The following is a 576716-nucleotide window of genomic DNA, read 5'->3' on the forward strand; positions in this document are numbered from 1 at the left end:
AACGGCACTTGCAGATCGGGCCGGGTCTGACGGCCGCCCACAAGGTCGGTAACAAGGTAAGCCTAGAATCCGCAAGCTCCTGAGACACCTGCAAAAGGGGCCATCGCGCATGGTCTTTGCTGTCAGACAGAATGGAGATAAAGCCATTGGAACAACGTTTCGACTGATAAGTGGAGCTGTAACACACACACATGGGTCTTGAATGACCAAGCAGTAAGTTGCAAAACGTATGAATCATGTTTTGAAATAAACTGTGGCAGTTATGCACCATAAACTGTTGTCCCCTGAATGATTAGAAGGGGGATGGTGCATGGCTAGGGGGAATGGTGTGAACTCGCATGCCTGGGAGGGGTTTTCATTTTACTTAACACCTCACAACCTGTGTGTGCTATTGGACTACATGTTCTACTCCTGCGCATTGAAACCACTTGCAGCTAATGCAGAATACGTGGGATACACATAACATTAGACCACGGGATACTACAGGGACACTTGGAAAGGATGATTAAACTGCTCAGATTAAAAGCACATTTATGCTTCCCCTCAAACACACTAAGAAGTGGGATCCCGGAAGATTGTGCAAACTTCCTCAGCCAACAATTGAGCAACAAATATTTGTGATCCGAGGATAAACTTGGGTGGCCGTAAAAAACGCGTCCACTCGTATTCACACTCAACGGAACCCCCAGAGAACGAAAAAAATAGATATTATGTGACAGTGATTGACGTTAAGAGAAAGGAAAGGGTGGAATTGGCGTGGCGGGTGCAACGTTACAAAACAGTCCGACTGACAGGGAAGCACATGTGACAGGTTTATATTTCCCAAAGAGAAATTTGCGCGAATGTAAAGTCTTCTGGCTGACTAACGTCGCTGGGACGGCCAGGGAAGCCTCCCCCCGCCTAGGCGCGCGGGGCGGTGACGTCAAACTCCCCTCAGCAGCCTCCCCAGCAAGCCGCCGATGTCTGAAGGGAGAGCTGAAGCGTGAGAGTTGCTTGTACCGTCCGGGACTCCAGCGTCTTTTTTGCACTCCCACGACCGAATCAAGCTCCGCAGAACCCCGGGACCAGTACCGGAGTCGGCGCACTCAAAAGGCCAGACATGGGTAAGCGCAGATAGAGTATTGTGCCCCTGTTGCCGTTTTGCCCCGGCTGCAGATAGCGTTGGGTAGAAGGGGCGTGTGAGGAGGCGATACCGGGCATGGTCCGAAAGTGCCAAAAACTTTGCAAAGAGCACTCCTTTGGCAAGAGGCTCTGCAACGAGGTGGAACGGAGGCTCTGCGGGCGTTCGCGCGCTGCACGAGATGAAGCCACAGGTGTGCAGCATTAGCCCCGGTAATCCCACCGGATCAGAGAGCCGCGAATAGCCCGGGTCAAGGTGCAGGGTAGGAAACGGGGAGGTCGCACACTTGAACGCTAGGATAGCGTCAGAGTCCCCTCTTCGCTGGCGGTGATTTGAACCCCACCCTGACCATTCTTTCTGTTTACTTTGTACTGGGAGAGTCGGGATGAAAAGAAGTGAAGTGCAGGGAACAGCAGCAGCGGGACAACTAGCCCTGTTTCAATGTAGAATGCGCTGTCGATGAGCATCAGGAGTTGGAAAATCATGGTTTTTTCCAGAGTGAAAATGAGTGGGAGTAGAACAATTATTTCGACATGTGTTGGAACGCCCGTCCTTCTCGGGGCATGAATCTATATAAAGTTCCAAAAGGAGAGGCCAAACTTTGAAGTCTCTCTGAAGAACAGACTTCCCCCATTTTAAATCCAGATTGAGAGTCACGCGTTTGGAGTTTAGTTATCTGGCTGGAACTCTGACCTTTTTAACCAGTGCTTTAAATGGAAATACAAAAGTGCTGGAAGAGAGTGCCTGTTTTCTCCAGAAAACTGCCGGTACTCTGCCATTAAATGTATTGCAGCAGAGCTAAAAAGCAAGGTACTCACTCTCCTTTTCACTTTAAAGAAGTGCAGCTGCAGCTCCTCGGGACGGACAGCACTTCCGATTTAATGCACTACTGTTAAGTAACTTGGCTGGACGCATTGGCTTTTTTGGAACTTCCACTCTCGCACGCACCTCTGAGTGGTAATGCTGCCTGAGCACACTCCAGGCTTGCGATGCACGCTTTTTAAAATGTTCTAGCCCAGAGCAGAGAAGGAACGAGAAGTCTTCCAGGAAAACACGTTAGTGTCATCCCATTTTAAAACATGCAAGCACACCCCATTTCGCGCCCGGGAAGTTTGGAAAGAGCCTCGCCCCTTTTTAATGTTTTCAAACAATTCAATTTTCTGCAACAGCAAATCACTTGCATGCCTATAATCACTGTACCGCATCCTCAGATGGCTCACACGTCCGTATAGCCTGAGCGTGTTTGTGCCACTGTATACCAGGTTTTCCTTTGTCCAGTCCAGTCAGTCCTGCTTGAGAATTGTGAAAAGTGAGGTTCAACCACTGGTTAGTCCAGTGCTTAGGAGTATAATGTTGGAAGGTGTTCACAGCAACTCGGATCTCTTAGTCCGACGTCTCAAGATTCACAGTTCCATTTGTGATTAGGGCATCCAATTAAGGTCTTTTTGGTATTCTGGGACTTTTAGTGCTAATTTTATAAGGTACTAGCATGACTACAAATCCAACAATATTCAGTAAAAAACCTGGAGAATAAGGTACTTGGGCATGGACTTCGAACATTTGAGAGCTTTAATTAGTGAAAGGTTCATGGGTGTGATATATCAGGATTTAGTGGCAAACATATTTTATTATGAAATTAAACAATGTAGTTATGTTGAGCCATGCAGGTTTCCATTTCCAGAAAGCAGCACTTGAGGGATCGGCCACAACAAATTTCAAGTACTCTTTTCTTGTGTGTGAGAAGTTCACCCTGTCCTGTTTTTGTCGTTGCATAGTAGTATCTATGCTCCACTGTTCATGATGGTAACAAATAATGTACAAAGTACAAAAATGCAAAGACAAGGGTTGGGTTGGGCGAACTTCTGATATCATCTTTGGGTGATTGAGATCTTTGCAGAGGCATCTCACATCTTAGACACTTATATTTACATATTCACCAATTTGAAGTATCCATACCGTCTGGAGAAATAACTGTGCCTTTAGAAATAAAGAAGTGCATCTCAGTACCAAAGCATAGCTGCTCCTTACCAACGGTTATCTTATCTTCCTAACGAGGATCAGGAGTCATTCTGTTGACTTCCCACCTTGGCCTTCTATCATCACAGTTCTACTTGAGATTGATGGTGAAGAAACCCGCCGTGGCAATGGGGGTGTGGCAGCAGGAGAAGAACAACAACAAATGCCCCTCTCTTGGAGGCAATGCAGCCAATTTACACAATACCTAAATATGGTGCACAAAATCGTCACTTTCTATATTTTAAGGGATTACATGGGTCTGGATTACTGGAACCGTATACCTTGGTTGCATTATATTATTTTCACTTTGACTGATCTTGGTAGACCTGACATTTTTTTCTATCTAGACTGTAAGAACAAAGCAGACATTCTGTGAGTCAAACATGCTTTTCACAAGCCAAAGGGCTTGTGAAAAGGGAAGCCTTTGTTCTGACTAAGAGTTTACTGACCCATTATATATGGTCAAAATACCAAGTAACATATAATGTTATCTGACCGTGGATATGCCTTGTCATCATAGAAACATTTGATCTATTTTAAATTGAGTTTGTTCCCTCAGCTTATGTTAGGATAGCACAAGATTTCTGAGCTCCCTGTATGCACATGTGACCTAGCCTCATCACGTATACTCTGCATATCATTTTTTTTGTTTTAAATACACCATACTGAGACATAATTTTATTCAGCCGCTTTTGTTGTTGATGAATCTCAGTCAGATGCGGCCAGCCTTATTATATATTTGCAATTTTTACCCACTCCAAATGTATGTTTTTATTTGTTATTTTTTTTTTTATCTGGAGTTTTGAATTCAAGTCTTTGAGATGCAATGTTTTATCTGCGGTCTAAACTGAACATGTCATAATGAATTGTATGTTTTTATGTACATTTATGATTTGCATTGTCCAAATCGAGTAAAGTGATATCTATACTATACTAGATAGGTAATATGCAATGGGAAAGACAGGATTTTGTTAGATTGTTTTAAGCCACGCCCTTAGTTATATAAGCCACACCTCTTGGAAAGTATTCCTAGTTATGCTTCTTAAGCCAGTCCCCTTTAAAGAGACCCCACCCATACTTTTTCATTAATCATAAAGCCCTCATAATAGGAGATCAACAGCCCCCAACGCGGTGTGTTTTTCCATCAGATTGTATGCAGGTCTGTACTGACCTGATCCAGTTGCATTTTTTACAGTCTCCCCAAGATATGCGTGGCACACTCCGATGTCCTTAATTTGTTGGTTATGAAGGTAGTTGGTTTCTTAGGCATTGGCGAATACCTTTTTGTCACAGTTGTGTCTTTCTAGGAAATAGGTGTTATAACCACAGCGGGACACTCTCATGCCTTTCCTCCACATTTTAGCAGTGTCAGAAGCACAACTGGACAGTCAATGCTTTATTCTACATTTTAGCAGGACTTGAGGGAGACCAGTTAGCAAGCATTCAATAATAAATACACTAGTCCGATTCAAACAATATATTTGCATGTTAAGTTATACATCCCTAGTTGTAAAGAAGACCAGAATGATGTTAAATATCTGGCTGCCTTGAAATATAATGTTGCAAGATATGTAATCCCCACATTCAACAGAGCTTTAACCAGTCATATGGGCATTGCGTTGTAGGAGGTTAATTCTAGCTTACTTCATAAGGTAAAGAAGACCGTTCCTGGTGGTGGTTTAGAACAGTACTTCTCAGCCTGGTTGCAGTCTTAGTGCTTCCTGTTTGCGTTTCTCTTGGGTACACATCTTTATTTCTGATTGGCACACATACAATGTGGGAAGCATCAGACCTGTAATTATTAGAATCTCCCTTTCAGAGCTGCCTCTACAGTCAATGGATTTGAGCATGGATATTTGCAAAGTAGTACCAAAAAGTCCTTAATTGACGGCATTTATTTACACATTTTCTAAGGAAAGAGATCCCTCCCTCCCACCCATTCCCATACACCTCCCTGGCGGTTTTGCTACCTTAATATGGGAGCTCCAAAGTTCCAACCCTGCAAATATGGTGCTCTGAAAACGTGTTTCAAACTTTGCCAGTATACTCTGGTTTGGCAGTAAGTTGCCATTTGGTGCGTTTCTGCAGTCTTTCAGGTCTTTGAGGGCTTAATATTTGCCATTGATTCTTTAGTAATTGTTCCCACTAAAGCTAGACAGTTTATAAGATAAAAATGAGAGGCAACTGAAAATTCTCAAATAGTAACAGCCAAAACGTATGCTGAGATGTGAGGAGAGAAACCAGACGAGTTGGTTTTTGCTTGAATTTTTTTTTAATTTTTATTCTTTACTCTTCAAACAGACAAAGACATGCAGGCAACACTTTTCGCCCAAACATAGGCTTCTTCAGGGCAGTGCTTATAGATTGAATTTAATCACTTATTGAGTAAACATCCGTGCCACACTGTAACTGTGAACGTCTGTTCCATGCTGACACTTCTCTGTATTACTGAACCCTGGAGCAAAAATATCGACGAGTGAAGATCATCCAAAAACACGTGAGTCACTCAAATCCTTGGTACTGTTAATTGTTAGCCATGTTTGGCACCAGAAGGGTTCGAAAAGACCGCCACATACAGTAACTTGTACATGGTGGTCACTTTTGGATGCTCTTCAGTCGTCAACGTTTTTGCTCCAGGGTTCACTAATACAGAGGCGCGTCAGCAGGGAATAGATCACAGTTAGTGTGACGTTGTATTCTTCATTCGTGACCAAATTCAGTCTATAAGCACTACCCTGAAGAAACCTATGTTTAAGTGAAACGCGTTGGCTGTGTGTTTGTGTGAAGAAGAAAAGAAATAAGAAGAAAATTTTCAAGCAAAAACGAACTCGTCTGGTTTCTCTTCTTACATCTAGGCAAAAGATTTGGTTGTTATTATTTGGAAATTTTTGGTTGCTTCTCATTTTAATGTGACAAAAAAATGTCCCATCAGTGAGGGCTAAAGAACGTGCACACATGTGCAATCTGGGAAATTTGTAAATAGCCTCCCACTGCGTTCAACTTTGTGTGGTCCCACCGCCACTGGGCCACGAAAAATCACAAAACAACCTATACAGAAAGGAGCTCACAATCACTAAGTTTTTCACAAGCAAAATGCTTTGTTATAGTTATTTTTAGCATCACAGTTCAAAGAAAGTCCTTAGGGATTGCTTGTGTATTTCCAATTTGTTATTTTATTTTAAAAATCCAATGTTTTCAATAGAAAAATATTACTACAACATCTTGCCGAAGTTTCATCCAAAATGGACATCATCGTCAAGACTCGGTATTCCACATAGAACGCATTTTCCGAAATGCCGATTTCTGCTATGATCCCAGGCCCTGTGTTAAGGTCCTTATCTGTAGTCCTCCGTGTTCTCTCCAGACGCGTTTCAGTCCCCGGCCAGTTTGATAATTTACCCTGTCTTTGAACTGTAATGCTTAACTTGGTGATTGTGCGCTCCTTTCTGTATAGGTTGTTGTGTGGTCTCATTTGTAAGTTATAAAATGTCTATAGTGTGAGCAATTGGCAGCATGTCACCTGAGGTGGGCAATGATCATTACATGTCAAATTTGGGATCTCTTCGGGTGGTGCTGTGACTTTGTTCCCCTGCTGGCAACATTTCTTCTGCCCAAGCTTGCAAGTGCCTGCTTGAAGGGCTAACTAAGCAAATGGGAGTGGCTTTGCAAGTTGGAGTGGAAAAACACATGAACCCACCTATTCCCTGCCAGTAGATCTTAACTTGCGAACGTAGGGTCCAAGTTCTCGTAGCATGAAAATGTAAGTTCAGATTCACCTTTTAAAAATTCAATTAAGATCCATCAAATGTTTTATAAAAATGTTCTCATATATCACACTTTAATTGCTCAGAATAAATGAATGAGTTTATTGGTTCAATAATAAAAATTGTTACATTAAATACAACATCAATAGAATGAATTAAATAATACATAATTACAGACAATTTAAAATACAGTAATTATTACTATGAATTATGTACAGTGCGCAGTTGACGAGGTTTGCACTGCTTGGTCTTCCAGTAAGGCATATGTTCAATCCTCCCATCATGTAAGAGATTTTATTAAAAATTATGTTCAAGTATCTACCAAACCGAGTTCGTTCTATGATAGCGCTAGTCTTAAAACTGCTGCTCACTAATATCACTAGTGTTAAAACCATAAACTGCTCATTAGTACAGTCCCACACTAGAATATTAATCTCTTCTGTCTACCCAAAAGTCATACTTCATTTCCACTGTCTCTCTCTCTCCAAAATAGTACTTTAACAGCTTCTCCTTGTGGACCCCTCCCAGGCTGTATACAGTCCTGGGGCCAGAACGTGCTATCTCCCCAAGTGCCCCCTTCTGGAGCCATTAATGGTCCTGGGGACTACCACGTCCCATGGTCGGCTCTACTATCTCCCAGAGTGCCCTTCCATTGGGATATAGATGTTTGCTTTTGCTTGGTGGGAGTTGTGACAGCTTGCACCAAGCGAGAGCAAGCACTAACTCCGCTCCCAGCAAGCAGGAATTGTCAAACTACTCCCGCTTGCTGGAAGCGGAGTTTTTATCTGTTTCCCTGCCTCCTGTCATGCGGAAAGGGAAACCTATGAAAGACTGCTCCCACATGCATGGAGCTACAGATTTAGCAGCTCCCTACCCACAGGAGCAATGCTGGCTCCCCCAGGAGGTGGGGAGCCTGCTGGGACCATGGGGGCAACCAAAGCACACTGGAGCCCCTGGGTGGTGTCAGAGCACCCGGGTAGATGTTGCTGGGCCCTGGGGACTGGGTCCCTGGGGACCAAGGCGGCCCGAGGAGGGGGGCCACGCATCTATTAAGGTTTGGCGGGAAGCACTTACCTATATAAATATAGCTGGTGCCCCAATTGAAGCTCAATTTCTGTAAAGGACGAATTATCCTGACCTCCTGGCTTGACAAAGGCAAAGCAAGTGTGTTTTCTGGGCGGTTCCACATTGAAAGAAGATCTGAAATGCTTTGTAGAAGTGAATACATCTTTCTACTGGAGCGCAATCTGTAGTGACTGTGACAAGTGGATTCTTTCTTGTCTTAACCTGGTGAGAGCAGAGTCCATGGTTCTCCTTTGAAATGATTATGACAAATGTGCAAAATCACCTGAAGCTCTGTCTGTTTGGCCCCGCCCCGTTCACCTTCTTAGCATGCAATGGTCTTCCCGCCTTTCGACATGATGAGGGCAGCTTACCAAAAGGCCCCCCAGTGTTTTTCCCGACGATTTTAGTGACTCGTTCTTAATGCTGACGAATATGAGGATATCTCCACCAAACAAAGAATAACTTACTTCATATAGTTAAGAAGAAGGATCTTTGTTTGGTGGAGATTTAGCTCTTTGTAGTCACGTTATCTTCTCTCTAAAAGGATTCATGTTATCACAGATTTCTGGATGAAGACGCATGAGAAACCATCACATTGCCAAAACACACTCATGGTCACTGGAGACGTTTCCATGGTCCATTTCGCAGCGGTAGTGTATAATATGCAGTAAATATTTACCCAACCAGGTAGCACTTGCTAATTAACCAGTAGAAAGTACTCCAGTCGGGTAGACATTTTGTGCAAAGCTTTGGAATCTTGTTGGATAAAGGGGCAAGTGTGATTCTGTTCTAGCGCAGTCCCTCACACAGCTACTGATGACACCCATACAAACTCTCAGAAAACCAATCACACACCCATTCTGCCAATCTCACATCTTCTCACAGAACCAAACAGTCAGTCACCCACCCACAAAGCGGCTCACAGACACCACCTCACATACATATACAGCCACCCCCCCACCCACACACTAACCTATACAGCCACTACCACACCCACTCTCAAAGATTATAGTTAGGAAATAACATTTAAAAAGCCACAGATATACACTGAAAACAACAAATATTACGGGGACGGTATAGTTAGGAAATAGATTTTTTTTAAAGCTTAGAATTTTGCTGAAAAAAAACAATGGTTACAGGGATGTTATAGTAAGGAAATAGAATTATAAAAAAATCTTAGAAATTGACTGAAAAAAACAAAGGTTACAGGGACCTTATAGTAGGGCTAAGATTTCACTCGTACAAAACCAATGAAATTCAAGTTATAGTCACTGCCAGCAATGCACTGCTTATGATCTCACATATTACATCACTCTTGACATGGTCAGTGACATCACTGATGGCATCATCCAGTGAGTATAAGCATTTTGTTAACTTTTCTGAGACGTAAAGATATGTACTAAGCTACAGCATAAGTGAAATCACTATTCTTTCTGTACGGCTAATAAGTGATACTATTTTTAACAATGTTGTCTAAGTGCCTGTACTTGTGAATAAGTGGATGTGTGAGCAGCTGTATGGGTGAATGAGTGACTGTATTGGTGAGTGATTGGGTGTGTGAGTGGCTGTATTAGTGAGTCGGTGTGTGAGTCGCTGTATACTAATGGCTGTATTGGTGAGTGAGTGGCTGTGTGAGTGGCTCTGTGGGTAGGTGTGTGGTTGTGCGAGTGCCTATATGGGTGACTGACTCAGTATGTAAATGGCTCTGTGCGTGAGTGACTTGGTGTTTAAGAGGTGTATGGGTAAGTGAGCGGCTGTTTGAGTGGGTGTTTAAGTGTTTTGCACAGTATCTGCGAGTGGATGTAGAGGTGAGTGAGTGGGTGTGAGTGCTTGTATGAATGTGTATGTAAGTGGTTTGTGGATGAGTGAGTGGCTGTATGGTTGAGTAAGTGGGTATGTGAGTGGCTGTATGAGCAAGTGAGTGGGTGTGTCAGTTACTGTAGTGACTGTATGGGTGAGTGGGTATGAGTGCTGTATGGATGAGTGGGTGTATGATTATATGTGTGGGTCTTTGAGTGGGTATGTGTGTGGGGTGGGTGTTTGAGAGGCTGTACAGGGTGTGGATTTGGTGTGTGAGTGGTTTTCTGGATGATGTCATTTGAGATGCCATCAGCAGTGTCACAGACTGTTATGAGGGATGTAATGTGAGGTCCTTAGCAGTGCATTTCAGGAGTACAAGTTATAGTTGGCTCATTGGTTTTGTAGGAGTGAAATCTGAGCCTTACTAGAACGTGCCAGTAACCTGTTTTTTTTCAGTGGAAAAAAAATGTTTCACTCACCTGAGATATACTTACATTTTCATGGTAAAGGCATTGCGTGGTTCTGATATACATTTGTGTGCTGGTGTACGGTTGTATAGTTGAGATAGTACATTCTTGAAATCTGCAGACAACTTCAAGTCATGGAGGCAATTTTTAAAACTTCTTTAAAGATGTGTTTGCTTATCTCGGAGGGTCAGACATACTTACCACTTTTCTGCTATAAAGTTCTTTGAAATGCCCATCGGATTGCTCAGTTGTTCAATGTGCATATTTCTCAAAGTAACTTTTCTTTTTTTTGTTTTACTTGTAAATATGCAACTTTCAGATTTATAGGTGGATTTAGAATTGCGTTTTTTTTGTTTTTTTTAAGTGTTTTCAATTTGGTATTAATCAACTTTTTTGTAAAGTCCGAAGCCAAACAAACAAACCGGGGATATAAGTTAACGTACGCACATGCACATATAATCAATCATTCATTTAGGATACAAGACACTTTCAAAAGCTAAAAAGTAGAATTCCATTCACAAGGAGTGTGTATTCCTGAAAAAAATTGACAAGTACTAAAGATATATTAAAATGGTGAAGAACGGCCCCAGATATGAAGAAGCAAAAGTGCTGTGCATCTGTGGAATGATTCAGAAAAGGGGGGTGGTGATGGACAGAGTATCTGAATTAAGCAGAACACTCCTATCCAGTCAACAGATCAGGGCTTGATCCATCACCGTTTTTTAGCTCACTGCACCATCCCAGCTCAGAACCTGGCTACATGCAAATTAGTCTGTCCCTGGCCCAGTGCATCATGGGAACAGGGCAGACCAAACTACCAAGCCAATTCTTATACTGGAAAGGAAACAAGCTTCCGGGGACCGGTTTCTGGCATTACAGCCGTCTTCGGCCCGGCTTGTTTGAATCCTGATGGTGCAGTGAGCAAGGGACTCATGTCTGAGCATACCCTTCCACGCTTATGGTGGACAAAACAATTCAGAAAAGGGGGGTGGTGATGGACAGAGTATCTGAATTAAGCAGAACACTCCTACCCAGTCAACAGATCGTGCATCTGTGGAATAGCAAATAATGCTGAATTTACCTCAAGTAGATGGCAAGCATGTAGTCTTTGGGTGCAAAGGGAGAGTCCCATTCCCAAGGAGTTGGGTGCTTGGACATTGGAAGGCCACACCAGGAACTTGTGTGTCAGGCGCCTGGGTGTTTGGGTGATGTTGCCTGTTGAGCTGGGGTTTGGGATTCCTTGTAACCCAATTCCTTATGAAAAACTTTTGGAGTGGAAAAAACAGTACAGCCCCATAGGGATTTGCAAATCATCTGAAGAGCTGGACTGAGGTCAGAACAAGCCCACTCAATCCAGGGAGTAAGGGATTTACATAAAGCACCTATGAAGTCATGGTTCAGGTCGTACAACACGGGTCAGGAATAAGGAACTTCGAGACCGTGAGTAGGGCATTGGGCAGTCTCACATACACTGTCCGCTATTGATGTGAGGGAAGCTGTATTAAATCAATGTGGGCAGTGCCCTTGAGTTGGGTTGATTTAGGAGAATGAAGGTGGGACTCTCGTCCTCATTGCAGAGAGTGGGCATCATGGACGGTGTGGCATAGGTGGAAGTAAGATGCCTTGGGGCTGAGCCGGTTTCGATTAAAGAACAGAGATGTGTTGGTGGGCAGGGTGGGGGGTGAAGGGCAGGGAGAGAGACTTGTGGGTGGGGGCATGAGGAGTGGTAAAGGAAAATCGGGGTGCGGATGCCTGCAGGGGTTTGTGGATTTGATGCCCAAGCTCCCGATAGGTCCCTTAGATGTTTCTCACAGATTCCTTAAGCCTGCCATGGAAAGTGCCCGTTTTCTAGATTTTCACCAACACTTTTTCTGGAAATCTTGAAAAAACACATACGTGCATGTGAAATGTAAAATGCCTTTTATTTCCATTGTTGAGTGTGGGGAAGGGCCATGCGGGACTGGTCTGTGTGGGTAGCACCCTAGATAGAGCCAAATGTGGCACCCTTGCTGTCAATTGTGTGTAAAATAAGCAACAGGAGGTCCTTCTTGTGTTTACAGCCTAGTCATTGGCTGATTACATCAGAACTGTGAGTGACCTCTGAACACAAACATTTCTGGCCCGAGGCTTAATTTGAGCTGCTGGTTTCCAGTAGGTACCACCAGCACTTTTTTTTTCTCCTGTTCGGACATTTCCCAAATTAAAAAGGAAAAAAAAACACAAACAGGAAAGGAGGAGGAAGAAAAATATGGAAAAACTCAAAAATGGAGAAAGCAGGAATCTGCAAGAGTGGGATAATGGGGCTGAGAGAGTCTGGTGGTTCATTAAACAGGTACGAGGAGCATTCAGGACTACGCAGCTAATAATGTCAGCTGCAGGCCTTTGAGCAGTGCTTTGGGCACTGGCAATTGTTATTTTACCAGTTATGCACTTCTCTGCCCCGACCCGCCACTCTCCTGAATGGCGCACAGGTCTGCTACTTCATGCTGGTGCCAAGTTGTTGGTGAGGGGCGGGCTAGGGGGTGTGTTGTTGGGGTTCGAGGTAGATGGGCGTGGAAGGAGGTTAGGTGAGGGTTAAACTGAGGTATCCATAGATCATAAAACAACTGATTAAAAGAAGATTAAGTTGAATCCCTAGAGCCAGATCGAATCTTCTGTGGGGATGCCTTAATGGAGGTAGCTCCTGCTCGGCACTTCCTTCAGGTTAGCTCCCTGGGCATGGTCCCAGGACAAAAGCACGTTTCGAACACGTGTTATGAATCTCCTCGACTCCTCCCCACATGGGTAAAAGCCATGCAGTGAACTAAAATCTCTTTAAAAGGGCATTGGTTTCTTTGCGCTCTGAAAATCAGAACTAGCTTGGAGTATGTGAGACAGTAAGAAGTGAATTCTCACGTTACGTAAATTGTGTTATGGTAGTAGCATGGAATTGGTCGTCTTCTACTACAGTAATAAATGTGCATGTTAAGTGCATTACTTTTTTTTAAAAAAACATGTTTTTGTTGCCCTGATTGATTTCACTATTATGTCATAAATACATACAATTTCTGCAAGAGCCCCTCACTCTTGAATGCTTCTTTAAAAGCAATGCTTTTAATTCTGTTTCTATACGTGAAGACACATCAATGCAAATACCTGTCGTTGTGACAAAGGTTGTGATGGGAGGCGGGGAGCCGAATGAAAGACCATAGGAATGTATTGTGTAATGCGACAGCTGTTTGACTTTTGCTCCATGCTACTCAGTCCTGGAGTCTGAAGAGCTGTAACAGAAGAGCAGTGCACGCGTAATGTTTGTGTTCACATCCTGTTGCCAGCAGGGTCCATTTTTCCAAGATTAACGCATGCTTTAGCATTTTGAGTTCTTGCCATGGAGCCGGAAAGATGCCCAGATCATGTGTGTACCAGATGTTGTTGCAAGTCACCCATGGGCCTCTGGTTGAGTGAAAGACCGCAGAGTGCAATAGTTCCTGGGACTCTTGAGACTGCAGGATTTAACGCGCATTACATATGGCCGGTTTACAGTGTACAAATGGCAAGCATTGCTAAAATCAACTTTTCTATCTTGAGTCACACATTACATCTATTTAGTAGGTATTTCTGGTATGCTAATAAATGTATTGTATATTAACAATTATATATCCTGGGAAAAGTTCCTTATATTAGTGGGTCTTAAATGGGAGTCCGCAATGCCTACTAGGGTGTCTGAGTATTTTTATATTCTTAGCATATTAATAACATACATATACATAAAAAACAAAATTGAAAGTGTTATAACACTCTGTGAATGTGAAGAAATTTTAAAAGGAAAGCAAAATATATTAGGTTGGTATCCCTGTCCTGATTCTGGGAGCAGCATAAGTACAACAGATGTATGGGTGACTGGTATCCTTAACTGAAGCCGCACTGAGTTGCAGATAAAATTGAAAGCATGCATTAGGAGCTAAAAAGACAAGATGATAAGGTAGAGTCTAGCATATTGCTTCCACTATTAAAAATAAAATTGCATTTTGAAAAGCCCCATCCTTCCCATTATAAAAAAAAAAAAATTTGATTCTTCACAATTTGTTTGTTAGTAAATTAAATATATCAAAATATGGGTATTTGTTTAATGTGTAGTTGTTTCTCTATTTTTTGAGTATTGTTTTGAGTTTCAAATGATAGAACTTGCTTAGGCAGTGGTCCCTTGCTTCCAGTAGTGATCTAGTGGCGGTCCACCAAAGTCAAAAGGTTAAGAACCGCTGCCTTCTATTATTACTAGACCCATACAAACTACTGTTCTATGGGACTCTGACAAAACATATTTTTCCTTCTGCACATCATTAAACTGTATGTTATTTTTGAGGCATTAATTTTAAGAATGTTGTTATTAAAACGACCACTGGTGCATTGCTTATGTTTGAGTGGGCTGTACCGTATAATAAGTTGTTTTGTAAGTGACAACACACTGGTTACTTTACCTTGATTGCAAATAAACAGCACTCTTGAACTCTGGATAAGCAGGCTCTTATCCTTTTTTCTGTAACAGTAGAATGCAGGTTTCCTGTAATATAAGTTATCATAACCAATACAAAGATGCTAGTGTTGTAATGGACCATTTATCGACCTTGATAAAATAGTGTGAGAGCCATGGGGCATGAAGGGTTTGGTTTTAGATGGGTTAGAAGTGACAATTTTATTGCGATGCTCACTGGCGTACCAGTAGTTCATGCCATGCAGTAGCAGCTCCTGGAGGGAGTGCTGCGGGGGGAGGGGCAGGGTAGGGGTAGGGGGGTAATAAACTCTGGATTAAGGTCGAATGGAGTTCAGTAACTAAATACATTAATAAAACGAATTGCATTGCGCGCTGCATCGCTGGTTTAGTGTTGCAGTGTGCAATGTAATTCGTTTTATTTATTTATTCAGTTACTGAACTCCGTTCTGCCTCAATCCAGAGTTTACTACACCCCACCCTGCCCCTCCCCCGCCCCACCTCACCCCACCACCCCATAGCACTCCCTCCAGAAGCCGCTACTGATGCCATGTAGGTCAATTAGATCCTGCAATAATATTTCTTACCTGTGTTCAACTACCCTCCCTAAAAATGTGGTGTGAAATATAAACATTACAAGACTTTTCATATACTTTAACCTACTAAAGTGATAGTGAACTTTTGGCATATTCTTTTGCACTAGAATATGGATTTTGAGGTTGATGAGAGTGTTATTTGTTCTCTGATTGAAAAAAGAATGGATATTTGGGAGTTGTGCTTTATGTAACTGGCTTTCTCTGTGCTACTGAAGCCAGCATCTTTTAAAATACATTTTGAGTTTTTCAGACACAGTTTGTGTCTTAGTTGATTTAACATAAACTAGAGAAAGGTGCATGCTACCTACTGAGCGAAAAATGAACTTTTAAATGAAAGGAGATTACCTCGCTGAAAATCGACCAGTATTTTATTGTTAAATTAAATGAAAGGTGCAAGGACTTTATCTCCCACAATGCTATTGGGACTTGAAGACAATCACCTGTAAAAATGCTTTGCTTGAGCGCACCAGAATCTGTATTTTTTGGGAAGTAGCTTGCCTTTTCAAATATCTTTAGGAAGTGTGTAGGCAGTACACATTTACATGCTGCCAAACCAAAACTCTCCCTTAGAACAAGGAGCCAACCAAAGCTCAATTGGCTGACTGCAGCTCTGTTCCAGATCTGCCAGGCAACTAGCTACCCCTGCTTTGAATGTGTATGGTCAGTCTTCAATACATCTCCTAGTTCATCTGGGGCGACCTGTTTTGTCCAGCCCTGGGAACTGTCTGAAAGCAGAATATGCCTGACCTGTTTCCTGAGATTATACATTAATTAGACCAGTTGATACTTGCCTCTAATTTGCATTATAGAATTGTCTACAGAGGCATTGGCACACACTGATTTGGCCAGAGTTGGGTATTTTGAGCATGGACAACTATGAACGTCACTACTCTCTCGCCAGTGCGCCCCTGAACTCGGAGCGCACATACTACACACAGAGATACTCTGCCATCTATAGCTGCTGACACACTTTGCATACCCACCCACAGCAGGCCCATAGAATATAAAGTAGACTCTTGCCCTACATTTAAGGGCATGTCTTTAAGCTTCCATGGGCACAGTTTATGTTGCCAGGTCCCCACCTCAAGCAATGCTCAGACTATATATTATGGGTGTCCAAGTTAATTTTTAGTAAAAAAAATAAACTTCGCAATCTTCTCAAAGTGTGTTAAAAAGAATTGACTGAAATGTGACCTACAAATGCCATACTTAACAAACTCTGTGAAGTTTGTCAGCTTCACCACTTCTTGAAGGCAGAATTCAAAGCACAACCGCATCCCGATTACACAATAACCACACACACAAACAGTGCAACTCACGCACAACACAATACCAAACTTTACTGGCACAGTTTGCTACTTCTAATAAGTAATAATAAGTGCAATTTATAGAGCGCACAGCTACCTCCAACTGAGGTGTCCCGACCCTGGATTGCAGATTCACAGTGAGGAGGGAAAAGGGGTGAACTACGGGAGGTTAAAAAGCCTGGTTTTCAATGCTCTTCTAAAGGCCGGTTCTGACTCCCTCATGTGGAGGTGGAGAGGCATAGCATTCCAGAGTGACGCAGCTCTCACTGAGAATGCTCTGCTGCCTATCCTAGCCTTAAAGAAGCGAGGAACCTTGTGCAGTTTCAAGTGATTATATCTCAGAACATGGTCCTGATGGTAGTTTTGCAGTCTATGTCTCAAGTAGCCCGGGCCCCGATCTCTAGAGGCTCTGTAGGCTAGGGTGAGCTCCTTAAATTCAGTCCTCCTATTGACGGGTAGGCAGAGGAGGCTCCGCAAGTGTGGTGAAATGTGATGGCGGAACAGCACTCTCCTAATGAATCTGGCCGCTGCATTTTGTAATATTTACTGAGCTAATGCTCCATATGCTGGACAAATGTAAGAAGAGGGCAAACCAGAGCAAGCAAAAGAAACCAAACAGTGGGGAGCAACGAGAAGGCTGTAAACTCCTTTAAGTTCCTGTCAGCCCACAATAGGTGTTTGGCAACCACACAGCTTTTACTGTGTGCAAGAGACCAAAAAAAGGTGAATTGTGCACTTTCCACAATCTGATGGCCTGTGAATTTCTTTTTTAGACGATGCTTACTGGCGAAAAATAAGAGATGTATCTCGAAGAATCATCCAGTCAAGGAAGATCTGTCATCTGCTGGTTTTCTCTCCCCCCTATTATGTGTTCACGGGCATTGGCTGCAGCTGTTGCCAGATATTCTAAAAGTTCAGCTTCCCAAGGAGTTCAAGTGGGGGTCTGTGTACTTTCAAGCCACCCTGCGGATTTAAACCGTGCATATTTTCATGCAAAGCTAAGCATGCTAGTAAAGCCTTTATGCCTAGAAAACATGATAAACAGAAGAAACGATGGATTAATGTCCTGAGGCGATAACACTGTTTCTTCATTGGTTCTCGAAGTACTTCCAGCAAAGCACGGAGTGGTCTCTGCATTTTGAGCTAAATAATCAGAAAACGTAATTTGGTTTATTTAGATTTTCAACAAACCCAATAACTGCCTCAATTGTCACTGACTAAAAACCATGCTGCACTTATCTGTTTTGCTGAGACTGTTTTAATGCCTTTTTTTCTGGCAAGCATGATGTGTTCCTTTCTGTAAGTGTGGATGCAGCTGTTCAGAATTAGGGCCAGTAAAGATTTGTGTGTACAGAATATGAAAACTATTTCTGCTTACACGCCACTTCATGCATGGGAAAGTTACAGTGCGTCAGAAAGCGCATAGATCATTCAGTGTTTGACTTTTTCTGTTCTTCACATTCCTCTTGAATATATTCACTTTTCATTTTTAGGAAAAAAGAAGCATATACCACAATTATACCGAGATAGTGAAAAGTGTATTTCCCCAGGCATCAAGTTACTGAATAGTGCATTATGCTTAAACAAACAAACGTCATTTGTGTACAAGTTTTGCTGCTTGGAGGTCAAATTCAATTAAAAAAAACAAATACGTTGAAGCATTCATCTGTGTGCTTGAACGCATTTTTTCTTGAATTTTCTTGAAAGGGAATCTAGTATAATCAAAACAATGACAGTTGCACAGAGCGCAGCACTATTTATTTATTTGATTCCAATCCCAATTATAAACATTTCCCAAGGGTACACACTCTATTTTCACAAGTATGTGGGCTCTGGGCATGGTGAATTTGAGTTATAAACAAATTTAATTTGTAATCCTAATTTTGTCAGGAGCTGCATCGTTTAAATAAGTAGTCGAGGCCCTATGCATGCGATAAGAAATACAACATTTTCCAGCTATCATGACAAGAATTTTAGATCCTATTAAGGACACAAAGGCGAGGATTAATCCTCTCTATATCTCCACTACTCAAACAGCTGCCAATAAAAACACAGTAAATATGTAAAAACTCTACATATCCCAAGAACCACACCTCCATTATCAACCAGTCAAACGTGTCCTGAATTTACAAAATCGCGAGGCACCATCTTGACTGCCTCTTTCTTTGCAATAAGGAGTCTCAAAAGTCCTGTAAACAAAATAAGCAACAGTTCTGACTCTCATTGGAGAGAAACTTCAAACGAGTCTTGTACGAGACAACTATCCACCAGGGACGCCAGCATCCTTGTCACGAGGAAAGACCTATTCAACTCTGTTTGAAAGCCGTTCCTGAAAGTAGAAACAAGTTTGAAACCATGGAACCACCAATATGGTATCAGGGTAGGGCAAAAAACATCATACATTTAATGTATCATAAAGGACATGACAGTTGTAACTGTTACCTGTCCGAACGGGTGGGATTATCCTAGTCTCCGTGTCCTTAATAGAATCTAAAATTCTTGTTGCGATAGCTGGAAGATTTGTTATTCTGTGGCAGGACCGGAGTCTCAGATTATGCTGGTTCAAAGCTGACCAACAACAACAGAAGAAACATGAGTAATAGGTTTATGATAAAATATTTTAAACATTGAGTCCGAAGACCAATCTGCAGCTTTTAAAATATCTTCTAAACGAGAACCCATAATAAAAACCTTAGAAGCCATAGCACCTCTACTGGAGTGCGCACCATACACAGAAATATCATTGCCAGCTTCAGCCATCACCCACCGAGTCCAAAGTGCCAGAGGGGCCGCTGAGACTGGGCCAAAAGGTTTCTGGGTTGTCAAGAGTAACTGACCCAGAGGGTCTGATCTGTGAGCTAAAGTACTTTCTTCATACTTTTTTCAGCATTTCAAAACACATAATTTCTCATTTTGATGGAAAGCGGGATACTCAACCGAATGAGACATTGTCTTAGTTCTCCTAGAGATGATGAAAGAAACACCTTGTGGAGAGAAAACCCTTCCTGCCAAGTCTAAAGCATGAACATCAGATGCTCTTCGACAGGAAATAAGACACATCAACATAGTGAGTTTAGCAGATAATTGCTTTAAAGATAAGGCTTTTATTGTACGGCCATGATTCTAACAGAGAAAGAACTTTTGAAATATCCCATAATGTAGTGTATCTGGGTCGTGGCGGGCGTGCAAGCGATTCTGATGCCTTTCAACAACTTACACACCAAGGTGCATTCCCACTGGTTTTCCATCAATGTGATTCTGTCCGGCCGATAAAGCCGACCTGAAATTATTACAGACCTACAAGACAGACCTGATTCAGCACATTCAGACAACACATTTAGAATTTCATTCAAATCAGATCCCTCTGGATCCACCGGTCGTTGAAGGCACCAACCCATCCATCGCTTCCAGGATGCAGAATATCACTTGCGGGTGGATGGAGCCCAAGCTTGCTGTATAAACTCAGCAGCCGCCGATGAAAGGCCCTCAATTCGTTAATGTCTCCTGAGAGCATCCAAACCATGAGGGTTAACTGATTCTGTAGGACCAGAGGATGTGGGGAGCCCACTGAGTTATGGAGCAGCATCGGGAAAACAGGCAGTTGGAATTGCAGGTCCACGGACAACTCCAATACAGTCGTAAACCATGAATGTGTCTTCCATAATGGTGTGACTAATACTAATGATGTTGCCTGTTGCCATACCTGAGCTGCTACTCTTGGAATCAATGTGAAGGGTGGAATTCCATAATTCCTCTGGGAACCCTAGTGATGGAGAAAAGTGTCCGTTCCCAGCGCCATCTGATCCGGTCTCCAGCTGTAGAAGCGGGAAAGCTGAGTATTGAGGCAAGATGCAAAAAGATCTATCGAGCAAGGGTCTCGAATACCCACGATCTCTCGAAACACAGAAGGGTGGAGACTCCAGTCGCAGAAGTCACTCAGAAACCTGGAGTTCCAATCCGCCACCTGATTGCTCTTGCCGGGAATGTATTCTGCCATAATTCTGATCTTCTGTGCCAGGCAAAAGTGCCGAAACTCCCTTGTGATATTGGCCTAAAATGTTGTTCCTCCTGGGCGATTTATGTAGAGTACCACAGAGACATTGTCCGTCCGCAGGAGGATGCAACAATTGCTCTTCAGTGGGGGGATTGACCTGATGGCAAACAATCCATCTAACAACTCTAGACAGTTGATGTGTCAGTTTAACTCTTCTGCGGACCACCGACCTCCAGTGGCATAATCCCCTCATCTTGCGCTCCAGCCCCATCGACTGGCATCTGACTTGCACAACAGTGTGGGTTCCTGTGCCAGGAGAAGCATGTCCTTGAGATAAACAATCATGCGGCTGCCCATCTCTCGAAGACGAGTGGTCACAGGCTTCAGCAGTATGGTCAAACCACGGTGCTGAGGAAAGGCCGAAGGGAAGGGGCAGGTAACGGAACCATTGCTCTTTCCACTGAAAGTAGAGCTATTTCTAATGGGAGGGGCAAATGGGGACTGTCAGGTAAGCGTCCTTTCCAGTAGTAAATCTCGTAAAAGATGGATTCCTTCCATCTTGAAGTATCTGTAGACAACAATAGGGTTGGACTCCCTGAGGTTCAGCACTAACCTCTGTCCTCCTCTCTTCTTTTGTACCAAGAAGACGTTGCTGCAAAATCCTTCATGAATGAAGGGTTCCACACAGATAGCCTGTTTGCCAAAAGCTCTTGAAGTTCTGAGTTTATAAAAGCTTGTTCTTGTAAGGAAAAATGGAGAGTAGTAGGGGGAATTGCCTGAAAAGGAACATAGAGTAACTCTATTTGATACCCCCTGAACAGTGTGAATGATCCATGCATCTGATGTGATCTGTGTCCAATTGTACAGAAAGTGCATTAGTCTGCCCCCCAGAGGAATCATAGGAAGGAGAGGTGGGATTACCTGAGGATTGGGCATAGTTGTTCCTGTATACTTTGTTGATGCCCCTTTTATACCACCCACGGAAACCCCCGGATCTGGTGGGGTAAAAGCCTGCCTTGTCCGGTTCCTCAGTATAACCTCTTTGCGAGGGGCAAAGCCACATTGAGGACTTGGATTACTGTATCGTCCGGCCGAGCGTCACCTGCCTCGACCGGCCCTGCCAGAGATGGGATGGAATACCCTCTTGAGCGAGAACTGCGACTTATCCAATGATGCAAAAGTGTTGACAAATTTCTCTGCCACAGTCGGGCGGGAGCCCAATCCGAGGAACGGGGTGCACAATAATGGAGGGATCAAAGTTGAAAGGGAAGGGTTGGACAGGGGAAAGAGATTGCTTATATTTTTTGGCGCGCTTACGTGGGCGCGATTCTTGGGCAGAAGCAGTATTGGTATCAGTGACAGTCGGGGGAAATAGGGACTGTAAGGACCGAAACAGGGGAAGGGAGCAAGGGATTCGCATCATATTCATGTTCTTTGGTTTTCTGTAGCTTAGAATAAACCTGAATGTGTGGCCAAGAGAGGCAAGGGGGAAGAATAGGGGAGGGGTTAGGAGTGCCAGCCAGGGGGTAGGTGGGCACCTATTGATTGGTCAAGGCAAAGAGATACAGGCAGTAAGGCGGAGGAAAGGGCCTTATCCAATTTCTTATCTAATTTCTTATTGATAAACCGTGTCCATATCATCATAATAGTAGTCTTCGTCCTCTGCAGGACCATTAGCAGCTAGTTCCTCTTTATAGACCATACATTCCGACATTTCTGGCGAATATCTGTATATTGTCCTCCAAATCCCCAGTGGGAAGCCAAATTTTACAACCCAGACTCAGCACTGAGAAAGGGTGCCAAGTGGGAGTTAGTGCTGGGACAGTGAGGCCAAAGAAGAAGGTACCACCCCTTGAAGACTAGAACTAATGGGGAACCACAGGCCCCTCCAGCCTAAATCACTCAAGGGGATTTCCAAAAATTAACTTTAGCAATCGGCTAAAACACTGCAATGGTTAATGCCCAGACAAATGCTCAAAAGTTGCCAAACTGGGATTAAATCAGGCTGGTACTGGCGACTGCACTATCGAGCTGCTTCCCCTGTTGTCCTAGCCCAAGGAAAGGCGTCAACCAGCGATCATGAGGGAGACTTGCCAGCGCTTTGTAAGTGCGTGCAGGCTCCCAAGAGAATCGATGCAAGCGGTCTGAGCGGAGCCGTGCATGCGACCTCACTCCGGGGCGGCAGGGGCAGAATTGGCTGGTAGCACGCCAGTACGCGGGGTGCACCGCTCGCAACTGCGAGTGAAAAACAGTCACAAACAACAGAATAAAGACAGCGTGGGGAATAAAAGGCTACCTAAGGGAAGTGCAACACCCTGTCAATGCGAATGAGTAAAGACGGCAAAAGGGAAATCGAACGTGTGTGTAACGCGGCGCAAACGCTACACTGCTAGTGAGCAGATATTCAATCAAACATCAGTAAACATGAAATCATTTAAACTCATTTAAGATAGCATAAAAACAAGGCCAAATAACTTTAAGCCATAAGCAAAATAACGAGGCACTTATCGTGACTGCGGAGCAGCAAAGAAAGAAGCAGTCAAGATGGTGCCTCGCTATTTTGTGTATTCAGGACACGTTTGATTGGTTGATAATGGAGGAGTGATTCAAAGCCTCTTGGGATATTTAGTGTTTTTACATATTTACTGTGTTTTTATTGGCTGCTGTTTGAGTAGTAAACAAATTGAAAAGCATAATCTGAGCCTCCGGGACTGCCATAGAATTTATCTTCATTCAAGAAGATAGTCGCTCATGTTTGTTAACGTCTATTTTATGCTTTTCGGAGAACACAGAAAAAACGTGGACCACACTGTGTATAATATAACACAACTTGTCTCGTTTTTTTGACCTGGGTGGGTATTTCCCTGCATACCTTTCTGGTAGACGAAAGTAGGTGTTTGTGTGCTACCAAAGGTAACTACAAATTATTTTAGATATTAGATCAATGAGAGAGTCTGTGCCATGCATTTGGGAAATAAAAATAGAACTGGGCATTCCCATATCCATTTGTCTGTAGTGCGTATGAATCCTTGGTTACCAAAAGTGTATGTTGGAGCATTCTAGCGTGGAATAGTCCTCAACAGTGTCTCCCATACTTTTAGTTCTGTTGTTCCCGTTACAAATCTGAAGCAAACCATTTGATAGATCTGGATTATGTTAATGCGTACATTTGAAGACCGTTGTGTTGGCTGTGGGCTTGTAATCATTTCCAATTGGTCACATGTGGGTTTGAAGCTCTCGGTCATAGATTATGTTGTATCTACAAAATATTTCTTTAGCATATTTAGGCGAGTTTGGCACAGGTTGACAGATCAACCCTCCGTTTTAGTTGCCTAGTTTCTGCTTATTGACATTACTTCTGTTGGTGTGGCTACAGGAATAATTAACAAGAATCTTAGAGTAATCCAGTGGTTAGTCTGTTCATGATGCAGAAAAAGATTGGTTAGATGTGGGGTGATAATCGGTCTCCTTTTCAATTGAGTATTTCTAAGAATGGGTGAGGCTCCTGAACAAAATGAGTCCATGCTTTTCAAGAATATTTCCTGGACTATCAGGGTGACAATGGGGGCTGTTGTTTGTCTGGTATAGGGAGAATACCTCCCCCTTAACTCAGGGGAAGACCGTTGTAGTGTTGAAGCACAAACGGCAGACGTTCAGGAGTAATCAGCGTATAACAGCAATCGACCAAGGTAACTAAGTAAAGGAATCATTGGAATCATTGTGACCAATTTCAATATCATTTTCTTGACGCTGGTATCCTAGTTCTGTGATATTTACTTTTGTTCAATTAACACTTTGCCAGGACCAGTTGCACTTGGTATGCATTTTCTCAACCCCTGGCAGGTCATGGATCTAACATTAAAATCTGCAATAGGCCATGCTAATGCCAACACTCCTCTTCAATACACTACTGCTTTGGACTCTCAAGTAGGCTAAATGAATGGGAAACAACTTGGTACACCCCATAAGGTGGTCTGCGGGCTGCCCGGTTAGTTATGTCCCAAAAGGTTTTGTATTTTTAAATGCTGACTAACTGGAACTGATGACAAGTGGCTAATGTGTGTAGGGCTGTTTGCAAAAGTAGATTGTAGATTGTGAGAATCTCTTAATATTTTAGCCAAGGCTGTTGATATTGCATTGTATATTCCAATGTCGAAGAGCAAGAATGATGCAAGGGTGTGGAACCAAAAATAGTAAATTTCCCCATGCGCAAATTGCTTTGGTCCTTCTGTTTTTTCGTAAGGGGTGTAACTACATCTCCATTAGATAGCAAAGGCTGCCGCATAAAATACTTATTGAATAAAGGTTGTGAATCAGTGATCTCTGTTGGTCAGGTGCATGTGATACTGGAACGGTAAACTGAGCAGGAGTGTTCGTTAAAAGCACAGTAATGGCTGCATAATGGTGTTGGACAAAGGTTGGTGGCAGATATTAATGAGCGACCAGGGAAACTGGTTCTAAGGAACATGATTTTTCAGCTTTCAGTTTGACCTGAAAGTGATCGTAAATGTACACACAAATATGCACGGGTCACTAAAGTGCTTCAGTCCAGAACCCTGTAGCTTGAATACTGTTAGATGCCAAAATGTATCCATATATCCCAAAACGCTGAGCTGCATTCCCTGCTATACCAACCCCCTCCCCCCCAAACAGGGTTTAGATTTCAATTCATGCCCTTGTGCATTTCACATTGAGCATTTCTTTGTTTCAACTCCTGTCTTTGAAACTTGTGGGCCGCCTCTCACGTCGGAAACATCATTTTGGGCACATCTTACAATTTGAAAAGGAATTGTGTTAATTTAGGACTTGTGTAGCATGTTGCTTCCACTTGTGTGACATTGTACCACTGTGTAGCTCCTGCATGTATCTGACGCACGCCCAAGCTTCTGAGAACTGCTGCTTTGTCCAATTTGGTGCAAGCCGGTCTTGCATGCAAGAAAGCATTATCCATATAATGCAAGCCAGTACGCGTGCACTTGCCAGGCCTAATCTCATGCAAGTTTAAGCTTTATTTATATGGATGCCTTGACCATTTCTGCCAGCCCGAGCTTGCTTTTTATTTGATAGGTCATACCATAACTGTGCAATCTGTGTAAAAAGCATTGTTTTGTTGTTCGTGAAGTCCTCAGAGGTGTCCCAAACATTTTGCTACAACCTGAAGATTCATGTTTGCGAGTTTGTGGTATGAGAAGGATAGAAAAACAAGTTTTCAGCTGAATAATACAAACCATTTTGGTTTTGTCTTTGGTGAAATACAACGCAGCACTAGATTACACCCAATCTGACACAAACATGATTGGCTTGTCTGAGTCAAGATGAAACGGGTTTTGCATGCTTAGTTGCTTTGTCCGACAACATGCAAGTTGAAACCTATATGCATGGTAAAATCTAGTTGCAAAGCTGGCTGCCATCTTTGGATCTGCCTTTGGGTATGGCAGAATGCTCGTGCTCAATTGGAAAAGACATGGTTTAAACAGATTGTCTTGACCACTGTGGGGTGACAGTCCTATGGGGGACTTCCCAACCGGTCATAAATGTTCATTACACAGCGCCATAATAATGACATTTCACTTACTTTTTTAAATCTAAGCTGGTATGACTCGTCCCCCCTGCCTGACTTCTAGATGGCCGACTCAGTGAGACCGTGTGCGATGCTCTTTCCTCTCCTAGTCTTTAATCATTGATCATCGTCAGGACCTCGACCAGCCTTCACCTGTCCCTGTTTGCGCCCACCCACCAGGACCTTTTCTCTGCGAACTTCCCTCGACAGCTGAGACCTAGCCATTTTGACTGATGCCCGGTGGAGCTACCTCGCGAGCTAAAGGGAAGATGGACTTTAGATTCCCTCCTTGACCATCGCATACCCAGCCGGACTTTACTTTGGGCAAACTCTCCTGCGTCTCTCCTGAACTTATCTCCCCCCTCCCCCTTCACCTACCCCCCAACTCCCACCCCTCTCTACTCTTTCCAGCACCTGATCTTTGCCCTCCACTGTCCTTGCCCTTAGTCCCCCCTTGATTTTCTGTGAACCTTTTACCTCGCCACTTGACTTAGCTATTTTGTCTGATGCCCGATGGAGTTACCTAGTTTAGCCGAAGGGGAGGCGGGCCGTGAATTCCCTCCTTGGACGTCACCTGCCTTCCTTTTGTCTCTCCTGTCGTCTCTTTCCTCATCCTCCCTCTTCTCACCTCCCCTTCCCCCTCCACTATTTTTTCTCTCCTTTCTCTCCTCTCTTAATGTATTGCTTATTTTTTGACATAATGTGTAGTTGTGATAATTTTCAATTACATTGTGGAACCTAATGTAAAGCGCTCTGATACCTTCGGGTCTAGCCAGCGCTATATAAAACTCTTTAAATAAATAAAATAAACCTATGAACCCTGTTGAGACCTGAACGTAAGCAAATAGCTCAGTACAAATCGCAGTACAGTGATTCTAAAGCAATTTGAAGGACCAAGTTTTAATTTCATTTCAGATTGTAAAACAGTCGGTGAGTGTCCTGATTCACATCAGTTGAGTAGTCCAAGGTTTAGCAATCTGAACAGAGAAAGCAATGTTGTCAGTTTGCCTGTTCCTGGACCTGGTTTCAAAATGATCAGAGGCACGTTAGACCTGAGAATTCACATGGGTTTTAAGACTCAGAGCTTTTTGGAAAGATTAAGACGGCCTACCCCATTATCTGTGTGATGCAGGATGCCTCAAATGAAAACTACGAATCAGTGCAGATCTTGTAAGGAATTTGGGATGTGGTTCCAAGATAAGAGGTGGGAAGTAACCTTGCCACTGTATTCTGGACTCGCTGCTGAAAACTGGTATGACCCCCCAGGTGTATTTGGGTAGAATTATTTAGCCTGGACAGTATGAGGGTGATTGTTGCTTTTATTGCTGAGGAAATCAGGCAGGGGAAATGCCTTACAGTATCCTTGGATATTGGAATTAGAATGTGTTTACCAGGGTGAGTTAAAGCATTAGTGAGAGCTGGATACCAATTATGACACACAGTTTCTGTAGGTACTGGCCAGAGATATTGGGACTCCAAGGTCCTTTCACCATTAAGCACACAGCTCTGCAGTTGACAGGTTCCTCCATTTGAAGACTTCCACTTTTGCTGAAATCAGTTTAAGTTAATGGTTGCTCACCCATTTTTCATCTGTGATAAAGCGGAGCACAGTTGAACTAGGAGCAAAAGCAGTTGAAGCCAAAGGTCTTGATGTCAAGGAGTGCTGGTCAGCTGTTGACTTAAGGTCATACGAGATGACACAGTGAAGAATGCATCTTGGTACTGGCTAAATAGATGCAGCAGAGGGATTCACCCTCCTGGTATACTCTGTCTCTAATGACCACTCCATTGACAATCAAAATCATGCAGCAATTAGGAAGGCTGTAAAACATGCATTTCCCAATCTAATTTCATTAGTCTGTATTAATAGCCTAATGCTACAAAAGGGCATCATGTGAAAGTAGGTTCTCTCATTTTCAGAAAGATAACCAGTTTGACTTTTTTTGGTGTGCCACTGTGCCAGAATAACTATACAAACACTGACAATCCACTACATTTCATCCATGATATATAGACTTTGCAGATCCTTGGGTCTTTCTCTCCTAGATGGTAGCAATCAATGTGCACACATCTATGGCCCTCGTTTTTAATTGTATTTCTTAAATTAATGAGTTCATTCAAACATGGCCACCCCAGATGCACATGCATTCATGACGTGTTTTTATACTTTAAGAAAAGTTATTCAAAGATGGCCACAACGGATGTGTGCATGTCTGCAGGGCTCCTCTTTGAATTCGATTTTTTTTATATAACAAAATGCATAAAACCATTGGACATATATGTGGACAGCCATGGCCATCCACCAAAATAGGGGTGGACACTACTGAAAGTGTGATGGGGTGTGGGTCAAGCTACTACAGAGAGGTTTTAATAAAGAATCGGGGCATGAAAGGGGAGTTGATACAGAAGGGTGGTGAGAAAGAGAGGATAGGGAGCAGTAGGAGCAGAAGGAGTTCTGACTTCACCAGTGGAAAGTTGAAGGACATCATAAAACCGTGAGCTTAAGATGCCCCTGGGCTGGGCAACACAAGAATGTGAATAATATCCAACAAGTGAGGAGCAGAGAAGGGAGATAGACCAGAAAGGCATCTAATCATGAGTAAAGGGCTCACCCAAACGCCCTCCGTGTTTGTATTGTTAACAATAGGTAATTGAAAACAGATAGTTGATGCTGTTTGTATGCCAGGCCTAAAAAGAAAAATATATTAGTCCATTTATTTAGACAGATCAAGTGTCATACACAAATCTTGACACTAAAGCAAATGTAATGTATATTTATATCTGCAACAGTGGAACAATTATGTACACCCGGCGATCTCAGCTTGGTTATCAACAGCGAGTTGCCAATTTAAATGCAACTAGAGTAGAATTGCCATAAGGAAAAAATACCTATGTGACCTAAACGGTGTGCATTTTTTTACGTGCATCCCTATCTGTGCATAAAACATGTTTTAATGCTTTGAGGTATTTTCTTTCACTGTAGAATATGGATTCATTTCATTTGGCCAGCTGATTGACCAGGACAAACTGTGCAAAGTTTCACTGAAGTTCCATGAACGTTCTATGGACCTTGGTTTTATCGAATATTTTGAATACTGAGCTTTCTAATCGTGTTTGTTTTGAGGGCTCATGCACTGGCTTTGATTCATTTTAGAGGGTTTAACTCTCATACCAGAGGACAATCCTTCAGATCCTGTAATTGGTTCAAGATAGAGTTTTCTTGCATTTATTGATACAATTTCATGATCTGCAGAGAAATTCCATCCATTCATTGCACCTTAGTTGAGTACATGCGCTCTTTATCAGCATTGCCTTAGGATATTTTAAACATTTTAAATCCCAAGCAGTTTATAAGTAATGAAATAAATGTTTGTCTCGTATAAGGAGAGCTTTAAGAGATTTGATAGTTAAGATTTCGACAATCCCTCCAAAATCAGAGCAAAATGCAGCATTGGTCAATGAAAATAATCTGTGGTATGCGCTGTATTGGCCTCTAAATGGTTTCTTGATCGCTTGAAAGTTCTCTCCGCGGTGTTTGTCAGAACACCCAGCTCCTATTTGGCGAGATTCACATTGGTTGCCATAACAACCAAGGATGTGTGGGAAGGTGCCATGTTATTTATGATATTTTAATTGCAAGATAAGCCTTGTGGTATTTTTTGTGTGCCTTGGATCCCTTTACATCCAGGCGAGATGTTGTATAGCAAGGCCCGATTCCTTGTACCCCTGTGGGGTAAATGGAATTGATTGTACCCTAGAAAATACAACTCCCCCTGGGCTCTGAATTTATCAAGTGTGGTACATTCCAGCTACCAGGATTTTTGTCTTGAGAGTTGCGCATAACGTGCTGATTTTGGCACTTGTAACACCAAAACATGAATGACCTAGTATTTATTAAGCATGTTTCACGTTACATTTTTGAAGCTTTAAGCTGCTGGATTTTAAAGGCGTGTTTGAGCAAGGAAACACAACTTTCTGAGGCACTCAACTGGTCACAATAAAGCTATCAACTATTGGGCATGAACTTTAAAGTTTGCGACCCTTACCAATCCTTACTATTTTTTATTAGCATTTTCATTAGTTACAAAACAATACAACCACAGAACTAGCCAGTTTGCAGTTACATCAATCATGAGTCATGGTGTAGACATATGTCAAATGATAATACCAATATACAATAGTTGGTCACGGAATGCTTGCAATAAGAAAGGTACACATAGTTAACATCTGCATAGGTTTGAGGGGTCTCTGACACAGAACAGAAAATTAGATCATACACAGGTATGGAAGCTGAGAGTATCAGTTGCAAAAATAACAGCTGATGGACAGAATGCAGAACAATGTCCTACATTCACCCCAGTACAGAGATCTGGGCCTAAATCCATCGTTTTTTTGCACTCTACACCACCCCAGTTCAGACTTGGCCATATGCAAATCAGCCTTGACCCTGTGCCTCATGAGAACAGTCCAGCCCGAACTGCCAAGCCATGTCTTTCCTGGACTGGAATCCAGCATCCTAGGACCGGTTTCTGGCTATCAGCCGTCTTCAGCCAGGATAGCTTGACTCCAGTGGTGTGGAGAGCATGGGACTCACGTCTAAGCATACCCAATCCACTCGGGATGACAAATGCAAAAATAACAGCTGATGGACAGAATGCAGAACAATGTCATACACTCACCCCAGTACAGAGATCTGGGCCTAAATCCATCGTTTTTTTGCACTCCACACGACCCTAGTTCAGACATGGCCATATGCAAATCAGCCTTGACCCTGTGCCTCATGGGAACAGTCCAGCCCGAACTGCCAAGCCATGTCTTTCCTGGACCGGAATCAAGCATCCTAGAACCGGTTTCTGACTATCAGCCGTCTTCAGCCAGGATAGCTTGACTCCAGTGGTGTGGAGAGCATGGGACTCACGTCTGAGCATACCCATCCCACTCGGGGTGACAAATGCAAAAATAACAGCTGATGGACAGAATGCAGAACAATGTCATACATTCAGTTGGTCACCACAAGAGACATACAATCCTTTATATATACAACCATTTGCCCCAGCTCGCTGAAGGAAGTGCGATACAACCACCCTTACCCGCCCGATTGCTACGTAGGCTGCACAACCGCAGTTCCTTCAGTTTCTGCAACTTCTGTTTGTGATTGAACCCATTGTATATATGGTTCCCAAATGTCGCGAGGTCGAGAAGTAGGCGGCATTAGCTCCCAGAATGTTTCCAATTGTGTTTGGCCATATGCTACATCGGCCCGCCAGCCCTTAATCGGTGGCGCTCTTCTCCTACCCCAGTGTATCGCCACTCGTATCTTAGCAAAAAAGGAGAAGTAACGCATGCAATTTACGTGATTTGGGTGGAATATTTTTTACATATCCCAGAAAGCCCCCTACCAGTCCATACTTGAAGATTCTAAATCATCTGCAAGAATTCAGACTGTTTGGGTGTGTTATTTTTTTCTTCTTTTTCTTCTTTTTACTTCACTAAATGATTTTATAAAAACAATATACACCATATTGCGTGCATTCTTTAAAGTTGGTCACACAACAACTAAAAACCGGAATCATTCAGAAGACTAAAAGGCAACGTGTTCAAAAATTAATGAATATTTAAAGTGCAATAGGCCAATGTATACAGCACATGGGGGCAGGGGAGTGTAGTTTATTTTCTTTCTTGGTATTAACTTACAAAGCTTAGGCCATTCTGCACACGCTGAGCTGGAGTCATTCAAGCCTTTGTTCAAGAACCTTTTGTTTTTCTTGTCAAGGTAATCTGATTGATTAGGAGTGGAGAAAGATGAAACAAATTCCCACTCTTTCAAACATTGAACACATTATTAACTGCTTTATCGGGAAATATGAACTGCAGTTCTCTTGTCATGGAATTCCAGCTGGATAGCAATGATTACCCTAAACCTGGATCAATATACAATGTGCTATGTTGCTCAAAATATTTCAAACTGCCGCCTTCAGAAGTCGAGAATCACATAAAGGTCTGTGTTTGTTTTTATTTTTTTTGCATCTCGTTGTCTTTGTCTGTTCATGGAGCTTGGACTGGCACAAAATCACAATTGATCTGTCAGCATTGTCAAGTTGGGCTTGTGTACTGTTTGTGAGTCTTTTGGTGATTGTGGCTTATGTGGATTCTCATAGCTCAGACCAGGCATGCGGGACCAACCTCAAAAAATAACACATGTCTCAAGAGTAGTTGAACTAGATCTACTGCCCCAGCTGTAGCTGAAAATCTATGGGCGTATCCTAAGGTTTTCATTTGTGCATTTTGTACATTTTATTCCATATTGTCTATGATTTAAAATTTACCTTCAGGTGTTGAGATGCTGATGTGGCATGAGTAAGCCAGGAATCAGGTGAGATATACAATTAAGCTTGGCAAGCACTTGATCGCGAGCCGAAAGTGAATAAAAAGATGTCCCAAAATGAATAGGTGCAAGCCTGATCTTCAATACTCCTACGTTCAGAGTGGGTTGACAAGCACATGAAGAAGAAACCACTGCAATCTTTGGTATATTCCAACAGGATTTATTTAAACATCTGCAATGCTGAAATTGGATTGTACTGACATTTCAGTGGGGATGATGTTGAAGATACTAGAACAAGTATGAAATATTGATGCAGGTTATATACACGATGTAGACAACCTAAGCAATCATCTGACTGTGACATGGAAAGGGAACTCGGCATCTCATGGGCTGAACTTCAATGAAAAGATATTTGTTTTGTACACATGCAATATTTCAATTTTCTCATTTGTGGAGTATTCAGTACTGTTCGATGCATGGCTTAAATTATACCTCTGAGCATATATATGTATAGAATGAAATGGACCAATGGTGAAAATTGTTCAGGGTGCAAAGACTGCTGGCTCATGGGCATATGATATGAATTTGCCCTAACTTTCATGCCTACTGCGAAAAATGAGTTCATGGTGTTATTGGCTCTGTTAGGGTGCCTGCCCTGCTTAGGATTAGTTTGCAGAATTCCATGCTACTGAGGAAAGTGAAAAGTATTATTTTTTATTTGTTCTATGGGTGCTCAGGCATCTACAGCAGAAAGGTGGAAGGGGAAGCCGAGCCATATCATGGAGCAACAGGTGAAGTATTTACAAAAATGTATATACTTAGGCAAATGTTATGTTGTGAATGGGGGCTATGAGGTCTGATCCCAGGGTTTGGGCCTGGTCTCTAGTAATTGACAAATGTTTCAGAAGTTAACTCGCCAACAGCACTCAAGTGTGCTTGGGGAAAGAATAGAAGGAAGAATGGCATGTAATGCCATCAATGCTGTTATTGATTTCACAGTCATCCTTGATAGCACTTCAATGGTTACTGCTTGAAAATTGTGATTTTGGCCAGTAAAAAAAGAGGAAATCGGGAAAGGAAAAAGACTGGGTAGTGGCTGGACTGATGAACTCATTTGATCTTGAGCAACCAGTGAGATCATTTAAAGCAAAAATGTGTTTTGACTCTTGCTCTTCTACCCAAAATTTGCCCAGCCGGATCGGAGCCAGACCTTTGGCTAGAGTAGACCTCAACCATTTTTTTGTCTTTCCGTTATAACTCCAAGAGTCTGTGAATGCTGCTTTAGTTGATGCCAGCACCCCACTTTGAATATGATTGCAGCACCCGCTAGCATAAGTGCTTTTACAATTCAGAAGGTACAGTCTGATCTTCTTTCAGTGCAAAGAAGACAGCGGTGGAGAGCTTCCATTAACAGCATGGCTCCTCCATGAGCTCTCCACCTCTCACAGAGATACTGATCCCCGCTTAATAAGGAACAGAGTTCTATATTCTTTCAGTCTTCAGTTTTGTAACGTTTCCATTGGTTTCTATGGCAACTACAGATACTAAGGAGAATGTTATGCTATTTTTGTTCATCTCCATGCGCGTAGGTGTTTTCATTTGTTGCCGCGTTTAGTGCAAGTTGTGAAGATGAATGGGGGTGTCTGCATATCTATGCTATTTGGATAATAAGTAGGCACAATTCGTAGGAGAATGTCGACCTACCTGGAAGCCCCCAAGCAGCCCTCTGTTGAGAAGCTCCATCTCTGAAATCAAGGAAGATGTGCGTCAACCGATGCATGTCTATTGAATAGCATATGGATTGGCGCAAGTGTGTTGAAGGCTTTAAAAGTGCAACATGTTTGAACAGAAATTTATATTAGAACACGAATAACTTGTATCCCTGACTCACTCCTATTACTCGGGACAGGTTGTTTTCTCGTCTAATTCAACTTTATAAAAATGATTTGCAATATGGTTGTTATTCTTCTCCTTCTTGTTTGTTTGCCATTGAAATATATATTATTCAAGCAAACTATATTATAACAATACACATTTTTGTTTTCGGCTGTTACATGATGTAACCATTTTATTTGAAATAAGGAAATGTATCTTTGAGCAAAAATTAGAGATTAAAAAAAAATAATTTAAGTTTTTTAAATAACGTTTGGAGATTACATAACTATTTGGTCTTGTGTTGCCTTTGGAGCTGGGCAAACTTGGCTTTTCAGATCTAGGGACATCTGGGTCCTCGGCAGAAGTACAGTTCATGGACATATAATCTTAGCTCTCTTCACTGTGATGTACCTGGTACACAGTCAAAATATCGAATCTTTAATTTCGACTTACACTTATATCGAGTTGCTAATATCGAAGGGACAGAATATTGATGGCCAGAATATCGACCCTAAGGTAAGTAATATCGAAATTACTTATATCGATAGCATATATATCGATGTAAGTAATATCGACATTACTTATATCAATAGCATATATATCGATGTAAGTAATTTCGATTTACTAATATGTGTTAGAAATTTTAGTTAAGTATTTAAATTAATTGTTATAATATGTGTTTAATATGTTTTTATAAATAAAAAATATATAAAAGTAAATTATATGTTTTACTACCAGAGCGGGTTGTGGGTTTTTAGGGGAATAGGGTGGGAAGTAATTTATTTGTAATTAAATAATTATTTTTTAATGATTAATTTATTTTGCAATTAAATATTAATTGGCAATGAATTATTTTAATTGATTAATTGATTAATTAATTGATAATTTATGTATATTTGTAAGTAAATTATATGTTTTACTACTGGAGCGGGTTGTGGGTTTATAGGGGAATAGGGTGGGAAGTAATTTATTTGTAATTAAATAATTATTTTTTAATGATTAATTTATTTTGCAATTAAATATTAATTGGCAATGAATTATTTTAATTGATTAATTGAATAATTGATAATTTATGTATATTTTTAACTAAATTATATGTTTTACTACTGGAGCGGGTTGTGGGTTTATAGGGGAATAGGGTGGGAAGTAATTTAATTTTAATATTAATTAATTTTGGGTAAAGGAGTATTTTTAGGGTTCAGGGTCAGTTTTGGGTTTTTGGGTAAAGGGGTATTTTTAGGGTTCAGGGTCAGTTTTGGTTTTTTGGGTAAAGGGGTATTTTTAGGGTTCAAGGTCAGTTTTCAGTTTTTGGGTAAAGGGGTATTTTTAGGGTTCAGGGTCAGTTTTCAGTTCTTGGGTAAAGGGGTATTTTTTGGGTTCAGGGTCAGTTTTCAGTTTTTGGGTAAAGCGGTATTTTTAGGGTTCAGGGTCAGTTTTGGGTTTTTGGGTAAAGGGGTATTTTTAGGGTTCAGGGTCAGTTTTCAGTTCTTGGGTAAAGGGATATTTTTTGGGTTCAGGGTCAGTTTTCCCTACTGTTGCACCCACTGGAGTGGGAATAGTAATTTTAACCCCTACGCTATCCAACACTTTCCCTACTGTTGCACCCTCTGGAGTGGGAATAGTAATTTTTACCCCTACGCTATCCAACACTTTCTCTACTGTTGCACCCTCTGGAGTGGGAATAGTAATTATTGTTAAGTATATATTATATATGATTTGTTCATATTTTTTTTTTATTAAATATGTATTATTATTTTTTTTTACCATTATTAAATATATTTAAATATGTTTAAGTAATTTATAAGTGTTATTTACAGTATTTTTCATGTAATTTTAAACCCCAAAAAAACCGATATATTTGACAACGATATTTTTAACATCGATATTATTTTTTCGATATTTTGGTACTTACCATGTTGTACATAGGGCGTCGATATTCTTGCAATCGATATAATTACGCCGATATTTGTGTAGGTCGAAATTCTGTCATAGATCCGATGTACCTGTCCTCCCAGAAAGAGAATGGTATTGAGACATTGTTTACATGAGCAATCCATCAAGTCAGTGGCGAGTGGAAAAGGAATGAAACCACATTCATGTACAGTAAGGGGTATCAGTTGAAATCTGCCTTTGTTTTGGTAAGTATTTCATATTTACTCCTCACCACTATGTCCTGAAGGCCAATACTCTTAATTTAAGTGACTGACTGGACCTCATGGGGCAGTGATGGGCATCAGCATAATATTGGACCTGCAGCCATGGTGATGTCCAGACCATCTAGGTACCTCTGCTGCGCTCCCTGGTGGAACTTGGTGATGGTGGCTCTCATCAAGGATGCGCCCCTGTCAGCCTTTTGGTAGATGCACCCGTGCCAGGAAAATCATTAGGATTTCCCCTTTGCTTCCATGCCTGTGCATGTGCGGAGGAAAAGCGGAATCTAAGTGAATCCATGCATGCTATTATGAGAGAGAGATGTAGATTACTCAGAAAAGGGAGGAAACCGTGGGAGGTGGGAAAAGTGGTAGGTTCTTGGCTCCAGCTGCTTCATGAAAGTAGGATGTTATTCAATGTTTTGACCCAAATGGATTGGAGAGCCAAAGCTGTGTACCAAATAAACCAATTCTCCTTCCCTTGTACCTTGGTTTGTTCATGTTGGGATAAAAAGGAGATATGTCTGGCATCATCTGAGGGTCCTATCACTTGATACTTTTAGAAACATGCACTGTGGTAGACTGGAAGGTTATTCCAAATTTCTGCATGGCTAGTGCTGAGAATATAGCATTGTGTACATGTTTTAACTGTAAGCCAGTAGAGTCACCTCCAGGCTGGCCCTGCAGGTCCATATGTGGAACTTGTGCTTGCCGGTACAGTTGTGGACGTGAGGAATCTCTGGGACCTCCACCCTCCTCCCGCCATGCTGCAGTGGATGCACAGCATTGTGGGGAAGCAAGGTTCCAGGGATTCCCCCTAGAATCCTAAGTGTAACCACCTCATTGTAAGCAGAGGGGCACTAATGGAAGAATGTAGGTTATCTACCCCGCACCTCCAGACTACCATGAAGATATAGTAAGTCAGAAGAGCAGAAGGGGGTTGGGCATAACTGAAATTATGAGAAATGGGGAAGGGAGTCTCCTTGGTAACTATAGCCAGTACTTAGTTGTTGTTTTTTATTTACTATACCACCCATCTGCTCCCTGAACGCTCTTATTCACTGTGCTCCAGATTGGCCATGTCCTACTATTTGAACATGTGGAAGTTCCACCTCTAGCTTGGGTGATTGCCTGCATCTCCCCTGCTAAATCTGGTGACAGATTCAGGTGAGGAGAGCGGCGCATAGAGGCACAAGATTTGTCGGTTTGAATTGTGGCCCTTTCTTTGCAACCTCCACCCACTTCACCCTAGATTTGTGCACAGAACAGATCCCAAGTGTAGAAAAGCATGCTTTGATATCACTTTTTGAACGGTGCTTGAGGAAAGCATCAGAAAAAAATCTATATCATATGCATATAGGAGAAATCTAATTCATTGTGATAAATATTATGATTGAGTGTACTTTTTAGATGTAAAATAGTCCCTTATGAATTTCAATGGAACCACTTTCTATAAGGCGAATTAATACATCAAACAGTAATTGCATGAGGGGAGAACTACTACTTTGGGTGTAGCCAAAACAGTGCTCTAGTTTAAATAATTGGTAACAATAGTTCAGGCAAACGAATTGGTAACAATAGTTCAGGCAAACAACTGTGCTGTGAAGCCAGACTTTTAAAAAAGTACGCTCGATAATCTTTTAATTGCACTAAGTTTTCAGAATTTTAACATACTTCTGTCTTTGCATAAATCACCGTTGTTTTTATTATGCAAAAAATATCAGCCTCTTTTTGACATTGCAGTGATAATCACGCGCCTGCCCGTTAAGCTAGTCTGATTTGGCGACTGTTATTAAAGCAAACAGTCAGGAGTGTTTGTGTAATCCTATGATCGTTCACTAGATAATGAAATCCACCCGCTCAATATAACGCATCGAGATTCACACTTTTGAGAGACATGCGAGAGGCGCCTGTTTGCTGAGTGTTTTTTTCAGCAAGCGTTCGATGAAGTAGGGTTTGTTTAGCAAGAATATTGGATTGCATCATCCTTCTGCACACTGCAGCAACAGTGATTTCCCCTCGAGTCGAGATAAGTGGAGCAATTATTATGTTGAGTACAGTTGTTTCCAAAGCCTATCGAAGAGGCTGTTTAGAATCAGCTTCAACTTATTATCAGTGTTGCTTACTCTCAGGAAAATATTCAAATTGCTTGTTGTCAAAGTGCCATGGGCCATTGCATGCTGCTGTTTTTATCTTGGGTATCGCATTAAGAAGTAGAGAAGAGTTTTTATTGTATTCTCTTCTAAATACAACGGTGACCAGAAGCTAACATTGTCTGACCAAAGTGGAACATGCAACTCAATTTTCATGATCCATTTTGTGAATGGACGAACGCTAACTTACTGCCCCCACCCCTAATCTTTACAGCTTCTTCCTAAGTTCCCAACCTTTTCGATACCAATAATGTATAACTTTTATAGCACGCTTAATACTGCATTACTTACGTTTGTAAGTGCGGTTAATAACAGGTGTTATAGAACCCAGTGTAATGGTGCTCAATGTACCCACCTTGGAAGGACTGAAGGGCTGAGCTGGGCTTCCTTGCATTCAAACCTGTGTCCTGCAGGTCGCATGTTTCATCAGCAAGGGTTCAAATCGCTGATCTGTTCTGCCGACCTAACAGTTAATGGTCTGCTCTCCTGCTCTAGAAAAGCGAAGCACCTCCCCCTCATGTCACTTTATAGTTTCCTGTAGCTCCAATTCCTGCTTTCCCCTCTTTCCTCACCAGTTTCCTCACTTCCCTCACCAGTTTCCTCACTTCCCTCACCAGTTTCCCCACTTCCCTCCTGTTTGAATCAGTCTTCCTGGGAAGAGTTTCATCTCAAAAGCGTTGCAGGAACCACTGCGGTCCTGGTTAGTACACTTTAAGTGTGTCAAGCGCATGCTTCCATCTTCTAGTACCTTTACTCCGAGTGACGTGTTATGAGGAAAAGGGCCTTCTGTTAATGCCTGAAAGCAGGGATGGATGAGGACCAAAAAGTATGCCTGGCCACAGAGGATAGCTAGTAGCTCGCCTATGCTCTTACTGCTGCCTGATGAGAATCTCGCTGTCGTTATTATGGGAGAGGCAAACAATGCTCTTCTATAACCCCTTCTCCTAACTATAGTCCTTAGCCAAATAAAGTGGCCCACATGTGCGGACTGCAGCTTCTTGTGCAGTGTTGTTTGGTTAGTGCATGGATAGGGGGTCATTGAGGCTGCACAGAGCGACCCGAGAGGTAGCAGTGTGTTCGAATAGGGTACACCGCATCAGTGAGGATGAGCGTAATGAGTGAGGTAATGAGAATACATGTTCATCACTTCTCAACACCGTACGTGTAGGAGTATGAAATCTGAAAATGTCCAAATTAAATATATCCCCCACCTAGAGTGTAACGGGGCTGAGCAAACCAACAAGTCCCATTTTTTGGGGGGGGAAAACCTTTATTTACAACACAGTAGTACACAGCTATTCAGCCATACATCCCGGAGGCTAGGCAGCAAGACTTTACGTCGTATGAATGGTGCACACAGAATACAGTACAGAATCACATGAGGTTTATTTTATAGTATGAAAGAAAAGAAACAGTGTAAAAACGGAAAAGCACCTATAACGGTGCAAGAGGGCAAGGCAAAGGAAGTGAATACGGCATCGCCCCACTTCGGGGCAGGATGGACCTATATGCGGAATTGTATACATGAACAGGTCACATGCACGGATATCGGGGGGGAGGAGACAGGACAATGTGTATCGTTAAGTCAGCTGGATTCAAGGGCTAAGGGGACAGTCGCTCCTCCAAGGGCGCTGTGTCCGGTGGGATGCAAATATCACCTCTATACTCATTCCAGGGCCCCCAAATCATATTCCATTTTTTGGGCCTACCCCTGGCAACATACACAGTTTTCTCCCGGAACATGCACCAGTCCATGTTAGCCTTCCACATCTCTACTGTGGGGGGCAGAGCCGCTCCCCATTTCTGTGCAATGTCCCTTTTAGCCACCATGTTGCCTAGGGTGACCCATTGAGTTTGTGAATTGGAGTAGTCCGTGGGGCCCCATACATTTAACAGACAGCGCCGGGCTTCAGCGGGCAAGTCAACTCCAGTCACTTCACCCATCACTATGTGTATACGCCTCCAATATGCGGCTACCGCCCTACATTCCCATATAATATGCATGAAGGTCGCTAAGGAACCACACCGCCGTCTACAGAGACCATCCTCCGAGTGACCCATGTGGACCAGTCGGGGGCCAGTGACATAGACCCTATGCAGGATTTTCAGTTGTGAAAGTCTGTCTGGCCGGAATTGCCACCTCCTTCGGAGACGAGACCGCACACTGCCAATCCTCGTCGTCCAACTCAATCCCGTCACGGGTCCACTGATCTCGCACCCCTAGAAGAAGGTCTGTACGAACGTTAATGAGTTTCTTATAGGTCAGTGAAATAGCGCTGTCGGGCATATAGCCGTCCAGCAACCTGTCCTCCAGCGGGGAAGATTCAGGGATCTTTTCACCTTCCGGCATAACTGCCAGGAGGGCGTGTTTTAACTGAGCATACCTGAAGAACTCCCTTTCCCCCAACTGAAATTCTCTCTGCAGTACCTCGAAGGGCTTGATCTGTCCCTTGGCAATCATGTCTTCCACCCTGGAGATACCTATCAAGTCCCAGCGGTCGAACCCCTTTGTGTGCCACAAGTTACCCAGCAGATCGGAGTCATAGAGTGGAGTCACCATTGTGAGTTTGCCTTTCCATCCCTGCGCCTTTGTCACCGCTCTCCAGATGTGGACCGATGTCTTAGTGGGACCCGTCATTCTTCCATCCAGAGACCTAGAGTACAGAGCCCTGTAATATTTCCCATCACCCAGGAGCCACCGGTCCATGGCAAAGCCCGGATTTACGGCTGGTCCGTAGAAGCCGTGATTAATGGCTACCAGTTGAGACGCCCAATAATATCTGCGAATGTCAGGCAGCGCAATCCCTCCGTCATACCACGGGAGAGTCAGTTTAGTGATAGCAATGCGCGGCCTACCATCCCAAAGCAGGGCCCGCTGGAGGCCCTCAACCTCTCTGAAATATCCAGACGGGACCGGATCCTGGGTGTTCTGGAGCACTTATAGAAACCGGGGCAGGGACATCATTTTGAACAAAGCCGCCCGTTCGAGCAAGGAAAGCGGCAACTTCCGCCACCCCTCCACATCACGCCGGAGGCGCGCAAGAGGGGGAAGCAAGTTGTTTGCGTAACGTACCGTGGGATCAACAGAAATGTAGATGCCCAGGTATTTGAAACCCTGCCTCGCGACCTGTATGTTACAGTACCGCGGGAGTCTCGGGACCTCACCCCTCATAACATATAAATTTGACTTCGACCAATTAATGACGAGTCCAGAATGTCTACCGAAGGTACACAGAACATCACACACAACAATAAGGGACATACACGGTGAGGTGAGGTACAGGAGGATGTCATCTGCGTACAGAGACACCCTATCCTCAAAGCCCGGAGACCACTTGATTCCCCTAATGTCCGGATGCCCTCTCAACCACGCCGCCAGTGGTTTCAGTGCCAATGCAAACAAAAGGGGGGACAGGGGGCATCCCTGCCTGGTGCCCCTGCCAAGGGCAAATGGAGCCGATGCGCAGCCGTTAACCGCCACCTTGGCAAGCGGGTTGGCGTATAGGAGCTTGACCCATCCTATGAACCCCGGACCAAACCCAAACCTCTCCAGCACCGCCCATAAATATGGCCACTCAAGGGAGTCGAAGGCCATCGTGGCATCCAAGGACGCCAAGATGGCCGGCTCCTGAAGGGTGCGGACCCTCGCGAGGGCTCCGTGAAGTCTTCTCAAGTTGAGGGCGGTGTTACGATGTGGAATAAAACCAGACTGGTCCGGGTGCACCAAATCGCCAATCGCTCCAACCAGCCGGTTGGCTAGCACTTTAGCTAAGATCTTAGGCTCGGCATTCAGTAACGAAATGGGGCGGTACGACCGACACAAGTCTCTGGGCTTCCCTTCCTTATGTATGACCACAATGGTGGCCAGCCTCTGATCGGGGGGAAGTGCACACGACTCCAGCGCCTCAAGGAACATAGCCCGCAGTGGCGAGGCAACGAGGTCCGGTTTAATCTTGTACAGCTCCACTGGGATACCGTTGGGGCCTGGAGCCTTGCCGTATCTCAGAGAGCGTATCGCCTGAGCGATCTCGTCCACCGCAATGTCCCTATCCATGTCCTCTCTCTCAGTCTCCGACAGGCATGGGACCTCTATGCCTTGCAGCAAGGCGCCAGAGTCGTCTTCCGACATCTCTGAGGCCGAGGCATAAACGGATGAGAAGTATTCAGCGAAGGCCAGAGCAATAGCGCTGGGGTCGGTGACAGCCGCGCCATCTTCCCCCAATACCTCCCGGACAACGCGGCTGGCCCTTTCCTTCTTGTCAAGCCAGGCAATAAGCTTACCTGCTTTGTCTCCAACCTCATAGATTTGCCCCTGCTGCTCCCTACTCATGGCCTTCGCCGCCTCTGTAACTGTGGCGCGATACTCCGACTGTTTGAGTGAGAGAGCGTGAAGGAGATCCGGCGTTGGGCCGGCCTCCAACTGGGTATCTATCGACGCTATATCGGACTCGATAGTCACCACGTCCACGTCTCTGCGTCTCCGAACCTCAGCAATTAGTGAGAACGCCTCCCCCCTCAGGACAGTCTTGAATGCCTCCCATAAGGAGACAGTGGAGGCAACCGAGCCCGTGTTTTCTGAGAAGTAGAGCTCCATGGCTTTGGCCAGGAGTCCGCGGATCTTGGGATCACAAAAGTACCACGGGTTAATCGGTGCCACCCTCTCGGCCGCTCCAACATCAAAATCGAAGGACACCCAGACCGGAGAGTGGTCCGAGATGCCCCTCGCCATCAATCTGGCCTCCGAAACCGCCGATGCGTGGGCCGCTAAAGTCAGGACATAGTCAATCCTGGAGAGGCTACCATGAGCCCCTGAGTGAAAAGAATATTGGCGCTGGGTAGGATGCAGAAGCCTCCAGCAGTCAACAAGTCCTAAGGTGTCAAGAAAGTCGGGAAGCCAGGTCTGCGCACCACGTAGGTCTCTGGATGGGTATCGATCCAATGTCCCTGAACCCACTGCATAGAAGTCACCTCCCATAAGAAGCAGCCCCTTTGGAAGACCTAAAATGGCGCCCCCTAGATCTTTGAAGGTATCCGTCTGTAACCCAGGGGGGACGTAGAGCGAAACTAGAGCCAGGTTACGCCCCTCCCATCTCCCCGTGACGGCGACGTAACGTCCTCGCTCATCGACCACTTTCGAGTCAATCTCCAAGGGGAGGGTCGAGCGCACCATAATCCCCACCCCCCGGACCCCGAGGAGAACCCAGAGTGTGCCACCATTTTGAAACCCTTTCTATTAAGTGCGTGGCATGAGTTCCCCACCAAATGCGTTTCCTGCAACAGTATTACGTCCGGCACACACCTCTTAAACATTTGCAGTACAATACCCCTCTTGATACGGTCCCCCAGCCTGTTGACATTCCAGCTTAAAACATTCAATTTCCTACCACCCATCATCGAAATCCACACCCATCCGACCCTTGACGGGCACCGCCATTACATGAACAGAATCATACAACCAATTGCCTTGCCAAAAAGGGAACAAGGAATAATAGGATTCAACCCAAGAACAAAAACAAAGAACCCGTCCGCCCCCCACCCTGCACCCCTGCATCAGACTAAAAAGCCCACCCAACTCGCAGTGTGCCTGTCGCCCCTAGAAAACTAATCTGCGAGAAGCCCCCGAGGAGAAAGGAGGTGACCCTACCCCCCCCCCATCCTCCAAATAGAAAAGTACAGGGGAAGCCCCCTTATGAATACAGGATTACCACACCAAACATCTGATGATAGACCCATTGTCCAAAAGAAAGTCCTATAGCCAGGCATCACTCTACCGGTCGTGGCCGCCAGTAGCTTCTTCTGACCGTTCCTCGGTGTCGTCACGCTGCTGGGGCAAAGTGTCAAGCCAGTCCGATACCACCTCCGGCAAGTCAAAAAACAAAGCTCGGCCGCCATGTTCGATCCTCAGTTTTGCAGGAAACAGCATAGCATATTTCATGCCCATATCCCGCAGTCGCCGTTTCACTCCCATGAAGCTCTGTCTCTGTTTCTGCACGGACTGGGTGAAATCCAGAAAGAAGTTAATGGCCGCGTTCTGGTACTGCAGAGGCCCACCGCTCCTTGAGGCCTGTAGAATGGAGTCACGGTCCCTAAAGTTAAACACGCGGGCGATGATAGGTCTTGGAGGGACACCTTCCTTCGGCCGGCCCCCAGGCATTCTGTGCGCCTGTTCCACGGAGAAGAACTTACTGAGTCCTTTAGGGGCAAGGTGGTTCTGGACCAGGTCTTCAACGAAGAGGTCCACAGCCGAGTCCTCTGCCCCCTCCGGCACACCGATAATGCGGACGTTCTGCCGCCTGGCCCGACCCTCATAGTCCTCAAGCCTCCTGGCAAAAAGGTCGTTGGCCGACTTCAAGTTCCGGACCTCGGTTTGCAGGTCCGAGACGTCCGTAGTTAGGCTAGAAGTCTTGATGTCCAGCGACTTGACTCGCTCGTTCGTTTTGCCCAAGTCCGCTCTGATCAGGTTGACGTCAATCGCCAGAGTGTCCACCTTGTGCGCCATCACTTCGTGTTGCTGGTGCATCTCGGCCTTCATGCCTTCAATGGCGCCCTTTATGTCGCTGAGCGTGGGTTCTTGAACCTCAGGCGACACTTCCCGAGGCAGGTCCTTAGGCCTCGTGGAGGCACCAGGCGAGCCCCTCGGCTGAGTGTAGCGCTCCATGTTGTTAGACTGCGAGTACGTAGTCTTCCTGCTGACTCGAGGCTGCGGTTTATCAGCGCCACCTTTGCCAGCCATAGTCGGTCCCCGGGCCACCTCGTCCATCCACACAACGGGCCTCACCGATTCACCTGCGTCAGGGATGAGTTATCCCGCACTCCGTCTGGTATGCGCTCACTCCGCCACTACGCTAGCTCCGTTGTGAGCCGGAGCGGCCAAATCCGTGCCTCGTCACCTCCGTCTGGCAGTGTCGCAATGACTGGCCCCGGCCTGAATATTGGTCCCACTGCAGTCCGCGAACTTCCACACGGTGTAACTGCGCCCAGGAATGTCGGATTTGAAACCGGACAACGGGATCCGTGTCAGCGTCGGTTCATCTTCAATATTCCACAAACATCGATGAGGATATGTGACAGGATTAGTACGGAAGATCGGAGGGTCTTCGGAGCTCCGAGCTCGCGAAGCTCCTCCCAACAAGTCCCATTTTTAACTTGTATATTGCACACTTGACAAGGGTTTTAGCTACTCGCAATAATGTATTTGGCATTTGAAGATCTAATGCAGCACACTGTCAGTCATTTCTGAAAGCTCTTGTTTTTTAACTAGTATGTAGAAAATATTTCCTTTTCAGGCAGCTTAAGAAAGCATGTATGGTTCAATTCTCTATATTCAGCTATTGGTCACTTGTGATTGAAAGTGCAGTGTATTATAGTAGTGTGTGACAGACCCTCTGACCTTTTGGCATCTGCACCCCGCCCGGAAACTTAACTACTTAAAATTAAAGAGATGGTATTAACTGCGAGTCATCTGGTCATCAAGTGTCTTGTTTTTCCACTTTTTACTCCCTTCTGAAAATCTCACTAGCGTTATTTTGGGAAAAGCTGAAAATATGCCTTATTTGACGAACCCCCTTATCCAACTATAGACCTTAGTGGGAGTTCCATCATGGCTGGCTGATTGTCACTTATTGTGTGACAGTGAGCTGCCTGTCGGAGTTTGCGTAGCCACTTGTGGTAGCCAGGGTGGGGGATGGGGAACCAGTGCCACAAATTAACTGTGGCGGGTGTCCTCGGGCATTCCATGATTTGCTGTATGTTTGGTCAGATGGTGGGGGGGGGAATTAATGATTTGCAGAGGATAAACTTGCTGGCATGTGTGACTTGTACCTCTCACATGAAAGTGACATTTCCTCAAAGTGCTTAGGCAATCAAATCATTTTGGTGAGCAACTGTCATAAAGTGCACCAATACCAACTGGACTGACCAATTATTGGAAATGGCATAATTTGGAGATATCTGCTTTCTTTATGAAATAAAAAAACATCCAGTCCTAAGATGTAAGTAGTTCCATGCAGTTGGTGGTTAAAGTGGTGCAGCAGACCGAGTGGGAATCAAGAGCTTCACAGCCACTTGGGGCCACCTGATCCCTATGCTTGATAGATTTAAATCTTTCGAGGTAGGTCAGGATTCTCTTCCATTTTATATCCCTGGCAGCTTTGATTCTCCAGCTGATGACTACACGTAATATGAGGACCGACCAATGCTTAATTTATGGTGGTGATTACAGGTGATGGGTACCTGTGCGGACCAGGAAATGTTTTCATAAACAGATTTTAACACAGCGCAGGAGAGAATCAGTCCGAAAAGGGCGACAGAAGGAGGAAGAGAAAACTAAAGACAAAGCGAGGATAAAATAGAACTTCCAAGAGTGAGATACTGATCAACTTGTCACTCTCTGCAAGGTCGTCCCCAAACTTTTTGGCTTTATTTCTCCTATTTTCTGAATTTCGCTTTTGGTGGCATTAGGACTCTGTGTACTTTCCCACTGCTAACCAGTTCTTGTGTTCACCTCTTAAAACATGCTACTATTGGCTTACAGCTGATTGACATATTGAATTAAGTCCCGAGTATATGGGACTACGCGTACCCAGTCCTGGTAAATTAGATTGTACTATTGGGCCTGCAGCACTCGTTGTGCCACACGGTATTGTAGCACTCTAAAACAAGTCTCTGCCTCCAGTGAAAATTTAAACTGACATTTCGAGGAAAAATCATGTTTTTAATACGTATAAGTAATCCCTAATGTAGGCGCCAAACAGTGTTTTAAGTCTTACATGTTTTGGGAGGGAAAAACTCCTAAATCCATTTTTTACTACTGTAACGGCTTGCCCGCTCCCATTGAATAACATTGGATTATCTGATTACCTTTGATAAGTACTAACATTTGATAGGGGGCAGGTAGAAGCCTCAAATTTGGAATCAAATTAATTATAATTTAAACCCCTCTTTATTGGTAAAGTCGGATTTTAGGTCACACTTCTGAAAATTATACTTTTATAAAGCTGACATTTGTGCCTGTGTTCTGGGCCATATGACTGTGAGTAGCTTGTCAGTTGGCCTTTGTGTATTCCTCCAGACAGTGATACGAAGGGGGACTTGGTTTTGACAGAGTTGGCCATCCTGCCAGGATGGATGGGGAGGAGCTGTTGTGGAGAAGTGTGGCTCACGGTGTAGAGCAGGCAGACCCGGAAGCTGAGGTCGGACCCGGGACCAGGGTTCAATTCCAGACGCGGCAGGGTCTTGAGCTCAAATGTCCACGGACTCGATAATTCTCGCTTCGGTGCCTGCTCTAATCATGGGTTCTCACTCTGCAACTCTGGGCATTAAGCTTGCTTAATCTCCACAACGGCCCCCTGCGGCAGGATGCCTGGCTTTCACCTTGGGGGTGCCCTGTAGGGGCTATCTCACAGGGAAAAGCCAGGACGGGTTCCCAAGGCAAGCGCCGGGAAACCTCCTGGTAGCTGTGCGCTCAATAAATGCAATAATAATAATAATAATAATACCTGCCCTACTTACATTTCAAAGGGCTGCCTCCAGCACACTTACAAAGGAACTTGACACCAGTCTTTTGTCACCCCAGACAAATTGGAGCCTTCGCAGAAGAAGAGAAGAACTTTCCAGAATCAGATGTGGGGGTAGCCAAGATGTCACCCCCACTTCTAAGGTTGACACCAGGTATAAATATTGGACCTCCTGAACCTCCTCTTCACTATACTTCTGGACCTGTGGAAGATTCAGAAGGAATGCTTTGTGCCCTGCTGACTGAAAGAGAACTCCTTGAGCGCTGGATCACCAGAGTGACTCCAAAGGCTAGTTGGCTGGCCTCCTGTGTGAGCTACATGGACATAACAAGCTCCAGAAACCTTGAATCCTGCCTCTGCCTGGAGTGAGTTTTCCTCTCCAAAGTAGTGCCCTCCAGGTCCTAGACCCTTGGAAGTGGTGTAAGAGGTACTGCTCCTGCCTAACCCTAAACCTTTAGACTTCGAATCCAGCAAAAAGTTCCAGAAAGACTGACAGAAGACAGGGACCTACCTTCTAGCCAATCCATTCTAGATGCATCACCGGTCGGCTTGACTTTGTCATAGCTCCCACTACGTTCTTCTCTGCAGAAGCAAATCCTGCTAAGCGGGGCTTCTCACCGAAGGTATCCGGCCTTGTGGAACCCTCGTCGGCTACTGCCTGCAGCTTCTTCCCACTGGAGGTTTTTGACTTCCCAAAAAAGTGACAAAGTCCAAAAGTAGAAATCTTATTTATTTATTTATTCAAGGTTTTATAGAGCGGGAACCAGGCCAGTGAGGGTATCAGAGCGCTTTACAGGTATACAAGAGGCATAGGAGGGGAGGATATCAAAGGGATACAAGTGTTATGTACGTTATGTAGGAAAAAAATCAAACCAGGCAGTCTCAATTGCGAGATACATTTTGGGATAAAAACAGGTAGAGTTAATATACAGGTAGAGTTATTAAACAAGAGAGTAGGTAGTCTCAGCTCCCGGATGGGATGCCTAGAAGGACGGGAGGTATCATCCGGGAAAGTCAAGGATAAAGCAATCATGGCGGGTGGTACAGATTGAAATGCGGTCTTTAGGCAAGGAATTTGCCCATAAGGAAAATTTTGGTCTCCTTTTTTAAGCGTGCAAAAAGATGACAGTCTTCTGATGGTGGGCGGGAGAGAGTTCCATATTCTTGGAGCGGCCCCAGAGAAGGCCCGTTTGTAAGTTTTCTTTTTCCAGAAACAAGCTGGTTGGAGGAGAAGGTCTCTGGCAGACCTTGAGTTTCTGGTCCCTCCGGATATTACAAGTTTCTGGCAAAGGAAAGCAGGGGAATTGGAGTATAAAGCCTTGTGAGTAATGCAGGCCAACGTAAGTTGGATTCTGGCCTCGAGAGGAAGCCAATTCAGGGCTTTCAGGTGGGGGGAGATGTGGTCGAATTTCCTAGAACCGGTTAGGAGTCTGGCGGCGGCGTTGAGGCAGGCTTTCAGTGGGGGATTGTGAAAAACAAGGGCCCGCTGAATAGTAGCATAAGCAAACTCCTAGGACAGGGATAATAATGTGTGAAAAAAAATCCTAGGCCGCTCAACAATGGAAACCAAGTAACATTAAATGACAGCGAAGGGAAAAACAAGAAAAATTACATAAAAGTCATAATTTTTTAATAAATTTAGTTAAAATATCATATAGGTAATTACACAACATATACTATATGATAACAAAACAGGAAAATAAAAACCATACATATTATACATAAACACTTAATTGTAAAAATGGACACCCAAAAAACTTAATGTAGTTGGTATCCTTAAAACAGTGGCGAATAGACTCAGGCTTTCAGTGGGGCCAGAGAGTTCTTAGGAAGAACTGCAAGAGTAAAGCAGCCGTATTCTAGTCTAGAGATGACTAGTGCCTGGGTTGCCATTTTTAGGTCGGTGGGGTCGAGGAAGGGTTTCAAATTCCTTAGGTAACTCAGGTGAAATCTGGCAGCTTTGGCCATTGAATTGATATGGCGACGCATGTTCAAGCTGCCGTCTAGAGTTATTCCCAGGGATTTAGCAGAGTCCACAATGGTAGGAGAGCAGTTTAGTGCTGTGATGGCCTTGATCCATTCTTGGATGTCTGGATTAGTTTTGGGTGTGGAGATAAGAAGAAACTTGTTTCTTTTGCGTTAAGTTTGAGCTGGTTAAAGTTGAGCCAGTGGACAGTCCGCTTCAAGGATTTTTATGTAGATCTGTGTGTCGTCCGCATACATGTGGTAGGCAATATTGGCGGTGTGTAGCACCTCTGCGAGTGGTTCCAGGTAAAGATTGACAGTCCGCTTCAAGGCCTTATTCATGGAGAGAATGTCCTTAGGAGAAGAGATTTTTATGTATATCTGTGTGTCATCCGCATACATGTGGTAGGCAATATTGCGGGGGAAGCACCTCTGCGAGTGGTTCCAGGTAAAGATTGAAGAGGCTGGGGGACAGGGTTGAGCCTTGAGGAACTCCCACCGTGATCGGGGAGGGAGCGGATAAGTTGCCGTTAATTAGGATTCTCTGTGAGCGATTCTGGGGGAAGGACCTGAACCATTCAAGAACGGTGCCATCCAAACCCATCCTGAGTTTGAGGCGTTCAAGGAGTGTTTTGTGGTTGACCCTATCGAAGGCCGAAGATAGATCTAGGAGGATCAGGAGACGGGTATTTCCTTGATCCAGGCCTAGAAGAGAATCATCCACAATGTGGAGGAGGGTGGTTTCGGTGCTGTGTCCAGGTCTGAACCCGGATTGGAAGTCGTCAAGTAAGTGGAAGTTAGAGATGTGTAAGCTCAGCTGCTGTTGCACACATTTTTCCAGTACTTTGGCTAGAGTGGAATGTTGGAAATTGGTCTATAGTTGTCAAGGGAGGAAGGGTCCAGCGTGGACTTTTTTTTAAAATGGGGGCGACTTGGCCAGCTTTGAGAGAGTCCGGTATTGATACCTGTAGGAGGGAGGCGTTAATTATTGAAGTCTAGGAAGGGATGATAGCCTGAGAGGCGGCGGCTAGGCAGTTAGATGGGAGAGGATCATTGAAGTGATTGTTCGGGTTTAGGGAGGAAAGAATTTTTAAGATGGAGTGATCGTCATAGACTTTAAAGGACCAATGGGCATGATTTTTGGGTGATGTCTGGGAGGGCAGCGCAAAGTGAGCCAACGGAGTTAGGGAGAGAGTTGCGGATTCAAGTTTGTTTCCTAAGGCAAAGATTTTGTTGCAGAAGTAGGAGAAGGGGGGGGAGGTCAGTCTCACAGCACGCAGCCAATTGTCCGTGATCTAGATTCTTGGTGTCTCTAACCCATCGGGATTATGGGTTGTGGTGTCCTTGTCTTGTGGGTACCGGGCAGAAGGAAGGAAATAGCGTGGTGGTCGGACCAGTCACATGGGTCTATAGAGATAAGTTTGACTGCTGATTCCTTGGCGATGATCTAGTCTAGAGTGGCACCTTTCGTGTGAGTAGGGAGTGTGCAGGCTTGGGTGAGGGCTAGGTCGGCCAGGAAGTCTTTGATGGCATTGACCTGCGGGTCTTTGGGGTGGTTCCAGTGCAAGTTGAAATCACCAAGGAAAATGTAATTAGAGTTAGGCGAAGCCTTGGTTGTGATGATTTCCATAAGTTGGTCAGTGAATGTGTCATTTTTGCCTGGGGGGTGGTAAAACATATGTAGTCGGCACAGTTGAGTGTTGTTGTTGCAAATAGAGAGTGCAAGGTATTCAAAGGAGTCTGTAGGATCACCCTGAAGTTATATAACAAGGAGGGAAGAACGATAGATGCAGGCAATGCCACCTCCTTTTTTGATTGCCTGTCTAGTCCGATTTATGGCTCAGGATGAGATCAGCGACATCTGAGGCGTGCTTTACTGCAGAACGGCAGTTAATTAGGAGCCCAGATAGATGGGGGGTCAGAGTGTGTGTCGTGAGTAGGGGCAGAGATGGGTACTATCGCTAGGTTGCTATTGACCACTCCTCTGATACGGATGGTAGAGGGTCTGTTGGGGTTGGCTGCAATGGTGCGATAGGGTGTTCGTCATTCGGTACTGGGGGCAAGAGGTTGTCGGGTCAGATTCGTATCTAGAGAGGAGGGCTGCAACTTCATCCTCTGTAAGGTCTAGAGGGCTAGTCGTGAAATGGGTAGGATTGTAGGAAAGGAGGAGGGCCAGAACTTCATCCTCTGATAGGTGGCAGGGCTGCTTGCGGGGGCGCGGATGTCTCAGGGATAGCGGTAAAGGGTGAAGGAGGGGCTCAGTGTGAGGGGGGTATAGAGCTCTGTGAGAGCTTGAGATTAGAGCATGAGAGTTTGGTGAGGTTCAGGAGTTTCTTTAGATCCAGGATGGCGTTGTGGATGCTCAGGGTTAGTTTTGTGGCTCTGCGCTGGAGGGTATCAACATCCCTAAAAGAAGGAAGCACTTGTGGGCAGGGTGCTGATGGGATGGGAGTGATATTGGCGGTGTGAGCTGGTAGCCTAGTGGAGTGACTTAAGACGACCAGTGTTGTGAGCCCTATAAGAAGTTTCAATGATCAGATGGGGGGGAAAGATTTTGCGGCCAGGCGGTTATGGGTTAGCGAACGTTTCTGTTGGCAAGTAATGGAAGCATGGTACTGGGGCTAAGACTGTTAGAGGCATGAGCAGTAGGGGGCGTTATAGAAGCCAAAGGAGAGGTGGGAGCTAGCAGGCCTGAGATCGGTGGTATAGGCACACAGTTATTAGTATGCACTGGTGGCGTGGTAGTGGGGCTAGGTAAACCCGTGTCGCGACCTCCAGCATGGGAGTTTAGAGAAAGGCTAGGCATCCTTGGAGGATTGGGCGAGCGGTGTTGCAGCGAGTCGTGGGCAGAGAAGGGTCGTGCACATATTTCTTAAGGCAAGTGAAGAAGTCTGCAAATTTAGTGAGGTCTCTAGGAGGCGCTTGTATAAGGATGATGCCATTTTTGTAGAGTGTGATGGGGAGGTCCACACGCAGGTTTGCGGATGGAGTGATCGTGAGTTTGTTGCCGTATGGAATGTTTCTGGCTTCATGTACCTTAAGGAGGTTTGAGAAGGCTTTGCGCCAAAGGGACGTTTTTCTGGAGTAGAAGATGAGGACATTGATAACTGTGCCCTTGTCCGCGCTGAAACGCAGGTCGGAGACCAGGGTCTCAAGGTGACTTTTTAGGATTGAGTGTTTGAAAGATTTCTTGGTGGTTTTGGAGAGCTTAGGAGGAAAGTCAATGGTGTGGTAGTTGTCGCCGGGGGGGGGGGGGGGGGGGGGGGGGGGGGTCAGGTGGGGCCCTGCCATGATAGATGGGGTGGGGAGAACTCCTGTGCAGGAGGTCTGTTAAGGGTGATGGGATAGAAGAATAGAGACCCCAATACGTCTGTCCTATGGTGACGTGTCACATCTTAAATGGGTCGCAGAAGTACCGTTACAAATTGAAGTTTAATCAGAATAGAAATCAGACCACCCATTATGAACAATCCGAATAGAATTAGCCCATCCAACGATCAGTGGATATTCTCCCCGTTTGTATTAATGGGTCTGATAGTGATGAGGTCCAGGATCCAATGCCCATAGGGTGAATGGAAGCTAAGGACTGTCTAATTAGAGATGAGAAAAAAAAAACACAAACTCACCCAGTGGCTCCCCAACGGCGATACCTCCTTATTGGACACTGCCGGCTGCCTTGGCCTGCTCCTCTTTACCTTCTTAGGAACTTTTTTTCAAAAATTCTTCTACGTCCGAAGGTAAGCCGAGACTGCTACCTAATCACCTTGTGTAGCCGAATCGTTCTCCACCACGGTCAGCCTTAACTTTTGAACTTTGCCCCAGTCTCCGGGACGTGATTCCCGTTTTTGGAGCTATGATTTTTTAAATGCTAATTTACACTTAAAACTTTAAAAAAAATCTCTGGTTCTACTGATTGGGTTGGATTCAATTTGGTGCCACTTTATTTATTACAATTTACTATATTTTCTAAATTGGTTTGGTATTTTTCTTGTGTTGTGTTTTCACTTTATTGCTGTTTGAATGCTGCATAAATACTTCACACATTGAATCTGAGTTAAGCCTGACTGCTTTTGTCCCAAGGTGCCAGAGGGTTAAGTACAAGTTAATTTAGCGACTATTGTTGTTCACCCTGACAAGGGTTGGGGTTGTTGCTTGAGAAGGGTCTTCACCCTCCTCAATCAAAAACCCAATTTGATATCGATACCGAGTTGTTAAAGTGTAGGGTGGCGTGCGGTAGAGTCGAGGCTAGGCAGCTTGATATTTATTACCTGCGTCATTCTGTGGTACAGGCATCAGGCACCAAAGGAAAACTTTGCATATGGGTGGAGATCTTGTGAAGATATTTATATATAATATTTCAACACAATTAGCTCTGGGACTGCTCATATGATCTATTTCAAATATACAAGCTACCAGTAAATTAAATAATTAGGAAGGTGCCAAATACATGTTTTAACGAACACCTCAAAACAGGAAAGAATATTGGGCAAATTGTGGTATTCATCTAACTTACAGTAACCCTTTTCCCTCAAGATTCCTAATGGAGCATTTTAAGATTTACTGGAAATAGGTTTTACACTGTAGCCTAACAGAATGAAGATCTGAAATGCAGGCTCATAAACACTACTTTTTTTTTTAATTATCATGGTAAATTAGTTGGTCTATTTTGGGCTCTGGCTCTTGAACTGAGAGCATGAGAGAGAGACTTGGAGACTTTTTAAAGCAGAAAAAGATCAATGTAATCTCGTTTGGTGTTTTCATTTCACCCTTCCCTTTTCTCTGGCATCTTCCCACCGTTTCCCCTGCTGACAGCTGTCTTTCGAAGCAATGAAATCATGTTATCTTTAGAGTGAAATGGGTCAATTAGTTAGTCACAGTTTACCAAAATAAACATTACTGAGTTTTTTTAAGAGAACTGGGATATATGTTTGCGTGTAATACCATTTTTATCATGTTTATGTCTTTCTGCTAAAGTTTTAGTATTGCAAAAGAATAATTGTTTGGTTGCGCCTTTAAGAGTGTAAAACTTTACTCTCATAGACACGCATATGCACTCAAACCGCTGGACCAGTCGGCGTGTAGTTTGACCCCGGACTGTGTTTCCCCTAAACTGTGTAGCAGACCTGGGAAAGTGCTTGAGAAAATCCCAGAGGCCACATTAAAATGGTCTCGCGACTTCATGAGGTGATTACCTACAATTCTAGTTAGCCACAAAATGTTCCACACAACCGGCATATTTTGTAAAAAGTTCTGACGGAAAGGAAGTCCACTTATTTTAATTAAGGAACACTTCCTTGGAGAGGGCCATAAACTCCCCGAGAGTATCCACAGCAGACGGGTAACAAATGCGTAACAACACACAGCTGGATAGGAAACTCCAAGCTTTCCTTTCACAGTAGAAAGCAAACGTTAAAAAAAGTTCTGAATATGTAATATTTTTGTGGAAAGAAACCGAGAACACCAAACACAATACTTGCAAAATAACTCCCTATCAGCCAGATTCATCAACGACCGGTTTTGCTAGTCTATAATAGCGATTCTTAAGGAATTGCTATTACAGGCTCGCAAAACGGGATTCATGTAGGAATCTCCCAAAAAAATGCGATTCCTACATATTCCTTATTTGCGATTAGCAAATTGCTAATCGCAAATAAGGAATAACTCCCCATTCATTCCTATGGGCCAAAAGGCCCATAGGAATGAATGGGGAGTATTCCTTATTTGCGATTAGCAATTAGCTAATCGCAAATAAGATAGCGATTTAAAGGGTGCCAGGGGTGTCCAAAGGACACCCTGTAGCACCCCTTAAATGCAAATTTAAACAGGTGTTGCGAACACACATGTCCAAAGGACATGTGTGTGTGCAACATGCAACTTAGAAAAATGCTTTTAAAAGCATTTTTCTAAGTTTTCGCTATTTACCACGAGGTTTGACCTCGCTGTAAATAGCGGCCCAATATTGCGAATTCGCTATTTAAAAATGGATGATGAATTGCATTTAAGGAATCTCAAATAGAGATTCCTTAAATGTAATTCCTCGCAAAATTGCGAAATCGCTATTACCGATTTTCGCATTTGGGATGATGAATCCCAAATGCAAAAATCGCACTCGCAAAGGGCCCGATTCTCAGAATCTGGCCCTTTGCGAGCGCAATTCAGCTTGATGAATCAGGCTGTATGTTCCTGTTTTAGTCAAGACGGTTCGCTTTTGGATCACCAGGCCTCTCTCTGGGGGAGTCACAAAGGGCCTCCACACCCACGGGGGAGTCTCCGCCCTCGAGGCGGAATCTCCGCTATGATCTCACAGCGGAGATACAGCCTCGATAGTGCAAACACCCCCATGACTGCGGAGGCTCGTTGCGAATCATGCCATGGGTCTTCTACAAAGATTCAATTTAGCCAACTCTCAGAAACGAGGATCAATGTTTTTTTTTCAGTCTGGGTATATAATATTTATCCCACCCCACCCCAACATTTTTCTGTCTCTGTAGGTGCACCTATTGAATAGGTTCGCCAGTAATGGCCTCATCCATGAGTTTTGGCTTGTGTGGCATGTTTCTACAAACGTCCTTGTCTGTTAGAAACATAATTCGCGTTGTATAAATACACAGTTGTTGAGGACTAAATTGTAAAATACTAATGTTAGTGGGATTGAACTGTACATTGCTTCTTGTATATTTGGAGCCAATTTCTGGCCTCAAGAAAATGTTTGAATGCTCTAGTAGGCTACATTGGGCTTTAAGAGGCAGCTATTTGAAACCCTGGAATGTGCTTAATGCCCACATCCTGGAGGTAGAATCCGATTGTTTGAAGCCCTATGCTTAACAGGAAGTGGCCCCAGATAATTGGTGGTGCCCTCTCCCCTTTTCCACTTTTATTTCAACATATCTTATTGTTGTGTCGATTTTTCATTCCATTTTAACCTGAACAGATATGTGTAGCAAGGATGTTGCTGGGTCTAACCTGCTGGGTTCCAAAGATGTGACTTACCCTGACCATACCCCAGTCCTACCACCCTTCCAGAGGCACTGGCTTGCAGACACATTCTCAATTTTCACTGTAGTGTCTTTAGAAATTAATTCCCACTAGTTCTTAGGTAAGTAGCTAGGCTGCGCATTTCCATTCAATTCGGATGCACATTAGGAGCTCTGACCAGCCCTTTAAAAATGCACACATAAGCAGGTACCTGTGCTCATTACACACATCGGAATATTTTCAGTGCTATTTCGAGGATGTGAATTTGGGAATTTAAATCCTTCTTACCAGAAAATTAGACAAACTGATGTATCTATTCCATATGGCTTTAGGATGGGCGTACATTGTTGGCCAGTTCTGAAGGTATTTTAGTAATGTGAACTTATTTGGATCACCTCTGCAGTTTTCACTTCCTGTGACACCAATTACAGTGCTGGAACTTCTGTTGATGTGACATCACTTCTTGTGACGTCATTGAAAATGTAAGGCTAATTATTTGTATAGGGATTGACTCCTGAACAAATCCATATACATTTTTTTTCTGCCAAATTTATGAACTCTTGCAATTAGTGGCAGGCGTTGTTGCTGCCTGTTTGCTGGTCAGGCGCACATACCAAAACACAGATCCTCTGTCAATGCTTGACTTTCGTAGAGTGGATGATTTTCGAGATGGCCCACCTTCAGGAAAATCTTAGGGAAACGAGAGAATCCTCTCTGAAAAGTATCCCAAATCGGAAAAAACATTGAACCAACCATGAGGAAATTGGTCTTGAGTCTCTACCCTCCTCCGCAGGTACATAGCATAGCGTCCTAAGTTCTATCATGGGTGAACTTTGAAAACAACCAGAGTCCCCCAACTTCCTTCCTTCCTCAAAAATTGCATGTCTGTATTGCCAGTCTAGTCTGGGATGTTAGCTGATCAAATCAAGCTGTCAGCCTCCGAGCTCTCAATTTGCCCATTGACTGCCTCCGTTTCAAAGCCATAGCTCGTAACCATAGTGTAGCTGCCCTAAAGAAAGCTGTAAGAAAGACTCATTACTCAATGAGACACATATGAAATCAAGCTACTTAACAATTTCACAGTGCAAACTATTTTTTTTAAATCCCTGGACCTGAGCCTTTTCTGATGCTACATTAGCTCTGGAACTGTCTATTCAGGACAGATGCCAGATCACTTCAAATCTGGATTATTTTCTGAGTAGAAATCTTTAAGTATACTTTCTTGTCCTAGAATCTCTAAATCTTTCTGTTTATCCTATCTGTGGACTATGGATTATAATCCCCGTTACTACTACATTTAAGTGAGAAGTTGAGTGCTGAACCATGCTGTGTGTTATGGTTTGGGGATTCTTTTTCCCCCGTATAGAGGCATAGGGGGATCTCATCTATGGTTCATTGCACCACACTCTAGATACATTCTTACTGTGATTACTCTGTTTTGACGAGTGCAGGACTTTCGCGCATTGACCCTTCTTTGTTCCTTCGTTAACCTCTAAATATTGTCTACTTCCATTTTACCTCCCCTCCACCTTTCTCAAATATATATATTCAAGTAAACTTTTTATGAGGCATACAGGATACATTTCTGGGTGTAATACTATTTTTTTCTTAAAGTGAACTAAAGAGGGTATTGAGAAGCTGCAAGAGAAAATAGTCTCTTTTCTACAAATTATTCTCAAATAGATTTTCAGCAAGACCTTAGTACAGCTCTGTGCGCTTGTGTGAATTCTCTGGAACATCCATATTTGAAGCCTTTCCTTTTGACCCCGAGCATGGCCAATAAGGTAGATGAAACTTAGATCTTGGTTTCACTTCCTTTATTGGCGTGTTAACTAGTTCTCTTGTTTTGTCCATCGGAATTTGTAGAGGTTACTTCTAAACACATGTTGCATCAAAAGGTTAGCTTGAGGATGCTTTTTAATTCTATTTTTATTCTATATCTCTTCATTTTAAATACTGACTTTTGCAGTGTTTATGGCAACTGCCACTCGCTGAAAGGCACTCAAGTTAAACTGTTTTGAAGTCCATAGGTGCTTAGTAAAACATTTTTGTACATGGCTTTACTTTTTGGGGCTTTTGAAACAGGAACGTTTGGTTGAACAACACTCATTTTTAATGTTGGTTTTTTAGGGCTTGCAAGCGAAGCGAAAAGCCCTTTTGTAGGGGTTTAAAAAATGGACCTGGAAATTCCACACAGCTCGTGCGTGTTATTTCCTAGGTCCATTTTGATTGGGCTTTGCGTGCGTGCTGTTTTTTTTAGCAGAACACGCAATAGGCCATAGGCGGTCGCGTAGCTCCGCCTATGGCCTATTGGTGTCTGTTACGCGCACCAAAGCCCATATGTCTTCAATTATCGCGGCCAGACACAGGCGCGATAATAGAAGACATATGCTCGCAGTGGCGTGCGCACCACTCACAGGCTTTTGTTGTTTTTTTGTTTACAATAGCGATCGCAAAAGCGATCGCTTTCAGTGCTGCTTTTTTTTCAATAATGCAGCTGGATTTTAGGACCGGCTGTTTTTTCCATCCAGGAGATTCTAAAAACAAACCGCTTTAATGTTACTCAAATGTATGTGCTCCGACACACTACGCAGATGTATACAGAAATACTTTTAATTTTGCTTTGCAGTAGGATGGTGAGTTTGTTTTGCATAAGTGCCCGTTCAGTGTGTAAATATTTGGAACCGTTCAAAGCGGTGTGGCATTTTATGAAGGCTGGTTCCGCATCCTTGGAAAGAGGCCTAGCTGTTGTAAGTGACGGGCGCGGAGATGCTCACCCTGGCATCAGAGTAGCACTCCCCGTGGCCCCTGGGCTCAACCTGAGGGTGGCAGCGGCGGACTCAAATGGATGCACACAAGTGCAAATCACAACTCAAGCTGCCGAAACCGTCAGTAAAAAGTACCTTTACGCTGCAATTTAGCACCCCCCCCTCGGTTCTATGGCCCCCACACATCTGCGCCCCTGGAGTGTGACGGTCGAAGGGGACCCGCTGGTTCACTGTCCCTGATCGATCGCTGCTGCACTGGTATGCACATCCTTGCAGTACAGCTGCATGCGCGCATGCGCAGAATGGAAGCCTCATTACTCCCAGTACTGTCACCTCAGCCTGGCACTTTAGTGAAATGGAGACTTGTGTATGCGTGCACAAGCGTGTGCGTGCGACCTTCTTCGCCTTTATGTCTGCATGTGTGTATTTATGTGCACATGTGTGTGTTTGTGTGACTCTAGCTGTGTGTTTTGTGCGAGTGGGTTTATATGCTTGGTCTTGTGTCCGTGGGCATGACTCTATCTGTGTGTACGTGTCTGTGAGCATGTGATTGTGTGCCTCTGTGTCTATATGCCACTGTGTGTGATTCTACCGGCGTGTTTGCGTGGCTGTGTGGGCTGATACGCCTGCTCTCGGGTGTGTGTATATGACCCTGTCTGTGTGCGTGTGCCACGGTGTACATCTATGGTGCCGTGTGTCGACACCCTTATTAAGTGTGTTAGCGCTCACTCTGAAAGGCTGAGAAGGGTAATTGCATCGCGCGTACCCCAGGGAGCGGCATAAAAAGGTGAGGAAAGACCCCATTTAGGAAGTATTTGGATAAAGTGCTGCGCCGAGTGCCCTAGATCAAAGCTCCCCCGCCCGAGGGTTTGGGGTCCGTGTGTTACAATTATTGGAATGTCTGCAGTGGCTTTTTCACACGCTGCTGTGTTCATGCTGAACCAGGGGCGAGCAGACCACTCTGGGGTGGGGAGGCCCCGGTTCTCTTTCTAGGAAGATTTCTGACTTACTGGGGGGCTCCGAAGCTGGGGGAGCTGCGGCGGTATTTATGCAGCGGTACACATGCTACAGTATTTATGCGGCAGTATTCATGCGGATGTATTCATGCAGTGATAGACATGCTTCGGTATTGTTTTATTATTGTTCTCAGTGAATGCAGGAAAGTACCTATTTCTTTATGGTGCATCTTGATAGGAACAAAATACCACTAGCACAATTAAACTAATTATAGTACAGAAATATGCCCTGACGTGGCTAATAAAGTGGACACAATGTTAGAGCTGAACACAATAAATAAATAAATAAATAAGATCGTATTCCATCAGGTTTGGAAGGTTTGGAGCTGTGTTTTCTGGCATTCATGTATCTCGCTGAAACAAAGATGAACAGAAGTATAGTTCAGCTCTAAAGTCCACTAGTACCCATCAGCCAACCTCCAGTTTTGCCTTAGTAGTTTTCAGTGTAATTGAAACTGTTTTTTTTTCTGTAGGCACTGAAGGCATTGAGTTCATGAGGCACAAGTTCAAGAGGTGGTGCTAGAGCGCGCAGTTTCCCCCCGGTCACCCGAGTTACCAATTCTTCTACACGCACTGGGCCCTTGGCGTGGAAATACTTTTTATCATCACACTAATTTGTTTGGGTGATCCGGGTGAGGATTTCTCCTCCTGCACGCTGCTAAGAGTAATAAGGTTTGGATTTACCTCTGCTTACCATGCACCCGACTTACCACAGGCACAATTCTTCCGACGGACCTGGAGCTATTAGGGAAATAGTAGACAGGCCTAACATCCAATACACTTAAAATCAGTAATATACTTTCCACAATTCTGTAAAATGACCACAGACACCTGATGAAAGTCAAAGAAACTTTATATAAGAATTCAAAGAGAAGATGCCAGGATAATAAGCAATACACAGAGTAATATATCAAACATTAAAATCAACACCAATAGGTAACTTTGTATCAAAATTAAGACCATTAGGATATATGGGAAACTAAAGGTAAAAGTTTAGAACAAAACTAGTCACTGCAATTTTATACTAGAACGTAGGATTGGGGATGAGACCTAGAACATGTACTTAACCTAAGTATTTAAGCTATTCTTGCTAAGTTCACTGCAAACCACTAAAGGAAAGGGGAAAAAAACGGGAACATGCTATGGTTTATAAAATCAATGAGTTTCTAAAGGATGGGGGGAGAGAAGGAACCAACTAAAATTCAGACACATATAACTGCAATGGCAAAAGAGCATTAACACAGGTACGAATGCCTTTACCAGATCAGATAAAGAGAGAGAGAGAGAGAGAGAGAGAGAGACGTAAACCCACAATCTATATTTACCTAGTTCAGATTGAAGACCAACCCTGGCCACGGGTCAGTGGGAAGACGGGGACAGGGACCCTCAGAAAAGGAATGCCAGAATGCGAGCAGGTACAGCTCACGGACAGTAAGGACAGGATACCCCTCAGGTTCAGGTCAAGGACTGGGCCTCCCAGGGTACGACCAACACCCACAGCTTCGGACAGCAACGCCTGCGTTACCCCCTCCTGCAAGTAATCCGCCAGAAACCCCGATTGGATTTTCGAATTCCCCAGCAAAGTGCTTCGCCAGCACATAGGATTTTCCACCCCTTAGGGAATTGTGGAAAGTATGGACAAAGTGCTCCGCAGCACTTTCAGAATGAGCACCTATTGAGATCGTAGGGTCAGTGACAGGTCTGCTACTCGGACAAGTCGGACAATTTTCCTAAGCTAAACTAGGGTAGTTATACGGTTTTGGGGGCTCTTAGACCACCCACTAATGTTGCAAGTGACGGTTTCCCACATTGTGATTGGTCAGGAGAGGTGGTGCGGTCATTACCACCTCCTAGAATTCAGTTTTCACATGTTTAATATTCAATTTTGCACACCCGCCCCCCGGGTTCACGTTCCCATGCATAGAATACAGCAGTACAAGACAGTTTACAATAGGTAGCAACAGTATTGCTTCTTTCAAGGTAAGACTCCGTATTCCCAGCGATGTTCCCAGGCGCATTGTGCTTCAGGAGCCAGCTGGCTAGATTTAGCTTCTGCGCAGTTGGAACTTTCTCCGGTCATGTGACGGTGCCCAGCAGAGCTTCAAGTATGGCTCCGCTCATGATTGCCCCAGCCCACAAAGACGCGGTACATGAAAAGTAAGCGAAAACAAATTAATATCATACATAAAATGATCGCACTGTATACCAAGCTAAAACTTAACCAACCCTTACTTTATAATGACTATAGCATTAAGGATTAGTGCAAAAAGATAGATAGGCTAAAGCTGCTGCAGTAAGCTGAGAGCGTGGTGAGAGACAAGCAGCCATATTTAGCATCAATGCGCATGAGCACAGAATCCCTCCAGAATGCGAGTGCGTCACATCACATGGGTATGACCGACGCATGCGCAGACTGAATTTCGGCAAAGCAGCCATTTTCAGTGCAAGCTTCGTTTAGTACGAAAAGACAAACAAGCAAGCATCCTGGGGACACCCGCGTGTTGGGAAAACCGCTTTATAAATGACGAATAACGAGGTTAATATTATTATGCAGTTTAGACAAGGGTTTTGCATACGAGCAAGGCGTTTTACGGGCAAATCCTTGCTCCATCAGTGGCTCTCTCCTAGGGCGCAGATAGACTTATTTTTTTATTACACTAGCGCGGCAAAGTGCGAATAGAACGTACGCACTTTATCCTTACTTTCCCTTTATATTTTCTAATTCCTGGTCTTCGCAGTTTGTGCCTTTATTATTGACGTGCCTCTTCATCATGTTGCACCCTCCTTTGCTTGTCCTGGTCACATTAGGTTGCAGCATCTCCCTCTCTCTCTTTTCTGTTTATAGAAATGCCATTTTAGTTTCAAATGTATTTTTATTGAATATGTCAACAAGCACATATCTGGACATCTCTGCAGTAGGTACAGGCCAGCGGCATAAATAGCGGGCGGGACAGACAAGAATGTCTTCCCTATCATGAAGGAACAAGCAAGAGAAATATGCCAGAGGAGCATTGCGATGTCGTAAGCGCGGAACAGCTGCTGAGCAATTAAAGGACATGAGAAGAACAACAACGACCAAAAACTTCCCCCCCCCCCCCACCCCGACCAGTGTGCTCTGAAGTGTCAGTGGGATCACCAATGCGCCAGGAAGGATTAGTGTGGCTGTCCTGGAAGTCACCGAGAGTCGTCGGTGGCATTGGTAAGACACAGTACTCGAAGATACTTGGGGCACGTGATTTCATTGAACTCCTTGGATAGGAGGGTCAGTAAAGGAAGCCACGTCTTCCGAAAGGCTTCCGTAGAGTTAGTGAGTGTTGCGTGGATGCGCTCCATCCCAAGGGTGAACCAAAGCTTATGAAGCCATCCCGTATATGTAGGCTTGGTTGTGGATCCCCACAGTGATAAAATGTGCTACGTAGCCGCTTGCATGGCGATGCCCATTTGCCGACCTCTCAGTGATGTTAAGGGAAAAGTTAGTGCATTAGGCAGACCCAACAGAGCGTATGCAGGAAATCTCGGGACTTCAGTCTCGAAGGTGGAGTCGACATCATCCAGGACTACTTTCCAGAAGTCTCCGAGTTCCGAGCATTCCCAAAGGATGTGGGTCAGAGTGCCCTTTTCCCCACATCCCCTCCAGCAAAGCTCGCTGCGCGCAGGATTACCCTTGTGTAGCCGAGCTGGGGTGAGGTGCCAGTACATAGCTAATTTTACTGCTGATTCCCTCGCTGTGGTGTTGTGTGTGGTGTGTGAGGCCCTATAATAGACGTATCCCCATTCTTTGAATGTCAGAGCCCTACCTAGTTCAGCCTCCCAACGTTTCTGGCTTGGTGTTTTGACCGGAGCGTGTGGTGGTGTGAGCACTTTGTAGAGTTCAGAAATGAGGTGTTTATCCGTATCTTTAGTAAGCAGCCATTTTTCGAAGGCCGACATGGGACGGCTCACCAGTGCAACGATTTCAGGGTTAGTGAGCCAGTGTCGAAGTTGAAGGTATTGGTAGAAATGAGGATGTTCTATGCTATACCCCTGTTTAATGTCCGCGAGGGGGAGAAACCCCTGCAAGTAAGCATGGGCGAATTTTGCGAATCTCGCGTTAGCAAATTTTGCGGATTTGCGAACTCGCAATCCGCAAAATCCGCGAATTCTCGCAAATTTGCGGATTTTTTTTTGTGTTCGCGCGGGTTTCTGCCAGTTCGCGAGGGTTTTGTACAATTTCGCAAACGCGAACTTACCTGTCGGGTCGCAAGTTTTGCGAACTTGTTGTTTCTACGTGTCCAGCCTGTTTGGGACACTCTTCTTCATCACTGCCACTCTCTGTCACCACTGCCACTCTCTGACTACTCATGCCACCCTCTGGCCCACCCATGCCACCCTCTGTTTCATCACAGCACCCTCTGGTTGTCCAGTGTACATTATTGTGGCAAAGCAAAGCACACCTTCCCTGCCTCAAGTGACCTGAATTAATTTGGGCTGATTAATGTGTCACAGAATATTTTTTTAGCTGGCACCTGCTTCCTTAGTGCTTCCTGATTAGTGATCTTTTGAACTTGCTAAGTGCTTTCATTGTTGCAAAATTAGTTACAACACCTGCCCTGCCCCAACTGACAATAATGAATTAGGGGCTGATTTAATGTGTCACTGGATTTGAACTTCCAGCCTGGCTCCTGCTTGTCTGCCTTAGCTGTAATTCAGGACCTTTGTGTAACTATTCTGAGGGTCAGAGCAGGGTCACATAATAGTTGCAAGTAGGCAACTGAACTCTGGAGGGGCCCCTCAGGAAGCACTACAGGAAATGGCTACTAATGATGAGCTTGAACTTTTGAACCTGGTAAGTAGTTTCAGTTTTGCTAAGATCGTATTTCTGCAATTTAGCGCTTATTCGCGGGGCGCGAAGTTGAACTGGGAAGCCGCGAACTCATGCGAACAGTGCGAGCAAGCCATAAAATCCGCTGCTCGCGGATTTTGCGGGGAATTCGCGAATCTCGCGGATTGCGAATTTACCGAAAATCCGCAAAATCCGCGAGCGGAACGGATTTTCTGCTCATGCTTACCTGCAAGTCAAAAAGGTCACCTGCAGCTCGGCAGGCCGTATCTCGCCATTGGGGGAACGTGCCCGCGCCAATGCCCGGAGGGAAGTCAGGGTTATCCAATAAGGGAGTGAATGGGGAGGGAAAAGTGGTCAGTTCGTGTTTGTGTGCCACCCTATCCCATATCTGTAGAGTCGTGCGCGTGATAGGGGACCGCAACATGTACCTCGGCCTATGCTGTCTAGCGAGGAATGGCACCCTCCAAAGTGGTGTCCGTGCCATGGCTCTGTCTTGGAAGAGCCATCTCTTCTCTGACTCGGGTCTGTACCATTCTACTAGGTACCGGAGTTGAGATGCTTGGAAATACCGTGTGAGGTTCGGGACACCGAGACCGCCCTCGTCCATGCTTCTATACGCCAGTAATTTGTGGATTCGTGCATGTTTCCCCCCCCAGACAAAGGCAAACAGGGTGTCCTGTAGGGTTTTCAGAATGCCCTCCGGAGGCATAACTGGGATCGTTTGGAACAGATATAGGATCCTCGGCAGGATCGACATTTTCACTGCCGCCACCCTCCCTAGGAAGGAAAGAGGCTGTTTGGACCATCTCGCCAAGTCCGTCCGTATCTGGGCGATGAGGGTGTTATAATTAGTGGAGACCGTGAGGTCCGTCGAGGGAGTTAGAGTAATCCCCAAATATGGTACTTGGGTGGCTATCTGAAGACCAGTCCCCTGGCCTATGACGGGGGCCCGTAAGCGTGCATTTCTGCCTAAGGGCAAGATCAAGGATTTACCAATGTTGATCCGGAATCCGGAAACGGCTCTGAAAGAGGTAAGTTCCTCCATAAAGACGGGTATAGAGGAATGAGGTTGGTCCAGGGCGGCTATGACGTTGTCCGCATATAGAGAAATGCCATTTTAATAAATGCAGCATTGGTTAAAGTTAATTTATGTTGTTTGCAAGGTATACTTTATGTGTTTGTCTCTGCGTCTCTGACTGTCTTGAGGGCATAGGAATCGTATAGATCAAACATGGCACTGGAACAGACTTTATACTTAACAGCACACCACACTGATAATAAGGGAGAGTGTCAAAACATCGCCATTGAGTGTTTTAGGTCTTTGTTTTCCCCCATCTGCTAATGTAAAACTGCCGCATCATGACTGCTGCACTCCTCAGTACAAAAAGTGTGCACATGGTTGTAACATACAGGTTGGCATGTGTGTGCCTAAACACCCCTGCTTCTACTGCAGAGCGCCTCATGCAGTGCAGCTCTAACACCTACCAGCTGGCTTCCATTACTGCCGGTAGTAGAAGGAATGTTCCACTTGCCCTTACAGCCTGTGTCCACTCCACTGCACTATATTTCCTTGCAATATATGTTGCGCCACTCCATGCCACTATACTCTACACCACTGTGCTCTACATCACATAATTGAACTAAATACATCAATCCATGGCTCACCTAACACATATTTACACTACACCAATACACTCCACACCACACAATTCCACATCTAACAATTCCAATGCAAACTGCATAATTCCACTCAAACAACATACATCCACTCTATTACACAAGGGTCAAAGACATTGCCATTTACAACGCCAATCGCGCTAACTCAAAAAAATGCGAGCCCTATTGCATTTTTAATGCTTGTTTAAGGTGCAAGATGCGCTTACTTGTAGCAAGGCGACCTCCTGTTTTTTGGGCTAGTTTATAAGTTTTCCTCGAACAGCAGGGATAACGTGGGTAGGGTGTGCATCTGAAGGTTCGACTACATATTTTTTGTGTTTCATCTTGGAGTACTGCTCTGATATGAATTTTAAAAGGTAAAAAGAAGTAACCATTGGTAAAGCCAATCGGTCTGGCTTGCATTATCAGTCCATACTATTGTATTTGTTTTTAACAGCCTGCTGCGGAAGACAACACACCAAAAGGTTGCTTTTAGTATTCATTGCATCTGATTACATTATTTTAATGTGTCATGATTCATTGTACATTTCAGATGTAAACTATTCCCTCATCCTGCATTGCGATCTATGCAAGACCTACATTGGAGGCAAAACGATACACCAAGAAGCCAATAGCATAATGTGCTACTCCTTTGGGTGTAGCCAAAGCCAACCTCATTTAAATATTGAAGAACTGGTAACAATATCTAATCAGACAGTTGTGCTGTCTTGCTAGACCAATAAATTGTAAATTTAACAAAAAGTAGGAAAATTATACGTACACCACCAAATGTTACCAAAACTAATATCCGATGTAAACCGTCCTATGAAAATTTGACTTTTACGGGTGACATAATTGCTTAGGAAGTTTAGCTAACTTGTGAAAATATGTCCCTTTCAGAACTGTTCTTCATCCAAAAGCAACTTCTCAACCGCTGTAAAAATAAACCATGCTGACAGGAAGCCAAAGGAAACATTGATACAATCTTCCCTTGGTGGACGCATGCCTTGCTCTGCTGGTACACTAGGGTGACGGGACATTCATGCAGACAGATAAGCTTGTTTAAGAATAAAACAAAGTTTACAGTTTCTGCACAATATTTAAATATAAATACAATTATTGTGTTTTATGTAAAATCTATTGGAATCCTGGTTTGAAAATCGCACAATTCATCCTTACTTAGGTAGTTAGATACCAAAATAGATTTCAGCAAAATAGCGAAGCGTTCAAATTAATTAATATTTCCATCAATTGCAGAGTGTGGTCTTTAATTTTCAGTCATGGAATCACGTGTTTTCACTACAAATATAATTCCAGTAAAAAAAACTCACAGAATATTAAAATTATTGAAATTAGAATATTAAGCTAATGAATGGGGTCAGCATAATTTTCGGTTATAGAATCTGGATCAGGATTGGGAACAAAGAAAGGGCTAAAACTAGAGTTAGATTAGACTGTGAGTGAAGGTTACAATGCAGTAAAGAGTAAAGGTCAAAATGAATGCTAATGTTGGGATTTCTGCTAACGTTATTTTCAGATTTCATAGAGATTATTCCATAGGTTGGTGTAACGTATTCATTAAAAGAAGCTTTGTGATTCGGCCCACAGTGAGAGCAAAGGTCACAGTTCCAGTACGATGGGACACAAGTCACAAAGAAATTAGCGATCGACGTGAGTAGATCGAAATCTGCGCTTGTCTTCGATTTATAAATTTCCTGTGATTCACAACCCCTTTTTACACAGGTGTAAGTTCCTGTATTAGATTTTAGACAGATATTCTCCCAGTATAGACCAACCTTTTTAGGGTTGGTGGAACAGTGTATATTTCCTGAATTTTCTTAGAGGAAAATATAATATTCCCTTTAGTGAAACCTCTTCTGCTAAATCCCTATGACATTTGGAGTTGACCTTTCCACACTCTACATTCACATGCTAACATTGTGTTGATACACATCTTACATGTGTTTGCAGGTTTAGGAAACGAACTACCTTGATGTATATTGATTTGCAGTTACAAGTTATATTGCTCTTAATTCAACTTATGAGGTGCCAAAGTACTTTTGGTAACACTACGCCATACAGTTTACTATGAGTACATAACACATTTGGGAATCCCATAAAGGTCCAACTCTGTAGAAAGTCTCAAGGTGTTGCATGGACACCCCATCTCAATATTATCCTTCCCCTTTCCAACACTTACTCAAATGGAAAGCCAGAATGGTGGGAAGACATTTCTACTTCAGTTAGTGCGTGTCTACTGAAAAAAAATCCTTATTCTCCAATTCAGGATTTCTAGTTTCGGAGCAGATATTAGTATTGTGCCCTGTGGTTGAAATTGGCAAGGACAGAAATGCCTGTGAATCAACCAAATGTTTGGGGGACGGCCTGACTGTGACACCAAATCACTTAGTCATAATTGTTTAAAGCAGTCCCACACTGCCACAGTCCATGACTAAAATCAGGCTGTTGGGGCATGGTTGGGTCAAGTGAGCTCATTCTATTCTGAAAGTAGACTCCTCGCCTGCATCGCACTGGGAGTGTACCACAGTGACAAAACAGCTGCTCCAGCCTGAGATTTGTTTTTCTGATTTATGTGTCTTTGTCATCGGACAAACTCACAGACGCTGGAAGTAGGGTGCTGCAGCACCCCCAAAATAACCATGCTGGAGTTCAGAAACTGAATGTACAATAAAGTTACCTTTAAATTTTGTTTTTATCTTGTCACGTTTGCTGTGTTCAAAACCAGATCAAATGTGAAATTGCTGGTAATTCTATTAACATGGAGATTGGTGTTTACTTTTCTTTCTCTGACCGCAAAGTGAGAGGATTTAGTAAAGTGAACAACCTGACAATCTTTCTGGGCGGCATGGCTTAGGAAAGGAAAGTCTGTAGGAAGTTAGTTATTTTCTAACATGCAATAAAATTGAAATCACTAAATGAACTGTACAAATATTTCAAATTATATCTGCAGTTAAGAAAACACAAATAAAGCAAATGTTTTGTAATTCTGAAGTATTATGGAAAACAAGATTTTAATAAGATCATGAAACGTAAAGACACTTCTTGGTTATGTGCAAATGATAAATATTTGCTGGAACACGATTTCCCCCACATTATCGTTAGCCCCATTTATATCGGTAAAAATTAATCTGTGCAAATGTTATCCCCATTTCAATGAAAATGTGCTGTTTCTAAAGGAGTTTGCGCGACCACACCATGCTTTAGTAATATATTTGTGACCGTGTGCTCCAAAATTGACCACTGGCTACATACCACACCCGTACTGCTCTTCTGCTGAATGGGTGTAGCTCATTTGCTACACTTGTTCTTTGTGTGAGGCTTGGATTTTTCACAATCCTTATGACTTCTGTTAAGTCACTTTAATTGTAGCACACCCAGTATGAAAATTATTCCAGCCCCACTGGAGGAGTCGCTTTCCAAATCCTGTTTGATATACTCTCTTCAGTTAAACAAAAGGAGGACCAAGCCACCAAAACACGGACATGTGCAAGTTATTACTCTGTTTACCTGCATACTAAAAAGGATTTGGAAATGACTCAAGTTTTAGTTACTTGTTTTTTAGGTCGAGCCTGGGCAGCGCATGCGCTGCTCTGTGAGGCATGCTGTATTAAGGTAGTGCCTTGAAGCTCCGCCCATATTTTTATATTGGCTTGTGTCATTGTACACTGTAAACTGTGGCTGTTCATTGGTCAATAGACTAGTAGTTCCTCTTTAGTTCCGCCTTGTCTCATTTTGTAACCTCCCATGGCGACACCCCCTGTTACGTGCGTTGTTACTCACTAGACTTTAATTACAGCCTCCGAGCACTATTTTCTCAAATAGCTTTTTCCTGCCTGCTGTTGAAAAAGCTCTCTCCTACCACTTAAAAAAACAAGCATTTGCAATGCAATAGGTATCGCATTAGTAACAGTTTGAGTTTTTGGCTTAGCAAATATTAATTGAACATTACTAGCTCTAATTTTGTTAATGTAGACCTACAGAGAGTAGAGTGGTACAGGGAAGTGGTGTAGTATAGAGTAGAGGAAATTATTATAGAGTGTTGTGGAGTTGAGTTTAGCGTTGAGTGGTGTTGAGTTGGGTAAAGTGGAGGAAAGTTTATAGAGTGGGATTACGTGTGCTTGTATTATGATAAAATATAGTAATAGTATGTAGGAATGAACATATGAGAAATATAGGTTGGTGTACTGCATTTGCTGTACCAATTTTTTATAATGTGTTTTGTTGTGCAAGCAGGGTGGAAGGAGCAGAAAAGAATCAGTACTATTCATAGGATTGTAGTTCATAAAGAAAGAGGCTCAAGCCGCCCTTGATCCTCTCCTTAACGACCACTAAAACCCCACCCTTGCCTAAATGGGCTAATCCCTGCCTGCCTTGGACTGCTCCACCCACTGGAAGCACTCGGGGGAAAGATATCATCAGGGCTCGAGTTGGGGGTACACGTGGGACACCGGGACACGTTCATCACATGACGTCATGAGGACATTTGCATAGTCGGTCTCCCCACTTCTTTTTATAGGACTTGCGCCATGGATATCATGGAGATTCCTCTCCCTTGCGTCTCCATTTAGACGAGGCACCTTTTATTGTAGTGATAGTGCATGATTTGCAAATTTAGTTTTTGGTTTTTGAATTAATTTTATAATGAGTTTTTGGGATGTATTTGGCTCCAAGTTGGATTACTGCCTATATTACGATTATAAAAATGTGCCCTTGCGAAGGGCATTGGGCAGGTTTGTGAGTGCATGTATGCGTATGTGCATGTGCAGGCAACAATGTCTGTGTTATCTGTGTACATAAATTGGTTTGACATGCTGACAGATTCCATATTAAGAGTTAATGAACTCGAATAGAACGCTTTACTGCGATGCAACGTTTTTCTAAATAAGACACTCTTATGTTTTACTCTTTAGAACAATCTGACATGCACCTTGAATGTGGCAATGTACTATGTGATATATCAGAAGTATTTAAATGTTCGCGGAGGGACAGTTGCAAGAAGAGTGACATAAAAAAGGCAGAGAGCAAGTTCAGGGCATTTAAAATATGTGCAATGGTCTTACGCACAGCACATGGCGCCTTAGACAGCATGAAAACAGAACTTTTCCAGAAGGTGAACTTGATTTTAAATTAGCAGACTTCATATAATAATTAATCAGAAACGAAAAATGCGTTTCCAATCTGGAATCAAAAACAAGGTCACTAGGTTAACTCTTCTAAAAGGGCACCTTTTGATATTAAGTGAGCGAAGTATGGTCTCTGTTTGCCCAATATACACAATGGAAGCCAACGAAATGAAATTAATGACTTCCCAGTGTGTCTCTATTGATTAATTTGTGCTCTAAGCAAATTATGGCAACAAACAACCTGATCTGGAAGGTCAATCCCGTGTTCCACATTTACAATCCGCTAGCTGTACATTTCAGAACTCGGGTTGAATTTTCGCACCTGAGCAAAACAAAGATTCACATACCTTGTGTATCAGCAATGATTGACAAACTATGTCAGCTGAATTATGATTAACATAATAAGTTTTAGATTACGAGACGCATGCAATATGTGCCACACTACGATTTACCTATGTTTGCTTTATTATGATTCAAATACATGTACCAAATTTAGAACCACTACTAATGTGTTCTAGAGTCACCACCACATGCTGTGCTACCTCTGAAACGCAACATGTGTTGAACTCCAGTTGCTACCCACCATACTCTAGAGTACTATTAAGAAACAGTCCGAATTAAAGTACCACCCATCAATCAATATTAGGGGTGACTGAAAACGACATCTGTAGCAGAGGGACGCCAAGAAAAAAAATACGTAATCTCCCTGTGCCTACTAAAAACGAGACCGATTGGCTATGCCAATGCTTGTTACTATCTAGAGTGCAAAACATTTATTTATTATTTAGCATTACAAATCCTTCGAATGGAGGATGGGCTCATGCACGCCACGGTTCAGGAATATTTTGATGTTTGTATATATGACAGGTATAGAAAATCATAATTCACTTCATTCAGTCTTTGATGAGTGAGCGCCTTACTTCATTCACACCAGGACAGTCCTCCTTCAATGACAGAATGAGTCACTCTGGGTCCAGCCTGGGCCTGCTCACTACAACGGATGTGACGTTTCACCAGGTGCAGCGGGTCTGCAAGAACCAGAGCTAAAATCCATTCAGAATACACAATGTCTCCGAACACGCGCCTTAAACGAGCTGCGTGAAACGAGCGGATTGAAGCCATGCCAGAGCGGAAACACGCATCCTGGGACCGGTTTCGGATTCATAATCCTCATCAGCCAGGCTATCTTGAATCCAGTGGCCAAGTGAGCAAGGGACTCACATCTGAGCATACCCTGCCAACTTAGGGCGAACAAAGCGATACAAAAGGGATCATCCCCTTTTGTTGCGCTCAATTCCTATGTAAAACATGCCGCCTACAACCTTTAAGATCCTGACCCGTAATGTACGGGGTCTAAACAATCCTGTTAAGCGGGGTGCGATTCTGTCCCAATTAGAAAATGCCCGGGCAGACATCTGCTTACTGCAGGAGACCCACTTGCTGGCCCACGATTGCCATAGGCTCCGCTCACGCAAATTCCCAACTCAATTCTTCTCCTCTGGCCCCACTAAGAAAGCAGGGGTGGCGATCCTCGTGGCACAACATTTTAAAGGGGAAGTCCTACATAAGAGTGCCGAACAGAAGGGGAGATTGCTAGCGTACCGCTTTGCCCTGGGGAGCCTCACGTTTACGATTGGTCCCTCTATGGCCCTAACGAGGGCCAGGAACAATTTCTCCAGTCAGTCCTTACAGACATCACAGACACACCGGATAGGCATATTATACTGGGGGGGATCTCAACATGGTCTTTTACACGGTTCTGGATAGGTCCGCCCAAAGCACTCACCAAACTGGAGCGTTTTCTTCCAGTTGCACTGACCGGCTGACAGAGCTGGATCTACATGATCTTTGGCGCCGCACGCACCCGCACAATAGGGAATACTCTTACTATTCCAATGCACACTAAACCTACGCCAGGCTGGACCATCTTTTAGTCTCTAGTCCAGTATGCGCTTTGTCCACCCTGACGGAGATAGGGGTAATCTCACTCTCGGACCATGCACCAGTCACTACCACACTCACTTTGCCACCGGCGTCATATCCTCCCAGGGTCTGGCGTCTTCGGGACACGTTACTACATAGGAAAGATGAGGTGAAGCACATTCAGGACACTATACAAGACTACCTGTCACACAACGCTAACTCTGACACGACTCTAGTGATCCAATGGGCGGCCATGAAGGCGGTCATCCGGAGGGATTTTTTGGCTCTTTCCTCCGCTGAGAATAGGGACCGGCAACACAAGCGTGATGAGCTCACACTATGTGTGCATGAACTTGAACAAATGCACCAACGAACTGGGGCACCCAGAATTTGGAAGCAACTCAAAAGTTGCGCGGCAACTTCTGACAGCTCTGGACATGCCTATTACACCGGCGGAAACAGATGTGGCCGTGTCCTGGCAAATAGACTCCGAGTTGCGCGCCAACAACAGATGGTTAAAGAGCTCTCCCGCCCTGACAGGTCCACAGTCACGGAGGACGCCCAGATCGCGGAAACTTTCTGCAACTTTTACGCTAATCTTTATACAAGCAGCCCATAGGCCGCTTCCCAACGTCCGAATACCTGGACTCAGTCACACTTCCCTCTCTAGCACCTTCACAATCGGAATATCTTGAAAGGGATATCCGCATCGAGGAAGTGATTTCCGCTATTGCCAAACTCAAACCGGGTTAAGCTCCGGGCCCGGATGGCTTTACAGCCATCTTTTACAAAACGTTTTGCACTACGCTAGCTCCGATTCTCACCCGCCTTTTTAACACCTTTTCAGAATCCGGCGCCATCCCGCCTGACCTCCTGCGGGCGTCCCTCCCAGTCATCCCCAAGCCAGGGAAAGATAGGGCTAAATGCGGCTCCTCCAGGCCGATATCGTTATTAAATGTGGACCTTAAATTATACACGGGAATCCTATCAGCCAGGTTGGCCCCCCACCTACTTGGCCTCATAGACCCAGACCAAGCAGGCTTCATCCCCGAATGCCAGACGGTAGATAACACCAAAAGGGTCGTCCACCTCATAGAAAAAGCCTCCCGAATCCCTGGAGAGAGAATGATGCTGGCGGTCGACGCCAAAAAGGCGTTGGACCGGGTTCATTGGCCTTACTTAGAACAGGTTTTGGCGAAGGTCGGAATTGGGGAGAAGTTCCGCACTCTCATTTTTAATTGTTACAAATTCCCCACAGCAGTGGTGCGAGTGAGTGGTCACAGCTCGGAGAGTTTCGACATCGAGAGGGGCACGAGGCAGGGATGCCCGCTCTCACCCAAATTATTTGCCCTATATATGGAACCATTCGCTCAGAGGATCCGCCAAAAAGGTGCAACAACGGGGATAGTGTTCGGTGGCTTCACACACACCATCAGTCTCTATGCGGACGATGTCCTGCTCTGCCTAGAGAACCCGCCGACGGCCCTACCGGCTTGCATAGTGGAGTTGGATACCTTTGCCGGCATGGCCGGGTTCAAAATGAATGCGGACAAGTCAGTGGCTCTCGATTTGTTCCTAGCCCCTTCACAAAAGCCTACCTACAGAACCTCTTTCCTCTCCAATGGTCATCCGGCACAGTGCCTTATCTAATGCCAGAAACCGGTTCCCGGAAGCTTGTTTCCTTTCCAGTAAAAGAATTGGCTTAGTAGTTTGGTCTGCCCTGTTCCCATGATGCACTGGGCCAGGGACAGACTAATTTGCATGTAGGCAGGTTCTGAGCTGGGATGGTGCAGTGAGCTAAAAAACGGTGATGGATCAAGCCCTGATCTGTTGACTGGGTAGTAGTATTCTGCTTAATTCAGATACTCTGTCCATCACCACCCCCTTTTCTGAATAGTTTTGTCCACCACAAGCGTGGAAGGGTATGCTCAGATGCGAGTCCCTTGCTCACTGCACCATCAGGATTCAAGCAAGCCGGGCCGAAGACAGCTGTAATGCCAGAAACCGGTCCCCGGAAGCTTGTTTCCTTTCCAGTAAAAGAATTGGCTTGGTAGTTTGGTCTGCCCTGTTCCCATGATGCACTGGGCCAGGGACAGACTAATTTGCATGTAGCCAGGTTCTGAGCTGGAATGGTGCAGTGAGCTAAAAAAAAATGGTGATGGATCAAGCCCTTATCTGTTGACTGGGTAGTAGTATTCTGCTTAATTCAGATACTCTGTCCATCACCATCCCCTTTTCTGAATCATTATCTGGGGATCCAGCTGGCCCCCACACTTTCAGCTATGACGACGGCCAACTATACTATACTCCAATGGACGATACGTGAAGAGTTAGGACGATGGAAACACTTCCCCCTTTCTTGGTTAGGCAGGATCGCAGCGGTCAAAATGACCGTCTTGCCCCAAATCCTTTACCTCTTCCGGGCGTTACTGCTGCGGCCACCTGCAGGATGGATCCAGCAAACACAGGCGGACCTAGCCCACTTTATCTGGCACGGCCGGAAGCCGAGAATGAAGAAGGCACTGGCCATATTGGCCCCAGAGGCTGGGGGCTTACGGATACCGGATTTGCGCTAATACTTTCAGGCGGCGCAATTGAGCTACTTACTGGAGTGGAGTAAGTGGGAGTCGGAGAAGCACTGGCTTTTTCAGGACCAGGCAGTTGCAGGGCGCCCACTCCAGGAAATCCCCTTTCTTCGTAAGGCCCACCGGCCCGCTAACCTTTACGCCTTGTTTGTCACACGGGTCCCTCTGAAGGTCTGGGACGCTCCCAACACCATTCACAAACTTACCACCTTCCCCTCGCAACTTACGCCATTGGTCGACAATCCAGACTTCTCTCCAGGCCTAGCAAAGGGAGCCTTCACTCACTGGCGACCCGCGGGGTGCTGTTTCCTTTACCATATCTATGGGCCAGACGGAGTACTCCCCTTCCCACTCTTTAAACAGGAATATAAACTCCCTGAGACTGAACGGATGCGCTACATGCAGGTCCGACACTGGGCACTTCAGCCACAAGTGAGGGAGACGGCAGATAGGAAATTCCAGCCATATGAAAGATGACTTCTATCCCGTACCTCTGACACTAAATTGATATCCGACCTATATACATTTTTACAACCACCAACAACACATCTCTACAATCTAGGCAGGGAACGCTGGGAACGTGAACTAGGCAGGACCTTGAGCCATAAAGAATGGGACCAGATCTCTTATAGAGCGCGCCACTCTGCATACCATACCAGGCTTACGGAGACACGAACTAAGATATCCACGTATTGGTATTACACCCCAGAACGGATACATGAGATGGACCACAGTAAAGACAAACATTGCTGGCGGGGTTGTGGATACACAGGCACCCTGTTACACCTCTTGTGGGACTGTCCTCTTCTCCCTTCATACTGGACGCAGGTAATAGATGACATTGATACTCATTTCCAAACAGAACTACCCCGATTCCCTGCCTACACCTTGCTAGGGCTCCCTAATCCATTGACATACCCCCTGCGTTTGCGTAGGGGGCGCCAGATGGCCATTGCCCTAGGTTCCGCAGTGCAGAACATCCTCACACACTGGCGCACTGCTACGGTCCCCTCCACTACAGGCTGGTTACATAGGATGTGGTGTGTATTGGGGATGGAGAAGCTGTCACTCACCTTAGCTGGAGACATAGATCAATATGATGACCTCTGGCAACCATTTCGCTCACTGTTGGTCACTTAATTTAGGGCGCTCACCTGCCCGAGATACCTCCGCCTGTTGCGACTCACAGGGCCCAAAGAGACTGACGCCTAAGAAGGGTGCGAATGGAGATTCCCTTACGAGCTAGAGGGGGAGGGCGACGGGGGTGGCTTTGAGCACTGGACGGGGGGTGCAGGGGGGAAGGAACCGGGAGTTGGGGGGCGGGTGGCGGGGTTTCCTTTTGAGGGGTTTTTTGCAGCACTTCCGGTCTATTTATGCCTTTATTGGTCGGGTTGGTTTCTGCGTACTGTGCTCGCCCTTCTTGGGGCTGTACGTGCCTTTCAAATGTTCCATGCCAATGTCGGACCACATAGCATATGCAATGTATGTTTTGGTTTTTTATGTGCTGCTTTCAATAAAAGATTTAAACCTAAAAACGACACATAAATAAAAGGCATTGTCATTTACAATGCCAATAGCTCAAACTCTCGTAAATGCGAGACCTATTGCATTGAAAATGCTAGTTTTTAATTAACTCTGTTTCAGCCAAGAGTGCCTTGATACATTAGTGTTACACATTACAAAAACACATGATCTTGAACGAGGTGGAAGAGTGGCTCTCGGTTGAAAACCACCTCCAGCCCCCTCGAAGGTGCACCCATGTCTCTCTCCTTCGTTTCAGAGGTTCAACTTCTCCGTTTGTTCTGGGTGCTCAGAATGCGGCTGCGTTCCTAATGACGTTTTACAATCCTTCAACACTAGTCTTCCCAAGTTATATGAATATTTAACTGGGGAGACTTTGCCTGTTTACAATTCTCTCCCCATCCTTCTTATGAGTCCTCCCCAACCTTGGCAAAAAATAGCAACTACTAGCCCAGTAAAAATGGATTGTGCCCAGTGGTTCCTGATCTCAAATATATCACCGGTGGTTGAGCCCTGTATAACTTTATAATAAAGAAAAAAATGTGCATTGGGGAAAACACATGTCCACAGCCCCCTCCATGCAACCTCCGTGTCATGAGAAAGTTCAGGGTCATATCTTTGTCTTTGGATTTCTGACCAGGAGATTCTAGATAAATCAGTTGTGCCCTAAGGTCCAGTGTGATGGCATGGATCAGAAAATATTAACATGTAGAGCCGTACTCGAGTCCATTATTTATTTTAATAAAGCCTCGTTTTCGAAAAGATTGCAAAGCGTATACGTTAGAGTGGGACTATATATACTAACTACTCTTTATGTAGATTTTGAAATACTCTCTTACAAAGTAAGTGGCATGCCTAGATAGTACTTATACTGTAGAGCCTGCCTAAAATGTGGCAAGAAGGCGTGCAGCAGCAATGCAGCGCTACTTCATAGGTGCCGCTGGCCATCGGAGGTCGAGAAGCCTTGTTCTGAGAAGTCTGAGTGATTGGTTAGGGGTTAGCAATGGACACGAGAAGAAAGGACCTTTAGTAGTGCTGGAAGCTTCTATTGCGCATGCATTAACGATCACAAGAGCCAGCTGACTGTTGCAACCTTTGTATAGTGTGCATGAGGCAAAAAAATCATTTGTTTTTTTACGGTGTTTAGTGCTGCAGTTTTACCGTCTGTTGCAGTGTAAAAACAGGTGTCGTCATTACTCATCAGTGTCTATCAATGTACTTATTTTATTGTTCTTTGAAAGGTGAAATTATTTGTTGGCCCTGCAGGGGTTCTAAGTTGTGATCTGTAGTTTTAATACATATCTTATCACAGAGCCCGTAGTTCAGCGTGCAATTTAATGCCAAAGTCCACCTGACATTTAATGTCTTACATTAAGTTCGTGCTCCACAAGCAATGTGAATTTTATATAAATAAGCAAAATATGTTTTAAATGATTTTGTGTTAAAATAACTTGGGCTTAAAATACTCGTGTAGGAGATCATGTTTTTTAGTAAAGCCAAGCACAAGATCTGACATTTACTTTTTTCTGAAACGATAGGAAGAAACATGAGAAATGTAAGTTTAGCCCTTAGCCCAATTACTGACTCATACACAGACTTTTCCATATCAAGGGGTGGCGTCTTTAACTGCGCCTAATGTAAACTGCTTGAGTTGGCCAGATGTCTTCTCTGCCTCTTAAAACAAGCATTGACTTAGCTAATAAATTTGGCCTCTTGTCAATGGACAGTCGGGTGCTGTGTGTTTCCTCCAGCTATCCTAAACAGAAAGTTTGATAATGAAGCAACGCCTTAGGTTACAATAATATGCAAGGGGCAGGAGGCCTCTTATACTGATCAGGTTGAAGTTTCAGAGTTAAGCATTATCCTCAAAGAAGAGTGTTATGGGAAGGAGTCAGAAGTCGACGTTTGTGTTGCAAATAATGAGCTTAATAGACATACACTGCAACATATTAGATTATTAGATACTTTTGGCAAAGGGGTAGTATTTTTGTTTCATCTTTAAGAAAGTCTGTGTGTCTGTATTTTATGAACCAAAAAGCTTAACATGCGACACTGCGTCGCGAGGGTAAAGTAAAACAAACATGCAAGAGCTAAAACATCCAAACGGTAACACTTCTAAACAAAAAGCAAATCAATCAGTAATTAAAATAAGGTTGTTTCAGGAAAGTAAAAACACTGAAGAAAACCACAGGGCCCTCAATTGCAAGATACAAGTCATGCTGATCCTGCAGACTAACAAAAGAGCTACTTGAAGCCTCATCACCATAACCAAACGGAAACACTAGTAGAACAATGTAAACATCCACGAAATGCCATGGCTTTTGATGGTCAGGACAAGTGAGTATTTGCAAACCATGAAAATCACATGTATGTTAAAGCTATTACAACAATGCACTTGCCTAAACACCTTGGACCCTGTGTCTGACCATCAATGCATGGCGCAAATTATTAGTCATTTCACTACATAGTACATCATTGCTTGGTGCCGATCTGCTGGCCTAATGCTGCTCCCACATCTCTTGTGATGACTGCACCAGCACCCGCATAATTGGGGATTGAGCGTAGTATTCTAGTAACTGAGTTCTCATTAGTTTTTTACAAAGCCATTCATATCTCATGTAACCGTCCAGGTCATTACTTTTTGTAAGTTTCAGGCATCAACATGCGTTGGCCTAGTGAGGCATTAATGGACAATTTACCGACACTGCTTTTGTCAAATGTGGCCCCTACTTTACTGGCCCTTGCTAGTTTATATTGATAATTCAGGAAACTGAATCCAAAAGCTACCACCATTCCGGAGATGAAGCACTCAGTGACCATGAATAACTTGTAGAGGCCATCTAAGAAAACTGCACTTTGAAATATCGTTTGTTTGCACAGAAATTGGTAGGACTGTTTCTAGACCCCCTTCTCCAGTTGATGAAAGTAAAGGTAATTCCTGCACTATCCTACGGGAGAAAAATGACTGGACAGGAAGGCCACCATACTGGACAGTAGGAAAGAAAAATTGCCGACCCTCCTCCTTATTTAGTCTCACTTTAAGTTTAAAGAGACAACAAACAAATGACCGAATCTCTTTGTTTGTATGGGTAATTTTATTAAACCCTTTTGTTCGTTATTTTTGGTAAGATTTAACCGATTAGTAGGCGAGGAGAACACTCCATACATTTATATACAAATACAAAACATTTAAGACATATTTTACAAATACCAACAAGTAAACAATAACTTAAATAATCATCAACAAACTTCTCGTATTAGAAATGAATAACAAATCGATATGTGCAAATAATTAATCTTTGCAAGATAATCAGAAACCGCTATTGAACCCAACAGGTTAAAAAATAGATTTTGACAGACATCAAACATTAAACCACAATAATTTTTAACCATAGAAGCTGCACTTATCACGTGCTAATATTTTTTGAACTCTCTATCTGTCGTTTTGCCAACGCGTTTCGAATCTGTCGGTAATTACAGATTCTCCTCAGGGCTCTCTCATTGTTATCAATCTAAACAGAAAAATAAAACGAAGTTTGTTTCAGTGTACAAAGCTAAATTTAGTTTTTCAGAAAAACCCCCTAAGAGAGGCCGGACTCAACTGTACTAATTACCTCTCTGGAGAATGTGGTGGGCTCTCGTGGTTCAGTTTGTGCACGAGGGTATAGGCGCCGCAGAAATCAGTGAAAATAAAAGATTTGTTCTGGAAGAATAAATAAATTCAAGACTTACTAAGCCATCTAAAGCAGTGTCAAGCGACTACAACAGACCTAATGCTGCACATTCATACCTTTTTCAATTAGCACTGAATGCGGTATTAGGTTTTCCGTGTGCTCCTTTTATCCTTTCTGTGCGACCTGTAAAATATTAGGGTCGCACTCAGTATTTACAAAAAATTGTGCTTGAGAAAACGTTGGTAGAGTATTACGGGAAGACGTGAAGCCACCTACCCAAATATGTGGTAGTAGACACGGGGCGTCGGCCGCCATGCCGTGTTTCTTGTCTTGATTGGGTTTAGTCAGTAGCGGGGTCGTGTTCCTCACCATTAAATCAAGAAGCGTCTCGCTCGCGCTGTAAGACAAAACGGGGCTTTTTAGTCACTCGCTCTGTGCAGAGTAAGAGCGCCGTAGTCTCACGCATTAGGAGTATCACAAATGCTCACCTTTCAGCAGTCGCGGCGAACCAGGAAATGGTAACGCAGGGGAAGCCAAGCGGCTGTCAAGGGCTCCTACATCACTGCGAGCCTACCGCTAGGCATTATGGATATTGTAGTTTTAAACATGATTGAATTACTGTCTCGAGATTTCAGAGACTGAGTTCAACCCAGTTTGGGTACTGTTGAACTTCAATATTAAGTAAGCCTCTTTTTTTAAAAGGATCTGGTCTATGTTGATACCCATTTTTGGTTGATTAATATTGAAAAGCACTGTCCAAGTGAAATCATTTTCTCCGTGTTGTTTTTCGGAGAAATGTTGGACGAGGGGCGCAGTTAGCACTTTCTTTTTTATGCGCGACCTGTGTTGTGTCATGCGTACATTCACCTGCTGATTGGTTTTACCAATATAGATTTTGTGGCAGGAGCAGATTATGGCATACACGACATTTTTTGTTCTGCAATTTGTGAAACTTGTGTGGGACCAGGACATATTGGAATGTTGGAAAATGGTACCCTCGATAGTTGAATCACAAGCGATGCAATTTCCGCACCTGTGGTGTCCCTCTATCGGTTTAAGACCCCATTTAGATAACAAATCACGTTTAGGTTTTGCCAATCTCACATCCGCACGGACTAATTGTTGGCCAATGTTTTGATTTCTTCTAAAGGCGAATATTGGGCGAGGGATGGGTGTCTCTAATTGTTCCAATAGATGCCAATGTTTCAACACCATTTGGCGTATATTGTGGGTTTCGGGACAAAATGTCGTGACGCAGACCAAATTCTCAAGGTCGCGTTTGACTTTTATTTGAAGGAGGCTCTCCCTCGGTGTGCAGCGGGCTCTTTTAAAAGAATGCTTCAGAAGCTTTTTGGGGTACCCTCGCTGTGTTAGTTCTTCACAAAATTTTGATCCATGTTGCTCAAATTGTGCCAATTCTGAACAATTCCTCCTGATTCGCAGGAGTTGTCCATAAGGCAGGTTTGCTCTTAGGTTTCTGGGATGTGAACTCCCATAGTGGAGTATGGTATTCCTGTCCGTCGCTTTCTTGAAAAGGGAGGACTTCAAGGACCCGTCAATATCTCGCACTTCCACGTCAAGGAATGTCATTTTGACATTGCTTGAGTCAATTGAGAATTTAATGTCCCTGTGCCTAATATTGAGCCACTGGTGGAAGTCACCCAACTCGGCGCGGCTCCCCTCCCACAGGAGCCACACGTCGTCAATGTATCGATACCAATGCACAATGTGATGTGCGAAAGGGTTGTCTGACTCAACATATTTCTTCTCATATTCGGCCATGTAAAGTACGGCCATTTCTGGGGCATAAGGGCACCCCATAGCGGTGCCCTTAACTTGCATGAAATACTCATCATTGAAGCGAAAGTAATTTCTTCTGAGAGTTATTTCGGCCAATCGAACGATGAAGGAAGTTGGGACTCTATGTGGTCTTTCCCTTGAATCAAGATAGAGTTCCAAAACCTCCAGTGCTTCGTCCTGTGGTATCTGGGTATAAAGGGACGTAACATCCATGGTTACCATCAATTGTGATGTCCGATCAAATGGGGTCCCTTCAACCTTTACCAGAAAATCAGTCGTGTCTCTTAAGTAGGACTTCACATTTGTCACAAAGGGTTTCAGAAAGAAGTCTATGTATTTCGACAGGGGCTCAAGGCACGAGTCACACCCCGACACGATAGGTCGCCCCGGTGGGTTCGATAGATTCTTGTGAATCTTTGGTAAGAAATATGCCACAGGAGTTCTCGGGCATTTCTTAACCAAAAAATCAATTTCTTTTGGGCCTAGGAAGCCACTTTCTCTGCCAGTTTGAACAACATCTGTAATTAAAGATTGGATTAATTGTAGTGGATCCTCCTGCAGTTTTCTGTACCACTCTTGGTTGTTAACCTGCAGTGCTCCTTCCGCGAGATATTGTTCACGGGGCCATAACACCACTGCTCCACCCTTATCGGCCTGTTTGATGATCAAAGAATGATCGTCTTTCAAGCTTTTCAGGGCCAATCGTTGTCCCTTTGAGATGTTTTGTTTCACGTATTTATGTTTACTCTCTAGTTTAGCGATAGAGGATAACAAGATTTGTTCGAATGCATGGACCTGTTTAGGAATGTTCTGATGGGGTACAAAAGTGGACTTGTTCCTAAGGCCTGTTGTTTCCATACTCACACTGGGGGGTTGGTTGGCAAAAAAGACTTTCAATCGGATTTTACGGCAGAATTCAATTGCCTCTAATTTTAGTTTAGTAAAATCTGTTTGTTTGGTTGGGACAAATTTGAGTCCTAAATTGAGGACTGATTCCTCATCTTTTGTCAAAGTCCTGGCTGATAAATTCACAATGGTGGAGGAGCCCACTACGTTTTGTAATAGTTTCTCCTGGTTCGCATCTCCCATGCTGGTTTGAACCTCACCTTTTGCTGTTGGCCTTTCTCTAAAAAAGGAGTTTGTTTCTTATTGGTGTTCCCTCTCGCTTCTGACCCAGAAGACCCTGAAGATGACGTTTCAGAGAATGTTTTGAATCTATTTCTGGATCGCCCTTGAAAGTTTGTCAGTGCCCCTCGGGATTCAATTTGAGAATAATAATCCTCTTTGAGGAATGGGTAAGCCCTTTCCAGTGTAAAGGATTTGGAGTCCCTTTCAAATTGAGCTGTTTTATTGTTAATGGTGTTATCCTTGAACGTTTGTATTTCTTTATCTATTTTGTCTAATAGAGCTTTAGAGTCTGGAATCACTTGGCTTTCTGCAATGGCTTTAGTCAATTCATCTATTTCTTCTAATTCTTTTGCACACAATCTCTGTGCTGTCTCAATGGTATGGACCATGAGGTCCCTGCTACACTTAGTATTAATGCAGCTAAAACCCTTTTTATAATCAGCATCCTCCGTGAAAATCACCGGCACATTCTTGACCTGAAGCCCCCAAGGGATGGTCCCACCCCTTAGGTGCTTCAGGAGAAAGTATCCGTGAAGTTCAGTACGAATATGTTTTTTCCGGAGTCTGGTCAGTTTTTCAGTTTCGTTCTGCTGTTGAGCAGTAGAACTTAAAGAGACCTCAGAAAAGGGGGAATTAGCCAACAAATTCTGAATATGGCTTTCTGAGAATGATAGAGTGTCCTTCTCGCCCATTATTTTGGAGGGACAAGATGTCACTCCCGGTTTTCAGTTCACAAACCTTCTGCCGTGAAGAAATCTTGTTGCCCTTTGAACTCTCGCGGGTGTGCACCCGCTCTATAGTTAGTACAACCACGGAGTCTGGTCCTGGGACAGGGGGGCAGCTGGACCCAATATACTAGTAGGAAAGAAAAATTGCCGACCCTCCTCCTTATTTAGTCTCACTTTAAGTTTAAAGAGACAACAAACAAATGACCGAATCTCTTTGTTTGTATGGGTAATTTAATTAAACCCTTTTGTTCGTTATTTTTGGTAAGATTTAACCGATTAGTAGGCGAGGAGAACACTCCATACATTTATATACAAATACAAAACATTTAAGACATATTTTACAAATACCAACAAGTAAACAATAACTTAAATAATCATCAACAAACTTCTCGTATTAGAAATGAATAACAAATCGATATGTGCAAATAATTAATCTTTGCAAGATAATCAGAAACCGCTATTGAACCCAACAGGTTAAAAAATAGATTTTGACAGACATCAAACATTAAACCACAATAATTTTTAACCATAGAAGCTGCACTTATCACGTGCTAATATTTTTTGAACTCTCTATCTGTCGTTTTGCCAACGCGTTTCGAATCTGTCGGTAATTACAGATTCTCCTCAGGGCTCTCTCATTGTTATCAATCTAAACAGAAAAATAAAACGAAGTTTGTTTCAGTGTACAAAGCTAAATTTAGTTTTTCAGAAAAACCCCCTAAGAGAGGCCGGACTCAACTGTACTAATTACCTCTCTGGAGAATGTGGTGGGCTCTCGTGGTTCAGTTTGTGCACGAGGGTATAGGCGCCGCAGAAATCAGTGAAAATAAAAGATTTGTTCTGGAAGAATAAATAAATTCAAGACTTACTAAGCCATCTAAAGCAGTGTCAAGCGACTACAACAGACCTAATGCTGCACATTCATACCTTTTTCAATTAGCACTGAATGCGGTATTAGGTTTTCCGTGTGCTCCTTTTATCCTTTCTGTGCGACCTGTAAAATATTAGGGTCGCACTCAGTATTTACAAAAAATTGTGCTTGAGAAAACGTTGGTAGAGTATTACGGGAAGACGTGAAGCCACCTACCCAAATATGTGGTAGTAGACACGGGGCGTCGGCCGCCATGCCGTGTTTCTTGTCTTGATTGGGTTTAGTCAGTAGCGGGGTCGTGTTCCTCACCATTAAATCAAGAAGCGTCTCGCTCGCGCTGTAAGACAAAACGGGGCTTTTTAGTCACTTGCTCTGTGCAGAGTAAGAGCGCCGTAGTCTCACGCATTAGGAGTATCACAAATGCTCACCTTTCAGCAGTCGCGGCGAACCAGGAAATGGTAACGCAGGGGAAGCCAAGCGGCTGTCAAGGGCTCCTACATCACTGCGAGCCTACCGCTAGGCATTATGGATATTGTAGTTTTAAACATGATTGAATTACAGTCTCGAGATTTCAGAGATTGAGTTCAACCCAGTTTGGGTACTGTTGAACTTCAATATTAAGTAAGCCTCTTTTTTTAAAAGGATCTGGTCTATGTTGATACCCATTTTTGGTTGATTAATATTGAAAAGCACTGTCCAAGTGAAATCATTTTCTCCGTGTTGTTTTTCGGAGAAATGTTGGACGAGGGGCGCAGTTAGCACTTTCTTTTTTATGCGCGACCTGTGTTGTGTCATGCGTACATTCACCTGCTGATTGGTTTTACCAATATAGATTTTGTGGCAGGAGCAGATTATGGCATACACGACATTTTTTGTTCTGCAATTTGTGAAACTTGTGTGGGACCAGGACATATTGGAATGTTGGAAAATGGTACTCTCGATAGTTGAATCACAAGCGATGCAATTTCCGCACCTGTGGTGTCCCTCTATCGGTTTAAGACCCCATTTAGATAACAAATCACTTTTAGGTTTTGCCAATCTCACGTCCGCACGGACTAATTGTTGGCCAATGTTTTGATTTCTTCTAAAGGCGAATATTGGGCGAGGGATGGGTGTCTCTAATTGTTCCAATGGATGCCAATGTTTCAACACCATTTGGCGTATATTGTGGGTTTCGGGACAAAATGTTGTGACGCAGACCAAATTCTCAAGGTCGCGTTTGACTTTTATTTGAAGGAGGCTCTCCCTCGGTGTGCAGCGGGCTCTTTTAAAAGAATGCTTCAGAAGCTTTTTGGGGTACCCTCGCTGTGTTAGTTCTTCACAAAATTTTGATCCATGTTGCTCAAATTGTGCCAATTCTGAACAATTCCTCCTGATTCGCAGGAGTTGTCCATAAGGCAGGTTTGCTCTTAGGTTTCTGGGATGTGAACTCCCATAGTGGAGTATGGTATTCCTGTCCGTCGCTTTCTTGAAAAGGGAGGACTTCAAGGACCCGTCAATATCTCGCACTTCCACGTCAAGGAATGTCATTTTGACATTGCTTGAGTCAATTGAGAATTTAATGTCCCTGTGCCTATTATTGAGCCACTGGTGGAAGTCACCCAACTCGGCGAGGCTCCCCTCCCACAGGAGCCACACGTCGTCAATGTATCGATACCAATGCACAATGTGATGTGCGAAAGGGTTGTCTGACTCAACATATTTCTTCTCATATTCGGCCATGTAAAGTACGGCCATTTCTGGGGCATAAGGGCACCCCATAGCGGTGCCCTTAACTTGCATGAAATACTCATCCTTGAAGCGAAAGTAATTTCTTCTGAGAGTTATTTCGGCCAATCGAACGATGAAGGAAGTTGGGACTCTATGTGGTCTTTCCCTTGAATCAAGATAGAGTTCCAAAACCTCCAGTGCTTCGTCCTGTGGTATCTGGGTATAAAGGGACGTAACATCCATGGTTACCATCAATTGTGATGTCCGATCAAATGGGGTCCCTTCAACCTTTACCAGAAAATCAGTCGTGTCTCTTAAGTAGGACTTCACATTTGTCACAAAGGGTTTCAGAAAGAAGTCTATGTATTTCGACAGGGGCTCAAGGCATGAGTCACACCCCGACACGATAGGTCGCCCCGGTGGGTTCGATAGATTCTTGTGAATCTTTGGTAAGAAATATGCCACAGGAGTTCTCGGGCATTTCTTAACCAAAAAATCAATTTCTTTTGGGCCTAGGAAGCCACTTTCTCTGCCAGTTTGAACAACATCTGTAATTAAAGATTGGATTAATTGTAGTGGATCCTCCTGCAGTTTTCTGTACCACTCTTGGTTGTTAACCTGCAGTGCTCCTTCCGCGAGATATTGTTCACGGGGCCATAACACCACTGCTCCACCCTTATCGGCCTGTTTGATGATCAAAGAATGATCGTCTTTCAAGCTTTTCAGGGCCAATCGTTGTCCCTTTGAGATGTTTTGTTTCACGTATTTATGTTTACTCTCTAGTTTAGCGATAGAGGATAACAAGATTTGTTCGAATGCATGGACCTGTTTAGGAATGTTCTGATGGGGTACAAAAGTGGACTTGTTCCTAAGGCCTGTTGTTTCCATACTCACACTGGGGGGTTGGTTGGCAAAAAAGACTTTCAATCGGATTTTACGGCAGAATTCAATTGCCTCTAATTTTAGTTTAGTAAAATCTGTTTGTTTGGTTGGGACAAATTTGAGTCCTAAATTGAGGACTGATTCCTCATCTTTTGTCAAAGTCCTGGCTGATAAATTCACAATGGTGGAGGAGCCCACTACGTTTTGTAATAGTTTCTCCTGGTTCGCATCTCCCATGCTGGTTTGAACCTCACCTTTTGCTGTTGGCCTTTCTCTAAAAAAGGAGTTTGTTTCTTATTGGTGTTCCCTCTCGCTTCTGACCCAGAAGACCCTGAAGATGACGTTTCAGAGAATGTTTTGAATCTATTTCTGGATCGCCCTTGAAAGTTTGTCAGTGCCCCTCGGGATTCAATTTGAGAATTTTTAACCTGTTGGGTTCAATAGCGGTTTCTGATTATCTTGCAAAGATTAATTATTTGCACATATCGATTTGTTATTCATTTCTAATACGAGAAGTTTGTTGATGAATATTTAAGTTATTGTTTACTTGTTGGTATTTGTAAAATATGTCTTAAATGTTTTGTATTTGTATATAAATGTATGGAGTGTTCTCCTCGCCTACTAATCGGTTAAATCTTACCAAAAATAACGAACAAAAGGGTTTAATAAAATTACCCATACAAACAAAGAGATTCGGTCATTTGTTTGTTGTCTCTTTAAACTTAAAGTGAGACTAAATAAGGAGGAGGGTCGGCAATTTTTCTTTCCTACTAGTATATTGGGTCCAGCTGCCCCCCTGTCCCAGGACCAGACTCCGTGGTTGTACTAACTATAGAGCGGGTGCACACCCGCGAGAGTTCAAAGGGCAACAAGATTTCTTCACGGCAGAAGGTTTGTGAACTGAAAACCGGGAGTGACATCTTGTCCCTCCAAAATAATGGGCGAGAAGGACACTCTATCATTCTCAGAAAGCCATATTCAGAATTTGTTGGCTAATTCCCCCTTTTCTGAGGTCTCTTTAAGTTCTACTGCTCAACAGCAGAACGAAACTGAAAAACTGACCAGACTCCGGAAAAAACATATTCGTACTGAACTTCACGGATACTTTCTCCTGAAGCACCTAAGGGGTGGGACCATCCCTTGGGGGCTTCAGGTCAAGAATGTGCCGGTGATTTTCACGGAGGATGCTGATTATAAAAAGGGTTTTAGCTGCATTAATACTAAGTGTAGCAGGGACCTCATGGTCCATACCATTGAGACAGCACAGAGATTGTGTGCAAAAGAATAAGAAGAAATAGATGAATTGACTAAAGCCATTGCAGAAAGCCAAGTGATTCCAGACTCTAAAGCTCTATTAGACAAAATAGATAAAGAAATACAAACGTTCAAGGATAACACCATTAACAATAAAACAGCTCAATTTGAAAGGGACTCCAAATCCTTTACACTGGAAAGGGCTTACCCATTCCTCAAAGAGGATTATTATTCTCAAATTGAATCCCGAGGGGCACTGACAAACTTTCAAGGGCGATCCAGAAATAGATTCAAAACATTCTCTGAAACGTCATCTTCAGGGTCTTCTGGGTCAGAAGCGAGAGGGAACACCAATAAGAAACAAACTCCTTTTTTAGAGAAAGGCCAACAGCAAAAGGTGAGGTTCAAACCAGCATGGGAGATGCGAACCAGGAGAAACTATTACAAAACGTAGTGGGCTCCTCCACCATTGTGAATTTATCAGCCAGGACTTTGACAAAAGATGAGGAATCAGTCCTCAATTTAGGACTCAAATTTGTCCCAACCAAACAAACAGATTTTACTAAACTAAAATTAGAGGCAATTGAATTCTGCCGTAAAATCCGATTGAAAGTCTTTTTTGCCAACCAACCCCCCAGTGTGAGTATGGAAACAACAGGCCTTAGGAACAAGTCCACTTTTGTACCCCATCAGAACATTCCTAAACAGGTCCATGCATTCGAACAAATCTTGTTATCCTCTATCGCTAAACTAGAGAGTAAACATAAATACGTGAAACAAAACATCTCAAAGGGACAACGATTGGCCCTGAAAAGCTTGAAAGACGATCATTCTTTGATCATCAAACAGGCCGATAAGGGTGGAGCAGTGGTGTTATGGCCCCGTGAACAATATCTCGCGGAAGGAGCACTGCAGGTTAACAACCAAGAGTGGTACAGAAAACTGCAGGAGGATCCACTACAATTAATCCAATCTTTAATTACAGATGTTGTTCAAACTGGCAGAGAAAGTGGCTTCCTAGGCCCAAAAGAAATTGATTTTTTGGTTAAGAAATGCCCGAGAACTCCTGTGGCATATTTCTTACTAAAGATTCACAAGAATCTATCGAACCCACCGGGGCGACCTATCGTGTCGGGGTGTGACTCATGCCTTGAGCCCCTGTCGAAATACATAGACTTCTTTCTGAAACCCTTTGTGACAAATGTGAAGTCCTACTTAAGAGACACGACTGATTTTCTGGTAAAGGTTGAAGGGACCCCATTTGATCGGACATCACAATTGATGGTAACCATGGATGTTACGTCCCTTTATACCCAGATACCACAGGACGAAGCACTGGAGGTTTTGGAACTCTATCTTGATTCAAGGGAAAGACCACATAGAGTCCCAACTTCCTTCATCGTTCGATTGGCCGAAATAACTCTCAGAAGAAATTACTTTCGCTTCAATGATGAGTATTTCATGCAAGTTAAGGGCACCGCTATGGGGTGCCCTTATGCCCAGAAATGGCCGTACTTTACATGGCCGAATATGAGAAGAAATATGTTGAGTCAGACAACCCTTTCGCACATCACATTGTGCATTGGTATCGATACATTGACGACGTGTGGCTCCTGTGGGAGGGGAGCCGCGCCGAGTTGGGTGACTTCCACCAGTGGCTCAATAATAGGCACAGGGACATTAAATTCTCAATTGACTCAAGCAATGTCAAAATGACATTCCTTGACGTGGAAGTGCGAGATATTGACGGGTCCTTGAAGTCCTCCCTTTTCAAGAAAGCGACGGACAGGAATACCATACTCCACTATGGGAGTTCACATCCCAGAAACCTAAGAGCAAACCTGCCTTATGGACAACTCCTGCGAATCAGGAGGAATTGTTCAGAATTGGCACAATTTGAGCAACATGGATCAAAATTTTGTGAAGAACTAACACAGCGAGGGTACCCCAAAAAGCTTCTGAAGCATTCTTTTAAAAGAGCCCGCTGCACACCGAGGGAGAGCCTCCTTCAAATAAAAGTCAAACGCGACCTTGAGAATTTGGTCTGCGTCACGACATTTTGTCCCGAAACCCACAATATACGCCAAATGGTGTTGAAACATTGGCATCTATTGGAACAATTAGAGACACCCATCCCTCGCCCAATATTCGCCTTTAGAAGAAATCAAAACATTGGCCAACAATTAGTCCGTGCGGACGTGAGATTGGCAAAACCTAAAAGTGATTTGTTATCTAAATGGGGTCTTAAACCGATAGAGGGACACCACAGGTGCGGAAATTGCATCGCTTGTGATTCAACTATCGAGGGTACCATTTTCCAACATTCCAATATGTCCTGGTCCCACACAAGTTTCACAAATTGCAGAACAAAAAATGTCGTGTATGCCATAATCTGCTCCTGCCACAAAATCTATATTGGTAAAACCAATCAGCAGGTGAATGTACGCATGACACAACACAGGTCGCGCATAAAAAAGAAAGTGCTAACTGCGCCCCTCGTCCAACATTTCTCCGAAAAACAACACGGAGAAAATGATTTCACTTGGACAGTGCTTTTCAATATTAATCAACCAAAAATGGGTATCAACATAGACCAGATCCTTTTAAAAAAAGAGGCTTACTTAATATTGAAGTTCAACAGTACCCAAACTGGGTTGAACTCAATCTCTGAAATCTCGAGACTGTAATTCAATCATGTTTAAAACTACAATATCCATAATGCCTAGCGGTAGGCTCGCAGTGATGTAGGAGCCCTTGACAGCCGCTTGGCTTCCCCTGCGTTACCATTTCCTGGTTCGCCGCGACTGCTGAAAGGTGAGCATTTGTGATACTCCTAATGCGTGAGACTACGGCGCTCTTACTCGGCACAGAGCGAGTGACTAAAAAGCCCCGTTTTGTCTTACAGCGCGAGCGAGACGCTTCTTGATTTAATGGTGAGGAACACGACCCCGCTACTGACTAAACCCAATCAAGACAAGAAACCCGGCATGGCGGCCGACGCCCCGTGTCTACTACCACAAATTTGGGTAGGTGGGTTCACGTCTTCCCGTAATACTCTACCAACGTTTTCTCAAGCACAATTTTTTGTAAATACTGAGTGCGACCCTAATATTTTACAGGTCGCACAGAAAGGATAAAAGGAGCACACGGAAAACCTAATACCGCATTCAGTGCTAATTGAAAAAGGTATGAATGTGCAGCATTAGGTCTGTTGTAGTCGCTTGACACTGCTTTAGATGGCTTAGTAAGTCTTGAATTTATTTATTCTTCCAGAACAAATCTTTTATTTTCACTGATTTCTGCGGCGCCTATACCCTCGTGCACAAACTGAACCACGAGAGCCCACCACATTCTCCAGAGAGGTAATTAGTACAGTTGAGTCCGGCCTCTCTTAGGGGGTTTTTCTGAAAAACTAAATTTAGCTTTGTACACTGAAACAAACTTCGTTTTATTTTTCTGTTTAGATTGATAACAATGAGAGAGCCCTGAGGAGAATCTGTAATTACCGACAGATTCGAAACGCGTTGGCAAAACGACAGATAGAGAGTTCAAAAAATATTAGCACGTGATAAGTGCAGCTTCTATGGTTAAAAATTATTGTGGTTTAATGTTTGATGTCTGTCAAAATCTATTTTTTAACCTGTTGGGTTCAATAGCGGTTTCTGATTATCTTGCAAAGATTAATTATTTGCACATATCGATTTGTTATTCATTTCTAATACGAGAAGTTTGTTGATGATTATTTAAGTTATTGTTTACTTGTTGGTATTTGTAAAATATGTCTTAAATGTTTTGTATTTGTATATAAATGTATGGAGTGTTCTCCTCGCCTACTAATCGGTTAAATCTTACCAAAAATAACGAACAAAAGGGTTTAATAAAATTACCCATACAAACAAAGAGATTCGGTCATTTGTTTGTTGTCTCTTTAAACTTAAAGTGAGACTAAATAAGGAGGAGGGTCGGCAATTTTTCTTTCCTACTAGTATATTGGGTCCAGCTGCCCCCCTGTCCCGGACCAGACTCCGTGGTTGTACTAACCATACTGGACAAGCACATCACTCGAATTTACAAAGCTTCCCTTCGTCTGCCAAAGGGAGCAAATAAGGGTTGAGTTCAACATAGTAAAACAGCACGTGGCCAGAAGCAGTTCATTTTTAAACTTCTGTCACAGGCTTAGACCTGCTCCACAAGACTATGCATGGCTTAATCTGGCTTGATTTAGCAGGCGCGGGTTCCACCTTGACTTAGAAGTGATACCTCAATGCCAAACTATCTGAACTGTCACTCACTGAGCATGGGGAAAGCAGTTTGCACTGCAGGCATTTCCAAAACTCACAGCAGGAATCTCATGACAGCTGTCAAAGCTAGAGGATATCGCAGCACTGAGCAAGCGTTCTCCCGCTTGTCCAGTAATTAACTCCTTAACTCCTACACCCCCAGTAAAAAACAGAATTACATTACCTGCACTGGTTCGTTATGTATAAATTCTAGGGTAGTGGCACTTAGATTGGGGCAGTGGAACTTGTGGGTTCACCTCCCAACATGACGACGCACAGAAACACGTGATGTAATTTGCCTACTCTGTGTATAGGAAAAGGAAGCCATCATTCATATTTTATGCACCTGCCTCTCCTTACTGCAGCAAATAAAAATTCTCTGTAGTGATTTTATTCGTCTAGGAGTTCGAACCTGCCTGCAGGCGTTATTTACTCTCCTGAACCTGGTTAATACCACACTGAATAGCAAAACAGTTAAGTTCCTCCTGATGGCCACATCAAAACTGAGCTCCACAAATACCATCTGTGCTGTAAAACTTGATCACTAAAATCTGACCATCGTAAGGCACAATCTCAATACAACATCGGATTCATTTCCTGTAAGATCTCAAGTAGAGCTCTGGATGAAACATGTATGCTAGCTACCATTTTGGGGCATCCACTACTGTCTCTTGCACTTTGCATTTTTCTTTTCCCCCACCAAAATGAAATGCTTTCACCCTAAGACAAATCATTGCTTGATACATTTCTGTGCGTCTGTCATTTAATTCTGGGTAATTGTCTCGCTTGCACCAGCACTTTCCATGCCTTTCCGCATCTTTAGAATGTACTTCTGAGGAGTGTTCTCATACGACAACTGAAGCAACCGTAGGTCAATTCTCCACTGTCTATGCACAGTGTGCTTTGGGTAATACTTGGAGACTATGTCCGAGGGAGCCTTGGTACATTCCTCGATTGCCCGTTGTACACTGCACTTCTCTTCTTTGCGCGTCAAAATACGAAAATTTTAATTCTCCTGTAGTTTCTGTTCTATGCCGCAACCTTTGTAGACTGCACTTTGCGGCACGCTCGGAGACAGCTTCTGAATTAATCTAATTCATTTCTTTTACATCTGTCATTTATTTTACTGTCTCTGCACAATGCACTTTGCGAATGCTAGGAGATGATATCTGAAGCAACTTTGAGACATTCCTTTATTGTCTTTTGCACTTTTTTCTGGCGCTAAAATGAATGTCATAATATACATGTCATATTTCAAAATGCTCTCCTGCACTTGCCACTTTCTCTTGTACTGCCTGCTTTTAAAGTGGGTATCCTTGGTTTAATTGCTGCTTCGATCATCTAGCAATGAGATGTTTGTTTGTTAAGGTTTTAATTTACTGTACAATAAAAAATACAGTGTCAAAATAAATTGATAGCGCAGAAGAGGTTATGTTTGGGTCTCACGGAGGTTTTTGCCATGTTATTTAGAGAGACTGCCCTGAAATCTCATTAACTGACTATAAATCAAACATTGAGACTTTGTGTTAACCTGAAGGAAGAAAAACCTGCAAAACCTATGGCAAATACAATCCATTTATTCACAGGAGTTTCCAGGTCTTTTGGCTTGAGTGCAGCGCCTACTTGAGCATGGTTCAGGATTATTAGCTGAAGATGGCTTCTCGTGTTTTTTCCGTCCTAGAACTTCCATTGGCAAACATCCGTACAGTCCTGCTACCAAAGTTGCAGAGGCAAAAAACAGGGTCTGGTACTTAATAGTACAGGGTTATCCCAAGAGTTAACCCAATTCTGGTAGTGGATGCAAATCGTATACTATTTAGAAAACCTGTGATTTAATAGCTAAATGGTCCCCTCACATTCTGTAATTGGTTACTAACATACCCACCTGCTGCTTGGTTTGCCTTCCGATTACCAACTGTCCTTTCTCCAGTTCACTCCCATGGCATGGGAACTAGATAATTCCTCTACACATCTACCTGCAGAAGCCACATACCAGGATACACCATTTCATTGAAGAAACCTGTTGTAGTGAACCTCAACCCCCTCCTCCCTTGGGACGGACCCTCACAAAGCATTGCTTAATTTCTGCCTGCGTTTGCTGATATGTGGCCATGGTCATTTTTTGGGATCTGAGTTTTTCCATCATCAGACAAATCAAGGAAGAGAAAGGCAGAAAAGAGAGAAAGGGGGAGGCAGAGAATGAAATGAAAACCACGAAAAAGGGGGAAATGTAGTAAAATGAACGTGCAAGATTGAGATAATGAAACAAAGGGCTTTTGAAGAAAGCATCATGAGGTGGAATCAAGATCAGACACCCACAGAAATCACTAGTGATCTCCTAACATGAACTTTGTGATCCTACGGTTTATACATTTTTCTATGGTGGTGATAGCGTCAGAGTAGTTACAGTTATGTCAGATTTTCCATTGGCAAATCATCTTTGTTTTCATAAAATAATTGCTGCTGTTTGAAAAATCTGTGTGAAAAAACATTCACGCATTTGGGCTCCTTCATGGAAAGGTTTGCTCCGATCCATCACGTGTGGGCTATAAAAAAAGGGATAGGGTGTTCCAAAACATTGATTTCTCTTTTTTATTCCCATAAGAAAGTTAGCTCTTACATATGGGAAAAACGGCTGAACTGAATTATACCAAATTCGGCAGAAAGTTGGGACTTTACTTAGGGATCGTAGTTTTCATTATTTGGGTGTAAATCCTTTCAGTAGTTTTTGAGAAACTGGAGTTAAAAACAGTGCTTGGGGTGGGCATGAAGGGGTTAGCAACCAGACAAATGTAAGTGACATCTGGACTGTTGCTGTCTAGATGTGCTCCGATTGGCCAATTTAAAGTGGATCGGTCAATCCTGAATGGCTGTCCACAATATGAAAAATATGTTTGAGTCAGCAGTTATAGGATTCAGGAATGTGGTCCCTGAGAATAAATTTTAAAAAGCATCTAATGGAACAATGTAACCACGCCCTGACGCCCTGGAGCATGTGAGGGTGTCCCAAAGTCCACTCACCCCCCATTACCTGGCAACAGCACTGACACCATGCTGTGGCAGCCAGCCATTCCAGCACTCGGACATGGTCCCCAATAAAATGCATTACAGGGAAAGCCTATATTTGAGGGTCACAAAAAGCAACACATATTAAGGATGTTAACAGATTTAAGTCACAAATGTACTTGCACAGTATATGGCAAGTTTCTCTCATTGAAAATAGCAAAAGTTACCAAATGAGCTAAGGCTTCACCCAATTTTCTCTTAATGGAGCTAGTGATGAGGTTAGCACTCTTTTGGGGGGTTTCCTTGTTTCGTCACTGGGGGTTAGTTGCCAGTGTGATGAGATATCCAGCGTACATGCCAGAGAGAGATCGTCACTACAGACAGGCTGCTGGTCCATTTGATTTATGAACTCTACCAGGAAAGGTTGCTGTGCTACTCAACCTGCCATATTATTTGGAACTTTTACGAACGCTGCTAATCCGTAAACAAGGAACTTCCATATCAATACTACCTGAAGGGTGCATAGATACAAAAACAAGCATTTACAATGCAATGGTTTTGCCTTTGTTAAAGTTAGAGCTATTGGCATTGCTCTTGACATTATTTTTATTTATGTTTTTTTAACATAAATAATGGCATTGTCATTTACAATGCCACTAGCTTTATCTCTCGCAAATGACACACACAAACACACACAGAGCCCCCCCCACACACACACCCACACAGATCCCCCCACACACACAGCCACACAGAGCCCCCCACACACACAGCCACACAGAGCCCCCCACACACACAGCCACACAAAGCTTCCTACACACACAGCCACACAGAGCCCTCCACACACACCCACACAGCACAAGCAGGCAACAGGGGCACATGGAGGCACAAGCAGGCAACAGGGGCACACGGAGGCACAAGCAGGCAACAGGGGCACACGGAGGCACAAGCAGGCAACAGGGGCACACGGAGGCACAAGCAGGCAACAAGGGCACACGGAGGCACAAGCAGGCAACAGGGGCACACGGAGGCACAAGCAGGCAACGGGGGCACACGGAGGCACAAGCAGGCAATAGGGGCACACGGAGGCACAAGCAGGCAACAGGCGCACACGGAGGCACAAGCAGGCAACAGGGGCACGAAAACGGAGGCACAAGCAGGCAACAGGGGCACACGGAGGCACAAGCAGGCAACAGGGGCACACAGAGGCACAAGCAGGCAACAGGGGCACACGGAGGCACAAGCAGGCAACAGGGGCACACGGAGGCACAAGCAGGCAACAGGGGCACACGGAGGCACAAGCATGCAACAGGGGCACAAGCAGGCAACAGGGGCACGAAAACTGAGGCACAAGCAGGCGACAGGGGCACACGGAGGCACAAGCAGGCAACAGGGGCACACTGAGGCACAAGCAGGCAACAGGGGCACACGGAGGCACAAGCAGGCAACAGGGGCACACGGAGGCACAAGCAGGCAACAGGGTCATGAAAACAAGCACAAGCAGGCAAAAGGGTCACAAGCATGAATTGTAATTTAGACGGGGCTGAAGTGGAGAACGGTCAGTTCGGGAAGTAGTGCGGCTGGTGCAGTGGTACCAGGCCGAAAGGTGAGAGGGGCTGTCTGCACCCCAGTTTGGACAGTTTCCACTACCTAACAGGGATTGGTGGGAGGGGGGCGTACTTCTTGCTTGCTTTAGGGCTGTTACTTCGGGGACGCAGTGCACGCTGCTGCCTGCTGCCGCCGGGACACGACAACAGGCAGGGAGAGGACAGGCTAGGAGAGAGCAGGGAGGGGACAGGCTGGGAGAGGGCAGGGAGGGGACAGGCTGGGAGAGGGCAGGCTGGGAGAGGGCAGGGAGGGGACAGGGCAGGGAGGGGACAGTCTGGGAGAGGGCAGGTTGGGAGAGGGCAGGTTGGGAGAGGGCAGGTTGGGAGAGGGCAGGTTGGGAGAGGGCAGGCTGGAAGTTTAAAGGCTGGGAAAGGACAGGCTGGGAAAGGGGGGGGGGCAGAGTCAGTCATGTCAGGGGTCCCTCTGAAGGCCCGGGAGGGGGTCAGGCACTTGTCGGGTCGGTCAATCATGAGGGCTGGGGAAGAGTCAGTCACATCAGGCTGGTCCATCTGAAGGGCTGGGGCAGAGTCAGTCTCATCAGGCCGGTCTTTGAAGGTACCGAGGGGGCGGGGCAGAGTCAGTCTCAGATCCGTTCTCTGAAGGGCCGGGGCAGAGTCAGTCTCATCAGACCAGCCTCTGAAGCAAGGGAAGGGCCGGGGCAGAGTCAGTCTCAGACCAGTCCTCTGAAGGGACGGAAGGGCGTGGGCAGAGTCTGTCTCATCAGGCCGGTCTTTGAAGGTACCGAGGGGCCGGGGCAGAGTCAGTCTCATCCAAGCAGTCCTCCGACGGTAGGCTGGAAGTTTAAAGGCTGGGAAAGGACAGGCTGGGAAAGGGGGGGGGGGCAGAGTCAGTCATGTCAGGGGTCCCTCTGAAGGCCCGGGAGGGGGTCAGGCACTTGTCGGGTCGGTCAATCATGAGGGCTGGGGAAGAGTCAGTCACATCAGGCTGGTCCATCTGAAGGGCTGGGGCAGAGTCAGTCTCATCAGGCCGGTCTTTGAAGGTACCGAGGGGGCGGGGCAGAGTCAGTCTCAGATCCGTTCTCTGAAGGGCCGGGGCAGAGTCAGTCTCATCAGACCAGCCTCTGAAGCAAGGGAAGGGCCGGGGCAGAGTCAGTCTCAGACCAGTCCTCTGAAGGGACGGAAGGGCCGGGGCAGAGTCAGTCTCATCAGGCCGGTCTTTGAAGGTACCGAGGGGCCGGGGCAGAGTCAGTCTCATCCAAGCAGTCCTCCGACGGTACCTAAGGGCCGGAGCAGCATCAGACTCACCCCGTGCTGCGCCGGGGGCGCCTCCAGCGGCGCGGCGGCCGCGGGCCCCAGTAGCGCCTGGAGGAGCAGCAGTGGCAGGGCAGCGCGGGGTCTTCATGGCGCTGGAGCTCTCGAACCCGCGACCGTCCTGAGAGGAGTGCGCGCGCGCCGCCGCCCCCGCTCTTATACACCCAGAGGGTTATTTTCCTTCATATTTTTCCTGTTTTGGTTTCTCAGGTGGGGCGGGGAGGCGGCTGTCAAAAGTCACATTCATGCCGCTACAAGCCGCGATTGTGAGGCGCTGGTGTGCCTGGAGCCGGGCCAGCCCCGCGGGCTCCGGGAGGGCTCTGGGAGGGCTCCGGGCCTCGGGGGTACCCGCCCCCCACCCCCGAGAGGGTGGAGCGGACGGGGGAGAGGCGAGAGAAGAGGCGGAGGTGCCACAGCGCCTTGAAGCCGGCTCAGCTGGGCGCAGATCACCAACCCTCAGAGTACAGGCGGAGGACAGGGACATAGCGCCTTGAAACCGGCTCAGTTGTGTCTACATCACTATCCCTCGGAGCACAGAATGACAGGGACACAGCGCCTCGAGAAGCGGCCGCAACCCGCCCATGAGAAGAGGGGTCGAGGAGAAAAGGCAATACAGCGCCTCGAAACGGGCTTGGCTGGGCGAAGATCACCAACTTTCAGAGCGCAGGAGGACGGGAACATAGCGCCTCGAGAGGCTTCGCACCTCCTCCCCTACAAAAAGGGAACGAAAGATACTTATGTAAGGAGAGGATGTATGCAATGCAGCGCCTTGAAGCGAGACCGGGGACTCTGAGATGTCCCCAAGCGCTGCCTGCCGAGAATGGATCAGAAAAGGTGTAACCGCAATGCAGCGCCTGGAAGCGAAGACTTGAGGCTCGGAGCTCCCGCCACACCCACCCTCTGCATAGAAAGTGCCAAAGTTGGTATACACTTAATGCAGCGCCTTGAAGACAGACTCGGGCCTGTCAACGCGGTGGGGGCGGGGGGAGAGGGCTGGGGTTAAGGCTTCGGCGGAGGACGGCCAGGGAGCCGGGTTCAACGGGGTCACCTTGACTCTGACCTTGGACATGTCTGTAGACCCTGGTGCAGCGCCTTGAAGCGGACCATGGGCTTCAGAGTCGCCCACATCCACAGGACGACATGGAGGGGGGGAGGGGTACGTGCAGCGCTTTGAAGCGTACCCCACAATCCACAAGAGTAATATCGGATGGGAAGGCAACACCGCGAGGACGTGGCCTAAGGACCAGAGCGGCTGACTGTGGCACTGAAGAAACAAGTTCGAGTCTCGCACCAGCCTGGCTGCGGTTCAGCATGGGAATGTAATTACCATATTGATTTGCACTTCACTCCGATCTGAGGCGGGCTGGGCTGTCGGGAGGGCGGTGTGACCTGCGGCAGGCAGCGTCGAGAGCCTGATTAGGACCTACGGGGTCCTGCTATGCACTTTGCCGCGCTTCGCGGTGCCTTGGACGGGTGAAATCCCGACTCCCTGCCAAGTCTCACGCTTCCCGCGTGAGACGCGATCGGCCCGGTCGGGTCTTGTAGAGCGGATGGCCCCCCTGGTCTACAGGACCCACTCGGGGGGGAACCACCGACCTCAGGGCTATCCAGGGGGAGGGAAGGCCCAAGGACCCAGCGCCGCCTCAGTCACGCGGGCGGGGGCTTCGTTTGCAGCCTGCTGGACCCGACCGCTAAAGGATTCCAGCGGGAGGGGCTGGAGCGCTCTCGCAGCGCGGAGCTGCAGGCAGGCAGAGAGCCACAGAGCGGTGCGAGTCAGCGGGAAGGGGCGGCTCGCACCGCGGGGGATATCAACAATACCTTGGCACTTGCAGGCAGGCTGGCAACCCCAAAACCAAGGGGGGAAACAAACGTTGCGGGCCCCGAGCCCGATGATAGTCTCGGTGGCGGCTTTTCTCCGGGGACAGATGCGAGGTGCCCAGCGGCAAAGCCAGGTCCCGCCTATGTAAGAGCTGTTGGCTTTGTCAATGTGTTGAAGCCTATTACACACCAGCCTGGCTGCGGTTCAGCATGGGAATGTAATTACCATATTGATTTGCACTTCACTCCGATCCGCGGGCGCCGCCATAGTGCTTGCCGTCTTCCTCTCCTTCTTCCCCGGGCTGCGGGGGGCGGGCACTTCCGGCCGGCCGCGCTAGGATTGGCCGGCCGGCCAGTCACGGGGTTAGGAGAGACGCAGAAGTGCCGGCAATGCCGGACCAGACACGGGGGCGTTCCCGGCGTCCCGTGACGTCGGCAAAAGCCAAAGAATGTCGGGAACGCCCCCGTGTCTGGTCCGGCATTGACGGACAGGCCCCTCGTCCAATGGCAAGGCTCCGTTTACGGAGCCAGCCAATCAAGGACGAGGGCCGAACAAAAGCCACACTACAGTTCTCAACAGGATTTCGCCTGCGCGGAAAAGCTGCGCAGAGCGCAGCTTCCGCTAGGCAAAACCTAAAAAGGAGAGACATACACCTGGCACTAGGAACTTCACGTGTGTTACTGTTTCTTAGACGTTGTTTGACTTTTGAGTCCCTTTCGGGACGATAGTAAAACCGAAATTAAGTATCTGCACTAGCAGATTTTAGCCCTGAAGAAGTCTCTGTTTACAGCAGTAGAACGAGGCGAAACACGTGTTGGCTAAGGCTTTCAATTACGTTTGACCACGAGAGGAACAATAAATTGAAATCCATGATCAAGCAATAGATGAAGAATGTTCTTACACTGTTACTGATTTGTTTTATATACTCTAAGCGTGTGGAGGGGATTGGTGTGTTGAGATAGAAACCTTGACAAAGAGCTGATTGAGAAGTAGAAAGAGCTTTATTAATATACCTGAACTGGTAGCAGAGCGCAATACCAACTTTTAGCAGTTATCAAACCAGTGCCTCAGCATTCTGAAATGTAGAGGCTGATCAGCTGGGATATAAAAGCTCTATCTAATGTCATCTGAGATGTAAGTTAGGTGCTTTGGAGGAACACCTCAGGTATCCTAATAATTCTAGAAACTGTGGTGTAATGTGATTTTACATTGTGAAAATGTGGACCCCTTGCTGGGATTTGATGGACTATGATTGAGAGAAAACGGTTTTCTCTCATGATTTTCTCAGAGAGATTTTGGAAGGTGCTCTAGAAGTTAAAATGAGAACACAATTTTCATTTCAATAAGTTCACGTTAGCGTTCTCAGCCATGTGAGAATGATAACTGATATTCTGAGTTCAACATGCACTTCCAACAGTAGCAGAAGCCTGTCAGTTGATCAGTGTTGTTCTCCAGCCTCCCATAGTGTTCTAACGAACAGCAAGAGCGGTCACATTCTGCATTTATAACAAAAAAGTGACTCACCTGACCACCGTCTTGAGCAAATCAAAGTTGTAAAACTGAAAGCATTTCCTACACAGCATACAACATGTAATAACAAAATGCAAGTCTTGCAATGAAATATAATGCTGTCACACTTCAGTGTAGATATGTTTAAGTTTTTGTGTTCCAGTCGTAAGAGTTATGGACAGCCTCTCACTGATATCAGTAACTCACAGCCAGCTCCAACCGTCTCTCTGCTCCTACTAACATTCCAATCTAAACAGCAGAGCCGAGGCATTACGAGACGAAGCCACAAGCCAGTCCCATAGGCACTGCATCTAGCTATAACATACCTCCCCCTTTTCCTATTACAATAATATAGCGCACAAAATGGATAACCAACAAAACCATAGAGCAAATAGCAAGTTACAGCTGTAAAGATAAAAACCAACAGTTAACAGAATAGTTGCAATAATAAACAACAAACAATGTTAAAAAAAAATAAGTACAATAACATTTCAAGTCATGACAAAGCCTTTGAATCGTCCAGGAAGATTACGGACCTGCTTCTTCAGAGAAATTGTACCGTTTCTCAATTGATGAGGGACATGCTTCTCCGTAGAATTAGTACTATTCCTCACTTTGTTCCCAACTGTCTCACTGTGAATATCTCAACAGGGCCCGTCTCTTTGACTAGTCTCACACAATTTCACCACTGACCATTTTGTATTCTCACTGCACATCCATCTTTGCTCACTTCCTCCACACGATAGGCAGGTCGAAACTTCTCTCTTCTTTTGAGACATTTAGAGTCTCGTAATTTCATGTGTACATAATCGTCCTTCTCAATCCATAGAGTCGTATTTCCCCTTAAGCATAGCATATCTTTTTTAACTTTTTCTCTGACTTTCCCAGATTTTATTCCTGGTCACTTCCATGTCTTGAGTGAATCTACCGCTGTATTTGACTTTAGATACATTGTTCAACCATGCGGGCCTCAACAATTCCTGAGTGGCCCTGGCCTTCAGAGCTATAAATGGAGTAACATTAATTACACTATGAGGGGTATTGCGATATGACCAGAGAATAGCACTCGCCACATTCACCACATCAGTTCCTGCAATTACAGCCCCCCTGACACTATCAGAAACCATTCAGTTAGCCATCTTAATTTGACCATTCCCCTGGAGATGATAAAGAATGCACCTCTTCCGTTTGATTCCTGCTCCCATAAAAAATTCTACCATCGCTTATGAAACGAACTGCACACCATTGTCCGAAAGGGGTTTGAAAGGTAAACCTTCTCTGGCAAACACATCCGTGAGAATAGTTATAAAACTTCTGGTGTTCGCGAATGAATTTCACTTTAAGCCACTTTGACAAATTGTCTATAAAGACAATAGCAAATGTCTGAGCTTGAGCCAAAACATGGAAGGGACCAAGAAAATCAATGCTCACTCTCTCCCATACCTTCTGAGGGGTCTCTGGGATAGCCATTGTTGAGGTCACATATGTCAGACACTTATCATTCAACAAGCAGTTCAAACATTTTCCAATCCTCCACATCCTGTCCATTCCTGGCCACTAGAAAGTTTCCCTAAGTCTCTTCTCAGTCATCGTCCTGCTTAGATTACCCTCATGACGTATGCTCAATAGTCACTCCCTGATCTCTAAAGCGCTCCACTACCCAGATTTGTACGAGCATCTCATGTTCACTGACTATTGTCTCTCATGTGGTTGAGAGTACGAGATGCAAATGCAACTGTGCACTCATTATCTCCTCTCCTCTGGGACAGCACCACCCCAAGTCCAACTCTACTCGCAACCACAGTTTCTGTGAGCATCTCACCAGGTGTGAACAGACTTAGTAAAGGTGCATTCGCCAAACCATTCTTGATCTCCTTGAAAGCGCTATTTACGTCTCACTCCACACAAACCTGACCTTCTTTTTTAACAATGCTAGTAGAGGTTCAGCCATGGTGGAAAGATTTCATACACATTTGGTGTAATATTCACACATTCCCAGAAAATCCTTTAACTGCTCTTTGTCCAAAGGAGTTAGTACTTCTTCAAAGGCATTCAATAGACCTGGGCTTGAGCCAGTCCACTTGCCGGAGATCACATGGCCTAAATATTCCACTTAGTGCACCCTAAAATCACACTTCTCTCCTCAGCTTTAAAACCCACTCACCCAGCACCTTCAAAACACTATCTAATCAAACTTGGTGCTCAAAATGATCCTTTCCAAAACATAGAACATCATCTTGGAAAACAAGCAAGCCCTTTAAACCATTCACAACTTCACACATGACTCTCTGAAACACCACAGCTGCAGAAGCAAGCCCAAAGGGCATCCTACTAATCTGGTATATACAATTGGGTGTAATAAGAGCGGTAAGGTGCCTAGAATTCTTTCCCAATACAACGTGATGGCACGCAGACCTTAAATCAAGTTTGTAAAAAACTCGATTCTAGGCAGGGGAGTTCCCGTCCACACAAATGGCTTGATTTAGCCTCCTGAGATCAATACACATTCTGGTTTCATTGTTCTTTTTCCGAGCAACCACAATATGTGATAAACGAAGAAACAACGCTGTTGGTTCAGTTAGTCCATCTTTCCCACATATTACCCAACAACTTATTCAAACTTTCTCTCACACTCAATGGCACCCCCGTGACTTGTGTTTCACAAGAACACTCCCCTCTTAATTTGAAGACCTGTTCAAAACCATTCAACATTCTCAATTGTTCTTTGAAAATATCTTTGTGATTCTTAAATAAGCCCTGTAACATGTCAATATGTATATCAGGTTGATTTTCAGCAACAGTTAATATTTAATGCACACAACCAGGTATAAGAATTGTATTGTATTGTAATTGCATTGATATAGCGCCTACTACCCCTGACGAGGTGTCAAAGCGCTTTTATAATACCTAAACAGGCCTAATGATGCCAGCCAAGAATGTCTGACCCACAATGTGAGACCTACAACTTTCCTTGCACTTCACAACCCCTGAAGCACATCCCAGTTTCAAAGAAACTCACCCGGTCAATCTTGGTGCCATTATATCCCTGAGGGGTGACATCAGGTGTCAACAGTACCTCATTAATATTGTTATTCAGAACAGTATCTTTGGAAATAATAGTTCCAGAGTCTGTTAACAACCGTATCATTAGATCACCCACTTTGAATGTTTCTACTGGATCGTCTGATTTAGGTACATCCTGTTCATTACACAATACAATTAATTCCTCATATCGGTCGTCATGGTCTCTTGTGTTAGCACTGTACCCTCAGAACCGGATACCTTGTAATCTTACTCTCAATAGCAAATTGTTCATATCATCAGGTAGATTCTAGTCACAAACTTCAGTCACCAAATTCACCTTTTGACATTCAAACAACACATTCTGGCAAAATGACCAGTGACCCTACACTTGTTAAACTCTTTGGTGAGAGCCACACATTGCTTGAAAGAAGCATTGTGGAGTTTGGATCCTCACCTATAACACATGTTCCCAGGACTGAAGGGTTTTCTCCTGTCAATGGTTTTGTTTTAACCATAGCCTTGTTCATATAATACTTGTTGCCTTTAACTATTAACATAGTATCATCTGTCTTATTACTTTTTTAACTGAATCCTGGATAGCGTTGGCTATGTCTACTGCTTCATCTAAGGGTGGATTTTTACAACTGCGTAATCACTCTTGTATCTTTTTGTTATGACATCTAGTTACTTGTTGATCTCTGATCAACAGATCAGTGAAATTTCTGATTTCGCACGTAGCTGCCAGTACCCGCAATGAGGCTACATACATGTCTACAGACTCAGTGGCTGATTGTTCCAGAGGAAGAAAACTTGTGTCTCCTTACAACGAAATTTGTAGGCTTTGAAAAAAAATTCTCTAACCTTTTTGCCACCTCCTCATACTCATCTAGGTCTTCATCATTCTCAGATGTATTTAAAGGAAGATGAACAAGTATTTACTGATCCTTTAACCCCAAAGAGTGTTCAAGTAACCATCTCTTCCTGACAGGTTTGAATTTAACTTCATCAATAGCTCCAACATACGCATAAAACACTCTATACCACTCTATCCAAGGAATTGAGGGCTCTCCTGGCGATTGTAAAAATTATGTTTGAGGTTTAATAGCCAGCTTGGGCACAGTTATTACAATATATATTTCAGTAACAAAAAACTAAAATTTCAGGTGCACTAATTAATTAAATCACTTGTGCCAATAGCAGTAGTTGACAACCAAGAGCATTGCCATCATGTTAGCATGCAAATGACAAAACTGTGCCTGTCACGTAAAACATGTTGCTAAAAAAAATAAAACATATTGAACAGGCTGCAACAAATGTTAAAAACACCTCCTGAAGGTGTGCCTGTCACCTCAACGCGAAACACATGAATAACAGGCTGCTCAACAAATGAAAAGTTTTCCAGAAGATTTTCACTCCAATACAGATTCTCACAGTGGAAGCTGTCGTCCTCAAAACATGGAGGATACATAATGAGCGTGTGCCTGTCACTGTAAAATGTGTCAGCAACAGGCTGTAAGATAACAATAATAAGCTCCTTCATGTGCACCTTCCCAGTCACTTAAGACTGGCGCTGTGCATAGCAAAACATACAATTTTAATGGTTGGTGTGCCTGTCACTGTAAAGTGCGTCGGCAACAGGCTGCATGATAACAATGATAAGGTCCTGCATGTGCTTTGCATGAACCTCATTGAGCACCTTCCTAAAAACTTAAGATGACCACCATGCGTAGCAAAATGTAAAGTTTTGATAGTTGGCAGTGCTTGTTTTGTACTACCTGACTGCCTCTTGGACAAGTCAGGCAAACGAAGATGTCCACCGAGCATGCGCGCCATCAACAACACGTGCATACAATGTGTAAAGTAGTCCCACCAACAATACTCACAGCCACGCCACCAAGGAAACCCTCAAGCAACCGCCTATAGCTTTCCAAAACATATGACCTGAATGTGAAGTCTACCCACGTAACGTAAGTAACACAGCAAAGGTTCTTCTCCCTACTCGTCGACATGTTGTGAGGAAGTATAACACTGGCACACCAGTGTAGATGTATTGAAGTTTATTTGCGTTAAGGTCCTAAGAGTTATGGACAATCGCCCGCCGACATCAGGAATTTACAGCCACCTCCAACCGCCTCTCTGCCCGTATCAACATTCTACTGGAAACTGTCAATATCTGCGGAGTGGAGGCATCACAAGACAAAGATGCCATGAGCCAGTCCCATAGACATTGCATCTAGATATAACAGTAAGGTTTATTTATGTCTTAGAAATTATGGTTAGTGCTCTAGAAAGCTAAAATGAGGACACCATTCCTTTAAATTCTCAAACACCTTCTTCATCAATGTAAAAAAAAGTCTGGTATGCTGAGTGAATCGTACTTCCAACACAAGTAGCAGCCTGTCAGTGGATTTACCAATGTTTTACTGCAGACCCACCCCAGTGTTCTAATGAACAATTAGAGTGCTAACATTCTGCTATATTGACGAGTGTGGCACACCTGAAGACTATCTTGCTGGAATCAAAGCAATAAAACAGAAAGCATTTCCTACAGAGGATACTGGATTAAATGAAGAAATGAGGGGTTCATTTTGTAATAGACATTATGGTTAGTGCTCTAAAAAAAACTAAAATCGGGATATGTTTACTATGAGTTCTCACATATATATTCTTTTTCCATTTCTGTAAAACATTGCAAAGTGAAGCATCTATTTCCAACACCTGCATCAGTCTGTCTGTTAACTCCCTAATGATCAGCTGCTTCTTCACCATAGATTTCTAATGTACAACTAGAGCACTAACGTATTGTAATCAACACAAAAGTGAGCCATTCCTGTACTCCATTTTTTTGGAAGAGGTGGTGTTGCATTTAAAGCCCTTCCTGAAAATGAGGCTGAAATGAGATGTTAATGCAGGTATCAAACCAGTGGGTTAAAAATGTGAGTTAAGGTATGGGTTTTTAGTAATTTAAGGCATAAAGTATTTTTATGGGGCTATAAATAGTCAAAGAAGGAGGCCTCTGCGTAGGAATAGCATTTCCTTTCCACATCTGTTTAATCACTCTACCTATCTTCTCAGTCGCTTAACAGTTCCCTTGTTATTACATTGTAAACATTGGGGCAACATCCACTGCCACTAGCCTTAAGCCTTGGGCAGCAGGGGTAGGGCACTCATAGAGAATTGGTATCTATATGATCAAAAACTCACAGAAATTCACTGATACTGTATGTAGTTTTATGCTTAATTTTATAACTCTTTGCAATCATTCAACTAACACAGTTCTCTGGGGAGCAGTATGTAATCTGGCATTTCATCAAAGCTATGGTTTAATTAGGTTACAATTTTCAGCACTTAAAGCTGTTAGCTAACATTATTACCCTTCATATTTTTGCCAAGTGGTGCAGTATGTTGAATAACGGTATTTACTTTTTGTGTTTTGTCAGCCAAAATTTTAATTTTGGTAATTAGTGGGAAATTATCACTTTCTGTGCGTTGCCCGACAGAAAAAGTGCTTACCATCGGCATCAGGTTATTGCTCACTATTGTGAAATCTATTGATGATTTCCGATTGCCGCTTAAGAAGGTTATTGGTGTAACTCTGTCCCCCTTTTCATTGCCACTCAAAATTGAAAGGCCCAGGTCTCTCAAATCTTGAGTTAAGTTATTATCTTTTGTTAAATTACTATTAAAGTCTCCTGAGATGATCATGGAGTATAATTCGTGTGAACTTTGTAGTACCCGGATCAAAGTCATTAATGTTATCAGTTTTTCCTTTTTCTGTTTCTTTTCCGGGTGTATGTAGGCATTGAGTACTAATAGATTGTGAATGTGTAGCTTTGAATCGGGCTTCACTGTGAGTTTTATTGTCTGCAACCAATTTAACCCAGTTTCTACTTCTTCCACTTGCCATCTATACTGATGGGTGATGTATGTTGTAATGCCTCCTCTCGGGTGCCCAAATTTTGAGAATTTTTCAGCTAGAACATGAAACTCTATGTAACCAGGGATGGATACTTGGATCAAAATCCAGGTTTCTTGTAATAGTATAATGTCATGTTGTTCCAAGAATTTCGCAGTTTCGTGATCTTGCCCTATACTGTTGAAGCCATGGACATTCCAAGAACAAATGCTGATCATATGTAAGTTCAAAGCGATTGTTTGGTCCTTACATGTTAGATTTTCTCCTGATTTCTTTTTGTTGCAAAATGTTATCCGTAGCTGTAATTTATTATTCTCTTTGGTCTCTTTAAGCTTGCTAGGAACTCTTATTACTCAATACCTTTGCAACCCTAGACCAGTCAGTGTTCTTATCCAACATACATCCTTGTTCCTCTGATTTTACCTGTCTCCTTATACTTAGTGATGTTTTTTTGTGGGGTTACTGAACATGCACTCTTTAGGCATGATTTCTGGGTATTTCCCTCTTCCATTTCCGTCTTTCCTATTTTGATGTTTTTTAAAAGGGGAAATGGGCATTTTTTCCGTTGATGACGCCTCAGCCCGATGCCCCATTCTTCAAAGGATGTACTCATGGCGAATATTCTATCTACTATGTCCTTGGATGACCAGGTAGTTAAGGACTCCTCTACCTCCGGATTGTTTTTATTGCTTTTAAATTCTACTGACAGAAGATCTTGCGATAATATATCGTCTAATTCTGGAATTTCTTTCAAGAGCCGCATTATATTTCCTCTGTTCAAAAAGTCTTGTCCGCCAGTTGTCTGGTATTCCGGTACAAATGACAATTTTTCAGTAGTTTCTCCTTGTGATTGGGGTACCAAATTTATCTCTTTTTCAACTTGCCGTTGTATATTTTCTATTCTTTCTCCCTTTGCATTTATTATTCTACCTAGCCCCTGCATGTTTTTTGATCTTTCGCCAGTTGTATCAGCTATTCTATTTTGCTGAGAGATGGGTACAATGGTCCTACATATATTCAATTTATTCTTTGTTTTTTTTTATCTTCACCTTTATCATTCTTTGTGTTTTTGGGTGTCTGTGTATGCAGTATATGTTGGTATATTTGATGAAGGTTGCAGGTTCGACCATGGCCATTTGACTTTATTTTTATCGGTGTTCTTGTTTTTTCATCTTTGTCAACTTTTTTTTGGGGTTGCCTCTGGCTAGTTTTGTCGCGTACTTTTTGTTGTGTTTCCTCGTTCTTCGGGGAGTTTTGGGTCCACATATCTCGCTACGCATTTACTTCACATGTTGGGGTTTCATCGATCTGCTGTATCATGACTACCCTATATCCATAGTCCTTTTGGCCTAATCGCCTTTCTTCGCCTTCCACTTTGGGCCAATCTTTGTCTTGTAGTTGTGTAATTTTATGTTTATGTTTTTGAGTAGCCAAATTTTTACTTCCTTGTGTGTGATTTAGCTGTGCCGACATGTAACTGGTCGATAATTCATTAATTGAACTGCATCCATTCTCTGTGCCTGACTGGGTTGATTGATCTGGGGCCTTGTCTATATACTTTGAAACGTTTGCTTCAGAAGGTAATTTCTCTTTCCTTGAGGTGATATGGTGAAAGATAGGATACGTATGAACATTTATCGGAGGTGGATCCTTGAGCTGGGTCCTCCCCTTCCTAGCGCGTTGTTTTTGTCTTTTTGTTAGCTTTGTTTTTATGTTGTCCGTTGCGCTTTGTGTGTCATCAATTTGACTAGTTCTACGATCTAAATGTTCGTCGTTTATCTTTTTTGTCTCTTGTTCAAGGTCGTTTGTTTTGGTTAAGTTTTTTAACTTCGTTTGGGTTCCCGTTTTCCTCATCAATTTCATTTACCCCTCTAGGGCTCATGTTTTTTTTTTTTTTACTACTGATGACTGAACTGCCCTTAGGATATCTTTTAGTATGTCCGGTAGGTTTGACAATTTGTCCACCAATTTACCACATACACAGCTTGGCTGGGAGAGATCTATGTGCTGTACCTTATCTACCCTCCTCGGTAATAGGGTTGCCATGTGGTCCAATCTGGTGTTTATACCTGAAATGTGGCCAGCAATAAGGTTTATTAGATCTATCTGAACATCCATTTTATCAGACTGGAAATTCAGGGCCTTAATTGCCTGATCCAAGGTATTTTATAGTGTTTCACTCCATGGGACCTTATGGATCTCTTTGGCCGGTATTTCCAGGATGTCTGACACTTCTTCTGACCTGCTCATGGAGGAGATCGTGAGGTGAATTCCAACTCCATTACTGTCACTTGAATACAGCTGTTGAAGTCTGGGGTCCAAATGCTTAAAATTCAAATGAATTCTGCACAGTTTATTTTAAGAGGAAGCTAGTTTGTTCACAGGGGTTGGATGGCCCTGTGTGCAGATTAGTGAGGTTCAAACTGCAAGCCCCACCAAACCGTGATGGGGAACTGAGTTCACTGGAGGAATCATTATCAATCATCACACATTCTGCGCAAGTCCAGCCCTGAATGTTTCTTTTTTTAGTCTTCCTAGTCGCTTCCATGTTTGCATTCTGCCCCTTTTCCCCATCAGCATGAGCCATAGCTTTCCTGGTTGTTGTGTGAGCAGTAGGAGAGCATGGGCAGTTTTGTTGAACAAAGGGCTGTATAACCATTATGCCCAAGGTTACTGACAAGTGTCGTCATGCAGGCGTAACACAGCCACTGCCATGGTATACACCAGCATCCCTGTGTATAATTACTCGTAGTGACCAGGAACAGCCACTCATTCTATTTTTGGGGGTGTGGGTACAGAAAATGTTGGCACCACTCTTAGTGGAATCAGTGCTAGCTTCCTCAACCGAGAGGGATGATCAGTAGCTGCTTTTGCCTGATTTAATTAACAACTTGGAGAGCATCATAATTTAATCAGTCAGAAAAATATGTATTTACACCAGTTGGTCCTTAAATACATTGAATCATCTATAAATACAATCCCTTATATCTCTATATCATCAAATAATAAATAATAAAACCTTTCATAAATTTCACGAAGTATAAAAAACCTTAATAACTACTTCTTGCAATTCCGAGTATATTTCATCATTGAGGTGTCTAAAGATTCCAGATCTATACACTTTTAAAAACTTTTTTCACTTTGAGCATTAACCTCCCAATAGCAAATGCTGTGTCCAAAGAACCTTTTCAATTAACGAATCAACAGCTTGTGTACATTTCCAATGCCATAGCTTAGAAAAATTGGACGTAAAAAATGTTTGTGTGGCAAAAACTTTCATTCTAATAATGTGTAAATATTGCATTTTGTAACTAAATTGCATGTGCACTTTCCTTTAATGTCAATCATGCCCTCTTGTATCCCGTTGTTGGCATAGCAAGGATTGATTCCAATCCTTAACCTTCAAATGTATTTTATAAACAAACAATTGGGTATTACATCTAAATACGGTAACTGTTGTTCATCTTGCCATGAATTAATCCTATAACATAAAGATGTTTTCCTCTCAAGATTCTGTCGATCGTGATCTTGAGATATTTCTTTTCCCAATGCCCTCAGTATTCTCTTAGCAACCTAAATTTGTAAATTCTGTGGACACGGCTTGACTCTCATGTCCCTGCGAGCCTTAAGTATAGTTTCCCTAACCCCATTTTCCCACTTTAATTCACTTCGCAGTATCTCGGTTTTGCACCATTGTGATATTTTCTGCTCCTCTACGCAATCCAATCGCTGCCAGAATTGTATTTGCGCTATCCATGCCAACCTATCCCATGATATCATTCCAGTCTACCTTCTTACTGCCATAATCATCGAGGCCTTTGGTAGTGAAAATACGTTTTTTTAAAGCATTCCCCCTCTTCAACATCCTACCCATTTTTTCCACTTATATATAACAATTCCACTCCATATTGGAACTGGGGATGTATCACGGCCATGTAAGCATTTTAGAGCAGGTCTATCCAACATTTCTCTGTTATCTTTATTACATTTTTGGAGACCGCTAACTGAAGCAAGGGCCCCTACTCTCAATGCGTCCAGATGATATACCATTTTAGGAATTTCTCAAACCAAATCCCTAAATATTTATATTAATTTACCATTTCCAACTTTGTAGATCCGAAGAACTATCTCAATGTTGTCTTCTTTTTGCCAAAGCTCAGAACCTTCGTTTTTTCCATATTTACTACAAGTTTTTTGTAGCTGCAATATTTACTAAACACATTCGGCTTTCTTTGCAGACCCAGCTCTGTTTGATCTACAATTACAAGATCATCTGCGTAAAGGAAGCATGCAATACATTTCCCATCTAGCTTAGGTCTGGCACCCCGAGCCGCACCCAGGTCAGACGTAAGTCAGAAAAGAATTGGGGAAAAAGTAGAGGGATCAGAACGCACCCTTGTCTTAGCCCATTTCCAAATATTATCTCTGCGACAATGTCCCCTCTGTATCCAGAATAACCTGGGCCCAATTATAGCTATGTAGCTTTTGGATTACGGCCAGGAGACCTTGATCAAAGCTGCCCAGAAGTCGACCTAGCAGTAGAACAAACTGCCCCTTTTCTCCATCGAATTTCACTCGATGGACGAAAGTGAGACACAAGGATCAAATTTAGAATGGTCCTCCTTAAAACCTCCCTGTGGGGGAGGCACAATCTGATTTACTTGTGCTCATTCCTTGAGTCTTTCCAGAATTATTTTAGCAAATACTTTTTCTCCCACATCCAGTAGGTTAATTAACCTTTAATTCTTCAGGACCTTTATGTCTACCAGTTCGTGGCTAGGTCAGATAATTGCCCCTCTTCAGTTTTCACGTATCTGCCCCGAATAGAACGACAAACATTTCGGAGAAGAATTCTGCCCACCAATCGGGCTGGGTCTTTATAATCACTACCGGGAGGTTATCTGGGTTATCAGTGTTAATTTTGCTATCGTTCGTCGAACATTACATGCCGTGAAGAGGGACCTAATATCCTCCTCACTGTATGGTCAACATGTAATTTTCTGCCTCAGTAGTTCTACCCCTTCCCCATATATTTCTCTTAGATGCCCCTCCCAAGCGTCTTAAGTTACCACACAGTTCAAAGACCCCCGTATCTTACCGTAGCCTTCTTGCACTAGCTTCGGGAACCTTTTTATATTTTTTTTATTCTAATGTTTCCAAAAGGTTTCCCCAGCAGCTCAGCTTATGCATTCTTTTTGGTTTCCTAATAACCATTTTATATTTCTTTCTTAACTTCTGAGGGCAATTGAACACCTCTAGATCATACTTTAGCCTTAGTCTTCTTTCCCCTTTTCTTATACTCGCTTTTAATTTCGGGTATTCCTCATTGAAACAGTCTTTATCTTTACTCTGCTTCCTCTTCCTAATACATACTCCAGAACTGTTTCTTTTTATTTTGACTCTTAGACATTGGACCAGTTGGCTGATTATATTTTCGAACCATCCTATGTTATTAATATTGGGGATACTTTCTAATATTTGACTCTGCTGAAAGGCAGCCAATTTTTCCATATGTTCCACTGACCTGCAGGTGGTAAGATGTCTAGCGTAGTCCATTTATACTGGGATAACTTTATCTCTTTGTTTTTTATTTCCTCCTGCTATTTCCAGTTTTAAGGGGAAATGACCACTTCCCTCTGCTCTTACCACCTCAAAGCCCCTGACTAATTCAAAGTTCCATGCATGCAGAAACATATGGTCAATAGGACATAGTTGATGGTCTCTCTTGAATGTACGATTGGCTGGCTGATCTGCCTTTATCCTCCCATTTATTCAGACTAAACCCATGGAGCCCAAACATTTTCCTAGGGCCATAACTTGTGCTGCCAAATCAACCTTAACCCCTTCCATGCTGATGACGGCCCCCAGCCGTCATGCACTATGGTGCTCGTGTGCTGATGACGGCTGGGGGCCGTCATAAACCCGCCCAATCGCGATTCTGCCGCACAGGCGCAGAATCGCGGCAGCATGGAAGGGGTTAAGGAAGCTGGCAGTATTTATCTTAAATGACGACAATAGCTCCTTACACCATGGATCGACTCTACATGGGTCTAGTTTGTGATTTAAAATCACCAATCACAATGAGCACAATCTGATATGTCAGTCATAGCCTCTATATCTTCTTTGAACCTTTCCAATTCTAGCTTATATTCCATATCTCTGCCCCCCTGCATCCCAGCCAAGAGCCGCTGTAATGCTTCCACTGCAATAGGTTTGCTTTGACCTGGTACAGTAGTGTGTGGTAGATAGTTGCAAATGTGTCGCTCAGCGTAGTGGCTATCTGCACCCCGAGATAAGAGATAGAGGTACTGTGTAGCTAGCTGTGCCTGACTGGCCAGTGTGTTAGAGAGGTTGAGGCCTTGAGACTGTGAGAAGTTGGCCTGATAGGTAGTGTTTCCAATTCTGGAACCACTGGTTATCAGTCCAAACAAACCCCAAAGATGTCAGGTTGTAAGTCAACCTTGTAGACAAGCTATCCTAGTGGTAGCATGGACTAAGCAGCCTTAAAGGCTTAACTTAAGAGGTCGTGTTAAGCGAGCTTGTTTTACCACATACAATCCTGTAATCAAATGAAAGGACACCACACAAGTATATATTATAAAAATATATGTATTTATTACTAAATTACTCCCCAGTACTCTTTATGAGGAAAGGGGCACAAGCGTTAAATCAAAAGCACTGTTACACATAGAAAGTTGGCACAATTATGGCTGAGGGCGGGGGGCCACTCAGACCATATATCAAAAAAGTGGTATAAGTAACACTTTACGAACAATGGTTAGGCCTAGGGCCTAGAGATTCGCTGGGAGCAGTCAGGACAAGCAATGAAGAAGTCGGGAGTAGCCCACAGGAGACGGATGCAGCACGGAAAGTGCAGCGCGCACCAATGCACTGTCAATGGTGCGTAAAAGTCAGTTAAAGTGAATAAAAAGATACTTCCGCTGAACCTAGGAACACAAAACTTTAGACACAGACCCTAGAGGTGTGTACCAGTGTAAATACACCGGCGTTGCAAAGTTACCTCACCCACAGGCCGTGGGTGCACAGGGTCGAAGTGGCGTCGGGTTCTGTCACGCAGGTTCTGGGTGCTTGGAGCTGTTGCAGCTGCAGGCGCTGTGAAGCAGAAGTGTCCGGTGCGATCCAAGGGTGGATCGATGTAGAAAAGTACCTGAAAGCAGAGGGGACAGAGTCTGGGTCACTCAGCAGTGACCAGGGTGGAACCAGGACGGAACCAGGCAATGTCGGGCGCAATCAGGCGGTTGTCGATAGGATTCTCTCCGCTGTCACGTGGGCTCTGGGGCATCTGCGACGTCCAGGAGCAGGTCACGATCTGTCCCACGTAGGCTCTCGCCGTCAGCACCATCGGCTTGAAGATTGTAGCAAACAGCACTTGGCAAAAGCAATCCACGCGGAACCGGGAGATTGCTTATCACTCGAACCAGGAGGGTCAGAGTGGGTGCTCCTTTTCACAGGAGCTGGTGCAGATCTGGAGCAACCAGAAAAGCAAGTCGTATTTCGAAGTTCGTCGGCACAGGGGCCACAAGCCAGCTGGCAAGTGACCGGGCCAACGCGTCGAGCGCACACAAGCAGAAGGGCCCCACGCAGCACTCAGCGAGTGTGGAGGGGTGAGCTTTGGTGCAAGTGGAGCTCGGGGCTGGGGCTTCTCAAACCCCGGTGTACAGCTTCGAGGGTCACTCGTGGGCCGCACGGTCAGCGTCTCGTGGCCTTTTCAAGATGGCGTGCCCCACGCTTCCGGTCGCCTCCACGGGTCTCAGCTCTGCAGGGACTGTGGATCGGGCAGGTAGAAGGCAGGCAAGCTTGATCTCGTCGATCTCTGTCGCTCGAGTTCCGGCGGGAACTGCAACAAAGCAAGGGTCGAGGGCTGGATGGTGCCTGTTTGCACAGGGTGGTCACTCCTTGACCACAAGGGAGATTCTTCAGTCTTCTCACGTCGTGTAGAAAGTCGAAGGGTCCAGATTTCGTTTCTTATGTTTCTTCAGGATGATCTGAGGTCCGTTGGGACTGCTCCCCCTCTTATTCGAATCTAGGGGGTTGGACATCCTGCTAGGTCCCCTCCTATGGGTGGGACCCAGGAAGGGGGTGGTTACACCCCTCTCCTTTGATCCTGGCCGCGCTGGGACAGGGGCTGGGAGGCCCCAGAACCGGTTTGGCCGGATCCTGCAAGGGGCAGCCTTGTGCTCCCCAGGCAGTGTCTGGTTTCATTGAAACCTCCCTACTCCAATCCACTATCTCCTGTCTGGGGTGGTTTGACACCGCCCTGTGACAGGAAACTCTTTGTCCAGGCCTCCTCTGCCGGGTTTCGGTCAGCAGCAGGAGGTCAGACCCGTGTCTGTGGCAGGGGCATCCATTTTGTGGATCTGAGGCTCATTTTAAATCAACCGCGTTTCAGTAAAGTAACATGTCTTCTCCCTCTAGAAGGGTGGAATGCTATCCCCGTCGCCAGAACTGGCGAGGGGATAGTATTCCAATTCGTATGACACCTTACACGACATGTTTTGATAAAGCCAAACCAAAGTTGCTATATAACCGCGAGGATTATAATGCGCTTAAGAGTATATGGTATGGCATTATCCTGGATCAGCTTAGGGAGTGGTTCCCGACAGCTGCAGACAGGCTCAGCTCATGCCAGAGCACCATCTCACATAAAACCACGCACTCTGCCTCCAGGATTGATGAGGCCTTCCATAGGAGTGGCTTACAGGCTATATATGTGTCCAAATATAGGTTTAGATATAGGTATACTATATCTAAGCAAGGGGTGATTACACCCACTTGCCCCAGCTGAGTGATCAGCCAGTTGTGTCAATTTAAGAACCAGCCAGGGGTGGCAAAAGCTATGCTTCAGCCCCTGGTAGGCCTTGGTGGCACCTATGCCCTGGGCACCTATAGTGCTCTGTACAGGGGCTGATAAGGTGACCCAAGCCAATCTAGTTATGCACCTAGGGTACATGGAATCCATTTTACAGAGAGAGCAGATAGCCTGGGGCCCTGATTAGCAGGGAACCAGGCCAACTAAGTCGAAAACCAGCTAAACACAAGGCAAAAAATCTGGGGTAACCATAGTCAGGTAGCCACCTTCCTACATAACCCCCCCCCAAACGAAAGGAGATAAGGCTATCCTCGGCCAGGTAAGCCTTTATTGCCTGAGTGGCCATATAAGGAAGTACCTGCACTAGCATGGGTACCCCCTGTCTCATGGTCCACTAAGCAGTCCCTCACCCTAGGGGTATTAGAGGGTCTCCACCATAGGGAATCACTACCTTGGGTGTGTTTATGCAAAGTTAAAGGCTGGTTTGGATATGGAGTATTGAAGTGAGGCTCCACTATTTTTGGGCTCAACTTCCTCCAATTATCTTCCACCATGTGTGCCTTTCTTTCTTCAACTGAGTTGCACTGAGCTCTCAGGGTCAACCTCTGGCTACCTAAAGCTGGAGGCTGGGTCCCTCTGTTTGGCTTGCTGGAGGGACAGTTCAGGTTTGGGCCCTTTGGGTCCCAGGTTTGGCTGTGCCCAACAGAATCCATCTGTGGGAGGTCCCTAACTGTTTTTAAGGGGGCTCCCTCAGGAGTTTTTAAAGTTTTCACCTTACTAGGCCTACTAGTTTTGGTGCCCCTAATCTGTTGATGGGGGTGCTTTATTTGACAGGGGGCCCTCTGGGTCTCACTGTCCTTCTTGTCCACTGCAGCCCTGGGCTGACTGAGGCAAGGTAGAGAGGGGCAGGTTACCTGCTCCAGACTGGATCCCACCTGAGAAGGGTCCACTGCCATCAGAGGCTCTGTCAGGCCAGGCCTAACAACCTCTGGGGCAGTTCCTTCATCAGGGGTAAGATCAGATCCCTGAGGAGGCTGATCCTGTCCTACTGTCTGGTGAGGGGGAGATTTCTCTTCCTCCTCCATGCTCTCAGTTTGGGTGGAGTGATCCATCATTTCAGGCTTCACAACACACATATCTGTTTGAGTTTGGGCTGTGGCCATCACAGCCCCACCAACCTTTTCAGGAGGAGACTCAGTTTGGGTTTCTGCTGTTATCATAACAGCTTTGCTATTCTGTTTTGGAAGAGCTTCTGGTAAAGATGGGGCAGAGAGTTGCTCAGCCCTACCAACCCTTTTAGGAAGGACATCTTGAATTGGGGCTATAGCCAGTACAGCCCCACTAACCTTTCCATTGGAATTTACCATTCTAGAATGGAGTTCCTGTTCAACCTCAGCCCAGGCTGAGATTTCCAAATCATTACCCAGTAGACAGTCTACAGGCAAGTTTGGTGACACTGCCACTCTCTTTGGGCCAATGACACCTCCCCAGCTGAGACTTACTACTGCCATGGGATGATTTGTTTGGATGCCATCAATGTTTGTTACCTGGTATGTGGCACCAGGTAAAAGTTGCTTAGAGGGGACTATACAGTCAGCCACCATGGTGATGCTAGCCCCTGTGTCTCTAAAAGCTTCAACTTTCAAACCATTGATGATGGGTTCTTGTCTATATTTGCTCAAGGTATTTGGGCAAACTGAGAAGTTGGCAAACCCCATGCCAGTCTCATAGACAAGATCATTTGGGGATGGGGACCTGGATAGGCCAGGGTCCCCTTGGGCTCCAAAAGTAAACCCACCCAGATTCCTGGGTGTGCTCCCACTTCCTGGGGGATTACTGCTGACAGTAACAGGAGGTGTTGGAGCTGGCTTTGGAGGTATGTTTTCTTTATTGCCATTCTTGGGACAACAGCTGTCTGTTTTGTAATGCCCAACCTGTTTACAGGCATGACAATAAGGCTTTTTGTCAGTTGATGAAGTGTCTTGGGACCCACCCCCCTTCTTGGAGTTTTGGGGCCCTGGGGAAGTGTTTTCTTTACTTTTATCCCCACCCTTATCTTGAGGCTTGGTAGACTCCTTCTTCTGGTTATTGTCCTGATTCTTAGGCCTAATCCTGGTTCTGACCCACTTATCTGCCCTCTTTCCCAATTCTTGGGGAGAGGTCAAATCTGAGTCCACCAGGTGCTGGTGTAAGAGCTGGTTTTGACAATTACTAAGGATCTGCTCCCTCATAATCAAATTATACAATCCTGTGAAGTCATGTACTTTGCTGCCATTCAGCCAACCCTCCAGAGCCTTAGTTGCACAATCAACAAAATCAGTCCAGTCCTGAGTCTGTGTCTTCTGGGTATCTCTGAACTTTAACCTGTACTGTTCAGTGGTTAAGCCAAACCCATCTATCAGAACACTCTTCAGGACTTTGTAATTGCTGGCATCCTCATGTCTGACAGTGAGGAGCCTATCCCTCCCTTTCTCTGAAAAGGAGTACCATAAGATTGCTGCCCACTGTTCCTCAGGAACCTGCTGTACCATGCAGGCTCTCTCCAGAGCAGTCATCCATTTGTGGATGTCATCCCCTTCCTGATAGGGGGGCACAATCTTTGTCAGGTTTCTACTATCATAGGACCTGGGTTTCTCTTTAGGAACTTTGCTGCCACCAGTGGCATCTAAGCCACACAATTTTCTTTCTCTTGCTAAAGCAAGTTTAGCTTGAGCCAAGGCTACCTCTTCCCTTTCTATTTGGAGTTGGACAGCCCTCATCCTGGCCCTATGCTCTTTTCTCTGGGAGGAAGTCATTCCTCTTTGAGATTCTCTTGAGGCACTAGAAAGGTGAGAGTCCCTTGACAGAGATCTCTCCCTTCTATTACCTGGGAGAATTTGGTTATGAGATCTGGAGTGGTGCTGGCCCCCTCCATTCCCATGTAGGTCCAAGTTGGCCTGGTTAAGCCTGGCAACCTGTACCTGGTTTCCCACCTGATCCTGATCTTCAGGCTCTTCTACATCAGAGCCTTCCTCTTCTTCTTCCTCCTCCACTACATCATCTTGAAGATCCTCATTCTCAGGGGAGTTTATCCCTTCCTCTGTTTCTAAGGGAGTCTGACTCACCTTATCTAGGTCATCCTTTTCTAGGAGAGCTACTAGGGAAGGAATGGTAGGGCCTCTGCCCTTTTTTAGCCCCCTGGCTGTGCACAAGGCACTCAGGTCTTTGTGGCTAAGGTTGTCATATCTGGATGTTGTCCCTATAGGATCAACTATTACAGGAGCAGAGCCTGAGGCTCTTTCTGTATCAGACATGACTGCTAGTGAGGTGTAAGTGGTGCACTTACCTACACTAAGTGGTTTCCTACTGTACCTTGCTAGTGAGTTGTAGTCAGGGTGTGCTAATCCCTTTAATCTACAACTACTAAGTTCAGTAGAACTTAATATGCTAAGCTTTTGATTTATATGTACCTAGAGGTACTTGATGTGATCTTTCAATTTGATAAAGATTGCAATGGTAAAACAAACAGCAAGCTCAAATCCGCACCGCTGCACACCAATGTGAGAAGTTGGCCTGATAGGTAGTGTTTCCAATTCTGGAACCACTGGTTATCAGTCCAAACAAACCCCAAAGATGTCAGGTTGTAAGTCAACCTTGTAGACAAGCTATCCTAGTGGTAGCATGGACTAAGCAGCCTTAAAGGCTTAACTTAAGAGGTCGTGTTAAGCGAGCTTGTTTTACCACATACAATCCTGTAATCAAATGAAAGGACACCACACAAGTATATATTATAAAAATATATGTATTTATTACTAAATTACTCCCCAGTACTCTTTATGAGGAAAGGGGCACAAGCGTTAAATCAAAAGCACTGTTACACATAGAAAGTTGGCACAATTATGGCTGAGGGCGGGGGGCCACTCAGACCATATATCAAAAAAGTGGTATAAGTAACACTTTACGAACAATGGTTAGGCCTAGGGCCTAGAGATTCGCTGGGAGCAGTCAGGACAAGCAATGAAGAAGTCGGGAGTAGCCCACAGGAGACGGATGCAGCACGGAAAGTGCAGCGCGCACCAATGCACTGTCAATGGTGCGTAAAAGTCAGTTAAAGTGAATAAAAAGATACTTCCGCTGAACCTAGGAACACAAAACTTTAGACACAGACCCTAGAGGTGTGTACCAGTGTAAATACACCGGCGTTGCAAAGTTACCTCACCCACAGGCCGTGGGTGCACAGGGTCGAAGTGGCGTCGGGTTCTGTCACGCAGGTTCTGGGTGCTTGGAGCTGTTGCAGCTGCAGGCGCTGTGAAGCAGAAGTGTCCGGTGCGATCCAAGGGTGGATCGATGTAGAAAAGTACCTGAAAGCAGAGGGGACAGAGTCTGGGTCACTCAGCAGTGACCAGGGTGGAACCAGGACGGAACCAGGCAATGTCGGGCGCAATCAGGCGGTTGTCGATAGGCTTCTCTCCGCTGTCACGTGGGCTCTGGGGCATCTGCGACGTCCAGGAGCAGGTCACGATCTGTCCCACGTAGGCTCTCGCCGTCAGCACCGTCGGCTTGAAGATTGTAGCAAACAGCACTTGGCAAAAGCAATCCACGCGGAACCGGGAGATTGCTTATCACTCGAACCAGGAGGGTCAGAGTGGGTGCTCCTTTTCACAGGAGCTGGTGCAGATCTGGAGCAACCAGAAAAGCAAGTCGTATTTCGAAGTTCGTCGGCACAGGGGCCACAAGCCAGCTGGCAAGTGACCGGGCCAACGCGTCGAGCGCACACAAGCAGAAGGGCCCCACGCAGCACTCAGCGAGTGTGGAGGGGTGAGCTTTGGTGCAAGTGGAGCTCGGGGCTGGGGCTTCTCAAACCCCGGTGTACAGCTTCGAGGGTCACTCGTGGGCCGCACGGTCAGCGTCTCGTGGCCTTTTCAAGATGGCGTGCCCCACGCTTCCGGTCGCCTCCACGGGTCTCAGCTCTGCAGGGACTGTGGATCGGGCAGGTAGAAGGCAGGCAAGCTTGATCTCGTCGATCTCTGTCGCTCGAGTTCCGGCGGGAACTGCAACAAAGCAAGGGTCGAGGGCTGGATGGTGCCTGTTTGCACAGGGTGGTCACTCCTTGACCACAAGGGAGATTCTTCAGTCTTCTCACGTCGTGTAGAAAGTCGAAGGGTCCAGATTTCGTTTCTTATGTTTCTTCAGGATGATCTGAGGTCCGTTGGGACTGCTCCCCCTCTTATTCGAATCTAGGGGGTTGGACATCCTGCTAGGTCCCCTCCTATGGGTGGGACCCAGGAAGGGGGTGGTTACACCCCTCTCCTTTGATCCTGGCCGCGCTGGGACAGGGGCTGGGAGGCCCCAGAACCGGTTTGGCCGGATCCTGCAAGGGGCAGCCTTGTGCTCCCCAGGCAGTGTCTGGTTTCATTGAAACCTCCCTACTCCAATCCACTATCTCCTGTCTGGGGTGGTTTGACACCGCCCTGTGACAGGAAACTCTTTGTCCAGGCCTCCTCTGCCGGGTTTCGGTCAGCAGCAGGAGGTCAGACCCGTGTCTGTGGCAGGGGCATCCATTTTGTGGATCTGAGGCTCATTTTAAATCAACCGCGTTTCAGTAAAGTAACATGTCTTCTCCCTCTAGAAGGGTGGAATGCTATCCCCGTCGCCAGAACTGGCGAGGGGATAGTATTCCAATTCGTATGACACCTTACACGACATGTTTTGATAAAGCCAAACCAAAGTTGCTATATAACCGCGAGGATTATAATGCGCTTAAGAGTATATGGTATGGCATTATCCTGGATCAGCTTAGGGAGTGGTTCCCGACAGCTGCAGACAGGCTCAGCTCATGCCAGAGCACCATCTCACATAAAACCACGCACTCTGCCTCCAGGATTGATGAGGCCTTCCATAGGAGTGGCTTACAGGCTATATATGTGTCCAAATATAGGTTTAGATATAGGTATACTATATCTAAGCAAGGGGTGATTACACCCACTTGCCCCAGCTGAGTGATCAGCCAGTTGTGTCAATTTAAGAACCAGCCAGGGGTGGCAAAAGCTATGCTTCAGCCCCTGGTAGGCCTTGGTGGCACCTATGCCCTGGGCACCTATAGTGCTCTGTACAGGGGCTGATAAGGTGACCCAAGCCAATCTAGTTATGCACCTAGGGTACATGGAATCCATTTTACAGAGAGAGCAGATAGCCTGGGGCCCTGATTAGCAGGGAACCAGGCCAACTAAGTCGAAAACCAGCTAAACACAAGGCAAAAAATCTGGGGTAACCATAGTCAGGTAGCCACCTTCCTACAGAGACCTTTGCAGATTTATTTGAAAACCTGATGCCCTCCTTAAAAGCTGCAGCTCCTCCATGAAGGCAAGTAGGGAGTGTGTGGGTCGTCAAGAGAAACTAGGACATCATCAGTGCACAAGCTGATAGTATGGGTGTCCCCTCCAAACCAGACCGCAGTGGTTTGCGGATCATCCTGGACTCACTGCCATTGGTTCCAGTTAGAGGGTGAAAAGCAGGGAAGACAGTGGACACCCCTGCTGCTATTCCCCATGAAAGGGGAATGGGTCTGGCATGACTCCACTGACCCTCACCATCGCATGTGGTGCACTGTAGCTATGTTGTATCCAGATGCAGAATCTGCTCCTGAAGCTGAATTGTCTCAGGATAGCGGTGAGAGAGGGCAAGTAAACTCTATCGCAGGCCTTTTCTGCATCTACTACTAGGACCATAACCTCTCTTTGAGGGTGTTTGGCCTTATCTATCAGGTGTAGGGTCCTCTTGATGTTGAAACCTCATTGCTGGTGAAGGACGAATTCCACCTTATCATAGTCAAGTAGCTACGGCATGAGTAGGTTAAGATGTGCAGCTAGGATCCCTGTGAAGAGTTTGGCATCGAAGTTTATCACTGAAATGAAAGGGTATGAGCTAAGTTGTAGTCCATCTGTTGGGATCTGTGGAACACATGTGGAACACATGTCTCGAGCTAGTGTGGGAGCTCCCGTTGCTGGGGGATTCCATTCTGGAATGTGAGGTTCCACTGTAGATGGTTTGTGCTGTATGCTCGTTGGAGGACACCGTTGGTGGCGCCCTTACTTAACGTGAATGGTTGGAGGGTTGGAGAGTATGTCTGGTGATGCTGTTGTCATGAAGGTCACTGACCTCTTTAGCGATGTGTGGCCTAGCGACAAAGATTTCCCTTCCGAGTTAGTGCCTTTCAAGAGAGTTAAGGATGAGTTTTCTTTAGTGGATGAGGTATTAAGGAGAGGGGGTTTGTTGGTGGTTCCTTTATCTATTCGCAGTAGGATCTTAAATTTAGCTCATAAGGGCCATCCTGGGATTCGAGCTATGAAACTTAGAGTTAGACAAGATTTTTGGTGGCCTGCCTTGGATTAGAGTGTGGAGCATTGTGTTTGCGACTGTTGTGCATGTGTCACAAGTGACAAATCCCAGGTGACCCATCCTTCCCCAATTGAACCTGTTGTGGTGAAAAACACTCCTTGGACTAAATTGGCTTTTGACATTGCGGGTCCTTTTGGACTCGTTAGTAGTTCTCCCAAGTATGCTCTTGTTCTAATTGACTACATGTCAAAATGGCCTGAGGTCAGGTTTGTTGATCATACCAATTCTTCATCTGTTAACAACTTTTTGCAGTGTGTTTTCCTCAGGGAGAGTTTTCCTGAGGAGTTGGTATCAGATAATGGCACTCAGGTAGTTTATGGCAAGATGCAGAAACTTCTCAAGGATATAGGCGTTAGTCACATTCTTACTTCTCTTTATCACTCCCGCAGTAATGGTTTAGTTGAGCGCTTCAACCGTGTAATCAAGGAACATCTGCAGGTGGCTCAGTATTGGAGCCAGGACCTGCCAGATATTCTTACGGAACAAGGAGGTGAAACCCTCTGGGTCAGGGGTCTTCAAAGGCTTCAAGCAGGCAATGGCTGAGATGACTTCCTCTATAAAATAGGTTTATTTAAGGACTCAGCCTGTTGAAGGTTCAGTTGGGTAGTGTGCGCCCCTTGTGAGTACATTAGGCAGTCCTTGAGGTATTGGGTGTCTAAAAGGGTCTTGTATAAGTCCCCAAAGCAGGCCACAATACTGGCGTTGCCCGTCACATATGAGCCATTGACGTCTGAAGGGCCTGGATACTCTCTGCCTGGTCTGCATCTAGGCCCTGTGGCTAACCCACCATGAGGCAGCCAACCCCATTCTGTGCACAACCCATTCCCAGGCCACATTCAATTAAAAAGCAGAGACAGGCCATGAGGCCCCCCGACCCTATTAGGCCCCAGGGATGCCATCTTCTGGGGCTGAATAGAACAAAAAAGGGAAGGGGCCTTGGGTCCCCCTCCCTGAGTCTTTTGTGATCCAGTGGACCCCATCCCCTGGGGTCAAAGCCAAAAACAATGGGGAGTGGGGCTCCGGGGACCCTATCCCTTGGACCTGTTATTAAAACGAGGACAGAACAGAACACAAGCCTTCTCTCCGCCAGCTGGAGGTTGTTTAGCTTTTTTGCAGGCTGGGAGCAGACTTGCATGTATGCTCCTGTTTCGCTAGAAATTTAAAAATGCTCTCACCACATGGGAGCAAATATATGTTTCCCTGCCAGTGGTAGTGTGGGCTGGGAAGCTACTGTGTCCTGGGGGTGGGCTCTTTTTTTCCTTTTGTTGCGTATTGCTGCAAATTTGTTGATCCTTTGCAAATTTGATGCAAAATAAAAAAAAATTTAAAAAAACATTTTTGGCCCCTAGCATGTTGAACTCGAGGCCTAAGGGGTCAGGGTATCCCTACCCTGCTCGTTATACATAAATTCTTTTATTTTTTTTTTGTAGAACTCAGGATTGAGTCCCTAGCCCTAATATGGTTACCGCCACATCATTGTTAATGTGGTGGCAGCCAATCGGATCTCTTCGAGAGATGTGTAGCCTCCACGGATCCTCCGCGGTATGAAATATATAAAAAATATATAACATTAATTGGAAAATTGATCGGATTACACCAAATCCCAAAAAGCACTCTTTCTGGACCAGGATCTAGCTTTCTGCCAAGTTTCTTGTAAATCCATTCAGCGGTTTGGGCTGTAGCTGTGTCTAAAAAGCATTTTGGGACCCCCATTTTTCTTGGCCTCTAAATGACTCTGAAACATTCCATGCGCATACTAGTCAAAAAGAGTTTGTAAAGTTTAAAGTTCTTTGCCAAGTTTTGTGGAGATTCATCAAACAGGACCAAAGTTATTAGCAACACAAAAAAAGCATTTCCAATTGGAATACGATCCTTCCTATAAACTACCCAGAGGTTACATGTTATTTATGTTAGGAGTATCTCGCTGCTGCAATTTGCCACCAGGGTGCTTCTTTGATTACGTGGTCACATTTTTTTATTTTACATTTTTCCAAGACTCTGTGTCAAAAACGACTTAGAAGTTTAGTACTTGAACATATCCGAGTCACACGTAGGATTGCCTTCAAATTTAAAAATGCGTTCAGCGTAAAGTCTTACATCTTTCCAGTGATTTTCCATGACAGCAAATACTTTCGGTGTTCTGATTTCGTTGCTGCGTGTAATTGTGAGAGGCCTCGTTGAGTGTTGGGCACCATAACAGGTTTGCAGTGTTATATTCTTTTTCCAACAAAATGTGTGTGTGTGTTTTTATAATGTATTCTCTCTAAACTCATCTCTGCTACAGCAAATATTTAATGTAATGTTGAAAAGATAAAATAACCTCCAGGGCTAGAAATGTTTATTGTGTTTGCCCATAGCGAATTAAATCTTTAGTTTCCATAAACGGCGACCCATAATCAAATTGACCAATAAAATATTCCATTTTCGAGCTGATGCACTACTAGGGGTCTTTGGAATTAGATCTGGCAACATTCCCAGACACGTTCAACAACGAACAAGTGTTGCTTTGTGCTTCGGCACCCCACATGCCCACCCGCATCTTTGTTGCTTGTGGGGAGCGGAGGCTGACGGGAGGGGATGGGAACAAAACACAAAAGCAGCTGCGGAGAGCAAAAAAATGAAGCCTAATAATAAAGCAAAGACGACAGAAAGAAACCCGCCGCAGCAGCTGCTACTGTCATTATGAAAGGAACGCCTTATTTCAAATTTTTCTAGACCTCTACTTTTATTTCAGGGAGCATTTTTGGTCCTTTAATTATTTGAATGGCTAGGGCTACTTCCCTCCATTTTGAAGAACCCGTAGTGCCTGACGTTTGCACGCCACTCTTAACGATTATGAAGTGGAATGGAATATGTTGTGTGTGGATGTAAGGCCCAGGGGTCTTGTGAGTTGACCTGCTATGTGCACCCTATGCATTTTACCCATGGCTGTCCGCAAATGCCACCCGGATAGTGTACATCAACAGTAATGGTGTGAGATAATACATAAGGAACCTGTGGATTTTTATGGCACTCAGACACATATATTCACCCCATTGATATCTTTCCCTCCCGCATTTCATAGTCCGCATTGTGGGTTCAATTGTGTAGGTGTAATAAGGTGTGCTGGGCATATAAATGGACTACTGAGCATCCCACAAGCTGTAGATAGACCAAAAACTGTTCTCTCTGGTCGCAGCGGATAAGCGTCTATGCTCTTGGACCCCCACTGGCCGAAGTAGTTGGTTTCACCTTTAAAACCTTAGCAAATGAATTGAAGATGCTTGGCAATAGCTTTGGTGTTGCTAGGAAGCAGAGGCTGCAAGATGCATTTGCCACATCAGAACCCGTTCTGTGATTATAGACTGCAGAGGTGAGGTGGTAAGAGTACAAAACCTGAGTTCAAAAGCTTCTCTTCGGCAATTGGTTACATCTGCTGTTTGTGCTGAACAAACTACAGTTCTGATGCTTCTTGAGTGGGAGCTGCCCTCCTTTAGAAGCAAGATGCTTAAGGTATGATTCTCTCCTTCAGAAGTGTGTCCCCAACCTTATTAAATGTGTGAGCCTGGTCTACTGCATTTAGTGAAATGACAAGTGCTTATTTTTCGTGTTTTCCGCTGCCCTGTGCACTGCCAAGGTATTTGTGAATCTAAACAATCCTATTGGGTCAAACATTTCGGTCTCTTACAGGTTTTCTAGTACAGTGGTCCCGTACCTGGGCTTTCTATAGTAATAGGTTGAAGGTAAAATACCTCTTTCCCTTTGGTAAACCAGAGACAGTGAGGTACATTAAGCATAGTATAGTCTGTGAAAAATGGGCTGATGCCATTTTCAAGCCTATGATTAGATGGCTAACGTGGTTATGTGGAGCTATGCCCACATATCATTCAGCATAAACTGGACAGTTTTTCAGAGCTTTGGGAAATCAGTGCAGCTAAGCAATCCTAACAGTTTTGCATGTTGGTCTCTGGGACTGGACACTTTGAAAGCTCACTGAATGTCCTGAAGCTCCTGTCTCGGGGGTAGCAAAAGTATAGTCTGGTGTATTCTTGAAGCTTGACATAGAATAGAGATTTCGAACCAAATTTGCAAATACTCTGTAATATGGATTTATTTAAGTGAAAAATTATTTAGGTGATTTATACATTGGGGATTATATCAATTGGGAGTGTGTATCCTTTGAAATTGACGATGAGTTTACTAAACCATAACGGCAAATTATTGTGATTTTTGTTTTGTATGCTTAACTGTACTTTAATTGCATTTTTTCCAGAGAATTTCAGAGGTTTCTTAAACACATGTTGTGGTATTATAAGCAAAGCTAACCATAACTTGACTTTAGGCTTTGTTGTTTTCAGTTATTTTTTATTTGGGGGAGGGTGATCATTTAACATAGTCCCTGCACCCAACTCTCCCCTCGAATCTGTATGAAATTGGCAGAACTCTAGCATTCTTAGTTTTCTGATGGTATGCCAAGTTTTATGCACATGGATCATGGGGGAGCAAATTGAAGGGGGTGAAAAAAATTGATATACCGATAACTTTATTGCCTTATTACAGATCTGCACACCATGTGACAGATCCTAGCTTGCTCTTGGTTTATTGAAGTTGATGAAACTCCATCAATGTGGGGCAGAATTAAATAGGGAAGCTCAAAACAGAGTTCATTGCTAATACATTTAGCACTTGTTAATGAATCCGCATTAACAAGTTAATGATAACAGGCTGTTATCAATTTTAGCCTGTTGTGCAGGAATCTCCGGTTTGAGGCAGATGTAACAAAGGCTGCAAAGTTAAATTGGGAGTCAAAAATTCTATCCTTTGCTAATGTTTTTGGCATCGTATCACAATGTATGATATTTGGCAGAACCTTAGCATGTTTCCTTTACTCTTGGTGTTTGGAGTTCCATTCAAAACTATCAACAGGGGGCACAGTTCCAAGGAGAACACAAAAGTATAAATGTGTTAATACTTTGCTAACTTGCTACAGACTACCAACTGCACTGTGCACTACAAACATACTTCGCACAGGTTGGCCGTTGGGTGGGACCTGCAGCCTTGCTGGGTTTTCTGGGATTTGTAGACCCTGTTTTAAGGGTTTCACAGACAGAATATTGGTACTTGCGTTTCGAAATGAACAATAGGTGCTAAAACATTCCTTTTCCAATGGCTGGGGAGGGCTTATTTATAAATCTAAATGTTCTGAAAGCCTTGGTTCTAGGACTGTTTGCAGACTAACGATCCAGATATCTCTAACGTATAACCCATTTCTAGCTCACTGACAATGTATTATTATGCTGTTGTTTGGAAAACCACAGAATGGATTTATCGCAATCTGAACAACTGCACTTCGTTGAGTAAAGCTTTAGTTTCATGCTGAGTGTTCTATGATTCCATTCAAGTATTCTTCCTGTAGAAGAGATCAAAGATTCTTTTGGGTGTTAAAATGGTAAGTGCGCTTTCGGCCTCCCCGTTTTTTTTTTTTTTTGCAGAGTTTTATATAGCACGAACGTGACCCGAATCGGGTATCAGAGTGCTTTACATAGCACCGATTATGTTACATGAGGACACACATTCATTTTTGTTAAGCACCGGGCGATTAAGGGATTTGCCCAGAATCACAGGAGGTTTAGCGTCATTACTGAGACACGAACCCAGTTTTCGAGGTTGGGCGCCCTAACTGTTAGGTTTGTATGAAACTCAAATGATCACAAGTAACCTGAGCATGGTAAGTGTCTGCCAAGTGTGCAGATCGGTAAACTGGGCTAAAGTTAACAAATGAATTAAATTTTGATCCCAGCCAATTTACCTTTATCCCCTCTTTTTTGGATCTGCATGAACCCTGAAATTACTGCACTGGTTTAACAAGCTACCAGCCTGCCAAATTTCATGAATATTTAAGTAAGAGCACCTAAGGTATTAGCACATGACTTTGTTTTTGTCCCCCTAGCTTTTAACTTTGCCCCCCCCCCCCCCTTTGATGGTTCTGTTGGAAACTTGCCATATCCACAAAGGATTGAACATACTAATCATCTGCCAAATTTCATGTGGAGTCCCATAGTTCTTAGCAAGTGAACATTTTTACCTCTTTTTATAGGTGCCCCCCTTGATGAGTCTGAACAAATTTTAATATCCAGAGTAAGGAGGCATTGATTGGGGGAAACATGGCGGCAGCCAGCTGAGCCGCCGCTGCGCTTCAGTTCAGGGCTCCCGTAATGCCTTTTCTTCGTGTGTATTGATGCCGGAGAATACTTCGTAGTTATAAGTAAAATTGCTGCTACTTGCAGAGAGCATTTTGCACGACCCAGAGAGCATTGATAACATTTAGTTATAAAGGAATACTATCCTTACTTTGGCGTGTCGGCGTTTCTGCCTTTCTCACAGTCTCGTTGGCTTTCTGACGCCTATGTGCTATGGGACGGCGGATCTCCCGGCCCTCCTCGCCTTCCCTGCACCCGGTCTGCTGCAGTGGGGGTTGGCCGCGCTGGAGCTTCGGAGAGGTCGCAAGATTCTTAGCCTCCTCCGGGGCGCTCGGGGCAGCGGCAGTACCAGTGCTTCCGGGTCCAAGTCGGAGATGGAATCTACGAGTGTCGGTGAGGGTAAGGAGCGGTTGGGAGAATCTAGCCAAAATCAGGTGAGCGAGGCAACATTTTCAGACTCTGCTGCTAGCTCGCCGATTGTACAGGAGAAAGTGGTAGTGTTAGGGCTAGGCGCTACAAAAAAAAGTTAAAAGTGTGGGTCCAAAACACAAGGCAACAGGAGAGAAGAAGAAGACATCTTACCGGAGATATACAGTGGCACAAAGGGTCAGACTGCAAGCCGTAGTTCCACTACTTATACCAACAAAGATAAAAATAAAAAAATCTCCTCCTTTCTGAGTGCAGAAGTGAAGGCTAAACGCGCAAAAGGGCAAAGATCTGCTAAGGCTGTTAAATTGGCTGTGGCCCCTGGTACAAGTGTGACACCCTCTCTAAGATCGTACTTTAAAGTTGTACCACAAGTTCTAGATTTAGTGAAAGAGGGAGCCTCTTGTAGAGCACCACCTAGGCAAATCTCATTATCAAACAATCGTGACATCAGTCGCGGGGCCTTGGCCACGGCGGGGACTGTAGAGGTTGCCATTGTAGAGATGGGAGATACAGGTATATTGGATGAGCCTGCTCTGGAACTGCAGCAGACAACAGAGACTGACCCAGGGACAGAGGCACAAGATGTGACTCAGCAGGAGGTCACTGTCTCATTGATAAGCTGCCTTCAGGCTGAGGGAGTGCCGCCTGCGGTCTCCTTGGAATCTATTTTTTCATCTTTATCGTTGGATATAAAAAAGGGATTTGAAGTATCTACAGCAAACCAGACGGAGATTAGACATTTTTGTGAATCTTTGGAGAGTAAAATAGATGGACTTAAAGCTAGGACGGTTGCTCTGGAGAACACTGTGGCAGGTCTCTCTCTCCATCTTGAGAAGGCCAAAGCTGATATTATCAATCTCAAAAAAGAAGATCTCGCCCTCTGTGATAGAATGGAGGTGTTGGAAAACAATGCTTGACGCAACAACCTCCGAATTCTTAATATTCCAGAGGGCAGTGAGGGTTCCGACATTAAACAATGTCATCATTATTCTAAAGGATTCTTTAGGGCTCGAGCTGTCGGTAGAAGATCTTGGTACCGACATACAAAGAATCCATAGGGACCCCTTTAGGAGGAACCCACAGAGAGCCAAGCCTAGGAAAATTCTAGTTAATTTTCATACCTACTCTTAAAGAATCTATCCCCTTAACCAAGCTCTAAAACAGAAATCCTTGAGTGGTAAGGGGTTTAACTTTCAAATAAGATCAGACTTGTCCAGGGTGACCTTGGACAAGCAATGGGAGTTGGGGGCGAGATTAGAAGCCTTCAGAAAGTTAGGGGGGTAGCACAACTCAAGTTTCCTGCTGCACTAAGGATAATGTACAATATTAAAATGTACAACATTAGATCAGTAGACAAACTGTTGTTGGACTTGAGTAAAGATGAACATCCAACAGGCTAGTTTGTAGCTGGTATTGGGTTTCAGTAGAGCCTTTAGTAGAGCCTTCTTCTCCCGGTTAGTATACTCAGCATGGGGATAGCTTGGCTTTGTCTATTTTTCTATTTTTTTTTAGGGTAGCTTTACATTATTTTTTTATACACTTTACACTAAGTATCAGGATGTTATTCTGGGAAGAAATAGAAGAAGAAGGAAAGAAAAAAAAAAGAAAACATATAAACAAAGTGGAACAGGAAAGAAAATGAAGCTTTGAGTCTCAATGATCTCTTGTGTCTATAAAGCCTTAATTGTTCGGCATCTTATTTGCTTTTTTTTAGCTTTGTTGTAGGGAGCTAAGCTTTGCGGGAGTCCTGTGGGGCGCTACTTTCTGGACTTGCTTCGGATAGTTAGGGCAAGGGTTTCCCATGGGGGGAGGGGGGGGGGGGGGGGGGGAACCAGGGCACGGGGTTGCGGGGTGGGTGTTGCGGGGCAAAAAACCAAAAAAAAATCTCATTTTCCTCTATGTAGTATCCTTTTTCTTTATAAAGTGATTCTTGGTGAAGATACGGTGGTCTTGGGTGGTTTAGGGGGTTCCGGTTGGAAATTTGGTTGGAAATTTGGCCATATGGTAGGGGGAGGCATCGTTACATATGAATAGTCTACAGATTCTCACCTGGAATATTAATGGCCTTCGCACCAGACCCAGAAGGGACAAGATTCTGCAATATCTATGTGATTCTGGTGCGCAGGTCATTGTTCTTCAGGAGACGTACTTTACAGAAGTGGAGATGCTTTCCATGGCTAAAAAGAATAAATGGATTGATTTTTGTATTGCCACAACCCAGTCTATGAACATATGGGGGGGTTGCGATACTTTTTAAGAAAACAGCAAAAGCTCGCCTTATATCTAAATTAGTAGACCCTGGGGGCAGATGGGTCATCGCAACAGTAGATATTTCGGGTGCACACATTACAATTGTGGGATATTATGGTCCGAACCAGGATGACCCCTCAGTGCTTAAATACATTTTTTCTCATTTATTATTGTTTTCGGAACCTATTGTTTTGGCCGGAGATTTTAATGTGGTTTTAGACCACCTGCTTGACAAATCACCTAATAGCCAGGCTTCCGTTCCCTCTAAGACCAGGACCCTCCTGTTAGACACTATGAAACAGTATGCCTATTTAGATATATGGAGACTGAGGTCAGGGAAACAGCTGGGCTTCTCATTTCGCAACTACAAATATCATCATCAATCTAGGAGTGTGGAGAAGTGTGGCTCACTGGTTAGAGGAGGCAGACCTGGAAGCAGAGGTCAGCCCGGGACCAGGGTTCAATTCCCGGCTCGGCGGGGTCTTGAGGCCTAAAAATGTCCATGGACTTGACAATTCTCGCTCCGGTGCCTACTCGATTCACGGGTTCACACTCTGCGACTCTGGGCAATAGCTTGCTTAATCTCCACAATGGCCCCTCGCAGCGGGATGCCTGGCTTTCACCTTGCGGATACCCTGTCGGGGTTTTCTCACAGGGGAATACCAGGATGGGTTCCCTAAGCAAGCGCTTAGAAACCGCTCGGTGATTTGCGCTATATAAATTCCTGTACATTTACATTTACATTTACATAGGATTGATTTTATCCTGATAAGTCAGACTCTGAAGAGTGCAGTAAAGAACATCTCCTACCTCCCCTCGCACTTGTCGGACCATTCCATCTATCGTTGGAAATGGAAGGTATTGCCCAAGCTTTCCCTAGAATTTGGTCGTTAGATCGCTCGCTTCTCTTGGAAGAGGAGGAGATCATCTCTCTGTTGAGTGAGACTGAGTGGTTTATGAAAGTGAACATCGGTTCAGCCCCATTAGGGTGTGTTTGGGACTCCTATAAGGCATTTTTAAGGGGCCAAATAACAAGTAGGGTTACTTATAGGAGGAAACTATATAGGGAGGAGGTATCCAATATTGAGGCTGAAATTGTAAAACTACAAGCATAAATAGGTACGCATTCAGTTGTCTCGGCTCATACTTTACAGGAGGTACAAAATAAGTTAACACGGGTGAAGGGGCAGCTGGATTCAGTGTTGAATACTTGTGTACTTCGTAGGTGGGAGGCGAGTAAAATTGCTCAATTTGAGTATGGGGAGGGTGCGGGTAGACTTATATCTTGGAAAACCAAGACTGATCAACGTCGGCTCAATTACTCAGAGTAGTGTTGTATATACATCTGATGAGGATATTCGGAGGATCTTTTGTCTGTTCTTTGAGGACATCTATAAGGAGGATAAGTGTATAGAGTCGGATAGCATTGAGGACTGGTTGAGTGAGATTCCACTACCCTCATTGACCCTGGAACAACGTGCCTGTTTGGATTGTGTGATCTTGCAGGATGAGGTCAATGTTGCCATCATGAGTAGCAAAAAGGGAAAGGCAGCGGGCCCTGATGGCATTCCCGCTGAAATCTATAGGGTTTTGGGGAAAGCATTTGTTCCATTCTTAACTACCTTATTCAACCAGATCCTCCAGGAGGGCTTTTCTCCCCCGGTCTCGTGGAATACTGCATCCATAACCCTGATTTTAAAACCTGGTAAACCGGCATCTCAATGTGGATCCTACAGGCCGATTTCTATCCTTAATGTGGATTATAAGATCTTCACTTCTATTTTGGCCAATAGATTGGGGGTGGTAGCAGGTGATATCATGCACGAGGACCAAAAGGGCTTCATCAAGGGTCGACAGCTTTTTGAACTAACGTACGACTTGATAGGGGCTATCGACATTGCATCCACTGATTCCATTCCCTTGGCTGTCCTCCCGCTCGACGCTACTAAGGCCTTCGACAGGGTTAATTGGTTATACCTGTCAGGGGTCTTAGGGAAGTTTACCATCGGAGATAAATTTTGTCGAGCAGTTAGATTGTTATACCGGAACCCCTCGGCTTCCCTGCTGGTGAATGGATCTCTGTCGGACCCTTTTAACATCACTAGGGGAATGCGTCAGGGCTGCCCACTCTCCCCTCTCCTGTTTGACCTTTATATCGAACACTTTGCCCAACGGGTGAGGGACGATGTTAACATCAAACCTTTTAGGTACAGGGAGTGGGAGAGGAAGGTGGCCCTTTATGCAGACGACATTTTGATCTTTTCGTCAGAATTGCATACAGCCTTCCCTTCGGTGATTGAACTGGCTCAGGTTTTTGCTGCAATCTACGGATACAAAATTAACGCCTCTAAAACAGAGATCATGTTTTGGCACATTGATGAGTCTTTAACGGGGGTGCAGCCTAGTGTGAAAATGAGGTATCTTGGTATTACTATCGTCCAAGATGTCAGTAAACTAGCGGAAACCAACTTTTACATAGTCGCGAAAGAATGTCAGAAACTTACGAGATCATGGTCCTCATTACCTTTGTCCATTATGAGAAGGGTAAATTTAATAAAAAAGTCTATCTTACTTAGAATAACTTTCCTTTTTAACACTATTCCTCTTTACTTTGAGCCTTCTTATCTACTTAAGTTACAGAGTGATATTAATTCATTTATTTGGGCGTATTTTATTTTATTTATTTTTTGCAATTTATTGAGCGCACAACTACCCTAAGGTGTCTCGGGGCTATTGAGGAGAGTCTCGGCGCTATTGAGGAGAGTCTCGGCGCTATTGGGCGTACCACATACCAAGAATTTCCTGGAAAAAAAACTCGGGCGACGAAGAGAAAAGGGAGGTCTGGCCACTCCAGATGTTCAGTTGTAGGCATGGGCATTCCAATTTACACATTCCCGCATGCTACTGAAGTCGCCTACTAACACAGGGGTCGGCTGTATGTTTAAAGCTATGCTTAGTGGGGCCAATCTAGCACAGGAGGGTTTTTTGTTTAAATTCGGAGACCCCAAATTAAAAAAAATAAAATAAAACTAAAAGTCTTACAGGGTATCGCTAGAACATGGGCCAAGTTGCGTAGCTCTGTAAGGCTAGGGTATTTCTCTAGTATGGCACCTTTGTGGGATTCACCTGGGGCCCCGGGATGGCTTAAGGACAGTCTGGCTTTGCCCTTGAGAGAAGCAGGGGTGGCAGTTTGGGGCGATTTGTTTGTGGATGGGGTTCTTGTCCCATGGGAATCCCTACAAGACCGGGTTGGTTTAAACCTCTCCAAGTTTAAATACCTACAGATGGCTAGCTGGGCTCAGTCACAGACCATTACTAAGTGTAGATTCCCAGTGGGGGGAGGTAACCATCTTGAGTTTCAGCTTACCAATAAAACCCCGGCAAAAAAGGAAATTTCTTTTTGGTACCACACAATTCTTGATGAGATTGATGGCAAATTTCAGCTGGCCGATAAGCTTTGGGGGAGTTCCTTCTTGGATCAAGATGTGGGAACCCTGTGGCTTAACTCATTTAAGACTTTGTGGGACATTGTCAAACCAGCATGGCTCCAAAGGAATCATCTCTTCACCCTGCATAGGGCCTATTATTCACCACAGAGGCTCTCAAATGATTCGCTAGTATCATGTATGAGGTGTGGAGCATTAGCTGCTTCGGATCTACATATGTTTTTTTAGCGTCCGTCTCTGTCTCCCTTGTGGGACTCTATAAGCAGATTAATGTCAACTTCGCTTGGTCGCCCTATCGCAATCAATCCCACATCAGTAATATTTGGTGCGATGGAGGGTGTTGTAGGCCCTGCTAAATATCTCCTTTTTTATACCATCCTCTTGGCTAGGAGAGAAATCTGCAAAAAATGGAAAGATTCAACACCACCCTCCTTTGCTGAGTGGCGGGCATCAGTATTGCAGGTTTCTAGGCTAGACCTCATAAGATCGGGCAACCAAAATAAAAGAGCATTTTGGTATCTTCTAGAGTGGGGACAACAGTGAGACCATGGATGGTTCCCCCCCCCCCCCCCCCGGGGTCCAATGATTACGCTGCCCCCTCCTTCTTTTCCCAAGCATATCCCGACACATTAGGTTGCGCCCTTGTGTTTCTTTGGATTTATGCTTATGTGGGCGGCCCCTAAAGGTCTCCAAATAAAAAATCCTCAGAGGTTCTGACATCACTGATGGGGGATGGGTATCTTCTTACAAGCCTATACATCCAGGGTACTGAGGCAGTGCGTCGCTCTCTGTTGGATTTAATGGAGCAACTATGGCGGAAAATGAGGACAAAAAATAAAAATACATTTTCATATCCAGAGTAAGCTTAATATTTGAAATATCTGGCAGATTTCATGGAAATTCGTCTAAAAGCAGTAATGTTATAGGCAAATCCAAAATCAGCCTTTCAAACTGTTAAGATATCTTAAAAATATTTGTTCATACACAGAATAGAGCACGTTTTAAATGCTACACCACGTTGCCTTTTTTTATGGAGAATTTTATGGTAATCTGTGAAACAGGGCCAAGAAATAAGGGAGCGCGGTTCCCAAAACATTCCAGTTTTAATTCCCACTGGAGAGTTTGCACTCTGATTTTTAAAAAAAACACAAACAGTAAAATGGAATTCATTTGAACAAGAGAGGAATCGGGTAATAAGGCTAACAGACTGTTACACTAGTACTTATCCATGTTTTTCAGTAGTCTTGGAATAGACGCTCAACTGGTTGTGATATATTACCAAAAAAATCACACTAAAAAGGCCTGTTGAAAAACATAACACAGGAACGTCTGTTACCCATACATATAATATTCTTACTAGTAAGTACTTGTTTCATAACAGTATGACATAAAGGCATCACAATTTAATGACCACAATATTTATAATCAGTCCAACCCAAAGCATCAGGAGTTTTCATTAATTATGCAATGGTGTCACGTAGTTTGGGATGAAAAGCTTCTTGATTTATGTGTATTCCTTTTGCAGTATCCTGTGTTATCTTTTTCAGTAGGCCAAATGGAATTACATAAAATGTAGCACAAAAATAGAACTTTACTCAGGAAGCGTGCTTTTCATTATTTGGTGTAAATACATTAATTCGTTTTCAAGGAATTTGCATTTATTTGAAAATGTGCTCAGGTTGGTAATGAATGGTTGAATCTCTTTGAAAAGTTAGAGATATCTGGACATTGGTGTCCAGATATGCTCTGATCAACCAGGAATAGCCAGTCCTGATTGGCTGACCACAACCCGAACACTATGTTGCAGCATCCAGTACAGGACTCAGGGACATAGTTCCTAAGTCTTGAAATAACTTAAAACAATTATAAGAGGCTATGGTGAGCACATCCTGATTCTCCACAGGGGCTCGTTGGGTGGGAACTCTTCAAGGAACTCTACCCCCCATTTGATTTGCTAGCCACAACATGGATAACCTGTTGTGCCACCCATTGGTCCCTATTGAAATGCATTATAGTGAATGCATTGTTTTGACGGTCACAAAACGCAGCACATATAAAGGCTTCTAACCATTTTTATTCACCATATTAATCATTTGCTGGTGGTGTTACTCACGTTTTAGTAACTCTGGTGAGTTCCTAGGTATTTTTACCCTGCAAAGAATGCTTACCCTCTGCTGGGATTAGATGAATCGTATCGTACAATAACCTATTCTCCCTTAGCGATTTCCTGAGCTGTTTCTACCTTGCTCCAGTACTTTGACAGAGGCATCCGCTTCTACGTGAGCTTTACGCCACATCATTTTTATTTTAGGGGCAGAGAGATGATGAAAGTGTACCTTTATCAGTCAATAAATTGTGCACGATTTATACTTCGTATTCACATTTATTGGGCAGAGGATCCTATTTCTTTAAGATGGCAGCTGCCAAATAATTGACAAAGGGTGTGCTCTTCTTTTTGTGATTTGAGGGCACATCATACACTGCTTTATCACTGCACTGCTGCAAATGTATCTGTTAAAAAGATTTAATGTATCCTAGCCTCTTCCAAGGTTACAATTGACGAATAACTCCCTGCAGCCACAGTAACAGATATGCTATGAGAGATGAACAGCCCACAGGGAAAACAAAAAAACTGCATTTGTTAAAACGGCTCTGAAGAATGGTTTGAATATTCTCTTTCAATGTGTCTGCTACATTGGTGCTGATGGTTGCAGGTGATGGGCACATGCAATCATTTGTAGGGAATGGGACTTATTTTTCAACATTAGACTTTGACTGTAACCAAGTGAGAGAAATAGGAAAACCATCAGAAAGGGAAGGAGGGACAAAATATAACTCCAAGAGATAAAGAGGCCGGAAGTGTAGGTTGGTGGAAGATGGGGGCACAAAATGGGATCAAAACTAGGTGACGTTTGTATTCATCAACTCTTGCATTCAACAGCACAGAAGCAGGCTCCCCCCAAAAAAGTTTGACCCCTGCACTTACCTTCATTCATATTATTTTTATATATATTGTAAGGAAATGCCTCTTTTTGCATGATCACCCCCATGTTTTTGGACTGATGCTGCTAGTTTTTCGTAAGTGCGCTGAGGCCTGCCAAACAGGCCTCAGTGCCAGTGCTCCGACCCTTTAAAGTATATATTTCGAATTGGCTCATCCCCAATTGGTATAAGTTACCATGATTATAAGTCCCTAGTATATTGTACCAAGTGTACCCAAGGCCAGTAAGTTAACAGTGTCTCTCCTGGACTTGTGCACGTTTATTGCCACCTCCAGTGTGAAAAGGCAAAACATGACTCCCGCCCACCATTGCTGACTGGCAGAGCAGTCTTGTACTGCAATTTGACTTTGTCCATTTAAAATATTGGCAAAACTCAAACCTTTCTTTATAATATACATAATTGACCCCTAAGACAAGCCTAACAAGCCCTAAGGCTGGGTGCTATAAATTAAAAAGTAGAACATGTGTTTTAACATGCCCTAACAGTAAAACCCCTTATTGTCATTTTTACAATAGAAAGCTAGAAGCCTCAGTGGCGAGCTCAGGGTTACACACTAACAACTCAGCAGTGCTAACGTCTGAATGGGACTACTAAAGTTGATATTTCAAGATATCAAAAGAATTGTTGCATTAAATCCAACTTGTTGCTCAAGTCGAATTTAATGTACGATTGCACAAATGGTAACTTTAGAAAGTTGCCACCATGTTGACCAAAGTTCTCCAGTGACCATTTACTGTGGCACAAAGAAGTTGTCCTCGAGACTGCCTTCTGCTCTCCTAGGGGAGGTGTGAACTCCTCTGAGGAAGGAATAAAAAGGACCTGCCATTGCATTGCAGGAGGTGAAATCTCCTCCTGCCAGGATGCCCAAGCACTGTGAGAGCTCAAAAGGGGGAGCTTCAAAGAGTAATCGGCCATTGAAAGGCAAATGTTGGTCACACACAAGACAGGCTGCTCTTTTGTTTCAGCAAACAGGCTGGCATCTTGGTCAGGGAGGGAGAAGCTGTTACTAAACCATTTTTTTCATGGGCGTATAGCCTCCAGGTAGCCACACCTCTCGAATGAGCTAAGGAGCTCCACTGTTGGGAGCTTCCTAGGGAGCTGCCATGTTGGGAGTGGGCACAATGGTGCATTCTTTGTTAGCTAGATGCCACACTTCACAGGAAGTTGTCAATAGGCCGGAGGGGACCCAGTAGTTCATTGGTAGTCATTGCACCCCTCGAGGGCAAGACCTGGGCATAAAAGTGGCAACCCTCGCACCTAGACCTCAGATCAGGTCTATAGTGGAGAGAGGACCAAAGAAAGACTGCCCTGCTGTTACTGGCACAGAGGCTGCACCAAAGACTGGACTGCACCTGCTGCACCTTGGACTAGCAAAGAGAGGACTGTTCTGTGGTGTCCTGCTCGAGGAAAAGTTGCCCTGAGCCCCAGACAGAGTAGGTGACTTCAAGAGTCAGATGACTCCATGTTATAGCAACATGGTCATGAAAGCTGAAGAAACCAGCCTTGACGAATTTGTTGCGAAGATCGCTTGATCGCCACTGACTGCCGAACTGCAGCCTGGGAGACAGAGTCTCAACCCTCAAAAGTTACACATGAGTCTGCTGGAATCGGGAGAGTCGTAGAAGTGCAGTTTGGTCACCCAGCAAGGCTGTTACTGTTTGTCAAATGGAATCTGCTTGTTTTTCTGTAACTGGAGACCAGTGGTAACTGATTTTGGCTGGACTTCACCCAGACTTCAAGGCATTTCGACCCCCTGCCCTCAAAGTTGCCCCACTGTGTTCAGGAACCAACGGGAGGCCCCAGGAAGTCCCCTGACACTGGCTCACCATGCTAAGCATCCTTGAGCATCTTCGCCGTCCTGCATCAGGACCACTCTGGTGATTCACCCATAGACTTAAGAACAGGACTGGAGACTGCTTTATTTGTGAGGTAACTGTTCAGCTAGGCCTTATTTATCCATCTGGTTGTCTCCCTGCAGGAGTCGGTCACCACAGGAGTGCCTTTATAGCCGTTTTCAAGTTACTTGTCGTGGATAACCCTAAACCACGGGTCTCAGTAGATTACAAAGATTTACTGTGCTCAGTAAAAAATCTTTGATTTATTATTTCTTTAAAAAATTGTATTTCCAGAAAGCTCTGGTGGAATTTTTATATTGAGGTGGCTATTTAAAGATAAAAATGTACATTTATTTTTTAATTTGGTTTTGGATTCTTATCCTGTGGAGTTTTTGTCTTATTCTGCTAGTTTACTTCTTAATGCATTGCACTTGTTTCCTTGATAACACCTGACTGTTCTAAGCCACAGCTACCCAGGGTTGACCTAAGGTTTTTCAAACAAATCTAACTGGACCCGATACAGAATCGTGACTATTACACGGTGAGGTCACACCACCAGACCATATAATAAACCATTTTCCCCACATGTATAAATCAATGGGGCACAGAGTAGGGGAGTGAGGAAAGCCACAGCTTTGTATTCTAACATGCTCAAAATGAGTCTCCTCCATTTTAAACCATTATTTACTTTCTTAATATTCATAGTTCAAAGGAAGATGTAGAAACTCTGTATTGAGGATAAGATACTCATCTTTAGGGTGATCGTTTTACTGATCAAGTTGGAAGTTTAATTTATCTTCCTAATATAGAGCTGCGGAGGGCGTTTTCATGTCGAAAAGACTCTTGCCTTCCCACATCTACTGTTTTGCTACACTGATTAACCTGCTCTGCTTGCTCTTAAACCACTGGTCAGTGGTTTCTCTATGGCAGGCTGCATGGAAAGTTGATAACGCTCTCATTATCAGCTTCTCAACTCTTGTACCACTGACCACCACAGACGGTTGTTCAGAACTTTGCAAAGTCTATAAATTTTGCACAAGTTTTTCTGCTGGATGAGTATCCTGCAAGGAAATGTTCTGTCTACAATGTAAAATCTTTTCTGGAGTGGGTCATTGCTGAGGAAATAGGAATGAGAATGGTTCTCGCAGATGACTAGCTTTAAGATGAACTGGAAGAAGAATTCGGAACTGAATGGTGGGTACGGATAGGGAGGGAATAGGAGTAGAGGGTGCCTCCCGTGAATAATCAATGTCAATGTATTAGGGTGCTGCATTAATCTATGCTCTATATTAGAAGGCATCCTGTTACCATGGTTATTGAAATGTATAAATAAAATCTTTAATTAAAAAAACGCAAAATGTAAAAGTGAGTTTTGCATCTATATTTCTTTTTAGGTTTACCAATTGCGTCTTGATTAGGAAGGCGGCAGAGTCTTTTTAAAGACTTCCCAGTGTAGATGGCCTTTACTACCTTATTCTGACCACCGGTCATCTGCCTCATGACTGCTGCTGTCCACATCTTCTAGTACTGAATATGATGTAAAAAGGTGCCAGCTAGTTTGCCCATCTGAGAAGCTATCAGAAGTTGCATCCAACAAGTCAGTTGCAAAAAAAGCTAATTTTGAAAGCTTTATAGATGGTAAAGAAAGTCATGATTAATCTTTCAGTGCATTTAGATTGCATTTATCTTTGGTGCCCCTTTTTCTCAAAGCTCCTTGCTTCATTTAAGCAACCTACATCCATGAACCAGGGAGACCTGTGGGAATCTGTGCTAGGTTCAGCATCTTTCCTTTTGCAGAGTATGTGGGTGGTCTACAGTTGGTTCTGCTACTGGGGATTTCGATCACTGATGATGACACGTTTGCATTGGTCAGTTTCTCAGTCGTTGTTTTGTCTCACTGCTCCCTCACCCTAGGCATCATCATCGCTGCTGTATTTTATGTGCCTTGCTGCTGCTTGGTGTCCACTTTTTTCTCAAACTGGTGATTTTACGGACGGCTGCTGTTGAAAAGTGAGGAAAAACATCTGGTTCTTTTTGGAAGAGACATATGAATTTCTCTGCACCAGTATCATGCAGCAGCTGTGCAGCTAAGCTGTACTTCAATGGACAGAGTACGTTCATCATAAATGACTTACTTGTAAGCATGGGCGGAATTTGTGAATTCGCGATAAGCAAATTCGCGCTAATTTGTAATCGCGATTCGCAAAAATTCGACAAATTCCGCGAGCTTGCAAATTTTTTTTTTGCGAGTTCGTGAGATTTTTTTACCAGTTGGGGAATGAGAACTTAGGCATGCGGTCGCAATGGTCGCAAACATGTTGTTTCCACTTAACCAGTCTGCTCGCAATGCCTTTTTCCTGTTTCGGGGCGCAATGACGTGTTCGCGTTCACAATTTCCTGTTTCGGGTCGCAATGACGTGTTCGCGTTCACAATTTCCTGTTTCGGGTCGCAATGACGTGTTCGCGATCGCGACGTCGCTCGGCCAGCTACCAAAATCTCGCAGCGCACGCGAACAGGGAGGAAAACTCATCAGCGAAAGCAGAATCATGGCAGGTCAATGCAGTGTGCACAAGATTGTATTTTTGAAGCGCGAACAAGGGGAAAAAAATCCGCCAACTCGCGAATTGCAGATTTTTGGGCAATTTTACGCGATTCGCGGATCGTGAAATTGCCAAAAATTCCCAAATTCCACGAGCGGAACGAATTTTCCGCCCATACTTCCTTACTTGTACATGCCTTGGGAAAGTGATCCATTGGAATTCACAGAATGCTCCCTTTTTTCAGGCGATTAGGTTCTCGGGCAGCAGAAGCATGGACTAATCTGTAATTCCAGTGTGACTAGACAGCTGTGTCAGTTTGCGTGTGCAGTTGTGCAAACTTTTATTATTGGCAAATATCCTGATGATCTCAATACATTGGATCTATCGGATAACTACCCCAAATGAATCCACCTGTGAACTATGGTTACAGATGTATTATTTCATCAGTTTCTCGAGTACACAAGAGGCATTGAAGGAATCGTAGAGCTTTGAAATATTGAGTAAATCAAGCACTGTGTACCATAATGATGGGAAGAAACATTTCAAATAAGTGGGTGCTTTTAGGCAGGATAAATGGAGCAGCTGAAAAGAAAGAGAGCTGCAGACAGCAGAATAGAGGAGAGGATGGTAGGGTGTAAGGCTCAGGTGTGTTTGGCACGAAATGGTGGTCGATTGGTGAAGCTAGTAGGAATGAATAGAAGATTAATATCTGAGAAACATATTGGAAAGGAAAATAACTTGTGATCGCAGTTGGTGGGCGAAAGTTCCAAGTGCATTTGAAATTAGTTGTAAACAAAGATGATCGCTTGCCTTTTTACGGTACCTAAATTGAGAGACTTGTTTTATTCACCTAATACATTTGAAAAGTGCACATTATTTAAGAACTGCAAGAAATGTACTCTTTTCTATTTATTCAAGATGTGGGTATGGCTAATTTGTTACGTCCTTTCATGCTTGTCGGTGCTACTTCAGGGTATACATCTTGGACATCATTCTCAAATGTCTTTGAGCTTCATAAGAACTCGTAAAAAAGATGGTCGGTAGAATCATTATTCTTTAACTGAAGTTGTGTGTGTGGTCCACTCCTGGAAAGGGATGGAGACTACATTATATGACCATAAAGGAACAACTGTTGTTGGGCTGGTGTAAAGGTAATAATGATATCATATTCTCAATCAACATTTATGCTGCTTTCCACACCACGGATTATGTGACACTCCTAAAACAAATGGTCAGGATCTAAGGAACGTTGGGCATGGACCTTCATTGGTTCCATTCCTTTGTGGAAAGGGGACTAAACTTGTTGCACTAATCGTGGCAAACCAGATTCTAAAAACACTTTCTCCCTGAAGTTAACTTGAAGAGCATTAATCAGCCACCATCATTTCACTTATCAAATACAGAATTGTGTGTGAAAATTGAGTCCTTCAGTAACAAAACTGGTGCTCAAGTAAAGCGCTCTGATACCCGATATCGCGGGTCTAGTTTGCGCTATATAAAAACAAAAAATAAATACTGTACTCGCAGGGCTTGCCATAAACAACTGAAGCCCATCAAGGCAGTATTACACTCTGCTGTCTGACACACTTCTTGAACCAGAAACTTTGATCATGTTATGCCAGTCTTGGCAAGCCTCAAGTGGCTATCTCTAATAGCACTTGGTACAGACAATGCAGCATGTATCCCTTTTAAGGCACAGCACATCCGAACACCCGAATGCCTGACAAACAAAATCATCACATCAAGAGAGAGCAGAACTTCCTAAAGCAAATTTGGAATTCAGGACCAACTCATATCCACCTTGCTGCCTCACTAAGAAAATGTAAAATAGACTTAAAAGTGCCACATGTCGACTATTCACGAATAACACTTGAATGATACTTTAAATTGGATACTTGCTACAGCACATATCGGAAGTTTTTTATCCATAGAATGCTACAGAATAGAAAGGCACAAACCTTGCCGCAGTTCAGTAATCTACGTAGGACAACACTACACTAATTCCTGCAGAACTGTTGTCTAATAGTCATTTTTGCCAAATTGTAGATATATATATATTTTTCATATTTTATTAGTTTCTAGTTATGTTGTATATTATTTCCAACACGATTACATCTCGGCATAAGAAACAAAACATGTTCCCCAACTCCCCCCACCCCCGTGATTGCTGATGTGAGTATGAATTATGCTTTTTGTTATATCAATAGTTCACATAACTAGGATCATGGGGTATTGATCCCAACACCATCGCTGTGGACGGGCATATCTCTGTTTCGTCTGGCCTCTTGTTCACCTTCCAGTCAAATCCGTGGGATACAACCACATTGTCTTCACCCTCTGTTGTGTCCCCTAGTGTCTTGATGTAGTGTATCAATCGTTACACCTCATCAGAGCCATCCTTCCCCTCCACATTCCGCAGTTCAATCAGCATCTGTCTCCATGCCAACAGGTCGTCTTCCAGGCGTTCATCTCATCTCGTGTGCTTCATTTTAATCTCCCCAGCCACTGCCCAATTAGACAGATCTCGCATCCATTATGCATATGTAGGCGGTTATGCACTCATCCACTTGATGGCAGTCCGTGGCTTTCCCAGCACCAAACCGAGGACTAAGTTTCCTTTTAGGAGGTGCTGATATAACACCTAGCAATGCCACATGTGGAGCCAAATTGTGTATTTGTATTTCCTCAGCTGTACTATATCATCAGTTGATAACTTCCTGTTTTTGCCTTTCTGTAAAGTCCTCTGCCTCCCATGAAGAGATCCAGAACAAAGTATTTGAAAACAAATTGACTTTTAACTTCTTCACTGCTAGGCATTACCCATGCGCTTAGCCTTTTTTTGGCTATTTGGGGTTGTTCATGCTTGAGCCCCTGTACCTTTTTGTCCAAATATCGTATCCTCACCAAATTTTAATTCTTTTCTTCCAACATCTTGAGTATTCTAAAGGTACCCAGGGTTTGTGGATTCCCTGAAGGGGATCGAGAAAGAGGCTAATATATGTCTAATTTTTGTTTTTTTCTGGGAAAATGGGAAAAAGTGCTGCAGAATAAAGCATATGGTTTTTTCCCTGCAAAAAGTATCAACAACGGGTTTTTGGTGCTAAAATCACCATCTGCCCAGCTTTCAGGAACAGGCAGGCTTTTGTCAGAAAACCAAAATTTTTGACACAGATTTGCCATTTTACTGGGACATACCCTATTTATTGTATTCTTTGTGCTGCTTTCAACCTCCTTCCAGTTAGAGGTAGAAATGGGTGTGAAATCAATAATGGATTCTGGAGAACTATACATTTCTGAAAAGCAGACAACACTCTACATTCAGCAAGGGTTCATTTGTGTAGATCCTTCAAGATTTTGTTTTATAGAAACTAACATTTGAATTAAAAATGATTGAAATTGGAGTTGGAAAAAACAGCCATTTGGGCCAACGTATTCACCTGTAACTTCTTCTAAGTATGGCAGATGTTTTAAAGCAATATACAGTTATGTCCGCTAGACCCTTCTGGTTGCAGGGATATATAGGACTTTTAGGTTTACCAAGAACCTGAGGTACCCAGAGCCAATAACTCAGCTGCGTCTTCCAATGGTTTCTCACTGTGCACCGGGTTTATAGCAATTCATTTGGTAAAATATAAAGAGTGAAAAATAGGTACCAAAGAAACCTATATATATATATATATATATATATATATATATAAAAGCTCACTCCCTCCCGGTCCCGGGTGGAAAATAACGACAGCACTCGTGGGAATTTCGTTATTGGCAGCTTTTACTCGCACAACAGACGCGTTTCGGAAGCAACGCTCCCTTCCTCAATGTTTACACCGAAATGCGCGTACTGGCGCCATTTTATTTCAACATTACAAACAACACGTGTTGGTGGGTGTAGAGAGAGGACTGACGCGATAGCGCCATCTTGCTAGTACACACAATCCCTGTATTAGCATAAATGAAAAATAAAAACACATTATTTTAGTGAGTATTAAACAATTATAAAACTCCTCATGTTTTGTAACGAGGAGTTTAGCAACATAATTGTGCCGTGGATCGGCAAGTAACCCTCTCCTTAGTGCAGTGGGTAATGGACAGTGATCTCGCCGTGGATCGGCTTGTGGCAACTCGAAGGTTGCCTTTTAGATTTCCATAAACCCAGTGTCCAAATTCAATCCCCAACGGTGTTGTATGTAGATTAACAAAAAATTTCAAAAGTTACCAAAAGTTAAACCATAATCCAGAAGTTACCAAGAGTATTATACAGTTATCACATGTGTGGTGCCATAATAGTGAAAAAGCTCTTAATTCATCCTAAAGCACACCAATACACAGAAGAACTAAAATTGTGGAAACTAGAATCCTTAAGCTGTAATAACATCAAGATAGTCCCCACTACGGATACTGCAATATTGGCTATTTAGCTCCCTAAATGCACAGTAAGTTCCTCCCCACTATTGAGTCCCAAGGGGGCCTTTGTCTGGCAGTCTATGATATAACGGGATTCCAACCTACGGAGTTTCTGTAGTTTATCCCCACCCCTGATGTTCTCAGAAATTGCATCCAAGCAAAAGTATTGCATACATATATATACATGTATTGTATATATATACACAAAATGGGAACAAAATATAGATAAAATATAGAGTTTAGAAGCAGTGGTTATTTGCACATCTCCAAAATTGAGGGTACTCATACAAGCATGTGAATTAGAGACATTTTTCAAAAGGACTTCTTTTTTTGCACATTGTCTTACATTTGGAAAGCAGACATTGCAAAGAAAGTCAGTCAGTTGGTAATAACACTAGTTCTACTATGCTCTGTTCCTCTAAGTCTCCCGATTAAAATGGTACCTCACTTGTGTGGTTAGACCTATTGCTTGCGACAGTAAACGTCCCAAAACGCAACGTGGACACAAACTGACCGTTATTTTGCAATGTGCCTAGCTGTGGGTTTGGGACCCAACTCAACCAGCAACTAGGGAAACCTAGCAAACCTGTACATTTTTTAAAACTAGACACGCAGGGGAATCAAGGACGAGGTGACTTTTGTGTCTCTCACCAGATTCTGTTACCCAGAATCCCTTGCAAATCCCAAACTTTGTAAAAATAATTTTAAAAAAGAATTCCTCACTTTCTGTGATGGAAAGTACTGGAAATATCTATCACAAAATGACCTGGTTTTGCAAGGGGGGACCCGTGTTTTTGGTCCCAGGCTCAGTGGCCATCTAGGGAAACCTACCAAACCCACACATTCCTGAAAACTAGACACCTGGGGCTGTGCAAGGAGGTGTGGCTTTCATGGATCCCCCAAAGGTTTTCTACCCACAATCCCCTACAGACCTCCAATTTAGGCCACTCACACAAGTGAGATATCATTTTACTCTGGAGACCAAGGGGAATGCTGAGTGGTAGGACATTTGTGCCGGCGCCATGATCCCAGACAGAAATGTGTAGAAAATGTGATTTCGTTTTTAGCTAAATTTGAGGTTTGCAGGGAATTTGGAGTAGGGAAAACATTGGGGGATCCACAAAAGCCATCACTCTCCGAACTCCCCTAGATGTCTAGTTTTCAGAAATGTCTGGGTTTGGTTGGTTTCACAAGATGGCCGTCGAGGCCGTGACCAAAAACACAGGTGCCCCCCTTGCAGAACCAGGTTGTTTTGTGATAGATAATTTTGATGTCTCCACAGTGCATTTTGGGCTCTTCCCTGCTGTGGGTACTAGGCCAACCCACACAAGTGAGGTACTATTTTTATCAGGAGACCTAGGGGAATGCTGGGTGATAGGATATTTGTGTCAGCCTGGTGATCTTACAACGTTCTGACACAGATATGTGAGGAAAATGTGATTTGTATTTCAGCTAAATTTGAGGTTTGTAGGGGATTCTGGGTTAGAAAATGTTGGGGGATCCATGTAAGCCACACCTCCCTGGACCCCCTCGGATGTCTAGTTTTTAGTAAAGTCCGGGATTGGTAGGTTTCCCTAGATGGCCGCCGAGCCCGGGATCAAAAATGCAGGTGCACCTTTCAAGACCAGGTAGTTTTGTTATCAATAGGAGGCACCTGCGTTTTAGATACCAGGTTTGGCAGTCATCTAGGAAAACCTACCAATCCCAGACATTTCTAAAAACTAGACACAAGTGGGAATCCCAAGGAGATGCAGCTTGCTTGGATCCTCCAATTTTTTATTATCTAGAATCCCCTGCAAACCTCAAATTTAGCTAAAAACCACATTTTCCTTACATTTCTGTCTGGGATTACCGTGCAGGCCCAAATTACCTACCATCCAGCATAAAATAATACCTTACTTGTGTCTCTGTGGGCCAAGGGCCTGCGACTATGATAAGGCCAAAAACATAGGGATTGATGGGATAGCACAGCAAGTTGTAAGCGTTTTTAGGCTGACTCTTCATTAGACACCCATACAAATGAGGTATCGTTTTTATCGAGAGACCATGGGGAACTTTGGATGGTAAGACATTTGTGCCGGCACGCTGATCCCGATACCAAAGGGGATGATGGGCGGAGCATGTGAGCAAATCAAACATTCACCCCCAGTCAACTGATCTGGGTTTAATCCATCACCATTCTTTAGCTCACTCCACCACCCCAGTTCAGACATTTTTGGCCATATGCAAATCAGTCTGACCTTTGCCTCATGGGAACAGTCCAGCCCGAACTGCCAAGCCATGTCTTCCCTGGACCGGAAACAAGCATCCTGAGACCGGTTTCGGATTCATAATCCTCATCAGCCAGGCTATCTTGAATCCAGTGGTAGCGTGAGCAAGGGAACCACGTCTGGGCATACCCTGCCAACTTAGGGCAAACAAACCGATACCAAAGGGGATGATGGACGGAGCGTTTGAGCAAATCAAACACTCACCCACAGTCAAAAATGTAGGGAAATGTAGGGAAAATGTGATCTTTTTCCAGTTAAGCTGAGGTTTGCAGGGGATTCTGGGTAGGAAATCGTTAGGGGATCCACGCAAGACACACCTCGCTGTATTTCTCAGGGTGTCTAGTTTTCAGAAAAGTCTGAGTTTGGTAGGTTTCCCCAGATGCCCACCGAGCCCGGGACCAAAAACGCAGGTGACTCCCTAGCAAAACCAAGTCTTTTTATGATTGTTAATTTTGAAAGTCTCCACAGTATATTTTGAGCATTGTTCTGTCACGGGCTCTGGGCCTAACTACACAAGTGAGATACTATTTTTAATCGGGAGACTTGGGTGAATTCTGGGTGGGTGGAACTTTGTGGCTCCCCGCAGATTCTTAAACTTTCCCTCACAGTAATGTGAGAGAAATGTGATTGTTTTTTTTTTTACAAAGTTTGAGGTTTGCAAGTGATTCTGGGTAACATAACCTGGTGAGAGTCACACAAGTCAGCCCATCCTAACTTCTCCGGGTGTCTAGTTTGAATACATGTACAGTTTTACTAGGTTTCCGTGGGTGATGGCTGAGCTAGGGTCCAAAATCCACAGCTAGGCACATTGCAAAAAAAGGGTCAATTTTCAGTGGAAAAATGTGATGTGTCCCGTTGCATTTTGGGACGTTTCCTGTCGAGGGTACTAAGCCTACCCACACAAGCAAGGTACCATTTTTATTAGGAGACTTAGGGGAATGCTGGGTGCGTGGAAGTTTATTGCTCCCACAGATTCTAGAACTTTCCATCACAGAAATGTGAGGAAATTTGTTTTTTATTGACAAAGTTTGAACAAAATCCACTGCTAAGCACATCGCAAGAAAAAGGGTCAATGCCTAGTGGGCTTTCTGCCGTCCTGGAGTGGGGCAGATCGAGGGCTATTGTCCCGATATTCCTCTTCGGGGGCAGAGAGACTGCTTTCCCCCCCCCCCCCCCCCCTCCACATGCTGATCCAGGGCTATTGCCCCCATTTGCCTCCTGGATGAGGGCAGAAAGACTGGTATTTTGATTGGGGGAGATGTAGGGGCATTCACATAACATTTCTGGGCAGCCCCTCCCCCTTAAACTGTGAAAACAAATAATCCCACATGAAGTCATGGAGGCAGAATCTCGAATCAGAGATGTCCTGGTCTGAGAAACTGTATATTTTAGCAATTTGTGTATCCTGCTGTTGTGAAGGTGTTTGTATCTGGGCTCTCCCAGGCCCTGATCTTCTACATCTTCCTAATGTATCTACTATTCCTGGGGACTTTTGTTCTGTTTGACTAGTGTTCACATAAAGATTTTTGCAGCTAGTAAAATGGGTTGAGTTTTTCGGATAGTTCCCCAATTCATAGATTTCCGCACTCCTAGTTACTTATTAAAACCTATTATTGTAGGTGTAGTGACTATGGCATTCTAGGTAGTTGCATTAAGAAGCTAAGGGATGAAAGCTTAAATCGCTAGCCTTCTGCTTTGAGTTTTGGTGAACTAATATCAAGAAAGTTCTTTAGCTCAAGAAATCACCTCTGATTTAGTGGTGTGTTACTGCTACAACGCATCTTTTACAACGTAATGCTGTTACAACGCACCTATTACATCGCAAATACCATTACAATGCATGCCATTACAACGCATGGCATTACATAGCAGATGCTATTACAACGCATACCATTACATCGTAAGTATTGGTAAGTATTTAATTTTTTTTTTATTTTATTTAATATTTTATAATTGATTTAATTATTATTAATTATAAAAAAATATTTATTTAGTTTTTAAATATTATAAATTAAATATATTAATTTAAGTATTTTTTAAAATAAGTATGAGTATAGGAGTATATGTTTTGGGGTACTGATGTATATGTTTTGGGGTGTTTAGGTATTTTTAGGTTTTAGGGCAGTGTTTGGGTTTTGGGGTACAGGGGTGTTTTTAGGTTTTAGGGCAGGGTTTGGGTTTTGGGGTACAGGGATGCTTTTAGGTTTTAGGGCAGGGTTTGGGTTTGGGGGTACAGGGGTGTTTTTAGGTTTTAGGGAAGGGTTTGGGTTTTGGGGTACAGGGGTGTTTTTAGGTTTTAGGGCAGGGTTTGGATTTTGGGGTACAGGGGTGTTTTTAGGTTTTAGGGCAGGGTTTGGGTTTTGGGGTACAGGGGTGTTTTTAGGTTTTAGGGCAGTGTTTGGGTTTTGGGGTACAGGGGTGTTTTTAGGTTTTAGGGCAGGGTTTGGGTTTTGGGGTACAGGGGTGTTTTTAGGTTTTAGGGCAGTGTTTGGGTTTTGAAGTACAGGGGTGTTTTTAGGTTTTAGGGCAGTGTTTGGGTTTTGGGGTACAGGGGTGTTTTTAGGTTTTAGGGCAGGGTTTGGGTTTTGGGGTACAGGGGTGTTTTTAGGTTTTAGGGTAGGGTTTGGGTTTTGGGGTACAGGGGTGTTTTTAGGTTTTAGGGCAGTGTTTGGGTTTTGGGGTACAGGGGTGTTTTTAGGTTTTAGGGCAGGGTTTGGGTTTTGGGGTACAGGGGTGTTTTTAGGTTTTAGGGCAGGGTTTGGGTTTTGGGGTACAGGGGTGTTTTTAGGTTTTAGGGCAGGGTTTGGGTTTTGGGGTACAGGGGTGTTTTTAGGTTTTAGGGTAGGGTTTGTGTTTAGGGATAATTAAATTATATTTACTATTTTAAAATTGATTAAAATATATTTAATAAATTAAATTAATTATTGTACACTAATTACATTTTTTAATTACATTAATTAAATAAAATAAATAATTATTATTAATTTAATTTAATTTCATTATCATAAATATGTACTTTAAACTAATTACCTTTTTTTATTAAATTAAATTAATTACTATTTTTAATAAAATTACATTTATTAAATAGATATTGTTTATTAAATAGATATTATTTAATTAAATTAATTTAATGACAATTTTAAAATGTCTTTTAATTAAATTATTTTAAATAAATTAATTACAATATACTAAATAACATTTTTAAAAAAAGCTATACTTACCTATACTTACGATGTAATGCCATGCGTTGTAATAGCATTTGCGATGTAATGCCATGCATTGTAATGACATCCGTTGTAATGTATCCCGCGTTGTAAAATCTGCGTTGTAACGGAACGAGTTGTAATACATCGCGTTGTACTGACACCAATCCGGTTTAGTAGATCCCTTATGTAAGTACATTATACTGCCTCATTTGAAACTGGCTTCCTACCCGGCATTACACAAACCGTATCAGCAGGAGCGCCCTGATTAAGTATTTGTGCACGTCATCAAAGACCCCATCAATGGACAGACGTTGGTTTTTGGAACAATACTGACAGGTATCTTTACCAGGAGAACACTGAGCCTACTGGCCTAAAAGACCCAGGTGGGCAGTTAACCCCTTCGGCGCCTGTGACGGAACCGTTCCGTCACGCGCCTCGGGTGAGCTGTGCTAGTGACGGAACGGTTCCGTCACGGCCCGCTCGACGCGCCTGCGCGGCGCTGATTTTGCGGCTGCGCGGCGCGTTCTATTGAGCGGGCGCGTTCGTGACGGAACCGTTCCGTCACTAGCACAGTTCACCCGAGGCGCGTGACGGAGCGGTTCCGTCACAAGCGCAGGTGAGCCGTGCAGGGTATACACCCGTTACAACGCATCTTTTACTCCGCACTACCATTACAACGCGACTTTTACAACGCATACCATTACAGCGCATTGCGCTGGGGGGCGCTCTAGGATAGGGAATAAGTATAATTTACTATCCAACACCTTCCCTAGGGTCCACGGGGACTGGAGTTAGAATAGTAAATTATACTTACCACTATCCAGCACCTCAAAGCGCTATGCGTTGTAATGGTATGCGTTGTAATGGTCGCGTTGTAACGGTAGGTAGTTGTAATAGTATGCGTTGTAACATGGTACATCCGCCGTGCGGCCCCCACCCCCTAGCACTGCTGCGGAATTCCCGCCGCAGTGAAGGGGAGAGATCAGAAACTAAACGAGACTCTCGTATTTGGAACGGACTTCAGCCTTTTATACGAGAGCCTGCAAAAATATATTCAGAGATGTCTTTTCAGCGGCACCAGTTGACGGTGGCATACTGAAGTTATTTTTTTTAATAATGTTATTATGGTTGGTATGGGGTTTTTATTTCACTGGTGAGTGTTCACATCACCTCGCCCGGCAGTGTTTGTTAATTTAGTAAAACGCCATCATAATAAGCTTTTTAGTGAGTTATTTGTGAACAGAAATGCCTTCACGACTTCAAATTTTTAGTTTGAACACCGATTCCTCATAGTTATGTATGTTTGAGTTCGTTTTTTAATATCATTTAAACAACTCGGCACATTTTTTGGGGCATGGCTTTAAAATTAAAATAGGGGGAAAGATTTAAACCATATTCATGTTTTTATTGGTTAAAAATATTAATGCTGGAATGTGTTAAAGAGCGATTTTCATATTGGTGCCTTTATTGAGCATGTATTATTTGCAGTGCATGATTTGAATTGGGTAACAAGACGACAGCTTTGTTTGAAATAAAGCAGCCATTTCACTTCTTTCTTCCACTGTGCGTCACTGGCTGCGTTTTCTTTAATTTCGGTTTCAAATGATTTTATATGGCATTTTCAAATGGAAGAACACAAAAGAAACTTGCTTAACGTCAACCCACCTCCAAATCTCTCCCATCCACCCTTTAGATCAGATTTTAACTCAAAATAACACTGAGGGGTGGCGTTGAAGAGCCTCGGGGACTAAACAAGCTGGCACAATTATAAAAGATCATGCGCTATTTTCAAGGCACGTCTTCCCACGTGCATCATTCACGTGGTATGTGTGCGCGTGGGCGCGCGGAGATGGCTGCATCAAGACGCACAGGCGTCGTGTTCCACTTGCCAGCAGAGGCTGCTGTGTGATCATTTCTTTCACGTCCTGCGCCTTCCCACACCAAGCGATGCCTACCCCTCTGCAAATGCATACGCCTGAAAGTCACAGTCCGTCTATTACTTGCCTACGTTCAAATTGGGTAAAACTTCAGAATACAACGAATTTCCCTTGCAAGTAAAACGTGTGTTTTTCACACTGGTTGTCTGTCTCCAGCACTGTCCATTTCCTAGTCCTATTTTAGACTTCTTTTCAACCGGTCCAAATTTATCATCATCATCACATAACTTTATTTTCCATCATTAAGATCATACAAGTATATAATTTAAAAATAAATAGTTCATATTAATAAAGGTCCAACAAACAAATGGCTACAAATTGAATATTGTAAATGCTGTTTTATATAATCACAGTTAAAAAAGCATGAAGGATCAGAGCATACAACGACTCGGGTCAGCAATATACAAAAATAATAGGCTTTTTGCAATTTCTTACACATTGTATATAAATAAAATATCTCAACTTTTGTTTAAGATAAATTGACCAGTGCAGTATCAATATCACTAGGATTAGGGACCACATCGAAACAAAACGTTTGGCTTCCTGGAATGTTAGGATTGCTAAAAACAAATACAAACTGTATTTGGTCGTTCCATAAAATTAAGAAAAGTTAAAACATGTAAAACACAATCATACATATTACAATATTATTGGGCTAATCCCTACACTTACGGCAGGTGCATAATACAATCTCGTGCCTCTTGACCCCTCTGAGTTAACATTTGTGCAGTAGCACATGGGCACAAGGCATACATTCAACTTCCCGTCAGCATTTGACCCTCACCTTCTAGATACTTAGAACTTCCTAACCAGTGCTTAATTTGTAAAAAAAAAAGTGCCAGGGCGCTCACCAGGAGGCACCTGCAGCTTGCACCACCCACTGCTTTCACTAGTGCTGCTAATGATAGTGATATCATTACTATTCACCACGCTCATAAAAGCGTGGCAATTTATACTTTTAATATACAATAAAATCATTAATATATGCCGCCCAAGCTATTCTTAAAGCTTTGGGTGCAATGTACTAGTGATTGTAATCTATATTTAATTATTAAACACCAGCTGTTGTGCTCCTAAAAAAAACAAGACAGACAGTGACACCATGTGGCAGGCTGTTATAGGAGCTAGTGCTGAAAATAAAGTGTCGGTGCCATGCACCGGAAACTGCCAGCTCAAATCAGGCACTAGCATTAACCATAGTGCTATTAAGTATTTTGCTAAGTCAAACACAAGTATTCGTTTTTTGTTGCTTCTCAAGATACTGAAGGTGTCTAAATACCACCTAGAGTACAGTTTCTTACAAAGGGGCACAATCCACTTGACCCAGACGTTGTGATAGCAAGGACAAAAGATTGGTATATGCTCCAGCGATTCTATACCCTTGTGGCATGTTGGACACTGGTCCTCCTTCTCGCTCTTTTTTTTTAAATTAAATTTGTTTTTATTGTTGCAACAAAGTATATCAGTACAGCGTAAACAATCCGCTGACGTGGCCTCAACATTCAGCCACGAGCAGCCATGCGTGCAACGTTTTCTTGTTTTATATGACTGGTATATATATACATGTCTTCAGTTACTCAGTACATTATAATCGTGCAAAGACGCCTGCCGGCTGGGAGACGGTGGAACAGCGTCGCCCTAGGGGCGATGAAGAATGACGAGCAGGCCAGTTCTCGTCATAATAGCGCAGGATCTGTACTTGTTCATATATACCAGTGAACAGGGAGGGAAACCAAACTGTGGGAGGGAAGCATGTAGGCGCTAGCAGGGTCTTAACAGGGGGATATGGACGGCGGGTGTCGGGAGGGGGGGGGGGGGGGGGTCATGCAGTCTGGGTCCCAAAGTGGGGAGGGGGAATTGGCAGGGGGGTTGTTGCATTCCGCTTAGGCGAGGTACCAGATGGGTGGCAGGACATACAAGGGTTTGTTCAGGATACAGGGGGTAATCGGGACACGACCCCGAGGTGGCTCACACCCGGTAGAGGCTACCGGCCTTCTCGGGTGGGGGGGGGGAAGGGACAGGTGGGTCTCCTGCTTGCGGGAGCTGCCGGAAACTGTGGAGGAGCATGGCCCATTCCATGGAGATGGGAATTTTACGCGTGCCCCTGGCTTCCTCTTCCCTCAGAGCATCTTCCTCCGCTGCCGCCCATTTACCAACCGCCCCTTTCCATTGTGCTATGGGGGGACCCTCCGGGGACCGCCAGCGCATGGTTATGCATCTGTTCGCCAACAGGAGCGCTAGGGACACGAAGCGCCTGTGCACCGGTTCCTGTTTAGAGATGTGGAGGATGCCTAGTGCGCCGGACTCCCAGGTGGCCAGTGTAGTGAGACCTGTGAGTTCCGACAGTGTGTCGTGTACCACCCGCCAAAAGGGTTGAAGGTCGGGACAGTCCCAAAACATATGACGGAAATCCGCGGCTGGGGAACAGCATCTGGGGCATAGGAATGGAGTGGAGGGGTAGAACTTCTGCAATCGCGCTGGGGTAAGGTATGCTCTGTGTAGTATATAGTATTGGATGTTTTTGAAGCGGGCGTTCCTGGAGACGCGTTTTGGGGCTTCAAGTGCTTTAGTCCATTCTGAGTCGTGTAGAGCGCGGCCTATGTCCTCCTCCCATGTAGCAGGCAGGGTCGTCAGGGGAGCATGTGACAGTTCCCGGATGGATTTATAGAGCCAGGTGACCAGGTGGCGACCCACCCCCATATGGAGGATAGCATGTATTACTGGATGCGTGTCTGGCTCGCCAGTTTGGAGATTGAAATGGGGCCGGTATCCATCGAGCAGTTGCCTATATCTGAGGAATTGGCCCGGGGGGAGCCCGTATTCTGCGACCAAGCGGTCGAGCGGTTTCAACTGTCCTTCCTCGAAGAGTGATTCCAGATCCGTGATGCCACATTGGGACCATTCGGCGAACAGTGGAGCCGTGAAGTAGGAATCTTGCCTGGGGCTGCCTATCAATGGTAGCAGCGGGGAGTACGGGGGCCTGCTGGGGGATAACCGGTGGATCCGCATCATGCACCGGCGCGCTATCGCCACTTGGAGGGGGTATGTGCGCCGAGGCTTTGTGCCCGGGAGGAGAAGACGGGTGAGTTCCGGGGTCGCGATTCTGCCGGTAGAGGTAACAGTCTCCTGAGGGTAACGGTCCGCCGTCCAGTAGGACAGCCATTGGAGCTGTGCCGCGAGGAAATATGCCTCGAAGGACGGAGCCCCGAGCCCCCCCTGCGTCGTGGGGAGTTGAAGGGTTTTCAGGGCGACCCTGTGTCTGCCGGCACCCCAGATGAGGGTCCGCAAGAGGGAGTCAACGTCGCGGAAGAAGGACCTGGGCGGTATCACCGGTAGATTCGTGAAGTGGTAAAGGAGTCGGGGAAGCATCACCATTTTAGCTAGGGCTATCCGCCCTATCGGGGCCAGCGGTAGCTTATTCCAAAAGGCGACTGTCGGGCGCAGACTAGCCAGTATTCTGCGGTGATTGCCCTCAAAAATGTCCGCCGGAGAGTGTTACAAGAGGACACCGAGGTACCGGGGAGCCTCCGCGGACCAAGGGAGTTTATGTGGCCCGAGCTCGACTTCCCGGGGGGGCAGGTCTGGGTGTAGAGGGTAGACCGTGGACTTGTCCCAGTTCACCTGTAGTCCCGAGGCGTCTGCAAATTCCGCCAGCGCTGCCCCAATAGGGGTTAGGTTCATTTCAATGTCTCGGACATATATGAGGAGATCATCCGCGTACATGGACACGCAATGGGTGCCGTCTGCAAGCGGTATGCCCCAGTCTACACCTTCCTGACGCAGCCGAACCGCCAGCGGCTCGACCGCCAGCGCGAATAAGAGAGGCGACAGGGGGCACCCTTGTCTTGTGCCTCGTCGAACTTCAAACGCCGGTGAGATGCGTCTCCCAATGCGAACTCGGGTGGTGAGATCGGTGTACAGGAGACGTGTGTATGCCATGAGTGTCGGGCCGACATTGAGGCGCCGCAGGACCGAGAACAGGTAGGGCCAGGTGAGGGTGTCGAACGCCTTTTCGAGATCCATAATGAGGCAGGCGGCACGGGGAAATCTTTCACGCACCTGGTCCTGAATATGGAAGACTCGGCGGAGGTTCTGGGATTTATTCCTCCCGGGGACGAAGCCGCATTGGTCGGGGTGGACCAGCGGGCGTATGACCTGTGCATATCGATCAGCTAGGATCTTCCCTAGGATTTTACAGTCCGCCGACAGGAGCGTGATGGGCCGATATGACCCCATGTGGAGCGGATCTCTGTGGGGCTTGGGGAAGGTGACAATCACGGACTCCCGTAGCGACTGAGGTAACCTCCCTAAGTGGAGAGACGCCCCAAGCATCCGTGACAGACGGGGGACTACCAGGGAAGAGAACGTCGAGTAGTATTCCAGTGGGAAGCCGTCTAGACCCGGCGCTTTATTCCGAGACATGGCACGTATCGCCTGGGTGATGTCAGAGGGAATGATCTTGGTGTCGAGTGTGCGCTTGTCATCATTTGATATTGTGAGTAACGTCAGAGGGTCTAAAAAGTGTTCCACAGGAAACGGGGAACAGTGGGCCGGGGCTCCGTACACTTGCGCATAATGGCGCTGGAATGCCAGGAGAATCTCGGCCTGCGACTGCACTAATACGGTGTGCACCTGTTACAACGCATTTTTTACAACGCACTACTGTTACAACGCATCCATTACAACGCGGATACTGTTACAACTCATGTTTTTACAACGCATTTTTTTACAACGCAGGTACCTTTACAACGCATACCATTACAACGTAAGTATTGGTAAGTATATAGTTATTTTTTAAATGTTATATGTTTGGGGTAAAGGGGTATTTTTAGGGGTTAGGGTCAGTTTTGGGTTTTTGGGTAAAGGGGTATTTTTAGGGTTCAGGGTCAGTTTTCAGTTTTTGGGTAAAGGGGTATTTTTAGGGTTCAGGGTCAGTTTTCAGTTTTTGGGTAAAGGGGTATTTTTAGGGTTCAGGGTTAGTTTTCAGTTTTTGGGTAAAGGGGTATTTTTAGGGTTCAGGGTCAGTTTTCAGTTTTTGGGTAAAGGGGTATTTTTAGGGTTCAGGGTCAGTTTTTAGTTTTTGGGTAAAGGGGTATTTTTAGGGTTCAGGGTCAGTTTTCAGTTTTTGGGTAAAGGGGTATTTTTAGGGTTCAGGGTCAGTTTTTAGTTTTTGGGTAAAGGGGTATTTTTAGGGTTCAGGGTCAGTTTTCAGTTTTTGGGTAAAGGGGTATTTTTAGGGTTCAGGGTCAGTTTTCAGTTTTTGGGTAAAGGGGTATTTTTAGGGTTCAGGGTCAGTTTTTAGTTTTTGGGTAAAGGGGTATTTTTAGGGTTCAGGGTCAGTTTTCAGTTTTTGGGTAAAGGGGTATTTTTAGGGTTCAGGGTCAGTTTTCAGTTTTTGGGTAAGGGGGTATTTTTAGGGTTCAGGGTCAGTTTTCAGTTTTTGGGTAAAGGGGTATTTTTAGGGTTCAGGGTCAGTTTTCAGTTTTTGGGTAAAGGGGTATTTTTAGGGTTCAGGGTCAGTTTTCAGTTTTTGGGGTACAGGGTAAAAATAAATTAAATTTAATTTTAAATTAAATTATTTAATAGTAAATAAATTAAATTAAATTACATTGCATTATTTTTGGGGTTGAGGGTCAGTTTTGAGTTTTTGGGGTACAGGGGTACAGGGTAAAAATAAAGTTATATTTTTTTTAATTTTCATTAATTAATTTAAATTATATTTCATAAAATTACTTTAATTTATTTTTGGGGTTTAGGGTCAGTTTTCAGTTTCTGGGGTACAGGGGTACATGGTAAAAATAAAGTAATATTAATTTAAATTTAAAATAATTAACGGAAATTAAATTATTTAAAATTACATTAAATTATATTTTTAAAATTAAGTTACTATTATATTATTAATATTAACATATACTTACCAATACTTACGTTGTAATGGTCTGCGTTGTAAAGGTACCTGCGTTGTAAAAAAATGCGTTGTAAATACATGCGTTGTTACAGTATCCGCGTTGTAAAAACCGCGTTGTAACGGTATGCGGAGTAAAAGTCCGCGTTGTAACATCATATATCCCACTAATACACCTTCCGGGTTGATAATGTCTGTGATTGGTTTGAGTTCAGTGTCCTGCCTCGCCATCCAGGCTAGAAGCGCCCCGGTTTTGTCTCTGTCCTTATGTACCCTAGAGGCGTATGCCCTGAAATTGTACTTTCGGAGGTCAGCGCAGGCAGTCTGATATTCCGACTTAGCCTCGGCCGTGAGCACGGCGTGTTCCTCCGAGTCGTCAGGTCGTTTAGTGAGTGCGGCCAGAGCTTGCTCTGTGGTTAAAAGTGTCCGCTCTAAGGTGCGTCGGACCCCCACTACCTGTTTGATGCATTCTCCCCTCGCCACCACTTTAAACGCGTCCCACTCCACCAGTACCGATGATGCTGTGTTCTCGTTGTGTGTGAAGTAATCTTGTATGCTGGATTTGTGTGCGTCTCTGAAGACTGGGTCCGATAGGCACTCCCTAGGGAGGCGCCAGGTGGGGACCGGTGGGTGTGGGGGCCGCCAGGTAAGGCGTATGATGTGGGCGTCGTGATCCGAGAGGATCCGACCCAGGTATTCTGCAGATGTGATCTTGGGGAGGATTGGTGCAGAGCAGAGGAAACGGTCTAGGCGAACTCGGAGGTTGTGTGGAATCGAGTGGAAGGAGTAAATGCGAGCCAGTGGGTGTAGGTGTCGCCATGCGTCAGTGAGTGCCCAGTGCGTGGTCCATGTCCTAAAGAGGTCTGCTTGTCGGGGGGCCAGGGAGTGTGTGGGGGGAGGGTGCGAGCGGTCCAGGGAGGGGTTCAGTGTGCAGTTAAAGTCACCTCCCAGTACCCACGGAACTGTAGTGAACTGGGCCAAAACGCCCGTAAGGTGATCCCAAAACTGACCCTGATCTGTGTTAGGGGCGTAAATGCTGCCAAGCAGCACCCCTTGCCCATCAAGTATTCCCTCCAGAAGCGCGTACCTGCCCTCTCTATCTACCACTCGCCGGAGCACCCGAAAGGGAGTACCTGGCCTTACCCAGATTAATGCGCCGCGCGCAAACGCTGAATATTGTGTGGCACAGATGATCCCTCGCCATTTGGCCTGCAAACGAGTGAGTTCAGTAGCGTTAATGTGTGTCTCCTGCAGAAACGCTATGCCGGCTGACATGCGCCTAATGTAGGAGTATACAGAGTAGCGCTTACTGGGCGTGTGTAGGCCCCGTACGTTTAGTGTAAGGATATTAAGGTCTGAGTGGGGGACTGCCATTTCTGGGGTGATGTGGTCGGGAGAGGGGCCCCCCTACAGCTCCCGCGTGCCGCCCGTGTATGTGCGCCATATACGTTCCTGCGCGCCAAGCTTCCTCTAACGTGGGGGGGGGGACTAGGGGAAGTAACAACAACTAAAACTCCGGGTGGGCAACTGTCCCAATACTGAGGATACGTCACCGGGGGTGGCATACCCAAACTAGTGTCCCACTAGGGGAGAATTTCAACAGAAATCCGTGGGGGTGGCAGCGTGTGTCGCTGCTGGGCCTGTGCGCGGGTCGGGCTCTAGTAGGAGAAATGTCTATCGCTCGCTAGCGCTTACAAACATCAGGCAAATTGGTCTAGGCTACTAGACATCGCGCAACACAACAGGCAACCATGAGAAGGATATAGCAGTTGACAGTTCAATCTTCACGAAGAGGCGGTGTGTTGGCTGGCCAGGGCAGCATCCAATGTGAGTGCCACAACCAGGGGGGAAGAGATTGGGCCGAATCCCGACATAGTTCCATCACTGTCCCGGTCTTTCTCAGGGGTGAATGGGTGTGGTTGACCTTCCAGGTCCGAAGCCGGGGGTGATGTGTGCAGTTCGGTCACCGCCCGTAGGGCGTCTCGTCGCTCCTGCATGATTTGTGTGAGGTCGGGTGAGCCTGTGGGAGAGGATGTCTGGCTCTTGGGGTGGCCTGATCGAGCACGGCTCGCGCCCCGTTTCCTGGATCGTCTAGAGTCGTTGTTGCGTGTCCTCTGGGGTCCGGGTTTAGGTATCAGCAGACAATTAAATTCAGTCCAATCCTGCGCGTCCGCTGCCGTATCGAAGAAGAGGGCTTTCCCTTTGTGGATCACTTTAAGGCGGGCAGGGAATAGCAAGGAGTATTGCAGATCATTTGCGCGGAGGCGCCTCTTGACTTCCAGGAACGTGGATCGCCGTTGTTGGACCTCTCGAGCATAGTCCGGGAACACCATGACGTGCTGGTCTTCCACTTGCAGGGGGCCTGCCGTCCGGGCCGCACGGAGCACCGCGTCCCGGTCTCAGAAGTGCAGGAACTTGGCCAACATGGGTCGTGGAGGAAGACCGGGTTTGGGTGGAAAAGTACGGAGACCGGTCGCAATCCGGAGTGAACGATTTAGTCCAGGATTCCATGTAGGTCAGAGGGTCCGAGTTCTCAATCCCCTCCGGCAGGCCCAGGACGCGGATGTTACAACGTCTTGAGCGCCCTTCTAAATCCACTGTGCGCTCCTCCAGGGTCTCCACGCGGCGCAGGATCTCCTGCATGTCTGCCTCCTGCGACTTCACCGCGGGTTGTAATTCAGTCACGATCCGCTCACCCTCTTTCACCCTGTCCGCCAGCTTACGGTGCTCATCGCGGATTAGGCTAATGTCCGTTGTCAGGGTGCCCAATCTTTCCTCCATCGAGAGGCGAGACATTTCAATTGCCGCCAACACCTGGTCCAATTTTCGCTGATAGTGTAGGGTCGGTTTGCGACGCGTTGGCCTGCGTCCATGTCCTCGTTTGTGGCATCTTACCGACAGCCGTTTCAGGGAACGCCGTCGCCTGAGAGGCCCTCGGCTTCCCCATGGGTGCTGCCAAGAGGAAGAGGGGGGTCCCCGGGTCGTCGTGCGCCTCGAGGGCGGTAGGTCGTCGCCTCACAGCGTTGCCGGGTAGGTGGCAGCTCCGTGTCGGTCGGCTCCCTCAGTCTTCTCCGGTTCTGGGGCGGGGCCCGCTCCTCTCCGGGGAGCCTCAGCAGGGGTGTCAGAGGTGGCTTGCGGCCGCCTGGGCCGGTGGGTCCGACCGCGGGGGGAGGTGCGTGGGTGTCCTCTCCTCCCCGGGGGGAGTGCGGCTCAGTGTGCGGCTCAGTGTCAGCGCGGATCGGCAAGGGGGACGGCCGCTGGCAGCGCCTCTAGCGCAAGTGGGGCACTCCTACCCCCGGGGCGAGGTTTGCGTTTGTCCTCGGTGCTAGGCCTGCATGGGCGCCATTTTAGGGTCAGGCACCCGGGTCCACCGGGCTGTTTATGGAGGCGAGTATGAGGTGAGTCTCTTGCCGGGTGGCGTTGTGTCCAATGACCTCCCACGGGGCCCGGAGGGAGGAGGGGGGCCCCGGGGTGCCGGCGTTGAGGTCCTCGGGGGAGGAGGGGAGAAATTAGTGCTCACCGCCCTCAATGATGGTGCCAGGAGTGTCCAGTCCTGTGCCGTCGGTGTGCTCGCCGGCTCCCCTCTGTCCGTGGTGGCAGGGGCCACCGGGGTGCCGGCGTTGGGATCCTCGGAGGAGGGGGGGGAGGGGGAGAGGGATCAGTGCTCTCTGCCGTCCGTGATGATCACGGACTTCTGGATTGTCCAGCCCTGTGCGCTCGCCGGCTCCCCGCAGTCCGCAGTGGCAGGTCGGTCAATTCCGAGGGCCGATCAGGTTCCCGGCGGGGAAATAACTCCGGTGTATCGGAGCCCCGGGGCGGCAGCCGCCATCTTGTGTGTCGGGGCTCCAGGATGGAGGAGGGCGCCGTCCGGTGCGCACTCCCGTAGGCTGGTGTCACTCTCTCCGCGAGTTTCTCCGTTGCTGTTGGCTGGCCGCGTCTTCCGGGGCCGTCGTTCAGAGAGCTGACTCCCGGGGGCTCACTCGTCTGCCGGTCCGAGGTGCGCCCGCCATTTTCGGGGTCGGCGTCCCTCGGTGTCGGCGGAGGACAATCTGGGTCGTGTCGTCCGCTCGCAGTAGTTTAAGTCATTTGAAGGATGCCCCAGTGCATGGGGGCATCACAGGCGCTGTGTTCGGCGAGTTGAGGCTCCCGGCGATCTCGTGAACTGGGCAAGATGCTAGCCCGATCGCGGAGCCTCAGCAGGACACAGCCGCCATCATGGCTTGCCAAGCCACGCCCCCTCCTTCTCGCTCTTACCTGCCATATGGAGCTAAACGGTTTAATGGCTAGGGTGCGGTATCTAAATTGGAGCTATAGCTTGCGTGCTAGAAGTGGTACAATTTTTTTGATGGTTATATCCTAGTGTGCACAAGGTTTTGCATCAATAAAATCTAATGTTAATCTTCCTTTGCTCTATTTCACATTTTTATCGGCTGCAGATTCCCAATAATGGCCTTTGATCCTGTCACTTTAAAGCAGGCTCATTAACGTTGGGGAGGACCAATAGTGACCAAGCCCTATTTCTGCCGGAGTGACTTTAAAGTTCAGAACCAGAGGATCTTCTCTAAGCAGTGTGTAGCCATAAGATCTCTTATACCTTCTCAATATGGTTCTAGGGCTGAGGAAGTCCACAGCTGGTATCAGAAAGTAAGTAGTCTGCATTCTTTCTGGTGCAAGATCTTTCTCTTTGCTAGAACAAGGTATAATGGCATGAGTGGCTTACATGGAGGAAGAGTTAATATAGACCTTAAGAAACTGGTCTCCCATGATAGCTAAACTGTTAGTATTCAAACTGCCCTATAGTTCAGCGACAGACAGTACAGACCCCATTTCCTTTATTTATTTTTTTTAATGGCAGGGGCAACCCTTCTAGACTAAGTGGTCTGAAGGATCTTGGCTATATTTGCAGTCTGTTGGATGAAGGATATGTGGGCTGTCTTCAGCGGGGGAGACAAGCCCAGCTCAGGTTGGGTGTGAGTCTGATGCCTAAATGGTCAAAAGCAGATACTGGTCTAAAGTGCTGTTGCCTGCTAGCATGCGTCTATTACAACAGCTCACGTTTCAAATGGAGAAAAACGTACATTCGGTCCAAGCCCCACTCATCGCAAAAATAATTAAAATGGTCGAGCAATGACTGAAGCCCCTGCTGGGGCTTAGAAATCAAGATAGCATCATCTGTGAAGAGGAGGCCTGGGGCCAAGTTTGGGTGCTTTATTCCCATCCCTTCTTACATACTCAACCCTGTTGCTATAAAGTGGAAACAGAGTGGGACAAGGACGCACCCTTGTCTAACTCCCCGGTCTACCTTAAATGGCTTAGTCAACTGCCCATCCTCCCCCTATCTGGGCTGGGTACTGTTGTCAGTATGCAGCCATGCCAAGATGTTCAATAGGAAAGCAAGAATGCCCATATTCTTCAGCAACTTCAAGAGCTTTCTCCTCAGGACCAGGTCGAAAGCTGTGCATAAATAAATAAACAAACAGCTTGCCCTTATTGATTAGCACCTCTCTCCAATAGATGCAGGAGAGCCAGAAGACCAAATCTAAAGTGCCAACATTGGCTGTAAAGCCCGCCTGCGAATCACACAGAACCCCCTCTTCTGAAATCCATCACTGCAGATGTACCAGCACTTGCTTGCAAAATAATTTTGTATGGAATCGATCAGGCTAATAGGTCTGTATTTCTCTGGGTTTGCCCGGTCGTCCTTCTTATATACTTGTACGATCTCCATGTAGTGGGAATATCCAGCCCGAGAGGATGGCGTTGGATAAAAGGTTTATATATGAGCCCCACACCTCCGGGTTTGCCTTATATAGGTCATTTGGTATCCCGTACGGTCCTGCTGCACAAGCAGAAGTTAATCGCAGCCAGAGTCTAATTTAATGAGAATGCATGGTTACTTGAATCATCTATAACACCCTCGTCTAAAGACACTTTATCACCATCCTCGACAACACTCCCATTTGTGTACAAATTACTAAAATGGGACACCCACTCGCCTGTTTGTACACAAAAGTCTAATTCAGTTTTGTGGCCATATAGGGAGACTGCTGCAGTCCTCCAGAAAGATGTATTATCTTTAACAGTCATTGCTTCGTGTAAAGAAGACCACAAGGATTTTTCCCACTTCTTTTTGGCTCCTGTTAAAACCTGCCTAGAACTGATCTCACTCCTCATTTGGGGCCCGATGTAGGTAGGCAAATACCGGTCGGTAACAGCCGAAAATCGGTAATTTCCGCCCTTACCGATCGGTATAAGAGAATCGAGATGTATTTGTCCCAAAATGTACCGAATCGTGAAATACCTATCGATAAAATACTGAATCAGTATTTCACGACTCGGAAAATACCGAATTCCTATTTACCGAAAAATAAGAAATGGTAAAAATGGCACATCGAGATGTAGAAAACACAAAAAATACCGAATCCCATGAAAATCGGTATTTAAGAGTCGGTAAATACCATGGATTGAAAGCAGGTGGAAACCAGGTAGAGGCTATAAAACAAGGCTTCAAAATGCAACACTGCAACCACAATGGCAGCTTTCTATGTCATTTTAAGGCGGCTACGGATACAGGCAGCAGGAGAGAGGGTCTGGCAAAGGGAGGAGCAGGTGAATAGGCAGAGGATCACCCTCTTCCAACTGACTGAACCTGAAATCCTGCAAAGGTACAGACTCCACCCCAGAAGCATCCTGAACTTGATCAGGACCTCCACCCATATCTGGAACACCCAACCCCAAGAGCACACGCCATCCCACCCACGTGCAGGTGTTGTGCTGCCTACATCTTCTTGCTTCTGGGAGCTACCAGCATGTGATTGCTGCGATAAGTGGGGTGTCCCAGAGCTGCCTTTCACGGTTTTTCAGAAAATTCATTGACGCCATGATGCAGAGGATGGAACACTAAATAGAGTTCCCTGATACACCTGCTGAATTAGCAAAAACAAAAACTGATTCTATCACCTTGCACAGTTCCCGCACATCATAGGTTGTATCAATGGGACGCACATCCCACTATGCCCACCTGCAGCAACTGAGCACATATACAGAAATCTGAAGTCTACGCATTCCAAAATGTGCAGGTGATCTGCAACGCTGGCAACATGATTACGGACATTGTAGCAAAATTTCCAGGGAGTACCCACGACTCCTACATATTTCAGAATAGTGGGATATACAGACGCCTTGTGGCTGGTGAATTTAGGAATGGATATCTGCTAGGTGAGTATGTGTGAGACTTACTGATAGTCAATGCAGAAGGAACAAACATGAGTATGTGACTAAAATAATTTTAATTTTCCACCCAGGTGACAGTGCATATGCCCTGCGTTCATTTGTTCTGACACCCTACCTGAATCCAACTACAAGGAGCGAAAGGCGTTACAACGTGGCAGACAGAACAACACGTTGCGTTGTTAAACACACTTTTGGACTGCTGAAAAACAGATTTAGGTGCCTCCATAAGAGTGGAGGTGCACAGCAGTACACGCCACTGATGTGTTGTAAGATCATTGCGACCTGCGCCATGCTGCATAATCTTGCCACCAAGGAGGGCACTGATGTAGAACTCCCATATCATGAGGACATGGATGATGGGACAGGACAAGCCGATGACAATGAAGCAGGTGCAGCGCCAGCAACAGATGGCAGACTGAGACGCGCAGAAATAACAAACAGATATTTCTAATATGTATTTATTTATTTAGGTTCTTGTATAGCGCAAGAATCGATCCCGATCGGAGTATCTCCGCGCTTTGCTCGCTAAGATGGTGAAAAACAAGGGCATTGCAGATGAGCTGAGGTTACAATGGTGGAACTGCAATAGTTATTCTTCTAAGAACAAGTTGGTTTTTAGCCTTTTTCTAAATGATAGGTGATTTGTGATCTGTCTGAGACACAGGCAGGTGTACTACTTGGAGAACTCTGTTTAATTTGCACAACCTGACTCCACAGAATGAAGAACTCAAGAAAAAATAAAATACACTATTCACACTGGGTGGCCAGAGTTAAGTTCACTGTGACCTGTCCTGTGTCAAGGATGAAATGTCAATGTTTGCGTTTACGCATGATGTGTTGGGAGCCACGGGGCAGGGGGCCAACGTGCGCAGTGGTGCCAGGGTCATCAGTATGTAGCCTGGTGCTCCTGCGAACATCCTTTACAGGCGTGCTTGAACCACTCCTTCTTGTGAACTCCTCCGTCTCCACGACGCACGTGTCACCAGCAGTGGCTGTCTGCTGTGTTAGCAGTACCTCCATTGCAGAGGTCACCCTCCCATCCCCCGGGACAAGTCAGTGCAGCAGTGCACTATATCATTCTGCATGGTCACAGACAAGCGGCATAGCAGGGTGGTTGCAGTCGCCAGGCGGTTCATGAATTTATTTAGCTGCTTGAGTTCGTGCCTGTTCCTGCGCCTTTCTGCCTGATGACTCTCCAGCCTGTCACAGAGTGAACCCATGCGCACACCCATGTCCCTCACCCCCTCTGCCATGGAGTCCATTCCTTTTGCCATGGACTCCATTCCTAGGGCCATGGCGCTTATGCCCCTATCAATGTTTGTCATCCTGCTGTTGAGGATGCGCACCTGTCTGTGCACTGCCATGATCCCTTTGGCGTGCATGCGCTGAATCCTCACCATTGTGCTTTCCAACCCGGCAAACACCCCCTGCATATCTTATCCCTCATTTTGCTCACGTGCCCTACGACCACGGGCACCTGCACGCCTAGAGCCTGATGACACCTGTTGCCCTGCATTCCCAGTCACTGCTGCATTGCTAGGAGCCTGTACCTCCACCTCTTCATCTTCAGAGCTCTCCAGGATCCGGAGTGGTGGTACGTCCAGCCTCCTTGGCCTCATTTGCACAGAGGACCCTGAGCTTGGTGTTGTGGCACCTTCAGGTACTGCCGGTGTCTGTGACTCGAACAGCAGGGGTGACAGTGGCTGTGCTGTGGTGTCTTCACCCATTGCTGTGGATGCCTGCGTTGTGGTAGTGTCCTCAGGGACAGTGCTGGGTCCTGCTTTGTCTGTGGCCTTCTCCCTCGCAGGCCTTGCTGTTGCACTTGCCTCCCCTCCCTGCACTGCACTGCGCGATGACTCTCCTGTGGGAAGACATGGACAATGATCACCTGTGTGTTTTCATTGTACAGATTCACATCATACAGTTTCCTGAGCTGCAACTGCTTGTGTATGGGGGGTGTGGCATGGTATGCAGTGTTGTGTTGGCTGCATTGATGAATGTTCCTGTGACTACGACTACCATGATGCATTGCTGGTGAGTACAGACATGTTTCCTGGATTGTGTATGTGTAACCCACATTGGGGAAGGGCCCAGGGAATGGTTGGGGATTCATGTACATGCATCTTACCTTTCTTCCTTGCAGCTGTGGCTGAGCTGTCAGCATCCCCAATCCCATGTATGCTTTCAGGCTCCATTGTAGATTCTACCATCTGCTCAAGTTCTGTGAGGCTTGGTGCCTGGCTCTTGCCTCCACCTGTGGCTAACAATTCTTTTCTCTGGCTGGCGATCTTCTTCTTTGTGGTGATCCTCAGATCATACCACCTTTTTTTAATGTCTTCGATTTCACGGTGTGTGATCCCAAGGGCATTTACTTTGCTCTACTTTGCTCGGTTCTCCTGACTTACTCTGCCACTTGCAGGGACTGTCTCCCACAAAGCTGGCTGTAATGCTGCACAACCTCCTCCACCAGCACCTGCAGCTCAGTTGGGCTGAATTTAATCTTTCATTTTCTGTCCACACCTTCCTTCTGGGCTTCCTGGGACTCCATGGTGATGCTGTCCTGAGATCAGTGCAGCCTGCTCCTCTGTCTCCCCTCCTGCTCTCCAAACAGTTCTGTGGCTCTGCACCTGCATGGGTGTGGCCAACTCCAGGTACTGGGTGTGGTACTTGCCTCTGATTGGTTGATTTTCCATTGCCTTTGTTGTGGGGGTCACTGATTGGTTGACTGGCTCACATGTCTTCCATTCGAATTTTCCAGATCGGCTTTTACCGATTCGGTAAATACCAATTCGGTAATTTCCGATTCGGTATTTACCGATTCGGTATCTCCCATTCATTCCTATGGGCCTGGAGGCCCATTGGGTTGTATGGGTGATACCGATTCGGTAATTACCGATTCGGACATTACCGATTCGTTGTTTACTGACTCACGATTCCGAATAATACCGATTCAGTATTTTTTTACCATTTTTTACCTACATTGGGTTTTCCGATTCATAAATACTGATTCAGTATCAATCGGTATTTATGAACCGGTAAAATGAGTTTACGTACATCGGGCCCTATGTCTGAGTGGGTGTTAGTCTTTACTGCAATTAGGAGCTTGCTTTTGGCTGACCTGCATTCACAGGTGTACCAGGGAGAGATCTTGGGCCTCTTTTCCCCACTCAAGTAGGTTTGGGTCTTGCTGGTCCTTGCTAGGTACTGGTGTGTGCACCAAATTAATGTCATCGAGTTGCAGGGGTTTCCAAATCCATCTTCTCAGCGTGGTTGGCCGCCTGGCACTGTTCCATGGTTCTGATTTATACGTACGATGATATGTGCTTTGGTGTTTCCTGTTATATCCCAGGTTAAGCAGATTGTGTCCTCATGCCTCGATTTTTAACTTGCAGAGAGTTTCAGAGGCTGGCCACTTGAGCTGGGAAAGCATATCCTCCTGTGGATTTCATATTTTAAGGTGGTATGACGTTCCAAGGTGCAAGACTAAAGTGTAGATTTGTGTATTGCATGTAGTGTTTACATTTTATTTTAAGGCAAAGTGTTCCTTTACCCTGGGAGACTTTGTGGATGGATTCTCTGGGGTGAAGGCGGAAGAGGAGTTTTACTGCAGTGTACTGGGTTTGTTTTTCTTTGCATATGATGAAGCAGGACTGTACCAAGAGTTGGTGTAGAAGCACTTTTATTGTATAGAAAGTGCTCCAAGTGACTTTCATTTACATGTATCCGTGATTGATCTGACTCCATGTTCACACCTAGATTTCACACTTCTATTGACGTGTCTGGTGCAGCTTCAGATTCATTTAGTCAAATGTCTGTAGCCACATGTTCGTGCTATTGTCCACAGGTCATTATCTCTGTGTTTTCTGGGTTGAGCTTTAGGTGGCTGCCCATAATTCCAGTTGTCTATAGTACCAGAGGCAGTTGTCAATTTGTTTTTTACTTTTAGATGTCTTCTGGGCTATGTATCCAAAGGATGATTTGTGTGTCACCTGCATACTTGTAGCAAGGTTATATGATCTGCTTTGGTCTGGTAAGGGAGTAAGGTACATATTGATAAGGGAAGGGGTGACGATGTATCCCAGAGGAACAGCAAAATTTTGCATGTGAAGGGTAGTGGGATTATCAGGCATTTCCTATCATTTAGGTAGGTGGGGATCCATTATAGAGTGTGTTACCCTATACTGAGATGGAAGAGCCTGATAAATAGTGACTGGTGGTAGACGATGTTGAGCAAGAGGTCCAGAAGCAATAGGGCAGTCACTCTGTTGTTATCCACTGTGAACTTTAAGTCATCTCAATTGGATATGCAGGCTGACTGAGTGCCCCTACCAGGTTTTAAATCAGATTGTTGATCTGAGGACTATTTTCTGAGTACATTTCAAGTTTGGTCAAAACGGTTCTTTCAAATAGTTTCCTTAGGAATGGTCCTTTATATTGACTTACAGTTTCCTGGTTTGGGTGGATCAATGTTTTTTTTTACCAAGGAGTGGTGTGGTGTACAGATTTTCAGCTCTAGTGGCAAACATCCCAGGTCTAGGGAACTGTTAAGAATTTTATGGCTACCTCTCCTGCACTGCACATGTTTCCCAAATGATCACCTTGCATAATTTAGGTATTGCTGGATCTTATGGTCTGCTTGCATTGATGTTATTTCTTTGGTTTTTGGATGACAAAAGAAAGGGAATGTGTGGTGATTGTAGCAGCAGGGAGCTGTTAAGTGTGTGGATAGTGCATTAGCTGTTTTGTCCTTAAGGTATTTTTCTGTTTTGTCGATTTTGATATCGCTGATATTTTGCCACAAAAATATTGATTGTGGCATTTGTGAGTTTTGATACCCTTGGTTTGCGAAATTCATCAGTTCCTTTGATGTGCGGTCTGCCTCCATTTTGAGTTGGAACAAGTGGCACTTTGTATTCTTCGGATAGCTGCTTTGTAGGGTGTGTTGTGCATTGTGCAGTCGAAGGAGATACAGCGCGATGAGCGAAAACATGAACATGTATAAAATAGTTAACATGAAGCAGACATAGTTTTTATTTAATTTTTCTTAATGGAGCGGCCTGTCCTTCCTGCCCACAGTGCTCTGCCAAAACTTCCTCGAAGAGTCGGCCTTACTCTCTGGAATAAGGGACAAGCATTCTGTCTCTCTACTTTCAAAAATCACCAGCCATCACTGCCAAACAAGCATTGAATTTTGGAAGGTTACTAGGTCTCTTCACAATCCCCTCTTCTAAGATTTTCCCTACAGTGGGATATCTTGGCACAATCGCTGGAGCACCAAAGAACACCAAGAGTCCTTAGACATGATGTGCAGTGCCATTGTGTTCCTAAGCAATGATTATTGAGCTTTGCTTTGTAGCAATGCTCTTTCAGACTAATCTGAATTATCCTCTTTTCTGTGAGGTGATGTTATTTCTCCCAAGGGAATTTGGAGCAACCACTCTCGTGTATTCCTGACCCAGGTTATGTTTATTTTATTCAGTTTACGCTGTTTCTGCAATATGGTTGACATGCACATCCCTTTTCATACTTGATGCAGGTACCTGGCTTTAAGAAAGTGCAAACATTTTCTGACTGGTCCATCTTTTCTTTACGATCCCAGTGTTTGGAGTATGGGACTGAGGCTCAACATACCATTAGGCTTTTATATTACGTTTAACTAGCATAGGCACTCTAACAAAAAGCAAATAATAAGGGACAAAGAAAAAAAACCTTCATTGGGTGACTGCATTGCTCTGTCCCCACTAGATGTGGGTTGTGTTATCCTTGTGGGATTGACAGCCGTCATCCACCACATTGATGGCAGTCGTAGACTTTAATTAGGCTGCCCTCCATATATGGTAAAAAAATAAGGAGGGGGAGTAATTCAATCCTGTATGGCAGACCACATGACTCCCCTCTCTCTCTAGCCAAAAGGGTCTCTGGCTTTCATAAGGATCAAAGTTGTTCTTTGATCAGCCTGAAAGGATGATAGATGGTGTCCCTATGAAAGGTCAGTCAAAACTTGATGGTAAAACTAGTAAACTTAAGTGCAAAGTTAATTGGTAATAATGAACAAAACCAATTAGAAAAAATGTTGTGGTAGAAGGGTATTCTTCCTGAGGTCAATGACTGTTGGGACGGAAAGGTTCTCCGCCTGGTCAAGGCCTACACCCATGTCCTGAGTGCCCCAACTGTACTGATGTCGGGATCCCTAATGCTGATGTTTGTTGTCATTGGCAAACACAGATCATGCATATGTGCTATTACATAGGCCTTTCTCACGGATTGTGGTCCTGTTGTGCTAGTAGGGGCGCCCCAAGCGTAACCTTCAGTGGAGAAAGACTGCTGCCTTTACCAGGAGTTGAACGGCTCGAGCTCGGTGCTGTCAGCATGCCATTTAGTCGTCAGTAGGACTCTACAGGTCCTTTTTGCTTGTGCCACTAGACCAAGGCCTAGATGCTCACTCATTTAAAGATCTGTTGATTTGTGCTTAACTCACCATTGGCCTAAATTGGTTTGGTGTAGTGCTGGTTGTATGCATGCTTGTAACGAGTCAGTACAGGGAAAATGCAGTACTGCGCAGTGTGTGCATGTTATATGCATGTGCTGGGTATATGTAGGTCTGTGAGTGATACAATATATGAAGGTTGTAATGCTATGCAGTCCCTTTCTGGTATATGCATGTGCTTGGTGTATATGTGCCTGCGAGTAGTACAATACATGTCTGACTATGGGTTCTGTTTTGGGAGACCCAAGGCTGCATTGTAAAACATGAGGACAAGAGGTAGAGAAATCCCCCAGATAGTTTTGGAAATTTCCATATTCCTTTAAAGTTGATGGGGCACACTGGAGAGAAGGAGAGCTTGGCTCCCCCAGTACACTCCAAAGGGTGCTGTTTGATTCAGAGAGATGTCACAAAGAAGGAGCCTGGGCACATGTCAGAAAGGAGATGGGACTGATAAGAGAATCATAAAGAGTAGGGCTGACACCCTGGGCCAACTTTTAAATACACATATCACTGTGGCGGTAATCCAGGTGTGAACTCCTAGTCACTCCAATGGCCTGTGCTTTGAGGCTATCAGCTTTTGAGTCCCCCCTACTGTGACAGACTGCTTTCTGGAGGAAGAGAGTGCAGAGGACTCAGTTTGTTGTCCGGAAATAGACTATAAAAAGAGGTGCTTAAGACCCCAATAATTGTCAACAGTCAAGCAGCTAGATGAGCTGTGTGAGGAGTAGAAGCTCTGCAAGATTTCTGTCTGTGCCGTGGACTGCAGGCCAAGGCCTACTAGTCTCCCAGCTGGGTAAGCGAACATAATGTAGGAAATCTGAGACCACCTTCACTGGATCACCAGCGCCTGCCTGCTTGCCAAGATCAGTGTGCCCTGTGATGAAGAGGAGAGCATAGGAAGGAGTGAGGTCCAGTGGGGAATCCTGTTGAGTTTATTCCCTTAGCAATGTCTGAGGAGACAGCTGCTGCACCAATCAAGCTGTTGTCCCTGTGCAGGGAAAGTAGGCGACTCTTATATGCCAATCAAGTCCCACGTGAAGTCAGACATCTTTATTGCTGTGCCGAGCGGCAAAAGCAAAAAGTCCAGATTTTGGACGGAATGCTGAATAATGTAAACATTCACCCGCAGTCACAGATCTGGGTTTAATCCATCGTTTTTTAGCTCACCATGCCACCCCAGTTTGGACTCAGCCATATGCTGTGCAGAATGGGTCACCGCCTGGGTGCAGTGAGTAACTGGCGACCCCGTATGCTAGGAGGGGGAGCTGTGAGGAGATTGTGCTGCTCAGTGGACCATAGCCCGCGTGCTGTTGAAATCTGGTGACTCCTTATGCCAGGATAGGCCACCGGGACCAAGCAAGAAATGTAACCTGGTCGGGATCGTTAGCAGAGGAAAGGGCCACCACTGTAACCTCTATGGGCTTGCAGGGTGACTGAGTAGCAGGGACAGGCTTTAACTTCACCCGGCCCCACCCCTTCCCCCGCGAACCATGTAAAGAACCAAAGAACTTGCCCAGCTTGGAGGACCCATGGAGAACCTCTGATCACTATTGCTGCAGGACCTTGTGTGAGGAACTTGAGGTTCACCAAGCACAGGCCGCTTGGGGTGCATGCAAAGAACTCTCTGGAGATGGATGCTGCAGCTCCAGTGCCCATGGAGTGGGAGCACTCAGGGACTTAAGTCGCTGTTGCTACTAACCTGCAGGTGCGGATTAGACCTATTTCGGGACAGTTAGCCCCGAGGGAACTTGCTTGCCAGGTAGTGCTTTGGTACTGGAAAACATTTGTCTTTTATACAGAGTCCAGAGTGGGATTCCTGAGAGTTGGACTAGTAGGGCTTCATTCGAATATCACTTATGGGGAATGGGGTATAGCCACTACCGCTAAAGCTAGGAGGGAGTGGGACTCGGGAAACCTGAGAAACACTCGAGCCCTAACCTCAGGGGACTGTGGAAATTGTTTGGGAATGTCATTTTCCCTTTGTGGTAGTAGCCCTAAAATAAAAGATTCTATTTTTTCATAAAAGTAAGTTTTACATGGACAAACATTTATGCTGCTGGGCATATTTTGAAGTGTGAGCATGTGTTCACCCCCTCTATCTGCCTCCGCCCGGAGAAGCCTTAGACTGATCAACCCATGCTGCTACTGAGAGCCAAGTGCTGAAGGGATACTTGCCCCAGTTTCTCAGGACCCATAGTAGGCAGGACATCAGGAGTAAAAGGCTGCAGCCCCCATTGGGTTCTGCTCCCTTGTTGATCATCTTGGAGCTCAGATTCAGAGATCATTCCATCTGTACACCTACAACCTGCATCACCTGTTAGTCTGAAGAGGGAATTAGATACTCATACACCTCAACATACTTAAATGCACATACAGTGCAGTAAACACAAGGACCCCCAGAAACACTGTACACAAGGCAAGCTAGCACCTATGCACACGGGTACATTGGCCATCAAGCACCTATACACAGAGAGCAACAGACATCTAAGCACAGGTGCAAATTGACAAAACACCTATAGCCACACCCAGTCTTTGTACACATAAAGACTGGATACATATGGTTACATACAATATACCTGTAGACTTTCATACATTCATAGATAACCAACACACAGACCCATGGAATGATGAGCGGAGGACTGGATGGATGGACTGATGTGCAGACTGGTGCATGCTGAACGAGGAAGATGACACACTCCATTTGACTGACATTAGGGAGGGTTTTGGTATAGGCCTTTCTGTAGACCAGAAAACTGATAAGCACACCCAGTGCATAGATATCATTCTAAGGACTAAGTAGACCACACCCTCCTCTAAACAGGATAGCAGTTCTCCAAATGGAGTATCAGTGTCCATATACTCATCCTTCTCTTTGGAATGATCACTTGTAGGTTACAATCCAAAGCATACTGCATGCTCAACATTTCCCTCTTTGGTATAATGATACATATGTAGCAATGCATATCTGTTCTTGTATCTCTCCTTTTTAACCTATGATATACTAAAGATTTAACGTGGACCGGATCATGACTTGGTGTCCACATAGGATGATGGCTTAATTTTGAGCTCCGCCGAGCCTTCTCCTCTGTTTCGTGATTGCATCAGCCTTAATGCAGTAGATGGAGTCCTAGATGGTTGGCTATGAAGACTGCAAGTTGCCAACTGTGTTGAAGTTCCCTGATGTCTGTATCAGAGACTCTTACCTCTTCGCAGCTCCCGAACTTACTGTACGTTAAACGTGTTGCAGGCTCTCTATGCTGTAGGCCGCCGATCTTCGAGGCAGCCTTCGCTGTCCTTCATGTGCAGACAGCTGTGCACTAACTCGGCTCCAGATATTTACCTCTCCTTACATCTGGCTCCAGCCTGCCGGATGATTTAATTTTATGATCCGGATGGATTACTGATCTTCTAAGGCCCCGCCCATCTGCTGCTCACTCTGTCCCTCTACGTTTCCTTTGCTCTCTGCCTTGGTACCTACAATTAGACAAGATTGAATGTTGACTGTTGGCACCTTCTTCTGTGAGTGTCAACTCTGTCAGCGCACCACACCGGCTTCTGGTCAGCGTTGCTCAGATCGACTAGAGTAATCCATGTGTTCTACTATTGATATGAACCCAGACAAAAACAAGATAAAGGCCCATCTTTCATGGTTACTGCTCATCTTTACTTCTAGATACTTACCTCATCCCTGACAGGCAGACCTGTTTGTGATTAAGGGATCGTTCCAAGGTTTTAGGCTTTTGGATCACTATATCTCCTTGACCCACCATGCCCCTCCACTGTCATATATATTACTAGCAACCTGCCCCAGCGTTGCCTGGGGTAAAAGGGGGCCGGGGGCAGCATTTCCGGATTGCGGCAGCGTCGCCTGCCTGACATTGCCCAGACCGCCTCCCGCCCGCCTCCCGCCTGCCTCCCACCTCCCGCCTCGCCTTTGCCTTTGCCTTACCCCGCCCGCCCCGACATTGCCCAGACTGCCTCCCGCCTCTGCCTTTGCCTAGTCTGAGCCGCCGCTCTTCCCCGCGCTCCGGACTTCACCGCCACTCCTCGCTGCTAGTCCCCGCTCCTCCCCGCTTGTCGTCATCACGCACGTTGCGGACATCGCTAGGTCGCGGCCAGCGCTACATCGCGGCCGGCGCTACTTTTAGGGGACTACTTTGTTTTTAAAGTTTAATTTTTTAATTTACGTTTTTTAAAAATGTTATGCAGCCTATGTCCATCTACACACCCTGAGGATTACAACAATGTATTGGGTGTGTGGATTGGCGCTGTGGTTCCCGAGTTTACCTTGCCAAAAGGTTTCTGTTCTCTCTTTATAATAGTAGTATAGATTACTTGGCAATGCGCCTCACAATGGCTGATTCTAAAGATCACAAAGGATGGCAAGGGCAAACTCAAAAGAACCAAACAAGAACCACCAATTCTCTGGTTAGAGATAGCCTAATCATGCTTGAAGCTATCTTTAAAAAACTAAACGCTGTACACGACATTGCTCAGAGCATAAAAAAAAATCCTGATTTACTGTGAAAGTTCTTGGAATCGGAAAGGACCGTCGAGATGTCCACATCCGAATAACAAATGCAGAAAGCCAGATTAGTGCTATTGATGGCCGTAACTCTTCACTCAAAACATATGCTGAAGTCGTACACCTTAATAGCATCCCTTATACATTAAGATGCTGATTTGGAAGATCGCCAAAGAAGAAGCAGTCGTAGAATTTTTGGCTTCCTGAAGGCTCTTAAGAAAAGGCTCCATCAGTGATCCCCTTTCACGAAGCGTGGATCCCTTCAATGCGAACTTCATTAAAGGCTTTAAACTTGAGTGCTCGCACCGGATTCCTACCTTCAAACCAAAGAATTCCATGTCACCATAGACAATGATCTTTAAGCCACTACGTCATGGACTCTAGGCCAAATCGGTCTAGTGGCACTGTGCCAGAATCACCATCTCTCAAGACATTTCAAAGGACACTCATCAGTATAAACGACTTCTGGATCCTCGGGAAAAATCTTGAGGGCAAATCATATAAATACATCTTTATCTGGCCATTCAAGTTCAAGATTATCCACAAAGGCCAAACACATGTCTTCTCTGGTCCATCCAAACTAGAAACTTTCCTTGAAAACACATTTAAATCGCGAATGAATGATAGTCACACTGCTTCTTTATGGACTCCTAATTTCACATGATTGCGTTTGTATGATTCTCCTACTGTCTGACACATAGTTCAATGTATCACAGCTCATCTCTCATCTTAGAAACTGAGCCTCTATCAATAACCACTCTTCTAGAGAAAAAGGACTTCTCCAACTTGGATTTCGAAAACTTTCTGAAAATCAAGGCAAAGATCTCCAAACTTGGTCCTCTCCTCAAACCAACTTTCTGTTCTCTCGTTAACGAATTCTTCTGGGGGGGGGGACATGTTGCGTCCAAGAGTTGCAAATCGTTGTGTAGCCCCACTAGTCAATCTAACCCTCCTATTTAGAGTAAAGGATCTAACTTCTTCCACAATACAAGTAGATTACCCCCTTACATAGAGGCCTGTCCTAAATGTTGCTCTTATTTGTTCCAGAACAACCTTATGCCTTCATTAATACAGACAAAAAATGCTGCCTCCCTCTTCCTCTACTGGACCGCCAACAACACTCTTCAAGTTAAAACTAATAGACTCTGCAGACACTTGTTGGTCATGTTAACCAACACATGGTGATGCAGAACATAGGTTTTTCATATGTAAATGGTTGAAACCATATTGGGAGGAAATTGCTATCCAACTGAACAAAATCTTTAAGACTGATATCCTACTAGATTTTCCAACGATAATGCTTGATCCACATGCATCCACAATTCCAATTGAACTTCCAGGTTTGGAACTTGCCCTTCCAAGATCTACTAATAACCATTTCTCTCAGTCATTCTCCTAGATTGGAAATTTGCTAATAATGTTTTGTTTCACACATGATGGGCCTCGTTTATCTGTCTCACAAGCTCGCACAATGCTCAGTCGAATCATCACTGGGTACCCTACTGCTTCACAACTCATAAGCAAGACAGTTGATGCTTTCATCCACAACACACAATATAATGTTTGTCTTCCCTGAACCTTGCATGTCAGTACCCATTGCTGTGGTTATGCTATTTTTGTGCCCTCTTCCTGGTCCCATGTCTTCTTTCCTCCTTGTCCTTGCTTCGCTTCTATTCTTCCTACTATCATATTCTTTCTCTTCTCGTCCCAATATATAGGTGCCTTAAAACACAACCAAACGTGTCTTTTTCAACAAACCTCATTTTAAATTATCTAATCTAATCCTATTCCATTCTGTGTTACAACAGAAAAGTTATTTGTTCTAGTTTTTCACTGTTGAATGTCTACCTGATCTTGGTATGCATGGTTTTGACTAACTATTTTCCATAGATGTTGGCTGACTATACAGCATATTATCTTATGTCTTTAAACAAGACAATACTACTTATTAATGTATCATGACTGTTTTGCTTGTTTCATATAACTTATAAAAATCAATAACAATTTTAGAACAAAAAAAGGTTTTGCTTGGCCCTATGTACAGTGAACACGGTAGACTTTCTGGACTTCATTTTACTAAAGGTTATCACCAGCTGTCTTAGTCCATCCACTTATTTTAAACCAAATATAGATTAAAGCTCCCAGAAATCATGGATTTGTTCTTTTTTGTTCATGTTGTTGTCCATCGTACTGATTGTGATCCTCTTGCTTAAAAGGGGTACAATGGTAATTTGTAACAACTTACATGGTGAAAAGCAAAATGAGCATACCACATATTTATTTAGCTCTAATTCTTTTTCCCTGTTGACACAAAGGGTTTCTTGCAGTAAATCAATGTAATTGCATCGAGAGAGCTGGTCTGATTAGCAATTTTGAGTTGGTGCCTTAGTTTTGTTAGTGATGCACAAACAGTGTCTTACGGCAAAGGGGTGCTTCCAAAATTTCTTTTCAGTGAATAGAACTATAATTGTAAATAAGTTGACGAGAAAAATAAATGAGTGTTCAACCTTTATACTAAGCAAGGCCTTCTGAACATTTGTGGCATGGATTTCATGGCATGTAATTGCATTTCAATAGCTCTTAATACCCCTGACAAGGCGTCAAAGCATTTTCTTTGGCAAGTAGCATGCTACTCTGGAACCCATAAAGGATTAGTGCTGAATTAGTATAATGAAATATGAAAGTAATTTGAGTGATGGATATGTTAGTCAGTTATTTGGATTGAAAAGCATAGTCAAGGGATAGGAGAGGGAGGCATTTAGAAATATTTTTCTTTTTTGTTTTGGAGCTCATAGTAGTAGGAGGAGGCTTGGAATGAATAAAATAGAGGTGGAGGGGGAAGGGTCAGAGGGAAGGGTTTGGAAAGGCTTGTTTTGGGGGATCGGAATAGGAAAAGAGATATGCGATGATGCAAGGAGGTGTATTGGAGGGAAGAGTCTAGAAAGGGTTATTTTGGGGATCATAGTAGTGGTAAGGGGTTTGGGATGAATGAGAGAGTGGACATAGAGGATATATTGATAGGGGTACAGAGTGAGAAATAGGGTAGTGCATTGGAAAGAGTAGTAGATAGAGGGTTGAGAAGAGTCAGAGTTGAGATAGAGGATATATTGAGAGCTGTATAGGGTGAACGATGGGTAGTGCATTGAATATGCTGAATTAGAAGACAGTATTAAATGTATAAATCCATAAGTACATGGAAGGTATATAGATGCAATAAGGAAGGTAGTATATGTAGATTAAAGATGCATTAAATAAACTCTGGCTTTCAAGTGATGTACTTTACATTAATGTTATTTATTTATACCTAATATTTTTGTAATTCAATAGTGAAGCAATTGTAGGTAAATAGTTATGATAAAATGTATTTATTTATGCAGTCACTTATATACATGTTAAATACATAGAATAATGTAACTTTCAGTAATATGTACATTTGTTAAGTATATATATATATATATATATATATATATATATATATATATATATATATATATATATATTCACTAAAAAAAACATAGGTTTTAGGCCTTATATAGTTAGGAATTAACATATAAAAAACCATTGAAATTCCTCCTATATAGTTAGCTGGACATTTTATTGATATAAAACCAATGAAATTCGGCATATAGTTAGGTGCACTAACTATATATTTCGCGCATCCGCAATCCAATGCTGATGATGTCACATATTACATCATTCATGACATGGTCAGTGACATCACTGATGACATCATCCAGTGTCTGTGCGTTTTTGTAAAGTTTAAATATGTTTTACATATTGAAGAATGAGAGGATGTTTAAGATTATGGATGAAGGATTTGATAGTATAAGTGAGTAAGTATGTGTTTGTATATCTGTGAAAATGTAAGCTGTTCTGTGTTTAACTGTATAGATGAAGAAATCAAAGTGTGATTGATTCTTTACAGGACTGAGTAGGTGTGTGAGTAACTCCATGGATGAGTGGCAGTGTGTGAGTGTCTGCATAGGTGTATGAGTGCATATGATACTGTTGCAATGATGAGTGACAGTATGTACGAATGATCTTATGGGTGAATGAATGAATGTGCATGTAGACATAGAAATCAGTTAGTGGGTATGTAGTAAATGGTATTGGTGTGTCAATAGTTTCAAAAATGATACTCTGTATTTTACACTAGGTGTATTAGAGTGTAAGGATGTGCATTGTATTATCACATGAAGTATATCATCAGTGGTGTAATTATTGATGTTAAATGAGCTGTCATCAGTGATGTCATCAGTGATGTCACTGACCATGTCATGAATGATGTAAAATGTGACATCATCAGCATTGGATTGCGGATGCGCGAAATATATAGTTAGTGCACCTAACTATATGTCGAATTTCATTGGTTTTAGATCAATAAAATGTCCAGCTAACTATATAGGAGGAATTTCAATGTTTTTTTATATGTTAATTCCTAACTATATAAGGCCTAAAACCTATGTTTTTTTTTTAGTGAATTTCATTGGTTTTTTAAAGGCTAATTCCTAACTATATATAGTGTATAACCTATGGTTTTTTCAGTGAATTTCATTGTTTTTTTAAAAGCTAATATATGTATATATATATAAGGCCAGAAACCTATGGTTTTTTCAGTGAATTTACAAGGTTTTGAAAATGCTAATTCTATTAGCGGATAACGTTTAAATATGTTAATATCCTTGTGGGACCACCTGAGCAGCCCTAGGGATCCGATTTTTGATGCATGAACGATGGTTGGATGCATGATGGATGAATGATTGTTGGGTGGATGCATGGATGGATGCATACATGATAGATGGGTGAATGGATGCATGAATGATGGATGGATGCAGGATGGATGGATGGGTGGGTGGATGGATGGGGTGCATGAATGGTGGGTGGGAGGGTGGCTGGGTATTGGATGGATGCATGATTGTTGGCTGGAAGATGGATGGATGGCTGGTGGATGCATGATGGATGAATGATTGTTGGGTGGATGCATGATGGGTGAATGCATGATGGGTGGGTGTATGAATGAATGCTGGGTGGATGCATGGTGGTTGGATGCAGGGTGGATAGCTGGATGGATGGGTGGGTGCATGCATGCATGAATGAATGAATAATGGATGGATGTATAATGGCTGGATGGGTGGCTGGATGGATGGGTGGCTGGATGGTGGACTGTGTGAGTGGTGGGTGAGCAGTATCAGACTGCCTGCACAATGTCAGGGTGACTGTGCGTAGTAAATGGTGGGTGAGTGTGCAGGGTGAGCAGTGTTTGAGGATAGGTGAAAGGTATGCAAGTAATTTGTAGCAGAATACATTGAATAAAAATAGGTGGATCGATAGGTGAACGGTTGTGTGGATGGATGGTAGGGTGCGGTGCTCCCAATTCTCGTCACATCACTTTTGAGGAGGGTGTGGGTGGCGGGTTTGCCCTGTCTCCACTGTCGGTCTGGCAGCTGTCCCCCCGGCAACTCTTGGGGTGCATTTTGGATTGGTAGACCATGAAAGTCACCTCAAGCCCCTGCATAGCTGCCAAGGTTTCGGATTGCTATGTGTGACATTTTTTAAATTTCAGTGCAATTATGAGTGACATTTCAATGATTATGAGTGACAATTTTTCACGAGCAAAACCAAGCAATGAAGTCCATGGGAATGTCCTTATTTAGAAACATTTTGGGAATGAGACTGATTTGCATATGGTCAGCACTCTTCTACAATAGCACAGGCAGCATAAGAACATGGAATAAAACAAGTCTAGAATAATTTGTAGTGATTCAGATTAACTCAAGAATTGCCACCTTTTGTTCATAATTCGTTTTAGGTAAATATATTTCTTCAATTAGAGTGTGATTGTGGTAATTTTTTCCCAGTTTACCGAATTTGCACTTTTTAGTTTATGCAGGATTGATTGTAACATCGTGTGGTAAACGAGGGTGTACACATTGAATAAAGTGAGTGTATAGCCTTCCACCTGTGAATGTTATTTGAATAAAGGCAGGGAATTTCCCCTACCCACCCTCTCAAGTCCCCTTTCCTCTTGGCAGAGCTTCCTAATTATCTGGAACATCTTCCGAACAGGAACCACATGTTGCCTATAAAAACAAAACCTGGTCCTGCCTACCCACCAGGGTAGGAAACGTGGGCAATCCACATATCTACAATTCTTGGGGTATTCCGTGTGTCTTATTTTTGGCAGCACTGTTGAGTTAACTGTGTAATGCTCGGTCTGTCAGAATGTGAAGTCTTTTCGCAAGGTACGATTGTAGCGAAAGGTAAGAGGCCTCGGAAGTGGAGGTAATGGGTAGATTGCTTAATGACAGGATTATGCTGGAAGGAAGGGGGCATGGGCCGGTGCACTGCAGGGCCAACCGGCCGCTTTAACTTAATTAACCGCAGACTTCATGTGGAGCCCAGCGGGAGCCGGAGCTACCACGCTGGTGACGGTCAGGTCACGCCACCCACGATCCACCAAAAAGAAACTGCATTGGTAATAATGGCAATGGCTTATTAAACTAAGGCTGTTACTTACAGTTACTGCCCTGGTTATATTCGATAGGCGGCCGATGCCAGGCGCCTGCAGCTGCTGCCAGCACTACGATGTCATCGGAGCCAGGCTAAACGCCTCAACCGAGTACTATCTCAACCGCTAGTAACTCGTGGCGGGTACCGATGCGTGCTGGTGCATGGCATTTTAAAAAAAATCTGCCCACGCTGCCTGACGCACAGCCGTACCCCCACGTAACCAAATCCGGCCCTCCTGCCCAATCAATGTCCCGCCCACCTAACTAAAGAAAGCTAATTCTTCCGAGTCACAACTGAATAAATCTGATCTGCAACATAATTCATTGGTAGCGCTTTTAATAACACAAACGGGGTAAGAGTAAGACCGGACGTACATGCTGGCTGCTGCACTGCAGGCTGCGCATTTCCAAGCTGCGCTCTTCCCACGGGGACGGCGCTGTATTTAAGTGTCCTCAAATAAATTATAAGTGCCGCGCGGCCCCGTGTAAAGAGCAAGTGCACCTTGTAAATGCCACCGCCCCTACAATTGTGCCGCCTGGGGCGGACCGCCCCCTCGCCAGTGCGCCGCTGCCACCAGATTGCAAGCAGCCCAGAAAAGCGGCAAACGGCACCTCTGCGGGAGCAGCGTGACTCACGGAGCTGCGGCAAGCCGCAAGCTGCAAACCGTATCTCTGCTCCGCTCTGCTCTCAGTGAGTAGAAATGCCGGTAGCAGGTTGCAGGTTGTCTCCGCTGTGCCCGCTGCCCCCGCTGTGCTGTGCTTGCTCGCGCTGATTTTCGTTCCGTGTTCTAGCGGTAATCAGTAATGGTGCAGGCGGGGGCTCCTCAGCACACGGGAGCCCAGCACAAGTACTGCACCAGCCCGCATCATTAACCGGTCTCCCCCTTGGCACGGGAGACCGGTCCGGACATCAAAGGCTTCCCCCAGGCAGGGGGAAGCCGAAACCACGTCCTCCCGACCCCGCCCACAACCAGACGGCGGCCATCTTGAGGCGGCTCGGGCCGCGGCGGTGATCACGGGAGTAAAACGAGGGGTGGACACCCTCGAAATTAAACGAAAACACAGTAAAATAAAAGACAGAAGCCCTTCAAGCCCCCCCCCAAAAAAAAAATTCAGAAAATTTGCGGGGGTGCGCGCTTATAGATATATAATTGATTTCTCTTCTAATTTTCTCAGGAACCACTGGAGGGATTTACACTATTTTACCAAAAGCGTGATCTGCATACCAGACACTACCATTTTGACAAGTTTGGTGTAATTCCCTTCAGCGGTTCAAGCTGTAGCTGAGTCTAAAGGTCCTATGGAAATTAACATGGGGAAAACACTTTTTGGGACCCCCCTTTTTTCTCAGCCCCCACTTGAGGCATCCCCCCAAAATTTTCAGGGAAGGAGCGGAGCGGAGCGAGCCATCTTCTTTGAGAAATTTGCGAAGATTCATCAACCAGGCCCAAAGTTATTCCCAATAGAATGTTGGGGATTTCCTATGGAAAACAATCCTAACTATATATACCTACTGGCTACCGCCAGTAGGTAATATATATATGTATATATATATCCAAAGTCTCCTTCAAATCCCCGTTCCCATGAAAGAAGGAAAGCACTCCCGGGGGTAGTTTCTGTTATTTTATTCACAGAACTTGCACAACCACAAAACAGACTCGTTTTGGTGTAACATCGAAAAAGGTTTACACCGAAACGCGTCTGCTTTGTGGTTGTGCAAGTTCTGTGAATAAAATAACAGAAACTGTTGTTCGATAAAGTTCTAATATTTTGAACAATTTTTAAAGTGTCCATGTGCCACAACAAAAACCTTAAGGCAGAAATTATAAACTGTCAAAGAACAAAAACGTCTGTGCCCCAGTGAGCATTGTGTTAATGAACATTTCAAAATCATTTACAATATTAACATCAGTTTCATTACTGTCGGCCTGTTGTTTGATAAAGTTCTCATATTTTGAACAATGTTTAAAAGTCCATGCACCACAGCAAAAACCTTGAGACCGAGAATATAAACTGTCAAAGAACGAAAGCGTCCATGCCCAAGTGGGCATTGTGTTAATGAAGATCCCATGTATCATCTGCTGCAAATTGCTCAAGTGAGCCCAACTTCACAATTTTCAGCCTTCAACCCAACGCCGTATGTTTTAATGCATTTCCATGATCAGACTGTTGCCAAAAGTTGAAAACATAAAATCAGACACCTGAAAAGTAGACTGCATATAATTCACATACTGTATGATTTCATTCAACAAGGTGCACAGCCAATTCCTCGCTGGAATTTAAACCATTCGGGGTCATGCATTCAAAAGTCAATTATATACCTTGACTCCAATTTGCTCATCGTCAGTTTTCTGTTACCTCCTTGGATTCCCAAGTCAACCATATCTATGACCATCATCTGCAGTAAATTCTCATTTTGAAAGTGGCAGTCATAGAAGTGACGAGCTACAGGATATTGTTGGTTGTTTTTTATAGCCCTTAAATGCTCCATCGCTCTCTTTTTAGCTCAATGTATTGTACTGCCTACGTACCACCTGTCACAAGGGCAAATGAGTACATAGACACAATACATAGTGTTACACGTCAATGGTTTATGAATCACAAACTCTCTGCCGAATGCAGGGATAATTAAGGTTCCACACTCTTACGGAAAGCCTTACAGCTTCTACAGCATTTAAAGCCTGCCTTCCCCTTTCCTTTTTCTTTGCTGGTCACCAGATTGTGACTTAGATCATCTTTCAGAGATTTAAATTTTCTGAAAGTGACCTGTGGATTAGCATTTAGATATGATTTCAGATGTTGGTCTGTCAGAAGGACATGCCAATGTTTATTAACCTCATCATTGCTACAGCACATTCCCGTGCTGTGCTGCAATTTTAAAAATCCCCTGTTATGTGACAACGTCAACTCGTCATAAGCACAGCGCAGGTAACACCCATGACGAGTTGACCTTGTCACAAGCATCGAAGGGGTTAAAAATCCTTTTAATATCATGGGCCTGTCCTGAGAAGGTGGTTATGAATCTTACCTTCTCGTCATTATCAATTACTTTGTTAGGATTTAGCAACTCATTTCTAACAGTAGCATCCGCCCTGTTGCATGCATGTTTGATAAGTGTTCTTATATCCTCGCTCCTTAACCCCTTCAGTGCTGATGACAAAGCCAGCTCGTCATGGGTGTTACCTGCGCTGTGCTTATGACGAGCTGGCTTTGTCACAAACCTATAGAATTCAGAGTTTTCAGCGCAGGGGGGGGGGGGCCGGGGGGGGAAAGCCTTAGCACCCAAGGTGTTAAAGCGGCTACACATCACTCCTTTCTCAAGTTCATAGGCAGATTCCGTGCTGCAATTCCTCTTCGCCCGTAGCAGTTCCCCATAGGGTATACTGTCTACCAGGTTTCGAGGATGGGCACTTATTGCGTTTAAAATACTGTTACCAGATGTCTTTTTTCGAAACATAAAAATATATATATATTGAAGTTGGAAGAATCCCCAGAGGGCTCAGAATCTTAGTGGCCCCCACATATGAAGACCCTGACCCAGAAATGTTACAAATGTGGGCAGATAACAGTGCTAAATCTTCGGAAAACATGCTGAGGATCTTAATTCAATTTGCAGGAAGTGATAGACAAAAAATGATATCTCGCATTAATGAAATAATGCAGCAACTCGAACAGAAACCAAATCAGGATGAAATCACGAAAAGTCTCAACGAAATCAAAGAAAGTGTCCTTAAACATGAAACAGAAATCAAGGAACGCAAAGCGATAAAATTCCAGCGGGACCGCAATGACTACATGAGCGGAAGAATCTACACTTTCGCTAAAAAGTACGACCAAATAAGAAGGCAACCCCCCAAACCACAGTCAGGTGGGGCAAATGTGACAGTGGAAATAAGTGAGAATGAAATCAGCTCAGAGTATGAAACCGATGGGGAAAGCAATTATAGCACTGGCCCACCACCAACTCCTGCACAAGAATTGGCTTTTTTAAGAATACAGCGCCTCAGAACACTGAGGCCCCGTTTTCCTTCGAAACAAGAGTCAGGAGCAAACAGAGGGAAACCACACAACAAAAACCAAAAACAACAACCAAAAGCCGGAGAAGAAAAAACAGACGATGGAGAAAAACAAGGCCAAAATCGACAACAGAACAAACCACAAAACAGAAGGTACCGACGCCGATAATGGAAGTACAAAATGAAATAGACAACACAGTCATCAATCTAACAGATATGGAATTCAATGCACAAGAACTCTCAATTTTATCCCTGGGATTATCATATTGTTCCAACACAAACTTTGATTATGCCCAGACTCGTATTGATTTGTTTCAGTATGTCCGTAAACTTAAACTGCAAAAATATTTTATCAATGCTAAAAAACGCCCAACTATGTTGGTACAAATGGAAGACCCAGACCGGAATCTATCAGTGGCTAACATGGAAGCTCTACAAACTCTAATTGATTTAGAACAAGAAACAGCAGGTGATGGGATCACACCAAGTGGAGCAGCCACTGCGTCAGAACTTAACATATATGAGTCAGTCAAAACAGCATTTAAACCTAAATCACAATTTATGCCTTTGATGCCCAAAGACAATCTGGATTTATTCTCAGATAATGTCATAAAAGACCTCAAAGATCTGTCGCTACAAAGTACAAAAGAGTATTGGAAAGAAAATGAAGACCACAGAAGGAAATATAATAACCTAATAACAAGGATCAAATCAAGATCAGATGTTGTAGTTAGATGGTCAGACAAGGGGGGCAATGTGGTACTCTGGCCCCTACAAATGTACAACAAGGAAGCCCTCACTCAACTTCAAGACAAAGATTGCTACATGAGGGTAAGCCCCACTCACAACGTAGGCATCCAAGAAAAATATCACAACGAATTATACAGATGGAAAGGAATGGGCCTCATCAGTAAGGACGAGTTCAATTATCTGAAAAACGATTACCCGGTGACACCTCAATTATATCTCATCCCGAAGGTCCACAAAAATGAAGACACACCACCCGTGAGGCCGATAATATCAGCGATTGGCAGCCTATTTGAAAAGACAAGCATTTTCATTGACTCTTTCCTACAACCAGAGGTCAAAAAGCTCCCGGCCTACGTTAGAGATACAAGTGACTTTTTATCTAAGATCTTTGATATAGAATGGCATGACAACTACAAATTTATGACATTGGATGTCCAATCCCTGTACACCAGTATCCGACACAGAGATGGTCTCAAAGCAATGAAACACTACTTGGGAAGCAAACCTATAGAACTATATCACCATACAGAGATGCTATTGGAAATGGCTGAGTGGTGTCTGACAAACAATACGTTCATCTTTGACAGATTACACTATAAACAGCTACAGGGATCAGCCATGGGAACTTGCTTCTCCCCCAGCTATGCGAATCTGCATATGGGCTGGTGGGAGGAGCAGGTGCTAAAAGTCCAGCACGCAGAGACTATGAGAAACAATGTAGTGATGTACAAAAGATACATCGATGACATTTTTATCCTGTGGCAGGGCAGTGTTGAAGAGGCAGAATGTTTTGCTTTGGCTTTGAATGAAAATGTTCTAAATTTGAAATTTACATGTAACACCAACGCTGTTAATATCCAATTTCTTGATCTTGAACTGTATGTACAAAACAACAAGATACAAACACGCACATATAGGAAACCAACCGCAGGAAATTCCCTTTTACATGCGCACAGTTTCCATCCCACACCGTTAAAACAGTCAATTCCCTATGCCGAGTGCCTAAGAATGACACGGAATTGCAGCACCACTGAGGAACTTTCGAGTGCAAAACAAGAGCTTTTCACAAGACTCAGGAAGAGGGGGTACACAGCTAGCACTTGCCAGAGGGCCGCAGAAAAGTGCAGAGGCAAAAACAGGAAAGATTTGATTTTCCCTAAAACTGTGGTGAAAGAATGGGACGACAACAGCAAAAATCCCCCAAGACTTATAACCGGGTACAATAGATACCATAGTAATCTTAGAAAAATCCTGAGAAGACATTGGCCCCTAGTTCGTGGTGATGCAAATATAGGCGACACAGTAGGAAAAAGTCCTTTGATAACATTTTGAAAGGCTAAATCAATGAGGAATGAGTGTCTGCAATGCGCCAGTACTCAAAAAAACAAAAAATTGGCTAGATTCCCAAAAAGGTTTTAGGAAATGCTCCAAGTGCAAGGCTTGCAATCACGGAGTGAACACTACTAAAGTGCACGTTCCATTTAGGACCAAACCTTTCATTTTGAGGGACTCATTTACATGCAAGACAGACTTGGCAGTATATGTGCTTGTATGTACATGTGGCAAGAGATATGTAGGTTCTACAATTCATCCAGCACACGTACGGATCTTACAACACTTGCGAGCAATCGCCAATAATGACCCGACGTATCCTGTAGCCAGACACATACATGAGGCTCACCAAGGCAATGCCAATAACATACAATATTTTGTTATTGATAGCATTCCAAGAAACCCAAGAGGAGGTAATCGCCCATTGGCGTTACGCCGTTTGGAGTCAAGGTATATTATACTTCTAAACGCCAAGATCCCATTCGGTCTGAATGCGGATGAAGCCCTAAGTGTCCACCTTTAATATCAGCATAAAGTATTGTCCTCTTCTCTCCTAGTACCATTCGTATAACATCTGCAGTTCACGTACTACACAACTCACGGGTTTACACATGGGCACATCAGAGCACACTACAGACAGAAATTATGCCAGTAGTACACATTATTTAATCACATTCAGTTCTTTCACATTCACCTCTTGTTAACACAAACCTACCACCTTGCGTCCCTAAGCCACTCCGCCTAACAGGAGCCAAACCTTATGAAATTTGTTCCTATACAGGTCCTCTTGGCACACTTTGGCTTATATATAGCAACAATGGGCATTACCGTGAAATTAAGTTGACGCGCTAAACTTAGCTGCGCTCGCCCACTAGGGCAGTATTTAACAAATGTGATCAAATATGAACATTATTTGTCTTCACACACATTAGCATTTTGTCACCAACTCTCACATTTGCTTCGCGCAAACACGGACCAAGGGGCAAGCATACATATGCAGAATATCTTTCCGCTTTGTCCGGCCCTCCATTGTGATAAATGTTTGTTTTAAAACACACACGCACCGCGTTTACCCAAGGCTCAAACAGTTTACACGATGCGTAGGCAAACCTCCGTCGACACACTAATGAATACATTGTATCTCTTTAGTTTCCCAAACCTGCATCGCGTAATAACTTACTAAGATTGGGAATTGTAGCATGTTGAAGATTCCCGCCTCAGACGGCAGTCTCCGGTGTAATCGCTTTGTCTCCCATACACGCACACAGCGCCCACACGAGGCTTCAGCAATACAAGGACACACAGGCAAACCAGATGGGCTACCATTGTGGGACCTTTATTGGGAACGTTCATGGCAGGAACACAAAAGGGAAATCGTAGCATGTTGCGTTAACTAGAATTATTTTCTTCTTCTTCTTTTCTCACTAATGATGTCACTGAGTTTTGAAAAATGACCTCATGTCGGCTGTGAATTTAAACATGCTATATGAAGGAAAGGTCAAAATTATGTTGACACATGGGTTTGGTGATAAACGTTATTATGTAAATATGTCTAAAAAATTAACTCTGAAGTAATGCTCGTTCTGGGTGCACAAATGTAAAATAGTATACAATACAGGTTCAGCCACATTGTAACCATGGCAATATCCAGTTTCAACCTGTACCTTAATTTAACTTAATTGAATGTCACGCCCAGTATTTTGTGCATATATAAACGCTCTAGATTCTAATGCAGATGTAGTGGACAAGGCGGCAACGCCGAAACGCGTCTAAGCAGACACTGATCTAAGAATAAAAGTTTGGATTCAGATTCACGGAGTCAGCGCCTTCTTCAATCGTATGAGAATGGTATGAAAGAATATATATATATTTTATTTTTTATTTTAAAACCTAATTATTCTACATGTTTATACAAAGCCATACACATATGTAGGTACATATCTATAGTACAAATAAATGCTTATATACAGAGGGATATTCTGTATATTTCTGTTTGCATGTGGTGGTTATGCGGGAAAGAGCCAATTCTTGAGTAGTTTTCTGAAGATAATTTAGTTATAAATGGATCTTATGTTGGGGGGGGGGGGGGGGGGGAGAGTTCCATAGTTTAGCTGCTTGAACAGAGAATAATGTGCCACCGATGTTTTTTTTTTCTTGCATCTTGGGATTTTGAGGCGAAGTGCCACTCTAGTCTTATGGTTCCATGGTAGAAGTAGTTCCATCGAGGCATATGTCTGGAGTTTATCTGCAGCTGGGATGTCACCACCATCCAGGGTGTTTCCTAAATCCTACAGGTATATTTAACTTTTGTTCTGTATCTTCAAGGGCCTGTCCTTTTTTGTCTCCTCTCACTGTCACAATTGTGAATCACGGTTGAATTCGAGCACGAGTTGTTGCATCTGCAAGGGATTTTATTCACTTCCATCTTCAACGTTAAACATTCATTTTAATCCGATAGGTTTTGAAAACCTCTTAAGAATTATATCACCTCCGACGACGCACGTTGTAACGGAAACCGTTGCTAATGATCATTCACAAACCACAGGCCTCGCACTGATGTTTAAGTCACCCAAAGCTTGTTCTAAATATAAAAAGGCTTAGTGTGGCAATTACTGCACTAATTGCAGGGTGTAGAATGAAAAGCCTTGTAATTTTTGGAGCTGGAAACATTAGTCTTTTCATTGTCACAATGATGCATTAATACTGTAGCAATTGCATACTTAAGAAGAGCTTCTTATTGGCACTGGCAGCTTTCTGGAGCTTTTTTTTTCAAAATGATTCTACACATATATCGTGCCTTGAAACACGTTCTTCCTCCACTGTGACTGCATTGCCTCAGCATAGTTGTTTTTCAACATTCTCTCCATTTTCCTCCAAGTCTTTGCAGATTTAACCGTGTCCGAAAACGTAACATCTTAAACATTGAAAATGTCGGGTTGATGCAGCGTCTCGAGATTGATATCTCCTGGCTGCCCGACACAAGAAGTGGCTGAGCTTTAGGGTGAGGCTCAGTAAAATAGATTGGACAGCAGAAATTAACAAGCATTGGAAATGCAATAGGTCTCGGATTTATTTGAGTTAGAGCTAATGGCATTGTCTTTTAGCCATGTGTTATAGAATGTATGCATGTGGTGTGTAGTGGAATTATGTGGGTTGGGTTGGAATTGTTAGTTGAGAAATTGTGTGGTGTGGAGTGTAGTGAAATGATGTGGCATGAGACACAGACACGCACATGGAAACATACGCACAGACAGTCACGCACACATAGAGACTGACACACGTATAGAGACGCACACACAGACAGAGACACACATAGAAACAAAGATGCACACAAAGAGAAGAGACGTACTTACATTGACAAATGCACATATAGAGACGCACACACAGAGATAGAGATGCACGCACAGAAAAATACACGCAGATAGAGACACGCACACCGAGACAATGATGTGCACCGAGACACAGAAACACATGCCTTTTATTCATTTGCTTCGGTGTGTAAACAAGCACTTTGTACTTATAGTCCATGCTTATGAGAAGCAAGGCTGGCAGTCTCTTTTACTGCCAGCCTTGTTCATCGTAAGCAAGGACTTTACGTTCAAAGTACGTGTTTATGCACCGATTGCAGGTTTTAAAAAAAATGAATAAAAGGCCTTGTCATTTACAATGCCAATAGCTCAAACTTGGTACTCCATGCATCAGTATACAGTACTTCTACAAATAGCAAACAACATACATCCACTCCACTACAAGCAAAAAACATGAGTCCAAAACAATATAATTTACAACGCAAATAGCTCGAACTTTCACAAATGCAAGACAGATTGGATTGCAAATGCTTGTTTTTAAGTAGTAGTTGGGGAAAGCAAATGTTGCCTGGAGCAACACTGGGGCACACGTGAGTGAAGGAGAAGAAATGGGCAAGAGACCAATATAGAGCGGGCGGGAGAGAAGCATACCGGCAAGAAGCCAACGGGGGCGTACAAGGGTGAGGAGGAAATTCAAAGGGCAATAGAGGAGGACAAGGGGAAGCAACACGGAGGGCAAAGTTGGGATGGAGGAGCAACAAGCAAGACAGCAACATGGCGTGGGGGGGGGGAGAAGAACACACACGAGAAAGCAACAGAGGGAAGTACAGGAGGGCAACCAGAATGGGATAGGAAAAAGCACATGAGCAACAAAGAGCAACACAGAGTGGGGAAAACACTCTTGTGGCATGGTTAACAGTAAAGAAAAAAGTAATGGTTGAAAAGCTAGCAGTGGAAGAATAGAAGCCAGAAATATTAGGCTACAGTCACAAGCATTATTGCTTATGGCCTAGGGTAAAGTTGCCATAGAAACGGCTACATAGTGCGGTGCTTACTGATCCCAGTTATTGTTAGGATCAAAAGCCCTGTGTATGAATTTGTGAGGCAAAGTATTCTATTTCACAGGTATTTGGCCCACCTTTTATAAAGGGGCCTAAACTCTTGGCACCTCCCCCTTAGAGACCACTCACCATTGTCATCCTACTCAAAGCAGTGAATATAACACATATATTTAAAACGTTGACACTTACCAGCTGAGATATGGTGGGCTGCTAAATTCCTATTTTACGACACTTTGTCCTGCTTTCAAAACAAGAATAATGTATACACGTACCACCAGGCTGCCTGTAATCTATAAGCCACGAAGGGACACACATCTTACACTATATTGGACAGAATGAGATTTCGGTTTCAGGAAGCTGCCAAGCGACTTTCTAGACCAAAATTACAGAGAAGATGGGAGAAGCAATTGAAAGTCCAGATGATATGCACTTCTCGCTATTTGTGATGACAAAAGGCATCTGCCAACGTATACAATGGAAATACTGGCCGCTGATTGATTTCAACTATACTAAAAATACCGAAAATCTCAATGAACAGCACTATAAGCACCAGAAAAACCTGCTACAACGGTGTGGTCAATAATTGTTTCTCCTGGATATATTTTAAGCTTAGTTCTTCGAAGCTGCGAACAACTGCCTTTTTGTATTGTAGAAGTATAACCATGCTACTATTGTGTTTTGCAAATAACCGAATCTGCCGGGTCTCCCAGAAATAGATGCATAAACGAGATGTCTGTGTGCAAGTACCTCACCTGAATCTGACTTCTCTGGAACGTCCTGCCACACACCCGGAAGCTGGTAACTTCCAACCTGGCACAAACAATGCAGCATCGTAAACATAACCGCAAGAGGGACGAAGGGGTAACGTGAGTGACACACAAGCACATGAATCATTATTAGCTGCTGTAAAGTGACAGCGGGGCTGTTACTGACCACAGGCGAAGATCCTGTAATTTCATCACTGTACAGTATGTACACCGCAATCTCATCAGTGGCCTATTGTACACTCGTAACTACATCATATAATGCCACATGTAATTACTACAGACACCATGATGCACGCACATAATGTCATCATAGGTCATGCACGTAATTTCATCACTGCCCAAAAGGCCCGCTTGCTATTTCATAATGCACGCCAATAATGTCATCAAACAGCAACATGGGGCATGCACCAAAACCCCCTACTGCGTCCACCCAGGTGCACAGCAACCCGTGGGATTCCAAACCTACCCCCACACACTGCCCCACTGCAGACAGGCATGCCGGACTACAGGGAACATGGCGCCAGATTTAAACAGCATGACCACCCGGGGCAGAACGCCACAGAGTCCAAACACCCTTAGACGTGGTAGGCATACTGCAGGAAACACTGCCCCAACGCAGCTGCACCACGGGCCACAGGGAACCAGAACGCCGGAAGAGACCCACGCAGCCTCCGACCCCACAGGCACACCCGTTCACAACTTAAGGCAGCAGCCAAGGAGACACAGCATCTCTGCACACCAGGACACGCCCCCAAGCCAGCAGCAGGCAAGCACGTCCACAAGAACACCGGAGCAAAAAAAAAACAAGTGAGAAGCTGTATCAGTTTTCACCCAGGGAGGGTGGGGGGTGTGTGCCAGGCCCTATCCAAGCCTGCCCGCATTAAATGAGGCCTATTTGCTTTCAGCATGGCTCCTTTCCAAGCTGCAGCGTCTCTTCTTAGATGCTTTCAATCTGTAATAATGCGTTTTTAATGAGTTTTGACCTCATCTTGTTTCTTGGTAAGAAATCCGTATTGAGTGTCCTGCTGTAGCTTGAAGACTGCACCAGCAGTAAGCTTGTTCGATGGTTCCGTCACAGCAGAGTATGGCCAGCAGGGACGTCTGTTTACAACCTGGAAGCACACTGAAAGTTATCGCGAAAGCGATCGCCATTGTAAAAAAAAAAACGCCCGCCAATGGTGTGCGCGCGCCACTGCAGGTATATGTCTTCAATTATCGCGCCCGTGTTGGCACGATAATTGAAGACATATGGCCTTTGGTGTGCGTAACAGACACCAATAGGTCATGGGCGGAGCTACGCGACCGCCCATGGCCTATTGCGTGTTCTGTTTTTAAAATACACGCACACAAAGGCCAATGAAAATTGACCTAGGAAATAACACGCACGAGCTGCGTGGAATTTCCAAGTCCATTTTCAAAACCCCTGAGAAAAGGACTCTGGCTGCGCGACACTGCTGGGCAGTGTACGCTAGGCCGAGACCTAAAAATCTAGGAGTTTACTTTATACCCCACAACCAATGGCCTCATGTCAATCTCAGTAATGTTTATATTTCAAAACATACATTGTTTAATTGTACAATCGATATATAGTTTGTCACATAATCATGTGAAAAGCACAACAAAAAACTGTACGGGTGCACAGTGTCCCAAGGGTATACATATGAAACCAAAAAAATAATTACAACAACACACAAATAAACATAAACATAGCGGTTTCTTATAGGATGACCAATTAAGGAAAATGACCCAAATATTGATAAATGATTCTAGCTAGTGACCATATCTAGTCATAGGCACTGGTTGTAGGTTCAATTCCTGATAGCGTCGACGGCGTTTCAACCCTTGAGAATATGGGTCTCATCAGGACAGGACATATGGGGACATCTGTATAGAGACTTGTTATCACCCATGCGTGATGAAAAAGATAAAATTGACTTACAGGTAGCCCAGCCGGGTACACTGTAGTGGTCAGCGACTCAGAGTGATGAATTACGCTCTCCAGAGAGTTTGTTATGTCTACAGGACAATGCCTGAGAATATTGCGCTGGCACCTAATAGTGCTTGGATTAGCAGCGACGTTATACGTCAATATTATCATGCAGGACGATGCCTGAAAGGATCTTCTCACGCTCAATGGCGTCTCCGTGGGTAAGTGGTCAATTATTGCGCCCGTGTTGGCACGATAATTGAAGACATATGGCCTTTGGTGTGCGTAACAGACACCAATAGGCCATGGGCGGAGCTACACGACCGCCCATGGCCTATTGCGTGTTCTGTTTTTAAAATACACGCACACAAAGGCCAATGAAAATTGACCTAGGAAATAACACGCACGAGCTGCGTGGAATTTCCAAGTCCATTTTCAAAACCCCTGAGAAAAGGACTCTGGCTGCGCGACACTGCTGGGCAGTGTACGCTAGGCCGAGACCTAAAAATCTAGGAGTTTACTTTATACCCCACAACCAATGGCCTCATGTCTCTATCAACAGCCCCCAGATCCATTCCTTGTGGCCATTTGTGGACCTGGATTTACAGCTTGTGGTACTTCATTGTCCTCCTGTTCAACCTACCTTTAGACTGGAGCCATGCTGCTCTTTTTTCTGCCTATGCTCAGTTCATGCAGAGTTGTTTATATCAAGGGCCCTGTTCAAAGACAAAGCCTGCCGCCCATAAGTGAAGAGTCTATTACCTCAATCCAGATGACAGCAGTGTCATCAGGGGAAACCTCACTCTAGAACGTTTACGTGGTGCCCCAAAGGACTGCAGCCATTGGGCATCATGTAATGCGCCCTAGCAGTCTATCTCTGTCAAGATTTCCCTGATTTGATTTGATTTCTATTACAATGCAGTGCTCAAATGAGCTAAAGAGGCTTAAGCAAACTGCTGGGAGTCTGTCCAAGGTGGCATCTAGAGCTGCTTCTTCTTACACCTGTCTTAAAGCAAAAAATACAACCACCGACATTTTGGGGCATGAATGTGATGGGTCATGACGACCAACTTGAGCCTTCATCACAAGGTTGAAACAGTACACTTCTGTTACCAGTACCCTATTAACTCTCACACATTCATTATAGATTTACCTTCGACCCTGTTCAGGGATCCGCTGCCTTTTGCCTTGGTTCACGCTACACAAATACCACATACATAAATACAAAAGGACCCCCCTGTGCTGCTGCGGTTAGTGTGCTCACCCATATGAGATGGTCACTGCATGAGTGGCACCCTGAGACATGCACCACTCAAGCATATATGGGCTCTGCTCACAACACACTGCACAGATATTGGTAGGTAGATGTCTCCTATTCGTGTAAAGGCACCCAGCAAGCTCTTGAATCCTATTAGCATGCTGCCTCATCAGCTTCCTGAACACTTCTCTCCTCTCTCACTCTTATGTGAGGATTAATCTTAAGGAAGCTCAGATGATGTGTGCTGCTGACAGACTGGTTCAGAGCTCATATTGTATCATTTCAAGGACCTGATTTTGAAATTGCCACCAAACTTTCTGGTTCGTAGTCCAGCTCTACTGGAACTAACATCAGGTAACTTACCTCACTTGTGCTCTTTTAAACTCATTTAACTCTGTACTTTGTTGTTTCTTATTACTTTGTAATTTGTCCAATTGATGACCAGTGTTTGTTTGATCAATTTTCCCTTCTATTGTCCATAGTAGTGAATGTTTTGACTCTTGCTCTCGAGATCAGAAAAAATATGCAATCTGTGAAGAACACTACTATTTACATTAACTGTTTTGATTTATACATTGGAAAATACATGTCTTCATCCCTTTTAAAGTTATAATATTTTGAAGAAGTACCTGTATATAAAACTGGCTAACCATACCGACACAATGGTTGGCCTCATTGGTAATGACCAGAAACCGCAGTATGTGTTTTCCAGCCTTGTGAAGAGCGGGCCCAATCATCCAAGCCCTATCTCTTGACTGTAGGCAAATTGAGATGGACATTGCGTTATGGCATATACCGCACCAAGTGTGTATAACTTTGAAATTATTTTCTTGTTATTACAAACATTTAAATCAATTTCACATAAAAAATTAGTGATACCATATTCAAAACATTTTCACGTCCAAAACAAAATTTCTCATCTGCTACCCAAGTGCGCAGCGGTGGGTTCTTTTTCAATCCCTGATTGAAAATCGGATTGCTACCTGTCGTTTATTCGCTTTTAAGATCTGATGTTTCCACTTTTCTTTGTCAGATAGTGGGACAACCGGAAATCCATGGGCACAGCTTGGGCTCCAGGAGCGCCATGATCAGTACTTTCAATGAAGTGCAAGTACAGTGCATAGAAGGAGACCAAAAACGAAGTTCAAACAAAAATGTGAGGCATACACCTGCACACTTTTTCCGAAAAAGACCCTTGAACTCCATGTTCAAGATTCACAGATCAATTCAGAACTGATACCTTTTTTTAAGGTCAAGCGTGTAGGCTCGCACAGGTAATTTGTGGATTAGGAAGATAGACACGATGGTTAATTGGGAAGTTGGGTTTTAGCAGAGGGGCTGATGGGCTTTTCACTGTCTATGGGTATAAATGGAGATACATCTGGAGCATGATGACAGCCATTTTATGTGGCAGCTTGCATTCGTGTTTGTGTGGTGGTCGATTCTTAACACCTAGAGTTGTAGCTTGTTAGCTATCATCTGGATGGTTTTAACTAAGGGGTCTGAGTGACAGCATAGACAAAGAGAGCAAAAATCATTTATGAATAATGTCACTCTTAAGAGATTCTTATCTAGAGTATTACGCATGTATGGTTCATGTACTTTTTTTTGCAGTTTTTTTTTAATAGTGCGAACCTGGTCCAAGAACATTAGAGTAGTTTACAAAAGAACCAGATATAATGTTTTTTTAGGCACAGAAAGAATGTGATTTGCCCAGGAAAATAGGATATTGAGGGGAGGCTGAGTTTCATACCCGGTTTCTCAGTTTTAAATTCAGCAGCTCTAGTCAGCAGGCTAGATATCCTCCCCATACTTGAAGGCGACACATTGTGGCCATCCTTGGCAATGTTGTGACGACTGCTGGTATAAAAAGCATCTCACTAATTGTAATTATTATCCATGATAGAATTGTTTACATCTCTGGGTAAAAAAAAAAAATAGCCGCCATATTCATGGCAAATTTGGCATAAAGAGTGTATCTTTTACCTTATAGTGGCCATCAATGGCATGATGTTATGGTCGCAGGATAAGGCGGCGATTTTGTGACCATCTTCGGCATTGGGTCAACCATGAGAAACTCGCCTGTTGGCCAGTGGACCACGGTCATAGCTAGAAACAAGCAGCCGCCTTGGTAACGAGGTCAGACCAGAAAGGTAATCCTCATAGAAGCTAAGATAGCCTGACTTTTTATGCATGATTGTCCTGCATTTCAGCTATCTTGCCAGCATCCCTGAAGGAGAGGGTGCAGAATACTGAATATCCTACTTTTGGCTCCGCCTACTCCAGTGCATTCAAAGGGTCTGGCTGGTCCTACAGTGGCTTCTCAGCCAGGTACGGCGTGCCCAAACATGCAGCCCAAGCACGATGTCTCAGTCCTGTGCCTGGTGCCAATAATCAGCATGTTAACATAGTATGTGTTGAGAATTGACTGCCATGATTGGCAGGTGTAGCAATTACTGCAGAATTGTCTGCATTTCAGCTGTTTGTCCAGCGCTGAACTAGGTCTTGACATTGAATATCCCAGTCCCACTTTCCGTTCCCACTGCAGGACAGTGCATTCAAAGGGTCTAGCTGACCTCGGGGCGGCTCATCAGTCAGGAAGTGTGAGGCCAACAGGTAACCCATTGGCATAACCCAGCACTGCATGGGTAGTAGGTAGCATGTGTTTGCGTGCTAAGTGCCTGGTTCTTCCTGCAGCTTGCAAGGTGTCCATCACAATGCATATTAGCATTTGGCATCATTTTACATAGGCTAATAAGCAGTAATGAGTGCTTGTGCATTAGAAGACTGTTAAAAACACCAAGTGTGCCAGAGTGAGAAGAATGCGTTTGGGTTCACGACCTTAAAACTCTCTTGTCCCAAGAAATGTGGGTCCCTGCCTGATCGGAGTAACTTTTTAGTCACTCCAGTCCACTCCGATTACAGAGTGACCTCCCCGCTCACCTTATCACCCTTTGGCCAGCTCACCTCACGGTAAACAATCGATGCCTCTGTGTGTGCAAAAGAGGAAGAGCCTTACTTGCTCAAGGTCTAAGCCCCCTGGCCCACCCCACCCCGGAAGTGGTGTAACTGAACAAAAACTCTATGGTGCCAGCTGTCAGCTTTCCAGCCTGCGTGTGGCACTGTCAGCCGCATTATTTATAGGGGCACTGCTTATATAGCAGGACCCGAGTGTGCCAACAATAGACTAAGCACAATTGCAATCCTAAAAACATTTGTTTCCATGTCCTTGAGACTTTTTCCCACAAATTGGTATTCTGAGTCATTCTATGAACAGACTGCAGTTGAGTACCAGTGTATGTATTGTATGGAAATGCGGCATAAACACTGCTGGAGCGTAGCAGAACTACCCACATAATTTACAGTTATCTACCCCAATAATGTATTGTGTAATGTCTTGTTTGTCTCCTGTTTTTCCCATCGTCACAAAGCATATGTAGGTTTTTTCTATGTAATACTGTTTAACCTTTGATTTGTTTGTTTTATACGTTGACCACAAATAAGATAAAGTCATCCTTGCCCCCGTGACCAAGTGCCAAGTGGCGGGAAGGGAGGAAGTTTGTGGTATTATGTAATGGTACGGTATCTGAGCGCGTCTCGTGCTAAATAGGCTGAGGTTTTAGGCTCCGAGTTAGACTGTGGTAAGGTTGGAAAATGTTTGCAGCTGGCCTTCATATTCTGAGGATGCAGCCGGTTGTTGGGAGCTTGCTGTTGGTTACAAAGTTGACTCTTTCTGAAAGTGAAAAGGGAAATTAATCAAAAAGTATGCTCTGTCCTATTAAAAAGATGGTATAGTTGCAAACATGAAGAATAAAAGCTGAATCCATTGTGAAATTAAGCACACAAAAACGCTGTTAGTAATTTATTGCGAAAAGATTTGAGAATCAATCTGATGCAAGTCAGTTTAAAAAATGAGACGCTGTGTGCAAATAATGCAGATAGTCTTTGCTCCAGTAATGACCTTCAGTGTACATAAAAATACAAGCAAGGGCTAAGGCAATAGATCTCGCCATGTTGACCTATTGGTTTTGCTAGTGGGTTTAACCATGCTGTACAGCACCCTTAATGGTGTGCACAACATGGCTGAAATGTTTTTTTAATTTTATTTTTAAACCTTTAATGTGTACACCTGTATCGTTTTGTAGACGTGTGCACTATGCTTGCACATGCCTACAACATGATGTAGATGTTTTTTTTTTATATTTAGTTTCCTTAAAGTAAAAATAAAAAAATATTTTCAGTTACACCATTTTTTCACTATTGTACACTACTAATAGCCCTCATTGGCCCGATGCTAATAATGTTGCTCCAGGTGGTAGTGGTGGGGATGAGGTGGGGGTAGTGGTGTTGCACAAAATCACAGCCACTATGCAATATTTAGAGATTGGCTGCCTACATTTTCACTAACCTGTCCACATCCGATTTGCAGAGTCCTTCAGTCAGCTTTGGGTCGAGCAATTATACAGAGTTGTGGGACTCTGAAGAGCAGGGACTCCAAGGTACAAGTTGCGCTTTTTCATAGCTTTTTCATAGCTACCTCGGTACCTCCACCCTCAACTCCCTGGTGGCAGAAGATGTTGCCCCTGACTAACTAGGGAAAACGCTGCTGCAGAGGTGTCGCTGATGTAAGTCAAGAATTTTCAGCTGTTGGCTTTCCGTATTTCACGTATGTGTTAGACATTTTTCTATAGTGCTGTACACTCTTGGGGACAGTAGATCTGCAAAGTGCGAGGATGTTAATGAGCCTCTGTCAGAAATGGGTGTGACAGTCACTATCCAGATCCGCCTACTGTTAAGCAGGTAGTTGTCAAACTTTTTATTGTCGCCTCGTCCATTCGAGTAAAAAAGAAAGTCATTGGGGACCCCCAGAATGAAAACCAATTTTTTCATAATTATTTTAGAAAACTGACAGCTCCAAACCTATTTTACACTCCAAAATTTGGAGTTATGTAAAGTTATCCCTTTAAAGTGCAATCAAAATACATATTTGCCTAGATCCTATGGGCAGCCTAGTCCTAAGTATAAAAGTATCCACAGTGTGACTCGTTCAGCAATCGGCGTGGGGCACATTAAAGATTATTAAGAACCCCCTCCACAACACTTACCCCAGCCAGGAGTTGGGTGACAGAGTTCGTTACAGATGTCTCATTACATAGCGGCACACTCCCTTTCTGTGCTTTTTTTTTTAAACTGAAAATAAAGTACTGTTTTCGGCAGTTATGCTCCTTTGGGTCAGTGCCTGATGGAACAATTCCCCCTTGGGTCAGTGCCTGATGGAACAATCCCCCCTATCTTGAGATTAATTTAGGCCTCCAGTGGGCCCACCCTCTCCACTTTACAGACCTCTTGGTTAAGCTTATGTACTGGAATAATTTATGTTTAACTGTTTGCAGGTCTTTCCTGAAAGACATATAGTTCAAACCACAGGCGTGCATTCCGTGAAATCCACAGCGAGCCTTGTACTCCCAAAGTCGTTCCTCCTTGTTTGATCAGACTGAACGCCTGTGCTACCGAGTGTGCCATCCCAAAACACAGGGTCATGGTCAGGTGGGCATATAGTGGTATGTTCATTTTGTCTGGTTCCTTTGCCGAAGTGGTTCTTTTTTGGCAAACATATAACTCAGTCGTTAGTTTTCTTTTGACATGGCTACATTGCCTGACCATTAATTCCGGTTTCTGCTTTTTCCCTTTTCCTCACACTCATCCTCGCGAGACTTGTCAGCAAGTGCGACTATCGACGGCCGTTTCCTCCCTCAAGACTGTGAAGTTGGCCGCTGACAGCCCCCGGATTATGTGAGAAATAATTCGGGCGCCCAGACCCTGCTTGGTAACAAGGCGCCACGAGGCCAGCCAGCCCTTAGACGCTGTCTCCCAGACCGTCATGTAAAAGAACCGCTTAAAATGTCAGTCCGTTTATATTTCGAAGACATTTTTACTCAGATTGTATGATACTAAGAGATGCTATGACATCACGAAGAAGGCTGTAAGGAATCTGGTGATAGAATGTTCTGGGCGACCCTGGTCCTCGCGCCATACGCGCTTGAAAGTTCTCAGAGATATAAGGCGTTGGGTCCGAATGCGCTTTTTTTAGACGCTCACAAGGCAGCATTGTGGAAAGCAGCAGCCGATGAAATCGGCTATTGTTCCGTGATTTTTGGTTTGGCAGTTGAATGCTAATGAGCTCCCTTAATATTGGCTTGCTTTTCTTAGACCGGAGAGAAAGGGGCAGCTCCTGTGTTTTTTGTGTCATGAGTTCGCTGGGCCTTTATGTGGGACAAACAGCCGCCTTTGTTCTTTGCTTACCATAGTCCTAAACGTTTGGGCGGAAGAAACTAGCGACTGTGTATCACCCCTTTGATTATACAAAAAACTGTGCACAGGATGTGCGCGCGACAGGCCGAGCTTTAAGATCTCGGTGTCCTCTTCGGGCTGCCCTGGGCCCTCACTTGAAGCGGAAATAAATGTGAAACACTCTTCAAATGTCACCATGAATGGTTCCTCCAGAGGGGGAGTTTTTGTTTTTTCGGATGTGGTCTTTTTGGGAAATGTAAAAATGGAACAGGCAGTTCGCCCTTTTCCACCCGGATGACATTCCATATGAAGAGTGTTCCCGCAGCTGTAAAAATAATTATAGTCTGCTGAGCAACGGGGCATGAGGTAAATTCCGATTTGACGTTTTAGGGGATTTCTTTAAGTTGTGTGGTACATATAACCACACATTTAAGATACTTTTAGAACTACCTTCAGTAACCTCATGTAGAAACAAATGAAGACCTCTGAATACAGCAAAAACTGTTAGTGGCATCTAAAAGGACTGTCAGGTTTGTGGGTTTTTCGTACCACGGTCCCCTGTCCCTCTCTTGAGCAATGCTATAGGGAACAGGTTAATAGGACATATTGTCGAACAGAGTTTTACACAAAGTTCATTAGTTTACCCCAAAAATAGTTTTGAATCTGGTCAGTGAAAGGGTATTTGCAGAATTGGGTTTTTGCCCACCTCTGCCTACTCCAACCCAAAAGGGGAGCAATGTTTCCTGCTTTTGGGATGCCTCAGAGGGGTAGCTCAACAGGGGATTGCATGGTATTTTTCATTTTGTGCTCGGAGTGCAAGTTTGTGAGTCCTCCGTCTGTCACATAATCAACCAGTCAATGAAACTGGCCCGAGATGCAGGTAAGTGCAAGGTGGCGCACAAGGTGGCGCAGCCGTACCAGGTCACATGTGTTCAGCTAACAAGGGGAATGATGAACATGTCTCTGGTTGAGAGAGCGGACTTTATTACCCATGATCCCCAGAGACATTTTCCACCTCCTTCTAGAACCTGAGCATAACCTGTACACGTTATATTGCCAACCCTCACTTCTTAGGCCAAAAGTATCCTTGGGCTTAAGCTGCTGCCTGACCAGGACCAGGAGTGGATTTGCGGTGCAGAAGTTGATGTGGTGGTCCGCAAAGAGTGCTAGAAGTACCACAGCAGAAAAAAGATAGAATAGTAAAATAAAATTCACACAGTAGGATAGCCCACTCTAAGTCAGAGAATATACCCGTAACGTTATTTTTCCCCTTTCTTTTAAAAAAAATAATACATTTTATTGGTTTTTCAAATCCTACATATGTAATGCAACTTCAAAACAAAAAAAAACAACCGATGCAGTGACGTCTAAACCCACCTCCTAATCTCCCACCCTGCATGACAGTAAAACATGGCATACCAAATGTCCAGGAGAATGTCACACATCATGGTACTCAGGACACCATACCTGTGCTTCCGTTGCCTTCGAAGTCTCATCCCCTTCTCGTTCCATGCCCGTCGGCCTCTGGGTCCCCTGACTGAGTAATGTTTTTAATTGAAGCAAATTTACTTGAGTTCAACTAATGTTTAATCCCTGGTTCCATGAGTAACTGTGTGTCAATCTGGACTGTTCTCTCCCAATAAGTGCCCACGTTTGAAGCAGAATAGGGCCATACATGGTGCATATAGCTGACACAGATTCTAACTGCAGTCACAGTTTTAAATGGCTTTTACAATGATGACGAGCATCAGGCGTAACTGTTATTTTAGGGATGACTATTTTGCTGAGGCAAAGATCCTTAGCAAAAAACTTAGAAGCAGAGGTTACCCACGTAAACTTGTGCGCAAATCTTTTAAAAGGGCTTGGTATTGCCCAAGAGAGACCCTTTTAGAGCCCAAACAAAAGAATGAACAGGACAAACTCATCTGTGTCACCACATTCTCACCGGCATCGAATGCCATTAGAACAAGCATTTGCAATGCAATAGGTCTCGCATTTGGAAAGTTTGAGCTATTGGTATTGTAAATGACAAATGTTTTATTTATGTGTTGGTTTTGAAAATAGCGAAATAGCTTTGTCATTTACAATGCCAATAGTTATAACTTTCGCAAATGTGACACCTATAGCATTTGTAAAGCAATATGTGTTGTATTTATGTAACTTACATGTATTGATATTACAAATAACAATGGCTTTTATTTTTTTTAAATAATTAATACTTAAATAAAAGTTATTGTAATTTATAATGGCAATAGCTTAAACTTTTGTAGATAACTTGTGAAGATTATGTTCAGTGTATTTTATTGTGACGAAAATCCAAGAACAGAAGTGAAATATTAACACCTTTTTGTGACATTTGTAATAAAGCTTGAAACATTGAGAGAACATATTTGAACCAGTTGTTGTTGAATGGTTGCACAGATTGATGCTGTGGTGGCACTGAGTGATGTTGTGGTAGCGAACGAGTGATGCTGTGGTAGCGCATAGTGATGTTGTGGTGCCCTAGTGATGCTGTGGTGCCCCCGAGTGATACTGTGGTGCCCCAGAGTGATGCTGTGGTGCCCCAGAGTGATGCTGTGGTGCCCCAGAGTGATGCTGTGGTGCCCCAGAGTGATGCTGTGGTGCGCCCGAGTGATGCTGTGGTGCACCCGAGTGATGCTGTGGTGCGCCCGAGTGAGGCTGTGGTGCCCCCGAGTGATGCTGTGGTGCACCCGAGTGATGCTGTGGTGCACCCGAGTGATGCTGTGGTGCCCCCGAGTGATGCTGTGGTGCCCCCGAGTGATGCTGTGGTGCCCCGGAGTGATGCTGTGGTGCCCCTGAGTGATGCTGTATGCTATGCTATGTTTTGCTATCCTGCTTTGTTATGCTGTTTTGTTATGCTATGCTTCGTTGTGTTTTGTTATGCTATGCTATGTTTTGTTATGCTATGCTATGTTGTTTTGTTGTGTTTTATTATGCTGTGCTTTGTTTTTTCTATGCTATGTTTTGTTATGCTATGATTAGTTATGCAATGCTATGTTTTGTAATGTTTTGTTATACTATGCTGTTTTGCTATGCTATATGTTGTTTTGTTATACTATGCTTTGCTATGCTATGTTTTGTTATGCTATGTTTTGTTGTATTTTGTTATGCTATGTTTTGTTTTGTTATGCTATGTTTTGTGAAACAATGTTGTGTTTTGTTATGCTATGCGGTGCTTTGTTTTGTTATGCCATGTTTTGTTGTGTTTTGTTATGATATATTATGTTTTGTTATGTTATGCTATGTTTTGTTATGCTATGCTTTGTTATGCGATGCTATGTTTTGTCGTGTTTTGTTATGCTATGCTTTGTTTTGTTATGTCTAGCTATGTTTTGTTGTGTTTTGTTATGCTATACTATGTTTTGTTTTACTATGCTATGCTTTGCTATCCTGGTGTGTGGTTGTGTGTGTGTCGGGTTGTGTGTGTATGTGGCTGTGTGTGGGTGTGTGTATGTGGGTGTGGGTATGTGTGTGGTTGTGTGTGGGGGGCTGTGGGGGTGTGTGGGGTTCAGAGTGTGGTTTTTTTTGTGGGTGTGTGGTTGTGTGTGTGGGGGTGTGCGTGGGGGGTTGTGTGTGTGGGGGGTTGTGTGGTGTGGGGGGCTGTATGGTGTGGGGGGTGTGGGGTTGTGTGTGTGTGTGTGTGTGGGGTTGTGGTTGTGTGTGTGGGGGTTTGTGTGGTGTGGGTTGTGTGGGGGGGGGGTTGTGTGTGTGCAAGATGTCGTTACCAAACTAGACAGCTGCACTGTATGGTAGATTTCAACCTTAAAAGTGCTATGATGCAGCGATCATTGTTCGTGCCATAGTTCTTTTTAATTTTTAGCCATGCTGGTGCTGCACAGCAGCTCTGCTGCTGGACAACCTAGCCACAAGCATCAAAAAAGCCAAATCCTCACGTAGGTGAGACCTATTGGGTTTGCCACTGCTTGTTGTACTTTGCCTTTAATTCCCCAGACGTGGGGATAGCAGGTTCACTCTTCACAGGGTTTACACTGTGGCTTTAGCGGTAAGCCAGGCGTGTCACCATAGAATGTGAAAGGAAAGTGTTGTGTAGCGTTTCAATAACCCCTCAGCTCGCGCTCTCCCCCACAGAGGCACCCAAAGCCTTTCCGTAAATTGGCAGCTTTACGCGGGTCTGCTGGAATGAGCCACCAAAATTCCTTAACGTGAAGGACTAGTCCGTTTCTATCATTTCCCACACAAGCTGTGCTATCGACGGCCACCAGTCGGGGGAAATAGGAGGGCGAGTCTGCAAGGGCAGGAGGGCTATCGGTGGGAGCTGATGATCACTGAAGGCTGGCTCCCAGAGATGAGGCATGCTGTTCACCTGCCTGACGGACAATGGTGAATGGTCTGGTGAGTGGTGCTTTTCAGCCGGCATACACTGTGAGCAAAGCTCTCTGCCAGCAGGAAGACTAAGCCAGCACCAGCCCGGCAAGCCCAGACAGACACCGCCTGCATCACCCTGCCATCCGGTGCTAAGGGAAACTTACCGCCAACACGGAAAGCCAGGACCCTGCACACCACGAGGCGCGCGAAAAATCATGAAGCACATGAGTGCCAGCACCGGCATCCCCTGCGCTCCCGCAGCCTCCTACCAAGACCCGGCCTGAAGCGCTCCGGCCGGCCGCCCTCGCCTGCTGACACCCTACCTGCACATTGAAAAGACAGGCAGCAACAGCAACAGGTACTCAAGCACCGCTCCCTCTGCCTCGTTTGCAGCGACCCGCGGTGTGACCCTGCGAGGCCTCTGGTAGCCCCCGCTTGGCAGTAAAGAGGTTGCCCGTCGTGCATACTGAGCCCTCGGAGAAGAGGAGAGTAACGCCGCACCATGTTCGGAATCCCCTGAGAAACAAGGCAAGCTAATGTGGCGCGTCAGAGTGTCACACACCACACGCAGGCCAAGCAGCCAGCGGAGAGAATGAGCCAGTGGGAAATAATCACCAATACTTAAGCGTTCACAACGACACACTGAATCTGCCCTGACCTGCCTGGTATCAGTGCCCCTACCTGCCGGTAGGCGGCGGAATCTCCTCTGCATGTTTAGGGTCCCTCGCCTGCTCGAGAGTCTCCACCGCAAAACTCTACAGCAGCGGGACAATCAAAGCCGTCCCTGCAGGAAAGGCCCATTAGGCAGCATCGACCTCACAGGGCTCGTAAGCTAGCGCGGAAAAAACAATGAGGGTCCATCAAATGCCTCCTTCCAGCAAGGAGAAGGATGCAACAATAAGAGAACAAGTCAAAACGAAACCTAAGAGCCGCGTGCGTGAGCTTCTACCGTAGACAGCTCACGTCGCGCGGCTCTTAGGTTTCGGTTTCCAAGGCGCATGGCAGAGTCGCGCTCGCACACATTCACAGCAAAAGCGCGCTCACGAGGCCAAATCCGAGACGGAAAATGCGCGCCTCCGACTCGTGTCCCCATATATGTATACTAAAGTATACATGGAGGTCCATCGCTACGCTCGACCTAAAAAGTGTACTGAAACACTGGCCAGTCCTCAATGCGGGGCAACTAACACTAGACAAGCCCATGTTTGCCTTCAAGCGTGCTAAGAATATTAAAGATCATCTTGTTAGAGCAGCTCTCCCGCCACAAACACTAAAAACCACTATAAATGATGTCTGGGGCCTTCCACCACTCATAGGCCTTACTAAGTGTGGGGGCTGTATCTGTTGTGACACCACATTTGAAGGAAAAACGTTTGAATATGGTAACATCAAATTTGAACGGAAATATTTTTCTAATTGTAATTCTGCGAATCTAGTGTATGCCATTCTGTGTCCCTGTATGCTCATCTATATAGGACAAACCAGCCAAAAAATAAAACTCCGGATTGGGCAACATCGGAGTAGGATCAAATGCAAAACCGCGAATGCACCACTTGTGGAACATTTTTCTGCCAAAGGACACAGTGAAAAAGACCTTCTCTGGACTGTGATTACAATTATCAAACCACCCCCCAGAGGAGCAGACATGTCCCAATTGCTGAATAAAGAAGAATTACACTGGATCCTGCGTACCAACAGCATTCGGAATGGGTTAAATCGACTTGAGGACTGGACGTCCTTGCTGTAAATTTCTAGGGACCTCTGTTCTCCTAGTTTTGCCTGTGCCTCGCCACGCCGCCACGCCCACGCCAGACCGAGTGCAACGAGCACGATACTGCTCGAGCAGGAAGCGAAGCAGGAGCCGAGCCGAGCCGTGCGGGAGAACCGCGCAGAAAGTGCTGCGCCTTCTGCAGAAACCCATCGGGATAGCTACCGGACGACCGGACGACCGCATGCAGACATCAGCGGTAAGCGGAAAGTAGCAAGGAGCGCGGGGAATCGGCGCTGGAGTTACAGCTCGGCCCGTGTGTTACGGATCCCTGTCACAGGCGGACAAGCGGGATAGCCGGCAACAGACCTCCTCCCCAGCCACGGACTGTTGCGAGGCCGGCGGGGAGGAGCTGAGTGTGACGAGGGGAGTGGAAGCAGGAGCCGTGTGGGAGCCGCGGCAAGCAGGGAAACTCGCCGTAAGAGATCCCAGCGGACAGAGTGCACCCAAGCAGCCCCTCCCGGGCAAAACGGGGACAATACGCTGTCTTAGCCGTGTCCAAAAGTCAGACCATTGCGAAGCCTAGAAGCTAAAAGCGGCAAAAAAGGAGAGTGGAATTTATGCCCCAGCCATTAAGAGAAAGTACAAACAACATCAGTAATTTTCATTAGAGTAATTTTCTCGGCAATAACATAAGCGGGGCAAGGCAACAAGGCAGAAGGCGGAAGGCAACTGAGGCAGAACAGAGGTAAGTGAATAATTTTTTATTTTTTTTCTTAGTAAAAGTAAAAATCAAAAATAATTTTTAAACATACCACCTTAGTATATCAGTCGCTGCTTAGAAATGGCACCCAAAAGAGGCCAAAAATTACCGGATGAACATGGAAGGAGTAATTCATTGGAAGGCTCAAAATCCCTTAATGAAAGCCAGGAAAGCCTTGCGTCTTCTATGGGAAATAATAAAGGGGCACGAAAGAAAAAGAAAGTCAAAAGAGCGACGAAGACCGCCCAGAAGGGAAAAAAAGGTGGTAACCAAACAACCATCAAACAGAAAGAAAACACAGAAGCGCCAAAATCTATAAAGGAATTCGTAGGTAAACACTATAGAACTTTAAATCCAGCAATAGCGTCTGTCTTAGATGAAGAATTAGCGGAAAGTGGCGGAGAAATCGGGGAAAAATTAGACTTGCCAGATGAAAATCAGATTCGGTCAAACCAAGGAGATCCCCAGGAAGAAGCCAACCCTGACAACGAGGAAGGTGGGGTGACCCATAGATCTTTAAACCTGACACTACAGAGCCAAAATCACCAAATATCGGCCCCTCGCCTATCATCTTCACCAAAAATGTTCTCCTTGATGTCAGTAGGAACTGAAGGCTACAGGGGAAACGAGGACCAGAACCAGAGCATCATCTGGGGAGGAGCTCCGGATCAACTTCTACAACAGCAATTACGACAAAATTCCCCAACACGACAAGAGTGCTTAAGGACAAGCTATCCAGCAAACCCAAGCAGAAATATCACACATGACTCGGTGCTCTCGGAAACCCCAACATCCCCCCTGATGGAGTTAATCTTGTTAATGCAGAGAGCGCTCCAAGGAATCCTGGAAGTAACCCTATCAAATAACGGAATAATGAAGGCACAGAAACAACACTTAAAGAAAATAGAAGAAGAACTTGGAGATATAAAGTGCCAATTGCCAAGTAGGGTAATACCAACAGACACAGTCCTACCTAATAAGGAAAGTGACAGGACAGCGTCGGAAGAAGAAAGCTTGGTTCTACTCGAAAGGATGCCCAATTCTGCAGAACAATCAGCAAAGGAGGTAGTAGAACCCGTAAACAACGTGTACATATCAAGAAGACCCATGCTGATAAAAAGGCGAGGAGGGTATGTTACACTCGGGCCTAGGAACAGGAAGGAAAAAACCAGGAAAATGAACCATGCCGAAACAAGAAAAGAGATGGAATCAAGGAAAGGGAGGGTGGCCCCAGGATTAAATGCCTTAGCCCCAATATTTATAACACAAAGATCTGTACAGGTGGCGGCAAAAACTCCTATGCCCCCTAAATCTGTGAGAGTACCAAAGAAAAAACAATCACATAGGGAGGCAACAGAGATCCCCCCCTCCACCCGTACGACGAGACAAAGCGTAAGGCAACAGGTTGTTCCGGCCACAGAACAAAGGGGTATAAGACCACAGATGCATGAAGAACCCAATATAAGAATCAAAAGCCGGAGAGAAGGAAGAACACTCACCAGCCATCAGCAGAACGAATTAAGCATGATCTCATACGAGAGAGATGACAACAAATGGGTATTCCTGGACCTGTTACCTGCAGGGAGGAAAGGAAAGTCTGGAAGAAACATTAACCCCCCGAATAGGGCACAGGTTCTGTCGGCATTTGCAAAATGCGCAAGTCTGAGGGGGATCGGCACTAAAGACCTGCAGCACGTCGGATTTGTAGTAAACAAGCAAGAAAAGGAAATAACAAAAATCACATTATACTCAGACCTGGTAAAAAGGGCAATCCTGAATGCCACAAAGGAAATAACGCACCAAGGACTAAAAATTATCCCAGAGAGAGATATAAAAACTGGGAAAGACAACAATTTCTTAAATCAACACGCCGGGCTCCAGAAGAGACAAGTAATCCTATATAAAGGAACAAAATGTGATCAAAACTCTCTGAACATTATAATCGAAAACACAGGTAATGATCCCTCATGGGGGAACTGGTCGTCTAATAGCACCTACGCGGAGGAAAGTATCGAAAGGAATACAGTGGCTACAGAAGAAGAAGGAGAGCTGAGTGACGTCGAATAGGATACAGGGGGTCCGCAAGACCTAGGTCTCTTGTCCTGGAACGTAAATGGGCTAGGCAATGAACAAAAATGGGAATACATAAAGGAATCCATAAACAAAGTAGACATTGCCTGCTTGCAAGAGACCTGGTTATGCGACGATACCCCAACCTTTGACGGTTATGCCCAGATACATCATCCGGCCATAAAGAAAAATCGTGGTAGGCCCTCCGGGGGCCTCATGACTTTGGTATCAACAAGAGTAATGAGGGAAATAAAACTGTTGAACACAAAATGTAAATGGGTACAATCAAGCAGAATTGAACTCTTGACGGTGGATTTAAAATACAAAATGATGATTTTATTAAATGTATACATGCAGTGGGAAAATGGGGAGGAGTATGATAGGGAAAGGAGGTTTTTTAAGGAGGATGTAGATAGTATTCTAGAAAAATACTCCGCAGACACAATAGTGATATTGGGGGACTTCAACCATAAATTAAACCCAAGAAAAGCAGACCTTTACAATATGGAACAGCTAGAGGCATACGGTATAAATCCGGCAAGGTTCCCAGTAGGGGAAACCTCGAAACAAGACCAGGAATTAATGCATATCTTAGGAGGCAGGGGTTTTCACTGTGTTAACGGAAGAATAGAATCAGATATTCCTGCAGGAAAAACGTATATTCAAGGGCAGCAGAACTGCCCAATCGACTATATATTCCTGCAGGCCTGGAATTTTCACCAGATAAGATCCCTCAAGTTAATTCAAAATGTGATGAGTGACCACAAACTCCTCCATATAGTATTAAAGGGGGGTAGGAAACCACAGAGAGATACAGTGATAAACCAGGCGGTTGAGTATCCCAAACGAGTGACGACACGTCTAACTGAGGAATATCTGGAAAAAGTGAAGGACACCCAAATAAAAATGGCACCTGTCAATTTTGAAAACAAAAAACTGGACTGGTTCATCTTAAAACTAGATGAACTGGTTCAATGCCTCAAGATAAATCTAAAAAGAGAAGATCCCAATAGGGTAAAGCAAAGAAATCATGGTAAAGGCTTCTCAGTAGCATGCCAAAACAAGAAAAGGGAGATAAGAGCAACTCAGAGGAAACAAAAAAAGTTCTTTACACAAGAGAGACATGATCACCTGGTAAATCTGAAAAAAGAATTCAAGCAAATGGTACTCTCTACTAAAAGGATACATAAAGAAAAATGCTGGTTAGAACTTTTGGAAGCCATAGAGAATAAAAATCTAAGGAAATTCTGGCAACTAGTAAAGACAGCATCTGGCACTTCAGAGGGCGAACTAAACTGTGTGGTGAGTGAGGCAGCATGGGATACATACATAAGGGAATTGTACAGGGCAAGGACTCCCAGTCAGGAGATGGAGACTAAATCATGGCAAGATGTCTCTAAAGATCTCCTTGCCAAATTTAACGATGAACAAGTAGAGCTCACAATAAAAGAACTCAAGCTAACCCGGGCAGCAGGCCCAGACAATCTGCCTGCAATAATCCTGAAGACCGAGGTTACATGGTGGGCAAGTTTCCTGGCCAATATGTTTCAGGTAGTGCTAAAAGAAGGCGCAATGCCTCCAACCTGGAAGGGGGCCATAATCAGGCCGATACATAAGAAAGAGAGCAAAGAGGAGCCAAGAAACTATCGGCTGATTAACCTCCTAGATATTGGAGAGAAAGTGTTCTCTAAAATCGTCTTAAAACAACTGAATATATGGGTAGAAGAGTGCCAAATAATCCCCATAGAACAGGGTGGATTCAGAGCAGGCCACTCGACAATAGACCACGGGTTTGCTCTATGGGCGTTGGCGAGGAAGTCGACGGAACAGAACGGTAAACTATGTTGCTGTTTCGTCGACTTCAAAGCAGCCTTTGATTCTGTAGACCGGGCCTGCCTATGGGAGACACTAAAGAGACTAAATATCCCGACAGATCTCTTGACCATAATTAAAGAACTACACAGGGAAAACTGGGGGCAAGTAATTAAAGATACGAGAGGCTCCCTAACCCCCAAAATTCCCATAGCCAATGGGTTAAGACAGGGCTGCGTGCTGGCCCCCCAGCTTTTTTCTATCTATTTGTCAGATCTCCCGGCCTATTTAGAGGTAGAGGGCAGTGCCAGTCCAAAAATGGATGGAAACAAAATCCCATGCCTATTATACGCGGATGATCTGGTGATAGTGGATCAAACCGAGAGAGGCCTCCAAAGGAAGCTTAATGCTTTTAATACCTACTGTGCTGAAAAATTTTTGACTATCAACTTGGATAAAACAAAAACCCTATGTTTCGGGAAAAAGCTAAGTAGATTTAACTGGTACATAGGTGACCTTAAATTAGAGACAGTAAATGAGTACCGTTACTTGGGTATTTGGTTTGATAGGACTTTAAATTGGAACACCCATTTAGAAACGCAAAAAGCAAAGGCTCTCTCCTCTATTTGCGGACTTAAAAGATTTAATAGGGAATATGGTGAGATGTCACACCGGCCAATGCTCAGAGCTTTTGAGGCAATGATCCCCCCTCAAGTTCTTTACGGCGCAGAGATCCTTTATTTGAGCGGTAAGGGATCCTGGGACGTCATAGAGGGAAATTGCATAAAAAGGCTCCTATCACTTCCCAAATCTGCTATGATTCAAGCCATCAGAACAGAAATAGGCACAAAGTCCTGGGCGATATTATCCCAGATGGCTGTGATCAGATTTTGGAAGAGATTAGAAGATCCTGAAACAAAAAAAGTGGCATACTGGTGTCGCAAAGAAATCCAGAAAAGCGAGCTAAAATGGGCGAAGTCCAGTAGGGATAAAGTGAAGGGAATCTGTAACACTCTTGAGCTCGACTGGGACCTTAGATCATTGCAAATCACTAGCACCAAAGGTGAATTGAAGCAAAGAGGGAAAGAAGTCTCGAAAATGCTTGATAGAGACTATTTAAGAAAGAAAAAATCAGTGGTACATATGTTAAATGCGTGGTCCCTTGATAATTGGTTCCCCTACCTCGACAGACTACCCAATCGAGGATACAGGCAAGAGATCCTTAGAATTAGAATCGGGATCAACCCATGGTTAATATGCAGAGACCTGAATGCAAAATTGTTAGATAAGGAAGGTCACTGCAAGTGTTACTTGGGGACCAAGGGAGACTTGCTGCATATCTTGTTAGACTGTTTTTTACTCCTAGACCTTAGGAAACTTTGGTTGCGCCCTATTTTCATAAAATATGACGTAAAAACAAGAGCACAGGCAGCCAGTCTCTTAACAGAAATCCCCTACATTGATATCGCAATTGCCCTCGGGAAATTTGTAAAGATGTCTCTGATTGCACTGAGAGATACAGAATAACATGTAGTACTGTATGAGTTTTTAGCAGATTGTAATCGTACGGAGTAATAAGATAGGAATAGGTTTTATTGGACAAATTAAGTTTTAAGATAACTGTAAAATTTTAATGATTTTTTGTTTTTTGATAATGGTGTGTATGAACCTCGTATATGGACAAAGTTTTAAAAGTAATAAGTCATACTCCATTCTGTGTATCCTAACTGTATTGTTTAAAGACTATGGTCACAATAAACACATATTTTGACTTGACTTGACTTGAGAAATTCATTCCATGTCATTGTTTTCCAGAATATGCAGATATTGTATTCCATCTGTGCAAACTGCATGCTCACTGTAATATAAGTCACCACTGTTAAATGGCCGCCGCAAACACTCCCTTTCACTTCACCCTCGCTACCCAGTCCTTTCACGCTGTTCACTCCCCTTGAGAATTAAACCCAGGAAACTAAGCCGATCCAGCACCGGATCGCCACACCCGCGGCAGAGTTGATTCTCCTACCCAGTAAGTAAGCTCCTGCTGCATGCCTAGACCGCCACTGTGCTAGCGAGTAGTTTTATTCTTCTCTTTGATTATCATGTAATTCGGCAATCCTTCGCCCCATTCCAGGTAGCCATTGTGCTCCTCGCGTATTATTTAATACGACCGAGCTGTGCTCACCCTCCCGGACATATTAAAATACCGGAAGAACATTGAGCCAAGGACTATACCCGACTTCCCAGATAACACGCTTTCCCACCCACCAGAGTAAATGCGCACGCTGCGCATTGTCAAGGCTCTAACATACTGTTTATCACTTCGCAGATAGCCTAACATAGCGGTGCTTACCTCGTAGAACCTCCTACCGATGGCCACACAGTTACCACGTAGGTGTTATTCAAAACCTGTGTAGCCCATATGTAGACCTCTTGACAAACCGCTGCTATTGGCAGTATGCACGCCCAACCTTCTTTGTGCACAATTCGAATAGACCGTGCACACTACCCACTTTAGCCAATGTTATTCTCGTCTTGCACGCCAATGACCTTAGGAGAATGCTATCATGCATGTTACCGCTTTAATATATTCTCACAGTCACTGCGCCGTTTTTTATCTCACCCGATGCCACAAACTATGTTTTATCCGGACTCCACACTCCTCAATTGTTTTTAGATTTACTCTTGTCACTGCGCCGTTTTTTCTCACCCGATGCCACAAACTACGGTTCATCCGGACTCCTCACTCCTCAATTGTTATTAACTTTTGTCACCCACCACGGTTAAATGATGGAATGAGGCACCCGAAATCACTCCATGCATAGCCACAAAGGATCCTTGTTTCATGCCTGTTACTTATGTTATTTTCTTGTGTTTTCTCTCCCTTTTCTTCCCAATGTAAATATGTATGTAAAGTAAATGTAACGAAAAGGCTCAAATTTTATTAATGGTGTCCAAGACAACAATAATGTCATCTCTTGTCCTGATGATGATGCCTCTATTGTAGAAAAGGCATCGAAACGTCGACCTTTAACCCCATATGCAAACATTCTATGTAACATTGAATAATGCAATGGTGTGGTTTTCTTGAACATTTCAAGTCTGTTTCACTGAAGTACAAGTGCACAGACAGATTTCTTGCTTTTTCCACTTTTTTCGTTGTTGTGTCTTGTATGTTAAGGGTCACGGCTGTGCCCGCTTGACATTTTTTAGAAACCTTGAATTTCACTTAATGGAAAATAAAATTCCTGTCCGGACGGACAGAAGACATAATACTTATTAAGTGTATGATCATTGTTTTTGTGTATACTACTCTCATATAGGGACCACTGTGCTTTGTAATATGTAATGCCCAAGGTCCCTATGCTATACCTTAAGGGTTCCCTTGTTCTGTTGAAACGAGCAAGCTGTCAGCAACCCCTTCTGAACTCCCGCTGACCCCTTCAGTCCACAAACCATGAAGTCCCAAGCACTCTCTATGGCCTCCACCCGTCTCTCCACTTTATCCAAGCATTCTGTGCTCACATGCACCTCCCCAAAGCTCTTTCGTCAGCTGTTGTTTAAAGTTCTCTCAAAAAGCCTTCGGCCAGCTACTGCCCTGTATCTCAAGCACTTTGCTTCTCCGAAGTCCTCCTTAGTTGGTGTACTCTCTCCTCTCTCTGTATAGTAAATCATAACCTGATTAACCTGTGACTAATATAAGCGGATGGTTGCAGTTTGGGCTCACCAGCATGCATTTTTGGGAACCAGGAATTAACTGTTAGCATTAGATTTTGGCCCAGAAGGAGGGAAAGAAAGACAGAAAATAGAGGAAAAAGAGAAAGATGGGAAAAGAACTACTAACATGAGAAAGCAGAGATGAAAAAGAACCTGCAAGCGTGAAATTAAGAAGCAGAGAGTGTCTGGTGATGGAGGATAGACTAGACCACCTATCATTATCAATATCATTGTACGAACTCACTGCACCTGTCATTGTGTCTTAGATCCTAATCTACTACACCATACATCTACCACTCATTTCTGCCAATTACTATTCTATTGTTGTGTACAAACTCCAATGTGCTCCTTCCAGGTTCGGATATTTTAATCTATTTCCACTGGAACCCTCTCCTGGATGAGCTGTGAGCAGCCCTAATCTTTTTCGCATTAGGAGACCTCAGATTTTGCTCTACATATCCCTCACACCTTGCACACTGTCTCTGAGTGTGAAAATATAGGCCATGCATGAGAGATATATATTGCTTGCTTCCTTCTGCGCCTGTTGTGATCCACCATTAGTGGTTCACCTCCCAAACTCCTATTGACCATGGGTTGCCTTCTACAGCATTGAACACAAATTGTACTGTAGACCTCAAACAATGAGTACATAAGTAAACCGAACCAAAACAAAGTAGATCAGGAACCTTTTCTGGACAATTCCTATATTCAGTATCGGGAAACTACTTTGGAAGCCTATCGTATGCCATGATAAAATAGCCAATGATCAAAAACATGCCAGGGCATTGTTGATGAGGCGGTGTCGGGCATAAAATTGCAAATTTGTGGTCTAAAGATAGGTATCCAGGATTTAATCTTGGTCAGCCTTATATGATGATTATGGCTGATCCCAAATCATTACTGGAGTTATGCTTTTTTTAACTTTATTTTTCAATTTTTGTTGGAAAATACAAGCTAAAAACCCCCCCTCAAGGCATCGTTAAAAACATTTGTACACAGATCGACGGACTCATGGCACATTTCGGAGTATGACAACATCTGAAAGCACACAAGGCTATGCAGTGAAGCGGTTGAACCAGCAGATTACATGTGACGTTGTGAGGAAAACAGGCCAGGCTCAGCTCCATGCACAGTTCGAGGAACACCTCAGTTGGCCCCTCCCCTTTTCCCCGCAGAGTCGTGCTCAGAGAAAAACTCTCCACTTGTCCCTTCAGAGTCACTGGGTGACGAGTACCCCTCTGCCGCCAGTCCTGTCATGCACATGGCTCGCCACGCCAGCAAATCCTCCTGCAATTTCTCATCCCTCCTAGTGTGTTGCATGTGTGTTTCTTCTGCGAGTGTCCATTCCCTCACATCCCTGAGCCATGCATCTACGTCTGGGGCCCGCTGTCCCATCCATGTAATGGCGACCCTGCGCCTAGCCAGCACTAGCATCAATTGCAGTAACTTGTAAGAAAGCTTCCGTTTCCTTGGCCTCGGGACCAATGCCAACAGGCAATGCACAGGTGTGAGCTCGATTCGGAGGCCTGTGTTAGCCTTCACCCGGGCCACAACCACTGACCAAAAACTCCCCACTAACGGACATTCCCAGGCGGGATGCAAAAACCCTGCCTCAACTGCGCTGCACCTGGGGCAATTGTCCTTGCCGCTCTCTGAGAATCGGCTGATCGACGTCGGGGTAGGGGTGGGCGGAAAATCCGTTCCGCTCGCGGATTTTGCGGATTTTCGGGAAATCCGCAATCCGCGAGATTTGCGAATCTCCCGCAAAATCCGCAAATCCGCGAGCAGCGGATTTTGCTCGCACTGCTCGCACTGTTCGCGTGAGTTCGCGTGAGTTCGCGCCCCGCGAATAAGTGCAAAATTGCAGAAATACGATTTTAGCAAAACTGAAAGTAACTACTTACCAGGTTCAAAAGTTCAGGCTCATCATTAGTAGCCATTTCCTGTAGTGCTTCCTGAGGGGCCCCTCCAGAGTTCAGTTGCCAGTTGAAACTATTATGTGACCCTGCTCTGAACCTCAGAATAGTTACACATATGCCACAAAGGTCCTGAATTACAGCTAAGGGAGACAAGCAGGAGCCAGGCTGGAAGTTAAAATCCATTAATCAGCCCCTAATTCATTATTGTCAGTTGGGGCAGGGCAGGTGTTGTAACTAATTTTGCAACAATGAAAGCACTTAGCAAGTGCAAAAGATCACTAATCAGGGCGCACTAAGGAAGCAGGTGCCAGCTAAAAAAATATTCTGTGACACATTAATCAGCCCCAAATTAATTCAGGTCACTTGAGGCAGGGAAGGTGTGCTTTGCTTTGCCGAAAATAATGTACACTGGACAACCAGAGGGTGTGGTGATGAAACAGAGGGTGGCATGGGTGGGCCAGAGGGTGGCATGAGTAGTCAGAGAGTGGCAGTGGTGACAGAGAGTGGCAGTGATGAAGAAGAGTGTCCCAAACAGGCTGGACACGTAGAAACAACAAGTTCGCGAAACTTGCGACCCGACAGGTAAGTTCGCAATTTGCGAAAGTGTACAAAACCCTCGCGAACTGGCAGAAACACGGGCGAACACAAAAAAAAAAAATCCGCAAATTCGCGGGAATTCGCGGATTTTGCGGATTGCGAATCCGCAAATCCGCAAAATTCGCGAACGCGAGATCCGCAAAATTCGCTCATGCCTACTTCGGGGTAAGGTAGGTGCGGTGCAAGAAGTTGAAGTGATAAGTTTAAAGCGCTCATTACAGGAGACCCGCCGCGTGAGGGCCCCTACACGCGTCCGCTGACTCTGATCCAGAGGCACTCCCAGATCTGCCTCCCAGGCCGCCCATGCCGGCGGCACCAGAGGATCAGACTCCCGCTTAATAGCTGCATACAGCAAAGTTATCAATCTACGTCCAATGCCGCAGGACAGTATGATATGTAAGGTATGGGTCATCGGAGGAATCTCCGGACACTGCAGCCAGACCGAGCGCACTATAGAACGCAACCCTTGGTCATGTAAGTATTGTCCGCCACTGAGGCCAAACGACTCCACTGCCTGCTCATAGGTCACGAAGCTCTCCGAGGGATATAGGTCTCCAGGACCTCACAGCCCCCATTTCTCCACTCTCTGAAGGACATCTGGTGATCTATCTCTACTTTATCCAGTATTTGGGTGTCTTTCATAGATTCACATGCCTGAATCATTCCCCGTCGTCGAGACGGGAGCCTCCGGTAAATAAAGTAATGTCCTATAGACATACATAGAGAAAATAGGCCTAAGGGCCTCCCCTTAGTAGCCTTTCTTTGTCCTTATGTAAAAAGGACCAAACTCTCACAGTCAGCCAATCAGCTCCGACCTCCCTCTAGAACCTTCCTGGGAGGAGCCTCAGTCCCTCAGATTTTCTACCGCACCTTGTGCTAGGGAGTCTCCAGCCTGAGCTCTCCTCAGGATTCCACAAAATCATCTAACTTTCTTTGAAAGTGATTCTTCAATCTCAACTCTTCAAGGATTACTTCACTACACTGTTCTGCAGTAAGTGTTTTCTTTCCACTACCTTCTTCCATGTCTGAATCACAGAAGAAAGCCCTTTTCAGGGCCTGCTCTTCATGTGGGAAGAAAAGGATCCATGTGGATGATAAGCATGACCTGTGCTTATATTGCCTTTACCCGGACCACGTCTCGGACAAATGCAGAATATGTAGGGCTTTCCCTAAAAAGACCGTGAGGGACAGAGAAGGGCGCCTTCTCATCTGGCTCGACAGGCTTAAGGACAGAGACACTCTGGAATCACCTGAAGGCAGTGTTTCCAAGTCCTCAGAAGTCCCCAAAAAGAGGCCTAGGGTAACTTCCCCTGGCCCCTCAGACACTCCTCCTAAGAAGGCACACAAGAAGTCTTCAGAGGCAAGATCCACGACATCTACAGTGTCTGTTCAGGAAGATCAAACCTTTAAAAAGCCTGCTCCGTCATCTACCAGACATGCCCAGAGGACTACCTCAGTCACTACCACTGTGTCGACGACTTCAGCGTCGTCGCCTTCAGCGTCGACGACGACGACTACATCCTCGTCATCAGGTAGACCTGTCTCCTCTATTATTCTACTAACATCGTCGTCGACGACGAAGACCCTGTCGACGACGAGGACTCCACCGATGATGATGACGTCGTCGTCGACGAGCCCATCATCGTCAAAGGCACCGTCGACGATGAAGACGTCGACGAGGGAGTTGACGACGAAGACACCGTCGACGAAGACACCGTCGACGAAGACACCGTCGACGACGGGCTCGTCGTCGACGAGTGCACCGACGACGACAACATCGACGTCGAAGTCGTCGTCGACGACCAAGGTACCGTCGACCACCCCACCGTCGACGAGGCCACCGTCGACGGAAGACTCGTCGTCGAAGATGGCACTGCCTGAGCCATGGAAAAAGTCCAGGCTTGTGGAGGTGTCGGCCCTCGCGCTACTGCCGTCGACGACACCCTTGACGACGACAGGGTCAAATGCTACGTCTGGCAAGACTACTAAGCTGCAAATTACCCCGGAAACAATGTCTCCGAGCAAAGTAGAAAAGCAGCCACCTCAGGAAATCTTCCAAAGTGAAGAATCTGAAGAGGATGACCACCTGGGTCCCGCTACTTCTATCTCGGACCTTAATGTCAAATGCCAAAGCACTGATGAGGAACAGGAGGAGTTCACTTATCAGGAACACTCCGTCCACACTAGGGTCCGCACGGAGGTCACCCCCATGATATGCTTACCGGCGACTCTCGTCAATGACCTCCGGTACCTTGTACAAGATTACAAGCAACGCTTTCCGGATGCGGACAGTGGGAATCAGACACCTATGGTACATACACCGGCGTCCGCCCCAAAACAGCCTCAACCTCTCCCTCAAGCCCACCGTGACAAGATCCAACCTCAAGTGGTGGACTCCTCAGACGAAGATGAGGATGTGGAGGAGTTAGAGGAAGGAGAGGTCCAGGAGGTCCACTCGGACCACGACGAGGAAGATGAGTATGTGGAGTCATCCCCTGCTTCACCACAACCACGCCAAGCGGACTCACCGCCTGTGGACATTGGCGGCATCCACAAACTTGTGGAAAGGGCGGCGAAGAGATTGCATATGGTCGTGGAATCAACTGAAACGGAATGCTTCTTGCACGATTTCAAAGAGCAGCCGCAAAAATCGACTAAATCTATTCCAATTATAGAGTTCTTATGGGAGCAAGGCAAAAAATTAATGATGACACCCGCTTCTGTGCCCGCGGTTGTTCCACGCCTGGACAAGAAATACAAGGCCCCTCTTACAGCGGCGGCTTGCCTCAACGGACACCCCAAACCTGATTCGGTCGTTACAAAGGCGGCCCAGAAGAACTCCCGCAACCCTTCCTCCCCGCTGTCCGCCCCTCCAGACAAAGAAGGCAGGAAGCTTGACACGATGGGGAAAAGATTCACAACAACATCGGCCATGACCATCAAGGTGGCCAACTCCATCGCCTTGTTGGGACGTTACAATCGCCAACTTTGGGAAGACATAGCCCCTTGTGTAAAGGAACTGCCTGACGCAGTCCAGGGTGAAGTCAAGGCTCTCCTTGTAGAAGGTCAAACTTCAGCCGCGGAAATAATTGACTGTGCTATTGACGCAGCCATGACTGGCTTCCGTCAGCTTGCTGGAGCTGCTGTTCTGCGCTGTCAAGGGTGGCTGAAAGCGACGTCGTTCCGCCAGGAGGTACAAGCGAAGGTGCTGGACATGCCCTTCGACGGCCAGCATCTTTTTGGGGACAAAATTGACGAGGCACTACAAACCATAAAGAAGGACACCGATACTGCCAGGGCACTGGGCACTTTGCAGTCGCGAAACCAATCCTTTCGAGGCAACCGATCCAGAGGTCAGTCCTCTTATCGAGGTTCCTATCAGAACAGGTCCTCGTATTCCTACAATAACAAGAACCAATACCAACACAAGCAACAACAGCAAGGTCGTCAATCTTCATACGGAAGATCTAACTTCAGAGGCAAGAATCCCAAGAGGGGCACTGGCGGCCGCCAGTGACCGATTACTCCAGCCAGTCCTACCACCCTCTCCATCTTTTCAAATTGGAGGAAAGTTGACCCATTTCCTCACCAATTGGCAACACATCACCACGGACCGGTGGGTTCTCCAAATGATACGATTCGGCCATTCTCTCGAATTCACCACCATCCTTCCCAATACACCTCCCCAAAGGCGAGCGCACAAACACCTACGCCTGCTTCTCCAGGAACTTTCTGTCATGCTACAGAAAGGAGCCATCGAACGAGTTCCAGCATCCTCAAAGGGGAAGGGGTTTTATTCCCACTTCTTTCTTGTACGACAGAAGGAGAACAAGTGGAGGCCCATTCTAGACCTCAGATTGCTCAACGCTTTCCTGCGGAGCCAATCGTTCAGGATGGTGACGATCCAAGAAATCCTGGGCACTCTGGAAAAAGGAGATTTCATGGCATCCTTAGATCTCCAGGATGCCTACTACCACATCCCAATCCTCAAGCGCCACAGAAAATTCCTGAGGTTCGAGGTTGCAGGCTGACATTATCAGTTCAAAGTTCTGCCGTTTGGCCTCAAATCCGCGCCGCGGATTTTCACAAAGTGCCTTGCACCGGTGGCGGCCTTTCTACGTCAGCTGGGTCACCAAGTCTTCCCCTACCTAGAGGACTGGCTGGTGAAAGCACGCTCACCAGAAGGCGCGGCCGAATCCTCCAGCGCCTGCACCAATCTTTTTCAGAAGCTGGGATTAACCCTCAATCTCAAAAAGTCCTGCTTTATCCCTACGACAAAAATTACCTTCCTCGGGGCTACCTTGGACACGGAGTGCACAAGAGCCTTCCCCTCGAAGGAAAGGACGGACAAGATATTGTCCCTAGCCACGGCTGTGGCAACAAAGACACACCTCAAAGTCCGGACTTACACATCCCTCCTGGGAATGATGTCTTCCTGTATACTTCTCATCCCTCACTGCAGACTCAGGATGCGCCCGTTGCAGGAAGCTCTCACGAGCCAATGGACTCAAAGTACTGGCTCTTTCGAGGACATTGTACGGATAACACCAAAAATGACCAGAAGTCTGGAATGGTGGAGGCGTCGCAAAAATCTAACCATAGGATTACCGTTTCTCCTTCCGGCGACAACTCTGGTGATCACCACTGAGGTTCCGTGACGATTGTAAGTGGTGTTTTTAACTCGCACGAATATGGTCGAGTCTAGTATCTATGAACCGCAAATGACGAGTTTTGTAAGTGTGCGCAGTTTCGCTGTGCTAACTTAAACCGTTCGTTTGTTATGTGGGTTTGTCATCTGTACCCACGGGTTCCATCTTAGATACGGCATCCATTTTGTCTCTTGCCCTCAAGTAGCCAGCGAACGGACGCTGTCCGCTTCGCGACCCTGGGACTCCCAAGATATGGCGGAAGACGCATGTTCTTTGTAAGTGTCTTTATGACGAGGGGGACGCTACTGTAAGGCAGATGGCGCCGCTCGAGGCTCATCTTGCCGCACGGGCTTATTGTCTCAGTCATGCATCTCATTAGGCACGTCCCTTTGATGCCTGTATCTCGTGCTTCTCGACACTCCCCTTTTACACCCTTTCCGATCTCCCTACTGTCTCCGTCTTCCTCTGCACCTGTCTTCGTTCCTATTTCGATCTACTTTACTGCTGATTGGAATTTGCTAATGGTGGGAAGATGGGTTTTTACAGTTGGGAATCGCCAAATGTTTCCGCACTTATGTTCCGGATCTTGTGTGTTTCAAAGTGATCTAAGCGACCCCTCTGAGAGCGACTTGTGGGAACCAGGTTGTAAACTATTGTGTATCATGTTATCCTATGGGTAAAAACTGTATAAAAGGAGCGATCCACAAATACAATTTGAAGCAGTCTCCCCGAACTACACTCGATGTACTTCCTGTGACTTCTGTGTTCCCTGCAGTAAATAAACCTTGACTCTTTGACGCCGAAGGAAGTGTCCCGTGTCTCTGTGACTTGTACGCCGGAGCAGGTTACCCACGAAGGTTTCAGGTGTTGTGCCCTGGCACCGCTGGGTCCAAAGAACCCAGTCCTTCAGTTGGCGCCCAACGTGGGGCTGCATCAGTGGTACCGGTCCAAGCCCGACGATCGTGAGGAACTTCGTGTGAAATCTCCGAGGGAAGGTGCACCCCGCTTCATCGATCCTGTTGTCGAAATAAGTGGCCCGAAGACTTTTCCCGCGAAGATTCCCGCCTCCTAACGGCTGCGACGGACTGCTGCCCTGACTGTAGACCTGTTTTGGCGCCTGGCGTAGACCTTGGTATAGCGAGACGATTGACGGGCCTTCCTGAGGACGCCATTGATCTTTGAGTTAAGTATTTGTGGGTCGCTCCCAGAGTTCTTGGTTGTAGACACTTTAGCGAGTGTCTTTGTTGTAAACACTTTAGCGAGTGTTTTTGTTGTAGACACTTTAGCGGGTGTCTTTGTTGTACACGCTGTGTGAGTGTTTTTGTCGGTGACACTTTGCTAGCGTACTTTGTTGTTGTTGTATTTGTTTGACGACTGCAGCCGCCAAAGACCGAGGGTTTAGTTCTTTGCTGGGACTTGGTAAATCCCGAAATCCCGTAACCCTTGAAGTTTGTGAAACTCGGCTAGTGTGCAAGATGCCTGGTCGCAGTACTTTGTTCAGTTGCTTTAGACCTTGTGGTGCGGATTCCCTGCTGGAGGACTCGTGTCCGATACCTCCGGTTGGAACTCCTACATATGACTTATATAGCAAACATGGGCTAGGCCCGATTGCTTTTAACGATTATTGGATCAAATATACAAAGAAAGACGGCGATCTTCGTTGGCCACCTCACGGTAGCTTCGAAGCGTCGATCTTAGATAATTTGGAAATAAAGTTGTTCGAACGTAAATCAAGGCCGGCCATGTTTGATGCCTTTCGGTTCTGGCGCAAAGAAGCCCGACAGAAAGAGATCAGACAAAATAAACGTAGTCAGCGAGATACTGTTGCTACTATAGTGAAGAAAGCTGAGCAGTTTCAGCGTGATAAGGAGGATAAGGATAAGGAAGTGTTTGAGAGATTACAGCGTATGTCCATAGACAAATGCTATCCTGTTTTGCCTACGGAGTCGGATAAGAAGGAAGAGGCAGTTGAGGATTCTTTAATGTCCTATCTTATGAAGTCGCCACCTCCGTACGTACAGGGTACCGCAGCTTCTGTGGTCCCTGCCGTACCTGTTCTTCCACCTGTAATTCCTCCACCAGTTCCTCAACCTGCACCTGCTCTTCCGACTGTTCCTGCTCCTTTGCCTATTTCTATTCCTACTGCTCCTCCGCTTCCACATACTCCTGTTCCCGCTACTGCTCACGCTACTGCTCCTGTGTTGTTAACCCCTGTTGCTGCTAACGTCTCTACTCCTTCTCTTGTTAGTCCTGTGTCTTACTCTTCTCCCTCTACTCGTAATCGTGATTCTCCCCTTGCGACAAACTTCTTTCAGTCGCTCGGACCTGTTTTTGGGTCTGCAGGTTCTGATGGTCCACAGAGACGTAGCCAGCTTCCTGGTAATAGAGAACGTGTTGCGCTATACAATATGGCGATGGGTTGGATGATAAACCCTGTTAGAAATCCACCTCGTGTTGTCCTCGAAACGTTTGATCAATTCAACATACCTACTCAGAGATATGTGTTTGATGAAATGTGCAAGTTCTTACATGATCAGATAGCGGCCAATGCGCCTGACGAGGTGCTGACCGCCCTGTCTGAACTCCGGCTTCAGTTCGCAACTGGACTGATAGTCGACACTAATGTCCGACGTGCTATTGAGCGGTTGCTATCTCTTCGTCCCGCTCCTATTCCTCATGCATTGTTCGTTGAGGACATTGAACAACGAGATGGGTCTGGCCAATATCCTATGCGTGAAGTTCCGCCAGTTTGGGTACCCACTGATAATACTAATGCTAATGCTCCAATACCAGCACATTTCCAGAGAGTGTGGATACACCTCCCTTGGAAACGATCGGAAGTGCTTCAGGTGAAACAAACTTTGCCTGATCCTCGCAAAAATCCTGCGGGGTATTACAAAGAATTATCGCAGCTCGTAGACGCTACGATAATGAATCTGGCCGATATCGACATGTTGTTTGGCAATGTCGTACCGCAACCGGTATGGGCCAAGATTCGTCACCAAGATCACGCGAATGAATTAGGTGGTGATTGGGCTGCCATTACAGCGGCAGACGCTGGACAAGTGGCTGCTACTAAACCCGATCAGTTGATTGAACTTCTTCCCCAGCGAATCATTACATTAATGAAAACGCTTATGCCAGCTATGAGGGTAAATTGGGACAAGTTGTCAGCCTGTAAGCAGAAGAAAGATGAGAGTGTTTCAGACTTCTTTACGAGGTTCGAGGAAACATTCGTCGATCATAGTGGGCAGGATATGGGTACTGAGGGTGGACAGAGGTTGTTTGTGGATAAATTCGTATCGAACTTATTGCCCGACTTGAGCCATAAATTGAAAAATTCAGAAAGTTCATGGGCCGTTTCTACCTCAGCTCAGATATTGGCTACGGCACAATATTACGAAAATAGAGAAAAAGAGGAAAATGACCGTGCCGATAAAAAGACGAAAGAGCTGAAAACTAAAGTGTTGTTACAACAAGCATATCCGCCGCGTTCTAATCAGAATGCGCCTCAACAGAATAGATCGCAATCGAATCAATCGCAGCCGCGTAATGATTCATCTTTTCAGAGATCTTCATTAGGGTACAATCAATGTGCTTATTGTAGACAGGAGGGACACATTAAATTCAATTGTCCTGCTTTAAATGACCGTAGTGGTGGTAATTCGTCTAGAGGAGGTCGTGGTGGTGCACAGCACGCATCACGTGGTAGAGGTCGTGGTGCTCAGAATGATCGCTCTGACCATTCATCAAATTCTAATAACTGTTTCGATCAACGTGGATCATCGCAAGGACGATCTGCGCAGTACAATGTAGACGATTATTACGTCGATCAGGGACCTGACGATAGTAATTACTAGGACAGCCAAAGACAAGGAGAGGGAGTGGTATCAGTTCCGGTTGATCAGAGAGGGCCTTACGTCGCAGTTGCTACATCGGGCGTCGTTGAGCCTTTTCTGTTGGACACTGGTGCAGCGAAAAGTTCTATCATGCATTCGAAACTCCCTGGCGCACCTTTGTCTGGCTTAACAAATGTTTCCGTTGGATTCTCTGGCGCCCCCGTTAGCAATCCAGTTTCGCGCCCTTTGCCCCTTAAAATTGGGCCACGTGAGCTCGAAGCTCCATTGATTTTGTCTACTGGTTGTGGCGAAAATCTTTTGGGTCTGGATTTGCTTAAACGCTTGTATGCGACTTTGTATTGTTCTCCTGCGGGTGTAAAGCTTACGTTAGGAGAGAGGGTAGTCTCTCCCATGTACTTGTCCCTCGATAAGCTTCCACCGGAATTGAGTTCTCTTCCTGCATCTTTGTGGGCGACGGGTCCAAATGACGTGGGCCTACTTGATATCTCCCCTTATGTTGTTCAGTTGAAATCGAATGTGCGATTGCCACGTATTCCCCAATATCGTATCTCCCTTGATGGTGAACGAGCTTTGTTAGCGATCATCTATGATTTGATCGAGAAAGATGTCATTGAAGAAACTCGGGGAAACGTGTGCAATAGTCCTGTACTGCCCATTCTTAAACGTACTGATCCTACCAAACCGCCTGTTTATCGTTTTGTTATCGATTTACGGGAGGTGAATAAAATTGTGGTTCCTCAATTCCCTGTTGTGCCTGACATTACGGCGCTACTGACTCTGATTCCAGCTACAGCTTCATGGTTTTCGGTGATTGATTTGAAAAATGCGTTTTTCAGCATCCCGATTGCCGAAGAGAGCAGGGACCTTTTCGGTTTCTCTCTTGGTGGACGTAGCTTCCGGTTCAAACGCGCTCCTCAGGGCTACTGTGAAAGTCCATCGATTTACAGTCAAGCTTTGAAGGGTCAACTAGATGCGTTTAGGTTGCCGGTTGGTGCGGCTTTAATTCAATACGTCGACGACTTATTGGTGGCTGCTGATACTCAGGACATTTGCAAAATTGCTACAGTGTCGTTGCTGCAACATCTCTGTGAGTTAAATCACAAGGTGTCACCTTCTAAACTCCAATATTGTTGTCAAGAAGTAACCTACCTAGGTCACTTATTGTCAAAGGAGGGAAGGAGATTGACCCCAGAGAGAATTGCAGCGATTGCGCGCATGGCTGTGCCACAAACCCAAAGAGATGTGCGTGCCTTTCTAGGTATCACATCGTACTGCAGGCAGTGGATTCCTAATTTTTCATTGCTGGCGAAACCATTGGTGGCTCTTACGTGCAAGGATGTTTCGACTCCTTTACCATGGACGGAAGAATGTCAGAAAAGTTTTTCTGAATTACGTGATTCATTGTGTTCGGCTCCTGTGTTAGGTACCCCTGATTACAGTAAACCGTTCACGTTATATGTTCACGAGAGGGAAGGTTGTGCTTTAAGCGTCTTAACGCAACCTTTTGGTGGTAAGCAACGTCCATGTGCATATTTTTCCTCGACCTTAGACCCAGTAGCTAGAGCATTGCCGAGTTGTTTGAGAGCAACTGCGGCAGCTGCGGTCTCCATCCGACAATCAGCAGGATTGGTCATGGATAATATGCTTACGGTGATGGTTCCGCATGCAGTCGATACTCTTTTGAACCGTACGAAAACTCACCACTTGACGAGTGCGAGGTTATCTGGGTACGAATTGACGCTCTTGGCAAGCCACATTCAGATAAAACGTTGTAATGTCCTAAATCCGGCAACTTTGTTACCAATTAGTGCAGAGTCAGATGCAGTAACAGAACATGACTGTTACTTGCGGACAGAGGAGGAAACAAAAGGTCGTGTGGACCTTAAAAACACCCCATTGGAAGACCCGGATGGCATCCTGTATGTGGATGGGTCATGTTTTAAATTGCCGAATGGTGATGTGACTACTGCTTATGCTGTGGTGACATTGAATACTGTTGTTGAGACTGCGAGATTGAGTCAGAATTCTGCCCAAGCTGCAGAGCTGATCGCTCTTACTAGAGCATGTGTATTAGCAAAAGGTAAACGTGTGAATGTGTACACCGATAGTCAGTATGCTTTCGGTGTAGCGCATAGTTTCGGACGATTGTGGCGAGAACGTGGTTTCTTGACGTCACATGGCACGAAAATACAGCATGGCCAGCTTGTGAACGATCTTTTGGATGCATTGACTTTGCCTGCTCAAGTTGCAATTGTTAAATGTAGTGCGCATCGTAAAGTGACGGATGATGTTGGTCGTGGTAATGCGTTTGCAGATGAGATTGCTAAGGAGACTGCCCGGAACCTTAGCACTCGAATGTATGTGACGAATTCGGTTAGGTGGCCTACAGAATCAAGTATGTGTGAGAATACTATAGAGAGTGTGAAAGCAATTCAGAATGAGGCCACCGACACTGAAAAGATGAAGTGGAAAGAAAGTACGGGAAGGTTGGATGTGAATGGTTGCTGGATTGATTTGTCAGATCAGAAAAGATGGATGTTGCCTGATGCGTATGTACTGGCCGTTGTGCAAATGGCACATGGGTTAGCACATATTAGCGCGAAAGGTATTTGCAAGTTGTTGGCTGATGTGTGGAAGAATGATGGAATTACTAAGTGTGCTGAACGTTTGGTGAAGAATTGTATGGTGTGTATAATGTACAATCCTGGCAAAGGGACCCCAACTCCCCCTGGCAGTTTTGCTCCTCCTTTGTATCCCTTTGAGGTGATCCAATTGGACTTCATCCATATGGAGCGATGCAATAACCTGAAATACGTTCTGGTTGTGGTTTGCGCATTCTCCCGATGGATCGAGGCCTATCCCCTCAAAGACAATACTGCTTTGTCTACTGCGAAAATCCTACTGAAGGAATACTTTCCTCGGTATGGAATGCCTAGAGTCGTGTGGTCAGATAACGGAAGTGAGTTTGTTGGAAGTGTGATGAAGAGTGTGTGTAAGGGCCTTGGAATAAATCAGAAATTCCATAGCGCCAATCATCCCCAGTCAGCTGGATTGGTTGAAGGGTACAATGGCACCCTTAAACTAAAATTAGCGAAGATTCAAGCTACGACTGGACTTTCGTGGCCTGATGCTTTGCCTCTAGCATTACTGTCAACTAGGGCGACTGTACACTCCCGAATAGGGCTCAGTCCCTATGAAATAGTGTTCGGCCGTCCTGCGAATGTGTGGGGGGTTCCTAGGCCAGGAATATTCTCTGATCTTGAGTTTCCGATGTTGATTGATTACTTACATGACTTGACTGCTAAACTGAGGTTAATTCATCAACAGGTTTACGACGCCTTGCCGACGCAGACGGAGGGTCCAGGCCACCAGCTCCAGCCCGGAGATTGGGTGGTTACCCGAAATTTTTCACGAAAAAACAATCTGGACCCTCGCTTCACCGGACCTTACCAGGTGCTCCTGGCCACGAGGACTGCCGTTCGTCTTGAGGGGCGGAAAAATTGGGTACATGCTACCCATTGTAAGCGAGTCCCTATTCCTTTGTCGGCAGACCCGTGGGTAAGGAAAGGCATTGCGTCAACAGAAACAGAAACATTGCCGGCGTTTGTACCTTTTAGCGACGCACAGCTTGTTGGAGAACCCTCAGCGCAGCAGAAAGCCACTGTTGAACATTTGTCAGCAAGAGACTCAAGACCAGACCAACGAACTGATCAGCAGGACGCTGTCTCTTCGACAGATCCTTTGTTCGACGTGCAGACACGTCCCGGGAAACATCGATATTCTTTGCGATCTCACACTAAGGACAAATAAAAATTTGCTTGCTTTGCTGAAATTGATAACTGCAATATCTTCGTTTCCCATGATCAACTTTGAACATTCGTATCATTGAAAATTGTTTTGTATATATATATATATCAAGCTTCTTCCTTGTATCTTTTTCTTCCACAGCTGAGAAATATTGTGCTAATATATACATATTGTGTATTGAGGGCCGTAGGGCCGCACGCGTACTTCCTTCTGGACAGTAGGTCTTGACGCTAGGTTAAAGACCGTCGGTTCCTAGGAACTCCTGGGGATTGACTATTGCTGCACAGAACGAAGTGCGTCAAGAAACGTTGCGGACGGTCGTAGGGAAATGGCATTTTCGAAGCTGAATGATTTGGAAGGAGCTCAGGCGTATAGAGTTAAACTGCAGAAACTTAGTCGTACGAAATGTTTTGTATCCCAGTTGTTTGTTTTGTTTTTAACTGCTTCTGCATTTTTGGCGGGTGGGGTGTATTACACTATGTCTTACTTCTTACTTCCTACCCCTACTCCTACTCCTTACCCTAACATTACTTCTACTGCTTCTCCTCATTCCTTTCATATGTTACCAGAACACGAACAGGCTAGACGTGTAGAATTCCGCAACAATTCCTTTATCCAGCTCCTCCATCAGCATCAGTTAGTGGTTAACACTACTAATTGTTGGGTGTGTGGGTTGATGCCACATACTACGGGTAAGGGAATTCCATATCTGGTGTTACCGTATAGTTCCCAAGGGTCAGCTCGAGCATTCCAAACAATGCTTCGAAGCGCACTAGGTTTCCACCCCTCTCCAGAACGTTCCCCCAAACCGGGTCCTACCTCGTGGCAGTGGGTGGTATCGATGATAATACAGAATTTGGAAGATGAGATCTATGATGCTTTTCTCATCCCTAAGGCAGAGGTACAAGCCTATAGGGCACCGGATAGAGGGGAATATCGTACGTTCACTAATGAAAAGCAGCTTCAAAGCTCGCCTCCGATATGGGTCGTACCCCACACTGGTAATTTTTGTATCGTGGGTCGTGGTTCGCAAGCCTCACTTGGAGTAAGTGCTTGCACTGAAAGTTACGTTCTGTCAATGTCCCCGATCCCTGTGCTTCTGGCTGCCAAGGGTACGTACTTCATCTGTCATGATCGTGCATACACATGGTTGCCCGCAGACTTCATGGGCTCATGTTTTGTTGCAAATCTGTTGCCTCCGACGTTTACTGTAGATGCCGATTATCATAAGACTAGAGTTGTACGAGGCGTAATTAGCGAAGAGGATACTGCCGGTCAAGAGGCAGGAGACTTTTTCAAGGGTTTCCTCCCGTTTTGGGGACCTATGGTTAATAGTAGGAACCTGAGACATTTGACTCGAGTGGTAGAATCGACAGCTAACATTACTGCCAGTGCCCTTGGTAATATCACCACAGAACTTCAGGCGGAGAGACTTATGACGTTACAAAACCGTATGGTTTTAGATGTCGTCTTGGCGGATCGCGGTGGGGTATGTAAAGTGATCCATTCGAGCTGTTGCATTTTCATTCCAGATAATGCTCCTACTGTCTATCAAGCCATCTCGAAGTTGCACAAGATCTCCGAATCCATACACGTGGATGTAGGGGATTGGACGCTACTCGGTTGGTTTTGGGGCCTGGTGTCGACTTGGGGTTGGAAGATTCTGACGATCATCGGGGTTGTGGTAGTGTTCCTGTTCACGTGTTGCCTTTGTGTGCAGTGTGGTCCTGCCTTATGTGGCCTCTGTGCTACAACGTGTATGAGACGACCATCTGTTACCAAGGGGACTCGGTTGGACAGAGCTATGCTACAACGACATCTTGATGGTCTGATGAATATCGAGTATGATTCCGACTAGTGCTTGCCTACATGAGGGCAAAAGGAGCGTCTGAGGTTCCGTGACGATTGTAAGTGGTGTTTTTAACTCGCACGAATATGGTCGAGTCTAGTATCTATGAACCGCAAATGACGAGTTTTGTAAGTGTGCGCAGTTTCGCTGTGCTAACTTAAACCGTTCGTTTGTTATGTGGGTTTGTCATCTGTACCCACGGGTTCCATCTTAGATACGGCATCCATTTTGTCTCTTGCCCTCAAGTAGCCAGCGAACGGACGCTGTCCGCTTCGCGACCCTGGGACTCCCAAGATATGGCGGAAGACGCATGTTCTTTGTAAGTGTCTTTATGACGAGGGGGACGCTACTGTAAGGCAGATGGCGCCGCTCGAGGCTCATCTTGCCGCACGGGCTTATTGTCTCAGTCATGCATCTCATTAGGCACGTCCCTTTGATGCCTGTATCTCGTGCTTCTCGACACTCCCCTTTTACACCCTTTCCGATCTCCCTACTGTCTCCGTCTTCCTCTGCACCTGTCTTCGTTCCTATTTCGATCTACTTTACTGCTGATTGGAATTTGCTAATGGTGGGAAGATGGGTTTTTACAGTTGGGAATCGCCAAATGTTTCCGCACTTATGTTCCGGATCTTGTGTGTTTCAAAGTGATCTAAGCGACCCCTCTGAGAGCGACTTGTGGGAACCAGGTTGTAAACTATTGTGTATCATGTTATCCTATGGGTAAAAACTGTATAAAAGGAGCGATCCACAAATACAATTTGAAGCAGTCTCCCCGAACTACACTCGATGTACTTCCTGTGACTTCTGTGTTCCCTGCAGTAAATAAACCTTGACTCTTTGACGCCGAAGGAAGTGTCCCGTGTCTCTGTGACTTGTACGCCGGAGCAGGTTACCCACGAAGGTTTCAGGTGTTGTGCCCTGGCACCGCTGGGTCCAAAGAACCCAGTCCTTCACCACGGACGCCTCCCTGGAAGGATGGGGCGCTGTTCTCCAGGACCTTCGGATCAGCGGCAAGTGGGACGCACAGGAAAAGCTTCTCCATATAAACCTCTTGGAGCTGAGGGCTGTCTATCTTGCTCTACAGGCCTTCCTACCGCGCATCCAGAACTCCCCAGTGCTCGTCAAAACAGACAACACCACGACGATGCACTATCTCAACAAACAGGGGGGAACGCGTTCGCTCTCTCTATCACGCGAATCGCAGAAAATCTGGAACTGGCTGGTGATACACGGAATCCAGCTCAAAGCGGACTATGTACCCGGAAAAGACAATACCATCGCGGACGCCCTGAGCAGACAACGATCCCTCTCCCACGAGTGGGAACTGAGCGACAACGCTCTGGCTCACATCTTCTCTCAATGGGGAGTCCCAAGAATCGACCTGTTTGCCACCAAGGAGAACGCCAAATGCCCAAACTACGCAAGCTGGCGTCCCCAACAAGGGTCACTGGGAAATGCTTTTTCCATCGGTTGGTTCAACGTGTTTGCGTACGCTTTTCCTCCGTTTCCGATGATCCCGAGACTCCTCAGGAAGATGAAGGCGGAGCCCTGTACCCTGATACTGATTGCCCCGTTCTGGCCGAGGCAACACTGGTTCTCGGATCTGCTTCGACTTTCCATCAAGTCACTGATTCGTCTGAGGCAGCACCCGAACCTCATAACGATGTCCAACGGGCAGGTACAGCACCCGAACCTCCCATCGCTCAAGTTATCGGCCTGGTTCCTGAGCACAGAGAGTTCTGTGACCTAAACATCCCGCAGGACTGCAGGGATGTCCTAGCAAAAGCGAGAGCGAACAGTACAAACAAAACCTACTCTCTCAAGTGGAAAAGGTTCTGCATTTGGTGTTCAGGCCAGGGCCTGCGACCGCTCGCTGTCACCCCTGAGCAGATCTTACCATACCTTCTACATTTGGCCCAGTCAGGACTGGCACATGCATTCATTAAGGTTCACCTGGCGGCTATCTCTAGGTTCACCAGAACTTTCACAGGACCTTCTCTGTGGTCAAGTAGACTAGTCAAGCAATTCCTGAAGGGGCTCTACAGATCCTTTCCGAGGCCTCGGAAAGTCCCTCTGACATGGCAACTGAATCTGGTACTCAACCAACTCATGAGACATCCGTTTGAACTCATTCATCGAGCATCTATCAAATACATCTCCTGGAAAACGGCACTCTTGCTCTCTTTAACATCAGCCAGGAGAGTGAGCGAGCTACAAGCTTTGTCCATTCAGGAACCATATCTGCAGTTCAGACAGGACAGGGTGGTGCTGAGACCGAACCCTAAATTCATACCAAAAGTGCCTTCGGACTTTCATCTCAATGAACCAATCGTCCTTAGGTCCTTCTTTGCGAACCCTTCCACAGCTGCAGAAAGAGCTCTGCATTCTTTGGATCTCCAAAGATGCCTGAAGTTCTACCTGGATAAAACTAAGGCTATCAGGAAATCTTCACAACTGTTCGTGGCATACAGCAGTCCAAGAATGGGCCTGCCTCTCACGAAGCAAAGCATCTCGAGATGGATCTCCTCGGCGATTGCATTCTGCCACGACAAGGCCGGCCGGCCTTTGACTGATCATGTTACTGCTCATTCCACCAGGGCGATGTCCACGTCAGCAGCACTGTTCGCTGGGGTGCCAATCTTGGACATATGCAGAGCGGCGACCTGGAAGTCACCGCACACTTTCTCCAGACACTACTGCCTGGATATCGAACTTCAGAAGGATGCGGCAGTGGGCCAGGCGGTGCTTCGCCATCTCTTTCAGTGAGGTGAGCCTTCCTACATCCCGCCATCCAGGTATGCACATTCTTTGCTCTTGTGGTATTTTTCTTATGCTATCATTCCATGTAATGTGATAATATATGCATTGTCTAACATGACTGCAGAGCGACATTACATCACAAATGTGCATATCTAATTGCTAGCTATTCTGATTCAGGCATGTGAATCTATGAAAGACACCCAAATACTGGATAAGAAATGCGTTACTTACCTGTAACAGCAGTTATCCAGTATTGGTGTCTTTCATAGATTCACATGCAACCCTCCCACCTCCCCTGGAAGGACTCACATCCCTCTCAGACAATATTACGCCAACCTAGCTGGGTGCGTGCGAAAATCTGAGGGACTGAGGCTCCTCCCAGTAAGGTTCTAGAGGGAGGTCGGAGCTGATTGGCTGACTGTGAGAGTTTGGTCCTTTTTACATATGGACAAAGAAAGGCTACTAAGGGGAGGCCCTTAGGCCTATTTTCTCTATGTATGTCTATAGGACATTACTTTTTTATTTACCGGAGGCTCCCGTCTCGACGACGGGGAATGATTCAGGCATGTGAATCTATGAAAGACACCAATACTGGATAACTGCTGTTACAGGTAAGTAACGCATTTCATAGGGGCCAGTATCCAGAGCGGCAGATCTCTGTGGAAGGGGGCCGACCGTAGAACCCTTTCTATAAAACGTTGCCATACGCCCGCTGTGTGTCTGACCACATAAGGTAGCTCGGCGCCAGCCCCGGCCACTCGCATCAGTGCCAGCTGAAGCTCCTGCACTGTCGTGCTGGAGTTATGCTTGACTTGAGTATTTAAGAGTGAGAGGAGAGATACTGAAGAGCTCCTAAAAAACATTTTTTAATTTTTGTTGTTATGGATTTGCCACCTTTCGGCAGATAGGAGGGAATCATTCCATCAGTACTGAAAGCAAATTGCACGGAGCATACTGTTTATTGGTACAACATGAAAGGGAACCCTGTGAGTATTAATTAAATATTTATATTAGTGACTCTCCAAAATCCATGACAGTTGTGATATTACAGAATGTCTTGCTTTTGTGCCGCTACTGCCACTGTTGTACTTGCTTTATGTCCTATTTATGTAGAAACACAGTCATATGCGTCAAAGTACAAAGTTCACAATTTGCGAAGGTAGTTTTAAATCAGTAGTAATTGATGGATCATCCCTCACAGTTACAGATTTGCAAGCTTTCTCGATTCACAAAACTCAGCAAAAGTATGCCTGGAGAGCTTCGCCATTTGCAGTTTTTTTCAGCTGTACTACGGAGTAGATCTTTATTTTTTAACTTGCCATTTCTTCAGTGTGTAACTTTACACAGGGTACAATTTCGATTTGTGGACAGACAGCCCGGTGTGCATTGTTTTTTCTTCCGCGAGGGGGAGGGGGGGAAGTTCTTCCCCATGGAGTAACTCCTTTCCCAGCACTCCCACAAAGTTTGGAAATGTTCTGTTCCCATTCTCACCCTGAAAGGAAAGTTACTCCAGCCCCATTCTAAAATAACTCTAATTCCAGGATTTGAAGTGTTTAGAGAAAAATGTGTGAATGCCAACTGACCCAAAATTGTTAGTGTTAATACATTTTCAAAGCAATTCACGCCGTGATCAATACATGAATTATTGCTTGTGTGGCGTTTTTTACTGAATAATTATATGCAGTTGCAGCTTACAGTACACAGTAGTAGAACCGTCTGTGACGGACACCTCTACTTTTGTGGATAGCTGTTGGCATCAATAGAGACATTTTTGGCTGTAAACATATGTTTATGGTTGTAAATGGCTTGGTGAATCCGATCCAAAGTAGCCTCATTTTTTTAACCATGCCATAAGTATCATTTGAGTAGATGTGTTTTCTCAAAACAATGATCAACAGTATATCCGGTGGCCTGATGTCAAATTGGGTATTTTAATGCATATCCCCAAAATTTGTGAAGGTTCTCTTTGAAGTGTAAATTACATTTTTCCCGCATATTTTCGAAAGGCCAGATCTTTTGAATGCAGGAAATAGCAGTTGCCTGAGGGCATTTCTCATACATTCAGTTAACTGCTGCAGACATCACATGTTTCGTCCGCCGCCCTTGTGAAAATACTCCAAAGTTTCTCAGAAGAAAAACAATGGCGGACTATCATTTTGGGACATTCCACTTAGGGGTAAGTAACCAATCACATGAGATGTCATTGAAGTTTCATTTGTTAAATACTCTGTTCCGCTAGGAGCACCTTACATATTGGACCGTTACGTCTGGTAGAGGCAGACAACTGATGTTCAACTAACTGCTTGGTTGCTGACTTGTTTTTGGCCGTGTATTTGACTAGGATAACAGAATCTGCTTTCCCGGACCTTCTCCTAGATGTATGAGCAAAGACTCCATTCTAATGTTGAACAAAATATTTACAAGTCATAACTTTATTCCATAGCTCTTGCTACCACTGACCTTCAGCTTCTTAGCGCTGAAGTTATCCTCATGTTATGACCGGTACCATTGACCAACTCGATAGCAAAATCCGAATATAGAAGGCAGGAGATGCTTGTAAATCAGAAAAGTTATAAAATGGAACACTTCAATGTACTTAACCTTCAGCTCTGGCCTTGTTTAAATGGGGAGAAGCTTCATGATAATACATTGTGATAAAGAGCATGGTTCAAAGAGAGTTGCAACCATAGATTCGCAAGCGATCATTGCTTTTTGATGGAGGCTATTCTTTCTTCAGGCAGCCTTGAGATTAAACCAGGCCCCTTTTTTTAATTTCTTCCTTGAGGTTTATTTTTCCTTAATGCACATTGGTTAGAAGACGTAAAACGTTAAATGATTATTTTTTAAATTTATCATCCTATTTTGGTTTGAGGTCTGGAGGTTTTACGTCCCCAGGAGAAGCTTTGCTGTGATTCCAATTAGACGTCTGGGAACCGCAAGTTACATTAATCATTCATCGGAAATGGCGCTGAAAAGAAAAGCCCATTTTTAATTCATTAGCTTTCGGTCTGAATGCATGTGCATTAGCCATGAGTAATTAGGTGCTAATTCCCTGAGGACAGCACATAGCAGACCATAATCCGAAAAGTGTATTGATTCATCTTTTTTCAGTTTAACTGGGTCAAATGAATCTTTATTTGGGCGTGTTCCTGTTCACGGGTCTCAAATGGAAACCCTTTGCGTTTCAGTATGCGCCATTCCAAATGCAAATATTTTCTTTATTATAGAAATGTGTTTCTAAGTGAGCTCCACTGTTTCGAAATGATAGATTTTTGAACTTGATAATGTAGTATACAAAATATAAAGTCTGTATGTCGTGACTAAGTATGTTGGATAATTTAATTGGTTAATTGGTACTTTGTATGATTCAAGTTTTGTTTTTCGATTGAAATTGAACTTCTGGGACCAAAAACTTTTAACAAGGTCGTTTTTGTGTCTCAGTTTTGTTCTCAAAAGTAGACTTTTTTTTTTAGCCATTGTGAGGTTAATTCAGGCTCCATGGCATCCAATTTCTATGTAAATGGCTCATCGAGTAGTATTTTATTTTTGTCAGTCTGTATCCAGGCAACGATGCCCAAATCTGCATCTCCCACAAGTTCAAAATAAAAGGAATCATTATAGGGTGGACCTGGTAGTATGCCCACAAATAAATCGCCATTGCGCACCCCGCCTGCAGCCAATTATGAATGCCTAGACCAGCAGAGACTCATGGCGTGAGGCCTCATGCCATTATTCTAGTGTCTGGAAGTAAATCCACCACCTGTTTTAGCGCTCTACCTCATATTTACTCCCTCTAACTTCACGTCCATTTTGTGAAACCCAAAGCATTGTGAGCAAGAAATACTCAGGTCTTACTCGCCTCTCCATAATAATTGATGATCGTTGTGGGAAGATTACCGCTCAAATTCGGTGCTTTAAAATCCTTTATGAGGCCCATCACATATGAAGAGTTTGTGTGCATTTTTTGAAGGGTGGGTGCACTAAGGCCATATATGTTACGTACACCAGGACTTAAATTGTGACCCCACCCAATTCGTTTTGAAGCAGGGCTCAGAATACTAATACCCTAAAGCCATGTGCTCATATGCATATCATGATTAGCAATGCAGCGCTACAACACAGCCAATCATTGTGCAGCTTAAGTTGCCTAGTGTTAGGGCAGGCCCAGCACGCAGTAGACAGCTGGAACCAGGAGCCAAGCATAGGAGCGCAGTGCAGGCAAGGTGTGGATGCCAAAGGAGGGTAAATAAAAGCAGCTACCCAATTGACCAGTGACACCTGGTTGAGACTGCTGATTGGCCTCTGCCTTGACACCCTGTGAGTCCTTAAGTGCCTCCCCTGCGGTCCTAAGAGGGGTTTAGAATTGTACTTCTATTGTGGATTGGAACTTAAAGGACTAAAGTCAGAAAGTAAAATCTTTGACCACGACAAACCTGGTTGATGTGTCAGACCCACACTCTATAGTGGTCAGCGTCAAATTGCACCTAGGTTCTGGTCTACCACAAACATAGACTTTCATTGGCACTTCTTTTTGGTGTGATTCCAACTTTAAACTTTTTAAGAAGTCATATCTTCTGATCCCCTTATTGGTTTTTAGTCAATTTGGTGTAACATTGTTTAATTAAGTTTAATAATCTTTTCTAATTTGGTTTGGGATTTTTATTGTTTGGTATTTTAACTTTATTACTGTTTGGTACTCCATAAATACCTTACACATTGTCTCTAAGTTAAGTCTGTCTACTTCTGCCATAGCTACAGGGGGGGGGGTGAGCCCAGGTTAATTTAGGGCGTTTGAGGGTTAACCCTGGCAAGGTTTGTGACTATTCCTTGAGATTGATAGTAGTAAGTGTATAATTTGTAAAAAGAAAATAACACATAAGTGCTAGGATGCCTATCAGGAGGCAACTGCATCTTACGAAACCTATTTCCCCTGCCAGTGCTGCCAATGAAAGCACCAACATAACTACTTACCATCACATGAGCATTGGGCCTATTTAAAGCCAAAGCCATAAAAATGGCTTGGGCTTCAGGCATTAGTTATTTTAACTGTATATTGAAAGAATAATTGACTGTTGTTGTCCTTATCTGTAAATTAGATATAGAGCGCCATGGTTTTGCAGACTGTCATGAGTCCCGGTGATGACCAGTGCCTGTCCCGAGCCCTGGAAACCACTGGCTCAAATTAAACACTGATAGTCACCTACCCCAAAAAGTCCAATCTCTTACAAGACCTCATGCAACTTGCCTACATTTGTTTCCCTACCAAAGCGATTGTCATTCCTGACCCTGAATTTCATAGTGCGGTTTACTAGATGACTTCTTGGGCGACTCACCTGCAGCCAATGTTACCTATAAAAATTTACGTGCTGCTGCAACTATCTTTTTCACCATCACTCCTTGTGCTGCTGAAGCCCTCTGCGTTCATACGACAGGTTGATAGATTGCATAAAATTGGGCTACACTACTTTTCTTTTCTTAAGTAATTCAGTTTATGGGCCAGACTAGCCATTCCTGAGTGTCATTTCTCCTCATTCGGTCTCACTACCACAGCTTATCTTCATTTTTAGGTCTCGCCTTTACCATTCCGCAGGAATGGGAAATGGGGAGAATTCAAGTCGGCTATTTTCTCTTCAAACTAAGGGCTTTCAGCCGCGGTTTTCTTTCAGTTCACGTGAATCACATGAGCAAACATGCACGAGCATTCACGGCCAGGGCTTCTCCTCCCCTAGCAGCACTCCTCCCACACCAGCAACTCCCCCCTCCCACACCAGCACCTCCCCTCTCTCTCCACGCAATCACAGCCTTTCCCTAGCAGCACTCCTCCCACACCAGCACCTCCCCTCTCCCACACCAGCACCTCCCCTCTCTCTCCACGCAATCACAGCCTTGCCCTAGCAGCACTCCTCCCCCCTCCCACACCAGCACCTCCCCTCTCACTCCACGCAATCACAGCCTTGCCCTAGCAGCACTCCTCCCCCCCTCCCACACCAGCACCTCCCCTCTCTCTCCACGCAATCACAGCCTTGCCGTCTGGTTTACTTCCATTTCACCACATGCTTTCAAGTCCGGCCTTTCACCATTCCGTGGTTGATAAACTGTCTGCCACTGAGCTAGCTGGCCTTCTCTGCCTTCCCCTCCGTCTTATTGTATATTTTTGTTGTACTGTCGATCATTCTGTCTGACTCTGTGTTATATCTTTCTCTCGTGTTTTGTTTGTATCGTACTGCTCGCCCCCCCCCCCCCGTTTTCTCACTGAATCCTTTTCTTTAGCGCCCATCACAGCCTTGCCCTAGCAGCACTCCTCCCCCCTCCCACACCAGCACCTCCCCTCTCTCTCCACGCAATCACAGCCTTGCCCTAGCAGCACTCCTCCCCCCTCCCACACCAGCACCTCCCCTCTCTCTCCACGCAATCACAGCCTTGCCGTCTGGTTTACTTCCATTTCACCACATGCTTTCAAGTCCGGCCTTTCACCATTCCGTGGTTGATAAACTGTCTGCCACAGAGCTAGCTGGCCTTCTCTGCCTTCCCCTCCGTCTTATTGTATATTTTTGTTGTACTGTCGATCATTCTGTCTGACTCTGTGTTATATCTTTCTCTCGTGTTTTGTTTGTATCGTACTGCTCGCCCCCCCCCGTTTTCTCACTGAATCCTTTTCTTTAGCGCCCATCACAGCCTTGCCCTAGCAGCACTCCTCCCCCCTCCCACACCAGCACCTCCCCTCTCTCTCCACGCAATCACTGCCTTGCCCTAGCAGCACCCCTCCCCCCTCCCACACCAGCACCTCCCCTCTCTCTCCACGCAATCACAGCCTTGCCGTCTGGTTTACTTCCATTTCACCACATGCTTTCAAGTCCGGCCTTTCACCATTCCGTGGTTGATAAACTGTCTGGCACTGAGCTAGCTGGCCTTCTCTGCCTTCCCCTCCGTCTTGTTGTATATTTTTGTTGTACTGTCGATCATTCTGTCTGACTCCGTGTTAGATCTTTCTCTTGTGTTTTGTTTGTATCGTACTGCTCGTCCCCCCCGTTTTCTCACTGAATCCTTTTCTTTAGCGCCATCTTCTTCTCTGTTTCTTCTGTCTCTATCTAACTCATTCTCCCGCTCCTCTATCTCGCTCTCTTTGCCCCTTTAATTTGTCTCCACTTTTTTGTAACACTTTATATTCTTCACCTTTCTCTCCCGCTGTCCCTCGTTATGCTTATGCCTCCGTTGCTTGCTTCCTCATTCTCTCCCATGCCATTCTCTCCTCGTCCCTGTTATGTTTCACTTTGCCCCTCTTTCTCCTACTCATAATCTATTCGCCCCTTCTTAAATTGTCTCCCATCTCCCGACCTCTGGTTCTCTCTCACATAAACACACCTAATATTTCCGTTTCTCTCCCTCGCTCTCGCATAACCTATCCTTGACCCTCGCCTATGCCTAAAGCAGACACATGAGGGCGGGGGATGTGTTCTGTAATCAACTGCTGAGGAGCGCTGTCCCATTCCGTGGGCTTGCTTTAAGTGTCGCGTTGCTCTGCCCACGTTTGAATTGGGGGTTGTAGTTAGAATTGGATATGTGCGAGCCCAAAATTAAGCGGCGAGCCGAGAGTTTGAGGAGTCAATGTGACCATGCACGAGCCGAGCCCTGAAAATGGTTGGCGCGTAAACAACAACAAACACTATGATAAAGAAAAACTTTTTTATTTTTCTAAGCGTCTTTAACATATAGAAGCTTTTAAACATAGAAGATCAGATTATTGCAGTTGTCACGCAACACCACTCACCCACGCAACACCACTCACACACACGCAAGCCCACTATCACCCATGCAATGCCACACTCACCCAAGCAACGCCACTCACCCAAGCAACACCACTCACACACGCAACACCACTCATCCAAGCAACACCACTCATCCAAGCAACGCCACTCATCCACGCAACGCCACTCATCCACGCAACGCCACTCACCCACGCACCGCCACTCACCCACGCACCGCCACTCACCCACGCACCGCCACTCACCCACGCACCGCCACTCACCCACGCAACGCCACTCACCCACGCAACGCCACTCACCCACGCAACGCCACTCACCCACGCAACGCCACTCACCCACGCAACGCCACTCATCCACGCAACGCCACTCATCCACGCAACGCCACTCACACATGCAACGCCACTCACACATGCAACGCCACTCATCCACGCAACGCCACTCATCCACGCAACGCCACTCATCCACGCAACGCCACTCACACATGCAACGCCACTCACCCACGCAACGCCACTCACTCACTCACGCAAAGCCACTCACACCCACGCAGTGCCACTTTCACCCACACAGCACCACTTTCAGACACGCAACACCACTCACACACACGCAAACCCACTATCACCCATGCAATGCCACACTCACCCAAGCAACGCCACTCACCCAAGCAACACCACTCATCCACGCAACGCCACTCATCCACGCAACGCCACTCATCCACGCACCGCCACTCATCCACGCACCGCCACTCATCCACGCACCGCCACTCACCCACGCAACGCCACTCATCCACGCAACGCCACTCACGCAAATCCACTCACACCCACGCAGTGCCACTTTCACCCACACAGCACCACTTTCAGACACACAACGCCACTCGCACCCACGCAAGCCCACTCTCACACACGCAACGCCACACTCACCCATGCAATGCCACTCACACACGCAACGCAACTCACACACACGCCACTCACACACACAACGCCACTCACACAACGCCACTCACACACCCAACGCCACTCACACACACAACGCCACTCACACACACAACGCCACTCACACACACAATGCCACTCACACACACAACGCCACTCACACACACAACGCCACTCACACAACGCCACTCACACACACAACGCCACTCACACACACAACGCCACTCACACACACAACGCCACTCACCCACGCAACGCCACTCACCCACGCAACGCCACTCACCCACGCAACGCCACTCACCCACGCAACGCCACTCACCCACGCAACAACACTCACACATGCGACGCCACTCACCCACGCAACGCCACTCACTCAAAGCCACTCACACCCACGCAGTGCCACTTTCACCCATACTGTGCAGTGCACAATAGGTCTCGCAGTAGGAAAGTTGGAGCTATTGGTTTTGTAAATGACAAAGCCCTTTATGTTTTTAAAATGAAAACAAAAATAAAAGGCATTGTTATTTGCAATTGTAATAGCTCCAACTTTCCTACTGCGAGACCTATTGGCAACGCCAGTGCTTGTTAGTAATCCTATCACTATGCCATCACTTCACATTATCGCTCTGGAATATAGTTAAACAAAGTTGTTGGCCGCCGAATTTCAAATGCGTGTATACTCTGAAATAAGTAACAGCCCAGGCTTTTTTTTTCTATTGTAAATCCAATCCAGTTATTTTTGCTGAGCGAATGGTTTGCTAATTTTTATATTCTTTGGGCATGTACCTCTTTCAAAGCCATCGTGCCTAAGTTTATTTTACAATACAAATGTCAAAAAAATCTATAGGAACTATTGTTTCCATCAACTTTACATTCCCAGGTTCAAGGGTATGCAGGGCTGTACCTTTTTTTGTTATTTGCCCAGAGGTATAAAGTCACAGTATTTATTCAGCCTCAACAGGGCCGCATTCGATTTTAATCTTTCTCAGGTATATATAAGCAGTGCCATTGTTAAAAGTGATAGTACTGCCTCTTATATGAATAAAAAGAGGTAATTCAGGGTTTGCTGTTGTCTGTACAGTCTTTATCATTTTTGACATTATTGATGCGACTTCTACTGTAATTTATTGAGACGTCTTTAGTTATTTTCTATAATTTCAGCAGCATATCAAGTGATCTTTTACAATCCGTGTCTGCTGTTCATGCTCCTAAAATGTGTGGCGGTCTAATCCCATGATAGGCTTTGTTAATATCCTGTGGCACAAGAATATTTATTGGCTAGCACCTCCATGTGACTAGTAGCAATCTCTGCCTATGTACTCTAGCCAAACCCAATATCTGTCCCACTAATGGAGTAATAGATGTGATTGCAGAGCAGACCTGGAAAGGAGGAGCATATTGATGGCCATTCTTCTGATTTAACCATGCAGTTCATTCACAAATTGCTCTGTGCAGAATCATTCCCACAACATCAGCCCCCTCCCCCCGCCTCCCCACTTTAGTGTGTGGCTGTCCGGCGTCAGGTGAACTCTTGGCACTGAACTCCGGCGAGACACATCACTGGTTTTCATTTTCTTGCGAAATTGCGCCTATAAACATCATGTGGATTTATTCATTATTGTAGGCATTTTTAATCTGCTCACGGTGCCCGGCCCTGCAACCCCGGAGACCTATTGTGAGGGAAAATATAAATCACTAGCATGTTGAGGATTTCATTACATGATACTTCTGTTTCTTTTGTGCAGGCCTCGGTTTGTTGTGTTTTTTTAATTGACTCTTTGTGATTTACTGTGCACAAGCTCTATTGGCGCAATGAAGCCAAAAGTAATTGTGCTCCATATTGCAGTTCATGCGACACTGAGCACCGCAGGGAGCTGTAAATAATTCAGGGCCACCAGCCACTGTGATTTAAAGGCCTGCTAAGCATGTATTCAGCTGAGACCAAATTGACTCGAGGGGTTGAGGGTCGCCATTTGAAGTATTCTTTCTTCAGATGGGAGATTGGTTCACAAATGCTGAACCTGGAGGGTTCTGTTCAATAAAACATGTTCTGCAATCTTTCTGTAGCCTCCGTTTTGAAGCATCCGGGTGTCCTTCGTTTGAGCTTGTGTTTTCTTTGGATGTCTGCAGTGCTTAACTAGTGGCTGCAGCTGGTGGGCACTGGCCCTCATTTTGGGACTGTCATTCTTTTATCATTAGATTTTGAACCGGAGCAAAAGAGGACGGCAGAAAGGGAAGGAAGGCGATGGTTGAGAAAACAGTGAAAAGCGGAACAAGCAGGGATGAAAAAGGACCCGTAAGAATGCTATCAAGAGATAGAATTTGTAGGGTGCTCGGTGAAAGAGACACGAGGTAGGATCAAGGCTAGGCAACCCTGGTGTTCACCAGCCCAGACAGCGTGAAACTCCAGGATCCCCAAAAACTTGAACAGCTGCACTTCTTTATATTTTTATATAGAATTTTAGCACAGGATGTTTTTGGTATAGGAGTGTGGTAAATGGAGGTGCAGGGTAGCCAAGAGTAAAGGGAAAACAGGATAAGGTTTATTCTCAAGTTAGAAGTATCAGGTTACAAGTAGAAGATGGTAGTAAGGAAGCAGGTAGGCCCCACTGGGAGCAGGATCCTTGCAGCTCAACCCACGCATTCCAACTGACACTCACTCAAACTATGCACACATCAGCATTCTGTTACCTCACACTGCACTGAAAAGGATCCTCTACCCCAGGAAGTCCATGGAATTCAGGGACCAGCAAGAGGGGTTAAGCCTTGCTTTCACAGTGGCCAAATGTTGCTCTACAGATCCCTGGATCTGACGTAGCAAGGTTTTTAGTAGTACACAGCAGAGGGCCTTACAGTGGTCCATGTAGGAGTTTATTGGTGCCCTAACCACTAAAGCCTGTTTTAAGGCCTGGCATGATAGTACAGCTGTCATCCTTATTTATTGTTACACTTTCTTTAATAATATAAATAGAATAGACTTGCTGTGCACAAATTAATATCTCTCTCACCCCATGCAATTTGATGTTTTGTGTATCGTTCTGGCACCTTTATAGTGCTTGCATTACAGTGCACAAGGGACTATTTTATGGCGTAGAAGTATCCTGAATGGCCACATATAAAATGTCTTTATCTCATAGATAAACTAATCATTTTTGTTGTGCTTTTTTTTTATTGCAGCAGGCTATTTTAAAATATTTGAGTCCACTCTTGAACTACAAGCAATAGTTATACAGTCGGCGGGCAGCAATAGGCAAAATGGTGCTCTAAGGTCCAACACGAGTACAAATCATTTAAGGCAGGTAATCTGGCAGGATGCATAAGGTAGGAAAAAACCACCAAATCAACATGTGGGTGGCCAGCAGACCACTTATGCTATATATACAAATCCTCTGCACATGTTCAAAAGTAAATACATAAAGTTACATAAAATATCACAATGATGCTTGTCTTTATATTTTCAGATGTCTTTAATTCAAGATCTTTAAGCCTTCTTGCCCAACATGTGTTTCGTCACTGTTACAGGGGATTACCCCACAACTTCTTCAGGGTTGAGGTCAGGGGTTCCTATAAGACTGCTGATTTGCACGGCGAACACATCACCGCCTGGAGATTCAAAGTGTTCTACCTAATAATGCCAGATAGGGCAGCTCTTCTAAAAGAAACTCCCTTACATTTGAAAGCATATTTAGCTTTCCGAACACAAGACTAATTGGTCTACTTCTCCAGGATCAGAACTTTTAGGAACCCCTACCGGGTTGGAATTATCACAGAAATTAAGAGACTACTTGAAACTGACCTCAGTCCTGAAGAAGTCGCGGGGTAATCCCCTGTAACAGCAATGAAGCACGTGTTGGCTAAGAAGGCTTAAAGATCTTGAATTAAAGACATCTGAAAATATAAAGACAAGCATCATTGTGATATTTTATGGAACGTTATGTATTTACTTTTGAACGTGTCCAGAGGATTTGTATATTGAATTACAAGCAAAATCTTTTGGCTTTACCAAGGATTGTTTACTTTCCAGTAATGCCTTGCACGACCCAAGATAGAGTGCATAGTGGAATCTTTTGTCATTTGCTGACTTCAAACACTCAAGGTTTCTCAGCGGCACTACACAAGTCAAAATAAGTATGTTATGACAAGCAGAATGCGGATCAGAAAAAGCCTGAGAATGAACAGTATTTCTGCCTGTTAATCCCGAGCACTTTTAGGAATTAGAATTCAGTATAAATTAAGATATTGGGTTGCCTAAATGGGACTGGGCGCACAGGCAGTTTATTTAAAACATCGTGCCAAAAATGTTTTAAGTATAGCGCCGTTGGCACCCCTTATGTTACATCTTTCATCAGAGGCTCTCCAATCTAGCACTTAGGTGGATTCTGTCCTCCACTTACTCAGTCTGAAATGTCATTGGAAGTAATGAAGGAGATGGGTCAGCATCCTCTGGAGTGGCGTCGAGTGGGAAATATTTTAAGGAAACATCAGAATTAAAATCACTAGAATATTTAAATATATGGCAGGCACCTCGTTAAAATATATTTAGCAAAGAATTGTTTAGATTGTGGTAGGCTTCAGAGAAGATGGATACACATTCAATCAAGATAATTGCCTGATGCAGGCCGTGCTGAAGTAGAATTAAAGAGTGCAGTAACATATACCATATGGAGCAGCAGACACAGACAACCGCGCTGGTAACAGGTTTATAATAAGCATGCATTCAGCGCCCTGGATTCTTATGAAGCATTTTACCCTGTATGTGCCACCATCACAACACAGTTGCTTTTGAATTTTACTTGGTTCTCTCTTTGGCTTGTATTTGTTTTTTACACAGCCTCTCTTTTATCCCAAGTAGCTCATTATTGTTTTTATATAAAGAAATACAGATAACTCACCCAGTAGTCAAGTCAAGTCAGAGAATTTATATAGCGCACTACATACCCAGAGGGTCTCAAGGCGCTTAGAAAGGGGAGGAGGATTACTTGTCAAATATCCACGTTTTAAGTTGCTTTCTGAATGCTAGGTGGTTCTGGGTAAGGCGAAGGTAAGCGGGGAGTGAGTTCCATGTTTTAGCAGCCAGGTATGAGAAGGATCTGCCTCCCATGGTGGTCTTGTTGATGCGAGGTACAGTGGCGAGGGCTTGGCTGGAAGAACGTAGTTGGCGGGAGGGGGTGTAGAAGGACAGTCATGAGTTGAGGCATTCTGGTCCGATGTCGTAGAGTGATTTGTGTGCGTGGGTTAGCAGTCGGAAAGTGATCCTCTTATTGACGGGTAGCCAGTGGAGGTCTTTAAGGTGAGCAGAGATGTGTTCGTTGCGTGGGATGTCTAATATGATCCTGGCTGAGGCGTTTTGGATTCGTTGGAGTTTCTTCTGGAGTTTAGCGGTAGTGCCTGCGTAGAGGGTGTTTCCGTAGTCCAGTCGGCTCGTGACCAGAGCATGGGTGACTGTTTTCCTTGTTTCGGTGGGGATCCAGCGAAATGTTTTTCTGAGCATGCGAAGAATGTTGAAGCAGGAAGAGGATACGGCGCTGACTTGTCTGTTCATTGAGAGTGAAGAATGAAGGATGACGCCTAGGTTCCGTGCGTGGTCTGTCGGGATGGGTGCTTTTCCCGAGGGCTTCCGGCCACCAGGAGTCGTCCCATGCAGAGGGGGATGTACCTAAGATGAGGACTTCTGTTTTGTCTGAGTTCAGTTTCAGACGGCTTTGTTTCATCCATTCGGCAACTTCTTTCATTCCTTCGTGTAGGTTAGTTTTGGCGGTGCTGGGGTCATTGGTGAGGGAAAGGATTAGTTGAGTGTCATCCGCGTAAGAGATGATGTTGAGGTTGTGTTGGTGGGCGATGGCCGCGAGGGGGCTCATGTATACGTTGAAGAGGGTGGGGCTGAGTGAGGATCCTTGTGGTACGCCACAGATGACTTCAGTGGCCTCGGACTTGAATGGTGGGAGGCGGACTCTCTGGGTTCTTCCGGTGAGGAACGAGGTGATCCATTCAAGTGCTTTACCTTGGATTCCGATGTTATTGAGGAGTTGTAAAAGGGTGCTGTGGCAGACTGTGTCGAATGCTGCAGAGAGGTCGAGGAGGATGAGGGCGACTGTGTCTCCATTGTCCAGTAGAGTTCGAATGTCGTCTGTTGCTGCGATGAGGGCGGTCTCAGTGCTGTGTTTTGCTCGGAAGCCAGATTGTGAGGAGTCGAGGGATTTGTTGGCTTCGAGGAAGGCGGCGAGCTGGTTGTTGACAGCTTTCTCGATGACTTTGGCCGGGAATGGAAGGAGCGAGATGGGGCGGTAATTTTTGAGTTCGGTGGGGTCCGCTGTGGGTTTTTTCAGAAGGGCGGTGAGTTCAGCGTGTTTCCAGTCTTCCGGGAAGGTGGCGGACACACCAAGTAATAACTTAGTCATTTAGCCAATCAGTACTAATGGTAAGAACTCAATAAGTGTCCATCACTGGGCGAATACTCAATGAATATCATTGATACCCAACCCATGAGCAACAGAAAAAGATTACAGTCAGCAGAAAACCCGCCTTATCATTGTATACATCATTGACAGGAAACCCGACAGTCCCAAGCAACTATTCAGGTGGGCCTGAATAGTTGCTGAATACTACATGGTATCCGTGTGATGAAGGCAGCAGCATTTGGAATGCGCAGAACAGAGCAGCAACAACTAAGTAACAGAAGAAAGAAACATAAAAAGTCTGTGTAAGATAAGGGTACGTCATAGGATACTAAGCGCAGATGTGTGGGAGTATCGGGCATCAGGAAATGGATGCCGGGGAGACGAACTGTCTGAGTGACTGGTTAATTTGTTCCAGGGAGGAGCAGGAAAACGAGAAAGGGTGGGTGGCAACCGGTAATTTGGAAACCGAAGCGGCAAAGTCATGGGTCCCCACCTGGTATTCAAGAACTAGGGTCAATGTCATCAAGGGGGGTAGTGCCGTCTTAACGCATGGGTACTCCAATATCCCCTCAGTTTTCGCCGAAACTTTGGTCAGGTATGTGTCTTATGTGTCCAAAAGTAGCGCCCCCCGCCCCGCATTAAGGGAAGAGGGACCTCCATATTGCTGTTTCGGCAGTAGCCCGTTTAAGGAGATATTTCAACTTGCTCATTTCCAAGTCATTTCTATGCGGCGCGTCAAGAGTACGAGTGTTAAGTCAAAGAATCAAACAACATATTTGTTCCTATGTGTCCACGTGAGCAGGCCTGGAAGGCAGTGTAACGGGTTGCACTGCAAAGTGTGGTCCATGACCTCCAAAAAGGCCTCACTCCACAGCTGAGCAATCTCCGACTAGCCCCAGTCCAAATGATAAGTCTTTCTCATTACTTGGGTAGCGGGGCATCTCAGGGGGACTCCCTGCAAGATACGATGTGGGTGGAATGGGGTCAAGTAGGTCTGATGGACATAATTCAATTGTGAATATTTTATGCTGGAGTTCCTAGAGTTATCCTGCACTTACTTCAGTGCCTGATCCCATTGTTTGTCTGTCAGTGCCCGGCCAATGGACTGAGCCCATTTGTCTCGAAAACCCTTTTGGCTGGGCATTCGGAGATCTAACAATCCATCACAGAGCAGCGCAAATGAGCGTCTCCCAGAGCCTTGCTCCAGTAATGTCTGTAAAGCCAGAGAATGGGTGGTACAGTACGATCCCGTCCCCTTGTGGCCCCAATGGCCGCCACCATGCATTGTAGTTCCAGAATTGACCCTTAGGTACATCACACCTGTCCCATAAGTCTGTTAAGGGCATCAGTAGTTTATGCTCATAGAGATCCCCCAGCATGGTTGGACCCGCTTATGTCCACGATCATTCACCATGATTGTCTGCTATGCTGCGAAACCCTGGGAGTACCCACAGTGGCATGGAGGAAGCGTATGGGACTAGGCTGCCTGGAGCAGGTGTCCCGATTGTTTTACACCCTATCTAGGACTCATTAGCCTGTCCAGGATATCCTGCTCAGCCAAGCCTTGAATTACGCCCGCCCACTCAGTAGTGGGATCTATCCTAAGCCACCATATAAACCACTGCAAATGAGCTGTTGCGTAGTACATTTCATAGTGCGGTGTGCCTAAGTCCACCCACCTCCCCCTCCCCCCCAACCCCGCCTCCAGCAGAGCATACAACTTCTGCAGTGTAACTCTTATCCTCCAGGAGCCCCAGATCAGGGTAGTAAGAAACGAGTTTAAGTCCCTGAAGACGCACAGAGACCGGGATACCAGTAAGGCAGAGAAGTGGTACAGCACCCTGTGCATTACTAGGATCTTTGCTATGGACACTCTGCCCATTGGAGGCAGATAACTCCAAAATTGCAGCAAATGGCTTGCTTTAACCAGGGTCATATCTAGGTTACCGTCCACTAGATCCCCTTCCGCATGGTAAATGTTCACTCTGATATAACGGAAGGTATTGAACTGCCACAGCAGTCGGGAGTGGTGAGGATCCCTGCATCTCTCCATAGGAATACCCGAAGGGGGATATGCAAAACTTAGATGTAGGGGCCGTCGCTGAAACCATCCAGCTTCTATCACTCTGGGCAGGTCACAACTAAAATCCAGAAGGCATATCAACACATCATCTGTGTAAAGTGAAATGATTTTCCATTTATTACCCCTTCATATTACCCATTGTGGTCCCCACCACTGGAAGAGGCCTACCAGCGGCTCAAAGGCTAGGGTGAAAAGAAGGGGGGAGAGCAGAAGCCCCCCCCCCTGGGTGCCCCTATGGAACACAAAGGGGACTGAGAGGTCCTTGCCAGTGTGCAATCTAGCTATCTGATCCTTATATAAGAGATCCATCCACCTCAGTTTCTGCAGTTCCAGTCCCACGCGCTTCAGTTCTCCCGGGAGGCAAGGTCAATCCAGGGAGTCAAAGGCCTTCTCAATATCCAATGAAAGGGCTACCGGGGGTGGGAGCTCGCACACCTGTTCTTTTAGTAAGCACAACACTCAGCAGAGATTAACAAATGTGTTCCTCTCCTGTATGAAGCCAATCTAGTCTGGGCGCACTAAGACAGTCATAAGAGGTAGAAGGCATTTTTACGCCATAGTCTGTTGTGATGCCAAACACCACTCATGACCACTTTGAAGGCATCCCATTCCACCCCTCTGTCAGATGCTGCATCTTCGTTAAGTGCAAAAAACTATAAAGCGTGTGCCAACTGTCTCCCGATACACTTTGTCCTGAAGCGCATGTGTAGGCAACCTCCACATGGGGATCGGTGTCTGACGTCTACCCCAACTTAATACAAGTATGCGGGGATTATGATCAGATAATGTGTGGCCTAGATATTCTGCCGATCTATTGAAGGGAAGCAGCTCGGGGTTGCCGAGGAGCAGGTACATTCTTGTGTGAAGCTGATGGATCAGCAAGAAATTAGAGGATGTTGCGTGTGGCATTGCAGACCACACCAGATATCCTGTAGTCTACCATGTAGAAGCCAATCTGCCAAAGAGTGTGCAATTTTACTCGCTGTGCAGCTTGTAGTGGAGGAATGAACGGGTCAAGGGGTCAAGATGAATGTAGTGCACACAATTAAAGTTCTCAACCCCCCTGCCCCCAACCCCGAAAGGCTTGGGGCTTGTAAATCATTAAGTAGTGTAGGCAGAAGACTGTCAAAGAAACAAGATTGTCCCGAGTTAGATGCATAAAGCTCCACTAGGAAGATGGGTGTGACGTCTAGCTGTCCCTCTATAACCACATGTTGCACCTTCAGGTCACCCTCTTGCGCAGGATCTGAAAGGGCACTGCGGGTGCCACCCAGATAACACCCCTCTGGCATATGCCTAGCAAACAGTGCCCACAACCTGAGCCTTCCAACAACGCTACAGGTGCTGCAACTCTACGGATGTCATATGTGTTTCCTGGAGATTGGCAATGTGAATATGCGCTTAGTATGAATACACCTGGTGGCAATGCTGAGAAGTTCCCACTCTCCGCACGTTCCAGGGTAAGATATTGTATGTGGGGAGATACAGCAACCCATGACGCCATCGTCAAATCGTTGAGCCCCCCGCAAAACCCACCCTGACCCACCCGCAGCCCCACTCCCCTGCCCTCCCAAGCAGCCCACCCCCAATTAATCACAGACAAGAAAAATAAATAGGAAAACACAAATTCGTAAACAGCAGCCTCAACTCCCCTCCCCAGGTGTAGACCATAACAAGCCTTTGACCAAGAACAAACTGTCAGACAACATTAGGCAAACCAAGTCCACCAAAGTTGTGGGAGCAGTAGTACCAGGAGAAATGCGAATATTAACAACCTGATCCATCTGCCAAGTTTAGTCTACAGGAGACCCCTTAATCTACAGGGCATGACAAGCGAAGCCCCAATGAACACAGTCAAAGGATATATAGCCCTCGCTCAGATCACCAGTTCACCAATCATAGGAGTTAGGGCCGGGCCAGCTCGCAGTTCAAGAGGGATGTCCATCAGGGCGCACGTCTGAGCCACTTCCAATGAGGACATAGCTCAGGCACAGGAGGTCATGGCATGTCTATGTCAGGATTCCAGCTCAGCCACTGCCACAGTCCTTTCCCTCTCAGCCTTCTCTTCCGTCAGCTTTTGTTGGGGAAGGGGGACTATTGCACCACCGTCGACAACGGGACTACCACTTCTCACCAGTGTACGCAATATCACATGGCCCCTTTTAATTCCAGCCTCTCCCAGGCCTCGGCCAGGGATAAGACGACATGGGCAGTGTCCAAATCCAAGGCCTGCAACTTGGCTGGGAACATTAGTGAATATCGCAGTCCCATTTAACAAAGATGGTGTTTCACTGGCATGAAGGAATCGCGTTGGGATTTCACCTCCACTGTCTAATTCTGAAATCCTGCTGTTTGGGAAGGCGGAGGCCATCTGGTCCCGAGAGTGGTGGCCCACCGAGTTGGGCTATGCCCCTGCACCTAGGAGCTGTGCGAAGAACCTGGACATCAAGATAGACAATAAGCTATCCATGGAGGAACAGGTCAAGACAGTCTCAGGTACCTGCCTTGGCACCATGAGGATGCTTAGGAAGGTCTTTCCATGGATCCCTTTGTCAGTGAGGAAGACTCTTATCCAGTCACTCCTGGTGAGTCGGCTGGACTATGGAAACTCGCTGCTGGTGGGAGCAAGGGAAGATCTCTTATCTCGACTCCAGGTAGTGCAGAATACGGCGGCCCGCCTTGCCCTTAACAAACCAGCAAGGACACCATCAGCCCCACTGCTGCATCAGCTACACTGGCTCCCGGTGAGGAAAAGAGCTATCTTTAAGATGCTCTGTGTAGTTTTCAGATCACTACAGGAAAGGGGTCCGGCCTACCTTAGGAATAAACTCAGGTGGTATCAGCCGGCCCGACAACTGAGATCCAGAACTTCCAACCTTCTGTGCACCCAGAAAATACGGAGGGCACGTAATGGCGGTAGAGCTTTCTCCTATTTGGCAGCCAGCCATTGGAACATGCTCCCACAAAATCTCCGATCCTGTGGTGAACTAACCAACTTTAAGAGACTGTTGAAGACATGGTTCTTTTAGATATGCGTCCTCACTATTTTTCTCTTTGTATAGTGCCGAGAGATCCCCCGGGGATGATTCGTTGCGCTTAATAAATCCACAAATAAAAATAAATACTTTTGGGTATATATTCACTGTGCTATTCTCCACCTGCCAGGGGCCCGTCATGTGCGTGACTTGTAGTATGTAATCTTGTTCTAATAATTAGAGGTTTGTCCCACCACCGGCCATGGGGGAGGGGGGGGGGGGCGCCAGTAGGAGGCAGCCTGCCAGAAACTTTGTGTGGTTTCCACTGAGAAGAAACATCTTCTTCCATCAAGAACATTGTGGAGCAACCAGTCCTCTACGAAAAGGTTCATGTTGGGGCACTCCGGAAGCCCCACTATATGAATATTATTGTGTCGCAGTCTGCCCTCGCATCCTTTGCATTTCTGTGCAATAAAGTTACCTCTGCCTGAAGGCTCTTCAATTGACGTTGCATGTCTGACAAAAAATATTTGATTACCAGATTAGGGGTATTTACTTGTGACTTCTTGAAGCATCGCCATCCTAACCAATGTACATATTTTTTACATTTTGGTATTAAAACTGTGCTGCTGTAAGAAAACCAAGGTGCAATGCTTTTCTAGACCTCATAAAACAGGGTCAAAAGGCAAATTCACCTGGAAATTGGAGGATAAACCAATATCCCAGGTGGACTCCTACAAATATCTAGGGTTCCAACTTGACCACAAACTCAACTATAAGCAACACCTAGACCAAGGGAATAAAAAAGCAAAACATCTCCTTTATGCTTTCAAAATCCTACAGAAGAAGCTAAAAAGCTGTCCAACAGGCCAGTTTCTTAAGGTAATTGTCGCTAAATTTATACCAACTATATTATGGGTCGGAAATCTTAAACACAAAAGATGCCGCCGCCTTAAACCTAGCCCAATCTAGTTTCTTCAAGAGCCTGTTTTTAATTCTTCAATATATTTCTCAGGCACAAATTCGACTGGAATACAGGCTTAAAAACCAGAGACGTGCCAGACAAGGGGCGATCGTGAAATACTACTGGCGGATGAGGCAAGCAGAGGCAATACTTTAGCCCACTTTTGCTGGTAAGAAACTGAAAAGCAAGCGAGGCAAAATAATTCTATCATTGCGGTTTTAAAAGAATCCCTTGAGGACCTATATCTTGAAGAGAACTGGCTCACAACATCCTCTTATTCTGGGTTCAAAAATATGGTAAACAGTGCAACTAAACGAATCTCGCTGTTAATGGACAACACAGCCTTTTCTAAGAAAAACTATGCATGGGCAGTAATTCGATCCTACCAGTTTCTGAAACCCCAACCGTACCTGCCTGAACACTTCTCCCATTATAAAAAGCACTACTTGACACTGCTGCGGCTGGGGTCAATCCCTACTAAGTATCCGACCCCGAAATGGAAGTTTACATCGCCCACAAAAGAATGACACCTCTGCGAATAAGGAGAAGAGTCGCTATTGCACCTTCTATGCATTTGCCCCTCGTTATTAGAATTTTGAAAAACAGTCCTCCTTGAGATCTTTAGGAAAAAACAATTGAGGTCATGCAGAGCCGCTGTCATACAATGCCTTGGTGGCCTGTCAATTCAACTGTCCTGTCGAGCCATCACCTTTTTGAAAAAGGCAGCCAAAGAATTGGACAAAAAAAACTAAGCAAATTGTACGACTAAGTGATGACTGCCTGGTCATTCTTCATCTGCATTGACACTATATATGTAGTTTTTACAAATTGTACTGATTACAATTTTAATATTCTTGTTTTTACCATTGTTCACCATTGAAGCATAGGACTTTATAATGTTTTTATTCTTTTGTGCTTCACAGACTTTTATTTTTAACTATCATGTATTATGTGCTCTTTCCAATCTTTTATGATTCTTAAAGAAATCGAATAAAAGTAATTTTGACTGACTGACTGTGCTGCTGTCCCTTCAAGGCCTTGGTGGAACAGAAAATTACATTTAGGAAAATGAAAGCATTGGGCCACAACAGAATGTGCACAAGCTTATATCTAACAAGGTTAATAATTTAGAATTGTAATGATAATTATAAAAAAGGTTAACAGGCTAGTGAAACATCTTCACTGAAGAAAATCTCACAGGGATGATGACGCAGATTGCATTCTATTTCAAGTGCATACAGTTTTGTAAAGCCTAAATGCATCCTCGTGGAGAGCTGGGAAACAATTAGGGCGAAAATTACAGTAAAGAAACGAAACACTCGTAGATCTGTCTAACTGCATGTAGACAGCTCTTAAACAAGAAAATGACGCAAGAGTGACCAGTTACTCATATGACACTCATTTTCCTCTGTTAGGACGAGGAACATCCACTCATATCGTTATAGAAATAACTTTTCTCCTAGACAGTGCCAACATTGGGATACATAAATGTTCAGGAGAGCTCAGACATGAAGCATACTCAGGATGATGCCATGCACAAACACAGAAACACACTAACATTGGGCTATCGGTCTTGTGATTATTGATAGGGGTATCTAGAACCCCCAGATGGAGAGCTCCTGAGGTGTCGCTTGTAACTCAATACAGGTCCACTGGCTGTGAAATGGGAAGTATTTACAATGCATTAGGCGTAGGGAGCTTCTGTGTCTCAGTGGGGCACACAATCACTAAAATCGAGATTACAGATAACAATTATGTCCACAATTCTTTGTTACTATTAATTTTGTTTTAGAGCAACAATTATCTTTTAGCTTCAACCATTGGTCAGCCAAGAAAATCCTTGAAAACTTAGCCCTTTAAATGTTGTTATCTCTGCTAATTTTACTCTGACCTGTTTAGGATGCACCAGCGCCAAGAGACCCTCTTGTGGATGATTCGTTTGCGCTTAACTAAATATCAGTAATAATAAATTGCCAAATATCAAGGCTGCCTTCACTTGACTCCACCTCATGCCTCTTTTCTTCTTCACAGAACATTTCCTCTAGTTTATCTGACTCTTGCAGCAGTGGTCCGTCTTGCCTTTTTCCAGGCAAGAAAAGCGTCTGTCAGGCTTAACAAAGGTCAGCCTGAGAGACACACTTCTTGTTCAGGTCAGGCAGCCAATAGCCTGAGCCGAACTTTGCCAGGCTGAGGATTTCACAGCCCTGAGGGTGAGATTTCAGTCTGGCCAAAGTGCCTTGAGACCCTCCCCATTGTGACAGGAGGGAGCATCACTGATTGCCTCGACCTGGGCACTTCAGTTTCAAGCCCTGAAATGCCCAGGGCCAATTGTCAATAAGTGAAACATCGTCACAGAGTGGGGTGCGGTCAGCAGTCTCAGCGACCCCATCCAACTATGTGACAAGGTTAGGACTTCTGCCTTCCCTCATTTTTTATGGACTCTTTCAAGCCTGTTGGGGTCTCCTCAATATTTATTAAATATCATAAAAATGTGTTAACACAAACATTTATTTCAGTTTCAACAAAACACACATTGCCATAATAGCCCCTGCCATTGAAGTGAACTAATTTGTGTGCATATACAGGCTTGTGAAATGACAGAATTACTTTACTCTCAATGCAGTTGGCCAAAAGGCTGAAGTGGGAATACATATTTTACCATGCTGTATGCTGCAGTGGGCAAAAGAAATATGTGAAAGACAGAACAGGCCCATTGACGAAGAGGGATAGCTCAAACCCCCTATGTCAAACATATAATGTTAGTAAAATGAAAAACCCTTCACTAACAACTGACTTAAAAACTACCTCCACCTGTAATAAAAGTATGCTGTTTCAAATATGCAAAACCGGTATATTTTGCTAACCAGAATATGGCATCTATGCCACAGGCTACCAAGTTGATAACCAGCAAAAACATTCTTACAATCACAAACGAGTTCCCCTATCTCATCAGCAGGGGATGATGGCGCCTTTGGATTGCAAGATTGTTCTGTTTAGAGTCCTGGAAGACTGGCAGTGGAAGTTTAAATTGAGAAACCCAGGCCCTACTGATTCTGCATCAGTTCTTACCAAAGCTGCTTGCCTTAAAAAAAAGCCTGTTTTACTTTTTTGGTAGGTTATAATGATAATGTGATATGATGATTGGTTTTATCTGTAGACTTGAGTGGATTTTTTCTGTGCCCTAAAATATTGATGTTGAGTAACGACACCTCCATCGTGTCATTACTTTTTTTGAAAGACATCACTCTTGATATGCTGCAAACATGGAAACCGCACATTTTTGGTTGTTAAATATCTTTGAGAACCAGTAACTTTTACATTTACACTATGTGTACAGCCTTATGCAGAGTTTTCATTTAGAATGACACACTAAAGTATTAAAAAAAGTGATGAATGGAATGCTTGAGTTAATATCAGCCAGTGGCTGATGAACCCTAACTAGGGGTAAACCATTCCTGGGTTGGTTGTGTTCTGGTTCAGAGAGGACCTGCCCTGGAAGTTTGGGCTGGACTGTTCCTATTGGAGCAGGGTCAAGACTGATTGCATATGGCTGGGGTCAAACTGAGGTGGCATGGGGAGCAAAATAACAATGGACTGGGAATGCGCGACCCCAAGTATTTACCAGCGGCTGAGATCAATTCAAGAATTCTATCCATCACGTTTTGTTTACTATGGAGAACTTTTTTTTTTTTTTTTTTTAAAGAGACATCCAAGCTAATATAAGATATCCCTCGGAGGGCATTTTCATAGTCACATCTTCGGTTTGTATTGGTATTATCGAGTTAAAAGAAACTTTTGAAGGGCCAAAGAACTGTGGGTCTGCAGATGATTAGTGGACTATTCGTTCTTTACTCCATCATCAGAGAATTGAAATAGTACATTCCTCTCAAGGATTGCAACAAAAAAACTCATACACATTGCAACCAGATGACTGTGCTAGGTTGCATTCCTGGTGCCAACTCATTTCGAAGTCCTGCTAGTTATTTATGCAGAGCGAGCTGAAGCGTCTTCCTGGTGGTGTGTTCGCATTCTGTGTGATTTGTGTTTTTGTCTGTTAAAACTCGCCTTTCTGGCCAGAGGTTTTGTAATTAAAGGGGGAGGTAGTGATTCTGTGTGCTCTAGAGGGAAAGGTCCAGTCAGGCATGAGTATCAAAGCCTGATGAATGAGCAGCTGAAGTGCTTTAGCCAACTGTGCAACACTTGCTGTTAGTATTGAGGGTTCTGTATGCTGTCTCATGTCACTATTTCCTGCTGTTTAATGTCTCAGAATGTGTTTGCCTTCAAGTTGAGTCACGGTCATGTTGACCTCCATTTTGAAATGCGTTCTGTCTAAACCTAAAAGTCCGTTAGTAAAACTTGAACAATGCAAGGCGTTAGATATTTCATAAAGTATTTATTTCTTATTTTTATAATTTCATATAGGTTGCACAAGTCCTGGGTGGTATTGAAGCGCTTTACAATAGCCTGTGTTGGGAGTTAACGTAGGGCCATCAACAACAAGAATAGTGACATTTTGATTGCGAGAACATTGCAACATAGATGTTGTGTCACCAAAATGGCAGGTATAGAGGAGGTGACTTCATATGCTCTTGGACCATGCTATCGTCACAGGGTTAACTTCCTGTTTTATGGTGCGTTGGAAGTAGATGGGCTGGGAGTGGACGCTGCACACTTTAAACATGGCGTTTAGAGTCGTGCTTGTTTTTTTTCTTCCTGCATCTGCCTCCATGAACTCTGAGACCAGGGGTAGCAAGGGTACTAGGGGTGCCAAAGGGCAAAGCAGGGCTAGCAGCTGCCTCCCCTAGGGACCTCTAGTTGATGGCCACGAATTACAATAAAAATACATAGAAGTTGCAGGGACATATGTGCACTATATGTATACAGTTCAGTGAGGAGGTAGAAATAGAGTGATGAGGGATTACCCCTGCTCATTCGAGGAGGTGCCTGAAAACAATAACAAACAGAGCTACTATGACATATCAAAGAAATAGAGGAATAGGAGAACACTGGGGAATGGGGGAAAGGCAGTGATAGAGAAAGACTGAGTAGGAAGACTTAAAGTGACGATGCATGGGGAATGTTTTACAGAGAAGTTTACATTCTATTTAATTGGGTAATTCTGAGAGCTGGAAGAATGGAGTTCCAGATCTTGAGAGTACAAATCAGTGCAAATATTGAGCCATGGTGCAATGTCTCTTAAATACGGGAGGAACCTAGGCAGGAGTTTGTGAATTTTTAGAGAGCGCAGAGCAGCCGAGATATTCCGTTTTATAATGGATAATTCAATAGCCGTATTTGTGCATAATCGATTTACAAAAGGGGGTGGTGATGAACAGAGTGTCTGAATTGAGCAGACCACTCTTACCCAGTCCAAAGATCAGGGCTTGATCCATCACCGTTATTTATCTCACTGCCCCATCCCAGCTCAGAACCTGGCTATATGCAAATCAGTCTGTCCCTGGCCCAGTGCATCATGGGAACAGGGCAGACTAAACTACCAAGCCAATTCTTTACCAGAAAGGAGACAAGCTACCGGGGACCGGTTTCTGGCATTTCAGCCTCTTCGGCCCGGCTTGCTTGAATCCTGATGGAGCAGTGAGAAAGGGACTCATGTCTGAGTATACCCTGCCACACCTATAGTGGCCAAAATCGATTTACAAAAGGGGGTGGTGATGAACAGAGTGTCTGAATTGAGCAGACCACTCTTACCCAGTCCAAAGATCAGGGCTTGATCCATCACCGTTATTTATCTCACTGCCCCATCCCAGCTCAGAACCTGGCTATATGCAAATCAGTCTGTCCCTGGCCCAGTGCATCATGGGAACAGGGCAGACTAAACTACCAAGCCAATTCTTTACCAGAAAGGAGACAAGCTACCGGGGACCGGTTTCTGGCATTTCAGCCTCTTCGGCCCGGCTTGCTTGAATCCTGATGGAGCAGTGAGAAAGGGACTCATGTCTGAGTATACCCTGCCACACCTATAGTGGCCAAAATCGATTTACAAAAGGGGGTGGTGATGAACAGAGTGTCTGAATTGAGCAGACCACTCTTACCCAGTCCAAAGATCAGGGCTTGATCCATCACCGTTATTTATCTCACTGCCCCATCCCAGCTCAGAACCTGGCTATATGCAAATCAGTCTGTCCCTGGCCCAGTGCATCATGGGAACAGGGCAGACTAAACTACCAAGCCAATTCTTTACCAGAAAGGAGACAAGCTACCGGGGACCGGTTTCTGGCATTTCAGCCTCTTCGGCCCGGCTTGCTTGAATCCTGATGGAGCAGTGAGAAAGGGACTCATGTCTGAGTATACCCTGCCACACCTATAGTGGCCAAAATCGATTTACAAAAGGGGGTGGTGATGAACAGAGTGTCTGAATTGAGCAGACCACTCTTACCCAGTCCAAAGATCAGGGCTTGATCCATCACCGTTATTTATCTCACTGCCCCATCCCAGCTCAGAACCTGGCTATATGCAAATCAGTCTGTCCCTGGCCCAGTGCATCATGGGAACAGGGCAGACTAAACTACCAAGCCAATTCTTTACCAGAAAGGAGACAAGCTACCGGGGACCGGTTTCTGGCATTTCAGCCTCTTCGGCCCGGCTTGCTTGAATCCTGATGGAGCAGTGAGAAAGGGACTCATGTCTGAGTATACCCTGCCACACCTATAGTGGCCAAAATCGATTTACAAAAGGGGGTGGTGATGAACAGAGTGTCTGAATTGAGCAGACCACTCTTACCCAGTCCAAAGATCAGGGCTTGATCCATCACCGTTATTTATCTCACTGCCCCATCCCAGCTCAGAACCTGGCTATATGCAAATCAGTCTGTCCCTGGCCCAGTGCATCATGGGAACAGGGCAGACTAAACTACCAAGCCAATTCTTTACCAGAAAGGAGACAAGCTACCGGGGACCGGTTTCTGGCATTTCAGCCTCTTCGGCCCGGCTTGCTTGAATCCTGATGGAGCAGTGAGAAAGGGACTCATGTCTGAGTATACCCTGCCACACCTATAGTGGCCAAAATCGATTTACAAAAGGGGGTGGTGATGAACAGAGTGTCTGAATTGAGCAGACCACTCTTACCCAGTCCAAAGATCAGGGCTTGATCCATCACCGTTATTTATCTCACTGCCCCATCCCAGCTCAGAACCTGGCTATATGCAAATCAGTCTGTCCCTGGCCCAGTGCATCATGGGAACAGGGCAGACTAAACTACCAAGCCAATTCTTTACCAGAAAGGAGACAAGCTACCGGGGACCGGTTTCTGGCATTTCAGCCTCTTCGGCCCGGCTTGCTTGAATCCTGATGGAGCAGTGAGAAAGGGACTCATGTCTGAGTATACCCTGCCACACCTATAGTGGCCAAAATCGATTTACAAAAGGGGGTGGTGATGAACAGAGTGTCTGAATTGAGCAGACCACTCTTACCCAGTCCAAAGATCAGGGCTTGATCCATCACCGTTATTTATCTCACTGCCCCATCCCAGCTCAGAACCTGGCTATATGCAAATCAGTCTGTCCCTGGCCCAGTGCATCATGGGAACAGGGCAGACTAAACTACCAAGCCAATTCTTTACCAGAAAGGAGACAAGCTACCGGGGACCGGTTTCTGGCATTTCAGCCTCTTCGGCCCGGCTTGCTTGAATCCTGATGGAGCAGTGAGAAAGGGACTCATGTCTGAGTATACCCTGCCACACCTATAGTGGCCAAAATCGATTTACAAAAGGGGGTGGTGATGAACAGAGTGTCTGAATTGAGCAGACCACTCTTACCCAGTCCAAAGATCAGGGCTTGATCCATCACCGTTATTTATCTCACTGCCCCATCCCAGCTCAGAACCTGGCTATATGCAAATCAGTCTGTCCCTGGCCCAGTGCATCATGGGAACAGGGCAGACTAAACTACCAAGCCAATTCTTTACCAGAAAGGAGACAAGCTACCGGGGACCGGTTTCTGGCATTTCAGCCTCTTCGGCCCGGCTTGCTTGAATCCTGATGGAGCAGTGAGAAAGGGACTCATGTCTGAGTATACCCTGCCACACCTATAGTGGCCAAAATCGATTTACAAAAGGGGGTGGTGATGAACAGAGTGTCTGAATTGAGCAGACCACTCTTACCCAGTCCAAAGATCAGGGCTTGATCCATCACCGTTATTTATCTCACTGCCCCATCCCAGCTCAGAACCTGGCTATATGCAAATCAGTCTGTCCCTGGCCCAGTGCATCATGGGAACAGGGCAGACTAAACTACCAAGCCAATTCTTTACCAGAAAGGAGACAAGCTACCGGGGACCGGTTTCTGGCATTTCAGCCTCTTCGGCCCGGCTTGCTTGAATCCTGATGGAGCAGTGAGAAAGGGACTCATGTCTGAGTATACCCTGCCACACCTATAGTGGCCAAAATCGATTTACAAAAGGGGGTGGTGATGAACAGAGTGTCTGAATTGAGCAGACCACTCTTACCCAGTCCAAAGATCAGATTTTGTCCACCCTAAGCGTGGAAGGGTATACTCAGATGTGAGTCCCTTGCTCATTGCACCATCAGGATTCAAGCAAGCCGGGCCGAAGAGGCTGAAATGCCAGAAACCGGTCCCCGGTAGCTTGTTTCCTTCCCAGTGTAAGAATTGGCTTTTGTAGTTTGGTTTGCCCTGTTCCCATCATGCACTGGGACAGGAACAGACTAATTTGCATACAGCCAGGTTCTGAAACTGGGATGGTGCAGTGAGCTAAAAAACGGTGTTGGATCTAGCCCTGATCTCTTGACTGGGTGAGAGTATTCTGTTTAATTCAGAGACTCTGTCCCTCACCACCCCTTGTTGTAAATAGTATTTGTGCATAAGGCAGGCAATTTTGGAAATGCACCTTGCTTCTATATGTTTTCCATTTGAGTGTGCTGAAGACTCTAGGATGTGGTTGCATCGTTCATTTCTAAGGACGAAGTGTCATAATCTCATGTATTGTATTTATATAGTGCTTTCTTACTCCATGCTGCTAATTTAAGCACCCCCAATTCTGTTATTTAAATCAAGGTGCTTCGACCTGAATTTAAGATTCCAGACTTTTCTTGAATATTCTAGACTGCTTATTCTAATGGCTTGAACACTAGAACACTTACAGTGGGTTCTTCAGCGCCACAGATATTTTTCAGTCTAGGTACATGTGGGACATTATGATTTTTCAGATATCTAGAAACGAATGCACCAGATCAGGATCTGTGCGTCCCATTGCTCATTTTGTACACATTGGTCTTTGGTACAGCCCTTTATAACGTTTTCCTCCTAAGAAACTGTACCCATCTACTAATGAGACTCCATCTTCTTTTTTTAAATTAATCATATTAATTGGATTCTTGTATAGCTCTAAATCTCTGAAGTTTCAAATCTTTTGTAAGGGTGTTGTTGGTACCCAAATCACCGGTACTTAAATTATCATCATCACCCTCTATTTATGGCTTCCTGATTCCCTTATTAATCAGTTGTATGTTGTCCAGAATGCGGTTGCACGTACCATTTTAAGACTACCTTTTTGACCTCTCTTCTTAGAAAGCCTCACTGGCTTCCTGTTTGTAACTGCTTGGTTTTTATGACTTTGTAAAGGACTTTCTTGTAATCCAGAAAATTGGCCCTCTTTATCCTTGACATGTGTTCACTTCTTAACCTAAATGCACCTGAGGTTTGGTAAATGCTAATTTGTTGGCTAGAAGATGCAGGATGGAAGCATGCTCATATTCACATCTGGCTGCAAAATAATGGAATTCTATCCCAGCTGATCTTAAATCTCTTTCATCTTTGACTATGTTTAGGAAAAAACTAAAAACCTGGCTTTTCCGCTCCCTTAATTCTGCTAGCTTGTCATAACAGTGTTCATTGTGTACTGTAACAATTCTTTTTTTGGGGGATAACAGAGCCCTTTAAGTAACTCATAACATGATATTGGAAGGGCAAAGGGCTTACTTTGTAAGCATTTGAAGCTGCAGTCTTGGACTTGACAGATCTGCTGGCAAGCACTCAGCACACTTAGCTGTCTACTAGTTTACAGGATTTGTTATGGTTTTCCAGAGAGCTATGTTCAATGGAAGGTAAAAGACGTTCTCGTTGAAAGGCTACTGAAGATTGTTGCTCTCTGGTGAAAGCTACTCTCAACTGATACTTGCCATGCTCGAAAGAAAAGAGTGGTCTTGTATTTAGGGGATCTATGTTACCCTCAAGTTACAAGTATGGCCAATGGCACTCGTGCACTTCTGTTTCCTCTACAGACTGATCTACTACAAGGGAGAGTGGAACACAAAAGGAGGTTGTGGAAGACAGAAAACAGTGACAAAAGGAGAAAGCAGGGATCATAAAGAACTGCTAGAATGATTTAAAGAGGCTGGGAATGTCTGGTGGGGGATTAAAAAGGCATGAGATGGAATAAAAGACTATGCACCCTTGGTGTTTGTCACTCTGACATCATTCCAAAGTGCTGGCTGCAGGCTTCTGAGCAAGACTATGAGCCCTGGCACGTATTCATTTACAAATTAAGCACTGCAAACATACCTGTAAATTGTATTGATCTTTCATATCATGGTTAAGGGGGGGATTGTTAAAACGTTTTAATGCCAATTAGGTGCTCATTTTGTCTTTAGAGCTGACCTATACTGCTAGCACCTAAAGACCAGCTATGTTATTAACAGCTTCTGTAACATGTTCCTGGAAATATCTGATTTGGCTTGAACTGGTGTATTGAGAATATAATAATAATAATAATCTTTATTCGGTTTTTTAGCATTTGCAAAACCATAAAAGATATCACAAAATACAGAATTAATAATTAAAGTCAATTAAAAAGTACAATTTAAAATAGACATTTAGAAAAGTTCCATTTTCCAATACTGATACAAAATTAATCCACTGTTTTACAAGTTATTGCGATGCCTCATGATACACTTTAAGAAGTTTAAAACATGGTAGACAGTACACTCAGAGTCCAAGGTTTGGAGTGCCAACATGGCCGGGCGACATTGTCTATGGCCCCATTTTTTGAGTAGTGGAATTAACCAAATTTTCCGATGGGGATGATAAAACTTACAGAACAGTACCGTGTGTATGGTGGACTGTTGAGAGAGGTCGTCGCATGGGCATGGGTCTATCTGTGCATTCCAGTTGTTTTTATCAGGAAAAGTCACTAGCCTGAAAAAAAGGTTCATTCTAAATCTTGTTAAGAGCATTTTCTCGTATACATTTAGCTCAATGGTCAGATATAACTGAATTCTCAAGGACTGTTGGATCATAATTGCGTGGGTAACAGATTTTTTTGTGATCTGCGTAGTCAGTCTCAGTGACTCCAAGTGGCCCAACGCAAGTCGTTTCAGTTCATTTTTGGAGGTTTCTCTCAAGGTTTCTGGGGTGTAAAAGTACTTTTGTAGGCCCAGATCCGTAAAAAAGTGTCTAACATACGAGAGCCATGCGATTTTGTGAGCATGGTCCAGATCCATGGCGTCCTGTAGGATACTTTTAGTCAGAGTGTTTTCTACCGACAGCCAGGCTCGCCTCCAGAGCAGGAGAGGTTGAATTTTTATTAAATCTTCAATATGAGGAATTCCCAGCTCTAAATGTGAGGCGTAGGTGGAAGTACCTCTAGGAATTGAGAGAAGGAAACTGATGAAGATGTTCTCTTCTTTTTGTATTGAGCTGGAGGAAACATGGCCCCAAGTCCCTGCTCCATATAATGCAATAGATTGGCATTTTGCAGCGTAGATCTGAAGCAGTTCTACTGGTGCTCTTTTTCCCAGCTTGTTAGAGAATTTTATCAGCGCCATGATTGCTCTTTTGAAGAGAAGCCTCCTGGACTCGACCGCCGCTTTCCAATTTAAGGCATCATCGATCATGATGCCCAGGTACGGGTATTGTGGGGTCTTTTCAATTTTTTCACCATTCAAAAAGATCGATTTGGTTGCTTTTCTTGATCCACCAGCTACCATAACAAACGTTTTTTTGATGTTGATACGCAGATCCAAAGCCCCCATAAAGTCTGCGTATTTGGTTAAAGATTTCTGCAGTTCGTTAGGGGTGCGAGCTAGGATGACTGCGTCGTCCGCATATAGGAGCGCGGGGATCAAGCGACCTTTTACACTGGGGAGATCCCTCGCCCCTCGCAGCAAGGACTCTTCTAGGCCGTTTGTATACAATGAAAAGAGAAAGGGAGCAAGGACACACCCTTGCCTTACTCCCCGCTCTACCCTAAACGGTGCTGTCAGTTCTCCGTTTGTTCCGTATCTTACTCTCGCCGTGGCTTCACTGTACAGTTCCCTCAGAAAGTTCAGAAGGGGAGGATCGACCCCCATTACGTTCAACAGTGACCAAAGCTTTGCATGCGAAACGCAGTCGAATGCGGAGGACAAGTCCACATAGACCATGTAGATGGAGCCAGGTTTAGCATGGATATACTTTGAAGTTAACAGGCTTAAGTTTAGGGCCTGCTCAACTGTCCCAAAGCCCTCTCTAAACCCGAACTGTAAGTCCGAGAGGATGGTTTTATCTTCTACCCATTGCTGTAATTTTTCAAGGAGGACTCTTCCAACTACTTTTCCCAGAGAATCTAGGAGCGATATCGGCCGGTAGCACTTTGTGTCCTGACGGTCCCCCTTCTTGAAGATTGGGACCATTATTGAAGAGGACCATGACTCTAATAGGCCGAGTTCCATTGTGGCTAGACATACTCTTGTCAATATTGGAATCCATAAGTCTGGCAGGTATTTGAACAAGTCGACCGGAACCCCGTCAGGGCCAGGAGCTTTCCCGCTTTTACTTGAAGACAGTGCCAGTGCTAGGTCCTGCATGTCAAGGTCCATGGTTATTGGATAGGTGACTAAAGGGATGTCGGAGTGATTTTCTTCGCCGGTTAATGTCAGTTTGAAGATTTCTGAAAAATGATTCACCCACGCATCCTCATCGATGGCCACATCTATTTTTGGACCGGCAGAGTCAGCTAGCATGGGTGATTTAACAATCTTCCAGAAGGTCTTACTGTCTTTCAGGAGTGCGCTCTTATGTAGGGCGTTCCACAGGGATTGTTTCAGTTCTTTTTTCCTCTCTTTTCTGGAGGAGATGTACTCTCGTCGGAGAGCTTGGATCTCTGTTGCATCTCTGTTTGGTTTTCCGAGAGCATTCCTTAGTTTAGTTTGTGCTTTTCTACAGTCTCGATTAAACCAACCTGTGGAATTTATTTTAGTTTGTCTGGATGTTTTAGTCAGCTGTTTTTTAACTTGCTCTATTATAATGCTGAAGTTTTCCAAAATTTGTTTTGGCTCTGCATAAGGGTCAAGGCAGATCATGAAGCTGTTGTAGGAAGATTCTACTAGCCGTTTTGTTAATGTGTTTGGGTCCACCTTTTCCCATTTTATGGTGTAACCATTGTTCTTCCCCAGCTCCAGTCTATTCTGCGTCAGCGTGTTTGCTATCGATGCCATCAGTGACCTTGGTTGATGGATATAAAAGCTCAGGTTTAAGGCAGAGTGATCACTAAGATTATTTTCCAGAATTTTGAAATTTTTGGTATGATCTTTTAAGCCTTCTGTCACAAGTACAAAATCTACAGTGGTCGCATGGCCCCTTCCTCTATAGGTGGGTTCTAATTTGCTATGACTCTGTTGTATAGGGTTCAAAATTTGTAAATCCAGATCGGCTAATGTTCTGTTCATGACAGTCCCCGCTACTGAGTGGGAAAAGTGTACCAGTGGGTTGTCATTCTCGTCCTTTATCCCACATATGTCATTCAGGGGGCAGGGGTGAATATTAAAGTCTCCTCCCCAGATTATCTGCGGTGTTTCCTTTTTCTGTTTGGCATGCCAGTGATCGGTTATTTTTGATTGGATTACTGAAAGGACGTTCAGAAAGAGGTCATCCTCTAAGTTGTTGTAGAGGTTTATTATTGTGAAGCAAAATTTTTTCCCAATTGTAATTGTGAGAATCTGGAAGTGCGGAGTTAGGTCTTCCTTAGTAATCTTCAGTTCAGAAATTGTGTTAGCCAGGTATATTACCAGGCCCCCTTTCGGTCTACCTGCGCTGCTTGGAAGGGCGGGGGAGAAAAATGTCCTGTAGCCTACAAGATGTGAGGGTGTCATTGTCCAGGTCTCTTGTAGACAAATGATTTGTGAATCCTTCAGAAAACCAGCGGCCGAGCCATCCTCTATTTTGTTTCGGAGGCCTGCCACATTCCAGAAGGTAATGGATAACGGTAAGAGTACAAAATCTAAAGGTGGTTTTTCCACTTGAGGAAGTTCTATTATAGGATTGATCGGGTCCTTAGTTGTTAGTGCTGGCTCCGTGGAATTGCTTCTTTGTCAATCGACCATTTCCAGGCCGCTAAAACGATTCATTAACGGTATCCCTTGCCAGTTTTGCCCGTTTGTGGGCTCTCTGTAACTGGAGCCGTATGGATTCTGCAGTGGTCTCTCCCACTGCTCCCAATTTCTAGATCTATTATGTGGGCCCATGATCTGCCATGGTGCTTCTCTTTGCGGGTGGTTTTGGTTTGATGGCCACCAAGGGTGGTCGGGCTCATTATATCGCGGCATTAGTTTTGGACCCGCAATATCTAGCTCCCATGGCTGCAGTATTGGTTTCCTCCAGATGCTATCGATATCACGGGAATTATTATTGTTGTGATATCGTTTTGGGTAGAAGTATGACAAGGGTCTTGTGGCAATTCCCCCAGAGGCATTAAACTCCCGGGAGCAGATGTATTCTGCTATGGTTGGATCCTCAAACGTGATTACTATACAGTCACCCCGGATGGTTTTTTTTCTGTGGCCCACCCACGAGGTCCGGGAGACTGAGGCTATAGTGCTTTTCCAGTGTTGGGGAACAGGGCGATTAGTGTTCAGCCAATACTGTACTTTATTCTTCAGTGACCAGTTGGGTTCGGCCCCCTCTCCAGTAAGTTCAGGGACCCCTGTCATGATCACTACGTATGGACATGCCGCGGGGGGCAGATTTACAGAGGGTCTTTGGTCAGTAATCTCTCTCGGGGTACCTTTTGTTTTTGTTTGTTTTGTATTTGTTATGGCAGGAGTTATGGAGGCCGGGGGGTTTGTCGTAACGGGGGTTTTAGAGGAAGGGGTATTTATACTTGGAGTATTTACTATTGGTGTGGGAAGTGGGTTAGGTGGTGGAGGAATGGTCAAGGACTTGGGAGTGATTTTTTGGACAGTAGGAGGATTTGGTACTGTTGAAGCCTTTACTGTAAGTTGTTTTTTGGTCTGTGGAGGAGGCAGCAATACCGATTTCTTGTTTGGGTGAGTTATGGTCAAGGAATCTGAAGGAGGCTTTTGAGGGACATGCGAGGGTGTGGTTTTGGGAGGACTGGAGATTTTTAAAATTAGACTCTCGATGTTACTAAGTCTAGTTTCTAAAGGGCGAATATAAGAATTCAGCAGGGAAGCTATCTCCTTGATTAATCTAGCTGATTCTTTTTCTTTTCCTAGTAGTCGTGGGCTTTTTGGTTCCAAGATTGGGAAATCTTGAAGATCGTGTGGTAGTTGATGTATCATTGCCATATTACTGGGCGGGGGAACAGAGTGAAGGGGCAATACTGCGGGATTTGTGTCGCCTACCAAGACTATAAGGTCAGCCGTTTCGATGTTTTCGGTGTGGTCTGGTTTTTTGCTAATGTTTCTTTTTTTGATAGCTCCCTCCCTCCTCCCTCTCGTTTGCCTTACTTCTTCAGGCGTTGGGTCGGGGAAAATGTCTGGGGTTTTTTCGAGGTCACTATCCGAGAAAGCTACTGAGAGTTGGGTGGCAGAAAGATCTACGTTGTTTGGCAGACTGAGTCTGTTCGCAGACACAATCGTTGGAGTTGGCGTTGCCTGGGGATCTGGGGTTCTTGCGGTGGCTAGTAGTCCCATTGAGGATCGGCGTGCAATGGCGAGTTCAGTTGAGACTCTTCCCTCAATTAAGCTTATACTTTGATCGATAAATGTATTAGCTTTGGCGAGGAAATCGTCCATTGGACCAAGCAATTTATCTCCTATGCCATTTTTTTTTGCTTTTTTCTGTTTGTTCGATCGTGTATTCATTTTCCAAGGGCTGGATTTGAGAGGATCAGAGTGTAATAAGTGCCTATGTGAAGATGGCCGCGATGAAGCAGTTAGGGGGGTGGGCCGGACCGGACTCTCTCGTACTCGAACGGCCTCAAACGGCCCGCTCTTTGCCCGGTCTTCGCCCCGAGCTGCGTCCTGCGCTGCGGGAGAACACACACTGTTTATGGTAGTTTGGAAAGGGCGGGGGGCGGGGCTAGAGGGAGAGCGGACCGGAAGATGGAATCGGTCTCGCAGGGACACCTGGATCTGGTAGTCCCTGCACGCTCGCAGCCCTCAAGCCTTCCGATGCCCAAGGTTCGCCCTGGAGTGCGCCGACAAACAGCAGGCAGAGTCAGCAAGACCCTCGGTGAAGCGGCACCCGCGAAGCGGGTGCGGCGAACTGCTGCTTTGATGAGAAGAGGTGAGCGCTGGTCCGCAGATACGCTGGCAGCAAAACCAGCTAGCAGGCGAAGTGTCCTCAAAGGTGAAGGGCAACACAGGTGGTTTTGTCAGCCGTCCGATGGGCGGGGGGCGGGGCTAGAGGGAGAGCGGACCGGAAGATGGAATCGGTCTCGCAGGGACACCTGGATCTGGTAGTCCCTGCACGCTCGCAGCCCTCAAGCCTTCCGATGCCCAAGGTTCGCCCTGGAGTGCGCCGACAAACAGCAGGCAGAGTCAGCAAGACCCTCGGTGAAGCGGCACCCGCGAAGCGGGTGCGGCGAACTGCTGCTTTGATGAGAAGAGGTGAGCGCTGGTCCGCAGATACGCTGGCAGCAAAACCAGCTAGCAGGCGAAGTGTCCTCAAAGGTGAAGGGCAACACAGGTGGTTTTGTCAGCCGTCCGATGGGCGGGGGGCGGGGCTAGAGGGAGAGCGGACCGGAAGATGGAATCGGTCTCGCAGGGACACCTGGATCTGGTAGTCCCTGCACGCTCGCAGCCCTCAAGCCTTCCGATGCCCAAGGTTCGCCCTGGAGTGCGCCGACAAACAGCAGGCAGAGTCAGCAAGACCCTCGGTGAAGCGGCACCCGCGAAGCGGGTGCGGCGAACTGCTGCTTTGATGAGAAGAGGTGAGCGCTGGTCCGCAGATACGCTGGCAGCAAAACCAGCTAGCAGGCGAAGTGTCCTCAAAGGTGAAGGGCAACACAGGTGGTTTTGTCAGCCGTCCGATGGGCGGGGGGCGGGGCTAGAGGGAGAGCGGACCGGAAGATGGAATCGGTCTCGCAGGGACACCTGGATCTGGTAGTCCCTGCACGCTCGCAGCCCTCAAGCCTTCCGATGCCCAAGGTTCGCCCTGGAGTGCGCCGACAAACAGCAGGCAGAGTCAGCAAGACCCTCGGCGAACTGCTGCTTTGATGAGAAGAGGTGAGCGCTGGTCCGCAGATACGCTGGCAGCAAAACCAGCTAGCAGGCGAAGTGTCCTCAAAGGTGAAGGGCAACACAGGTGGTTTTGTCAGCCGTCCGATGGGCGGGGGGCGGGGCTAGAGGGAGAGCGGACCGGAAGATGGAATCGGTCTCGCAGGGACACCTGGATCTGGTAGTCCCTGCACACTCGCAGCCCTCAAGCCTTCCGATGCCCAAGGTTCGCCCTGGAGTGCGCCGACAAACAGCAGGCAGAGTCAGCAAGACCCTCGGTGAAGCGGCACCCGCGAAGCGGGTGCGGCGAACTGCTGCTTTGATGAGAAGAGGTGAGCGCTGGTCCGCAGATACGCTGGCAGCAAAACCAGCTAGCAGGCGAAGTGTCCTCAAAGGTGAAGGGCAACACAGGTGGTTTTGTCAGCCGTCCGATGGGCGGGGGGCGGGGCTAGAGGGAGAGCGGACCGGAAGATGGAATCGGTCTCGCAGGGACACCTGGATCTGGTAGTCCCTGCACGCTCGCAGCCCTCAAGCCTTCCGATGCCCAAGGTTCGCCCTGGAGTGCGCCGACAAACAGCAGGCAGAGTCAGCAAGACCCTCGGTGAAGCGGCACCCGCGAAGCGGGTGCGGCGAACTGCTGCTTTGATGAGAAGAGGTTAGCGCTGGTCCGCAGATACGCTGGCAGCAAAACCAGCTAGCAGGCGAAGTGTCCTCAAAGGTGAAGGGCAACACAGGTGGTTTTGTCAGCCGTCCGATGGGCGGGGGGCGGGGCTAGAGGGAGAGCGGACCAGAAGATGGAATCGGTCTCGCAGGGACACCTGGATCTGGTAGTCCCTGCACGCTCGCAGCCCTCAAGCCTTCCGATGCCCAAGGTTCGCCCTGGAGTGCGCCGACAAACAGCAGGCAGAGTCAGCAAGACCCTCGGTGAAGCGGCACCCGCGAAGCGGGTGCGGCGAACTGCTGCTTTGATGAGAAGAGGTGAGCGCTGGTCCGCAGATACGCTGGCAGCAAAACCAGCTAGCAGGCGAAGTGTCCTGAGAATAGCATTAAAAAGGCACTGATAGAGATCGCTGTGATAAAGTGGGTTTTCACCAGGTCCAACCATTAATAAAGTATTCTACAAAGGCATAGCTCTGAGTAGAAGGTTCCTTGTCTACATTCCTATCACAATTCTATGTTTAGGTTATAGTTTCTTTGGATATTTTTGTTTTGAGTTTTGTTTTATGGGAAAAGCAATACATGTATGAAGGAAAATGAGGAAGAAATTGGGTTTCTTTCATCACTTAAAAGATAAACTGATCTTTTTATTTGTAACTGAAAGTCTATGTTATGCATTAAATACTTGACTTTAACACACATTTTCCTATAACTTGATCACACAGTAAAGAACTCTAAGAAAAAGTCTGAAAAAGTAATCTTGTTGGGATGAGAATAAAGGATTGCAGTGAAAAGTTATCTTCTTAGTTTCACCCCTTTCTCTTGCCCCCTGCCTGGCTGATCTTGGAAGCAAACTTGTCCAATTAAATTTTACTTGGGTTCCTAGACCTGCAGGTTTCATTCACCAAATACTCGTAAGTTGTGATTGAAGACCACTATTATTCTTGTTCAAACAGAGCTACTGAATTTCCCAGGTCTGTGCGCGAATAGCTCATCCTGCCCAGTTTTTGTACAATCCGGGACTTTTTTAAATTATTTTTATTATTTTTTTTTTTATCGGAATAAATAAGATTACAAATACCAGAATTCAAGATAAAACTGGTCTGTAAGAGTTATTCGTTGGTAGAACTGTGAAACCTGAGAGTTATCTACACACATTGCCTCCTGTGAAAAGAAGGCCGTCTACTTTAGACATTTCTCAACATGTTCCAGGGGAATACACTGTCATTAACCCTCCATTGTTCTTCTTGAAGTTTGAATAAAGGGAAGGGTGGGGAGAAGGGCTCATCTATCTTAGCCGGCAGGCTATCGAGTTCAGGGCTCTGTGCCTAAATCTCTCTCATCCTTGTTTCTTCCAAAGGACTTAGTTAGATTTCTGAAAGGCCTTCCATGCCTTAAGGTCACGCAAATTCACTCCCAGGTTGTGGCATAACAGCTATTGCAAAATGATTCTTCTGGGGTACACGTGGGCCAGTTTGATTTGGCTCTGTGATCCTCATCCATAGTTTAGCCTGTTAGGCAGGCCTGGCTGTCCTCTTGTGGGCTTTGTTGCTTTGATTCTTTTTAAGTTTTAAAAGTAAAGATTATTAAGTAGGAAAAGGGGAAATCACCAAACAGCAGATTCTCAATATACTATAATAACAATGTACTGAAAAAAATTGAATAATTGTGTGCTTTAGTTCTAAGCAGTGCTCCATATGAAGGTCTGTCTTTAGTCATTATTTTAGTCATTATTTCTTCTACGTTTTGACCGGGTGCTTTGATTAATGCTCCTACAAGGATGTGGCAGAGCTCCCTGTCGTTGAAGTCGCGAGATAAAAAGGGCACTGTGCATCTACTCTTTCTTCACTGTAGCACTGTTGGTGCTGCAGCCATCATCGGTCTAGCTACTGCATCATGAATTTACTACTCCGCTCTGCGCTAAAATCTATTTTGACCAAATACATTTTGTAGGTGTCATGACTAGATTTCACTTCATATAGTTTTGTTATGATTCTGACTTAATCCTGTAGTCTACTGTTCACATGTCTAAGACTGATACCTAATCAAAGGGAAGAGTGTGATCCCTCAGTATATGGTACTTCATTTATTCACACTTGTCCATCAACCCTTCTCTCTTTTCTCCCACTTTTTGCCTCTTGTCGGCCTACGCTGATCTCGTGTTTCCACGCACCTACTGGGCTTGGTTGTTTACTTGCCTAAATGTGATTTTCAGTGTACCCTGAAATTGTACAGTGTGTGGTCCCAACATCCTAACATTTTTTTTAATACACACTTCACGGTATTTGATCAGTGTGTGTTAATAAATACATTTGTCTGCCTCTCTCAAGAAGAGGCCATTGCTCATCATGATGCTTCTATGTGTCCCAGTCGATGACCGTCCAGGGAAATCCTTGGCCATACTCTCGATCATGGGGTAGCCAGCCAAAGAACTCGTAATCAAGCAGAAGCAAGGCCGTACCCTGCTAGTCTTTGTATCTTTCCTAATAGGCAAGAGTGAGGGTCCAGGGTTTTTATGATAGTTGCGTTTTTATACCAATTTCTGTCTTTATAATGGCATCAAATCACATTCTCACTCTTAAGTAGTCACAGGTCACACAACTACGGATTAGTGTGGAGCTCGGGTGTGGCCCTCCATAGGAGCAGTATTGAATTTTCAAACATAATGGATCAAAATAAAAAACTGGCACAAACTTTAGCTCTTTCACGTCATCCCTGATTACCATATGAGTAATATTTATCATATCAATATCTCTGCCTTACCATGGTGCCTATCTCCAAACCTGCTAGCAAGCGAATAGGACATCTTACTACTGTATGGTTGGGCCAATTCAAAGTTGACTGCTTCCTATGTTACAGGCTGTCAACTTCAAGATGGGGGACGATTCTGCAGACTGCCACCTTCAAGGTGGTGGCTGCAACTCCAATCATATGATCTTATGGCTGTGCTAGGAGTTTTTCCACATCAGTCTTGCTTTCTTTAAACATGACTACTTCTCACTGGAATCCGCTGCTATGAACAGTACTGTAGTGTAGCCACTCCATGATCATTAAGTCCATTTGAATTTAAATGAATTTGTGGCTAGCAGTGTTTCTATGATGTGCAAGAGAACATGAGTTTACTTGCACACCAACTGTACAAAGTTGGAAAACACCTACCGCTGTTGTGGAGAGTGCACAACGTGAGACAACCCACAAACGGTGGCCTGTGTTGATTGCCAGAGTCAGGCCAAGGCAGAGGCGTTAAAGAAGGGCTACACCTACTGGCAAAATAATACAATACAACTCCGTTAAGGATGTCCCTTAGCTAAGCGCATGTACACACTATATCACAAGAGGGCCTGCATGTTTGCAGCTTCTCGTGTGGTGAAACCTTTGAATTTTTTCTAAAAGGTGTAAAAAATGACTGTATTTCAGAAGACCATTTGCGAAATGCATGATGCTCGAAAATACTCTGTTTGCATCTAATGTGTACTGCAGAGTGCGAGAATTATTCATCGGTGTGCTCATTATCCACCTTGGCCTCTGTTGATGTCGTCGACTTAGGTTCAACACAAGTATCTATTACTAGCGGGCATAGGCTGTAGTGAAGCCCTGCCTCCTCAAGAATCAAGGGAGATCCAGTGGTCTAGTTGTTCCCTTAGGTGCTGTATCTTCGAGGCGCTGTTGAGGACATGCAGCTTACATTATTTGTTATGCAAGTCTGGAGAGATTACCCAGCTGAGCCAACTGAACACTAGTGACAGATATAGCTGCACCCTGTATTCTATCCTTATAAACATTGTCTTTAGCACATCTTGTTTATGCGCAAACAGGCTGTAAGAGCACTGGGCTAAGCAACATTATGCATGGTTATGCACATTTTCAATATCAATACAATTCTATGCACATTTTCACTATCAGTTCAATGCTATGCACATTTTCAATATCACCCTAGCCCCCTCAAAGAGCCAGGGCAAAAAAGCACTCATGCACTCAATATATATTTGGATTATTTACCTCCATTACTGCAAAGACCAATGTATTCTGGAGCGGATGATGTGGTGTATGGTTTTTGTTAACGGCTCTTACACCCTGGAAGGGTCTCTTGTCGTTATCTAAAGTTTATTGGGATCATAGGGGCACCTGACCCACCATTGACTTTGAATTCCATTCATTCTACTGTGCCTGATTAACCACGATGAAAAGAAGGAACTACAAGTTGAACTGAAATGTACATAACACATTTGTCCATTATGAAGTCAACAGACAAGGAAATCTCTTTTCTCAATGCACAGGGCCTTGAAGTTAATTATGAACTGGGTGCCAGTTCAGAAAGCCTGGGCTTGGTGATTTGAGGTTATAGATTTGTTCAGCTTCCGTTGTTATCTAGAAACGGCATTCTGAAACTTTTGAAGCTGGTTACTGCTTTGACTATGAGTACCAGTTAAGAAGTATCACCAAAATGTCTTCATGAGGATACAAATACACTCACTGCAGCAACATGGTGGAGAACGGTCAAGGATTGCAGTATGCAGTTAAGGAATTTCAGCTAATCGAAGCATTACTTGGTGACATCCAACATTTGAGCTTCGCTGGTCAGCTCAGAGTCCTTTAAATTTGCAGATTATTCGGTACTACAGGAGGTTCAGGGCACAAACCAGTGCATCTCAGCCACAGGCCAGATCTCTAGCGTGGGCAGCCTGCTGACATGAACAGACACTTGGATTAGGATTGAGTCTGCTTAAAATTGGGAACTGATCTCCACCTGCTGAGAGCTGTTGGGGCTGGTTTCTTAACCTTGAAACCTGTTAGTTATTATTAGCAGGCTGGAGGAGTTAGACACTAAATGGGCACAGCAAAGGTAAACACTTCAGTAATTATTTAACAAGATTAGTGAGTCAGCGGATTCCTGGGAACCTATTTGAGGAGGACGGACTCAAAGAGAAGACTCGCCTTACACTGGAAGAAGTTAATGAGGAAAACGGCCCCTAATGTGTGGCCCCACAATTGGATACCTCTTCACCCAGACCTTAGAGAAGGTGTGACTAGCTGGTGGTGCGAAAGGCTGCTGAAAGAGACAGCACTGAGGCCACCACCTCCAAAGTAAGGGCATTGATCCCTAAAAGGACATGGCCATTTCTGCTCATGGTGTAAAACCAGCAGAATCTAGGACCAGCATACCATGATACTCTGTCAGTTGTAGTGGTTGTCAATCTAATGTGCTTTCCACCAACTGCAGAGGAAAAGCAAGAAAAGAGAATGGTCCGAAAATTGATGGGCCAGGAAGACTCCAGAGGCCAGCAAGAGCCAAGGAGAGAGACTGCGCATTTTGCTTCTAATTTTCAGTAAACTCGAATGGTATTAACCCTCGATTTTTTGATGTGCGTACGGGTATGCATGAAGGTCTACAGAGTTTAACATCATTATCTTACAAATATCCCAAGTAGTTAAAACACTGTAGGTTAACAAACTAATAGGCAATTCCAGCTGTAACAGAAAAGATGTATATAGTTGAAGGCTTTAAAGACCATGGAAGCAGCTGTATTCTTAAGGCAATGGCCAATGTAATCAAGCCTAATTGTTCCCTTTTAGGTCGAGCCTGGGCAGCCCATGCGCTGCTGTGAGGGATGCAGGAATAAAGTATGGCTTTGAAGCTCTGCCCACTCTCCACCCATATTTTTCATTGGCTTGTGTCATTGTCCTTCGTAAATGCTGGCTTCTGAGCTGTTATTAGGCTTGTTAGTCCCTCCTTAGTACCGCCTGGTCTTCATTTGTAACCTTTCATGAGGACTGGCCCTTTTACTTCTGTTCTAAAACGGTACATCTTATTTAGTCTGTAAGCACTATTTTCTTTAATGAATTTCTCGTACAGCAGGCACAAAATGCTTAACGGCAACATTCAGCGTGCCATGCGCACTTTTACATTCCAAGCAGCCCGGGACAATGGACGCTTCTTCGAAGTGAAATAGGTCTTTCACTTCTGTTGCAACACTGTATGTCTTATTTAGTCTCTGAGCACAATTTTCTTTAATGAGTTTCTCCTACTGCAGGCTCGCTATGTCTGCTTTCACTTTCAAACAGCCCCGGACAATGGCGGCCGCTTCTTTGATGTGAAATAGGTCTCACATGTACAAGAGTTTGAGCTATGGTGATTGTAAATGACAATAGCTTAAACTCTCGTAAATGCGAGACCTATTGCAGCGCAAATGCTTGTTTTCTAGTGGCCTGTCCCTGTGTCAAATGCTTGTTTTCTAGTGGCCTGTCCCAGTGTTGCTTGCTGTTAGCTCTCGTGTTTTCCTCATCTGGCCTCGCCTGGCGCACGTGCTCCTTCGCCTCAGTGTGAGGCTCCGTTCCTCCCTCTGACGCGCACAGGTGGCTCGCAGGGCTCGCGCTCTCTCCCGCGGCAGCTTCTGGGAGCAGCGCCACGGCCTCGGTGGGTGGATGTTTGAAGGGATTGGCAGGCTGCGAGTATCAGACGCTTCTTTGAAATCTGTACGGGAATAGCACCTTCTTTAATTGCATGTACAGCACATTCTGGCACCAAAATCGAGTCTTGGTATTTCAAAACGTAATTTGTTTCATGTCTTCAGCGCAGCAAACCTTATTTCGAAGGACGCCAAGCAGTGCTTAACGTCAGTATTTATTTATATAAGTTTATTGGCGAAAATGTGAACTCTGTTACATTTGAGCATTGCTCAGAAAGGAATTGGCCGGAAGAATGTAATGTTCAGTTAACAATAAAGTTAGTAACACTTTGGTGCAGATATTTTTTTTCCGAACGTGGGTGAAGGTTATTGTAAAAGAATTAGTGTACTCTCCTCATTATGGATATAAATATTTGGTTGCATGTGTTACTATTATATATTAGTCCTGTCTAATTCATGAAGTCTTTACATTTTTAAACGGACAGACACTAGATTTGATATTGATCATTGATAAGCACAGCAAAGCAGAAGTTGCGAAATAGGCTTAAAATGTGTCCTGTGTGCGCTTGTCTCGCGATGCCATTTTGGATTACATCAGTTCTCTGTGAGTGATCACCGGAAAAAACTGAGCTCCTCCGGCAGCTAAAATCTCCCGAAAATCATGGGAAATTAGGCTAGCATATTAGACATAAGTCTGTGAGTAATTCCTTTTATATTGAAATTTAATTTTTGTGCTTTTCTAAACAAATAGTTGCAGGGCCATATGTTTTACTAATTGGCTTGTGTGGCCGGTTCACTTTCACATTTCTTAGCTAGGAAGTATGGTCTTTCATATTTTTAGGTTCCTAGTTTCAAGGTCTTATCTAGCAGTTGCCCACTTGTAAGGTTACCACTGGAATATACTTGACAATTTGGTATGCTTAGGCCCCTAAGTGTAGGAGCTGCTATACACTGCAGGCATGTTCAACCCTGGGTAGATCTGTTGAAACACTGTGGCACTTGCTGTCAAGCACATACCCTACAAACCTTTTGCACAGCCTAACTAGTTCATCTTTACATTTTGGGCAAATTCAAGACATATTGAGAGAAAGAGAGAGTTCCACCTACTAGACTTCGACAGTCCAACCTGACTGCATATGACAATGAGCGGCACACTGGTCAATGGAATACCATTCTGTTACCTGACCTATCGGGATCTTCCTGGCTAGGGCATAAGTCAGAAGGTCTGCTTCTCTTGTGCATACTCCCTTTCACTTTAATGAGCTGTGCTCGCTGAAGTGATTATCATCAGACCACTCCACTTGGTTTATTTCAAGAATTATGTTTTTTGTTCTTCGAATTCAGTGATGAATTTCCTTGTGTCAGGTTTTTTTTCCCTTCAGCCTCCTAACGATGAAGAGACCAAACACATCCTCTTGCAGAGATCCTTGCCCCGACAATGCAGGAAGGCCCTTCTTTTAGGATCTTCTCCATTGGTGTTTTCTCCACTTTTGCACGTAGGCCGACCTTCCCTTTAACACACCCATATTGTGCAAGGAAGAACCATTTATTGTATGAATGCCCATTTCACTTATTTCAGTAAAATCGGAGGCTTAAGACTGAAGCCCAAAGGGAAGCATGAGGCAGGATTGAAGTTGAAAGATGATTCCATAAGAAAAAGAGACTCATCTGTCAACATCTTTTAGCAACCCCTAGTACTCTTGAAACTATCCCCACTGTCAAACCACAGTACTCCTATCAACATGCTCTGTATTCTGGGCACCCGCTCAAGGAGAGTTCAGTAGTACCATAGAAACCTATACTATTTGGCTAATAACATATAGAATTATTGATCATTACCAGTAAATAACGGGGATGTTTTTCACTGATGAGTTCAGAGTGACATCAAACAGACCGTGAGAGCAAGGCTGGAAGTATCTATAAGAAAACTCCAAAGTGAAAAACATCCCAGTTATTAACTTTTTAAGCATGTATAATTTTGTTCTGTATTGCCCCCAAAATGATCTGCTCTTCTTTCAGCCGCTACACCGGGACAAAGGAGTAATGATAAGCCATACATAAAATGTTTTCTCTTTGCCTCAAGCCCCCCAACCCACCATCCTCGGTGCCTTGCCACACGCTCACCTCCTGAAGCTTTGCCCCCCTTTAGAGCATATGGCCAGTGCTTCTCTGATAGTCTCTCACAACCTTTGTTGCTTACTGTTGCAACGTCACGGCAGTAACTAACCATATTCAGAACGTGAAATTAATACTTGTGGCTCTCAGTGAGCAGCATGCATAATGTAATTTATATTTATTTAAATGCGCATAAAACAGATTTTTTTTAATGCAGTACATACGTTTATCAGAAGAGTTTTGGTTTTGTGAAAAAAAAGAACACGCTGCGACCACTTGAAAAAACTAGTAGGTATTTATTAAGCAAAAATACGCAAGTCAGAGCTTTGCCTCACCAACCAATTAAGCATTTGATGCTAACCCCTCTCTAAATTTCCCCAACTTTTATACGTTCCTTTCAGAAACCTAAACTTTAGGTATTCATAAAAGGGACTTGATTTCTTTTGAGCTGAGCGAAAAAACACCTTGAAAAGACATACAAGAGTGGAAACATTAGACGTTGAGCTAGCTTAATTGAGAAACCTGGCTTCATAGTGTCAGGCATGAAAATGACACCCTCCCCAAATGTTCCCAAGTATACGTTTTCTTCACATACGCAGTTGAAGCGCCATCCATGGGATCGAAACCAAAACTTTAGGTAATGGTTCAGGTGCATAGGTTTCTTGTGATAAGAGCGAAAAGGGACCTTGAAAAGACATACAAGAGCAGACGTGTCAGATACTGAGACATCTTGATTGAGAATTCTGGACTCATAGTGCCAAGCATGGAAATGAGGCCAACAATGTCAAGGGCAAGAGAACTAACTCCACCATGTAAGTGTACTATAGGCATACAATGTGGCTGCAGGTTACTCAGTATGGCAAATTATTAAATCATTAGAAAACATCAAAACAAGTTCACAGGTGAGTATATAAACAAGCATTTACAATGCAATGGTTTTGCCTTTGTTAAAGTTAGAGCTATTGGCATTGCTCTTGACATTATTTTTATTTATGTTTTTTTAACATAAATAAATGGCATTGTCATTTACAATGCCACTAGCTTTATCTCTCGCAAATGACACACACAAACACACAAAGAGCCCCCCCACACACACCCACACAGAGCCCCCCACACACACAGCCACACAGAGCCCCCCACACACACAGCCACACAAAGCTCCCCACACAGAGCCCTCCACACACCCACACAGAGCCTTCCACACACACCCACACAGCACAAGCAGGCAACAGGGGCACGAAAACGGAGGCACAAGCAGGCAACAGGGGCACACGGAGGCACAAGCAGGCAATAGGGGCAGACGGAGGCACAAGCAGGCAACAGGGTCACGAAAACAAGCACAAGCAGGCAAAAGGGTCACAAGCAGGAATTGTAATTTAGACGGGGCTGAAGTGGAGAACGGTCAGTAGGGAAGTAGTGCGGCTGGTGCAGTGGTACCAGGCTGAAAGGTGAGAGGGGCTGTCTGCACCCCAGTTTGGACAGTTTCCACTACCTAACAGGGATTGGTGGGAGGGGGGTGTACTTCTTGCTTTGTTTAGGGCTGTTACTTCGGGGACGCAGTGCACGCTCTTGCCTGCTGCCTGCTGCCGCCGGGACACGACAACAGGCAGGGAGAGGACAGGCTGGGAGAGGGCAGGGAGGGGACAGGCTGGGAGAGGGCAGGCTGGGAGAGGGCAGGGAGGGGACAGGCTGGGAGAGGGCAGGTTGGGAGAGGGCAGGCTGGAAGTGGACAAGCTGGGAGAGGACAGGCTGGGAAAGGTCATGGAGGGGACAGGCTGGGAGAGGGCAGGCTGGAAGTGGACAGGCTGGAAGAGGACAGACTGGGAAAGGGCAGGGAGGGGACAGGCTGGGAGTGGGCAGGCCGGGAGAGGACAGGCCACGAGAGGACAGGCCGCGAGAGGACAGGCCGGGAGTGGGCAGGCTGGGAGTGGGCAGGCTGGGAGTGGGCAGGCTGGGAGTGGGCAGGCTGGGAGTGGGCAGGCTGGGAGTGGGCAGGCTGGGAGTGGGCAGGCTGGGAGTGGGCAGGCTGGGAGAGGACAGGCTGGGAGAGGACAGGCTGGGAGAGGACAGGCTGGGAGAGGGCAGGCTGGGAGAGGGCAGGCTGGGAGAGGGCAGGCTGGGAGAGGGCAGGGAGGGGACAGGCTGGGAGAGGGCAGGTTGGGAGAGGGCAGGCTGGAAGTGGACAGGCTGGGAAAGGTCATGGAGGGGACAGGCTGGGAGAGGGCAGGCTGGAAGTGGGCAGGCTGGAAGAGGACAGGCTGGGAAAGGGCAGGGAGGGGACAGGCTGGGAGAGGGCAGGCTGGGAGTGGGCAGGCTGGGAGAGGACAGGCTGGGAGAGGACAGGCTGGGAGTGGGCAGGCTGGGAGTGGGCAGGCTGGGAGTGGGCAGGCTGCGAGAGGGCAGGCTGCGAGAGGGCAGGCTGGGAGAGGGCAGGCTGGGAGAGGGCAGGCTGGGAGAGGGCAGGCTGGGAGAGGGCAGGCTGCGAGAGGACAGGCTGGGAGAGGACAGGCTGGGAGAGGGCAGGCTGGGAGAGGGCAAGCTGGGAGAGGGCAGGCTGGGAGAGGGCAGGCTGGGTGACGGCAGGCTGGGAAGCAGAGAGGGTCTTAACTGAGAAGTCTGCCAGCGCGGAGCTCTCCGGGGCGCAGAGCAGCAGCAGGGCCCAGCAGAGCAGGGCGGGGGGCGGTAGGGGCTCGCAGAGGTGTCTCCTGGGGCAGCCGACCAGGTCCACCATGGTTTGGCTCCGAGCCCCAAGCTCACATGGTGCCAGCCCTCCTCCGGGGCAGGCGCTTCACACCTTTGTGACACTTCACACCCCTTCACTGGCCTCTTTTTAACAGAAGGCGATGGTTGTCAAGCTACGCTCCTTGCTAATAAACTAGCGGGTCAAAAAGGGACATTTGCACCTAAAGTATCGGAGAAACCGATACTGGAAACACACACAAGGGCTGAAGTAATGTGCTTAATTAATTGTATTCAACGCACTCCAATTTAACATATATGAGATATGATCACATTTACAGGAGCACATTATGCATTTTACGGACCTTCATTTGAAAACATGGACACATAAAACGTAGACACAACCATGCATACTAAGGCCGAGGGAGACAGCCTGGCATCTGATATATTGGGTATCACCGGTTCTTGTCCTTGTGTCTCGTCCATGCAACGAAAGTACTGACTTTCTCTGATGGGTGTGCGCTTACCTATGAGCAGGGCATATAGGATCTGAATGAGGGGCTCGTGTTTCAGCCCCCTAAAGGCAGTGCTGGGGATCCGTTCCAGAATCCCCTCGTAGATGCGCCGTGCCACCTCCTGGTCCGAGGGCTGAAATTCCCGAATGTAAACCCGGTCCTTGGTCCTGGCATCCTCCTCTTCAGCGGCGACAAAGGACGAGGAGACCGGGGCAGCTGCTGGCATCAAGGGCCACACTGGGAGGAGGACACGATCTGGGCATCCTTCTGTGTGCTCCCCGGTATGGAATTGTGATCTTCAGCCACTATTTTAGTCTCGCAAACCATTTTGGAAGACGAATACATCCTAAGTCATTCCGATCCTTACGACTCGTGGGGGGGGGGGGGACAGGACTTGGGGGTGCGGGGGACGACGGGACTTGAGGGTGCGGGGGGGGACTCGCGCGGGGGTTAAAAAGTACATTTTTTTAAAATAAGAAAACTTACCTGACTGCCCGTGTCCGCGTCAGAGCAGAGGAAGCAGCTCTAGTGATGACGCAACTCTTTGCACCTGCCCTCCTCACCACATCTGTTGCCTACAGCCACCGGAAGCCCCTCTTTTTCGTCCACTTCTCACCACATCCAGTTTAGATTACAATTTACAAGTCAAGCGCCTCGAGGCCAGGCTTCCCTCCTCTGCTTGCTAACCCTTCACAGTTTGTTACACTATTGGTTAAAGCTTTGCTGATGCATTGCTGCTCTCAAGTTGCTGCCAGTGCCAGTTTAGTTGCTCCCTTGGTTAATCATTTACATAGTTACACCCATGTTTATGCCATGGCTTTGAAAATAAATGTGGCCCATTAACACATAACATGTTATTTAGATTAACCGTACTAATAAGCGCACATTCACACGTTACTAATTCGGTGCAAAGATCAAATTAGATGTTATTATCACAATTCAGCAAAAGAAGCAGGAGAAAAACACTTATGTTGCTTCACAGATTGCATTCAACTATTACTCTACACAGGGAAACAACTCCCCTAATAGTCGCAGATATCCCTTCGGTGTGGTTGTACAGTGCTGAACAAATTGCAATAGCCTCTGCATCCTGATTTCAGTGAAATATGGTTACAAAAATAAATAAAGAAAAGAAACACAATAAAATTCTCCGGCACAAACCATATATGCAGGTGCACAATATATAACATGAGATTTAGTACCACAGTTGAGTTTAGGGAGGGGGGTCATGGCCTGTTTTACAATGGAAATAAAAGACAAATTATATACCTGCGTGTTTATTATATATATATGTGTGTGTTTACACACACACACACATACACACACACACACACACACACAACTCCCGCTCCCGAAGAATAATTTATGTATCTCATTGATTTCCTTTTTCCTGGTCACAAGCTGATTACTCGAGTTGACAGAAAATATCCGAATACAACGAACACATCCAAACATGATACCTGGATTCACCACTAGTATTGATGCAATCAGCCTCCCCTGCAAGAAATGTACACAAAACGGGGACATTTCCATTGAAACCACGGACCACTGCAAGCCGAACACTGCAGGAATCTGCGAGGCAACCCTTCACTTCTGCATACAATTGTGCTCATTGTGCAATGTGTGCGTTCATAAAATCTCCCTCTTCTCAAGAGCACACTCGAACATGCCCTGTTCTTGTACCACAGAGAACGGACAGCCGAACAGCAGGTGCAGTATTTGCATTTCTGTTTTCAAAAACATGATCCGTTTTAAAAAAAGGGGCCAAGTATTCCATACCTAGTGTGGCAAAACAATCATGAAATATAAAAAATACATAACGGGTGACAAGTGTTTTATGGTCTAAGGTGGGGATGGACATCTTGTGAGTAAGGGGAGAGCACAGTAAATTCCCGCTTCCTTTCCCCCCATCTTCCTTCTCTCCCTAAGCTCTCACGAGCTCTCGAGAAGAGAGAGACACTCGGGAGAGCACCTACCGTGTCACATTCACACGCGCACAGACGGTGCTGTCACAGGTACCCTATGACGCAGAGGAGACTGCAGCAGACACTTCCACGTGCCGAGCTGCGCGAGGCCCGCGGTGCCCAGTGTAACATGGCGCTCCCAGTGCCAGGCGCCAGAGCCACGCCCCCACCAGACTTGTAATTAAATATGTGTCAGCCTCCTGTCACCAGGAAGCTTCTCGGCACCAGCAAGGGAGGTTAATCGCTTTTTTAGGGCAGTGGCTAGATTGCTACTTGATACATTATGCAGCCCCATTGTTAATCCTCCTGGCTGCCCCACTTGGCCAGACAGACTGTGTGATCCTCGGACGCTAGCTTTAGCCAAGTGTGCCTCAGTTCTATTCGCAGGATACATGTATTCATACAAGGCAGGCAATGGCTTCCCCAAGGAAGGGGGAAGCGAAACCACGTCCTCCCGGCCCCGCCCACAACCAGGCGGCGGGCCGGACATCTTCTTCCGGTGTTTTAATGCCGGACCAGATTCGGGGGCGTTCCCGAGGACAGGCTTTCGGCTGACGTTGCCAAAATCCAAAAATTCTCGGGAACGCCCCCGAATCTGGTCCGGGATTGACGGACAGAGAAGTCTTTCAATGGCTAGCCTCCATTTATGGAGCTAGCCAATGAAAGACGGGGGCGGATTCCCAGCCACCATACCATTCTCATTAGGTTTTTTCCTAGCACATGCGTACTTCGTACGCATGCATCGCTAGTCAAAACCTAAAAAGGGGGTTGGATATGGTGGATAGTGCTTGATGACCAAAAGAGTACATTACATATTTTTATCATATGTACACATATACAAAAGTAGCAGTAGCTTAAAAAAATAAAATAAGGCAATCATAGTGATTGTGTGAATTTCAAGTGGAACTGAGTGCCACCATAGTGATCTCGGTAATTGAAAATCACAGAAATTGAAAGCTCGACATGGAAATTTGGTTGTAACTATGAGATTTTTGTTGGCTCAGCGTAGGTTGTGAGAAAGCCCACACAACTCAGGATTACTGAGAGTTTGTGGGAAATTGTTTATGGTTGTGAAGACTGGGAACAATGGGCCAGATGCATCAAGCGAAATGCGCTCGCAAAAGGGCCAGATTCTCAGAATCTGGCCCTTTGCGAGTGCAATTTTTGCATTTGGGATGCATCATCCCAAATGCAAAAATCGCTATTAGAGAATTCGCTAAATTGCGATTGTTTGCATTTAAGGAATCTCTAATTGAGATTCCTTAAATGCAATGCATGAAAGTATCAAAAATAGCGAATTCGCTAATAGGGCACGCAAATTACCACGAAGTACAACTTCATGGTAATTTGCAAAAACTTTGAAAAATGCACTTTTGGGCATTTTTCAAAGTTTCATGTTGCGCACACACATGCCCTAAGGGCATGTGTGCGCGCAACATATGTGCACAGATCACATTCAGGGGTGTAACAGGGTGTCCTTTGGACACCCCTGCACCCTTGAACTCGCAATCTCAATTTGCGAATCGCTAATTGCGATTCGCAAATTGAGATTGTCTTCCCATTCATTCCTATGGGCCTCTAGGCCCATAGGAATTAATGGGGAGGTATTCATTAATTGCGACTCGCAATTTGCGAGTCGCAATTAAGGAATTCTAAGGAATCGCTATTTTTATAGCGATTGCTTGATGCATTCCATTTTGCTATTCCTTATTAGCGATTCCTTATTTTTCGCTAATAAGGAATCGCAAAATGGATGCTTGATGCATCTGGCCCAATATCTTGTATAATGCACTGTCTTTAGCCGTCAGTGTGATACGTTGACTGTACAAGACATCAGTGTGTATTTGATGAGAATGAAAATACATTTTGTAGTGAAATTTAGAATTTTATCTGATGGTATACAACATGAGGCCTACCAGGAGAGAGTTACAGGACTTAAGCTTGCACAGAACAAGTGAAGGGGTGAATGTCTTGGTTGTGTGGGTGACATATTCAAGTGCATTTTCTGGATATACAGTCATTTGAATCTGACTGCTGTGGCAGTCTTAGTTAAGAAGGTGTCCACGTTCATTGAAAGGCGTAATTGTCCCCCTAGGTTTCTGTGTTTGGATGTCTGTTGGAAATTGGGTAGGGAAGGTTGACAGGGAATGCAGTTCATTGGAAGAATGGATTTTGATGAATTTAACATTAATGAGCAAACTGCAAAGTAGGTGAGGCATTTTCAGATCTGTGTCTGAATGCAAGAAGTGACAATCAAAATTGGGTGAAAGATTAGGGTATTGTCTACATAGAGATGCAAGAAAAAACCCAAAGTAAGTGATAGTATTACAAAAAGGACGAAGAGTTGAGTTAAAAAGGGGACCCAGAACTGATCCTTGCGGGACACTTACTGGGTTGTATGCGTAGAGAACGCGGAGCAGCAAGAGTCTAAGAAGGATCAGAGAGAGAGGATAAGAACTATTTGAGAATGATTATCATCACCCAGAGGTTTGTTAGGGTGTCTAGTAAAGTGATCAGCGGCTTCAAAAGTTGCAGAGAGTTTGAGGAGTATGAAAACAGATGTTAGGGGATTTTGGTGGACCGAGATTATCAAGTTGGATGCCTGGGTGAGGGTTTATTTCTGCAAAGCGCAGATCCCTCGATCCTGTTTCAAATGGTCGTAGCAGGTTGACAGCAGGGATGCAGTGGGTAAGAAGATTTAAGAAATAGCAGCTCAAGAATAATGTAGAAGAATGGAAGTAAAGAAACCAGGCGCTAGCTAGGGAGGAAGTATCGACATTTTTTTTAGAAGGGATACTGGCTATTGATTTTCTAGTCAATCATGTTTCTACATGGAGGATATATGCTTGTATTGAAATAGTGATTAAAGGAAAATATCAGGCAGTCTAGTGCATGCAAGGATGCGGATTGAGATTTGATGATTTGAGGGCTGAAGGGTTCAGAATATGCTCATGAAGGATGGGCAGCTTGGAGAATGGGAATTAATTCATTGGGGGGTGAGAGGGGAGGGAGCATGGCTGTAAGGTTCGGAATTGTGTGAGACGTGAAGGAATATAGAGGTGGGTTTGAGAGTTGTGGCAAACTTGATTCTAACGTGGGAGATATTTAAACAGAAGAATAGGCAAGGTTATCAGTTGAGAGGCTGGAATTTGTGACATGTGCTTTCATTAAGCTCCTTCTCTAGGTTCATGTGTGCATGCAATGGTTGTTTTTGTTCTCTTTTTACATTTCTGTTGAGAGGAACTCTAATCCAGTGCGTGGTCCCTAGAATGTTGGCACATCAGATTTAGCTGGAGCCAGTTGCTGTTGGTGCACGGTTGTGTAGAATGGAAAGCAACCTGTTCTTGCCTTGTTAATAAACAAGGCAGTGTGGTAATTCACATTTTCTACTACATCTGCTTTTGCACAGGGTTAATGTAGTGGTTTACATTATTTTAAGATGTATACATTCCATCCTCCTTGTCTTTCCATTCCCTGAGCTTTCGCTTCGTTGCGTTTCTGTGCACCCTCGTATGCAGTTGATCACATATTACGTTGAAGCTAGGGTGGCAGTTGGTGGGTGCGGTGGCAAAGCATCATGTGTGGAAACATTCCCTCTCTGGAATAAGGCCGTTGTGCGCCTTACGTCTTGGATCCTGGCATCACTAAAGGTAGTGGCAAAATGTTGCTGAGACCAAGTAGAGTGAATCATTGTTACTCTGATCTGTCACAAATCCTTATCGTTGCAGTGCTCCATCTCTGTTGCTAGGAGACGCAAGACTGTGCATGTGGATGGCTAAGGCACGAGTGATGCCATAAGAGTTAAGGCCCAACAACGCTTGATTATAATGCATACGTGGGCGGCAGTTACAGTTGATGAGTACGAGTGACATCCATGAAATATTAACTCTTGATACACCTGAATTCTTCCCCAAATTGAGAGTCCTGATGGTTCTTTTTTCCTTGCAAGTGTCACTTTTCTGATATTTTTGATACAGTTGATCTCACCTTATCTCTTAAGTTGGTAAGTGTCGGCCTGAGTTTAAATGTTGGAGGTGGTGTTTTGGCATTCAAAATACTATTGCAAGCCCCTCTTAAAAGCTGGGCCAAATTATGAGACAGGTTGACTAAATTATGTGGTGAGAAAATGAAAATTATGTGGCATAATGCAGCAGAGTTTGTGATTGTACCACTTCATTATTTTGTCATTTTTAGGCAGATTAATGCTGTGTAGGGAAAGTTTTCACCTCGTTAGTACTTGCTTAGCACCCAAAGACCCATTAAGCAACAGATATGTGACCAGTCACTTTTGATCCATTTGATGCAAAAACGATTTTTTTGTTACAATCTGCAGATTATGCAGCAGATGACGGATTGTGTGGCAGATGCACCAATTCCATAATTATTTGGATTCAAATTCGCATCATTCCAGTGGCCCTGCTTACAAGCAAGGTCGAGTAGTCGTTGGAAAATGACACCCTCTACAGCCTTTGAAGAGTATTGTATTAGCACAAAATTGAGCTCAAAGCTGACTTTAATTACCTTAATCTAAAACTCAATTTTTTAATACCGCAAAACGTTGTATGCGATGCTGTGTGAGGAACGAAGTCGCAGTCTTAATTCGTGTAGAACGTTTCAACTGTTGAGGCATTTGCGTTTCGTTTGTAAGCTTTTTTGGGGCTCATTTTAACGTTGCTGTCTCCTCAACTCTGCTGTAAATGCGTAGTCCAGCTCATGGCAGATTAATGCCCCCATTGTGCACAGACGAAATATGCTAATGCCGGGCGCATTTCCCATCAGACGCCCTTTTTCCTTGTGTCATAGCTGAGAGATATGAATGATTATAGAAGAGCGGAGAATAGAGGGGCCTGTATTATGAGAAGGCTGCGGTTTGTTATTATGCAGCCAGCCCTTGGATGAATAGGGCTGAGGCGTTCACTCACCCATGAAGACCCGCGGCCTGCTGGCTGCTCCGAGACGGGTCGGTTCTCATGGGCTCCCTCCGCTTTCCCAACAGGCCGCAGCTTTCTTCCGCCAATTCCCCTCGCAGTGCTTAATTTGTAAAATATTAAGTGCAGGTGCTCACATTTTGTAGGAGGCCACACCGACTTCCCCCAGCTCAACCCACTTCCTCACTGGCTCCACCCACTTACTCTATTGGCTCCACCCACATCCTCAACTGGCACTGCTGAAAGCCAGATGTAATACCTGGTCTGAATTCCTACCTTGGTAATATAATGGTTGACTTGAAACACCTGTTGGTTTTCCAAGTTCCTTGTGAATGACTTCTTTAATAAAATCAAGGCAAATCCACAAAAGAGACTGGATGTTATGACTTTTGGAACTGAAGATAATGAACTTTTTCTGACCGTGAAAGGCCTGACTCTAAAGTAACGCTGAAATGACTAGTTCTACTTCTGTTGCATTTTGTGTCTCCCCAGGCTTGATTTTCAAATAACATTCTAAACTGCTAAACTATTTGTAAAAGACAGTGCGACACCTTACACACTTATCAATTATTTTGTTTTCAGAACTTGGGAAATTCGACCACTGATATATGTACATTTTGTTGCCAAAGGCTATATGACACTGTAGAGCTCAGTGGTACGAGCCCACTATGAAGGCATCTACCACATTAAGAATATATTGGACTCTACTAGATGCACAATATGCACCTCTCTGGCATATGCTTAACTTGTAACTGATTTATGCACATCATTCAGACATGTAATCTGCCCAATATGGACATCTGAAACCTCTTAATATATGCATATATATAAGGTCTCCAAAATTTGCATATATCATAGGCTTGTGTAAAATGCAATGTCACAGGTATGCCTATAGTATACAATGCGGACCCTTTGGATATGCACGGTATGTAATACTGTGGTATCTGAAAATTACCCCACACTCATACAGGCACACTGCTCTCATACAGGGACACTGCTCACCCTACACTCATACAGGCACACTTGCTCACTCTGCGCTCCTACAGGAACACCGCTCACCCTGCACTCATACAGGAACACCGCTCACCCTGCACTCCCACAGGCACAGCGCTTGCCGTGCACTCATACAGGCACACCCTGCACTTGTACAGGCACAGTGCTCACCCTGCACTCATACAGGAACACTGCTCACCCTGCACTCCCACAGGCACAGCGCTTGCCATGCACTCATACAGGCACACCCTGCACTTGTAAAGGCACAGTGCTCTCTCCCTGCACACGTACAGGCACACCGCTCACCCTGCACTCATACAGGCACACCGCTTACCCTGCACAGTCACCCCGCACTCATACAGGCACACCGCTTACCCTGCACAGTCACCCCGCACTCATACAGGCACACCAGTCACCCTGCACTCATACAGGAACACCGCTCACCCTGCAATCATACAGGAACACCGCTCACCCTGCAATCATACAGGAACACTGCTCACCCTGCAGTCATACAGGAACACCGCTCACCCTGCACTCATACAGGCACACGCTCACCCTGCACTCATTCAGGCACACTGCTCACCCTGCACTCATTCAGGCACACCGCTCACCCTGCACTCATACAGGCACACCAGTCACCCCGCACCCATACAGGCACACCAGTCACTTCGCACTCATACAGGCACACTGCTCTCCCTTCACACGTACAGGCACACCGTTCACCCTGTACTCATATAGGCACACCGCTTACCCTGCACAGTCACCCCGCACTCATACAGGTACACCAGTCACCCCGCACTCAAACAGGCACACTTGCTCACCCCGCACTCATACAGGCACACTTGCTCACCCTCCACTCATACAAGAACACTGCTCACCCTGCACTTATACAGGCACACCCTGCACTCGTACAGGCACAGTGCTCTCCCTGCTCACATACAGGCACAGTGCTCTCCCTGCACACGTACAGGCAAAGTGCTCACCCTGCACACGTACAGGCAAAGTGCTCACCCTGCACTCATACAGGTGCACCACTCACCCTTTACTCATACATGCACACAGGTCACCCTGCGCCGGCACTTACCATGCACTCATACAGGTACAGTGCTCACAGGCACTCAACCAGGCACACCAGTCACCCTGCACTCATAAATAAAGAAAATGGAAAGACTTAAAGCACACACCGCAATCTGTAGAATCGTAGATATGCATGACCACACATTAAATCCCTCTAGTACCTTTAGAGAAACAATGTCTTTCTGAAAATAGAACTTTTAAGGTTGAAACTGTTAATGCGCTGAGAGTCTAACAATGAACCCTCCATGTTCCTATTTCCAGCAGCTTTGATTAATCTGCCCGCCCGGCCTCTCTTCATTGCAGTGGGTAATAAAGACGGGAAGCAGGTCTGGACACTTCTGGGGCCATTGCGGCCTTTAAAGTGTCTGTAGTCTGTACAGAGTAATAATGCAGTTGAAATACGTACACGCGACTTGGGAGAGTGGGCATCTTTGTTAACTGCAAAATTGTGAGCTCGTCATAAATACAGTAATAAAACAATTTCCAGCACAGGGGGGGAAAACGCCTAGCAGCCAAGGTGTTAAATGTGCAGGGAGGCCAGGAGCATTGTTAGACCATCTTCGGATTGCATCTCCACACCAAACTAAAACAAGCATTTACAATGCAATAGGTCTCGCAGCATTAAAGTTTGAGTTATTGGCATTGTGTATGACAATGCGTTGCATACATTTTTGTGAAAACTCTGAATTGGTGTATAAAGATGATTTGCAAACTGTCAGATGTTGCTCAATAATAAGGAGAGTTAGGAATAATTATGCTATGCTATCTTTTGCTATCCTGTGCACTGTCAGTGAGTACCACTCAATCTGTGATATCAACTTTGGTTATTTGCAGTGCTAAGAAACAGCAGAAGTGTGGTATGAGGCGCTATATAAACACAACACTAATATTGATAAGTGATTCAGCCGAATGTGAGATTAGCTAGTTAATGTGTCTGTATTTCTAAGGACAGCGCATGGTGTCAGTAGTGTGCCCATGTAATAATCTGAGCACCTCGGGTTTCACCATATATATCAGGAGGCTCTTGTGTAGCTTTCAAAAAGCTCCTGTCCGAGTCCCAGAAATCCTCAGGGAACTAGAGTGCGATATTCCAGTGACCAGCACAGCTTTTAGTATTTATATATTTATGTGTTTGATTTCCATCACACTAAACATAGCTCCAGGGGGCACTTCGCAGCGCTAGGGAGCAACCAATGGGCTCCGTAGTCAATCAGTGTAATAGATACAATATTAGCAGCATCATTTCTGTGTTTACAGCCATAAACTGAGTAAAAGATGCGTGCACTGTTGCCTGGTTGCAACAGGTGCTCGCAGCGACTTCTTCCAAAGCAGGAAGGACTGTACTGCCACTGACGTGATACCTGAACATTAAACTTGCCTCCTTTTTGCGACATCATTGTTCCTCGTCCCGGGGTTCACTAGGGAAGAAGCGAATTAGAATGTCAGCCAACCCCTAGTGAAGTCCTGTGACCGCATGATCCTTGCAAGCACCAGGGAACTGGGCAGGCGCTGCGGCGCCAGAACACCTGAGTAGCCTGAACATTTTATGAAAGGGGAGGAGATGTGTGCGGTCTACCAACTGCGCTGATGTGAGATCTTGTGTCGGTGCTCTAACCCCAGTGCTAAAAAATGTGTCTGGGTAAATGTTGGTAGTTAAAGAGTGGAGTTCTAATCTAATCCCAGCCTGAGTACCTGACAGAAATGAGGGATTCTGGGCAAATCCTAAAAGGACTCCACTCCTAGTCTTAAAGGGATGGTCAAGGGGTCAGACAAGCTACGGAGGCGCGTGCAGCTTTAGTGGTAACATGAATAGGCCGTATGTGCTCCCTCGTCACACATAGCTGAACTGTTCTTCGCAGTCTGCTCTCCCTGTTAGTCATGAACTCTACAAAGACACTACAGCTCCAAAGGAGTAGGGATTTGGAAACACTGATAGGTCTGCAATCCTGCTGCTCAAGGCAATAGTGGTGACAAAAGCAATGCACGGCCAGGCTGAGTTGCTAACAAAATGATCTGCACCCATTACTTCTCTCACGTGGGCCAACTAACAAATACCCTGTGGGCCCCTGCTCTTTGAATCAAAAGCGTTCCCGGACTGCATGGGGTGGTTGAGGGATTCACATGTTTACTACAAATCAACCCTGCCTCGCTTGTCTCTGGTGCTGTGTGTCCCGCCCCAGGCTAAAAGACTTAACGGACCTTAGGAAACAAATACACAGGCATTGTAAAATGCCACTCCCACCATCCAGATGTTGCAACACTGCCTTGTGCCTTCGGGTTCACACATGGGCAGCTGGCAGAGAGTCCTGTCTCCCGTTGCGGTTGGTCGACCGGTTGAGCCGACGGAATCCCATTAAAGGACGATCCACTACTACTCAAAGCCTTTTATCCTACGTTAGGAACCCCCACCAACAGCCACTCGCTCGCCGCTTACGGAGCTGTAACTACTGCATATCGCCTCGGCAGAACTATCTTAACTACTCTCCGGAACCCCTACCGAAAGCTACATACTTGTCCCTTGGAATCTCACAAGCCATACACTCCCATCGGAGAGCAGACTGAAAACCCTTCAGGACTACAGTACCCAGTATGAATGGAATCAGAGAGCGTTATCCACCTTGTCCATAGGTCATCTGGCCACGAGTATCTGTTCCCTAAATACTAGGATTCCTATTTAGCCTATTCTTGTTTAGTTTGAAAATCTCTACTCTCCAAACGAATTATGCCAGTAATCCCCATGCTCTGACACACATCATATTTTATACCTGTTCCCCTCCCAGTAAACAACCCCTAGCCCTGACGAAGGTGTGGCCCCATTGGCCAGTCACCGAAACGCGCATCGGCTTGCGTTTCCAGGAATACGGCATACTGACCTATATTCATCAGGACTCCTTTATATGTCATCTGCCTCCTGGAATAACATTCTGACTTATGCAACAAATTCACCATCTTTGTGTTGCAAGTACCAGGACTATATGAATGAATGAAAGTTGAATGAAAGAATACTAGGTTGATTGAATTGGAATAAGTAAGTTTGAGAGTATGAATGCAGTGTGGTATGTTACTGGGTAGGCCATGCCATAGGATGAACTTTCCTCTTTTTTATCTCTCCCTTTATCATGTGTGTTTTGATGTTCTAAATATAATGTGGAGTTAAACAATGTAATCAATTTTTGTACCTTTTGCTACATTAAATCAAAGAAGACAAAAAAATATATATATATTCCAAAAATCTTCTTTGCGTATATCTGGATTGACTTGTCTCTTGTTATGTGCAATGCTGGCTCCTAGATAAATCACCCCTTTTATATTGATTGGATCCCATTTCTGGGACCACCATATCATAGGGCAGGGTTGCTCTCTTTTGTTCTATTCTCAGTTTCTTTCCCCCTACAGCCTGCCCACATCCTTAAAACCCATTGGGGAACCCCCTTCTTTCACTAAAAGACTTAATGGACCTTAGGAAACAAATACACAGGCATTGTAAAATGCCACTCCCACCATCCTGATGTTGCAACACTGCCTTGTGCCTCCGGGTTCACACATGGGCAGCTGCATTGTGAATTCACTTTCACAGTGCTTAAGCAGGAGTTTCAGGTTACGTACTGCCTGAAACAGCTTGTGGGTTTTTCTTTTGTTTACTGTACTCTCTTAAAAGCAATCGCCCCATGTAAACCCGGCCCTGAGAAATAAGTGCTGGTGCTTAGCACAGGAAAGCAACGGCACAAATTAAGCACTGCCTCGCTTTGAAATCTGGGCCCGCCACTCTCACATCTGAGGCAGTGTCACTTACGTTGTTAGAAAAGAAGTCGTTGCAACAGTGACCTGGGACAAATTGCTTCATGGGAGCCATGTTGTGCCTCAGTGATGACCGTACAATTCATTACCTCAGAAGCATAGGGAAATTCTGCATCATCATGACATTTATATATATATAACATATCATTAACTGCGGAAGGTACCTTGACGCAACTGTGAGTGATGCCGCACTAGACTTTCATTGTGCTACGTGACGGAGTTGCAAAGCAGTTTTTGATGGGAGGGGTTTCAGGAAGAGGGGAAGTCTTTTCCCATGCAGAAAAGTTTCACACCAGCTGGAAGAGCTTGATCTGAAGCCACCATGGTCAGACTACGACAATAATGGTCCTAGGTACCAAAATAAGTGTCCCTCATTAGCGACCCAGATAACAAAAAAAAGTGTCCCACATTTACAAATCAGAACAGTTTTGAACTTGTAAAGAAACGCTGTACATATATTTTGCAAGTAATGTTTGTGGTAATATCCGCAAAATCAACAGTAACAAGCTTTTGCAATGCAGTAGGGCTTGCATTTGCGAGAGTTTAACCGCATAGCTGCTATGGAACGTCCAGCTCCAGTGCTGGACGTTCCATTGCGCAGGTGCAGTTCGAACGTTTAACGGCCGACGGCAGCACTACGGAGGTAGTGGTGCCGTCGGCCGGTGAACGTGTGCAGCACTTAAGAGGTAAAGCTATTGGCAGTGTAAATGACAATGCCTTATATTTATCTGTTTTGATAATTAACACATAAATAAAAGGCATTGACATTTACAATGGCAATAGCTTGAATTCTTGTAAATGCGAGACCTATTTCACTTCAAAGAATCATCCGCCATTGTCCCGGGCTGCTTGGAAAGTGAAAGCGTGCATGGCGCGCAGAATGTTGCAGGAAACATGTCGTGGGTGCAGTAGGAGAGACTCATTAAAGAAAATAGTGCATTGTGTTTAACAACAGAAGTAATAGGGCCAGTGCTCATAGGAGGTTACAAATGAAGACAAGGCAGTACTAAGGAGGGACTAACAAGCCTATTAAGGAATCAGAAGCCAGCATTTACAAAGGACAATGACACATGCCAATAAAAAATGTGGGCGGAGAGTGGGCAGAGCTTCAAGTCCAAACTCGTATACAGCATGCCTCACTCATGCCTCTCAGCGCATGCGCTGCCCAGGTCTGACCTATAAAAGGTAGCCCCAGGCCTCAGCCCTACTCTTTATGATTCTCTTATCAGCCCTATCTCCTTCCTGAGATGTACCTTGCTTTCATTCCTTGTGACCTCTCTCTGAGTCAAGGAGCACCCTTTGAAGTGTACTGGACAGAATGGCTCTCCCTTCTTCAGTGTGTCCCACCCAATTTACAGGAATTTCAGCAATTCACAAATCTGGGGATTCCTCTACCTCCTCTTCTCATGTTTCTCCATTCAGTTCTGAAGGAATCTTCATTAAGCAGTAGAATCCTCTGGCTGCTTTTCCTCATTTATACTATACCTATGGGGGATGGAATTTATTTGGTGGGCTGTACACATTTCTACTCTATTTCGAGTTCGATCCAAAAATCCTCCAAACCCAAAATAACTCCATTAGCGTCTTAACCTTGCCTTTAAAACATTTTAAAAATGGCTTCCTCTGAAAAACGGATGTAATGTAATATGTTGGGCAGTTTGACATTGGAATGTTTCCCAGTGATAAACACATTCATGTAAAATAAGTATACACATCTCTTATCAGTTTCAAGGTGCATACAGCTGGTTAGAAACGCATGACTCGTTGAAATGTTTTTTTTTGTTCAGGCTTGACCAGAAGTACTAGATAGGCTGCAGCTTGTCAGTTTTGACAGTGTACTGTAGGGTACCCATCACTGCAGGTCACTGGGTTAAGAAGTGCACCTGTTCAGCAAGCATATTCTCTGGAAGCTTGCTCTGGTCGAACACTGCCTGTGCAGACCAGTGAGGTGGAATCAGTGGGTATCCTCTCCTAATTTACTGCACCAATCTGTGAACACTGCATTGTATTGAAACGTGTCTTTGTGCCTAGAACTGCCAAATTACCTTTGCGCCTACCGCGACTGTGCAGAGCGCTGTTTCTGAAGCCGACATTTCTAAGCCTTCGATGGCCCCTGGGTGCTAATGAAAGAACCACCAGCTCTTCAGCTGTCATTGTTTATTGCGTCCAGAGGCTCCATTCACCAGGGACTTTGTAAAACGCCGAAAGGGACCTTTCCGCACACATGCCCAGAATTTAAATAGATGCGGGGCTTTAGTTAATAAAGAGATATTTGAAAGTTCGGCCTCAGCTGAAGCCTCCTTAAGCTGGGGCAGAAAAGTGAGTCAATTGTGAAGTCTCGAGTTGTTGTGGTACTAGCTGCTTTCTGTCCGCCCTATTTCCAAAGAGGGCTTGTGGAATTGTTATTTTTTTTTAGTTTCTAGCAAAATAAATAGGTATTGCGTTTTATAGCTTTTGCTTCCCCAAAATTGTTGTAGGCACTCTACACATGACAGAAGTGCATGGTGACGTGAAACGCTTTCTTTACTGTTTCCTTTACTCCAACCAATAGGCCTAAAGATAGTTTACTTACAAGCTGACGCTGCTGAACATTTTTTATTCTCATAATAGGAGGTACGGTGTGAAAATATGGAGATTTCACACTCATGTTGTCTTCAATTAGAGTTAGAAAATTATTAGTGGAGAATGTTGAAGAGAGTTAACATTTCTGCAAACATAGTCTCCCCGTGAAGGAAGCATAGTTGTCCAGTTTCCTCTGCCCTGAACTTCTATGTAAAAAAAAAAAAAATTGTTATCTGAGGAGCTTAAAGTATTTTTTTCTTGTTTGTACTGATACTTAGCTCAGATTGAGCGAGGTCAATTTTCAAGCAAATTTGAGCATGTAAGTGAAATGTATGTGCGTAAAAGTGTGCCTTGCTCCTGCACACCACAGATTTTGATTCAGAGAATTGAGCTCTGCGGAATTGTATGGGCAGAGATGACTGGTTCATCTTCAGTATGGTTCAGTAGGAGGGAAAATGGGCGGTCTCAAAAGTATACTGTGGAGGTGGTTGTAACTTTAACACTCTATTGTGTGGAGAAGTGTGGCTCAATGGTTAGAGCGGCAGACCCTGATGCAGAGGTCTAGCCCGGGACCAGGGTTCAATTCCCCGCCTCGGTGGGTCTTGGGCTCAAAAATTCCACGGACCTGATAATTCTCGCCTCGGTGCCTATTCCAATCATGGAGTCCCACTCTGCAACTCTGGGCAATAGCTTGCTTAATCTCCACAACGGCCCCCACAACGCTAAGGATGCCTGGCCTCCACAATGGGGGTGCCCAGGAGTGGACGCCTCACAAGGAAAGCCAGGATGGGTTCCACAGCGGTATTCGTACAAGCGCCTTGAGACCCTTGCGGGTGAGTAGTGCGCTATACAAGTATCAATTTACACGAGTATTGGCAATTACTTTTCGCACACCTCCTAGCTTACACCTTCTTAGTAGCTGCAACTGGTCTGGTGCAATGAGCGATGTAGTAAATGCACCAATTTTCTAAGGTGTTTCGATATGGAGTTCTTAACAATAGACCAATCTAAGCCAAAAAAGGGAAAAATAGCAGGCAGCTTATTTTATTCCTATGATTTCAGATTTTCCACTATGCACACAATCCACAATGATAGGCTTAAAGCTGACGAGCCTATGGCAGGGAAACTATGAGGTTAGTTCCTCTTGACTTATGCCTGTCACTTTTGTGAATCACGGGAAATAACTAAAAATGTGCAAGCTAGGTTTATTCATTTTGCTAACTAAAATGATTGTCAGATTCGAAAATGTATATTCAGCCATTGGATTTCAGATAAAGTGGTAGGGTCTACCTTGTCTGGTGCTCTAAATACAGAAGAATTAAAATAAAGGCCAATGCAGAAACAAGCATTGGCAAAGCTAATAAGTCTCTTCTATGCCAGAGCTATTGACTTTGGCAATGCGTTTTAGCCATTATGGACACCAATGTAGCTGCTGTTCAGCATGGCTAAAAGTTAGTGTCATGGGGTGGGGTAGATTGAGGTAGAATGGAATGGGGTAGGTTGTTAGAGTGGAGTGAGGTAGACTGGAATAGAGTAGAGAGGGGTAGAATGGATGGCGTGAATTGGGGAAGATTGAAGTGTAGATTCGCATGGTATACTGGAGTGAGTCAATTGAATTGGGGTGGAGTGGGGTCGATCGTGGTGGAGTGGGGGAGATCATGGTGGAGTGGGGTAGATCATGGAGTGGGGTCAATTCTGGTGGAGTGGGATCGATTGCGGTGGAGTGGTATAGATTGGGGTAGATTGGTAAAGTGAAGTGGGATATATTTGGGTAGATTGGAGTGATGTGGGGCAAATTGGGGAAGATTGGATTGGGGTATAGTGGATTGTGGTAGACTGGAGGTGGGTAGATTGGAGTGGAGTTGGGTAGATGGAGTGGATTATAGTAGGGTAGAATGGGATGTAGGGGTAGATTAATGTAGTTTGGAGTAGGAAAGATTTGAGTGTAGTGTGATAAATTGGGGAGAGGGGTAGATTGGGATGGAGTAGATTGGGGTAGATTGGAGTAGAGTAGATTGGGGTAGATCAGAGTGGGGTAGATTGGAGTGGGCTGTAGTGGAGTGGGATAGGTCGGGGGACAGTGGAGTGGGGTAGGTTGGATGAGTGGAGTGGGGGTAGATTGGGGTGAAGTAGATTGGAGTGGAGAGGAGTAGATTAGGGTGGGTCTGGGTAGATTGGAGGGGGATAGATTTGGTGGATTATGCTAGGGTAGATTGAAGTGGAGTGGGGTAGATTGGAGTGGGGTAGATTGAGATGGGTCTGGGATAGATTGGAGCGCAGTAGATTTGGGTGGATTGGAAGAGGGTAGTTTGGGGTGGAATGGGGTGCAGTGGTTTAGATTGGACTGGACTGCAGTAGATTTGGGTGGCATGAGGTAGACTGGAGTGAAGTCAAGTGGGATAGATTGGGTAGAGTAGAATGGGGTGTGGTAGATTGGGGCAGAGTGGAGTGGGGTGAAGTTGCATAGATTTGAGGGGAGTCAAGATTGGAGTGGTGTGAGGTAGATTGGGGTAGACTAGAGTGGAGTGGGGTAGATTGAGATGGGTCTGGGGTAGATTGGAGCGCAGTAGATTTGGGTGGATTGGAAGAGGGTAGTTTGGGGTGGAATGGGGTGCAGTGGTTTAGATTGGACTGGACTGCAGTCGATTTGGGTGGCATGAGGTAGACTGGAGTGAAGTCAAGTGGGATAGATTGGGTAGAGTAGCAAAGAGTGTGGTAGATTAGGGCAGAGTGAAGTGGGTGGAGCTGCATGGATTTGAGTGGAATCGAGATTGGAGTGGTGTGAGGTGGATTGGGGTAGACTAGGGTGGAGTGGGGTAGATTGGGTGGATTAGAGCATGGTAGATATGATTGAAGGGGGGGAGATTGGCGCCGGAGCAATTAGACTGCATAGATTGAATTTAAGAAGGATTGTTGAAGTGGGGTAGTGTGGAGAGGGTTAGCCTGGAGTGAGGTAGAGGGGGTGAGGTAGAGTGGGGTGGGGTAGATTGTAGTGGATGGAGTGGGATAGATTGGAGTGGAGTACATAGGGGTGGATTGGTGTGGGGTAGTTTGGCATGGAGTAGAATGGGGCGATATTGATAGTAGAAGGGTATATTGGGGTTGAAGAAGGTGGGATAGATTTGAGTGGGGTGGAGTAGGGTAGATTGGAGTGAAGTGGAGTAGATTTGGGTAGAGGGTAGTGTGGTAGAGTGGTGGGGCAGATTGGGTGAATTGGAATGGGGTAACTTGTGGTAGACTGGAGTGGGGTATATTAGAGTGGAGGCGAGTTGGATAGATTGCTGTGGAGTTTGGAGTGGAGTGAGGTAAATTGGAATAGAGTGGGGTAGATTGGAGTAGAGTGGAGTGGGTAGATTGGAGTGGAGTCAGTTGAATTAGGGTAGATTGGTGTGGATTGGAGCAGAGTGGGGTAGATTTGAGTAGAGTGTGGTAGATTGGGTGGGGTTGATTGTATTAGATTATTAGATTGAGTGAAGGCGGTAGAGTGTGGTAGAGTGGAGTAGATTGGATCATAGTAGAGTAGGGTAGATTGGGTAAGAGTGGGATAGATTGAGTAAGAGTGGGGTAAATTGAAATGGGGTAGATTGGGTTGGGGAGGGGTAGATTGGAGTGGAGTGGGGTAAGGGGAGTGGAGTGGCATAGATTGAAGTGGTATGTTTTGTCATGAAGTGAGTGGTGTAGATTGGAGTGAAGTCATGGCTTGTCGTAGAGTGTCGTAAAATGGAATGGAGTGGGGTGGCATAGAGTGGAAAGGCATGCAGTGGCGTAGTGTGGAGTATGTATGGTGTGGCAGCACACTGCCATTACAGACAATACATTTTCTATTGAAATGACTATTACATTTGCACCAAAATACAATGGTAATTCACACAAATGATATTGTGCAAATATCATCATCTAGTGTATTGATGTGTTTCGATCATATTCAAATATTTGTTTCCACCAAACTTAATTACAAAAAATGTACTTCTGTTGTACTCTTTCTGATATATTCTGAAACATCAGCACCGTTTTTTTTGTGTGCTAGAAAATAAAATCCTAGACCCTCTCCTATCACATGGATACTCAACAAGATTGTCACTTAAATTTTCTCACTTTGAATTCAGAGAAAGAAAAGTAAACACCAAGCTCCTTTGGAAGAGAACACGTTTTGGGCAACGGGAGGGGCAAACTCAAGATGGACAGCCTAAAGCAAATGAAGCCATCGTTAGAAAGCCCAAAAATGTGAGTTACAAATCACAAAGCCGATGGCAAGCAACTGGTATAATGCATTCCTAGGTCAAATTTCTGAATGTCCCTAAGATGTCTTTAGCAAACCTGACACCTATGCTGTCTGGTAGGTTTAGACCTAATAAACAAATGGCAGAAGATGTAGTGGGCACATTTAGCAATGATGAACAACAGATCATAAGAGTGAGGGTCGTTTTGACCTTACAAAGATGATTGGGCTACCAGTGTTGATCACAGGAAGCTAGTGCTAGGCAGTGGCAGTAAAATATTTTTTTCCTGTGTTTGTCTCTAATTAAATGGTGGGCCATTGTGTTTTGAATCTACTCCTGGTCTGGTAGAGTGGTTGCACTAATTTATAAAGCCATTGTTTAGTGCAGGACGGTAATCGCCAAGTTGTACTTCTCTTTTTAGTGCCGGATCTTGGAAATTAAATCTTTGAATACTTCCTCCGTCAAACGTGATGTCATCTATCATCCTCCTGCTAACAACATGACCTTCAATAAGAAGAAAGTAGAGCACATTAATTAGCAACTTGTCCTCTCTAATACAAACACCTTGCAGCTTTCATCTTTCAATAGTGTTATTCAAAGTAGGCCTGAGTGGAACTAGCAGAATTTCACGCAGTGGAATCACGTGGAGTTACATAAAAACTTCTTAAGATTCCACGGAGTTCCGCCAACTGGAAGAAAATACACATCACACTGCTGGAGCTCCAAATAGCACACAGCAACGTGGAGAAACAGTACTTTAAATTCAGGCCCTCCCAAAATTGTGCAACTATTTCCTTTAGAAAAAAACGGAAAAGGTCACCTACAATCAAATTGAAAAATGTAAGAAAAAACAAAAAAGTAAAAATGCTGGTGCATGCCCTCCATCCAACAACAATCTTATCAAAAAGTTCTATAACTTACTTCATTTTTCAACAACCTTAAAATCCAAGCAGTGGGAGCATCCTTCTGGGCAAAAAAAGGAAGTTGGAGTCTCTGTGGCACTTCCTTCCTGCTAAAACAAATATTAAAATAAAGGAAAAAATATATATATGAACCATCCATTCGGGCAGAATACCCACTCCAAAAAGTATTTTCAAGTTGATTTTGTTACCGCTCGAGTAGAAAATCTACTTGGGAAGCAGCCCTCTAACTGTGACTGCCTGCATTAGTAAAATCTCGCCAAAAGTCCTCCTAGCGACCTGAAATTGCGCTACGGGACACTAAATATTGCTCTCACTAACAACCAGCTCGCATTCTGAAGCCTCGCGTTGTTCCACTTTTTATCGAATTGGGTGAACAGGAAAATAACTTCCCCACACAGCAATTGGCAGATTTGGACGGGAGCTCCTCATTACAAGAGTAACACAGAGTCACCAAAATTCTCCAGTTACGCTCTCACAATTAAAATTCTGCCCAGTACTAATTTAAATAACACTCTAGATAAACAAGACTACCCATATCAGAGGTTCTGTTCTGAACCCTATAAGACTTGAAGGCTGGCTTGTTTACTTCTAAAAACTCAGGCACCGTGGATTTATCTGATCATCTTCTTACACCTTTCTTGACGGTTCTTGCAAACAACAAATATTTTAATCAATCTTAAAAGGACAAGCATGGTTTTCTATGAATAACCTACATATCGCTCCCTATGAAAATGTAAATCTCTAATAATTTTGCAGCACATTCTTCAACTAACCTCTGTCTGACCCAAAGAAAATGTTAATATCTCATCCACCATATTGGTTGGATTTTTGTCTGAAAAATGTCAACAGCTTAAATCCTCTCAATAGCAAAAGAAAACAATCCAAGCCTTCTGCTCCTTGGTGCTCTAACGATCTTTTCAAGCAAAGAAAATCTTTGAGTGTTGGATAACGAGTGGAGATGATCACCTTCCTCTTCCAATCTTGGTCACCATAGGGCAGTCAGAGGATGGAAAAAAAAGAAACATTTTTAATGCTTAGGTGGTCCTCGTGAAATCTCTTTTCAATAATTCCTCCAAACAATTTCTTTATGTAGTCAGACTGGGGAACAAAAATCCTCCCTCTTTTAGATTAGAAGATCCTTCTGCAAAATCAGAAAAAATTGCCAAGTATTCTCATCAGAAAGTCAAATTCATTAAACATTTGTCGCTTCCCGGCTCATAGAAGAACCTAAATGTTTAAGTTAATCCAAGGTGAAGTGGCATAATTTTAATTAAATTATGGAAGATTTTTTCTAAAGTTTAAACTTCTAGTCATTTCATAAACCCAGTTCCTTGGAATATTGATAAAACACATATCTTACCAGCTGTTGCCTTATTTGACCAACTAAAGAATCTCTCTCTTTACAAGGAGTGTTTCCTTATTGCCTTAAAATGTGCAAGTCACTCTTCTACCTGAAAAAACTTTCCACGGACCTGAGGGATCTAAATAACTTCCATCCTTTCTCAGGTCTCAATAACTTTGGAAAAGAAAGGAAGTTGCGTGACAGCGGGATTTATTCAACACATCTCTGATCATGCCCGGTCTTCATACTCCGAGTATAGTCCTCCCGCCACATGACTAAACAAATTGAGCTTCAGCTCCACACCAGAACCCTCCACAGCAAAAAAGTCAGCCTCACATGCCTCCCATCTCTTCCCAATATGGCCGACCCATTACACCCATGACCCCTATAAGAGGCGGGCATGCCCAACACATCAGCCTGAAACTAACAAGCATAAACATGAAGCGGATAGCCAGACAGGGAGGGAGGGATGGGAACTCATGTGGCGAGGAAGACTATACTAAGTAATGAAGATTACCGGTAAGTAACTGGGGCATTACCTTCTCGTTAGTCTTCCTCGCCACATGACTAACAAAGTGATCCCATACCAAAGCCAAGTGGTTTCATGGAAACACATAAGAAACCAACGGACCAGAATGGGACGCCCAGGAATGAGGACAAACCCAACAGACCAGACGAGTGGAGGAACCACCCAAGAGAGAGGCAACCATGAGCAGGAAGAACCAGCCCGGGACAGAAAGACACCGGGAAGGCCGAAAATCCGGACCCTGAGACACGAAGTGCCGTCAGAAACACCGCCCCAACCAAAGGCCGAAGGAGGACCGAGAAGGCACGGAACCAGACCGCACGGAGCCAAAAGCAACAGCAAACAGGCCCCAGAAGCAAGCCGGTCCAAGCACACCAAGACTGCCCAACGGACAGCCAAAAGCGAGAGGGAAGCAAAAGCCCAGATAGAGGAACCAAATAAACAGAAGGCATCCCCACCACAGCGACCCAACAAAAAAGCCACAGCAGAAAGAGAGATGCAGTCCGACAAACACAGTACCACCGCAAGGGTGACCTACACAAAGGACCCCCTGGAAAGGAATGCGACACCAACGAGAGAACCTAGGCAGGCACAAGGCAACACAGATGCAGGAAGGTGCCGAAAATGACACCGTAGAGACCCGGTCACCAAGGGAACCTGACTTGCCAACAGCGAAAAACGGAAAGCCCATAGGACCGCCTACGTAGTCCGAAGAGTGGAAGGGACCAGGCCCAAGACCACCAGAAAGGAAGCGATTGGATACCAGAGGACCCCAAGCAGAAGAAAACACACAGAGCCCAGAAGGAAGGGAAATGCAGCACGGCGGCCCGATGCTGCACCGCACAGGGATCAAGCAACCCATCCCAGGAACGTCCCACAAGAAGGAGAAAGCAGGGGCAGGACACAAAACCAGCGCCCACATGGGCATAACATGAACCAATGAGCAGCAAACGCCAATGGAGACGCACCCAGAGGAGCACCACCAACAGGACAATAACCCAGGCAAGGCCAAACAAGCCCAGAACCCCTGGAAGAAAAAGGACCCCAGGAAAATGCAAAGCTGGGAGCTCGGACGAGAAGGACGAAGAGCCAACACCGGGGATCCAAAAGGAAGTAAACATCCCCAGATGCTCCAAGGAGAACTCCCATTCAGGCACCAAAGGGGCCCGACCCACATTACTGTATGAGAGCAGACGAGAACAAGAGTTGGCAGGGCGGTACGGCCAGACCAAGGTGCAAACCAGGCCAGACTCGGCCAACTTCCCAGAGCAGACAAGGTCAGATGCACACAGGGCAATAAGGCCATGGGGCCCTGAAAGACCAAGTACAGGAAGCATCAGTAGACAACCAAATGGCGAGGCGCAGCACCACAAAGGCAGCAGCAGCCAGCCATAGCTCTGCACAGAAAGACTCGTGAGAGGGCGCCACAGAGATGAAGCAAAGGTCGCTATCCCCGGGAAGGGGAAATCAGAACAGAAAGACCACCTGCTCAACAGGAAGACAGGGCGGGAAGGGAGCCACTGGGGCAAGAAAAAGGGATACCCACGGTAACAGGCGGAGATGGGCAGGCCCACAGGGCACAGAGACCAACCGAACGGGGAGACCCCCAGCGGACAGAAGGTGCAAGCACCGCAAGACACAAAGGCACCCAAAACACCCCCTGTGCAGGGCCCATACCAAGGTGGACAACCCGGACAGGAACAGCCGGAGGGCCACAAAAAACCAAACGAAGGGGGACAGCCACCCAAGGGAGGAAACCCACCACAAAGCCACAGCAAGTCGGACCGACCACGGTAGCCCAACACGACAACCGGCGGCGACCCAGCAGTGGCAACAGAAAAGGCCCCCAGTAGAGCCTCAACCCCCAGGACGCGAGGAGAAACACGACCAGGAGGGGAACTCAAGGCTGCCAGCCAAGACAGGCATCTGGAGACGCAACCGCTGCGGTCCTGGATAAGATAAGGCAAGACTCCAAGAGCAGAAGCAGAAGAAAAAGACCACCTGGAGACCACAGAAGCAGCCCAGAGAAGGAAGGCCAGGGGCAGAAAGAGGCCCACCCCCAGACACGCCGTAACCCACAGCCCCCGGAAAACCCCGGAGGACATCACAACCCGGGACCAACCAGGAGATTCCCTGCACAACAATGGAGAGCAGGCGGGGACAGGAGGAGCTTACAGGACGGAGGGACCGCAGGCCCAAAGCCTGGAAGAGAAGAAATTAAATAAAGCTTACAGCACCTGCTAATCCCAGGAGGTCTTCCATTTGGGTACTAATCAGGCTGGACCCTGCTTCACGTTGTGTCTCGAGCCGGGTTTGAGCTGGACTTGAGCGCAACTCGAGCATCTGCGTCCGAATTTCCCTGCGGTACGTGGATTTAAGCTATAATAAAAGATATAAGTAAGTTCCTCCAGTCTGGACCATCTTCCTTCACAGCACTTCACTTCTGAAATCAGGTGCTGACATGGTGGTATGACTGTAGGTGCTGAAGCCGCGGCCTAAAAACCAACAGCAAACTGCAACAGGACGACGTATGTGCTAACACTAGCACAGTGATGGCAAACATACAGCCCACAACGAAGAGCGGATGACCACCCCACGGCCTCTCGGCAAGCAAAGAACAAGACAAATCGTGAAAAACACCGGAATGGACCCACAACCGTGCCAAACAGTGCACGTTACATGGTCACAACATGGAAAATCGCAAAGAGCACAGTTACCCCGAAGAATATGTCGGCACTGAATAACAGATGTGTACAGTTACCCACAGGTCCACGTTCAACCACCAGAGAAGAAAGAAAAAACTAGTGGACCTGACGAGATCTGAATGACAATGAGCATGAAGAGAGGCTCCACAGTGGAACCAATATAACACAAAGCCCGACTAAGGAAATCCGTACTACAACACAAGCCCCGTAAAGAGCCCGTTAGCCGACACGGGGAGAGTAGGAGATTCGAACGACCGGAAGATGAGCGTTGTCGCAGAGACCTGAACCAAGGCCCCCATTAACAAGGCAGACCGCTCTAGCCCTAAGGCTGTGTTCTTCCCTATCAACCCATGAAAGCCCGGAGGGAAACCCAGACCTGCCACAGGTGACGGAGATCCCTCAGGGAATGTAAATAAACACACAAACATGCCATGGGTATGGAAGAAGACAGTACAAAAAAATAAAAAGCCCCAAAGCAGCCCGAGCCGGCCGCCCGACCCACGACCGGAACAGACTAGACCACCTCCAACCACAGACGGAACGACCCACAGACCTGGACGCTGCAAAAACGGAGGAAAAACTGAAAGACGTCGCCCAGGCAAGTGTGGAACTGCCGCTCCAGAGGGAAACAGCCCAGAGTGAAGCCGGAGGGGTCTGACACCTCCCCAGGCGAGGCGAGGAGCCACGCAAACAGTCAGACGGAGGCCGGGAAAAAGAACGCTGGAAGAAACACCCAGCCGGTAACGGACCCCGCTAAACTCCCGCAGGACATAACAGAACGCCGAGGACTGCACCTGCCCCGGACGGCAGAAGGTGAGCCCGCGGTACAAGCAGCAGACACCCGCGCCGTATGCCAGCCCCACGGGACTGACAGTGCTGCCCGCACGAAGGCCGGCCCCGCGGAGACAGGAACATGGGGGGACGGCCGCAGAAACGGTCCGCTGGCCGCATTATGCAGAGCCCCGCGACAGGGTTGGGGTACTCGGGAAACCTGTGCATGCTCCAGGGGAGCCAAAACACACCAAGGCACAGAGCAGGTACTGCTGCAAAAGCACTGTGGGTTAACCGAACGTGCCACTTGAGCTCACCACACCTCCTGGGAATAATTAATAAACCGTGTCATAGACAAAACTGAAGTACACCACAACCAATGCTAAAGAGCACCGGCGGGAGCGTGTGCTGAGACAGAGACAACAACCAACGTGTCAGTGCGAGGCGAGGGGTCAGAAGGGACCAGAAACAGCAGAGCCCCAGACACCGCGCCTACCCCCCTATAGACCCCTGGCCCCCTAAGGCAGAGCCTAACCGGCCCCAAAAGAGACCGGGGAAAGGAAGGAGGGAGGTCCAAAAGCCCCACAGTCCGCTAGCACAGGACCACCAACCATGGACCCATGCTCCTGCTACAGCATGAACCACTTACCTGAAGGCGCATCTGGAGAGTAATCGTGCGCAGAACTAAAAAAACAGGCTGATGGGTTGGGCTGGCCCGCCTCTTATAGAGGTCAAGGGTGTAATGGGTCGGCCATATTGGGAATGGATGGGAGGCTGACTTTTTTGCTTTGGAGGGTACTGCTGTGATGCTGAAGCTCACTTTGTTAGTCTTGTGGCGAGGAAGACTAACGAGGAGGTAATGATCTTGATGAGTTCCAGACGGGCTTCAGATGGGGGTGCAGTACTGAAATAACTTTGCTCAATATAGTGAATGTCTCTTGCAGCTTTCTTGATTCCGGCGATTGCTCTTGTCTTTCTTTTCTCAACCACTGGCTTCACTACTTTGAACCTTTTCACTTTCACTAAGTTTCTTAAAGAATACATAAGTATCAATGGAGTAGTGCTTAATTGATTTGCCTGTTATCGGACGAACAGGTCACAGCACATTGAAATCAACAATTATTTTTTTATGTCAAAGCCAGAATTCACTGTCACTACTTTAATTTGAGTGATATGTCGTAACTGTTTCCTGGTATTTAGTATATATACCTCACCTTCTTTCACCTTCTTTATTTAGAATTTGCTTTTACGTCCAGTTTTTATTTTTACCTGCTAAGGTCGACCCACTTTCTCTTGTAAATATATATCTTCTTCTGTAAATTCTCCTTCTTTGTCATATTTGTGCTATATGAAATATTTTTTAAATAAACTACAATTTTCAAGGCAAAATCACACGGAGACCGAGGAAAAAGGCATAGCAATAATTTAAGCAGGGAAAAATACTGTGTAACTCGTGAATGGAAAGATTAGCTTTAGAGCAGCCCTGGCCTGATTGAGCATTATTGATTACCCATGACAGGCTCGTACTGTCAATTCGGATACAAAGAATATCCATAAAAGTACAAGATAAAACCCGCACAATGCATACATAGTTAATAATTAAAAATCCATAAGTGCTATAAACATGTTATTATGTGGACACGGAATTATATACATAGTACAAGTAAATTCAGCAAAACAGACAAAAGCCTACAATTTAGTTGTTAGTTCGAAGATAATAATAAACATACTATTAAAAAATTTAACAACATGAAGTATTAAAATGCGGACACTCTGACACATAAGAGCAATGAAATTAAAAATATGTGGCCCACGTATTAGTTAAATCAGATGCCTGGCGTGCACCAAAAACTGGCTATGCTGTGTTCATAGAAGCACGAGAACGGACAGCCAGTTTCAAGAACGCACTAACACGAAAAATTAAATTTTCCCCATTGAGCATAACAATCGCCCTCTATGCTCCCTAAAATCAATAATATCATGGGCCTTAAAGAGGGGGATCAGCAGCTGCTTACTATACATTTTATAAAAATCACAGAAAAATAAAAAGTGTAACATGGATTGGCTGCCACGGTCTCCACAGGGGCAATGCATTTGCTTGAGATTGATAGTAAACCCTAGGGGAAAGCAGAGTGAATATTTTAATGTACCAGCCCTAAGGCGAAAAAGCAGGCTTCGTTCCCAGCGATTGATCGCCTTTAAGAGATAACTAGCTGGCGATTTTGTGGGGGGCACTCTGCACGCACTATAGTTAGATACCGAGCAACTAGGGTTTCGAGATTTCTTGCTTGTGTCTCCGGTTGGCATAGTAAGCATACAGGGCCCCCTGGATACTCTTTTTGTTGGTGCATGCCATATTTCCTGGGTCTGTAAAAATGTGTGGCAGATTTACAATGCTCAGGTTAGACTTAACGGCTGCCAACCAGGGTATATCTCTGCCCTTATTACACTTAAGGCAATCAACTATGATGTCTCTAGTCAAGGAGGCTGCTTGATTTTGCCACACTTTCATCCAGAAGATCACTGGGTGGATCTTAATGTAATCCTCGATAAAGGGTAAGTTTAACTCATGATGGCAAACAAAAGAGGAAGAACTGATCGGTGCCCCCAAAACTCTCCGGCAAAATCTATTTTCCTCTAACTGGATGTTATTACAGTTTGCGTAGCCCCAAATTTCCGCTCCATATGTTGCGGTCGGTAGGCACTGAGATTTGTATATTTTCAGAAGGGGTAGCACTACCTCAGTTCTTCTCGGTTGGGGGAGAGACAGGATTGAGTTAACAGCTTTTATAAATTTTCTCCTGCTGTGTGCCAAATATATACCAAGACCAAGTATGGGAAAGTGCGTGTGCATAATAGTTTTTTGGGGCCAGAATTAATCACATTTACAGAATATTTTTTGGGACCACAATTCATTAAAAAAGATTTTTTTAAATTTGTGCAAAGGTCCAACTTATTCATAAAATCCTGCTGTGTGCCTGCTAAAGCGAGACTGCTGCTCACTTGTTATCGGGTGCTTCATTTGCCGTTTTCAGTCCCACGCCTCACGGCCCCCGCTTCGCGGGCGCCGTTCGAGTGCCTGTCATCATCCGATTGCCTGACCCTGAAAGGGAATCGACGAGGGAATCTGCAGAGTGTCAGGGACTGCGAGGACCAGCGGGCGCTGCGGAATCAAACTCGCCTCAGCTGGCCCTCTTCCCTCCCCCTTGTACTATAATAAGGCACTGAAAGTCGCGCTAGCGGGACGCGCGCGGGGCAAAGCGCGGAGCTAAGCCCGGGCAAAGGGCGGGCCCTCTGTGGCCCTCAGTGGCCGAGGTAGGCCGGGCTGGGCCCTGGTATCTTGACTCTCTCAGTCGTTTTCTTAAGATATTAGTTTGCGTCATTTTATGGTATGTTATTGCAAATACGCCGATAGAAATATAGGCACGAAGTAGTTGTACTGTCAGTTTCACTCCCATTTTCATTTTTTGTGTGTTTATATTATTCTAAAATTGTGTTTTTAAAAAATCTGGGAGATTTATTGTAGTCTTTCATAGAATTCTAAGTATTATGGAGGTTAAGACATTACGATCCGGGAAGGTTGTAATGGAGAATCACGGTGCAATTCACGGCCCGAGTCACTTGAGGAAAAAACAAGCTAACAGTGCTATCCTGAAAGGTCAGATGCAATTAAAACAAATTTGGGAAAAAAGCTTGAATGGATCACTTGAAGTTGCCAGGAAATCAGATAATGATCCATTACAGCAATTAATTCCATGCTTCAATAAGGAGGAAGGTAGTGAGGATGCCCCTATGGTGGAAATGAAAAGGTCACTAAGTCAGGCTAGTGTGGTAGACCTTCCAATAGGTTCTGAACATGTGGCTGCTGTTGACCCCTTGTTAATATCGCAATCTCTGCTACTTGATACTCACAAGGGGAATGATATTCTGGAAGAAGATAAGGGTGATGTTTCCATAGCTACTAGTATTGACTTTGAACTTTGCGGAAGATATGTGGATAAGAAATCTCTACCTCCCATAGTAGTTAATAAAACGCCTAGTGGAGAAACACCTTCTGGTCTGCTATTATATAGCAGTACCCCCTCCATTAAATCCACAGATAATTTGTCTCCGCTGAGTAACGAACAATCCCCTCACTTTAATCTATCTGGGATTTGTCCCCTTACATCCTCAAGTTATCCGAAAAATGACAAACCCATTTCAGAGTCACTCATAGCCCTTGAGCAAATTCTCTCTTCCATATTATTGCTAATGGGTAAATTTGCTGTAAATTCTGATTGTATTTTATCCTCTGTTACTGAAATACTTCAGGCACTGTTGGCACAGAATGCGAAAAATGTTGAAAATGAATCTAAGACCTCTGTTTCCACTCCTAATCTTCCGCCTGTTGTACATCAAGAGGTTGTTTATCCTTCTGAAGGGAGGAGAATTGCCCCTTTGGGATTGCCTATAGAGGCGGAGAATCAGAAGTCCCCTAATCCATGCACCTCATCTGTCCTGCCATTGAGTATGGAACCACCACTAGTGGAGCAGGAAGAGGAAGTGTGTGAAGTAGCTCAAACGGGGGGCCAAGATCTTTTTCCCATTTTTGTGCAGGAAAAAAAGGAGTCAGAAGTTCTCTTGGGGTCTCCTCGATTTGCCAAAATGATAACAAGAGGAAAAAGGGGGAAGCCTTTACGAAAACACAAAAAGAAAAGACCTAGACAAATTATCTTTCCAAAACATATAATAACTGAAACGCCTGCTCCCCTAGGAAGAGGGTATAACTCACCTCCTGTTATTCAGGATAATGTAGATGGGGAAGGTATCCTAAATGATACTAATGATACCAATGATACCCCACTTGTATTATCTACAAATAGGGTGGTTTCTGGATCAGCAATTGAGGCCCTTGATGAAGTATCTTCGAATAGAGTGGTTTCTGGATCTGCAATTGATGCCCTTGTTCCCCAGCCTATAAGTGTGGCTGATAGTCATTCTCCAATTGTAACAAGAGTATTTAATCCAACAGCTCCTATTTTTCTGCCTCAGACTGATGCAGCTAGAAATGTAACACGTCAGTCATCAAAAGATAATATTTCATATGTGGATACCTTGTCATTGGATTTTCTGCCATTACTTGACTCTGATTTAAGAATGAATAGATCTTGGCTACTTAGCTGTTTTAATGAAATAGAAAGCCTAAAGTTGGTCTTAACGAATGATATTGATTTAGTTCTACCTATAAGAACCACAAACGGCCAACGAATAAGGGTAAAGTTTTACTCAAAAATAATTGCTAATCTAGTCCTTCAACATGCAGAAGCTTTTCAACGTAGAGGAATTGACGTGTTACCTTTTGTTAATAAAAACTTATGTCTTTCTTTCTCTGAAAGAAATACTAGATGGTCCTCTGGTCAGGATGATTATCCTGTATGTAATAATGACCTGAAAATTTGGCTCTCCAGAGGCAAACGTATGGTTTCTCAGGTCTTTCCTTTAGCGGGGTGCACTGATAACCCTCTAGGTGAAGATGCTTCGATGTGGAATTGGTTACCGGGAGTTCTCTCAAACACCTCCTCGAGAAACCCACGACCATCTACATATCTTTAACCAGTGTTTAAAAATAGTTTCTTGGAATGCTGCTGGCTTGTCTAATTGTCCGGAGAAATTTGATTATCTTTTTTCCCTGAATGCAGATGTGTATTGTATCCAAGAAACATGGTGTGAAACTCTCCCCTATGGAGGGAATGATTACTTCATCCTAGAAGCCGCTGCAACGCCATCTAAAAGGGGCCACGCTAAAGGTGGAATTGCTTGTTTGCTATCCAATACATTACAATGGCAATTCTCACATTACAAGGATGAGAGTAATTTATTCCAATCCATAACCATTTCTAACCTGGATAATACCGTACAACGGTCGTCGTTGATAATATTAAATGCCTACATTCCTCCCGAAGATAATTTTACCCCAGTTTTAAAGCGTATGTTCTCCTACATAAAGCAGTTATTAGAGGTGGATGACCCCCCATACCTATTATTGGTGGGGGACTTAAATTGTAAAGTGTCCAATACTTCCCTAGACATGTTTAGAAACAAGGTAAAAGAAGAAGTATTTAATATTCCCCAAGCTCTCTTCCCTAATAAAATAAAAACGAATAAAAGGGGTAAGATTCTTCTTGGGGAGCTCAGTGCCGTGGAAGGAATTATTATAAATGGCAGAATGCCTTCTGATTCCCCGGCAAATTATACACATGGTTCTACTAGTGGTGAATCTATTTTGGACTATGCAATAACTGACTTCGACACGTTCTCTTGCTTTAAAGACCTGGTAATCTCCCATACTCCTTTGAGTGACCATAAAATTATTAAATTAACTATCTCATTAACACCTCCTGATTCTGACTGCTGGTCCCTAAAGAACAAAGGCTTCTCTATTAATTGCCATTCTGGGAGATGCTACTGGGGTTCCAGTTATAATAAGGATGTACAAAACATCCTTATCCAACTCTTAACTGAACTTGACTCTTGGCAAGGTAGGGAATTCAGGTTCCTTGAACTGCTTATTCAAAAAATTACTGAAATGGCCAGGAGTAGAGGAAAGTTTATAAAGAAATATTTCACTCCTAGCCCTCTATTAAAGTTAAATAAAGAGATTAACAAATTGGTTAGGATGCAATATCTTAATAGATCAGGAGAGATTGGGATACAGTTAGCTTTGTTAAAGAGAAGGAGGGTGAGATTGAAAGCCAAGCTCAAAAGAGACAAAGAAGATATGGTTTGGATCAGTCTAAGAGAAGCATCAAGGAGTAAAAACTCTAGAGCTTTCTGGTCCATAATAAGACAAGGATGTGGTGTTGTTAAAACATCCACTCCTACTGTTATCTCTGAAAATGTCTGGATCCAATTTGTGCTCAACCTATATGCATGCAATGACGCAGGGGGTGATGCCCGGGTTCCAGACTGTAATATTGATCCTCAAATGGAACTCCCCACTGAGTTTTCTATAGCTACCGCAATTAAAAGTATGCGCTCTTCCGGGGCCATGGGACCGGACGAAGTGCCCATGTCTATAATTAAGCAAGACATAACCACTTGGAGCAGGATTCTCCTTCCAGTGTTCCAGGCGTGCTTTAAAAACCGATCAGTTCCCGATTCTTGGCGGGGAAGTATCTTGATTCCAATTTTTAAAAAAGGTGACCGTGATAATCCCTCTAACTATCGCCTAATTGCGTTATTAGACGCGATAGGAAAAATCTTTGCTAAACTTTTATTAATTTTAATAACAGACTGGGCACTCTTAAATAATATTATTCCTATGGAACAAACAGGCTTTCGAAAAGAGCATGGAACTCTAGATAACCTAACTATGCTACATGTAATCATAGACAAATATGTGCGGGTTCGTGGCGGGGGCATATATGCAGCATTTATAGATTTCTCCGCAGCGTTCGATAGGGTTGACCGGCCGACGCTGTGGAGAAAACTGACGTCACTGGGTATGCCGAGATACTTATTGGACTTAGTCAAGTCCCTACACTGTAATACTTGGTGTAGAGTGTTACAAGGTGGAGAAAGGGGACTCTCTCAAGCAATTCCCTCCCGGAATGGTTTAAAACAGGGATGTATACTGGCTCCCACGCTGTTTTCCCTGTATATGGCCGACTTACCAACTACAGTTGCTGAATGTGAGGGTCTTCCCCCAGTTATTGGAGGGACTGCCATATCTATTCTAATGTATGCAGATGACATACTAGTCTTAGATCTGACCCCAAAAGGTCTTGCTAATCGTCTTCATACATTGAATGATTTCGCGGACAAACACTATATGAAAATCAATAGCTCAAAAAGCAAGATCATGTGCATCTTTGGTAAAAAGAAATGCAGATCTAGGAGCTATAATTGGTCATTAAGCGGTGAAAAACTCGAGGTAGTTAACTCCTATACGTTTCTGGGCAAAATAATATCTTCTAATCTTAGTGAGAAGCCTCACATTGAAAATAATTCTAGAAAAGCCATGGCCCATGGTAGGGGACTACGTTCCTTATATAATGCAACAGGGAAGAGGCATTTCTCTTCTTGCTTAGAGGTATTTCGAGCGAAGATTCCTGCCACCCTCCTTTATGGAATAGAATTGGTGGATTTAAAACAATGGGATTTTATGCAAAAAACGGAGGGAAAGGTATTAAGGAAAATTTCCTCTCTTAATTCAGCATGCTCCACATCCGCTTGCCGACTGGAATTTGGTCTGCGAAGCTGCTGGGCACAAGGGCTAGCCGCTCTTGTAAGGTGGGTAGCATGCTTGGCCAGAGGTAAACCAGGAACCCTACGTGAAATCTTAAAAAAGGAGCTTTTAGGTAACTTTAATGAGTTCTCGCAGCTGGTAAAAAACTTCAGAAAAGCTGTTTTATTATTGGAACTCGATGAAAGTACGTTATTTTCTCTTTCTCCATCAGAGTTAAAGCTAAAACTAAAAAGTAGGTCCTGGGAAATGTGTTATAAGATGGATATACTTGAACAACAGAAGTATAAAGAAAGGGAAGCCTTGGTCCTCACCTATATACCCAAACAAGCACAACAATACTTAAGGTGGAATATCCCACATGGCGTCCGGAGGTTATGGTTCCTTTTACGCCATAACTTGCTTCCACTTAATACACTCCTCGGAAAATGGTATGGTGTGTCTCCCTTATGCAACCTATGTAATAATGCTGCTCAAGACCTCAACCATGTATTGTTTATTTGCCCGATATTACGATTACTGCGCAAAAAATGGATAAAACCAATTTGTCTACAGTTGCGAATCTTGAATATAAAAATGTTTTCCAATGCTCTGTATTGCCCCCCTAACGAAATGTTCTGTTTCAGACTATTTAATTATTTTAAAGAATTTTTAGACATATATTAATGTGATTTTGGGAGATGCTGTTGAGTATATTATTCGTCTATATTTTAGTGCTTACTTTTGAAGCTGTATGTAACCTTTGCTTATTTTGTCATGATAATATGTATGTTATTTTATGTGGCCCTCAATGAGAGCCAAATCATAACAATAAACTTTGAACTTTGATCATAAAATCCACAAAACCCCCAACTAAAGTGCTCAGTGCATTGGGAGTGCGGCCCATCAGGACCGCATCATCTGCGTACAGTAGGGCGGGGAGCATTTTACCATTGATCATAGGGACATCCTTAGTCAATTGATATATAAAATGAAAAGCAGAGGGGCCAGAACACAACCCTGCCTGACCCCCCTGCCGATCATGGTGTTCCCTGATACTGCTCTGTCGCTGCTGATCCTCACCTTAGCTCCCGAGTCCTTATGTAAGTAGGCCAAAAAATGTACTAGAGCCTCATCCAGCCGTAGTTTAAGAGACATTGCCAAAGACACGATCTATTTACAAAATCGAATGCTGAGGCAAAATCCATAAAGGCCAGGTAGATTTGGACTGACGAGCTATGGTTTATTTACCAATTATCAGATTTAAGTTAAGGCATTGCACGACAGTACCCAATCTACCTCTGAAACCCAACTGACATTTATCTAAAATACATTCATCCTCAGCCCAACTCCTGATTTTATTAAATAAAACCCGCCCAAGTATCTTCAATCGGTTGTCGATCAAGGAGATCAGCCTGTAGCAACTGGGGTTAGACCTATCTCCCTTTTTAAAGATGTATATATTTTCTTCTGTAAATTCTCCTTCTTGGTCATATTTGTGCTATATGAAATATTTTTAAATAAACTACAATTTTCAAGGCAAAATCACAAGGAGACCGAGGAAAAAGGCCATAGCAATAATTTAAGCAGGGAAAAATACTGTGGAACTCGTGAAAGGAAAGATGAGCTTTAGAGCAGCCCTGGCCTGATTGAGCATTATTGATTACCCCTGACAGGCTCGTACCGTTATTGAGCACAACTCCAGCATATTTGATCCGCACCCTTTGCAGCATGACCTATTGCTCCACTGTTATCTATCATTACATGGGCCCTAAAATATTTTAGCCGAACCCTAAATTGTAATTGTTAACCCCGAGTACTTTGGAGAGGCAGTTGTGTTTATGTTGGACTTTTTGCTGACGTACTTGGAGTACCGTGGCAAATAATAATATGAATTCTGATGGGATTTTATTGTCTGTCGTGTCATTGTTGCTAGTCTGCTAACAAGAGAACCATGTTGGGCTTTTTGTCCTGGAACTGTATTTAAGACAGGCGTTATTTTACCTGGCATAGGATTTTTCGATTGAAGTTTTTCCAGTGTTCTGTAGAGCAGCAGGTCTATTTTTAAAAGGCGTGGAGTTACACAATATACAACAAACAATATTTACACTCGAACGCTCATAGATGAAGTCATTTTAGTCCAAAGTTTTATGTATCCAGCAATGTTTAAAAGCGTGATTTATTTAAAACTGTACAACCAAAATCCTGAAACGCGTTATATTCTTCATCCAACAAGTGATTTTCAATCGAAGATAAGTCCCAGACACACATTCCAGTAATGTGCTATTAAACGTGCATGTATCTGGCGTGAAAGTATGCGAGAGGAATGGGACAATGGTAACGATCAGTGTTTTCAGTGTTTCTAGACGCATCTATGTGTAAAATGAATGCAGGTCGTTGATGCTTTTCCTGTGTCATAAACATATTTGGCTTCCATGAGCCCAGTGTCTTGCATTTGGTACTCCTTTTCTCACAAACACGTGGATGATTGACTCCTGTGGAAATAGTGTGCTTCTCACCGTGGCAGATTGATATATTGGAATATTTCATTAGTTTCCAATCAGAACTACCTGTAAAAGTGTTCATTTTTAGCAAATATATTCGAAAACGTGAAAAATACACCATTTGGTTTCTTTACTCTAAAATGCTATGTTTGCATTTAACAGGGTCATTACAGGTTGCAATTTGTACTCCTTTTTGCCCCCTCTGTGACCTTGGCACTGCCCTTGAAGCCTGGGTTTCTGAGATATCAGGACTGTGCCAATGATGGGAATAAATCAGGCCTTTCTAAGAACCAGTTTAACTCTTTTATGTCCTGGCCCTTCCCCCGGAAGCATCTTATTCATTGGTGAGGGGCTAGGGAAGGACAGCTCCTCCTCTTCCTGCCATCACAACATCACACCCAGAAGAAGGCGAGAAAAAGGAAAAGTCAACTAGGAAGGAGCCGCACATCCTAACTCCCCCCAGGTGGACGAGTGCCCACTCGGGGTCTCCAGCTGTCTACCTTTCACCTGCCCCCTGTTCCTTGAATAATGGGTGTAGGAAAGAGGCCATTCTTGACCGGGCCACCCCCACTTTTTGCCTGGTATTTGATTCAATTTTGACAGAAATTGCACTGGCTTCCTGCTATCCAGGTCCCTGGTCCCACATCTTCCCTAAAACTGTAAAATTGTTCCCCCGATTGGCAATACCTTTGGCACCCCTGTAGATCCCTAGTCAGTGGTACCCCAGGTACCTAGGGCAGGGGTACTGAAGAGAGTACCTAAGGGTTGCAGCATGTATTGTGCCACCCTAAAGGACCCCTCACCTAACTCATGTAGACTGCCATTGCAGGCTGTGTGAAACACAACATGGCACACATTATTATTATTATTATTATTAGATAAAATTTATACCGCGCTCAGTTACCCAGGGGCATCCCGGCGCTGTAGACACAAGAAGGAAGGCTCAACTCAGTCACTACACCGGAAACAGATGGGTCTTCAAGAGTTTCCTAAAGTGCAAGATATTGGGCTCTGAACGAATCCTAAAGGGCAAGGAGTTCCACAGTGCCGCCACTTGCACTGAAAAACGCCGGCCCCCAGAGCGAGCTCTTTTTACTCTAGCTGACTGTAGAAGATGTCTTTGGTCCGAACGCAGTGGGCGTGTGGGCTTGTAGGGGCGTGCCATAGTAGACAGGATAGAGGGGCCCTTACCATGCAAGATCTAATGGGCTGTGCATAACACTTTTAATTTCACCCGCTCCTTAACGGGGAGCCAGTGAAGCGTTTTCAGGGCCAGGGCAGCTGAGTGTCTTCTCGGAACCTCCATCAGCACTCTGGCGGCTGCATTCTGCACCTGTTGAAGGGTTTTAAACGTCGCTTCGGGAGCACCGAGAAACAGCGCATTCTCGTAGTCAAGCCTTGACAAGATTAAACCACGGATCAAGAGCTTCCTAGATGGATTAGGGAGCAGTGGTAGAACCTTGCGAGCTGACCGCAACAGACCAAAACACACCCCCACGGTCTTCCTGGCGTGGGTCCTAAAGGACAGATCTTCCTCCAACCAAACTCCCAGGGTCTTGATCTCCTTCTTGGGAGATGGTGGGTCACCCAGAGACCGAGGCCAGCAACTAGCAATGAGTGTGGGACTGGATTTGCCCATCAGCATCAGCTCGGTTTTCTCTCCGTTGAGCTTAAGGGCAGAATGGGACATCCAACGATGGACATTAGCGAGACAGTCATGAAGGACTTCGGGTTGTTCCACCAGCTGGGTGAGGCCAACCACAAGCTGAGTATCATCAGCATAGCTGATGATCCTCACTCCTGAGGGGGAGACCACTCTTTCAAGAGGAGTCATGTAAATATTAAATAAGGTAGGGCTCAAAGACGAGCCCTGAGGGACTCCACATTTGAAGAGGGAACCAGGTCGACAGCTCTGCCCCTTCCCAGACTTGATAGAAACGGTTGGAGAGGAACGATTCAAGCCATTTCAAGGCCATCCCTGTCACACCCACCCCTGACAGACGTTGGAGGAGCACCTGGTGACTTACGGTGTCGAAGGCAGCACTCAAGTCCAGGAGGATCACTGCCACTGACCCCCCTGTATCAAGAATGCTCCTTGCTTCCTCCACCACTGCCAATAAGGCTGTGTCTGTCCCCTGACCAGGGCGAAAGCCCGTCTGGGAGTCTCCCAGCAGGTGGTGGGACTCAAGATGATAAGAGAGCTGGCGGTTAACCATCTTTTCTGCGACTTTTGAGAAGCCGGGCAGAAGTGAAATAGGCCTGAAATTGGCCAGATTAGAAGAGTCTAATCCTGGTTTTTTCAATAATGCTTTGACAACTGCATTTTTCCATCTCTGAGGCACTATGCCATGGGAGAATGAAAGGTTAATGGGGTCTGTAAGCGGAGTGGACAAGGTATTTGCCACAAGTTTGAGATATTTCATAGGCACGGGTCACTATTAGACCCACTCTTCATCCCTTTCAGGACTTTTATAACCTCCTCCTCCGACAAAGGGCCGAAAGAGGACAGCTCAGCAGGGCATATTACTGGGCTAGGGTCCATCTCCGGGATCTGAGGGGTCGCAGGCAACGAGGACAAGATCTTTTCTATTTTCAAATGAAAAAAGTCAGCTAGTTCTTCACATTTTTCTTGAGGATTGTAGTGCACAACTGGGGGGACCGGAGCCTTCAGGAGTTCTTTAAAAATGTTGAAAGATTCCCCCGGTAAGTTACTTGCCCTCTCGATCCTATCGCTGAAAAAGTTCCTTTTGGCATCTTTTAAAGCGACTTTATACTTCCTCATCTCTATCTTATAATCTTCCCGACTTTCTTCCGTCCGCTCTCTCCTCCAAGCACGTTCTGATCTTTTACATGATGTTCTGAGACCCCTAAGCTCGGGGTATACCAAGGAGCGGAACCGACTCTTCTTTCCCTGATGGGCCTTCTCTTTTCCGGAATCAGCGAGTCCAGAGTATTAGTCAGCCAGTTTCCCACATGCTGGTCGGCAATAATGGGGTCAGTGGCAGGGGGAGGACAGGTTCTTGCCAACTCTGCCGCCCAGCTATCCACTGGTAACCTCGACCAGAGTCGTTCCACTGTATACCGTTTAGGTACTGGATCTCTCCCCTTCCCCAACTGCCATGTAAGGGGGACTAGACAATGGTCCGTCCAGGGAAGATCCAGGGGCTGGAGGGCTTGCAGGTTCTCTGAGTTAGCAAAAGCAACATCCAGCTGATGACCCCTATTATGGGTGGCACCAACATTAACAAGGTGAAGATCAAATGCACCCAGCATGCCTTGTAGGTCTCTCGCCACTACATTCCTGTGTGCCATGCCTGCAGACACTTTATACAGTATAGACAAGTCACCCCTAGAGCAGGCCTTACAGCCCTGAGGCAGGGTGCAACATACTACATGTTTGGACATATCTGCATGAGCAGATACACCCCTGTGCTGGCCAGTTCAATTACTGCCAGTACAAGTGATCAGGGAAGCCATTTTAAATACATGTGCTGGAAACTGGTGGAAAACACGTTCCCAGTTGCATGATGGCATCACTGAAACCTGATGCCAGTGATGGATTTATTAATACATGCTCAAAGATGGCACCTTTAAGGTGCCCCCTGAAAACCTATCAACTGCTAATGCACTGATTGACTGTTCTGACTAGCCTGCCACCACAGACAAGTTTCTGACCGCCGGTGTTGAGGGCCCACGCTCTTAGGAGGTCAGGAGCAAAGCCAGCCTCCTCCTGTAGAGGGTGTTGTATATCCCCTACAGCAGGATGACCTATAAATTAGCATTCCAAGGCAAGGAGCTTCAAAGAGCCTCTCGCCTTTAGTATGCGAATCAGGCGTCTCTCAGAGGTGATGCCACCCCCCTGACCAGGGCCCATTTGGCACCTGGACAGGTGGTAAAATTAGTAGTCCGAGAGGCATGTTCACCCTCAAGCTAGTACCACCCCTAAATTGGGCTACCTGATATGGACACATAAATTTAAAGTCTGCCATCTTTGTGATGCCCAAAGCAGGAACTCTGGGACAGGGTTATACCCACTTTCCACAAGAAGTGGTCCTATAGGGGGCGTAGTGATCTCAGGGTTAGGTAGCCTATTGGCTACTACCAAACACTCCCCTAAATCTAGTATTTAGGGGGCCTTCGCACCAGGAAATCAGATACTGCCGACCTGAAAGAAAAAGAGGGACTCTGAAGAGCTGCAAGAGCAGAGGATCAGCAACTGACTTGGCGCCAACCCTACTGGCCTGTCTGTTGTCCCCGGCAATTGTGCCAAAGACAACTTGTCCTGCAGCTGCCTATGCTTCCAAAAGCCTAAGAGGACTTCCAACTTTCACCAAAGACCCAGGAACTCGTGGAGTAGCAGAGCTACACCTCTACATTTTATTTTATTTATTTATTTTTTGCATTTGTAATGCGCACAGATACCCACAAAGGGTTTCCCGGCGCCAGGACTACGAGACCAGCAACACAGAAAGCGAAACGTCTAAAGGCCACAATTATTTATTTGTTGAAAAGCCAGGTTTTAATGCTTTTCTTAAAGCTGGTGAAGTTTTCCTCCTTACGTAGAGCTGGGGGAAGGGAGTTCCAGAGGACTGGTCCCAGATAAGAGAAGGATCTCCCTCCCATTCTGGCCAGTTTAAATCTGGGCACCACAAAGTTTGCTGCATTTGAGGAACGAAGGTTACGTGCAGGAGAGTAGGGCCTAACTAGTTTTTGCAAATACCTTGGTGCGGTTCCTGCCTTTATTTTAAACATATAGCTCAGGGCTTTGAACCGAACCCGGTTCTCTACCCTGAGCCAGTGCAGGTCCTTGAGGTGCTTAGAAATCCTTGCTGTCCTGGGGATTTTACACAGCAACCTGGCTGCGGCGTTCAGGACTAGTTGAAGCCGTCTGATCATGGCTAGGTTGGAACCCAGGTAAAGGATGTTACCGTAGTCAAGCCGAGATGTAATGAGGGCATTGACTACGGTCTTCTGGGTGTCGAGAGGCAACATCCAGATGATCTTCCGCAGCCATTTAAGGATAGTAAAGCAAGTACCAGCCACTTTGTTGACCTGCTGTTTCATCGAAAGTGTATCATCGATGTGCACCCCTAAGTTCCTAACATGGGTAGCTGGAATAGGAAAAGCGCCCAGGGATGGCGGCCAGTGAATATCCTGCCAGAGGTCTCTGTTTTTACCTAAGAGAAGAATCTCCGTCTTCTCCCCATTTAGCTTCAGCTGGTTCATTGACATCCAGCTGAAGACTTCATAAAGACCCAGTTTCAGCACAGAGGGGGATGAAGGATCCGAATTGGTGAGAGAAAAAATAATCTGCGAATCATCCGCATAGGTCATAAGTTCTAAACCAACTCGCTCTGCTAGATCGGCGAGAGGGCGGAGATACAGATTAAAAAATAACGGACTCAAAATTGAGCCCTGAGGCACACCATGGGACGAAACAAAGGTATCTGACTGAGCCTGTGAAGACGAGATCTGAAACGTCCGGTTGCACAAATAGGATTTAATCCATTCCAGCGCTGCCCCTCCGACACCATCCTCATTCAGCCTGATGAGCAGTCTGTCATGTGAGATGGTGTCGAAGGCTGCACTTAGATCGAGCAAGACAAGTGCAACCGTTTGCCCCTCGTCCAAGAGCCCCCTGATCTTCTCGGTGACTCCCAAGAGGGCGGTCTCGGTGGAATGACCAGCCCTGAAACCTGACTGGGAGAAATGGAGTAGATGGTTATTCTCCGTAAATGTGGTAAGTACACCGTGAATGTGCTTCTCCAAGATTTTAGAGAAAGCAGGCAACAGGGAGATGGGGCGATAGTTGGCCAACACTTCAGGGTCAGCAGAAGGCTTCTTCAGCAAAGGGCTGCCCATGGCGTGCTTCCAGGACGCTGGGACTTTTGCCAGATGAATAGAGGCATTTAAAGTCTCAGAAATGATCTTCAAAGCAGAGTCGTCAAGTTGGCTCAGAATGCTAATAGGGAGAGGGTCACAAGGAGAGCCTGACTTGATAGAGATAGCCAAGGACTTCAAGGTTTCCAAGGTAATAAGTGACCAGGAAACGAGCCGGCATCCTACTGCTGTAACTGGAAGCGGAACATCTTTGCCATCCCTCAACGGGGGATTAATATTGGCAATAATGGTCTCAACTTTTTCCACAAAATAGGTGGCAAGGTCTTGGCATTTTTGGGTGGTGAGGGGGGGTGCAGCAGCCATAGAATTAGCTCCGGCTAGTTCCTTGACTGTATTAAAAAGAGTCTGTGCTTTATTAGCAGCAGTATTAATAGTCTCTGTTACATAACAGGCTTTGGCTCTCGTACAGGCCGAGTGATAAAGGTTTCTAGCCTTACGGTAGATCTCTTTTTTTTTCGGGTCGTAGTGTTTGCTCCATTTCCGTTTGAGTGCCTCACACTTAGTTTTTTCTAATTTGAGATCCTCAGTGTACCAAGGAGCCGGTGGGCGATGTACATTCCCTCTACACCTGGCAACAGGTAGACAAGTGTCAACTGCCCTCTCCAACCATGTGTGGGTTTCCAACGCATTTTTCTCCATATCCCAGCCCAAAACAGGGGGGGGTTTCTTTAGTACGTTCTGCAGCTCAGACAGGTCCAGCCTTTTCCAATTCCTCATAAGAATCGGGGGCCGGGTGGAGCATAGCTCCATGGGTTCTCTAAGGGTAATACTAAAGAGAGTAAGAAAATGGTCGGACCAAAAAATGGGGTCAGTTTTAAGCCATTTTAACTCCTGCATGTTTGATATAATGGGGTCCAACAGATGTCCCGCTTTGTGAGTAGGGCCCTCGTTTCGCAGTGTCATATTCAGAGCAGTAAAATCCTCCAGGAGGTTCACAGCTGTACGATTTGACTTGTCCTCAAAATGGAGATTTAAATCACCCAGTACAGTCAGGTTTTGGGCGTTAAGCAAGTAAGGCGAAATGAAATTAGCCAAATTCGCAGCCCAAACATTACTGTTTCCAGGTGGGCGATAAATTAAAAAAACAGAAAACATAAAATTTGGATTTAATGAAATTTTAAAAAATGCAGCTTCGCATTGGACATCCTGATGGCACCCCAAAAGAACCTGCAAGGACTCCGGACCACCAAAAACTTGACACCAGAAAACACCACTGCATTCGTGCCCCCTAGCCTGAGTTTAAGTGAGCCAATGGTGCCAATGTGGTCCCCAGACCCTCCAGAGAAGAAGAAGCCCACCTTGGGTTTACCAACAGTGGACTTCCTGACATCGCCTGAAGCCTCTTTCTGCAAGGCTCCTCTACTGTGAGTGTTTCAGTTAACAAAATCCCAATGCCTCAGGACACCGCTGCACCCGGCCGCTCTAGCCAGAGGAGAAGAGGACCAAGGGTGTCCCCATATCCCCGAGCATTGTGTGACCTGATCCCGCTTGTTGGTTTAGCCGGACAGGTCCCACAGCCTCAGCTTGCAGCCTCTTTTTGACCAGAGTGATCCCCATTGACTTCATCAGAGCACCGGACGCTGTATTGAACCTCTGCATCGGCCGCCCCAGTGCTGCCCACAATGACCTAATGGTGCTGCCTTGGACCTGCCCCATAGTCACCTTAATTTCGGACAATTGGTCCTGTAAGTCACTGTAAAGTAGTTGCTTGCAGTATATGTCTTTCCCCCATGGTTTTACATTACCATTCCAGAAATTGCACTATCGATTCTTTTTAAACTGTAAATATTTCTAACTCAAAACTTACTTACCTGATTGTGATGATCTTGGTGCTTACATTTATATAAAAATACATGTTATTTTTATAAATTGGTGTGGATCTCCTTATTGAGTTGTGTGCATCATTTATTAACTGTGTGCATGCAGCAGATGTCTAACACACCTCTCTGATAAGCCTTAGGCTGCTCGACCACACTACCCCCTAAGAGAACACTATGGGATTGCTAGAGCAAGCAGGTGTCCACTTATAAGGGATACCTGGACTCTCTGCACAGTATTTTTTAGACAATATAAAGAACTAGCTCCATGCAATAGGGACACAGACCTTTCTGGTGGGTAAATGGCCACAGTTTATCAACATCCTAAATCATATTGGTCATAAATCATCATGAATTATTGATCATTAATATGAGCCACACATCATGCATCTCTTTAAACATTCAACTTGATAATAGCATCTCCATCAGAGATCCTAAATCACTTGTAGTCCATCTCTGATTGTGTTATGTAATCACCATAAGTCCTCTAGATAACAATTCTGACATCACAGCACTTTGCTCAGTGGCCCATTGGTGTTGGGTGCTAATGGCCTCTACTTCCGAAGCCCCGCTTAGGTGGCCCTCTGACCTTGCCTGGGCTGCAAGTGCTGGGTCTGCCTGGCACTGACCCTTTTGTTGGTCGTTCGCTCGCTCTCCAGTGTCCCTGCCATGAGGCATCCCAAGGACCCTGCTCAAGTGGCTTTTCTGCCAACCCTACTTTGCTATTCTTGGCAGTTTTGGGTGCTGTCTCCGCCACTCTGCCAGCGGTTCTATGACTGTTATCCGCTCCCCCACCATTTTCTCCCTACGCACCGCACTGAAACCTAATACTATGTTAACTGCTCAAGCGGTCCCACAATGTTCAACCGGAACATATCCATTCCTACCCTGGATAGTTGGACCCCATTCTGTTGCCTGGGGTCTTGAGGGTAATGAGAGCATGCCTGATGAATCCCCAGTCGTGATTCCTACATTACTTACTCCTAGTCAGTCAGTCAGAAATACTTTTATTTGATCTCGTTAAAAATCATAAAAGAGTGGAAAAAGTTCAATAATACAAACATGTTGAAGAAAATGCATAAATAGATAAATAGATGAGGGTTAAAAAGGTGCTAAAAGATGAAAACACAATACTGTCATGACCTAGATAATCATCCATAGATAATACATAAAGTAAACTTTCATATTAAAATGACATTTTGAACAGTGAGAGGCGGTACTGTAAACAAGGAGACCAGAAATAATGTTGGTGGAGAAGAAGAAGAAGGGTCCAAGCAGTCTTAACGGAACCTCTCCAGTTCATTCGTGTTTGTTGTCTAATTCTTTGGCTGCCATTTTCCAAAGCATAATGGCTTTACAAGATAGTTCAATGGAGTGGCCTCCAAGACATTGTATGACTGCAGCTCTGCATGTCCGTAGCTGGTTTTTTATCAACAACTTGCGGAGGACTCTTTTCCAAATTTCTAGGAGTGTGGGGCAGATGCAAAGGAGATGTAAGAGGCTCTCTTCTCCTTGTCCACACAGCCGGCATTCTTTTGTTAACCATACTTGTTTCCATTTTGGGGTTAGGTCCTTTGTGGGGAATGACCCCCAACCGTAACATAGTCAGATAATGCTTTTTGTGTTGTGAAAAGTGTTCTAACAAGTATGGTTGTGGTTTAAGCGACTGATAAGAACGAATCACTGCCCAAGCGTGTTTTTTCTTTGAGAATGCAGTTTTATCCATTAGCTGCGAAATTTGTTTGGTTGCGCTGTTTACTGCTTTTTTGAAACCAGAGAAAGAGGTGTTTGTATGCCATGCCCCCTCGAGGTGTAAGTCCTTCAGTGATCCTTTTAGGACTGTGGCGATCGAATTATTTAGCCTCGCTTGCTTTCGATTTCTTCCCAGCAGGAGTGGGCTAATGTGTTATCTTCTGCTTGCCTCATCCGCCAATAGTATTTGACAACTGCCCCTTGTCTGGCTGGTTTCTGGTTTTAGCCCGTATTCCAGTCGAATCTGGGCTTGAGAAATGTGCTGAGGAATTGAGAACAACCTTTTGAAGAAGTTTGATTGGGCTTGGTTAAGGGCGGCTGAGTCTTTTGTGTGCATTATTTCCAACCCGTATGATATAGTTGGTATGAATTTTGCTGCGATTACCTTCAGCAGATGCCCTGTTGAGCAGACTTTTAATTTCCTGTGTAAGATTTTGAAGGCGTAAAGTAGTTGTTTTGCTTTCGTTCTCACTTGATTCAGCTGATGTTTGAAGTTGAGGTTTTGATCCAGTTGAAACCCTAGGTATTTGTAAGTTTCCACCTGGGTTATTGGTTTGTCACCTAGGTTCCAGATGAATTTACCTTTTGACCCTTTTTTATGTTGTTTTGAGAAGCACAGCTCCTTAGTTTTCTTGAGCTTAATTGTTAATTGGGATGCGATGGTATAGGCTCCTAGTTGGGTCATTGATCTTTGCAGGCCTATCGGTGTTTGTGATAGAAGGACGATATCATCTGCATATTGAAGGCTGGTGATTAGTGTTTTGCCCATTTTTGGGGGGTCGGTTTGAACTTGTTGAAGGTGTTTCTCGAGGTCGGCGGTATAGATGTTGAAGAGGCAAGGGGCCAGCACGCACCCCCGTTTCAGCCCGTTTTTAGTTTGGATCTTACTTGTTATGCTGCGCCCGGCTCCTTTTTTTATTTGGACCCATGTATCCGAGTAAAGGTTGATAATTGCCTCCAAAAGTTTTGTTGGTGCCCCCAAGCTTTGCATTTTGACCCATAGCTTTGCCCTCTGTACTTTATCGAATGCTGCTTTGAGGTCAATAAAGCAGGCGTCGAGGGAGCGGGATTTAGCCATAGCTTGATTGGCTAGGAGTGTGACCACAGAGATGTTGGTAAGGGTGCCCATTCCAGCCCGAAATCCTGTTTGTGTATTTGGCATCAAATTTGTATAGCTCACCCAGTCTTCTAGATCTGCCAGCAAGTTTGAGGCGTAAATCTTGGCTTCAACATCGATGAGTGCGATCAATCTGTAGTTGGCAGGGTCTGAACGTGGGCCCGATTTTATATATGGGATTTAGGATGCTTCCTCTCCAGGAGTCTGGAACCGTACCTGACAATAGTGCGTGTGTGAATAATGGAGTGAGGATGTCGGACCAGAATGAGGGGTCGTGCCGGAATAATGCATTAGGCAATCCGTTAGGTCCTGGAGCTCCCTCAGGCCTTAAGTTTTTAGGTCTCGTGGCGTTAACCGCGCGAAAACGCGGTCTCGCCAGAGACCTATAGTGAGCGACTCAACTTTCCAGGAGACAAGAGCTGGCCACGCGCATCTTCCAAAAGGCGATCGGAGCGGGCCGCGCGTGCGAGAACGCGCATGTCGTGGCCATCTCCTGTCTCCTGGGAAGCTCCAACACACACACAGCCACACCTCCCCCTGCACGCATGCGCACACACAGAGACACACACACGAGCGCACATACACGCACACACACATACAGAGACACTCACACACATACACGCACGCACACATACAAAGACCCCCCCGCCGTCGCACACATACACACACAAGCGCGCGCACACACACACAAGCGCACCAACCCCCCTACCCCTGCCGAGCAGTAGCTATCATTGCCCCCAAGAAGCATCGCGACGTGAAGAGGACTGACCCCCGCTGCTGTGCACTTCGCATCCCCCACCAGAAGGTACTGTTATTGTGTGCGACGTGCGCTGCGCTCAGGACCCGAAGTCCGTGAGGCGCGCACCCTCTCGAGCCCCCTGAATGATTGTACACTGTGTGGTCGTACCTGGGAGACGTCCCCATCCTGTCTCCCGGCCTTGGTACGAACCGCACAGCTCCAGCGCCCAGTACGCCTCGCCCCCCTTCCTCAGCGCCGTACGCTTCATACGCGAGACGCGTGTGGTTTAGCGGGGCCGCTCTAGATTTACCGTACGAGACGAACTGAAGCGCTGCAAAGCGTACCAGCGTTAGTGAAAGGGGTCCACACGCAGCACACGGTGCCTGGACCATTGTGGGACTAAGATTAAGCTGTGAAAGGTCATTTTGAGACCCAATGACACGTGTTATGTACAGGCGATACATGCACTGCTCGAGGAGACGCAGGTACAGGGGCAGAGAGGCAGGAAGTGTTCCATGTGATATTATTGCAGGTGTAATTTTGTAAGTGTGCGTATTCCCACATAGTACAACGCCCCGTATTTTTTCTGTACAGTGTGGTTCTGTACTTTACAGGTAGCAGCCTCTCTGTGTGTCCCCCTGTGTTCTGCAGACCCTTTCCTGTATTTGTCTGTTTCCATATAATACTCTTGTGAAGTGTATGCCTCCACAAGCAGATCGAGGTGCTATGCATAAGAACTATATTGTGTGGTTCAGTTAAAACCAGGTTAAAAATCATTGATGATGAGGCACATGTAGATGGAACAGTACCAAACAGAGCACATTATAGGTATTTACAAATTGGGGGTATCAGTTGATTGAATGGTTTGCCCACATCCAATTTTTGGTCACATTGTAAACCATCGTTAGTGTTAGTCCTAAAAAGTACATTTGAATATGGGTACCCTCAAACTGGTTTAGTCAATCGGGGGGGTATCGTGTGAATGCCTTTGTGCAAACAATGTTTATTTACCAATTGTAAATTAAAGACAAAAAATTCATGCAAAGCATTGTCATTTACAATGCCAGTAACTCAAACTTTAATGCTGCGAGACCTATTGCATTGCAAATGCTTGTTTATGGTTTTAAGGACCCGGTCTTGTGAAATCTGCAGAAGTGGTTCTGGCAGTTCAATCTTTGACGTATCATAAGCTATTGCTGCAATCGGGATTTCTTGATTTGTGACTCCTGAGGGTAGGATGTCATTACATGTTTGCTCAATGTGTGCTTTCCAGGTGTCCTTCATTACGTCAGAGTTGAAATGCCGGTTCTTGCCGTTCGATAGCTGGTTAATTATGTCCCAAAAGAGCTTGGAGTCTTTTTGATTACTGGCATAGAGGAGTTTTGCCAAGAGATTTTCTCTGAAGTCTTTCTTGGCCACCTTGGAGTCTCTTTTGAGGTCTTTTCTTAATTTTGATATTAGTGAGCGAATGTCCTGAGTAGATTCTGGGCATCGAGTTCGCAAATGCCTTAGCTGTTTATTCAATTGATTTTTTTGTTTCCTTAAATTATTGGTGAACCACCCTACCCCTGCTGGTCTGCCTGCTTTACGGCCAATTTTTGAGAATTCTTTGTTTAGGTCTTGAGCAAAGATTTCCCAAGCCTTTATACATGATGGATTGACTTTAAAACTCTCCGATAGGGCTATACATGTGGCCATGATTTCGCCAATATTTTCCTTTTTCCAAATTAAACGTCTCAGGTTGTAACATTTTGTGTGTTGGGACATCACTTTGTCTTTTACTGAGTCGGCCGTATTTAGGAGTAAAGTGAAGGTTTGAGGATGGTGTTCACTTTCTGACTTATCTTTGATTTCAAAGTTAGTGATATGTGGAAGAAGGTCTAGGTCTGTTAGTGTATAATCGATGATTGAGCATGTTTTCTGCGTTACCCAGGTGTATGCTGGATGGCTCTCTGATGTCACTTGTCCGTTTAACACGCCCAATGATCGTTCTTCCAACAGGGAAGGACATCTATTACCATGTGTATCGCATTGTTTGCTAGGTGGAACGTGGCCTGTTGGACTTTCTTTCCTGAGATTTAGTAATTTCATATTAAAAACTCCTGATAAAATAATATTGGAGTGTGGGTGAGCAAGTTTAAGTGTATCCAGTGTTGCTTCTAGGGTATTGATATTCAATCTCTTTTGTTTGGATGATGGGTGGATGTATATGTTCAGTATTAGTAAGCTGAAGGATTTAGGGGCTGTTAATTTGATACATAGCATCCATGTTGTGTCTAAATCTACTTCCGAGGACTGCCAAGAGATGTGGGTAAAAACATAGATTAAAAGGCCTCCTTTAGATCTTCCATATATTGAATCTTTCTCGGCAGGGTCAAGATATTCTTTGTATCCTACTATTGGTGAAGAATTTGTCTGCCATGTCTCTTGAAAGAGGATTAAATTGTGCTGGTTGAAAGTCTGGATCTTCTAGTTTTGAGCTTAGGCCATTTACATTCCAAGAGCAGATATTACACCTGTGGTCTATTGTTTTAGCTTTGGATGAGTTTGTTCATGCCGTACATTGGCGGGTTTCGGCTGGGTTCAGTTTCCTTTGCCCTGTGTGTTTTCCTGCTTCCAGATGGACAAAGGTTATAGTAATTTTCCTTCCCTCTTGATTTTTGCCAATTCTTGGGCTTTGGTGTTCTGGGCCTTTCGCGCCTCTCAACAAGCCCTCTGATGACTTTAGTTGTTGAAGTGGGGTTGGGTAGCAGGTGGGAGCTATTATTTTTAATTCTATACCCCATTTGCAAATAAAACCTGCTGCTGCCAGATTTGCTTTGTGATGGAATTATCAACAAAGCTTACTATAGTGATTTCTCGACCAGCTGGGTCGGGATTTGGTCTAAATTTAACGCTTTCAAGATTGCCCGTCTCTATGTGACGTAGAGACGGGAGTGCTTTGAGTAGTTTTAATATTACACTTCAATTAAGAATATCATGGGTTTCCCACTCGATACGAAATGAGGGATGAAATGCAGCTTGTTGTTGTAGAGGTTAATGCTGTCGGACTAGACCAGCTCGGTGTGTTGGCTCTTTTTAAGTTTTTTTCCCTCTGAGGGTTGTCCCGCGGTGGTTGGGCGAAGATTCTGAGCGTTGCATGCAATGAATTGAGGAGGTGTATCATTGTTCATTGCAGTCGTTGGAACACTGCTTTCCATGTGGATCCTGTATGTTTTGTCGGGGGTGTTCCTGTCCTTGCTGAGTCCCTCATTGGGCCAATTTACATCATTTAAGCTGGTTTTAACAGATTCTATTGTGTTGCGTCTGGGAGTTGTTTTTAGGGTTTGAGTGGGTTGAGATGTTATATACCGATTCACTTCCTTTTCCGCGGGTTTGAATATGCTGTATACGTTTGCTGGCTGCGAATGTTCCGTTGTTGGTTGGTTTTGAATTGTTGAGGTGGTAAGCTTATTAGTAGATGGGGTCGTGTCGACCTCAAGGCTTGCTTTCTCAGTAGTTATTATTAATGTGTCGTCTTCACTTTGGGTCACATTTTGCTCCGTCGTGGTACCGATTACGCTTGGTGCGTGTCTTGTTTGTTTTCCCTTTCTAGCCTTTCTTAGGCGTTTTCTCTCCCGCTTCGATAGTGGAGCTTTAGTATTTGCTTCTTTTGCAAGTAGCTCATTGCGATGATCAACTGATGGACTGATCGAGACGCTTGTGTTGTCCGAAACTGTTATTAATTGTAATGTGTTTGTGCTTTCGGGTGTTGGAGCACTGTTAGGCCCACCAGCTTTTACGTTGTGCTCTTTTGGGGGACTTGGATGAACCTGGTCCTTTTCGTGCTGGGTTTCTTTGAATTTCTTAGTTGGTGGATTAGTCTGTGTTGAGGTGTCCCTGGCGACCCCCAGTAGTTCAGACATTAAGTTTGAAACTACGGCTAGTTGATCTATTATTTGCGTGCAATGGCAGTGGCTTATTAGGTAACTTGTTTCTCGATCTTGCTGCACCCTCTCTATAATTTCATTAAGGTTTTGCAGCTTTTGTTCCACCCCCTGAACGTAGGTAGCTAGGATGTTTAACAGATCCACTTGGGCATCTAACTTGTCTGCGTGATAAGTCATGGCTTTACCGATGGTATCCAAAGTGTTTAATAAATGGGGCCAGACTGCTGAGGGTGGTGAACTGGTTGCCTGTACCTGTGAAGGTGAATGCTTTGGAGACAAGAAGTCCAGAGATGCTGGAATTTCGTATATTTTCTCCCTGTTTTGCGACTGCTGCACCGTGGGAGAATTTTCGAGATTTTTTAAACTAAGGAATGAGTCATCATGTTGCCTAGAGGGCGGTGATTTTCTACTGCTTCGATGGACAGAATCCAATAAATAATTTGGTGAGGCTAATTGGTCTTGCTTGTTGGTTTTTGCTTTGACAGGGACGTCTGTGAGTAGGGCCGGCGGCAGGATGTGTGCATTTCCGAAGGGGCTTAGAATGCCCATGCTTATCTGATGTATTGAGATGGCTTCTTTGTTACCGTAAAGACCATTGTGGCTGAGTAACAGTTGTTGTTGCCCCTTCGGCTGTGGTTCTAGGATAAGCGGATGATGGTGTATTTGTGCTTCTATGGTATTGACTTTGTGCGTATGACCACCTTCCGAAAGGGGTTTAATTTTGGGGATTTGGGGGCCATGGGCTTCGCCTTTTAATGTGTGATCCAGATCTAGTCCAGTTACCCAGAGTTCTGCTTTTTCATTGTTGCAACTCTTGATGCACTTATCGTGAAAGATATTCGTATTGGCTTCACTTAGGCCGTCAATGGTGTCAATGCTAGGACTGGTGTCTTGAAAATATTTGAGTTGTTTAGGGTCGTCGCATTCCTGGTTATTCTTGACTGTTTTTGTGGCCACTTTAAGAAAGTCTGTAATCAATGCCCGTTTGCTACTATTTGGGCATGAGTAGTGCCTTGTGGGTGCCGATGGTATGCCCTTCTTGTCGCCTTCATAAGTGACAGGCGGGGCTATCTCTGCGACTTTTTTGCTAACAGTTGATTTTACACTTGAGAATCCGGGGATAACTGTGATGCGCTGTGTTACGACTTCCGTCGCATATTGCTTGTCGCTATTTGTTTGCCTCTGCTCCGTAAAGGACATTCCTCCCTGCGCAGTTCCTGATGCTGTGCTGTTGTCCTCCATGACCAACGCCTTGGTGACCTCCGTTTCTGTTTCCGATTCCCTCTCCCTTTCTTTTTTGGGTTTTTTGGGATTGGATGGTGATTTTTTTTCTCTTTTAACTCCTCCCCCCTCGTTCTTCCGGACCTCATGATTGGGTTGTTGCCCGGCGGCCTTGCGACTTGGTGCTGTGGCGAAGATTTTATTGCTTAAGGTGAAGCTGCAATTTTTTTTTTGTTTAGAGATGGTCGTTGTGATTATTTTTTTTTTGTGCAAATTTATTAGAAATTGGGTTTTCTGTTTGTTTGTTGGTTTATCTTTGTTTTATTTTCTGTCAATTCGCCCTCCTTTTTTGACAGATCCGCTTTCACGGACCAGGAATGTTAGGCTCCTACTCCTGCCTATGCGTAGCCTGTGGGTAGGGAGGACGTCCACCGGGAAATCAGCAGGAGCAGGAGAGCAGAGGAGCGGAGTCTGGAGCCGTCAGCTGTTCGGCGTCCTCCCACTCGCGTCCTCCTGCTTCTGTTCTCCCCCAACTTCCCAACTCCGCACTACTGCCCGGCAGTAACAGAGACGTGGCGTACCTTCCTGCAGTCCTCTTGCAGTCTCTGAGTCCGCCGTCAATGCTAGGACCGCTGGAGCCACCGGACCGGAGCCACCAAAGTCGCCAAGGTCCGGTAAAGTCCGCCTCTCTACCCGCTCCTCTGTAGTGGCTTTCTCCCACTCCTGCTCAGCTCCAGAACGGCTCCCTGACTGTCGGCGGGCAGGCGGGCGGTGAGACTGGATACCCGGACTGGATTCGCCGCTTGTTCACTTTCCTCGTCGTAGCATCTGTACCAATAGTTGTGACTTACTCATAGAGATGTTAAGCTTCCTCTTGGACCTCTCAACTGCCTTATGGTCAAATGACCTCCTCCATTCAAAGCGTACCATCAGCTCCGACCAGACGACCTCCGACGGGAGGACCAATCTTGACACTTTAGTGATGTCCACCTTAATAACCTCTAGCAGTTGTCGCTGCTTTGGGTCAGCTAAGATGTTGCTCCCCAGGTGAATCAAAAACGTGCCGGTCCTGTCCATAGTTTTTAAAGCCCTCCGCACCGTTGACAGAAGCTGGGACCACCTTATCCCAGACCTGCCCAGCCAGACTAGAGTCTTGTTGTGAGCCAAAATCCCCCAGTATTTCTTCTGTGGAGCTGCCCATCACTATACCCTTGTAACATAGGAGTGCATCCAGAGAGTCAGCCTGCCTTCAGAGGCCCTTTCAACAAAAAGACAGACGACATGGTCATGGTATACATCTTAAAGGCTCTAGATGACCACCTGCCAATCCGTGTTATGTGCTTGTTACCCAGGCCGTGGGCTGCTGTGGCCTTCTCTGAATGTATGCCTGTGTTAGGCACACCGGGCAGCACTCTGGGTCTCCGAGGCAGTCAAGGCATGTGAGTTTTGCCTTTTCCTTCTTGATCAGTTTTTGATCTCCTAAGCGTCAGCACCCTGTTACTCTCCCCCAGTTGAACGTCCTTGAGCTGTATGCATGCAGAGCCAGGGTTGATCTTCGATGGGGTCACTAGTTTACTGACCTTGTATGCTCTGAAAAACAGCAGTACGTATGCAGCCCAAAAAAGGCCGTCCTCGTCTGTTGTCATACATCCGTTGGACAGGACCTGCAATAATGTCCTTAGTTTGGTGAAATCAATAGGTTGATTGGGTTCTTTCCACTTGGTTTGTATATGCCCCACCCTTGCATTGCTGCTCGGCAGTAAAAGGAGCCTATAGGGTGAGTTCCTCTGTGCAAATTTGAGAAATAGGCGACTGCACAAAGATGCACTTGGGACTATTATTTGCTTTTCGCATTTGAAAATGCCCACTATATGAATTTCTCGACCTCCCAGCTTGATGCGTCGTCATGCCCGTTTGCACCTGCTTCCCTGTGGAACTGAGCCCAGCACTCAGGGTAGTTGTACGTTGTTTTAGGAGCTAGCGCCTGCTCCACCAATGCTTTTAGGTCAGAGCCTACCAGGTTCCACAACCCTGCCACGATGAACATCATTTTCTGTACTGCTGGCAGCACCAGTTGTCTAGACCTCTTCCACTGAAAGGGAGAAAGAGCATACGCGACAGTTATCACTACCCGACTCATGCCTGGCTGTATCGCTATATTCGCGTTCAGCTGACTAGGTGGCACAACAGGCTCAACACCCTAGGGCAATGCTGTGTTCTGGGATTAAGGGCCTGTACCACTGCATGGTTGTCAGACCATAGCGTAATCTGTCTATTTGCGATTCTATCCTTCCACACTGAGAAAGCTACCACGATCGGAAAGAGCTCGAGTAGTGTGATGTTCTTGGTCAGCTACCTCTCGTGCCAGGAAGCGGGCATCTGTGCTGTGCACCAGGAGTCCAGACGATGGCCCAAAAGCCTTCTCCCCCCGCCACATCCATGAACAGGTCCAACTACTTGCCTGACACAAAGGGCTTCCACCACATCAGTGTTCCATTGAACCCCAAGAGGAAGGTGGCCCATTGCTGCAAATCCTTTTTCACTGCGTGTGTCAGTTTTACCTTGTGGAGTTTCTTGCTAAGCCACTTTACTAGCCATGCCAGGCCCTGGGCGAATGTTCTCACTGCAGGGATCACCCAACTAGCGAAGTGTAGTTTTACCAGCAACTTTTGGATCTCGCCGAAGGGTGCTTTCATCTTGGCTCGAAGACCCTCAGTTGTGTTTTTCATCTCCATTCCCTTCACAAGTTGCAGTCTGCAAACTCCATCCTCTAAGTCTCACTCTATACCCAGGACTGTTAAGCTGGTGGTAAAGCCCTCCATTTTGTTGTGTGCCAGAGGCACACCTAGTTTATCTGAAAATGCGAAGAACTGACCCAGTAGGGTACTGCTTTGCGTGGTGCTTGGGTCCCCAATGAAGAGGAAATTATCCAGGTAGTGCAAACGTTTTGGCTTTGCAAATCCTTGTTTTTTTATGGAACAAGTCACATCTTAGTCACTGTCATGTCTTAACTACATACTGGCATTTTTCTTTTTTTTTACAGGCAGAGGTTGGGGTGATAGTCTTATGTGCAGAAAAAGTAATCCAAATACGTCCAATCTTTGTAAGGTGGACTTGAGAGAGGGTTTGAAGGTGTAAAAACCTGCACTCCATCACATTCTGCCTTAAATCATGTCTATGTCCCAGTCCACTGCAACCAGATCACCACGGTTGGCCCTAAATGCTGTTTGGTGCTATTTTAATTTAAACGTTAAAAATTCATATCTATGGTTCCCCTTCTTGGGTTTGTGTTGCCTTGGTGTAATTTTATTCATTAACTTATTCTTATACATGCCAACATTTTAGGAGAAGAAAGTGGGATATTTAAAAAAAAACTAATCTGTAGACTATATTGCTCCTATTGACTTCTATTGAAGGAGAGGTGATTTCAGGTGGGAGACAGCCAAATAAAGCCATTTTTGGCTTTAAAAATGTGAAGTCTCCTTCCTGATTCGGGTTTATTGGCATGTATGTATTTTTATTGTGTTGAGTTTTTTACTTTTTAACTGTTCCAGTACTCCTAAATGCTTTACACATTTTCAAAAGTTAAGCATTTCTTTTCTGTAGTGTAGCTACCAGGTGTTGAGCTCAGGTTCAAAATACTAAAACCTTTGCTGGACTACACAAGAATAGTGACATTATTCCATGCACTTAACTACCATCCACCCCAACTAATAAGCCACTTTCACATGATTCAAATGTAATCGAGAGATGAAGGTGGGGAAAAGTTAGTGCTTAATTTGAGCCGGTGGTTTCTGGTGCTCGGCACCGGCACCTAATTACTTCCTGCGCTCAGCACTGGCGCTTAATTGTCAACACCACACTTATGACAGTCTGCCACATGGTGGCGCTGCTCATCTAATTTAGAGTTGAGCAGAACAACGGTTGTTTATGAATACAATATACATTAGAAATTACTAATACCTGCCACCCCAAGCAATTTCTTCAGCTTTGGGCAGCTGGAATAATCTGAACTGTTGCACTTGCAGGCAGGAGAGATGGTTAATAGTTGTTTAGGCATTGATAACAGGGGTGATTGGTGGTGCAAGCTGCAGTGGCCTTCTGCTCAGGGCCCTGGCACTTATTAATTTGCAAATTAAGCACTGGGAAAAGTGAACATACTTCCTGTTTATTTCCTTGTTTGCACTCCTCTCCTTCAGTAGTTCAAATAAGGTCTCGCTCATCAGGGTCTTCAAATCCTCCTTTGAGAGAGCTCTCTTAGCTGAAATACTATTTCTTATAACTAATGTCCCATAGGGGAAACAGCTCAGGAGCAGAGTCCTGCTGCAATAACAACTAAGTAAAAATGTATCCACCAGTCAGTGCAAGATTATCATCCAAGATAAACCACCAGCTGCCATAAACCCAAGCGCAAACATGTCCAAGCGTACTGGAGTGATGTGGAGCACCTGATTCAGCTGATTGAACTGAAGGCTGAGAAATGTGTCAGAACTCCCTTTCTTGTACACCCTATACTCTGAAAAGCAGTACTGCAGGACATGCCAATCTGCACCCTCCTCATTTGCAGCAGGACAACAGCAGCAGGTGAGGTGAGCAGCTGCAGAGACCCGTCTCACCTTATGTAGGTAGGTATATGCACATTACATGTCACCACCCCTGATACACACAAGCAGGACACAAGGCAAACCCTTAGTGAGAAGCAGATCCATTAAGAAGTGTGCCTCTAGCTGACCACGCCCAACCTTATTTCACCACACAGCAGACAAAATTGTTTCTTACACATGCAATGGGTGGGGCCTCCTATGAAAACAAAGGGGGTGGAATAGAATGTGGCACAAGTAATTACCAGTGGCTGACATTAATTCAAGCAATCTACCTATCACTTTTTGGTTTTCTTGAGTGTTACGGCAATGCCAGAGGTGGGCCCCCTGCAGACTGTGCCACTGGACTGAATCTGTACCCTAAAGTAGAGATCCAAGTCAGCCGAAGCCTGAATGGGGTTGCTTGTTATTCCCATTCAGAGGAGACCTGTCTTGGCAGTTCGGGTTGGACTCTTCCTATTGGAGCAGTACCAAGGCTGATTTGCACATGTCTGATTGCTCGGTGAGATGGCATTGTGGGCAAAAACCGACGAACTGGAATGCACCCCTGAGTAATCGCCAGCAGGGCCAGCTTTAGGGCAGTGCAAGTGGTGCGGCCGCACTGGGCACTGACCTGGTGCTGGAGGGGGGCACTGAAGTCAGAAGGAGCACTGTATTTAGCAATAACTTGAGATTTAAAAGCACCTGCTGCAGACTTCCTTGTGCATCCAGCTTTCAGACAGCAATAGAAATGTCAAGATAACTCCTGTGATTAATGTTCCTGCTAGAGAGGGAGATCAGACTTTTGTCTGGTGGCAGTTTTGACTCACCACAAAGTAGCACACATGGATAATTGGCCTGCTGCAAATAACAGATCTGTATTTTATATGGATAGCTGAGTGGATTAGTAAAGCCAGACTTTACCAGCTCCTTAAATCAAATGTATTTGAGAGAGGGTCAGTGGAGATATGAGGGACACTTTTGCTGGGTGGTAGTGAGGAAATGTGAGGAGGTTCTAAAAAAGATTGTCGCACCGGGGGCATCCACCAGCGCTAAAGCCAGTCCTGATCACCAGTGTGGCGGATATATCTACAAGCAATCCATCATCTCTTTTTTGTTTTCTTCAATGCGACGCCCACCGATGGAGGAACAGCAGGGAACCTGTTAAGACTGTCACACGGTGGGAGTTGGTGTGGATGGGTTTCTAGTACCTGGAGCAGAAGAAGGCTCCCTCAACGAGGACTGACTATGGCTTTTATGTGGGCAGTGGGATGTCTGCTTGAGGTGCCCACACATCACCTTAGTAAGGACTGGGGTTAGTACATTGATTAGGTGGTAAAGCCTTTGACTACTGGTAAGGTTACTACTCAACATGGTCTAGGTGTTTAGCATTGACTGTGGATGATCTGAGGACTAACGCGTGGATTCTTACCGCCCGTTAGTATCCACCAGCTTGTTACTGGTGAACAACATTTACGGTATTACTGTAGCATTAAATCAATATCTAGTCCCTGCAAATTTATCGAAACAGGAAAATATCTGGTAATCTACTGCACAGTTTTCTTGCAAATCCCCTTAATCACTGTATGCTCGGTAACCGCTGTCACCACAAGACACAATGGTGTGAGTGCAATGTGCTGTGGACGTGCGCTTTTTAAAAACCTCCTAGCACAGCAGCTCCGGTTGGGTGCTGTGTGCCCGGCCGGATTGTCCACAGCAGCTTCTAAAGCTGAAGACGGTGCGGCCGAAATCGTGTATTCCGCGCGGCGGCGGGAGCAGAGGGCACGCGGGATAAAGCGGCGCGCGAGGCTTGAATAGCAGGGTCCCATGGGAAAGCGAGCCCTGCGATTGTGAGCTGACATGCTCTCTCCTTAGAGATGGCATATGGGGGGTCCGGTCCCAGCGCTGACTCATGTCACCAGGGGAGGGGGCTCTTTTCATCCCCGCACACATCCCCCTCGTGATGTCACCCCGCTATTCTCTAGTGTGGGAGAAAAGATTAGCATTCGCTGGGAGCATTTGGAAGAGACGGCAGCGCGAGCACAAGGCGGGGGGAACGTGGTTAGGCAACAGCTCCCCTGACACAAACGGCCACAGAGGGGCCATTTTCTAACCCAGACCCCGCGTGACGTATGGCCCCGCGCTTCCTGGCAGGAACCTCGGCGCACCAGTGAAGGGAAGGAGATTGAAGCTGACAAGACTTGTGCATCTTGGAAAGGGCTGCGACATGCTGTAGCGAAGAACAGAGGCTCCCTCCCTCAAGGCGGCTGAGAAACAAGACCGGAAGGGGGCGAGAGTAGAGAAAGGAAAAAAAACAAGAAAGAGAAGAAAGTGTTTGTTGGGGGAGAGCATTTTTGGTGGATGGGATGAAGCCAGCCATGGAAACTGCAGCCGAGGAAGTCACTGAACAGGGCCAGGAGAAAAAAGGTATCCGACATATTGTAGCTGTTAGCAACCGTTGTTTGCGCCGTGCATGGCTGCCTCGTGCAGCTTTCCAATATTTTAAGTAAAGGTGAACAAATGGGTGGGACAAAAAAACAGATAAGGATGTGGGCACATTTTACATTGGATGACTGACTATAGGGGATTATTTTACTTAACTGTTAATGTGTGAAGATCGCACGAGTCTAGAATGATCACAGAAGCTCTGCATGCGTTTCTGGTTTTATTGTCTCGACCCCTTGGGGAGCAGCCTTTTGCTCGCTCGCATTAGCGTACGATGAAAATGACAGGTCGGAGGGTTTCAGTTATGCTTGTCTCGGGTGATTGATTGCTCGACAGTTTCTCACAGGGGTGATTTCAGCTCTGGTGGGATTGCCAGGTTTGGGTATGTTCGCAGGAAGACACCCCGTCAACCGAGCAGGTGGCACCGTCTGTCCAACGAGAACGTTAAGCTTCTTAAAAAAACATATTGAACCTGTTCACCGTGGCCCCATAGCAGCCTGCGTGACAGCCCGAAGCCTCGGAGGAAATATTGCATCTTTCCTGCGAAGCCCTGGCGCTGGGCAGCGACAGCATCTTAATCTGGAGGTTTTGCAAGACTGCCCGCAGATGGCCGTGATTATCTTTCTGCAACATAAACTTAACTCCCACATAAAATAGGGCAGCTGAGGAGATGTAACCTTTAATGAAATGGCTTAGCGCTGGTTATTCCGTAAAGTGTTTACAAAGTTGTTTGATCTGTAGGCTACAAATAACGCGGCTTCCCACGGTTTATATTCCAGTAAAACTGGAATAGCGCAACCTATGTGTTTAGTGCCACGAAGCCACAGTAATGCTAGAATGTGCGCTATATGCAGACGCAGATAACACAACATGCATCAACTTACATTTATAAAGTTGGCTAGTGGGCTGGGGTTAAAATATAACATATCTGCACTATATCATCGCCCAAATATCTAATGAAATAGCGTGTCGGAGCCAGTCACTCTTCTTTCATGGAATCTTACTGTTTAAAAGCCACGGTACAGATGCAGGAAAAATAGACTAGTTTGGAGAAGGGGGAAGGGTATAGTGGCGTAGCAAGGGTATCATGACCCTAATGCAAGCTAGAAAAAAAGGCCCCTTGATCCCTGAGGGGAGCAAAGGATAGACATAATGTGGCGACAGGTGGCCCCTTACACTCCTGCCCTCACTCTACGTGCTATACAAGCGATGGCAACGCCCATGGTGGGGCATAATAACATCTTATCTTGTTCGGATCAAGTATGTTGCATTGTTTTAAAATGAGCCGATACAGGTAATGATGTATTTGGATATCATTGTTGCACAAATACAATTACTTCAAAGCCTTTTATACTTAGGGTTGGTATTAAACTTGCTTTTTTGCCTTTGATTCGCACTAACAATGCCTTAGCAATAAATTATTGATTTTCTACTATATAATGTATACTATACTATACAATACAATTTTGGGGTTCTGGTATTTAGAAGCCACCTGGCCTGTGACAAGGGTGCTCACAGGTTTATTTTATATTGGATTTCTTGTTGTATGCCGCTCAAAATGCTCTGCAGCGAGAGAGGCAGTGCACATAGCCAATGGGTCTTTGGTTAGAGTACCCGAGGTGAGATGGGGAAACAGTGGGATTAAAACTAACCCCTTATGCTGCACATGGCGGCAGGCATAGATTAGTGACACGCCCAAGCATCAGCCATCCAGGGGCCCTTGGGACCTAAGAAACCAAAAACCTGTGGGGTTTCATACGGAATATCAGGCAGTCATCCTCTAGCCTCAGGTAGGAGGGGTTCCAGGAAATACAGCATTTTCTGAAGATAAGACCCCTCACCCCCAAAACGTTTATTTTTTTACTTGTGTGCACAGATAGTCTGTTAAGAACGCAGCGGACCGGAAACATCTGATCAGCTAATATTTCCAGAACTTATGGAAATATGTCATGGAAGTTAAATTCTCATCAAATAGATGTCTTGTATCCACTGTTTTTTTGTGCAATAACGGTAACCAAACACGCAATGCACACATTTAGGGGAGTTAGTGTTTATAGACATATGTAGAATACATATTGGTGTTACTTGCAACTGTATATTTGTTAATCAAAGCACCCCCCCCCCACTAGCATCTACTTGATATATGTGCAATGTCGGTGGTAAATATAGTAAGTGCTTTCAAACAATGCCAAGCCTAGCGACCATTTTACTTGTGCATAATTATCTGAGTAACCTTGGAAACTGTGCTTGTTGCACTAGGAATCAAACAGAAAGACCTAGAAAAATAAAATGCAGTTGTACAATAAGCTTTCCCAAAAATATTCCTGTTCACTCATGTACCCTTTGTGTACCTTACTTAACCTCTATTTAGAACAAAGTAACAGATTCGATGCACACTGTTTACTGGTATCAGGTAAATAGTGATGTATTTTTCTCCTAGGAATTTGGCTTAGCCTCTTGGTACTGTCGTGAGCGGTGGGCAGAGTAGCTTCAACATACCTTTTATTCCTTACGGCTGGAGCTTATGTTTAATGCTCTTCAGATCAAAAGGTTGATCTGGATTGCTTTCGAGGTGTACATTAAATATTAAAAAATTGCCTTCAGCAGACCGGACGAGGGCCAGCTGTTCATTTTGAAGTATCCCCAGAAGGGGGACTGTGTCTCCTACCCTAGATATTAAATCGGTTTCCCCTAGTAATTAGGTCAATTCACATCAGTAGCTCTAACTAAACTCTGATTCCAGCGTCTTGCAGATCTACACTTGGCGTTAGGGCAGGTTGCTGGCATTCATGATGGAGGATTTGTGTATCGCTACAAGCACTAGCCTGTAATTCGGAGGCATTACATTCAATCACAATCCAAGGATTGGCGAGGCGGATTAACTGGGATAGAATAAATTTACAAAATCAAATGCCATTTTTCATCATTAGTGAGGGGAACATGCAAGTTGTGCTGGACGAATTAAAGACAAAGCTGTTTTCATGTTTGGGCATGAATGTTATGATTTTGATTTTTCCTGAGAAAATTATCCCGGGACTAAATATGAATAGAAAGGAATAGCACATTTAAAAGAACAATGGCATATTTCTGCAAAGTGACAGGAAATTAACGGTAATGTGGGGCGGATGCACAGTACAATTCAGTCATTACAAGCTACAGATACAATTAAATTTAAGACTTGAATTGTCTACCCAAATAATTTCAGAACAGGTTGGTTGTTGTTTGGATATATCACTCACTTTAACGGTTGTTAAGAAGATGACTGAAAAAATGTATCAATCCCAGCATCCACCAATAGGAATCTAAAGGGTGATACTTTTACATTAGCAATTTTAGTGGGAAAAAACATGAATGAAGTTGATTTTAAAAAACTACTTTTTTTCTTGCTCAACAGAAAAAATTCTGTGCAAAAGTATATGGCAGTAGATTGTAGAGAAAGGAGAAAATGTACCTGAAGATATTGCAAATATCGGTGACATGGTTTGCACTTGTGGTATTCCTCATACAGGCAGGCAGAGCAGGCAAATTCAGTCAAACCACAAACACATAATGGATGCTTTTCTACAAAAGGTTTGTGGTTGTAGGTGGAGATTAGTGAAAGAGATTTTGTGATCGGAAAAAATCTTAGCAGCCTGTTGGGCCTATGAGCGGTTATCTGTCACATGAACTGATTGCAAGACCTTCCCCCGCAGTAATTATTGCCTAAGGAAATTGAGAACAGTGGTCTTGTGACTGCACCCTGCCATTTTGTTTTCCTGCATCGTTAATAGGTAGGCGGAACACAACTAGAGGGCATCGCTTTTTTTGCTTAATAGTTGTCTCCACACAGCCATTATTTTTTGTAACAAGATAGAAGCCAGAGACTCCTGTTTGTTAGGACAACAGACATACTTATTCTCATCTTACTTTGCTAAATACCTATATGTTTGGTCAAACACAAACCGCATAGTAACACCCATTTCTCTCTTCAGTACCATTTAAAAGAGCTGGTCGCAGGAATAACCTATTTATTTCTTTTATTTTTCGATTTCTGGTGCATTTGTGTGTATGGTATATAGACTTTCTATGTATGTTCACAGAAATGTGTTTATAATATTCTGGACCTACTCAGTTCAGTTCATTATGTCTTTATTTCGAAATAAAATTCATAAAAGACAACATACAATACATAACATTTGTTAAAAAAACTGCAAACATTTCCCATAATAAAAAAATTGTGAGCATACGGCATGTACTTCATATCATGACAATTGATTTGAATAGGTGTTCAACTTCTTAGTACGGATCAGCCACGCCCATCCCAGGAATTTAGCCACACAAATCACAAAGAGCTCGGATCTAATATTACGAAACTTCTGCAGGGCTTCAAGATATCCCCCACAATCCAAACTTCTGCATAAAGGTTTCAGCCATTTGAGTCGTGGAGCTCGATAAGCTGGGAAGGCAAAAAACAAATGGCCAATACTTTCTACATGATCCGGACACCAGAGACATTTGTTGCTTACATTCTTTGCCCACTTTGTAGTAAAAGAATTGATGGGGAGTGTACCTACGCGAAACTGATGGTACAGTTTACGATCCAGGGTTTTGCATATCAGGTCCCAATAAGGCTCAAGGAAAGGTGTCAATTTGTGTGTTAAAAAAAGCCCCGTTAAGTTCGTGTCCGAAGAATGGGTAACCACAATAGATTTTATCGAAGCCCAGAATAGATCTTTAAATTCTTCTTTTGGGGGAAGCTGGAACGCCCAGGGTTTATCCACAGCTCAGGAAGGCCCATTGCATACAGAACATGTTTGACTTCCCTGAGCCAGGGGATTCTATGGGCACCCCACAATGATTTAACCTCATCCAACTCACGAGCGAAAAGGCTGAGCTCTGGAGTCGTCCAAAGACGTCGCCAAAGTGCCACTAATCGAAACTGCCATCTCATCTAGGGATCTGCAACCTAGGTCTAATAGCAATGGTTTGATGGGTGTGGATTGGGGAAGCCCTACCAAGTTCCGTAGGAACCTATTCTGGGCTGTGGTCAAAACTGACAAATCCTTATAGCCCCATATGTCTGCTCCGTAAAGTGTAGCTGCATTGACCTTGGCTTCATATATTTTTAATGCTGGGGTAATACATTTAGTCAAGGATTTCTTCTGTTCATGCAGTAGACAACCCTTGAGGCGGACAAATTTAAGATTTAGTGCCTCCAACTGGGGTTTCCAGCTAAGTTGGTAATCAAGAGTCACACCCAAATACGTCATAACCTTGACCTGTTCGATTAAAACACCGTTCAAACTAACTGAGCTTTTGATTGGGGTTTTGTTGCTGAAGACCATAAATTTAGTTTTGTCTACATTGATCTGCAAGTCATTTATCTTACAGAACTCTGCAAACCTGTTCAGGGCTGACTGCAACCCGCTCCGGGTTTTAGAAAGGAGCAGGATGTCGTCGGCGAAGATTAGCATCGGATATTTTGACCCACCCAGAGATGGTGCATCAGTCTGCGAATTAGTAAAATATTCGACTACCTGGTTTATGAAGAGGAGAAACAGGGTGGGAGCCAACACGCAGCCTTGGCGCACCCCTCGTTGGACCTGGAAGCTGTTGGTCACCTGGCCCTGTTTACCCCACCTCACTCGGGCAAAATTATCCTCATGCAATCTCATGACTAGTTCCAAGAGTTCGACAGGAAGGCCCATGCGTCTTAAAGCTTTCCATAGTTTCACCCTTGGAACTAAATCAAAAGCCGATTTAAGGTCTATGAATGCGGCATAGATAACCCCTCCACCCAAGAAGACCACCTTCCAATAGAGCATGGTGAGTCTGAACACCTGGTCTATAGTGCGTGTGCCCAATCTAAACCCTGCCTGCATGGGGGAAAGTATATTATTCTGTTCTATCCATCCCTGGATTCTTGCAAGAACCATTCTTGATACTATTTTTTGGAGTGAATCGATCAAGCTTATGGGGCAATAGTTATTTGGCAATGATCGATCCCCTTTTTTATATATTGGCAGTATCTCTGCCCCTTTCCAGGATTGTGGAATCCTTGCCCCAGCTGCAATGGCATTTGCCAAAAGGGTGATATAAGGGACCCACAGATCAAAATTTAATTTAAAAAGATCCGCTGGAATAGCATCTAGACCCGGGGCTTTTCCTGACTGGACGGAGCCGAGGGCATGGACCGTATCTGAGGTGGAAAAAATAAGCGGGGACCCGGGGTTAGTGGACTGTGCCCCCAGTGCAGGCTTGATTGCCAGTTCGGGGTCGGCGTTCATATCTTTGAATTGGGCAGAAAATAATTCCACCCAATCCAGAGCAGAGACATAATTAACCGGTATTTGGGAATCCGGATCCCTGCCCCACCTAATAATCTCCCAAAATTTCACTTGGTTAGATGACGTGCACGCCATAAGTAGATCTGACCAGTAGGAATCATCCCAATCCCTCTTGGCTGTCCAAAGGACCTGCTTATAGAACTGCCTGGCATTCTTAATGTCGTGAGAGTTCCTCGATTTGACAGCTGCTATTAATTTACTGTGGGCTTCCCTACAGCTCTTGTTATACCATCTTTTGTGGGCCTTGACTACCTTATTTTTTGATGGCTTGGTGAGCAGCCTTTTGAGTTCCGTAAAACACTTCTCATGAAGGTCGATAATTAAGGAGTCGGCCCCACTAGGGGGGGGGATAAGTCTATCATCTTACCCCTTGTTTCTAAGACCAAGACCTCTATTTCATTAGTGAGCTCTGGGTCAGCTATGACCCTAGGCCATTTGACCCGTCTTCTGTTGTTACACAGTATTGTGTCGGACGTTAGGCAAGTTGTTACCATAGGACCGACACCCAGTCCGGGAACCCTAAGACCTAAAGAGAGGGTATTGTGGTCACTCTCTGGCCTAGGCTCTACCTCCATATCTATTACGAGTGACCAAAATTCTACTTTAACCAGTATGTAGTCAATACGACTCACACTGGTCCCATTGTCAAAGGTTGGTTTCCCGTATTTGTCAGACGGAGTACGGCCATTCACTGCCAGAAGCCCCCACGCCAGGCAAAATCCCAACAAGTGGAGGGCCGCCTCAGTTCCCTGACACCCTTACTTATAGATAGCGGGGGATATTCCAAGCAGTATCCTCGTCAATTCCCACATCTTCAGCCAGACTAAGGATGGGTTCATAAGAGCAGTTCAGATCGCCTGCTACTAAGATAAAACGGTCACCACTGTACTTCTTCAGAAGGCTATCTAGATCATTCAGAACCGGTTGCTTGCGACCACCCTGGCAGCCTCGGGCGTAGATGTTAATTAGGAGAATGTCCTTATTGTTACCCTTTCTAAGGCTAATGCATAGGAGGTCAGCGTTCTCTACCAAAACTTCCGTAGCTTGGAATCCCAGGGTGTTTCTAATCCACACCACAAGTCCTCCAGAGGCCCTACCCTTAGGGCCCTGTATGGCGGGTTTGTAATAATTCAAGTAACCTGCTCTAAATAGAGGTCCAATTGCCCAGGTTTCCTGAAGAACGACGATATCATATGTGTCGATAAAATCGACCCAATCATCGTTATCCAGGCGACCCCTTAGCCCTGCTATGTTCCAGGAAGCCACCCAGATTGTTCCTACTAAACTACTAGATGGAATAGTCTCCGATAAGCCCAAGTCATCCGCCCTGATCTCTGTGGATCTGATAACATGCCCAGGGACTGGACTAGGGCCTTCGGAGAGAGCAGGGCTGTCTACGCAAGCTACTAAGGGGGTAGGGGGGGGAATCACCAGAGGGGGATTAGGTTCGATGGAGTGCACTGAAGCGTCAATCCCCCCAAGTCAATCAACCTCATCCAAACAACCGAACATGTTGGAAGTAGGAACCCTTCCCCACCAGGTGTTTTGGCCATGCCGACCATGCCTTCGTCCATTTAGTCTGGTGTTTTGGACAGTTGACCAGTTCCCTTCTATATCAACATTCTGCCGGGGGGGGGTAGAAAAATGTAAGGGGTCTGACAACAATAGTGGAATTATCTCCTCGTGTACCCCATGAACAAAGATGCTGGGCTGTGTGAGGATCCGCAAAGGAGACTACTATGCAGTCACCAGCAATAGACTTACGTGTGGGGCCTACCCAGGGTACCCTACGTACCGTTAGTATCCTGCTTCTTAGATGGTTAGGAAGCTGTCTATTTACATTAAGCCAGTAAATGACCTTGTTTTTTAGCGACCAATGGTTCTCTTGAGTTTGAGAATCCAGGGCAGGCACGCCAGCTAACACGATGACATATGGCCGGGCTTCAGGTGGGAGATCAATAAAACCCCCACGAAAATTCGGGCGGCTAGGTTGCTGGGAAAGTGTACACGTAGTCGCTGGTTGATTAGGCTGTTGAGGGACAGCTTTGGACCTCAGGTTGGATTGTACTGTGCCATGTGGGGGGAGGGGGGTTGGGGCTGTAGTTCTTGGGATAGTAGCTGTGGGGTTACAAACTTTTGTACCGGGTTTAGGTATGGGTTTCGGTTTAGGGGGGGGGCAAAGCCGGGGGTTCTAGCACAGGGGCCTGTGAGGTGCAATCATCACCCCTGGTAAACTTATCTTCCATTTGTTTTAGGCTAAGACTGGCTAGGGTAACTATAGTCTTGTCCATTTCTAATAAGCTGTTTTCAATACGAGAAAGCCTAAGTTCCAAGGGAGTTAGGAGCTGTTTTAAGGTAGCCCATACGATTTTAAGAAATTCTTCGTCACCCCCCCGATCCTTCCCAGACTCACTCAACCTACCCTCAGTAGACCTCTCGGCGGTGTTGGCAAGAGAGACCCTCGTTGTTAGATCTAACACAGCACTGGATAAACCAGAGCCATTTTCCTCTCCCAGTGTACAAGTATTAACTTCAGGGACCTCTTTATCTACCCCGTTTGTGACCAGAGGTCGGCGATTATTAACAAATTGAGACCTCGCAATTTTGGCCTTTTTACGTGCATATGCTGATTTGGCAAGGCATTTCCTTTTATGAGTGCCATCTTTTGTTTTTACGCTTGCTGCCTGCTTTGGCGGCTCAAATTTACTGGTAAAGCCCATGCCTGACCCAGGGACGTATGGCGCAGACACCATAGTGGACTTTGGAGGTGTCGATAATGGAATAAGAGGAGGCTCAGATGGAGGTGTGGATGGGGCATGATGGATATCCGCCTGTGTTAACAATGAACAAGGGCCAGACAGGCGCTCCGGGGTTAAAACAGAGGCAATTTTCCCTAAGGATGATTTTTTAGAGGACGCTAGGTTCAGGGAAAGTCTGCGAGCTGCTTCTAATTCCAAGGACACTCTATGTTGCATTTTGCTGATTTCCACATCAATGGCCATATTGGTCTTGGTAAGGAAATCATCAAGAGTCCCATTGGGCTTGTTCGCCCCCTTAGCAGTTTTGCTACGACTACCCCGTGTGCACATATTGGTTGTGATGACAAAACAGAATTGCGGGAATAAAATATGGCAGCAACCAGACAGGGGTGGTGGCCCAGTCCAGGCCTCTCAGTCCTCGAACGGCCTCAAACGGCCCGCTCTTAGCCCGGTCTACGCCCCGAGCTGCGTCCCGCGCTGCGGGTGGATGGGTCTTAGATGTAGTGAGCGTTATGGGCGGTGGGCGGGCCAACAGGGAGAGCGGACCGGAAGCTGTCACTCGGTCACGCAGGGACTCCTGGGTCATGGAGTCCCTGCAACGCTCGCAGCCCTCAGCCCGGTTCCTGCGCTCTTCGACTTCCCTGCAAGGTCCAGTGTCCATCCCCACTCACAGGCCGGCGATGCGGCACCCGCGGAGCGGGTGCGGCGAGGTCCGTGGGCAGGTCAAGGAATAAGCACAGAGAGATGCGATATGCCTCCAGGTAATGGCTCCCGCCAAGTGCGTTCAAAGTCGTCCCACAGTAACAACAGTGGCAGGGGTTTTAAAAAGGCCGCCTAGTGGGCGGTGGGCGGGCCAACAGGGAGAGCGGACCGGAAGCTGTCACTCGGTCACGCAGAGACTCCTGGGTTATGGAGTCCCTGCAACGCTCGCAGCCCCGCTGCAGCCCTCAGCTCGGTTCCTGCGCTCTTCGACTTCCCTGCAAGGTCCAGTGTCCAGCCCCACTCACAGGCCGGCGATGCGGCACCCGCGGAGCGGGTGCGGCGAGGTCCGTGGGCAGGTCAAGGAATAAGCACAGAGAGATGCGATATGCCTCCAGGTAATGGCTCCTGCCAAGTGCGTTCAAAGTCGTCCCCTACTCAGTTTATCTCCTTATCCCAGTCACTAGCAAACAAACACAGTTCTGTAACTCCATTTTGAGTATCTTTTATTGTAAGGTGAATATTTATGTTACAATGTACAAATCTCTCGTAAGACTAATCCTAACAAACTCGCAGTGAGGGAGGGCCATCAACGTGGTAACAAGGACTACAGCAGTGTTCATCACCTCTACCCGCCACTCCCAAAAGCTAATATACTGATTGTAGAAAGTTAAACATGTTGCAATCACAACAGTAGTGGGTTGCTCCAGCTAATCACATGTCACACCAATCCCCAGAAAAAAACTCTTACTTAAAGTCTAGTCCGCAATCCAATTAAAAACCGATTTCTTTATTCATAAATTTCTCCAATTACACTCAGTTATCTTGGAATTAAAATCCAAGTCTACAACTGTACTCTCACATCAACGCACCCTTGCAAGTTGGTGGCCTCCAATATGCAGGGTGGAGACAATTGGCACAAATTTTGGGTAGCAGGGCAAAGCTTATGGATGATTCACTCAATACTTTTAATCCTGCCGGCAAAACTACTGCATCAGTTACCAATGCTGTTATAATGAGGGCTCATGTTTATCGCAGAGTAGGTTTATTGAGTAAATTAGAAGAACCATACATGGGCCAAATGTCACATAGCTCAGCTCAGCTCTCTCTGTAAACAGCCATTCAGAAGTCATCTGGTGAAATAACGTTCCATGACATCATCAAAAGACAAACCTGGTTGGTCATCACACTAAGTTGACACTTTCCTGCTCCCTCAAGAGAAAGGTTTTCACTGTTTTTCTAAAGAACAGCAGATTAGTCATCAATCTAATTTTTTTAATCAGTAAGCTGCATTGTCTGAGGCCAAGACCAAGAACTTCTTATCACATCTCCGCTGAAAAGTTTCACACTACTAGGATTAAATATTGAATGGAGGAAGAGAGACAAAAATCATTTGCCATGGTAACAGGTGAGCAAAGCCATAAACCGTTCAAGTATACTTGAACGTAAAACAAAACAGTTCGAACAGCTCACACTTTGTGATAGAAAGATATAGCAAGCCTGCGGCTGGTTATCGTATTTGTTAATGCATGTGACCCCACCCCTATAAGGATGGCTGGTAACTTCTTTTGGTGGCTGTAGAAGATTTTACAAAGAACTTGCTCTAAAGTTTCTTGAATTCAACCTTTCCGTCAAAAAAGTGAGTGCAACACTGTCATATCCTTTTCTGATATCGGGTATAGACATGTCGTTTTAAACCACATCGGGTCCATGGATTAGTATCTGGCTCCACATAAATTCAGTAATTTTTTATTTTGTGTATTGGGATTTCAGACTTTGAGCTCTCAAGCTAAGGACTGGATCCAAATGCCATTAGGAGATGAACTTCAAACCTTGTAATTGAAAGGTCTGTAGCACCATGGGAGGCTTCAATGTAGGAAAGGGTTCCTTAAGCCTAGAACCAGATATGGATATCTGTAATGGATCTCCTGTTTGAAGCTAACCTTGAGCTCAACCTCATTTGTAGTGTTTCTATGAAAGTGCTAGCTTGTTTACTGCTTGCAATCAGCAGCTGGGTCTCCATTACTGAGGCATGACCTGAGTAAAGATGGTGCTGTCCAACCAGCATCAGTTGACGCTGCATGTGTTTATATATATATATGTATTTAGTAAAAGGGTTTTAGCCCATGTTAGTTGCAGAACCCTTATGATATTATCCCCAGTAACTCATTAGTCTGCAGATATGAGGAGATTTGGACATTTACCTCCACCTCTTGTGTCTTTACCTTGGGAGGGAGACTGGAGATCAGTCTATAGATTGGCTAAATATCCGGGGCATTGTTTGTTTTGAGGAGCGATGTGGTTATTGCATGTTTGAGTTTAAGAGACTTAATCATTGAAGATACTGATAAGGCCTGTGATGGTGGGAGACAGCATATTAAGGTTAATATTTGTCATTTCAGTATTAAAGTTGTTTTTAGGATGGAACTTCTTTATGAAGGCTAAAAGTACATCATCCCTATTCTCTGGTCTTGCTGGTATGAACTCCAATAATACTGCTTTTTGCACTGGTTTTATAGGAACAGTGACTGCAACAAGTGAGGCTTTAGATGAAATGTTTGCCCTTATTGAGTTAGTTTTATTTTTGATAGGCATTACGCTGTTGCTTAGAAACGCCTACTTTGGTTGGAGGAATTTGTGTAGTCTGTAGGTATTCACTATTTGTAAAGTCAAAATAGTTCTGATGAATATCCTGATGGAAGCAGGTTTGTAGACCCAAAATGTATGTTATACGGCATGCTTGGGATGTGTTATAAATAAGGGGGGGTCCCTTGTTGGCTGAAGAATGTACCATGTCCAAGTAGGGACCCTTGCTTCTAGTCAGGATAAGGAAGTTACACACTTTAGATAACCCCAGCGTACCCTTTTGGTAGCTTGGCACGAGCAGGCAGGCTTATCCCACATACAATGTGTAAAGTATTTGCTCCCATACTCACAGTTACACAGTGAAAATGCTACAATTAGACACCACACTAGTTTATAAATAAAGTATCATTATCTAAACCACACAAGTCCAAAACAACAAAAATCCAATGTACACAATTCTACATAGGACTTTAAAAAGGTTTCAAGCAATTCTGTCCATTGAAAACTATGGATGCGTAACTTTACACAAAGTACCTTCAGATGCATCAAAATTCTCAAGGCCAAACAGCCGCAGGGAAGGGAAGCGTCGAAAAACACAGTGATACGTCAGTTCCTGAGTCCTTGGTGAGGCGATGCGACAGTTCTGCTGCAAGCAGTAGAGGTGATGCGTCGAATCCGGACTGTAGGGAGAAGTGATGCATTAATTCCGAGATGGTTCTGGTCTGTGGGTATTGCGTCAGAAAACCTGCCGCACAAGTGCGATGCATTGAAATCTGGACAAGCTGGAGGTCGAGGTGGCAGCGCACACACGCGCTTCGTCGATTTCTTCAGCAGCAGTCCCACGATGCGTCGGTTCATTCAGCCACACAGTAGGGCCTGCATTGAAGTCGGTGATCTAGGACTCTGCATGTGTTGGATTTTTCAGGTGCTGGCAGGCACTGCTTTGAATCTTCAGCTTCACGCCCAAGGAGCATGGAAATTTCTCCAGCTCGGTGGTCATGCATCTGAAAAACAGGCACAGGAAGGACGATGCATCAATTTTCTTGGTTTCTTAAAGATTTTTCAGCTCTCAGCAACAGGAACAACCTCCAGAGGCCCAGAATGGGAACAGGTACCTCCTGGCAGGTCAGAACTCCCAGCAGTGGAGTTCAAGGAAGCTGGTGGTGAAGTCTTTGTGTCCCTGAGACTTCAGAACAGGAGGCAATCACACACAAGACCTTGGAGATTCTTCACAAGCAGTTTCACAGTAAAGTTCCGGTCTTTGTCCTCTCTGTGGCAGAAGCTGCAACTGCAGGTCAACCCAGCAAAGCAACACACAGCAAAGGGGCAGTACTCGTCCTTTCAGCTCTTTAGGTCTTCTCCTTTGGCAGAGGTTCCTCTTGATTCCAGAAGTAATCTAAAGTTCTGGGGGTTTAGGTCTACTACTTATAACCCACTTTCCTTTTGAAGTCCTTGTTTCAAAAGTCTCTGAACTTGGTAGGACCTGTTCTGCCCTCACTGGTCCAGCTTCACAACAGGAGGTGGAGACAGTATTGTGCGGAGCAGACACATCCTATTCATGTGCTAGTGAAAACTATGAGTCATCTAGGAAAGGCAGGGCACACCTTATTTATTTATTTTTGGCATTTATTAAGCGCAAGCAATTGCCCGCAGGCGTCTCGGCGCTGTACTGTTTTACCCTCCTATATGATCTTTGCAGTTTTTCAGAGGTTGAATAGCCAGGTTTTCAATTTCTTCCTGAAGGACAATAGATTTGGGCTTGATCTTATGGTTTGTGGGAGCGTATTCCATAATCTTGGGGCAGCAGCTAAAAAACGTCTGTCTCCCCAATTGACCAATCTAGTCCGTGGCACTACCAGGTCATTCTGTCCTGCAGATCGTAACATTCGGGTGGGAGTGTACGGGACAAGATGGTCGCACAGGAATTGAGGCGCTTGATGGTGTAGTGCCTTGTAGACGATACATAACGTCTTAAATTTGATTCGGTTCCTAACAGGTAGCCAGTGGAGACTCCTCAAGAATTCGGATATTGGTTTGAATTTGGGAATGTTGAGGAGAAGTCTGGCTGCTGCATTTTGGATTGTTTGCAGTTTCTTAATTGTCATAACTTGGGCATTTGCAAACAAGCCATTGCAGTAATCCAACGCTGATAGGACCATTGCACTAACCAATGTCTTTCCCACATTGGTAGGAAGAAAAGGAAGAATCTTCCTTACCAATCGTAGCTTGTAGAAGGCATTGGAGGCCGTCTGATTGGCGTGAGCCATGAAATTTAGGTTATCATCGAAGATGACACCCAAGTTTCTCACTTTCGTAACTGGTTCAGGTACAGCTCCGAAAGATGATGGCCACCAAGTGGGGGACCAACTAGGGCTGAGGTGGCCAAAGGTGACCACCTCGGTTTTGTCGGAATTTAATTTCAAGCAGTTTGCTGACATCCATTTTCCAATGGCCAGCATACCTGTCTTGAAATTTTCTGCCACTGTTTCCCCATCATTTCTGACAGCCAATATCAGCTGAGTATCATCCGCATATGAGGTAAGGTTCATCCCGTGCGCTTTGATGGTGTTAGCGAGGTCCGACACATAGATATTAAATAGTGTCGGACTAAGGGATGAACCTTGAGGTACCCCACATGGCAGCGATAGTTCAGCAGATTCATATTGGCCCAGTATGACTGCCTGGGATCTCTCTGCTAGAAAAGACGCTATTAAGTCTTTTGCTGGGCCTTGCACGCCCATCTTTTCGACACGGTTGACTAAGATCTTGTGGTCAACCGTGTCGAAGGCAGCTGATAAATCTAAGAGCACCAATAATGCAGTTCCACCTTGGTCTCTGATTAATCGGATGTCATCCGCTTCCCCTCTTGTGACTGCCTAAAGTGAATGCACATCCCCAGCTCATGTCACGCTAAAACCACAGTGAATGCACAAACAGGCAGAGGCAAATAGGATGGTTTAACAAGCAAATGCCCACTTTCTAAAAGTGATATTTTCAAACACACAATTTAAAAACCACCTTTACTAAAAAATGTATTATTACATTCTGAGCTCAGAGAGCCTAAACTCCAAATCTCTAGCTGTTCCCAATTGAACGTTACACATGTAAACTGATACAGTGCAGCTCCAATGATAGCTTATGGGACAGCCAGCATTTTGACAGTGAAAAACTATCAGGGCATGTAAAACATACCAATATATGTCCTACTTTCCATATACACCGCAACCTGCCCATGGGGGGGTACCTAAGGCCTACCTGAGGGGTGCATTACATTTAAGAAAAGGGAAGGTTAGGACCTGGCAAGTGAGAGCACTTAACAGGTCGACATGCTAGTCTAAGACTGCACATGCAGACACTGCAGTGGCAGGACTGCAACACATTTAAAATGGTACTGGTGTGGTTGGCACAATCGGTGCTGCAGGCCCACTAGTAGCATTTACTTTACAGGCCCCGGCACCCTTGTGCACTTTACTAGGGACTTACCAGTAAATCAGATATGCCTATCATGGATAACCAATCATAATCACAATTTGCACATGGACCTCTTGCACTTTGACACTGATAAGCAGTGGCAAAGTGCCCAAAGCACCTAACCCAGCAAAAACGAAATCCAATACACAGTACAAAATGCAAGAAGTAGAGGCAAAAAGTCAGCGGAAACCATGGCCAGGATGCCAAGTCTAACAGTCTGACATCAAGAATTGGCCGAGCATGATGGCAGAGGTCTCATTTGTTCCAGTCGCCGTGGTTAAGCGGGTAAGTTCTGTTCTGTTTTTTAACATTTATTTTATTGATTTTCAAAGAAACAGGCAAACAATAACTGACTATTTCATCACAGTATCACATATGAGGGGCACATCGAGCAAATACCAGTGTGTATGTCCATGCTGGTAATTAACTAGAGTGCGAACCATGAATGGGGGTTCAGCTGTTGACGTGGCTGTAGCACATACCATGGAAGAGATAGCAATGCTCGTGGAAACGATGTAGCCACTCGTAAAGCACTGGGGTGCTGAAGCAGTCATTATGAGCAGATCCAAAATATAACACTGCAATCAAACAACGAAAGGAAAAAACAATACAGAGCAGTGTCTCTCGATCTTGAGTTTGTTTGGAGAATAAACCAATGCATTTACTGTCATTGTATTCTCAGCTTAGTGCTCTCCTCAGAGACAAGCTATTGAGCCTACAGACTTTCATCTACTGGGAAGTCTGGCAAAGCATTGATCATATAACATTTCTAAAGCCACTCTGGCTATCTGTTAAATATGTGCTCACCTTGTGAGCATCCAGTGCTTTGGGGCTTTATAAAATGTGTTTGAGATTAAAACAAAATCTATCCACATTATAAAACTCTTTTGATTCCATTATGAAAGCTAAAAAAGAATGAGTCCACAAATGCATATGATAGAATCTCTTACCCTCGGAAGACACTTAGCTCCTCTTAGCTTGTGGTAACCAGTGTTGAAAGGTGCATATGCTGATGAAACACAAGATTATCTGTTTAGAGAAGATTGAGTTAGAGTGTCATTCTATCCAGAGCATTAGTTTGGCATTTTTTTTATTTGTATTTCTTATTTCAAGGCAGTGTGATACTGCTCCATCATCCGTTATGTTTGAAATAGTACTTGCTACCAGCCTCATGACATCATAGCTTTGCCAATACCTAGCATTTTTTATTGCATATAATCCTGGCAACTACCATAGGCAATTCTTAAAGCCATGCTAGGACCGGTGTCTTTCTATGAAGTGGTTACCTATCAATGCTCACAGTATTGATTCTAAATCAAGGGTGGCAGCACGTTGTGATCAAGTTGCATTCAGGGTGTAGTTCCTCCCTCTGCACTCGCAGTTCTTTTCTGATCCTTTGGATCATTGATGTAAATTTGATGGGAAGGAGCAATTGACTTGTCCAGTAATGTTAACCTTCTCCATGAAAAATTCTCAATAAGCATTTACAACACATTAGCACCCCACCAGTTGTATAATTTGACTGGTTCATATGATCCTCTCTTTAGTTTAAAAATATCTTCTATTAGTGGCTAGTAGCAGTCTGGTTAGAAGGGTCGACGTATTACTTTATTTTATCCTTTCAAAAGTTAGGCATAATTCATATTGTATAGATCCATAGAGTGGAGTGGAGGTAAAGAAAACTGCATTATGGGCAAGGAACCAGTCCATATACTAGTGAATTTCCTCTTTGTATATCATACATCGCTTTCCTATGACACAATACATTCATATAGCCATTTTCATTACAACTATAAAGGCAAGCAGAATCCAGCCGGTGGCTGTTTGATACACAGGTGCCTAAATCTTTGCTCAAGTTAAACATTAGATGTTTTAGTGGCATAGATATAGTGTAATTACTATGATTTGAAATATTACAAAATGGCTACTTCCCCCTGCGGAAGAGAGCTCCTTTTTAAAAACAAATATAAATCTGTTAAATGCTCAGAGGATAAATAATGTTTCTGCAACACTACATATCTAGTATTGTTGAGAAATCATTGGTTATTCCTTCTGCGCTATCCCTTTAACCAATATTACTTTTAGTGTCTTTTGAATTTAATTCTGAGTGGATATCCAAAACGTTCCCTTGTAGATAATCATGGGAATGCTACTGTCTGAAAGGCGGCCTCCAAAATGAGACAAGTAATATCTCTGTTTTTGAGGCTAAGACACACAGGCTTATTCAAAAGACCCCGCTTGATTGTTGCCACCGTTTACAGGTGGAAGTGGCATGTGATGTTTTCTTCCATGAAATGCCTATCCAGCCCCATTCGCTCCACAGGGACACTAGCAAACCAGCATTGCAAAGAATGTGAGGCAATTAGATGTAAGCTTCCCTTTTAAAAATTCCTTAAAACCCAAGGGGTGTTTGGTCGTTGGCCAGCTGGCTCTAACCACCATGTCTTTGGCGGATATTGGAATTATCACCTCACTTTAAAGACCTCAAAACGTTTATTCTCCTGATTGCCTCAAAGTAGCTCAGTTCCAAGCTCTCATCCTCCCTCCGCCCCAAAATATTCCAAACGAACTACCATGCCAAAACTTGTCCATAGCTCGCCCTTTTGTGATTAATTTTGTCAATTAGTCCTTTTTCAGTTGAATGCTGTGCAGTGGAACAGAACGGAGGTTAATGATGCCCAGGGGCCCTGTGACATTCTGCCAGCTTCTAAGATCAAGGCTCTTATAGGGTTGGATCGAATTACTCAACGAATCTCTTGACTAAATTTGTTCTACATGGTGAGCTTGCCCTTCAAATTGTGAATGCCCAAAATCGCAGCCCTGAGTACCATTTGCATCGCTGGTAAACTAAACGTTCTTCATGCCTGGTCAGCAGGCCCAGTTACAGAGATACTTATGCCACCCCACTTGTGCCATTGAAATTACAAGACCAAGCCTCAACAAGTTTGACATTATCGTAGGGATTTTATAAAAGTGATTACTTCCAAATGTAAGCGCTTGGTGAGAAAACTTAAGGGCAAGGAAAGTTAGTTCTACCTGCTTTGAATAAGTGGCAAGTTATTTTATGAAAAAGGCTAAACAGTTCCTTCCAGGAGGCGTTAAGTATGAGAGCTCAAAACCTCACACCAGTTGAAATCCAATCTTGGCAGACAAGGCCACCAAAGGGGGTCCAGAGCTGCACTATGACATCGGGTGTCCAAAGTCCTTGCTTGCTAATCCTTTATTCACAATACAGACAGTGGCTACCTTCAACATTTGCGGAAGTGGAAATTCACCCAACATAAATCACTGCCACATTGAAAGTATCCATTCATGCAAGCCCACTCCACTAAATGCGTGCTACCAGAGCACATGACATGCTTGTGACAGATGAGCCAAACATGTCATTTACTAAAACTTTCTAATAAGTTTCTTTGTTCCTTCTTAAGAAGATATTGTTTTCGTTTAGTAAATCAGTTCGTAAAAAAAAAAATAGATCTCGCTCTCAACCATCTTGGTCTGTGTTCAATAAGTTGGCGGGCAATGTTATACAGCTATAGTAGGCAAATGCAAGTTTGTTAAATAAAACATGATTTAAAGTGGCAAGGCGCTACGTTTTGTGGTTGTCTGAAAGGCCTACCGAAGTTAATCTTTGATTCTAACTGGCCACACAATGCACAACTAGACCCACACAACTAGACCCATCAGCCAAAGCAGGCAGCCCAACGTTGCAGAGCAAATTTCTTGCACAAGTCAGCGGTGCAGGAATTAGATGCAACAACTTCTGCCTAGCCAAAATTAATAGAATCAAGCAGTTTATGGTGCTTTTTTAAAGTACTATACTTTGGCCTTTGCATTTAAATACCCCACCTGAAAACATTTTGTTGAGGGGACAGTACGTTTCAAATGCATACTTGCAATTAAAAATACTCTACATTGGTGTTTTCCAGCTCACATGTGGCTCCTTGCATTATTTCATAGCTGTCAGGTGACCTCGTCAGTGGCATCACCAATGACATCGATGACGTGCTGAATAAAAAGATATACAGCATCAGCAAAGCAAACTTCAACTATAGTTTGCTGATGAAGACATTTTCAATTCTGCTTCAGCCTAAGTAATTTAGCATTTTCATCTCTGCTGTAGTTCCTTGTACGAGTCGTAAAAATGAAAAAGAATTTGCGCTTTTGCTTTAAAAAAAATGCTGTCCCATTATCCTGTGACATTAATTTACAAAAGAAAAGTGTCGCTCTCCGCGAGTTTGGTTGAGTACACTACCAATCTGGAGAGGCCAGGTGATGGCTCTGCCCTTGGAATGTAGTAAGCCATCGCAGCTGAGAGATGTGCGAGTGGCTATTGACTCAAGAACCACAATCATTCAGAAAATGGGGCTTCATTGAGGTCTTTGACTGTGTTTGTGGTACACCCTGTATCCCCTCGTTGAGGCATTTGTCAGCGTTGACTGACTTAACAGGTTACAAAAGCCAACAACTCCTTTTTAGCTCCAGGAGCGGCTCTTCGGGAGCGGAGCAGCGTCACCCCACCTGCTGCAAGCGCAGCAGGCAAACACAAATAAATAAAATGGCCTGTTAAAGCCATTTCATTTATTTGCCACTGCACCGGCTCATGCTGTGTATAGTGCAAGAGTGGGGGCGGGGCTATTGCTGCAAATACAGGATGAGTACAGTGGTCTACAGTGCGCATGTCGGATTTGTCAGCCGTTTTGCAACGGCCAGCCCACTATGATCCATCCCCACCAAATGGGGATTCCTGCCATAGGCCCCCAGACTGAAATTGAGCACTGGGTGAGATTGCTTCCACCCATCTAGGAGCTGCTTTTATGATGAAAACATGAGAGCTGCTCCAGCATTGGTTGGAGTTCCGTTCCACAAGAAGAAAATAAGTCCTTCATTTTCCTGTTCGTGGACAGGAAAGAGAAGTGCCGCACTGGTCGTGCTCCCGAATTTATGGTGTCTTCCACCTTTGCACCTCACCATTATTTATTTAAGTTAGCCACCACTGATTAGCTCCTTTTACAATTCCCTCATCGGCTGCCAATGTGTTGTACATAAACGGCACTCCCAATGTTGTAGCCTGCTTGGTCGATCCAGAACTGCTATAAAGACTGGTAATGGACAAAAAGCAGTGGCTTTCAAACTCTCCCATCTGTGACAGCTGTAGACTGATTCTGTGTTTGAACAAGAGTGCAGTTTCCCATTCCAGACCTGGTTTACTGCAAGGCCCCTGGTATCCCTATGTTAAATACAGACAGAGTAGCCATCCACAGATGAGAACCTCTTGCGTTTACCACAAACTCTATATACATAACATAAGGAAAAATCAGATCCGCAATCCAAGGCCCAGTCTCTTTCGATCAGTCTTCAGACTAGCTTTTATGGCGCTAGTTCAAGGGTATCTTTCGTGGATAGTGGTGTTAGTACTCTTTCAGTGAGCTCTTATAGGCTGGTGCTGCACAAGCCTCCTGAACACATCAATTTGTGTCCATTTGGGGAAAAAAAACAGCGTTTTATGATTCTCGAGCAGAAGTTGGGAGAGACAGTTCACATTAACCCTTCTAACAATGGCTGCTGCCAATTTAGGCGAGTAGAGCAGTAGGTGGATCAGTGGTTGTTTTCATAAAATAAAAACGGTTAAGTAGCAAATAAAATGAAAATGTACTTTTAACATGTTTGCTGTTGCGTCCTCCTAGCTCCGGACTTCTTCCATCGTGACTCAAGGACCCCAGCTAACCCTCTTAACCAAATCTGGCGATGCCCTTGTGCTGTTAACCAGTGTCAGAGCAGCGATAGGATTGGTGGGAGCAGCCCATATCAGTGCTCACAAGAGCACTGAAGGCTTTTTCTTTTCTCTAACTCAGCTGTCTTACGATAGCTAGGTCAGAGTTTTAAAGTGCGCATGTGTGGCAGGCCAAACAGACCTGCGCACTTTAAACAAGTGCAAAGGCAGCCCACACTCCTCCCTTCTGCTGCTGTCATTCAGTAGGCCTCGTCCTGTCCTGACACACAGTTTAGGACGGGGTGAGGAAAAATAAAATGGTAATTAAATTAATTACCATTTTATTTTTTATCTCGGGGGGCATTTTAGGGGGGCGACATTCCTGCACTATAACGGAGAAGTTGCCCCTGCCTTGTAATTGGGTGAAAAGAAGACAATTTTATTGTGGGATCAAAACAAGATGAATGCTACCCATTCTCTTTACAAGTTCAAAAGTTTAATATACATGTATACATAATTATAGTGCACCTTTCCTCCCAAATGACCAGGTATACACCTACACAAGACATTTTACTTTTTTTATTTTAAGTGGCATTTTCATATAATATTCTCTGTAGCACTTATTTGCGTTGCTGTGAAGCTGCAAGGTATCGATTGGCATGTAGCATAAAACCAGCCTAATACTGCTCCTTATCGAGTCCCGGAGGGGAACAAGTGGCAAGTATGACAGACGCCTGAATTAAATTCACATGCGCAAGGCCGTTCCGCCTGTCCAGTTGGCTAATTATTGGTGTGAAGCTTATTAGACACGAGGAGAATCGTCTGAACATTTCTAATTGCCCATTCACATTCAGGAATTGCAAGTTTTAACTTGCACAGTTTTCCTCAGAGATTAAAAAAGCGACGTTCTCCAGGTAAAAATAGAAATTTGCAATCAAATGCACCACCTTACAAAATGAATCGTATTTCAGTGCCATAGTTGATTACATCATAGTTAGTGGTTTCTCACCCTTATTTCTTCTGGAATATTCGTTATGACGTCCTGTGTGAGGGATACATTTTAACATGTGGGCGTTGTTTGGGGGAGGATTGCACCACATCAAAAAGTATAAAAAGAAATCTTAATCTTTTCTGAGCACAAAAACCCCCCAAAAAGCGCGATAATACAGACAGTGCAGAAAAGACACATCGGCCTCGCATTTAACGTGTACATCTTTGAGAAATCTGGAGCGCTGTCCTAACAGCCTGCAGTAATTATATCACCCTGCTTGGTTTAGACATTTTTAAAATAGATGGGAAAATATTATTGTGGCAAAACCACATGTTTTGTCATCAAGGTTGTCTGTGGGACATGAGGCTGGAGGTGGGGGGGGGGGGGGGGGGGAGGGGGGATAGACCAACAAACCTGAGCTGAAATGACTGCTGCGAGAGAAACTGTTTTTCTGGATTTCTGGAACTGAAACTCGAATGTGTCCCGACACCTGCGCAGCAGATCTTTGTGCGTGTGACGTAGCAACAGCTGCTTCCTGTTCATTTCCTGCTCGCGCTTGGCACCGATTGAGGTCTGCATGGGAGAGGGTTTAAATGCATTATCAGGCGATGACCGTTAAGCTAGTTTATTCATTGGTAACCTTACCACTTTGTGAACAATAATATCAATATAAAAGCATTGAACCGCTGGAGGAGGCTGACCTTTTACCACCTAAAATTGGCAGTGACCACCAGACCTGAGCTGGAACTTGGCAGGTACCACTGGATGCACGGCAGCTCAAAGGCACAGCAGTATCTGCAGGAGCCAGCAGTGAGAGAGGCTGAGGGCCCCGTGGGGGTGCAAGGTAAATACCCGGCCACGCCAAGGGTTCCTGGATGACTCGATTTACGTGCTTCTTCACACCCACTAATTCCAGAAGCCCTTTTCTAGATCTAATATAGCTTTTTGTTAGCCAATTAACCCGTGTGGTGGCCGGTGAATGCCAGAAGCCGCTTTGTGTTGTCTTGTCTCCTGTTCTCGGGCTGCATTACTTCACTCTGTGTGATAGCGCTCTGTCAATACGAGCGGTTATTCATTGAATGTTTCATTTAATTTTTTCAATATTGTATAATTAAAGTGGTGCATTTGACAAAGCCATTTGTGTAACAACATGCAGGTAGGGGGATCCCTTTCACCATGAAAGTCTAGAATTCAGTGCAATTTGTGCATTACTCAAGAGGATTCTGGCTACACTTGAATTTCCTGACAGCACCCAGTGTATTCTCTTCTCAGATGAGCCTGCTGGTAGGATTTCGTGTCGTGAGTTTACAAAGAGGTGGTGTTACTGTATTAATCCGCTTTAAAGGTATTACAATATTTCCCTCGTTTGTATTTGAAAATAAAGTGAAACTACCTTGAGTTGCCCCTGCACTTCTCAGTCTGAAATTTCACAAAACTAGATATCCTGGTGCAAATGTGTAACATCATTATGACGTTTTTTGACGTACGTTCTATGGAGTATCTAATCGCAATCCCTTCTGATCTGATAGGTCCATGATTGTTCTTATGTCCTCGAGGTAAAGTGCATCCCTTTTCCCGTTGTAGTGGTAATTCCTCATTCCACACCTCCACAGAAATGGAGGACATGCTGGGCTGCCATTTTCGAATGCTATTTCATGGTACTGCAATTATGGCATCCTAAATAAACTAACATCCTGAGTGACAAAATAGGCAACAGCAATTTGGCTGTGCTCTTCAACCAGTCTCTTTGCAACGTAACCATGTATTTAACTTTCTTCAGTCCTTTATGTTACTTATACAGTTGTACAGGTTCTTTGGAGGATGAGCTGGAAGGAAAAGCTTACTTTGGCAAGGGCTTTACTACGTACCTAGTCGTAACACCCTCGGCAGTGAAGCGACGAGATCTCATTCACATTACATTGTTTATGGTCTTCCTGCAGACCTGTAGTGATGAAGTTCCTGCTACAGTGAACCTTCTGGACATCTGCATCTACTTATCCACAAGAACAAAATGTGTACAAGCTCTTCCTTTATGGAGTAGGCAAGCTGCCAGTCAATAATTCTCTGAGGGCGACTAGGAAGTAATTGTGTTTTTTTTTCCCTACCCAGTAGTGCGCTGTCTGCGTTAAGGTCGCCTTGAAAGTGGTTTAAGGAACTTTTCTTTTCTCCCCCCCCCCCCCCCCCCCCCCCCCCGCCACTCTAGGAGCCTGAATGTGAAAATAGGTGTTTTCGAGGCAAATTATTTGCAGAAGAGAACTTTTTGGATGGTATCCTTACTTTTGAATAAGATATCCTTGAGCCATGCTAGTCAGCCTGGTGCATATCTACTCAGATCTTCACATACAAAGACCATGGGTCAGACACACATGACTTCAGAACAAAAGCTTGTTATGCCATTATCTCAGTTACAAACTGGGATCTGCTGATATTGGCTCTGGACCCTTCCTGTATCTTAGCAAAGTTCTAGTACCACCTCTTTCAGCAGTCTGATGCTGGAGGTGCTGGAGGTTGTATTACTATAGACAAAGAAATTGCACATCCTTTGTGGCATATTCCTGATCCATACAGCCAGTGAAACGTTTATTCATAGAACCTACATACCAAAGCAAGAATTAGTGGCTGCCTTTCAAAATCGTATCTATTATATCTGCTCTCGAGGGAAGTGCAGTAAAGGTTCCCCATTAGTCAGAAAGACTTTCTTGCTCAAATCTCCCTTTCTGGACACAGTTTGAGTGGCTCCTCACTCATGCAATAATCACTTACCCTCAACTCCAGCAGTCTAACCACATCTTATCAATAGGTTCACAATCTATCTCTAAACAATCTCCCACTGCTACTTTCCCTGCCACCTGGCATCTGCAAACGCAGTGCTGTTCTTCAGTCCTAGAAAGAGATTAAAATGTTCCCACAAAGGAAATTGTCAGATGATAGATCTATTGAGAAAAATACTTGGCATCACTATTACTCATGACCCTTTAGTTTATGTGCAGCAAAGTATGGCGATCAATCATTATACACTCAATGAGGTCCCTCAAACAACGCACATGCGTAGTTTTCCATCAGATTTGCGTGCCAGTACAATCAAGCTGAGCCATTTGGATGAGTCTATTGGCTCAATCACCTCAGCATTGCATAAACGGTCAAGGTATTTCTTCAGTTGTTCTCGCACTGCTAGCGGACCATTCCCAAAAGTGCCTTACCTCTCTCTACTACTCACACTCAAATGTGATTTTATGCATAGTTTATTCAGATATCCCAATCTGTACATGCAAACCCTGGCAGGTTCCTCACAGTGTGAAGTTCTGTTGGGCCATGGAATTTCCAGCCCATTCTAGAACTTCCGCAGTAAAGCCAAGTACCAGGTGAAAGAATTCATGTCAAACATTAAATCTGACAACATAACATCAGACTCTGAGGGAATAGGTTGCACTATCAGCAGTGAACAGGCTTCCTTTGCAAGGACAATTAAAGTGTCTTGTTAAAGGTATCTTGTAGTAGAAAAGAAAATATAGGCTATACTGAATCATGACATTAATAAGATCAGAAGCGTTCAAGAGTGTTAGACTGAAATAGGAGTTGTGCGTCCAAATAGAAATAGTCCTTCCTGTATGTCTGTTTCCTGGACCAGCCTACATGTAAGAAAAGTCTAACCAAGCCCACACCTCGGAGTAATAATTTGACATTCCAGTGTAGGTTAAAATAAGTGTCATGATTCTGGAGCATGACCTCTTGCAGAGCTCTCAAGTTTCTCTGTATGGGCAGGTCATCCAGTGAGGATTTTTCTTTGCATTCCATTGCCTCTGTTAATGTTTATCTCTCCTATAATTTAGAAAAGCAAGCATCAGAAGGAAAAGAAAATTCTGAACTCTAGCTCGATGAGCTAATGACATCATAGTTTTGAGAAACTTAAAAGCTTTCTATCGTCATCTTGTTTGTGGATGGTGTTCATATACGTAGCTAGATTTCTTGTGTAAGAGCCAACAGCGATAAAACTTGAAGTTCCGGTCACTGCCCAAGCCATAATAAGCTCACCTTGACTGCCTACTTGTGACTAAGTGAAGACAATATTCTTTTCATCTCCCTCCCAAGACTGTGGTTATGCCTAGGACACAAACTTAAATATTAGTTATTGACCTCCCAGCCGAGTACATTCCTGATGTAGACACCATTGAAATCACCAAAAAACTGAAAGCTCTACATGTAGGTAATCGTTAGAAAAGCATGACTTATTCATAGAGAGCACTCTACTTCTTGGCTGCTCAATTGAGAGCTGCATTACTTCTCATCAACCCTGATTGTGCTCAAAGTGGTGAAAAAAAGAGTACCAAAAGTGGCTACTGGGAAGCTCAGATTGTGGAATTAAAAACCAGAGTACAGCCACTAAACTGGTTAGATTACATTTACAGGTTAGGTTTACATTTTCCATCATCAAATGGATGGTTATGTATGTAGTTTTAGCCTCTCAAAATGATTTTAGATGTGTAATTCATAAATATTGGAAGTTTTGTAATTTCTGCATGTTTTGAGATTGTTTGAAACCATGCACAGCCATTTTGTATACTTTTGATGTGGAAATAAACTGATAGATGTAAAGGTACAACTGAATCTTGGTCAGAGCATTGTTCTTTTCTGAGTCAACTGAGTAATTTGATTAATGTAAGAAAGCAAACAATACTCTGATTGTTATTTTAAACTATGTACTAAAAAGCTGGGATACTTCTCTATATATTAGGCCTACTCCTAAAATAATAAACTTATACTAGAATAATACCGTTGACCATTTGTGTATTGCTTTAGAGTATGCATTTCATTCTGTACTTGAACCCCACTTGTTCACAAGTAAAAATATGGGTTGTGCATGCTTGTCTGTGCACTGTTTGTAGTGCGGTGCACAGATTTTTTTGCTAGTGACCACAAGTGTTTGTTAGGTCCATATGGACAACTACTTTATATAAAACATTCTGATACGAGTTATCTTTCCAGCGTTTTGCCTTCAAAAAGGCAGGGTTTTATCTAGCATAAAGGTAAAATGACTCCTCTCTTCACGTGCATGGGGTAGGGGTGCTTATTTGACGGGACTTTAATGTTTAGGTTAAGGGGCGGAACATTTAGTGGTGTGCATTGAATTGTCAATAGTTTGATTCATGTGCAGTATCCGTTTTGAAATCCATATTATTCCTGTGTACAGAACTACGATGGTAGCTATAACATTCCAAATTCCAAACTTAATTATAATTGAAATGAATGAGTAATTAGCAATTGCTTTGATTGACTTTGTCAGGAAACCCTGGTTAGGGTGAGCCCAGTGGAGCAACATGTCAAAGCACTTTTACAGACCTGCAAAAAGGCAATATTTTGTTCAATCTCCCCAATTTATTTATACACTAGTGATTTCATTATAAGCTCCAGTGTATTTCAAGCCATGTGGCAGTATTCCCCCCCCCCCGATTTTGTCTTCACTGCTTTTTATTTGGTTGGATAGTAACTGGCATTATAGTCAGGGAGTGTGGGTCAATGGAGAGCACCTCATGGAAGAAAGGCATTTTTGGCTATTACAGTAATTCTATTTTGCCCATGGGGTTTACTTTATCATTGATACACTTCGTCGAAACATGCTGCACCTCCCATCTGTGCATGAGGCTTCAGCAGACATTGTAATATATCTAATTGTTTAGCCCTCTAGCAGCAGGCTCGCAAAGCTGTCTTAGTACCGGACCATTAAGCTAGAATCCAACTTCCTGGGCAGGAATGTAACTGGGTGAGTGTTAGGCTGCTGCCTTGCGCTTGAGAGGGTTTGCAGATGATTCTTGAGAGTAGCACAGCACCACAGTTATCACAAGCCTGAATTCCCATGAACTGCCGTGCATGCTATGGTGGCAAGTGGATGTGGTCTCAAGTTCAGGGTGCCACAGGCTGTATCTTCGTCGCTGAAATATTATTTAATGCTGTGGTAAGAGGGAGTCCAAATATATCAAATGAAACCCTTCCCATCACATAAAAATATCAAGTCCAGATAGTATTTTTCAGCTGTGCTGTATTTTAGTCTTGAAAAATGAAAACTAGAATTCTGTTGGAAAATCACATTTAGAGTCTGTAAAAGAGAGTGAACCTTTCGTCCAAGGTTGTTGTATTAATTTAAAATGAGGCCAAAAGTGAATGGAAATGATTGCAATTTTAGGAAATGTTGGTAGCCTGTTTGAAAAAGAATCGTTTGACAGTCTCACACCTACTTGGCAGGTGGAGGCCTCATGGAAATCCATTATACTTGAACCTGTGTGTGCTGTCTGGTCACTGAAGCAAGACCTACAGCAGGCACTGAGCTTTGTCTGCCATGTCACGGGTGTCCCATATGAAGAGGATGAAAAGGTACCATGGGGAACAGCATGGTGGTGCTTGGGGAGTGAAGGTTATAGCGCTCTAAACTTTTCCAATTTATTTTAGATTCTCACAAGTAAAGACTACTCCTCATGTTAGCAGCTGGCGTTTCTTATTATAATTCAAAATCTCTAGTATCTGATCCGGGTTTCTTCCTATGTCGTGTCTGAAATAATTGAATATTCCGTTCCTGTTCTTTTTCTTTTTTTGTAAGGTTTCGTTGTCCGGTTAATAGTATGCATTCCCAGCAGAATCCTTTCCATCCTTGTTTGGAGCTGGCTGTCCTTCTGAGAGTCTCAAAATGTGTAGCCAGGATCAGAGGCAGCTCCAGGCAGAGCATCGGGCTGTTATTAACGTGACTCCATGGCAACTGCTCTTCACAAGCACAAGGACAAAAATGTTTCTATTCAGCTGGGCTGCACAAAGGGGTTGTAGCGATGGTTTAGACAAAATGTCCATTGAGAGATGGACATATTGATGTGTTTTTCTCGAGCATAGTTTATTTTTAAACTCTTTTACAACATGTTTTGGGGGGCATGGCAGTTGGGAAGCCAACCTGCTAGCGGTATGCAAACACGGAGCACTGCAAGAACGACTTCCATGATGATTTCTATCTTGAGAAAGGAGCTATCTACAGGGCTGTCACAATGAGTATACATTTATAAAAAAAAAAAAAGATTTTGATTCCCCGAGGAACGCAGTCGTCAGTGTGACCAAGGAGTGGTTTAAGTTGGGTTGGAGCACCATGAGAATTTGCAGATGTATTATCCTTAATTCATTCCTATAGGAGACGAGGAAACTACCGATTATCATTATTTGTGTTGTTTTATTTAGAGATGTTCTACGTAGCCCTCCCTAAGCAGCAGATTTTCTGCACCTGGACACCCTCAAGGGTGCTTAGCCACAGTTTATAAGGCCTGTTTGATGATTAATTGATTGATTGTTTTTTTCGGCTTACAATAATCAATATTGGTTGAAGGAAACGAGTTAAGGTAATGGTAACTCATGGTCAAGTGTTGTTATTAAAGACCATCGAGCGAGACATATATGATGATATTTATTTATTGCGGTTTGATGTCCTGTGTCTGATAAGGTCTGTATTTAGTAGAAATTTATAACTTTTTGTTGCATGAAGAGCCCAGCAATCACTGCAAACAGAGAGAATCTCTTAAAGTTTGCATTTGAAACTTTTGATCTACAGGAAACTTATGGGTAATATTACCTGGTTGTCATCTTTAAGATGACATATCACATCTAGTACTGGAAATTGACATTGTCGTTACATCCCTCCGATCTTGAGAGCTACCATGTGTGGTTGCAACACAGAATCTCTCAATTTACAGTGATAACATTGCTCTTAACATTACTTCATGAGTTTCAGTAGTTTTGGAGTTCACTGATGGCATCTTCGAGTGCAACACATTATAGTTTGGTGACCAGAGGTTCATTAGGTTCATTCACACATGATTTTTTTTAAACCTGAAAATATACTATTATAAAGACAGAAGGGTTTAGTGAATTCGACCATCTCTTCTTGCTTATAAGGCTTTCAAGATAACAAACATTTGCACACCATTCAAAAATCTAGCGTAGTGTGTAATATCAAATTTACAGTAAGAATTATTCTATTCAGAAACCCACTAATTTAGAGGACTAATAATCCTGTTTTGTCTAGCCTTAAATTGTATTTGCAGTTAGCACTTCGGGTAAGATAAGAAAATACACCTGTTGTCAAAGTATTGCAGAATATTGCACAATATTTCATTTATCATGCCTACATGGAGGTATGTCAAAAACCAGCACTTCAAAAAGCAAAACTTCGAATGTGCTGTCTTTTGATAAGGCGTACTGATGTGAAGAAAGATAGCTAGCTGATCCTATTATCATAACTTTCTTTCTGTACTTTCATTAGCTCCACAGTGATTGTCACACCATAAGTGCTGTGTTAATGTGTCCATCTTTGCTGATGGTGTAAAAATTCTGCATGATAGTTCAGGGCTAGCTGAGCAATGGCAAAGTTAATAGGTGTTGCATTGACTACCAGCCTTTTGGAATAGCCAGTGCTTGTTATATCATGGGTTTTGCAAACAATTATAGTTATGGAAGCTGATGGGCCCCCATCAACGTTAAGAAAAATATATATTGGCTAAACGCAAAAAACAATTTGATCTAAAAAAATATGCATTTCCATAACAGCCGCTGGAACTGCTTAGGGTGTGGACGTGCTCCTTGTAAGGACTGAATGGCCATCACTAACAGGGAAATTAGCCAGTGGGTGAAATTGGCTTATACATTGCCCCATGCTGTAGTGGGTGTAAGAACAAATTGACTGACCTATTATTAGACAAAAGGATGAAAAGCACTGGCTGAAAGGCACTATATTATGCATATCATGTTAGAAAAACTAGAAGGTCTTAGCCAATGCCTGACAGAAAAGGGAATGTAAAGCAGCATTAAAACAAGCATTAGCATAGCCAATTGGTCTCGCTTTTGGGACTTTATAGGTATTTAGTTATGCAGCACAATATCCTTGGTGCAACAATATCAACTGTTGCATGGCTAAACACTTATAAGGTCCCAAAGGCGAGACCTATTGGGTTTGCCAATGCTTGTTTTAATTGTGGTTATTAGTAATTTCAGGAAGTTGATGGCTTTGAAAATAACATCACTTTTCTAGTCTTGTTCCATGCTGGGGATTGTCCAGATTCTTGCAGCTTTAGTAATAAGGGGGCTGATGGAAGTGGTTGAATTTGGTGCTTAGGAAAAGGGAACTGGTACATCTGTAGTCTGTATGGACACTGCAATGTATATGATGTAATTATATTGACTTTGGGGAGGCCGAAATTTGTAAGTGGTTTGGAGAAAATGAGCTCTGTTTAGCTGTTAAATTCTAATTGCACGTGTTTAGGGCCATTTGTCCTCTGTGTTGTGTGTCAGATGATGAGGGACCCTAAGAAGAAGAAAGATAAGGCTATTGGCAAAGCATACCATTGATTTGAATTGGAACAGCATCAGTTCTAAAAGATGGCCGCCAAGCAATACCACCAGGCAACAGAGGTCCCAGTGCGTGCAGTCGGCAGCTCACCGTTCTAAGAAGGCGGGTGTTATGGTTGCGTGGTGACCGTGACAGTACGGAGTGTTTTCCATTTTGGAAGCAATTGTGATTCATTACCCAATGGACATAGAAAAGCTACGAAAAATTTAGTCCAGCCCTCTACTCTTGCTTATAAGCAAGTCTTTTATTGGGCAACGAGTCAACTAAGTTACTAAGCTGTTTCCCAAAATAATTATGACATATCCACAGTAAATAATTTGATTTCTATTTGCAATAGAAACATGTATGACTGTATTTAAAAAGTGACTTTAGAAATTGAAAAATCTCAGCAAATGATCTTATTCGAAGTGCTGGTTAACCTTCTTCACAAAAGGCAGACTACTGTGGTCGGTTTCATGATTTTTTCCTACAATTTGTATTTTTCAGTATTTCAAGCCTGTTTCAGAAATCTGCTTTGATTTGCTCAAATATGGGCGGGGCATTCGAAGAGAAGTGTTGGAACTCATGCCAATCTCTTCTTTCCCTATTCCTAAATCAAGGCCATGGCCGCGTATTAAACCACTATCCTCCGTTCTTGAGCCCTTAATTAGCCAGAGTGATCTCTAGACAGTAACAGTAGCGTATGGTCACTAGACAGGATATGCCCTGCTTTCAGAATGACAAAAGAAGGGGAGGGCTCACGTGGCGTAGTGTGTGCATCCTTCTTCCATGATGGCGGTAGAATTCGGGATGCGTGTGTAGTTGGACTAAAAGGCAAACAGAAGGGGAGCCACCGCCAACCATGACCCTGCGCAAGCTGACAGTCTGCTTGCTGGGGGAGAGTGGCAGCAAGGGTACAGGGACAGATGTGGTCATTTGCGCAGGAGGGCTGTATTTGTAGTACCTTTAAGAAGGAACTTGAGTTGTTAAGTAGATCAGGGCGGTGGTGTTATTGCCTAGCTATGTGTGATGCATTTGCAGTAAACTGGATTGCCAAACCCTGAGGGGAGTGGGCGTAGCTTTTTGTTGCTCAAATTGCTCAAATTAAAGTGTCTCTTAAAATCCACTAGAATGGCAAAATGATTTTGATTTCCTGAAGGAAATTTGATTTTTTTGGATGAACATTTAAAATGTTAGTCGAACTCTCCGAACAAGGGTGTTGTGAGCGCTTTTTACAGTGGAGGGGATTTAGAGTTGGCAAGAGTTCAGTTGTCTTATGTGTGCCGTTTCCAATAACTTTTATTTACGGATGACTTTCCCGTAGTTTGTGTGAAGAGTGACACTTTCCTCAACCTGATTAATTCATTGATGTCTGTGTAAAAACATAGTCAAATATTTACGATACAAGGTTCTTGAGTGACTCAGGATGTGAAGCGGCCGAGAAAGTGATCACGATAGCAGGCTGAAAGGGTGCACGTGAGCGATGCAGTGCTGGAAGGGAGGCAGATGGCGGCTGCGTGCGTGCACTCGCGGGTAACCGCAAGCTTGAGGCCAGCAAAAGCGTCTGGTAGCACTTTGAAAACCCCAATACTAAATGTCTTGCAGGATAGCGCATGCGATGGCTCAGTCAAGACCTTTGAAATGAGCAGATCAGTGGTAATTGAGGTTTGAAGTGGATATATACACAGTGAACGTAAGCTACAATAATGCACAAATCACTTATAAACTGAATGGGCAGTAGAGGAACTATAAAAGGATGTTGTGTGAAAGAAGTCTTAAGTGGTCCTTGACTGTAAGTTTATCTTGAGTGCATTGTGAGAAGGCAGCTTGTGCTGGTTCTTGTAACCTGTCCATGGTAATTTCTATGAAGGTGAAGCTTAATACAAATGAGATCATGAGGACGCAGACTGAAAATTGAAGCTATATCTGCAGGTAGAGGATTTGAAGGCTTGTTGCAAGAGAGACCCGACATCCTGATTGGGGAATAGGGTGACTCACATTCTGAGATATCGGGGATGTACGGAGCCTGATTTGGTTTAAAAGCAAGCAGAATTAGAATTTGGTTGTGAGAAGTGGGTCACAAGTTGGCAGCGATTAAACAGTGTCGCAGCATGTTCAACTCAGATGGGAGAAATGGAGGAATTGGCAGTGGAGAACAGGGAAGGAGAAGGAGGGTTTAGGTTCTGATGAAGAGAAAGGAAGAATCCATAGCATGACAGTAGGAGACTCGGTAAATAGGGTATTTATTTTTCCTTCCATTGAAGATTGCTCATTTGATCCAAGCCACCTAGACCTCTGATTACTACCCATCTCTCTGTTTTTCACCGTCCTCGACTGATAAATTGTCAATGGTGCAGCACCTCATTTGAAATGACTGTTGTAGGAATGATAAGAGGGTTGTCTGGAAATACTCATTCTCGTTTCTATGAACCCCAGAAGGTCATTTAGGACCAGAAACGTATTGTGGCATGAATGAAGAGCACATCCATCCTGGGTGCAAATGTATAAGGACAGCACACTGTTTTTGTGTGACTGCCAGAAGAGTAAAGCAGGAATTTCTCTTACTGAAGTTGGCACGTGGGCAAGCCATCTCAATGTAAAACCATCCAGGATATTGGCGCACCAGGGATTATCGAACCAGGAATGATAAAGAGAGAAATATTGTATGGCTTGGCCAGACTGGAGGTAAAAGGAAGTAGAGAATGGCCAATCATGAATATGTCCCTCATTCACAAAACACCCCTCACTGTCATCTTTCCATGCACCCTCAAGCCATCTGGGACCATTTTACAAATAGGGATATCTGGGTGAGTCCATGGGAACCCCTTTAACCTTTTTAGAGGGTTGCCCCCAGGCTCACTGACAGTGAGCCACTTTTTGTAGTGCACTCTGACTGCGCCTCCTAAAGGCCTTTTTGTCTCTGCACCCTCATATATTTGCTTGCGTGGTCACAGAAGCAAAGAGATTCTCTCATTTGCAAGCGGCCACACCACCACTAAATGAGTGAATACCCTCTTATGATAACACTTGTGCAAATTGTGCGTCACCACTATCAGTATTACAGAAAGGGCCACGCAAGCAGTTGAGACCTCTTCTGTAATGACATTATGCTCATTGGAAGCACAAAGTGGGCACAAATGCACTTTGCGCCCCGGTGCTCTATGTCTAATAGCCCCTGATGAACATGTCTCCATGGTGGATAGCCAAATGGATTGACATTGAGTCAACTTGAATCTTGACATTGGTGCAGGTACAAGGACACAGAGTGGAAGGAACACTGGACTATATGATGGTCTTTAGCAAAGTACGGGATGGTCTGTTTGAGGATATATCGTGGTCACTTAAGGGCTACGTAGGTGTGGGATGAGAAATGGAAGGGTCTGTTAGAGCAGTTTGTGACCTTGTAAGTCACTGTCTGCCAGACGACTGAAGAGCATAGAAAGGGTGGCTACAGAAACCTCTGCCACAAACCTAAGGATAAATGTAGTATGTTCAGTTCAAAATTTGGCACAGTAAATGATAAAGGATAAACCTGAATTGCTAAAAGTTAAATAACTGGATACCGAGTTAATTGCAGGGATTTTAATTTTGAAGAGATGGTTGTGATGAATATGAAGAAGTACCACTGTCTTTCTTAGGTGAAAGGGAGGCTAAGAGGTAATTTGATTATCTTGAGCAATTACATTCATGAATCACATCTGATGGTCATAAACAACATAGTAGACTACCCCTTAAACCAGCGATGAGGTCCGAAGCAAACACAAAGAAAGTTTACAAGAGCAAATGTACTTAACTCAATGCCATAACATGTGCGGCAATACAGACTCAAATGAGTCCTCCTGGGAAACTGTAGCAGACTCTTATTCAGAGGAGTGCCCCAGCAGTTCTTAGTGAATTATTAAACAGTCCGGAAATTAGTTTTAACGCGAGATCTATTCCCCTCAGGGGCACATTTTCTACTTTATTCCTTTATCCTGGCAAGTTTTGTGAAACAAATACATCATTGTTGAGATGAATCTAAATATTCAAATATATTTCAATACAAAGCATGCAGCGGTTTTGTGAAACTTTTTGTGGGAAAGTCAGGCTAACATGAATAGGTCAACACTCTAGGTAAATATGATGTAGCTGAGGGTTAAGCTCAGTATCATAAACGTTCTAAGAGAACTCCACCTGAAAGTAACAGTAAGTGTCAGGTGTGGTTCAGCAGGGTAAATGACAGACATTTTTAAATTCGATCAATGTGTGCGCAAAGGGTGTGTATTAGTCCCCTTTTTTTTCATTATACGTCATCAGCCTAGAAAAACATTTACAGAAACATAGAGCTGATTGCCCATGGTTGGCAAACGTAGTATATCTGCCTTAATCTATGCCAATGAAACTGTTTTATTAGCGTGACGTGTGATTGGACTGTACTGTTTATATTAGATTTGTTTTGTGACTTGGAGTCGTTTAGATTTGCTGGTAAATCAATATAAAACACATATAATAATTTTTGGATCCTGAACAAGGGAAAACATCATTTTTTAGTTCTCGCCTAGGCAGCGCATGCGCGCTGTACCTTCGATACCTTCTGTATCTGCAATATGGGCTTTGAGCACCACCCATCTTTTTGATTGGTTCCTCTTATTGTCTTTCGTAAATTCTGACTTTTGTTAGGTGAATACGCCTACTTGTCCCTCTTTCCTTGTTGACTTTTGTGACCTCCCTTGAGGACTGTCACTGTTATGTATGCTCTTACTCGTACTGTTATTTGTGATTGCACTCTTTTTTTTGTGGCTTTCCAGCTGCTCTTTTTCATTCCCTAACAATACTCTTTGCATTTATCTTGTCTTATATATTTGTCGCTTGCCAGCTGGTTGTTTTCATTACCTGACAACAACGCACGTTTCGCCTATATTTTATTGTTTAGTATCTACGTTTTTTTTGTTCACCGGAAGGGAGCTCAACCATTGCCGGCTTCCATCTTCATTATGAGTCTGCCATTGTTTAATCTTACATTTATGATCGCATTCATTTTGCAAATATCTTGTTTAGTATTTTAAGGGAGTTGAACCATAGCCGGCTTAATCTATATTTTGAGCCTGAAGTTGTTTAAATTTATCGTTTAAATTGCCATATTTTATTTTTTTGTAGGCATATGGAAAGCCGAGACTTGAACCTGGCTCCCCAGGTCCAAGGTCTGTAGCTCTGTATGTTATGCCCCATCCTCTTAGGCCGCTAACTTGAAAACTAAAATGCTTTGTTTTAATGAAAGATTGCTTTTTGTGGCATACTAACGTTGTTTTGGTGTTGGGCTTGTTTTGGGTTTCTTTTCCTGGAGTGGTCTTGTTTTTATGAACTCTAGTGCTTGTTAATATATGCCTTGGCTACTAACCCAGATCTTGAAATGGCCAAGCTGACAGTGGGCAGCTTAGTCTGCATTTTTTCCTACCTAAATGGAAAAGAACTGCTCACTGCATCCATCATTGGCAAAGTAACACTATTCGTGGAGGGTCTGAGGGAGTACCACAACAAGGGCCCTCTAGTGTGAATAGTATAAAAGTATAAACAAATAATTGTGCTGAATGGCGAGGTAAGTGCCAGCGATTGTCCCATGCCATGTGGGCCCCTTCCTCTCACTCAGTCTTCCTCAACAAGAATAATTTTCTTTTTATAAGCCATCGTGCATTGGCACTCTTACTGCTCACTGTTTACTCTAGGTGCTGCCACTTACTGGGGACTCTGAGTAAAAAACAAATGTGCCATAGTCCCCTCCCCCCACCCCATCATCCATACCCTTCCTATTGTTTGTTACTTTTGAGGTCACCCAAGTATGCTTAGGCAGGGTGTAAGTTCTCCCCTGGTGTGCTCAACCCGCTTCCTCCGGGCTGCTTTACATTGCCTCTCCAGCAGGGCAGCTTGTTCTAAGGTGAGAGACAAGCACATTGCAGGTCTCTCAGTGGCCACTGCTCGACTCACACACTCGAAAGTTGACGATCTGCCTGGGAGGGGGCATGCCTTGCTGAGCAGAGCACTGATCAAGTGGATTTTGGTGTAGTAGCACCTAAGATAATGTGCTGCAATACTAAAAACTTATAAGGTCTCAAAGGCGAGACCTATTGGCTATGCAATTGCTTGTTTTGTTAATGGTGCCAAAATCAGTCCCATCTTATCCATTTTTGGGAATTTTATTTGAGGACAGAGTGGCATGGGGTACTCAGAAAGCAGGTAGGGCAGCTGTATCAGCCAGAAGTACAGAAGCAGTACTGGGTTTTGCAGCAGTACTACGTGGAAAGCCAATAAATAAACTGATGAACATTTATAAAGCTAGGTGTTGTCCAGGCACCACACGGGGCTGGTGTCTGGGGCTTTTGCAATCAATCGGACCTGGAAAAGGTAGAAACTGGTTTTGTGAAAAGGTTGCTAGCTGTCCCCGAGTCCACCAGCAACGTTATATGCCGTACAGAAACTGGACATGGGTAGGTATGTGACTCGGTGAGGCTCCAAACTGCTTTTACAATGGCTGAAAATGTGGTCTAAGAAAGAAACTATAAACCGTACAATCCTAAATGACTGTTTGGAAATGGAAAATAGTTCAAACATTCAGTGGATTGCATACATACGTAAACCTGAAACTGGCTGGATCTAGATGAGCTGTTTTTGAATCCCTGTGTTTTTTTTCTTCCAGCTTTTGTAGACAATTGAAAACATTATTTTTAGTTAAATGTGCTGAGGAAAAATGTTCAAAAAGTGTTGAAATGCCTACAGTTGCTGCACATGCTGAAATCTGCATTGTTGTGGTATTGAGCCTTATTTTACCTGGGTTGGAAACCTACACCATAGGTTCTTTCTTATCAGACTATGTCTTAATACTGTCACTTTCCTTTTAGCGTAGCTGAGGCAGGACACATTTGCTGGCAATTTTCCTGTTTGCCCACGTGATGGACAGTCTTCACAAAGTACAATGTACTTTATCCTTTTTTTATAAATATTATTCTTCACTAAGGAAAGTGCTTATTTTACCCCTCCCGAGGAAAGTGAACCTTCGGACAGTGCTGAGCTGCCATGGAGTTTATACTAACATTACCATCTATAGAAATATGTTTTGCGATTTCAGCTTATATACAGCGATCTAAATGCCTGGGGTCTGCAACAGTTATATGAATTGTGACTTCTGTTTGTTTTTAGCCATTACTGACATCTTTTTAATTGATCATACATGACAAAGGATTTGTATATGCCTTGTATGTTTTTTATGTGATTTTATTGTATTATTTATCTTTCATGGTCACTGAATGACCGAATTTAGAAAGATTGAATAATCTATTCAACCAAGATTTTAAAAATCAAGATTTAAAAAAGGATATACAGATGTAAGGAATTGCCAAAGGACAAAATGCTCCGAGTAATGAAGGTGAAGGTAAACGTGTGTACGTGCCTCAAATGTACAGCCGTCAAATCATGAATTTCAACATACTAAGGAAAGTGCACCAAATTTTTATCATGGACATTTGTTTGCAGGGTCTTCATGAGGTCAATAAGGAACCAATTGGTATCATAGATTCATTTTCAAAAGTGATGACAACATAGTCAGGAAAAGTATTTTTATTAGATTTCTCATGGCAGGAGTGAGCATTTATATCAAGTGATCAGTGATCTGTTGTTTACTTCCTATACACAGACAGATGATATTACATCTGCCTTACCGGTTTCCAAGTCTTGTGCGTTATCCTGGGAGGGGAACCCCTGTAAGGGAGCCCTCTGCATCTCTTATTGGCTCCCCAGCCTTGACTAATGATCGGACAGACATGAGTATGCACCATCCCACCTCACCAGAATCGGGGTGGAGAAGAATCAAGGGATCAGCTGAGATGTCCCATCTTCTCCACCACAAGCACCTAGAGTAATTAAATGTTCCCAGGGAGCCTGATTTTTCCCACCACTGAGTAAAATGCGAAAATAGCATCACCCTGCAGGATTGAAAATAAAATATACTGAGAGGGACAGAAAGCTGTTTTACCCCACAGCCAGACCCTATGCAAAACCCGTATGCACAGAGGTCTGTGTATTGCTTTTTTTTTCAAGCTATACAGATCTAAAATGGCGCCAGAGATCTGTGACTTTAGTTTGCTTCTTGAGATCCTGCTCAAATCCACAGAACACATGGAGCCATAATGGTGGCTTATGAGGCGAATACAACTTTGTATGTACCCTTCTGGGACCCCCTTGTCTGCCCTAGGGTTTGTGTGTGCTTTGTATGCCCTTTGCACCTCCAACATTTGTTTTCTACAGTGTGGAATCCACAGGCATTCATGTATTCCTCGCATCCTGTAATGGCTGTCGAAATAACGCTTTTCAGTTGTGGTCAGTCATTTAGTTTACCAGGATCCACAGATCTTCTATATGTGCAGATCCTTCATGGAACCAAGGAAGACAGGTTCCCTCATCCAGTTGGCATAATTTAATTTTCCCAGTTTATTTACAGTTCCAAAATAGTATCCCCCCTTCCCACCACCAGATGTAAAGAGATCACTTTTTTGTCACCTCATTTAACCTCTAGTTTCATTAGGGAGGGTATGGGAGGAGATGGGTGTTTGCAATAAATGATGAACTGATTGTCATTAAATCCCAAAAAGATTGAGAGTTGGACCAGGCCACTTAACTTTATCCTTATTTCGTGAAAATTCATCCAGAGGTTTTTGCTGTAGATGAAAAATTGTTTCACTACGTGAATTAACATTGGGTTTAGCCCTTCTCTTCCCTTTCTATAACTTATTCAGCCAGAAAGATGTCTATAAAATTCTTAGGTATCAAGCAAATGTGGCTGAATCTAACTTTTGTGTAGGTTAAAGCAAATGTATCAAATGGCAAAAAAATTATTTAAAATGCATTTCATAACTATGTATTATATATGAGGCTCCCTTTGTTCCGTTGTTATTGATTTTTACAGGTAAATACAGACAGAAAAACATTTATTTTCTTGTCTGTATTTATTTTTAAATGTGGATAATAACGAAATTTGGGTGCTTTTTGAGTAATTCCTAAATACACTTTGCCATGACTACCAGGCCAACAACTGTGTGGCTTGATAGGTAAGGAGGTGAAAAAAATAAATTTTAGTCAACAGCTTCAACAGCAGTAGATATGTGCAAGGCTGATTCTGAAATGTCCATATTTTCATATAAGTGCATTGATTTATCTTCTGCGGGTGTTCATATCACCGACACCTGGCAGGCATCCAAGCATGACTGTATATTTATTAGTTAAATAAATGTGGAAATATACCAGTTTCAGCTTAATTCTTTTCACAAACCCCATAATAAATACCGATAAAGTTGACAAAAAATAAATATGGATAAATACAGACGGAAATGTCAAAATATATGCAATTAAACCAGGAGCCCTAAAAATGTATATATATATATATATTTGTACACACACACAACATGCATCTATTCATTCGTTTCTGTGTGTGTGTGTGTGTGTGTGTATGTGTGTAAAATATATAATAAGTAACTTACCCCAGATGCCTCAAAGTTATGTTTTGCAAGTCCTTAATAGAGAATTTTAAGGATTCGCTATTAAAGACTCGCAAAACGGGATGCATGTAGGAATCGCAATGTTATTTGCGATTCCTACTGATTCCTTATTTGCGATTCGCTAATTGCAAATCGCAAATAAGGAATGGCTTTCCCCTTCATTCCTATGGGCCTAAAAACCCATAGGAATGAATGGGGAGTCATTCCTTATTTGCGATGAGCAATTAGCGAATCGCAAATGTGCCGCAATTTCAAGGGTGCCAGGGTGTCCAAAGGACACCCTGTTGCACCCCTGAAATGGTAATGTTCACTGTTGTTGCGCACACCACATGTCCCAAGGACATGTGTGTGTGTGGTATACAACTTAGAAAAATGCACTGAAGTGCATATTTCTAAGTTTTTGCTATTTACCACGTAGTTTGAATTCGCGATAAATAGCGACCCCAGATTGCGAATTCACAGTCTTGGAATGGTTCATGCATTGCATTTAAGGAATCTCAAATTGCGATTCCTTAAATGCAGTCGCAATTTGAGAACTTGCAATTATTTGCGAATTCTTAAATTGAGAGTGCATGAACCCTTGATGCATCTCAAATGCCATTTTTGCGGGCGCAAACGGCCGGATTTTGCGATTCGCACCGTTTGCGCTCGCAAAAAATTCTTGATGCATCTACCTGCATGTAATTTGGTCCAGTTTTGCTCCAAATGGTTATATTGACATCATAGCAGAGTGGTTTGAAAATGTCACCAAAATACCAATAAGGGACATTATTACATATGTATTTGTTGTTACTTTTTAATTTAGGGACTACTTGGTTCGAAGAAGAAGTATTTTTCAAAGTGCAGCTAGCAATAGGCACAGATTGGAATTAGAATGGTTAGGTTTTGTTTAACTTTCATTATTACATTCTTGACAAAACAATGGACAGTAGTGAGGGCCAGTGGCTTCATGTGATTTGGTGGCTGTAGTGTTTTACCACATAGCTATGGATTTACCACATTTAGAACATAATTTGTAGATTTCACACAAAAATGTTGTCTCTAGCTTAAGTAGATGAAAATATTACTACCAAAGAATGAGAGGAACGATTTAGATGTAGGGTTTTTTGCCATATGATGAATATGACCTTGCTGCATGATTTGGCCCTCGTCCATGCCTCATAATCCTAATAGCATAATAAAATTGCATCCTTGGAAACGTTGCAAAGTTTAAATTGAGAGATAAAATATGGTTTGAGGCAAATGTAGGGTTTATATGAAAACAACAGAAACGTAGAAGTAGAAGTTTTTTAACTAGTAAATTGTTCTATAAAGGGTGTTTTGCGTAGTTTACAAACTTGTAAGGATGGTAAAATGCAAAGTTTGCATACGTTCGAATACTTTGTAGACAAAATTGAAATTTTACCCACCTCTAATCCATTGCATGCAGGAAGATCTAGCCATGCCCAGCATCCGTTCCTTGCTAGGCATGACTGGAGACCATGGCTTGGGAGCCCTATAACTTGGGGAATGGCACAGGGTACGCCCTGTGGCAGAAGCCATTGATCTCTGACAGTGGCAGTGCCACACAGGCTGTTGTACTAGGAGAACTTGGACTATGTTTCAGGAGTGGAGCATTATTTTATCTATTTTTATTTTAGGAGCTTTCTATAGCGCTGGCCAGACCCGAGGGTATCGGAGCGCTTCACATCCGGATATGTAAAAGTCAAATGCAGAGTCAACGAGTAAAATGCACACAAAGATAAGCGTTCAGATAGTCCACAGGCGATAAGGGCTGAGGTGTGACTCTGAGGAGTAGGGTTCAGGGTATCGGAGGTCCTCGTTTAGGTAGAATGGTCAGGGAAAATTCTTGCTAACTCAGCAAAGTATTATCTTGAGAGATTCTCCTGGTGGTATAGACCCCATGTGATGGGGAGGATAGAGGGGATGAGGTAGGTTGCGGGTGCGTGCGGTCTGAAAGCTGCCATGTTAGAGCTTGAGAGTTACATAATTGGGTTTGGAAAGGCACGGTTGAGGTAGAGGGGTTTTAGGCGGCTTTTGAACTTTAGAAAGGAGGGAATAGTTCTGATGTCCATGGGGATGGCGTTCCAGATTTTTGGAGCATTCCCTGCAAAAGAGCGGGTTGCCGTTTTCTGTTTGCGTGTTTCCACATACTGTCTTCCACCACTGCTGCAACACAGTGCAGTCTCTGCTGCTCATTTATGAGGGATGTGTGTCACTTTGTATCTCCCCCTCCTCCAACCCTTCCAGTGGGATAGGGAAGAAGGAACCCAGCCCATGGGCGTCATAACGCTTGGGCAGTGCAAGGGCTTCATTCCCTACCCATGCCTCTAAACCCATGACTGGTTATAATGGAGCTGCCATCTTTGGCAGCAGTGACGTCTTCATTAAAACCTTCAGATACGGGAGCACTTACTTTTACTCGGGCAGGCCTGGCAGTGAAATCGGCCGCATGGGATTGCATTGGGGTTTAGAGGATGGTACCCAGACACCTGCCCCGGCCCGTGGATGGAGTGCACCGCAGCAGCCCGGGTGTATCTCCGGTTACAGAAACATCCCGCTTGCTCCACTCAGCGGTACTGATATGCTGGAACCTGATCGTCTGAAGCGCAGGTAATGAAAGATAATTGGCAAACGTCTGCAAAGCTGAGAGCTTATTGATTGCCCCTATCGCCCTAACGCCGTTTTTGTCCTATTTATTAGACTCTAATCTATATTCCCAAACCCATCTTGTCTTGTTTGTCGGCACTAATAAACCGTAGGGGTTCGGGCGGAGGCCCTGAGGGATGTGACAGCTGTAGCAGCGCCGTCTGCCCGTTCAGGGCCCAGCAGAGCATTGTCTGGGCGGATTCTCCCTGCCGCACCATAGCTACAGGCCCAGGTTTTATTCCTCCTTGAAGTGGAGGCTTGGTGTGACGAATGAGAAAAGATAACGCAGTGAAGCGATTAACCATCCGGAACACATGGCGGCTGTCAGTGATTACTCTCGTGTGTTGAGAGAGGCTTCAGGTGAACACATTGAACGTTTGCGATGCACGCTACGCCCAGCGGGAGCGTTGGATTTCCCGATCTGCCTTTGATAATATCGCAGCTGGACCGGTTTATTCAAAAAGTGTACGTAACACACCTCGAATGCGACTAGAAGGCTAATCCGCGCGTCAAGACGCTGCGGCGCGGTGGACATTTAGCACCAGGTCAATAAATATCTGTGAGATTATGGGACACATAGGTGCCCCATCATTTTGCGTGAAGCCACTGCGTGCATCTTTCTAAAACATGCTAACTTTGTTGCGCCCGGGCTGCGTCTCCACCCGCTTTGCCTCCTGGACTGTGGACCATTTGGCCACTGGGTGGCGCGTTGTGCTATACAGAGGCTCGACTAGAGTCAAATTTTTTTGGGGGGGGGTTGGGGGGCGGGCCTAAGAGAAAATTTCGGGGGGAGGGGGGTTGAATCTTTAGAAAATCGCAGAGTCGAGCTGCAGGGGCTCTTAAAAGGGGTGAAACAACAACAAAGCCCCATTAACATGCACAAGGTCTTTTAACCCCTTGCATGCTTGTGACGTAACCGTTTCGTCACAAGCCTCGGGTGAGCTGTGCTAGTGACGGAACGGTTCCGTCGCGGCCCGCTCGGCGTGCCTGCGCGGCGCGTTCCATTGAGCAGGCGCGTTCGTGACGGAACCGTTCCGTCACAAGCAAAGCTCACCCGCGAGCTGTGACGGAGCGGTTCGGTCACAAGCTCGGGACCGCCGCGCGGCCGCCCCACCCCCTTAGCGCTGCGGCGGAATAGCCGCCGCAGCGAAGGGGTTAAAGACCTGTGAAGTGCTCGGTGCGGCTGTGAGCGGGCCCCGGAAGTGTCTCATCCCGGGCTGCCACACACGACGGGGGAGGGGGGGGGAATGTGTGTGTGCAACCTAAAACTTAAAAAAATGCATTTTAGTGCATTTTTCAAAGCTTTAGCAAATTACAGACAAGCTTGATTTGACTGTAATTTGCGGTCCCAAATAGCGAAATGGCTATTTGAAAGTGCTTCGAGCATTGCATTTAAGGAATCTCAAATTGTGATTCCTTACTTGCAATTGCAATTTAGGAATTCACAAATAATTGTGAATTTTTAAATTGTGCATAGTAAGCACTGTCATGCATCTTCAAAGGCCAATTTGCGATCGCAGTTGGCCGATTTTTGCGAATCGCACCATTTGCAATTGCAAAAACCTTTGATGCATGTGCCCCTAAGCGTCTTGAGCTATGAAGTGAGATGTGCGCCGTATCATTTGTTCCTCAGAATGTCTCCTGCAGTCCGTCAATTGCAGTGCATGGCATGGTACTGGTTACTATTAGGTGGACTTTGAGATTTTAACTATGTTGAGTGAACCGTGGTATAAACAGAGGGCCAGATGTACGACCCTTTTTTGCGGCCACAAACACAAGATTCTCCCGTTTGCGGCCGCAAAAAAGGATAACAGCATGTACAAATGTTATTTTGCGAGGCGCTAAATGTAAGGGTAGTACATCTGGCCCAGAATCTCTTGTTGGTGTTTTCGCATCTTGGAATAGGGGCTTCTCCTTTTATATGGCTTCTCCTTCTCTGCTCTCTGTTTTTACCACACATCACCAGGGTTCAATGAGAATAGGCATTTGCAATGCAATAGGTCTTGAAATTGCGTGTTTTTGAGCTATTGGCATGGTAAATAACAATGCCTTTTATTTATGAATTAAAAAACTGCAATAAATAAAGGCATTGTCATTAACATTACCAATAGGTCAAAGTTTCTCAAATGCAAGACCTATTGTATTGCAAATGCTTGTTGTTTACAAGCGCCCCAGGCGGAGCTTTCATATTAATAGCGGCCACACCCCTTTCTTTAGAGGAGCTGTGTCTAAAGAAAGGCCTGTGGCCGCTATTAAAGTGAAAGTGTGGTATGGGGCGCTTTTACCAAAAAAAGCATTTGTTTGTCAAGTTGACAAATGTTTTTATTTGTGAAAGCGCCCTGTGAAAGTGCGCTGAATGTGGCAGGAAAGCAGTTCGTACCTGCAGTAGGAGAAACTCATTAAAGACAAAAGTGCTTCAGAGTAAATCAGACGTACCGTGTAACAACTGAAATAAAAGGGCCAGTCCTCATGGGAGGTTACAAATGAACTTACAACACATACAATTATGGGGGACCCTAGGGCTAATTTAATGACCAGCTCTGAGTACATGCCCTATAAATACTCATCACAAAAAGGGTATCAGAGGGTCAGAATTCCTACAGGTGATTTTTGGGGACAATATTAGTGAGTTATTACCACTAGCCAAACAACAGGTCTTTTTAGTGAAAGTTACAAGAGCCAGGTCAGGTCAGTGTCTGGTCTCTGGTACCCATCAGTCACCACTCGGAATCGCCCTTCATCATTTAGAAAGAAAAGGTGAATGAAATTGGTTTAGGAAGCAAAGAAATTTGTAATTGGATATAGCTCCCAATACCACCCCAGACAGCACAGATGCCGCGTTGGAGTACCGACGGAAAGAGCGGTGCTTCACCTATGTCCTGAGCCGCAGCCAGGTGGGGTGAGGTCTCTACTTCTTACAAATCAGTGTACTACTGAATTTGTGAGAAGACTCGGAACAAGTACACCTAGGAGGTCCAGGTGACACATATATCAGTATCTAAGTTGTTCCAACAATCTCCTCTTTTTAAAAAAAACACTTCTTCACACGTTGGAGTTTTTTTGTTTTTTCGTTTGCAGTAGCGTCATTCTAAGGTCCTGAAGAAAGCAAGGCCACATGGCCATTAATTGCTGAAACATGTCGACCACGTTCCACCACTAGACAGTTTATAAATTTTCCCCTGTCTTGGCTATTTTTAATATTGGTATTGGGAGCTATATCCAATTAAAAATTTCTTTGCTTCCTAAACCAATTTTATTCACCTTTTCTTTATCCTTTGATATCACTTTGTTCTTTGCACTGCACATTTTTCACCCCGTCAGTTACATCACTAATACATATCTTTCCAACTGAAAGCGACCGCGCCCTGACCAGCAGGAAGGTCAGCCCTTTCCTGCTAGAGATAAGATCAGGTGCTGTGTTGGTCCTCGGAGCCCCAAATGATGAAGGGCGGTTCCGAGTGGTGACTGATGGGTGCCAGAGACCAGACACTGACCTGACCTGGCTCTTGTAACTTTCACTAAAAAGACCTGTTGTTTGGCTAGTGGTAATAACTCACTAATATTGTCCCCAAAAATCACCTGTAGGAATTCTGACCCTCTGATACCCTTTTTGTGATGAGGTTACAAATGAAGACAAGGAGGTACTAAGGAGTAGTAACAACCCTATTAACTATTCAGAAGCCAGCATTTACGAAGGACAATGACAGAAGCCAATGACATATATGGGCGGGGCTTCACACCCATACTCCATTTCAGCATGGCTCGCAGAGCAGCACATGCACTGCCCAAACTCGACCTAAAAATAAACAAGTGATGGTCGGGATGATCAAATGAATCCCAGTCACTGCTAATCACTGCCGGGCGTGTTCCACTCATCATTGTTTTTGTTCACTTTACCACTTCAGTAAAAACCACAACCATGTGCAACTCAGCCTTGAACTGTTCAAAAGGGGCAGTCCAGCACAACTACAAGGCCAAGTTACTTCTGAACAACAGACTGGCTACTACCAAGTTGGACTTCACCATTGAAATGCAGCTTAAGTTAGATGAACAAGTGAGCGAAAGATCCAGTGTTCGAGAAAACCTGTTGCTGTTAGTGCATTTTACTGATGGAAAAATAAAGTGATGGTCAAAATACTTAAAACTTTTTAATTTAAACTTCCGTAGTACTCTTGACACAACATAACTCAAGGAAGGAGGGATCGGTTGCGGGTGGGTGTGTGCATCTCAGGACTTTGCGCAGCTCTCAATGTGGCCCGCCGCTGAAGCTGCATATCGATTAGCATTCAGGATTACTGAGGTTTACAGCCCTCACTGACTAACTGCACCAAGGCTTCCTCAAGAATTTACAGAACAGGGGATCATAAACCACAGAGCATTGGCACCTGCAACTGATCCCTTGCGATGGAGCCTACCTATACCTCACTGTTCCTGTTATCAGCCCTCACCAGCAACCTATGGTTCGGCACACCAAGGGTTTATTTTAGATTTAGGAGCTTCCAGTGGCGCATCTCAGCTGATCCACATCATGAGTCGAGTGAGTGACTGAAACAGTGATGACGAATTGTTATCACTGCACAACTGTTTGTTCTCTTTGAAAGCCTTATGTGGGTAGTGGAAATTATGTCTATTTGTTGATTGTAGTTGTCTCGTTTTTAAACTCCTCCTCTTGCTCAGAGGGGAAAATAAAAATGTCCCTTACTTGTAAAAATTGCAGAAGGGGGAATGATTGCGACAAAATAATCAGATCGGTGATCTGACAAGGCAGGCATTAAAGGGAAACCCCAGCTCTCAAGTTTTGTTAGGCATTTTGTAGCTCTTGGTACAAGCTACCCTACCTGGAAACCTACCCCTAACCTGACTGCCCAAGCCAGTTGCTGGGATTCCACATCAGACATCAGTTCTGATATTACCAACGATCAAATACAAAAAATCCCCATTCACTGCGGTGAGAGTTGAGAGAATATTCCCTGATGGAAAGTGGACTTCAGTTCTGTCGTTCTGTACCATCAACACAGTTTCCTGGGGTAAACATCTTCCAACTGGGGGTGAACAGATATGCCCTGAAAACCAGTCAGAAAACCACACATTTTTTGTGCAAGTTCTACCAAGGGTCTTTCTCCCTTAGCTCGAAATGGAACAGTTACAAGAGAAAAAGGTGATGAGGGGTGGAGCACAAAAGATTTGTGAACTCTGTTATATGATGCCTTGTTATCCACCAATGATGCAGAAGAACGCAGAATGTGAGATTTCTGGGAAAAGTCCAGAGTTTCTTAGCTAAGAATCCAGTCACTGAATTCCGCCAAAGGTTGGCTGTAGGACAAAAAACAGCACTGCCTTTGATTAATGCAGACAATGCGGTGAATCAGACTAAGAAACTAAAGGCTGAGGGGGGAGTCAATATCATCCCCTAATGACCAAAATAGAAATCTCATGCCCGTACTTGTTCCGTAATCCTAGATTGTGGCTTCTGCCTTTGTCAAATTGTAGCTTGCAACCCAATATCAGGAACCACAAATAGAGAATGTCCTGAAGTAGCAATGGCATTGATGAGAGACCGAAATCAGAAGCCAAATAGAGGCCTGTCAGAACATTAACCTATAAATGCTTCAGAAACTGAGCAATAAAACATGTGAGATTCTATTCTGGGTGAAAAATGAATACCTGCACTGGGATGATTTGTAGAGTCAAGTTGACTCAATTAAAGAGAGCACAGAACACTATGTATGAACGAACAAAAGATCATTAGTTGTGGGGAGATCAATCGGTCTGACACCCCGAGATCTTTTCTGAGGCTAAGAATACATCGGAAACATATTGAAACTGTTTCTTAACTCCCTACATTTCTGTCCTAGAAAGACTGACGTTTACATAGGATGTAGGGTTGTCCCCGGGGTACCTCTGTCCGGTCAATAAGTGTTATTAATGTGTTCATTCGAAGGTAGAATCATCTTTTCACCTTATCACTCTAGTCCTCTGGGATTAATAACCTGTTCCATCTTGGAATATTACACCTCATTATTTTGTTACATCCATGATTTTCTTTCAGGAAAGCTCTGTCTTCCCCTTTCCTCTTGGAAACGGTGTAACCCTTCCACTGTTTGAACTTTCATTGTCACTCCCCATGATTGAATTCGTTCCTATTGCACTGTGCCATTTTAAGGAAATTCTATGCAGATTTTATTTTTTCCTACTTGTTTGAGGCACCAAAATCTCATAGTCAGAGAGTTAAAGTATACGACCAATACCGTAAAACGTTAAATAAAATGTCACCGCATTGAGAATGCAATCGGAGCTTATTTGAATTTTTTTTGTAATTCCCACCATCCTTTAAGCTATATCAGAGGGAGCTGACCTTCTATTGCCATCAGACATTTTCATATGAATGTTACAAATACGGAAACAACAAAAGGACAGCATAGTTACAGTAAAGTAACATTTAGGTATATTGTTACAATCCCTATGATGCTGAACATCCTGTGATTCTGGGCAAATCAATTAACCCCTTCGGTGCTCATGACGGCTCCATGCCGTCATGAGTCACAAAAGGCATGTGCTCTTGACCGCGTGGAGACACTGCCGCTCCTCCCACGTAGCACTAATTCCCCGCCTGTGCGGGAGAATTAATGAGTGGGCGGGGTTGTGACAGCACCACTCCGCCATGAGCACACACCGCCTATGAGGCATGACGGCGTGGAGCCGTCATGAGCGCTGAAGCGCCATGCCCACCCCCTAGCCCCCCACGCCGCGGCAGAATTCACGGCGCAGGGAAGGGGTTAATGTACCCGTGTCTAACAAAAAAATGAATGTGTCCTCATGTAATGCAACTAGTGCTATGTAAAGCGCTCTGATATGCGATTCGGGTCAAGTTCGCGCTATATAAAACTCTGTAAAAAAAAAAATACAAGTTCACTAGGAAATCTCACAGGAGTAGATGTTGATTTGCACTTTATCATTCAAGTAATGAAATAACCGTCGCTCCCCCCAAGAGCGCTCTCACACCTTCACTTGAAGCTGACACTACCTACACACAACTTTACTATAGAGGGGGCTGTGGTAGGTTGCTTCACTATTGAGTGGGGGAGGGGCAGTGGGTGTAGGTACTAGTACTTGGGTACTTTTTAGGTCTCGCCTGTCGATGCGCATGCGCATCGAGCAAGCGAGACTATTGCGAGTTATCCACTCTTTATCTGCACTGCAAGGAATCGTGGCGATTCCTTGCAGTGCCCGTGACTTTTAAGGTCAATGCGCATGCGCATTAAGCTTATGCGCATGCGCATTGACCTTAAAAGTCACGGGCGCGTGCACGTTCGTCGTGTTTTACCCGCTCCGCCCCCTCCCGCCGTGTCGCATTTCTCCTCCCCCCCTCCCCTCGCGCCGTGTCGCATTTCTCCTCCCCCCTCCCCTCTTTTCCCTCCGTCTTGCTTGCAGGAGTGATGTTGGTCCTACTTCTCAATCACCGCTGTCTGCGTGCTTGTTTTCATAACTGCCTGTAAGTATCACGTGACTGGCAAGCTCCTATGAAGGCTTCCAGACCTCTGTCTGGCTCCACGAGCTTCCGTGAGTCATTCGCTTGCACACCCCACATTCCAAAAGTGGTTGCAGCTCAGACATCTGACTCGGGCAGCAGCTTGCCAGCTGTAGCAACACAGCAACTGCTTTGTTTTTAGACCCCAGCATACCTTCTCGAAACCTTTTTTTTCTTCATTCTAAAACGTTAATTGACAGACCAGTCTACTCTCATTCGCCTCCTTAAAATTACGTTGTGACCTCCCTCTTTACCCTGTCCCATTCAGTATGTGCTCTTCCTTTGCGTCACTCGCTCTTTCCCATAACTGTGTTCCCGCCCTGCTCTCTGTGAGAACCTTAGGGAAGCAGTATGTCCAAGACAAAGTATACGTTTATATATTGCCAGATAGAATAGTGTGTCCACCAGTGTTTGGGTATGCAGACCGTGCTGTTTGTATTCACGTCTTAATCGGTTTTCTCCGAGCATTGTTTTATTAGTGCAGGTGGGCGAGTCACTAAAGGCTCGAGCCAATGAACCGCGCCTTCTAATGCCCTGCCGCCCATGCTCTTACTTCATTGTTCAAAGTTGCCTTCCCAACCCATTTCCCCTGTGTCTTGCTGCAGAGGTTCAGCCACCGCCCACGCCGAGGAATTTAAAATGCACATAGCTTTCGCAGTGCAAGCACTTTCATGAAAGTCTAATGACTAAATGGCGCAGTGTGAACCCATGAAACCGGTCATCAGTCCCGGCTTCTTTGCCTCAGTTGAACACACTGTGATCGATGGCAATTAATTTATTTTACTGTGCCTCCTTTTTCTTCATCACTGCATTTGACAGCACCTCGGACTACATCATTTGAAAATATCTGTATATAAAAGCCTCTTTTGTAAGTGAGTCGCATATAGGAGGCAGATGGCATCCGACTTGACTTTTGGTTGGCTACTGACATCGTTGTCAGGTCAGGTGGGTGGGTGGTGGGTATGAATGTTTATAAGTTCACCCTAAAAAATTATAATTTCGAGGAAATTACTCAGTTCAGCAATATAAACTCGTGTACTAAAGTGAAACGCTCCCATGTTACAAGGAAAACCTTTTACATATGTGGAACTTTTATTCTGTGTTTTACAAGATGTTTGTTGCACAATTCCCTAGCCAAATATTTTGCCGGCTCTACTCGTACTTGTGCTCTTGGAGCCCAGGCTGACCCTGGGCTCGGCTCTGCTCTCCCTGTTAATTTCCCTTCTCACCAACCTCTATATATTAGATAGTCAACAACTGAATCTCTGTCTCGTGTTAGAGAAATGGTGTTCTGCATGTGAGATTAAAATGGGTATGCAAAGAAAATACTCACGGCTAACTCGATCATTACACAGTTTAGTTATTTAGGATCGACATATTGGGTGAGATAAATAAATGTCACACAAACTGTAGCTCAATGATACCCACGCATCACCAAACCGCTAGTTCACATAATGCGCTGTTGCTTGGCAGTACATAACGCTACCTCTGAGGGAGTGAGTCCAGCTAAACAGAAACTGGAATGTGACTCTGGAACTATGAAGTACACATCTGTTTTTTTAAGTCAAGACGCGATCTGGTAGTAAAATATCTATGGTTGGCTTATCTAGAAAATATAATGAGTTTATAGCTAGCTAATTGCTTAGCACTGTAAATCTTTGTCAATCACATTTGCTTGCTTCTTATTCGATAGCTTGCTCTGCCCATCTTGCGTTTGTACTTCACCTGGATCATACCCTCTATACTTGTGTCCTTCCACTGCTCACTTTTATCAAATAACTTTTATTTCACCCCTTCCCCCCACCTGGCCGCCCTTGCTCCCCTACCAATTGCCTACTCACCCAGATGCCCCAGAATTGACACACAACCTTATGTCCAGGCTCTTACTTCACCACCCTGGTAGTGTTCATGCCCCCTGCTCTCCCTCAACCCCTCACCCTCAACCCCTCACCCTCAATCCCTCACCCACACTCACCCACACTCACCCTCACTCACCCTCACTCACCCTCACTCACCCTCACTCACCCTCACTCACCCTCAACCCCTCACTCACCCTCACCCTCACTCACCCTCAACCCCTCACCCTCACCCACCCTCAACCCCTCACCCACCCTCAACCCCTCACCCTCACTCACCCTCAACCCCTCACTCACCCTCAACCCCTCACTCACCCTCACTCACCCTCAACCCCTCACTCACCCTCACTCACCCTCAACCCCTCACTCACCCTCACTCACCCTCACCCTCACTCACCCTCACCCTCAACCCCTCACTCACCCTCACTCACCTTCACCCTCACTCACCCTCAACCCCTCACCCTCACCCACCCTCAACCCCTCACCCACCCTCAACCCCTCACCCTCACTCACCCTCAACCCCTCACTCACCCTCACTCACCCTCAACCCCTCACTCACCCTCACTCACCCTCAACCCCTCACTCACCCTCAACCCCTCACTCACCCTCACCCTCAACCCCTCAGCCTCACCCTCACTCACCCTCACCCCCTCAGCCTCACCCTCACTCACCCTCAACCCCTCACCCTCACTCACCCTCAACCTCATGCTAAAGATTTACAAAAAAACCCATAAACAATTCTAAAAGCACTAACTCTAATGCTGCGAGACCTATTGCATTTCTAATGCTTGTTTGGTAAGTAACTCCAGGATATTTTTTGTTTTTGTAATGTGCATGTGTAACCGAGTTAAAAGTTAAGTCCAGATCAAAATGATTCTTAAAACATAGCAGCAGATACAATATTTTCATTTTAAATGTACCCATTCCTACGTCTAGAAATTCTTAATAAACATTTTGGTGAATAACCATCCGATATATTGAAAGTGCTATCTCTTTATCACATCTCTGCATTCAAGCTTGCTTAGTGTACTTTGCTTTAGCAAAAACAACAAGTTTTGTATTTACTAGGTTGAAAAATTGATGGCTGCTTAAGCTTTGGGTTAGTTATAGTTGGATAGACCATTAAAATTTAAGGTGTATAGGAAGGCTTTCTTGTGGCAAAGCATGGAAGGTGATCCACACTCGTCTTACTTAATACAGCTCGTATCTTAGTGATCCAAGGCAATAAAACTATTGCAGATAAGTAAGATGCAAGCCGAAATATTCTGTCCAGGAGCCGTGTTTGGGTTCTGAAGCATGTTGTGGAAAAAGTTGTAGCACGTCACCAGAGAATAACATTTTCTCATTTAAAACCTGTGCTTATTTTGCAGCTGAATCCAGGAAAAACACGGGTAGCGACCCTTTGTGGTGGAGCAGTGCAATTTATGGGCACCTTTTAAAGCTTAAAGTGTCTTACAATGCTCCACTGAGGTTCACAAATGGTAATTGGTGTCAGCAGAGGTATATAGTGTTTTAAAGAAATTATACGCAGTAGTGGTACTGAGCAGAGTAATGTTCAAAGACCACATCCTGTGCCCAGTGCCAGCATGGCATGGTTGAAAGCCATGCTAGACGAGGACTGGGCACAAGACATGGTAATAGCCCTGAGCCCAAAGTATTTTTTTTTACCGATGTTCCCAATGGTAAATTGACCTAGGAGGAAATAAAAAAAACCTGGTGAACTTTATTTTTTTCCCAAATAAATGAATACGCCCAGCTTGGTTTCTCATACTGGTAGAAGCCATTAATTGAGAAAATGTATAAGGAAACCTGTTTGATGTAAAAGGTTTGGTAGGACCAGTTGCTAAATGCATGGATATTTGTATTCATCGCCTCTGTGTTTTTTTACTGCACTGATATTAGCTATTCCCAGTAGTTTTTACCCCCAGCTGTAAATCTTTTCCCCTGGCAGGGACCAGATTGTCACTTACCGCTAGCAGTAATTCTTTTGTAATGTGGTCCTTGGTCTCTTGGGAGGTGATAAAAAATGTCACTACTGACAGAAACCAGTTCTGCTGCATTTTGTCCTATAAGATGTTTCCAGTGGATGTCACTCCTAATATTGGGATACAGCAGTGACGGGAACCTGCAAATAGGGCTCAGTATCTCTCACCGCTTATTGAAAAGGGTTAGCAGTCCTACTGTCTGCCAGAGCTGGCTTATGCATCTGATTATGGTAGAGAATATAGAGGGCACAGCATCGAATAGTCATGTTACCTGCTTTTCTTAGCATGGTTTACCCTAACTTTTTCCTTCAGACCTCCTTTTTTTTACTGGCCTTAGGGCTCTGCACACGTTACCCCTGCTAACCAGTGCTAAAGTGCTTGTGCTCTCTGCTTAAAACATGGTAACATTGGCTAATACCCAATTGGCATATTCAATTTGCTTGGTAGTCCCTAGTAAAGCGCACTTCATGTGCCCAGAGCCTATAAATTAATTGCTTCTAGTGGGCCCGCAGAGTGCTACCCACCTAAGTTGCCCTTTAAACATGTCTCAGGCCTGCCACTGCAGAGGCTGTGTGTGCAATTTTAAACTGCTATTTCGATGTGTCAAAATAAACCTTTTGCCAGACCCAAACCTTTCTCTTTTAATACATATAAGTCACCCCAGGATAGCCAAAGGGCAGGGCACAGTTGAAGTTTTACTTGGCCTGGTTTTGAAAAACTCCTAAATTCGTTTTTCACTACTGCAAGGCCTATTCCTCCCACAGAATAATATTGAAGTTGCCTAATTACATCTTATAAGTGTAATTTCCAATTAGGAAGAGATAAGTGGTACATGTTTGATGTCTCTAGAATCCTAATGTAAAATCCTAACTTATGGTGATGTCAGACCTTAAATTGCAATTCTGAAAAGGGCACTTTTAAACAATTGTTATTTTCTTGCCTTAGCCATATGGTGCCGGCAGCCTGTCTCTGATCACATGACTGGGTGTAGTACGCAGTTGAGCTTTGTGTATTCCTCTAAGGCAGCCACACCCACTGGGAGCTTAGAGGTGACTGGATGTGTTATCACTGGTAGGATGGGACGGAGGAGCTGGGTCCCGCCTGTGGAGTATTTATTTACCTCTTGCAAAATGCTACCCAGCAGAGGCAATAGTGAAAAATAAAATTATAATAAAATAATTGTATTATCTTTTTATTTTTGACTGAGCCAGCTGAGTTACAGGGCAGGTCCAGGCCGTCCTAGGATTCAGGGAGGAGGAATGATGGGCACTGCTAAGTGCGCATGCCGGTTTGGCCGGCCGTCTTAGGATGGCCAAACCGACATGCCTACTTAGCGTTTCTTCAACCCGAGCTGTGGTGCATAGCCAAGTAGAGGGCAGACACAGGCTCCCAGGCCCCGTCTGAGCGCCAAACCAGGCCGCTCACACCAATCCCAGCACTTCTCTCATGCTGGGTAATAGTATTTTCAGCATGAGAGCTGCATCGGGATTGGCATCTGGGAGCCTGTGCTGTGTGTACCAGTTGTGGATCGGGAGAGGAGTAAAGCCGCTGACGCATCGTCCAGTAAGTGATATTTTATGTTTTTTAATGTTTTCCTTTGTGCTTTTTATTTTGGTATTCCCTCTGCGCTGCCTCCTTACCACGTCGCATTGGGAGAGGCCGCCACTGCATAATCCTACTACCTGTTTGAATACATTCTTCTGCCTCTACTCAACTGTTTGCATTGAACTGCATAGCAATCTGTGTTCGTTCCTGCTGGCTTCTTCCCTTGTGTCTTGCTCTTATGTTCTTTAGCTATCAAATTCAGACCTATGGGTTGCCAATGCTTTGTTCATTTGCTGTATATGCAATGCTTGGTAGCAGGTTATTCACTAAGGGAAAGAAACATTATTTTTTAAATATTTGTATGTTAACTTTGTAAAAAATAAATATTAGTTCCATAACCTCCAATGAAGGATGGACAGAAAAGTATAGCTAAAATAATGAAGGGCCAGTCAGACTCTCCACAACATATAGGCTGCCTTCGCACTTGAATGTCACTTTAATATCAATCGCGGTTCTAGATATTCATGGCTTTATTAATTGTTATCAAAATAAACACCCCCAAAGTCGTGAAATGCTAGCCCGTCTGCTGTGCTCTTGTCATCAATGAGTCTGCCTTCCCGGATAATCGCCAGACGGAGCAAAGAAGCTGGAATATGGCAGCGATACAACAATTAAAGATTAAATGTTTGTCGCATCCGCCAAAACCTTCACAATATGTGCTTCGAGGACTTCATGCAGCGGGTACATTGGCAGCGCCGAAGCGAATATCAGTGTTAATACGAACTTAAAACAGTTTGATTTAAATTAAGAAATGGGTTCAGAAGCGTGGGAACAAAAAGTACAACCATGGTCCTACATGTCAGAATAAGAGCTATTGTTTCTTTTACTTCGAATTTCCCTATATTATTATGGGGAGCAACTGAACATGGAATTGCTGCCACTTTTTATGTGTTCCCTACATTCTTGCCTTTGCATTATGCATGTCATGATGAACCGTTAGGGCCAGATGTACTGTTCCCATTTTGCAAACCTGGATGTGCAATTTACAAACAGTCTAGTTTGCGAATGGAAATGCAACTTGCTGTGCGACCTGTGAATTAATAGGTTGCATCCCACATTTACAGAGGGTGGTAAAATGACCTGCCCTAAGAATATTAAGTAGGCAGGTTACAATGTGCACCCCCAGGGTGACTGACTGCAAATGCAAAAAAAAAAGGTAGGTTGCAAGGAACAGCAGATCCCCGCCCCTATGGTTGGTTTACAAAATAGGAAACTTTAAATAAAATAAAAAAGCCTGTGTCAGGGACATTTATTGTTACGTGTTTTTTCTCGTTTATAAAGACATCTCCCTCCAACAAGATTCCTGTAGGTAAAGCTATCCCAAAGGGACAGGCATCATTTGCAAATCAGTAAAGACCTCAACTTGGGGTCGGTAAGTGAGCAGTGGTGTGTGGCAACAGTCACAGCTCACTAATATATCTCTTTAGAAATCTCCAAGAATAGGGCAACGCAAAAAGGTAGCTGTAGAGTGAAGGATAAAGAAAAATAACAGTTGAGGGACATGGGGATTTCACTTGGATTAAAAAGGAATGAAGAAAAGAGAGTATGCTTGACAGTAGGAGATATGGGTCACACTGAAGTCATCTGAAAAAGGGTATTTTAATCCCAAATCAGCTCCCTCTCCCAGATGCTCTAATCCTTGATCGTCATTTTCAGCTTTAGGTTGGATCCGTTGGCCCTAAATTGGGATGAGATAAAGCGTTTGATTTTAATTAACTACTTCTCACTTCCATAGGCTCACTTACATTGATCATTGAACACCTGCAAAAGAGCAAGAAAACAAAAATCACAAAAGAAAAAAAAGCAGTATGTCAAGCTTTATATGAGAATCCAAATGTTGACCTGTTATTTGCTTGATCCACCAAACACCACTTTCTAAAGCTGGAACAGCCCCCTCAGACCGCTGAGCTAGGCTCGCAGTGACGCCATGAGTTAGGCTGGATGTGGTTTGAAATCTCCCAGCACCTACTTAAGGTGGTAGGGGTATATGAAATAGCAAAATGATTTTCTGTGAAAATGTTTTCAAACTTAAAAAAAAATAATGCAAGAGTGAAATGACGTTTGTTGGTATCTCCCATGACTTTTGTGTGCTAGGCCAGACCTCGTATAAAAAGTCACTTGAGGCACTGCAGATTCGAGAAGAAAATGATTTCCGGCAAGACATCAGCAAAAACCAGTCTGCTGCGTACAAATATAAAGTGAAATTGCATAATGAGTATTTATGCAACTTTTGATATTACATTTTGAAATTTCACAAATTTCGCGTGTATATTTAAAATGTGGCCAAGTCTAATAATAACCAAGAGCCAGTCCAGTTAGACTGACTTTATCCATGCATGAATCCAGGCAGTAGTTGTCTGGTGTCTGATTATGAAAGGGTTAAGTGGCCGGCGACTCCTGACCAGAGTCATTATCACCACCCAATCCCGTTATTACCAAATTAGTACTGAAGTAGTCTCATTACAGCAACGTGCTGTTTAGTGAAATGGTAAACGAACTGCTCGACTGCCAGTATTTTCGTGCTGCCAATTTGCATGTTTTCGTTTCTTTTACACCCAGGGACATTTAGAATGCAAATTGAGTGCTCTGACAGAGTTACAGCAGCAATTATTGTTATTGTGATTAATATGCAGGAGCAAAACATGTGCCTTGTAATTCACCACTAACAGAATCCCTTCAAGATATACGCAATTGAATGCCACCGTCTGCAGAATTTCAAGCACGCTCATTGAGGAAATGTAATTGTGGCCCTTTCTTGCGAGTAGTTTAATAGCTTTTGATCCAGTATCTGCGCCCCGAAACGCAGTAGTGGTATGTATCCTGGACACCTAATATTTAGACTATACCCAAACTAACCAGCATGATCAAATACTTTGATGGTTCCTAATCTTATAACCTTGATTTGGATATTTTCTTGAACGCGTCTGAATTTTAATTGAAGCAATGTTTCTTCCTAGGTTGTTTTGAGTGCTGTATCAAGTGCCTGGGTGGCGTGCCCTATGCTTCGTTGGTGGCCACCATCCTCTGCTTCTCCGGGGTTGCGCTGTTCTGTGGCTGTGGCCATGTGGCTCTCACCGGGACGGTAACCATCCTTGAGCAGCACTTCTCCTCAAATACTGCGGACCATGCCTTGCTCAATGAAGTGTAAGTGTACCTTTGCTACTTGTACTAAAAAGAGTAATTTGTTTGCTGTTGTAGAATGCCAGAGGAAGAGAAAAAATGCAGTACATGCCATTCCTGCTCAGTTGAAGGCAGATTTTATAGATCTACTGGTATTGTCTGACACTTGTAAGACAAACCACAAAAAAAGGTGTGAGCTGAAGGCTGGTTTGCAGGGAGAGAATCAGCACACAGGAATGCCTCACTGCCCCAATCGTTTATCAAACTCTTTACACAAAAACTTCCTAATTTGTCCCTGAGATTGTAGGTGGTTGGCATCGTCGGCACTTATTTTTAGAGCTCAGGACTTATATTTCATCATCAAGACTGAACTACAGCAAGAGAGAAAAAGCCAGACAAGAGGAACAGGGCATAGAAAGCAAGGTAAAAAAACCTGGAAGAGTGAGATAAAAAGACAGGAAGGGCATGGTGGTGGAAGAAAGAAGCATGAGGATGAATCAAGACTAGGCAGTCTTGGCACTCTGGAATGGGCAGCACCGACTAAGGGCAAAATGTTACATATTTATTTGATTCTTGCTGATTGCATTGTATCAACACACTGAGCACAATGGAAAAAGGGAGAAGGTATACGTTGTGGTATCATGAAGCAAGATGTTGTTTAAACATAGCACATGGTTTCATAAATAAACAGAAATACATATGGTCCAACCATATAAGTCTTGGTCCGCCTTTACCGTTTCAACCTGAATGATGGCCCAAGTCAATAAGAACAGCTTCTCTCTCTTCAGATGGATTGAGTCATTGTTGGCTTGAAGCATGTTGTTTCCACATAGACCCAGAGTCAACCATGTAGACTTGCTAACAGTCAAAGTCTGTCCTTGGTTGGAGCCCACCTATAGGCTAGCAGCTTGTGGTGGACCCTTTCTGAAGCAGCAACTTCAGAATATATAACCTGAACCTGAACCTCTAAAACGTGGTTACGAGCTCAGATTGCTAACAATACGTTTGTGATAAACACATAATGCAAGAAATAGCAGTGACTATATCAGAATTGGGTTGAACTGAAAAAAGACAACGTTAATACCATTTTGCTTGAATTTTTGCATGTGATTGTTTAGAGGTGTGTGTTTATGTACATTGATGTGAACTTTGTAACTTTAATTCTATCTGTAGTCTAAACCAAACGTCAGCAGAACAGGAGACGAACACCCAGTATAATAATTATGCACCACCGGCATCCCTCCATTCCATAAAGACCATAGAGACTAGATTATAATTCAACAAAAATGGCGTTCTAGTAAGTCACACGTGAGTTGAACTGCCAAACCTAAATTTGGTTGTTTTATCTCAAAGGTGTCCATTTAGGTAAAAGAGGGCCAAATACATGCCACATGTTCAGGAGAAACACTAAAGTGTTTTCCTTTAGATCAATTGCATGTAAATTCGTCTTATATAGATGCATTGAAAATATTACATATATCTAGCCCTCTTGGAGCTAGTCGACACAGCCAAGGATCTCTAGGCAAGCTTCCGTTTGTTTGTGTTTTTAAAATCAAAGCCCAAGTGACTTGATTTACTTGCCATTATTTATTAATTCCTTCGCTCGAACTTGGACGACTCAAATCAGCCAGCCAGTAAGTGGTATTTTTATAGTTCTTTCTTTATATAAATAATATAAAGGCCAAGCAACATTTTTTTTAAGATTGTTGTTTCTATAGATAGTGTCAAAATGTGGTTATAAAGATTGAAGAGATTATTTTGATTTTATGAAGTCATTAATTCACCAGATCACTTCATTTGCAAATAACAAGGTACGAGGAAAGTCCTGGCTTTGGAAAAAAATAAGATTGTGATGCTTCCAATATTTATATTCAGGGCTGTCTTTTTGAATTGGTTTAAGAACCAATCCATCTTTCCTTAAGGGACACCCTGCCCTTAAGGGAAATGGTTAATTTGTAGCTGGAGTTTCACAAAAGAAAAAAGTGCAGAGCTGCTGTCTGCCCTTAGCCATGGCAGGAGGTTTGATTAAGTTGCACGTACCTGGCCAGCTGGTGGCGATGAACACCTATAGCCTGGGCGTCAAGCAGTGCCCAACAGTGGAGGCTGGCATGTACCAAGGGAGGTGGGGCTGGTGGCACGGACAAAAAAATAAAATAATAAAATACACTTACCTTCCTGCACTACGCAACATCCTCCCCGATTGGTCTTCTGTCTTCGAGGCACGCTCCAGAGCAGGACCGAGCAAACTCCCCTAACCAATCCTGGCGCTGCTGTCACCAGCCTGAAAGAAACACCAGGATTGAAGGAAGCGGGCTCTCTCAGAACACTTATGAGCACTGGAGGCCTGCACTTTCTCTAACCCAGCTGTCTTAGACAGTGGAGTTAAAGAGGTTTAAAATATGCATGTCTGAAATGAAATGAAATGAAAAATTGCATTTGTATAGCGCATAACCGCCCTGGGGCCTCGCAGCGCTTGAAGATAAAATGGTTTTAGCGCAGGCTCGGGGCAGATCAGAGAGATTTAGCAAACAAATGCGTTTTTAGGGCCTTTCTGAACGAGAGGAGGTTGCTGTTACCCCGGATGGCAAAGGGGAGGGCACTCCAGAGTCTGGTCGCCGAATGAGAAAAAGAGCGGCCACCCCAACGGGCTTTGTTAATTTAATTTTAGAGGAGGTGGCCAGCTGCAGGGTACCAGACCGAAGGGGGCGTGTTGGAACATAAGGCATAACCAGCGGGTGCAGAATCGCTGGGCCTACACGGTGGAAGGATTTGTGCATAATGCACAGAGCTTTGAACTGCACTCTGGCAGCCATTGGGAGCCAATGAAGGTCCTTCAGGGCCTTCCTCGCCGACTGCCGACGGGACAGATTGAACAATAGGCGGGCCGCACTGTTTTGTGTGACCTGGAGCCTCTGAAGGACCGAAGCCGGTGCTCCCAGGTAGAGAGCGTTCCCGTAATCCAGGCGAGAGAGAATGAGGGCCTGGACCATGATCCTCCTCGCCTGGAAAGGGAGCAAAGGGAGCACCCGCCGGAGCATCCTCATTAGTCCGAAGCAAGTGGCAGCAGTCTTAGTAGCCTGGACAGAGAAATCAAGGGCAGTGTCAAGCCAGATCCCGAGGCTCTTTATCTGGGACTTGGGCGCAGGAGGAGCGCCAAGACATGGTGGCCAGACGGGTGCAAGAGCAGACGGGGAGGGATTTCCAAGGAGAATGATGTCTGTCTTCTCCCCGTTAAGCTTGAGACAGGAAGCTTGCATCCAACTGGCAACAGCCTCTAGACAGGGGCCTAAGGTGTTGGATGATCCATCTGCGTGGTCTAACGAGACCACCAGCTGCGTATCATCCGCGTAGGTGACTATACGCACACCAAAGGGATGGACTATCCTGTCCAGAGGTTCCATGTAGGCGTTAAAGAGGGTCGGGCTCAGGGAGGAGCCCTGAGGGACCCCACACCTGAGAGGATGTTTAGGAGAGACTGTCACCCTCAAAGACCCGGAAAAAGCGCTCACTCAAAAAGGAGGTGAGCCAGTCCAGAGCTGCGCCCGACACGCCCATGCCCGCCAGTCGGTATACTAGCGTGGCATGGTTCACCGTGTCAAACGCGGCACTAAGGTCTAACAGGATAATGGCCACCTTTCCTCCCCGATCCAAAGTCATTCTTGCTTCCTCTGTGACCGCCAACATGGCAGTTTCTGTGCCATGTTGAGGGCGAAAAACCTGTATTGGAGGCACGCAACAGACAGTTGGACTCCAGATAGTCTGTTAAGATATTGTTGGTGTGCCTCTCCAGCAGTTTACTCAACCAGGGAAGCAACGAAATGGGGCGGTAGTTGGACAGGTTGTTCTGGTCCAGGGAGGGTTTCTTGAGAAGCGCCCTCACCATGGCACACTTCCAAGCGAGTGGGACCGACCTGGACACAATGGCCAGCAAGATGGCCAGCGAAAGAGACAAGCAATTTCAAAACTTAAGCACACAGCTCCCTTCTGCCACTCAGCAGCAATGAATCCACACCATCCTGACATTCGGGCATATGTAGAAGCCCCTATCGCCACCATAACATCACTTTTTCCGACATAGGTGCTTAGCCTTATTTACAAGGCAGTGTTAAGCCACTTAACGTGGCTTAACGCTGCCTAGTAAATAATCACCCCTTTCACGCTATGGTTAGTGTGAAAGGGGTGGGCAGTGGGTGTTGCGGTGGGTGTTCCTCCGCAACACCCATTGATTTTAACACTGCTCCCTATGTACAAGGGCAGTGTACATAGGAGGCAGCGCCAAAATTAGGACCAGGGATAACCTGGACTATTTATGTACAGGAAGGTCCCCCTTCCTGTACATAAATAGTCTGTAAAAAAATAAATGCCATTTTGTGACTTTCATGTGTCCTGCATGAAGCAGTACACACAAGTGACAAAATGGCATTTAGGATCGTTTATGTGCAGGAAGGGAGACCTTCCTACACATAAACAATCCCCTGCTGCACGCAGACACCCTTGCACTATGGTGCAAGGGTGCCTGCGTTGGCGTTACACTGCTAAGTGTAGCGCAAGTGCAGGAGGAAATGCAAGGCTGCACAATATCCTTGTAAATATGGTGCAGCCTTGCGTTTCAGTGGTGGCCGAGCGAGTGGTGGCCGAGTGAGGCGTTAAGCCATAATGGCTAGCGCCTCACTCAGCCACTTCCTCGGACATATGCCCCTCAGTTTGGGACAGGTTGGTTGCTAAAAAAGAAAATGGTAATAAATAAACTTTATTACCATCTTATTTTTCAGCTCAGGCCGGGGCTTTTCTTTGTTGGGCGCCGCTCCTCCGCTCAAATGGAGGAGCCGCCCCTGTGCCCAATACCTCCTTCCATTAACTAGCAGCATCCTCCACCACTGTGCTGAAAGCGTGCTCACCTTCCTGGCTTACCAGGGGCGGCGGGGCCTGTCCGTGAGATGCCACTGTCAGAGTTACAAGCACACAGAGCCGCCTACATGGCTGAAGGAGGCGTGAAAGAGAAATACTAGTCACATGGCATCTTGATTGGATGTGCTGTAGATACCAGCTGTGTGACCACTTTAAATAGTGCCTTCTTACTGAGCAGTGCAGCTTGAGGGTGACGTACACTGACCGGACACGTTCAACGTGGTGCCACTCTTCAAACCTCGAGTTTGTAGTTCGGATCATTGATGCCTTCAACATACTTCTGCCAGAAGAGGAACTATATTGGGAACGAACACGTAAATCAAATGTTATTTTTTACTTCTTGGTGTCATGTCTGTGTTCTTGATTATAAAAAACATTCTTTTCGTTCCACATCAATCCAAACAATTTGTAATTGCAAAATATCATTGGAAATAAAGTGCGTCGGTAATGTAGGAGTAGACATGACAGGTGCCTTCCCGAGAGGAGGAAAGGGGTGTAAGATCTCTCCTGTTCATGCCAGTGTTGAATCCCTCTTGTCCCAGGATATACTGAAAACACATCTTTATATTTTCTTCATGAAATTAAGTCGGTTTTGTTCTGTTTTTCTAGAATCCAGTTGATGCAGTATGTCATTTATGGGATTGCCTCGTTTTTCTTCTTGTATGGAATCATTCTGTTGGCGGAAGGCTTTTATACCACCAGTGCTGTGAAAGAGCTGCACAGTGAATTCAAAACCACTGCCTGCGGGAGATGCATTAGCGGAATGGTGAGTTGTGGTTCTTTCTTCAGTAGAACATTGCTTACGTTTAGATGACCAAAGCAGTAGTCAATCAATCAGGATTTATGAAGCACGGCTAATCCCCCGAAAGGGTATCCAAGCACTTGTAGTCTAGATACCTTGGTGAAATCATCATAAAAATATCAAAGGAAGTATGTGTGGTATGTTGCAGTTGGTTGGCGCTCCGAGATAGCCTTATCAGTATTAGGAGGCTCCTGGAACACCTCCTGCCTGAGGGTACCAAGCTTACAGACTCTACAGTGTATCCTAACCTCTTGTTTGGGAATTGATGTACAGCAATAAAGGGCCTCCAGGTGATTTTAGGGCTTTGGAATCCCGCCCCATGTGAGTTCTGTATGAGCAGCTGAATTTGATCAGGTGTTCATACACCAACTTGAGAAAGAGGGCAGAGCTCTTAGCAGGGAATTTTGAAAAAGGAAGATAACCACAGACCCATGCATCACACACAATTATGTAAATCAACTCTCTTTTTATTATTTGTTTTTGTACAGTACGGTCGTAACCTTGATCAACTGTGCCAGGTCACTAGATAATATTACAGGAGAAAACGGGGTCAAGAACATAGAGCACGGAAAGTAATCTAACAGGCAACCCATGTAGGAAATAATCATACCAGGAGACAAATGTACAGGCAGCCTGAAAGGACAAGCATTTGCAAGGCAATAGGTCTCACATTTTCGAGAGTTTAAGCTATAGGCATTGTAAATGACAATGCCTTTTATTTATCTGCTTTGATAATTAACACATAAATAAAAGGCATTGTCATTTACAATTCCAAAAGCTCAAACTCTTTTAAATGCGAGACCTATTTCACTTCGAAGAAGCGTCCATTGTCCCGGGCTGCTTGGAATGTAAAAGTGCGCATGGCACGCTGAATGTTGCAGTTAAGCATGTTGTGCCTGCTGTAGGAGAAATTCATTAAAGAAAATAGTGCTTACAGACTAAATAAGATGTACCGTTTTAGAACAGAAGTAAAAGGTGCCAGTCCTCATGAAAGGTTACAAATGAAGACAAGGCGGTACTAAGGAGGGACTAACAAGTCTATTAACGAGTCAGAAGCCAGCATTTATGAAGGACAATGACACAAGCCAATGAAAAAAATGGGCGGAGATTGGGCGGGGCTTCAAGTCAATACAGCATGCCTAGCAAAGCACCGTGTGCGCTGCCCAGGCTCGACCTAAAAAAGCTGGGGTTCACTCTTGAAGTGGATCAGTCAGTCTTGTTTACTGCATGTTGTAACTTAAGGGTTCAAAGTAACAAAAAGCAGGTTTCTAGGCGGTGGCATTTCAGGCTCAATTTGAATAATGTACAGGCAGGAACCGTGTGTATCTTGGGAGATAGAGAATTCTAGTGTTGCTGAAGAAAGTGTTTTTTACATTTGAGCTTTTCTTGGGAAGGTAAGGCATAGCAATGACTTCCAATGTAGGTCTTTGCTTTATCCGTTTAGGGTCAGTTTACTTCCCAAATATTTTGGGGTGTCTGTAAGTAGTACCTTGAAGCTGATGTAGTCAGTCATTTATGTGCTGTCTCTCTCTAAGGGAAGCCGGTTGAGTAATGTCAGGAGTGAAGTGATAGGGTCAGATTTCCTTGAATCGGATATGAGACTGCGAGTGGAGTGCAGGACTGCTCATGGTGTAGCAAGTCAGGTGTTAGGGAAACCTGTATAACTCGTTACATTCTGGAATAAACCGTGGTTAGGATTAGCATCTTCACGTCTGATCTTGGAAGAAGGTATCTGACATTGAGTACGAGTCTGAGTTAGTGATTGACGCTCCTTGCTACTGTCTTTGTGACTGTTGAGACAAAATGACAGATTGATTTGACCACAGCAGAGACTTTAGGGACGACCTCCATTTTGATGTTGGTGTTCAATGCAGCCATAAGATAAATTGCAGTTTTATGTGTTTGACAGAACAAGGAATTCTTTTTTTCTGGTAGCTGAGCTTTGATTGCATATTTTTCATTCAGATTTGTATTTCAATATGCAGGCTGTTAGGGTGAGAGGCTGTTTGAACAGTCCATTTTCACATACAACTGCGTATTGGAGAAAGGAGACAAAGGAGTTTGTTGAGCGGTCAAATGTTACGAATAACTGACGGCTGAGGCGGTGAGCTTTCAAGCTGAGTGCCCAGTTGTCGCTTATTGAATTCGGTTCAAGAGATGGAACTAAAGGCAGCTCATAACAATGTCCTCATTGCTCATGTGCTCTGATAGAATAATGACGATGTGACGGATAGATTGTTTGTTGAAGGCAGTTTGTTAGCGCTATGGTACCTGTGAGGTGAATGCAGCACTTTATAAATGCCTGTTAATAATAATAATTTACTGATGTCAAGATCGATTGCTTCAGACTCTGAAGAAAGATTGAGTAACCCTGGTAGACATATAGGGGTCGATTAGGATGTCCATCCGCCATCCTGTCGGGGGCCGGTACTGTCTGCCACAAGGGTGGAGGAACCGTGCCCCCAATTAGGATGCACCCGCCACAGTGGCGGATGCATCCCGCATTTTTAACATTGCGGCGGACGGTGCTTAAAGAACCGGCCGCCGCAATGTGAAAAATGCTTGTTGTGCGTTTCACAGCACAACATGACAGGCACCACGCGGTGCCTGCCATGTTGTGCTGTGAAACGCAGGGGGGTACCATAGGTAACCCCCATGTGCACCTCCCACCCTCCCCCTTCACCCTAGGGGCCTGCAACGGGCCCCCAAAGCAGGAACCGTATGCCTTTTCGTGGCGGCAATAGGCATTCCTCCAGGCCATCCTAATATGGCTGGCGGTGTCTGATTGACACCGCCACCATATCAAGCCTTTTCCGCCACGGTCGCAAGCTGACCGTGGCGGAAAAGCCGCAGACGGTCTTCCCCTCCGCCACGGTCCCCCCCGCCATTGTAATATGGCAGGGGGAAGAAAGGTGGCGGACGGGCAAGGATGGCGGACGGATCGCCACCGCCTGCATGGCGGTGGCGATCCGTCCGCCATCCTAATGAACCCCATAGTAAGGAAGTGAAGGTCAGCAAGCTGTCATTGGGGTTGGTGGCAACATCCTGCTTGAGAAAAATGATTTCAGTGGAAAAATAGCTGGAAAACTCTTCACACCAGGTATGTCATGAAGCTGTGAGGAGGAACTGGAAGACTGTTATTTGAAGATGCTGAAATGTTCTGTACTACGGTTTCTGGTCCGATTTTTAGTTTGCATTTAAGAAAAATGCGTTTAGCTTGATCTAGAATATTATAGGTGCACCTTGTGGTCTTGTTGTATGGGGGGGGGGGGCGCTCAGTTCTTCTCAAAAATTGCCTTTGCATGATTACTTGAGAGGAGTTACCAGCTGGAGGTTTTCTGCATGATTGTTTAGTTTGTTTACTCCAAAGGCTGTATTTCGTAATGCAGTCACTTCAGCCCAAATGGTGGGCAGGTTACAGGCCCTATGAGCCTTGTCTTTCGTACCTGCCCAATGTTTCTGCCTAAGGCTGTATCTGCCATCCAGTCTATATAACAGTGTCAGCTTTCGTTCCTCGTCCTCACCTTACCAAGGAAGAGAAGACATTGCACAGACTGGACCCCGGGAATGCGGCTTTCTTCTGCATAGAATGTTCAAGGCAGGATCTGGTGGAGGATCAGCTTGTGGGCTCCCCTGAAACTAAGAAAGGCACAGCAGCGACCGAGTGTACTACTTCATGTTGGGTCACACTCTTTTTTAAAGATCTGTTCTGTCTTTGACAAGACGAGCTCCCAAGTTTCCATTGGTGTACACACTGCAAGGACCATAGTGGTTTTTACTGCACTTACCCGTGGCACTACAGTGGCCATAGTTTACGGGGTGGCAACTGCATACTTTTACTGTTTATGCTGCTTGATAGCTCAGGTGGGCAGTGGGAGATGTTTCACCAGAGCTGAGTTTCAGAAGGTTCTTAGTTAATCAGCACTACCTCTTAAGGCGAGGAATCTGGAGGAAGAAATATCCATTAGTAGAAAAGGTTATTTGCCTCTGAAAACAAAATGTCTCGTGGATACTATATTTTCATGAACATTGTCCATCACCCTTCCTTCTCCTTTTGTGAGACAGTGCGTATTATCATCTCTAGGTATACAATGAATGTTTGTGGTCATTGTCACAGTCCATAATCTTTCTGTTCTTCTCTGTAATTGTTGGTTGGTTGCAGAAAATATGTGAGAAACTGAGGCCATCATGCCAGATGGTGACCTATTTGGTACAATGTTGTCACATCCTGGGAAGATAGAGCAGTGACTGGAGTTGCATGACGCAGATAGCGGTGCCAGAGAGCTATTGCTCGGTAAAAACACTTTCCAGATCCTGTCTAGTGGCTGCATGATATCCATAAGGCGCGGAATCTGTGAGAAGATGTATTATCCTTCAGAAATATCTTTACTGACTTTAAGTAACTTTTCCCTTATTATTTATGGCACCACCACTGTGATGAGTGTTTCAAGTTGTTTTGTTAAGGCAATCTTGGTGAGTCCATCTGGTTAAATAATTTAAGAGGTGTATTTTTTGGGGCGTATTGTTACCGTGAGGGATATTTGGATCTTACTCTAGGTTTAGGGACATGGTGTCATGGGTGGAATATTTTGGAGAAAACATGTGGTGTCCGTTAGATTATAAACCTCCATCGCACTGATTTGGTTAACATGGGTCACATGTGTTTGAACATCAGGGTGAGATACCAATTCATCATCATTTTAGATTGGTGATAGAAAGGTGAAACAATGAATTACGTCATAGATTATCATGAAATGTAATAATCTCAAGTCCTGCGAATGGTGAACTTCAAACATGTATTACTCTACTTACTAGAGAGGAAATGAGGGTGATTAGGCACGTTTTTACACATTTACCTTGTCTGGTGGTCAGGTTGGAACTTACTCCCATAATCTAGTACTGTTAATTTATACCCCATAAAACCTCCCACAAATTGCACTCGGAAAAGTACCACAATGCTGAAGCATGCTGGCAATCTTGACACAGAGTTGTCCTGAGGCAATGCCAAAATACCTCTGCTGAGCACACACGGCTTATGTATAGGATGCCCTGTACATTAAGAGTGTAGCAAAGTACATTTAAGAATGAAAAACAAACTGTGTTCATTAACGAACTAGGGCAAAGAATGGTTTATCAATGTTAATCTTTACATGACCATTGTTTGACCATGCTTTTGAGGACACCTTTAAACACAGCTCCTCCTATGCTGCTCTAGCAATACAGGAAGCCCAGATATTGATGCAACTGTGTTCCTGCCCCACACTCCCTTGCTTCCCTTTAATATTTTACTTCTATTTTGCCGTTTTAGCAAAAATTTCAATCGAGTAAGCAATCTCAATGCAAAAGCCATTTCAAGCATGTGGGTGAGGGGTTGTTGTTTTCAAATGCATTGTAGAAGTATCTGTTTAACATATGTCGTGATGCGTCATGCTGGAACAACTTATTACAATGTATGTCCAATAGCTACCGTATTTTCCGGCGTATAAGACGACCCGGCGTATAAGACGACCCCCTACTTTCATGGACAAAATGTAGGTTTCATGATATATTCGCCGTATAAGACGACCCCCACTTCCTAACGTCCTACAGTCCCCTTTCTATCTCCATGGACTGAGGAGATCATGTGGTACTGACGCTCCTCTCCTTCCGATGAGCGTAAGAATTGCGGAAGGAGAGAGAGATCAGCACACGTGGAGGAGCGCCTCGTCTGCCTGGGGGATGTGCAGCTGCAGTCCAGGTAGGGTTCACGGCGCCATTTGTTTTCTTTTAAAGCTTGCGCAGTGTTTGAGTTGCCTCTGGCTGGCGAGGGGCTGATATCGTGTTGCACAGTGCGATCAATTTATTTTCAAGACCTTTGTTCTGTGCTGGAGTTCCCGCGCCATTTGTTTTCTTTTAAAGCTTGCGCAGTGTTTGAGTTGCCTCTGGCTGGCGAGGGGCTGATATCGTGTTGCACAGTGCGATCAATTTATTTTCAAGACCGCCTACGTTCTTTGTTCTGTGCTGGAGTTCCCTAAGCGGCACCCATTTCAATTGAGACGCGGTCTGACACCTTCGGGTGAAGTCCGCGCTATGTGAAATAAACCGCCAATTTTTGTATCCGGCGTATAAGACGACCCCCGACTTCCCAGAAAATTTTAAGGGGTTAAAAGGTCGTCTTATACGCCGGAAAATACGGTACTCCTAAGCTCGTAGTCCGCTTTTAAATTGGGATAACACAAGTTGTTAATGACGATCACTTTTTCAAAAGTAACAAAATGTTTTTTAACATTCCTTTTGTTGTTAAATAATTGAATTGTGTTGAATGGGCATGTCATCGCATTGTGTTATTAGCTGTGCTATATAGGTGTGCTATACCTCTTCCGGCAAGTAGGAAAGAGAAATATTTAGTGCGTGTGTAAAAACTATATGCATAGACATGTTCTTTACTTTATATGATCGAAATTGCACAGATTCCAACATTTCTAAGCAGCTTACTTAAATATGCCTTGCATAATAATGCCAACAGGTGCTACTTAAATTTTTTACGGTTTATAATATAATCTAGATTTTCCTATTTTCATGAAGGAAAGTCTTAATTTTATTAAAGACATGGAGGCGAATATTATATTTATGCTTTCTTAACCTGCTTTATTTAAATAGCTGCAGTCAAGACTTTGGGAAAAAAACTACTAGTCCCATGAGGCTTAGCAGCAAAAGCCATTGGGAATAGAACTGTATTCCAACTGAATAACCTACCAGTGCTCAACATCGCCTATAATGCCTATCTTGACTGTGAAGAGTCATCTTTTCTTAAGCAATAAGTCATGCAGAAGTATGGAACAAAGGTAAAATTAGAAAAACAAGAGAAACTGCCAGAACAAATGTGAACATTTTCTGAATAATGTCCAGCAATCTGGAACCTGAAGCGAAGATCCCCCGAAGAGGTTTGTCCATGGGAGGGAAGAGTCCTGGGAATGAGCAGGCTGATTTTATTGAGGTCAAAAGATGCAGATGAAAATGTATGCAGTTTTACTTGTTGTAGAGACGGGTACTGCAGGGTGGGAAAAAAGCATTGTTAATACAAATGTTGAAGTGGGATACTGAGGCTATTATTATGCTTGTTTAAAGTATATTTATCACCACCAAAGAAGAAGTATGAACAGGTTTGCAATAAAAAGTGTGAAATTTGTTATCAGTAGAATAATCAACTGATCTCAGAATGTCCTCTAAACGGGAACCCACCCAATAGACTCTGGATGCTATGGCCCCCTTGAGGAATGAGCTCCGAAAATGGAGATCTGAATCCCAGTGTAGGACTTAACCCATCTAACCCAACAGGCAAGGGTACTGAAAGAAACTGGTTTATTAGGTTTTTATTAAGGAAATGAGGAGTTGAGTTTCAGATTACATTCTCAGATGGTTAATTTCCTGTTCATACATTTTCAGACAGTTACCCAAGCAGAGTTGAGGATGATTAGGAAAGAAAGGGTAAAACACAGAAGTTGAATCAGTTTTTTGCATTTTCTTATGTTAGATAATACACCCAAAGGAGTAAAATGGCAATAAGAAATGTCCAGTGCTTTGATATCAGAAAGGCGTTTGAAGAAGTGAAGCATAACATTGTTAATTTCACGGATAACATTTTAAGAGCGAGAAGCATTTTCTTGCCAATTTATGAACATTAGTAACTCCAAATTAACATCTCATAATTGACTTATTTTGGAAGAGGAAAATTACAAAATCTAACTCCCTCTATAGATGACAAACCAGAGGATGTTCCCCCACTGGTTTTCCATTGAACCGTGGATGGTGTGCGTAGATTGCAGTTCTGTAGACGTTGGCCGTATGGCAATTCTTGCCTCCACTAGCTAGAGAGGCAAAGAAATTGACTATGAATGTGAAATCTGCAGAAAAGGGATTAGCAGATTTTCCCACACTCCATCTTTTCCATATAGACCAGGCTGATCTGTAAGCTTTGGTAGTTCCTGGAGCCCGAGGCTTTCTGATGTATTCTGCTGCTTCTGCCGAAATGCCTGGATTAAATCGGGCAACCCCGCTACCTTCCATGGGGAACGAAAAAGTGTTTTTATTCAGAATATGCCATTGGGAATCTAGAAGGAGATTGGGAAAAATTGAAAGTAATATTCGATAATCTATTGCAAGTTCCAGGAGGGGAGGATACCATACCTGAGTTTGGCAAAAGGGAACCATGAGGACTAGAACAGCTCCCTGTTGTCCGACCTGGGCCTGCACTTTGCTGATCATGAGGAAGGGAGGAAAGGCACAATTGGTGTTCTGGGACCAATCCTGGAGAAACGCATCCATTGCTAAATCTAACAGGTCCCCATTCCAGCTGAAGAACCGAGGAAGTTGGAAATTGAGTCTGGATGCATGAGATTTATATGTAGGGAGCCCCATTTGAGCTAAAGAAAGTACAAAATAGAGGGATGTAGTTTCCAGTCTCTGGAATCGCGAAGATACTGTGAATGCCAATCGGCGACAGTGTTGAGGGTGCCTGTAAGTTATTCAAACTGAGATCTTGTGACTGAGACAGAACTCCCAAAAACGTTTTACTAGTTCTGCACAAGGTTTAGACCTTGTACAGCTGAGGTGACTGATGTATCTTACAGCGGTAAGGTTGTCCATGCAGAGGAGAATGGAACACTTTACTTTGTTTTTTTGCAAAACTTTGGATTGCAAAGGACCCTGCCAGCATCTCAAAGCAATGTATGTACAATTTTGATTCCTGCACGGACCATGTGCCTCCAGTCGAGATCCGACCACGCTGGGTGCCCCAGCCTATCAGGCTTGCATCGGATTCTAAGACTAGAACTGGGACCAAGGGAAATATTGTTCTGCCTTTCATGGCATCCAAATGGTCGATCCATTATTGTCGTCCCAATTCACTGCCTGTGTTTGTTCATTTGCAGAGTAAATAAAGGTTCGAGGATTGTGAGCTGTAGATCACATGCTTTGCATACTCCTGCCATCTAGTGTTGGGTCCGGATGTTTACAAGTTGTTTTTCTTCGAAGCAGTCTTTCCAGTCACAAGGTAGGTTACTCCTCCTTTCGGGGATAGTGCGCATGAGCATCGACTCCATAGTTGGATTGTTTTTTCCGCCATCAGGTTCAGACGTGAATTGCGGCACTCCGGTTCAACACCGTTTCTCTGGTTCCCCTCGGTACGTAATCCACTACCCACGACGATATTTTTATTCAATTGTGTGTCCCATTCTCCGCGTATCGTATAGACTCAAAAATCTTCGATCGGAAATTTTGTGGAAGGCCGTTGGGCCTAGCCGTGTTGGGTAAGCTCGCAGTCGATGGAATGGACTCCATTTAAATTCTGTCCCAGGTGCCGCGCCAAGTATCCGCACACCGACTTGCACGAAGTGTGCAACTTGTGTCTGTCCCATATACACAACGAACAGGATTGCGACGCGTGCTGATCTTTTCGATCCAAGAAGACGCTCCGTGACCATCGGGCTCGGCCTCACATATGCACCAGCAATATAGCGGCTCCACTCTAGATCTCTTTGGAGAAGATTCCGACCACAAGGTCTCCCACGCACAAGGAGCCGAGAAAGAATAAGAACGCATCTCCGTGTCCAAAGCTGATTCCGACATGTAAAGGTGTTCCTCAGGGTCAGCGTACCGTGAGTACTGATACTCCCTTGCCCCAAATTATGCCAAGAAAAAGGCTCCGGTCCCTCCTCCTCCTTCGGGCCAAGGTCGGCAATGAGATCAAGTTTCGAACGCCCCGCCTTCTAGCTCGGCACTAAAAGACACACCAAAGCCTTCCGACTAAGGACCGAATTGGCCCCATTCGGGCACCGAACCGAAACCTCCCGCGTCAAAATCCAAACACGCCCTTGTGACTGTCACTTTGGCACCGAAACCTAAATCTTCTGATCCGAACAGCTCGGCATCGAAAACTTCGGACCTGAAAATTCTGGCACCGTAGGAAAAAATAGTTCCTCCTCCATCCAAGGAGCCTTGGTTCGACCTCCCGCCTTCCAACACGGACCCGAAACAGAAAGAACTTGTTATCAATACTAAAACTGGACACATTCATGCAAAACTGCCAATTAAACGCAAGCCAGAAACTGAGGAAGCTTACCACATTCCCCTTAAAAAGAAAAATGTCAGTACTAATCATACTCCTCCTCTTACACATCCTTCCCCACTTGACCCAAATGTGCTAATTATACCTACAAATTCACCACAATCACCTGACCACCAGGATGATTGGGATGGGGATGCACCTGAATACAATAGTCCTGATCCATGGACTGATTACAATACAGATCCAAACACTGATAATGACCCAGCTTTTATAACCTTTATAACCCTCCCCACCTGACGACAATGTAGGGTACATAGAATTAATAAATAGGGGTGCTCATTATCATGGGGTACAGCTTCACAAAGAGGCTCCTGAAGAGGAGATACTCTTTGAGACTTTAAGTTCTTCTCAAAGAGCAATTCATACACTGCCTATGCTTAAGGGTATGCTTAAACACGCAGACGACATTTTTAAGGACCCAGTACGTGCGAGAATTCTAACACCAAGGGTAGATAGGAAATATAAACCCACACCTACAGACCCTGTCTACATCAAAGGTCAAGTTCCCTGAAATACAATAACTTCAGGTAAATGGGTCCTAGAAATGATCCAATTTGGTTATTGCCTGGAGCTTACCGACAATCCCCCCCAAACATTCATCCACAATCACACGAAATGTCACCAGAGCATCTGCACCTTCTCAAACAAGAGGTTCACCCTCTACCGCTAAAGGGAGCTATAGAGCCTGTACCATTACAATATCAAGGGTCTGGCGTATACTCCCTCATACCCAAAAAGGACAGCTCTCTCAGGCCTATACTAGACTTTAGAGACCTAAATCTTTATATTCAGTCAGATCACTTTCACATGGTGACACTCCAATAAGTGCTCCCGATCCTTCAACAAGAGGACTTTCTGTCTACTTTAGACTTAAAGTACGCATACTTCTATATTCCAATACACCTGCTCGCCCCAAATATCTCAGATTTGTGGTAGCGGGACACCATTACCAGTTCAATATGCTACCATTCGGAGTCACCACTGCTCCCAGAGTATTCACCAAGTGCCTGGCAGTAGTCGCTGCTCACCTACGAAGACACCAACTTCACGTCTTCCCATACTTGGACGGCTGGCTCATCAAAGCCAGTTCTCTCACAAAGTGCCTACAGCACACTCAAAGAACAGTACAATTACTGCAAGATCTGGGGTTCACAGTAAATCTGTTAAAGTCCCATCTCCAACCCTCCACCAAGCAATTTTACTTGGGAGCCACTCTTGATACACAGAAAGCTCTAGCCTGGCCCAAATCCTGTCAGAATCCTCAGTATTCAGGATCTAGTTTCCCAGTTTCAGCCCAATTACTCATTACCAGCTCGTAATAATGCAGTTACTTGGAATGATGTGGTCTTGCATCATGATAGTTTGTCATGCAAGACTTCAAATGCGTCCCCTTCAGGAATGTTTAGCACATCAGTGGAACCAAAATCGGGGTAAATTCTCACATCTAGTGTTGGTGGATGGCCGCACTCATCGCTCTCTGCAGTGGTGGAATCCACAAAACCTATCCAAAGGGCGTCCCTTCATCGACCCTGTTCCACAGACCGTGCTAACAGACGCATCGCTCACTGGTTGGGGAGTTCATCTCCAAACTCACACAATTTAAGGCCTGTGGATTCAAAAGCAAAAGCAACTTCACATAAACCATCTAGAGCTGCTAGCAATATTTCTAGTGCTCAAAGCCTTCCAGATTCACCTTGTAGGCAAAACTGTCCTGATACACACCGACAACTTGACAGACATATATTACATACAGAAACAGGGAGGGACACACTCTCTCCAACTGTCACACCTTGCATAAGCCATATGGAGGTGGGCCATACATCACAAAATTTATCTCCTAGCGGAACACCTCCCAGCAGTAAACAGTCAGACTGCACATCTGCTGAGCAGGCAAAGACAACAGATTCACGAGTGGGAACTTCACCCTTAAGTTCTCCTCCCGTTCTTTCTAATGTGGGGCTTCCCAATCATAGATCTGTTCACCACACACCAAAACGCAAAATGCCCAAGCTTCGCCTTCAGGTATCCACACCCATTGTCCAGAGGCAACGCAATATGGATGAACTTGTCAGGGAAATTTGCCTACGCTTTTCCGCCTCTCTCACTCATTCCACTAGTGGGTCGGAAACTCATGCAAACGTCAGTCAGACTAATCCTAATAGCTCCAACATGGGCCAATCACCCCTAGTTCCCTACCCTGTTGACAGTCTCAGTAGTTCCTCATCGAAAACTACATCTCACAACCAGTCTCCTTACACAGAACCATGGAGAGATAAAACATCCAGATCCCAAAAATATCAACCTTGCGATCTGGCACCTGAAATCATAGGGTTTGGTTATCTGAATCTTCCACCAGACTGTATGAAAATCATTAAAGAGGCCAGAATACCTATTACAAGAGCTTGCTATGCAGCAAAATGGAAGCGGTTTGTTATACATTGTAACAACAACCATATCAACCCCTTAACCCCTTCGCTGCGGCGGCAATTCCGCCGCAGCGCTAGGGGGTGGGGGGGCCCGAGCGGCGCTCGCATGCTCGTGACGGAGCCGCTCCGTCACGAGCCGCGGTTGCGCTGTGCTCATGACGGAGCGGTTCCGTCATGGCCCCGCCCGCTTAATAGAACGCGCTGCGCAGGTGCGGCGGCAGGGCCATGACGGAACCGCTCCGTCATGAGCACAGCTCAGCCGATGCTCATGACGGAGCGGCTCCGTCATGAGCATGGGAGGGGTTAAATGCTTCCGTTCAAAACATTATTTGTTATTTACTTCATTTACAGCAGACCAGTTCAGCGTACACATCCATACGCTTACATCTCGATGCAATAGCTGCAAACTTTCAAAATAGACCGCATCTATCCCTTTTCAGAGTACCTGTTATCAAAGCTTTCATAGAGCGACTCAAAAGAGTTATTCCACCAAGACTTCCACCAGCTCCAGCTTGGAACCTTAATATTGTCCTTACCAGACTAATGGTTCCACCCTTTGAGCCATTGCATAAATGTGAACTCACTTGGAAAATTGCTTTCCTCATTGCTATTACTTCACTGAGGAGAATGGGTGAGCTTCAGGCATTGACGATAAAAGAACCATTTTTTCAAATCCAACAAAACAAAGTGCTTCTTCGCACTAACCCCAAATTCATACTCAAAGTGGTATCTGCCTTTCACATCTACCAATCTGTTGAGTTACCTCTGTTTTTTTCCTCAACCAGATTCAGTGGCAGAACGAGCTCTACACACTTTAGAAGTTGAATGAGCATGGTTTTCTTACATAGAAAGGACAAAACCTTTTCGTAATACTAAACAACTCTGTTGCTTTTGCTTCATCCTACAAAGGCAATCCCATTTCAAAACCAGATATTGCACGGGGGTTAGTTAAATGTATTCAGACATGCTATGCAAAAGCAAAGAGGATTTTACCAATTCCCCTAGAGCACATTCCACCGGCAAGCTATGGGATTTTATGGCTTTTTCAGGAAACATCCCTGTAGCTGACATCCGTAAAGCTGCTACATGGTATACACCACACACATTTACAAAACACTGTTGTGTAGATGTGTTAGCCAGACAACAAGCTAATGTAGGCCAGGCAGTTCTTCGTACACTTTTTCAAACAACTGCAACAGCTACAGGTTAGCCACAGCTTTGGGAGATTACTGCTGTGTATGCAAAGCATGTGATCTACAGCTCACATGCCTCGAACGGAAAATGCTACTTACCCAGTAAGCATCCGATCTTGGCATGTAGAGCTGTAGATTCACATGCGCCCACCCACCTCTCCGGATATCTGTACCTGTTGCAGTATTATCTTACTCAAATACATACTCATGGACATCTCTAGGGTACTCTTCTCAGTCCATTCTCACCCTCTGTGGGGAAAACAATCTAACAATGGAGTTGATCCCCATGAGCACTATCACCGAAAGGATGAGTCACCTACCTTGTGACTGGAAAGACATCTTCGAAGAAAAACAACTTGCAAACATCCAGACCCATCATTACAGGCAGGAGTATGCAAAGCATGTGAATCTACAGCACTAAATGCTTTTAACCGATGCTGACTGGGTAAGTATCATTTTCCTTCTTTTCACAAAACGGGAAGGGAGAAGTTCTTCTGTTGAAAAGGTCAAAGATTTTATAAATATGCACCTATGTTGGAAGACTGTAACCTTAAAATATACAATTTGGGGGAGACTACCCTTCATATTTCTGCAACCTAAAGTGAGACCCAGAAACCATACAGTGAATTTGTAACTTTTTTGTCTTTCTTTCCTCAGTTTGTTTTCCTTACCTACGTGCTCGGAGTGGCCTGGCTTGGAGTGTTTGGCTTCTCTGCAGTGCCTGTCTTCATGTTTTACAACATGTGGTCATCTTGTGAGGTCATCAGATCTTTGCAGACAAACGTCACAACTTCAGCAGACCAGATCTGTGTCGACATCCGACAATATGGTATGTAGGACTTTCTATTGGCTCCGAAATTGGACAATCAGCTTGTAGTAGAGTGTGTTGGTATCCTAACAGAATTCCTCGTGAATTACCTGCTGTGTCATAGAGAATTCTGGGTTAGATGTTGACAAATTGGATTTTGAAAGTTTTTAATACCAGTTTATCACGTTCATGTTTAGGCAGGGCTGCCTTTTCACAAAGTAGCTCTCCCACAACACTGTTCTACATGTTCCACAGCAAACATGGTTAGAGTGAATACATGCAGTGATTTCACGTCCCTTTGAACTTAAAGCTTTGATCATTACGTGCACTGTAAATTGAATTCTCTGAAATACAGCACAAACATCAAAAATGTAAAAGATAATTGTCGTTTTAGGAATTGAGTAACAATTGTAGTGTAGTGTATTGCACTGGCACCAAATGCATGTGGTAGTAGTAAAACTTAGTCATTGTCTTCTGCCGACATATTGCACTGTTGCGAAGGAGACGTAATTGTGCACAGCTACGACTTCACTGCGATAGATGGGATCTTCATGTTGTAAGGTTTTGTGAAGCACCACAGTACTTACTATCCCTAGAGCTGCTTACTTTGCTTCATTACCACCCCCATGTCTCTGGAGTCAAGGACAGACTGGCCCCTGTGCAGCAAGAGTCAGACTGACCAGTAAGGCGGCCAGGACCGCCAAAGAGAAAAGTGATCCACCTTCACAAATCTTGTTTCGCAACTTTTCTTTACACTTTATTACAGAATCATCTGATCAGTGTACTATTGGGAAAATGTAAGGCAATTAGTGTATTTAAAAATGTTTTGGGCCAGTGACAATAGGCAAAACTTGATTTCATTTTAAGATCTCCCCTACAGGCTATCAGGATTATCTAATAAATGAGTTTTGGGATGAATTTGTGTCATATTTTACATGTAAAGACCCATCAATGGGCTCGCCCAGGCCTATGGTATACATGCGTATATGTCACCTGCCTTCTTGCCTCTATGTGGGCTTCCAATGACCTACATCCAATCATCATTAAGAAAACCAGCTTGTCTTACCTTGAAGTTGGTAGAAAAAGCAGGTCATGCTGGCCTTTTAAGCCAGCCTGTCGGGCTATTCTAACAGGAGCACAATCTGCATAAGAAACATCCATGCATGTTCTTGCTTCTGAACACTTCTCCTTGTGTAAAGAGATTAGGGAGGAGTAGGGAACAGACTAATGTCAGGAAGGTAACAGGTTAGGGAGTGTCAGTAAACATCCTGCTACACTCCTCCAAAGATGCTCATTTTGGCAGACTAGCTGACTTTAATACCTATGCATCCGGAGGGATTCATTGCCATGCCTTCCTCCACTACCCATTTCTCCTACTACACATGGACTTCTATAACAACACCAGAGATGAAGGTGCAGACTAATGTGGTTTTATTTCATGTTGACGGAGGAGGAAAAGCATTGAGAGAGGGACCAGTGTAGGGAATTGTTTGAATTGGTTGGGGTGGTAAGAGGATGTGAAGTAGCCCAGTAGCTGGCCAATGGATCACTATAGTGCTGTCTTCCCTTCCTACTTTGGCTTACACCAGTTCCCCCAGTGAACATTACATTACATGACTGGTATGTTGAGCGATGAAACTATTACCTCCTCTTGTAAGTCTTCCTTGCCACATGACTAACATAGTGAGCTTCAGCTCCACACCAGAACCCCCCCAAAGCAAAAAGTCAGCCTCCCATGCCTCCCATCCCTTCCCAACATGGCCGACCCATTACACCCTTGACCTCTATAAGAGGCAGGCCAGCCCAACCGTTCAGCCTGTTTTTTTAGTTCTGGGCTGACTCTCCGGGTGCGCTGTTCAGGTAAGTTTGTTCCTGCTTTAGCGGGTACTTGGGTCCCTGGGTCCCTATGTGGAGGCCCTGCTCTAGTGGGCCCATGTGCTTGGGGTTCCTCCCCCTTCCTTCCCCCGTTTCCTCTCCGTCTAGGGCGGTTAGGCTACGCTTTAGCGAGCCAAGGGTTAATAGGGGGGCGGCCACGGGGGTCTGGCGCTCTTTCCCCCACGGCTGTGTTGGCATTCTGTTTGGTGCCTATGGGCTCCCTGTCGTCTTTTCCCGCTCCTGGGTTCTCCTGGTGCGGGTGGAGCTGGTTCCTGTTGGCCTCCGCTGGGGCGCCCGGCGTGCCTTTTCTCTGCCCTTTGGGTCGGTTCCGGGGTGCCCTTCCCGCTTTTTATCCTGGTGACAGTGGGGCTCGCGGGTGGATCTCTGCGGTCTGCTCACTGCTGGGTCCCGTTTTCCTTTTGGGGCTGGCTCTCTGATGCATTGGTCGTCTGAGCCGCGGTTGGTGCATGCGCCTGGTCTTGACCTTGATACGGGCTGATTTTGCCGTATTTCGGGTTGCGGGATGCTCGCTCGTGTTCTGGCAGCTCTTGTTGGTGGCAAGCCCGGGGTGGATTGCCTGGAGCCATGTTATGGGCGCTGTGGGCACCCCCCCCCCCCCCGAACCCCCCCCCCACCCCTCTGGTCACCCGCCTCCGCCGTGTTTTTGTGGGTCTCTCCTGCCCAGGGTCTGTTGGAGGTGACGGTGGGCGTCCTCATGCTCCCGCCCCTCCCCACCCTGGGTGCGTTGGTTCCCTCCTTTGTGCCTGGTGTCTCAGGCCTGCTTGCTTGCTTGCAGTCTCTGTGGCCTGGTAGTTACGGTCCCTGATATGTGGGTTTCTCAGTCAGGCCTGGGGGCGGTGCTGCTTCCTTTAGTGACTATTCAGAAAAGGGGGTGGTGATGGACAGAGTATCTGAATTAAGCAGAACACTCCTACCCAGTCAACAGATCAGTGCTTGATCCATCACCGTTTTTTAGCTCACTGCACCATCCCAGCTCAGAACCTGGCTACATGCAAATTAGTCTGTCCCTGGCCCAGTGCATCATGGGAACAGGGCAGACCAAACTACCAAGCCAATTCTTTTACTGGAAAGGAAACAAGCTTCCGGGTACCGGTTTCTGGCATTACAGCCGTCTTCGGCCCGGCTTGCTTGAATCCTGATGGTGCAGTGAGCAAGGGACTCATGTCTGAGAATACTCTTCCACGCTTATGGTGGACAAAACGATTCAGAAAAGGTGGTGGTGATGGACAGAGCATCTGAATTAAACAGAATACTCGTACCCAGTCAACAGATCAGGGCTTGATCCATCACCGTTTTTTAGCTCACTGCACCATCCCAGCTCAGAACCTGGCTACATGCAATCTGATCTGTTGACTGGGTACGAGTATTCTGTTTAATTCAGATGCTCTGTCCATCACCACCCCCTTTTCTGAATCGTTTTGTCCACCATAAGCGTGGAAGGGTATACTCAGATGTGAGTCCCTTGCTCACTGCACCATCAGGATTCAAGCAAGCCGGGCCGAAGACGGCTGTAATGCCAGAAACCGGTCCCCGGAAGCTTGTTTCTTTTCCAGTAAAAGAATTGGCTTGGTAGTTTGGTCTGCCCTGTTCCATGATGCATTGGGCCAGGGAAAGACTAATTTGCATGTAGCCAGGTTCTGAGCTGGGATGGTGCAGTGAGCTAAAAAACGGTGATGGATCAAGCCCTGATCTGTTGACTGGGTACGAGTATTCTGTTTAATTCAGATGCTCTGTCCATCACCACCCCCTTTTCTGAATCGTTTTGTCCACCATAAGCGTGGAAGGGTATACTCAAATGTGAGTCCCTTGCTCACTGCACCATCAGGATTCAAGCAAGCCCGGCCGAAGACGGCTGTAATGCCAGAAACCGGTCCCCGGAAGCTTGTTTCCTTTCCAGTAAAAGAATTGGCTTGGTAGTTTGGTCTGCCCTGTTCCATGATGCACTGGGCCAGGGACAGACTCATTTGCATGTAGCCAGGTTCTGAGCTGGGATGGTGCAGTGAGCTAAAAAACGGTGATGGATCAAGCCCTGATCTGTTGACTGGGTACGAGTATTCTGTTTAATTCAGATGCTCTGTCCATCACCACCCCTTTTCTGAATAGTTTTGTCCACCATAAGCGTGGAAGGGTATACTCAGATGTGAGTCCCTTGCTCACTGCACCATCAGGATTCAAGCAAGCCGGGCTGAAGACGGCTGTAATGCCAGAAACCGGTCCCCGGAAGCTTGTTTCCTTTCCAGTAAAAGAATTGGCTTGGTAGTTTGGTCTGCCCTTTTCCCATGATGCACTGGGACAGGGACAGACTAATTTGCATGTAGCCAGGTTCTGAGCTGGGATGGTGCAGTGAGCTAAAAAACGGTGATGGATCAAGCCCTGATCTGATGACTGGGTACGAGTATTCTGTTTAATTCAGATGCTCTGTCCATCACCACCCCCTTTTCTGAATCGTTTTGTCCACCATAAGCGTGGAAGGGTATACTCAGATGTGAGTCCCTTGCTCACTGCACCATCAGGATTCAAGCAAGCCGGGCCGAAGACGGCTGTAATGCCAGAAACCAATCCCCGGAAGCTTGTTTCCTTTCCAGTAAAAGAATTGGCTTGGTAGTTTGGTCTGCCCTGTTCTCATGATGCATTGGGCCAGGGACAGACTAATTTGCATGTAGCCAGGTTCTGAGCTGGGATGGTGCAGTGAGCTAAAAAACGGTGATGGATCAAGCCCTGATCTGTTGACTGGGTACGAGTATTCTGTTTAATTCAGATGCTCTGTCCATCACCACCCCCTTTTCTGAATCCTTTAGTGACTATGCATGTGCGGGGAGTTGTGAGGGGTTCTGGCCTTCTGGCTGGAACTGTCGTCCTTGAGGAGGGGTAGCCGGTTCGTGTCTTGGGGGTGTTGCTCGCCTTCTGTGATACTGCCCTTTCTGGTTAGATCCTCTGCGTTCTGCGTTTCTTGCACACTTTATTTCTTTCTTTTTTTGCCTGCTGGTCAGTGCTGGCTATTTTTGTGGTGCGATGTAGTTATTTTGTTTTTTTGCTGCTGCGTCCTGGGGCCTTGGACCCACTGTTCGTGCGCTTCTTGTCTCAGCTTTGGGCCCCTCTGGGTGTTCTCTGGCCGGGGTTGTGGCTCGCTGATGTCTCATGTGCCTCGGTTGCACAGGCTCCAGCAGCACAGGGGTAGATGTCTACCTGCAGCCATACCACCCTGATAGCCACTGGTTTGTCTGGTCTCCGACGTTGGCCTGGTTCAAGCCTGGTTCATGCCTGGATGCATTGTTTCCCGCTTGGGTTGCTGTTCATGCTTTCCTTTGCGGTTGTGTGTTCCTGTTGTTTTGCTGGAGCGTTTGGGATGTTTCATGGGCCACAGCTTCGTTTGTTGGCTGTGGTTTTCCCTGGCTCCTCCTTCCCTTCCAGGCTTTGGGCCTCTGGTCCTTCCGTCCTGTGGGCTGCTGTTCCCGCCTCCTCTTCTTGGGGTGCAGACTGGCCTGGTTGGTCCCTGGTTGGGCGTCCTCCGGGGGGTTCTGGGGGTTGTTAGCGGCTGTGGGTCTGCTTGGGGCAGGCTGCTTTTGCCTCCGGTCTGCCCTTCTTTGGGCTGCTTCTGTGGTCTCTCTGTGGGCTTTTTTTGCATCTGCTCTTTTGGACTTGCCCTCGCCTGTCCAGGACCGTTGCCATGTTGCTCTCCCTTTTTCTCATCCGGATTCTTGGCTCTACTAGTGGCGCTCTGCCCCTTGTCCGTGTCTGGCTTCTCCTCGGCTCCTGGCTGTTGGGGCTCTGTGGAGACCGTTTCTGGCCTCTCCTTGTGGCTTGCGTGGCCCTGTGGCAGTTTGTGGTTCCTGCCTGCTGCTGCGCCTCTCTGTTGTCAGTTTTCCTGGTGCCCGTCCGGGTGGGGGACCTGTTCGGTTGGGTCTTGGAGCTCATCCTGTTCCTGGCTGTCCTCCTTGGTTTTCCCATCTGCCCCCCTGACTTTGGATTGGGGCCGGGGGTCTCCCTCTGCGTGTGTGTCGGGTGTCCTTATGCCTTGTTAGTGGGAGGTGCTTTGCATTGTCCTTCTCTTGGGTGCTCATGCACTCTTGGGTTCTCACATGCTGCTGGTCCATCCTGGGGGTCTTTGCCTGTTCCTAGGAGTGGTTTTTCTTATCCCGCTCCCGGTTCCGTTCTGCCGGTGGTTGTGTCTCCACAGTTTCGGTCCGGTCTGGTTTGGTGGTGCTGTTCTCTTCCCCTTCCTTTTGGTCTCGGGTCGGGCACCCGCCTCCCTTTTCCGCTCTGTCTGTGGGTGTGGCCTGCGGTCTCCCTTTTCTGGTTTTCCTCCGGCTGGGTGGTTGCAGCCTTTCCTGCCTGGGGGGTGTCCTTGGGTTCCCTGTTGGTCGACTGGTACCCTTGCTGGCGGGTGTCTCATCTGGCTTTTGTTGGCCGTTCCTTGGCATCTCAGGGGTTTGCCCCTGCCCTGCGGGGGATTCTTGTACCTGTTCTGGGGTTGTTTATTTTTCCTCCCCTGCCTTGTTCTCCGGGGGGTTACTAGGTTGGCCCCTTTGGCTTTTGGCAGGGTTGTTCTGTCCTTGACTATGTTTTCTTTTTGTCCCGGTTTCGGTTTGTGTCTCTGGTGGTGGCTCTTTCTGCCTTCTTGTCCGGGCTCCCAGTTTTGCGCTTTCCTCTGGCCCTCTGCTTAATGTGGTTTGGATTTGTCTGGCCTGTCCAGGCATTTCTCCCGCTGGTGGCGCTCTTCTAGGTGCTTCTCTCTTGTTTTCTGCTACTATGAGTGTTGGGACTTGGGGCTGTGGCTCACTGGTGGGTTTGTGCTTCTGGGTGCACAGGCCTGCACTGGGCGGGAGTTTGTCTCCTGCAGCTTCTTTAGTTTTCTCCTTCGTTGGTGCTTTTCATGCGCCCGGGTTGCTGGGTTTTGCCGGTTCTCCTTCCCCGGGCGGGGCCTGCGGTTCCTGTGTGGTTCTTGCTTCCCTTTCTTCTTTGTCCCTGGTTTTGGGTTACTGGGGCCTGCTGGCTTGGGTTGGTCCCCTGGTGGTGTTGGAGTTGCTCGGGCTTGTTTCGCCTGCTTCCGTCCTTCTCACCTTTGGTCTGTTTCTACCTGTTTTCTTGCCTCCTTGTCCGCTCCTGTTCCTGTCGGCTCTTCATTGTTCGGCTGGGGGGGGCCTGGTTGTTGGCTGGCTGTGTGGCCTCCTGGGTGCTCGCTTCGGCAGCTCTTTTGCTGCTAGTGGAGCGTTCCTGAGGCATTCTGCTTGGCCCTTTGGCGGGCGGTCTTGCTCGTCTGTACTGCATTCTCTTCCCTGCCGGGTTCTTTTTGCTGGTGGCCCCAGGTGGGCGTTCGCTTCCTTTCTGGTGGCTTGGCCTTGGGCCTGGTACCTTCTGCTCTTCGAGCTCCATGGGCGTCCTTTTGGGTTTTCCGCTTTTTGCTGTTGGCCGGTTGGGTTCCTTTGGGGGCAGGGCCGTTTCTGCGGCTTCCTGGGTCTGTTTTGCCTTGTGCCTGCCTGGGTTCTCTCTTTGGTGTCGCGCTCCCTTCTGGGGGTTCCTTTGTGCGACTGGGGTCGGTTTCCCACCTGTTTCTCCTTGTTGGTGGGGTTTTGGTGGCCTTCCTTTTTGTTGCTTGTTCGGTTGGCGTGCTGGGTTACTTTCTGCACCTCTTTCCTTTCTTGCGGCCCCTGCCAGTCTGTGTTGTTTCGTCTGGTTCCACTGCTTCGGTTCCTGCATCTGGGCTTGCTCCCTTCTCGCTTTTGGCTGTCCCTTGGGCGGTCTTGTTGTGTTTAGGCCGGCTTGCTGCCTTCTGGGCATCTTTGTTGTGGCTTTTGGCCCTGTACGGTCTGGTTCTGTGCCTTCTCTGTCCTCCTTCGGTTGTTTGGTTGGGCGGTTTTTCTGGAATAACTGTGGGTTTCCGGGTTCTCAACCTTTCCGATGTCTCTCTGTCCCGGGCTTGTTCTTCCTGCTCGTGGTTGCCTCTCTCTCGGGTGGTCCTTCCACTCGTTTGATCTTTTGGGTTTGCCTGCATCCTTGGCATCCCCTTCTGGTCCGTTGGTTTCTTGTGAGTTTCCATGAAGGCGCTTGACTTTGGTATGTGCTCACTATGTAAGTCATGTGGCGAGGAAGACTTACGAGGATGTAATGACCCGGTTACTTACTGGTAATCTTCATTACTCCGAGTTTAGTCTTCCTCGCCACATGAGTTCCCATCCCTCCCTCCCTGTCTGGCTATCCGCTTCATGTTTATGCTTGATAGTATCAGGCTGAAGGGTTGGGCTGGCCCGCCTCTTAAAGAGGTCATGGGTGTAATGGGTCAGCCACGTTGGGAAGGGATGGGAGGCTGACTTTTTGCTTTGGAGGGTTCTGGTGTGGAGCTGAAGCTCACTATGTTAGTCATGTGGCGAGGAAGACTATACTCGGAGTAATGAAGATTACTGGTAAGTAACCGGGGCAACAACCGTTTCTGTCAGTTTTCTTTAGTGGCTCATCAATATCTGGCTTTGTGATGATTCAATTTGTCTACAAGAGACTGTCAAAGGGACCATGGGTAGACTGCACCAACTGAGCCTCAAGAGGACTAATGCTATCACCCAGTGTCAGAAATAGCTTAAATCACAGATAAAAAACATCTGGAGTCAGATATTGCTCAAAGGTGATGACATACACAGTATAGCCCAGTGCCTGTAGCCGGGGAACTAATGCAGTAAGTTGGAGTACTCAAGTCAGCAGCTGTCACATTCAGGGAATGACGCCCCACCAGTGGGGATCTAAAGGACTTCTGTCTGGTAAGGAACATGCAACATGCACTAAGGTAACCTAATCCACCTGTGCAAAGCAAAACATAACATTGACAAAAATGCAATTGGCGTTGGAAGGAACATGACAGGACCACCCCTTGAAAGAGAGACCGTTCATGTTACCTCTGAAAAGAGCATAAAGCTCCAGGGATTTGTTTTATGCTAACGTCACAAACGGTGGCGTTCATGGAGCCAAAGTGGAAAGAAAGCAAAACAAATGTCTATTCAAAAATGTTGACACATATGAGTAAAAGACGAGGCAAACAATATTTTACACATTATTTAAAGGAACAAAAGCCCAATCCTCATTAGTATTGTTGATTGTGCAGCCAACTTACAAACCAGAAGCAATACAAGTTCAAGCGCTCTCCTTTTCCAGATAGGGAATGCACCTCAGCTATAGGGACCCACCGGTCACATGGAAAAGTGTTAGAATGTGCTTCACATGCTTTCGGGTCTTAAATGGCAGTGACTACAGGGAAATGAGAAAAGAGTCCTTACTTATGTCTTTAGGAGCAGAAATGCAAAGGACCTTTCAATTCCACAACAAGGGGTTGATGAGCCAGGTACTGCATTTAGTGGAACTGTTGAAGAAGCATCCAAAGATTAGAACAGTATTATACAAACTGAGTAAATGTCACAATGGTCAGATGTACATTCTGTACCCAGCTACGACCCAAGGGTGAAAGTATATACCATTTCATGGCTAGTCGAAGAAATAGTCGCCATGCGTAAATTTAAAGACCTGACTGACTAAATAAGGAATCAATGAATTGTGCATTGTAAAGATAAAAATTGTAACAGCTTTTCCCAAGTAGAAACCAAACCCCCTATCAATCAATCACAGTAGCTAAGTTGCAGGGAGAGTCACTGAAGTGTATTAATGAACTGGGCACAAAGGTAGATCTTAGCAACAGTGAGCGCGCTTCAAAAAATGGAAGAAGGAATTATGAAGACTAACAGAAAGAAGGGTATGAAGAAAGACAAGAAGACAGAGAAAAGGCGCAGCACCTTATTAAACACAGGTGTAGTAGCCCCTCCCCGTAGCATGCAGAAGTTCATGGCTCTGTTTAAAAAAGAAAATATGATAAAGAAAAAAATGTTGTTAACGGCGGGCAAGAACAGAAGTAAGAGTTGCAATGCTGCTGTATATGCCGAGGAAGAAGAGGGAGCAGCATGAGCTTGCAATCCAAATTTGTAGGCATTGAAAACATGGATGGAGAAGACTTTGAATGGGTTAAGTAAAACACCCGATGTAAGGTAGCAATTGGTGATTCAGAGATATACTTAACGGTGGAGTCTAGCTCAGGTTACACCATTGTACCCAAGTCTGTGCTCAGTGAAGCAGTGGCAGCCGGTACTTATAGCAGGGAGGGAGCAGATGTGACACAAATGCACACATAAATACTAATAACACCAATGCATTTTTTTCTCCACATGCACACACACACACACATATCCATTCACAACACTCACTCCCATATATTCATATGCATGCACACACCAAAAAAAAAATCACACTTGCCTGCACAGCTCTGCCTCAGAGTTCCCAGGAGGGTTGGGACTGCTACCTTCCCTCATTGGACGACCTTAAGTCAGCCAGTGAGGGAAGGCAGCAGTCCCTACTTGTCACAGAGTGGGATGGGTCAGTGAAAGTTGCTGACTCCAACCCACTCTGTGACGAGCTGTCAGTGACTGACACTCGGCCATTGGCACTTTAGGACTTAGAAATGAAGCTCCCAGATCCAAGACAATCAGTGATGTTCCCCCTCGTCACGAGGAGGAGGCTTTGAGGTGCTTTGCCATCCTGAAGAGATCACTCCCACAAAGCTGTGAAATCCTCAGCCCTGCAAAGTTCAGCTGAGGTGCAGCCAGTGGCCTGCGCATTTAGCAAATGGCTAGCTCCTGGCTGCCTGACCTGAAAGTAAAAAGTGTCTGTCGGGCTAAGATTGACAGACACTCTTCTTTTTGGGCAAAAGATGAGCGGGCGGGCTCCTTTGCCCATAGAGACGGGCCCCTACTTTAGTGAAGTATGGTAAGTTAAGAAGTTGAAACATAACCCTTTAATACTTAGCAATTGCAATGGGGAAACCATCCAGCTGCTTCGTTTTGTGCTTCTTAACTTTGCAGGAGATATGTTGCAGTGACAAGGTCTATGTGGCTGAGAAGTATCGCACAGAGGATCTGCCATTTTAAGCTGGAAACAACAAGCCAACCTAGCTATGACATCCTAACTGGTCCACAGGGGATATGTAATGGTGTTGGACCAAAGGTTTGAGGATATATCACACAGGTGCAACTGACCCAGTTCGACAGCTGAAATGGTATGAACAACAAATAAAGAATAATGGAGAGTGCAGTTCCAGTGAGTCATCAATAGAAGCTAGTCTCAAAGATTGTGAGTGAACAACAACACTAGGTAATAACAAGTTTAGATTATGTGTAGACATTCGCAGTATGAATAAAGCCATTCACATCGGCAGTTAATCTTTGCCCAATATTAGCAAAATGTTGCTCATGCTGAAAAGGGCCTGGATATTCAGCAAATTAGTTTTGCAATCTCCTTACTAACAAAAAAGGCTACACCCAATATCCCAGGCAGTCACAGCGTTTGTAATAAAAGAGGAATAATTCAATTTAAATGCAACCTTTCAGTGTGGCCACACCAGCCTCTGTTTTCCAAACACATATGAGCAGCATGTTCAAAGGTTAAAAATAGATTGAATTTCCATGACCACATCTTGTTAATTGTGAGGTTGAGAATGAGTACAAAAGGCTACAAGTGGCTACTGCAAAGTTTTTGTCAAAACTTTTGAAGGGAGGTTAGAAATGCTCAATACTTAGGTCACATTATAAAGGGGCAGGGGGAAAGCTCAGTGTGCTGTCTTGTTGGGCCATATGAGAGACACAGATGCCAGTCAAAGACTTGTTCAAATTTTTCATGAGACTGGCAGAATGCTATGCAAAATCTGTGGGCCCATTCAGCACTATGATGGACCTATTAAGTAGCTGGCTTAAAAAGGGTCGCGCCAGTGTAAGGTGAAAATAAAACCAAAGAGAAACATTTATACTGGTGAAATAATGCATACAGGAAGCACCCGGATTGTGCAATTCATGAAAATTGTTTGAGTAGATGATTGTGGATATGATTTGGGGTGGGTCTCATTAGCCCAGTATAACAAGCATTTGCAATGCAATAGGTCTCACATTTGCGAGAGTTTAAGCTATTGGCATTGTAAATGACAATGCCTTTTATTTATCTGTTTTGATAATTAACAAATAAATAAAAGGCATTATCACTTACAATGCCAATAGCTCAAACTCTTGTAAATACGAGACCTATTCCACTTCTTAGAAGCGTCCGTCATTGTCCCGGGCTGCTTGGAAAGTGAAGGCGTGCATGGCGCGCTGAATGTTGATGGAAAGCATGTTGTGCCTGCAATAAGAGAAACTCGTTAAAGAAAATAGTACTTACAGACTAAATAAGACATACTGTGTAACTACAGAATTTAAAGGGCCAGTCCTCATGGACGGTTACAAATAAAGACAAGGCGGTACTAAGGAGGGACTAACAAGCCTATTAACGAATTAGAAGCCAGCATTTACAAAACACAATGAGACAAACCAATGAAAAATATGGGCGGAAAGTGGGCGCAGCTTCAAATCCATACGCGAATACAGCATGCCTCCCAGAGCAGCGTATCTACTGCCCAGGCTCGAACTAAAAAAATAATAGAGAAGCAATACGTTTGAAGGCACTTACAGACACTGAAACGGCATATGCAGTAATAGAAAGAGAATCACTAGTCTGTTTGGACAACAACATATTTTAGGACATATCTGTGGGGGTGACTGTTTAACATGACAAGAGTTAGCCCTATAAACCATTTTTGAACTCGTTGAAGTCATATTGAGCTGAAAATGTTACACCAAGAGTAGTTACCCCCATGTCAAGACTAAAGGGGTACAAAAAGCAGATCAAATGCTTACCCAGGTGAAAATGTATTTAATTGCCTGTTCTTCACAATTACTAGGGATATTAATGGAGACTGATGAAACAGAAGGAAATCATGAAGCATTGGTGGCAAACATGGGTTAACTGGGTCCCACGGGGTACAATAACAGTAAGAATGGGTTCTCGAACTAGGTTAGAATGCTCAGTGCTGTCATAACTAAAACTGACCAAGAATGGCATCCCAAGAATAACACAGAGACAACGTTGCAAGCCTTTAGACATTGGTTTAAGTCATCCATGCAAGAGGGCATTCCATTGAGGGTTTGTAGGTTAGTTGTGCTGTTATCCCTTGTGATATCCATTACACATGGTCTATTTAGGGATAGCCTTACCTAAGAAAAGGCTTTAGGTAGTACACTGATCACCTGGAATGGAGGCAGAGGATAAGCAATGGGCGGAGAGATGTGAATATTTACCAAATTAATACATAATATATTATACCGCTCCAATTACCAAAGCGTCAAAGCCAGATAAAGCATCAAAAACTGTGTGGACTATATGGGACTAATATATACCCTACCCATTCACCATCATTATATGATAGTAATGGTGGACCTCAAAAGTATGTGGCTAAGAATTAAACCCATGCAGGAGCTCCCAACCAGAAATACCATTTCATTAATAGGTGAGGAGTTGGGGAGGGAAGAACTGTCTCCAAGATTAATAAACATTTGCGTTCAGTTCATGTAGAGAAACTTCCCTTTTTTCACAAGGCAATGGACAAACCAAGAGGATGGACAGAGTAGATAGTAAAAGGTGTTATTCAAATGGCTGTGGCCTTTACGGTATTTGTAAATGTTATTGTTCAAGAAAAGGTGAATATGCAATGATTAGCAGTGAGTAAAACAGCAGGTTATTTGCTGCTTTATCTCGTGGGATAAAAACCCCTTAACAAATTACAGCCATGGTGGTTGTATCTGACCGAGATACAGGTGTTAAGAAGGGTGAAATGGATAATGATCAAAACAAAAGGAAGGAAGAAGGACAATGCAATAGTCTACAATAAATGGAAAAGAACTAGGAGTATAGCATATAGGACGGCATAAGAAGTATAAAATCATAGCCAACCAATCATTTTGGCTTGAATAAGTATATTCTGCCACGACGAGCATGCAGCACTTGAACCCGAGCTCAGTTACAGAGAGACCGAAAGTGGAACATCTCAAAACGTAAGTGCATAACAAGATTGACATGGTTAATTTGTTGGCTGAGCTTTGGATATTACTGTAATGTGCATATAGTCTCCATGACTAAAGCCTTTTTTGTCTGAATGGATGTGGGGGCCGGAGACCTTTGGGAGAGGACACTTTGTTTTTACTGCTTTAATATTTCACATAGAAAGGATAAAAGTGTGGGTATGTTATGGTATTTATGTGATAGTTTTAATAATTTGCACACACTTTCAAAACAATGAATTGAATTGATGCATTTGTACATGATACAAAATGATTCTAGACTATTCACTTTACCACCCTGCAAGACCAAAAATCTTAATGCCCGATATCTGGCTGCCAGTTGACCTTTGAGTAAACGATAATGGTATGTGTGAAGAATAAGAAGGGAGTCTCGTGGGTTGGGGGGGGGGGGGGTTGGCAAGATGGCTGTGCTTAGAAAGTACCTCTCTGCAATACTGCCACACTTCTCAAAATAGTATCAAGATCAGCACTTATCCAGTGGCCATTACTCCCGTGAGTCAGTGGGAATTCTGAGGAGTCACTCTGAACTGAGATCTGTGGTTGTAGCAAAAGAGGGCAGAAAACAATTGTGTGTGGGAAACCAGCATGGATCCCTGGTGAACCTCTTTTCCGATTCTCCTGCACCTTTGGTAGAGCAGTGGTCACCATCTGATCTGTCCTCCGAGCATAATGCAGCGGATCACTTCTTGAGGCCACACACAAACTGAGTGACAGCAAGTGTGCAGCCTGTCAGTGTGTCATGGCTTGGGGTGTCTAGGTGACCCCTGTTCGGGTTGCAATTTCATTGTGAGACGCACAGATTGAACTGGCCTGGCATCAAGGGGAGCTACTAAAGGTGCCACTGTTCAATCTTTTGATAGCTGTTGTGGGCACATTCAGCACCGTATTGCTGGATATGGTACCTTTGAACATATTGCAGTGAAGGTGTAGATCTGTCATTGTATGCGAGATGTGTGGCACTCCCAGAGTATATTTGCCATAGCCTGGTGATCTGAGATCTTTGTCTCATTAGAAGAGGCACGTGCAGGGAGATGGCAATCTGGTCCATCGCTTTTAAGCATTTTGATCATCCTGTGCCCTCAAATGCTATTTGGGTCACTAACTAAATGGACGTTAAAAACCTGATAAATAGTGGGGTGAAGGTCTGACAGGTCCAACATGGTACCAGGTCTGAATTAGCGGGGCTTCCTAACCCAATAAATACATGCATTAAATTTGACACGATGGCCCAAGATGAGAAGGTCATTACGATGGATATAGGACTGTAAAGCATCAAGTGGATCACCTTTCAAATATAAATCTGAAACCACAAATACTTGACTATATAAATTTCAGACATTTTGATCACCCTTCAAGATTAAATTAGTAGCCACAATCTGCAAGAGTACCAGCAGCGATCATCTCTGTGCAACCGGTAGGGTTGTCAGTAGTAACTTAAAGTCTTTGTCAATTTGGAATCCGTTTATATAGGTAATACAGAACAGCTATAGCTGCAATGCTCAATGCACCAATGTAATAATATTAGTAATAAGCCTCCCAAATTCCACTTGAAAGATCACAAAGCTTTAAAAGTATTCTGGAAATCCATCATTTTTTCTCCAAACATCATCTCATGAGTTCTGAAAAAGCACACATTTTTCGTCTCAAATAAACACTTTACAAATTTGGTATAAATATATTAATTCAGCCAAGCAAAAGCTTCTAATTTAGTAGGCTGCACTGCACACAGGAGAGTTACTCAGAGGTAGATGGAGAGCTACCAGTAGCTCATGAGCTTCTCGTAGGAGAAGCCTGGTTAATCTGTGACTTGTGATACAGATACGCTTGTAAATATAGTATGATGGGAATCATGACTGAGTACAGTATAATTTCTCAAAATTTTAAATGTGTCAATGGTGTGACTGAAAATTTGTCATATTTGAAATGGAGGGAAGGTTCCCTTCAGAAACCTTACCTAGTGGATGGTGAGCATGGAAATTGAGTGAACGGGTTGGGTACTTTTCCTTTACATCATTGGCCAAAGGTTTAGAGATAGCTACTCTCTGAAGACTTCAAGCCACCATTGACAGCATGGTTAACACCAAAAGTATGGGGTTTGAAGAGATTTGTTCTTCAGAAGTTTGAGTATGGAAAGGTAAATTGAAACACTCCGAAAGAGAACTGTTTCAGAGCGAATTGTCTAGATACCCCTGGTAAACAAGAGAAAGCTTTTATTTGATGCACTAGATCAACTGGGTAAGAATTATTATAATTTCTAGTGAAACTGTATAACAATTGTGGCAACATTACTAGAACTCTTGTTTAGTAAATAAGCAAAAATAGAAAAGAGGGCCATCAAGTTATTTTTTGGTGTTAGTGGGGAATTTTGTTTTAGATCAATTCAGGATTAATTATAAATTTGAGGCCTTTTACAGTTGTACTCCCAACAGTTGTGTGTGTGGACCTCAAACAGGTAGAGGAGTTAGTGGAGGAAATAAGGCTTTCTGTATACTCGGATGAAACACTGAATTAGCCCTTAGAAGTATCAGATCTTATATAGGCTGTACAGTTATCTGGTCCTGCAAGGCACTGTGAGTGGATGAGCTGCCAGTCTAATTTTACAACGTGTGTATTGAGTTTTCTAACCCAAGATTACGTCCAGTGTATGCAAAAGTCTTCTTGGTTTGTAAGATCTCTGAATCATTTGGGAGGCTGCAAGTGTTCTGCTGCCAAATGGAAAGAACAGTTTATTGAAATGTAGGTCTTACTATCTGCTCTCCAGGAACAAAGTAGATAATAAGATATTAAGTACAATTTTAGACTATTTAACATGATAGTCGTTCTAGATAACAAAGATTAAGAATAGTTGCATTCATAAGCAGAGCACAGACTTGAATAGGAGGCAATTGGCTTTTCCTTAAGGAAAGTCATAAAGCAGACGAATCCACCATACACACTTGAGGCCCTTTTCGCATTTGAGAGTGTGGATTGCAGGTTTGCAATCTTGCAGTCCTAAAGAGCAATTCATTGCAAGGGTACATTTAATTTGTGCCAAAGTGAAAGCATGAGATGAGCAAAACAAGTTTGACCAGTTTCCTAGGGACACTAGGCATAGCTCTCCAGTGTCCGCTCTCTTAAGTTCCCTTTCACTTTAGTGTTAACTTTGAATCTTTTACTGATAAGGTATATATTCTTGCAAGATCCGGTAGGAGATTGTCAAAAAATCGCACAGCTGTTGTGTTCAAATGACACTCTGTTTCGTATTTGTGATGCCAGATTAGCATTCACCCAAATGTTAATATTGGTTAAATAGTTTGTGTTGCACCATGTTTGCAACATAATCAGTGTAAATAAATTCCCTCTTCCTTAGTAGGGACTGGGGCGTCTGCCTTGTTTGAGCTTACACATATGGTATCTGATAGATCCTTGGGATACCTGGCATTGGGGTTAGTCCATACGCAACAGATGAATTTTCTGAAAAGGAATATCCACTAGTTCGAACAATGGAGAAAACACTTACTGGATGAAATTTACTATCTTGTCAATGTGTTGGATAACCTTGACCAAAATGATCTGCAGTGTAAGCTTGTGCCGTTCCAGACACCATATTTCAAAGGGTTCACTTACTAAAGACTTGAATATTATGGGCCTGTGTCATAGGCAGCTTCAAAGATGTCAAAGACATAAAGGTTCTTGTGCTGTCAGATTATGAAACTTGTTACACAGTGGTGGGTATACAGTCTTCTTTATTTTGTCTTGGTGAATGGCCTCATGACCATATTTCCACATAAACTGAGATACTAATATCTCCAACTGGTCTGTGTGTCGTATCAGTGTTTGTCAGTGTGATTGGCTCAACCATTGCCTAAATAAGCTCAGATGTGCAGATGTTATGAGTTAATCTCACATTGATTACCCCTGTGCTTTTTGAATGGTTGCGGTCAGCAAGTCATTCACTGGTGATCTTCAGATAGATGTGTGACTAGGGTTGCATCCCAGGATTCGAAGAAATCCAATTGATTAGTGGAAAAGAATCATATCCGACTTGCACTGGTACTGCAGAAAGGTGTAGGTGATGGTGTGAGGCATTGAGGAGGGATTCTCAAGTGCTTCCTCTTAATGTGAACTTGTGGGCATTTGTAAATCGTGGGAGAGTTAGATCAGGGCCAGTTTCGATGTACAATTTTTTTTATCCATATTGTAGTGGGGTCCTTAGTTTTAGTTTTTGGTTTTAAAAACAAAAAAGTGCACGGCCTCCTGAAAGACAGCAAGGTGACCACCTAATTTGCTGTGCTTTGAAAAGAACTGCAGTGATGGTGGGTCCGCTGAAGGCAGAGATCACCGCTAGGCTGGCGGGGATCTCTAGATGTGGCAGATGGTATTCGGTAAGGTTGGCAAACGTAAGGCCTGCACTACTCTGATGGACGGCAATACGCCGGCCACTATTTAAATGAGGCCCTTAATGTTTAATTGATTGCTCTTGTTTTGTATTTTACTTAATTGTTATACAGAATGTAACGTATTTTAGAGGATATTCGTTCTTGTGCCATATTGTCCTTTGAACTGATTTGTACAATAGCTTATTGATGTAGTCAGCCCAGGGCTCGAGTCGGGGTACCACGCGGGTGGACGGAGTCCCATCACTTATTTTAACGGGAGGTCGATAACTGGAACAAATGGAGCCACACATTCACTCTTTGGCCTCTCTGGGGCGAGATCGGAGCTCATTCAGAACGCTGCTCTCGCGCTGGCTTTTCTGCTGCAATCCCATCTAAAGGGTGAGCGAGGGGAGGCCATGAGTCTGATGGTGCAAGCCACCTTTCGTGATGTCACTTCCTGTTGTGACGTCTTCGTCCCCCCACTTCTTTTTTCAGGACTTGTGCCCTGGTAGTCACACACCACAGGTGATGTTTGTTATGGTTGATTATTGTTGTTAAAACAAGAAGGCTTCTAAAAATCGAGGATGTAGAATATGGCATTTAAATACTGGAAAAGTAACACAGGATTAGGAGACGGGAGATCTAGGGCAAGAAATAGCTCGTTTACTTCATGTTTGTTACCTGGCTGCTGCTCACACACGCTGTTGCCATTCCGCGCGCAGGATGGAGTTGCTGTTGTGCACATTGTGGCACGTGGGAGAGCTGGGTATCGAACCGTCTGTCGGTTGGCAGCGCGGAGCTCCGCGAGGATATGAAGCACGCGCTCCAGGAGGCGCCTTGTTTTGCAGGGCCTCCTGTCAGTGCATGAAGCGGCAGCGCCGAGGCATGTGTGGGTGCAGGCCGAGGGAACACAGATGGCGGGTGGGAGGAAACGCCGAAAAACTGAAGCGGAATCAAAGACGCTGCTGCGTGCGATCACCAGTTCACCGCCTTGTTCTCTTTCCACTGCAGGCATCATCCCGTGGAACGCTGTCCCCGGCAGGGCGTGCGGCGCGGCTTTGGAGAACATCTGCAACACAAATGAGGTACCCGGGCTCAAACATGTGGCACAGCGTTTTGTTCTATTGCATTGAGAGTGTCTGTGCAAAACTGCAGAAAAGAAATACACTCGAATCAATTTCAACTATGAAAGTGAACACCACACACACAATTCTGCCGAGCAATAGCCATGCATATTAACAGAGAAATCCCTTAACAAGGCCAGGCCTTGAATGATGCTACAATAGGTATCAACATTTAAGCAGACAGGTCCAAACATAGTAACATTCTGGAGTGCCTGTTGTTGGAGATTGTTAGAGATGCAGGGCTCGGTAAAGACAACTGTGTGTTTTCTTCTACACTTTTTTCCATACACAGTGTTTGGTGCCATTTTTCGGCCTCACCCTTCAAGCTCTTAATTCTTAACGGCTGACACAATCCCCTAACAAAGCATCATAATTCTCTTTACTGACCACGCACGTCCACAGAATCAATGAGACAGTGTTGGAAACCCCAGTAAAGACACCCCGAGTTATTGAGAAGCACTATGATGCTATACAAATTGCAGAAAACCTTCCCAAAACAAACACAATGATTTGGACCTACAGAAGCTCTGTGTATTGGTACTTGCACCGCCACTTTAACTTACCTTTTCTACTCTCTCACTGATGAACTGCCACGCCCTTCAATATACTGCAAAATATGTCTTCCTTTGCACTGTAAATGCCTGCTGAAACATTGTAAGGGATTAGGTGTGCCTGCCACAGTTATACAGTTCGAATAGGAAGCCAGCACTGAACACCCGAAATAGGGCAAATGGAAAAAATGGAGACAAGGAGACAAAAGTGGGACCAGATGTATAGTACACACCCACCACGTTCTCCTTTTAAGTTGAAGAGTTCACATGCAGGGATATTGCAATCTGGGTAGAGGAACAGTTGGCGACTTGGTCCATCCCTTATCAGCATTTTGATCATCCTATGCTCTCAAATGCTATACTAATATATAGTGTTTCATGCCAAGAAATCGGGCCAGCAGAGGAATCAGTGTGGGCTCCATACAAGTGCTGCTTTTTGGGCTTCAAGATAAATGAGACCAGCAGCATTCAAATTGCCAATGGAGGACAGGGAAAGTATTGCATATATTTCGAAGCAACATACCAGATCCAAAATTGGAATCAATCTGGTGTAGTGGAGGGACACATCAAAATTCTTCACAAAGTATTGGACACATCATGTCATATGAAAAACCGGCAACCATGGCTTAGAAAACGGGACTCAAGAAAGGGAAGGAAGTAGGCACGAACAGGTGGGCGAATGAATAACTGGCACATATTGATTTACAAAGTAAGAGAAGAGAATGGAAAGTAGTGAGCTTGGTGAAAATACACCCAATTTTAAAAATGACAGCTAAATAGTATTGAAAAAGGGTATTGCAGTGAACAAATGAAGACGAGTTAAGCAGAATGACGATCAACACAAATGAATCTGGTCCTCGTTGTTAGTATTGCCCAAAAGAATATGTGGACGAAAAACATTAAATCGCTCCAATGAGGCCCAATCCAGGGATACGTGAAAATTCGTGATTCTGCACCCGAAATGGCCATTTAAGAGTGTTCCTGTAGCTTTGGTGGTCTTATCACTTTGTGTCTCTCTTCCTGATCATAACATCACATTCTAGTTTTTTTCTGTTCATATTTAACCCTTTACTCTACTTTTTTTTTTTAGAGTCCCCTAAAATCAAAAAATCAAATCCTCCATTTACCCAGGTTGATGGGGAGGGAGAGATAGAGAGAGCAAACATAAGAACATGAACGTACACACGCTTTGCCTTTCCTTTAAATCAACTTCCATCAATTTCAGGCTGCTACATAAGTATATAGACTCCATCGGTTTGGGATTAGGCCGTCTACAGCTTGCTGGCAGCATTGTAATCACTCCTCACTAGCCTGCTCCTTACTAGCCAACCTTAAACAACACTTGGTGTAAGTGCTGAAATCAGGCATGCTTTTGTCCCAACCCTTATCGAGCTTAATTCAAGAATCCTGAAGATGACCAGGATTCCAGCTACACTACAATGCAGAGTTGTCATTTTCCCTCTCCTCACCATGTCCTCCCAGCCCTTAGCCACAAAGTCTCTGTGAGAGAACTCCTGTGAGCCAGTTCCAGTGAGATCGGACCACAGGTGGTGAAAAGCCAATGTTTTGATTATCTCTTATAAAAAATCTTTAAGATGCTCTGCGAAACAACCAAAATGTAAACAATTTGATTTGTCCACACCTACATTTAACAAGATTCTCCAATATGCTGTCTTAACTTACCATCCATTAGTACGAGGCTAGGACAGTTGGTCCTTAGTATATGGTTTGCTGTCCTGCGTGAATGGTGTCCTTGTTTATAAATGTGCAAATTCTGTTCAGGAGGACCTATTGTTTTTTTAAAAAAAAGTTTTAAATTGTAAATATGTATGTGCAATCTTTTATGGCTCTTCCAAGAGTCGAATAAAGTATTTTCTTGTCTTATCTGATCTGGTGTCCCTGGGGTGGTTTCCATATTTTATCAGTGGTAGTGACCCATATGATCAATAACAGCTATATTTGCCTACACTAGATAGGAGTCTAAACATAAAAGCAGACCGTTTCTTTTCCTTATGATTACTCTGGACATTCACAATTTCAGTTTCACTGTAAACTTTTTAAAATTCTCTCTAATATCTTTGGTGCGGTCCAGTACATGGGCACTATCCTGGATCCCTATTAGAAACCATAGGCTGCCTTTCTTGATCCAGAAAGTGTTCCATCCATCAAAGACTCTATTGTCCACATGCAGAGTTGGTTGGTAATGAAAAAACCCTCAGATTCCATGAAAATGTGCAGAATCTGCAGGATAAACAGTGCGGGGTGGAATAGTGCTTTCTCTGACATAGGCACATTATGGTGGCAAAGGAAATTCCACAGACGGACTCTCATTCTGATTCATCACTTCTCCAGAAATCACAGGATTTTCTATCACTAAGCATTTGGTTGCCAGGCTCAATGTACTTTGCATGTCTGCCAACATGTTAAAGAGGACCACGGTGCTGTTGGTCTACCAACCTAACTCTTAAGTCTCCAACACCTTTTCATTTTTCCTAAGGCAGCTTGTCATGCTTTTAATAACTTTTACAACTTCTGGGCATAGACTTCAGAATTTTTCTGTCCTCATTTGTTTACTTGCCCCTGCATCTTTAGCAAGTTTCTACACCCCTACATGGTTCTGTGACATTTTGTGAATAGTTTTATGTCCCTCCTCCCAAAAATGCCTATGAAATGTATTTTTTAATATAGTTACATTATTTATTTTTGTTTTCTTTATGATCAGTACTATTATGAAATACTTATGTTCATTTGTATTTCTTATCTAGTTTTATATGTCCTATCACCTGTTCATTGTGGCCTGTGCTGGAGCTGGTGCCACCGTAATTGCACTGGTGAGTATCACTGCTTGAAGTACAAACCATAATTAAAGTAATTTTCTGCTCCTATAGGCGAACAGATACTTGTCACATTTTACAATTTTATTTTCTGGAAAGAACGCAATTTATTAATGTTTTTATGAACACAAAAGAAAGTAAGTGGGAACTTTTGTGTAAAATTGCTATTTATTTCCATGTGTCTTAAAACCAGATCAGTCGCAGAACCTTACATCCAGAGTCATGTTTGCAAAGTTGATGTCTTGACAGTTTATTGCTGTTATTGGTGTTCATGCATGCAAAATACACAGTGCTGTTCAATGTCCATCCTGTGTCACTGCATGAGTTTGTCTTTGATTACTTGGATTTGGTTCCACTATTATTATTTAGTTGTAAATTCAATATAAAGGAGTTAAGGGGGCTTGATTAAGCACCAAAAGAACTTTTAGTGCTCTTTGTAAATGGTTAAGCCTTCTTTTGGAGCTTTTTAATCAACTATAAACTTAACAGATAGCATAATCACTGGTCCTGTCTGTCTTTAAATCTGTGGGCTTCAAGCCCATGCTTTTCTACTAGACATTTCACGTGTACTAGGTCTTTCTAGAGGTAATATTCATTGACAGGCTTCCCTATAATGCAATCAGTGACCGAAACAAGAGAAATTCTTTTGACATCAGTCACACTAGCATCTGCCAGTCCAAAATTCCCTTTCCTAGGGTCAGTTAGCTACAGAGGCAGGGGGTAATTTGATCCACCACTTCCTTGCTATGAAAGAGCATCTCTCACATGAAATTGGTGGTCCCCTGGGAAGGTGTAGGGTACATTAATGACAAAACCTGTTTTGACTTGTATACACAGTTCCACAAATTACCCGCATTTAATCCCCTTTATTGTAATTCTGGTGATCTCCAATCAATAAATTCCCTCCTTGGTGTTGCTCCCTTAATAGAGAATCCTCCAAACTCAGTCCCCGATGAGCATATCCCCCTCACCGCACAACCCATTCCCTATTGTGGGCTATGCTCAATATACTGGCAGGCTTTTCATTACATCAGTTACTCAATTAATTTTCTTCCTTACTTATATTAAAAGACTGAGTACGTCTGGGTAAAATGTTAAAAAAAAATTGCCAACTGAAATATGTGTATTTTATGGTGGAAATTACTGTATTATGTGAAATTCACTCAAGCAATGTATGCTCTTGTAGATCATACACATCTCGCAAGAGATACCTGCTCAGTGTACTTTCCTTGCGAATTTAGTTTATGAAATAGTATGATATTGATATCTATAAGGGATATAGAATCATCACACAACACATTTTGAAACCAATTAGGAAAGAACAGAAAGATTAAAAAAACCTTTAAAAATATTGAAAATGCAGTATGTAACATTCAGCAGCAGTATACAGAACAAGGACATAACTTACAGTTTCTAAAGTAACAAGGGACACAAGCTGCTGAAGCGTATGTCAGTTTTCACAGTTACCAGGAGACATTTTCTACTCCATAAAGCGTAAGCAGGAGAAAAAAAAATTCAGCAGAATACATGAAACCCAATTATCAGGATTTATGTGGGATTGTGGTGAGTTAATTTCACCCAGGCCTACTGCTAATACACTTCTGTAACTAGACTGTAAATTGTTGCAGTGTCATCCTTTAGAGAACATTGCAAGCTCATCTCCTAAATGTGACGTACACCATTATTTTGCAAATTACATTTCTGAATTTGCTATTCCATTTAATTGGCAAAATAAACCATGGCGAGGATTTGTCTATTTTCAGTCATGCTTTTTTACTGTATTAAGGCCCGTGAGAGAAACTGAGTATACTTTTTTTTTTTTTTAATAAAAACGCTTCCCCTGTATCAAGTACAAAGGGCATGTACATACACTTTGGGCTCAGATAGGCAGAGTACAATCTGTGATAGCCATAGATCATATTTTGGTTACAGACAGTCTCACCATCACATGAGCATACTATCTATCCATTATATCAGTGCATGAGCATATGTTGAGATAAAATAATGTGTCGTAAAAATTATGTCTGAACCTCTTTCTTACTGCACCTTCTGTCTTAGTTACATTTTAACTCTGATAATTGCTTCTTTTTAAAGGCTTAAATGGTTGTTATCCCTTACAAGGGCACAACACAATTTGCCATCTGTAGGCAAATTCTGCCACATCTGGTCAATCCTAAACTCTCAGTATCACACGAAGTGAGAACATCTCACAAGTATATACTAGTAAAGTCATAATAAAATAATAGCTAAATGTTCGGGTCTGTCGGATACTTTTTATTTGTACTCAACATGGTGATCTCAGTTTCAAAAACCTCAAATGCCCATAACTGGCGATATTAAGAGTCTTAACGTAGTTGCTTCTTGAAAACAAATTAAACAGTTTAAAGTTGTATTGATTGACATGAACCTGGATAGGGTTTGTCACTGAATTAAAAGTTTCATGTCTTTCTTTAAAGAACTCCACAACCCATGATTTTTAAAAAATGTTATCTGACAGTACTCCAGGGATGGTTCAGCCTTTAGCTCATTGTTTCTTACTTGCCTTTGTATTTTGTTCTCTTCCACCAGCTGATCTACATGATGGCTACCACATATAACTATGCGGTTTTGAAGTTTAAGAGTCGGGAAGATTGCTGCACTAAATTCTAAATTGTATAAGCCCAACAAAGAGCTTTAATGTGTGCATTCTGTGTAGCCTGAACTACCACTCACACCCTGGACTAAAACACTTACTAGCTTTGAGATTTTTGTCTTTATATTTGCTCATAATTTGTAAATAGTTTTGTTGAGCCTCCTTTGGCATATTAGTGTAATAAAATGACATTTTTGTATGTGAACCATGACGTGCAAGAGGTCTGGCTATTTCTCACTGCAGTGAGAATTCAGTTATTATACCAATAATGTTGATGAGTTGTGGTAAAAATCAAATTGCATTATTGTGTGTGCAATTGTTTTGTTTGGCTGTTTATTACAAAAACATTTTATTCTTTTTTCCCATCCATTGATTTTGTGGTAGATGGTATCTTATTTTAGTTTTGGAAGGGAGATTGTGAGATAAATAATTCCAGGTATTCTGGGAAATTAACTTTAACTTTATTCTCACATTCTGGCAGTGTGACGTTTTGAAGTACCTTTCTAATGGTCTGTCAACATTTATTATTAAATGGTTCTGAACTCTATGCCCTTGTTACAGCTTCAGCTGTAGTTATATTGTGCCTTGTATCACTAAGTGTAATACACTTGCATCTCTTTAGATAAGTATGGCTTATGCCAGTGAGCTCCTCAAAGTGCTAATTATATTTTTGTTATATACTCAGATCCATCTGCATACATAATGTGTGTTTTAGATATATAGAAGACTGCAAGGCCCTTTAAAGGGAATTGGAAATTTCCCTATAGTTTAGCGTGTAAACAATCGTTTCATTTTGATATAACTTGATTAAAGAATTACACTGCCAACACCACCTGGCCTGGATGTATACTTTATTCTGTCCAGAGATAACTGATTTCTTAATAGCCAGATCTTAATATGTAGTATGTTATTTGTGGCCGTTAGTTTGTGTGTAGAACTAGGTTTTTTGCACAGAGAGGGAGCGGCAACAGATGTGGGGTAGGTCCTTTCGGAACTATGATATGAAAAATGAGCAGAGATGGAAGGGAACTGGACAGAGAATAGAGCTATTATTACTATACAACAAACAGAAAATAAATCTAAATATGCTAAATGTTTACTCGCAGTCTGGCAATAGAGGATTTTTGTAAATCCTAACTGGGATACTCAACTAGAACATTGTTAACAGACTGCTCACATTAGTCTTGAGCTGGTCTTCTATTTTGACCACTGCTTGTAATTATAGCATTTTGGGAACTTTAGTTAACTTTTCACTGTTTATATAAATTACAACTATATATAAAGTGTTAGTTGTTTTGGGATACATTTATTTAACCTGTCTTGTAAAAAACATAACCCATTCAAAGAAGAAGTATTTTCTTATGTATCTCTATATTGGACTGCAGGCCACACCATGAAATCATGCAAAAAAAAAACTTTCTTTTGTTTGTGCTGCTCACCTCTCTCCACCTTTCATTTTAGCTGATGTTTACTGTAGTACATTTGTCATCCTTACTTGTTTATACTAACATTTTCCAGCTTACCTAATTAGGCAAAACACCACAGGAAAATGCATGTTTGAACCCTTATAGACAATTAATCAGCATATGGGACGTTTAATCATAGGTTACCTCATAGTCCAGAAGAATAACAATGCCATCTCCTTTTCTGTGTTTGTTATTGAACACTTCCTATTAATCTGACTAGCTTGCTTGCTTTGCCTCTTGACATGCTCACTAGCCATCATGCTCACCCTTCTTTTCCAGATCCACTTCCTCATGATTCTGTCTTCTAACTGGGCCTACTTAAAGGATGCAAGCAAAATGCAGGCCTACCAGGATATCAAATCAAAAGAAGAGCAAGAGCTCCAAGATATCCAGACGCGGTCTAAAGAGCAACTCAACTCATACACATAAAATGGTTGTAAGAAAAATGTAAGCAGATGCATTTGTATTTCTGTAAAATGAACAATCAGCCACCCTGCAGCAAAGAGCTGTGTTGAGAAAATGGATAAAGAAGTCTAAAGACTTAACTTACAAGTTAAGCCTAGTTTGAAGAATAATCGCCCAATGGATAACTGGTGACTTTTTCCATTCTGCATCAGGTAATACATAATGGTAAGGATTTCCACCAAAACCTCTTAAAGGCAGCACTTAATATGTTTCTTGTACTAGAACATGGAAAATTGAGTTGCCAGTGCACCACACGTTGGGCATAAAAATGATGTGCTGTCCACGTCCATTAATCTAGATAAAGGTTGTCCAGAAACATCACGTTGTGAAAAGTAATTTATATTCTACTGTCACTTCAGATTGATCAGCATTTTATGAAGTATTACAAGAAAAAAATGATTCTGGTTTAAAATGTCCAAAAAAATCGAGTGATATAATTTGGAAGTTATATCTGCAATCTTATAACAAAAATGTGTTTGCTCTGCTCACTTTCAAAATATATTGTACAGGAAGAGTTATAAACTTGCTTTCCTACAATTATTTTTGTTTATAGATGGCTATATAGTACAGTAAATTAAAAAAGGAACCTACTCCCGAAAATAGCTACAAAGCCATGGTTTGTGTTCCAGAAACTTTCAGTGAGATCTGTTTATTAGTGATTGTTAGAAATGATGTGCTGTTTTTCAATAAATGTTAATTTTGAAAATAAAGGTGACTCGGTGCTTTGAAGATGAGGTAGTATTAATTTCTTTCTTTAAGTACAAATCAAGTTGAAAGTTGTACACTTGTGGTTAAATTAGTTCTGACATTTGCATTTCTGGGATAATAAAGCTTCTTTAAAATGTTTGTGGAGGTGTATTGAAAAATGTATATTGTATGTTTCTCCAGAAAAAAAAGAAACCACTTAATTACTGGTCTACAAGTATTGCTTTTAAAGTGTGGACAGATGTTGTTCAGGTATCTTACAATGTATTATATTTGAAATGTGCTTAGTACTTGCCTAAAACTTTAAAGATGGAAACACATTTATAAAATTCAATTATGACAGAGTAGCCTAGTTCTTTGTTTACCTGTTGCATGAATGATACTAGTTCAACAACAGTGCAAGGGTAATTGTTCAAACTAGTGTTATTATGGGCAATGGAGGCAGTGTCTCGAAGCCTACATATTTTCTAATCCTATTTAGCCATTACTGGGAGTTTCTGTTGGAGTTTTGTTTAATTTGTCTAATATTTTTATGTAAAAAGCATTACATTTTGCTATATGTATACATTTTTGTAACCTAACCGTGATTCAATATTTTCTATCAGTGCCAAGGGCTTCCTGTAGTTACATACAAGTGTTACAATAAATATTTGTAGATAATAAACAATGCTTTTGTGTATGCTTGCTCGCAAAAATATTTCCTAGACTCTACCAACAATGAAATGATTGTAGATTGATTGTTTCCACTTAATTTGGAGTTTCAATGACTTGCCATAACTGCCAAGCATTCTCCCAGTCAGCATTTTCCCCAAATGGGATGGGTATACATCATATGGATTGCATTTGAAGCAAAAAGTGAACTTTTCTTTTTTATCAGTCCTTGATAACATAATGTTCGATGCATGTGAGCTGTAGATCACATGCTTTGCATACTCCTGCCATCTAGTTCTGGGTCCGGATGTTTGCAGTTTGTGTTTCTTCAAAGAAGTCTTTTCCAGTTACAAGGTAGGTGACTTTTCGGTGATATTGTGCATGGGCATCGACTCCATTGTTAGGTTGTTTTTTTTCGCCATCGGGTTCGGATTTGAATTGATGCGCTCCGGTTCAATATCGTTGCTTTGGTTTCCCTCGGTGCGCAAGACACTCATCCTCAATGGGATTGTTTTCAATTGTGTATCCCATTCTCTGCGTATCATATTTCCTTCGAATACCCCTGTTTCGATCAGGAAGCCATGGAAGGCCGTCAGGCTTACCCGCGTTGGTCCGCCTTGCAGTCGATGGAATGGACTCCATTCAAATTCTGCCCTCGGTGCCACGTAAAGTTTCTGCGCACTGACTCAAATGAAGTGTGCAACCTGTGCTTGTCTCTGGAGCACAGAGAACAGGACAGCGACTCATGCATGGCATTCTGCTCCAAGAAGATGCTTTGCGACTGCCGGGCTCACCGTCACGACATGCAGAGCCAACACGCAAGTTCCAATCAGGACCTCTTTGGAGAGGATTCGGAACAGGAAGCCAGAGACGTCATGGGAGCCAAAGAAGAACAGGATCCCATCTACGACTACGGCTCGGAGGGGGATGACTAAATCCTGCAAGGGCAGCGTACCGTGAGAACAGATCCTCCCTGGCCCCAAAGTCCACCTCAGTCCAAGAAGAAGGCTCCGGTCCAACCCCCGCCTCCGGGCCTTGGTTGGCACTGAGAACATGTTTCCTACGCCCTGCCCTCCGGCTCGGCACCGAAACACACCCAAAAGCCTTCCAGGTCAAAGCAGAGTCGCCCGAAAATGGGCTCCGAAACCTTCAGGATTGAAGTCGAAGCCAGGCTCTGGCCTGCCCCCTTCGACCCCGAAAACACTTTTGGATCCAAAATCATCAGGATCCAAAATCTCAGCAAAAAAAACATCGGCACCGAAACAACCGGACGTGCCGATTCGGTAACAAGAACAACATTTTGATGCTCTGCCTACCAAACCGGATCTGAAACAGAGACAGTTGTATATCCATCCAACTACTGGACATATCACTACAAAAGTGACCCTTAAGAGGAAACCTGACACAGAGAGACCTACCACATTCCATTAAAGAGGAAGAATGTCAGGACTAATCCTTCTCTACCTCACCTTCCATCTCCTCTCCTTCTTCTCCTCAGCCTCAATCTTTAATGTTTTCACCTGAGCACTCACCACCACATACACAGGAAGATCAGGACGATGAGGATGGGGCTGGGGACAATGCACCATTACTCCCTGACCCATGGGCAGATTATAATACTGGCTCTCCAACAGGAAATGATCCTGACCTGTACCCTACCAAGCCCTCTCCACCAGACGGCAGCGTGGGTTACATAGAACTTGTGGGTAGAGCTGCCAACTGCCATGATGTACAGCTGCACAAAGAATCCCTTGAAGAGGATTTCCTTTTTTAAACCGTTAGCAGCACACACAAGTCATACCACACACTCCCCATGCTCAAGGGTATGATCAAACATGTGGATGACATTTTAATGACCCCGTCAGGGCCCGTATCCTTACCCCTAGGGTAGATAAAAGGTACAAGCCAGCACCATCTGACCCAGCGTGCCTAAAAGGATAATTACCATTGGACTTCCTAGTGGTATCCAACGCACGTAAAAGGGCCGACTCCCAAACTAGAGGAGATGCTTAACCCTCACATAAAGAATCTAAGCTCATTGACGCTTCGGGGAAAAGGGTAACCTCTCAGGCAGCAAACTTCTGGCGCATCTCTAACACGCAAGCGCTGCTTGCAAGTTATGACAGGGCGCATTGGGGTGAGATGCAGCAGTTGCTCCAATTTCTGCCTGATGAACATAAATCTAAAGTGCAAGACTTAGTGAGGGAGGGACAGCTCATTTCAAATAATGCAACCAGGTGTTCCCTAGATGCTGCAGACACTGGTGCTAGAGCTGTAAACATCAGCGCACTTTAAAGTAGGCACGCCTGGCTACGTATCTCAGGTTTCAAACCTGAGGTTCAGACTTCCTTTTAAAGCACACCTTTTAACCCCATCGCCGCGGGGCTAATTCCCCTCATCAAAGCCAGTATGTATCCAAAATGTCTCCAGCACACTCAGAACAAATCAGTTACTACATCAACTGGGGTTCACTGTCAATGTGCTAAAATCACATCTCCAGCCTGCCAATACACAAAACTACCTGGGAGCCACCTTAAATAGCCAAAAGGCTTGAGCCTTTCCCAACGCAGCCAGAACTCGCAACATTCAGGCTTTAGTTCTCCAGTTTCAATCCAATCACTCGCTTTCAGCTCATGTGTATATGCAACTACTAGGAATGATGTTGTCTTGCATCATGATCGTCCCCCACACCAGGCTGCACATGCGTCCCCTTCAGGAATGCTTAGTGAGTCAGTGGAACCAATCACAGGGTCTGTTAACCAGTCTAGTGTTGGTAAGCGGCCGTACTCCTCGCTCTCTGCAGTGGTGGAACTCACAAAATGTATCAAAAGAACGGCCCCTTCATAGACCCAGTTCCACAGACAATGCTAACAGCAGACATGTCCCTCACTGGCTGGGGAGCTCATCTTCAGCACCACTCATTGCAGGGCCTATGGAGCCACCAGCAATAGTTGCTCCACATCAACCATCTAGAACTTCTCGCAATCTTTCTAGCTCTCAAGGCATTTCCAACTCACCTGGTTGGCAAAACTGCCTTAGTACATACCGACAACATGACAGCCATGTATTACATACAAAACCAGGGGGGACACACACTCTCCAACTGTCCCACTTAGTCCAAGACATCTGGAGGTGGGCCATTCACCACAAAATCTGTCTCCTAGCGGAACACCTCCCAGGAGTGACCAACCGCAGACCTCCTTTGCAGAAAGAGGCAGCAAATACATGAATACTCCACCCTCAGGTTCTCCTCCCATACTTCCAAAGTTGTTTGCCACTCAACAAAACGGATAATGCCAAAGCTTCATCTCCAGGTACCCACACCCGCTCTCCAAGGGCAATGCACTATGGATGAACTGTCAGAGATATTTGCCTATGCTTTTCGGCCTCTCCCACTCATTCCATTAGTGGTTCAGAAGCTCAGGCAAATATCCCTCACACTGATCCTAGTAGCTCTCACATGGGCCCGTCAGCCATGGTTCACAACCCTGCTGGAGCTGTTTCTGGTCCCGCATCAAAAGCTGCACCTAACATCCAGTATCCTTACACAGAGCCATGGTGAAATCAGACACCCAGATCGCAAACAATTGAACCTCACTATATGGCTTCTGAATTCATAGAGTTTGGTTATCTGAACAGTCCACCAGACTGCATGAACATCATCAGGGAGACCAGACCGCCTAACACAAGAGCCTGTTACGCAGCTAAATGGAAACACATTGTTATTTATTACAATAACAATCACATCAACCCTCTTGATGCTTCCATGCTATCTGTTACACTTGCTGCAGTCAGGATTGGCTTACACTTCCATCCTGCTAGATCTGGCTGCAATAGCTGCGTATCTACAAAATATGCAACAATCGCTTTTCAGAGTGCCCGTAATTAAAGCTTTCGTAGAAGGAATTAAAATAGTCATACCACCAAGACCTCCACCCGCCACAGTGTGGAATCTTAACATAGTCCTCACAAGATTAATGGGCCCACCCTTTGAACCCATGTATAAATGCGAGCCACAGTTTCTCTCTTGGAAACCCACTTTCCTCATTGCAATCACTTCACTGCGGAGATTGAGTGAACTACAGGCACTAACCATAAAATAACCTTTTTTCTATAAATCTGTCGGTAGAATTACCTGTATTCTTCCCTCAACCTGAATCTGTTGCAAAACGAGCTCTACACACCTTAGATGTCAGAAGAGCACTTTTATATGACACAATTATTTCATAAAACTAAACAACTTTTTGTTGCTTTTGCACCACCACACAAGGGCAACCCTATCTCCAAATCAGGTATTGCAAGGTAGATTGTTAAATGCATTCAAACTTGTTATGAAAAAGTAAAAAGAACTCTAACTGTACTCCCTAGAGCGCATTCCACTCGCAAGTTAGGCGCTACTATGGCTTTCTTAGGAAACATCCCCATAGTTGACATTTGCAAAGCTGCAACATGGTCTTCACCGCACACATTCACCAAACACTATTGTGTAGGTGTGATAGCGAGACAACAAGCAAATGTGGGCCAAGCAGTACTTAAAACACTATTTCAGACGACTCCAGTAGCTACAGGTTAGCCACCGCTTTTGGGGAATACTGCTATATAGTCTATGCTAAGCGTGTTATCTACAGCTCACATGCCTCGCACAGATAATGCTACAGCTATACATGCCAAGAACAGATGTTTACTGGGTAAGTAACATTAATTATCCTTATTCCTAAACATTGAAAGGTTGGAAATGTATAATTTGAAAGCAATTGCTATTTCCCTCTTATATAAGCACTGCAGCTATGAAAAGCTGTATGGGGACCATTGGAATTAATTACATTGATGCCTTGCACAACAGTTCTTTTCAGATCATTTTAGTGAGGGAAAACAGACAAGAAGGACCCCTAAAAATGTTAAAGATACATAGAATTATAGCCGGAATTAGAACATAGTACAGACTGTAGACTGCCTCCTCTGAATTCTGGCATAAACTGCCTCCGGATGTTGCGGGCTAAGCTTGAATAAATGTAATCTCCAAAAACCAATATACATGCTAAGCTTGGAATAAACTAAAGATATAGATTTTATGACCACTAAAAGCAAAGTGAATTTGAAGTGAAATACCTTATTGTTTTTCAGTAAATCCTTGGATGCTTATTCTGGCAGTCCAATTTGACATATTCTGGCAATATCCTTAACATCATTTCTGAAGCAAATTTTGTGATTCAAAGTACACAGCTAGATACATATTTAGAAGGTACAGACCAGGCAACAGTGTAATATGTTCTTGTAATTCCATCAAGGGGTTCTCGTGACAACATAAACCATAAAACCAAAGCAATTGGTTTCGAAATGCCACCTAAACCCCGATATTACAATATAGTAACATATCAGCCATATGGATTTTTCTCTTTTACATGTTAAATGTGGTGTAGGCATCATAAAAGCCATATTGTTTCCAAATCAGAGCGTTTATTGAAAATTGTAAGTGAAATAGGGAAGTATATTGTTTGACTGTATACAGTTAAACGAAAAGTATTTAGTTATGTTTGAGACAAAACCTTTCCTTCACTCTGTAGAAGTCCCATTTTTTTAAGATACTGCGATGAATTTAGCACTAACTATGGGCACATATTTGCAGTTAGAATATTTGGCTTTCGTAAACAGCTGATAGGCAATGGGTAAGCTCAGAGATTGTTTTAACCTGCTACTTCAATATTTAGTTAACAATGAGCTTTCATTCAATCACTTTTTTATTGAGGGCCATATTCCCGAGGCCTAATTCTTGTGATTTTCCTCTCACTGCAAGGATTTTACCCTTGTGTTCTGGTTATGTTTAAACACTTTTTTTATAATTACAGTACCTGAAAAAACAGCATGGTGCCACGTTTTTTCAGTTTTCTGCAAAGTATGACACAGTTTTAGATCCCCTAACACTTTAGCCAAGCTCAGAGCCAGTTTACCAACTTGAGAAAGGGAACCTGGTGATCTGTAACCCATTAACCACCTGCGCATTATATTAGGATGGTTCGTTCTTTCTAACTATCAGTCCTGTGAGCGTACAAGATTATTTGGTAGTGAGATAGACACACACAAGAATCCACACTATTGTAATTGAAGATGTTCATAATATCAGTATCCAATCTAGTGCAGATAATATGAATTGATGTAACTATAAAAACAAACAAAATAGCCGCAATGAAAGCAGTTAATAAACAATATATTAAAAATTATATGACAGTGTTTCAAATATTTATTTCATTGAAAGATGAAACCAGCCTTTATTAACAAACCCCTCCCTTATAAGCATATTTTAGCTTTTATTAGCGAAAATATGCATTCTCTGAGAAGGTTGCTGTCTGTCTAAATTGTGGTCTTCCCAAGTGAGCTGGTAATGCCGTGCTTGCTCTGAGAAGTCGACGCTCTGGAGAAGTTTGCAACTTCCCTCACGTGACTAGACTCCCATGGAGAAAGCTAAATATTTTCACTGAATTCTGTCTCACATTAGAAATCACAGTGATACATATGTAAGAATATTTGATGCACTATACTAAAGTAAATGTTACACATTATAAAATGTTCTCTAATATCCATAAATATATGCAAGCAGTGGGTGTACATAAGCAGAAAGCTCAAAGATTTCATCAATGGCATAAACTGTAAATGCAGATCTGTTGAGTACAACACACTATTTATGAACACAATGGAGTGAAGCGTATCTCAAAGCTTCACCTCTTGTGAATCCTCTATACATATATATATATATATATATATATATATATATATATATATATATATACATATATTGCAAAAAAACTAATGATAAAGTGAAGTTACAGTTAGCATTGGTTATAACACCTAAAGGTATGTTTAAAAAAAACAAAATCATCACTAATGTAATTTGAGAAGTCATCAGTGATATTATCATCAGACATGTCATTAAACATGCCATGAGTGATGTAATCTACAATGCCAGCAGCAGTGCATGACAGGAGCACACATTTTGATTAATTCGCCGTATCTTCACTATGGAATTTCAGTAGTTTTTAGGTTTTGTTTAAGGTTTTCTTTTTATATAACCATACCAGCATTTTAAATATTGTTTTTTCATTGAATTTCTTAGTTTTTTGAAAATAATGTTCAGATGTAACCAAAGCTAACTAGAGCTTCAATATAATGTTAGGGTTGTTTTCATGAATTTCTTATTTTATCAAACTCTGCATTCAACTTTGCTTTGAACCTCAGCACCTGCTTATGGCTAACCCCTGCAGCACATGGACTTTGGTTTTTCGCAGCTCGGATTGGCAACAGGCCCTTCTCTCAATCCACAGGCCTGCACCCAGCTCGGTTGTGCTCAGTTTAGCAACCTCCACAGCGCATGACAGTCAGCTGTGCATAGCGAGGTTGGCCACAGGGCTTGATCTACCTGTGGACTTTGTGCCCAGCCGGACGTGGGCACCCAACCACCGCAAGACCTTTGCCAAACCCACTGCAGGTCACCAATGTGCCATGTGTGTCCAAACCCCAGTGCGCACAGCTAAAGACAATTCACAGTAGGTATTGACTGGGCCGGCGTTAGGCATGGGCAGTGTGGGCAGCTGCCCAGGGCCTCGCGCTTTTCCAAAAAACAGGGGGCCCGCGTCACCGTGAAAGGCCAGACTTTAACAATTAGCACACTTATTCCTACAGGGCCCCCTGCCCCAGCAGATCACATTATGTCTTGACCTTACTGGTCAGGGCGTGGTGAGATTCCTGGGGATGCAGAGGTGGGGGAAGGTACATATAGAATGGGGGGCAACACAGCAGCTGGGCCAGCAATTATGTTCGCTCACAGTGTTAGGGGCGGGGCAGCACCTCTGTTAAGTACCGGCCATTCTAGGCGCCCTTCGTACATTTTGTATCCAGGTGACAGAAGGCTTTTCCTTTGTTTCCAGGACCAGCCGGACAAATGTAAGAGGAGGTGGGGGAGGGAAGGAGGGAGCAGCCAGATCAGCTGGATTTTGCTAACCATAACCTTTGTCTGTAGAACTGCCTTGTTTTGGGAATTGCCTCATCACTGTTCAAGGCCCAGGGGAGGGGGGGGCCCTCTTCCTGGGCCTCGAAGCACTGGATCAATCAGCAAGGTTCAGGTGTGGGGGCCCCCTTCCCTGGGCCTTCTAGCCATTATGTAATGCCAGGGTGGGATCGGGAAGGGCGGTATTTGGCTGGTGCTGGAGGCCCATTCCCGAGGCTTGATGTGGGCCGTTTTTTTTCTTCTGATTTTGGACTTGCTCTGCTGCTGTGAACTGAAGGGGCCACAGCAGCCCCTTTCACTGCCCACTGTCCTATAAAGAATGCGTTTTTCAATTTTCGTTGGACAAAGAACTGAATGGATTTTTCGCACTGATTTAATTTTGAATGTTGAAACTTGGTGCTCTGTGTCAAACAAGCATTTACAATGCGATAGGTCTCACGTTTACGCAAGTTTGAGCTATTGACATTGTAAATGACAATGCCTTTTATTTATGAATAAAGGGCATTGTCATTTATAATACTAATAGCTTAAACTCTCGCAAATGCGAAACCTATTGCATTGCAAATGCTTGTTTTTAATGCCCTGTGACCACTGATTAGTTATTGTGGCAGGTCTGAATGCCGTGTTTGTAAAGAAGAGCGGTAACCCCAACTAATATTCCTAAATCGGGGCAATTAAGTCAATTGTGAAAAATACATTTAGGAAAGAAAAATTAAATATAATGGACCTAAACAGTCAGCACGATACATTAAAGTAAATAACAGTGTAAACAGCCATTTTTACTTTATAACTTTATTTGCTCAATATCAAAAATATTTTTTATTTGGATTATAATGAATATTATTACTATGCTTGAATTTACTTCCTAGTTTTCAGTTTTTGCAGTTCAAACATAGCCTTATAAGTTCATTAAGACAAATTGTCTTAATGAACTTATAAGGCTATAAATATATTTGATATTGAGCAAATAAAGTTATAAAGTAAAAATGGCTGTTTTTATATTTACACTATTATTTACTTTAATGTATCGTGCTGACTGTTTAGGTCCATTATATTTAATTTTTCTTTCCTAAATGTATTTTTCGCAAAGGTCTGAATGCAGTTACAGAAAACCCACAGAGGCACCCAAATGCCAGATATCAGAGCGCTTTACAATCAGTGAAGAACATTATACACAAAATAGAAACGGGTAGATCAAGTATACATAACATATTGTGCAAAGTAAAACAAAAAGGTGCAAAACAGAAAAGTCCTGTTGGGACACGGCGGTGGCAACTGTGGTGCCTTGACTGTCTGGTTGGAACCAGGTCATAAAAGTACTACTGGAGGAGGTACTAGTGAGCTCATAGTTTCTTTAGATATCGATCATGTGAATTTTTCCATGAGTATCGCTTTTACTTCCTTTTTGAAAAATGCCGTAGAGGTGATATGCATGTATTTATTGTACAGCAGGATAACCCAAAGTTCAAAGGTTTTAATCTTGAGCAGGACCCAGTCTGTCCCTCATCCTACCAAAAAGGGTAACAAGAATACAAATTATTCATACACACGTTCAATAATAGCATATCATTATTTGATGACTGTTTAACAGGCAAGAATAAAGCGCGCCTTGCTGAGTTGTGATAACCACAGAAAGACAAACTATTGAGGTGTGGAAAAGTATGTTGAAAAGGACCAATCTCACACATGAGCCGATTTATGACTTTAAAGAAGCAAGTCAGGGGAAGCAAACAAGGGGATCACTAGGACAACTTGCAAAATAAGAGTATGTATCAATAATTTAATTAAATATTTTATTCTCCTCTTTGTCCTTAAGAGCAAAATGCAATAAAAAAAGAAAAGCAAAGAAAGGAGAGACTTTATTCTCAATAGGGACTGCCAGATGATGTGTTGTATAATATGAATTATCGAATACCTCTATTGCTGAAGGTGCTGATTTGCGACTAATGGTGGATAAAATACTGTTTGCGCCTTTCTTTTAGTTCATTTTCCGAGCAGGCACGTATCAGTACAAAATACTATCAAGCTAGCGGAAATGGCAGTGTATGGTGCACTCTGTGATCTCTCTGCTGCTTTCAGCATTAGCCAGTACATAAACCCCCTCAATAACTACCTCCGCTCAGAAACAGTGACAATAGTGATAGGTCTCGTCTCAGGTTACTACAGAAGAGGCCAAACCTGGACAAGAGGGCATACAGTAAGAGTACAGTGCTCATGAGTAACGTAAAATATAAATGTGTCTGACTGCTAAAGGCATTTATTACATCGGTAGCAGGGATTAATCTTAGTTACACATCCTCAAGTATGTGCATTGTAGAAGAGACGTAAGTACAATGACTGCAATATGAAGATGTGGTGTAACATGATAGTCAAAACAAACCGAAACACCCCGTGTTTTATATGGTGGGTTCCTCAAGAATTGATTGCCCACTAAAATATCAAACAGAAAGGTTGCAGCACACTTCAAATTAGTTTCAAAGTGATTATAGGATATGTCATAAGCGGAGGTTCACTCCAAAATTCATTCTCGATTAATTTTTCTTCTAAGGTGGCGGCAGCTGTTAAAAATGAACAGGCGGTTACATACATCAATCAGGGCAGTTCCACTATGTATGTAAAGACCACGTTCAAACCACAGGGGATCTTAGTGACAATTACTTACTTTAGCCTGAGGCTGAAAGGTTGAGTGGACCTGCTGGGATTCGAACCTGTGACTAAGAGGTCATTTCAAACCTCTGCAAGGACTGCATTGGTCTAGCAAGCCACCAGACGAGATAGTAAAAATGCCTGAAGAACTATTTAAAATAGAACGTGTGGGTGCACTGCCACCTACGAAAAGGACGGCAGATTCAACCACTGACCTCCAGATGCATACAGGACATGATATGAAGATGGCAATTCCGTTTTTTCCCATTCCTTCCCCTATCACAATTTTCCTCAAGTTGGACAACCCATAAAGTTGGAAATATAATAAAAAATGGTGCTGCCTTTTTGGTGAGTTTGAGGATTGTCATCAGAATCCTGCCTCTACTACTTCCTACAGTTCTAACACCAAATTAAAAATTGTGATTTAAAAACCACTTGAATCTGCAGCATACCTGCACTTTAAACACACCCAGATACTTGGCACTCCCTAAATGAATCAATACAAGGGGGCCACTCAACAAGAATAATATAGAACGTTGGAGTTACTCTATGTTTTACTGGAATTCTATTTTTATGTGTTCATTCTCTCCTCATTGTTTGATTGCAATCTTTGCTTTTAAGAAATGGATATTTGCTCACCTGTTTTTTGTCCCCTCATCTTTTTGTCCATGTTACTGATATCCACATTAGGTTGCTTCAGTAATGCCAAATAAGATCAATAGTCCTGCGATGTCACTTTCTGTGATGTCACTTCTTGTGATGCAATATGCAATTAGAGGGGCCTCACATCTTCTCTTTCGCCCAGGGCCTCAGAAGTACTAGGAGCGGCCCTGGTTATTGACAGCAGGGCCTGGCCTACAACCACAGTCTGTGTCTATACCTCTGCATGTAGCAAACCGCTGTTGCACTCAGCCAAGTTTTACATTCTACTTTTCCTGTCAAGTTTGTTGGAATTGTGTTCAGCTGTGTTTCTGCATCGAGGAGCAAAGATACTATAGGAGTTAAAATTGGAAATGTCACTTTTGGGGTTTCCCATTTTTTCGGCCCTTGCTTGCTGGATCGACATTAAACTTGACAAGAAAGAAACACAAGTGGATTTTTTAATTGGAAATGCGCCCCTGCTTACTAGATCTACATTAAACTTGACAAGAAAGAAACACAAGTGGATTTTTTAACTGGAAAAGTTTTAAGAAAATGTTATTACTATGGAAACGCTGACTAATCCGAACTACAGCCTCTGTTACATATACAACCACTGTGCAGTTGCGGTTCAGATGCATTTTAGTGTTTATTTTTCATATAACTTTTGACCCCATAGTCAGATGAGCCCCAAAAGTGGCATTCACTTGGCTTAGTCAGGTACGGTTAGCTCATTTTTGTGCAGATTCATTCAAGTGAAACATATATTTCCCCATTTTTTCTTCCCGTAAGGACCTTTGCCTGCATCTATAACTTAAACTTCTGTACACATTTACACCAAACTTGGTACCAAAGTATAAGTTTACTCGGAGCGTCTGTTTTTGTTAGTTTTATGTAAAATTAGTGCGAAGTTTTTGAGATAAAAGCATTTAAACAAGATGCCAGCTGAGCTTCAAAGGGTTAATACTATTGTATGTTCCTTCTGTTTTAATTTGCGATTCTCGATTCCATACAATCACATTTGAGTTTTTTGACAAATGTGATTGAGTGGAGAAGGGTTCTACATAATCTTTTTGCCATCTTGAAAATCTCAAATCTTTTCTGAATCGCAAACGTTCTTTTTCTTTTTTGCACCGTGGAGGAAGAGAATCAACCTCAATGGGGGTGCCCCATGAGAGGTGTTGGACCCCAGAGGAGTGATTGGAGGCCCAGAAGCATGGAAAAATCTAGTACCACACCTGGTAGAAAACTGTACAATGACTTTGCTCGCGGGGCCGGAGACTTTGCTTTTCGGACTCCAAGTCTTCGCCCTCGATTACGGTAAGCATCGCCATAAAAAGAACTCGAAGAAGGGTGTTCGCTCTCTGACATCCCCCCGTCGCTCCTCGGAGGGGGACAGGGGCATCGCCCTTGCTGCTCCTCTGGAGCCGGGGAGTTCCGCGGCCTACCCGCCATACCTGGGTCCGTCGGCAACTCCAGAACAGATGAAAGAATTCCTTGCTGCTTTGGACAACCTTTACAGGCCTCGGGCTTCCGCTGGCGTGCCTTAAGGCCCTGTGGACCCATGTCCAGATCCTGCTGGCGGCTCTGCCATCGGCTCCAGCCCCGGCCCCACAGGATCCTGCGCCGCTGGCTCTGGCCCCGGCGCCACGAGGTGTGGCGTTGACGGCCCCGGCTCCAGCCCCGGCTCCACCCTCGGCTCCGCTCCCGGTGCCACATTGGGTGCAGTTTATCCCACTCCTGCCACGGTACCCAGACCATTTTGTTCCGGCTTGGGATCCGCACTGCGAACCGGCGCCGGTCCGACCCCGTCTGGCGCCGTTCGTTCCATCTCCGGCCCCGGCTCTGCCTCCGCGTCCAGCTCCCTCCATGCCAGAGGCGGACGACGACGGGGAGGGGTCCGAGGACCCGCTTGCTCGGCAATGTGACTCCGAGCACGATTGGGTGGATGACTTTGAGGATGCAGGCGACTTTGATGTCTCTTCTGACCCGGGATTCGCCTCTCCCCCGCCCACAATGGAGGAGGGTGCCTCCTATATGGTGGTCCTCGGTCGGGCTGCTGAGGCCTTCAATCTTGACCTCCCCACAGTGGCCCTCAACACCAACCTCCACACTGAGGTGCTCCAGCCGGCGTCTCACTCGGCGGAGCCGCTGCTTCCCTTTAATGACGCTCTTACAGAGGTCCTCTTGGGCACCTGGTCGAGGCCGGCCACGGGGGCCCCGGTGGATAAGAGCGTTGCTAGATGCCACCGCCAGGTGACCCCGCTTTCTCAACCACTCACCCTACGCCTGAGAACCTGGTCATTCAGGCCTCGACGTCGCAGAGTGCCTTTTTCCACGGCCCCACCGGATAAGGAATCTAAAAGGCTGGACCAGTTTGGGAAGCGTCTGTTTTCCTCAGCCAGCCTTGGGCTGTGGTCAGTGAACACCGCCTGCTTGTTGGGCCGCAATTCCCACGTGGTGTGTGACACCGTTGCTCAGTGTCCTGAGGAGGTGCAGGCTACCCTTTCACAGGCGATTGCTGAGGGCAAAGATGCAGCTAAGTTTGCCATCCAGTGTGGGTTAGACACCCCCGACTCCCTGGGCAGGGTGAACTCTACAACCTTGGTGTTGCGCGCTACGCCTGGTTGCGTTAGACCGGGTTCTCGCCCGATGTCCAGATTTCGCTCCTGGATATGCCCTTTGATGGCATCCGTCTATTTGGCGACAAGGCTGACAGTGCCCTGGAGCACTTTAAAGACTCGCGGGCTACGGCCAAGTCTTTCTACTAAGGCCCCCGCCACTCCTGGTTTTCGTTCCTTTCGTAACCAGGGTCGAGGTGCCCAGGTGCGCCCTTCCACCAGGCCTGTGCAGAACCAGCCACAGCGAGGCCGTGGTCGCAGATTCCGCAGGGGTGGGTCGGGTAACCAGCGTGCAGGTCCATCCACCTCCACCCCCGCTGCGTCTGCCTCTAAACCCTCCTAATCTGAGCTTCAGGGAGCACCCCACGACGGTGGGTGGCAGGGTCCGCCACCAACTCCACCGCTGGTGCTAGATTACGTCAGACTAATGGGTGCTGCAGATCATCTGCAAGGGTTAATCCCTTCCCTTTCAGTCCCCACCCCCAGCCATGCCACCTCGGTGCCAGCGCATGTCGGGGGATCATTTGGCTCTTCTCCAACAGGAAACTGCGGCCCTCTTGGCCAAGGGGGACATCGAGTACGCTCTGGGGCTAGAAGTAGGGAGTGGTTGCTATTACCACTACTTTCTGGTCCCCAAGAAGGACAAAGGGGGTCTGCGTCCTATCTTGGACCTCCATGAATCGCTTCCTCCGGAAGGAGAAGTTCAAGATGCTAACCCTGGCTCAGGTCTTGACTGCTCTCGACCTTGGGGACTGGATGGTAACGTTGGACTTGCAGGATGCATATTTTCACATCACCGTCCTGCCGGCCCACTGGCGTTACACAGTAGGCCAGGAGTATTTTCAATTTACTGTGCTCCCCTTCGGCCTTACCAGCGTCCCTCGGGTGTTCACGAAAGTGATGGCGGTGGTCGCAGCTCATCTGCGCAGGTCAGGGGTGTCAGTCTTCCCCTACCTCGACGACTGGTTGTGGAAGGCGGGCTCGCTCCAGGCAGTCGTCAACCACCTTCTATGGCCAACCTCTTGCATTTGCTAGGGTTCTCCAGCAATGTGCCGAAGTCGCACCTGAGTCCCTCTCAGAGGCTCCCCTTCATTGGAGCGGTTCTGGACTCAACGCAGTTTTGGGTTTATCCTCCCTAGCAGCGAGTCTGGGATATTCAGGCTATGATTCCAATATTTCAGCCTCTTTCTTGGGTTTCCGTCAGGATGACCATCCCGCTCCTGGGCCTGATGGCCTCCTGCATCCTGCTAGTGCGACATGCCAGATGGCATATGCGGGCTCTGCAGTGGGACCTGAAGTTCCAGTGGGTACATCATCAGGGCAACCTGTCCGATCATAACCAGATCTCGAAGGGCACTGCACGACATCTGCAGTGGTGGCTCACAAATCCCGATTGGGTCAATGGCAGATCCCTCTCCCTTCCGCAACCGGAGCACATGGTGGTGATGGATGCATCCCTCCTGGGATGGGGAGGCCACTTGGGGGAGAGGTGGAGATCAGAGGCCTCTGGTCTCCGGCGGAGTCCCGGCTCCATATCAACCTTCTGGAGCTGCGGGCTATCAGACTTGCACTGAAGGCATTCCTTCCCTCTGTCCGGGGATGTGTAGTGCAGGTGTTTACGGACAACACCACCGCCATATGGTACTGCAACAAACAGGGCGGGGTGGGGTCCTGGACCCTATGTCAAGAGGCTCTTTGCCTCTGGACATGGCTGGAACATAAATGCATTACCTTGGTGGTTCAACACCTGTCAGGTTCTCTGAACGCCAGGGCGGACAAACTCTGCTGCCGGTGCTTGATGGATCACGAATGGCGTCTGAACTTGGACGTGGCGCAAGGTCTCTTTCTGCAGTGGGGAGAGCCTTGGTTAAATCTATTTGCCACCGAAGAGAACGTGCAATGTCAGCAGTTCAGCGCGTTGGAATTTCCAAGGCGGCACTTGCTCGGAGACGCTTTTCATCTTGAGTGGAGCTGCGGTCTACTGGCTGCTTTTCCGCCTATACCACTTTTGCCCAGAGTGCTGAATATATCAGGCACGACCAGGCTCAAGTCTTGTGGCTCAAGACTGGGCTCGAAGAGTATGGTATCCCGTGCTACTCAGTATGAGCATCGATCCCCTGATCCATCTGCCTCTTCGGGAGGATCTTCTGGCGCAGCAGCAGGGGACGGTCCTCCACCCGAACCTGTCCGGCCTCCACCTCCATGCGTGGAGATCGAGCGGCGACAGGCGATGGCTTTTGACCTTCCTTCCGAAGTCTGTAATGTCATTCTGGTAGCCAGGCGTCCTTCCACTAAAACTGTATACGCCTGCCGATGGAACAAATTTGTGGCATGGTGCACAGGAAAGGCTGTGGATCCCCTTTCGCCCCTCTTTCTGAGGTTCTTCTGTTTCTCCTATCTTTGGCCCAGCAGGGCTCTGCTCTGGGCACTATCAAAGGCTATCTTTCTTCCATATCCTCCTTCCCGAGGCTTCCTGATCAGCCTTCTCCTTTTAAGTCTCTGGTTGTTAACCTCTTTCTCAAAGGCCTTACACACACGTTTCCTCCCGTGCCTTTCATAATGCCTCAATGGGACTTAAATCTTGTCTTGACTTTTCTGATGTGCACTCCCTTTGAGCCTTTTCATAACTGCCCTTTACGTCTGACTCTAAAGACGGCTTTCCTGGTAGCTATCACCTCTGCCAGAAGAGTGAGTGAGCTCCAGGCTCTTTCTTCTAAACCTCCTTTCCTTTCATTCGGACAAGGTGGTTTTAAGGATCCATCCTTTCTTGCCAAAGGTTGTCACGCCCTTCCACATCGGGCAGACCATCACTTTGCCCACCTTCTTTCTGCCTCTGCATCCTTCCAGGGAAGAGGAGAAGCTCCACTGTCTGGACCCAAAACTTGCGCTTGCTTTCTATCTGCAGTGTACACAACAGTTCCGGGTGGATGATCAGCTCTTTGTTGGCTACGTGGGTGCCAAAAAAGGTCGGGCTGTGCACAAACGGACCATTTTCCGGTGGTTCGTTTTGTGCATCAAAGCATGTTACTCCTTGGCCAAGAAGGAGCCTCCTGTGGGGTTGCGTGCCCATTCGACCAGGGCAACTGCAGCCACTACTGCCTTGGGACGCAGCGTTCCCTTGCAGGACATTTGTCAGGCAGCTACGTGGGCCTCGCTGCACACGTTTACAAAGCACTACTGCCTTGACAGTCAAGTCCGGAGAGACAGCTTCTTTGGCTGTTCCGTTCTCAGTGACTTCCTGGTGTAATTTTGTTCAGAGACCCGCCACCGGGGTTGGTATTCCTGGGGTATCTATTCTAAAGTAAGGAATCTATCACTTAAGTGTCTCTTTCAGATGCACAAGTTACCACTTGTGTAACGATATATCTGTAAGAGACATTAGTTAGTGATAGATTCCTTACCGCCCTGCTCATCCTCACCGCTCTGCGAACTGATTACTAGGGTTAAGGTCATCCCCTTTTAGGGCCCTAGTTTTATGCACCAATGGTCAGTATTTGCATGGAAAGTTGTGTACAAAACTGACGTCAGCGCACATGGGTAGCGCCTAAGTACTCTCCATGATGTCATCCCGGCGCTGACGACGCTAATGACGGATGCGGAGCCACAGGACGCCACGTACTGACGCACAAGGGTACTGCAAAGCAAAACTTTCCAGATCCAGTCTGACGCCTAGGGATATTCTAAGGTAAGGAATCTATCACTAACTAATGTCTCTTACAGATATATCGTTACAAAAGAAGTAACTTGTGCTTCTGTACTAAATGTGTAAAAACATTGAAATTCACAAGTTATAGTTCATGGCAACGACGCCTTCCATACTCAAAATAAGTATTTGCCAATGGCACAGGAACAAAGGCAGGCTAGCAAGAGTAAAACATAACGGATGGCGTTATCATGGCATGCGTTGTTTGCATCATGAACCATAACTAGCGAACTTGAGTGGCTTTACCTGTTTCAGCCAGAACCATAGCTTATTTTTTACTGTAGCTGTGTCAGTGATATATGTGTCTATTATACAGGGGCTGTTGCCACTATGTAGTTATGGTTCAGCCTCACTTTTTGTTGAAAAAGTATTTGTGATATGCCTATAACTTCTGACTTGTGGACAGGTTTGCACCAAATTTGGCTGACGTTTGAGGCAGTCTTCTACGGAGCTCCATGCAAATCTTCGTGTTGATCCACGCAGAGTAAAAAAAAAAACCTTGCATTTCTCTGTGGCCACGCCCATAGGAATCGAGATTATGAATCAGTTGCTATCAATATATACTTATATCCGCTAACAGAATTCATCGGGCTGATATGGTCCAAATAAATTACACAGAACAGGATGTTGGAGACTGTGAGAGGAGTTGGCACGGGTCTCTTAACATAGTTTCTATATGAGCAAGGCCGCCAGAAGCATTGCTCTATAATTGCTGTGGTTGCATTAACGCCAGAATGAGCAGATGCCAAACCCTCATGTGCTTCCCCTGAATAAGCCAAATCTGGTCAGCTTATTAAGAATTACCCTGAGTGCCACTCCTGGTAGAGTAACTCAGAAATGTTGTCTAAATTAAGGGTGTAGGAATATTTAGGAGGAAAGCCCAGAGAGGCTTTTTAACTTGTTTCGTTGCATATATTGCGGGTAAGATATCTGTATTGATCTTCGTCTGAGATCTGGTTAAGGCTGCTACTCTGACAGTCTGAATTGTAGGGAAGTCAGCCACCCAGTTTCCTCTGGCATAAATCCATCACTCTGAGAGCCCAAAGTGTGGCTCAGATGGACCAATGGAAGCTTATCTGTTAAGCTAGCTACCTTTCGCCAGAGCTGTTCATTCTTAATAGGTTTCTCCTTTGAATCCTTGAAAATGTTCAAACAACAGTGTTACCTGACACAATTAGTGTGGAATGTCACTGGCAGCCCTCGGTAATGAACGTACCAGGGCATGACGTTCTGCATGTTGCACAGTGCTGTCATCTAAGATTTTAATGTGGGTGTACTGCAGAGGGATTTCACTATCTTTCTTACACCTTGCACTGCTGGGCAGGCAGTGTAGTACGTAAATATTGTTCCTTCTGCTGGTTAAGCATAGCCATCCATACAGAACACACACTGATAAGACTCTATGATTAAGGCATTTGGAGTTGGAGTGACTTTCTGTTCATTTTGGAAAAAAGCCTGTGTATGAAGAGTGGTACAATGCATGAACTTTACATTCATTGCACTCAAAGAAGAGGCCCACTGCACCCATCTCTGGTGTGGAGCACAAGCATTAGCAATACTCACTTTAGTGTCTGTCTCTGGTGCCAGTACGGGAACAAACACAATCATGAGTGCGCCAGAGGGCGCACCTTCAAAATAGCTGTCGGCAGAGCTGTAAGAACTTTTTCAATGGAAGCAAAAAGTGAGACTTGTATGCTACAGGAACAGTCTCCCCTCTTTGCAGGTCACATATGTTTAACCTGACTTATTTGGTAAGACCCCAGCACTAGGTTGATCTTACTGTCCTAGTTTGTAAATATTTTGTCTCTAGCATGTCTGCTTCCTGAGCACGCAAAATATCAGTGTGTTTGTTCGTCTACTGTTTTGTTGTAAGTGTGAGAGATATCAAGTCATACAAGGGTTTTTACTCACTCAGCATTGTGAGGCAAGTAAGTTCGCCCAAAGTTAAGAAATCCCAGCTGGGATTTTTACTACTTCAGTTTATCAGGAGGCTGCAAGGTAGCACACTTTTGAAGGAAATCAGATGCCAAGCACTTGCAGTGGATAACTCGTGTCCGAGGATGGTGACCCTAAGGTAGGCAATCTTCAACTTTTTAAAGTTAATCTTGTAAACATGTGATGTTATTATTGTTACTTTTGTCTCCACCCTTAGGTGTATGTCTAAATCATCATCAGTGAGATAGACCTCATCAATGTTTGACAATACCTAGGGATATGGTTGTAACATCTCCATGATGGGCGCTGAAAAGAAGCCAGGAATCTTCATATAGTGCACAGTCAACTATCGAAATGAGAACTGCACCCCGTCAAAACTAAAAGTGGTTCTATACACGCTTTCAGAGCTATGATTTGACTAAAACATTTCGACTATGTCCAAGGTGGTTGTCATCAAACCCATGCTGTACACATTTCGCACTGCATATGTGAATTTAATTCCCGATAGTCTAAAACTGTCCTATAGGATCTGTCTGGTTTGGAGACAGGAAAAAGGGGTGTGTTCATTGGTAAAAGATAAGCCGCTATTGTGCCCTTATATTGGATCAATCTAAAATTGCTTTTATACCACCCTTTGCTTCTGTCTTTTAAGGGAAATGCGCTTGAGGTTCACTGTGTAAAGAAATAATATGGGGAATAGAGTGCTCATCCCACCCTACTTGATTTCTGTATATGGCTGGAGCCTGTCTTACAGCCCATCCACTGGTGCAAATTTCCCTGATGTCTTTAAGTGCTATGGGAGGAAAACTATCCTAATCAATTCCACCACCCCGGGGAGCGTCCCTAAGAATTACTGAAGGCCAATCCTCATCTAGTATATCATAATCCTTAAATAAATGCAACCCGAAGACTGCTTTAATAATTACATGGTGTATCTATGTTTCCAAATGATGAACCCTATCACTAGGATTTAATGCTTATTTGGAATCACAACTTGTATGAACTCATCAGTTGGACTCGCCACCAGAATCCTCTGAAGCACTATTGTGACTTCTGCTGCACTGTCTTGGTGGCCCTCTTCCCCAAATCTTGTTTATCAGGAGTATCCGTAGCTTAGAAAGTCCTGCTACCTTCTTCTTCTTAACTGGAGTCTAGGAGTTCAATCCTTTCTCTTCCCTCTATATGCTGACTTGTCTCCTGTCCTGTTTCACCATTACCGCAATACTCGTCCTTTCTTCTGTACTTGGATCGACTCCTTCTTTCTGCTTGTTAACCGTCCTTGTCCTAAAAGGAACGTGGAGACAGATATCCGAATACTGCTATCATTCTGTTTTTAATTTTTTCAGTTTATTGTGGACCCCTTAAATTACAACCACCTCTGCTAGATTTCCGAAATATAGCCGATCCAGTCCGTCTTTACTCTCTATCCCTCAGTTTCTTCCTTCCTTACATTGCAGATTTCTCTTAAACAGAACCCTCAATCTCATACAGCCATCTGCGCCAGCCCGAGTACAAGGCGGTCTTGTCAGTGCCAATGTGTATACATAACCATCAAGAGCATTGACCGCTAAGATTAACACAGCAAGCCGCCTACAACCCAACCGGGCCGGCCGCGTCTCAAGGAATGCTATGTAGGTGTAAATGGGGCTGATTTTGAAGCAAGACTAAACAGAAAAAACGGAAGAGAGGAAAAACAACTCCTTCCCTCCCACCTCCCACCCCCCCTCTCCTTGTCCATTGAGCAAGTACCAAAACCATAGTCAGTCACCTTCTTATTGTGCGCTATCCAGTATAGTGCTAGCTAGGGCCTTGCGTTTGCGCGGCTGCGTCTTGGGTTCCGGGAGTGGGGTGTCTGCAAGGCGTAGCAGTCGCAGGTAGCGCGGGCAGCTTAGCTCTCGGAATTCTCCAGTCAACAGGGTCAGAAACGGGTGCCAGAGCTCTGCAAATTCTGCCCCTTTCCCTGCCTTGGTCCGAGACAGCTTCTCCATTCCCAGGATCGCCCATAGCCTATGTAGCCAGCCCGGCTGTTGTGGTGGTTGAAGCTACAATATTCTGGACTGCTGCCCCCAACGCTAGCTCATTAAGCCTCCCTCTCCAGGATTTCAGGGGGTACATCAGGGCGTTGGGAAGGCCTAGCAGGACATAGGCCGGGAATCTAGGTAGCTGCGTGTCCAGATGTGAGTCTATTAAATCAAGGATTGGGGTCCAATAGGGCTGGAGACGAGCACAGCTCCAGAGCAGGTGCTCCAGTGTTCCGAGTTCCCCACAGCCCCTCCAGCATCGGTCGCTAACTCGGGGATCCCATTGATGTAGTCTTTCGGGTGTGTGGTACCAGTAGGTGGCAATTTTGGTCATGGTTTCAGTGAGGCCTGTGTGGTGCGCCGAGTGTCTAGCCCTATAATACACTCCCTCCCATTCCTTCCTGGTGAGTTGACGCCCCAAGTCTCTCTCCCATCTGACCCTCCCTGCGTTGTAAGTATGTATGTTGGTGAGGAGCAGGTGCTGGTAGAGGTCTGAGATCAGTTTTTTGTCGGATGTGCGTGTCAGCAGCCACTTCTCGTATAGGGTGAGGTGGCGCTGTGCCCCAGGTTGGATCGAAGGGTGCAGCACCCAGTGACGGATCTGTAGGTAAGGCATGCGGTCAGTCTCGGGAATACCACAGTTCTTTCATCTTTTGGAAAGGGAGAATGCCCTTGAGGTCGAATATGTGTCCCACATCCCTGCATGGAGACGCCCTCCAGGCTGCATGTGTTCTAGAGTCTAGGCCAGGTGTGAAGTCTGGATTATCGAAGATCGGAGTCATCGGTGAGGGAAAGGAGGTGATCCCCCGGGCTACGGCCACCCTCTCCCACACATTGAGGACCGTGCTAGTGATCATTGAGGCATACAAGTTGGGGGGTCTGTGAACGCGTGGCAAGAACGGGACGCCCTGCAGTGTGCGGCCTGCGACAGCCTGATCTTGAAAGAGCCAGTGTTTGCCTGATTCTAGTTGGTGCCATTCCACTAATGTGCGCAGTATAGCATGAGATCTGGTACGCCCACACCACCGTGTTCAGGAGGGAGCGTAGCAATCGCATGCTTAAACCGCGGACGTCGACCGTTCCAGACAAATCGTGCCAACTCCGATTGGGTCTTCTGCAGCCACCCTGCCGGTGGACGCAAGGGGAGGGTCTGGAATATATAAAGAATCTAGGGCAGCAGGGTCATCTTGGCGGCCGCGATCCGGCCCAGCCAGGACAGAGTGAGGTGTTTCCACCTCCTGAGGTTGTCTCGGAGTTTCATGCTGAGTCTAGTGTAGTTGGCCTCCGTAGTGGCCTGCACTGTCAGCGCCAACAGGACCCCCAGGTAAGGGATGGTGGTCTCTGACCACTGCAAGTCGAACTCCGCCTTGGCGTCCTCCAGGACCTCCGGTGATAGCGATACATTCAGGGCCTCTGATTTTGCCACATTGATCTTGAAGCCTGACGCCAGCGTAAAGGTGTGGGGCTCTACAAAGAGAGCCCGTAGGGATTGCATCGGGTTGGTCAGGGATAATAAGATATCGTCTACATATAGACTTATCTTGTGTGTGTCCCCGCCAAAGGGTATGCCAGAAATGAGGTTGTGTTGCCGCACCCGCTGTGCCAATGGCTCCATATAGAGCGCGAACAGGAGGGGGGAAAGTGGGCACCCCTGCCTGGTCCCTCTGCCAATTTCAAACCGCGGGGAGGTATGTCAATTAACCCGTACTGCTGCAGTGGGTCGGCGATAACAATTAAATATACGGTTGCGGAGGGCCTCTCCTACTCCGAAGCACTGTAGCACCAGGTCTAGATAGGGCCAATGCACCCTATCAAATGCCTTCTCTGCATCGATGGTTAGAAGCATGCAGCCCGGTCTTGTGCGCGACCCGGCCTCGATGAGATGAAGAACTCGCCTGGTATTGCCGCTCGTCTGTCTTTGTGGGATGAAGCCCGCTTGGTCAGGCTCCACTAGTTGCTGCATATATAGTGCGAGACGACCTGCAAGGATGCCGGTATAAAGCTTCAGATAGATGTTCAACAAGAAGATTGGCCGATATGAGCTGCAGCAGGCGGGGTCGCGCCCGGGTTTGGGGATTACTGAGATGGCCGCTTCTAGGAGGTCAGGGGGTATGGCGCCGGGCTGATCGAATGTGTTAAAGAGGTCGCGTAACAGGGGGGCCACTTGCGAGCAAAAGGTTTTATAAAAGGCCGCAGTGTAGCCGTCCGGACCTGGGGATTTCCCTAACTTAAGGCGGGAAATCGCCAAAATGACCTCCTCAAGGCCTATGGGGCGATCAAGAAACTCTGCTTGCGCCTCATTCAGAGATGGAAGTGTTGCACCCTGCAGGTAGTCCAGGCTGACCTGCGGGTCAAGATGGTCAGCAGCGTAGAGGGCAGCGTAATAGTCGGCGAAGGCCGCGGCGATGGCTGCTTCCTCAGTGGTGGTGGCACCTTGGCTAGTCTGGAGGGATCGTATATGCTGTCTCTGGAGCTGCTCCCGCAGTCTGCTCGCCAGCAGTTTCCGGCAGCGGTCTCCTCCGGTGTAGTACACATGTTTGAGGAGCATGGCGGCGTACTCCGCCACATCCTGGTCTAGGGCCACCAGCATTTTCCTTTCAGTGCACAGTTGGCGCCACACCCGTGCCGCCCCGGTGCGCTGATGCATCTGCTCCAGTTCCGCCACGTGTTGAGTGAGTTCGGCTCTCTTCTGCGCACGTTCCTTATTATTAGCCGTAGCTAGCGAGATGAATTCCCCGAGGAGGACCGCTGTAAGGGCCGCCCATTGCATGGCCTTAGTTGTGTCCTCGTTGGCGTTGTGCGTCAGAAACTGAGCGAGCGCTGTTTTGATCCGTTCCAGCGTGGCTGGAGCTTGTAAGAGACTATCTCGCAGTCTCCAGTGCCTCTGGGGACCTGGCGTGGCCGCGACGCGAAAAGACGCCACCACCAGCAAATGGTCAGATAAAGAGGCTGGAAGTATGTCTACATCCTGTGCCCGAGAGGTCAGTTGGGAAGAACACAAGAAATAATCAAGCCGCGCGTACGTTTTGTGGGCCGCTGAGTAGAACGTGTACGCCGTCGTGTGTGGGTGAGCGTGTGTCCACAGATCAACGAGACCTAAATCTGAAATGTGCACGTGCCCCGATAACGACAGTGCCCCCACCTGGCCGAACCACTGGCCAGAGCGGTCTGCAGTGTTGTGAAACACAAGATTGAGGTCCCCTCCGAGCAGTAAGTGTGGGTGTGTAGTGGCCGTGGCTGCTTCTAAGGCAGTGTGCAAAAATTTCTCTTGACCTTCGTTGGGAGCGTATACAGAGCCCACTAGCAATGTGTGGCCCGCTATTTGGAGGCGATGGACAAGCAACCTCCCTTTAACCGCAGCTTCTTTCTGCAGGACCCTCCCCCCAAAGGATTTGGCTACCAGTATCGCTACTCCTGCTACCTTTTTATGAGCGGACGAGAAAAACTGCCAGGGAAAGGATCGGGACTTTAGTCTATGTTGATCCTTAGGTACCAAATGGGTTTCTTGCAAGAGGCAGACGTCTGCCTTCGAGTGTTCCAGGAAGGACAGCACCGCTTTGCGCTTGACCGAGTTATTAAGACCTCTCACGTTAAGCGAGAGAATTGTCAAGGGATGTGTCATTGTAAGTGGGTCGCAGGATCAGCTAAGCGCGGCATCTGGCCTGCAGACGTCTGTGGTAAGGTCTTCCCTCACCTGACGTGGATCGGCCTATGGATCTGAATTGCGGATTCAAAAGCCCATGGACAAGGAGATCCCTCCCTCCACTCCCCTTCCCCCACTCAACACCCCTAGTTCCCAAACTCCCGCTTCTCCCTCCCGCGCTCCCCTCCCCCTTACCCCTCCCCCAACTGTGAGTGAGTCAGTAGCAAACATTGTCCCAGGGCCAGTCAACTGTCCAGCTGGACCTGTGGTAAGGTTATCAGATCGAAAGGAGGAAAGCGTGCAGTCGAGGCAACCCCGGTCGCCCCCAGTCCCGTCCCCCCAGGCCCCCTGGTATGCGAAGGCATTCATTCACACACCCTCATGTAGGCTTATCACAGCTCCGTGGAAGTGTCCTTGGCGACCACTTGGACTGCAGCCGTGTGCTCTTGAGCTATGGTCTCGGGGTCTGGCTTGCGGATATTCTTGTGGGTCCGTCTACGTCTCACCCGTTGCCAGCCGTCCCCGGATCTGGTCTGGGAGGGTGCCGGGGAGGACCGTCTGGATGAGTTCTCCTCACCGTCCTCTGCCTCTAGGGTGATGCCCAGCAGCTCACAAGTGTCCTGGAGAGATCGAAGTTGCCGGAGGACCCCTTCCCATTTAAAGATGAGTCTAAAGGGGTGGCCCCAGGAGTAAGGGATTCCTTTGTCTCCCAAGAAGGCCGTGGCCACTTTAAACGACCTCCTCTTCTGCAGCGTGATGGCCGACAGGTCCTGATACAACGCCACCTCATGGCCACGGAACTGGAGAGGTTGTTCCTGCCGCGCCATTTGAAGAATGCGTTCTTTCAGAGGGTAATCCGGCAGGAAGGCCAGGATGTCAGGCGGCGGGGCTGGAGCCCGGCGTGCCATGCCCACCTGGTGTGCTCGATTGATCCGGATCACGAAGTCCTCCTGCTCCCCCAAAATGCTCCGGAATAGCTCCTGTAGGAATGCTGCTACGTCGTCCCCTTCTGATTTGGACGGCACTCCCCGGACCCGTATGTTATTGCGTCGGGAGCGGTTCTCGAGGTCCTCGTTGTGCGCCTGTAGGTCTGTGTGTTGGTCTTGGAGCCGAATGATCTCCTGCTGCAGGAGTTCGATCTCGCCACTTCTGTTGCTCAGCGATTCCTCCACAGCCACCACGCATTCACCTAGGCCATCTACGTCCCGCCTGAGCTCCTTATGCTCCCCCACCATTTCTTGTTTAAGGGTTTGGAAGTCCTCTCTTAGTGCACTGAAAAGTGTTTTCCATGAAGGCTCTCGTGATGGGAATCTCCCCTTCCGAGTGCGTCTTAGGTTGCTCCGGTGGGGGGCTTTGCTCCGGGCTCTTCGCCCCCTTTGGGGTGCCCTTGGTCAGCATGTCGGTAATTGTCCGTCCTCCTTTGCGGTTCGACATGGTGCTCTTCACAGTCACGCCCGAGGCTCCGTGGGCCACTCCTGGAGCGTCTGGTGTCTCCTCCTGCGGAGTCTTCTTCTGGATTGGGCCCCTCGCTTTCAAAGGGCCACTCTCCCAGGGTCGAGCCGACGCTGCTGAGTTTGTGGCTTCACTGGGGGTCACCCCCACAAGCTGTCTGGGCTGGAGACAGGGAGGCTCCTCTAGGACTTAGGGGTTCAATTCCCGCCCCCGACTCTGGTGTGCTCTCCTAGGGCAGGGCCGCCTCTATCTCCACTGTGGCTTTGTTCCCTGGCTGCTAACGGACCTTCCTGCAGCCCACCTCGCTCACTTCATGCAAGCCTTGCCTGGCTCCAATTTGCGTTGCTGCCGGCCCGCCACCCAGGAGGCCTCCACTCCCTGCTCAGCTCCGCCTGCCGGGGGCACGGTCGCTAGGCCCCCAAAGGCTGCTTGGCTTCCACTTCACTTCGTGGCACCTTATGGTGTGGCTTGTGGTGTTCGCCCGGGTCGTCTGAGCGGTCTGGGTCCGCGCCTCAGCCGCGCCCCCCCCCCCCGGGCGCCAGGCAGGCCGCGGTAGGCCCCACGCCGGGGACTCGATTTATGCCCCCGAGGTAGGCCGCGGTGGGTCCCACACCAGGGGCTTGATCAATGCCCCCCGAAGTCGTACGGCCCCAAGAACAGAGCGCAACCAAGCTGCTTTGCTCTCCAGTCGCCTTTGTATTCTGCCTCAGGCAGCTCTGGATCTTTAGGCCTCGATCCCACTAATGGCGGCCACTCGTGGTGCGGTGGGTCGGCCTCAGGCGTGTCCCTCACAGCACCCCCCAGCTCCGGTTGGGGCACGTTCCGCCAGCCCCCCGGGGGTCACCCCGCCGTCTGCTCCTCACCTTTGCAGCTTGCCCGGCGCTGCGCGGCGTTGGGCCGCCTCCGCGGTACTCGTTCGTCTAGGCCCAAGCGGGGGTCTAGATTAGCGGCGTCTTGCAGCTGGGTTCGCTCCGACTGGCCGGCAACCGCAGTCTTCCCCTCAGTTGCGGCTGAGCAGCGGCCACCGGGAGGCAGCACTCTGCTGGGCCTCAGGCGGTGGAGGGCCTCGAAGCAGCTCGCTGGTGCGCCACCGGCGGGCCAGGCCCTCGCCGCGGCCTCTCTCCGGTCCGCTCTGGGTGCTGCTCCCGGGACGGAGCACAGGCTTCTCCTTGACCTCGGCCGGGTCGTCGCTGGACCGCTTACACAGGGCTGCCACTCGCCAGGTCTGCGGGGGGCTTAGCTATGAGCAAGGGGCACAGACAGGGGATCGGGACGGGGAGCTCTCCGACTACGCATCCGCTCCGGTCGCCATTTTGGCCACACCCCGCCTCAATGTCACTTTTAGGTTTTAAATGTGGCTTAACAGCTCAAGGTATCACAACCCACAGAAGTGTCAACGACCACAATTATTTTTTTCACTGTTTATGATTTGGACTGGCACGGCTTCCAGTCTCTGGCATATTGCCAGAACCGAAGCTTCTCTCTTAATGTTGCTCCGGATGATTGAGAAAACAGAAATTAAGTTAATGGGGAACTTTTCTACAAAGTCTAGCGCTGGTGCAGCCCCTTGCTAGTTCTGTACTTATTTCAGTACCTCCGGGAGAACTGCCAATGAAGGCATGCGTATTAGTGTAAATGCATGCAAATATGCTCCCTCACGTGTTGCATTCTTCTTCAGCTAGCACCATCCCAAGAGGAAGACACATATTCATTACTTTATGTTTGTTTTGGGGTGAAGTGTGCAGATAGACCATTTCGAACTAGTTGGTCTTGCGAGAAGTCACTAAGGCAATCTCATCGCCCTTCATGGTATCCTTTTCCAGATAGCGTTTATAGTCTTCGGATTAATGGATTATGTCTAACAAAGGGAGAGACTTAGAGCGCATCAAGGTCCAGCATACGTCCTCCAAATAATCCAATAAATGTATGTGGGTATGCAGGTCCTAAGAAAAAATGAGTGTCTATATGGGTTAACGACTATTCTGTAGGATACACACTGGGCATGGCCCTGCAAGAATCAAATGCCCTCACACAACTGGATAGGTGTCATGCTTCATCATAGGGTGATGTAGATTGGTGTTGAGGCTAGAAGGTGTGAGGTTAAAAACAAGGAAAGAGGTACTTCTTAGGAGAAACTTTAATGAACAACTTCTCTTACCTATATTAAAAAGGTTTGCTGCTATCTATTAGACTTTTACACCTTCACACCTCAATAACAATCTACTCCTCAAACCCTCACACCCTCACTTCACCAAACAGCGGACAAGAAGATCTCTGGCAAAGATCCCCCCTTGCGGGTGTCCGGCGAGTATTGCAGCGCCGGCCCAACAAGGAGCAAACGCTCTATGATGAAGCATGACACCTATCCGGCTGTGTGAGAGCATTTGATTTTTGCAGGATCATGCTCACTGTGTACCCTACAGAATAGTCTTTGACCCACATAGACACTAATTTTTCTTTAGGAACTGCATACCCCACATACATTTATTAGATTAACGGATTGTACCTGTCCCTGAACTACTGTATCTGCCGCGAGAGCAAGTCTAGAGTTTATGTTACACAGTATAAACTGTACAAGTCTCCTATATAAGGCAATTGTGTAATTGAGGATCCGTACAACATAAGCTGGTGCTAATGTGTCAGGACAAGGAATAGCTAGTTATGTTATTTTTGGTTTTTCTATAGCGCACGGCTACTCCATGGAGTGTCCCGGCGCTTTTATTAACGAACCAGTAACAAAAGAAAAAACACAACACAGTAAAATAACAGACCAGACAAAAGGAGGAAAAAGCAGCCTAAAGGGCGAAAAGCCAAGTTTTAAGGCCCTTTCTGAAGTTCAACAGATTAGAGGTGCTACGCAATGCTAGGGGCAGAGTATTCCAAAGCTGTGGCGCCAACAGCCTAAAAGAGCGACCTCCAATCCGAGCCCTTTTTACTCGTGGGACCACAGCGAGGAAGAGTGCTTCAGACCTCAAAGATCTGGCGGGATGGTATAAAGCAAGCCTCTTCTGGAGATATTTGGCTCCCGAGGCGTAAAGCGCCTTATGGGCCAGGGTCAAAGCCTTAAAAACTATCCGCTTACGGATAGGCAGCCAATGCAGCGACTGCAGAAGACCAGAAACTCTGGCTCGCCTGTGCAGACCGAAGATGGCCCTTGCGGCCGAGTTTTGGACCACCTGCAGCCGCTGTAGGAAATATTCCGGCAGGCCAAGATACAGGACGTTGGAATAATCCAATCTTGAGCCTATTAAGGCCTCCACCGTCATCTTCCTGTGCTCCTCGGTAAGTAGCGGAAGGAACTTCCGGAGCATCCTGAGGAGGCCAAAGCATGTGCCCGTAAGACCAAGGATCTGAGATCTTAACACCAGACCATTGTCAATCTTGACCCCTAAGTTCTTTGCCAGCTGGGACGAGCCCGCAGGAGGGAACATGCCGACCGGCCACCATTCCTGCCAATCTGGATCGGATGCACAACCGAAGAAGAGTACCTCAGATTTATCTGAGTTGCACTTGAGGCAGTTAAGCTGGAACCATTGGAAAACAGCCCCACGGCACTCACGGATACTCTCTCCATCAAAATCTTCTCCTTTCCTGCACGTAAAGAGGAGCTGGGTATCGTCGGCGTAGGAAACGATCTGGGCCCCAAAAGACTCAGAGCTAGGTGGGACCCAGACCGTTTGTCGACGGTCAGCCAAAAAAAATTTAAACCAGCTGAACACCTCAGACCGATCTCATACAGTCTGGCGAGGAGACCCTCATGGGGGACGGCGTCAAAAAGCTGCCGACAGGTCTAGCATGACAAGCATAGCCTTGCCTCCCGAGTCCAGTGCCTCTTTAATGGCTTCAGACACCTCCAAGAGCGCCATCTCGGTGCTTAAGTTGGGGCGGAAGCCAGATTGAGTAGGGTGCAGCAGATTGTACGATTCCGGTGTGCACATGCTTCTCCAAGATCTTGACCAGCGCAGGAAGAAGAGAAATCGGCCTGTAGTTGGCCAGAACCTCAGGATCAAGACCAGGTTTCTTAAGGAGGGGGACAACATTCGCCTGTTTCCAGACCTGTGGTACCACCCCCCGACTCAAGGAGAGATTCAGAAGTGGGTTTGCCATGTAGCCCCCATTGCTTAAGGGATCCAACACAGACATTTCTGCGCGTACTGTAACCTGCCAGCAAACCAGTTTCGGTGTTCCTGGCAAGTCAAAGGGATTTCCAGATCCTGGTATGCCCTATACTGTGCAAGCAGTGCTACAAACTTGAAAGCTTGAAACTGACCTGAAGTAACATCCGTAGCCTCAAACTCCACCTATGAGTAAAATATCTCAAAGGCATATGCTGCATGAACAGCTACTACAAAAGTAACTTACCCACATTGGGAACACCTCGAAGTTCGAGATGTTGAGTAACTGCTTCCAGGTAATTTGGTCCAATCACAGTGGAGGCCGCTATCTAAACAAATGAATTCAAGTAAATTTGATTAAAAGAATTTGAAAAAGACACAAATGGGGATTTACATTTTAAAACTCAAGCATCACAAACTTACGGCAATAGCTTCTCCCTTATTTCCTGTTCGAGGTAACCATGATTACTACGGATGACTCCACATGGATGTAATAATTATTCATTTGTGGATGTTTATTAAAGGAAACTACTCAAGGTTTCCAAACATCCAGGCCCAGGATTAGGTGCCAATGTTGCATAAGCTAACACCCTGGCTTAGCTCTACAACGCTTGTTTTCACATCCATGGGTAACACGAGTGAACTTAGTTCAATGCACCGCTTGAATGTGAAAGAGAGGTAATTGTAGCACCACTGAATCCTTATCCAGTACATAGTTGAAGTAGTGTCAGTGCTTTTGGGTTGCTAACAGTCCCTATACAGGGTTCCAGGGACACCACAGTGATTGGAAAGAAACCTACTTAATTTTTTAGAAAAATCACACACGCAAACTGTACCAAGAAAAATATACCTAAATACAAAAGCATTGACTACAACCGTATCATCCTGTTGCTTAGGACATGTAAAATAACCCCAAGGAATATAAATAAAGCAGCACAAATGCATGTTCCAAACAACAAGATTAAAATCAACAATTCTACCATATTTAAAATGCCATTTGTTAGAACTGGTACCATTGGCGTGAGTCTCCCTTCCATTTTTTCACTGATTGTCTCCTCTGTTTTTGATGTTTGCTGGTTAGATGCTTTGGGCACTGTGCCACTGCTATTCAGTGCCACAGTGCAAGTGCTCCCTATGTTAAATTGATGTATTTATTAGTGACTCCATGATTGGCTTATTTGATTTACTTATCAGACCCTAGTACAGTGCACCATGGTGCTCAGGGCCTGTAAATCAGATGCTGCTAGGGGGCTTGCAGCACTGATTGTGCCACCCACAGAAGCATATTGTAAAGTGTGTCTCAGGCCTGCCATTGCAGAGCCTGTGTGCAGTCTGTGACTGACATGTAGACTTGGTAAGTGCACCCACTTGCCAGTCCCTAAAACGTCCCTTTTCTACATATCAGACACCACTAAGGTAGGCCCTGGGGCAGGGTGCATTGTATGTATGAGGTAGGACATGCCCTCATGTGTGTGGCGTATGCTGATAGTGAATTACAGCCATTTTCGTTTTTCACTATTGCAAGGCTACCTGTCATAGGCCGGACTGGCAGTTTGATTACAACATTTTATAATCCTAACTAACACAGGGAACATGGTCGAAATTCGAATTTAGTATGCCTGAACTCAGGATGATAAAATACATATTTTAGTAAAGTTGGTTTTAAGATTCTGTGTTTGAAAATACCACTTTTAGGAAGTAGGTATTTTCTTGCCTAACCATCCAGCCTGCCTCTGCTAGCTTCTGTATTGTATGTCTAGTTTTGTGAGTGCCAGGGGCTGGGGTTGCTCCTGGAGACAAGGTGAGTCAGCGCAGGGCTGAATAGACCTATCTGCATGTAGAGTGGTGGGAGAAGTAGCACCCGGGCATGATTAGACTGTACCTGCCTTCCACAATGCTGGTGTCACCTCCTGTGGTGTGTCTGATGATCCTGGCCCACCCTGCCAAAGGAAAGAAGGAGTCATGTAAACAAAGTGCTCCAGGACTGCACAGAACTGGTTTAGACTAGGTACCGGACCCCCTGCCTTCATAGGACTAAGGATTTTGCAGTATAAATATTGGGGCCCAGACCCCAGGACTTTAGATCACTTCTGGAACAACAAGACAAACCTTTGCCAAGGGGGAAGAACCAAGGAAGCTGCAGGAGTTTGGACTGGCCATCTGCCAGTGTGCTGTTTGCTGGAATGGCCTGCAATGGTTTCTTTATTGCCAAGGAAAGGAGAAGGAACTTTTAAGAACTTTCATCATCTTGCAGAATATTTCTCCAAGGGCTTGAACTTGTGCTTGCCTCCTGCTGAAGTCTCAGCTCCCCTCGGAATTTCCTTGCTGCAAATTCTGTTTGCAGAAGCCTGCATGATGCTGGCAGCTGGAAGCGTGACTCAACGAGAAGCAGCGTTTTGCAGCTGTTAATGTCGCATCGCCGGAGAAGTGTGCCGCCGCGGCAGAGGTCACAGCTGCATCACCAGATAAGCGTGCCTTGTTTGCAGATGTTGACCATCGCATCACCGGAGAAGCGTGTCGCAGGGCCTGTCATGGCTCTAAAGTTACAGAGTTCGCCGCACAGATGCCAGGCGTGCACTTATCATCTTCACGTCCTCGCATCAAGGGCGCCATCTTATCGCATCGCACTGGATTGTCGCACTGCATTGAGGCGCCATCTTGCCGCATCGTAACCGGAAAGCAGTACGAGAATCTACGCATCACCTCCTCTCCGGTAAGGGCCAAGATGTATCCCTTACTCTGCTCAAGCATTTGGGAGTGACGCATCGTCTCCCCAGAAGCAAGGAACTGATGCATCTCCATTCCTGCAAACCTTTTGTTTGCTTTGCGTTACGCATCCAAGGTACTTTTGTGAGAAACGTGTCACATTTATAATCAACTTGAACTAAGTTACTTCTACCATCTTTAAGTATTTTTTGAGTTCAGTATTGTGGATATTTGTCATTTATAGTCTTTTGTTAAGTCTGTATAAAGAATACTTATTTTTATAAAACCTATGTGGTGTCCATATGTAGTGTTGTCACTGTATTACAGTATGTGTTCACAAATGCTTAGCACACTGCCTCTGAGATAAGCCTGTTTGCTCGTGCCAACCTACCAAGGGGGTGAGCAGGAGCTATCCAGGAGTGTAATTCCCTTTCCCTGACTAGAAACAAGGCTACCTATTTGGTCACAGGTACCTACCTCTAACAACTAGAGACCCCCAGTTCTAACACCATTGAACCTCCTAAAACCTACTTCTATGCGCTACACTTGGAGTAGCATAGCTTGCTTCTAGAGTTTCTTAGGTGGAATCAGTACATTGCATACCTGTTTACAACAATGCACAGTAGTTATCAGAAATCAGGAAGGCAGTGTTCCCTGCGAAAGATAAACTTGCGTCTCATCATCTCCTCTTCTCCCAAACCTGGCTCAGTATCAGCTTTGTTGTTTTTTTTGGTTTAAAAAAAAATATATTTTTCAAAATGCAATATACTACAATACATAATCACAATAGTTCATTATAGCATCCCCCGCCCCCCTCCCCAACCCCTTTGCTATAATCAATTCGGAAGGTAAAAAACAAAACAGCAGTGAAGAATATATCCTACGTTGTAGATTCATTGCAGTTTTGACCATAAATAAATCTCAGATTCTGACTAGGCATCCTATAATAACTCAAATAAGCCAACAAAAGAGAAAAGATAGGGATTAAAGAAATATTCAATTTACATGTCCTGTCCTTTTTATCATGTCGAGCCACTTCATTAAAGGTTCCCATATCTCCAGACCCCTTTTTTGTGCACGTCTGCCCTTCTTTGTGTAGATAACGATCTCTTGTTTGCATGTAGCTAGCAACAGAACCTGCCATTGAGCGAACAAAGGAGGAGTCATATCCTTCCAGTGTGAGGCATTACATATTCTAAAGTTAGTTATTGCAACAAAGATCAATGCACCCCCCACCTTCCTACTCATCGTCTCATATAGTCACAACATTATTACGGTTGAGGTGAGTTGAATATCCATTACCTCCACCACTCTCAGAAACTGCTGCACTTCTTCTAATAAAGTGTTACGTTTTGGGCATGATGCAAACATATGCCCCGAGTCTGCCGCAAACTCGAAGCATCTGGGACAGAGTGTGCGCCTACCAGTTCCCCACTTAGTAATCCTGCTGGGGGTAATATATAGGAAGAATCCTGTTTTGTAAAATTGTGCCTGCAATTTAGATGATAACAGGAAGTTAGATGCCATACTTCATGCAAGACGCAGGGAGTCTGGGGGGTGTTCAATTTCAACCGCCACTTTTCATCTATTTTTCCAATATCATCGGGCATTTTGATATTTAGAGCAGTATAAATGTAACCAATTCGAGTTGGTCTTAGCCCCAGCAACTTATCTATCAGGTCTATCCGTTCAAAACCACCTGCTCATCCCGACTTGTGCAAAAGAAAGTCTTTCACAACGTGATATTTGAAGAACTGGTTGTCGGTTAAATTATAACAGTCTTTCAGCTTACTAAAAGGTCTCTTCCCCCATTGAAGACACCATATCCCCCACTTTCAATATGCCAGCTCTATACCAGTTTTGTAAATACGTTTTCTCAAAGATAGGTTGCATATTTACATTGTTTCTTATAGGAGTATAGTAGTTCAGTCTACCATATCCAAATAATCTACGCGTGTTGGAAAAAACCCTATATGTATTCAGTAGAGTTTTGAATCGCACTCGCTTGCAGTATCCAAATTCTAGCTGCTTCCACAGGCCCCCCTAACATTTTCTCCTAGTAGCAATATATAGGGAGATGGTAATCCCAAGGGATCCAAAGCAGGCTGTTCATGTAATAAATCCGAACAATATTGTAAGACCGTTGCCCAATAATATAGTTTTATATTGGGATGAGCCCATCCCCCCCTCTCGCTAGGCAAAGAGAGTAATTTAAAAGCCCTTCTTGGCAGTGTATAGGCGCAAATAAATTGTGAAAAAATGTGTTCAAACAAAGGGAGCATGCTGTTATTAAACTCTAACGGAATAGTTCTAAACAAATAAAGTAATTTCGGGAAAAAGGTAATCATTATAGCATTGCATCTTCCTACTATAGTCAGATGTAAATTGTCTATTTTTTTTCAGTGATTTTTTGATATCGGCTGCTAGTGGAGTAACATTTTCTTTCACTAAAAGGTTTAAGTCCGCAACTATAATAACTCCTAGATATTTAGCTTTCTGAACTATTCTATTATCCACCCATGTTATTTTTTCATTAACAATGATCTGCGTTTTTATTTAATTAAGAGCATACCTAGATAACTTTCCAAACTCATACGACTCCTGCTCCAGAGCATTGATAGCGGTTTCGGGTTCAGGAGTGACTACAGCCAAGTCATCAGCATAGGCCATGATTTTAGTGTCTATGACATGCCTACTTACAGCAACTATTTTCGGGTTAGATTCTATTTTAATGACGAATGGGTTAATAAACAGAGCAAAAAGCAATGGGGAACATGGGCAGCCCTGTCTTGTCCCTCGTGAAATCTCTATTTATTCCGTCAAATGCCCATTGCTAGATATTCTAGCTGAGGGGTTCTTATAGAGGGCTTGAATGGCCTGCACTATCTTGGGGCCAAATCCAGTTTACCGCATGACATCCCAGAGGAATTGCCAGGAGACCCGAACAAAGGCTTTTTCAGCATCGAGTAGAATTAATGCTTTCGGGTCTCCTGCTACCCTTGCGCATTAAATAAAGTTATAGTCCTGCGGATGTGTTCTGTAGTTCCTTTTTTAGGGATGAACCCATGTAGCCATTTAGAAAAAACTGCCTCGATGTGAGCATATATTCTTAATGCCATGATTTTAGAGAAGATTTTTGAGTCTGTATTTAGAAGGGTAATTGGCCTATAGGACAACATTTCTTGAGGTGGCTTATCTTTTTTAGGGAATATTACAATGTTGGCAGACGACCAAGATGGGGGTGGAGAAGTGCCATTAAACATGGATGTAACCACTTCCATAAATATAGCTTTAATTTGTAATGAGAAATGTTTATAAAACTCCACTGGAATTGAATCCATGCCCATGGCCTTGCCATCCGACAGGCTTTCCAAGGCGATCGCAATCTCATCCCAGGTTGGGGGATATTCCATTTGATCCCTGCTCTCTGAACTAAGTTCAGCCATCGATATTTTCTCTAGGAATTTTGCAATTTCTAATCCTCTAGTTTCAGGGGGCCTGTTATCCTCATCTGAGTATAATTGTTCATAGAAATCCCGAAAGGCCTCTTGTATTTTATCCGGGTCATGCGTGACCCCATCTGAGATTGTATTAATCGCAGAGATTGCGTTCGCAGTTGACTGCTGCCTAATAGTAAGTGCAAGTCGGTGACCAATACCTTCACCACATTCGTATAATATTCCTTGTACCATTGCCCATTTTGCTGCTGCTGTCTCAGCAAATACAGACCCAATCTTGGCTTTAGCAGCTGCTACTACAAGCTGTGCAGATTCCACTCCTGTTCCTGTTTTGATAGCTGATGTTAGTTTATTTTCTACACATTTTTTCTTGCAAGACAGTTAACTGAACCTTTTCTCTTTTATTCCTTCCAATGGAATACTGGAGCGTCTCCCCCCTAAATCCTGCCTTTAAAGCATCTCAAACTATCATAATAGAAGTTGACCCTATACTTATATTTAAAAACTCCTGAATCCAACCCCGCATATGTGTACAATATTGAGTATCAAATAAGAGTGCTTTTTCAAAGCTCCAGTTCGAGCTTGGACCACTATAGCCCTGTCCTTCTAGATTTAAAGTGAGTGTGTTGTGGTCTGAAAAAAATCGGGGTACAATCTCGATATTACAGAATTGGGCTAAAGATGAAGATACCAATGGGAGTGCCAGACCTGATTGCATACGGATATGCCTGTCAACTCCAATGGCTAGCCTACTGGCTAGCGGGACGTAATCTACACGAAATAGGCATGACCAAAATAGATAGGGCTAGGGGCACTATACACAGACTGCTGTTACCAGACACTAGGACACCTGCGACGGCACCCTACCTCATGACACTAGCTATTAAGTACTGGAAGAAAGCAGTCAAATACACTAACGCGGCGACATCCTATGCAACTTCTATCCCACTACTGGGGCTGCCAAGGGGGAACGGTATCCTAACGGAACGAACTCTCCAGGGATGGCAGCAGGCGGGAGTCACACAGGTAGGGGACTTCTTTACGGAGAACGCTATAATGACGCATGCAGACTTCGCTCATCTACATCATACCCCCAACGTATTCTTCCTGCTACACGCACAGGTCGCATGTTACATAACCTCGGCAAGGGATGGGGCGGAACCACCCACGAACTCGCTCGTTACAATGCAGTATCTGATGGGGGCGGGTAGCCACCTGACAAGGTGGCTGTCGGCTGGCATCAGAGATTGAAGGGCGACCACACTGCAACCTACTCGGGCACGATGGGAGGGGGATATAGGACATGCACTGGGAGACAAGGACTGGGAGAGAATACTTAAGTTCCCTAAAAAAGTATCCTGCAATCCAAAATTCAAATTCATCCAACTGATGGTAGTGCACAGGGCGTACCTAACCCCCCCATACATTGCATGCTATGTTCCCAGACGCAGCGGATACATGCCCCAGATGCAAAGAGACGGATGCAGGACTGTTACACATGTTATGGGATTGCCCCAAGTTGGGATATTATTGGACAGCTCTCCATAAGACTCTGGCGAAGGTGGCCCCGGGCAGACCCTACACAACGCCGCTATACAGTTTACTCGGTATAGGTCACAAGGAGAAAAAGAGAAGCGCAGCCTCCCGCTTTGCTGATTTGGCGCTACTACTGGGGAAAAGATTGATTACAATGCGCTGGAAATCGCCCAGGCCTCCGGACCCGGAGGGCTGGCACAGCGAGGTGCTAAGATGGGGTAGGGCAGAGGGAACGGAGCTGAGAAGGGAAGAGCGCAGAGGCCTAAGGAAAACACACATATCGCTAGAATGGGAAGCGATATTAACAGAATGTGAGACTTTTGCTGACTCGCTAATAGTCGTGAGGTGGGGAACAGGCATATGTATGTGAAACTACTGGAGTCTTATTATGATAGAAGGAATGTGATGGCGGGATGGACGGAGGGGGCATCAGGTAGAATTGCGGCACATATGTCGGTGGGAGAACGCACGTGAACAGAGAAAAGATGTTAATAGGCAAAATATACAACGCAAATGCTTGATTATGTTTGAATAGACATACGGAAACGGAGGTGTGTGATCAATAAAATGCTAAGAGTGCGAGGGAGGAAGGGGGGGGGGTTCGAGCTTATCAATAGGGAAGCATTACATCCAAAAATAAGAAAATTGTAAAATGCTATCATAAATGCACAGATGGCACAGCCATGTAAATGAATTAGCACTGTACATGAGAAATACCTGATTATCTGTATTAATTATTAATACAATAAAGAAATTTTCCAAAAAAAAGATGAAGATACCAAAAAATAATCAAGTCTTGCTAGAGAGAGGTGAGGAGCGGAAAAAAAATGTGCTTCCATTCTGATCGGGTTTTTTTATTAGCCCATACATCCATCAGGCCATGGGTGTTTACTAAATTTAATACAGCCTGGAAAACCCTTGGTTTTCTGCCTTTATATTTCCAATTTCCCTCAGCTTTCCAGGTATTAAGTAAGTTTAAATTTAGATCGCCACACAGAATTATAGGAAGTGGCCATTGTGCTAATTCCTCATTCACCTGATTGATTCAAGTTCAAAAGCTTTATTTGACAGATTTGTCATAAAAGCACAACATACAGATATAACAATTTAAGACAATAAATATTGCAAGTTTTAAAACAAATCTAAAAATATTATTAAACCTCAAATAACTGCTGGATAAGGCTCTAGTTAAAATTGATAAAACAAGTTCATCATCAGCAATATACATCAAATATTCTAAAGCCCCAATTCATTGCGGGTAATACAGTACAAAAGCAACACTATGGGATAGAACCATAAAACAGCCCTAGCAAAGTGCCTTAATCCGAATAATCCAGGCCCAGACCAAAAATTTGGCTACAGCAACTGCAATTATTGGAGAAGAGTCCGTTGTTAATACTCTCAGTGCCTCTTCATGCCTGCTAAAACCAAACAGTTTACAAATTGGCATTACCCACATGGCACGAGGTTTCTTATACAGCGGGCAAAAAAAACAACAGATGGATAGTTGTTTCTTGTGCCTCATTACATTTTGGGCACACCTTCTCAGCGGCCCCTGCCCATTTGCATGTAAATGACCTAACGGGTAATGTGCCGACCCTCACTTGAAAGTACAGCTTTCTATCTAATAGTTTTTCAATGAAATCCCAATACTGTTCAAGTACAGGCCTAGTCTTGAATTCGAGAAATCGACCAGTCAAATGTCTTACTGAACTGTTTGTGCAGACTGTGACCATGATCTTATCCCAGTACATCTCCTTCAAGATTTCTTTAGGAGGAAATGAGGCATTGCCGGGATCGGCCCACAATTCATGCAAGCCAAGGTTTTCCAGCAGCACCCTGATTTCCCTCAGCCATCTTATCTTATGGAATCGATCTGTAGCCATTACATCTTTAAGGCCATTAGCATAATGGGCGAGCTCAGCCGTACACCATAATCTTCTCCAGTATAAAAGAGGTCGGAGTTTCGCCAGATCGTGTACAGTTTTTCTACCCAGATCCAGCAACAGTGGGTACATTGGAGTACTTTTTGGGACACTGGTGGCCTTCCGAAAAAAGGAATTTTCGGCTAATGACAATGATGATATGTTTGCAAACCCCCAGAGCTCTGCTCCATAGAGCGCTGAACTTAAGACCTTCATACCATAGATTTCCATCAATGGACTAATTGGTTTAGACAGTGAGGATCTGAACTTAGTTACAAGGATCCCAGCCTGCTGCTTATGCTTTATGGTAGCAATATCGATTTGTTTTGACCACCCTGATTGATTACATCCGGGTCATCTAAGTTGCTCCCATAGATTGAGCATAGAGTGAATGTGAGGTTTGGAGGAAGGAAGCACCCTGCAACCACCCATCTCCAAAGACAGTCCACTTTTATTCTGTTGGTGCTGAGGTCATTTCTTTGAGGCTAGTATCGCTACTCACTTTATCTCAGCCCCTTGTGAGGTTGCCCCTATTACCTTATACCCTAATAAATTTGCCCTCCTTCGATATGTGTTTCCTGGAGGCAGACAATGTCAGCCCCTAATGAGCGCAACCCCTGGCCTACTTTGTCTTTTCGATAATTCATTTAGGCCACAGATATTTATGGATGTAATTCTAAGTTTGTTCAGCATACTCACTTCCTAAGTTGAAATATCTGGCCCAGCATGATTTCCCGAAAATGTTTCTCTCTAAGCCCTGCCTCTTTCCTTTTATATATCCATTTTTTTCCCTTTTTAACCATCTTTTTTGTGTTAAGCGCCTTGTGCCTAATTCAGTCAAACACACGAATGTAAAACCAACTGAAAAACCACTTGCAAAGTCAATTCCCCCCCCTGCAAACCTTTTACACCCCCTTCCCACCCCCCCCCCCCACTCCCCCCAAATTCGAGCAGTCAGGGGAAACCCTGAATGATGGTTAACTAGGATGAGTTTTGTTCACCACACCGCCCTATCTATTTACAGTCTATTCGTGAGTCGACTAGTTCCCTTGTCTAGAGGGTTCTTTGTTGATTAGTTCAGTCTTTTTCTTCCTGTTGGCTCTTTTAGATATTCTCCAGCTTTAATTTCTGACAGAAAAACCCTTGTAGATCCATCAAATATAACCTTTAGTCTCGCCGGGTTCATTAGATAGACTTGTGCGCCATGCTTCTGAAACGGGGATATCAATTGGCGAAGCCTCCATCGGCGTTCTACAGTTGCATGGCAGAAGTCTGGTTTGGCGAAGAATTTTATTCTGTGGGCTTCTTTCAGGAAGTTTGGTCTCGCCTGGTCATAAACCATTTGCCTTAGAAGAAAGTTTCCAAAAAAAACGTAGGTTTCTCATTCTTCGAGCCAGTCCCATCTCATCTCATCTTGATGTTAAAGGGGAAGCGATGCGCCCTTTGAACTGCTTAGTCCCAATTCCAGTCAGACTGTGCAGGGAAAGCATCTCGGAGTAGCCCGACAATGAACCCTCTGGGGTCATCCCCTTCGGTACCTTCCGGAACCCCCAGTATCCTCCAGTTGTTTCTCCTTTGCCTATTTTCTTGCTCTTCCATTTTTGCCATCGGGTCTGTTAGGCATGCCTCATGGGTGTCTCCCTGCGAGCTCAGGCTAGCTACTTAGACCTCCAGTGATTCTGTCCGAGCTTCCACCATTGAAACCGTCACCACTGTCTGTGCAGATCTTGTTTAGCTTCCTGATTCCAACTTGTAGTTTTTTGGCGACACCCTTGGCACGGGCTGCTTCTTGGAATTCTTTAATTGAGCAAATTATGGATGCCAAGGAGGGTTCATGCGATGTTTCAATGTTATTTAGCGAGCTTCCGTTCTGTTTGAAATTTGGTATTTCTCCGAAGGGGAGTGAGCTAAGGGAGTCCGAATAATCCTATTTCAAATGCTGCCACTTTTTACTCCTTGATTTCTTTCTTTGTTGTACAGTTCTTGTAATGGCCAGAGAATCTTGCTCATTATCGAATTTGTTAGACATATGACTTTCACTTGAGCTAGTGACCTCATTCTCTGTACCGGATGCCGATCCGTCGGAGACCGAATAGAAATTTTCACCAGCCGGGTCAGGGGTTTGGGGGACTGGGGGGACTGGCAGGTCAGAGTCCACATTAAACTGGGTGTTAATCAGCTCAATATTTTCTTTGGTTATATTGGTTATATTGCCCTGACGTTTCTCTCCCTCCATGCCCTCTATACCTTCATTTGTGTTAGCAATATCCATGGGATGAGCAGGCAGATCTATATTAATCCTTGCTGGGGATAATCCAATGTCTGTCCCCATGGGCCCAATCGTAGTTTGAAGAGTGGCCTGTATTGGGGTCCTCTGACTCTCAGGGCTTAAAGAGCTGATATCTTCGCTTATTGGTGTGTTTGGTACAGCAACTTCTGCAACCGTAGTAGTCCCTTTAAGTACAACAAAATGTTTGAAGATAGAGGGTGAGACCCCCCTCCCCCTGCACCTTCTTTCAAGAGTCCAGTCTTCCCTGCATATTTTTAATAGCCCCCAAGTCCCATTTACCTTTTGGTAGGGGGTCTGCCTTTTCTGTCTTATCGGCATCCACTTGCAGCATGGTGGGTTTGGCCTTCAAGTTTTTCTGCCCCCTGGTGGTCATGCTCCCCGTATCCGATAGCTCCCCGGTCCTGCAGTCCCTGAGATTCCAGTCCAGACCCGCAGACCACACGTGATGCAGCTCCTCTTTGCCGCTGCGGGGTTAGCAATGTAGCGGAATTTCAGGCGGATGAAAAGATGGTATTCCGCTGTTGTGCTCAGTGAAGCTTGCTTCGTAGCTCCGCACGTCCCTCCTACGGGCATCTGCTATGGCGGAGAGGTGGTGTTCTAGGTTGGCTAATCGAGTGCTGAACACCGGATTTCGACTCTCCCGTCAGCTGCGGCATAGTGAACGAAGTGGGTGTGTCCTAACTCTAGCGCCATTCTGCTCTCTCTAGAACTTGGAAGTTCTAGAGAAAAAACCCTCAGTATCAGCTTTGAGCAGAAAGTGTGATGTGGCAGCTTCTCTAGCAGTTAGGATCTTTTCTGGCAGTATCTTGTGCAATAATCTGGGACGAAGTACCTCTCGTGACAAGTAGTCAATTGTGGGGCCTTTCATGCTGTATCTTATCGGAATTCCTGACATAAGCTACCTATGTGCATCAAGAAGGTAGTCTTGGACACATTTTCATAAACAAATAAGGTAAAACCACATCAATTTAGACTACACTGTTTATGTACAAGGCACTTGTCCTAGACTTATATTGCATCTGATGTCTCATCAGTGTCCTTTTCTACGCATCATATTTCTTATTGGTGTCATTGTCTGAGTGACTTGATACTTTCAAAGGTTCTTGGAATGATAGCAACAGATGACATCTGGTCAAATGCAGACATGTCAATGATTCTACAAAAATAGAGAAAATGGAGTCCCAGCCTGCTCAAGATGGAGTCGAAACTTATGGTCTTTGCGTCACTCGGGTGGCTCTATGCCCAATCCCTCTACAAACAGATGAAGGCTGTGCACAATGGGGATTTGTCGGCAAGAGTGGGTCTGTGCAGGGCCTCACTTGTAGCCAGGATGACAGGAGTTGGAAAAGACATACATCATAAAAAATCCCACGGAAATGTACTGATAAAACAGCTCAAAATAAAGTTATGGCTCTTGCACAAAGCTCAAAACCACAGAAATGTGGAATTCATGGTTACCAGCGCACACATCAAACTCCATAAGTTGTGCGGACAGTCATGCTCAAAATATCATGAGTCTCATTTATGAGTTTTTGCCGTAGTGCAGCGCAGCAGGCCTTCCTGCCTAGCTGCCCTACGGAAAAAGAAAAGGGCAGGAATGCACTGTTTCTACCAGATACAGCGCATCCCTGTCCTTTTCCCCCAGCTCTGGCACACAATGGTATGCTCAGACGTGAGTCCCATGCTATCCATGCCACTGGAATCAAGCTATCCTGGCTGATGAGGGCTGAAAGCCCGAAAGCGGTCCTAGGATGCTTGTTTCCAGTCCAGGGAGGACCTGGCTTGGCAGTTCGGGCTGGACTTTTCCCATGGGTCACAGGGTCAAGACTGATTTGCATATGGCAGGGTTCAAACTGGAATGGCATGGTGAGCAAAGAAACGATGGATTTAGGCCCAGATCTCTGTACTGGGGTGAATGTATGACATTGTTCTGCATCCTGTCCGTCAACTGTTGTTCTTGTGCTTGCGCCAACGCAGGCACCTTTGCATCATGGTACAAGGATGCCTGTGTTGCGGGGATGATTATTTTAGTGCAGGAAGGGAAAACTTCACAAGAGGCTGTTATAATCTCTGTGTATTTCTTTCCTGTTGGTTTTCAAATGCTTTACACTGTTGCTAGGATGTTTATAGAATTTAGAATGCCTTCTAGTTCAGTTTACTTCTGCTGAACCTTGAGGCAAGATGATGGATGCTGTGCTGCATTAAAGACACTATATTTGTATATTTCTACTGGTGTCTGGATCCATTATTCAAAATTTTGGCGACGAGTGGAGAAGTCCAGGAGCCCTGTCATCTACTTGGAGCAGCACTGGTGCAGAGGCTACTTCTGAACTGGAGTCAAATACCTTTCATCGAAATTGATGTGCAGTTTCCGGAGTTCACGTATAATCTCCAGTGTGACGGCCTTTTAACATGCTAAGAGGAGTGTACGTGACTGGGCAAGTACAGGCGAAACCAACTTTACTTTTATTTCATTCTTTTTGAGACGTACGGTGTTGCGGGCGTTGGGAACCTCAGACGCTGCTACAGGAAACATTTGCATCTTTTCTTGCAGCAACATTCTTCCTGTTTCCGCAGCGACTATGATTCCAAGCGTCAGCTGTGGTGCAAGTCGATCGCTCGCGTTCTGTGGCAGCAACGTTCTTCTTGTTTCCACGGTGACTTTGATTTCAAGCATCGGCTGTGGTGCGAGCTGATCGCTCACTTGCTGTCACAGAGAAGCGAGAAGCTGTGAATGCACACATAACATGCTTTGGCGCGCAGCAGCAGTTGTCTCATACACTGCCATTGGTCAATTTGTTGCACTTTCATTGGGAGATGTGAGCTGTGCTCCCATTGGGCTTTCAAGCATTTTCTTCGTTTTCTTTAGTATTCAAGTGTTTTCTTTAACCACCCCTCGTATATTCAAATATGTTTCTCCTTTAATTACATCGTGTTGGGTCATTAGTCGTCATGAGCCTTTGAGAGGTTGTAGACTCATATTTAAAGGTGATTAGTTGCAGAGGGAAGTCGGTTCTGGAACCAAGAGGCACAGTGGACTGTTTCAGAATATTCCTGGTACTTTTGGAACATTTTTACTGCATTATTCAACATTAGAGTTTGGAGATATATATATATATATATATATATATATATATATATATATATATATATATATATATATATATCCTACTGGCGGTCGCCAGTAGGTAGTTATAGTTAGGACCTAGTTTCCATAGGAAATCCTCAACATTCTATTTGGAATAACTTTGGCCCTGGTTGAAGAATCTTAGCGAATTTCTCAAAGAAGATGGCTCAGTCCGCTGCGCTCCTTCCCTAAAAGTTTGGGGGGGATTGGTCAAGTGGGGGCTGAGATAAAAGGGGGGTCCCAAAACGTGTTTTCTCCATGTTATTTTCCATAGGACCTTTAGACTCGGCTACAGGTCGAACGGGTGAATGGATTTATAAGAAATTTGGCAAAACTGTACAGTCCGGCTCGCAGATTACGCTTTTTTTGGAATGGTGTAAATCCGTTCAGTAGTTGCTGAGGAAATTAAAGTTAAAGTCAATTATATATCTATACGCGCGCACATGTGCGCGCACCCAAACGGCTGCGCGCGCGAGCGGAATTTTGTTGCGTGACGTCTGTTAACGTTCGATTCGAAGGAAATCAGGAAGTGTTGACCGCCATTTTGTCATTGCGAGTAAATATATTGTTGATTTCAAAGCGTTGGAATATGGAAAGGGGAGAAGGTAGAGATTGTTTTGCTGCGTAGGTTTTCTCAGGGTGTGCAGTAAGGCCCTTAAAGGCGAAAATATATATATATATATTTTTTTAAAGTTGCGTGGTGCGCGCACTCGGTCGCCCACACCTTTTTATAAGAGTGTGAAAATGGAGATAAATCAGAAGTTTGAGTGCTTAGATATAAGGTGGCTCTGAAAAGAGCCATTGTGTTAATTGAGTGTTTTCTGCATTTATAAGTACCGATGCAGAGCCTGATGTTGCAGAGGAAGATTCTGTTTCCCTCATTCGTGAAATGAACACCGTCTCTCCTATAGACGTCTTGCATGTGGTATCGCAAGTTGTTGTGGTAAATAGAACCCATGCTATAATCTCTGAGGAACGCAGAAACAGATTTATTTACATGTCTCCTTGCTTTCTCAAATTGTGCACAATGGTGATTGGACCAATTCCATTTCTGTCTTTGGCATATATTGGAATATACCAAGGCAGATCGAGGAAAAAGTGTCATCAATTGTCGAAAGGTGTCTTTTAGAAGCATTTCCAGACCTACCCCAGTGATTGTGCCTAGATCGTTCCCACCACAGTGCACAATTATAAGGTCTGGTTCTGGGAGATGTATAAAAGTTTTCACCAATGGAATCAATTGGTGACATTTCAATCCTCTTTTGGAAATCCATGTTATGTGTACATTTGGTAAGCTGAGGTTGCAAATTCGTCTGCTTACTGCATATTTTTCACTCCAGTGAATATAACTGTGTCCTATTAGCCAGACCTTCATTTTCAAGGGATTTGTAGTCGTCCTCCGATCGGTTCTGAAAGTGGAATGGTAGTTATAAGTTGAAATTCTAAATAAAGAAAAAGGAAGAGGCTGGGTGTGGTTTAAAAAATAAAAATGATTGGTTGATTGTAAGAAGTGGAGATTGAACAGTACGTTGCATGTTAATGCTTATGTTAAACGAAAAGTACTATTGGGTGTGAAAAAAAAGACATGTAACAGAGCTGTGGATTGGCAGGTGTTTCTGGAGGGAAAACAGTGTTGTTACTTTGCTGTAGAACGTTGAGATATGAACTTTTGACCTGTGCCTTCAGCCAGGTGCAGAATGAGGTGTTACCATGGAAACAGCCAGAGATGGCAGTGGGTGATGGGTGACTTTTATGTGACATTGAAAATATTGTGAGGGAGAACCAACTGAAAGGTAATTGCTTACGTTACGCGCTCCGCATTGCTTCCGGGAAGCTGCGCTTCGCGCCTCGCGCACCGGAGCACTTCCGGGTGCGCTAACGCGGCGCGTCATATGACGGATTACGCAAGAACGCGATACGTCGTTGGGGCTCCACCGGAACTGATCGAATTGGTAGTCTACAGTGTTTCTGGATGTTTCAGACTGAAGCTGGCGTCAGCATGAGAGCACCCCGTGGCTACGTCGTGGCCATTCCGCGAGCAATCATGGCAGTCGCTCCCCACCGGAAGTCTGCAGGAGTCGGGGGCCTCGGTGACTCTTGTAGAATCTTCAAGGCTGACGAGACGCTTTTGGGAATGGGGCTCATGCCCTAGCAGTCAAGCGTCCGAGTTCCAGGGTTGCCCAGAGCCATCCTTGCAGGCCAGGCCCAAGTCTGTGGAGCCGACCGCCATTTCCTGAACTCCGTGGCAGCCGCCTGTCGCTGTATCGGAAGAGTGGGTGCAATTCAGCCGGATGGCGGGTGAGACGGTGTAAATGTGATGGTTGGACCAGGGCACCGCAGGACGTGTCTTCAGGTCAAACGGATTGTGGGACAAGGTCCAGAATGGAAGAGGCATCAAAAGGCAAGAAGTTCCGCCTGACCCCGGGAGCCGGCCGCCTATGTCGGGGGCGGTCTTAGGCCATACCAGGGGAACAAGACTTGGGGAGGGGGCAGGAGCCAAGCGCCCCCTCCGAGTCCGCGTTTCTTGGACCCTGAAGTATGGCACTCAACATTCAGAACTTATGACATTTGTGCAAGGCAGGGACATCGAAGCCTCTCAGGGACCAAGTATATCCAGAGTCCTTCCTACAGAAGGTGGTGGGGGTGGCGGCATTAGCAAGGCATCCCCCCACACAACTTGTCGGACCCTGAAGTATGGCTCTCAACATCCAGAACTTATGACATTTGTGCAAGGCAGGGACATCGAAGCCTCTCAGGGACCAAGGATATCCAGAGTCCTTCCTACAGAAGGTGGTGGGGGTGGCGGCATTAGCAAGGCATCCCCCCACACAACTTGTCGGACATGACCTCTGGATGTACTGGGTGTTCAATTTCAGAATTGAAACTACTAAGAAGCAATTAGAAGTGTTGTTTTCATGTTGCAGTAGGTTCCATGTAAATAGTTATTGAATAAAACGTTTTATCCTGTTACTTTGCTGGTGTGTTGTATATATTTATAATATTTGCATAGTGTTTGTCGTTATTTTGGGCGGGGTGGGTGGCGGAGCCGAGCTGTCTTGCAGCCATCATGGCGTCGAGCTCGGTTCCTCTCTCTAGTTTCATGTTTTTTCTAACGATTTATATGTTATAGTTTGCTAGCACGATACAGCGGATAGTCCGCATTTTATATATATGTCCTTTTTATTAGGGGGGTCCTCCGGTGGAGTCGGACGATCTACCTCTAATAAACGGTCCGGGTTGAACCAACTACCAACAAACGGGGCAGAGATAGGCATGACGGGTTACAAAGGGGACAAAAGTGTGCACTACCTATCCTTCACTACCTGCAAAAACTAAATAGAGTATTGCGACTTTATGCTTATTTGTGAACAGAGAATGACCCAAAGAGAACCAATTTCGAACAATCATAGGCTATTGGCAGTGGGCAGAGAGGCCATGACACAGAAAATGGCTGTTACTTACGTGCATGATGGGGCCTAAAAGGGACTAGATGGCGTGGCCACTGTTTCGCGACTTTCACTTTACTTTTAACAATGGCTGTGGTGAACATAAATGAACGCCGCTTATGTATACCTAATTTTAGTCATTTTCCACAAAAAAGCTTTTGATATTTGCTATTAAAAAACCAAAGAAAATCACTGAAAAAACCATAGGTTATAGACCATATATAGTTAAATATCTGAAGTCCATCTCTGCACTCCATGGAGATACAGGTCGTCGATCAGAAGATGTGCTGGCCACCTCTAATGGTAATAGCGTGGCCAGGGCTCTTGTCGTTGCCTCTGCAAATTGCAGAGGGTGCACTTGTTTGACATGCCGCACCATGGTATGTATGGAAAAGAAATATTTTTTTGCTGGATTTCTTCTTGAGAGAACCAAGTCACATATCGTGCAGGTTACTTTTGGTGCATTCACTTTCTTTTGATCTTCAGGATAAGTGAAAAATTGCCAGATGAAAGATTTATTTTTTCTTATTAAAGGTAGTCGATCATTTTGGTCAGATTCGGAAGATGAATGAGATACGGTAGCCATTTCACCAAAGTCTTCCGAAAGATGTAGGACGTTGTTGTCTCTTGAGAGTAGAAAAGATAGTGAGGGAAGTGGGTGGAGTGCTGCGTGTAAATTCCAGAATTGAAACTATTAAGAACCAATTGAAAGTGTTGTTTTCATGTTGCAGTAGGCTGCCATGTAAATAGTTATTTAATAAAACGTTTTACCCTGTTACTTTGCTGGTGTGTTGTGTATCTTTATAATATTTGTCGTTATTTTGGGTGGGGTGGGCGGCGGAGCCGAGCTGTCTTGCAGCCATCATGGCGTCGAGCTCGGTTTCTCTCACTAGTTTCATATTTCTCATGAGGGGTTGTTCCTAATTTTTCTATTTTAGCGAGGTCAAAAAAAGATCTCATCAGTGGCCTACTGATTTTGCTCGATTCCTTTTGTTTTTTCTAACGATTTATATGTTATAGTTTGCTAGCACGATACAGCGGCTAGTCCGCATTTTATATATATGTCCTTTTTATTAGGGGTGTCTTCCGGTGGAGTCGGACGATCTACCTCTAATAAACGGTCCGGGTTGAACCAACTACCATCCTGATTTTGTATATCTTCTGAGCTGGATTTAAGCACACAATTGTTAAAGTATGAAACGTTTTATATTTCTAAAAAAAATACCAAGGTGTGTACATCCGGTAACGCACGAAAGTTTAAAAAGACATTCGGCTCCATTTACTGAAAAGTTTCATAAGAATAAAAAAGAAGTCTAGGTACAGTCTCTAAACACATATTCAAAAATAGAAACTGAAATTTAAAAAAAAATGCAGATACCCATATCAGTTACAACAAGTAATTCAGTAATTCCACCATCTATATACACATCCACTCATACATATACTCACTCATCATATGAAATGATACACCTATACATCCTGTTACACACCGACAATCATCGAAAAGTTACTCACAGACATACTCACACGTGCAAATAAACTATTGAACATCCATTTATTTGAATATAGAGTTATACACACACTTCCACCTTACTTCTATTGAAAATTACACATATTTATTCTCTTAAACAATCACTTATAGAAACACATACTTATTTAAACAGGAACTCTTTCAATCTCTTACTCTCACATATACTCACTTATATACATCAATATTCACATATACTAGATTAAAACATATGTCGTTACTGATAAAGACACTAGTGAGACAGTCATTCACTCACTAACAAACACATATACACACTCATCCACCCATACAGTCCTGCACATATGCTGTCTTAAAAACACATACAAACAGAGAGTCAGTCACTCATGCATCTATGTGCTAAGTAATACCCCCACCAAACCATATAGACACTCATACTGATACTAAGAGAAACATCTAATAACCCATATACATACGCATGTAGCTACTTACCAACACATGTAGCCACTTATACACAAAGTGAAACACTAATATATATATTTAAATATTTAAACATTACTCACTAATATTTATTTTTCAGAAAGACACATATTCACTGGATGGTGTCATCAGTGATGTCATGAGTGATGTCACTGACCATGTCATGAGTGATGTAATATGTGACGTCATCAGCAGTGCATTGCACGCGCAAGTTATAGTGAGTCCAACTAACTATAACGTGGAATTTCATTGGTTTTATGTCAGTAAAATTTCCAGCTAACTATAACATGTGTCAAACCTATGGTTTTTTCAGTGAATTTCATAGGTTTTTTAAATGCTACTTCCTAACTATAACGTGTGTAAAACCTATGTTTTTTTCTGTGAATATATATATATATATATATATATATATATATATATATATATATATATATATCTTCTGGAGACCAGAAAAGATGGGTCGCACTCACCAAAGGTACTCGTGTTCATAAAATTTCCTTTTTATTCCGTTTTCATTTCGTTTTTACACTCCAAAACAAGGCAACAAAGCCGACGCGTTTCGCAGCAGCCGCTGCTTGATCACGGCATCTAACAACACACATTTTTTTCTTTCATTTAAACATTTGAAAACCGGACCGTTACATCATTTCATGTTTCGTCCTTAACCTGCCCCTTAGGCTTGTGGGACATGTAGTATGTGCTAGATGTTGGTCTTATTTAGTCATGCTAATACACAAAACAATCGCAGGGATTTTTTCAGTAATCGGCAACGTTATTTCTTGACATACTCATGGGTCGTCCCCGTTTGTTAGTACTACAGTATGGTATACAGTGCAAATTTACCAATTCATCATTATATATTATGATGTCATCAAAGAGATTTTTTACTTTTTAACATTTACAGTATTTAAACAATTTATAAATGCACGTATAACTCTTCAGACTGATTTAAACCAAACAGGGTCATTGTCCTGAACTTTGAAATATGTTGCGATTCCTTTTGACGGAGTAATTTTTCCAAGTTTCCTCCTCGTTTGTTCTCTGTTACTTGGTCGATGCCATAAAATTTTAACAATTTCCAGTCCCCCTTGTGAGTCATTTCCATGTGTCTGGCTATGGCATTATTTTTATCCTTGTTAGTGGTTGCACGCGTGTGTTCCAAAATTCTTTTTTTCAATTTGCACGTTGTGCTCCCTATGTATTTCAGTTTACAGGGGCATTCAACCATGTACACCACGTATCTGCTTTTACACGTGATAGGTTTTTGAATTTTCCACATCTTGTTGTTAGCCATTTGGATTTCTAATGTTGGTTTGGCTATTTGGCAGACCTTGCAACTGTAGAATTTGACAAAGCCTTTAGTTTTGAGCCAGTCTTTACTTTTGTTTTGTGTATCAAGATGACTGTGCACTAGATGATCTTTCAGATTTTTTGCTCTACGATAAGTCACTACTGGGTGATCCCCCACCATTTTCCCAACGCTGCAATACAATTTTAAGATCTTCCAGTTCTTTTTTAAAATTGAATTTATCATTTTGGAATTTTGAGTAAAATCTGTGATGAATCTTATTTCTGATGGGTTTGTTGTCTCCTTTGTTTTAGTTGTTAAGCATTCAATTCTTGTTTTGTCATTTGCTTTTTTTCCAACAATTTCCCACTGTTCCGGCACTATATTTTCGATTTTGGAATCTTTTCATTAAATTTTTGCTTTGTTTCAGCCATTCATTTTCCTCACCGCAAATTCTGCGTTTTCGGAGAAATTCCCCGTATGGGATGCTTTCAATCAGTGATTTTTGGTGGAAGCTGTCAGCTTGTAGGGTGGCGTTTGTGGCAGTTGCTTTACGGTGAAGAGTGGTTTCGATTTTATTGTCTTTTATATATATTTTCAAATCCAGGAAGATAGCTTCACTTTTGCCCATTTGGTAAGTGAATTTTAGACTTTCCATACTCGTATTCAGTATATCAAAGTATTCCTGGAATTCAGTTGCTGTTCCTTTCCATATGATTAATAAATCTTCAATAAATCTTGACCATTGAACAATTTTTGCCACATACTTATTGTTTTGGATATTCCATGCCATCTCTTTTTCCCACCATCCCATGGTGAGGCAGGCGTAGCTTGGACTACAGGAAAAGCCCATGGCCGTCCCATTACACTGTTTGTAAATTTCGTCTCCAAAAAGGAAAATATTGCCAGTAAGACACATTTCCAACATTTCAAAAAGCATTCGTTTGTGGTCACTTAAATGTATGTCCCTTTCTTGTAGAAAGTATTTGCACGCATTTATTCCCATATCATTTGCTATAGTGGTGTACAATGAGATTACATCCATTGTAATCAAGTAGTATGAATCATCCCAGGCGATTAGATCAATTTTTCTAAGGATATCACTAGTATCTTTGATGTAGGACTCCAGATTTTCCACAAAAGGTTGCAAAAAGTGGTCTATATAGTTTGCCATAGGTTCCAACAAAGATCCATTTGCCGAGACTATCGGTTGTCCGGGGGGATGCACAGCATCTTTGTGCACCTTAGGGAGGAAGTATAGGGTGGCCATCACTGGATGGTCCACCACTAGATATTTTCTTTCATCTTCATCAATTAGTTTTTGAGCTGTCCAGTTGTTGATACATTGATCAATTTCTCGTTTCATTTTAGTTGTTGGGTTTATTTGTAACCTTTCATAATAGGTTGTATTGCCGAGTTGTCGATGTGCTTCATTTATGTAGGCTTGTTTGTCTAAAATGACAACATTTCCGCCCTTGTCGGTGATCTTTATCACTATTTCATTGTCACTAGAAAGGTTTTGAAGAGCCTCCTTTTCCTCTTTTGTTAGTTTGTCTTTATAGCCTCTTTTTTTCATTTTGTGCAGATCGTGTATGACAGCTTCCTGAAAAAGGTCTATCTTATTCCCCGGTTGTAATTGAGGATAACATCTTGATGTTGGATGTTTATTACTGAGTCCCGCACCAATTTGTTCAAAAGCATCTTGGAGTGCTGTTTCTTCATCTTCCAAGGCATTTAGGTTTAACAATGTTAAATATGCTGTTTCATCTTTAGCTTTTAAGGTGGATTGGGGATTGTCCATTGTATAGTTTCTTTTTTTGGGTGTTCTTTAAAGAACTTCGAGAGTTTCAGTTTTCTTACATAAAGATATAGGTCTATTCTGGTTTGTGCAATGTCCATGGTTTTGGTAGGGCAGAAGTTTATGCCTTTCTTGAGGAGGGTCAATTCTGTTTCCGATAATTGTCGTTTAGATAGGTTGACTACTTGAAGTTCCATTGTTGGCGTCTCATCGATTTCATTATTTTCAAGGTTCATGTTCATTAGCGTTCTTTCCTTTGGGCCATGCTTCTTGTTGTCGCTCCAGTTTTCTCAGTTGAACTGCTTGTTCAGTCTTCCTCTCTGCTGCGGTTTTTTCCTTTTCCCTGCCAGGGGCAACCTCTGCCCCTTCCTCTTGCTTGGTTCTGCGCTCCGCTGAAATTTTTCGTAATTGATTGTGTGGAGAACAAAGAAAGGGGTGGCAACAGGTTGTTGGAATTACGTAAATTGGAATCCCGCTACATCATTCGGTATAATACCACACACCCCGCAGGACATAATGTGGGGGAAGAGCTGTCAGTCCATTTACAAACTTAATGTACTTATAAATTGTCTGTTTTCTGATTAATTTCCATTCTGAAAGTTTTTAAAGTTTTTAATATCACTGTGATCCATGGACTTCAAATAGTAAATATTATGCATATTGTCCCTTTGATTTACAGATAATGTTGAAGATGCATTCTGCAGTTGGATCGTAATTTCCCACTTGGGCTAGACACCTTGAAGCACGAATACTGGCTTAGGCAATACAACCTATTTGTTAACCCCAGCGACACTTGATGATCATCAGTTGATGTTTCAAATTAAGGGGCATTTTGCTTCTATTTTTACCAGTATCGTGAACTGGCCCACAAGGGCGTTATAAAATGTTTTGTACAATTTGCAATCATTATGCATTAGGTTGTCAGATTGTTGATCCAAGTATCTGCACTAATGTTTTGTTTTCTTCTGAGACTTTGTTATGTGATTAATGGACTGTCTTTGCAACATAGTAACTTTTCTATGTCACTGTGATCACGTGCACCGAAGTATTTCTGAATTTATCACTTCAAAAAGAATGGCCGCTAAAGCAAATGTACCCGTGAGCAAGAAGTTTAGGCTTCGAAACGCGTAGGGTTTGTTTTTCCGTGTGCCAAATAAATACAGCACTGAACATCATTGGGGCCCCGGTTCTGGTCTTTTTTGAAATAAGGACTCTGTGTACCAGGAGTGTGATATTTGGAGGGGGTGGCGATCCCGCCGGGAGCCCGCTGCCAGAAGTGGCTTGAGCACGCCAAAACTAGTGTGTTGTATATATATCCATACTACTATTATAAAGAGAGAAGTGTGTCCTTTGAGCCAGGTAAACTCGAAAACTACACCACCAATCCAAACACCCAATACATCTTTGAAAACGTCAGGGCAAGCCGATGGACATAGGCTATATTAAAAAAACAAATATACGTTCTTTAAAAAATGTTATATAAAAAAAAAGTAGTCCCTTCGGAAGTGTTAGGGCTCGGGGCTAGTCCTCTCTCGGTGACCATGCTTTGACATCACATGACCTGTGGCAAGTAGGATAAATGTTTGTCCTACCTTTACCTCATTGCTTGATATTGCCTCTGTTTGGATTCTGGTATCCTGGTTGCTGGTTGCTGCTTGAAGAAGGTTCCTGCTGGTCGGATTCCTTTATTTTTTGTTCTTCCTCACGGGCTCGTGAGAAGAGTATTTTTTGTCTCGCTGTGTTGGCTGCCCCCTCCCCTCTGTAGTTAGTGAGTTACGGGTCCCGGGGTTTCCCTTTCCCCTTCCCTCCCTCGTTTATTTTCCCCAGCGTTTGCTTTGGTTCTGGGTGTTCGGGGGCTCCCGTTCACGTTAAATACTAAGGACCTTTTGCCCTTGATTGAAAGTGTTTGCTAGGGAATGCTAAGGGTAAACGAAGCGTTCGGCTTCGTTTCAGCGCGTCTTTGCTTAGACGCCGCTTAGCTTCGTTTAGGCGGAAGTGACGTTTTGGGTCACTCCGCGAGGCTTTTTGTCAACAAACGCTGGGGTTCTTGCCATTCCGAAGTTCACGTATCTGTCCCTGTCCCTTGGCCGATTTTAAAGAATACGAAGGTTTTTTTTTCTGGCATAGAGACAACCTGTCACAAGTCCTTTTTTCCCCTCGTTGTGCATTTCTAAATCTTTAAGGACACGATCGGAAATACTCCCGACTGGCTATCTGTTGCAAGAGACTTTATCTTGTATTTCCTGAGTGCCATGTTTTTGTGCTTTATACCTTCACGAAGCTGAGCCTGCGCTTCACACTGGTAAGAGGGGTTGTGTATGTTGTGGCAGGGCATGGTCATTGGGGTTGAGACTTAGCTGGGCGGAACCTTACACATAAAGGGTTTGTCTTTCTCCCTGTTGTACATAGGTGCAGACGCGTGAAGAAAAGGAGGGAGCCGTGTCCTGCATTCATATAAGGGTGGAAAACTTGGTGTCTCTTCAACATTACCACCCTCTTTCCAGGTTCATTGACACACTCATAGTGGTTGTCCTGTGAGTGGTCAGTGGGCAGGGGAAGGGGATTGGTGCATGCTACGTTCCTGCAGTGCTCGGGCTGGTTGGAATCCAACAGAACATCAAGCCCACGATAAATAGCACTGCCCGGACTAGCATGGACGAAGATGGGAATCCGATAGGTGGGGGTACGGGTGGTCCCTCAATGCAGGACATAATGGGAGCAGTACATACACTACAGGCACAGGTTCAAGAGTTACAGCAAGAGAATGTAGGTCAAAAACAGGAATTAGTGGCGGTAAGGGCCAGAGAGCAGTCGCAACACAGGGGGACGGGTCCAGTCATACAGCCTGCTACCTTTCAGTACGGGGTGGGGCTGGACAAAGCGCTGCCGGAGGCAGCAATCCTATAGCCGTAACGGTAACAACCCCTGTTGCAGTGCCCTTAGCCCCCCCTGAAAGGTTTACAGGGGATAGCGACAAGTTCGGGACGTTCATGAACCAGTGTCAGCTGCACTTTATGTGTAGACCGAGTGCCTTTCCCGACGATTCTGCGAAAGTCGCTTTTACACTGTCATATCTGGCTGGTAACGCTGCCCAGTGGGCAATTCCCTTGGTGGAAAGTGATGACCGTGTGTTGTATAACTATTCAGCATTCAAGGAATTGATGCGGGGTCTGTTCGCCAAACATGCTTTTATGCAGGCGAGCGATGCGGAGCTCTTGAAATTACGGCAGGGCAGGCAGGACTTATTGTCTTACATAGCCTCCTTTAATTGATTAATATCCGAGACTCATTGGCCAATCGAGAAAAGGACGTCCCTGTTTTATAAGGGTCTTTGTGAGGAGCTCAAGGACATAGTGTCACAGGTGGTGGATCCACCTGAGGATTGTGCGGCGTTCATAGACCTAGTGGTTAAGTTGAATTATCGGGTGACAGAACGGCGTGGAGAACGCAGTCGGTTTCAATCCTCCCGGAGTAGCTACGTGAAAACAGAGGTGAAGTCAGTAGGGGAGAGCAAAACAGCTCCCGAACCCATGGAAATAGGAGGGGTAAGGGGACCTCTGACTCCGGAGGAGAAGAAGAGGAGGAGGGAGAAAAACCTGTGTTTGTATTGTGGCCAGGGAGGCCATTTTGCAAGGGAATGTCCGGTGAAGCCATCAGGTGCAGGGTTTGGGAAAAAGGTGGCCTGTATACAGGTGGACCGAGGCATGGGTGAAGAACGGAACAAACAGTATGAGGTTGTTGGGGCCCTGGATCAAGCCCCAAGACATTTTGTTATCAACGAGTGAAAATACAAATGTGCGGAGGGTCAGAAGGGGAAATAATTTATCGACCTGTCAACTCATGCCCCTAGGAACAGGATGAGAAACACAAAAAGAGAAGACCAGGTCCGGGGTGGTGTGCTGTCGTGAATGGTGGGCAGAAATCACACGGGTACATGTGTGAAAAAAGTATTGAGTCTCGCTGGGCTAAAGGAGTCCCATCAGACCACCCATGTGACGGCATATCATCATATGGGGGTTGGTAGTCGCTCCATGCACCGCCTAAACCATCAAGTGGCGGTGCAAAAAATAGAAGGCGGCACATTTAGCCTGCAGTCGAGCTCAGAATATAATATAGAAAAAGTGCAGTGTTATAGAAAAAGTGCTTGCTAAAAATGGCTACCTAGACTAAAGGAATGGCTTGCAATAATTAGTGTAGGTGTCAAGATTAAAAACACGCCTAGTAGTAGGTGAGTAAAACTACATTATGGCGCTGTGCAGAGTGGTCGACTAGTTTCAGCTAGAAGGAGAATTACTCCAGCTTTCATCAGGACCTTAAAAAAGGGATAAACTACTGCAACACAATATAGGAGGTGTATACACATGTAAAAAAGAATTGGTTTTGTCAATATCATGCAATATACTTATGAAAATCTTGTTGCCCCCTCAAAACTTGGAACCCCTGTGTTCACTGGTGAGAGGAAAGAAATCTTCTCCCTGTCAAAAAATAAGATAAAAATTACAGATATACAATGTATACATTTACACACATGAATCCATATAACCCCATGAACACCACTAAGACAGAGAACACCTTCCAGAACAATATACGTTCTGCACAACAAATAAGAATATTAGCTTGATCACAAAGAGGCATTTCCTCATAGTGATACTCACCCAGCTTTGTGTGGGTGAGGACCTCACCTCGCCCGGCAACCGCTCGGGAAATTGAGGCCCCGCTCTGATGTGTAAAGAAAAGGACACAGTTAGCGCACAGTTCTTCTGTGTCCAGCCAAATCACTATACACACACTAGACCCAATAGAAGTGTGATAGACTCCTATCTGACCTGCCAAAAAACTGCCCCGTCACTTTACCACCACAGATTATGGTGGATAACTAACCTGAGATGGAGAACTCAGCTGGTAAAGATGACAATGACTGCCATGTATTGCCCAGTAACTAAAACACTGTAAAGCACTAGGTACCTATAGTGAATAAATGCCCTTAGAGGGAGCACTGGGTCATAATAATGCCGAAAACTAACATATATTACCCAGTGACTAATGCTGTATATAACACAGGGTGCTATGTGTTATAGCAACAAAAGACTACTGCCCGCCAATAGCAAACCCAAGTCTGAGTAATGTCCCTAATAGGTGCTGTGAACACCATAAAGGAAAGCTGCCAAAGCAAACAGACAACACCGAAAAACTACCATGGATAGTGTAGAGACCACCTACGACGGGCATGTCCCTTCCAAAAGGAGAAAGACACCACTACAAAATGATCTATGCACATTCTCTGAGCTTACCTATCCGTCGGTACCCAACGCTCAAACCGAGCGGAAGGGGAGGCACCGACGGAAGTTCCCAGGTACGTTTAAATATCAAGGCTATTTGACTCGTCAGCCAATTGAGGGATTCATTGTGGCCATATGATCGCGGGTCGAACTTATAAAAACGTGGCTCTAAGGCAAAAGAAATGCTCACCTGCGGGTCATTTTAAAACCGGGCGAGCCCGATCTCACGAGTCTGGCGCTGATCTGAATGTGCATGCGCGGAAGTGTTTGAAAACAAAAGTTTCGGGAACACTATACCTTTGCGTATGTGCTAAAATATATAGTAACATCAATAGCATTTTCTATAATTAGAATGTCAAACAAGTCAAATATGTATAGCGCAATGGTGCTAGAAATCCTATGTTGCACCTGCGCTAGTTGGGAGGGGGGGCAAAACAATCCCCCTTTTTTTATATTATAAATATTGTACGGTCAAACAACAGAGAATAACCATAGTGTGCAAGATGGATGTGGAGTCGTCCATATATAAGTGGACAGTGTCAAATCTGTGTACTTTATAAAGCAGTGCTGTTGACAATATTGTAAATTTTGGAAGTAGCCGTGCTATAAAGAGGCATCAGTACTCAAACCAGTGCGAAATTAGCTTGGTCTTAAAAGTATTAAGACAAAAAAGGGGCTGTTAAGGTGCAATGAACTAGCAGATAAAGAGGCCACGGCACTGGAAAGATATCCAATCGCCGGCTAAAAAAACAACCCAAACTGGTAAAGCAGAAAGAGCGGACGGGGGAGCGGCAAGGGAACGGAGTCACACAATTAAATTGGGGGAGCTAAATGATGTAAACAGAAATTGAGTTTGCATATTAGAAAAATAGACCCGCAACAGAACGTTGCTCTAAACAGTGAAAATACAAATGTGCGGAGGGTCAGAAGGGGAAATAATTTATCAACCTGTCAACTCATGCCCCTAGGAACAGGATGAGAAACACAAAAAGAGAAGACCAGGTCCGGGGTGGTGTGCTGTCGTGAATGGTGGGCAGAAATCACACGGGTACATGTGTGAAAAAAAGTATTGAGTCTCGCTGGGCTAAAGGAGTCCCATCAGACCACCCATTTGGTGGCATATCATCATATGGGGGTTGGTAGTCGCTCCATGCACCGCCTAAACCATCAAGTGGCGGTGCAAAAAATAGAAGGCAGCACATTTAGCCTGCAGTCGAGCTCAGAATATAATATAGAGAAAGTGCAGTGTTATAGAAAAAGTGCTTGCTAAAAATGGCTACCTAGACTAAAGGAATGGCTTGCAATAATTAGTGTAGGTGTCAAGATTAAAAACACGCCTAGTAGTAGGTGAGTAAAACTACATTATGGCGCTGTGCAGAGTGGTCGACTAGTTTCAGCTAGAAGGAGAATTACTCCAGCTTTCATCAGGACCTTAAAAATGGATAAACTTCTGCAACACAATATAGGAGGTGTATACACATGTAAAAAAGAATTGGTTTCGTCAATATCATGCAATATACTTATGAAAATCTTGTTGCCCCCTCAAAACTTGGAACCCCTGTGTTCACTGGTGACAGGAAAGAAATCTTCTCCCTGTCAAAAAATAAGATAAAAAATACAGATATACAATGTATACATTTACACACATGAATCCATATAACCCCATGAACACCACTAATACAGAGAACACCTGCCAGAACAATATACGTTCTGCACAACAAATAAGCATATTAGCTTGATCACAAAGAGGCATTTCCTCATAGTGATACTCACCCAGCTTTGTGTGGGTGAGGACCTCACCTCGCCCGGCAACCGCTCGGGAAATTGAGGCCCCGCTCTGATGTGTAAAGAAAAGGACACAGTTAGCGCACAGTTCTTCTGTGTCCAGCCAAATCACTATACACACACTAGACCCAATAGAAGTGTGATAGACTCCTATCTGACCTGCCAAAAAACTGCCCCCGTCACTTTACCACCACAGATTATGGTGGATAACTAACCTGAGATGGAGAACTCAGCTGGTAAAGATGACAATGACTGCCATGTATTGCCCAGTAACTAAAACACTGTAAAGCACTAGGTACCTATAGTGAATAAATGCCCTTAGAGGGAGCACTGCCCATTTGCTGCTTTCAGCACAGAACCATGTCCCGGTGTCGGTGCTGTTGGATTCCGGTGCTACCGGAAACTTCATAGACATCTCAATGGCCGAGAAATTGATGGTTCCGTGTCACTTGAAAGAACAACCGGAGCCAGTGAGGGCTATCGATGGGACAGAGCTGACGTCAGGCTGCATCACCCGACAGACCGCTCCTTTAAGCTTATTGTGTGAGAATGGGCATTCAGAAATGGTGGTTTTCGATTTGATTGATGCCCCTTCTTTTGGGTTGGTGTTGGGGGTTCCGTGGCTGCAGACTCATAACCCCAAGATTGACTGGGTTCAGAGATTGGTGACATTAGACTCAGTGCATTGTTTGAAGAATTGTTATACCGTGGCAGGTGAGCGGGTTAATCCTTTGTCTTGTGCTGTGGCGGATGTGAGATCTGTCCCGCCACAGTATTCTGCCTTTCAGGATGTTTTTGACAAAGGATGTGCCCAAGGTCTTCCACCGCATGGATCGTATGATTGTAAGATCGACTTGGTACCAGGGGTTCCACTGCCATGTAGTCGGGTGTACGCACTATCGGAACCCGAAGAGATACATCTGAAAGGTTATATTGATGAGATGTTATAGCTAGGTTACATTCGTCCCTCTTCCTCGCCCGTGTCATCGGCCATCTTTTTCATTCCTAAAAAGGAAGGGACTTTGAGGGCTTGTGTTGATTATAGAACCTTGAACACAGCTACTGTAAAGAACAGGTACCCTCTTCCACTCATCTCTGTGTTACTGGACCAGCTCCGCAAAGCAACGGTGTTTACCAAATTAGATTTGCAGGGCGCCTACCATCTTATACGGGTTCGGCCTGGAGATGAGTGGAAGACGGCTTTCAAGACCAAGTATGGCCTGTTTGAATACACCGTGATGCCGTTTGGCTTGTGCAATGCGCCAGCGGCATTCCAGTTTTTTATCAACGAGGTCCTCAGCGAATACCTAGACCTAACGATCATAGTATATCTGGATGATATTCTCATCTACTCAGAGAAAGGGGCAGAGCATACTTAACACGTATTACAGGTGTTACAAACTTTGCAGGATCATCACCTATACGCTAAGCTAGAGAAGTGCCAGTTCAGTACCCCTGAAGTAGAATTCTTGGGGTTCATTATCTCGGCGGGAGGTATAAGGATGGACCCAAAGAAGATTCGGGCCATAGAGACCTGGCCGGTGCCGACTACTGTGAAGCAAATACAGGTGCTTCTGGGTTTCGCCAATTTTTATCGGCGGTTTATATCACATTTTTCCGATATAGTGGCACCTATGACCCGCCTTTTGAGGAAGGGTGTCCCTTTTGATTGGACTGGTGAGACTCAGGACGCTTTTCAATTATTGCTGAGACAGTTTACGTCTGCGCCAGTATTGGTGCATCCTGATCCTGCCCTGCCGTTTTTTGTAGAAACTGACGCTTCTTTGTGTGCTGTGGGTGGGGTGTTGTCCCAACGTGATGAAGCCACAGGTCATATGCACCCTATTGCCTTTTTTTCTAAAACCTTGTTGCCGGCGGAACGTAACTATACTGTGGCAGAACGTGAGTTGTTGGCAGTGAAATTGGCATTTGAAGAGTGGCGCCTCTATTTATGGGGTGCTAGGCATGTTATTACCATCTATACTGACCACAAAAACCTAGAGTTCTTTCGTTCTGCTAGGGCGTTAACCCCTCGTCAGATGCGGTGGGTCTTATTCTTCAACGAATACGACTTCATCATTACCTATAGACCTGCAGCCCAACAGAATAAATCTGATGCTCTTTCTCGGATCCATGTTGATCCTAAGGAAGAGGGTTCACTGAGTGCAAGCAGGGCTATGATTGCGGGAGAAAGGATCATAGGGGCCTTGGCTGTGGATGACTTCCCTGCTTTAGTGAAAGAGCGGTTGAGCCAATTGGATCTGGCTCCTTGGGTGTCGTCGTCCCAGATCACAGAAAAGGAGGGGATTTTGTATTACGAGGACAGATTGTTCATTCCCCCCGTATTGAGAGATGTGGTTTTGGAGTGGTGCCATTCCTCCGCCTTGGTAGCGCATCCGGGGATACGGAAAACAAAGGAATTGTGTATGAGGTGGTTTTGGTGGGAGTCCATGACTAGTGACATCCTGGGATATGTGCGTGCTTGTCCTGTTTGTGCCATTAGCAAGCCTTCACACTGTAAGCCGTCTGGACTCTTGCAACCTTTGGAGGTACCTCCTGCCCCCTGGCATACTATAAGTATGGATTTTGTGACCGACTTACCATCTGTCTCTGGTTATACTGCCATATTGGTGGTGGTGGATTTGTTCACCAAAATGGCGCATTTCATTCCGCTTTCCAAAATCCCTACGGCAAAGGAAATGTCTGTGGTTTTTATGTCATCAGTCGTACGGTTACATGGGTTACCCGCTGTGATAATATCTGACAGGGGAGCACAGTTCGTGTCTCATTTTTGGACCGAGCTGTGTCTGGTACTCAAGACAGAGATACGATTGTCCTCGGCTTACCATCCTCAGTCTGATGGTCAGACTGAGTGAACCAATCAGACGATGGAGCAATATTTGAGGTGTCTTGTTGCTTCTTTATCTTGTGATTGGGTGACTGCTCTACCCATTGCGGAATTTGCCTATAACAACAGTCTGCATTCCGCACTGGGTATGACTCCTTTCTATTGTTCACTTGGGTACCATCCTAGAGCTGTGGCTATCCAGCCCACGGGACGCGTGCCAGCCACAGATGATGTGTGTGGACGATTGAGAGATATCTGGGGTTTGGCCAGGGAAAGCTTACTGGAGGCTATGAAGGTACAGGCAGACAAACATCGGGTTCCTGCTCCCTCATATAAGGTGGGTGATCTAGTGTGGCTGGCGTCTCGTAACCTGCGATTGCAGGGGTCACGCAAGTTGCAACCCCGGTTTGTGGGTCCTTTTCCTATAATTCAGATTATAAACCCAGTGGCTATGAAGCTCAGGTTACCGCAAGACTACGGGGTGCATCTTGTGTTTCACACATCATTGTTAAAACCCTACATACCCTCGGTTCAGGTGTTGCCTCCTCCTCCGCCTGTGGTGATTGATGGACAAGTGGAATTTGAGGTTCAGGCTATCCTTGATTCCAAGCGGGTCAGGGGTCGCCTTTTTTACCTGGTGGATTGGAAGGGGTACACACAGGAGGACAGGAGTTGGGAGCCAGCTGGGGGGGTGCATGCACCCCGTTTGGTTCGATTGTTTCATAGACAACATGCCTTGAAACCCCGTCCGGTGGGGAGGATCATTGGGGGGGGGGGGTACTGTTAGGGCTCGGGGCTAGTCCTCTCTCGGTGACCATGCTTTGACATCACATGACCTGTGGCAAGTAGGATAAATGTTTGTCCTACCTTTACCTCATTGCTTGATATTGCCGCTGTTTGGATTCTGGTATCCTGGTTGCTGGTTGCTGCTTGAAGAAGGTTCCTGCTGGTTGGATTCCTTTATTTTTTGTTCTTCCTCACGGGCTCGTGAGAAGAGTATTTTTTGTCCCGCTGTGTTGGCTGCCCCCTCCCCTCTGTAGTTAGTGAGTTACGGGTCCCGGGATTTCCCTTTCCCCTTCCCTCCCTCGTTTATTTTCCCCAGCGTTTGCTTTGGTTCTGGGTGTTCGGGGGCTCCCGTTCACGTTAAATACTAAGAACTTTTGCCCTTGATTGAAAGTGTTTGCTAGGGAATGCTAAGGGTAAACGAAGCGTTCGGCTTCGTTTCCGCGCGTCTTTGCTTAGACGCCGCTTAGCTTCGTTTTAGGCGGAAGTGACGTTTTGGGTCACACCGCGAGGCTTTTTGTCAACAAACGCTGGGGTTCTCGGCATTCCGAAGTTCACGTATCTGTCCCTGTCCCTTGGCCGATTTTAAAGAATACGAAGGGGTTTTTTTCTGGCATAGAGACAACCTGTCACAAGTCCTTTTTTCCCCTCGTTGTGCATTTCTAAATCTTTAAGGACACGATCAGAAATACTCCCGACTGGCTATCTGTTGCAAGAGACTTTATCTTGTATTTCCTGAGTGCCATGTTTTTGTGCTTTATACCTTCACGAAGCTGAGCCTGCGCTTCACACTGGTAAGAGGGGTTGTGTATGTTGTGGCAGGGCATGGTCATTGGGGTTGAGACTTAGCTGGGCGGAACCTTACACATAAAGGGTTTGCCTTTCTCCCTGTTGTACATAGGTACAGACGTGTGAAGAAAAGGAGGGAGCCGTGTCCTGCATTCATATAAGGGTGGAAGACTTGGTGTCTCTTCAACATTACCACCCTCTTTCCAGGTTCATTGACACACTCATAGTGGTTGTCCTGTGAGTGGTCAGTGGGCAGGGGAAGGGGACTGGTGCATGCTACGTTCCTGCAGTGCTCAGGCTGGTTGGAATCCAACAGGAAGAAGCGCCGGCTGCGACGTGCGTGCTGACATCTGGAGCGCGGGGAGGAGTGGCGTGCAAGAGGAAGAGCGGGGATGTGAGCGCCGAGAGAAGCGGCGGACAGGTGGGGAGGAGCGGTGATGAGTGGCGGAGAAGCGGGGAGGAGCGGTGACGACCGGCGAGGAGCGGCAGAGCGGTGAACTCAGGAGCAGGTAAGAAAGACTCCCACTGCTCATGCCTCTTTGCGGGTACCGCAGTGACGACCGGCGAGGAGCAGCAAAGCGGTGAACTTAGGAGCAGGTAAGAAAGACTCCCACTGCTCATGCCTCTTTGCGGGTACCAAAGCAGTGAAAGCCTTGCATGCTATGTTGGGTACATCCGGCTACCAAGTGATGCAATTCAGTGGCTTGACTTCCACCCACATCCTGAGGATACGCTACACTTTCTGTTGCCAAACCAGCTCAGGAGCCATGTATAAGCTGCCGACAGAGTACCAGGAGGAAGCGAGCAACCGTGGGTGCGCTCCGGGGGACACAATGACAACGTCGGGGTGGGCAGGGGCACTGAAGCAGCCTTAACGTCGGGGCGGGCGGGGGCCCTGACGCAGCCTTAACGTGAGGGCGGGCGGGGGCCCTGAAGCAGCCTTTTGCTCCCGGGCAACGTCGGGACGGGCTGCTAGTATATATATATATATATATATATTTATTTATTTTGGTTTATATTCTGTTGTGTGAAACTATGCCATTTGATCCTCCAGGAAAGTCCTTACCCAACAAAGGAGAACCAACAATGCCTTGGGTGAGGTGGAAAGAGGAATTTACAACTTTCATGACTGCTATTGATGGCAAAAGAATGGGGGCTGAGAGGGAAAAAAACATACTGTTACACTGTTTGAGATCTGAGGGCCAAGTTGTTTTTAGGAGTCTACCACAAGTTGAACAGGGAGATTTGGATGTGTATAAGGAGGCACTACTTAGGATGGAACTTCGATTTAAACCACCATCACAATTGTGTTAAATAGGTTCAAATTTTACACCAGGGCACACAAAGAGAAGGAATCCTTTGATGCGTTTTTGACTGCATTACGTGGCCTTTCTATGTCATGTAATTTTGGACAAATAACAGACGAAATGATACGAGATCAAATTGTAGTTCATGTAAAGAGCAAGAAAATACAGGAACAGATATGGGTAGCAGGAGATCCTAAATTACAAGATGCTATTGCTAAGGCGTTAGAACAGTCTGAAAAATGGGTTTCTGTAGTTAGTAAGAAAGATACTGGTAATGAGGAAGTTTGTGCTATTAACTCCAATGAAGGAAATTTGTGTGCGTTAACCAAAGATCGAAAATGAAGGCAGTAATACCACTTGTTACTGGTGTGGTAGTTTTAATCACATTGCTTCTTTTGCTCATTGTCCTGCGATTGGGAAGGAATGTGTGAAATGTGGTCGCCTTGGACATTTTAAACGTGTGTGCAGAGACATGAGAAGAAGAAACAATGTTACTACTAATCAGAGAGGAAAAGTTTCCTCCCTAGCTGAAATAAGTAGACATGAGGTTAACTGTGAGTGTGGAAGAACTGATATTCAAACTAAAGGAATTGTTTTATCAATAAATGATACCAGTCTGGAAGAAACAGGAGGCAAAGATCCACCCAAATGCATCGTCAAAGTTCTTGGTGAGCAGTTAGAGCTTTTGGCTGACTCAGGGACTCCCTGGACCATTATTACAAAGGAATATTGTATGGAAAAATTTGGAAAATGTTTAGATTTGGATAAGTAAAAACCGTTTGATATTATTGCAGAAACGTTTGAGGGCACAGCAATTGATGTTATTGGTTACCATAATGTAGTACTAGAATTCAAAGGTAGAACAGCGGATGCTAAACTTTACATAGCTGTAAAAGACGTGAATGTGCTTGGGTGGAGGGATCAGTGGAGACTAGGAATCATACTAAACCCTAGGAACAGTTAACCAGTCCTTTTCATATCAGACAAAAGTTGTGAGGAAACCATTTTTGATCAGTGTCCTAAAGGTTTCTCTGACAAACTTGGCAAACAAAGTGGTTTTTCCTATGAGATAAAAATAAAGAGAGGGACAATCCCTGTGAGACAAAAATTAAGGAACATCCCCATCGACATCAGACAAGAATTGAAAACTATATTAGAGGACCTGGTCAAAGAAAACATAATTGAAGAGGTAGAGTCTTCAGAATGGGTTTCTTCCATAGATTTGGCCAGGAAAGGGGATCAATCTTTGAGGCCGTGTGTGGATTTAAGAGCTTTAAACGCTAATGTGATAGCTGAGTGCCACCCACTTCCCAATATAAATTAGGTCGTGAGCATGTTAGAAGGAGCTGTTGTGTTTTCCTCTCTGGATCTTAGATCCACCTATCACCAGATAGAATTGACAGATACTTCTAGAGATTGTACTGCCTTTATTAAACCATTGGGTCTATACCAGTTCAAGAGGATGCCTTTTGGTTTAATATCAGCAGCATCAGTTTCTCTAAGGGCCATGTACCACATTTTTTTTTCTCAAAGGTATATTTATTGAGTTTAGAAATAGAAAGCAAAAACAAAGAAAAAGACACTGATGCCAGATAGCAATTTTTCCCATACAAGGGATTCAGAGGATTCCATCACAATGGATAATGGGAGCACAACATAGAGGACCTGTAAAGCCGGTTCAAAGTCGATGTCTATTAGAAACAGTGATACAATCAGGTCTGAGTCCTGAGCACCCCGGCTGTTAACTCGCTACGCAATCGGTAGTCCAGTAGTCCGCACAGCCAGCTCGGGGAATAGCTGCTCTGAAGCCCTCCATAGTCCGCTCCCAGCTGCCAGGCAGTGTCGTAACCAAAGAAACCAACAACCCCCAACAGAACCCCCCCTACCCTCCCCCCCTCCCCCCACCCCACCCCCCGTGGTGGCGACCAAGCTCACATTCACATCCAAGTCCAGGCACCCCGCAGCTTAAAATTGAAATAGGTGGAGTGCACGTAGTGCCGAGGGACAGACTGCTGACGGTAGCCCCCGAGAGAGAAATCGAACCAACGGACCCCACTGAAACATGAAATTTTTAAAGTTACCCAGAAATATATCAGACAATCTTTCCATACTTAGCAGACGCCACAGCCGCGCATGCCATAGCGAGATCGCTGGCGCGCTCGGTTTCTTCCAAGCTGCTGCCACTGTCAATTTAGCAGCCCCCAGGCACAGCCAGACAATACGTTTGTCAGCTCTAGTTTGGTGTTCCAACATCGGATCACGGAGCCCCAGCAGGACATAATCCATGGACTCCGGGATCGGGTAACCTATCACCTCCTTTATATGGGAAAGGATCTCCGACCAAAAAGGCTTAATGGTGGGACAATCCCACCAAATATGGCGGAAGTCTCCCAATGAGCCGCAACCCCACCAGCACCTGTCTGAGGACGATGGGAATATACGATGCAACTTGGATGGGTAGAGGTACCAGTCATACATTAGTTTCAGATGTGCCTTCCTGAGATCCATCGAATGGTTATGCGCTTTGATATCCCGCCATAACCCTGCCCATTCGCCGTTCGATACGTCCCTACCAAGGCAGGACTCCCAATGCTCCATGTACCGGGGACGAGGGAATATGACGGTGTCCAACAACAATCTATATATGAAGGAGATCGTCCCCTTCATACAAGAAGTGCGAAGGATAAACGCCTCGAAGGACGTTAATGATCTCGTGGCCGCATCTCGTGTACCCGGCGAAGTGGCCCAGTGCAGAAGCTGAGTATGATGGAACCGTTCAGTGGGCGGGACACCATAGTCCCTCATGCAGTTCTGGAAGGTAAGGGGAGATGTCCCATGAAACAAGTGGGTTAGCGCTCTGCAGCCGCCCTCTCTCCAAAGTTCGAACGAGCCATCACATAAAGCCGGTGGGAAGGACGGATTCAAATGAATAGGGGTAAATGGTGATGGGAAGGAGGTCCAGCCTTCATCGCAGCTGACTGTGTCCCAGACTTTCAGGACCGTGCTAGTGGGGGTGCATATATAAGCATTCTTAGGCCGATCAGCCTTAGGCTTCCAGGCCAAATCCCAAATGGACCTCCCAGCCACACTTCGCTCCTGTACCACATTTTTAAAGATTGTGATACCTTTACAAAATGTTTCCAAGATGACATACTTATATTTTCAAAAGATCATCAAGAGCATTTCAATCATCTGGAGCAGGTTTACAAAAGATTGGAGGACCATGGGTTGACGTTAAAGAAAACCAAGTGCAAGTTATTCCGCACTTCTGTGGAATATTTGGGGCACACTTTGTGGAGAGAAAGTGTTGTTCCAAAAAAATCATTGGTTGATTCTATGGTGAAAGCTTCTGCACCAGACTCTAGAGAGAAGTTACTTTCATTTGCAGGAATGTGTGAATATTATAGTGAGTTTATTAAGGATTTTGCAACAAAGTTGGAACCTTTACGTATGTTGAGCGGGAAGGATGTAAAGTTTGAGTGGTACGACAAACAAGAAAATGCATTTCAGCAAATCAAAAATGATAGCATGTATGGTTTAGGAGGTGTGTTGTCTCAGAGGTGTGGAAAAGAAGAAGGAAATGTAGAATTTGCGTCAAGGACACTTAATGAAGCGGAGAGGAAATATGCAGTGATTGAAAAGGAATTATTTGGTTGTGTGTGGGCCATCGAACATTACCATAATTATGTTTGGGGAAGTCATTTTTTTTACTTAGGACTGATCACAAACCACTTGTTCATATTCTGTCACCAGGTGGCGGTAGGAATGCCACTGCTTGTATTGCCACGTTGATGTCTAGACTGCATTAGGATAGTTTTAAAGTAGAGTATGTACCTGGAAAGAATAATGTCATAGCGGATTGTTTTTCCAGATTACCTTGTGATGTTGAAGAAGGAATGTTGGACAAAGCTCACGAAGACAATATTGCTACCATTAGTGATGTTGTTGAGGAAGCTTTTGTAGGTATTGATCAAAAAACTTGGCCTGACAATAGCAAGGAAGATGAATTATGGAACAAGGTAAAAGATTATGTTTTGACAGGTTGGCCTAGGAAAGATCTTTTATTGCCTGAGGTGGTACCTTTCTTTAAGGTTGCTGATGAATTGGAATTAGAAGAAGACTTACTATTGAAGAGTCGTAAATGTATCCCTCCTGTTGGAATGCAGGAGATTATTCTTCAATTAGCACATAAACAACACTTTGGCATGTCTTCCATGAAAACATTAATTAGGGCAAATTTTTGGTGGCCTGGTTTAGACAGGATGGTTGATCGAGTTGCGAGAAAATGTGGAGATTGTGTGAATAGTGAGAGAGGTCTCAGAGTGATTCCTGAACCTTGAAAACCTGTGGATTGGCCGGAATTTCCTTGACAGAAAGTAGCCATGGATATCTATGTACCTTTCCATTCTTTGCCAAAAGATGCGAGGTTTGCTCTTGTGGTTATTGACTATCATTTGAAGTGGCCTGAGGTGAAATTTGTTAGTCATATCACCACTGATGTGGTCATAGAGTTTCTTAAGGAAATTTTTGGGAGGGAAGGGTACCCTGAAGTACTCATTACTGACAATGGGGTTCAGTTTAAATCCAAAGAGATGCAAGATTTTCTGGTGCATTGTAATATTTGCCATTTTACCACTGCCCTATATGAACATCAAGCGAATGGTCAGGTAGAGAGTTTTAATCGAGAATTGAAAAAATGGATAAGTGGTGTACGTAAGTGTGGTGCTGAATGGAAAAATACTTTAAGGGAAAGAATTTGGATGTATCGTACTACACCTCACACCATCACGGAAGTGACTCCTTTCAAGTTGCTCAAAGGCAGGAATCCTACCACTAGACTATGTCCTTGATGGTTCAAGAAAAGATGGGAACAGAAATGTCATGATTATGATGTGCAACAAGTGGGCAAAAGGGTGGAGGTCAGACAAAACAAAATTAAATGGTATGATAACAATTATAAAGTCAAAAAAGTCCCAATTTTTGTGTTGGAGATTGGATTAGGATCCGTTTGCCTGGGATTATTTCCAAAGGTATGCCTAGATTTGGAAAACCCATTAGAGTAGTGAATTTCAATAGCGTGGTTACACAGGATGGTAAAGTTTGGAATGTTAGTTGTGTTGCTAAATGCAATTGTTTCAAAAATGTTAATATGCATTTAAACCATTCCCATGAACAGGATGGATAATTTCTTGATGAAGTAGAAATCTGTGATCACACAAGCCAGGTTGATCCAACTGAGTCTGTAGCACCTAGGGTTGAAGATATTCGCCGTTTAAGACGTGTTCCTCATAAAATCAATGATTTTAAATTTTATTGATTTCCGATTTAGAGGAGGAGATGCGCTATAATCTCTATGTATTTCTTTCCTGTTGCTTTTCAAATGTGTTGCCCTGTTGCAGGGATGTTTATAGAATTTATAATGCCTTCTAGTTCAGTTTACTTCTGCTGAACCTTGAGACAAGACGTTGGATGCTGTGCTGCATTGAAGACTCTATATTTGTATATTTCCACTGGTGTCTGGATCCATTATTCAACAGAGGCTTTTTCCTCTTTCTATGTGTGTTGCAGAATGCAGCACACATAGAAAAGGAAAAACGAGGAACAATAAAGATATTTTCCTCATTGTGCCTCCCTTACGCTTTGGGAGGCCTACGTTTTTGGTGCTGCCTCAGAGTTATGATTTCTCATAAATCTGGGGCAATGTCAAAAAGCCATGGACGTTGCTCGGAATGCCAGTAGCAACACCTTTTGCACGCCTCTTTAATGCAGGAAACAGCTATACAGGGAACAATATTTATTAGACCGCATTAAGCCGAAAAAAGTGGCTTAGTGTTGCCTGATAAATATGGAGCAGGCTCCTGCGCCACCTGAGCATCACAAAAAGTGACGTGATGCAGGGGGCCTATAAAAAGCCCCCAATATGCTAACAGTGGGTTGACAAAAAGGAGCTATCAATAGAAGAACACGCCAGGCCTCACAAGTTATGGCCTGTAAAGGAGGGCACAATGTCGTTAAAATCGTTAAAGTATTTATTTTCCAGAGCAAAATCTTTTTGAGCTTGAAGGAGCTCTAAAAACATCGTGAACAGCGCTTTACGTTATTTAGAGACAAAGGAGTCTCGAAATGGACGGTAAATAGGCGTTCCCATGGTTTTTGATGCAAACACGTAGCTACTAAAATTGGTTAAAAAAAAAAGCTTTGAGCCAAAAAATCCTGCCTCCTTGAAGAGGCATGAACAAGGAGAAATGTTTTTATTTCTGATAACTTTTCTCACATTGCCTCTGTGCTGCATTCTACTGCAAAAAATCCATATGTGAAAAGTTTTAAGGTTTGTTTAAGCATGTTATTTTGTACTGGAAGTGTGCCCTTCTAGTAAAAAAAAACCTATGCTAGACATTGTGTACACAACTTTACACTATGGTGTGCTCGCCAGCCTTTTTGTATACCAACACTGGGGAAGAGAACAGCTATGCTATTTCTTATTAAATATGGCTCTACACTTCTCTCTTTCCCAGCACAACGTAGCAAAGCAACTTTGGTTGTTGTACTGTATTGTGGTGTTTTTCTTTTTGTAAATGTGGCCCTATATATGTTCACAAACCACAGATAATATTTTGTAAGCACCAGATGTTGAGTTCATATACTGATGTGGGGCAAGCATAATAGGGTGCTGGCATCAATAGGCAAATATCAAGGGGTCACAAGCATGTAAAATAGAACCAACCACAAAGTATGCATGGGCAAAGGCTATGCTTGCCTGATTGTACAACTTTTTGTTTTATGGAATGTGATGTTTGAAATAAATTAATATAAGGTTCCACTTAAAACACACAGAGCTAAACATCTGCACCAGGTCACAAAGCTGACATAGCTATATGAATCTTGGTATAGGCTAAACTAATACCCTGCAAATGCTAGAAGTTGGTGCTAAAAGGAATTTGGGATTCCGAATGGTAAATGTAAAGCACTGCATTACACACACTGAGCATTAAAGGCAAAAACCTAGTTTTTAATAATGTTTGCAAACAACACAATAAGTGCCTCCATGGAATCGCAAATCCAGTGCTGTAAATCTTTTTTTTAATTTTTTTTTTAAACCTTTATTGGAAGAAAAGAAGGAAGTCAGGTAGATACAGTGATATACATCCAGATCTAATACACGAGTAAGGCACATACATATACAGGTACATTTCAGCATCAGATATCTATAAGCAGTGGTTCATGTCTCGTTCAGAATGCGGTGCATATATTGACAGCAGAGTAAAATCACGCCAGAGGGCAGCGTACATGAAAGACACAATGACCAATGAGGGGTCCCAAAATCGTGGACAGTAATCCCGTAAAGTGCAGTGCCAAAGTATCACAACGGAACAGTTAGCGCTTCCCCCCTATCCCTAGGCGTACAGCTCTGAAGACCACCTCTCACCCACACCCCACCATCTATCAACCAACCTCCGTTTCTGTGATATCTAGACAACCATGCCTAGCCAACCATCTTTCCAGCAGGACAGTGGGTAGCATACCCCATAATGGTACATGTATCGTAAAAATGTAACGCATAATGTCTGGTAAGTGGTGTGCCCCTAACCCACTCCAACTCGATCTTCACTCTCTGAGTCAGTATCTCGCACAGCCCTGGTCAGTAAATAAACCTGTAGTGGACTCCAGAAATCTTTAGGCCTAGAGTTCACTGGCATCATGTCAGCATATATATTATACTGATCCTGACAATACGTGACATCATCCAGCCACTCCTTGAATTTCGGCGCCCTGCCTCTTCCCCAACGACATGCCGTTTCGCCAATAGTAGAGCCACATCTGTAAATCTACGATAAGGTGCCGGCACCTCCTTAGTGTACCCTAGCAGCATCACTATGGGATCAAATTGCACCGCCTTCTCAGTCATGACCTGCAGGGCCTCGTGAACCTGTGCCCAGTATTCATATATGGCTCCGCATTCCCATGCCAAGTGTAGAAAATCAGCACCCTCTGCCCTGCACCGAACACATCTATCGTCCTCCGCCAAGCAGAATCTGAACTTTCTGGCCGGGGTGTAGTAACAACGCTGTATAATTTTATAGTGAATGATCTTCAGACGGCAGCTGGAAGAGATATTAGCAGTCACGCCACAACAGTAAGCCCATTTCTCATCAGGAATGTCAACTCCAAGTTCAAGATTCCAATGTCCCCGCGCCCGATTAGTCGGTGCCCCTTTCTATTTCCTAATAGTGCCGTACAGCTTGGAGACCAGATGACGTCTGTCCGACACCAGCATCGTGTGTAACGGTAGAGCCACTTCCGGCTCCCGCGGGAACTCAGGCAGCAGCGTACGCAGGCCCTGTCTAAGGCGGATATAATAAAACACATCTAACGGAGAGGGCGTCGCACCCCCAAAAAATTGCTCCCGGGTACGAAAACTGCCCTCTCGGAACAGACCCCCCCCATGTAAGCATACCAAGTCGTTTACACATGCGTTGAAACCCTAGTTCCTGTAGCAAGGACATTGCAGGATGATAGGCCAGAGGAAGCGCCGGCGAGTAAGAACAATTGTTACTTACCTGTAAACAGGTGGTTCTCCAGTATTGGTGTCTTTCATATATTCACATGCTTGAATATTCCCCGTCGTCGGAGTGGGAGTCCCACGGTAAATAAAATAGCAATAAATACTAAATATATAATAATATATAATAAATATATATATACATAATAAGGAAAAACCCAAAAAATGCATACAAGAAGCATCTGGTACCTAACCAAAAAGTTCCACAGAGGAATGCATGGGGATAAAGAAGTTCCAATGCAGCCTATCCTTGTCATTATGTTAGTCCAAACTGCAGCCAATCAGGCGCCAGCAGCCCTCTAGAACCTTCTCCTCAGAGCTCAAGCCCTCAGATTTTCGTAGCACAAGAGTGACCACAGAGTCTATGAGGAGAAGAGAGCCTCTGAGGGGAGGATGGGAGGGTCGCATGTGAATCTATGAAAGACTTAAATAACAAAAGAGAGAGTTAGGGAATTTGCACAAATCTATGTGAGTTGGGAACTCCTGGTCCCCGGGATAAATTACAAAAACAATGGAGGAGTTACCCCTCAAAAAATAGAGAAAAAAGATTTTCTCACAATGGGTTAAAGTGCTCAATTTAGCACAGTCTGTCCCAACCTGTCAGTGGATAATGCATATCCTTGTAGAAGACCCCTCACTCACCAACCTAGTTGGTGACATGCTTCATCATCGGGGTCCCACCCCATAGGCCGAGTGCCTATAGGGTGTGCTGCGACACCTGATTACAGTGGAGCGGGTTGTTTTCTTTTATGTGTTCAAGGCGATCAAATAAATGAATTTAAAAAGGGCCAACACTACTCACTGCAAGTTTTTATTCTTGAGTGCTTGAACCCTAATAAAAAATGTGTAACACCTATGCCTAATTAGGTAGACTTCGGTGTAAAATAAGAAGTGTCATTAAAAATAGCTAAGTGTGCTATGTGAAGTGTGATTAATGCTATTGATTAAAAAGGTCTACATGTTTCAACCATTGTATTTATTCATTGGTTTTCGTCAGGACCGTGATATTGAACTGGGTGGTCCGCACACGCTAAGGTGCGTCCTGCCCTAGTCCAAGTTGGAGTACACAAATTGTGAACTCGTGTAAAAGTGGTGCATTTTCTTTTATTCAAAGAAAAAAACACTTCCTTGCGGAATTACCTCTTCATGGGCACCAGCGCTTCCAAGACGGCAAGAGTCCGTCTCTTGCAGCTTCTGATCTTCAGACCGTAAACCTACTTGGTTCGACCGGCGGCGCCCCGGGGCGCCGCCGGTCGAACCAAGTAGGTTTACGGTCTGAAGATCAGAAGCTGCAAGAGACGGACTCTTGCCGTCTTGGAAGCGCTGGTGCCCATGAAGCGGTAATTCCGCAAGGAAGTGTTTTTTTCTTTGAATAAAAGAAAATGCACCACTTTTACACGAGTTCACAATTTGTGTACTCCAACTTGGACTAGGGCAGGACGCACCTTAGCGTGTGCGGACCACCCAGTTCAATATCACGGTCCTGACGAAAACCAATGAATAAATACAATGGTTGAAACATGTAGACCTTTTTAATCAATAGCATTAATCACACTTCACATAGCACACTTAGCTATTTTTAATGACACTTCTTATTTTACACCGAAGTCTACCTAATTAGGCATAGGTGTTACACATTTTTTATTAGGGTTCAAGCACTCAAGAATAAAAACTTGCAGTGAGTAGTGTTGGCCCTTTTTAGATTCATTTATTTGATCGCCTTGAACACATAAAAGAAAACAACCCGCTCCACTGTAATCAGGTGTCGCAGCACACCCTATAGGCACTCGGCCTATGGGGTGGGACCCCGATGATGAAGCATGTCACCAACTAGGTTGGTGAGTGAGGGGTCTTCTACAAGGATATGCATTATCCACTGACAGGTTGGGACAGACTGTGCTAAATTGAGCACTTTAACCCATTGTGAGAAAATCTCTTTTCTCCATTTTTTGAGGGGTAACTCCTCCATTGTTTTTGTAATCTATGAAAGACACCAATACTGGAGAACCACCCGTTTACAGGTAAGTAACAATTGTTCTTCTCCAGTATTGGGGTGTCTTTCATAGATTCACATGCTTGAATATAGAATAGTAAGCAGTCCGTATCCGAACACAAAGTTTCCAGGATGCAATGTATACACAAAAGGTTGGATTCAACAGGTGTAAACCCATGCCATAGAAGTTATACAACTATATGTATACATAGAGAAGACATGCATAAGACTGGAAACCATAGGAGGAGGGTAGAACAGAGGCTCACCTTATTGAAAAAGATTACGGAGCACAGCTTGTCCCACTGCGGTATCTCCTTCAGCCATGGCACCAGATTGTAGTGCTTTGTGAACGTGTGCCTGCTGGACCACGTGGCTGCTCTGCAAATCTGATGCAATGGAACTCCGGCAAAGAGTGCAGTCGAAGAGGCCACAGATCTGGTAGAGTGGGCTCTTACTGTAGACTGTAAAGGCTTTCCCGCTTTCTGATGGCAGAAAGCAATCGCCGAAGCCACCCAGCGGGCTACTGTAGGTTTGGTGACTGGTCGCCCTTTTTGAAAACGGCCCTAGGCCACGAAGAGCTGATCCGATTTTCGGAACTGGGCTGTTCTGCTGATGTAGAACTTTAAACATCTTCTAATGTCCAAAGAGTGCAAGCGTTGTTCCGCAGGTGATTGCGGGTTGGCAAAGAAAGACTTCAGTATAACAGGCTCATTAATATGGAAGTCTGACGGCACTTTTGGAAGGAAAGTAGGGTTAGTGCGTAAAAGCACAGAATCCGGTTTAAACTGCAAAAATGGTTGTTTAATCGTGAAAGCATGTATATCACTCACTCGACGTGAAGACGTCAAAGCAAGTAAAAGCGCAACCTTCCAGGTGACATACTTGAGGTCTGCTTTATGGATTGGTTCAAACGGTGCAGTCATTAATTGTGATAGGACAATGTTGAGGCGCCACTCGGGAGGAGGACGCCGAACTGGAGGAAAAGTCCGAAGAAGTCCTTTGAAGAATTGACGTATCAATCTGGATGAGCATAAGGAGGCGGAGCCATCATGGCGGAAGCGTGATATTGCCGCCAGAAAGACCCTCAAAGTAGCATGTGACAAACCCGACTGAGCCAGATGGAGAAAGAAAGGGAGGAGCTCAGCGGGCGTGGCACGCAAAGGATGTACTCTGGCGTCTGCACACCAGTGGCAAAAGCGTTTCCATTTCAACTTATAAGTCTTTATAGTTGATGGAGCCCTGGCCTGAGCGAGGATGTTACGACACTCCTGAGGGATGATTAGATGTGCAAATTCACAGTGCTCAGGTTCCAGGCTGACAAGCTCAGGGAAGAGGGGTCCGGATGGTAGATTTGACCCCTGTTCATGGAGAGAAGGTCCATTCGAGGATGAAGAAGAATGGGTTTGCATTGAGATAGGAGTAGCAGCTCCGAGAACCACGCCTGTCGTGGCCACCTGGGAGCAATCAGAAGGATGTGGCAGGGTTCTCTCCGCATCTTCCAAAGTACTCGAGGCACTAGAGGGATCGGAGGAAAAGCGTAGGCGAAGAGATTCGAACAATCCATCAAAAGGGCATTGCCTTGGGATCCTTTGTGGGGATGCCAACTTGCGTAAGCGGGGCATTTGCGGTTCTCTGGAGTCGCAAAGAGGTCGATTTCCGGGAATCCCCAACGGTGAAAGACCATATCGAGTGTTGGCTGGTGGAGTTCCCACTCGTGGTTGGATGATCGGGACCTGCTTAGGGAATCCGCCAGGAGGTTGGACAACCCCGGAAGATGAACTGCGGTGATTTGGATTTGATGATTGATGGACCAGTCCCAAATCGCTTCTGCCAGACGGGATAACACCGGAGACTTTGTTCCGCCCTGCTTGTTTATATAATGCATGCAGGTCGTGTTGTCCGTCTGTATGAGAACTGACTCTCCCTGCAGCACTGGTTGAAATGATTTCAGGGCCAAAAAGATAGCCATAAGCTCCAACTTGTTTATGTGCCAGGTCTTTTGATGCAAAGTCCATTTCCCTTTGACGGACAGGTCTTGGAGGTGAGCTCCCCAGCCCTCCAGGGAGGCATCCGTCGTTAGTGTCAGATCCGGGGTGTTGGACAGAAAGGACGTGCCTGCCGCTAGCTGGTGTGGTTGTGCCCACCATTTGAGCGCCTTCTTCATGGGAATGGTGATGGAAACCTGATCGTTGAAGGAACCGGTGACTTGACGCCACTGCTTGTCCAGAGCCTGTTGGATAGGTCGTGCTCGTAGTCGGCAATGAGGGACAAGAGCGATGCACGAAGAAGCCATCCCTAGAAAGGACTTCAACAAACGGACTGAAACGCACTTCTTTGCTTGAAGTAGCGAAACTAGTCGGAGAATCCTTTGCTGACGTTCCCGGGAGACAAATGCCTTGGCTAGTTTGGTGTCCAGCGTTGCTCCTAGGAAATCCTTGCAAGTTGTTGGCTGCAATTGAGATTTCTCCAGATTGATGGACAGACCCAAGGAACGGAATACTGTCTGACAAACTGCAGTATGGTGTAGAAGTTGTGAGCGGGATTGTGATTTCAGGAGGCAGTCGTTGAGATATGGGAATATCTGTATGCCTTGGAGACGAAGAAAAGCCATGACCGGAGCCAACATTTTTGTAAAGACTCGGGGGGCCGAACTGAGGCCAAATGGAAGGACCCTGAATTGGAAATGAAGGTGTCCCACCTTGAAGCGCAGGAACTTGCGATGACCCGCTAGAATTGGGACATGGAAGTAAGTGTCTCGGAGATCGATGGTAGTCATGAAATCTCCGACTGAGAGCAATCGCAAGATCTCTGCAAGCGTTAGCATACGGAAGGTCTGATCCTTGAGATAATGATTGAGTGCTCTCAAGTCCAGTATTGGTCTCCATTCTCTGTTCTTTTTGATGACAAGGAAAAAACGGGAATAAAACCCCTTCCCTCTCTGAGACTTTGGCACTACTTCCACCGCACCTTTTTGAATGAGAAGGCGAACTTGATGAAATAGTTCTTTGAGGTGCGGAGGTGGCGGTCCGGAAGGTGGCGTTGGAGGAGGTACCTCGACAAATTCCAATGCATGGCCTCTCTTCACAATGTCGAGTGCCCAACGGTCCGAAGTAATGGAGGACCATTGAGAACCAAACAGAGAGATTTGACCTCCAATTCTCCGTTCGATAGACAAGTCATTGACGTTTGTTGGATTGTCCTCTGAAATTAGACTTCCCTCTGTAAGTTCTGGCAGGTTGCTGGCGGGAAGACTGCTGGCGGTTACCGGTGAAACGCTGGTTACCTTGGTTGAAGGACCGATATTGACTGCTCCCTCCACGAAAAGTGGATGTAGTGCCACGTCCTCGAGCACCCCGAAAGGGCTGCTTCTTAAACTGAAGGGTACCCAAAGCACGTGCAGTGTCCGTGTCCTTTTTAATGGATTGTAGCGCTTCATCAATATGCGCTCCAAATAATGACTCGCCGTCATATGGCATATCTAGGATTCTTGCCTGAACTTCCTGCCGAAACGATGTTGAGCGTAACCAACCCTGACGACGCAGGACGGCCGCTCCAGCGAGTTGGCGAAAACCAGTGCAGGCTACATCCACTGCACAATCAATAAGTTCTTCTGCCGTTCTTTCTCCTTCTTGCAGAATTTTCTGTGCTTCTGCCTTGGAAGCATCCGGGAGTAACGCCACATAGGCGGACATGTCAGCCCAAGCCTGACGGTCATAACGACCTAATATGGCCATTGCGTTAGCTACTCGAACCGTAGTAGAGGACATGGAGGAAAATTTTCGCCCAATAGCATCTAGGCGACGGCCCTCACGGTCCGGAGGAGCAGTGATTGTAGACGCCGGATTCTTTGAACTTCGTTGAGCTGCCTGCGTGACGACAGAGTCGGGCTTAGGTTGACCTGTAAGGCATGCTGGAGATCCTACAGGAGCTTTGTATTTCTTCTCTAACCTCGGCAGTTGTGCTGGTAGAGAGTTTGGCGTCTTCATTATTTTCTCCCCTTCAGACCAGATGAAGTCTATAATCGGGACTGTGTGGATCTGTTTCAAGGGCTGGTTCTTGAAATCGTATAGGAAGCAATCTTCCTCTCTGTGAGCTCGTGGCAATTTGAATCGCTGCGCCGCCCTGTCCATTAACTGGTGGAAGCCTGCGATATCTACTGGAGGAGAATCCCCTGTTGGCACCTGAGAAGGAGATGGTGTCTGAGCACGATAGTCATCCCACTCCGCTAAATGTTCTTCACCATCCTCATCTGCTTCAGAAACTTCACCATCCTCACGCTCTGGAGGATTCTCGTCATCATCATCCTCTGGATAAATGGTAGTGTGAACACGAACTGATGTAGTTCTGTGAACAGTTACAGGCGATGCCGGTTGAGGAGGAGCCAGAACCGGATCAGAAACTGGATTCAGCACCGATGGAACAGCTGTAACCTGTGGTGTTGGTGGGAAACGGCGATTGTAATCTTCCAACATACTTTGGAGGTTCGATATCATTGATATAGGCAACATCGCAGTTGGAACTTGAGGGTGAGATGTTTGATGTTGGCCATACTGATCTTCCTCGTCGTTACTGAATTCTTGGCACTTAATATTCAGATCTGAAAGACTCTGCGCTTGGTTATCAGATTCTTGATCAGAATCAGTAGCAAACAGCGGAGATGGAGGAGTAATCATCTCACTTTCTGTAAAAGTCTCGAACTGTGTTTTGCTGGACTGTAAAGGCAGTAAAGGCATTGTAGCAAATGAAGAGGCCGGTGTCGAAATCGTGTCTTGCGTACGCGTCGACGGCATGACATCAGTAGACTTCTGCGATGGAATCGACTTGGAAGCCATCGTCGACGAGGAGACCGTCGACGGAGCAATCTTCATTGGTATCGTCGATGGAACCTTCACTTTTAAAGTCTTCGTCGATGGAGTCGTCGTCGACGGAGTCATCGTCGACGGAATCATCGTCGACGGAATCATCGTCGACGGAATCATCGCCGACGGAGCGGTCGTCGACGGAGCGGTCGTCGACGGAGCAGATGGCACAGGCCCTCTCGTCGACGGGATAGACGTCGGCAGTGCGCTCATCGTTGAGGGCGTCGACGGAGTCAGAGTCTTCAAACTTCTAGTCGACGACGACCGGGTCGTCGACGAGTGAACTTTCTTCGTCGACGAAGATGAAATAGGAATCAAAGAAGACACGGTCTTAGAACTGAGAACCACTCTCATCGAAGACGTCGACGCTAAAGCCGACGACGATCCAGAGGCCAGCGTCGTCGTGACCGTCGTCGTCGATTTGGAACCAGAGACAGCCACTCTCGTCGACGGAGCTGGGACTACCGTCGTCGACGAAAATTCCGTTTTCTTCACAGAAAAACTGGACATTGAAGCAGAGGGAGCCTGAGAGCTTTGTCTCGTGGGCCCAGACGTGGTAGGTAAAGGTGAAGACACCGCAGGGGTCAAAGCGAGGGAAACTTTCCTCTTTTTTAGAAATGGTGAAGGCACCTCCTGCACACTACCACGTTTAGAAGCTGCTTTAGAACGGCCTGACACTTGACTTTCAGCATCAGAAAGTACATTGTCCTTGTCCTTTAGCCTTTGAAGCCAAACAAGTAAACGGCCTTCTCTGTCCTTTTGAGTTTTCTCTGAGAATTTTCTACAGAGTTTACAGGTGCCTACTTCATGGTCCGGGTAAAGGCAGTAAATACACTTACTGTGTGGGTTATCATGAAATAATCTCAGCTTTCCACAGGAGGAACAAGCTCTGAAGAGAGACTTCTTACTTGAAGACATTTTGGAGAAACTGGAACACTTGAAGAAAGAAAAACTGAGCAGAGCTCAGGGAGACTCCCTTACACACGACGTGCGGTAGAAAATCTGAGGGCTTGAGCTCTGAGGAGAAGGTTCTAGAGGGCTGCTGGCGCCTGATTGGCTGCAGTTTGGACTAACATAATGACAAGGATAGGCTGCATTGGAACTTCTTTATCCCCATGCATTCCTATGTGGAACTTTTTGGTTAGGTACCAGATGCTTCTTGTATGCATTTTTTGGGTTTTTCCTTATTATGTATATATATATTTATTATATATTATTATATATTTAGTATTTATTGCTATTTTATTTACCGTGGGACTCCCACTCCGACGACGGGGAATATTCAAGCATGTGAATCTATGAAAGACACCCCAATACTGGAGAAAGGAAAGTTAGGTCTAATGTCTTCACGATTCGTGCCCAGGCGTCTACCGTGCAAGTCACTGTGGTAGGCCGTGTATCCACATCTCCGACTTTCCCCAGCACCATACCCTCCAGCGGGAGGGGATGCGCAACCCAATGCTCAGCAGCTATCTGAGGCATAAATGGCGTGGGACGCATCCAATTATAGGCATATTGCGCTTGGGCGCTCATATAATAAACTTCAAAATCCGGAAAGTTAAACCCTCCTTTATCGTAGGGCAGTATTAAAGTAGACCATGCCAACCTCGGTTGTTTGCCTCCCCAGAACAGTCGGAGCAGTTCCAAACGGAGGCGCTTAAAAAATACGCACCTGGGTGATAGGGAATATTCTGAAATAAGGATAAAAAGCGGGGCAATATCACCATCTTTACCAATGACGCTCTACCCGCCATAGACCAGGGCAAGGACATCCATCTGGTAACATTATCTGCTAGCTTGGTAATAGCGACAACATAATTAAGTCTGATCGTTTCCTCCCTATCAAGGGATACCACTATGCCCAGATAGCGAATATCCGAGTCGCACCACTCCAGGGGATAGTCGAGCGGGAATCTGTGAACCGCTGCAGTGAGAAGGAAAAACTGAGATTTCCGCCAATTAATATGTATGCCAGATATACCTCCGAACGCAACGAGCTCTCGTAGAAGCGCGTTGAGATTCGCCTGCGGATCCCTCACATACAGCGTGACATCATCCGCATACAGCGATATCCCTATTTGGTGCTGATAACAATTAAACGCGCTATGTTTATGCAATTGTCGAATTCTACAGGCCAGTGGTTCTATGGCAATAGCAAATAACAGGGGGGAGAGAGGACAGCCCTGTCTGGTCCCCCTCATTATGGAAAGTTGGGGGGAGAGGACACCATTCACAATCACCCTCGCCACAGGCTGAGTGTATAACAGTTTCACCCAAGAGATAAAAATCCTGGGGAAGCCCATTCTACATAAGACGTCTATAAGATAATTCCACTCCACCGAATCAAACGCCTTCGTGGCGTCTAGAAAAATCGCGGCCACAGGGAGATCTGGGGCTATTGTCGGGATCAATGAGAATAAAGTTCGAAGATTATGCGAGGTTGCGCGGCCCGGTATAAAACTGGACTGATCCGGTAGCACAATAGCGGGCATAAGCAATGTAAGTCGCGCTGCCAGGACCTTTGCCAATATTTTGACATCGCAGTTTAGCAGGGACAGGGGCCGGTAGCAGTCCACGTCCGAGGGACTCTTGCAAGGCTTAAGCAAAGAAGTGATTGCCACCTCCCTCATCGACCCTGGTAGTATCCCCACCTCCAAAGACTCCTCAAAGACCTCCCTGAGAACTGGAGCCATAATATCCACATAGCATTTGTAAAACTCGGCAGGGAGCCCATCCAACCCCGTTGCCTTTCCATTATTCAAGGACATGATGGCGTCCCTGATTTCTTCCACCTCAAGGGGCCTACCAAGAAACGCCCTGTGATCGTCTGACAGCCAGCATAAAGCGAGATCATCTAAGAATCCCCCATATCGAAGCTCACCCGCTTGTTGTGTAGTGTATAACTATGTATAGTGCTGCACAAACGCCTCCTGAATCTCTGTCGCCTGCCAACAATGCCGACCGTCCTGCAGGACCAATTCCAAGACATCTGTACTAAAGCGGGGGTGTCTCATAAGCGCAGCGAGCACCTTCCCTGGTCTCTCACCCTCGCAGTACTTCCTCGCAGTCCAATATTTCCCTCTGTTCTTGACCTCCCTCGCTGCCTCTTCCTCATATTCTGATAATTTGTCTCGAAACTGACGTCTAAGTTCCGGGTCATCACTGGTCAGCATTCTATGTTCTAGCCGCTTCAGGTCAGTCTCCAAGCCTGAAATGGTACGAACTATAGCCTTGAGCACTCCACTACTCTTAGACATTGTGACACCACGGACCGTCACCTTAAACGCCTCCCATATCATTTCCACACTATCCACAGACCCCCTATTCCTGGGGAAAAACGCCTCAATTTCCTCTCTAAGCTCTGCCTTAAATATGGGATCCAACAGGGCAGAAGGGAACAGCCTCCAGGGGAGGCGCGGCCTACGGAGCCCCGGTATCGACAGCACAATCTTAACCGGGCTATGATCTGAATATGTTCTGGGGAGATGTTCTGCCTCATGTAACCCTACTACAAGCCCCCTGGAAAGAAAAATATAGTCCAAGCGAGCCCAAGTGCGAGCATGTGCGGTGAAGTGTGTGCCCTCTTTACCACCCGGATGAGCATATCTCCAACTATCCACCAACCCCGCCTCTTCCACAATGCCCTGTAACACATCTCTTGCTTGAGTATTGTATTGGTGACTCCCAGCAGATCTATCCTCAACAGCCCGCATCGCCAAGTTAAAATCACCACTCCACACAATATGCGAGGCCTCCACAGCTAAAACGTGACCCCAAAGCGTAAGAAAGAAGTCAGGCGTATCAACATTCGGTGCGTAACAGTTCACAAACAGCACAGTATCCAACCCAAGCCTCCCCCACAGCATCACATACCTCCCATCCGGGTCCACCCGGACTCCCATCTCCCGAAAAGAGAGAGTTTTTTTAACCAGCACAACAACACCCCGTGCATACGAAGAGTATGATGAAAATTTCCTAACTGTGGCCCATTGCCTACCAAATGTGGGATCCGCTGTCTGTCGCAAATGTGTTTCCTGAAGGAGAGCAATTTGTATTGAATGTCTATCCAGATACTGCAGCACATTCCTACACTTCCTGGCATCATTGAGGCATCATTGAGGCCACGTACATTCCAGGTCAAAATTGATATCCTATCTAGCGCGGCCTCTGGCATTACTCATGCACAATGGGTACTGTAACATAGACATCTATTCTATGCCCTTGCCACCCCGGCAAGGAGCAACCTGATCCTGAACCAGCATACACTCCCCCCCGTAACAAATCCACTCCACACGCATCCCTGACTTCCTCCATCCCCTGAACCTGATAACCCCCGCCCAATCCCAACCAATAACTAACATGAAACAGTCGCGCAAGCATTCCCAGTACCAACGCAAATTCAAAATACAGCGTCAAAAAAGCAAAGGCATCGTCCCCATTAACGCGCCATTTGCATTGTCCGCCCTCCCCCACATGTCGATGCCAATAGTGATCAGAAGGCACGGCACCACTCCAAGGTACTCCCACATAGGCAAGATCCCGTGTGGACCCAATAGAAGCAAGACTTTGGTCTAAAAAGTAATGCACAAGAAAAGCATAACCACAAACATCAGTACTCCAACCCACAGACCCCAATAGCAATCGCACCGCAGTGGCCGTGCATCCACCCCCCTCCCACCTGACCAACTCCAACCTGCCAGGACCTCTAGCCCACCCCCCGCCCATCCCCCCCACCCACCCAACAAAACATTAGCATTAGTAACATCCACAAGAGCGGGCATAGTCTAGAGGTGCACAGAACTACCCCCTCACACCACGCCATGAGCCCCCTCATAGACAGTGTGTATGGCCCAGGCGCAGGGGGGGGTGGGTGCCTGGAGAATATTACCCTCGTCAACCAACGTTCCTCCAATAGCCCTCATCAGCAGCCAGTCGTCTGAGTCCGCTATTTCATATATTTCCAATAGTACCAAGCGTAGAAACAAAAAGGCTGTCGAGTTGGCCATCACAGTATCAGCCCAAAAAGTACAAAGCACAGCGAACAGTTATGTAGTGAGTAGGGTCAAACCGCCTCATCCGCCGAGTGTAAGTCCTCTTGCCCGCCTTCATCACGTCGCTGGTCCGCAGCACGGTCTCGTCTGAGGCGTTTCACGAAATCCTCCGCTTGTTGCGGATTGGTAAAGAAATGTTGTTTCGCCTGATGCGTCACTCTCAGCTTCGCGGGGTACAACAGTGCATAGTCCACCTGTAACTCTCTAAGTTTCTTCTTGACAGCAAGAAATTTGCGCCGCTGCTCCTGTACCATCGGCGTGAAGTCTGGGTATATGGTGAAGTTGACCCCGTCATAGGAGAGTGTACGGGTAGTGCGGGCTGCCCGAAGGGCCGCGTCCCGGTCCTGATAGTTCAGGAGTCGCGCAATGATAGGGCGCGGTGGGGTACCCGCGGCCGGCCTCGGCCCGAGGGATCGGTGCGCCCGCTCCACAATGAACTGGGTAGAGAACGCCTCCGCACCAATCACACCCAGTAGGATTTTCTCCACATACGACTCCATTTTCCCCACATTTGTCGTCTCCGGTACGCCCACCACGCGTATATTGTTACGCCGACTTCTGGCCTCCAACTCCTCATTCTTAGCAGCTATCACCCGCAGGATATTGTCCATTCTCGCCAGCTGCGGCAGTGTCATCATGGTCCGAGATTCGCTGCTTCGCCGCAGTTATGCGCTCCTCATGCACATCCAGCTTCTGCACCACTGCGTCCATCGCGAAGAGAGTTTATCCACTTTGTCAACAATGGTGGCAAACCCCTGCCTCATTTCCTGCATCATTTGTTGGAAGTCTGGGGTAACAGGTGGCGGGGCAGCATCCGCGACAGGCGGGGGGGACTCAGAGCTCCCAGAATCCTGTGCAAGGCGTGTACCCCTCCTGGCCGCCATGGACTCAAAGGATAACTTGGGTTGTTTATTGTCCGGCTTGCCCGTGGCACAGCGCCCACAGTCCGTCTCAGCACTCACTGGGGGCAAGAAGGAAAGTCGAAGCAATCACCAATCACCCCGCAACGCTATCCACAAGTCGAGTCTGCAGCACCTCAGCCGGTGTGACACATTACACAGATGTCTCAGAGTAGGCCACAGCTTCCAGGTCCTAACACCGCTCAGACGTGTCCTATAGGCAGCAGCACAGTCCAGGGCCACCACGACCGGGCACAGCTCGAGTAACAGTGGGGTACTGTCACACCCGCCCTATTTAACGCACAGTGCGGTATCACCAGCCACAGAGCCCTATAGGTAAACCGGTGGCAGAGCACCCCCTCTCCCCAGTCCGTGCCATAATCAAATTGCCAGTCACAACAGTGCCCTCAACAGTGGTGCCCAGACCCAAAACAGCATGTACAGTAGGGCAGGCAGGCAGCAACAGGGATAATTAATGTAAAGGTCAATGTTAGGCACAGCGTAATGGCACAGCTCACCTAGATCCTCGCTGCTCAGACCCAGATCACCGCCAGCAACGGGACACGCATGCTAGACCGCCCACCGTCGACGGCCAAAAGCCGTCTCCTCCAGTGCATAGGTCCGGTGTCACCAATGTCGTCAAGAGACTCCCAGGCAGTAAGGCAGCAATGCGCCCGGAGAGCGCCTACCGTACAGCTCACCTCCAGTAGCAGAAAACCAAGGCAGGGAATGCTCGCAGTCAGACGGGGGCACGAGCAGGTGGAGGAACCCCGCCTTGCCCGTCCTTGTGATGGCCGGCTCCGATCACGACCTCCAGTCCAGAGGGAGCGAAGTCTCCCCTCAGCACAGGAGCACCCCACTCATCGCCTCACAGCCCCAACGGATCGAAGCGCCAAGGTCAGCATCCATCGGCGAGTCCCGCAGCGGAGCAGCATACCAGGAAACCGCTCTGTGGAACGCGCCTCTCGGCCCGCACACCACGTGTCACGCCTCGGGCTCACTTAGGAACGAGAGCCAGTCAGCAGCACCTTCCACCTCCAGAGCGTCTCCCGGGGACAACTTCAACCCCGCACAACTCCGGTCAGGAGGCACCAACGCACATGAAACTCGGGCCGAGTGAGTATCTTGTCCACCCCTCCTAGGATTCGGGGCCAAAAAGGAACGGGGTGACCGCAAAAAAGGATAAATGCCATTGCTCACTATATGACTAACAAAGCACTAAAGACTTGCATTAGCATACTAGGGAGGTGCTAAACATCCACATGGAGACAAATCACGTGCTTGGTAACTGCTGGGACACATAAATGAGTGTGAAAGTGGTGAGGAACACTGTTGTTATTCAAGAATTCATATACTTCGTTTGCTGTTAGTCCATTTAGGTGCAAATGGTGTGACGCCCTCTGACTTTTTCTTTTCCGTCACAAAGAAAATCCAAATACAGTGTTTCCATCACTTTTTTTACCAAGACCCCCCCTCCCTCGCCCAGGCACCCTTCTAAACCTTCCTCCCAATACATGTCAGGATATTGAAAAGGATAAATACAGTAAAACAGTATCCACTATACTCTTCACAGTAATTAATTAGACGGCATAGAAAGGTAAGAAATATAAGTAAATTCTGAAAGTTGAGACCGCCAATTTGGTGATAGGGAAAAAAGAAGAAAAGGAGGAGAAAACTTCTTAAACATGCCAATATCTAATTTTGCACCCCATCTATCCAGTTTCCTAGCTGTTCCCATACAGCCATTCCATTTTTCCTGGCCCGCTTGCCTTTCTTGGCATAAATAGCCTTCTCTAGTTTACATGTGGCTAGTAATCTTGCCTGCCACGGTGCAAACGATGGGGGGTTCGGGTCTTTCCAGTGGGCCGCGAGACAAATCCTATAAATAGTCATTGCTACAAAAATTAAAGGGCTCCCGGTCCGCGTGCCATCATCCAGTCCCAATAAAACAACAGACGGAGTTAATTGTATATCTTGTCCCAACACCACCCCCATAAAATGTTGCATTTGTTCTAAGAGTGGCTTTAGGTTCGGACAAGTGGCAAACATGTGTGTCTGATCTGTTGAATATTCTTGGCATCTGGGGAACAGGGTTCCGCTTCCAGTTCCCCACTTTGCAACTTTGCTAGGTGTAATATAAAGAAAAAACCCTGTCTTATAAAATTGCGCCTGCAACTTTGTGGATAGTAAATATTTATGAGCTAGTTTCAGTGCAGTGCAAAAGACATTCTGGTTAACATTCAGTTTTGTTTGCTACTTTGCGTCCGTTTTCCCCAGATCGTCTGGCATTTTTATATTCAGGCTAGAGTAAATTGCTCCAGTCTGGAGTGTTTTATTTTCCTGTATTCTGTCAATAAATTCTATTTTGTCAAATCCAGCTAGTCCCGCAGTCTTGTGATCTAAAAAACTTTTAACAGCATAGTAGTGAAAGACCTGATTTTCTTCAATTAAAAACTGCATTTTAATTTCCGAAAAGGGCCGGTCCCATTATGTGTGATCAAGTCCACTAATTTAGTTTCGCCTGCATTATACCATTTCTGTAGGTATGAGTCCTCAAAGATTAAAGGAAGCATTGGGTTATTTTTAGTTGGGGTGTAATAGTTCAGTCTGCCGAGGCCAAAAAGTTTCCGAAAGTTGAAAAAGACCCGGTATGCGTTTTTTAAAGACTTGAACCGAACCCGTTTAACGTACCAAAACTCGAGCTGCCTCCATAGGCATCCTTTGCAGTTTTCCCCAAGTAGAGCCATGTATGGGGAGGATAACCCTGAGTGTGTCTGACAAATGGCTTCATGTAGTAAAAACGGAGTATACTGTAACACAGTCGCCCAGCAATATAGCTTAAGATTTGGCAGCGCCCAACCTCCTCTATCCTTAGGTAGGGACAGTAATTTGTATGATCTCCTTGTATTTGAGTAAGACCATATGAATTGACAAAATATTTGCTCAAATACCTGGAGGATTGCATTACTAAATTCTAGGGGAATTGTTCTGAAGAAATATAATAGCTTCGGAAAATAGGTCATCTTCGCTACATTACACCGGCCAATTATGGTTAAATGTAGGTTATCGATTTTCTTGAGTGCTTTTTTCGTGTCTAAAGAAAATGGTATCAGATTTTCTTCAACTATTGAGTCTATGTTGGGCATAATATTCACCCCCAAATACTTTGCTTTAGAGACAACCAGTCTATTAGACCAGGTTATGTTTTTGTTCAGAATTATCTGGGTCTTTGTTTTATTTAGAGCATACCCCAATATTTTCCCAAATTCCTGTGCTTCACTTTCCAGGGCCCTAATGGCGCGTTTAGGATCTGGTGTTACAATTGCCAAATCGTCGGCATATGCCATAATTTTGGTGCAAGTGCCATTTCTAATAACTGCAGGTATTTCTGGGCTTGTTTCTATTTTAGATATGAGTGGATTGATATATAGGGCAAACAACAGTGGGGAGCAGGGGCATCCCTGTCTTGTCCCTCATGAGATTTCTATAGGTTTTGTCAGCTTTCCATTAACCATAATTCTGGCCTTAGGGGTTTTATATAGCGCCTGAATCGCCTGCAGCATATTGGGGCCCATACCTGCCCGTTTTAGCACCTCCCATAGAAAAAGCCAGGAGACCCGGTCAAAAGCCTTTTCTGCGTCTAGCAATATTAGAGCGGTTGGGTCTCCTGCTACCTTAGCCGCATCAAACAGCATAATTGTTCTTCGTACATATTCAGTTGTTCCTTTTTTGGGGATAAACCCATGCTGCCAATCGGAGACTAAGCTCTGTATATTTTGAGAGATTCTACTGGCCAATATTTTGGAAAATATCTTCGAGTCTGTATTTATTAAAGTGATTGGCCTACAGGATGCCATTTCAAGTGGAGATTTGTCTTTCTTAGCAAAAATTACGATTTTTGCAAGAGGCCACGATGGAGGTGCGCCACCAAAGATTGAGCCAACAACTAGTGTAAAACGTCTTTAATCTGTGGCTCGAAGATTTTATAGAATTCTGCGGGAATACCGTCTAAACCATTTGCCTTGCCATCCGGTAAGCTCTTAATTGCGCCTAGTATCTCTTCCCAAGGGGATGGTACTCCATCTGTTCTTGTGCTTGTGGATTGAGTTTGGCCATAGGTATACGTCCTAAATATTCCGCAATGTCTGTGCTCCTATTTTCCAAAGGTCTATTATCTTCCTCGGTATAGAGATCCCTGTAGAACCCTTCAAAGGCTTTATGTATTTTGTATCCCCCTCCGTGTTGGTATTAATTTCGGTTATTGTATTCATGGTTATCTGCTGTCTAATTGCTAGTGCTAACTGGTGCCCTATTTGTTCCCCACATTCGTAGATTTTCCCCCTAGTCGCAGCCCATTTTGCGGCCGTTCTTTCTGAGAAGACTGAACCTATTTCTGCCTCAACTGCTGCTACTACATGTTGAATTGCCTCTGCTCCCTTTCGAGTTTTTATTGCCGGAGCTAAATTAGTTTCTTCTATTGTAAGTTTATCCTGGAGTTTCTGCACCTGTTCTTTTTTGGCTTTATTTCTCTTTATTGAAAAGCTGAGGTCTCCCCCCTGACCCCAGCCTTGAATGTATCCCATACTATCATGAGGGGCTGAGCCTAAAGTTACCTCAAAGAACTCCTGAATCTACCTCTGCATATGTACTTTATATTTGCCATCATACAATAGCTCTTTTTCAAAGGTCCAAGTTATATTCTTGCTTTCGGCCTTTAAAGCATCCAGGGTTAATATTAACGGGTTGTGGTCTGACATAAATCTGGGTGATATCTCAATGCGAGAGGAATGGACCAGGGATGAAGAGATGAGAAAATAATCTATTCTTGTGAGTGACACGTGGGGGGGCAGAAAAAAAAGTAAATCCCTCTTGGTTGGGTCTGCCCAGACATCGACTAAGCCATGTGTCTTAACCAGATTTAGCATGGCTTGAAACACCCTTGGTTTTCTCCCAGTGTATCGCCAGTTCTTTTCTGATTGCCAACAGGTAGGTAGATTTAAATTCAAGTCTCCACATAGTATGATGGGAGTCGGCCAGTGTGCTAACTCTCCTGTCGCCCAATTAATTACCCCCGGATGGTCCAGGTTGCTCCCGTAAATAGAACACAGTGTTAAAGTACAATTTTAAGCCAAAGAGCAGCTCACTATAACCCATCTCCCAAGGCTATCTGACTTGACCCTGTCTATTTGTAAAGCAAGTCTATGATTTGCTAGCAACCCTACACCTTTCACCCTAGCCCCTTGAGTTGTAGTTCCAATTACCTTGTACCCTAGTGAGTTAAAAAGATGTTTCTGGGCCCCCTCGGTATGTGTCACCTGGAGACAAATTATGTCTGGACCCAGTGCCCGCAGCCCTTGTGCAACTTTCTGCCTTTTTGCTAAATCATTAAGACAAGAAATGTTGACAGAATTTATTTTAATTTTATTTATATCAGTCATCTTAAGTTAATGATTCTCTTAGCTTTGCTCCTATCTTGCTGCCTTCGTGCCCATTTCTTACTTTTCCCTCGACCTTTTTAATGAAGTAACTTATTACCCTGTGTTTTATTCCAAACTCGCCCTTTGTGCCCTTCCTTTCCCATCCTTTTGGTGCCCCCTCCCCCTCACCCCTACCCCCACCCTTATTGAGCAGTCAAGATGACCTTGTATGATGGATGTCAAGTGTGAGTTCCAGCCATCCGACCACAAAAAAAACAAAGACGAAAACCCATTAGAGGCCTGGGGATCCTAATGCCTAAGACCTTAGTGTAAAACATAATTCTAGGATATAAGTCAATTCATCCGCTTCTGTTCAGCTATTTCCTTTAAGAATTCTCCAGCTTTGACTTCTGAGAGGAAGGCTCTTGTTTTTCCTCCGTGCATAACCTTCAGTCTGACCGGATTCATAAAGTAAACTTGTGCCCCTTGCTGTTGAAAAGGGGAGATCAGCTGGCGCAGCCTCCATCTTCGTTCTACAGTTGCGTGGCAAAAGTCTGGTTTTGCAAAAAACTTTACCCCATTTGCCTCTTTCTGAGAGTTTGGTCTTGCCTTATCATAAATCATCTGCCTCAGTAGAAAGTTTCCAAAGAAGACTAGGAAGACCCTGGGTTTATCGTTAGTGTTGTTCTCGCCCCCTCTTAGACTTGACATTAAAAGGGAATCTATGGGCCCTTTGCACTTCCAAGTCCCAATTCCAATTAGTCTCTGTGGGGAATGCTGCTCACAGAAGTTTGACTATAAACCCTCTGGGATCTTCCCCCTTGACTCCCTCTGGAATACCCAGTAGCCGCAGGTTATTACGGCGTTGTCTGTTTTCCTGGTCCTCTAGTTTAGTCAATAAGTCAATTAGGCATGCCTCATGTGAGTTTCCCTGTTCTTTAGACTTTGCGGCCTCTCCTTCAAGTATCTCAGTCCTGGCCTCCACCATTGCAACCGGTCCCCGATGTCTGTACAAACTTTGTTAAGCTTCCTCATCCCACTTTGTAGTTTCTTGGAGACGGCTTTAGCAGAGAGGTAATCAGAGCGTACCTCCTCATGAAATTCCTTAATGGAGTTTAGGATTGATGTTAAAGAGGGTGCACCCCCTTCATCCCTTTTCTTATCCGGGGCAGAAGCGGTTCTCACAGGTGGTGTTGTGCAGGGGGTATTCTCAAGAGAGAGCAGGCTAGGAGAGTCAGAGTAATCCCATTTTAGTTGATTCTGCTTCCACCTAGACTGTCCCCTCCTCATGAAGTATTGATCGATTTAATTGGGGCTGCCTCCTCCTCGCTAACGTTCTCTTCTGACAGTGAGTCTTCTGTTGAAGAGGGGCCTTCTTTGCCTGTGCCTGCATCTGATAGCGATCCATCTGATACAGAGTAAAAATGTTCGTTGCTAGGATCTGGGGTTTGAGGCTGTGGCCCCCTGGGCAGGGCCGTTTCTAGGTGTTTTGCCGCCCTAGGCAAGAATTGAAAAATGCCGCCCCCCCCCCCTTTTTACTACCATGGCCTCTCCATGATACCAAGCTTGCATGACTCATTCACAGATCAAAATGAAACGCTAAACCAAAAGAACACCTCCCCAGTGTATAGCTGGCAATTCTCCACATTATTTCAACTTTGTGTCCCATTACTATTTAGCAGTTTTTTGTAACACGTATGAGGCCAGCAAGGGTCAGAACGCTTTATATATATCAACAAGATGTGACAAAAATAAAAGCAATAGCATATAACAAACATTACGGATAATAAGGAAGAAGTAAACAACTCGTCCAATCGGGTACAATAAGAAAATAAGGAGTATAGAAGTGCTTAAGTAAGTCTTAATTCGCAGAATCTGTTAATGATATTTCTAAACATATCCCTTACTTAATAGCATAAGATAGCCCTGACGGACCGATTAATTTTCTGAGCCAGAAAACACTCTTTAGTAGTGATATGGAATTTGGAAACCGAAAAATGTTGCCAAGTTTGGTTGGAAATTGACCTCCAGTTTTAGACAGAGTAAAATCCACAGTGTGTACCTCAAAAGAAGATATTAATTGACAGAAGTGTCGAACTTCGTACTATTTTGGTTGTTTGACATATTTTCTTTGCTCCATTTTTAACACTGTATGCACGTTTCAGATATTTGCTTTGCATCGTTTATACCATTAATTTTACCCAAAGAATTTGAAATGAAAACTAAAGTTCCACACATTTCGATAAAGAACGGCGCAAGCCGCTGCTTAAAGTGCCATGTATACACTCTCTTTACAGTAAAAACAATGAGATTCTCAATGCCTTGCAATGGCATTCAAAGCTCCACGCCCACTCACACGATTAGTTGATAATATGAAAATATTTTTTTATTCTAGGCACCTGCTGCACATCATTCATAGACGAACAGGCAACAAATTAAACCCTTGACTCTATGCTGGCATTTTTCACTTTACTATGCACGTTACAAATACCTGACACTGGTGTTGTCTGAATAATTCCAAGTTTCGCACGTAACAACCCTGCCGCAGCAGGTGCGGTGTGACGTTCCCAAAAGCCTTTCTTACCTCGTGTAGTCCGATAAAGAGCATCTTTAAAATCCGACAACAGCTACACCTTGCTTACGACTCTGACCCACTTCAATGTACGAAGAACTTTAACCGACTTTAAATAAGTGACAACAGGTAGAGCAAATCTCAAATCTAGTTTATACTGACTGACAGGGCAGGGCCGGTACTAGGAGGGAATTGGGGTTTGGTTGCACTGCCCCATAAAATTGTGCGATTGGTTAGCACAACAAGTATTTACAATGCAACGGTCTCGCCTTTGCCAAAGTTAGAGCTATTGGCATTGTAAATGACAACATTTTTATTTATGTGCCAATCTATCGCATCACCACAGCATCACTCAGCACCACCACAGCATCACTCAGGGGCACCACAACTTCACTATGCGCTACCACAGCATCACTCGTCGCTACCACAGTATCACTCGTCACCACAGCATCAATCGTCGCCACCCCAGCATCAATCTGTGCAACAATTCAACAACAACTGGTTCAAATATGGTCTCTCAGTGTTGCAAGAAAACTGGATCACAAGCAGGGAACAGAGGCACGAAAACCGGGTCACAAGCAGGGAACAGAGGCACAAGCAGGGAATAGAGGCACAAGCAGGGAACAGAGGCACGAACACCGGATCACAAGCAGGGAACAGAGGCACGAAAACCGGGTCACAAGCAGGGAACAGAGGCACAAGCAGGGAACAGAGGCACGAAAACCAGATCACAAGCAGGGAACAGAGGCACAAGCAGGGAATAGAGGCACGAAAACCGGGTCACAAGCAGTTAAAAGCTCCTAGTGTTTAGAACCAAGACGGCGAGGAGATATGCAAACAGCCGGAACAATCTATATAATTAAAATCAAAGAGTCAGAATTGAGGAGGCGGTGGAAAACCGGCGGACAAGATGGGAACACCTTAGGGAGGCTCTGTGCAGCAGCAGCTTGCACTTACTGCTGTCAGAGGTGTGACACGGGTGAGTGTAGGCTGCACTTACTCCTGTCTGAGAAGATGAGACGGGCATGGCGAGGCTGCATTTACACCTGTCTGAGGAGTGAGACGGGTGTGCAGCAGCAGGGTGCACTTACTCCTGTGTGGGGAGATAGACGGGCATGCACTTGCTCCTCTTTTAAGGGGGTGAGACAGACGTGCACTTCTATCTGAGGGGATGAGACGTAGCAGGCGCGCACTTACCCCTCTCTGAGGGTGTGAGGCGGGCGTGCACTTTAAAATAAAATTAACACTGACCTGACCGGGTGCTCCGGAACAGGCATGCCTGGTTGGGGGCGGGTAGGAGCGTATGCCTGGTTGGGGGCAGGTGAGTGGATGGGTCGAGTAGGAGTGGCTTGCACCACTCTGAATGCCCCAACTGCTTGGTCGGCCCAGGGTTCCACTCTGCACAGTTATTAGCGAGTCTGGTTTCCCCACACCCAGATTTATCTGATGCGGAAACAACGTGCTGAATTGCACCTGCCAGAACACCCAACCTGTGAAATTGGCAAATCCCTAAGGAGGAGCTAGTGTGTGAAGAACAAAAAATAAATGTCGCCGACTCACTCAGAGTTTTCTCCCAGCAGGTTAGGGCCAATTATTTGTCTCCCTGTTCCAGACCACCAGGCTGTCCCTGGCATTCCTAAACAGGAAAAAGTATTTTGAGTTACATGCCTGAAATTGTATTGCATTGTTAACTCTTGCCTTTTTAATGGACTGCTTGCAGAGAACGTGAATTCTGAGTTGTCTGCTGCCAGACATTTGGTTTCTTTACACTTGGAAAATATTCCCCTTTACATTTCCTGAGGCAACATGTTTCTCTTATAAAAATTTTAAGAGTGTATTTCTGTGATATCATGCTTCCTTTAATGAAACTTTTCACGTCGTTCTTTTAAATTAAATGTATATCACTGAAAACAAAATGTTAAACCTGTTTGTAAGTGTATCCGCAGAAACCATAAGCACTTGAAAACACTATTTCCGTACTGTACAGTAATCATTCTGTAGCCTTCGAGTGATAATGTTTTTTTTTCCAGCTAACATGTCTAAGAGAGCCCGCCCCCAAAGCCAGACGCAACAGGGTCAGCTCGAGTTACGTATTTTTATTTTATTTTTTACACTAATCTTTTTAAGTTTGTGAAACCTCACGAGGTTGGGTGGCTGCGTAGGGTGTATTGGGCACGCGTTGGTGTACAGCATGCAGCGACACGCCTGGATGACAGCCGAGTTACTTATCGCTGTTTTTGCTTCGCTTCTGGCAGTGAAAGTATGCAAGTTCATCTTTTTGTTATTCATTTTTAACTTTGCTGCAAAGTATATTCTAGTCAGATTTTGGAAAGACCTTTTTTACTTCATTTGAGCTGATAAGCGCTGACTCTCGCATAGCGGCAGCCGAATTCACTGTGACCAGGAGGGCTATTTGTACATCCAGTAGCGACAACTGCTACTCACCTGTCCTCATTAAACACCATTTCGAGACAGAAACTGTATATACTGGACTTTAGATAACAGCAGATTCGAATAACGGTCTGCTAGCACCTTCATTGATTCAACACAATGCCCCCTGGTCACAGTGAAAGAGGCTGCTACTGTGGGAAGCTCAATGCTTAACTGGTACTGTGTTTGCAGGTGGGACCCACCGGCACTCTTTCGGGGGACCAGGACTTATTTTTAATCATCAGACTTTATCCGAGAGTGAGAGTGAGTGAGAAAAGCAGCAATATGTAAAAGCAGGAGGAAGTCAAAGACAGCAAAATAGTGGAAAATGGAGAACGCAGGGATGAAAATTACATCTACAAGGATGGCAGGGACAGAAAGAGTACATTGGTGGATGAAAAGCGGCATGAGGGGAAAAAAGTATAGACAGCCTTAGTATTCAGCACCCTGGCTGTCAGTGTGTGGGTCACAGACTGCAGGTGAGGGTTAGTGAGTGCACTTCTGAAGCAACCCCCCATTAGTGCAGGTTAGTAGGTCGTGTCCTGAACTCACTGTGGAAGCTCACACCAGGTCTTTGTGGTGTATCCCCAGGCTGACAGTGTATTGGTCACAGAGAGTATGTGAGGGCTTAGTGAGTGAACTTCAAAAGCACACCCTCCATTAGCGCAGGTTATTAGGCTGTCTCCTGACCTCACTGTGGCAGCTCACACCATGATGGTGTCTTTATGGTGAGCTCCCTGGCTGATAGTGTGTACGCCTCTGTACCACTCTCCAGCTTCAAAATAGAAATGTTTCTGTCCCTAGGCCCTGCTGGCACACAGCATGTATATTGCTCAGAGGTGCATGGCACTGGTAGGGTCTAGCTTCAGAAACATTTCTATCTACATGTTGTTATATGACATCCCTTTATTAATGTAATAACTGCACTTTCACAATTGCTTCATTAACCTTCTGCTTCTCAAATTTGCTTGAAAATGCACAATTTACTCACTCTTTTTTCAAAATGTTCTCGGGGGGGGGGGGGGGGGGGGGTTAACCCCCCCCCGAAACCACCTTAAGATGTTCGGGCTCGCTCGCCACGGTGCACTCCGACACAGTTTACGCCTCCCCACTTTCAAATCTCACCAGCCACCACTAGGTACAATGAAAAGGCGGCTCAAAACATAACAAATTCAAAAGGTCTGTGAGCAAACTGATCATGGTTGTCACAGGGTGGGGGTTGTAGGGGTGGGGGTTGTAGGAGACAGTATTATGCCCCAGGCTGACACCTTTGCAGGGCTGCGCACTCCTGCTTCAAAATCTATTTACATAATTGAAAAGGAAGCCTGCTATTTTCTTCTCATTATGTATTATTATAAGGTGGTAAGTAATATGAAAATGTCACTTTATGGTACCATGTGTTCTATAAAAAAAAATAAAGACTGCCTGTTTGTTTCTATGAAGGACTTTTTAAAACTTTAAATCAGGTACCATAGTTATTAATAGATGAAGTGGGGCAACGCATGTCGTTTTTTACCTGGGTGCCACAAAAACGTATGACAATCCTGAAATAGATGCAGAATGAGATACCAACAAATGCGTAGATTGTTTGTTAGGATGAATGGGAAAACATTAAACTCGTAGATAGATTTTGCAAGTGCTATACATGCGACAATTTATATTAATGAAATATACACAACGCCCTGTAAAACGTGCTTTATTTTTTTTTACAAAGTAGAGTTTTTTGGCCCAAAAGTATTTTACTAAAACAGATGTCACTGCCCGTAAGCCTAATTCTCGTTTGATTGAGGTGTACAGGGACACAACATCTAGGGTAGCCATAACTAGGCCCGGGTGCCACTGGACATCCGCCAGGACACTCAAGATGTGTTTTGTGTCTTGTATGAATGAGGGTAAATTCTTGACCAGAGGGTTCGAGAAGATGTCAACATACTGGGAAAGTGTTTCTGTGGGCCCACCCATGCCTGACACTATGGGCCTGCCAGGTGGGAATTTCGATTGGTTATGAATCTTGGGAAGGATGTAAATGGCAGGGGAAGGTAGGTCTGACTACTCTCATATAGAGTGCTTCATCATCATCAATTAGCCCTAAAGTGTGCAACTATCTCCGTTGTTTATTAATGTGGTATCATGTAATTATGTCAATGGCTCTTTGTGGTAGTCTTCCCTGTCCATGACCACCACATTTCCACCCTTCTCCGCTTACCTGATGATGATATCCTGATCCGTACTTGGTGCTTTAAGCGCCAATCTCTCACTCCTAGATAAATTATCCCATGATCTGTGTTTGTGGTGATTAAGTCTGTTTCCATGACTATCAATATCTTCTAAAACAAGATTGTAAAAGGTATCCACTGGATTGCCACCCGGTAGGATGGGAGTCCATTTGGACTTGTTTTTAAGACCACTATAGAGGGTCTGGTTGGTGTCAATATCAAGGTCGTGTAAGAGATTCTCAAAGGAGTTGGGAGGTTCATCAAAGTCTATGAGTGATAGCAGGAGGTGTATAGCCTTAATATCATTAATGCTCTGAAAGTTGGTGGGATTATCCTGGTGTGTGTCCATTCTACTGTCTTTCTTCTCAGGGAACCCCAGGAAGTGTTTTTTGAGCTTGAGTCCCCTGACAAATTTAAAAAGATCTATTTTAACTCTACATGGGTCCCCTGGTTCAAGAGGGTTAAAACTTAGACCTCTACTTAGTAGGGAAATCATTTCTGTGTTTAAAGATTTGGATTAAAGATTGACAACTTGGACTTCTTTGTCTGGCAAAACATTTAACTCGCAGATAGATTTCGCAAGAGTCAGAAAAATAGAAGACATTAAGGTTTTTGCCAATTTTCAAATGGCTAAATTCTGAAAAGGAGCAAGTGCTATACGTGCGACAATTTATAGGAATGAAATATACACAACGCCCTGAAAATTGTGCTTTATTTTTTTTTACAAAGTAGAGTTTTTTGGCCCAAAAGTGTTTTTACTAAAACAAATATGACTGAAATTGGGAACATTTGGTTAATTTAATAGAAACTTTAATACATACAAATTAAAATTACACACAGTTGTACTATTTAGCTATTTACACTTGCTAGGGTAATTCAACATAATCACATAATCCATCAATCACGCATTTTAAATAAATACACTTCTTTTGGAAAAACAGGAAACACAAACGCACTCCACAGTTTAAGTGCAGCAAACACAGTTTATTTTGACGACAACTTGATGCCCTTGTCCAGCCGTAGGTCACCAGAAATCATCATCTGTCTCGGCACGAGAAATGGCGGCAATGCTAAAAGTTGGGAAAACAGAACAACGGTGATATGAGTCAAACTGCACAAACCATCTGGTAGAATGTTGAATTCATATTGTGTGAGCTTTAAATGAAAAAGGTCATTGTACCACCAGAAGGAAACCTCCCATCCTGACCTTAACTATAGTGATGACGTAATCTAACAGAAGCTGTACAGCTTATCTTTTTAACAGTGTTCCAGCTGAAAATAGGACAAAACAGCAACAACGTTTTATACCATCAGATTTGTTCTTGATTTGCGAGTTTTAAAACCATAACTTTGCAATAGAAGAGCAAAAAGAACATTTGTTTCAGGTAATTTTACAGTATCAGGCACCAAGCGATTACTGTGCTCTTCTTGAAAGTGAAAATTACCAATCACATATTAATAGTTATCAAAATCAACACAAGACCATTATTTGAACAAAATAAACTGCGCTTAAAACTATGCTGATCCAAATGCACTGAGCAGACGAATTTTGCATTCACTTCCTAAGTCAGCGTTTTTTAGGTCTGCCATTAGCCAAGACCTTTAAATTTTACTAAAATTATTTGTATAATATACTGATATAAAGGGGCTTTTCATCCATTGGTCTCTTCTTGTGTCATTCACATTTTGCTTCTGCCTAATACAGTATACAGCATACGGCAATGGTTATTCCACTTCACCTATTGGCTAACTTCGCTTTTACTGACAGCATATATATCCCTTTGACAAGGAGCACATCAGCACACAAGGTAGTTCACTTTAGTGCCAGTGTTTTTGCTTTTACTTTATTATTACTTTACATTTGCCTTTGATTGAAGAGCCTGATGCACAAGTTACTACTTGTGTAACTATATATCTGTAAGAGACATTAGTTAGTGATAGATTCCTTACCTTAGAATAACCCCAGGCGTCAGACTGGATCCAGAACCTTTGCGTAGCAGTACCCTTGCGCGTCGGTAGGCGTCGTCTGCGGCTCCGCGTCCGTCGTCGGCGTCGTCGTGGGCGCCGTGATGACGTCGTCGGAGTACTTAGACGCCGCCTCCGCGTGCTGACGTCAGTTCTTAGACACAGCTTTTCCGCGCCAGAAGCGCAGAGCCATGCCAAAAACAACACTGGTGCCATGAAACTAGGGCCCTGAAAGGGGATGACCTTAACCCTAGATATCGGTTCGCAGAACGGGGAGGATGGGTGGGTCGGTAAGGTATCTATCACTAACTAATGTCTCTTACAGATATATCGTTACACAAGTAGTAACTTGTGCATCTGAAGGAGACACGTTAGTGATAGATTCCTTACCTTAGAATAGATACCCCAGCAATACCAACCCCGTGGTGGTGGGTCTGCGAACCAATAATCACACCAGAAAGTCCAGGAGGACGGAACGGCCAAAGTAGCCATCCCTCCAGACTTGACTGTCCAGGCAATAATGTCGTGCAAACGTGTGCAGCGAGGCCCACGTAGCCGCCTGGCAAATGTCCTGCAAGGGTACACCTCGGCCCAAGGCAGTTGTAGTGGCTGTGGCTCGAGTGGAATGAGCCCTCAGCCCAACAGGGGTTCCTTAAAAGCAAAGGAGTAACACGCCTGGATGCACAAGATGATCCACCAGGAGATGGTCCGCTTGTGCACCGCTTTCCCTTTCTTAGCGCCCGCGTATCCAACAAAGAGTTGATCATCCACCCGGAATTGTTGTGTGCGATTCAAATAAAATGAGAGCGCACGTTTTGGGTCCAGACTGTGAAGCCTCTCTTCCTCTCTCGAGGGGTGCGGAGGCGGAAAGAAGGTGGGTAAGGTGATGGATTGCCCAATGTGGAAGGCCGTGACTACCTTGGGTAGGAAGGAGGGCCTTGTTCGTAACACAACCTTGTCCGGATGGACTGAAAGGAAAGGAGGCTTACAAGACAGAGCCTGGAGCTCACTCACTCTCCTGGCAGAGGTGATGGCTACCAGGAAGGAAGTCTTCAAAGAAAGAAGGCGAAGAGGACAGTTGTGAAGTGGCTCAAAGGGAGCGCACATCAGAAACGTAAGAACCAGGTTCAAGTCCCACTGAGGCATCACGAAGGGAACAGGAGGGAACGTATGAGTGATGCCCTTCAGGAATCGATTAACGATAGGGGACTTGAACAAAGAAGGTTGATCAGGCAGCCTCAGAAAGGCTGAAAGAGCTGAGAGATAGCCTTTGACAGTGCCCAGAGCAGAGCCCTGCTGGGCAGGAGAGAGAAGAAAGAGGAGAACCTCAGAAAGGGGGGCATTAAAGGGATCCACAGCCTTTGCTGTGCACCATGCCACAAATCTATTCCACCTGCAGGCGTATACCGACTTTGTGGAGGGACGCCTGGCTGCCAGAATGATGGTACAGACTTCAGGAGGCAAGTCAAATGGCCTCAACTGTCGCCGCTCAATCTCCAAGCATGGAGGTGGAGACTGGACAGGTTCGGGTGGAGGACCGTCCCCTGCTGCTGCGACAGAAGGTCCTCCTGAAGAGGCAGACGAACCGGGGGATCGACTGACATACTGAGTAGCTCGGGATACCAGTACCTTCGTGCCCAGTCCGGAGCCACAAGGATGACTTGTGCCCGGTCGCGCTTGATCTTCTTCAGCACTCTGGGCAGAAGTGGTATAGGCGGAAAGGCGTACAACGGACCGCAACTCCACTCGCGACGAAAAGCGTCTCCGAGCGAGTGCCGCCTTGTAAATTCCAACGCGCAGAACTGATGACATTGCGCTTTCTCTTCGGTGGCGAATAGATCTAACCAAGGCTCGCCCCACTGCTGAAAGAGACCTTGCCCCACGTCCGAGTTCAGACGCCATTCGTGATCCATCATGCACCGGCGACTGAGTTCGTCCGTCCTGGCGTTCAGAGAACCTGCCAGGTGTTGAACCATCAGAGTCACGCCCTGATGTTCCAGCCATTGCCAGAGGCGCAGAGCCTCCTGGCAGAGGGTCCACGACCCCACCCCGCCCTGTTTGTTGCAGTACCACATGGCCGTGGTGTTGTCCGTGAACACCTGCACTACACTCCCTCGGACAGATGGGAGGAATGCCTTCAGTGCTAGACGAATAGCCCGCAGCTCCAAAAGGTTGATATGGAGCCGGGACTCCGCCGGAGACCAGAGGCTTCTGATCTCCGCCTCTCCCATGTGGCCTCCCCAGCCCTGGAGGGACGCGTCCGTCACAACTACGTGCTCCGGTTGGGGAAGGGAGAGGGATCTGCTGTTGACCCAATCGCGGTCCGTGAGCCACCACTGCAGCTGTCTCGCAGTGCCCTCCGAGATCAGGACATGGTCGGACAGGTTGCCCTGATGCTGGGCCCACTGAAACTTCAGGTCCCACTGCAGAGCCCGCATCCGCCACCATGAGTGATGCACCAGAAGGATGCAGGAGGCCATCAGCCCCAGAAACCGCAGCGTCAACCTGACCGAAACCCGGGATAAAGGTCGGAAGATTGGAACCAGAGCCTGTATATCCCGAACTCGCTGTTCGGGCGGGTAAACCCGAAACTGCGCCGAGTCGAGAACCGCTCCGATGAAAAGGAGCTTCTGAGAGGGACACAGGTGTGACTTCGGCACATTGATGGAGAACCCCAGCTGGTGCAGGAGATCCGCCGTAGTCTGGAGGTGGCTGACGACTGTCTGGGGCGAGCCCGCCTTCAACAACCAGTCGTCGAGGTAGGGGAAGACTGAGACCCCCAACCTGCGCAGATGAGCTGCGACCACCGCCATCACCTTCGTGAACACCCATGGGGCGCTTTTAAGGCCGAAGTGGAGCACGGTAAACTGAAAGTGCTCGTGGCCTACCGTGAACCGCAGGTAACGCCGGTGGGCCGGCAGCACGGGGATGTGAAAATACGCGTCCTGCAAATCCAACGCCACCATCCAGTCTCCTGGGTCTAGGGCAGCTAAGACCTGAGCCAGAGTCAGCATTTTTAACTTCTCCTTCCGGAGGAAGCCGTTGACCAAGATAGGGCGTAGGCCCCCTTTGCCCTTCTTGGGTACCAGAAAGTAGTGGGAGTAGCAACCACGTCCTACTTTTGGCCCAGGAACGCGATTGATGGCCCCCTTGACCAAGAGGGCCGAAACTTCCTCCTGCAGGAGCCGCAAGAGATCCCCCGATACGCGGTGGTGTTGCGGTGGCATGGCTTGAGGAGTCGTCTCGAAGGGGAGGGGGTAGGCCCTCCGGACGATCTGCAGCACCCACCTGTCCAAAGTGACAGTGCGCCAGAGAGAGTGGTGATGGCGAACCCTGCCTCCCACTGGCGTCACATGGGCCGAAAAGCACATACTAGGAGGGTTTAGAGGCGGATGCAGGCGGTGAGGGTCCGTGACCGACATCGTGCGGTCGCACTCCTCACAGTGCTTAAATCCGGGCATCCCTACGGCACTGATCGGAGTCGTTAGACTACGAGAAATGATCAAAAATTGATCCAAAAAGTTAGTCAAAAATTGACTTGGGTAACTGCTCTTTCCAGATCTGCACTGGCTGGCGCGGAAAAAAGAAGAACTGACGTCAGTATGCGGAGGCGGCGTCTAAGTACTCCGACGACGTCATCACGGCGCCCACGACGCACGTGGAGCCGCAGACGACGCCTACCGACGTGCAAGGGTACTGCTACGCAAAAGTTTCCGGATCCAGTCTGACGCCTGGGGTTATTCTAAGGTAAGGAATCTATCACTAACGTGTCTCTTTCAGATGATGTAGCAGGACACTTTGTAGAGGTAAAAGAAAAGTTTTTCCTTTGGTCAGAATCTGTGGCAGATTCTGACCAAAGGAAACACTTTTCTTTTACCTCACGGTTTCTGAGTGCTCCATTCCTTTGGCATAAAGAGCCCCCTCTCCTTGTTTCAAGGCAGGACACCCTTCTACCAGGTGAGTGCACAAAGCACATTTCAGCTTTATCAGTTTTTGTCTCCTGCCACTTCTGATGTAAAATCCTTTTAAAGTTCCTTGTTTATCTGACTGCTGCTTTTTCACACCATCCCAGCAGCTCACATGAACTCTGAATATAAGCACATTAGTGTGTTTCATCTTTGCAACCCTACCTGTCTTTCATTCCTTCTTTGTGTCCTTTCTGCCTTTATTTACTTTTTTTCCCTTTCTTTGATCATCTTTCCTATATTTCCTTATTTCACTCCTCTTTCTTTCCTTCTTTCTTCCATTTATCTTTCCTTCTTCCTTTTTTAGGTCTCGACTACAGCATTGCTTTAGCAATGGTTGTTTGTCGAGATTATAGTAAGGCTTTCGAAAGTCTAACCAAAACTGCAGATCGGATACAGTTCATGTGAGCCTCGGCATCAGACTTTAAAGGAAGCCGCTCCCCCGCCCCCCCATCAGACTTCAAAGGAATGCGCTCCCCCGCCCCCGCCACAGCAATGCTGGGAGCTTGTTTTCAGTAGGCACGGGGATAACAAGCTTGTTAATGTATCTCCTCTGTTCTTTTTGTCCGATATTCTTCCTTCCTAGTAAACACGCATACTGGTTGCCTAACAACCATCAGCGGGAGACTCAGTCTTTTTTAACAGGGGTCATGACGTCACTGACACATATGACCATGGGTAGCACGGAACAAACAGTTATCGGCTGGAGGACACTGCAGTCTGTCTTCTTGCATGCTTGCTAGTTAACGTTTTCGCGCACTTTACATTCTCCATATATTCGGCTTCCCAGGCTCACTTGGGCCATTCAGCCCGGATAGCCGATACACAGAGACCGAGATTCTAGGTAAGAACTTTTGCACAGCTTTGCCGACATAGACCCTGGGCATTTTTATTTTATTGTATTTTTTTTTTTTAATTTTTGAAAACTTTTATTGTACAGTATCATTAAACAAGTACGGGCCTACAACCATCCGGCCGGCCTCGACAACATTTGGAGCACATTTGCAAACAATACGGCAACTCAATAGTATCTCAAATCAAAGTACAATCAGTCCGGGTTACACTGGAGGTATTTGCACTACCGAGAAGCAGGAGAAGTTAAGGTTAATTTTTTTTTTTTTGTGAGTCATATTGAAATAGTAGAAACTAGAAAGGATCAGAGTCCAAACAATCCGTACAAGACTGAAGAGGGCGACTTCCATCAAAGAAATCCAGCAAACATTAAAGCAGAATCAAAATGGCGGCACAAGGATATCGCAAAAGGAGTGGCAATCGCACAGTATATCGTGTGCCGGTCGCTACCCACCCCACATCGAACCACTCTATTGACCCAAGGAAAGAAAGAAATAGAAAAGAAGTTAAGAATAAAGAAAAAATAAGGCCCATAGAAACTGAATCGGACAAAATAAAATCCCCCCCCCCTACACGCATGCAGAGGCTACGGCCTACCCCCCCCTAGCAGTGTGCCTGTCGCCCAAAAAAGAGTACCCGAAATAAAGAAGGAAGAAAGGAAGAAAGAAGGAAACATGTAAAACCGGAGGAGAGCCATACGTATGTGATCGAAACAACCAACATGGACATTCTCGGCCGCCCCTCCCCCATCCCCGAATCGATGCATAACCAACGTCCGGCTCCCCGTCTACCCATCACAGTCCCAGCAATGCAAACAACAATAAGCAAAAATGAAAAGCATCTTCAACCTTGTCCCTTACGATCCAATGTGCCGACGAGGTACAGTGGTAAAGTAGCCATCTGGAATGGTATAAACTGCCGCAATGACCACAACCGAACAGAGCGCTGTCCACCAAGATCTGTCCAATTCAAAGCCATGTGGCCTACGATTGTACACAAAAGGGCAACACCCAGCAGTAATCCTCCAAAGTCAAACAGCCAAAGCATAAGCAGCATGCCCAGGATACGGTAACGAGACTCGCCAGTAGATCCTGAAGGAGTTGCCAGACATGGCGTCCAAAGGCGATTCCCCTGCCACTGTACAAGTCCAGGAATCCCATACCTCTCCACAGCCGTAACAGGCAGTATCGCGGCGGCATCCAGCTCTCGCATCTCCAGCGCCTCCATGCACCTCTGGACAGGCAGCTCACAGTAGTCGAACCCAGGGTGTGGCGAAGCGCTCTGTATGCGAACACCAACTCGGCCAGTCGAGAACGCGGGCAGAATGGCGTTTAATCGGCCCCCCAGGTCCTGGGCATTGTCACGCAAAGCAACCCGCAAAGTACCCAGGGCGGCCAGAATAGCCCCGATCTTCAAGGACACCTCAGGAGAAGAGGATTCTGCAGCTTCCTGCATGTGGGGCTCACAAACGTGTGGTAGCCTTCGAGCCTGTCCACCGGCATCACTTGTCAGCAGCCGGTCGTCCCATCGGTGCCCCGACGAGCACAGCCAGGTCGCGGGGACAGGGGCAGCACACTCCATTTTGACACCGCACACGGTTGCAGTGCAGCGTCGGCCGTCAGAAACACCCTCAGCAACAGATCGGCTCGTCTATTCCAAGTGCCGAGCGCTCGGCTCAAAATGGCCCCCTTCACAGCGCTGAAGGACGAAAAGGCTCTCAAAGCCGTCCAGAGGGAAGAATACAAATGTATCACTGGCAGCGGCGATGTCGTGCAAGCGTGGAGGTTGAGGGGATTGAATCGCTCGCTGTAGCGGAAAACTCAGTGTGGCAGCCGCTCTCTGCCGGCCGACTCCGCCCTGCCTTCAGTGGCAGCAGTAGTCGTAGTCAGGGCCGCCGTCTACGAGAACAAAGACCCGGTCACCGCCATTACGCACCAGAAAGGGAACAAGGACGCCCTGTCGCTTCTGTCACAGGGAACACGCCGGGGAGCACACCGTTGGAGTCAGCATCACTTCCCGGTTCCAATACCTCGACACGAGCACAGGATAGCTTACAGGATTAATAGCGGTATGGAAGGAAAAAAAGCTGGTCAGCGGAGCCGAGGGTTTAGGCGGCCATCATGGTTGCAGGCTAGGCTCCTCCTCGGGCATTTTTATTTTATTTCATTTTCTTTACAGCCCGCACTCCCCTTTCCCCCAAACGGATTTTAAAACGTTTGCTGCGGCTCACTGCACTTATACTAAACGACACCCCGCCCCTCTGGGCTTCCCACAGCCATCATTTCTATACATGCACCGCTCACTTACTGCCCTTCTGCCTCTTTTACATAAGCTGTCCCACTCCGTTTTCCCATAATCACTTTCTAAGCACCTACCTCACTTGGTCTGACCCCCAACATACCAGTACCACCAGTGTGCTATTGCTTGGCCGGCAGCGTTATTGACGGCCAGCATGCATTCCGGCCCCTCGTGTCTCCGCAAGCCCGTTAGCTCCCGGGGCTGTGTGCTTCCCAAATTCCGTTAGCACACAGCACCCACGGGCCACCACCTTCTTTTCGAGGCATCATTACCATGTCAGGCCGCTACACGCCACTAGTGGAGCTGCACGTCACCGCTTACTGGTGACTAGGCTCCTTTCCCCCAGCGCTATCGTTCACATCCCATCATCCGAGCATATTGTGCCAATCCGGGGTCAACAGCCTTCGCTGCCATGTTTGCTCACCAGCCCTCTGCAAGCACCGCAGGGAGGCGCTTACCTTCAGTTTCTTTTCATCACATCAAGCTAGTATCCACGGGCTGACCTTGACTGACCCTGATTCACTGGCTCTCATTTTCTTCAGGTCTCTCTTCACCGGCCCTTATCAAGGTGGCCACTTCACCATTGCCAGCACTGAGTGCTGCTGTTTCCGTTCCCACGCACCAGGAGCGGCCCAGGCTGGGCCTACTGCACCCAAGTCCTCAAAGCACGATCCATCTTACAACCGCATTGGTATGTACCCTTCTGTTTTATTTACCTTATGAGGGCCAATCATGGTCTGTCATTAGGCCGGTTCCGCCTCAGAAGCACCACCGAGTACTGTTTCCAGTTATATATGTCGAGCGCATATGGGGTCCCGTAGGAATTCAGCGGCACGTATTTTCTGTAGCCTTTTGCATGCCATTTACTGTCAATAGAACTGATTTACTTACCCGGGTTCTTTGCAGGGTATTTTATATATATGTGGTCTTGGTTTAGATAGTATCTGTTCTTCACACACTGATACACCACCATTGTCTTTCCCAGAGTGTTGTCAGTATGCCACCAGCGGGGGCTAATTTGAATCATGACCCAGCATTTCTCAGTCCCACCGCCTGTTCCCCTGTTGTGCTTTTTTACCACACACCCCACACACACACACCGACACACCCACACACAACCCCACCCCACACACACCCCCAAACACCCCCCTCACACCCACCCCTCCCACACACACAACCCCCCCAGACACACAAACCCCCCACACACAACCTCCCACACACACAACCCCCCCACACACACAACCCCCCACACTTTCCACAAGCACACAACCCCCACACACACAACCCTCCACAAATACAACCCCACACACACAACCCCCATAGACACAACTACACACACAACCACACACAACCACACACACACAACCACACTCAACCACACACACAACCCCAAACACAACACACAACCACACACACAACTTCAAACACAACCTCAACAACAACACACACAACCCCACACACAACCATACACACAACCACACACACAACCATCTATCTATCGCACTCCCTTTATCTATCGCCCTCACTCTATCTATCTATTTATCGCCCTCACTCTATCTCTCTATCCTATCTTTCTATCTATCTATTACCCTCACTCTATCGCCCTCACTTTATCTATCTATCTATCTATCTATCTATCTATCTATCTATCTATCTATCTATCTATCTATCGCCCTCTATCGCCCTCACTCTATTGCCCTCACTCTATCTATCTATCACCCTCACTATCTTTCTATCTATCGCCCTCACTATATCTATCTATCGCCCTCTATCTATCTATTGCCTTCACTCTATCGCCCTAACACTATCTACCTATCCATCTATCCATCCATCTATCCATCCATCTATCCATCCGTCCATCTATCCGTCCATCTATCCATCCATCTATCTATCCATCTATCTATCCATCTATCTATCCATCTATCTATCCATCTATATCCATCTATATCCATCTATCCATCGCCCTCACTCTATCAATCTATTTATCTATCGCCCCTCACTCTATCAATCTATGGCCCTCACTCTATCGCCCTCACTCTATCTATCGCACTCACTCACTCTATCTATCTATCGCCCTCACTCTATCTGTCCATCTATCGCCCTCCCTCTATCCATCTATCGCCCTCACTCTATCGCACTCACTCTATCTATCGCACTCACTCTATCTATTGCATCACCACAGCATCACTCAGCACCACCACAGCATCACTCAGGGGCACCACAACATCACTATGTGCTACCACCGCATCACTGAACGCCACAGCATCACTCGTCGCCACCACAACATCACTCAGCGCCGCCACAGCATTAATCTGTGCAACCATTCAACACCAACTGGTTCAAATATGTTCTCTCAATGTTTCAAGCTTTATTACAGATGTCACAAACAGATGTTAATATTTCACTTCTGTCCTTGGATTTTCGTCACAATAAAATACACTGAACATAATCTTCACAAAAGTTATTTACAAAAGTTTAAGCTATTGCCATTATAAATTACAATAACTTTTATTTAAGTATTAATTATTAAAAAAAATGAAAAGCCATTGTTATGTGTAAAAGCAATACATGTAAGTCACGTAAATACGACACATATTGCATTACAAATGCTA

General features: G+C 45.0%; 2 protein-coding genes across 8 annotated transcripts in view; one reads left to right on the forward strand and one right to left on the reverse strand.

Annotated features, from left to right (window-relative positions):
* The first annotated feature begins 860 nt into the window (after positions 1-860).
* GPM6B (glycoprotein M6B) lies at positions 861-463938 on the forward strand. 6 transcript variants are annotated; one of them, XM_086934558.1, is made up of 8 exons: positions 354627-354850; positions 378138-378257; positions 414864-415050; positions 420544-420700; positions 435118-435289; positions 454506-454579; positions 457935-458000; positions 460572-463938. In XM_086934558.1, exons 1-8 carry the CDS (start codon positions 354790-354792, stop codon positions 460650-460652), a joined length of 918 nt encoding a protein of 305 aa, XP_086790684.1. In that variant the 5' UTR covers positions 354627-354789; the 3' UTR covers positions 460653-463938. The 6 variants fall into 6 exon arrangements, with proteins under 6 accessions (XP_086790688.1, XP_086790686.1, XP_086790685.1 ...); XM_086934557.1 differs by having other exon boundaries at positions 354649-354850; positions 462381-463938; XM_086934562.1 differs by lacking the exons at positions 354627-354850; positions 378138-378257 and adding an exon at positions 861-1103.
* A 101879-nt stretch (positions 463939-565817) lies between these two features.
* The window catches only part of OFD1 (OFD1 centriole and centriolar satellite protein), a 718676-nt gene continuing 707777 nt past the window's right edge, over positions 565818-576716 (reverse strand). For both annotated transcript variants that reach the window (XM_086934564.1, XM_086934563.1), the window contains exon 23: positions 565818-566094. In XM_086934564.1, the coding sequence (XP_086790690.1) occupies positions 566049-566094 (46 nt within the window). In that variant the 3' untranslated portion in view covers positions 565818-566048. The remainder of the gene's footprint in view (positions 566095-576716) is intronic.

Source organism: Lissotriton vulgaris, chromosome 8 (assembly GCF_964263255.1).
Source record: "Lissotriton vulgaris chromosome 8, aLisVul1.2, whole genome shotgun sequence".
NCBI classification, from domain to species: Eukaryota; Metazoa; Chordata; class Amphibia; order Caudata; family Salamandridae; genus Lissotriton; species Lissotriton vulgaris.

Bases quoted from the DNA above. Each gene is read 5' to 3' on its own strand.
- GPM6B (XM_086934557.1), top strand. From the start codon at position 354,790: ATGAAGCCAGCCATGGAAACTGCAGCCGAGGAAGTCACTGAACAGGGC. The intron at 415,051-420,543 runs GTAAGTGTACCT...CTGTTTTTCTAG, and splicing joins CATGCCTTGCTCAATGAAGT to AATCCAGTTGATGCAGTATG. The intron at 458,001-462,380 runs GTGAGTATCACT...CTTCTTTTCCAG, and splicing joins GTGCCACCGTAATTGCACTG to ATCCACTTCCTCATGATTCT.